Raw genomic sequence first — 513,718 nt, forward strand, 5'->3', positions numbered from 1 at the left:
ACACTTCCGGGCTGCAATCGGCCGAATGCAACAGCACCAGGAATGGCGTCAAATGTTTTACAGCCAGATAAGAAGTTTAATTTATGCGAAAACATGTTTGAAGCTTCTGCCGTCTGCCGGCGCGACCAGACGCCAAATGGTATAAATACAGTAGATAACCAGACTACACTGGTTTCAGGATGTGGCGGGGCTTCGACCACGCCCACGGTTCACATGCCGCCCCCCACTGCTATTGACCTTGCACGGCGGCGAACTTCAAACCCAAACAAAGTTGCGGCCCAGCAAAAATTGGCCATAAATTTCGGCCGAAGTCTCTTTCCGTTTTTGTGGTTGTCAATGAGTGGGATTTTTTTTCCCGCCCGGCGCTACTATTTATTTATTTAGCGCCATGTTTTGTCTAGACCCTCGCTGACTGACACTGTGGTCGGGCGGCACTCTCTCCGATATTTGTCAAGCGATAACTCCTTTTTATGGCCACCATTGTCTGCAGTCTGCAGTCCGTAGCCACTGCTCCAGCGGCAGCCCCATCGGATTTTATGCCATTTCCGTCTGGCGGAAACCGAAACCAAAGCCGAGTGGCCGGAGGAGCGTGCCTCTGCATAAGCAGGCTGGCAATTAAAAGCAAAGACGCCAGACATTCCTGCCGTGCGACGGGAGTGAGTGGATCGCATCATTAATTAGCCAGGAAGTGTTGATAGTTCCACCCGCTCAGTGGCGCATCTGTGAGTGGGTTCTGGGGGCTTTCTGCACACATTTTTGCGCAGCACACATTTTTAGTGCGTTCAGGTTTCACCGGGATGCTGGATATTAACGCCGTGAAGGAGCATTTCCGACCCCGTAAAGCAAATATATTTCTGATCAGCATCTCCAGACCTTTTGATCTTGTCTAGGCAAAATAGTCGGTCTGCCTTAAGCCTGAGATGAAACCTTCTCAAAAGCCTTATTTTAATAAAGTGGGACATTATCTTGATATTTCTTTAACTAATTTAAAATTCTTTAAAAATTGAAAAGCTTATCACCAACAATGTTTCGAGGGAACGTTCTGTAAGGGTATAGAAACTTCGGCCTTACAGAAGTAAGTTTCCATTCTTGTTTACTATTATTTCGTTTTAATTTTCACCCAATTGTGGATATTGATCCCCCAAATTTCTGACATGGGTCCACGCACGGCACTACATTTTGAATTAAGTTATATTTTGAAAACTTTTAAGGAAGTCTATAAAGCTGCTTTCAGTTTTACTTTCTTTTTCTAGAAACATGCAGGCTGCAGCAACATGTTGCTAAGGTTTCGTCGGCAGCCCAAAAGCATGCAATGAATTATGGTTATCAATTAAACGTGGGCAGGAAATCTAATTAATTAAATTAATTTTTTAGGGCTTGAACATAAATTTGTTTAATTTCAAATTTTCTTTAGTTAGAATACAAAATAATTACCACAGGTTTTGGGGTTTTGGGGATATTTATTATACTACTAGAAAACATAAAAAAAAGGTAGATGATCAAAAATAAATTGGTAATAACACACAGCTCAGCATGGATATCGGCCGGAGGGTGGACGTGGGTGCGGCGATTCCAGAACTCCGGCCCTCAGATACTATTTGAGGCTGCATCCAATGTTTCTCCCAATCCCTCAATCCGCAAGCTCACTCGTAGAATACCGGTTGTCCTGGCAGCCTGTGCACATTGCGGCGATGCATGCGGCCCTGCTCGTGCTGCTTCAACGACTTCACGTGGTTCAGCGTGATGTTGCATGCCTGGCAGTAGTAGGCGGCCACGGGATCGCCGATGGGACGTGGCTGGGGGGCCGGGAGGATCTGCAGGCCCATGGGCCTCAGAGGGGCCAGAGATGCATTGGCGTTCATCCCGTACATTTGACCGCCATTGAAAGGAGCCAGACCCACACCCCCGCCCACGTTTATGTCCATGCCCAGAGCCATGCCATCGGCACATCTAGCCGCGTAGACGGAGTGCACCCGCCTCCGGTGACGAGCGCCCGCCATGTGCATGGCCATCTGGGACTCCGAGGTGATGCTCACGTCGCACAGCTCGCACATCAGGAACTTGGCGTCCGTGCGCACCCACCTGCCCTCCGGATCGTAGAAGCCCTCTCCGTTGGGCTTTGTCATCTGGCGGGCCACCATGCGGTGGCGGCGTCCGAAGAAGTGCTGCTGGGCGTGCATCATCGAGGTCAGCTTGAGGTCGCACAGCTCGCAGTAGAAGTCCGCCGGGCGGAGGGCGCGCAGGTACTGCAGCGTCTCATCCGATACGCCCACGGCGCCCACAGCCTGTCCGGCGTGGCCAGTGGGGCAGTGGCGCACCAGCCAGGAGCTGATCCGGCGGTCGTGCGCCCGCGATGCATAGTGGTCTAGCGCATTTCGTTGCGACCGCATGACCGTGTGGCACAGGGCGCAGTAGTTCCAGCGGAAGAGGGCCTGCAGCTCTCGTGGATAAGCCTGGGGTGGAGCCGAGGGCACCGTCACTGCTGCGAAAGGCGGTAGTTATTAATGAAATGATAAGACAGTATTATTAGCCTAAAATCAAATTTATACAATCACTTTTCTTTCTCTTACTTAAATCCTAAGAAAATATTTTTGGAAAATAAAAGTTTCCTGGATTTATCCATTAAATATTTAATTAAAATTAAAAAAAATTGTGGTTTTCATTCTGGATTATTCTACAATTAATCCTGGCTCATCTTACCTGGTAGACTGGGCAAGGACAGGTTGTCCTGCAAACCAACGGGCGCCTCCTGGCGAATACGCGGCTCTATCATCGCCACTCGACCCATCACTGGACTCGGCTCCTGCGCCTGCACCTGGGCCAGGACTTTTCCTCGCTCCGAGAAGCCATCCTTGTAGCCGTTCTTGGGCTTTCCGGGCTCCTTGCCGATGTAGCTATAGCCACAAAACTCGCCCTTGTAGCCGTTGGGTCCTTTGGGTGGCGATTCTGCATGCTGGCTCTGGTGCTGCCCATAGAAGTTCGGCTCCGTCCTCATTTCTTTGGGGATCGCATGCGAGCGGTGGCCGTTGGAGAGGCGCTGCAGCTGCTCATTGGGCACATACTCCCCGTTGCTGTCCAGGCACAGCTCGGCCATCATGCGGGGTTCGTTTCCATTTCCGTTTCCACTTCCAGGAGTTCTTTTGGGAGCCTCCTTGAGCCCATTGATCCGTCGTGCTTCCGAGGTGGCCACATACTCGTTGCTCTCCCCCAAGCAGAGCTGCGGGCTGCGAGGTTGGGATGATATCTCCCGTGGGCACGAGGGGCCCTGGCCCGGAGTTCCTCCGTGCACCCAGATGTCCGAGTAGCTCAGCGGACTGGGGTGCTGCTGGTAGAGACTGGCCATAAAGTGAGCCCTCAGGGCTTCCGGAGGTTCGCCAGCCACGGCAGGCTCGCTAAAGGTGGCAACTTCCTTGGGGTTCTGGTCATTAACCAAGTGCATGGAGCACTGGGTCATAACCAGAGGCGGTGGCCCAGAGTGCGAGTCCGGCGACCAGACTTCGGTGGCGTTGCCTGCGTCCATAATGGCACGACCGTGCATTGGACACGGAGGTCGTTCTGGTCCAGGGACCTTCAGGCCCATTGTTTCCAGTGTGCCGGGGAGCACCAGCTGCTGCACGCTTTCCTGCTCCTCCGGGCCCTGCGACTCACCGGTCGGCCAGCCCGTGGTCGGCACGTTCACCTGGTAGCGGTGCACGGTCGGCTCGTCCACGCGGCGGAGCTCCACGAGCACGGCCATATAGCCGGATGGACAGCGCGGCTGCGGTTGCGGCATGGCGGAGGCCACACGCACTATGTTCCGGGCGCACTGCAGCGCGATCTGCTCGTGGACTAAGGGCAGGTGCATCTGCGGACGCACCTTGTACTGGTGGGACCACATGTCGTTCGATCTGGCAACTCCTTTCTGGGATCTCTTACACAATGACTGGCTGATGGCTTCTTCTTTGCTTTCTGCGGACTCGTCTGGGACTGGCTGCGGACCTGGTTTGTTGGCTAGCACATCTGGTCCTCCTTCGGTTGTGGGATTTGCTTTGCTTTTTTACCTCCTTGGCTCGTCGCTTTACATAGAAAATAGAGAACTTGGTGGTCCTTGAAATCTGAAGGGTTTTTGTACACTTGGGGTCGCGCAAAATTCCTCGACCGCTTCTCAGGTTTTGTGCTACTATTCTAATACGAAATGTTGGCAAAACATTTGAATTTGTTGGGAATCGGTGTTTAAAACGTGTGAACGGTTTCTCCACCAGTCGAAAGCTACATAACAAAACACAATTACTTTCCGGTCTTGTCTGTGAAAGGGATTAAATTGTCAGGGCCAGCCCAGATGTCCAGTCGAAGGGTCCCAGAGGTGCATTTTTCGATAGGGTATGGGATATATTTCAAAACTAAAAAAAAGTGTTGTAAGCTTTGGAAGAGCTCTTATTACTCAACATGGTTCTTATCGACTCTCCACCAATGGCTATGCCTGGCTATGTTCTTATTTTCTTTCCGTTCAATTGTACATGTTTTTGCTCTCCAGCTTTACGCGGAAATTTAGCAAAATTTATACTTGAAGCCCAAATCCTTCAAGGACGCGGCCCTGTTCGATCCGGTGAGAATGGTTGCCCCCCAAGGGACCTCTTCACGCACACGCCAATGCCGGGAATTGAGTTGGCAGGACTTTAAACATTCCCGGAAAATTCGCAGCATGCGAAAACAAAGGGGGAAAAGCTGCCGACTCAAATGTACATATGTGACTGCCTGGGGACATTAAAATAATGTTTAGCGCGTGATTTGGCTGGAGTATCCTTGGCATCAATTGTCAGCGCTTAGCCGGAGGGCAAGTTTATCGGGAGGGGCACCTGGGGAAGATTCGGGAGCAGGTTGACAACGAGCCCCCGCTGCCAACATCAATAACACTAATGGGAAAAGGATAAAGATAAGCATTAAATAACACACGTACGCCGGGTCTTTTGGGCTTACGGTGGGAAATGCCCCACCCGGCTGGGCCTACCATATGAGGAGTAGTGCTGCCCGCTAGGAGGTACGGAAAATAGCTAGAAACGTTGACATAAGGTCGGTAATAGCACGTATACTATTGGCCACATTTGTAAAACTAAAACTGGAATCGCATTATTGGTAATTTTGGTTAATTTAAAACTGTTATGATGGTCAAAGAAAAATTATATTATAAAATACGACTGCTGTTCATAAATAAGTTTAAAGGGAATATTTTATAACCCTATGAAAAATTAGTAAGGTGAAATCGTATTTCATCTGCAATGCCACAGGCTTTCGTTATCGAAATTGTCCAACACATTTTTATCTAATAAGTTGTTGGACCAATAATGAAACGTGATATCCAGTTTATCGAGCTTAAAGTTTCAAGTTTGTTGATTGGGCAGCCAAAGATAGTTGGCATAAAAATGCTATATCTTTTGTTCTAACAGCCCAAACGGTATGTATTTTTTTCTCAGTTTTCTTAGAGCTATATACTACTACTAGAAAATTTCTAGTAGAATAGAAAATAGCATAACCAGGCACATCGAAAATAGCTAGGCTGGCAGTGGTGGTGCTGAATTGTGGGTGGCTTGAGCCCCGAGGGCTGCGTACGTGGGGCTGTTAAGCGACACGTTCCACCGCCCCCGATGTCGCAGCCCCCTCGGCCCTCCTTTGTTTGCTCTGCGCATTTTTCACATTTCGCGTTTCTGCTTCCGCTTTTCGCCATTGTCGTGACTCCGCCAAAAGAAATGTGTCACACACGTGAGCAATTTAAAGCCTTGGTCTGGCTTCCTTTCGCCTCATTTCGATTGCAAACTTAATTTGAAAACTTGGCCTCGCGGCGTCTAAATATGCGTTCAGGATGTGAAATTTATGGCGGCGCTTGGGGCCGGGAAAATGCAAATTTCCCTCGCTGCTCGTAAGCATTGATTTCGTTTCCATCGCTGAGTGATGCCGATGGAAAGGGCTCAGAGCCAGTGAATTGATGGCCAGCCCCCAGAGGAACTTTCGTTAGCAGTGGAAAAAATGTGAACGATTTTTGGTAGATTTTATAACTATTTTTGTTTCAATTATAGTTGAAATCATTATACCCTCTGCAAGGGTATAAGAATATCTTCCCATTTTTTAACCTTTTTATAATCCCTGTACTGTGATATTTAAAGTACATTTATGTAAGGTTCTATGATTTCAATGTCTCTTTACTGAAACTCTACATTTTTAACTGATTGCTTGATGTAATCCCTCATCTGGCCTACCCTGGCAGCTGAACTGACAAGTGGCGAAGGACGTGACTATAAACCAGCGGTCGGACATCCTTCGAGAGCGTAAAGTCAAAGTGGGAGAAGCCGTTGTAGTTGACCTTCCGGCTCTCGACGAGATTGGGCAGGCTCTGCTGCAGCCGGTTTACATCCGAGTCGGATCCCAGCCAGTCTCCTCCGCCGTGGTGGATCACCACTTTGCTGGTCGTCAGCGAGAGGTTGTAGACTGGGGGAGCGCTGGACTCGTATCGAACCCGATTCAGGACAGGTCCATGATCGAAATGCTGGAAGTTCTGGTCACCCTGCAGCTGGGCGTAGTGGTACACCTGCTTGGCAGAGGCGCCTTGGGAGGCGTGGGCCGCCACAATCGGGGTTAGCGTCTGAAAGATAATGGGGTTCTGAAGATAACGCAATAAAGAACCTCTAGTCCCACCTTATTAAAGCTCTTCCAGTCGAATCCGCAGAGTACAAAGTCAAAGATGGCGCAAATTTTACTGGCCAGCTCCGAGGTCGAGCATATGTGCTGGCGGAACTGCTCTATGAGCTTTGTTTTCGACGAGATCTCATAACCCCCTAAAAGGTTCAACAGCATCTACAAAAAAAGATTTTATGCAGCGGTTACTGTAAATTTAGAGATTAAAATCTCCACCAAAAGTGTTTAAAAGTATGCAACGCAATTTATATTTCCTACAGCATACTTTTCGGCAACTTAAAAGGGGTTATTAAAGCTCGACAAATTTTAGCGCCACCCCTTTTATAAAGTACTTTGCGATCGATTCTACTTACCGAATACTTTCCTTTGAACATGCTGAGGAACTTAAGCACTGGACTGCGGTTCTCCTGCAGATAAACCGTTGGGGAAAGGGCCTGCATGAGCTGCACCTTATGGGCATAGTTTGGCTTTTCACTGCACATCACAAAGAATACGGTGGAGCCCTGTGAGTGTCCAATGTACTGGAGCTTCCGCTTGTTGGTGCGCTTGAGGATAAAATCAATGGCAGCGGGTACATCATATTTTCCGATTTCGTGGAAGGAGAAGTCCCAGTACTTCCGGGGTTTCCTTCGAGGCCCAGTTTGTTCCCTAGAGTATTTGTTGCCCCTGGTATTCAGCATCCAGACGTCGTAGCCCTTTCGGTATAGGATGTACGCCAGTCCGTTCTTGGGTCCCAGTTCCACCCACGAGGCGGAGCTAGACATCAGACCGTGGACCAGTAGGACAGGCTTAGCTCCAGGACGGGGAATACGGTGCAGACAGAGCTTGTAGCCATCGTCAGAGTTCACGAAGTTGGTCTCCGACGGATAGCCGTATTTTTCAATAAGGTTCGCCTATGTTTTGATGGGAATTTAAATCAGTTAAGAACAGGGTTAAAGATATTTACTGACCGTTGTCAGCTTGGAGTCATCTAAGATGTCCGTCTGGGAGAGGTACTTCGGTGGGTTGTATATTTTGTACTCAGAAGTAAACAGGTTGACTTTCGCATTTTTTAAAAGATCTCTTTGCGAACCTGCCGGTAGTAAGGAGTCATATGGGTTGAAAGAGATCGCTGGGTTCTGTGCACTTAACTGGGATTGTGATTTGGACTGTGACTGTCTTTGAGACTGTGAATTCAACTGGGACTGTGTTTGGGACAGTGGCACAGAGCTCCGCGAACTCAATTGGGGCTGTGATTGGGAAAGTAATCCTGATGACAGCTCTTGGGACTGTGACTGTCTCTGAGACAGTGACCCTGATGACTGAGAGTTTAACTGTGACTGTGTTTGGGACCGTTTTTCAGAAGTCAGCGAATTCAACTGGGACTGTGATTGGGAAAGTGATCCTGATGAGTGCGAAAGGGACTGTAACTGTGATTGCCTCTGAGACTGTGATCCTGATGACTGTGACTGTGTTTGGGACAGTGACCCAGAAATCTGTGGATTCAACTGTGACTGGGACTGCGTTTGGGAGAGTAATCCTGATGACAGAAATTGGGACTGTGACTGTCTCTGAGACAGCGATCCTAATGACCCTGAGAATAACTGCGATTGTGTTTGGGACTGTGAACCAGAGTTCTGGGAGTTCATTTGGGACTGTGATTGAGAAAGTGATCCAGAAGACTGTAACTGTGACTGTATCTGGGACCGTAAGTGAGACTTTAGCTGGGAATTCAATTTGGACAGTAATGCTGAAGGCTTCTCCTTTCCTTGAGACAGCTCTGGCTGGTCAACCGGCGCCAAACTTATAGGTCTTAAAAGTTGTTTGCTTTTTAGTTCCTGTAACTTTTTTTCCAGCTCGGCAATTTTCTGGGACGTCTGTTTAATATGATACTGTTTCACGTTCATAGCCGTTAAATCCTTTCGATCAATTATTTCAAAGCTAGAATTCAATTTGATCGGTTCGAATGGCGTTAAAATATAAAACTTGGATTGTGGTATTTGTGGAGCATCAACTAGTAACAGTTCAGAATTTGATTGCTGACTATTTAATTTCAACTGAGGTGAAGGTTTTACATTGGTATCTTCTGAGTCGCCAGTTCGGGGATAAACGTCATTCGTTATTAGTTGTTTTCTTCTTAGCCTTCGAGGAATTATCACATATTCAGGAATTGAATTCAGCTGTCTAATCTCGTGTTGGTAGGGAACAATCACGTACTGAGATCGTTGTGATGATGAAGCAACCCTATATATTATAGGGCTTGAATCCTTTGGGGTTATTTGTTTGATAACGGGTTGCTCTAGAAGGGACTTCTTTAGTATATCGATCTGTGACTGTAACTGTGACTGAATCGAATTGATTAATTTGTTGGTTGTATTGATGGGAGGGTTTTTGTTTGGCTTAGAATCAATGATGTTGAATTGAGAATTCGTTTCCAGTGGAATTGGTTGATCTATCTCTTGTGGACGTGTTATATTCTGATGAGGCCTTGGTTGTATGATCAGAGGTGCAATATTTGGTTCCCGGGGATTCGTTAGATCTCCAACATGTGACTGAGATTCCGGTGGACCGCTAGTTCCTATGTCCTAATATTAAATTATCAGATGGAGGCTCAATCCATTTTCAATTAAACTTTTTTGCATTATAATTCGAACCTGTACCAAGGACTGCGACTGTTTATCTGCACCGGAACGTAGTTGAAATAGAGGGTCTATCTGTGGTTCCCATATCTCACACTTGTTGGGTACGACAGTACCAAGTAAAACGATAATACAGATCGCGAGATTAGGAACTAAAGCCATTCCGGTGCTTAGATCACTTCAGGGGGAATCAAACAGACCGCTTTTATAGGCTCGATGCTAACGAGCCTTGAAATTAAAATAACAATGCTTGGAGTACAGTGTCAATCCGCAGATAAACTGCTTAAAATACCAAAGTTGCATCACTAAATAAGAAACAAAGGCTAGAAGCACAAAAAAAAGCCTTGCATAACTCTTAAAAAATCGGTATCCTTCCTTTATTTTTTTGTAACCGACCGTAATCTACATTATGCTGGACGGCAAAAAAATACATTTATTATTTCGAATCCGTGTTTGCTTTATACTTTTACCCTTTTATAAAATTTTCTTTTATATTAAAAGGAGAATATTGTATACGTTGAAACGTATGTAACACAGGTAGCGGTTTGCACCTATTTTTAATCAGAATCCCTAGCTGAGTTGACCTGGCCCAGGGTGAGCATAACTAGTTTAATCAGGACACGACTATTAATTTGATACTCTTGCTCATCACTAGACTAGTCTATCCTAGGTAGGGTTCCTTTATTTTAAGGCCTTAGTTATGAAACTCTTCTCAAAGCCTATTTTTATTGTAGATAGTATATAAGCTGGAACGAAAGTTAACGAAAAAATTTGGTAAATATTACTTTTGTTTTAAAATTGATAACCAATTGATGTAGTGGAAGTAGTCGTTTTGCTGCAAGCTAAGATATGTATATTAATTATCCCTCACACTCCCTAAAGCTAAGCAAGGGGTATTTGAAATAAATTAATAACTGACCAATTTTTTTCAATAAATTCTTTATTATAATATAATAAATATTTATTACAAAAAGTAAAACTTTTAAAGTCTAAGCTACCAACAGCTTTTCTATTATTTCCTTTCCTATTTTTTCAACGTCTAACGGTAGGTGCCGCAAAGGTCAATGACCCGCTCGTAGACCAATGGTCGGACGTCCTGCGAGAGCGTAAAGTCGAAGTGGGAAAAGCCCTCTGCTCGCACCTTCCTGTTTTCGATGCAGTTAGGCAGGATCTGCTGGAGCAGGGCCACATCGTTATCTGATCCCAGCCAGTCGCCTCCGCCGTGGTGGAGCGCCACCTTGCTGGTCACAAGCGAAAGGTTGTAGCGGGGCGGATATATAGACTTATAGCGCAGTCGATTCCCGAGAAGGCCGAAGTCGTAGTATTGGAACACACTTTTTCCCTGCATCTGGGCCAAGTGGTGTATCTGCTTGGCGGAGGCACCTTGCGAGGCGTGTCCTTCCACAACAGGGCTGAGGGTCTAGAAAAAGATGAACTGCATTATCTTCAAGGATCTATGTAAAACATATCTCAAGTCCCCACTCGATTGAAGCTCCGCCAGTTGAAGCCGCAGACCACAAATTCAAAAATGGCGCAGATGCGACTGGTGAGTCTGGAGGCTGAGCAGATGTGCGAACGGAACCGTTCGATGAGCTTGTTCTTCAGAGAGATCTTGTAGCCACCCACAAGATTCAACAGCATCTGTTATAAAGCGAAATTAACATGCTCTATAAGAAATATCGTTTTGTTATTTTTCTCTGTGTACTCACCGTAAAGCCACCCTTGAACATGCGCATGAACTTGAGAACTGGGCTGAGGGCTCCCTTCAAGAAGACTGTTGGGGACAGGGACTGCATGAGCTTTATCTTGGCGGCGTACATGGGTCTTAGACAGCTCATCGCAAAGAAAGCGGTGGAGCCCTGCGAGTGGCCAATGTACTGAATGCCCGGCTGGTTGGTCTGCGCCAGGATGAGATCGATGGCAGCCGGTATATCGTACTGGCCGATCTCGTGGAAGGAATAGTCGTAGTAACTCCGATCGCTCTCGTGACCGCTCCCCCGCTCCTGCGAGTATATGTTGCCCCTGGTATTGAGCATCCAGACGTCGAAGCCCTTCCGGTAGAGGATGTAGGCCAGGCCTGAAGCCGGACCAAACTGCACCCAAGAGGCTGAGCTGGCCATCAGGCCGTGGACCAACATGATGGGCGTGGCTCCGGGCCGGGGAATGCGGTGCAAGCAGACTTTGTATCTGTCCTCTGTGTTCGCGTAGTGGGTCTCTGACGGATAGCCATACCTCTGGATCAAGGCATCCTGTTGAACGATGTAGAATGGGGCTATAATGACTGTAGACTCCCTACGGGACTACTTACCGTCTGCAGCTTGGAGTCGATTTGAATGTCCGCTTCCGAAAAGTAAGGCTTCTCCTGACATCGGCCACATGTGCGTGGGCCAATTGGCTCCGCTCCTGATGGTAGGCCCTCTGTTTGGTATTTAATTTGGCCCTCAATAAGACTTTGTGCCTGACCAAGCTCCATCAGTTGCTCTTCAATCTGGTCTCGAGCTTTCTCTATTTGTTGGAATTGTGCGTTTAATTCAGCCTGCTCTTGCCGTTGAGACTGTGACTGGGTCTGAGATTGAGATTGTGACTGAGATTGTGATTGAGATTGTGACTGGGACTGTGACTGGGACTGTGACTGGGACTGTGATTGAGATTGTGATTGTGTCTGTGTCTGTGACTGAGATTGTGATTGAGCTTGTGATTGAGCTTGTGACCGAGGCTGTGACCCAGCTTCTGGGTAAGCCAGTAATAAAGCTTGAGCCAGTAATTGTGATTCAAGCTTAGAGAGCGCTATTCCTTGCTTTAGAGATTGTGCCATAGCCAGCTTTAGTTTGGCCAGCGTTTCGTACTGCGTTAGTACTTGAGTTTGTGGTTCACCCTGGTCTAGAGCTTCTGCTTCAGACTGTGATGCAAGAATCGCTTGCAAACTCGCTTGCAGTTTTTCCACCTCTGTGGCCTGCGAATCAATCTTTGTGTAGACTTCTTCTAGTAATTGTGCCTGTTCTAATCCTCCTGAAGCCAGTAATTGTGCCCCTAGGGCTTCCTCTTCTACAATTTGTTGTAATTCCTCTGGGGACATCCTTTGAACCGCCTCGGTCAAAGAATCCTTTAGCGAAATATTTTTCAATTTCTCAGCGCTCTGAGCTGCCAGTAAACTGTTAGCCGCAGGGACAATTGGATGGTGGAAGAGCGTTTCAACCATCCTACCGATCGCCAGAAGCGCAAACCACGCGTAATAGACACCAATCCGCATTTTGGCGATAAACCGACTTTTAAGAGAAGATCGAACTGTACGCTTTTATAGGCTCGCAGATAAAACACCATGAAATTAAAAACTCATGGATTAAACAACCAAAGCTAAGACTATTAGTTTGCGTTCTTATATAACCACCAGACACTTAGCTAACTAAAAAATACAACATTAGAAAATGCATTTTTTCCAAAGCTTTTTTTACAGTGACTGAGCCTTGAACCCATCTCCTGAACATCTGTAAAAGCTACGACTTTCATGTTAACACAATTTTTTACTTAAAAATTTACCAGACTTTAAAGCCCAAAGAGATCTGAAAGCATAAGTTGGTTGATTACTAATCCGAAGTCTTTCTGATTTTCTAAACATTTTTACTACATATTAGTTTACTTTGTTACTTTAATTACTTGTAGTCTACACTTAATTGTAAATGCAAGATGTAAATTGTTAAAAAATATTTAAAGAAGGTAATGGAATTTAGGGTAAAGAAAAGTTTGCCAAGTTTGGCCAATCTAATTGGAAGAGTGCACGAAGCCCAAGCGTTATTATCCCTGCTCCTTGTTTAGTCCTTGTTCCGGTGGCGTTGGCAAATTCACGCCACTCGCTTGTTTGCGCAAATTTGATTATCAAAATACCCAAGGAGAGTGCAGCCGCGGCCGGCAAAGTCGGGAAAGAAGTCGCGAAAGGAGAAAGGATAATGCCATGTCGCCGCATTAGCGCCTCTGATGGCCTGGGGGCGGGGGCGTGGTCGCTGTACCGTGAAACAAGCTGCAAAATGAGTTTGACTGCCTAGTGTCCTTGTGCCCCTTCAGCCCTTTGCCTGATTAAAGCTCCTCGCCAACTGGCGGAGATTTGTTTTATTTTGCAGGCATATCATTTGGATGCACTGCGCCCCTGCGCAAATGGGGCATTAAGCCCCCCGACAGGACCTGACACATATTAAATTTCATCTCGCTGTCAGTCGGACTGCGGATCGGGCGCCTAATGAAGGTTAAGCAACTTTTAATGTCCCTGCCCCGGCCATTTTGCAGACCATTAAATGTTTCGCCTGGCAATGTGCCATATGTTTCCAGCATGGACATAAGCCCCGTCCGGGAAACGTTCTGCAAAAACTTTCCTTATCATTTCAGCGCCAAAAGCCATAAAGACGCTCGCTAAGTCTGCGTGTGTTTGTGATGACATGACGATGACAGTAATCGTAATCCTAGTCATGGTAATGATGACACTGGAGCCCCCAGCCGGGCCATATAAGCATATGCTGTGCCCGGGAATCAGGTTGTGCCCAGACACTTAACGGTCATGTGGAGGGCTAACGAGCGATTTCACCCTTTATGGCCTGAATTTGGATGCCGTTGGCCATCGGATTCCGTCACGAGCGCTTCAATTAGTGATTCAACTGTGGAAATCGGCGTCAGTTGCGCGTCGCAACGATATGATTGCTCTCTATTTTATTAGTTTTTATGGCATTCCGTTCGGGTCACCAGTTCTCCTCACCTCGCGAGTCACGCCTGGTGGACACCTTCCGCTTTCCCAGTCAATCGCAATCGGTGTGACTCCCGCCTGTCACAGTTGCTCCTGAGCTAAGGTCAATTCAGAGCCGGACCCTTTTCCACTCAAGCGGAACTCGAGGCAGTCTTAAGTGGTATGAAGATTTTAGCATTTGAACTTGGTGCACTTGCCAAAGTAAAAACTGACTTAAAGTATTAAACAATCAAAAAATAAAGGTTATTGAAATCTTTTTTACATAAGTCTTAAGAGCCTAAAAGTATGCAATTTTTTTGCTTTCGATTGCAAAATATATTGTTGCATACTTTTAGACACCAAAAACATTTACAAGTGATTTAAAAAATCCATATTTATGAAATTTCTCAAAACTATTTATATAGATCAACAACAATATTTAGAGAATAGAAAGCACTGCAGTTAAGGCATTCTATTAAAATGTAATTTAATTTATTATATATTTTGAGGATATGAAGAACCAACTTTATTTTCAGTGTCGTGTGATGCATGGTTATGTGAGCATTTCCATGTTCACACAAGTACAGCCCCTTCCACTGCCACTTTCCTCTGTAATTTCATGCTCCATTGGCCAAGGAAATCGCCACACAATCAAAGGAAGAGCTTCGCCCCTTGGTCAGCGCTCCAAGTTATACAATCGAGTTGAATGCTAGGAATTTAGGCCACATTGCTCGAATTTTAGCGCTGTTAAACATATTCAAATTCCTTGGCACAATTTACGAACTTCTAAATTTCTTGGCGGCGCTTTCGAACCGAGCCTCGTATATTTTTCATACACCCAGAACGCAACTTTCGATTGGCGTGTGTCCAGGCTCTTTGTTGCGTTATTTATGCAGTTTTCTGCTGGAACACTATCTCCAGCTGTCGCTGTTGTTGTAGCTGCAGTCATGGCCACTTGTTTCCGCACGCCATTTCTTTCGGGCTTTCCCCACGCCGGTCCACCCAATTTTTATTTATTTTTCTCCGCTTTTTTTCTCTGCATTTTTTAAACATTTCTTTTTCTGCTGCTGTCGGGGGCCCCAACACGAGAAGTCCATTTCGAAATTTATGTACACACAAATTGAAAGCGCGGGGAGGGACTGGGAGCCGAAATGAACGAAAGAAAAGTGTTTTGGTACTGGCAGAAAAAAGTTGGCTGCATTTCTCGAATTGCAGTTTCGGTAAAAAGAATTCGGGGAAGAAAAAACAAACGATACGCCTTTAAGTGACACTTGCCAGGAGGTTTTGTATTCCCGAACGGTGGAGTCCTCTGGCTGGAAAGCGGGGATTGTCCTAACAACCGCTTTGTCCAAAGCAGTCGGCAAAACGTTTTGAGTGTTGACTTTGCAGAGGAAAAGGCGGGAGAAATCCGAAAAAATAACGCAATTGAAAAGGGATCAGATAATGCTTGCCAACACCCGAAACATGTTCAATAAAAAAATTAAATTGCTTTATATTCATGTCGAATCCCTTTAAATTGTACGACTATTCCCTTTGAAACTGCTCCTTAAATAGTTCAAGTAAAGCCAACCACCGCCTTGAACTCTCTCAGGCTTGAACTTCCGATGGACTCATTTGTTGGACCCACTGAACAATAAACAAGCGGCGCAGTTTATTGCCCTCTGAACTTCTGGCCAGAGCGAAAAGTTCACCTCGTTTATAAGGCGGCATTGGCAGTTGCGATTGCTCTTGGCATAAATTAGATGCGGCAGCGGCTTTGGAAAATAGGTTGCCATTTGTGCGGCTCCTTTTCCTGGCTTCTGGGCTTCGGGTTCCAGGTTCCAGGTTCCTGGTTCTTGCTGCCCGAGGCGGGCCTTTGTTTCGGTGGCGGTGTCATCATGGGTTAACCTGGGCTGAAATTAACCCAGCTGAGCCCACGAAGCTGCGACCCGTTTCCTGTCAGTCTCTTTGTCCCTCAGTCTGACTGACTGACTGCATTTGCATTTCAATGACCCGCCCTTTTAAATGCCTCTGCTGCACAGAGAACTGAATTCTATTATGTGATTTAAGTTTAGAAAAAAGTATCTTTTTTATCTGAAAGAAAACGCTGTTATGATCCATTTTTCGTTTAAAATCAAAGTATTACAAAGACTAGCTGACGAGTTGTTAATAAAGTAGATTCTATAATAGGCATTACAATTCAAGTGTTCGGTTTTTGTATCATAATCTTTAATTTATTAATTTATTAAAGGATTGTCCCTAAATTTCCCTTAAAGACATACAATTTTGCACTGTTCGCCAAGTGTTTCCCTAACTCTTTACTCAATTATCGCTGAACGCGCGACTGGCAACTGTGTCTTGTGTATGCTAATTTCATTACAATGCAGTGGGGGGTCGCTCCCAGCCACAGGACCCAGCTCAATACCCAATGAATTATGATGGACGTTGTCATGAGTGAGTCGCACTCGCACATCCAATGGCCTCTGTGGTCGGCGGCTTTGGACCGTGCGCGTGTGTTGGCCATGTTTATCTCTCCGGCCAACGTATACTTAGCACATTTGTCGGGAATCGGGGAACCGGGGAACCGGGGAGAGGGTTCCTAGGGATGGCGGTTGTGGGTTGGGGGCTGGTCAATGAGCGTTTGGCGGGCACACACGCCATCAGTAGATTGCTGCCTAGGCGTTTTTGTCCGACACGCCCCTCGCACGAGAGCGGGGACAGGGGTTTCAAGAGGGACTCCAGGCGAAATGAAGTGCTTACCGCGGGGCTACTCACTTTAACGCGGAAATTACACTGCAGAAAAGGAAACCTACAAAAGAACTGAGTATGTCTAAGGAATAAACTAAGTTTGATAGATGTATCTCTGAAAGTTTCCCAACAAACTAGTCTTTAAATGTTATTTCGTATGGTTTTCAGTTATTTTATAATCTTTTGTAGGATTCATTAAACTAAACGCTTAAATAAATAATTTTAAAGATCCGGGAAATACCTTTCCCTTGCAATTATCTGAGTGTAGAGTTAGCGCCGTGGTGGTGGCGAACCCTTTGGTTGCGCCACTTCATTATAGCCGTTTCTCAATTGATTATCGTTAGTTTTCCATGGGTGGGCCCGCCTCGTGGGTGGTTGCATGTGGATGTGTGATAATGCCATAATTATGCCCCTTCCTTGGCGTGCTCGGCGCTACAGCTCGTGTTATAGTTGCGGCTTTTGCCTCGCCGATTATATTTGCACGCATGTCCTTTTTCGCTGCCTATCCTGCCCCTGCCCGTGTCCCACCCACTCCACCATTTACTCAGTGGGTTTTTCGCCGTGTTTTCACGGTTGTCGGGACTACGGTATCCAGTTTTTGCATGCGCCTCGCACATTTAAGTAAGTAATCCCCATAAACTGCTCTTGAAATATTTCATTATCGTAATGAAAAGGACTACAGCACATTACGTTTATGTTCCGTGCTGCCTTCGCAGCGTGGAGTCCTTGTCAGACGCTGATAATGAAATGGGCAAAGTGTCGGCCACGTAATATATTTATAGGAACTTCCATAATGGTCATGCGAGGAAATAAATTGCAATGCCTTTATTTCAGCTCAAAGGATTTGTTGCGAAGGCATCTTAATGCTGTTTGGCAAGTGACATGTTAATATTGGTTAGGGTTAGGGGTTAATCATTAGTTTACTTCCGTCATGCCTAAAACTTATGAAGGTTCATATTCAAATAAAAGTAAATTATTGCTTAACAAAGCAACCTTTCTCGCAGGATTACATTTTCATTTACACTCGACCTTAATCATTGGTTATGCCTAAAAATCAATTCATTTTCATAGGAAAATAAATTATTGCATATCCTGAGCATCCTATCACGAAACTACACTTTCATTTAAGCTTGACATATTTCTCTGTCCTTTTTTGTCAAAGAAACTCAATCATTTAGTGTCCCATTCCCTTCTGGTGTCCACACAAATCAAACCAAATCAATCGTCAACAGCAGCCCTTTGGGTGCAATTAGTCGCCCAAACAAGTTTTCATTAAATGGGCTTAATTCAATTAATTTATGGCTGCAAATTACGAATCACATTAAATTAAATAACGATGCATCTTTTACAAGGCTCAAAAGTAACACCAGCCTGCAGGAAAGCGTTGCAGCAGGGCGAAAATAGTTCACATATGTGCTCGTTTTCGCCCCCAAACTTGTGGGCCAGTGTGGAAAATCATCCTTTCCTCGACGCTGAAAGTCTTCTCGTTTTCCATAAATTAATCAATTCCGCGGCCATTGCCGCTGTCAGCTGTAATCCTTTATCACTCGTTCAGTTGGTTGATGGCCGGCGACAGGACCCAGCGGCTCCACATATTTCTGGGCCCATGACAATACGCAAATAACGAGGTAATTAATAAAAAAAAGAGCGTCGTATATTTTATTGTCAGAAATTAACAAGCAGTCGACACATCATAGAGAAGGCGGCCACGCTTTCAGCTGACTTTCTTAGGTGGGGAAACCATAAATTTAAATTTAATATAATAAAATTAAATTCCATTTTCACTCGTTTGATCCACAAATGCAGGGCTACTTTGAATGAATGAATTTAAATATTAAACTCGAGCGACTGGCTGAAACTGGCAGAGATTCACCGACTCCGACCCTGAACTTGTCGCACTGCAGAAGTACATTTTAAAGGCAGGTCCAGATCCATGTACTGTGGCACGTGCACAAAAGTAATTACAAAACGCAGACAAAACGGGGGCGGGATCCCCTTTTACAGCGACTGGGCGTGGCCAGGGGCAGTTGAGTGGGGCTGACAGCTAAAAAACGAATTGTAATTGGCCCAGAGTCAAGTCGGGGGCACAGAAAACATTTCTTTCTCTAGCTAAAGTTAGTGATTATATATTTGGTTTGCTTACAAAAGTTACCTAATATTGGAAAACTATTAAAATGGCAAGCGAAAACTAAACATCAACAATAAAATTGCATTATAATAAAGTGTTTGTAAATGACCATTCGGATGTAGCAATTGTTAATGATAATTAAAAAGCATTTAAAGCTATCTAATGCTAGGAAATTAGTATAAAAATAGCTCATTTTCAGTAAGGGCATTTTCAGAATCAAACATTTTAGTATGTAAATAAAATTAAATTAATTCACACGTCGGGAAATCTTTAGCATTCCAATAAAGACCTGAATTTTAGGTTTATTTGGAGTAAAAACTTCAATACTCAAATCACTCCTAATTTCTCTCTGTGCTCCATTCAGAAGCCTTTGGGAAGTGAGTGCGATATGGCGACCCCGACCCAGCTTGTCTGGCCCACACTTGACTTTAACCTCTGCAAAAGCGGAAGTTGTTCCTTTGACTGGCCAACGGAATTGAGTCCTGCCTTGGCTCAGGTCCAAAAACTTAGCCGAAGTCGTAAAGTTTCAGAGGCTGACCTTTTTTCGCCCGGCCACTTTTTCACTTAGGCTTCACGCACTTTTATTTCCCTGGCGCCATAATGAGCCAAAAGCTCGGAAGCATTTGCTGCTCTCGGCCAAGACAAAGAGTTCGCATGAAATTTTATGCGCGCGTGATTAAAAGTCACGTGCGTGGCCAACATGAAGGGGTTCCTCGACGGGCGACTGAGGTGGCTCTGGGCAACTGCTGCGGCTAATGTGAGCCCACGACAGGCGAACAATGCTGATCATAATCTCGGCCGCGCCAGATGCTGCCACTAACGAGCTCCGAGCATCGAACACTCAAACAGATTTGCTCTACATTTAGGAAAGGAACGGGGAAAGAGCAATGAAAACACTCGTATTTGTAGAGTTAGTAAACATAACTTTTTGATGCACTTTTTAAATTAAGTAATTAGATTTCACCTATAATTAGGTATTTTATAGATACATAGATAGATATCCTTAAAATACTTAAAGATTAACTTAAGCCAATATCATAGATAAGGGATTTCAGTTTGTTCTATTCACAGCATATATTTGGAAAACTCTCTTCTGCTTCTGCTTTTTTCTCATTTACTAAATTTTCCCAGTGCAGCCGGCTAGTTGCTCTAGGCATTTAAGGCTAAGAGCTGTGCTCCCATTGTCTCAGTCCAGCTCCCACTAAGGGCTTCCCGGCCAATTGATTGGTCTCGTTTTCATTGTTGGCCAGACGGGTTTCCTGGCCTGCACCTCGGCGCACTGCAAGTTGCAACACGCTTTTGGCCTGTTGATTGTCGTGTGATTGGCAGCTGGCGCAGTAATAACACAAATCCATTGGCAAGCAGGCCAATGGCTAATTGCCGTGGCACGCGTCGGGACCTAAAGGAACCGCCTCCTCGGCTGGTCCACCTTTAAGGTGCGACCAGGAAATTGGGTAACACGGCTGACAGCTAAATTTCGGAGCTGGAAAAGTGGGCCAAAAGGGCAGCGATTTTAGGCAGCGCTTAAAGACTCTGGGGGAATTAAGCAAACTGAAAATGAACAAAAAAGCTATTTGTGTCTTAGATATAAAAATATTGAAAACCCGACATTAGCTAAAATTAGGGAGTTATTACATAACACAACTGCCCTGCCAATATAATTTAGGGAAAATTAACCGAAACTGGAAGTAAAGCCATTTATTTTAGGCCAATATTAAAGTTAAGGTTATAGTAGTTTCCTCGGTGCATTATATTTCTTTATAAAATCTTTTACAGTAATGTTATGAAATTTGTATTTTTTCCCCATATTTGTTGTTATTATTGATACTATGGTTTGATTTCTTTTCGGTTTCTGTACACATACACATTTAATCACTTTTAATCAGAGTTCTTACAGAATAAAAAGAAATTATCAACCTTTCTTCGACACTTAACTAAAGAAAAGACATCCCAATTGATCCACTTAGCCAATTAATTTTAAAGGCAGCCCTTAGGCTTAGTCCATTGAAGTTCTCGCCATCCAAGCATGAAACCGAGGCTTCAACTCGAACATCCTTCCAACTGACTTGTGCAGAGCCACAGCCCCTCTCCTGAACCGTCCCCGCCCACATTGGTCCGCATGCCATGCGATGTCAAGTTGCCAAGGCTGCCACCACCACCCACCTCCGTCCCGGTCCGTCTGGTCCACCCTCCGCCGATGTCGACATGGCCAACATGTGGTGACAACGCCGAATTAAGTTATTTGTCAAATGTCGAAACGTTGGCCGCCACCGTCACACTCGCATCAGGCCTATCCCGCCATCGGAGCCGGATCCGAATCAGAGTACGAATCCGAATCGAAAATCCGGACACGGCCGGGCCGGGAAAGGATCCCGCTCCGTCCACGCCGCTTTGTCAGCCTGTCAGTCGTCGCCGTGACAGCAGTTGCTGCAAATAAAGGAGCGGCAAATATTTTATGCAGAAGCTGAAATCAATTTTTGCCAATCAATTGCGAAAAAAGAAAGCGATGACGTAGGCACTGAAAGGGACGATTCAAATGTTTGGCAAGTGGGCACGGTCCACTCCACAATTGAATTAAAAATTAAATTTCCAATTAAGCCGGCAAACATTTCTAGGATCATCCGCTTTTCGAAGGGGCGAGGCAAATCTGATTAAGAGGAGAGCGCTTTGATTTGGTCTGTCGGTGGTGGGCAGTGTAGATGCACTCAGATGGATGAAGGGCCTTGAAAATAGAAGGTACAACTCCGATTGGCGCAATAGTAATAGTATTTTTTATTAGTCAACAATGTTGACATGATAAACATAAATATCTAAATAATTTTTTATAATATTTTTTAATAATTATTTGCTCGGCATAAAGACAGATTTTCTTGCTCTATTTAAATTTTCCTTTAATGACAGGTGTAATTTTTTTGAATGTTAACCTTTCTTAAAAGTGTGCGTTTTACTGATTACTGCGGAGCCTGTAACTAATTGCAGTTTTTAAAACTATATTTCAATGCTATATGCTTTAATTAAAATCAGTTTAAAATAACGTTAGGTATCTGGTCTAGCCGTTCCAGCTGATTAATTGTCCGTAAACTCTTCTAGCTAAAGCTTATTAAATGACTGCAGATCGCCGCCATTAACGCCACTGATCACTGTGAACTTTGGCCACATTTACAAAAACATTTTTATTTTCTCCAATTTGAGGGAGCATTGAACACTTTCTGTCACATACAGCTGAAAATGAGCTGGCCACGATTCGATTATACGATAAGCCAAAAACAAACCCACACAAAAGTCCGCACTAATTACAGCGCTTTAGTGGGCAGTGAGCTTGGACTGAGCCCGATTTAGTCACGGATCGAACGCCATGCGACACGCGATCTGCTTTCTCTCAGTGCTGTGGGCGCATTCGCTCGATGACTCCGCGGTTGTGGGTGGATACGTGGAAGACACCTTTCCGGCGAGTGTGATTGAGGACGCCCACCTGAACACGGTTAGTTCTGGATGTGTTTCACAGGAATATTGCTGATCCAACCCTCTCTAGATTCAACTGCTGGAGAAGTACAAGCATCCGGCGGAAACGCACCAGGTGACCACTGAAGACAAATATGTGCTGACCCTGCATCGCATTCCACGACCTGGGGCCAGGCCGGTGCTGTTGGTTCACGGCCTGGAGGACACCTCCTCCACCTGGATTGTGATGGGTCCTCAGAGTGGCCTGGGCTACTACCTGTACGCCAACGGATACGATGTCTGGATGGGCAATGTCCGGGGCAATCGGTACTCCAAGGGCCATGTGAAGCTCAATCCGAATACGGACAAGGCCTATTGGAGCTTCTCGTGGCACGAGATCGGGATGTACGATCTGCCGGCCATGATCGATGGGGTTCTGGAAAAAACCGGATTCCAAAAGCTAAGCTACTTTGGCCACTCCCAGGGAACAACCTCGTTCTTCGTGATGGCTTCGAGTAGGCCACAGTATAACTCCAAAGTCCACTTGATGACCGCCCTGGCCCCAGTGGCCTTTATGAAGCACATGAAGGCTCCACTCCTGGGAGTGGCGCGCATGGGTCTCAACATGTTTGGTGAAAACTTTGAGCTTTTTCCATACTCGTCCCTGTATTATAGCCAGTGTGTTTCCTCCTCCGCCATGCTGAAGACCTGTTTGCGCTTCTACTGGCAGATTGTGGGAAAGAACCGCGAGGAGCAAAATGTGGTTGGTGGTAGACCATACATCTTCTGTACTTCTTTTACAATACCCATTTTCACAGACCATGTTCCCAGTTGTGATGGGTCACATCCCCGGCGGCTGCAATGTCAAACAACCCCTCCACTACATCCAACTGCAGAACTCCGATCGCTTCTGCCAGTACGACTACGATCCCAAGGAGAACCAAAGGATCTATGGACGTTCCACTCCGCCGGACTACCGCCTGGACAGGATCACCGCCCCGGTGGCCCTGTACTACGGCAGTAATGATTATCTAGCGGCGGTGGAGGATGTCCAACGATTGGCCAAGCTGCTGCCCAATGTGGTGGAGAACCATTTGTACCGCAAGTGGAACCACATGGACATGATATGGGGGATCAGTGCCAGGCGTTCGATTCAGCCCAGGATTCTGCAGGTGATGCAGTACTGGGAAGCAGGCGGGGCAACAAAGGATGTCACCACAGGCCTGCCGGTGGAGGAGGAGGTGGCTCAATTGCCTACGGAATCCCCGGTTGATGGGAACCCAGAGGAGGGTGAGGCTGGCAGTATCGCAGGAAACGAGGAGCAGCGGGAAAAGGATGAGGAAGACCAGGTGATGGTAGCTACTGATCCTACTTCAGAACTGTAGATTAAGTGTTATTTTTTGGGGAATGCACCTAGGTTTTAAAATAATATTTATACGGCTCAGTGATTGAATAATATATATGTATATAAACACACAAAACACAATTACACGAAAGGCAATTCTTAATAAAACCATGGGGAGTTTTTCGAACATATTGTTATTACTGAGTAAAACCGTCCTAAAATATTTGTTAGATAGACACAGACTGACTATGTGAAATCTTTTCCAATTTATAATTTAAATTTATGATCCAAAAAACATTTTTTTGTTTAAATTCTGAATATACTCTAACACTAGGCACGCGATCTAGCTGCTTTAACCCCTATTATGAAATTGCGTTCCATAAATTATCCCAAAGTAATCTTCCGGATACTTACTGGTATCTCATGAAAACTTCAAGCTTGGCTCCCATCTTTCTATTTATGAGTTTTGGATAGTTGGGAGGGGGAAACTGCAGCAATCACGTGCCACATCCGCCACACCGCCGCACTAATACCAACAACTGGAAACGTTTTGGGAATTTGAGAGCGCAACGAGGCGCGAAAACATTTACTCAACACTTAGCAGCTGTTGGTTAGTTTGTGGGGGCAAGTTTTCCCAGGGGGGTTGGGAAAGCGGGGGGCTCGGCGGCTTCTCGGGAGTTGTTCTTGTTCGGCGACGTGCGGCGAAAGTTTTTTATGATTTATGAAGCAGGCGACGATGGAGCAGCTGCTGCAAGTCCTGTATACTGTGTCCTGTGCGCTGTGTGCTGTATGCTGTGTCCCATGTCCTGTCTTCCATCTCTTGTCTGCTGTCTAGGACGACGGATGCGGATGTGGATGCGGATGGGGATGGTGAGGCAGCAGCTAAGCGCTTTCCCTTGTCAGTTGCCCAACTGCAACCCGGATATAAAAATTGCACTTTGATGCGTTTCCCTGGCGCAGAGCTATGCGGAGTGCAAACAATGCGCGAACGAAATAACAAAAGTTGCTTTGGCGGTTTTTTCAGCGCTGTGCTCATTAAAATTTTCGCCTTTGTCAAACCCACCAAACAATGGCAGGCCCCCCGTAAAACACTCGGGCCAAACATTCTGGAAGTGCCGACTCTGGCAGTTGACACATGCTGCCTTCCAAGCAATCGTGGCGCTGAAGCTAAGTGTGTAATTTGCGAGAGTGTGTGGTGGGCGGGCGGATGAATGCCAGAACAGCACAGCACAGCAGAATTCATATTGTCGGCGACACATTTGCCGCCTCAAATGCTGTCCCCAGCAAAACAAAAAACAACGAACAACTAAACAACAAACAACTAAACTGCAGAACAAACACAGGAATCCGCACAGAAATTGGCACAATGAACTCCGGCTTTCGCGAGGCTTTTCCACTAATGCGTCGCCAGATAAAAAGCGTGGAAAGCTGTGAAAGTGAAGTTTCTGGGCGAAGAAGCTCCACTAAACGGTGATTAAAAAATGTGAAAATTACCCGGCTTGCAGCACTCTGCAGATTGATAAACGTTAATCCTTAAAAAATATATAACTTTTAACTGATGCCCAAAAGAATGTGCAATAGAAAAACAACGCGCTTTAATTTTATTATGCCTTTTTTCATATTTATTCTGTTTCCGTTTTTCTTGTTTAATAAACTCATTTAAATGTGTGCCTGTAGCTGCCCATGCAATTACACTTTTTGCTCTTCGGTTTGTTTGGATTTTAATATTATTACTATTATAAATATTTAAACATGCATAGTACTGGTAATTAACTTTAATTGTTTTTTTCGCTGTAGATAGGCTTAAGTTGAAAAGTATAAATAGTCCGTACATGCATTGGAATTTAATTGCATGTATTACACCTTAAATAGAAAAAAAGTAGAATAGCCGAATGTTTAGTAAAAAATACATTAATATTTACAGGGAACTTAATGGTACATTAAATATTAATATTCTGATGCATATGGGATTTTATAAGCGAACCTCCTGACTTTAGCTCGGTTTCCGTGTTAGGGGACATTTAATTTATGCGGATTTTGCAGTGCTTTTGAATATTGAAAGATTCTACGCTTGGGTAAGTTTGGAAAATATTCTGATGAGGGTGCTGCGATTGTGTTCGCCCATTTAAAGCAGGCCCTTCCTGTGTTTTTCCTATCGTACTTATGAAAACATTTTGTTTCAGTCTTTAAAATAAAAAACTACCCCAACACGTTGATTTTGATTTCGTTTTAGCCTCAATCAAATGCGTTTTTTAGCCACAAACATTAACCTTAACACACGTACGTGTGACGACATACAGATGCAGATTTTTAGCTACACTAATTGCTAATTGGATTTTACCTTAGTTTTTCATTCGCTTGCGTTTAAATTAGATTTGTTTTTTTGGTGTTCGCGATTTAACTTTTTCTTTGCACGGTGCTTGATTTTTGGCTTATATGTGTTTTGAAAAACATTCAGAGCTTTGTTATTGTATTTTACATCGAGTTACCTTTAAATGCTTTCAATTATTTGTAATAATTCCTCTCCGAACCGGCGCAGCGTTTTACAAACAGTGCCTAGAACTACGAATAGAGATACGATTAAATGGAGATATGTCGCTGAACCTTGCCCGAAACTACACGTACACACACGATATATATATGTAAGCTGTCTGAGTAAACTGTTCGTATTAAGGTAATGCTATATAGACACCGATAACTGTCAAATGCCAAGCTCTATGTACACAATTTGCTACTGCCGTCGCGCCCCGATCTTCCCTAGAAGTAATCCATTTTGGGCGCGTCCATGGCCGTGTGCATGGTGAGGGTGACGCCCCTGTTGATGCTCACTGCCGGATAGAAGACTCCGTAGAGGTCCCGGAAAGCCACCGATCCCTGCGGCATCTCGTTGACCAGGAAGCTCAGAGTGTGCCTCTCCAGGTCGAGGAGGACGCCAATGGTGCTGCCGGTGGTGATGCCGCCCTCCACCCGCCGCTCGTGTACTGAGTTGTGCTGGAACCAGGATCGCTGGCGGTCGATGTACATGGCGAATGACTTCTCGTCCTTGCCTGGGGAGGATAGTAAAAAATTATATATTAGTTTAAATCACATCTGCTATATAATTGCTATTAAAAAAATGTGCCAACCTAATAGTCGCAATGGTCAATAGAAAAAGTCATTAAATTACCAAGGTTTAAATATAATACATTCTAATAAATATATTTTAGTTAACTTTTAAGTTTTTCTATTATTTGTATTGTTGTTTATGATTTATAGTGATGGTTGTGGGTTAATATATGACCTACATCCTGTATATCAAACAAAGAGAAGATCTTAATGACTGAAAAAACATTTTATTCTGTATAATTGGAGGAAAAATAAGGACTACTCTTTTTTGCCCCCCTCAAGCCCCTAAAATCGCTTTAGCCGAATTCGCAGGTAATTCCAGTGCCCCAACTAGTCTTTGCTCTTCGTTTGGCTGACGTCCCCAACTCAACTTTGGCTTAAAGTTGTGAACTTTAAACTCCGCCCGGCAAGATAACTCCCCCGACCCGCACTATCCATGGCCTGTCAGTTTCCTGTCTGTCGCCCTGGTCCTGCGGAATTATAACTGACAAACGCAGGAGCATCGGGATCAGGAGCGCCAGGAGCAGGGCGAGGGCGGTATATAGAACGCATGAGAGTCGTAAAACAACTTGGCAAACTGCAACTGTTAGTGTCAATGTCAGTCGCTGGGGGCACCACCTGCTCCGGAGTTACGCCAGCGCCTTTGCATATGAAAATTTAATTCGAAAACTTGAGTTTTCCAAAAGCGGCGACCCCGATGCCGGCGGGCACGTGTTAAATGGCGCGTGAGCAGCTTGGGGAATGAATTGTGTAAGTGAAAAGGATACACGGCGGTGCCTTGAAAATAAAAAGGGCGAGATGCGCTGCCGCAAACAAACTTTTGCATTTGACAAAAGTTTAAGTGCCGCACTTTTAATTACTTTTGTCTGCAGTCCAAGGCGCCCGACTCCGCCCACTCTCCGACCACGCACATTTTCAATCAATTTGCCAAGGCATACTTCAAGGCGCCTCCGCCGGATCCTCTGTTTGTGTTTGTGTTTGTCTCAGACCCAGACGCAGTCCCCATCCTTCGTCCTCGGCACTCCCAGGGTTCCGCTCCACGCACATGCAACAAGAAATGGCAAAAGTTTTCGATACGCCCCCCTACTTGGCACTCGATTTTATTGGCTTCGCATTGCGAGGCGGCAAAATGGCAAAGTTTTAAGTCCCCAACCAGAGCCGAGCTCCCCCCGGAATCCTTGTCTATTAGCTGTGAACTTTCCGCATACGTATTGGATCTTTTGTCAACGCCAGAATCCATTTGTTGTGCACATTTTCCACTTCTGGTTGTTCCCCCAACTTTTCGATCAAACTTTCTATCCCTGCGCCTGCTCTGCATTTTTAATTGAATTGCCAATGCGACCAGTAACCCACTGAAAGGTGAACGAGTTGAGCACTCACCGAGCATTTTATTCCGGGCCACGTCGATGCGGGCCACTCCGAAGGCCGGGTCCGTGTCCGCCGTATAGTTGTCGATGGTGAACTCCCAGTAGTGGACGCCGCGGGAGAAGCCCACGGAGCCGAGGGCCACCCGGTGCTCCCAGCCCTCGACGCTCACGGTGGCGTTGTTTTTGCTGAAGATTAAGCCGGAGCCGGCGCCGCCGCTCAGAACGGGATCAAACGTGAACCAGGCCACTGCAATGGAACAGGCGAGAATATATCGGGTGAGTACACTTTGAAATAATATGGGGATTAGTCTACAAACATCATTAAATATTTATACTATAGGTAGAAATATATAGGCATGACAGACACTTTTTTAAAACAACCAGGATAAGTTTATTTGTTCTTAAACTATATGTAAAGCATTGAAAATTTGGTTAAAAGCCCTATGTATATAAGGTAAAACTTTATTTATAATTAAGGTTTCATATACCAAATTGTTAACTAGTCAAGGATCAGGCTTTCGAGGTCTATAAAGTGATTCTACATATAATCCGAGGTCTATTTACAAGTCTCTGTATATAATATTACTAACTGAACTATGTCATATATATTAAACAATTTATTCTCCTTGAAAGCAAATGTTTTCTCAATCTATTTTCATTTTGATCTTTTAGACTGCAACTCTGCAATGGCAACTGATTATAAGCGCCTTAACCAATGGCATCCTATCACCCTTTTATTATTTTGGTAATTGAGAAGGTTGCTTTTTCTTAGTGCAGGAGAAGTGCAAAGTGGAAAGAAAAACAAAGTCAGACTGGTTGCAATTTTCCCCATTGTCAAAGCTCAAGTGGCCAGTGCGATCCGGAGTCGGAGGCGAGTCCGAGTCGTTGCCTTGCAGTTCATGCTGTTATGCGCCGCAAAGTAGGCAACGAGTGGCGTCGAGTCGAGTGCTTTATTAAATTTCCTTTTTTATTGTTGTGGCCGCATTAAGTGGCCAAGGCTAGTCTGGAATCAGCTGGGACCCGCCTTACACACAACTCCACTTCTCGGTCTGCTGACGATGATGACGTTGCCTGTTTTATTGGCCACCAAAGGCAATTGTGTGGCCAAACGGGCCACAAAGCAAGCATCTGGGCCAGGAGGACTCCGGCCGGCCATTGTTTTGTTTATGTCGGGGATATGACTTTGCGATTAAAACTATGAGGCATCTGAGGCACGCACTATAAACCGAGAGCCCCGGATGCCGGCATTTAATTAGTTGTTATAAACCGTTCCCAGTTTCTTAATTGGATGGCCGAGAGGGAGACGGGGCTAAAATGTTTGCCAAATGATTGCGTCTGAAGTTGGGATTAAGAGTCTATTAAAATGGATTTGCAATGGTGTCTAGTCCTGGTCCTCCTCTGCTCGAAAGAAGTATATTAAAGTCTGTATTTTGCAGTAGTCCTGGCAAGATAATGGTCTATATTTTGTAATATTCTGTTTGTAGCTATCTAGCTTTTTCCACTAAGCGACCCTTAATTAGTTGCCCTAAGTAATTGAAGCCACTTATACCCTTTTCTTCCCCTAGATCAGCGTCTTCTAAGACATTTTCTTGTGTCTTTGAGGTGTCAGGGAAGACCATTAGCGAAGACCGCCCGCAAACGTCACGAGCCATAAACTGTTAACTGGGTTTTCCGTTAATTACTTAGGGACACGCGCTCGGTGTAAACACTTTATAAAAGGGCAGTTTGCACAGGGATCGGCTTGGCATCGGTTTCTGTTTCTGTTTTGGGGGTCAGGAGGTCCGCTTTAATCGCCTGTGAACCCCGCGAAGACAACTCGCCGGCGCCGAGAAATAATCAATTAAAAGTTGCAAATTAATGGCGACCAACTAATAAAGCGACGGCCAGTAAACTGCTTCCTAGAGCGTTCTGCGAATTTAATAAATTAAATAGCTTTACGCGGCGTTTGGTTCTGCGGTGGTCTGGAGCTGGGGTTCGCTTCCTGGCGAAGCAGGAGCTGCTGTCAGGTGGCACATGCATCAATCAAGTGAGAATTGGATTGCAGAAGACATCCTCCCACCGGGCTTGGATGTATCCCCTTGCCTCAGCCCCTCCCAATACCACTTCCATTCAGGTTTTTCCTGCCCGGCAGGCGTAAAAGGGGTCAATGGCTGTTTGACATGCAAAGCACGAACGGGAAACCAGGAGACGGAGGCGGAATCGGGAGTGGAAAGTGGGTGGTGCCGCATGACCGAAAAGGATTAAATTATAAAACAGTTGGAAAAGTAGCTCACAAGCAAGCATTGCACCCAGCAGGCCAGCCAGCCAGGAGGAGCTTAATTGAAAAAGCTAGTAGTAGAGCAGCAGAGGTGGAAATGTGAAAATGTGAAAAGCGGGACTCACCTTCGGCAGTCTGGAGTCCAATCAGCTCCGAGTATTCACCCTCTCCGGCGGAATTGAAGGCCTTCACCCGGGCATTGTACATCGAGTTGAAGTGCAGGCCGTCCACGGTGCAAATTGTTTCCTTGCCGCAGTAGACTTCCTGCGAGGGGGGCAATCAAATTAAAGTTCTGGGTTAATAAATTGGAAGATGACAGCTATTCAGTCAGCCAATCAGCAGTTGGAGCCGGCCATTCATTAGCTGTTTTGGCATTCGTTTCGCTTAACTCGTTCACACAATGCTTTATTGAGCATTGGAAGGTGGGTTATTCAACTTCACAAAGTGGGAAAATAATTCATTGTCACAGATTGTTTACTGAACACGTTTATTTAACTTATTAATAGGGAGTTTTGAAATCACCTTTAAAAATTATTGTGAACATCTAGAAGTATGCAACAATATCTTTAAAATACAAACGTTTTTTAATATATATCATTTATTCACTGCATACTTTTGTGCACCTGAAGTGACACTTAAACGAAAACCCTTGTGACTTGCGTGACTCTCCCTATCGTTTATGTTCCTTAATAAGATACTCACCCTAAACTCCCCACCGCTGCCATCATCCAGTTCCAGGACATAACCCTCGACAAATGAATGATTTGGTGGTTGCCACGCAACGGTTACCGAATTATTTTCGGCCGAACAATCCGATGGCAGTATAGTTGGTGTCATGGGTGCTGTGGGAAAAGTAAAATAGTTCTTGTAGTCTATTCTGCAGTAAAAGCAAGAGCAACGGAATATACCCAAAATAAAAGTTAGTACTTGGAAAACCAGGTTGTTAAGTAAAAGTAAGCCAAATTATCAGTATAACTTAGACAAACACCACAACCAATAAAATAGTTTCGCAAGATAAAAGCCCGAGGACAACCAATTGATCCCCTAAAGGGCCGAAGCGAATCTGTCAACCGTGAGATTCTGCCATTCGCCGGAGTTTCATTTTTTATTAATTGCCCGGAGGGGCGCCACGCCTACGAGTCGTTAAATCCGGGCATAAAACCAACGCCTCGTAATAAAAATTCATGACACAACACAAATGGCGGGGCAAAGTGAAGCGCCTAAAATTATGCCACAAAATAAACATAAAAATGACGACACTTCTGCCTCTGTTTCGGCATTTCCGCTCCCTTGGGCCGGCATCGAATTAAAAAGGCGCCAAAAGCTGTCAAATGTCACCGAAACAAAGAGCGGGTACAAAGTAAAAAGTTGAAATCAAGGTGGCCCGGCAATCAGGCTAAAAGTGTAGGGGATAAGCCTAAGCAGCCGGCTTGAAGAGGGTCAATTGCGAGCAAAAACACCAGAAAAAGGCTAAGGTACGTAATAAATAAAAATAATAACCATATAAAACGAAAAATGCGAAATAAAAGCTTAAGCATGAAATAATGAAGATGGAGGGACAGGGGAAGCAAATGAAAAGCGACAGTCAACGGGGCGAGTGGGGAAAAAGTGGCGTAAAAAATTATGTCACTTGAAATAACATCGCTGACCACGCCCACCGCCACGAAACCGCCCCCGCGGCTTGACAGGCTGCGGCAAGGCATTTTTTGACATTCGCCAGGAAGCGGAAGTGGAAGCGAAAATATTTGGACGCGTTTCCGGGAACTCCGCTTATTTTTTACTCCCAGCTAGTGGCTTAAATGAAAATGGAAAATTATTATGCGTAGGCGTGAGCCCGTCAAACGGAAAAGAACGGAAAACAAAGCCAGAAAGCAATGGCCAAAATCCATGAAAACAAAATGGCCGACGAGCCAGGTCGGTGTGTGGGTGAGCAGGCGGGGATGTGTGTGAGAATGAGTCAGTGTGTGTGTGTGTGTGTGTGTGTGATAGACCAAAAGCACCAAAAATCAGTTTTTCCCAAAAACAGAACGAAAATTGAGGAATTAAACATTATGCGTTGCCGTCTTGTGTGCGAAAACTTAAATTGTGTATTGATTTTTCATTTCGTATTTTGCATTCGAGTGATTTAGTTGTTGCTCACCTGCCGGACATCTTTCATCTCCATCTTTGACGGCTTTAGATGGTTTTTGTTCGGTTTTTCGGTGTGTTCATTTAAATGAGAGCAAGCGGCACATTCAAGACGAAGGGAAGAGGCAAGAAAAGCACAAAATGTTAGACAAATCAGATGCATACAGTTTATAATCTATTTTAATGGCTATCCCGGTGGCTGTGTGTGGCGGACAAATGTGCACTATCCGATTTCAACACTTTCACTTTAATTGTCGGCAATCTATTTCTGGGGCTCCTAGCTCGAAATTTGTCAACTCCACACACGAGAGGTGCCTCTCTGCACTCGGTTTTTCCCAGCACTTCGACGGTTCTAATTTTGAGAGCCCTTCTCCTGGGAGTTCCCCAACTATTTTCGAAGCCCTTCGGTCCCAACTCCTCAACGGCCCTCGATGGAAGGGCTCTCGCCGCTGTTGTTTCGAGGGCAAGTCGAGTGTGGGCCCTGTTTTTGTTTATGTTTATGCTTATGTTTGCAGGGTGGCCCTAAGTCACACCTCTGGGCCAGTGGGAGGGTGTGTGTGCTCGTGCGTAATTAGTGACAATGTTTATGAGGTGGGTTTGCTTAGCACATACAGTTGGGCCCAATAATTCACCGGTGGTTAGAATACGACAATATAGACATTAAATTTGGAGCTCAATTGTTCCACACTTAAATACTCGATGAGATCTAATGGTGCTTATATCTAAGCACTTGGGCAGCAATTAGCAGCAAATAATCTTACATTTTTAATTTCACTTACCTTTCATCTGGATAAAGTTCAAGTTATCTATGGCACGTGACAAAGCAGCATCGTCGAGGGTCAAGTCTACGATGGGCGACACCCGAGGGGCCGCGTTGGTGACCTCCTGGTGCCAGGTCATGTCCGTGTTGGTCACCCGATTGATAAGCATGGAACCCACCTAATACACAGTTTGGATTTTTATTAACAAGAAATTAAAATGAAACAAGTAAACCCACCTGCAGAAAGGCGGCGCTGTCAGTCTCCTTCAGAGCTTCGATGCAGAACTGAATCAATCCAGTGGTCTGCTGCAATTTACCAGTGCAGTTCGACTGTTGATCCTGCGAATAACAAAATTACACGATTTTAATAATAACAATAAAAAGATTTATTTTGTTTGACTCATTTAATAATACTAAAATTTTTTATACAGAAATCTAAAGACATTTGCTAGTAAAAATATGAAATTCATTGAATTATGACACACTTAGAATGTGTTTTTATGCAACAAATTATTAATTTCTATTGTTACTATTTATTTTAATTAACAAAAGAACTGTTAACTATATTTTTGGAGGCAGAAACCCACCTTCAGTATCCTGATCTTGGTGTCCTTGTCCATGCGAATCGCCTCCAGCAGGTACTCGCGCCTGTCGTGGATGGCCTGGATCAGGGCCTCGCACTGGGCGTGGACGAGGCGCTCGAACTCCATGCAGGATTCCTGTGGGCGGAGGACGAGTAGGATTTTAGATGGATCGCCGGTTTTGGTCGCCGGGCGCTCACTTACCGTAACTTTGTCGCTCATGCCCTTGAGGCGCTGGATGAACTCGGTCGTGGAACGTGCCTTCTCCGACAATTGTTGCAGATTGTGCGAGAGCTCCGTCTGCAAATAGTCCGAAGGCAACACAAAAAATTATTCCCGAGGACAATGACATCAGCGCGAAAATTAAAATGAAAAACAGCGCCGGAATGCAGTGAGCCGTAATAAAAGTTTACGGCTTCGGCTACGGTTTCTTTTATGGCAACTTTTAGTCACGCCCGCGGTGACAGCTTGCGACGGTCGTATCATTTCTTTCCCATAGTTACACGTCACACTGAAGAGCTTTCCGTGGGGGAAAATTCATTAAAAAAGCCACCAGGACAGACCGCAAATAAATCGCTTGAAAAATCATTTGCACAATGCGAAGCCCAATTGTAGGCGAATAATAATAAATAGCACGCAAGCTTTTCCATTTCCATTCGCCGGCATTTGCAAACCTCATTTGTTGAATGTTTTTCGGGAGACAATGTTGATGTTGCGGCATCGGAAACATTTGCACTTGACAGTGACATGACACGCCACGCCACCCAATGAACAATTCAATTTTCATCAGCGCGCAATTTGCTCGGCAATTAAATTGCTCATACGCCCCCGCGCGCCGCCAGCCATTTCAATTCATTAGCATTCGACCCTCCCCGGGATCTGGATCTTTGTTTGAAATGCCATTCCCGCTTGGAATTTCCCCCCTTTTTCCGGACCGCCCCTGCTTTCTATGCCTTTCCCGCCCGCAGGACACTTTGGCATGAAACCCTCGCACAGTTATTGTCCAGCTGGATGTCGAGGAGCTGGCTGGCTCAAGTGTCCGCCAGACGGGCTCCAGAATATGGCAACTGGAGAGGGTTCGGGGATGGGTCCCTCATAATAACCGCCCTGGGCATTTACATGCTTTTCACTTTCCCAGACAAAACAGAAAAACCGGCAACGACGTCCCCGTTCTGTTTCCCCTTTTGCGCCTTTGTCAGACACGGCGTATACTCATTACCACTTTCTGCGCTTGTTTTCTGATTATTTTATTCTATTTGCCCAGCTTTTTGTGCATCGCTGCCACTGTTTGTCGCCCTTGTTTGCTTATCAAATCAAAATAGCTGCAGGTAGGGAAAACCAGGCGGGAAAACAGAGTTTGGCTTCGCTTTCCCGGTTTTATCACGGCTAGATAAAGTTAGTCGTGTCGGAGGAAAGAAACTCCTATATATTCAAGGCTTATTTAATTCTAGCTTGTTGTAAGGGTGTATTTCCAGTTTGAGAGCTTTCTTGCTCAAAGAAAAGAGCTTAGACAAGGTATGTTCCAACTTGCAGCAGTATTTTTGGTCTGCGAAATCTCTTCAAATTCTTTTCAAATAAGCCCTCCAGAATATTAATAATCCCGAGCACACCCGTTTCGCGCATAAACAACCAATTTGATAGACAGCTCCCGGGAACTGATTTAATGCGTTCGCCTTCAGTACAACCCCGAAATCAGCCCAATTACAAGGAAATGTTTTGTAGACAGGCCCTTGTAATGAGTTGGCTCTTCCGCAGCGAAAAGGGCAGCTTATGACGATTACATTCATTAGCCGAATGCCCCCAGCCCGTTTAAGCGCTGCCCATTTTCCATTGCCGAAAACAGACTGAACAGACAGATGGCTAAGCGTCGAGAAGTCGGCGAGAGAAAAGCTGGCGGAGGTTGATAGTGCGGGAAAAGGGATTTTCCGGGGGCGGGGGCAAAGTGCTGGCCAAGAATGCGCAACGCGGCGGCGAACTGTTGAAATTTAATCCCTCAAGGGTTGCTTCAACGCTTCGTGCACAATGCAGATGGAAATGGAAGTGGGCTGGGGCTCGAAAGGGGGCGTAATTTTGAATATGAAGTGGACGAACCGGAGCCGAGCGTCTGTTTTGCATTGATAAGCTGCCCGCTCCTGCTGCTCCACGTCCTTTTCAAAACATTTTTCCTCTTCACTTTTTCACGACGCAGCACTACGGCGGGCGAAACTTTTATCAGACGGTAAAAATAATAATAATATGACATGTTTATGCTCCACAGACGCAACCTCTTTAAAGTGGCCACGCATGCAAATCGTGTAAATAATTTAAGAGCCCTCTTCTCGGGAGCTACTGACGTGGCCGTGACACATGTTCCGCGGGGAGACAAATAAATTATTAAGTTGTTAAGAGCCCGGCCAACAACGGCAGTCTCCCGCATTAATATGATAAACGCTGCAACAATGTGCTCTAAGTGAGCCCCGAATGGGCGACTTAAAATGGAAAGTCACTGCCAGATGGGACGAGAAATGGGGAGTGGAGGGAAATTACCCATTAAATTGCCAGCATTAAGTTGCCCGCGAGCTGCAGGAAACAGGGAAAGTTACCTTTAACTTATCAATAAATAATGTTTTAATGCTCTCGTGCAGAATGATGAAATATTACTGCTGTTTAATAAACAAAGCTGACTGTACCAGATTGCTTGTATCTTACTTTGCCAGTAGCCTTTCTCAAGAGACAGCTGGAATTAAATTGACAGTTGATACCTTTGGGCTAGATAAGTTTAAGAATCCAATTACAAATTAAGAAATTCTGAGGAGTATTTTCTCAAACATTAATGCTGCCATTCCCTTATCGCCTCCAATAAAGGCCAAATGAGTCTGCAGCCCGTACTATAAAGATGCCAGATTCCATCTCTTGCAAATGGCAGCAGGCCAAAGGCGGTACACAAGCGTTGACAACACTCTGCCTCCAACTCCAACCTAACACACGACATCGCACTATTTGTATAGTAAGCGGGGATAGGCTGGCCAGAGCAAAAGATTAAAATCGCAGACTTCGTGGCGACATCGCAGTCGTGAATTCAACAGAATGTTGCTTGGCGCCGCCATTGGCAACAAGTTGCCAGCTACCGTGCAGTGGGATTACACTAGTCAGCAAACATTCAAGGTATTTTTAACCTCAAAAATAAACTAAAGAATTGTTGAAAAAAATAGTCACATTTGTGGTGATAACACCTGTGCATTGCCTTGTTTTATACATATTCTAATCATTCGATTCCAAGCTAATTTTGATTAAAAATATACCGTTATATTTAAGCTTAAAATTAAAATGAGGATCACAAATTAATATTATTTGCATCAATTAAAACTTTTATTTAAGTCATATTAAAAGAAATCTTGGTTGTAAATTGCTAAAAAATTAGCGGACTGCATATAGTCCCCCAATAAATTGTTTTTAATAACCTTAATTGCTGTACTTTTTTTAACTCTACTCTGAACTCTACTCTAGTAGTCCAGTGTTGCAATATAAGGTTGCCCATAATTCAGCTGCACCGACGACGCAGTTCTGAGCTATAAATAAACTATATTGCTCGGATCGTGCCACAGCCTGGGGTTCATTAGCTGCGTGCTTGTAAGGAATTAGCAAGAGAGATCGTAGTCTTCGGGCCATCAACTTGGGATAGTGCAATACTGGCCAGCCAGAAAAGGCAATAAGTCGCCAGAGCTGAAAATGCGATGAATTTCCCGAAACGAGAGCTCATCATCGGAGCAGCGAAACGATGATACATGTCGCAGCATAGTGGCCAATATTTATGGCGGAGTGGAGTGACGGGGACGTGACAACGACTCAAATGTCCGACGAACAGGTGGCCGGGCATTGGGGTTTGAATTATAACGCACTTAAGCCATAAAGCCGCGGATATACGAGACCCGCTTAAGTAGCTCGTGTTGCCGGCACTCTGGACACATGTTAGCCTCTCTTTAAGCCCGATCCGAATATGGTGCTTGGCATTAACGCACATAAATAATATTTACGGCCATTTCGTGTTGCACATGCAACACGTGGCCGTGGCGATTGAGTTGTGAAGCGGCCTAAATGGCCAAAAGATTTGGCCACAAAAATTATGGTGTCTTACTAGGGGACTTGGCAGGGTGAGCCAATGCTAATGAAAATAAATAATTGCGGAAATAAAATTGCTGGCTTGGATGATAATAAATAATATGAGATGAAAAGTAAGACCTATTGGGGACACTTATATAATATTTTATTGGGTTTCTGTTATAACATTATCTTTTAAAATAATTTCATATAATATCATACTTCACTATTCAAAAGCCTATAGCTCGGTTGTGAGTCACCCTAACCGAAACCTTTAAAGTGAGAACAGCCGTCTCGGTTGCGCCCCTCAGTTGGCCCAATATTTTGACTTGTGCCTTACCTTTTGCCGTCTCAGTTTCCCCTTTCACCCACGCACCACCGCCCCACCGCACCACTGCACCGCCGGAGCGGCGTTTATCCATTCATAACCGACGCCTTTGCTTCCTCGGCTGCGAACTGCTGGGGCATGAGTAATGCGAGGCGCATTGCAGCCGCCTTTTGGGGCCCGATAAAAAGCTTAAAATACAACTTACATTCTGACAAGATATGAATTTTAAGCGCGCGTCCCATTGATTTATGTGGCAGTCAAAGGAAGCGTCTGACGGAGATGGTTTTTTAAATTGGATTACGACTCGCTGGCTCCGTCTGCGGAGTTTTCTGCCTGGCCTGCATGCCAAGTTTGCGATTAAAAAGAAGTCAAGACGTCGGCTTATTGAGCTACAGGTTCTTCTAATTAATTAGTGACTCCGGCAAATATCATTTGGCGTGGCAAGAGTAAACAAGATTGGAAATCAGCACGGAAATAGACGGGCAACGCAAGAAAAGCAAAACAGCGAGCAAATAAACAAACGAAGGGGACTCCCCCGGTGGCAATTGATTGCGATCCGGCGTGGCGCCCCCTGGTGGGCAGCAGCACAGTCGGGCGGACAGAAAGAAAGCCATTCGGAAACCGCAGAATCTAATTTGGAAAACGTATGTGGAACTCGTGGGCATGTGGAGTCATCTGGCGAGGCAGCGGATCTACAGCCAACAAATGCTGCGGGGGTGTGTGAACTACTCGTCGGGGAATCCAAACGAAGAGGTGAGGGCTGCGAGGGGGCTGCATGAATGCGCAACAATCAAAATATTTTCATGACAAATTTAAAACAACAGAACCGTGAAGTGGAACACGTTGCCAGCATTTGGTCAGCGGCACATTCGCCATAAATGGGAAAACAAGTTGTGCACAGGAAGAAATCTACAGATACAACTAGGAAGATACATAGATACTTACTGCCTACCTAGGTGTTTTTACAAAAAATGTGAATCACACATTGAAGAAAGTAAAAACTATAGTACTACTATAACTAACTACCAACTATAAAGTATAGTTAAATTGTTTTCTGTGTGGACTAGCCAAGCAAGACGGGAAGTGGCCCAGTCATGACCGCAGAGGGGTGGATCCTTGAGGAACTTTCGATCCATCAAAGCAGAGCCCTTCCTTTGCGAGATTGCTAATCCCCTCAGCCGAAGTAGCGTCACACGTGTCTGCGTTTACAATTCATTACGAACGCCTCGAACCTAAGCCCCTTGCCGACTTTGAGCTGACCCAAAGTCAATGCCAGGCTGACTTCCAGACATTCGCCGGTTGACAACCCCATTGTCCGGATAACTCAGAATGCACAGCGGCAGCTGGCCGACTGCAGCTTGGCGAAACTGAAAGCCACTTAATCTCGTCGGCGGAAGAAAGAGTCGCACACTCTCTCCGCCGAAAGACAGCCAGTCCTCATCATTACTTGCGCATAAATTAGGATTAGGGCAAGACGCAGGCAGGAGGCCAGGGGAAAGGGCCTCAGCCTCGCTTCTGCAGAAATCATATTCGCAATTTTGACCTTATTTGGACTCGCTTCTCGGTATGCCGACTCCACTCCTTATACGGACGGTCACTGAGGGACCAACTAAGAAGCAATTGCCAGTCTTGTTTTTCCTCCTAATTTCGCCTCGTTACGTTCAGCATACACACATTTGCAAGCCCCAACGATGTTCCCCTATCATTTTTTACCACTAATGGGACAGAAAGCTACCGAAAAGCTCGCTGGTTATGCGTTTTTCTGACACATTCCACATTCGCATTAGCTGCGCTGACACTTCGTGTCAAATTAGTGACGTTTAGTGTCATAAAAGTGCGCAAATTGCTCAGGCAAATGGGGGAACTTGTATGGCAAAGGACTTATTATCGGGGGGTTGATTTCATGTCAAAAAACAATCATATCTGTTTGTACACATGATGAAAGCCACGAAAAAATGGGATCATTACTGTCAGCCAATACTTCTTTCAAGGCTGATTAAAGATTATTTATAGGGCCAACAGATAAGAAATCCGCATCTCCATAGCTCTTTCCATATCTAAAAGCCATATCGCAACTGAATTCCTAAACCATTTTTATAATCTTTAAATGCATGCATAAACCGCAGACCGGCATGGCATAGGAATAAACCATTATTTTATCAACCCAATCGCTGGATATTCTTTTTTCAAGTCCGTAGAAAAATAAACCCGGAACGAAAACAGAACTCGGAAACTTTTTGCGTTGTTCCAGTGACAGTTGCAAACATTTTCAGTGCCTTCTTTTTTCGGGGATAGCCATGTTTGTGCTGGGTATTATTATTTTTATTCTGATTGTCACAACAGCAGCAGGGCAGCCAAACTGGTTTCATTTTGTTTGTTATTGTTATCGCTGTCGGATGCATTGTTGTTGTTGCGGTAGTCCTCTGTTAAACATGTTTGACACGGACTCTCGTGGGATGAGTCCCCCTATTCTGGAACACAATCCCAAATCCAGAGCCCGAGCCCGAACCCTCCTGCAGCATCATGCGAGTAAAAATAAGTTTTGGTGGCTGCGGCCCGCAGAATTCGCTCCCCCAAAAGGGGCAAAAAAGCGGAATAAAAACAGCAGTAGCAGCAACAATGCTGCAGAGTTCCGAGCTTGGGGGAAACCCAACAGAACCAAGCCGAACTGAACTGAATCCAGCCGCACCAAGCGATCTGGCAGTGACAAGCCGCATACCAAGGGCAGCCAGCAAATGCTGACAGCCTGACAACCGGCGGCCAACTGGGACAGCAGGGGAGCCGCTGGCTCCTCCTTAATAATTTAATTTGTATAAATTTACCCAATATGTCAAGAGCCCATCAATTTGCTGCTGAAACGGGAGTGGACTCCCTAATTAACAGGGCATTCCGTTTGCCGAATTTGAAAACCTTTTTACCAAATTTAAACTAAAAAGTGTCATTTACGTGCAAAACCTAAAAGAAAAACCTAAATGATAAAGAATTTTTAAGTATAAAAATACATTTCTTTTAAGACCTAAATCTCATATTTTTATATGAAAATAAATATAACTTCTTCATTGTAACCTTTAAATTTTTTAAAATATAAAATTAAAGTGGCTTTCGTGTTTTCCTAAAACAACTGAGTAGCTCCCTTTCCCTTATTATAGGCAGAGAGAGGGCAACAACCCAGTAGTTTTCTTAATGGCCTTAGGTGTTCGGTTTTGCTACGAGTATTTTGCCGCCACCCAACGACTGGCCGCCCCGTTTAAAAATTAATATTTACACTGATTTCCCCGGCACTCCAACTCGCCACCGCAATATTGATGGCTCCCATAACTTGCCTGCTCGCATTCTGCACTAAATGTCCCACAAAGTGGTCTGGGCAGGGCTTCCAGCCGGAGTCCGGAGTCGGGATTGCGACTTCGAGATGTGACTTTAAGTGTTATGGGGAGCGGCGGCCATTTGGACGAGGTCTCGGCGACGGGTTAAGTGCTGGCTAAACGCTGCCAGTTTCGCATTTCTTTCCGCCGGCCATAAAGCGAGAAAACATGTTAATTGAACCGGGATCGAAGTGGACACTGCGGATTGGGAGTGTAAACAAGCCACGAAAGCACCGATGGAGCGTGTCAAAACATGGATTATGCAGGTGGTTACCAAACCGTATCGATTCGGGCAGCACTTAAAAAAAATATTTTACAAAACTTCAGAATTGCAACTGGAATTATTCGAACATTATAAGTATTACAAAATATGTTTTATAAAACTCTAAATATTTTCCCAGCTTTCCTATTTTGAAAATACTAAATTCGATAATATTTATTCTTGATTTTCATATTTTTTCTGAGTGATTGAGGGTAGCATTTTCCGACCAAGTGCCCAGCAAATTGACATATTCCCAGCCAACTCCCCCGCACTTTCCCAGTGGCATGGACATGGGCATGGGACCGAGTCAAAAATCCAATTGAGTAACCGAAGCCGGGCATCGAAAATCAAGGCGCAACTAATTTGCCCAAATGTCAAGTGGTCGGATACTCGGGCCTCCGGTGGCAAAGAGCTGACGGCTGACAATGCCACCTACGTAGCCCAGTGTAGCGACGCCGACACACACTCGACAACAAAGCTGCGCACAACAAGCGGCAAATTTGTGAAGTGGCTGGAAAAAATTTCACGTATTTCGACAACGAAATTTGTTTGCTGAGCGACGAAAATCGCTCGAGTGCCGTCGCTTCACACATGCTGCCAACAGCAACAATGGCATCCACTACATAAAGCAACAAGTTGTTGTCGCCCTGGTGCGGTGCTTTTGGCCACCGAAATCCTTTGAGCTTTAATGGCATTTCATTTCGATAAGGAAATTTGCTAAATAAATATTTGTTGCACCGATTTCGCTGGAAAGGTTGGCCAACAAGAAGCAAAGGAGTTTGTCATCAAGAGTTGAAATCCGATCGGGGAACCTGACTCACGCAGATGCTTTTTGTGATTCAGTTGGGGCAGTGAGTCAGAGAAGAAAGCTGTTGCTAATAAACCATTAAAATTAGGTACAAAGAGGTCGAAAAAAATCTTTAAAGGGTTATTCCTTGCCAATTTTTCACTAGTATTTATAGAATTTTAGACAATTAACTCATTGCAACCCTGTTCAACATGTCCGCTTTACAACTCCTGAAAACCGCGAATTGCTGGTCCTGGTGAGTTGATTTTCCATTATGCGGCTTCATAAATTAAGAAGCAGCCCATTTTAATGGCTGCACGTGGTCTCCTTTCAGGGGGAAAGTCCCAGGAGCCCTGGCAACTTTATGTGAAGGCATGTCGATGGCGGGAAAGAACCTTTCCACACGTACTGCCTTTTGCGGATCGCCGGGCGGAATGCAGCGGAGTAAACATTTTTAATTGCATTTAAATACGACATTTATTTGCATGTAAAATTAACGCGAAATGCAAATTACTTTATGCAATGGCAGGGCGCATAAATATCGCAGTTTGGCGCTGGGGAAAGGCGAAAGGCCCAAAGCAAACAGAAAACAGAAAACTCGCTTGGGCCCAGACAGAATCGAAGGCCTTATGTTTCCATTGCGGTTGCGTGGGCAACAGAAACATCAACAAAAACCGACGAGCTACGAGCCAGGCCAACAATGTTGCGGCTTTTGGCCTATGTTTTTAGCACCCGCAGGAAATGTTGCAGAAGTTGCCTCGGTCGATGGCTGAATTTTTAAAGGCCCTCGGTTAACGTGACATTGAATTGGCCACATTGGCTCCGTGGGAATCCCGAGATTCGAGCTGACAAATGGGCAGCCGAAAGCCGCAGGGCCAAATGCAATTTAATAGGCCATAAATCAGCGATGAATGAAGACGTTCCGAGATGAACAAGCGTCTCGTTGGCCAGGAAACTGGGCCAAAGCCATTTGAGTGACGCATGACAAATAGCATCGCATCGCATTGCATTGCAGCGGACGGCCTGCAGGCCCCAATTAATTGAAAATGCTGCCAAAGTGTCAGAATGCAACATTATTCATTAGGCCGGGACCGGGCAATTATCCGGCTGATATATATGCGTCGGTCGGAGGTGCAGATACTGACAAACAGTTCTGACAGTCGCATCTGACAGTTTGCAGTTTGCAGCGCGCCCGCTCCTGCTCATTTATGATTTTTGCACAGTTTCAATTAAAACTTTCGGCCCTTGGGAATGGGGCAGCTGAGGCAGAAACCTTTCCGGCTGATGACTGGGCACCCCAGATCCCGACCCAGCGGCCTGCCTGCTGTTTTGGATATTCCCCGAATGGTGCAATTTTTCATGCCTCATCGTTGCATTTCATTTCGTGCGCCACGTGACCCGGGACATTCCGAATTTGGGCCTCGGAAAGATCGGATGAATGCGATTTGGTTGCAGGCGCGTGTTGCTGGATTTATGGCCAGGCAAATGGGATCGAAGTGTGCAAGCCGATATCGATGGGGAGGCCCTGGGATTGGTAATTGAAACTCTCACAGAGATGTAATCCCGATATGATAGGGCAAACATATTGAAAAGAACCCCTGCGCCTTCTGTAAGAAAAATCTACAAATACATCTAAATTGTATGTCTCAATTACCAGCTCTACAAATTCGCAAGCATATACTTTTTTCAGCAGCTTCGATTTGATGTATACTTCATTCAGTTTAAGTTTAGTAAACATAAAAAAAATGTTGCTTAAAACTTTGCTAATTAAAATTTCTCACAGGGATAATTGATTTATTATTCTGAGCCTTGAAGAAATATAATAAACTTTACTTTACTCTATCCCCATTTAGAAAAGCCAGATTATTTTCAACTCTTCTAAATTAATGCTGATTTCTTAACTATTATAATCCACATTCTATACAATTACCAACAACCTTTCCAATATTTTCCTGGTATTTATAATAATTTAAAATACTCCCGCGACAGTTGTGCCCAGTGATATAAATAACTTCAGATATCAGTAATTAAATTCACCGACCTAGACATTTTTACAAATTGCTGGCCGCCGTCACCAAAACTCGCGCCACCATAAGCAATTCTTTCTAATTAACGAGCCAGGGCAGAGAAAAGGTAAAAATATTTGGAAATTATCCAAGTCATATACGCCAGCCCAAGGAATAATTTTACGGAACTGTCCCATAAATTCAACTAATTGAAAATTTTCACTGGCAGCGAGTTATTGCCGGGACTGCTTCCCCCGCGCTCACACATGTCGGGCCTCATTAAGCATTTCATAACAGGAAGGGTCGTTAAACATGTTTACCTAGAACCGAAATGCTCTGCTAACCGAAAGGTATACTATTAGTTCGGGTTTCGAAAACCACCCCTGATTTCCAGAGGAACAGGAGGGAACTACGTAGTTAGGCGAAGTGTTAATGGGACACGCTGAGGACTGCCAGAGGAGGCTGGGAATCTTCAAAGAGATGGGGAAGACGGGGAACTATCGAAAAATGTGCGGCGTACGTTTTGTCATCAACCCCTGAAAAGAAGGAAAATCGAAAACGGAAGCCTGGGTGCCCGGAATCCGGCCACATCTGGGAATCGGCGACGTGTGCATTTCAGAGCGGGATAATGTGCATCGCTCGGCGGCGGAGACGCGTGCTGAGGCTTCGTCATCGACAGATGTTTACCAAATTGATTACGATACATTCAGTACTATGTGTACTACAAATATCGAGGGGGATTGGGCGATCCATAAAGTGCCCAATCGCCGGCGAGGGGCGGGCGAAAGTGCAGCACTTTCAGGGCGACCCATTGTGAAGTTAACGATATTGAAAGATTACGGGGCTTATACGCATCTGCGGGGTGGCCAGGCCGCAGCTCGGACTTCCTGGCGACTTCAGGAAGTCGTTCACTCGATTATGCTGGGGATTAATCCCTTCGCCAGGCGGAACTGCATTCTGGGTGTTCCTCGTAAACAAAGTTTATGCTGCTGCGGCCAGTCCGGGTCCCATAAACAATTCCCCGGTGCCATAAACACGCACTGACGCCGGAGAAATCGGCAAAACATATGCAAAGTACGGCGAAACGGAAAAAATGCAATCAGAAATACACAACAACCGACGCCGTCTGAATAAGATGACAAATGCGTCTAGCCGGGGAAAGCCGGAGAGTCAACCGGCGGAATGGGGAAACTTTGTCACCCGAAAAAGAAAGCACTCCCAAGATAAGGGATTCAAGGCGACTCTACCAGTACCTGGATTCTCCCTGCCACCTCGAGTTTTCCAAGTGTTTTCCGGGGCTCTGCACGTGTGCGTCGAAGTGATTCCCCTCGCTTCTGTGTTATTAAAAACGAATTATGAATTATGTGTGTTTTTCATAATTCCTCATTCAGGGCCCGTGCTCTTCTTGGCTGTTGTCTATTGTAGCCGGGCGTTCTGATGAGCCGCATGGCTTATATTTTGGTGCCCCTCTGCACGTCGTAGTTGCGGCACAGCCCGAACACAAAGATAAGGCACATTTGTAGGGGATTACGGGTGTGGTGGTGCCCGGAAAACTCGGAAAAGCGGGGGCAAAAACAGAGGAAAACTTTGGGATAAGAGCAAAAAGATGCCAAGAGGCGGCTGGAGGCGGGAGCATATGGTATTTATACGCCAGAGATTGGATGGGATTAAGCTTTGCAAGGGGTTTTGCCTGGGAGTTGCTGGCTTAAGAAATATTTTTAATTTTCGGATTTACCTAAAGTAATTAGGGCTTTCTATAAGAGAGTCTAGTTTAAACGTGGCCAGAGATTAACCAAGTTAAATTACATTCTTGGCATCCAGTTCGATAAGAGTGGGACTCCACCATGCCCCGAAAGCCATTAAAGCGATTTGATAGCCGATAAACCTCTCACATATCCTCACACTGCGAGAAAAGGGTGGGCCTCCAGGGGCACTGGCAAGAAACAAAGCGCGGGCAGCACAATGGCAACTAACGCACACTAACCGCATACAATTACGAGTGCATTGTTCGCCTTTTGTCCACTGAAAAAAGAGAACTATTCGGATACTCAAGTGCTTTTCAACACTTTTTGCCGGGGGACTTGGAGTGGCGCGGGAACGGGGTCGCCGATGGAGGTGTGCTGACGGTTGGCGCAATTAGAGTGCGGTGACAATGACACAAAAGCGCGGCGGAGCATTAAAATCAACAGGGGCGGAGGCCCAGGAAGTGGCGGGGGGCTAACAAGCGGCCTTTGTTGGGCCCGATCTCAACGGACATGCCCAGTCTCTGTTGGTTTTTTCGCACAGTTGGCAAACTATGAAAACAAATCGCTGGCAAATCCCTGTCTATCGCATCCCCTGCTAAAGATCCAGTTCCCCAAAAAAGCGGCGGAATAAAAAATATTCCACAATATTTGCATATTTCGAGCGGGTCAAAAGGGCAGCGCCTGGGCGTGGGTCATAAAAACAACAGGCTACAGCTTTGATTGATGAACATGTGCGACGAGCTTTGGCTGGGTTGCTCCTTTTTCCCGCAACCCTTTTGCACTCGTTCTTTTTCCGGGAAGCATGAAAAATTCAGTTGACATTCTGCTGTTCGTTGGTGTTTCTATTTTCGGCTTAAACGAGCTTGGCCGGTCTAAATTTTGATTACACTCAACTTTGGCCAGACTGTTTGTGTGCGGACGTGTGCGTCTGTGCTGACCGTTTTCAAATAGTTGCAACGTTTAGTTGATTAATAGCCACAGAGCGAGGTGAAAAAAGCGGGGAAGTCCCCCAAAAAAAACGGGGAGCTTTTAGTTTAAGCCCCGAAAAGGCTTTTAGCAATTTAACGCACAGCTTAACAGCTGGCCAAAAGCAGAAGGGCAGGTCGGAGGTCGACCCATCCGGGGTGGACCATGTCGCATCACTGCTCGTCTCGTTCTGTTTGTCTATTTCGGTGGTGTGTCGTGTTGTTGTGCCCTGAGTGTGTGTAAATATTGGCACTGCAGGTGGGCGTTGTGGGCCAAAGCCCCGGGCAACCCCAAGAGGCCAGACAGATAGGCCAGGTCCTGGGGCCAGGGGTCAGAGTCTATCCGAGTGTTGTACAACATACCTGAAAAACGAAAAAAGTTTGCAGTTTAGTTTGTGTTTCACTCGTGCGGTCAGAAATATATAATTGGAAATTGTGGTCAGATGCAATTGATAGGCTTGTTGGGAAAAGTTGTCACCCTTACTTCAATAATTTGGTTGAATCTTCCAAAGATACTCTGAGACACACTCCGAAGTCATCCAAACTCCGAAGTCATTCAGACTTTTCATTAAATCATTAGGTCGCCCAGCTCCGAAATCACAGCATTTTCCCGCAATGAGGGCTTGGAATTTTCAATTAAGTCCCTGCCTGCTCAACTTTGTCATGTGCTCATCATCTGCATAACTATTATTAAAAGCCCTTGCCCACCCACATTATGGACTCTTTAAAGTTCATTAGACCTCGAGGGAGGGGGCAACAAAACTGTATAGTGAGAGGAGACCAAAGTTCCCGCATCCCAGAGGCCAGGGCCAGAGTTAATCGCCCAACTATGCCAGAAATCACGTAACTCTCCATTAATCAAGGCGAAGTCATAAAAAGTTCCTACATCTCCCCCAGAACTCCCTCGTTTTTTACGCCTATTTAACTGGCATTTCCGCACTCCGCCGAAGCACCAGTCCCAGCTCCTCGAAAACTAAATGCAACATTAGTCAAGTCAAAGACTTTGATTAGATGAGATGCGAGCTATCGTTTGGCTGCACTTTGTCCCGGGGCCATTCCATTTAATTATTTTGACAGCCACTCGAAGATGAAAATCCACGCAGGGCAGGGCGGTGGAGATGGTTTTTCATATTTCCCAGCTGAGAGATGGGAACTCAGTAATACATTTAAAGTGCTGCCAGGGCTCGGCGACAGTCGCTAAGTGGGAGACGCGTGTCTGCCCTCGGCCACAAGTGACACTACATAGTAAGCAGCCGCCGAGGATTGATGCCTGAGGAAACCCCCTCTCCGGGTATCAACATTTCGAATGAAGTTATTTTTAAACATACTGAATTTATAATTCAAGTTTGAGAACTTTTTGAGGGCTTTTGAACTTCTAAGAAAAAATGTATAACAAATAATTACATTTTTTCCTATATTATTAGTAACACGTTTTTTTAAGACCCTGTTTTCCTATTTTAAACTTATTTCAATTTCAGAGAATTAATATATTTGTAATACATTTTATCCCATTTTTGCGTAATTCATAACTTAACAGTAACTTAAATTATTGATTTTGTTCTGATTTTGTTATGATGAAATTAAATGGTATGGCACAATGACTCTCCCATCTTCCCATTTTTTGGTTGATAAACATAATTCTTCAAAAATAAATTTTTCAATTTCCCAACGTTACAACAATTTCAATAAAGTTGTCCAACAGATAAGGCTTTTTTCCAGCTTTATTTTATATTATTTTATTTATTTGATTTATATTTTTTGCAAGAGTGTATTTTTCCAAAACTGAAGTGCAAGACGAACGGCTGAAGAGCCAGCCGTTGAATAGGTAGTGGCAAGCCAATTTGGATGCGCTGCCTTCTGCCTGCCAGACGTCGCGTAATCAAGAGAAATTAGTTTTCGACGTGCTCGATTGGTTGCCCCACCCACCGGCCACTTTCCACCTCCCACTTGGCACTTCCCAAGGCCTCAGCCCCCCGTCCCCAGCTCCCAGCTGCCGATCCCCCAGTTCCCAAGCCCGGTAACATCTTGTCTGCGATGGCTAAGAAACGACGGCGTCGGCGAGATGCTTTGGCTAATTTTGAAAAATTGTTCTGCAAAGTGCCGGCGATCCCATGTTCGGGATGGATGGCGGCAGCGCATCTTCTTTAAAGTTCTTGCGCTCGGCGTACAAAGGCTTTGGCCGGCCTTTCCCCGCTCTTCCGCTCTTCCGCTCCAACTGGTCAATTGTACGGTGTGATTAATGCCCAGATCTTGGCTGTTGATTTTCGAGTGCATTTTGACATTTGATGTATTGCATTGCCTCATACTCTCAGCTCTGCATTTCCACTCGTCTCGGTTTGTTTTCCCCCCCAGCCACCCACTTCCTTGCGGAGCAGACTCGTTTGCAGCATTTGCTATTGTGCCACTATAATGAGGTTTCGATAACTCCATTTGTCTCTGTCTCCGGCAGGTTTTTCGGATGTGCCAGAATTGTCTTTGGGAACAGATGTTGGTAAATGAGCAAGGCGACGGCAGCGCCGGGGGAAATTTGAATAGTTTGTGGCAACGAATCGAATGTCGAGTAGAGCCAAACATCTTGAGTTCTTGAAAGGTTCCAGGGTCCACATGTAGTATTTAAATATAATAAAAACTAAACTGAATGCCAATAAATGGTATACATGTATACCTCTGCGACCCTTATCCCCATAATCGATTAGAACGAATTAGTTTCTTCCTTTGCACTCTATTCGGGCCAAACAAATTGTTTGTGCTTGTTGCTCTCGCATTCAAAAACTCGGCCCTGCTGCCCGCCCCGTCGAAACACTTTGGCATTACAAATGGCCACACATTTTGTCTACTACGGAAACGGATATTAGTTGCAGTCTGGCAGACCCCCGACCCTTGACCCCCGCTCCGCCGGGGAGCACAACAAATATGGCGCGACCGATTCGATGTACGTATCTGTAGGTCCTTCGGCGTCCTGTTTCTGCTCTACTCTTGCTGTTGCTGGCCGGGCAAACACGTTTGTCAAGCGACAGGATATGCAGGCAGGCGACAACAACAGCACAGTGCAATTTGGCAACTTCGGCCGGCGGAGGGCGCCACATGGCAGGACGATTACACCGCCGCCGGGCCGAAGGATCCCTTTAATGCGCCCTTGATAAACGAGCCGCTCAGTCGCAGGACCAGGCCGATAATAAAAACTACAAGCCGGGCCAGACTGACAAATGTGGAGTTCTGCATGTGGGCGGCCAGTGCGGGGAGGAGAATATGGGAAGTATCTGGAGCAGATGGAGCCTGCCAAGCGTCCGGCGGCATAGGGCGCCACCGACGCACAAGAAATTATTTTATGGCGCGTAATGTCTTTATGGACCGACAAAATGGCATCCATTTGGCCGAATAATAATATTTAAGCACATTTAAATAAAATGGCACTCCAGAGGCCAGAGCAGCCGCAGCGAAAACAGGAATTACAATTTGCATAAAATTCATTTGGTCGCCCATTCCGCTTGGGCTGCCAAAAAAAACGGGCGAAAAATGTAAATGCAGCCTCCTAATTGACATTTTGACTCGCTGGCAGGTCCTTTCGCAGGCGGAGCCTCGGCGAATGATCCCTGGGCCGGCTGGAAAATCAATTGATTGCCGTGTCCTCCCTCGAAGTCTCTAATTTGTGTTTAGTAGCATGTGGCATGTTTGTCAATTACTCGGCTCAACTGCTAGCCTGCTCGCTTCCTGCTTTTTTCAGCTCTCTGTTTGCCTACAATTTCCCGGCGGCCCACAGTGCGTATGTGTATTGTTCCTTGGCTACGTGCTCCCACTTAGTCCTGGACCCATTTCCCCCCTCTCCGGGCTGGGCTACGTGTGCGACATTTTCGAATAGCCAGTGTAATTATATTGATTAGGATGGGTTCGGCACAGAAGACATTTGGGGTCTTCAAGAGGGGAAATTAATTTTTTCCCTCGTGGTGCTATCTTTTTGCGAGTGTGACTGGCATTTCAAGTGGCGTAACATTGGCGAGCCGAAAGTCAGTGCATTTAGTTCATTAGCCCTAATTTTTAAAAAAGGTTTCTAACTGATAGCGATAAAACTGCCATCAACATTAGTTCACAGCAAATAAATGCCTTTGCGTTTGCCTATATTTCCCCCGAGCGCCCTCATAAATTAGAGAAAACAATTATATCTTATCGAGCTGAGAAAAATCAGCCTTGGTGCCTAAAAAATTAGCGACAGCCACATTTACGTGACTTGTCAACTAATTACAATATTATGTCCATCCGTCTCTCGGCTGGGTATCCGTGGACCTCCTGTCCCAGCCCAACCTCCTCAGGTAATTAACGCGTGTCGTTTATGCGCGTGCAGGAGAAAAAATCCAGGCCGAGGAGATCATAAAAACGCCACCAAGAGGGAGACACGCGTTCATAATTTGTTTTGGGCTCTGGCTCCTCCGCCACATCCACCTCATTTCGGCTGTCGTTCTTATGAAAATTCCGCAATAAATTAAAAATTATTGCTCCCGCCGCCTTTGTTCCTGGTGCAGCTTAATTCTTTTCTGTAGCATTTTATGTTAATGTCTGCCATTCGCGCAGGTGATAAAGTTTGTCCATTACTCATTTTGTAGCGCCAACAAAGTGGAGGTCGAAGGTGGCGGGGTTTCCGTGGCCAAGAGGAGGGTCCAACAATTTATGCAGGGACATGTTTAGTGCTGCAGATGCTCAGGAAAAGCCTATTTGCAGAAGGATGACAAAGGCGCTGACTTTGGGAGATTAAACCAGGCCCTTGCGCCTCGGGCGAATCCCGGTGAGCTTTGCCCGCCACCTTGAATTAATTAAGTTAGTTAAGGGACTTCAGGCACCAAAGAACTGAGGTCTCTTCCAATAAAATTCATGGGAAAATACGGCGACATTTAAAACTATTTGTTTCGCCACACTTTCCTTAAACTCTTCATCATTTAAAAACATGAAAAGTAACTTACGTTTTCATAAGTCACCCCAGAGAACTCTTAATCTATTAGCTGGTTGACTATGACTTTTGACTTTCTCCTCGTGGCGCGTTATTCGCTCGTGTATATTCCGCACTTTGGCCTCCCCGATTCTTTTTACCCTAATCAAAACCGGAAAAAAAGAAATAAAATGGAAACTCATTATGTGACCCTCTGCCGAGGTCCTTCCGTCGCCGAACCAATTTCTTTCCCCATGCATTACGTCTCACTTTTATCGAAGGCAGCACGCAAGGCAATTCCGCCACACCTCCAAGGATACCCCGGGATACGAGACGGTTTAAAGGAATGGCTGGAAAAACACTGCGGCAGGGGGACGGAAAAGTGTAGCTCCAGTGAAAAGCCTTTTCGATTTTCTGGGGAACAAAAAACGAGCGTGACAATACCAAATGTGACTTTGAAAATTTGATAAATGACCCAAAAGTTTCAGACGCAACTTTTCCGGGGGCATAACTGTTTGGGTTCGATGTCTGGAAATGAAATAAAATTCGAGCCAAAAGCGGAACTGAAGCGGCTCACGCAAAGGCGAATGAATGAATGAGTGTATGAATGAGCGAGTGAGTGAGTCAATGGGTATGATGGAAACGTGCTGGGAAAAAGGAAAAGCGACCAGGAAAACCCGCGACATTTTTCCTTTGACAGCCGACGACGCTGGGAGGCGAGACAAGCGCCACATGTGTGCCTCCACTTCTGTTGATTCATTTAGGCGGCTGTGTCGTCAAAGTCAAAGCGCGGAGGGACTTTTCCTTTCTTATTTTCCCTCCTCGGCGGCCACGCCCCTAACGAGCCTCCTCACTTGCCAGCTGAATTGGCCTTCTTCGCCATTTATTCTGCGCTTGTTTGAGATGCTCTTGGCTCCTTTTGTTGCGTTTTCAACTCCAACTCCGGCGGCAAATATTGATATTAAAAAATCGCATCACGTCGCTTAAGTTTTTTGTAAATAATGTTGTGGAAAATTTATTGCGAAAACGAATGTCTGTGTCTATTGCCGGCGAAGGGCGGCAGGCCCTGACATTTTGCCTTCGTTCGAGGCAGCTGGATAAATGCGATTTAGTGAGAGATTTGCGCAGGCAGCTTTGAAGGGGATTTCGAGAATTCTCCCCGAAGCCGAAGGCTTGACAGGTGTCAATGAGGGGAAAAAACACATCGACTGAGTGGGAATGAAGGCAGCGTACACGTGGGTAATGTTAAGTTGATTAAGCCATGAATCACTGCACCTAATCTCGGAGAACTCAATGAAATCGGAACTAAGACCTTGCAGCCAAGGGCTTAGAAAAAGTCAGCAGCGGCCAAGACCACTCTAACCATAAGATTGGAAGTCCCACCACAATCAATTAGCATTATTCATGAGACGCAAGGATTGAAGGGCTAGCATTTGAATAATTTATGTTTGTCAATATAAGCAATAAATTGCAAATGAAAGCGACCCGCCACCCGGAGAATGCATAAGCCAAAGAGAAAGGAAAAACAATATTATTTTCAAATAATAAAAAGCGGCCAGCAAATGTTTGTCGTTGAAGAAGAAATGTTTATGAGGCGACAAACTGAGGAAAGGCAAAAAATATGAGGGCGAAACTATGGGAAAACGTGATTCTGCCGGCTCTGGAAAGCTGCAAAATTGAAAAAGACAAGCTAAGCGCTCGGGACCGCAACAAGGAGCACAAGTGCTCGGCAAAAGGACCTGGAACCGGGCTAATAGAAAATGGGAAAATGGAAAAGCGGGGCGAAAGCAGCATTATAAATCATGTCTGACTACTCGGACCAGGATCAGCGCAGGCCCCGGCATCGGGGAGGGACACTCGTTTTTTTCATAAAAACCAACTAAAATAAATACACCACCAGGGGCAGACGCAGAGAGCCTGATGAGAAATAATGGCGAAGGGAAACAGCGACAAAGTCAATTATGCAGGCAACAGGAAGAGGCCACACAAAGCCAAGGCGTCCTGCGTTATGCTTTAATAAACTCAAACTGCCATTTGCAGAGCAGACGCCGGACCTCGGACTCCAGACGGCAATATTGAAATATTAATGACCTTCGGCATTATTAAAAAGGCGGCTGCCGCATCCATAGCCCTGGCCCGGCGGCTAAGTTTTGGCTCTTTGAAATCGAATTGCAAATTGCAATCAAAACTTAATCAGTTTAGAGGCTTAGATGGGCCACTGTCCGCCCATCCACAGCTTATACGGAGCGGGGCTTTCAATTAAGCAAAAACGCTGGGGTCAGCTCTGCCCCTCGGGAAATCCTTCGCCATTCCCCCACACCAGCGCCAAAAATGGGAATATTTTTTCAAAAATTAAAAGGATTTCGTGCGTCAATATTGACACAAGACTTCATGGCTCTGCTGAAATGTTTGGCTGATGAATTGGCGGACTGATGAAATGAAGTGAGTGAGTGAGTGGCGAGCACATCTCGCCGCTTTTTGCCCTTCCGGCTGAGAATAATGCAAATATGAATAGAGCTTTTCAGCTTTTGTGGTTTTCGGCTGGGTGGTCATAATGTTGCAAGAGATAGAGCGGGTTATTTTATCATTCCCCCGAAACCTGGCTAATATTAAGTTCAGTTTTTGTTGCAACAACATGCTCTCATTAAATTCCGCTCAACACTTGCTTGTATGTTTAAATTACCCCACTACACACAGCCCTTTTAAATTCGCCTTAAATTAAGCAAAAGGTTAAAGTTTTGGTTGCAGCCAGAAAACCGCAGCCACCTCGACCGACCGCAGAAAGGATAAACCAACAGCAGATGATAACAATTGCGAGTGCAGCAACAATAAATAATTAAATGCAAATTTTCGCACCTCAAATGCAAATAAAAGGTAATTGCACTTAAATATGCCCCAAGCAGGGCCAGGACTGGGGCCATCAGCCGATAAATCATGGCCTGCCACAAGGCCAGCAGATGAATAAATGATAAGCAGGCGAAGGGCTGCAGAAGTGAGCAAACAAAACAAAACTTTGGCCAACTTTGGGAAAACCACTTGAAAAATCTGCAGAGCAGCGAGCAGGAACAAGATAAATTTGTTTACTGTTTGTTTTACCATTTCATTGTATTGCCTTTTTTGCATCCCTTGGCTAGCCTTCAACTGCAAAAACACATTTAACCCATTAATTAAATGGCCAGCGGGGCGTATGCGCGATCCAGAAAGTGGCGGGCAAGTGTGAAAAAGTCGAGCAATTGCGTGCGTTTTTTGTTCGCGCTTCAATTAAATTTAATTGCATTTTGAAGGGTCATAAATCCCGAACAGTGGCAGCCAAAAAACTACGCACCGCCGAGTGCGCGCATTGTTCCCTGCCCCACTCCGTGGCCCTATCTCTTCTCCAGAAGCGGAACAAATTGCAGTATGCAAAGCGAGTCGAAATGTGACCATTGATTAATGGGGTCTGAGGATGAGCGGAGTGCACAAAACGGGTAAAACGAAAATCAATCACACCACAAATTGCCGCCACACTTCGGCTTTCTATGGGTCGGAGACATATAGATCGAATATTGGGACTCTCGGGAACCGAAGCCTAGAGATCATAAAGCTTATTAAATGCGCCCCCTTCACACACACTCCATTCATCTTCCAGTCTATTCCATATATTTTTTCGAGGGGAGACGGGCATCATCAGCTGCGCTGGTGTTAATTTATTTATTGCTCTGACTCGCAGGCCATCAAAATATTAGAAAAAGAAAACTTTCCTCACATCTCCCCCCTATAGATAAGTTTAAAAAGCTATAATGTGGGACATGTTTTCGGGGAGGGTAGGCAGAAAACCCCAAAAGCAATTCATTTTAATTATTCACGCAGCAAAACTCTAAGATTTCACACTCTGCGGAAAACAATACCAAGAGTAAGGGATATTCCGGGCTGCCAGGGGAGGGCGGAACTTCTACTTGATTTATGGTTCTGGCTCTGCGGCTATATTGGGTGATAAGAACATCGAATTGTAATTTATTGTTCACAGGCCCCCCTTATCTGCGGTTTTAATTTTAAAGTTTGATTGCCTTAAATGGGTTTTCACCTTGGCTTCAAATGGAAGTCAAACAGAAAGTCAATGAGTGTACAAACTAAGAGCAATCTGCTTTAAAACCACTGAGAATCGATTATGTCTGGCACAGAGATCGAGCCATATATTTGCCTGTTGGATTTTCTCGTTAGTATGCTACACTCTGGCCTCTTGGAGAACACAAAAGCAGTTGGCCCTGGCTGCCATCTTCAGCAATTGGGCTTAGTCAAACTCTTCCGGCCCTTCAAACGGCCGCTTTGTGCCACATCGAAGCTTCTTGGCAGAGTCCTCTCGAGCTGCCTGCCGTTTAACCAGCTGCTACCTACTGGCAGGCCCTCAGAAAAATCATAACGCACTTTGGCCCTGTCGCACAATCGAACTGTACTTCAATGGCGAGCTGCAGATGCAGGCGAGGGCCAAAAAATCTGGAAATAGTCTCTGTCTGGGATCGTTCTCCTGCCCCCCAGTAGGTAGTACGTACACAGATCCCCTTGTCCCGGAAGCTCCGCAGTTCATGGACCGGAAAATGAGGTTATGCTCGGGCTGCTGCCTCGTCTTTCGACTCAACTCGACTCGACTCCGATGGCAACATGTTACTTCTGCCCGGTGTGTGCGCCTTCTGTGTGATTTATGAAGAGCAATTTTAATGACATTTGCTACGAGAGAATCGACACATATCGGTTATGTTCGTCGGGCTCGGGGAGTGGGTGCCGAGCTGCAGCGGATGCATTAACTGCAGCTGACGACGAGCCAGAGCTTTGGCCAGTCATGCGTGCCACCAGGCCAGCAATCCGAAAACCCAACAATCCAAGACCCAGCCCACCTCACGACCCAGTCGATGAGGCACTCACTCCCAAGACCTCTAAACCTGGACACACCTCTAAACTTGAATGGGGATGGGAGGCTGAGACTTCGGCTCTACAAGACAAATACCCTAATATGACTTCGGAAAAACAAACATACTACTGGTCAAGTTCAAATATTAACTAATGAAATGGCTTAATATCAATTTTAAATATTTGAGGGCCATACAGCTTTATTTAATTATATTAACATTGAATAGATAGTATTTTTTTTGTGAACATATATTTTTAAAAAAATCACAAAAATACCTCGCCTGGTTTTATTACCCATAAATCGAGATAAAACTAAGTTTGAAACAAACCAAATCAGAGCGTGATCCACCAGTGGATTCGTTCCACATCGCTGGCTGGACCCAACCCACTTGCAAACTGTGTGCCGTGGTTGTCCAAAGCACTTTGCATGAATAATCGCCGCTCATAAATTCGGCTCTGATATGCGGCAATTGACTCCTTTTGTTGGCGCAGTGATAAGCAATAGTTGGTGGTGTTGGCTTTTTTGCTGCGCTTTTCAGTGGGTCACATGAATCAGTTTCTGATGATTGCCCAATGCCGAGTCTGCAGCGGCACAAAGTGCAAAATCATGGGGATTTGGGCAAATCTGGCATTTGTCTCTCGCCCGGCAATGGGCGAAGTTCTGCCGTTGCCTTGCTTTATTTGACTCGGTGTGGTAAATAAATAACGAGCACTATTGAGCCACATACATTTTTTATGGAAATTTACTGAATTTTCCATTTCAATTGCCTTTTGAGTGGGAAAATATGTAAATTTCGATGAAGCGGATGGACAATAGTCCGGTATAGGCAGTGGATGGGTATCGCAGCGATATGTGCAGTAAATTGCAGTTTGCCAAAAACATTTTTGCCATTGGCCTGTTGTAGGGAGCCCCCATCCTCATTTTCCACTAGTTTCTGCTGCCCCCCTTGCCACTCTGCGGAATTTATGGCCAGCAGCTATTTTAATGTGTTGAAATGAGAACTTTCTTGATATATGACCAACATGAACGGGGACAGATATTATATTGACAGTGGCAAAAGCCCAATATGCCAGCCCAGTTATTGCTTTGAACTCTGGGTTTGGTGGCCACTCAAAGCAGCAGTTTCTGGTTCATATGTAGGAGCTCCGCGGGCTTGCTTAAAAAGTCACTTTTTGCAGCTCTTTAAACATAACAAATTTAAGGAATACATAATATTTTGACTTGTATAATTTCACTTATGTAGAAGAATTTCTCTAATGTCTTCTGTTTTCACTCAATCACCCAGAACATTAAATTTTTCCCATCTCCATTAACACATTTTAATAAGTGACTCTAAAACGCAAGGCAACAAATAAGCCAATGCCAAAGTGGCAGTCTGCATCTGCATTTGTGCCAGAAAAGATTTATATTGGCCATTTTCCAGACCCGAAGACGCGGGACTAAGTGAAGGTCTCCCTGATGCTGACTTATTTTTGGTCTTAGTCCTCCGTCCTTCCCGATTTATTGCTGATGTGTTCTTTCACTAAATTCACTTAAATTCGTGTTATTTCCGCATGTTTCACACCATTCACCTCCACTCCACTCCACTAATCCTCCTTTCGCGTTGATTTTTCCTGTGCTCACAATTTGCACTTCATGAATACCAGATAGGGACAGCAGAAAGGAGAAAAGGCGCCAGAGGGGCTCCAGATCCAGCTGCTCCATTAGACAATTTCCCCAACCGTCTCCGAAGACCTCGGCCCCGGAATGTGTGTTGTTCTTCTGTGTGTCTCAGTCTGAGTCTATTGAAGTGCAGGCCACATGAGCTCCGTCCCAGCAAATTATTCGATTGATGCACAGAGTAAACTTCCGTTTTGCCTTTGACCGTTTAATGTTCTCCGGAGAAGGCTGCACATGTGGCCAAAAGGCACAAGAAATAAATATTTGCTCTGGATTTAATTGAGGTTTCCAGAAAGAAGCTTTTTTCGTTGAGTTTTTAAACCACCTGATTTAAGTTTACTCCCCTTAATTTCCCTAATTTTGTTAGTGGTTTTCTCGGACCCTAGACAATGTGTATTAAGTATATGTGCAAAGTGCTAATGTTTTTGAACTAATAATCCCTTGGCTTATGCAAAACATTTGCTAAACACTCCTCGCTACCGCAGAGTTGGGAATACAAATAGTGGAGAGCACAATTCAGCCATTTCATTAGTAGCTCATTGAGTTTCGCCACAATGTTGATTCTTCATGCCACTTCTAGCTAGCTAAACATTTTTCCGGAGCATTCTGCACCACATCATTATAGCTGCCCCACTTGGGCGCCACTTCATTAACGGATTTCCATCCGCAGCCGCCGCGCCGGACCGCAGAAAAGCCAGGGCCATTAAAACGCATTCGCCGATCTGCAGTTGGCCAGGCAACGGAATCAGCAGCTGGCCGAAAATATTTAACCAATAATGCAATTTCGGCTGTGGCCAACGGCTGGCGATGTGGGCACACATCCAATGGCCAAAACCCAAAGGGATAAACACAGCGGAGTCCGCCGGGGGCAAACAGAGGCTGCCTGGAGGGCCTGTTAAATGGAATTTCGTCGATTGACTAACTGTCTGCCACTGTCTATTGTGAACTCCCTGCCTTTCAGGATTTCCCCATTCACCTCCCCCGCCCTCTGGCACCGATGCCATTTGTTCAATAAACGCATAATTATGCGCAATAATTGCATTTGCAAGTATGGACACGGAATTAAAGGCCAGAGAGTAATTGCGAGTAATCGTCGAATGGGTGGACGGCTGGGGGAAGGGATCCTGCGTCTTGAGGCATTTAATTAAGGGCGTTAAGTTGGCTAATGAATGCGGCAATCGCAGTGGGCCCCGAATTGCTCACTCGAAGCTTCTGCTGGCACGTTTCGACCTCAGTGAGTCGTGAACAGCGAGTGGAGATTCAGTCAGTTAGTCACTCGGGCTGCACATGCAGGATAAGTGAATAGCATTAAATAAACAAACTGGCGAGCAGCACAACAACTGGCAAACAAGAGCCTGCAGGGATAAAGGCTACAAAACTGATGCACTGCGCAGAACAACAGGGGAGAATAGCAAGGTGAAAGATGGGATACTCTTCTTTTGAATCATTTAAAAAAAAGAACATTTATAGAAAGATATAGGTACTTCTTTTCCCCTATATAAGATATTACCCTATAAATTAATTGGAAACTAAAACTTTCCATATAATTCATAAACCACCATCTAGAGCACTTGGAAAACCTTCGTTCGAAAGTCCCAAATCAATGAAGAGGAAACCCGAGCACACACACCGTGCAAGTAGTTCTCGAGTGTTTTTTTCATTTCCTGGGAATGTTCTTTGGTCCTGGGATCTGATGCATTTGATAAGCGTCACGTAGCACACGCCAGAAACCATGCCATACCATTTTTCAGCTGCGAGTGGGAAACCGAGAGCTGAGAGCTGGGAACTGAAAGCCTGGCAACCGATTGCCGAGTGCTTTATTATCCATATAGCAGTGGGCCGGGCGGGCCGGGAAGGATGCATTTGTTTGCCACTTACACACACAAAGGGATGGCGAAATGGCGGATCCACGTGGAGGTACGTACCTGCAAGGAAATGAAAGGATACGGAGGCATTAGAACGAGATCTTGCGGGGCGGCACACCTGGCAGTTCCCCCTGCAATTGCATTAGAATTTAAGATAAGTTCGGAGAAAGCCCGGGCCACTGGAGTGTGAGTAATGGCAGTGGGTCGGGGGCTGAGTGCAAGCCCCAGATTGGGATTCTCGGTTTACAGGCTGCCTGTTGTGTGCTCGACTGGGGGGTGGGGAGTGTGTGGGGCAACTTGTTTACCAAACTTTATTACAACTTGGCAAACAGTCGTCGCCTTTGTAGTTGGCTCGAGTCGAGTTCTGTTGCTTTGTCTGCTAACTGATTGCAGTTACAATCAGTTTATTGTACGGCCCTGCTGCAGGATGGATTCGCCTGGACACACACTCACTTACCTTCCAGCCCGGCAGCAAGTCGAAACATGGCAAACAGCAGGAGCTGAGTGGAAAAAGGACTTTGTAGCCGGAAACAAGCTGCAGAAGATGATGCCGAAGCCGGCACTTGAGAGCGGATAATTTGTAAATCTTATAACTTTATGTGGCAAACTTGAGGGCAATACACATATTATTTGATTATTCGACTTCATATCAAATTCTTTAACCGAACATTTAATCAACCTTTTAAATTCAGAAAATAAAAACTTTAATCTACAAAATTGAAATGTATAAGAAGTAGATTACCTTTTTACACATCATTTTGTCGCCCACAGAATTACTGAACCCTAAATCAAAAATCAATAGAGCCGCACCAGGAAAAGGGCAAAATGTCATAAGTGATTTCCTGTTCCGTTTCACGTTCCAATCAAGCGTAAAATAATTTTATAAAAATATTTACACAGCGTGAGACCCGAAAAAACCAAGAATATATGAAAGTGAAAGATGAAAAATGAATGGGAAAATGTGAAAATATGAAAAGCTAGATGCCTCTGTTGTCGCGGGTGACAACTGCCCAAGGTTTTCCGGAGCCGAAGCCGAAGCCGGAGCCACTCGACCAAGTGGGTTTCCCAAGTGGCCCGACTCATCGCATCTCGGAGCGTTGCGCCTGAACGCGTAGTCGCCGCCCAATGGACTGGCTTACATCAGTGTCAGATTAGGGCGTGGCCGGGGCCAAATCACAGACATAACCGCCACTCTCACACCCCTACTTATGTACAGATATACATGGAGCAGAGCTTCCCAGGAAGGCGCATAAATTCCAGACACTGCCGCCCTGGTGATTTGTGGTGCTGGGACCACATCAAACATGGCAGATTTTCACGGGTTGGCTGGCGGGAGTGGGTGGAGTTCCTCAGACAGAGACTAAGTGTGGGTTAAGCACACTTGAAGTATGTGCACGCTTGGGTTAAGAAAAAGGATTTGCCAGTCCCAAGGAAAGGAGCTCCCTCGATTTTTGCGTGGCTACACAGAAAAAATATTATTTATTTACACATTTATTTGGAGTATTTCTTAGCTTACAACCTCTACTATCAATCCGCTTTTTTCCTGTGTAAAAGCTCTGAAAGGGAAAACCCCAAGCTAACCATTCTATTCACGCCTTGACGGGCTGGGGAAAATATGAAAAGTCGTCTTGCTGGGAAAACCAAGTTGAGATCTCCTGCCAAGGTGAGGATTGTGGTCTCACTGCGGCCCTGCGGTCCTCGTGGCTTACGATATATATAAATAAAAGTGTGTGTGTGAATACCTTTTCTTGTATTTTTGTTTTTTCGTCTTTTCGCCTGCGACAGCCACGAGTAATGCAATTATATTGAGGCGGGTTTTCTGTCACAACTTTTTCACTTTTCCTACACATATTTTCCGCTTTACCTTATTGAAGTCTGATGGAAAAATGGATAAGAACAGGTAAACAGGAAAATCTGAGCCCCTATTGAAACTATAGGGAAATTTATGGAGATATCAAAGGTTTACCTCGTTGTGAGAGTGAAAACTTGGTCTCATCTTCAGATACATCCCCTTCCCCTGCTGTCTCGATTTGCCGGCTCAAATCCCAGTAATTTACGGCAACAGGCAGCCATGGGTAATTGCCAAAGTTTATTACCGGTTGCAAAAACAAGGACCAGGACAAAGGACCGACTGCAGAGATCGGAAGATGGAGTTTCGGTGAATTCGGCGCGTCCATGAATATGAAATGAAGTCAAAGGCCCAGACAGAGCGATCCCCTTTGGGGCCTTCGGATGTCCGCGAAGTGAGAGAGCCATAAACAACAATTTATAAGCTTTAATGAAAATTGGTTGAGAACTCGAGGGCGGCGGCCAGAAGTTTGCCGGCTCACTGCGGCTTTTTTAGAGCGACTTGCAAATAAATTAACTGCTAAACCGGCGAGTGCAAATTAAGAGCCTTGTTTACACCTCGGACTGGGCCACCCCACGTGGCCGGGCTTCTGCTCACTTTTTTGGCCATTAAATTTATGCCTCACCCGGGAGTTCCCGCCCGACTGCTCATAAATCCCGCACCTCTTCCACCCATCACGGCTCTGCCAAATTGTCCTTTCGCTTTCGGCGAATGCATATGGAAATTTTATGCAAATTTCCATTGTGTCAGCAATTTGTAACGAATTTGCGCTGTGAAATGGCTCGAAAAGCCGCCGCAGGCTGGAAATTTAATTTGCCCGGTGCGGTAGGTAAATCAAATTGCATAAACGTCAATTTGCTAATCCAATATTTGGGCTAAAGTTGGTGGAAAACTCGGCGGCTTTTCGAGTGCCGCTCTCCAGTTTCAACTTTCGACTGGAGCACTTTAAGTGGCGAGTGAAAAGTTTCGCCAGCCAGTGCAACTGAAGCTGACAAAATATTTTCTGATTACTTTTCCACATTGGCAACACTTCAAGATGTCCCAAAGAGCTGACGGCAGAAGAAGGCGATGAAAGCCGGGGCTCTGCGAATATTTTCAAAGTAAATGTTATTGTGGCAAAAGTTGCTGCCACTGATAAAGAAGAAAGCGGAGGAGGTGCCACATCCTTGAGGGAGCTGTTGATGGCACTTTGATGATGGCCGAACCGAGGAGAACTTGGTCAGCTTCAATTACTCGGATCCTCTCGGTCGGTTTCCGTTCCCGCCTGCCGTGACTGGGCCGCATTAGGAACTGGAGGCTGGAACACAGGGCATCATCATAATCAACAGTCAACAAAAAGAACGACCAACACGTGACTACACCACAAAACTCTCAGGAATATAAAACTTTTCCCCCCGAACCCATCCCCCTGGCAAATGAGCTGCTGGCGTTCTGTGTTTCCATTTTTTTGTATTTCGGTGGCTGTCTGCACTTAATGGAAAATGTCAGTTCGCCTCGGGCGTCAAACGTTTTATTGAAGTTTTCACTGAGGCGCCGAATTCGGCGAACCCAGTGCGTCATCTGCTCCTTTGGCCACCTTTCGGATTTTTCCCGCTCCTCCGGCTCAGTCCGGAGTCGTCCTCGTGGCCAGCCGTTAAACTTAACGAACCGGAAGTGGTAAAAGGAAAAGCTCGTGGAAAAGCGCATCGACTCCCCAGAGGAAAAGTGTTCGAGTGCTCGAGACGCGGCGATATGATGAGGAATCTGCGCTGTCAAATTGCCGTGAAAAATTGTTCTTAATTTTAATGGAAGACGAACTCGCAGGACTGGTAAGCTTAGGATAAGGTTTAAAAATCCATAAAATACCTTTGAAATTTATTTCAACCGGTAGATCTTAATCAAACCAGTCACTAAGAGCATTCAGTTTACCGTAGAAGTACAAGAAATATTTTTGAAAATGAGCAGTAAAATTACAAAGTCAAAATTGAGCTCCCCGAATTTGGTGAGATCATCGCCGAAAAGTACTCAGCCAACGGTGATGGAACAAATTTTTAGCTGCCAGTTCGAAGTGTTTGGTCATGTGCAGGGTAAGATATAAGCCCGGTTAATTTAACAGAGAAACTATTTAAGAATTGTTATTTTCAGGTGTCTTCTTTCGCAAGGTAAGCTCTTGAACTAGTATTTATCAAAAGAAGGCCAAGGAGCTGGGCATAACTGGCTGGTGCATGAACACATCGCAAGGAACCGTCAAGGGAATGCTTGAAGGACCCTTGGACCAAGTGACCGACATGTGGGGGAGATGTTTAAATAATTGTTTAACAAATTTGTAAGACTAATATTTTCTCAGGAAGTACTGGCTGCAGCACAAGGGCAGTCCTCGCTCGGTGATCGAGAAGGCGGTTTTCTCCGAGAACGAGCCCTTGCCCATCAACAACTTCAAGATGTTCTCAATACGCCGCTAAACTTTGTATCCCCACACGAGTTCAGTAATTAATTTTGTTAAGTTAAAATTGGAGTGTCCTTTGAGCATATCACACCCCTTTGTCAGGCCATAAAGCCAAAACGTGAGAATCGCGGAGAGCACGTAATAAAAACTCTTTTCGGTTCCCAAAACAATTGTCCCATTAAGTGTGGCCAAAACTTGTCCGTTCTCCGGGGATTGCTACCGGCTGGCCAATTAGCTAGGCCATGAGCCATCGCAAATTGGCTTTCTAACATTCTGGCATCGCAATTTTTACACTGATGCCGCGCCAATTGTCAAAACAATTTCAATTTGTTTTTTCAGCCATCAAACTGTTGGTGTTTTCGACTCCAGAATGGTCCAAACTTCGGCCCGCTTCTGCCAATTTTGCGACAAATATTGTGCATTCCGAAAAAGGCAAAACAAATTTACATAAATAAATAAAAGTTGACTGAGTTCACAAATGGTAACAGTTGGCGCCTGATGGCAATTAAAAGCCTCTGCGCCACTCTCGCCGGTTTGTTTTTTATTGTGTTTATCTTTTCCACCAAGGGGATGCTCCAGCCACTCTACTGGCTGCTGCTGCTATTTATTTGGATTGTTTTTGTGTGTCTGGCAAACACTTTATTATAAACTGGTGAAACCGCAAAAAGTGCACTGGCTAACAAAATTGTTTTCGGTCCCCGACTGCCGGTTTCGCAGGGATGTAAACCGAATTTAACTTGATCGAATTAGAGTTGCCCTTTATCTACGAAAAATTATAGTTACCTATATAATTCAAATAAATTTATTTAAGACCGAAATGAACAAGACTTTTTCCAGAATCCGTAAACGTAAACTCTTGTGCCAACCAAGGAGCATGGCTACTACTAGGACTTTGGAAACCTTCCTTGGTCCAGCTCTTGAAGGCCGCGATTCCTCGCCCGTGCGATGTCCTGCGTATTTTTGCCATCCCGAGCCAAGTCTCGGCTCAACAGGCGTCTATAGAGGAGCATCTTGCGCTTGGTTTCCGGCGTACCCATGGCGGTGCTAAACTGGATCCCAGGATGTGGCCCTCGGGACGACGATCTTCGTGAAGAAATAGGTCCATTAGAGAAGAGATGGGAAAGGGGGAAAGCGGTGGCCGAAAAGGGCCAGAGTTAGGTCCAATGGTAGGGAATACATGGCCAAAACATGAAGTGCCCAACTCCGGGCCTTCTCTGCCTGCTCTTAACTTACGCCTTCTTGTCAGTCATTTTTATATTTTTAGAGAACAGCCAAGAGCTTACGTTATAATTTTGAGGGAATTTTGAGGGAATTTTGAAAACTAAAATGTGACCTTTTGCCAAGAAATACCCAAAAGTTCTGACAGCAGACTCACAGCTCCCTAGATCTCACATTTTAAAAATATTTGAACATTCACTATTATATGTTTCTTAAATAGAAAAGTAGAACACTACAATCTTGTTACGCCAGAGCACATTGCCTGCATTTTCCGCCATAACAACGGTCCAAATTAAGTCATTAAATGCCACCGCATTCCGAATGCACCGATCTAAACGACAACATGACACGCAAACAGATAAAAACCCTGTGGCAAGGGTCCAAAAAGGAGTTCTGAGGGAGCGGAACCGCTAAAAGCCGGATTCGGTAGCGCCGATAATCAATTCCGTTTCCGGCTGACAGTTTGCCGCATCGTGCGTGACCCGAAATATGCATAAACGGCACAAGGAAAATAATAATAATAATTGTAATAATTCCGTGATCCGCGCAAGCAAAGGCGCCGACAGGCAAGGGGCGTGGCATGCGATGCACGGCTATCGAAACTTTCAGTTTGCGTGCTCGCATGTCGAAAACAGTTGGAAAACCCGCTCCATTAGTGGCCGCTGAGCGGCGATAACGAGTTCATTGACGAGTTCATTGGCACATTGATATCCATTGATTGGGCGCAGCCAGATGCCAGGGGGTACGGCCCCAAATGCGGTCAGTGTGGCGGCTTAAATGTGCAAGCTAATCGCAGAGCAAAGGAGTCGGAGTTCGAAAAAAAAGTGAATAAATAAGTGAAGAATATTTTTGCAACAATTGGAAATTACATAAGGTGGGTCTTGTTATTTCTTAAATAAATTTTTTACTTGACTAATATATTTTTTAAGGTTAATATGATCTATATTTCCCTTCTGATTATTCTGGACTCTACATTTGGTTCACTATTCATCCAACTATTATGTTAAGTTATGGCCTACCTTTTTCCTATTTTCTTGGCATATTGGAATAAATATTCGTCCGTAGTTCAATCCTGGCTGCAGCGGCTTATTAGCCATGCAGACCATGTTCCTTCGGGCCATCCTAGGCCACATAAGGCCCTCGAATCTGCCAGCTGACTGTAGTCCAAATCTCAGACCACACACAATTGCCCCAGACGGATACGTGGGGCGAAATTGCCGCATCACCAGGAACAGTTCTAGCCCCCAAATTCTCTGCCCTTCAGATGTCTAGACGCAAAACCCATTTCCATGCCACCAAAAAAAACAGTTCTCGTTGCGCAAATGTTGCATTATAGACTAGAGAGCGATGGAGGAAGTAAATGTGGCAGTAGAGAACGAGGGGTTCAAGATTAGATATAGGAACAGCCGTTACCCCAAAAGGAAACTTATTAAAATTGTACAGCCCCAATTTCAGCCGTCAGAAAGGAAAAATTCTTAAGAATTTAAAGCTATTTTGGAATTTAATTTATAAAGGAAGTATGCATTTTTTTTACAACTTCTCGCTATTTGTTAAAAAATTGTAAACGTTTTTGTGGCTTTGCATGCTCGTGTGCTCGTGTTGCGTGGCAATTTGATGAATGTGTTCCTTGGTTAACCCTGATCCCAGGACAAACCTCGAACAGGGCCTTAAATCGGGTTCGGGCCCCTTGCATGCAGCTGGAAAATTTCAGAGGCAAACTTTGCATAATAAATGAAGGCGATAAGAATGCTGTCCGGCTTTGTTTTGTTTATGTTTATGTTTCTTTTGCCTTTTATATTTATGGAATACCTAGAGGCGCTCGAAAGGAAACTTTTGTGGATGGCAAATGATTTTCGTGCCCTGATTCGGTTCCTAAATGCCCGGGGCCGAAAATAAAGTTGTCTCGGCTTTGAAGATTTCAACACAGAAGGCCCATTCTAGTTTGCCGTTCGAAAAAGTCAAGGGTCAAGTTAGCCTTTGAACTTCTAGCTAAACTGCCAACTCAGTCAGTCATCAAATTATGTGAAACCAGTCGGGTCCATTTTTTTGTCTAGCAAAACACAGAAGCACACAAATTTTCGACCTGCAAAATGGAAGAGACTGAAATTTTGGAAAATCAAAATATAACACAAGCAGTCAAGATGAAACCAGCAAGTGCACAGGGTGAACACAAGGAGGAGTATTTGTTGAATGTTTCAGATTCTGAGGACTCACTTAAACAGAAAAATTTAAGTGTGGTCAAGAATCCTAAGAAGCAATCACAAATGGAAAACTTGGAACCAATCCAAGGAAAGGAAGAATCTCTGGTTGAAACACACAACCGTACAGAAGTAAAGGAGAACACGAAGATCGAGTCTAAGGAAACGGATAAAAGCTTTCCAAAGGATTCAAGGGAACTCAATCTAGAAGAAACAAAGACGGAAGTACCTGGAACCAAGGATAAACCTAACATTATTAACAAAGCTTCTACCAAAAGTATTCCGAAGAAACCCAAGGTACATAGTCAAGAAAAGTTGAATGATGCCGCGACGAATAGAAAACTAAAGATTGAAGAAAAGCCCCAAATAGCCAGCGAGTTCCTTGTACAAGAATCACAGAATAATGGCAAAGAAAAAACTAAGGAAGACAAGCAAAATCACAACAAAGGAAATGAGGAAAGCGAGGAAATTCCAAGGAGTATTCCGGAAAAGCCTGAAAAAAGATCCCTTAACGAAACGAAGGATCTCGCCACCTCAAAGGAACAGGACACTATTTCGAAGTCTGAGCCCATTTCACAAAACTTAAGTAACGAAGAACCACATCATGCGATAGCAAGCACTTCTTTGGCGTCTCAGGAGAAAGTGGAAAAGGCGAAGGAAGTTAAGAATGCACCGAACTCGATAAGAACTGCTGAAAAGCCTGCCAGAAAGGAAACCAGGACCCAGGCAAGGGACAAAATCAAACAGGATATGGAAGAATATTTCAGTGGTATCCAGGCCCTAGAGGTAAAGAAGAAAGTAACCGACGAGATGAACGCAAAGGAAGCCGAAGCCATTCTAAAGGAGGAGCAGCGAAGGAAAACCTGGAAGGAAATGGTCTCGGAGGTCGGTAAAGCCACTTCCCTATCCACTTCCACGTAAGAAAAAATAATACATTTATTTTACTAGTTGATTTAAATTGTTCATCAGTCACAGCACTGCGTCGGGAAGACCGCCCCGATCCGTGGTCGTGGCCATCCTGCAGCGCACTGCCAAGGCCGAGTACAAGAGGAAAATGACCATCCTCAGGGAAAACTACAACTATCGCCTGGGGCTTATCAAACAGCTCAAACACGACATGAAAAACAACTTTAAAAGCGAGGCCCAGCAACTCTATTGCAACTACCACTCCATCAAGAACCAGACTCAGAATCAGCCCACTTTAAGCGATATGCATACGGTTTACTCCATGCCGAGCACTAGCCAAGATGTCTAGATAGGAATATTAAGGATAATAGCTCTTACACCTCTACTATTCGCCATCTTTAAGTATCCAGGTATATGGAAAGCACTAGAAAGGTGTAACCAGCAGCCGAAATTAGGATAGGGGCCATGTATCTTGTACTATACCATACTACACTAGACATACTATTCATGGCAAATCTTCAAGGACTCAGGACCTCAAAATCAAAGGTAGGAATATGGAATACCCCGTCGAAAGGAAGCTTATATTGTACTGTACCTCCCCAGCATGTTTTTAAATACCTTAATCCGTTCGGATCCATGCACGCTATACCTTCCATCACTAATCCTCAAAAGTGGCGCATACAAAGGACTTCAAGGTACTTTGAGAGCTGTACCTAGAACCAGGGCCCCGAAACCAACACAACCAAAGTGGAGCTTCCTGCCGAAAGCGGGATATTATGGGACTGTACCTCTTGCATTCACTCTGTGCACTTGCTTCTTTGCATCTTGAAGAAGTGCCTCTGTATTTCATTAAAAGTGTTTTAATGGTACAGTCACCGCTCGCTCTGCACGCCCCTCGGTATGCAACAGTTTTGTTGAATACCCAGCCACCTTAAATTTGCGCCACTTCTGTTTTGCATGTCGAAATAAAACAGCTCACAGCAAAGACAATGAAAATTGACCCAAATACCTGGCTCTATTGTAATTCTGCTCCTTTCGTATTGTAATTTATGGACTGCGAGAGTGGTGGTCTGGGGCCTTTTGGGGTCGCGGCTGGCGGGGAAAAGTGGAGCAACGAAGTGAACAAAAGGCGCCGTTGGTATCCAGCTCCGATTGTTTTGCTGGCTTTAAAATGTAATGCCGCAGGTACATTCTATGGGCCCTTTAAATTTCAAATTGTAGCTAAACTTGAACTTTAAAATTTACTTGAATGATTTCTCCGCTTAAGAGAAACCTTAGGCTTTCCGTGGAGCCTTGATCACCATGGTCGTGGGCGAGAATCGCTCTACGGGCGGCTAATCCGTTCAAAGCTGCCAAAAATCTCCACTGTTTTTGGCTCGATGTGACGCACAAAAAGTTGATGGCCCACTCGGAGGGGAGGAGAAAGTTGGGGGAAAGGTTGGAAAGTGACGGACGGACACTCGTGGCAGGCGCTTAGCAACAGACAGACAAAGCTGCAGGCCTAAGCCCACGCCCCTTCTGCTCAGCCGCCCCCTGCGGCGGCTTACAACAAAGCAAAATGGTAAATAAAGGCCAAAAGCACTGACAGCGGGCGTTGAAATGGAAATCAAAATCCCAGTCCCATCCCGAAATCAAAGCGAATCAATGGCGATGCCAACGCTTCCAACCCCGCTCCACAGAGAAATACAAAAATTGATCAAAATTGAAAATTTACTTTGGCAATTTGGACTGCAGCAGCGTGCCAACAATGAAATATGTCAATTTCAATTATGCCGGGGTAAAACACACGCCCCTCGCCGCGGGCCAAAAAGTACTCGAATCCGAATCTATTTCAGCGTTTCACCAAATGTGTAAATTTTCCTGTAAAGCTCTATCGATTGCAGAATTGGCAACGCCTTGAATCGCCTTCGATTGAGCCATCATCAGCCGGGGCTGATTGTCGGCCGGGTAATTATAGTTGTTAGGGCTCATGTTGGCCCGGAATTTGCTGACAGTTGTCTGCAGCCCGAGGCGTGGATTGCGCAACGATGGAACACGCAGTTTGCCAATAAATCGAATGTTCTTAGCGGCAGCTTATTAGGTTATGAAGGGTATATCTTTCTGAAAGCTGTCCTCTACGCGAATGGGACATTTAAAAATTCTTAAAAAATACTACTTATTTTAAACTTTTCTCTCTATCAAGTAGTAAAGGATTTAAGGGATTTATATATGCCTATAAGGTAATTCCAATTACTTTGACGTATCTGAGTTGTGTGGCACTTAAATATTTTTTGTTAGGCATTTCATGAATTTTAAATAATATTTAAATTTTAAATAAAAATCACAATCACCAAGAAAAGGGAATTAACTTGGAATTTTCTGCTTATGACGATTCAAAGTGGGTGATTTCTTTATTGAAAAACATATTAAAGAAATATTTCTCTATAATGTCAAAATTAGGCATAAAATGTTCTCAAAAATGTTATCTATAATTTCCGAGAATATAATTATTAAACAGTGTGATGTAAATTAAAAATATACAATATGTTATAACCGGAAACATAAGCAGCATGTGCGAAACTTTGCGCACATAACTTTGAACGTCATCGATTTCTCAGGTCTGCCGTGAGATTTCCTGTAATATAAACTCCTGCTGCACAGGCCTTATCAAATGGGCACTATCAAAAGGCCATAAAACTTTCGCCCAACACTTCGCAGACAGGAAATATGACAGGGCTCCGCACAATAAAACGAGCTGCCGGTCATTTGCCATGTCTAACTGAGAGGACTGACTGACTGGCTATCTGACTGGCTAACTGACTGGCTGACTAGCTGACTGACCATCTATGTGTCCTCTGTCCCCCGGATTGATTTGCAAGTGGTTGCCTCCAGCCGGAGCTGGGATTGAAATTGAACTTGAAAAGTGCACAGCAGACAGGCACAGCGCATTGACAATGACAAGGCTCTCACGATTACACAGAGGCAGGAGCTGAAAATAAAATGCCACGACTCCGGGCCTCCGACTCCCTGTTGTCGATATGATCTCGTCATTATGTCGCCAAAGGCGGGCTACTGCCGCGGGATGGAGTCGGGGTTGGGGTCGGGGATTGGATGGGGATGGCCGGGGAAGACGTCTGCAAGTTGCGTCGTGTGGGCGACACTTTTATGTGAAATTGATGATGATTGAAAGCTGCATCGGATGGGAACGCCAGGCATTCCTAGACATGGCAGCGTGACACTCACGACAATCGGGGATAAGGCATTCGAAATTCATAAAGAAAATTAAAATTTCAAAGGAGTGATGAAGAATGAGCAATAAAATGAGAAATAAATATGAAATGGGTAGCAAAATATTTAAAGTTTTGAAATGATTTCATGGAAATAATGCACCCTCCTATATATAAGTGGCGAACTTTTAAGAAGAGCCCAAACTTAAGAAGGAAAATAAGTAAATAAATAAATAAATAAGTAGAAGTAAAGGAAAAGAGTCTATAAAAGGATCCATACGATCCAAAACTTAAAAAAAAAATCAATTTTTAGTATATCAATAGTTTTAACCTATTTTATTTCACATTACATGGGAAACCATCACTCGAGTCACTCGAGATGTATCCCGAGCACCAGCTCCTCCCTAGTTGCAATACTGTGCCAGCAGCCTCTTGCCGATGTCGGCATACGAATCAAACAATTAAAAGGAAAACAGGCCATGTTCTGTCCCCACATCACAGGCCCCCTCCCACCCCACGACTCCCATTTGAGGCTGGCCACAGATTTTTACGGCGCCACGATGTTCTTTAAGATATATGTGTCAAAACTACTTCTGTGCCATCGTAAATTTAATTCATAGGCGTCTGCGTCGCCAGCTGATGATTGTCATCGTCCTCATCATAATGATCATCCCAATCATCCCAATCGCAATCAGAATCCCAATAGTGTGGGCCTCGGAGGCGGGGGCGAGTGCTCATTGCATTTTTATCACTTACGCGAAATTGGTTTTTATGTGGCGGGAGTCTCATGTGCGCCTATTAAATGGAAGCGCTGCCTGCTCCTCCTTGGCCACCGCACTCGACATCGGTTCCACATGCGCAAGTACCACAACTACCAGTGGAGGGAGCACTAGAAGTACGCAATACGTATACGCAGGGATGGTCGGGCGGGCAGTTAAACGAAATGCTCCGCTGGCCGTTTAGGCGATGACAATCAGCAGAATAGTCAAGTGATATATTGCGGAGCATTTTGAGCCAAGGAACCAAGGAGGCTCTGTCACTGTTTTATTGATTTATAGGAAAGTAACAGCCGCCGGCTGATTGCAGTGGCTTGTGCCACTTGAGACATTTTAACTTACGCACTCAATTTGGGCTTTGAACGGATGGAATTGTCGGAGAATTACCTGCAATAAAAGAAAATCATATTATTAGAATGGAAACGGCGTTGCGATATACAAAGTGGAGAAAAGTTTATATTTATTTTTGCATAAACCAGCAGACAAACCAACTCTGAGCAAGTGATATGTTGTGCCATTAACTCCATATGCCTATCTGTGACCTGGAACACACAGGGCAAACAAACTTCGACCACCGTTCCTGCCCCTGCCCCCATCCTGGGAATGAAAAATCTGTCAGGCTCAACAAACTGACAACTTAATGCCACAAGCCGACCAAGCAATCCCACCCAGCCGCAGCAGCAGGAGCGGGAGCGGGAGCAGGAGCTCAATGACTTGGCCAGACTGGTCTCTGTGGTAAAATTTAATTTAACATACAATTCAGAATGCCCGGCGACAAATTCTCTGGCCAGCAACTAGGGCCACACAATGGCCGCACTGCCAAAATTGTTGCCTGGACACAAAGTTTTCGGCCAGGAGGAGGCGGCGGCCCGAGGCCCAAGGCCCAAGCCCTTAATTATATTGAGTGTACGAAATCCTTTGGCCACACAATGGCCGGCAGGAAGTGAAAGTGGCCATGTCCTTGTGCCTGTTCGCCGTCGTGTTTAATCCGAGCAATTTGCAATTTTTGGTAATTTAACTTGACAAAACTTTTTAATGGGGGGGAAGTCACCCCACTGACTTCCACTGAGGGACTGACAAAGGCAGCGCATGGCACTTGTGGCCCCCGTTCGATTCGATTCGCAACTGTTGCCAGGCTTCCATTCAGCCGGGCTCCTTAATCCCGGCGAGCAGCCCGAACCCTTCACCCGGCCCCATAAAACCATAATTTTTGATTGTTATGTACTTAAAGGCGAATTTCGTCATGTGCGCTGAATGCAAATTTCGTTTTCAATTCCGTTTTTATGTCTGTGCCTGGTCTATTATACTTCGTGATTTATGTTTTGTGTGATCTGGCCAGAGGGGATGATGGGCAGGCTCCTGGGAGGGGAAACATTAAGCGGACTAAGGCGTTAATATCCTTGGTGCCGGATTTGGCTGCTGGAGGGACTGGGCAGAAAAGAGTTGTGGCAATTTACGAGATGATTTGATTTTAATCTTTTTCCTCCCCCTGGGAATATTCGAAATGCGTATTTTGTTTCTGCTGAATCGGTGATGCGGTGGGCAGATTAAATAGCAAATATTTATAAGTAAAGCGGTTTAAAAGAGATTTATGTGACTCAGAAGAGTCTGAGACAAAGAAGGGCTCTTAATAATTAATAATATTAAATATAAATACCCCAACGAATAAAAAGTGTCAATAAAATGTTCAAGCATCACAAGGCATTGAGCAACCCAAGAAGGAAGGAGTAAGTCCCACTTAGGTTATTTATTGCCAGCACATTTTTGGTTCTTCTTCCACAACTTTCTCAAATTTCACTTCCAAACTTCCGAGCATTTTCCATCGAGCTACTTCAATCTCTTCTGATAGCTCTAATTACCAGCAACAACAGCAGATCGCGTTGACAACAGAAGTTGCGGCGCTCGGGGAATACAAAGTTAAGGGATACAGGAGGAAAATAAATGTCCCGCCATAAGCTGTAATTTTTGCGCAAAAGTCGATCTCCCCCTGCCTCGAAGCAGTTTGAACTGTCAAAAATGACAAATAGCCCGTCGAAGATTTAATTTTGAATGCACCGCTTCGCGTTGCACTGCAGTGGAAATTAACTAAGCGACCTGGAAAAAAGGCGACTTGGGCAATGGGGAAAAGTCGGTGGGAAAAGCACCCACCATGGCAACGCAGCCACCACCGAGAGACTCGCAGACGGAAAGCGGAATTAAACCCCTCGATCCGCGTGCACACACCTTCGACATTCCCTCCCTGCTTTCTGTCATTTTCCGAGGGGTGTGTTTGTCCAGGGGATGCAGCCGGGGCCGTTTCATGTTTGTCCGGGAAATTAGTTTGGCTCAGCAGCAGCATCATTGGAAAATAAAAGATTTTCTGTTTAGCGGCAGCCCGGGCTGGGGTGGAGTATTTAAAAATTACTCGTCCGCAGCACAATTGCGCAGCCATACGTTTTATTGCAGTTTCTGAAAAAAGCAGCCAGCGAGTGCCAAGGTTGCCGGGACTGCTGTGCACGTGGATGACGGAAACCCTTCGGGCCTTCCACTTATTAAAAATATTTGTTTGTAGTACCGGAGTACATCTGCAACTGGGCATTGTCTGTGGCCTCTCAGGTTGCCTTCACTGGCTTTATTTACGATTCGCTGGGGCATGTAATTAAATTTTTGGATTGCACCTTTTCAGCAGGAAGCTCTGCGCAGACAGATCAAATGTGGGAGTCCTGGTCTTTTGGATGGTGTAGCAAGATTTTAAAGTAGTACCTCTCTTTCCTGTTCCTTGCTTGAACTATAGGAAATTGTACATCTTTTGAATGGACTAACATTTTTGAAGATTTTAAAGCAGTACCTCTCTTTCCTATTCTTTGCTTGAATTATAGGAAATTGTACATCTTTTGAATGGAATAACATTTTTAAAGATATTAAAGTAGTACCTCTCTTTCATATTCCTTGCTTGAATTGTCAAAAATAGAACAGCATTTTCTGATTATTTGATGTTTCCATATTTTTTGAGACAACGAAAGTATATTTAATGAATTACGTCCGTTTCATGTATCGCTTTTTCTTCCGAAAACACCATTAATCATCGCATAATTTCGCCAGCCCCCGCACTTCGTGGGTCACAGCCCATCAGAGCCGTAAACTAAACTCATTAATTACTACAATTAGGCAATACACATTTTTTCCGCTCTGTCTCAAATTGTTTAATCTGGCCACCGTTTCAGGGCCGTGCTCCCTGCTAAGTGATACGCACGCGACCGACCGACATCGACATTGGTAAAAACTTCTTCCCATTTGGAGTCGTTAAAAGAGCCCGCTTCGGATGGCAAATAAAAAATGAAGAGGAGAAATGTATGTAAAACTGCCGTGCTAGACTCGCCCAGGCGCTGCAGCTTTGATTAATGGTTTCTTCCAGCACGTCATAAGCGGGCAGGTCCTGGCGAGTCCCAACCTCCCGGTCGTTATCAAAGGCTGAGTGAGCAGCGCACCGCATACCTTTTTTTTCCGTTTTTCCAAAAAGGAAAAGAAAAAAATAAAGACGGGGCTGTGTTCGTCCAGTCAAGTATAATTAACAACTTTGTTGGGCCGGTTTTCCTTTCCCTGTTCGTTAAGAAATTGCAAAAAGTTGTTGCTCGCTTTATGTAAATGATGTGTAAACACCACGTGCTGGAGTGCCGAGCCCAAGTCCATAATAATCCGGAGCAGTGCAACAATGTGGCAGTTTGAAAAATACTCAATGCAAAATATGCCGTGGCGCATGTCCATTAGCAGGGAAGGGGACCGAAACAGGAGTACAACGACACGTGTCGCCGCGATTTATTAGCATAATTTCTCTTCCTCAGGTTTTCCAATGCTCGCCACGGAAGCATTAAAGCGAAATGGATGTTCATCTACCCGAAAGGAACCGAGGGAGTGAGGAAGCTCCCTCCAGCGCTCGCTTTTCAATTTCCATGGCAGCTCCGGGCATCATCTTCGTCAGCATAAATTCCCAAGAACTACTCGCTTAATTGTTGTGCATTTGTCAACCTGAGCACACGAAGCACTTCCAAAAACCTCCGGCGTCAAGCACTCGAACCTCTCCATCCCAGCCCGATGGGAGATCCACACTTGAATCCAACACGAGACACTTTAAATTCTGGAACACAAGCCCAGACAGTTGCTCGAGGAGTCTTGTGCTATTTATGTCTTACTTAGTAGCACATTTGCTGTGACTAGTTCGTAAATTAATTGGATTTGCAATTACACGCCCCACAAGAGCGAGACTAACAAACTGCAGACACATCGGGCAGTGGTGGCTTGAAGCGTATACCAGAATATGGTGAATTGAATGAAAAGAGCTGACTAAACGGATGGGAGACGAATAAGGGGTCTGGAGTTGAATGAAAACTCACTTGAAAAGAGCACAATAATTGACGGAATGTTGAATAAGACTACAACGCTAACTAAACTTATTGAGAAGCGCATAGAAAGGCGAATTTTTCGTAATCAATAGAAAACCATAAAATGCAATCAAAGAAAACCGAAAACATTCATTCCAGAAATCGTTAGACACCCTCTCTTCCACCAAGAATTCGTAACCCTCCCTCAGATCGACCATTAAACTAATTGCTGGCATACAACATTTTTATTGCATTTGCCGACTCCTTTTCTAGCATTCCATTCCGTACATGCCGACGCTTAATATGCATAACAATAAATGGTCATACACGAGCACAGGTTCCTCACTCCCAAGTTGGGCTTCCCAACCCAGATTTCGATAAAAGAGCAGTCAGGGAAACACTCAAAAAAAAACACACAAACGAACACTCAAAGTGATGGCAATATGGGCAAATCAAAAGCACGAAAAGCGAAAGCAAATTGCTTGAAGGCCTCACCTGTTCAAACCAGGCAAACATTTCAATACAAATGAAAACGGCAATGGAAACGGACAGAAAGCAAATTTCGTACGAAATTAAATTAGATTTTTCGGTAGTCGAGGAAATTGCCGCACGCACGCAAACACCAGAAAATATTGAAATTACACCCAGGAACGCAGAATTCAAAAATATATCTCCCGATCTCCAACCATTCGCACCACGCAGGACTTCAGTGCAATGCAAAATAACCGCAGGCCATTTGTTTGTAGACAAACATTTGGCATTCTATATGCCGCTATCTGAGCATCCGAGAGTGGTTTGCGTGCCCAGTCAAACGGAAATGGGCAAATGCCTACGCAAATGTGCGCATTTCAATTAAATTTCCGTTTTAATCACTTTTACAAGTTCCACTGCAGCCGTCGAGAGTGGTCGGCAAGGGTTAAGCAAGGGGTCACAGGCACATGTTGGTATGCGTTCTCATTAAAACTGTGTCTGGGGTCAGGTCATGCGTTCTAATTTGATGATGTTGATCCCTGATCTCTCGGTACTATCCACACTCAGCTAACCTTGTTGAGAATCGCATAGAGGAGCGCTTCGCTGGTGAAGAGGGCGTGTTGAAGCGGTTACACTTAGCGGAAAGCTTTTTAAAAGCTTCAATGGATTTGGAAAATTCGTTAAATAATAATCATTGTTAGCATTTACATTTTATTTACCATTTACTAAAATATATATGAAACCTAAGCTTATGAAAACAACCTAAATAAATCTTTGCACATGCCCAAAGGTTAAAGGCGTGCTCCAGTTTGTGTCTTTGGAATTTCGGGGACTACTTTCAATGACCAGGAGTTGTGGGACCCTAATTCAGGACTGAATACCGGCGACCGTCCGCCTTTAGTGTGGTTTCACTGTCCGTGCTCTGCGACTCTTGGTACTCCCTGTTGTTCCAGACCAAGTTGACGGGAATGCTGATGGAGATGCCCGACGATGAATAGGACTGGCCGGTTACCGTGGTTTCCGAGCTGCTTCGCTCGTTGCAGAGTTCCTCGTAGGGCACCAGCGCCATGTCTCCAACATCGGGACACTCGCTGCCGCTCGAGGAACTGTTGCGATCCCTCAGCCCACACTCTAGAATGATGGGTGATGTTCGTGCTCCACTTTCCGCCGACTTCCAGTCCTGGCTGCCACTGTTTCGATCGCTGACCCTCTCGTAATCGTTGCCCACAAGTGCAAGCACGGAGGACAGATCTCTTTCCTCGAACCGGTTTGTATGTTCTCCAGCCTTTGACCTCGGCATGGAGCGCAGACTCGCCTCCACGGGCAAGGAACTGCGCCTGAGGAGTTTCTGCAGCGTCTTGAAGGACTCACGCATCTCCAGCAACTGTACCTCATCGTATGGCTCGGTCAATGGAGTATTTGGCACCGACAGGGCGTTGATAAGGAACTCCAGATCCTCTTCCATTGTACAGTGAAAGTTTGTTGGGCGAACTCCAGGGGATTAAAGAATTAACTGATTGTGTTCAAGTCTATATTTGAATTTGGAAATTTGGTAAATTGATTTCTGGGCTAACGAGGAGAAAAGCAAAGGTACCCAACCAAAGGAGAACATCAATGAACTTTTTATTTTATATGCTGAAATGGCTTTTGGAATTTTAACAATTTCGTTTTTTAACATGTATTTTTACTATACTTTCTGAAATGAAAATCTCATAAAAGTGTTTCGATTTAACGGATTTTAAATTAAATTTTGTGTTGCTTTCAAAGGGCTGTGTATTAAAGGATGATTCCACATTTTTTCGAATTTTATATAGATTACAGTTTTAATATTTTATTGCCTCTTACAAAAGGACCCTGTAAAACTGCTGCATCATTTTCAAATTTGTCCCTCCACATCAAGTTGTCCCTTTCAAGTGCGAACTTTTTTCATTAAATTCCGTCTACGAGCTTTAAGACGGCCATCTTAAGTTGCGGTTCCACCCAAAATCTACATCCTCCTGCCATTCCATCCGGTTCCATCCCCACCGAATTTGCTACAAAGTCATTACGAACAACTTAAGTTTGTGTTAAACACGCCTACATTACCAGATTTTGCATTTGGAGCGGCAAAAACCAAAGTTTAGGCAAAGCAGCAGAAGCGGCAGAAGAAGTGAACTGCAAGAAGTGGAAAACTTGGGTTTGGGGCGGTGTAATAATTGTAACTTCGCAGTGCCAGCGGGGGAGGAGCCGAGGAAAACACGAAAAATAACAATCAGAAAGCATTTAGCAGCAACTTCTGAAAGCGAGAGTCGAGGGAGTTAACCAAAGTGTGTATGCTCGTCGACGGCAGGTGGCTTCCTCCATCGACCAGAGTTGCAAGTTCGTGTGTTTCCGATCCCGGGAAGTGCGGGGCTCCCCCTTTCCGTGTGTCAACGCATGGGAAAACTTAAACTGCCGGCGAAGGGAAAAACCAGAAACAAACCATGAATTGCTTTAACGATTAAACAAGGAGCAGGAAACCATATACGATACAGTATTTCAGCCCTCCTCCTCCTCCTCCTCCTGCACCGAGCGCCCCATAAATCTCCTTCGGGGTGTATCCAGAGGGTGCTTCTGTTTCGCCTGGTGTGGCAATTTTAATGGCCTGACCTACTTACGACTACGGCCAGCTCCTGTTCCTGCTTTTTATTGAACACTTAAAGTAACTAGCGTTTCTTTTAATTGCCCAAGCCGCAGTCTAGGCTGCGTCCTTCTGCCACTCACGTCGAAAGTTTTGCCGCCGCTTGTCCTGCCATTTGTCAGGCATCAGAAAATATGTTTAATAATCTGAACGCATTACCAAAACAGCAGCCGCTGTGCAACAAACGGAGCCAAAAAGGGAAGCGGTTGCGGTCGGGACTCCACAAGGGGTTGCCAGGAAAGCGACAAGGGGCAGACACATGTAGACGGCTCCAGGACTCCAGACAGACAAAGCAAACACCGGGGTGAGATAGAAATATATTAGGAGAGACGGTGAGGGGCGAGGAGAACTGTGATGCCAAAGAGGATATTTTTGTACAGTGGAATGTGACTTTGTAAAATCATATCACTGATGGAAGAAGAGAAATATATAAAAATAAATGCAATTACTTGAGTGTTTTGATCATAGCTATAACTATTTTCCTGACAGAACAAAATTTAACCCAGCTTTGATTTTTTTTATTTTGAATTGATATTTTCCCTTACTCATCAGATTGTGGTTTCATCGATTTAATTATTTTACGATTGTCATTAATACAAATTTCTACTTTCAATCTTAATAGTTTTAATAAATCTATAAATATTTGGTATTAACTAGAACTCTAAAACCCATTCCTCCCACGAACCTGTCCCACTGTGCCGGGCTGCCAGCCATTTGGTGCTCGTCTTCCAAGTCACAAAAGCCTATTAAATAACATGGTCCTACACATGCGACCTCCGAGGAAGGAAGGACAGCAGCCGAAAGTTTTGCTCACAATTGCCAGGATAAGGCAGGAGCCAGTGGCATAAGCAGTCGCAGGCAGGAGCTCAAAGTGGTCACATGAAAATATGAAAATATTCATGGCTCAGGAGGAAAAGGCCAAAAAAATAATGACGACTACAAAAATACAAGAAAGACTGGGGAAAACCCTGACAAAGTAGGGGGAGACTCGCATGCAGGCAAATGGCAAAAAGTAAACAAATAAACAAATGGGATCGGGCGTATCCCTGCTCCCCGACTGCTCGTTATATGGGGGAAACTTCAAGAACGATGACGACGATGACTGTGATAGTCAGCCACCCGTGTCCAAGACATTTGCATACGGAGCCGGAGCTGCGTCTCCTTTTCCTATTTGCTTTGGTGAGGCATCTTTGGGCAAATTTAGGGGAAAATTCTATTATTTTAGCTGCTCAAACATCTTCTCAAAGTCCCTGCAGTAGTTGTTCACTTTGCCAGCCTGATGACCGACCACTCGAGTCCTACGGGCATGTAAAGCATTTCACCCGCTCCCACGCCCCTTTCCTTGGGCACTTGCACTTTGAGCTGCAGCTGGGAAATAAATGTTCAATTTGTAGTTGTCAATTGGCTACTTAGTGCAGTTGAAATGTCTCCCATGGAAGAGGCAAAGGGAAAATGCCGAGGCAATTGAAAAGTAAACGAAACTAATGCAGGAATTTGGCAAAGTGCCATTGATAGATGCTGGTTCGCCGGGCGAAAGTGAAAAGAGCCCCTAAATTCTTTCCGGCAAAGGCTTGCATGTAATGGAGTGAAAAAAGCAGGAGCATGAGGATTTGTGAGATAGTATATTCCAAAGTATCAGGAGCTCACTAAATATCTGCACTCTCAAAACAGCTTTACAGTTTAAAATGCAGAGATATTTGCGCACTTTAAAGTGTTTTCTTAGGAGCATGTAAATAACATAATGATGTCTGCGGACCTTAAAGTGTGCCAATACTTTTTTTAAGATTCCTGAGCTCAGCATCAACCGTTCCTAAAACAAAATGAAGCCATATCATTAACTTTCGGGGAGCATCCGAGTTTTACCTTTTGACCTCTCGATAAGCAGCTCATTATTCAAATGCAGAAAAGAAGGCCCCGAAAAAGGTCGGGAGCAAGCCCAGACTTTTTGTGATTTACCGGCCCCGGGAACCGCTTGGATCAGCCCAAAATGGCCGAAACATAATAATAATTTGTTACATGCAAAGAGCCCAGTGCAAAGGAGATAAACAAAATAAATGACAAAAGCATGTCAGCACAAAGAGGCGGCCGAAAGGAAAAGCAAACTAGAATGGAAATGGCAAATGGATCCGCTCCTCGGAATTGGGAGGCTTTTTGTTGCAACCCTCAGCGATTTTTTGTACTCCTTCACGGGACTACAGACATTTGCATAAATTATCATTTGGTGAGCCAGAACAAAAAGCCAGCATGGGCCTGGAGATATACCTTCGACTGGCTGAAGGAGCCGCCTTTGCTGGGCAAATAGCCGGGGGAGCAGGGCAATAAAAGGCAAATGCATAAAATAACACAAAGTAAAACAAGAATTTATGTGCTAGCGCCGAGCAATGGCAAATATCAAACAAATTGCAATAAAATGCAAATTTAAATAGAAACGGCAAAGTATACATAAATTCTGGCTGTGCATTAAAGCCCGCCGAAAATGCTCACTTTATGTTTGGCTAAAACAATTTGAATTTAAATATTTTATGCTTAGTTTTAAAGAGTTTTATGACCGAGCAGCAAACCGCAGGGCCGCAAAAAGGGGGAAGGTGCCCGGGCTGTTGGGTGGAAATGGGGAAGTCCCCTTGTTTGTTTCCGAGCAGCTGAGCACAGCTGGGAAAGTGCTGTGGAAAACGAAGACAGTGTTTCCCTACATTTTAATACACTTTTCCCCGGACACGCCCACACGGAAGAGCAAAAGGCAACCGCCGATGGCAGGTGAGGACCGCCCATCCACCGTTGCTTTTTTAAGGGAAAACTTTTTCTGCACAATGAATTTTTGCGCATTTTCCACCTGTATGAGCCCGCCCGGGGGAAAGCGGTGTGGTGGCAGACCCGCCCGGGAAATCGATTCGTTGTGGTTGTTGCTCTGGTAATGAGACTTTCCATGACCAAAGCGGAAAATGCCGAAGGGGAAAGAGCACAATTTTCCAATGTTTTTTCCAGCTCGTTTCGGGGAATTCGCAACTATGCAAATGGAAGGTAAACAACTGAGCTTAGTCCTTTGGTTCAATTACTGGCAAAGAACCTGGGAAAGCCCCTCCCTCGCTTTTCCGCGGGGCGGGGGAAAGCCATTAGCATGTGGGCCTGGCGGGGGGCCGGGCGAGCGAGCAGCAACAAATCTCAGCTAATTAAAGTCAACAAGCAGAATCATTTGAAATGCAAATGTCAAACGGCATAATGGTAATATGTGAGTGTGTGAAGAGGCTAATATGTGTGTGGAGGAATTAAGCAAACCAAAAGAGCAAGGAATCAGGTTAAGGAAAGTAGGATTGTTAGGACCACACATGGATGCTCTATTTAATCCATTAAAGGTATTCTAATATTTTAAAAAATACGTATGACTTTTAAGACTTCTCAGTAATATTTCTTGAAAAGATAGGGTATCCAATGTACAAATTTCAACCCTTTACAGCACATTCACTTAACACGTTTCCCCAGAATCCCTCGCATGTTTTATAAGGGCCCTAACAAGATGCCAGCACCCGCACAAGCAAAATAATTTTTGCTTTTTAAAGTTGAAGTACACAAATTTTGATGAGGGTAATTATTGGCAGACTCCTCGGGGCTGTTTCGGAAAAGGGGTAAACCGAGACTTATGCCCGCCATGAAGGGGAAGCGGAGGCGCCCGAAAAAATGAAGATAGGCGGAAGCATAGAATTTCAATTAAAATTAGCAGCCAGGTCGTTAATATAAAATATTGCTAATTAGATTGGAGTAGGCCCCGGCCAGTGGCATCAACTGCTTCGTCTCAGTCTTTTGCATTGATTTTGACACGGTCATGAATATTAAATTACCAGCCACACATAGATGCCGCAGTGTCTGTGGGTGGAGGAAAGTTTGTCTGCCATAAATTAAAATCAACGCCCCTGGAACACGCCCCTTCCGCCCGACTTTCGCCTCCGCCCCGAACAGCCGCCACTCAGAATGTTGACGGTAATTAACTTTTAGGCATTTTCTATGCATATTTATGTGGGGTGTTTTCAGGGGGGGGACACTGGGAGGTCAGGCCTTTTTTGCTTGCATAACATTAACACGAACAAGGGGGCGGTGGGTGGCGATGCCCCTGCCCCTGCCCCTGTCAGATGATGCGTGCAATGCCGAGAAAATTACGCTTTTCTTCCTCTCTTGACGGAGGGCGTTGCTGGCGTCTTCATTCGCCTTGGAAGCCCTACACCTACAAGGACCTGAAATACATTCATCAGGCACTCGCTTTCTATTTTAGCACGGCATCTGTAAATGTCATAAATAAATAATGAATTAATCATACAGTTTAGCGGATTTTTCATCTGCCTGCCCAAGTACTTCTCCGAGACTTTTCAATTGTGAATTCAGCTGAACGAAGTGCTTGAGCTCCGAGATGTGCACTCATTTATAAATTATTAATGATATATTAAAAAAATCAAGGGGCGCTCTTTGCTTTGAAGGAATCTCCTTTTGAGCCCGAAGACTTGTCAAAAACATAAGGAGGCTTTTACAAATGAGAGTAGGCCCCTGATGGAAAGGTTGGAAAAGTGTGATTAATGGAATTAAATATTTAAAAATATAGCTACTGAATTTGTTACTGCTCAAAATTGTACCATAACTCTATTATTTTTGCATCCACTGGGTGAGTAAGGCAATCGATATTTTTCAATAAGGAACATCCTCCGCCCGGCAGCAGTGTCTTAATTTGATTTTATCCTTGCAAACATTTTATAGTGTTTGGTTTCTGCCTTTTAATTGAGGGCCCCGACAAACGTTGGCATAGAGCGGCACTTAAAACTCAATCAACTGCATCTAACCATATTAAAAGCAGCCCCGGCAAAGGTGATGGCAACGAGGGAGCGCATAACGCATACGCCATGTGGTGCAGCGATGTCGCCGTAGAAAATAAAAGAATGCAATCAATTTGTCAACGTCTGTGCCCCGGTGGTGGTGTATGTAAGCTATGTCTGCATTCCGTCCGTGGTGCGTCCGTCCGTCTGTCCGCCCGTTTGTACCGCTTTCCCGCCCGCCCTCCGCCCGTCCGAGCATTCATTCATCCATTCGTTCGCCTGTCATCACACACGTATGACGGCAATTTATGTGTCGTCTGGGTCTGGACTTTTTGCCTCTGCGTTCGAGGCAGGCCAAGTTGCTAGTAAATAAATTTAAAAGCGCTTAAAAGGGGCGGTTGGGGCGTGGCCCATCTGCAATTTTCCATGTCGCAAGGTGACTTGACAACATTTGCCGTCGGAGCTTCGGTTTCAGTTGCAAGCGACGACAATGATGATATTCAAATTTACTGTGACACGAGTGAATTCAATTAAAACGTCATGCCTCCCTCCCTGGGCAAATAACTGGTTTACTTTTTAGTTTTAAACTGTAAATCAATTTCCCTTCTTATTAAGAAATATTCAGAGCTGCAAGAAGGAGCAATTAAATTCCTTTTAAATGTTGCAAGTCTAAATTGACAAATACAACTCGATCCTAGACTTAATTGCAAAATCAGCAAAGGTTAATTCTGAAATAAATGTATGTTCTTGTAATATATTTCTCGGCTGTTATGTGTTATTTAAATCAAAAACAGGTCTAACTAATGCACATACCATGTTGTTTCGTTCCTAGTTTCCTCCTCCTTGGTCGCAAAAATTGCACTCCCTAATCACATAACGCAGATGCTCGGGCGGGAGGAGGATGGGGACTTGGGTTTGAGTGGGCAACAGGAGATTTCTGGAGGAACGTGTTGATGCTGTTGTGCTTATGATATTATTGCACTTGTCAGCCACACACACACACACTCCACAGAGACACACACACGCTCGCAATTATTTGTATCTCTCAGATGAACATTCCACAAGCTGCAGCAGACGCCACAAAGTATGCAAAGTTTTTATGCCGGAGCGCAAATGAAAACAGAAAACGATACACAAAGTTACACGAGAAGCAGAGTTATGGCGGGGAAGGGGGTTGTAATCCTGCACAGGTATGCTTGTGCGTGGGGGAGGTGCCTACAAGGGCATGCCAAGGAGCCAGCATCCACCTGGAAATATGTCAACACACCGGGCGCAGGGGGCGTATGAGTAATAAGTACGAGCAGCAGGCTGAGACAACAGCTGCGAATCACCTGCGACTCGCAATCAAATTTGCACATCTGCCATGGAATGAAGTGCATTGAAATGTTAGCCACAGAGCTATGGCATGCATAACCCACTCGGAGAATCCGAATCGCCAGGCAAAGGTTGATGAGCAGCCAGCCGACTCATCGCTGCACTGGGAGAAGTCATGGTATTAACTCTAAAATACAACAAAAAATAAAAAACACTACTTCTCCTACATCGTTGTATCGTTACTGGATCTCCAATTAATAAATTTAAATTTAAAAAAAATAAGTACCTTGTTATCCTACAAATTCGTTCATTTAGAAAGAATTTACATACACATCCAAGGGTTCTCGCGATGTATACGACTCGACTGCTTTGCGGGCTCTACTTCCTTCTCGGCTGCCATCGTTATTGCTTCTGGGACTATGCACGGCATGCCGAACACCCGCTCCCAGTCCTATTTCCATTTGCATGCCGCAGCTCGAATCAGTCTACTCCTGTTTTATACATTTTAATTTGAGTGAGCCGGTCCTGGCTGCCAGGAGCCCCGCATGGGCCTGCCATCCACCGCAGAGCCCGAGCTCGCTGCCCCCATATCATGGCATCCCATCTCATCCGAGGGCTCCCTTCAACTCGGCCATCTCTCTTGGCATTTCGCCCCGTTTCGTTTCGCTTCGCATCTATTTTTTATAAGCAGACGCAATTGTTTCGAAAATGAAAGGTTAAAATGTTAAATGCGACTTTGGATGAGAACAATGGGTTAAGGGTTTGGCTGCCTGTCATTGTTGCTGCCGCAGGGTTGGCTGTAGCCAGGAAATGCAGGCCCCTTGGAGAGATCAAAACATGAACTTTGTCAATGAACTTCATGTGTAAAGTTGCAGGCAGAGCGGGCTGAGTTTTGAGCTGGTTGTGGGCCTGACAAATGGGCTTGGGGCAACTGGGAAATGGAGCGAGGGGAATTGCTGGGTTCACCGAATACCAGACATTCCAAGCAAATATGTGTTTTCAAAATCAAGCCACAATACTCTGCCATCATTTAAGGGCAGATATTTTTTGTTACAAAGAGTTATTCGTTTCGGAAGAATGACAGCAGAGAGATACTTTTAACAAGCTCGCCGCACCATGTTTTCCCTTCGCTGGCCACACAAATGTTCTATTTCCAATTTACCTATGCGTCAGGTTCAAAAATGCATTAAATTAAAAATATTTACCCAGGGATCCGGGCACTTTCGAGACGCCCAAGAGCCTGCCATCCATGATGTTTTAGTTCTTGGCCATTGTTCATATTAAATTTTGATAGCCATACATCCGGCCAGAGGGAGAACCACAAAGGGATGCCAAAGCTTTTTGTTCATAAACATTTTTGTGTGTGCCCGGGGGGAGGGGGAAATGGCCAGATGGAAGCCCTCTGGAATGCCTTTCTCGCCGCTTCTGTGGGCAATTCGGGCTCCGAAGATAGGCCACACAGAAGTGGTCAATGCAAAGAAAAGGAAAATTAGGTCAGGCAAACAATAAAAATCATCAGACAACGCTGAGACTTGATGAGCTCCCGGCAGCCCGATAAGGCCGGGCAAACAGGACATCGAAGCTGCGCAGGGAAGTCAACCCCTAATGGCATAATCTTCTCTAATTTAGCGCTCATTAATTTCTAGCTCTTCCATTCTGTTTGATAGCAGGAAAAGCGTAATTGAATTAAAAGTGGATGCACAACAAAGTAGGAATGTATATTCCAGATTCTGCAGAAATAAACACCAACATGCTTTAGTTTTTCACTGTGCTTTAATTAAGATTGCATAATCAGGACTGAGTCCTGTGCCGATATCTTCGACGTACTCTCGTCCTAATCAGCCTGCCGTTTGGGTAGTATGTGTCCTGCGTGGCAAGAGGAGCTTCTGCCAGCTATCGCAGCCTAATCATCTCGAGGCCCATTTGTTGTTACGGCCTTTGCCATTTTTGCCCTGTCCTGAGCCCCGTCGCTTTTTATTATAATTAGATAGGAATTGTCGAGCACTCGAAGGCAGAGATCCTTCGCCGTGCTGGCCTGCGTCTAATGTCTAATGCCTGTCATCTCATCAGCACGCACTCCGGCCAGGACTCTCCTTTGTCTTATCCTTCTGCCACTCTGACTTCCTGTCGATCCTGTGGGGTCAGCACTTTTTAATTGAATTGCACGCGGCTCGTCTTTGGCCCCAGTTCGTTTACTATGCGCATTTATTTGCATTTCCCATCCACAAATCGCTAGATGCAATTTCTTCTGCGGCTAATTGTGTGTTTCTGTGGCCGAGAAAAGTTAAGCCCGTCAGCAGAAAGTGAATTGAAAATGCTAGTCAAATAAGAACTTGTTTAGTGAGCAGAGTTTACGCACATTTGGTTTGCAAAGTTTGTGAAAATTCAAGTGGAGCTTCAAAAATGCCTAATAGATGAAATATATTGTGGCTTTCTCTTGCCCTTATTCTTTATCATTGGATACGAGGCCGTAATAACCCAAGAACTGCAAATCTCCTTCATTATTCCGGTCACTTTAAGGGCCAGCGATAAGGCGACAACGAGCAAAGGCTAGATGGAAAAAATGAGAAATAATTTAATAAGGGAAAGTTCCCCCAGATCCGCATCGACCTTTTTCCCGGCTGGATGTGCCAAGCGGTTGACATAAATAAAAAATGTTACTACATTTTGGCACATTAAACAAATAAAAGAGGAGAGAAAAGGCGAATTCCCAAAAGAAACCCGGTTGGCCGGGCGAAATAGGCCTGAGAAGAGCCTGATAAAATTGTGAAAAACTGTCGAAATGTGTTGGGCCATTCTCGAGGAAACGTCAAGGCGAAGCGGGTCGAGTAATCAATTCTGGGGGACAGGCCTGAGCATTTCTCGGGACCCTGGCAATGGATTCGCTTAATTAGATCTCATGTTCGTGGAAAGTCGGCCGTCCTGCAAAGGGTGTCCGCATTTATCTAAATTATTTCGTTAGTCGGGCCAAACAAATTAAAATAAATGTTTGTCAAAGGTCCGCACGAAGAGTCAACAAATTAAAAATTGTTTGAGTTGCGGGCTTGGCTGGGGCGAGGGGGAAAGGTATTTGGGGTCATTTGGGCAGGTGTTCGCCAAAAAGGTTTTCCGTGTTTGCCTTTTCCGCCCGAAAAGTCAGCCCCAACCAATGGCTTCATTATATTGGACTCGGGTAAGGGGCTGTAAATTGGAACAAAATGAGTTTGGAAAAAATCATGTCCTTTATGGATGCTTTAATATGTGTATCGAAATTCGTACCGATATCAAAAAATGTTTACTTTTTCAGACGACTGTTTTCGCCGCTCGGGAGAGCCTTCCTCCCCCTGTTGAATATTCAGAAAAACTGATTCCATCACAAAGTGCCACGGGCGAATGGAATGATATAAATTCATATCTGCTGCAGGGGGCACGACATAATGTTTATCAACAATGGCCGCAGGTCGTGTATTGATTAAAAAACTTCGACAAGCGCCAGACAGTCGGAAAACGGGGGAGGAAAGTGGGAGGTGGGCGGGGTCACATGCACTTGTTGACAGCCTTACGCCCGCGGTCATAATTTCAGTTCAAAGGGCACTGCAAAAACTTTACAAAAATTGTGATTTTAAGCGGCTTTTCCAGCGGCCAGCAGCGGGGATGAGCAGGACTGAGGTAAGCCAGCGAAATTTAATTAATAAAAATTATTTCGCGGCTCTTTTTGTTGAGATTAACAAGCTTTTTTAAGTCCTTGGCCACGTGTTGGAAATCTGATTATAATGACACTCGAAAGCTTTGATTCTGGTTTCCATTAAGCAAAATGACCAAAAGGCAAATAGGGACTTACTTGCGCTTGGAAAATCAAAGTGGAGGATGTTGACAGGATGAGGGATTTACGTACCTGGAAAAAAGAAAGCAGTGTATTAGTAAAGTTGAAAATTCGTTTTATTAACTTGGTGTTCTTCAAATTTAACATTCCCACCATATGACAACCGATAAGATAGCCAATAAAACGAACATAATAAGCGACACTTAATTAATTTAAGTTTTGATTCCAGCTGATAGTAAACATAATAAATTACGACTTTACTACATTCCCTCTAGAAAACCCTGGGGTAATCAAGTCAAGTCAACGCGCAGGCCCTTGGACACCCCGACTAACCACTGTGCTATCTGTAAATAAATCAAATTGTTATTGCATTCGGAATCAGCAGCCCTGAATTATTAATGCCGCCTGCCTTTCAGCACAAATGGAACATGCTAATGGAATGGAGCTATCTTGACCAAAAGCGGGCTTAAATCAGCTCCGACCGACGTCCAGGGGCAGTGGGCAAAACGCTGACAGCTGACAAGCCGCAATCCGCAGAGACGGGGAGCGGATTCCCCACCAGAGTGGCACAACTATAAAATAACCAGGGGCAGGGCACTACACGCGCCCTGACCACAGGACGTGGACATGGCAAGGACCAGGATTCGAGGTCCCCACTCGGGGAGTCCACCTGAGCAGGAACAGTCGCAGGCATTTTGAATACTTCATGAAGTTGTCACTTTGTCCAGAGAGCAGCCCAGACACCACACAGTGGTCCTCGGCGCAGACAAACCGGGGGCTTACTTGGGAGATGGAGATTTACAGCACTAATGAAGAGTGAGTAGCAAAGTGTTATTGTCAGGTCATTTCACAAGAAGTCCTTTAAACTTTGAAGTTTAAGGTTCTTGTGGATATTTAAGATATTTTTAAATCACAATCCACTGTTTCTTTGGGTCTCCTTTTTGTTGCCATTGTTGCCAAGTAACATTGCTGCTTTTTGTGCCAGCTGAGACAGCTGCAGCTGGAGTCCTTCCAAAGCCTTAAAGCCATTTGTCCTTAAGCAGCCAAGCAAGTACCCCCAACAAACCTCAATCGATTGACACTGTGATGGCCACTGTCCAAGGTAACACTCTTATGAATAAGTTCCCAAGTTCTGGAAAGATACTTTGTCCCACGATACAGATGGAGAACACTTAAATTATCTGCGATACATGATAATTGGGAGCCAACCTTAATAATTTCAGTGGCCATAAAACCCAAAGCTGATCGTTAGTTTATACGTTATCGACCCCAGTTATGTGCCTTGATTTCACTGCCCGCCTGCTCGATTCCACTCCCTGGCCCGCTAGTAACTTTATCAGTTTTATAGTGTGATTCTTGTGAAATGCAATAAACTTCGCTGTTGATAAACATCTGTCAGTCTGTCAGCGAGCGGGTCGACTTGGGGACGGGTAAGGGCCTGGGCCCTCCACTTCGAGGTATTTTTATGGCTTTCGTGCTGCATGTAATTGCACCCTCATGCGGCGCTGAATGCTCAAGTAGCTGATCCATAACGAGCTCTACTTCTAGGTGAGAGAACCCAGCGGAGGTTAATCCACATGCGAGCCATTAAATTTTGACATTTTCGGATACGTTTGATTGTGTGGCTTAGTGTGGCAAGTCAACCGGTTTATAATGTATTTCTACGGCCAGACATTGTCATCGAAAGAGATAGGGGCCACGATTAAAACAATTTCATTTTATTGGAGCTATTATTTAAAATTACCATTTCGTTTTAATAATATTTAATGTATTATTGTGACATTTTTAAACAGGCAAGATTTTAATTTTAGTATGTATTATTGTTCTTGCTTGATTTATGGCGCTCTTATCAAAAAACAGTTCAAGTAGCTTTTGTTGTTCAGTAAAGAAAATACAAATACGATTCTTTTATAAATTGTACTTTAAATTGTAGTATAGTAGTTGTGTATAAATTGAATATATTGAACTACAATTTATATTTGAGTAGTGTTGAAACAGATATTTCATAACTCGTTATTTTTAAAAATATTAATATTGTTTTATATTTGTAAATTAATATTAAAACTTCCTCAAACATCTCAAAAAAATACGTTTACCTCAGCTTGTAATACCTTTTAGATCCAAGAATTTCCCCTGGTATGTGCAGCTTTAAAGGCTCCCCTAAAGATTGCCCTGCATTCCACAGGCTCCATCCGTGCGCCCTGCTCTCAAATTGCTCCTCTCACCAAATCCCCTGTAATTCCTCACCTAACTACGCCATTAACACTTGACCAGGCCGAGAGGAGGAGCTCGGAACCGGGATAGGGACACATAATAACCCTGGCGATGGCCATTCCCACTCCCCTTGGCCCACATTCACGGGCCGCACACGCAGCCAGCAAGAAATTTAAAACGTCAACAAGCCCGTTGACAGTTGGCGCTGTGCAGGACTCGTAAAAAACGCCGCCACTTGGATGGGGATGCCGGATCCGTATATATGTAGGGACAGGGACAGGGACAGGGACAGGGACAGGGATAGGGATCGGGATACGGATACGTATAGCCGCACTCGAGTGTGCACATTGTAGTTTTTAACGACACCTTACAACTGCTGCTCATGTCGCTCGTGCCACATGTGGCATGCTGGCTGATTCTGCGTGGTGACTTTTTATGCGGCGGCTAATTAAAAAATGAGAGACGGACAAATAAATAAAAAAAAGGAAGAAAAGAAAAGCGGCAGTATTTTTTACGGCCCCATTAAATGCGGCAATGAGAGCGGGCGTCAAACGTTTAACGGCCATAAAAGCGCCGCCCAACCACAAATTTAATGCATTCGCAAACAAAGAACTTTATATAATTTCCACATCGAATTTTCATTAAGTTTTTTCCACATTGAATTCTTTGTTTGCCGTGCAGTTAATTTAGTTGGAAAATTTGCATATGCATGTAAATTAAAACTTCCGTTTTGACACTCCAAGGAACAACAGAACGTTGCATTGATTTTCGTATTTATTTTTTTACGCATAATTTAAAACAATTTCCAATTTGGATTTTTGCGCCAGACGGCGGTTGTAAACTGTTTGAATTCGATTGCCGCTAATGTGCGAGAATGGTTGGATTTTATTATTGTTAAATCAATTGTGAGTTGCTTTTAAGGGCTTTAACTGGGTTTTACTTATTGGCCGCTTCGGATATAAGTCTCTCTTTGAACTGGTAATTGAGTCCCAGCAACTGCCAAGCAATGGGCTAAATTAAAAAAACAACTTTCCTAATTAAGTTAATAACATTATGCTACCTACACAGCCAGGGATTCTTGGGAAGTTCCCTAATTTGCTTTTAAGCCAGCGCTCCGACAAATTGATTCTCCTCGGTTTGTGTGTCTGGCAATCCGGCAAATCAATCAACAAATTGGGTCTCACCTCAGGAATCGGTAAATCAAACACAGATACTCAGCCCACAATCGCCTATATGTTCTGGAGGCATTGACATGAACCGGAGCTCGAAGGTAAATACCGAGCGGGGGTCTTCAGTTTAAGGCCTTATCGGCAAATATGTGTTCCTGATAGCGAGACAAACCCATTCAAAGCACTTGTACTGCGATGGCTAATTGCAAGCCTATAACGATTCAGCTGCAGTAAGGCCTTGCCAATTGATAAACGTATCAATTATTTAATTAATCAAGCGATTTTTACATTCATATTATAATTTATTCGTCGTAGCCCAATTATAAACCAATCTAACTTTGATAGATCATCCCAAAAAAGCTTTTCCTAACCCAAAACAAAATAACTGGCAGACTCTTTCAGTTCGTGAAACATAAGATTGGTGTTCAACAATTTATTGCCAAAATTTGTATTATATTTATTTAGTTAATGTTGGCAAATCGTGAATAATGTAGCCATCTCAATATGCACTCTCATCGCCAACCGCAATGGCATAGAATAATTTTCAACTAGGCGATAATTTATTTATTTAAATAAAGCAGCCGTGGACCGCACTGGGCGGCGACACTATTTATTTATTTACCATTTAAATTAGCGCTTAAGCAAATAAAAAACAAGCATTTTTCTGCCATTAAACACTGCAAAAATGTGCTCTTTATTGGAGTGCACAAATGGAATTTACATAAATTAAGTGCGAGCTGCACTTTCAGGTTTTTTCCGGCTTATTTATAGCTTGTCGAGTGAGCAATATGTTGCCACTTTGTTGTTTATTGTGGAAGATATTTATTTCTAAATATTTGCATAGTTCCCGCTGATAATGAAAATACTTGAATAATATATGGGAAACATGTAAAAGCCGGTGTAGAGTCTGCGAAGGCAGTATGTCTCAGCCAAGCCAATTACCACAAATAAACCAACAAAGCTTTCTTTAAAAAATCAAATAAAAACCAATTTAAGTAAATTTCAAGCATTTCAGTTCAAATAAAGTTAAGAACAAGAAAATGCATTCAAAGGGGGACAAAAACCGCAGACAACGAAGGAAAAACCCATAAAAACGACTCTTGAAAATGGGAAAATTCGATGTGATGGCCATAAAATTTTAATAACTTTTTCGGCCGGGTCACTGGGCGGGGTCACCAGACCCTCATCGCTCATCGCAAACACTGCAATCAAAACAGAGTTTTAAAAACTAAAAACGCAGACGGGCAAACAAAATTCGGAAATCAGTGAAATGGTCAGCGGCGAATGGAAACTAATTAAATTAAATCAATAATGGGCGCAGCAATCTAAGGGCGTGATGCGGGATGAGGGAGCTCGGTGGTCATGCCCTCAGAATTTCAGATAATTTCCAATAATTTTTAACGCAATTTTCATTGCCTGTCGGCTTCCTTGGTGGCCAAACCGAAAAAGTTCTGTGGTCAAAGTTGCTCTATGTTTGCCGAGTCGCGGGGTCGTCGGGTGGGTAAACAAAAGTAATTATATCGCAGAAAAAGGCATTTACAAAAAACCTTGACAATTGCGCTGGGACATGCAAAACGCGCATAAATTACAGCGAGAGCGCCACATCAGAGGGGCAGAAATATTTTTTCCAACTTTTGTAATTTCGCATTTAGCGCTGAAAAGGCTCGCGAAAAGCAATTTTCAGATAAGCGGCCCTGCCCGTCCAAAATCACCACAACAACAACGAGCGGGAGGGGTCACGCCCTCGACCTCTGACCCACAACCCCACCATGCCCACACCACCCCCACAGCCACCCATCGGTTTTGACATTTATGGTGGAAATAATTAGAAGCTTTCGCAGCGGGCACTTTCCCGGGGGTCGGGGGAAAGTCCGCATGGAGCGTGAAAGTGAAGTGAAGCTTCAGAACGTTAATGGAAAATATGTGTAGGGGTAAGTATGTGAGCAAACACATATTTATGCGATTGGCTTGTGGTCTCGGATTAGCCTGGAACAACAAAGGCCCCTTGGGTTATTTCCATATTTGCAGATCGTTTTACTTATTGGCTTTGTGGTTTTGAATAAGCTGCGAAGAATGGACTTTAAAGGCGCCAGTTTTTTTACTCCCTTAAAAAAATTTATATGTATAATATATTTTATTTGTTCTCTGGCTTTAAAACTCTTGAATATTTTTGTTAGATTTGTGTTTCGTTTAAGAATGTATGGATAGGAAACATACAAATACATACATTTCCTAAAAATTGCAAATAAATATTTGTTAAATTTATTTTTCTTTAATTTAATAACTCAACCTAGGATCGCCTTCTAAAACGATTTCCAACCAACCAAAAGGTATAGCGTCATAGCAACCCCATTGCAGAGGCTTATCAAGATCTGAAAATATCAATTACCCCCAGCTTTATCTGTTCATCGCAAAGTAAGCGACGAATGGGTGCCAATTAAAGCCAGGATGACGGTCCGAGGACAAGTAGTCCGAGTGCAAGTCCCCGGGGAATATCTGTGGCACATATCCCCGTCAAACTGGCAAGGACTTTGGGTCATTAAATCGTGTAGATGGAGCAGGACACGTGACTCCATAATGCATATGTCTGCAGGTCTGGCAAACATTTACTGCCACTTAGCTGCGCTACTGCGACCCACTCACCCCTTTTCAGTAAACCTCCCTACATCCCCCTTTGGGGAATGGGACACGCCCAGGAAAACGTTGAAAAATGCCCGAAAATTATGCGCTGGGGAAAACGAATTCCTTTCTGTTTTCCTCTTTTTGACCAACTTTGGAAACACAACAGCCTAGAGGGTGGGTGGGCAGACAGGTAAAAATTACAGCCCACCTGCAGGGTGGAGTCCCGCCTGCAAGGTTTGTTATTATTTAGTGAACAAGCAACTGTTGAAATTTACTCGTGACAAAATTATTTCGGAGTTGCGCAAAAAAGGGCAACGGGCAATTTTATATGGCTTACGGAGGCACATCTCCTGCTCATTTTTGGGGGAGACGAATTTTCACCGCCAGCCGGTTGTATTTTCATTTCATTTTATTGCCTCGAATGTTCTTCTATTTGTTTTTTACGTTGGGCGCCCTTTCCTCCCCCTTTCCTTTCAGCAATTAACTTGGCTTTTGCCCAGCACGCATTATCCTAGCGTTTTTTGGGGATGTGCCATTCTCATGTGACTGAGCCGCCTTTCAAGCCAGCTTTAACTTCCTTCGAATCCCCCAGCACACTCGCTGGTCTGTTAATTAGCCCGGCGTTGAATGTTGTTTATTAATTATGTAATTCATTTTTCCGCTTAATTATATTGGGAGAGAGACAGGCGGGCCTGCTGCCAACGTCAGAAATCCAAATGTATCTACACATAAAATTCCTGTAATTGGACTGTAATTAACTGAACTGCCTGACGTGAGAGTGGGGGCCTCAAGGAAGCATTCCCGCCAGGTTCTTGTTGCTAAAAGGAATTTGTGTGTATGCTAACAAAAATTACATCAAAATGAACAGAAATACATTGGGAGGGGTGGAAAAATGTTGTTGGATTTTAAGGGGAGAAAAGCAGCAAGATTTAGGTGGATTTCCTTGAACTTAAGAGTAGTTAGAACGATATTTAGTCTTTTTAATACAATATTTATTTTCAATATTTCCGTAAAATAAGAAACAACGATTTTTGTGGCACTTCTGATCAAATAGTTTTCAAAACTTTTCTTTTTCCCACAAGATCTATTGTGATTGCGTTACCTCCCTTGAAAACGGATAGAATAACCTATTTAGAGCCATCAGAGAGCTATAACCTGAACTCTGGGCTGTTTCCGATGGATTCGACACACATCCATCCCAAGAACGTTGCCCCAGGGTTGGTGGAGGGAAAAACAATGGAATGCTGCCACATTAAACGGAACAAATGCAGTGCAATCATCGGCCAGGACCTGAAAACGAGGGATGAGGGGTGGATCGGGTGGTGAGTGGTGGTGGGTACAACACGAAACATGTTGCAAAATAATTCAGAATGTTTTCCACAGCCAACGGACAACTGCACTTTGATGGTGTCATAAATCTCAAAGGAGCTGGAACAAGGAGCGGAAAGGAAAAAGGCATAAACCAGGATGAGGAATGTCGAGGTGCAGAAAGCAGGCCAAGGATAACCGACGGGCTGTGGCACAAAATAAGCAACTGCATAATAAACACGGAAATTAATGATTTACGGAGGCCCTACAACAAGTTGGGAAAGTACGCGACCCGAGAACACCCCATATTACCTGACCCCGGAGTGACAGGTAGGGAGAGGTCGCCCACAAATGGGTGTGAAAAATGGCACAAACACGGATAACCTCTCTGCAAATAAATCTTCTACAAGGAAACTGATGTATTTGGATGCTTCTTTCAAGGACTTAAATATATGTATTTGTAGATTTCGGAAAGTTAATCCTACTTACGTTACTAACCGTAAAGACATCCAATTTCACCAGCAAAAATAATGTCGAAAGCGATCTAATATTTTTCCGAGTGACCATATGACTCGATGCATGACTACCTCTGGGCTATCTTATCAACTCTTTTGGGGAAAGGTGGAGGCGTCACCCCGGACTGGCTGCGTGTGTCATTCATGCGGGGCCGAGCCGAGCTGAGCGGGAATCTGGAGGTCGGAACCTCACCTGGCTTGTGCCACTATGCGGTTAGCAGCTGCCCCGAATCAGCTGCCCGAGGACAGGGATTCATTTTGCCAGTTGGCATTGTTCGGCTGAAATTTTGACTCTGCGCCTGCAGGCGAAGATGCCGAACAATGGAAATTGAAAATCAGTTGCAGGCCCCAGGTCGACGGAAAGATGCGTCAGAGTGGAGATATGCGACCCGATAAGCCGACAGGAAATGGCAAATCTGAAATCTAGGTACATCCCCTCCAAGGGGTCGATCAAGGTGTGCTCCAGGTGAGGGAAGTGCGGGCATATGCTGAGGCTGCCAAATGAGGCTCATTTGCGGCATTGATTACACTGATAAGGCCCCGGAATGCGTAATTTGATGGGGAAACATGCAACCCAAATAGATATACAAATAGGGCGAAAAACGTTCTAGATACTGTTATCGAAGCGCTTGCTGTTCAGTTGTGAAAAATGGAGAGATAGACGAAATGTGTCTGCGAGAATATTGGAGTTGATATCGATATTTTCCTCTGTTGATATTATTTTATATTGAATGTACCAAACAGTAGTTTCAAATAACTTGACTTAAAAATTGACTTTCAATAATAACATTGTCGTTCTGACAGCTAGGCCCTGAAACTGTGAAATACTTTTGCTTATTTGTTTCTTTAAGACAAAAGTGCCTTCTTTTCCTGCTGCCTTATTTCCTCTCGGGCAATATCCTTCTTGACCTGACTCGACAGTTGCGTTCTTTCTCCGCTGTCGTCCTTTGTTTTGGCAGCCGTTGCAATTTGTCACTTTTCGCACTTTCGTCTGTCCTGGCCGCAGCTCGTCCTCGGATCCTGACGGCTTGTTGTCCCTGGATGACAGGATGTGCAGGCACCTGAAGCATTTGCCATATTAAAATTGTTGCCGCCGACAATTGCCAGTGATTCGGCGACAGGCAGGGAATTCATGAATTCAACTACCGAACGACAGGTGAGAGGGAGCTCTGTGAAATGAAATTCCAAAAGGTAAGGGATGGAAAACTTATCGCTGAATTAGCGTGCCAAAGTTGCCGTCAAAACAAAAAGCTGACGGAGGTGGGGCTCACCCCGAATGGTGAGGGAATTTTGTTGGATGAAATAGTTGGAATACCTACTGCTTGAGGAAGCCTTTCTAAAGCGTGAATTTCTCTGGATCACTATGAAATTATACGCCATTATCTTTATTTAATATTTTACCTTTATGGAGGAACCTTATGGGTCCCCAAACTCGCGGCTAGCTCCACCTAACCCGCTATTCCAATATCCCCAAGTACTTGCAGCAAAACATTGTTGCATGAAAAATGTTCGGGGCCAGCAGACAAGCCATAAATTTCCCACAAAAAGGCAGACGAAGGGCAAAAGGAGAACTCGAAATGTAAGCAAGTTGAAGGGAGGAAGCGAGTCAGGATGTGGTCAGGATATGCGGTGCCTTCGCAAGTAAATACATATTTACTTTCATTTTATTCCGAGGTCCTTACTTTCGCCCTTAATTAGTTTGTCTTAGTGCCGCATTTTTCTTCCTTTCGAGAGGAGTCTCTTGATGCCTGACACTGAATTTCCGGACACCACTCCCATGGTTTATTTTTGTGCTTGAAGCATAGGCTTCATATCTTTCAAGAATATAACCGAAAAAAATCTCTAAAAGTGTTTTATATAGGATTGTAAAGAGGTAACCAATAGTAGCCCCATATGTGAACTAGATATCACATCATAGAATACAATCCCAAAGAATATAGTGTATCCATAAAGCACTCACCTTTTGGGCCTTGCAGGTGACGTTGATGGACTGGACGTCGTGGGCCTGGTGGCGCAGCTCCCCGATGCACAGGCCGCAGGCGGGGGCCTTGCAGCTGAGGCAGTACTGGGAGAGGGTCTCCTCGTGCTCCCCGCAGACGGACTCCCGCTGCTGGGCAGCGCCGCGCGGCTTGACCAGCGTGTGCTTGGCCAGCGGCCCGCGGGCCGGGTGGGTCAGCTCCCGGCAGGCGTCGCAGTAGCGGATCTCGCACTGCTCGCACACCAGGGACGCGACCTTGGGGTCCGTCTCGCACATCTGGCAGCGCAGGGCCTCCCGGGCGCAGAAGCGGTCCACGATGGCCTCCATGGCCCGGTAGGTGGGCAAATTCCTCACGCCCCCGTCGTCGAAGAAGACGAGCTTACGGCAGAGCGGACAGGTGAGGCAGTAGGCGGCTCCGGGCGGAGCCACCACGTTGCCCACTCCCGGCAGGAGCCCTGTGCCGGCGTAGGACACCGGACGCGATGTGTTGGAGCAGCAGACCACGCCGGAGTCCGCCTCGCTGAAGATGCTCACCTTGTCCGACTGGTCCTGGTCGGAGGTGACGCTCTCGCTCCCGGTATTCGAGCTGGCCGTGCTGGCGGCGGAGCTGTGGGAGCTGTGCCGGGTGCCGGGCCCCCCGGGATTTGATCCGGAGGCAGTGCCTCCTCCACCTCCGCCGGCACCAACTCCGTTGCCGTGCATCCCATTGTGTCCCGCGGCGGAGGATGCCCCCGATCCGTTGACCGCCCCTGGGAGAGCGGATCCCGGGCTGTAGGGCGTCTGGATGTCCAGGGCACAGCCCAAGCAGAGGGCGTGGAAGCAGGGCAGCAGCACCGGATTGGCGTACAGCTGCTTGCACGTGGGGCAGCGCAGTTCGTCCTCCATTTCTGGCGATTTGGATCCGCAAAGCAAGTGCGATTCGAGTTGAGATTGCTGATTCGGAGGTCCTGTTTGAATCGGTTGTATCCCTGCTCTAGTTTGGCTGCACACTTCGGGACAACATGGCTTTATTAATCCCAAAACTTTTCACTTTGTGGCTACAATCTTCAAAAAACGATTTTTTAAACTGTTCTGAAAACTTTTCTTTTCTCACTTTTTGACACCTCTTGATATTTTCATAATATTTATTTCATCCGTGGTTTTTAGTATTCTGTATTCCCTTTTTAATAAGTTTTCAAAATATTTTTGTATTTTTCACGCACAATTTTAATAAATTCAACAGCACTTTTGGCCAGTCCTTGAATGTTTTCAAATCAAGTTCACTAAGAGCTTGTTTATAAATACTTTTTTCGTTCTATAAAGTTTACATTTTAATCACAATTTTTTTTTAAATGTCCCTTTTGTTTTGAAAATAATTTCCGGTTTGCTGTCGATTTGTTTCGCGATTTGGGATACGAACTCCAATTTTACATCTGAACAAAATGCACCCGCGCCGCGAACCGAACCCGTCAGATTTCCAAACGAAATTGTTCCCAGAAGGAAGCGTTTTTACCATAAGACCAGGTTCGACTCGACCTCGAACTCGAACTCATACTCGTTCGGCTAACAGAGAGCACTCTCTGCTCTGCTCTTCGTTCAACAGAAATGTTACGCTGCTGTTCCATTCAGCGCTTGATGAGCACTGAAAAAGGTCATCCCTCAGCGCTTAAATTTTCTGAAAATGCATGCAGAAATTCAACTGTGCTTAGAAACTAGCACACTTTGGCTGCTCTGCCGACGTCGCAGTCGACTTAGTGATGATGTGGTGCTGGTGCTGAGTTGTTAAACTGCAGGCCAGTCCTAACAGTTCGATACAGTTTTAGAGCCACTGCTGCTGTACTGCTTCGGAAGTTAAGCTGAAGAATTTAAAACTGCAATGAGTACGATCTTTCGTAGAGATGATGATAAATTTTAAATGCTTACTAAGCCTTATAGTCGTACCAAAAGTATTTTCTTAGGGAAGGCATAAAAATGGTATTTAAACAAAAATCGTCTGCACAAATTGCACTTTATCGGCCTTATCGGCAAACTGAACTCATTGAACAAGACGAACTGATAAAGGGATAACAAGCTGGCTTGCACACCTGAGCAATAGCCGTTGGAATTATAGTTAAGGGATATTTATTATTACATTTATAAAATTAAATTTAACTTGGTTTTTACTTAAAACATACTGAATATCAAAAAAAAACTAAAAACCTTATCTCCATAGAGGAACCCTCTCATAAATTTTGTGAAAAAGTTATTTTTAACATTAAAATATTTGTATGTTTTGCTCAAACCTTGGGTGTGCCTTGAGGGCTATTAATTTGGGTAGCACTGTAGGGGCACAGGTAAGTGAACAGGTAATGTCGGTGCCAGCACTGCACCACTACACGACTGATAAGCCCGGCCAGCGACCCATCGCGCACATGGCGACATTCCTGGTTCTAGTATGTGCCCACGTATTCCCCATTCCTCGGCGGAGGTGTCAGCGTCCACGATTCTACGATCTACAAATATTATTAGACCACGCTGTTTGTTTGACTGATTCCGAATCGGACTCTGTCTCGGGCTGTTTTCGAGTTTGTTTTGACACCGAGGCGGCCAACCGGGCAGGAAATCGAGAGCCGGCGATTGCGGATGACGAAGAATGCCCCATGGTAACTGACATTCGATATCTGAAAGACAAATACAAATAGGTGACCTGCTCTAGATGTTTATCTACACAGGGAAAAAGTTTAAATTCGTAGGGCCAGCTATACCGATTCTATGATCAGACTTTGTTCGAAAAAATCAGAAATCAAGCAGTCGGCACTTGTTAAGACCTAGGAGCTAGAATAATTCAACCAAATTATGTATCTATAAATGCATTTTTTTAATATAATCAATTTAACATAATTACATGTTCCTCCTCCATTTATTTTAAGAGTTATGTGAAAATATTGTAATTTAAATATTGTTTATAATTTATTAAAGTGTATCTTATATAGGACGGTTAAGGGGAATGGACAGCCGAACCCAACAACGGAATCGTGCATCGTGGAAAGTGTCTGACTCCCCTTTCCCCCATAAACCATCACCCATAGACCCACCCAGAGCTGTGCGTAATCCGTTCGACTTAATAAGCCACGTTCCTGTTGGAGTATTTGATCTGGATTTGGAATCGGGAGGTGCTAAGTGCCTCCCCCTCCAAGCGAACGTCTCAATTGCCACTGCAAATATTGACAGGCGCGCATTCGTATGCTTAATTTTCCTCAATTTATTGTTGTTTATTTTACTTTTCCACCAGCTCCTTAGCTCACCATCCTGTACTCTTTTTCTGGCTCACTAATAAATCACAAAATCGGACAGCAAGTGACGAACAGAGGGAAGAGCTGGGCGCCTAATTGCCAGAGTATTGATTTTTATATTTTCCCTAGGGGGGAAAGAGTGTGGCGCCAGGGAAACGTATATGCTGTCATAGTTATCGCAGAGGGAAACGGTGACCTTAGCCGGGATTGATGAAACACCTAATTATGGCTAGAATATAAAAATGGACACATGTTCTCGAAACGATTAATAGCTCATACTAAGTGAGATAGGAAGGTGATCTACAAATTTTGTTTATAAACTAGCCATATTTATAAATAAAATATAAGAGCATAACTAAAAAATCTACTAAAAAGTCCAACTTAAAAATTAACCTCACAGATACTTCTAGCTGGAAGCTTTGAGAACGCCAGGGATCGACTGTAACCCACGGACAACGCCTATAATTCACTGCAGCTTAAAATATTTAAAAACTTTTAGCACGCTCGCCGGCCACTAAGACTGCCGGAACACATCGCAGCGAAACCACTTTCGCACCCCAAATCCTGGCCTCATCCCCACGCCTTTGGTCCACTTTAATGCCGTATATCATGTGGTGTAACCATGGCCAAGGACATTCGCCATATGCGAGCATGCATAAAAACGCAATAATAACACACGCCTCCCGTCCCTGCCTGGGCGCCGTCCCGAATAGCAGGAATACTTTGGCCACCGCGGGTGCGAAACATTTTTTTGCACTTTTCCCAGCTTTTTCGGGGAAAGCTGCTGGACAGGAATAAAAAAGGGAAAAAGGAGCGAGAAGAAAAGCAGCAAATTTTTTGACTGGCGGCGTTTTAGCCTGGCTTTTGCTGTGCGACTGTGTACGTGTCTCTGCCAACCCACTCCAGCCCACTCCTCTCCGCTCCGTGGCTTCCTTTATAAGCCCAGTTCCGTACATCCCGGGCACACCATCGACCCGCCCTCCGACTCTTTCATGCGTTTTGTCGTGCTCCGAGCGGAGACAGCGGTTGCAGCGGCCACGGGAGCGGGCAGGATTCGCCATCCGTCGTCATTGTCGGGTTAACAAACACACCCACACAGCCCCACAGCCCCACAGCCCCACAGCCCTCAGCCCCTTAGCCCCACACACGTACGCGGGTAGGAACGCAAACAGCAAAAAATACTTTGGCTATAATAACCATAACCAAATGGAAGCCATTATTGACTCTCTGAATACCCTACAGAATGAGAATTTCTTGAGTCGTCAGAAGTCACAGAGAAAAGGATTCTTGAATTGAGAACATTTGTTCTTAAAAACCGTTTAAGTACCTGTTGGTATCAATGTTCTCAATATTAGAAGAAAATGGTAAAAAAAAGAAAGGTTCAACTGAGTTTACTTAATAACTTTTTGATTGTTTTACTACGATAAGCATTTTCAACTTCAAAAATGCCCCTCTATTTTTAAGAACATTTTCAACTTAGATGAGAATTGCGCAATGGTCTCTGTCTAGTAGTATCAATGAGTAATTAAATATTAAATGTAAATTAAGTTAAATGAGTAATTTAATAAATTTAATATTAAATTTATTTATTTTTTCTGTTTTCAATCTATTAGAGATTAGAGATTAGAGAGATTGAATTTTAACCCAACTAAAGGTGGCACAGACGAGTTTCCAAATTTCGGCAGGGTATCACGACAGGATTCTTTTATTCAACTTCGGCGAACAATATGTAAAAAGTTTAACCGAAAAATACAGAGCGGAGTTCGAAAGCCATGAAGAGCAGGAGGCGGGGCTGTAAAGAAGAGACAGGAGGAGCCTGGCGCACAGTGCTGCTCCGTGGAGTCTTGCTCCGCTCGCTCGTTCAGGATAACATCACCAAATGAGATTAGGAAGGACATTCGCGTATTTAACACAGACGGACGCTGAAACTGCTACCCAAAGTGCGGACCAGGGGGATGCGCAGAGGGCACTGGTAACCAGTAGGATATCCTGACTGCCTGTTCGCCGGACTGAACTCTCACTGGCAGGACTGCTGGTGGGGATCCAAGCTGCGGGGTCTTCCAGTTTTATTTTTTGGGCAAATGTTCAACAGGGGAATCGAGGAGGTCCGGCTGCTAATATTGTGTACCATGCTTAGCGCCTCTGTTGTCATTGCAGGAAGTTGCAACAGTTTGGGGCAGTGTAATTGCTTTTTTGTTTGTCCCTGCGAGGCAGGGGGCTTTTGGCTGGGACGGGGACTATCTCGAATTGCAGCAAATTTTTAATTAGATTTTTTGATTTTTTTTTTCAGTCATTTTCAGGGCGATTTTTTGTTTCCACCGCCTGAGGTTCTGTTTTCCGTGTGCCACCGACTGACACTCTCCTTAAATTGGGTTGCCCAGTGTCTGGGGTGGAGTCATTGGACACATTCGTTAACGAGTTAAAGCGAAGATAAAGCGGAAGTTATGAGCCATGACAAATCGTTCGATGTTCATTTTCTGGGGGCAGCGATGCCCTCTAAATTACGGCAAGTGAAACTTTAATTACTCTACGCGGTTTTCCGCTGTTGGAGAAGTATAAAAGTTGTGCGGAACAAGTTACAAGAGGGCGATTATATATATAGAAGAGGTTTTTTAAAGACGTGTTGATTTGTTGTTTATAAGAAAAACAGCAGCCCTACAGCATTTGCAATTAAATTAATTAAAATGCAATCTTATACAGCACCATGAAAGCTTATCCCTTGTAGCTCAAAAAAACTCAACCGCAGAGTAAAACCGAAAACAGCTGCTCAAAGTTCTACCCCAAGCCTCAGAGTAAACAAAAACGGAGCACATATAATTAAATACGTTGTGGGTATTCCATTGCGGGGGAGTAGGCCCAGGGAAACCGAAGGCGGATCTCCGTCTGGAGTCTTCCAGGGCCAAAACTTCGTTGCAATTATGAAATTTTAGACATTTCGATGTACTTGCAGCATGTACAGCTCCCCCTGCGTGCCAGCCTTTGTTGTCCGAAAATGATGGCCAGAAAAGTTGTTTGGCTGCGAAAACATGAGACGAGTGTCTATGATATGGGAATACCAGTAGTACTCCAAACACAATGTAAGTGCTCCTGGCCAGGGTGGTTTTTTGGTGGTTCGTGCAAGCCAAATTGGGGGGAAATCAAATTGCGCATTTGATTATGGAATCAGATACTTTTTTGTATGCAGTTTAACAGAAAACATTAATTAAAATTTGCTTAGTGCTTTGGGGTGTGTTATATGCTGGGTTTCCTTAACTTTCATAAGTTTTTTAATGATTGATATCGAAGTTCAACCATTCGTTCTCATTCTTTCAAGTTTAGCTGGAAATTCCAATAAGCCATTAAACTCAATTATAACTACTAAACCAAACTATAAATTCACTTTCCAATAGTAATAGAAAGTACATTTTCCCACTGAACCAAACACCCGACGGCAACGGCAACAATGGTTGAGCTCTGATGGTCCAGGCAAGAACCACACAACATCAATTATAAATGCACTCGATAAATTATTTCCAAGTATTAACTTGGCTTTCAGCCACTTCAACAGAACATCAGTTGCACAGGTTGATGGGCCGCATGCACACACATAAGTACCTTTCAGGGCTGGAAGTGTATTTACAAAAATTATTTAAGTTTATTTTAGTTTTGCAGCTAGTTGGCCAAGGAAAACTAACCCCAAGAATGCTCTTCTTCGTTCTTCTTGAGTTCTGTTTTTCATTTCGTTTTCCAAAGAGTGGGCATGTGCGCGTGTGTGTTGGGGTTTAAAATGGCCAAGTTCGTGCACGTGTTGGTGTTAAGCACTTCCACTTCCGGTTGGCTGCTCGACTGCTCACCTGACATGCGTTTCCCACCGACTGGCAGGGGATGCCGGGCCAGGGGAATCCCTCTGTGGCTTCGACCTGCACTTGCACCTCTTGGCTTCTGACAGATCCCCAGCTCCCACCCCACCCTGCCGCCAGCTGCCTCGCACGTCCTGGTTTGATTTTTCATTAAGTTTCCAAGGGGAGAGCTGCAGCTATCGTTAGTAAAAATTATTTTCAATTAGCCAGCTACAGCCACAGCCACAGCAAGAGCTACACAACTGCTGAGCAGGAAAATGGATGGGCCACGGTTTTCGTTTTCGTTATTTCGATACTCGAACTCCGCTCTGGTATTTCCACTTACCTTATTTCCTTCACATTGCCAGGGAGCCGGGAGCAGGCGGTGGATAAAATGGTAAACCAATCACTAATTGAATTACGGGTATGACAGCTGGAAATTCCGCAGAATATATTCATTCAGAGCTATAGTTCGTGAATATTTCAAGTAAAAAGTGTCATATTTTATTAAATATTTATATTTAGTTTGGCCCCAGAGAAGAGTTTTCCAAACGTAAGTTGCACAAATTATGCACACGTGCGTATGAAAACACAACTAATTGAATATTTGTTTCAGTGACAGCTTATAATGCTATGGTATATAATAGATTCCATTTATGCGATTGCCAAAAATGTTGGAAATGTTTGGCAGTGACTAATACGACCGTGTTGTGTTATAAATAATAAAATATATTTATATAAGTACAAAAGAATTTAAGATTAAATCCAAGTTTATGCTTGTTTAACTCCTACTGGGCCTACAGTTTTCCTCTAGTTTTCCAAATGACGGCCCCCGAAAGTAGACCACACTCTGCGAGCCCAGCCCATTGTTGCCGCTGACAAGCCAGAGAGCTTGGGGCTGCTTCTGGCTGCTTCTGCTGTAGTTCCAGTGGCTGATAGTCTCCCCCAAAACAATCGCAAAACAATGCCGTGGGCGTGGCCACGCCTCTTTCGACCACAGCAGCTGGTCCTTGACCTAAGCCTGGCCAAAAGAGAAAAGAAAGCCAAGCACTCAAACTTTACCCATTTGGCCCATTCAAATGCAAATCGGTGCGCAAATCTTCAAATGACTTCGATTGGTTTTCTGGCCTCGGCTTTTGTTCCTGCCGGCGATCTGTGCCACGGCGGCAGGTCCTGGACCAAGGACCTGCTGTCTTTGGGCACTCCTAATCGCACTTCGCATGCCGCACTCCGGACATGTAAATGCCCCAAACAATGGTGGCCACAGAATTTTAACGAATTTAATTTGCTGCCGCGCGTTGTTCTCAGTGTTTTCCCAACTTTATGAGGCCAAGTCCCATTTGCATTTCTGTGAGAACTCGATTTCCGCTCGGTCAAATGACATGATTGATACTCCCGGGCGCCGGGCGTCTGGATGATGCCAGGGGATTGCAGCTGGCACTGGGACGGGGATTGTCCTTGCCTCGCCTGTTGCCTGCGGGCGTAGAAACAACACCCGGGGCTTTGACATGTCCGGAGATGTCCAGCAGGCGGTGGCGACACACGGGCGGAGTCCTCAGACGGACGAGCTGCCGGGTCCGGAGAACAATGCACCGAAGGGGTGACGAGCGTTGCGCCACATCAAGTAGCCGACCCGTTGCAGCTTACAAAGTTGTGTAAAATGATTTTTGTGCCCAGTGATGGCAGCTGCTTCGTAGTCTTGTGAACGGTTAAGTCTTAGATGGAAAAATTCCAGGAATTCAACTGTGGGGCAAGGAGCAGAGCAGAGATGGGTCGTAAAACCCCCAATTCCATTGGGGTAAACATATTACTTTTGTGTTTTTAAACTCGTAAAATGTACGCAAATTTACTTAACAAATTTGTATACATTCTTTATAAGTTTAAATATTTCCTTGCATTATAATCAAAAGGCCCCTACTTTAATCTATTTTTAATTACCCAAGTTTAGACTTTTTTCATTACATCATCTCAAAGTTAGCTGGTTTTATTGGCCCTTTCAAATGATTTTCTTCATGGACCCCACTTCTGCGGAATCAAAACGCATTCTATATATTTCACTGACCAGCTTGGCCTTTCTGTTAGAAATTGAAACTTGTGGCAGCCCGTCCTCTGTGGCACGATATCAAATGCTTTTGTTTGCTCCACGGGCCTCGGACTCAGGCTGCAAACAATTAAGTTTGCATCTATGGAGTGACACTTTTATTTTCTTGTGGTTTCCAGGCACACCCGAAAAAAGAGACTCTGCCATTCGAATGCTTGTACGCGCCAGTGTCACTGGCAATTTCAGTTTTTTGGCAACTGCACTGCTCTGGAGGGGATTCCCTCACCCCGAAGTGTCAGATGCAATAGAGTTTTAAATAAAATGTACTTGCAATAAATTTGCGCCAGCTCTATGGAAATATATTATCAGCATATGCCGGCAGCTCCTCCTGTTTTTTGGCAAGCCACAAGCCTCTTGTCCGATTTAAATATTTAATCTGATTTCATGTTTCGATGCGTTCCATGGTAGTTTACAATAGGTCTGCCGTTGAGTGAGACACTAAGCAAGTAAATTCCAAATGTGTTACGGCAACTCTTTGCTTCCTAAAATCACATACAAGTGACGCACTGCATTTTAATTGGGCCTAAAATAATAACTTTAAGAATCAGTTGGTCTGGGGATGAGTTTATTGGTGCCCAAAGTAAATGTGAATTAAGTAAGGTATTTCAGCCACGTGAGCTCCTTGATTGGGCCTTGAAAAGTCTTATTAAATTGCTTGAGCTAACACAGAAGGAAGCTTAGAAATCATCTTCAATATTCAATGCGAAAATTGCTTACATTTTAATTATTGAAACTGTTGTTCTTTCTATTGAGGCTGTCATAATTACTTGTAATATTTAAGCTTTTATTAATACAATACAAGGAAAACAAAAAAATGTTCAGTTTGTTTGTCGGCAGATTTGTCTACGTACACATTGTAATCAGGATATTTGCTTGTTTAACAAAGGATAACGATGCACATTTTATCTACAAGTTAATAAGAAAAAAGCATATGCTACAAAAATACATTTTATTTCGGTTTTAATTTTAAATATTAAAGAAAATACGATTCTTTAATACAATAAATTACACAGCACATGCAATAAGATTTATCACATTTAATTTGGTTATTTCTAACACAAAGCAGTGGTTCTTTATTTGCATAAAATACATTTGGCTTCCTTTTTTGGCTCACTATTATAGTTTTCCTAAGTCAACCTACAACTCGCCATTGTCCACTCTCCGCAGAATTTCGATCATGCGATCATTTATGACGGTTTTCACGTCGTTTCCCCAAATGAAGTTAACGTGGTTGTAAAGGGGATCTGGGATCAGGTAATCGAGCACCACATTGGGCAGAGCGTCGCGGAGCCTTACAACATCCTTGTCGGAGGTCAGGCGGTCGTTTTTACTGTAGTACAGTGCCACTTTGCAATCCACCTTAGACACGTTGTACTGTGGCGGGGTGTCGGCGCCATGTCTTCTGCGATTCTCCCAGGCGCTGTAGTAATCGTACTTGAAGAACCCTCCGCTGTGGATCTGTTGGCCAAAGTGCGCCAGGGACTTTACCGACGATCCCGCGGATGAGTGTCCCGTGAAGAGCGGCACAAGGCTGATATTAAACTGTTTGAAGTCCACGCCCATAATCTCCTGTGTGATGTAAGCACATGTGTTTTGGAAGACAAAGCTGCAAAGCTTGTGAATGAGTCTTCGCCAAACATCGTTTTCCGGTAGAAACTCGTAGATGCCAAATGTTTTCGCAATGGACTGAAAGTTATCTTATTATAGGGAAAGACTATATCAATTTACCTCCATTATTTACTCACAATCAGAGGCCTCAGGTATTTTACAAAGGGCAGGAGAACAGGGGAAACTATGTAGTCCCAATATGCCACCGGAGCCAGAGCCTGCATTGACTTGATCTTTTTCATGTAAGCCGGGCGCTCACTGCCCATCACAAAGAAGGAGGTGGTGCCCTGCGAGTGGCCGACGTAGTGCAGCTGCCCGAAGCCCTTGCTCCTGGCGAGGACATAGTCGACGGCAGCAGGAAGATCGTAGACGCCGAGCTCGTGGAAGGAGAAGTCCCAGAACTGCGGCTGGTAGCGGTGGAATCGCTTGTGCTTGCGCGAGTACCGATTTCCCCGGGTGTTGAGCAGCCAAATGTCGTATCCCAAATCGCTGAGCAGGAAACCCAGGGACCTTTCCGGGCCCAAAATCACATATGCAACTGAACTGTCCAGCAGGCCGTGTACCAAGAGCACTGGTTGTCCGCCGGGCCTTGGAATTCGATGAGCCGTAAGGACAAAGCCGTCCTTCGCTTGGATTTTATGCGTTTCCGCGGGATATCCATACTTTTTGATTAGCTCAGGCTACAACAACCATATATTTTCAATCCAAAAATTGAGTTCTGAAAAACCTAGCTTACCGTGATCAGATTGGCATCCTCTAAAATGTTTTTGTCGACCCTAATCAAGTCGCTGGAAACGGTGTTACAAGTGAGGTAGAGACAAATCAAAATGCCCCACAAGTACTTTACACTACAGGTTTTAAACATTTTTCCTCCTATATCTCAACCTCGACCCAAGCAATTTGCAACATGCACTTAGAAATGGGCAGAATTAATTTTTAACAAGCGAAATTGGCCAATCAAGTGCTCAAGGCGAGATCTGTTTCAGTTAACAGTGCATGCGACAAATTGGTTTTAGTGGCAGTTTAGCGATATTAAGGAGATCTCTCTCTCTACATAGTAGCCTTAAAAAATTTATTCTTTAATTATGCATTTTTTTTTTATTTTTTAACCTTTGATTCCACTAATATTTAACAACGTGTCCTATATTTACTAAGATCTTTCTCTTTTAAAGTAATTAAATTAAATTAATGGAAGTGTGTAGCTTGTATCACTGACAGAATCACGCTTTAAAATATTTATTTTTAGGGGCCATGATAATTTTTTACGTATTTAATTTTTAATTTAAAAGTAGGATTTTACAGAAAAAGAATTTTTTTATTTGTAAGTTCTGGGTGATCCGTAATTTTGTAAATGAACGTATTTGATTATTAAGTTTTCATTGTAAACCATAATCCATTTCTGATTTACTTTTAATTTTAGATTTTAAAGGAACGATTTTAATTAATTTGAAGCACTGATTATATTTTATCCTTTCCGAAATCCTTTCGCAGAGCACGTTCAACACTTTATCGGAAGTCGTAAAGTTTTCAGAATTAGAACTACTCCCGTGGCGCGATCAATTGCCACTGAGCAATGGAACCGCATCGTGTGCCATTTTTGACCCGAGCAGCTAATTCAAGTCGGCCAAGCTTGTCAAGTCGCTCCGCTCCTTGACCCGATTGCATCGCACGTGAATCAAAGCAATCAATAAGCATCCAATAGTAATCCCTATTTTAATAATATAATAAACAAGTTTCCACAGCACGATAAGTGGAAATGGAAGTGGAAATAGCAACCAGTTGGCAGATGGATTAGAGCGTGTAAGTCTGTTGTGAAAGCTGAATAGTGCAATTATAAATCACCGTACATAATTTACAGTACTCATAGAATTTAAAGTTAAGCGAAACCGGTTCCGTGGCAAAATGCAATTAAGCTGACTGATGCTTCACATTTAAATAAATTAAATAAATTAAAACCGATTAATGTGACTTGCACGGAAGGTCTTAAGCCTTTGAGAGACTCAAGTGATCTTTCACACTATATATATTAAACGTATCTTATAATAAATAAATTGATTAAACAATTGATTTCTGGAACCCCTTGACTGTACTTAAACCATCAAGGCAGAAGTGGTAAAATCTGCGCCATCAATCTTAGGGGGCTGAGGCACATGAAGTTTCATGACTTCAATCATTCTGTCCCAGACAAGCTCCCGTGCATCGATGCCCCAGATGAAATCCAAGTGGTTGAAGTTCGCATCCGGAACAACATACTTGTCCACCACATTGGGCAGACTCCTGTAGAGGCGATCCACGTCTTCCGGCGGAGCCAACCAGTCATTACTGCCGTAATACAACGCCACCTTGGTCCGGACATTCTGGAGCTTGTACAAGGGGGGAAAGAGACTCCCATAGTAAAGCAGGTTCGACAACCCGTAGTCAAAGTGCTGGAACCTGCGGGAGTTCCTCACCTGACCGAAGTGGTGCAGCTGCTTGGTGGATGCTCCTGCCGGCGTGTGACCCACCACGACCGGCAGCATCGTTTCGTTCAGCTGCTGCCGGTTGAATCCGAAAAATATAAACAGCAAGTTCTGGCAGATCTGGATGGAAATAGTCGTATCGTGGCAGGCGATTCTCTTGAAAAAGTTGATCGCATAGTTACTGGGCAGCAGTTCATTGAATCCCGTCGATCTAAGGAGGAACTGAGCATTCACATAGGTGCATTGAACTTCTAATGGCGAAAGTAATAAAACCCACCGCAACCAAAGCATCTTGAGCAGCCAAAAAGTTCACAATGGGGCTCCGGCAGTGCGTCAAGAAGGCCACTGGGGCCAGGGCCTGCATTATGCTGACCTTGTCCATGTACTCGGGTTTCTCACTGGCGAGAACCCAAAAGATGACACTCCCCTGGGAATGACCCACGTACTGCAGCTGATCGAATCCAGTATGCATCAGTACGAAGTCAATGGTGCTGGGCAGATCGTAGACGCCCATCTCGTGGAAGGAGAAGTTCCAAAACTCAGGATCGTCAGTTGAGTACCAGACATGGTGCTTCGAATACATATTGCCCCGCACATTGGTCATCCAGACATCGTAGCCCTGATCATATAGGAAGTATCCTTGAAGAGAACATACATTTTTGAGTGGTTTTATTTCAAGAAAAGTTCCATCTTACCTAGGGACTTTGAAGGACCCATCATCACCCAAGTGGCTGAGCTGTCCAAAAGACCGTGCACCATCAAAACAGGCATGGCCCCAGGTCTAGCGATCCTGAACAGACTCAACCGATATCCATCGTCGGTCTGCACCGTGTAGTTCTCGGCAGGATATCCATATTTAATAATAAGTTGGAACTGCAAATGAATAAAAAAATCGTATATATATATAAGCTACCCAGTATTAAGAACACATGGGATACGTAAACTAAGACAAAGCTCAAGGAAAGTGTTAGCTTTGTTTTTACTAAGTCTATTAACACTATTTCTTTAGATACACTGGTTGGTTCCAAAATTTCCGTATTAAAAACTGTCTGGTATTATATTTGTTTTAAGCTTTTAAACACCTTTCCAAAGCTTTAGAGCAATACAGAAGTATCTAATTGTATATTACCGTATCTAGCAATGCATCTTCAAGAACGTTTGGAGGTATAACTACTTGAAACGGGTTCAGGAAAGTATTACTTCCCAGCTGAACAGTACTTAGAAGGCATAAAACTAAAGACAGTATGTGCAAAAAAGGGAACGACATATCTGTTTTGCCAATTTTTCGAGTCTTAATACTTTTTGGTCTGATCACTTCAAGTTTCAAGTGGTAACTGAAGTATCTAACAGTTTTTAAGCGCTGAATAATTGTTGTAGGCATATGGATGCATATATTCGCGTGTGAGAATATTTAAATGCTTTTACTAAGTTTGTAAGGTAGGAAATACAAGTGCGACATTTTAACCTTTGAGTACCATGCCCTTGCTAAGCTAAAACTACATTCATATTATATTGCTCTCCCACACAGATAGGCGTTTCTCAAATAATAAATAATTGCACAATGTTAGTCAACCTATAAATTGCATCTTTATCAGTTTTATTACTATTTAATAATAAATAAATCTATGAATAGCCGTAAAGTACAATATACTGTGAATAATTAAACTATGAGCACATTTAAATACTCTACCCCCCTATATAACTGAGTTTTCGTGATTTCTCATGTTTTCCAGCATTCGGTCCCACAGCAACTCCCTGGCGTCGATGCCCCAGATGAAATCCAGGTGGTTGAACTCCTTGTCTTTCACCAGATATTTTTCCACCACATTGGGCAGCTCCCTGTGCAGCATCTCCACATCCTCGGGCGGCGCCAACCAATCGTTCTGGCCGTAGTAAAGAGCCACCTTGGCCCGGACATTCTCCAGGTGGTAAGACGGTGGCTCGATGGTGCCGTACCGCCAGTGGTTCCTCAGCCATCCGAAGTCGTACTGCCGGAAAGCTCCCGACCGGTTGAGCTGCCCGTAGTGCTGCATCTGCTTGGTGGAGGCTCCGGCCGGGGAATGGCCCACGATCACCGGAAGCATCGTCTCGTTCAGCTGCAGCTTGTCGAACCCGGTGGTCAGGAAGATCACGTTCGAGCAGATCTCCTTTGTGATGGTGGTCTCGTCGCAAATGATCCGGTTGAACATGCTGATGAACTCGTTCTTGGGCAGGAACTCGTGGACACCAATCAACTTGAGCACCAACTGAAGTTGGAAGGGACAACATTCGTTAGTATGGGGAAGTTCAGGGGAAAAGGCAGAGGGGGAAGATTTTCTGCATTGGATATGTTCTTAAGGATCTTTGTTAAGAACTTTTATGGAACTTATATTATCCAATGCAAAAGCACTCTTCGAAAGGATGGGATTGATAGGATGGGGTAACTTACGCTCACCGATAAGTGCCACTCGGCCAGGAAGTTGACCACTGGACTGCGGCAGTGCTTGAGGAAGGCCACCGGGGCCAAGCCCTGCATCAGAACGATCTTGTCCATATACTCGGGTCTTTCACTGGCCATGATCCAGAACACAACCGTTCCCTGCGAGTGGCCAATGTAGTGCAGCTGGCTGACTCCCGTGGAGTTCAGGACGTAGTCGATCGTGCTGGGGATGTCGTGCTTTCCCATCTCGTGGAACGTGAAGTCCCAGAACTTGGCATGGTGCGTGCTGTACTTCACGTGCTTTCGCGAATACGTATTGCCCCGAACATTGGCCATCCAGACGTCGTACCCCTGATCGTAGAGCAGGTAACCTTTGGAACAACAACGCAATCAGCATGGGACATTTAAAGATAGCCTGTGATCTTACCAAGACCCTTATTTGGTCCCATCATCACCCAAGTGGCTGAGCTGTCTAGCAGTCCGTGCACCAGGAGCACTGGAGTGGCTCCTGGCCTAGCGATCCTGTGCAGGGTGAGTATATACCCATCATCAGTCTCCACGGTGTGGTTCTCGGCCGGGTAGCCATACTTGTTAATAAGGTTGTACTGCAGAGGGGGAATAATATTTTAATAACACGGCTGAATAATAATTTATTAACACTTATGCAAACAAAGCTAGGTAATCTACTAATTAAAGGCAAGCTTATTTATAATAAAAGCAATTTGTTATTAACACCTAAGTGCTTTTGTGTACAATAAAATCTATGGCATTATAACCAGTATTATTTCTTACGCCTGAATAACTTTAACCTGATAGATCGTTATGATTTAGTTATATAGACCGATCTGATCTGCTCCACTGCAATGTTATTGCTAGTCAACAGCTTATTAAAAAGCTGCACATTAATCATTAATTCCAAAGTTCGCCCAATACAGTTCAGAGGTAATACTAAACGTTGCCAGTGTAAGCACAAAAATATTAATGATAAAGGTTTTCCATAGGCTTTCCATGAGAAAGGAGAATAGAATAAAAGTAGTGAATCGACATTTTTAAGATTGATTATATGACTAAGGCTTATTTTTAGCTTCAAGTATGTGATGTAAGTAATTCCTCATTTGTTCAAGTATCTCTTAGTAAGCTCTTAGCTTACCGTGTTTAAATGAGAGTCTTCCTGTATATTGGGATCCACATCGTTCTCGATCCGCAGATTGCTGTCCAGGGCCACGGATCGACCCAAGATGGTGGGCGTCTTGAAGTTGACGTTGAACAGGGTGAGGTTGCCGAACGTGAGAGATAAACCCGCGACGACTGCCGATTGCAGTAGGCACAGACCTAGGGCCAATATTAGCAAATGTGCCGACATTTCACCAGTTTTACGGCTCCGCCTAATGTGTATAATACACAATGAATATATATAGGTATGGGGTCTAGCTCTGCGGATGCGATCGGTGCGAGGCACAATTGTTGACTGATGACAGTCCCGATTGGCGGCCACAAAGAAACCTTCTGTGAGCGCGAGAAATTCGACACTTCCCCACACGAGTTACATTCGAATAATCAGCACTCGAGCGTCCACGAATAATACTTTCGATTGAATTGAATCACTGGGGCACAGTGTCAGCTAAGCCCGCCGATAACCTGCCTGCCTTCGTCACTGGCCCACGGCTGATAAGCGGTGGGTCCGGCTTGGAATGGTCTTGACTTTGGGTCCACTTACGCACGAGATGTCAAAACCACCGGCCCCCAGCGGCAACTGAAGATGTTTTGTCGTTACTCCGACTCCCATTCCCATGGCGGGGCCCCACAACATGGCAACATTCGCTCGGCCAGCAAAACAAACAACCCAACATGTTGCCAGGCCAATTGACTCGCTCAAGCTCGGCTCTTTCCGCAACTCTCCCCACCAGAAATAACAACTGGTTGTTGCTCTGCTCAGCCGGAAAGAGAAAACATTACATTTTATTAATTACGGGCACGCTTTGCAAGCCCGTGAATCACTGCTGGGTCATTTTCCAGATGCATGCAAAGAGCTACAGCTAATGTATTTCGAGAACAGAACCCCCGTGACCTAATGTGACATCGCAATCTTGAAAAGTCAAATTCGAACAGACTAGTAGCACTACAAGCCTAACAGACATTTGGAGGCTTTGCTATTTACTTCGCAACCTATTTCCTAAAAATAAAAAAGTAATACTATAGATAACACACCTTGCAGATCTTTAAATCAATCTGTTTCATTTTCCAGATGCATGTTAATACTCGTATATTTTCGGGAATACAACCCCTTTGACCTAATAATTAAATTTGAACAGATTACAAACACTATAAACGGTATAACACTACTTCGAACAGTTTTTGAAGAAGCAAAGTCCACTTTTAAGGCTGTAGATAATAAGCATCAATTAAAATATCAACGTAATTCAGTGTTTTTTAAGCTCGCCTAATGGACCTCTGAGTGCTTTACATGAGTAACCTGTTCCCTTGATTTAATTTTATAATAAAGGGTTATTTATAAATCTATTGATAATAAAAAAATATATATTATTACTTTAAACTTAAATAAATAGTTTCCAGCTGAACCCTGCGTAGCTTATTGCTTGAGTTCGACTGAAATGGTTCTTTGAACCTTTAGCTAAAACAACGAACAATCACCGTTCTATTTACAACTCATTTCACTAAGTTAATTTATGTGACTTTTTTATTTTGAATTCATATTTGCATTGAGGGTTTTATTTACATAATATGGGGAAACACTAATTATTCATTTCAAGCAATCAATCACAAATTATGACATAAGCCGAAACACCTGTACGGTTAAATTGAAATCAATAATATGAAATGAAAAAACTACAACTATGGGCATTAATTAATTTAGTTTATAATTCGCCTCAGTCATTCCATTTATAAATATTAAAATAATCGTTCAAATCACATACCCCAGTGCTTATTGATTCATTCTAATTTATTTAATTCACTTTATGTAACGTCACAAACTGGTTGCGCTCTGTGTTTTGATTCTAGTTTATTAATCCATTACCAAAAAATAACCTTCCGCACTTTCGGTCAACAAATTACTCATGGCACCACAGCAACAAAAAAGCGATAAGTTATTAATTATTTACCGATCAAAGTGCAATCAACGACGGCAGACTGGGCTGATTGTTAATTTAGCTATTAATACACATTTATAATATGTATCGCACTTTGGCGGAGGGAGTGGCAAGGGCATGATAACCGAATCCGAAACCTAAAATCGGACACTCGAACTGAAATTAATTTTAGAAATTTAGTATTTACACGAGGTAAACACAAATGCTGTGCTAGAGATGAAGTGGGGAGGTGGAAATGTGTCTGCTTATCTCACTGGCCAGTTGTGGGAGTTGAGCTAAGTAGAACCGAGTGTTATTCAATTGTTAAGTGTAGCTTATTCTGCATTTAACGAGCAAACAAGCACGCACTCGCACACAAAGACAGCTTGTCACACAGATACTGGGGGGCACTGAGATAAATATTTGAGGCATTTTTTGATAGCATTTTAAATATATTTATTAAAAAGGATATTGTTTTCTACTCATTATTTTAGTTTATGTTCCAATTTGAACATCGTTTTGAATGTTACTTTAAGTTAAGATGGTTTAAATCATATTTTATGGATAGAGAGGAACCAGTTTAAACCTTTTGTTTTGGCTTCAAACCCGAAAGTTTTCTCAGTGTGCGTACGCAGATACAGCTACATTTGGGGCGACAGCTACGCAGATACTTGCTATGCAAATCAGCACGAACAATGCGCAGTTCATTAAATGAGCTGTTGAGCATAAATATATAAATTTATGCATGTTATTATCGCCCCCATCCCGCCCTTTGAGCTACCCTATCAGCATTTGCAATGTCAGCAACGAACTGCATTATCATATGAACAGCTCCTCGACTCAAACTCGTTTTATTTCGGTTCGGCAACATGCTGCCGGCACTAATCGAAATTTTTCCAATCCAATGTCATTTGAAGTGGATTCTCACATTATTTACTGTGCGGTTCGATTTTTGTGGATGCAAATATAGAAATTCCCCAGCTGACTGCCTCAGCTCATGGTGTTTTCGGCCATTTAATATCCCTCTCGGGCATTTGGTCATCCAAGCCACCAGCCGCAAACAGTTTTGACTGACACAAAGTGCGGGCGATTGGCTCAAAAAGTTATATTCAAACTTTTAATAGTTCCCAACGAGGAAGGCAAAAAGTTGGTGAGAGAAAAGCTGTAGATTCCCAGCCAGTCGATTCAAATCCAATGACAAATATTTGTTCGCAAGCGATAAAAGATTTGAACATGACCAAGCTATAAGAATACTTAGTACTTGAAGATAACGTCTATTGCCAACTGTATAATTGTTTATGGGAAAACCCTAGATAAGAAGGCAGATGCTATTTTAAGCGGGTCGCCCAGAAATCTCTTATCAGTTAATCTTTATTTTAATAGAATATTTTTACTATTTAATATTAAAGTTTTTTAAAATTAAATTTGCTTGCTCATAGACACACTCATACTTTTTCTTACAGAAATAAACAGTATGGACCTACATACATTTGAAATTAATTTTCCCTTGCCAGCGGCAACATGTTAAATTCCTTTTTCCCAATGCTGAATACTTTAACTTCAAAAGGGGCCCCGAAAATACCAGAAAATCTACCACTTGAGAGCACACTCGCAATCCGTTGGAAGCATTGAAAATGCGACCTACTAAACACTCCGAAGCGAAAGAGGGTGAAATCAATGTGCAAATCTCATAAGATGCGGGCTTTTTGAGAGCTCTGGGAGCGGGTAGGGCGGGAATTCCCTCGCCAGAAGACAAATTTCGCAAATACCCGAGTGCGGGGCTGAGCCCGTAAGTGCTCAGTGTGTCAATGTGGCAAATGTATCTGTATCTCGCATCACTGTATCTTTGTATCTGCACCTCACTGCTAACCCGCCCAAACACGTACATACGTACTGGGCTCGTTGCTCGGATCAATTTCCAGAAAAGATTTATGCGCTCGCCAAAAAGGGGCCATAAAATATTTATTGTTTTCAAGTTGCATGGCCATGATAAGCGGCAGAAAAGTAGCAGCAGCCCCAGGATAAGAGTGGGCTGGCCCAAGGATAAGAGAACAAAGAGCAACAGGAGCAATCCTTGGCCTTATCCTGTAATGCGATACCAGCAGGATAAGCGGAGGGGAGGGCTTGATATATTACCTTTAAATATAAATTTATTTTCCAGCTAAACTCGAAATTTAAATGAGAATAGGGGATAAATGAGAACCCGAAAATGTATTCCAATTGTAAAAATAAAACATTCCCTAGGGTTTAGTGCAATTATCTTAACTAGAATAGAACAAGTCAAAAATAGATTGCGTCACTAATATATCCACAAGCAAGTATTACTTTTTTATAAAATTAAATTACAAAGCTTTTTTCAGACAAAACTAATGACTTTTCGCGCACATTTGCACATGTGATATTCAAATTCATTTAACTCAATGCCTCCGAATTTAACCCTTCAATGCCCGCAACATCTGCAGCGATTTATACAAATAATTAACTGTCAACTGCAGGCAGCAGTCGTCGGGATTTCCCGCTTTCCTTTCCCCTTCCTGCTAAGCGACACCTTGAGGGATCAGCCCCCTACACTGGAAATTATAGGCAGTTCTGCTGGCTTTTCGGAAAATGCGAGAAATGAAAAATGTAAATAAATGTTGATGATTGTTCGGCGGCAAGGAGGCAGGGTGATTTATAAAAATGTGCGAGAAAAATGATTTTTGCACGCCTCGGAGCCGCTGACAGGCCCAAACATCGCCATCAGCCCTTGGCTCGTCATCCATTGCTGCTCCTCCCGGCTGCCAAAGTCATTAACTCGACAAACCGCCGAGTGGCTAGAGATGGGATACACAAACATTGTCAAGGAATTTTGAGAGGTCATGATCGGAATCGGAATTTTTCTTATCACTGGAATTCCGGAAAATACTTAGAAAGAATTTAATTACTCCACACTTTAAATTTACTGTCAATAATATAGTCATCTTAAAGAAATATTTTAATATAATATTTTATATTAGAGTGGGCTTACAAAATAATATAAATTTACCCATCTAAAAAGTCATTTAAAATGGTTTTACTACTAAAAAAAATTGTAAAATTTTCCAAAAAAGTTTATAAGGTTTATCTCTTCCTCTTTTCCAACTTTCTTTTATATTATTAAACATAACTTCTATATTTCTATTAGGTATTTCCCATCTCCAGGCGTGACGCCGGCAGAGACTCCCGCTGCGACGCCGACGGAGGCGAGTTATGTGTAAGTGGAGCGGAAGTGCACCCCCACACACTCGCACTCGGGGGGCGTGTGGGCGTACCGTCGGGGGGCGGGGCTGCGGTAGGGGCAACTCGAAAAATGTTAAGGCATTCGTTATGTCAACAAGCAACAATGAGCAAGTCGGGAGGAAGGAGACCGGGAGATCCTTGTTAGGCACATTACATCACTCATTTTGAAGCAGCCTGTGCGCCTGTCCTTGCGACTGTGCTTGTGCTTGGGATTGAAGTCGGGAGTTTCCTAACGACCAAGTTGCCTCTGCCTCTGCCTCAGCCACTGCCTCTGCCTCGGCATCCTTTTTTAATGAAGTGCAGCTCCTGTTTTCCCGACCTCACTTCCTTTTTTCCCGGCTTGCAATTGCAGCCAAGCGACAAATGCCGCGCATTCCCGTTTGCGGCGGAGCAGCGGAGAGCCCCACGCGGCGAACTGGAGGAGCTGGGGTCAGGGGATCCGGGAATCTGGATCTGGGCCTCCGACTCTGTGGCCTTTTCTGCTTTGTGGCACGTTCACGACTCCCTTTTGCGTTTTGTTTTCTGCCTTTTGCCGTTAAAGGTATACAAATCTCTCGCTTCGGTGAGTTCCAAGTGGAAAATGCGTTAATTGGGCATTAAATGGAAAAATGTTGGGGCGGGGAGTGTTTTTTGGGTGTTTTCATGTCTTTAAGTGATTTCTACATAAAGACAACAACACTTTACAACTGGAATTACTTGTAAATAATAGTTTCATGTAGTTATATACCATATATACATAATATATAACATAATTTGTTAGCAATTCAAATTATTTTAAATATATATAATTCAAAAATGTGTAATGTTCTACACATGAAAAGTGCAAAGGAATAGATTCACTCCTTCAAAAGTTATATTTTTTCAAGGATGTTTATTTATTTATAGGGTGAAAACCCTTTATTTGACGTACGCAATCACGTATAAAACTACGAAAACAGCTTAAATATTTAGATTTTGGTGGCGGTTATCCAGAGAATGGCTGCCACTAGAGCCGGATGCCCACGACACTGGCCGAGGTGTGGGGATCGGTCGCTGGAAGAACGACCTCCCCGCTTTCGTCCTTGTAGTCCGCGTAATCCTTCGTGAGGACGCAATCCATGTGCAGTCCGGTCATGAGACGCCTGGAGTGCATGTTAGTGCAGGTGGAGGTCAGTACAGGGAAGCCCCGCTGGCGACCCAGCTCGATGGTGGCGGCCACTAGCCGGGTGCCCACTCTCTGGCGACGAACGGAGGCGTCCACGCCGAGCATGTAGAGGTAGAGGGCTCGCTGCACTCCGAAGTGATCGAAGATGTTGGCCTGCCACTCGACGCCAGCCAGGAACTTGTGAATCTTGTCCAGCAGACACGTGGCTTCCTTCTGCTCGTTCTCCCGGAACTCCCTTTCTAGATCCTCGGGAGTCAGCTCGCCGGCCAGGACCACACCCACAATGCGCTTCTCCTCGACGTCGACGGCCACCAAGGAGAGGTTCTGCGAGATGAGCGAACGGTGCAGCTCCGCCTCCGCCTGAATCAGCTCGGCCTGCGAGGGGTCCTTCTGGGGGATCAGCATCAGGGGCTCGTGCTTGAAGAAGTGCTCTGCGAGGAAGACCTCTACCTCCTCGAAATCCTCCATTTCCATGGCGCGTATAACGATCGCTGACATCTTTCCCGGTTGCTCACTCGCGGACTGCGGCTGAGCGAAAATCAGTTCAATTAACTAGTTGTGTGTGACCTCAAACATACACTGAGCTTGCCGGGGCGTTCTAAGCTTTTAACGAGCATATGTTCCTCCGCCCACCTCGACTGACCCAAAACTGAATGTTCTTATCAAAGCTTTTTGATAAGGTTGAATGACACCAGATCTTTCCTGAGAGTAAGAGTACATGAATCCGGCGATTGACTCGTATCATTTTAAAAACTTACTCTGAGAATTCTGGAGAACAAATAAACCAAGAGCAAATCTGAGTTCGAGTGTTCTTGAAATCAAGCATGTCTTGGTTTTCTGAGACCACATCGTTCTCGAGCTTGTAAAATGAGAATCAGCAATCTGGAAACCAACCATAATATTATAACCAACCATATATTATAAAGAGAGAGATTATAAGTGAGAAAGATATTGTTTGCGATTTTTCGAAGTATACTACGGCTCTCCATATTTATTTGTTTATAATAATATTTTTTCTTTAAGCATACTATATCATACATATCTTGTAGTTTAGCTTAGACTTAAGAAAGTTTTATATTTCTTTAGATAAAATTATTGATTTCTTAATCAATTTTTTTTTCAAATTTATAAGAAAGACAGAGAATGTTATATATCAATATAGTTATATTTCTCATTAACGAAAAGTATTTCAATTAATATTATCAATCTTGTAAATTAGAAAAACTAATGTGGATATTTCCAATTTAAATTAAGTTTAAATACAGTCTCCCAAACTCCTCTGGCATGTATGGAGCACCTGCTGAAAGTAATTTCCCAGCCCAAACAGCTTCGTCTTTCCAGCTGGGCCACCTGCTGGTTCAATCAACTAATAAACTTCCCGAAGCCGACAGCGACTGCAAAGTGATTATTGATTTAATTACACATCAAAGCACCAAAGAAGATCACGAGGGTGGTGCAAAGTAAAGGTGGGCGATGGGGAGTGGGTTGGCAGCCAATGCCTCCATAGAAAGAGCTCCGTCATCTTACCCGTGAAGGCGGGAAAGCGGGATCCAGGAACCAGGAACATCCTGGCTGCTGTCGTCACTATGCCAATGTAATAAAATGCTAATGAATTAATTTTAGCAGGAACCTGCAATGAAGTGACTTCGCCCTGCCATTTGCCCGCCCTAACTGCTCCTGATATTTAACATTTACGTTGGCCCAAAGACATTCCGGCGAGTGCATTAACTTTAACGAACTCCTATTAACTCGGAGCTCCGAAATGAATTATGCTTTTAATATTATTATTAAACATTTAACTAACCCATCAAAGTGGGCTGCAAATATTTGATGTAGTCACATTTTAATCATCTCCCAGCCCTGTTTGCACAAGGGAGCATTTCGAATTGAAAACGTTTCCTAAATAGTTGCATTAAACAAATAATTCGGGTGGGAGCCCCTCTCCCCTTGGGGGAGGATGGAGTGGCGAAGGGTCGAGGGAGTCGGAAGTAGGCAAAAGCAATTTCCTAGTCACAGATTTGATGTTGTTTGCCGAAGCGGTGCGGCATAAAATCGTTTGCCAAATGCCGGAGCGCACAGAAATATCTGTGAGATACATTCGGCTAATGAAATGCACGCTCTGTCGAAGTGGGCTGCTGCGGGGCGGGCACCGGGAAAACTGGGCAAATAATCAACTCTGGAGCGGGCACCACAATAAGGACCACTGCCGCACCGCCTTGGAGCTCGTAAAAAAACTCACCACACGATAAAAATCAAAGGAAAATATCTGCCAACAGAAATTCAATACGATGTCGAGGGAACTGGACTCGCTTGGATGATACCTATTAATATTTTTTGTTTTTCGATCAGCATGAACCTGGGCGTTGAAGTGTTCAAATGTCTCATAATTTTGAACTTAGAAAAAAATAAATTATATTTTATGGGTTTTCGAACACTTTGTATTTTAGCGAAAAGCTAAGAAAGTATGCCATAAATATTCGAATAAATTCAAAAAGATTTAATGGGAACTAATAATCATCAAGTTATTTAGATAACTTTACATAATTTAAAATAATTTTAATTGGCAATACAAAATTTGATATTTACATAAAAATATTCATTAATTCATATTAGAATCAAGCATTGTAATTTATTGACAAATATACATTCTTAAAACTAATTTTTGACTGGTTGCCAAACTATATACCCGCTTGACTTCCGGAGTTCCCTGTAAGACAGCTCGCCTCTGCTGACCGCAAAGCCAAACTTTTTGCGCCAGATTTATGCGGCAATATTTTGCTTTGAAATCGCTTCTTGGCCAGCTCCCCACGCCCACCACCGCCCACCGCCCACCACCCACAGCCCATCGAAGCACAAAGACAAACACAAATACAACCTGTAGCATTCATTCGCCTGCCTGAGTTTCGTTAAACGGAGTTCTATTTACATTTTGCGCTCGAACGCACTTTATCTTTATCTTTTATGGCGAGCTGAATGGCATCGAGGGGATGAGCATCTAAATTTTAAATTGAAAATTGATTTTTTCCCAATGCCCGTCGAGTGTTCGCATTTCTTTGTTGTTTGACTAGCATTTGGTTTTCCCAGCTAGCTGCGCTGGTTGGTCAATTTTCCGCGATTGATTCGACTTGGCCCGCGGCCGGGGGGAGGCGAATTCCCTGGGAGCGTGTTTTCGATAAGGAAGGTCTAATTCGAGGGGTGGAGACTGGAGCATTTGCCAACATAAGTGCGCCTCAGTGACTTTCAATTCTATATTCAAGGATTCCCCTTCATTGTGCCATGCATTCCTGGCGGCTTTTTTTGGAAATCGTAGATATGGAAAGTGTAGGGCAATGATATCCCTAAATTGGGTGGCTTTTCTTTAGAGATAGGACTTCATTCTGGGCCAATTATTTGTTTGGAAGTGTTTGGAAAACCTTACAATTAAAATAAAAATTATAATTAATTTCATGTTTTCCATTTCCAAAAATCATAGTTATATAGCTATTATTTCTTAGATCTGTAATATTAAAAAAGCACCTTTTGACCCCACCTTAAACCCAAGATTCCCGCCCAAGCAAATTCCTTCAGTCCCTGCTCAAGGTAAACCGTTTTCCACCCCTCTTGGACCAGTCTTTAAGCGAGTTTATTGATTTTCTGTGTGTCTTATCTAAAGTTGCTGTAACAGTTAGCTGGTAAATTTGAAATATTATTAAGACAAATACACAGGGTGTGGAGGAATGAGACCTGGCTCTGTGGAAGGCGGTCATAAGCCTATCAAAACGTTTTTATTAGATCCCTGCACGCGTCTGGGCGACAAGCCCCCCAGAAGTGAGGGAAATCCGAGGGGTCGCCGACAGTTTCGCGTGTGTTTGCACTTTTCCGCCGGCTTTTCCTTCCCTTCCGAGGGATGTTGGTATTGTGTTAAAGAAATTGATAGCTGACGACAAATCATACCTTGTGAGGAGGTCGAAAAACTGGGGCTGCACTACGGTTTCTTGGGGGTGGCTTGCGGCTCCACGGCCTATTTGGGCCGTAATGTGGTGGCTGATGTTCTGCCCCGTTGTTGTTGCACAATTTGCCGGCCTGCTAATAAAATTTGATAAGCCAAAGTGGAGCAGTGCCAGACGAGTCAAATAAAATGTTTACCCGCTGCACGCAAATTGGGGATAAATTTTATGTAATGCAGGGGGAGTGACACCCAGACATCCACCCCCGCATTCACTGAGTTGACCCCGAACTCCCAACCCCCCACTCCGGGCAATTGCAAAGTTAATTTGCGCATAAAAATGTTGCCAGGGGAGTCATCTGTCCGGGCCTGACTTTGGCCTCCTTCGAGGATTAGCCATAAAAGTGGCCTCGGTCTGGCAGTTTTTCGCTGCCTTTGATTTATGCCAATGTGTTTTGATTTGCGCCATTTCATTCTATTCTATTTGATGATCCCCTGGCCATTACCATTTCGGTTTGATGCATGCGAAATGCATTTTTGATGACAGTTAATGGAGTTTTTACTGTCTCCGAACGCGGGCTTTATGGGGGGCATTTTTGGGGGACCTGCTAAATTTCCATTCCCTTCGCTGACTTGGCACATTTTGATGTTGGTTTGGATGTTTTGGTTTTTTTTGCTTTGGGCTGGGAGAGTGCAAATGATTCGGGGTTGGTTGGTTTCATCGGGAGTAGGGGTCCAGACAGACCGAATTTCGAAACGTTTTTATATGGTCTGGATGGTTTATAAGGATTTTTTCCATTTATGGGTGTATAAAATATACAAATTTGTGAGCTAGCAACATTTTTAGGGGCCTGAGACGGCAAGACCAAAAAGTTCAGCCCAGCTCACTCCTAAGAGTCTTTAATTTTAGGAAACAGTAGGAGTTTGAAATTATGAAAAAGTAAAAAGAAAATTAAACTTATAAAAATCGCAATTTTGAAATGAGAATATTACATACGAATCAATATTTTAATAATAAATAACTAGATCTTAACTCAAGTTTTCTAACCCTTTTTACTGTTTTGCCTGGCAGAATAAATATTTATATTTTCTTGTTTTAGAATATGTTTTTCTAATGAAATAAACCAGTAGCACCCCCAAAACCAACATTCCATATGCGCACGGGGCAGAGATTGCCTCCCATTAGGCGATTCTATTGCCTGCTTTTAGGCTTAGTGCAAATGTAAAGTCATGCCAAATATTTGCCCACACAAGGCGACAAAGTCAGGGCCGAAAAGCAAAAAGGACATCGCTTGGCAAACACACCCACACACGCAGTGACAGCCACCCACCCACTCACGCATCTGCATAGCAAACAAAAAGAAAAGTCTGCAGAAGGGATGGCGAACAGGAAGCGGAAGCGGAGCCAGGACACTTAAATGCTGCTCAAAATTGGATTTGGGGCAGCTTAGGGAAACTTCCGAGCGCCCACTGCCCCCCGCCCCTGCACCAGCCAAGTGCTGATAAACATTTTTATAGTTAGGCTCGAGTTTGCCACAAGTCATGGCTCATCCTTTTCGCTTTTCCCTCTGAAAGGCTCTCGGCCTTCGTCGCCTTATTCCCCAGCTGCACATTAAAGCCTAGAAATCGAGTGGGAGAGTCCTGCGAGGCTGGGCCGCTGTTTATGCTTATTTAAAAAAGTGGCATCGCTCCGAAGTTTTGATTTGATAAAGCAAAAGAAAAGCAGAGGACGACAAGCGATAAGGAAAAGGGCTGGGAAAGTCAGCCTGGTAGCGCTGGTATACCCTTCCAAAAATTAATTTCCACTTAACATACACTTAACTTAACACAGGATAAATATTATCAGCAATGATCCCCTTATATAACCAGGTAAAAATGTATTTAATTTGATTTTATATTAAATTGAAAGGCTAATTTTCACCTTTTATTATATTTTAATAGTGATAAAGATATTATCTCTTATATTATTTTATTTTCTATAAATTATTTTATTTTTTTATTCATAATAGTGCAGTATAAACATTTTAATATTATTTACCTTTCAGAAAGTATCTTAAGGATAGCACCACAAGAGAGGGTATCAAAGGGATGAGCGTGTGTGGTGGAGCAGTAAGAAGGCGCACAGTGGAGTGGGTAGGTGAGCCGGCTGATAAAAAATCGTTTATGCAAGTCACATACGCACGAAGCTTTTAATAATAAAAACAACGAGCTTCTGTAATACGAAAACAAAGTAAGCAACCAAGCGTGCGTGTGAATGTCTTTGTACCGTCGAAAGGGAAGGAGATTCACTGCGTCCAAGGAGTATCCAACCTACTGTCTATGTCCCAAAGAGGAAGAAATCGATGCAATCAAAATTCTTATCTTAAAACTGCTCCCCAAATATGTAAAATTTGTAGAGTTTTATTAAAATTTGTTCCTACTGAAAAGGTTGTTACACAATTTTAACTTGTTTGCTGAACAAATGATTCATAGGTGGCAAAGATTTATTTGGAATGTCCATTGGGTTAAATTCGAAAGCAAGTTTTCCAAACAACAAATTTTTATTGTCGTGTATAGTGTTACTCTTGTTGACCGGAAACCGGAAGTTGACAAAATTGGCAGGGGAAAAACGATGTTCTTGTCAAGTATTTTAAGTGGCTTACTCCGTTTGGAAACTCGGAAATATAAAGACTTAAGGGTAAGAAACATTTTTAGAATACCTTTATGTATGAATAAAAATGTGTGTATTTTTTTAAACATAAAAAATATGACACGAGAACAAAATGTATTTATTTCTTTTAACAAAGTTTTTTGTAATTTTTTTGTGAAAGCAATTTTTGGACGCCGCCAAATTATACACTACAAAACTGGTACTACTTCATATGCCAATTGTTGACGTTTTTCCATTTTGATACACTATACATCATTGTCTGCTTGGCAAATGAAATGAAAAAGATCTGTGAAACAGGATAAAACTACCATATAGTTCATCACCCCGTGCACGTAAACACAGTGCTCGTCGCTGCGACCGAACTTGCGATAATTTGGTTCATCAGAGCGCCAACTAAAGAAGGGAGGTCGCTTGCCGGTGGCCACAGTTGTGAATTCGCCCTTTTGTTGGGGGTCCGATATGCCCAGCCAGTAGTTATCTCGCTTGAGTTGCTGGGCAATGCCGTTGAACTCTTGATCGTTTTTGAATGCCGCCAAGTGGCCACCGATCTCAGCACAGATCTCATTTGCTGTGAACCAATTAACATATAAGTTATGTTCTATGTAAAATAATCTAGTTCCTATCCGTTGATAGTTTTGCAGCAAGGTTCTGCGGTCAACGTTGGATAGTGTATCCTGCATGGCGGTCAGTTGACTCTCCGTACTGTTTTTCATCGCTTGGAGTTCGCCTGCTAGAGCTGTCTGGTTGCCTTCTATTCTAAGCAGCCTCTCCCCGAGGTCCTGGGGAATAGCCTGGGTCAAATTGGTCCATTTGCTTTCCATTTTAATCTGCGCCGCCGTCAACTGGTTTTCTACTCGATCTAGTGTCGCCTGCGTTTTGTTTAATTTTAATTCGCAGGTATTTAGGTCCTGCTGCTCCCTTCTGATGTGATCAATCACTGGCTGCAGTGCTGAAACACAGTACGCACTGCATTGATTCGCAGGGTTTGATAGGAGACAGACGAAGCGCCTCGCATCCTGGCCTCCTGTCAGGCATCCACAATTATCCAACGCAATAAATGCGAGCAGTAAAAACGTCGTCCACTTTGCCATGAGTACAACCACTGAACTTAAAGGTTAACAGAGCACTGATGCAACAAACCTTGGCGGACCTTTAAGACACTCTATTCATGTTGATAAGCTTATTTGATCTTTCATTATAAGTTTTATCACTGAATTATCTGAAAAAAAGTGTCAATATTGCATTGCATTTATACGATCTTGTTTTGCACACAAAAATAAAGTTAGAATCAACATTAGAACTAAGTTACTTTACGATTTAATTCGTTTCTATTAATTTCGTTGCTTATTTCTTACCGAAATATTGAAAGTAATTGTAATTGACTATAAAAATAGTAACTGAGCAACTATATTACTTTTCCATGTATTTTGTTTACGTTTTGCCAAATATACACAAAAAATAATTTAAATATTTCTTAACTATTTTTAACTCGCTTTTACTGGCAGTCTTAGTTTAACAAGATAATTAGGGGGAATGAAAACATAATAGTAAATGGTAGAACATCATCATGTTAAATAAATATGAGCTTCTTCGCATTTCATATACAACATAAATAATTCGTAAGCTTAAATGAGAGCTTCTTTGCATTTCATTAACCTAATAATGAAGGAAAACGCAAACAAAATAGAAAAAAATCAAATGCTTAATATGACTTAAATATGCGCTAAGTATGGGCATCTAACTCAATCAAGGAAACTTCGTGCTGAAAATACCGATGCACCGGTGCGCCGAAACACTGCAACTTGGGCTGCAAAGGACGACATCCGCGTATATTTGGTGCTCGCGGCTGTATGTGAGGTTTTTGATGTTGGTGAATTTTGGCATGGTGACTCGTTGGAAAATGTCCTCCTTACTCTGGGCGTAGCAGAGCTTGCCGCAAAGGCACTTGGGTGCCTCACAAATGAGTTCGATAAGTACAGCGGGTACGGAGCCCGCCGGCAAAGGAAGTTTGTAGTTGTCCACGGCTCGAGCGGCCTGAAGCCACAGGGGATGTGGTGAATTACCCGTCGCCTTTTGTCGCGACAACTGCTGGTCGGCCTCCGCATTGAACGACTTAAAGCAATTACCCCAAACATCCAACAGGTCGACGTGAAGATCCTCAATGGCAGCCGGCAGGGACTCTAGTTTGTTGCTGCACACGTACAGCTTTCGCAGGGCCTGCAGCCGTCGGATGCCAAAGGGCAGACGACCAATCATATTGTGGTTGAGGTTCAACGAGACTAGACGCTCAAACTTAACCAGCGGAGGTGGAAAGTATGTTAGGCCGTTGCTCGAGAGATCCAGCTCGCCGAGCGTCTGACTAAGCTTAGTGCCCCGCAGCCAGCACCAGTCGTTGAGTTCGCCCAGGCTGTTGCTGCTCAGGTTTAGGGAGGTCAGGGCCAAGCGACCCAGCTCCGAGGGAATCTAAAAGGCAGGAAGAAGGATTATTATGTGATCGTGGAACGTTGGTCAATCCACCTTGGTCAGCTTGTTGCCGCCGACATCCAGCTTGGTGAGGTTGCGCAGGGAGCACACCTCGAAGCTGAGCTTCACCAGCTGGCTGTTGTTGATGGTCAGCGACTTGAGGGTGCGCGGGAATCCCTTGATGGGGTACTCGCTCCGCTTGTTCACCACCATGCGCAGCTGGGGCTGCGCTTTCTGTGGAATGGCCGTGGCGGAGGCGATGTTCAGTCTCAGATTGATGGCGTCCTTGCCATCCATGCCCAGCTTGAGCGTCTGTAGGAATCCCTTCAGCTGAATGGGATCGCACTTGATCAGCAGGTTCTCCGCTGGCTGTAGGAAACCAATGGTGGCCTTGCCGTCGAGCACAAACTTAGTGTGCACGGCGTGGATGTTGTCCTTGACCTTGTAGCGGTTGCCCGTCTTGTTTTGCCCGCTGAAGAGCACCATTTCCAGCTCCTTCTTGGTGTTCCCATTCGCGTCCCTGGCGCTCTGCTTGTAGCCAATGGCCAGGGTGGATTTCACGGGTCGCGGCGTCCGGTTTGCCTGGGTGGTGCGGTTCACCACCTGGACCTCGCAAAGGATTTTCATGGCGGGCGGTCTTTAGACAGTACCAAAAAACCCGCTAAATAAAACAAAACATTTGCAGTGACTTCGAGCGTTGCCACCTCGTGATTAAGTCAGCTGATGGACTAGCGCTGCCACCCGATAGTGGAACATTTACCGGTTATATCTTTCGAACCAGTTCCGAACTCAGCATAAAAAGCTTTCATTAAAAATCAAACAGCGCAGGACGAGTTACAAAACCAAAACAAGCAACTGCAATTGTTTGGAAAGTGCACAGGTATTCGAACAAAATCACCGGAAAATGCTATTTCGCAAGGCTCGCCGACACTTTCTGCCGTTCTACATGTTCAATGGCTTCTTGTGACAGCGCAACGAGCGTTATCAGCGCTTGCGTTACAATAGCTCCAGCATTGGTCATGCACGGCCCGAGTTTACAGTAAGTAATATGGTCAGCATATGGAGCAGTACAGTGTTCAAAGACAAAAGAAAACTTTAAAATTTGCCAAAGAAATAGGGATCTTAAAGTTGAATTTTTTGGTTGTTACGATAAAAGATTAACATTTTATTCTTATCCTGCAGCACAACAGCCTATTGGACAACCATGTGAACAGCAACGTGATAATAAACATCGACAACTGCGCGCTCTACAGCACCAATGTAAGGAGATATTCTTATGATTTGATCCCTTGTAATAACGGTCTTCCCTTTTCGGCGATCTGGCAACGCGCAGCGCCCCGCCGATCGGAAGTCGATAACTTACGAGTCGCACGATCGACAGCGAAGACGACGCCAGCGGTTTTTAGTCATATTTCGGTTTTTCTGCGCAACGGTCGCCTTCGGCTTGGCATTCGCCTGCGTCATCTACACGCTCCACACAATGGGCTGGATTTTTGCTGTGCTCGTCGCACTGGTCGCCCTGCTGCTGACGAAACCCGGATGGCGCTGGTTCTACATAGCGGGCGCCACCGCCAACCGCGACCTGACGTAAGTGGGGCTTCCTTACCGGGGGCGCACTGTACCCCAAGCTGTCGCTGATGGGCTTACAATACCGCCCCTTGCGGTGCGCCTTGCAACACAATATTTCTGGGCTTTTCTTTTGTGAGTCCATTTAGAATATCAGAGGACGGAACATCAGCCGAGTACGAGTGCGAGTGCAAGTACACTGTGCTCCGCACTCCGCCCCTTGCTTCCAAAACCACCAAGCCAACCAGAGAAACTCGTTTTCCCCTCTATTTGGGTCGCTATCTGCAGCAGCCGTTTCCAGTGGTTGGTGGAGAACTGTAAAGAGAAAATACCACGGGAAAATGCTCACAATTATGACGAATTGCAACGAAAATATAAGTTTCTGCCACTCGATTGCCAGGTTTATTGACTTCTTCAGGTTCAAGGTCGCCCAGCCCAAAGAAACCAAAACAAACTCGCTTTTATTTTTATTTACCATTGTCTCCGCACGATCGTCGCCCAGCGAAACCCTCGGCGCATACTAATCGGTGCGATCGAGTGCGTCAGGCGGAAGACTACTGGCACACTAACCGATCTGTTCTTGAAAACGTACGCCAAAAGCCAAGCTTGAGCAATTAAAATGGCGGAAGTGTCGCCTCGGTCTCCGAATTTCCAGTTGTCTAGGGTTGCCAGGGCTGTTTTTGCAGTTCTCTGTAAAGAAGATAAAATATCTTCAGTTTGAAGGTTCATTCTTACTTTTTTGCCCTTCTTTCTACTTCTTAGTGATTTATAAAAACCTAAAATAGCAGTATCGAAATAATCAATAGATTCCTAATTAAAACACCGGAAGCGACGCCAATTTGGCATTACTGCGCCTTTTTGTATATGTTCCAAAAATATACATAGATAAAAACAGCACTAATATTGTTTACGATTCTTCACTCTCGTTATATTATGTAATAAAACTCTTAAACCTTAAAGGGCTTTAAAATAATGCTTCACGCATCACAATCAATTATCGCAAATAACTCTCGACTTTTAAACCTGCCTTAAAACTATGAAAACCGCAAGTTTTTCTCAGCAGAAGAAGGCAAAATCTAATTATCTCAGCATTTTGTGCTTTAACGAGTCTCGCACAGCAGATCAAGTTCCGTGCCAAGGCCAGCACTGGTTTCGACTCTACTTATTTCGTCTATATGTATATATCCGCGCTCACAGCAGATTCTTAAAGTCAACTTCAAGTCTGGCCAGTCAACCTTGGCCACGTATCGAAGTTTTGCCTCGTCCGGCAGCAGAATTATCTCCAGGCAAACATGTGCAGCACTTCCAAAAAAAACCAAACAAACCACTCGAGGGGGGTCATAAGGCCTGATTAAACCCCTATAAATACACGGCTAACGAGCGTTATGCGCTAAGCCAGCCAACTGCTTAGCCGGCAATCTTATCGACACTCCACTGCCCGGCGGGCGGTGCAAAGTACGCACGGGTGCAAAGCGAATTCAAATTGAGATCGTCGATGTGGTCGAGTCCCAAGTCGAGTGCAAGTTTTTTCCCCTTTCTAATGGGCGGCCCATCGAACTATTGCGGCCTATGTTTGCCACGGGCAAACGAACGACTTGTATTTGCTATACCTCGCACACACCTATCGCATCAAATCTCTCTGTATCTTGAGTGCTATAAGAAGGCTTTCAGACCGGAACCCCCTTCTAAACGGTGTCAAATTACAATTATCGTCAAATAATTACAAAAAGATTGTCAGCGCTAGACAAATTACCTTTGAAGTCAACGCCCGACCGCTGCACCCTGGCAGCTACGGCTCCTAGTAGGTCAATCGCGGTCGTTGTGCTTGTCATGAGGCACCCTTGAAACTCCAAGTTACATTTTTCTTGTTAATTGAACGCCCTTCTTAAGACGTAACTTTACTTATATGCATACGTATGATTGATAAAATATTAGTATAAATGGATCAACAAAGAACTCCAGTTTCTTAATTCCCATTTGATAACCATAAACTCTGTTGATAAACGCTATCTGCATGTACACATGTCTGTTCATTTCGCTGATAGCTTCTTCAATATAATGCAGGTCAAACAGTAGTTACGGTTCAAGTAAAAGCGATTCAAGTCAATCAAATAATCCCCTCTACAGATAAGATATTAAAGTAGTTCGATTCTAAGAGCACAGCTGTACCTAAATTGTGGTCCCATTAATCATTTCATTTATTATGCATTTTCTTAGTTAAAGCTTTCTTTCACAAAATCTGAGAGGCCTTGCTGAAAATACATACACATTTTTTACACCACCGACCTTCTCGTGAACTTTGCATTACTCAGCTCGTATTTAGCAACGTCATAAATTTGTGGCTCGCTTGGTCGGACTAGGTTACCACGTTGGGATTCGATTGCAGCCACTTCAGGCGGGTTTATCTCTGGTTTTATCGCATCACGGCTGTTGCGCTTGTCGAGCTTCGATTTCTGTGGGCTATTTTTACTGGCCCCAACCACAAACCATAAAACACGCGATCGATGGGACAAGATACGGCCGGTACTGGTACTACCCTCGACTTAATCCTAATCAAACACTTTCCCTTCGGCACAGAATAACATATCGGTATCCGTTGGATTTATTATCTATATGAGGATTTCAAGATCCATATTGCACAGCACCAGGGACCAACAGTATTAGCTATCAATATTTCCTTAACAATTACATTTGATATGTATATATAGTTTTTTATGGTCAACACATCTTAAATTCTTTCTTTCCGCAGAGCTCTCTGGGCCTACATCAAGCTCTTGAGGTACACGAAGCGCCATGAGCGGCTCAACTACACTGTAGCGGAGGTCTTCGAGAGGAATGTTCGAGCCCATCCGGATAAGGTGGCTGTGGTCAGCGAGACGCAGCGCTGGACCTTCCGCCAGGTGAACGAGCACTCCAACAAGGTGGCAAATGTGCTGCAGGCGCAGGGCTACAAGAAGGGCGATGTGGTGGCCCTCCTGCTGGAAAATCGCGCCGAGTACGTGGCTACCTGGTTGGGTCTCTCCAAGATCGGCGTGATCACTCCCTTGATCAACACGAACCTGCGTGGTCCTTCCCTGCTGCACAGCATCACAGTAGCCCACTGCTCGGCCCTCATCTACGGCGAAGACTTCCTGGAAGCGGTGTCCGAGGTGGCCAAGGATCTGCCCGAAGGCCTCACCCTCTTCCAGTTCAACAACGAGAACAACAACACCCAGACTGAGAAGAACATTCCGCAGGCCAAGAACCTGAACGCTCTACTCACCACCGCCAGCAGTGAAAAGCCCAACAAGACGCAGGTTAACCACCACGACAAGCTCGTCTACATCTACACCTCTGGCACCACGGGCTTGCCCAAGGCGGCCGTCATATCTCACTCCCGGTGGGTTTCATCTTTAAATATTATTTTTTCATTATTTATCAATAACTTAATTATTCTCAGGTATCTGTTTATCGCTGCTGGAATCCACTACACCATGGGTTTCCAGGAGGACGACGTCTTCTACACGCCCCTGCCTTTGTACCACACCGCTGGAGGCATCATGTGCATGGGTCAGTCGGTGCTCTTCGGCTCTACCGTCTCCATTCGCAAGAAGTTCTCGGCATCCAACTATTTTGCCGACTGCGCCAAGTACAATGCAACAGTAAGTGGGATTTATTGCCCTGCTAAATCACTCTCTAATTCGGTCTTTGTGATCTCCAGATTGGTCAGTATATCGGAGAGATGGCCCGCTACATTTTAGCTACGAAACCATCGGAATATGACCAGAAGCACCGAGTGCGTCTAGTCTTTGGAAACGGACTGCGTCCGCAGATTTGGCCGCAGTTCGTAGAGCGCTTCAACATCGCCAAGGTGGGCGAGTTCTACGGCGCCACAGAGGGCAATGCCAACATCATGAACCACGACAACACGGTGGGTGCCATCGGCTTCGTGTCGCGCATCCTGCCAAAGATCTACCCGATCTCGATCATTCGCGCCGATCCGGACTCTGGTGAGCCGATTAGGGACAAGAATGGCCTGTGCCAGCTCTGCGCTCCCAACGAGCCAGGCGTATTCATTGGCAAGATAGTCAAGGGAAATCCATCTCGCGAGTTCCTCGGTTACGTTGACGAAAAGGCCTCTGCCAAGAAGATTGTAAAGGACGTATTCAAGCACGGAGACATGGCTTTCCTCTCCGGGGATTTGTTGGTCGCTGACGAGAAGGGTTATCTGTACTTCAAGGATCGCACTGGTGACACCTTCCGCTGGAAGGGCGAGAACGTGTCCACCAGTGAGGTGGAGGCCCAGGTGAGCAATGTGGCTGGCTACAAGGATACCGTGGTTTACGGCGTAACAATTCCGCACACCGAGGGAAGGGCCGGCATGGCCGCCATCTACGATCCTGAACGGGAGCTGGACCTCGATGTCTTCGCTGCTAACTTGGCCAAGGTGTTGCCCGCCTACGCGCGTCCACAGATCATTCGATTGCTCACCAAGGTGGACCTCACCGGCACCTTCAAGCTGCGCAAGGTGGACCTGCAGAAGGAGGGCTACGACCCCAACGCGATCAAGGATTCGCTCTACTACCAGACTTCCAAGGGGCGATACGAACTGCTCACGCCGCAGGTGTACGACCAGGTGCAGCGCAACGAGATCCGCTTCTAGGAGCTGCTACGAATGTGCGTTTGAGCCATGCCTTTTGCCCAATATGCTGTTAATTAGTTTGTAAGAGAATCACGAGTCGACTTAGTCTAGGTGAGGAATAACCGGGGAGAATCGGCACCAGAGATCATACAGCCTAGCAGATTCTTCCGAATCGCATTTCCATGTCAGCACTGCACTTTTGTATACCGTAAGCATATATATCGTACACGTAGTTGTATCTGCATTTGTGTAGATGATAGCCTCTTATACGCATTTTAATTGTTTTTAGCCTGCTAAAGAACCTTGTTAAGTGCAATTTCAGCTATTGTTTAGTCAGTTTTAGTGGCATACACACTTCGATTCTCGCTGCGTTTGCCTGTACATATGAGAAGCTCTGATGTTTTTGTATCAAATAAAGTTTGTTCTTCGCCACTGGATGTATTTAAATTCTCTGCTTATCGTGCTGGAGAATGACACCATCGCACCTGCATACAAATGATCTATCAATTGGCTGCGATTCGCACGCCTCTCCAATCCATAGAAATGCACACAGATACACTCATGCCGCGAACGTTCAATTAACCAAACTTGAACCTCGCCGCTGTTCAAGTGCAATCGAAGGCATGAAATTAACGAAAATGTTTAATAAGAATACATAACGCCTTCACGCGAGTGAATCATTCGACGACAATAACGCAATGTAGACTGTGCGCCCTCTAAATTAGTTATAACTATCTGGGAGTTTGTGTCACATAGAATCTGTTCTGTTTCATCTTCGATAACTTGAGTAAATTAATAATTACAGCTTTGTCACTTATTATTAAACTATTAGAACTAACGACTAAATTACCGACAATTAATGGAACTTCGATCTGTCATTTGGCTTACTATTATTTAGACTATTATTTGGATCACCATTTGACCGGAAAATTGGTTGTGGGAGCTTCAGCACCGGCTTATTATTTAAAAAAAATTAAATTTTCAGGTGCCCTATTAAAGTTTAAAATCTGTCTCCCGTTCTAAATTAAATAATTATTGATGATTTTTATACCCTTGCAGAGGGTATAATGATTTCAGTCAGAAGTTTGCAACGCAGTGAAGGAGACGTTTCCGACCCCATAAAGTATATATATTCTTGATCAGCGTCACAAGACGAGTTGATCTAGCCATGTCCGTATGTCTGTCCGTCCGTTTCTACGCAAACTAGTCTCTCAGTTTTAAAGCTATCGAGCTGAAACTTTCCCAAAAGTCTCCTTTCTACTGCAGGTAGTATATAAGTCGGAAACAGCTGGATCGGACAACTATATCTTATAGATCCCATGGATACTATCGGGGAAAAAATTAAAAAAAAAATTATATCTTCGGAGTTTTTTAACATATAACCTTCTTGGAAATAACATTTTTTAATTAGTTCTGAATTTATAATTAAATTTTATCGAAATCGGACGACTATATCATATAGCTCTCATAGGAACAATCGGGAAAGTAGTGATAAAATATTATTGAAAAATGATATCTTCGGTGTTTCTTAACATATAACCTCCTACGCTTGGAAATAACATTTTTTATTTGGTTTCGAATTTTTGACTATATCATATAGCTGCCATAGGAACGATCGGAAAATATGAAATAAAAATTATATCTTTGGTGTTTTTTAACATATAACTTTATAAATTAAAAAAAAAAATTTTAAATAGGTTTGAATTTCGAATTAAATTTTATTAAAATCGGACGACTATATCATATAGCTGTCATAGGAACGATCGGGGCTTTTTGAAAAATTATCTTATAATAATGAGAATATAAATTTTTATATTTTTAAGAATTTCGAATTAAATTAATAAAATTATTGATTATTTTTTATACCTGCAAGGGTATTGGGTATATATATAAAGGGTACAAACTTCGGCTTGCCGAAGTAACTTCCTTTCTTGTTTTAAATGAAATTAATCTATTGATCTTGAAAACGAATGATCCGATTACAATGAACTAGTAAATACAGAAACCGGGTATTTCTATTTCAAATTAAGCCTCAGGGCGGGAAGTCGCCAAAGCTCGGTTCCACCAAGATCCTAAATATGGCCGAGTGGGCTTCTCCGGGTGACTGGCAGATGGGCGCGAAGCAGCACCAGCCAAGAACCGTTATCAGTGGCGGCAATCACAAGCGCGACTTCAACCCACTTCCAGTACAAAGAAGATCAGTGCAGTTGCATTGCCGGGTCCGTCCACTTGTCCACGTGTGAGTGCGGCTGATTATGCACCAGATCGATTTCATGCAAAGTGGGAAGTAAACACAAGCCCGAGAAACTCATTTCCGACCGCAACGATGACGGGAGCGGCGGCCGTGCTCCTCACCATTACGATCCCCACGAGGGCGGAGGAGGAGCGCCTGAAGAAGGTCTACGTTCAGGTGGTCAACGGAGAGGTGGCCACACCCACCGGCAGCGCCAGCAGATCTTCGACGATCGAAAGCCTCTCCACCATTCGGATCGGGGAGTCCCCGGAAAGAAGAAGCCACAAGCCACAGAACCCGCTGCCAAGGATCCAAATTCAATCGTCCCATGATCAGCTCCTGGACCTGCCACTGGACACGGTTCAGGAGCAGGTGTTGCGCCAGATCCTGAAGAAGTTTCACATCCCAAACGCCGTCTGGCTGCCCAGTCTGGAGGGGAATGCCTATCACATAAGCTTCTCCATGGACTTCGACGAGCGCTACGAGAACCTCTACGAGGCTCTGCAGGAGTGGGGCATCGGCGATCGGGAGGGATCCGCCGTGTCCGTGGTCGGCTGCCTGGCCCACAGATCCTACATGCAGCGCGAGGCCTCGGAGGAGCAGAGCGACCAGCCCTCTAGCACCGAGTAAATAGCTAAGATCGCGGAGCTTTGAGCCATGAAAATCTAAAGAGTTTACACTCCCCCAGGCACATCAATGCCCAGAAGCAGGGCATCTGGAATCGGTTCATGAACTCAGTGCGATCCCGGTTGAATGTGGCCCAGATACTGAGGGATGTTCGCCAGGATGCGGCCATCACCTTCGACTTTTGTATACTACTCGTATCAGCAGCGTAAGAATTGGCTCTAACAAACATGGCCATAAAATTCGGCCGTTTTTCGACATCCAATACATTACAATCCACCTGTTATATCAACCATCCATTTCAGGGTTCTGGCCAGCTTTGGTCTGGTGGAAAATAGCACGATTTTTCTGGCCTCCAGCATGTTGATTTCCCCCCTGATGGGCCCGATAATCGCTGCCATTTTTGGAACTGTGATTCAGGACCGATCGCTTCGTCGGCTGGGCATGCTCAACGAACTGATCGGCATTTTGACCGCCACCCTGGTGGGCTTCCTCTTTGGACTGGTCGTGTGCACCACGGACCACAAGTACGGGATCGGTGAGGGGCTCACGGAGGAGATGCTTTCCCGCTGCGATCTGCACTCCCTGATCGTTGGCGTTTTCACGGCAATTCCATCGGGAGCGGCTGCTGCTATAGGAATCCTGGGCGGAAACATCGGCTCCCTGGTGGGCGTGGCCATATCGGCGTCTCTGCTGCCGCCGGCGGTCAACTCCGGACTGCTCTGGGCCGTGGCCTGCATCTACAAGTTCTTCGAGCACGACGACTCCCTTTACGTGGATGTGATCAAGTCGCGTCGCTACTCGGACAACCAGGCCAAGGAGCTGGCCGTACTTGGCGGCATCAGCATGTGCCTGACTCTATCCAACGTCCTGTGCGTCTATCTGATGGGCATCCTAGTGCTGAAGATCAAGGAGATAGCCCCGGTGATTGGCCGGAAGAACAGACAGTTCTGGAAGCACGATATCAAGCTGGCGCGGCATGGAAAAGTGGAGACAGAGTCGGAGATTTTGGACGAGCTAATGGCCAACTTGGCCACCGAGGATCAGCAGGCGCTGGACTCTCTCAATCGGCAGTTCCTGCGCCACCTGGACGAGGCGAACTACCAGCACACTTGGTCGCCGCTGAGCAACCGACACAGTTTCTCAATGCAGCCGCCTGGTGCCGGCTTCTCCACCATCCACCGCCTGGAGCAGCTGTACGCGTCCAGAATAGGAAGTGTTCAACCACCAGCAGAGCGACGCCACCGGCACAGCGTTGTAAGCAGACCATCGCAAAGGAGTCACGAAGTCTCCATCCAGCTGAGTCCGCCACAACTGGTAAGAAGCATGCGGATGTATAACCTTTCTCGTGGCTAATTTCTTGCATTGCAGCGTCCGCGATTTGCCAGTATGCCCTCGCAAGTGGGTAAGGACCAGCCAGAGAAGGAAGCCGTTATCCAAGTGCCCCGCTCCAAGAGATTTACGGTCACGCCGGCTCGCGTGGACGAGCAGCTGCCCTAGAACAATATAAGATCCATTGGGGTTTTCACTCTCACAGATTTCATATAAACCTAAATATTATTAGTGTCAATTAACTAGTTGTTATACTCTAGCAGAGGGTATAACAAGTCGAATCCTTTAGAAATCTGTAATGGTGGACACCCGAAGTGCACTTCGTTACTTAGTTAGGTGTTTATGTGTAATGTGTAACTCTGTGCAACAATGTTCAATAAAAACTAGAAGTCTATTCCGCTGGGTCCTTGGCGGTCCGCTTTGACCTGGGCGCGACCTCGTTTCAGCTGGAGGCGTTCGCGGGCCGCTCGCTCATGGCGCCGTCGAAGCTTCTCCAGGGTCTCCTCACTGGGCGGAGCCGCTTCCAAGGCCTCCTGGGAACGAATGATGGCGCGCAGCTTTTCCAGGGCGTCGGCCAGGTTCATTTGCTGGGAGCGCGTGAGGTCGCTCTTGATGTAGAAGTAGCCCTCCTTGGTGATCCGGTTGGCCAGAACCTGGAGCAGCTTCTGACGCGTCTGTTCGGGTATCCAGTCAGCCTGCGCCACCTTGAAGCGCACGTCCACCTTGGTGTTTACCGTGTTCACGTGCTGGCCTCCAGGTCCCGAGCTCCGGCTGTAGGTGATCTCCAGTCTGTCCATGGGAATGAAGCCGTTGAACTTGTTGCCGCTGCCAGGGGGCTGGGGGTTGGATATGTCAAATGAGGTGATCTCTAGAGCATCTGCATCCACTTACCGGCGGGGGCGGCGTGTAGATCTGCAACCGCGAGCTGGGGTACAGCTTGTCCAGGGATAAATCACTCTTGTAGGAGAGTTGCCGGCCCAGCAGGGTGTTTGTGCCGGCGGAGGAGCTGCTCTGGCGCAGGACGCTGATGAAGGCACGCGTGATTTTATTCATCTTATCCCGATTCCAGCAAAATCAAATGTTACGAGGGCGACGGTTGTTTTCACCATGAAACAGCTGTTTGTGGTGAGCTTGGAAAAGTGTGACCACTCGTCGGTTTTCGAATATCCCGAAATTTGAGCGTTTTTACCGCGACAAATTGCAATTTCCTGGAATCTCTTTCTTGGATTGGTTTGAAAATTTAAAAACTTTTATTATAATCATCGGACTGTTTTAGTATTCCACTTATTTATGTTGTTTTTATAGTATTGACGCTTTCTTTTCCAAGTTTTTATAATGCAATAAAATCCTCCGTTTGGTAAAACGTTTCAAAATAAAGGGGTATATTGTTTATATCGGAAGGTAGAAAGAAGAGTTTCCTACCTTTTAATGTGGGTATATATGAGATCTCAAAAACTAAAATAAACTGAAAAAATTGGGAACAAAAATTGAAATTCCAGAGTTTTATGCGCTGCCCAATGTGACCCGTAGCTGAGAAGAGGATATCTGACAGCACTGTTTGAAATTAGTTTCTTAGTAATAACTCTCACACACTTAATGAAATATATTAATATATTATTATAAATAACTTTAAAAAATATTAACGAACATAATTTCCTGTTGTGAGAGCAGCGGACTCCCTCTGTTTGAATTTTTAGCTGCAGTGTGAAACGTACGTAAGGCTAAGAAAATGGGCCGCTCGGTTGCAGTCCTCGCTATGCCGCTATCAAAGCTATGAACCATTGGTGAATGCACACTTTAGGAAATTTCTCAGGCGCGAGCTACGCCAAGTATCTTTCAAAAGTTCAGCCGCAGTCCCTCTGCAAACTTCTCTGAATCCGGTCGAACGCGGTTGTCCGACGGCCGTTTGTTATTACTGAAACGCCGAAACTGATTCCAGGTGGGCAAGCTTACTTATCGGCTGCATTCCGGACCGTCGCACCGATCGTAGAACTCCTCCGATCGCAGCAAATCACTAGCTGGAGATCCCAAAATAAATTTTTTGATCGTGAGACGTCGCGAAACTTGCGTGGAGAGTGGTTCCCGATCGAGTTCTCGTTATCTTTGCTGTTTCCAATCGATTCTTGCTGCGTTCCAATTGGGAGCGATCGATCGATCGGTCCAGAAATATTCTTTATTGATCTCGGGCTCCTCGTCGGACTCCGGTTCCGATCTCGTCGTCGTGTGTGTTGTCACAGCGAAAATTATTCCTCGCATCAGCAAAAGCGGCCAGAATTGGCTCATAAAACATAAAACCGCTTGGCAGCAACAACACGAACGTATATGTATACGAATTATATTTAAAATTCGAAGCGAGACGCGAAAGGCGAGGCAAACAAGAGTAAAACATAAAAAGCAAAACAAAACCGAGTGGACGCCGCTTCTTGCCCGGTGTGTGCTGTCTTCGCGCGGTGTTCCCTTGCCTCTTACCTGGCTCTCAACTCTCACCTTTGCCCTTGCAGCCGGCCATAAGCAACCCCTCTCGATCGCCGCACCCTCTCTCTCTCCGTAAGAAGGACCAAAGGACACCATGGCATTGCAGCGGGAAGCAGGCGTGCAGGACTTCGTCCTCCTGGACCAAGTGTCCATGGAGAAGTTCATGGATAACCTGCGAAAACGGTAAGAAAGTCCCTAAAGATGCAAAGCTTTATAGATCGGAAAACATTTATCTTATGGTTCATAATTGCTCATTGAGATCGAAATCTTGTAGATAAAGAAGGTGATTTTCATACATTTTTTAAACAAATAAATTTATTTACTATTATCATAGGCAATGCTACTACTACTTGATGTTATTTTGCTTGAATTTAAAACTGCTTTCCCTTTCAAATTTAAACTTACGTATATAAATTTATATAAATAATTTATCTTATGGTTCATAATTGCTCAATAAAATCGAAATTCTCTAGATATAGAAACAAATATTTACCCAACTACCTCTATTACTATTATAACAAACACTGAATTATAAATATAAAGAATTTCTAAATAATGTGATGTTCTTTTAACAAGACAGCTTTCCATTTCAAATATAAACAAAAGTATATAAATTTCTAAATAAAAAGTCTGACCTTGGGATTCTTCTAAAAAAAGCAGATACTGATTCATACTGTTCTGCTTCTCATCTAGAAATTCTGGCATGGTGATAAGGGACTTCCTCCTCTGTAATCCAATTTTTAGCAATACTTCCTATAGAAACTTTCTCATAAAAAACCGCCAAGCAAACCCATTCCAACTGGCGACTGTCCACCATTCCTATTGATTCCTCTGGTGGCCTTGTCCTCTGTTTACTTCCCCAAGTGCCCCCCCTTCTTGGCCCAAACTCCCCAACTTCCTAGAACCACTTTTCCACAAGCTGTTGGTCTAGTTCAAGGCTTCTGTTTTGATCGATTGCCGCGCAGAGAAACTGGTTGCTGCTGTTCTCGGCTTTTCCGACTTGATTAAACTGGATTTCTTTATCGGCGTTTCAATTAAAGACGAGCTCTCCGGCTCCGACTCTGCCTCCCCCGTTTAACCCATTCCGAGCGACTTCGGTTCCACTCCAGGGCGCACTCAATGGACCCATTTGCATGCCCATTTAGAGTGTTAAACTCTTCTTTTCGTGCCATAACTTTCGGTTTTAATGCATTCATTAGCGGCCTTTTAATTGAATTTGAGAAGGGAAACGCTAACCATTTATTTTACATTATATAATTGGTTTCATATATACCATATTCTGGTCATAAAAATGGGATGCTTCGTAGACCAACTACCTTATCTAAGTTAAATACTTGTGAAAGGGAAACGCTTGCCTCCATTCAGTTGTCAATATTTGCGTGGCCGACACTGTGGTTCCAGGTGGTTACGTACGGGGGCTACATGACCATTATGTAAAGTTCCTTAACCCCCCGACGACCACGCAGCACAACCCACATGGACCGCACATCATTTCACCTCACTGCGAGTGTCAACAACTTGTTGCAACCGCTTCCTTGCAGCACGAGTATCTGGATCTCCCCGGGTCGCTGGTTCGCATGGCTCGCTAACTTTCATGCAGCAGCGATCATTATCGGAAAAGTTCTCGCCGCCGCATTGTCGGGTCCACGTATTTATTCAACTGATTAGCAGAGGTTTACAAAACTGTGGAAATATGATGTTTCGCTTGGACTTTTATGATAATGAGTTCTCTGTTTGGCTCCAAAAACCAGCAGATATTTTACCGATTGTTTGGACCTGCAATGCCTAAAAATAGAAGGTGTTACGATTCCAGCACTGATTCATTTGGCCAGTAAATGTATATAATATATATATTATAGGATGAGTGTGCTTATACCAATATATATACCGATATATCACAATTACGATTGCTTGGCTTTGATAAGCCAAAAACACAGTGCTCGCCTTGAGTGAGCTGTCAGTCGAAATCGAAATCGAAAAAGGAAATTATATGATGAGCGAGTTGACGGAAAATCGGATGTCCACGCACAGATGGAAAACCCCTAGGAGATTGCATAAGCGATTTGAAGACAATAATAGCTACTGTCAAAGATGCGTTAACCCACTTATCAGAGCAGCGTTGGCGAATAAAGCCGTGTAAATTGGCTTAATTACATAATCACAGTAATACCCGTACCTGTAATATCAAACTCGCTTTTCATGCCTTGCAAGCTGGCGTAATCATAACATAACTCAAATCAATTTGCTGCGCATTAATAAATATTTAGCAGGAAAGCCGGAAAACGCAGAGCCAACCAAGTTGAGAAAACCCCCCGCGAATTGAGGGTCAAAAACGCGCCAAAAACCAGGGAAAAGCGCACACGTAGTTGGGAAATGCACTAAAACGTGAAAGAAATAAAAGAAATCAAGTGAAACAAACTCACTTTCATTTGGCATCGTGCGGGTAAATCAATCAAATGGGAAATGACTGCATTTGCACTCGACTTGGATACTTGTTTTGCCTTGGCAGATGACATCACACACCATTTGGCAGCCTAGAAGTACTATATTTTATTCAGAAATTAAATATAAGCAATCCCAGCGCTGTTGCTCTGACTCACTCTGTGTATCTTGCAGATACCCAAGTCAACAATAGGGAAAAACAAAAAAAATTCCGTGGCGTAGCCAAAATCCGAACCGGTTGATGGCGTCTGTTTGGCCGAGACTCACCCACGAAATAGAAGAAGAAAAAATGTGTTTGGAAGAAAACTTGTTTCCTCGACCCGATCCGATCCCCAAACAAACCAGATCTTGGTTTGCCGCAGTCCCAAGTTCGCGGCACCGGGCTAGGGAGACGTTTTACGACTGTCATTAAGTCGAGTGTCCTCCTGGGAGGGCCGGCAGCCCCATAAAATCCCTGATTGATTGCCCTTTGACCCTTTGGCTCTTAGGAATCACTTTCAAGTGCCCCCCATTCGTGCCTATTCGGCTGATAAGTTTTGTTTTCATTTTCCCCAATTGTTTACGCACTTATTTGGCCTATATATTTCGGGTGGCTACATTGTATACAGCTCTGGTGATTTCCATGAACTGCCGTTGAACTTTTCCCCGGGGAATCTTTTATTGGGGTTATAAATTGTAAATAATATTTTTGGGTTATTAAGTGTTTTTTTTTATCGAGGAAATTGTCACAAAAACGACAAGGTTAAGGATCGTTTGAGTGTATTTTTAGCAATGAGTGAAGGCGTTCATTTGAAAGATATTGCATATTCTTTTTTGACAAAGAAAGTCTAATAGCCTCTTCGTATATGAAGATTTTAATCACTCCTCCAAAGTTCTTGAGACTTCAAAGTGGAGTTCCTATTAACCAGCTTTTGGAGCTATAATTGTAAATAACATTTACGGTTTTATTAAGTGATTTATTAGACAACAAGGAAATCTCTTTTTTTGAGAGAAAGTTAATACTTAATAAAATAAATGTAGATATACGTTTGATAGATCATGAAAATTTTATTTTGACAATAAAAGTATAATAATCTTCAGTCTCTATATATTTTAAAAAACTGTGGCGACTGTAAATTGTATCTTTATCAGGGTTTAGAGCTGATCAAAGCCCACCCACTCCACCAAAGTTCTTGAGAGTTCAAAGTGGGTCGTCCTATTAGCCACTTCACAGATTGTGCGAAAAATATCAGCAGTTCCAGCCAACAGGCTGATGATTCATACCCCTGACGATATCCACTTTCAATGCTAACGACAAACTGCATTTCATTTTCATTTAAATGCTTCTCCACTTGCTTTTATTTTATTGGCTTTTTGGCTGGGCCAAGGCTTAGATTTTAGTATTCCACAGGCGACCATAAATACAGCACTTGGCAAAACACTTTTAGCTCGAGTTTGGAGAGTGTTTTTATGATCAGAAAAAGCGATTTCAGGGAAATAAAACTAAGAAGGGTTACTTCGGGGTACCTTCACTTAAGGAATTAGCCAAAAACAGCGCTCAAACTTACTTATCGTCTAGCCAAAATTGATACTGACTATTTATCAACAGCGAAAAAACCCCACCTTTTTATAGTTTTCCAGTTACTGAAATCGACTTTGGCGCTATATGGCGTTACCTTCTTGTATATTTACCTATGCACTGGGGTCTTGGCAGCGCCAAAGGCCCGATAAGATTGCACACTTCCACCGAAGTGCCAGAAGTGTTTCTATATAGCTGCCTATAGAATAGTTCGATAGCCATGGCTAATACCTACTGGCAAGGTGATAGGCAAACTTTTGGTTACGCAATTGGCGCGGCGAGACCTTCCATTGGATTAGGTTCCCCATATTATATATCGAGCATTTATTTGTAAATTTCCAGGTGATAGCCGTGCGATATTTGTGGGTAAAAATATTAAGGAGGCCGGGAAAGGTAAACAACTCGCCGCTTTTCCAGGGGGAAGAAAGCCATTACCGAGCGTCGGAGCAGGCTCCTTGGCTTTCCGCTTGCAATCAGAAATTGTCTGTTTATTTGTAGAGGAGCCGTTGCATTGTCTTGGATCTCCCAGTTCAAAGGGACTCTTTCATCTGCCCCGGGTAAACACTCAGCCAGTCTCTGCCTCGCACTCACCCTCCTCTTCACCTTGCGAGGGCATTCGGTCGATAAGGGTCTATCGGAGCAGCCCGTTCCCAAGATAAGCACTTGTGATACCGGAACGGAAATCAAATCGTTTACCCAGCATAACCGCGGCGATTTGACGGCCAGTTTTCCGCCGGTGTTTTCCTCTCCACCAGGCCATAAACGTGGTTAATGTGCAAATTCTCGGAAGCAGAGCATAAACCATTGAACCTCCAGAAGCGTCTTAGAGCGAGCGGAGCACTATCCGTCTAGACGACGCCGTGGAATTCCTGCTCTGTTTGTTTACCCAGCGCCGGGCAGTGTTTGTCATTCACATTGCAATAACTTCTGCCCGGAGGAGCAGTCCAGGGAAGTGCAGTGGCATCTGCATTTCGTTTACACAAATCTTTAGCGGCTCGCCGGCCAGATCTCTCGGAGTTCTGCTCCTGTTAATTGATTGGCCTGGTGTAAATTGAAGTTAATTCCAAGGCATGGCCCAGATGCAATTGCGCAAATTGAAGGGGAAAACAGCGGAAGAGGCCCAGGAAAGGGAGGAGCAGCGTTGAAAAGTCTGCCGGGAAAATTCTGCAGATGGTCAGAGGACAGGAGCGAAGCGGTGCAGGGAAGATGAGTTCAATAATGAGATGGAACAGCTCTCTGGCCCGGTCCCCGATGTGGTTCCCATGAATGCGATTATTGGCAGCCTTTCAAAATGGGCGAGGGGCTCTGACCCATCAACACACACGATTCTTAATCTGCGGATAGGCTTTTCCATTATTGTCTGTATTTTTATACCAGTGGGATAGGAAAAGAATCAGAAAGATACAAAAAATATTCTTTCTTTCTTCCCTTTACAACGACTTTTAATTACAGAAAGATATAAATATATATATTTATTTCTCACTACCCCATTCTGATTCTATTCTCTCCAAATGCTCTTCGTACAACAGTCAATAAATCGCCTGAATTCAATTAGATAACAAAACAAACAAACCCCTATTAAGGCAAATAAAAACATTGACCCACTAAAAGCCAAGTTTGTTGACCAATTAATGACGTCAGCTCAGACCAAACATTTTCCGAGCGCCGTCTGCTTTGCCCGTGAAAAATGCACTGTTAACCTATTGATTTTCCGTCTGGGGCGGAGTAGGATTTCCAGAAGCAAATGATTCATCGGGGGCGCAAATTATTAATGGCTATATGCAAATCTTTATTAGAATAGACGACGCTGAGTCAACTTGCTGGCGCTCTAAGCCAACAATTTGTTTACTGGCACATGCTTAAATTGAGTAGCTTGGGATGCCAATGCCAAGTGCCCAGTCTCAGGAAGATGAGTCAGTAAAAATAGTTGAAGTATCGGTGTGAAACAAAAGCTCAAACCCAATATAATGCATCAAAACAAACTGTTGCTTTGTATCGGAATTTCGTATATATTTGTTTTCTTTTTTGCCTCTATCTCGATTACGTCATGGGGCTCTGAATAAGGAAAGACACTCACAGTCAGCGACACTCGTTATAATGGATATAACCAAGTCAGTTTATGAAGTGCGCGAAAGAATGAACATGGAAATGTGCGAAGCCAGCGAGAATGTTTTAATTTATGCATGTTTTTCGGATGGGGAATCCAAAAGAGGGGAAGAAGTCATGTGTTGGCACTTGAACAAACAAATAGCACCAAAAATATTCGGTATGTTTTGGAAGAAGATAACTACATACTTATGATGAATGGGGTGCAGTGAGGAGTTGTGGAGTGATAAGCGGGTTTGGGGTTTTGGCTGCCACGAGTGTGAGTCAGAACTTTGAAAGATAACACATTTACTGTGTAATTGTTCTCATAAAAAGTTCTCATGAAATACTTAAAATAGTACTTCTTTACAATGTCATAGTTATAAAAATATTTGAATAATTTTATTGCACACGTAATAAATTAAAAAAAAACAAATGTTTGAGTCATTATAAATTAAATGTGTTATAAAATTGTATAGTTTTTGTATTTTTTTCTGTTGCCTACATAGAGAAAATTCTGAAGGACTCACCTGAGATGAAAATGTTCTTAAAAATAGAAGGTCACTTTCTAAATATAGAATCTTCTGAACGTGCTTAAATTTAGTTGAATTGGTTTTTAAAATCTAGTTTCTAAACATGAACTCTTCTTAATGTGCTTAAATCAGGTTGAATTGGTTCTTAAAATGGAGTTTAGTCAAATATGTTCTCAATATAAGAGCAATGCAGTTAACAGAAGTGATATTTTTATGGGTTCCTTACGTACAAAATGTTATTTATTATTATAAATAAATTGAGTTGAATTGATACTTAAAATGTAGTTTCTAAATATTAAATCTTGGTTCTTAAAATTTAGTTTAGTTAAAAATGATCTCAATATAAGAATATTACAATGATGTGTTATTTTAATGGCTTTTTTACGTACAATATGTTATTTATTATCACAAATCAGCAATCCAGTCAATAACCCCGAATACTCAATCTAAAGACTGATTCCATTTCGAACAGTTTTACAATCCTACACGAGTTTCTGGCAACTACTTACCTGACAATGCCTGACAATTTCTATAGCCCCATTCGAAGCCCTCCTCCGCAAAAGGCGAGTAGATGGTCATGCGGGCCGAAAACAAATTTTGACGGTATGTCAATCATGCGCCCCGTGGGCGACTGCCACCCCCACTCACCCACTGCCGCCCTTCCGCATGGTGTCAATGTGGTTCTGGGGGAAATAGAAATCGTAGAAATCACAGAAATCACGCCGATGGAATCTTTTCGGATTGGGTTTCTTTTCGCTAAGAGGCTTGCCATTTGCTGCTTGCCCTTTGCCGCTGAGTGCAACTCATAATGATGGCCCAAAAGAGTGGAAAAAAGTTAAAAAGCGTGCTAAACGCCTCTTGGACAGTGGCTGGAGTTCAGTGGTTCGGCGTTTAGTCGCTTGTCGCCTGTCACACTTTTGACCCACATGTCTGGGCGGCCCAAGTAGCAGAGCTGGCGGCACACAGGCCACCAAACGAAGCGGAGGGCAGGAAGGCAGAGAAGCCAGCCCCCGTCTATAAATAAGCACTGAAAAGTTAAGTAAAAACATGTGTTCGGCGGAACTGGGCCCCAAAAGCCCGGCCAGCAGCCAAAACATAAATACAAACAAATGCGCGTATTAAGTGTATTGTTTTAATCGTTTCCATTCCCCCATTTCGGGCTAACGAAAACTGTGGGCTGTTTTGTTTCGGCTCAGTTTGAGTTGGTCTTTGGTTTTAACAATTTCTCCGTTTCTCTGCCTGGTGATTTGGTGCCTCGTCTTGGGCCTCTGTATTACTGCTTTTCGCATTGGGAAAACACTCTGTCCGTCGGTTTGGTAACACTTGTTGCACAGTCTGGACTGGACGGTGGTTATGTGGCTCATCTGGGGTAATTTGCAGTCCGACAGTGGTGTAACTCTTACTTTCGGGGCAGTCTGGTAATTTTCTCGGAAAGTAACGAGTAATTTGCATCCAATTCGTTTCACTTTCAGCACGGGAATTAGGTGTAAGCACCTAACCTAGTAAACTTTTAAATTGTACTATTATTTATTTTACTATTAAGGTACTAGTGGTATTATAAAAGTAGTAATGAGGTATTACTGAAACTAAACATCTAGGTCAATGGTTTTCTCAAGTTCTCACTGTCTTTATTATTTTTTACCGGTTTTATATAAAGATTCTTGAACAAATACATTCCGAAACACATTTTATAAAATGTAATACGTTTACAAGCAACACCTAACAGTTTCTGTTTGTAAGAGCTTTCCTTTACAATTAAAAATATTCTCCAAATAGCTTGTTTCAGTTCTCGACACTCGATTGTATCTCATTGTTTATCTATTCAAAGTGACCCACTTACCGAACCGAATGCATTTTATGAACACAGCAATGTTCCACACCGAATCTTTTGGCGCCTTACGAATTGAGCACAAAATAAATGCATCCACATATTCACCCCATTGCAGTCAATCAAAAACGTAGAAAAAGAGATCAAAAATTTGATCCAAATCGGTCAATTATATGGATCGCCGACGTCATGCGGAGCAGGTATCTCATATAGCTCCGCGCGTGTTGGAAAAGCAATTTTCGAATTGAAAGCTGCAGGCGCCAACGACGGGGGGTGGCTTCCCACCTGTCACTCCCACATCATTTATTTTAGTCAGTTCCAAGCCGTCGAAATCTATTTCGTAATCTGCGGGAAATGCGTTCCCAAACACACACTGCACCAACTAATGAGCCGCCATCCACTACTCTTTTCCCAGATTCCAAGTTGGGTCCATCTACACATACATCGGCGAGGTGTGCGTCTCGATGAATCCCTACAGACAGATGAACATCTACGGCCCGGAGACTATTCGGAAGTACAAGGGTCGGGAGTTGTTCGAAAACGCCCCCCATCTGTACGCGATCGCCGATGCTGCCTACAGGGTCCTCAAGCAGCGCCAGCAGGACACGTGCATCCTCATATCCGGCGAGTCCGGAGCCGGTAAAACGGAGGCCTCCAAGATCATCATGAAGTACATTGCGGCGGTGACGAATGCCCAGGGTCAGAACGAAATCGAAAGGTAAGTGGTAGATATATCTTTATAGGGCGGAAAACTATTTTACAATATGATGATGGGAAACAAGCGACTATACTGAACCTGAACAATAGGAAACCTTAGTTAACGGACATTTTAAGTTAGTCTTCGTATAAATACCGCAAGTGCAAAGCTCTATTAGGAACAGCCAGTTCCGTTCTTTTTTATTGCCAAATGTCAGAAGAAATCAAATTAATAGCCCTAAATAGTAGGTAAAGCGAGCGATTCCCAAGCAGTTTGCACTGATTACATAGTAAATTAGTTTATCAGCTTAGGCAGCAAGTGGGGCTATGCATAGGTTGATGGAACGCTTTCGGGCTTATCACAATACTGTGAACCAGACAACGGGAACCGAACCTCAATCTATAAAATGTCGGTGGCCGAGAAAACTACTCACATCTGCCATTGTTTCGCATGCAAATGCGCAATGGAGCTCACATTCAGGGAGCCTGGGCACAGGGCCGCTGGTAATTAAGCATTCCCCGGATGGGTAATAATCGCTGACATGGCCATCGCGTGACCCGTGACCCCGGATGACATCAGTGCCGGACTGCAGCTTAAGTTGCCAAATTAATTGCCCCACTAATTGCCCGCCCGGCCAACCACTTTGGACAAGGAGCTTTTATCACTTGGGCGTAGTTTAAGGTTTAAGGTGCTCCATAAAAACGCCGAGACCTCCACCGACCAAGCCCAAAACACAATGGCCAGCTAAATTGCCAATTTTTAGTGCCTCGAATGAAATTTAAAACGACGTTTTCTATAGTTTGGGGGATTAGGGCGAGTGCCATTTTCCAAATTACTTTGCTTAGCGAACGAAGAGGAATTTATGGAGCATTAAGATGGTATTCATTATGTTCGATTGCTTTTTTAATTATGCCGATTTAATGCTGTGCTATTATTATAATCTCGGATCAGACTATGGTTTTGCGTGATATATTTAATGATCAATTTCAAAAGAAAGCCTTAAAATGACATTCAAAATGCAATAAGTTTATTAAAATACCTCGATAATAGCTAACTTTATGCCAAGGTTATACTTTATACCATCCCCTTACCATTGCAGGGTTAAGAACGTCCTGATCCAGAGCAATGCCATCCTGGAAACCTTCGGCAACGCCAAAACCAATCGCAACGACAACTCCAGTCGCTTTGGCAAGTACATGGACATCGAGTTCGACTACAAGGCGGATCCCGTGGGTGGCATCATCACCAACTACCTGCTGGAGAAGTCGCGGGTGGTGCAGCAGCAGCCGGGCGAGCGGAACTTCCACAGTTTCTACCAGGTGAGTGGGTGGACGACCAGGCGAGCTATTCGTGTGTGGCACTGGGTACACGGGTATTTACCAAGTGAGTCAGCGTGACGCGTGCCAGGTGGCGAAAGGTGGTCGGGAGGTGGTTTCCAGCAGGGGATGGGGCCTGCCGTGGGGCGTCAATTGCTTGGGGGTGTCAGGTTGTGCCCTGGTGATGCTTTTTTCGGCTGGTTAGACAGTTATTGTCGCTGGCTTTTTGTGGGTGCGGCCCTCCCATGTTAGTGTAAACAATTGTGGGTATTCTAAATAAGTGTTGTGGCCATTTGATACAGCTTCATGAGGGGTACATACGTAATGTATCCCCTGCTATTAATATTACTTGCAAGTTGGATGACTAAATCATATAATAATGCGAAATAAGTTCGTTTTTTTTAAGTTCTGTTTCAATCAAAGTATTGAAATTTACTTATCGCAGTTGAACATTTATTTGGAAACTTATGTTTTTATGACGCATGTCAGAGCTATTCGGTTTTAATATTTTCTCAGTGCCTAGGCTCTTGGAAACTTTTAAACACATTCTTGTGTCAATTATCTTAAAGACGCAAACTTTCCTTTAATTTAATTAAGTTCGCTGGCAGCTGGAGAGCTAGTTTGTAAGGCCCACTGACTTGGCGCTTCGGAATTGATGATATCACTTAGGAATGATAACATACGCCTTGCCAAGACTCATCCAATAAAGCTGAAAAACCATCACGTCACAATTCAATCGCTTGGTCATTGCTCAGGGCCGCACCCACCTACTACAAACCCACCCATTGATCTGGGCAATTTAAACTGTTGAGGTGATAATTGATCGCGATTTCCCAAAGTATTCGATCAATGGGAAACACATTTAGCACATTTATCATCTGGAAACACTTAATCAAGTCGAGTATTCGATCTGGTTTCTGTTAAGGTGTTACATTTTGCTATTTGGGTGTATCGGAAACGGAAAAGTTGTTTATTTTTGAATTGAGTCAAAATAAATATTGGGCCATATAATGGAATGCTTGCTTAAGGAACGACGAACCAGAATGCTTTACATCCCGACTGCACCGGTCATAAATTCCCCACTTGGCCGAGATATAATTTATGACTACCTAGGGTACTCTTTCGTTGAAATAAACAATACTCAAGCTTACTCACACCTGGGAGAACGCTGATAAGCATGTAGATTTTATTGATTATTTAGCTTACGCCTTTCGCAAAGATCTTTAAAAGTTGTGAGGACCCAAATTGCCCAACTCATAACTTGTCCTATCAATGCAGTTATCTAAGATGATATAATCGACAATAATATATGCTGACTACAATACATTAAGTAGAGCTAAAATGCGTTCTGTAGGAACTGCACTTCCAACTAGAATTATAATTCCAAGTACGCAATAGGAAACGGAAGTTCAATTATGGTTAACACGTCTGCTAATTGTCTGCTGTGCTAAATTCCTGGGTCATGGATACGGACATGGGAACGGACCAGGCGGAATTAATTTAATATAGTTGAAATGGCTTAATTGAAACCCCCGACCCAACGTACTCGTCCATTTTAGCTACTTCGCGGTGCCAGCGACAACGACCTGCGACAATATGAACTGCAGAAGGAGACGGGCAAGTACCACTACCTGAACCAGGGCAGCATGGACATCCTGACGGAGAAGTCCGACTACAAGGGCACCTGCAACGCCTTCAAGACCCTGGGCTTCTCCACGGACGAGGTGCAGACCATCTGGCGGACGATTGCGGCTGTCCTGCATCTGGGAAATGTGGAGTTCCAGAGTGAGTTCTGAATTTGTCTCTCCCCTAGAATATTGATTAATTTTGTGGCTATGCATGGCAGCCATTGAGGATGAGCTGGTGATCAGCAACAAGCAGCACTTGAAGTCCACGGCCAAGCTGCTCCATGTCACCGAGTCCGAGCTGTCCACGGCACTGACCAAGAGGGTGATCGCCGCCGGCGGCAATGTGATGCAAAAGGATCACAACGCCACGCAGGCGGAGTACGGAAAGGATGCCCTGGCCAAGGCCATCTACGACCGGCTCTTCACCTGGATCATCTCCCGCATCAACCGGGCGATCCTCTTCCGGGGCAGCAAAACGCAGGCGAGGTTCAACTCGGTCATCGGAGTGCTGGACATTTACGGCTTCGAGATCTTCGACTCCAACAGCTTCGAGCAGTTCTGCATCAACTACTGCAACGAGAAGCTGCAGCAGTTGTTCATAGGTGAGTGATGTGGATGCTCAATCGGTGGAAAGTCCTGACCACATGGCTAATCCCTTGCAGAACTGGTGCTGAAGCAGGAGCAGGAGGAGTACCAGCGGGAGGGCATTGAATGGACCAACATTGACTACTTCAACAACAAGGTGAGATCAAGTTTAATATAGATTTGGGATGTATATATAAACCAGGGTATTATCCCCTTCATTCCAGATCATTTGCGATCTCGTGGAGCAACCGCACAAGGGCATCATTGCCATCATGGACGAGGCCTGCCTCAGCGTGGGTAACGTGACCGACGACACTCTCCTGGGGGCCATGGACAAGAACCTCAGCAAGCATCCCCACTACACGAGTCGCCAGCTGAAGCCCACGGACAAGGAGCTGAAGCATCGCCAGGACTTCCGCATCACCCACTACGCCGGCGATGTGATCTACAACATCAACGGGTTCATCGAGAAGAACAAGGACACGCTGTACCAGGACTTCAAGCGCCTGCTGCACAACTCCAAGGATGCCAACCTCAGTGAGATGTGGCCCGAGGGAGCCCAGGACATCAAGAAGACCACCAAGAGGCCACTGACAGCCGGCACCCTATTCCAACGATCCATGGCCGATCTTGTGGTGACCCTGCTGAAGAAGGAGCCCTTCTACGTGCGCTGCATCAAGCCCAATGACATCAAGAGCTCCACTGTTTTCGATGAGGAGCGGGTGGAGCACCAGGTGCGCTACCTCGGTCTCCTGGAGAACTTGCGGGTGCGTCGAGCCGGATTCGTGCATCGCCAGCGGTACGATAAGTTCCTGCTGCGCTACAAGATGATCTCGCAGTACACCTGGCCCAACTTCCGGGCCGGAAGCGACCGCGACGGAGTCCGGGTGCTGATTGAGGAGAAGGGCTTCGCGCAGGATGTGAAGTACGGCCACACCAAGATCTTCATCCGCTCGCCGCGCACCCTGTTCGCCCTGGAGCAGCAGCGAAACGAGATGATCCCGCACATCGTGACCCTGCTGCAGAAGCAGGTCCGCGGATGGATTGTGAGGAGGAACTTCAAAAAGATGAAGGCGGCCATTGCTATCATGAGGGCTTACAAGACCTACAAGCTGCGTAGCTATGTGCAGGAGCTGGCCAACCGCTTCCGGAACGCCAAGCAGATGCGGGACTACGGCAAGAGCATCCAGTGGCCACAGCCGCCGCTCGCAGGGCGAAAGGCGGAAGCCAAGTTGCACCGCGTCTTCGACTTCTGGCGGGCCTGCATGATCCTGCGCAAGTATCCTCGCAGCGAGTGGCCCCAGTTGCGCCTCCAGATCATCGCCGCCACCGCTCTGGCCGGAAGGCGACCCTACTGGGGTCAAACGCGCCGCTGGGTGGGCGACTACCTGGCCAACTCGCTGGACAACAGCGGCTACGACGCCTACAATGCGAGTGTGCGCAATATAAAGAACCAACTGGCAGGAGCCGCCGGCGGGGAGTCCTTCCGCCAAGTGCTCTTCTCCGCCTTCGCCAAGAAGTTCAACCATCACAACAAGCAGTCGGATCGCGCCTTCATCGTCACCGATTCGACCATCTACAAACTGGAGGGCATCAAAAAGAAGTTTAAGAATATGAAGCGCAGCATTGGAATTAGGGAGGTGAGTACAAACATTATCATTCCTTACACATTTGTTTTTTCTAACTCAATCAACAATGTTCTCTTACAGTTGACTTCCATAAGCGTGACACCTGGCCGAGATCAACTGATCGTCTTCCACTCCCCCAAGAACAAGGACTTGGTGTTCTCCCTGCAGGGAGAGTACACGCCCCTGAAGGAGGATCGCATTGGCGAGCTGGTGGGCATTGTGTGCAAGAAGTACCATGAGTGAGTAAAGCGACGTTGGCTCCAAAACGCAGATTTCAAAACGAATCCCTTTCAGCCTCACCGGAACCGAGTTGCGCGTGAATGTGAGCAACAACATCGCCTGCCGTCTGGAGGACAAGGCCCGCACCATTACGGTCCAGGCGGCGTCGAATGTGGAGGTTCCCAACTTCCATCACAAGGAAGGCAATATCATCTTCGAGGTGCCAGCGGCGTATTGCGTTTAGGGCGAAGTGTGAGCACTCCCCAACTGTATTGTAAATTATGGAACCTAGTTATAAGACGGGGCGCACCAGCCCTTTTTTCTGCTTGTGACCCATTTGTCCAGCCGGACATGTCAACTCTGTGTATACCGTGCCTTCCGCTAACACCCGCTTTGTAGTTTTTAAAACGTCTTCTAGTTAGTCTATCTGTTCTGTGTGTTTGATCGATTGATTATAATTTTGTACATTTTTCTATTACGTATGCGATAAGGCGATATTTATTACCATCCATGTGAGAGGACAACCTCCGCCGGTTGAGCTGGCAGGCAACATAACGAAAAGTATTAAATGTACTTTGTGCATTTCTTCAAATATGATTCACAGCACACACAAACCTTTTGTAATGATCAGCGATAAAGTTTGTACTTAAAACAACATTCACGAACATATGTGTGCCATTTGCAAATAATACATATTATTTAAATAATATACGAAATAAAAATTTTAAAATTTGTACTTGAAGAGCGGCGATAGATCTTAAGGGATCTTTTCTTGCAAATTTGAGGAATTCTTTACAATGAATCATTGTTATTACGAAAACAAAGAAGAAAGTTCTTTAAACATTAAAAAATATTTTTAAATTTATTTGGAATGGGACTGAGAAGTCCATTCAAGTCCCTGAGTTGATCCCAACCTTGAGCCCAATTAAACCGATCGAACAAGTCGGTCATTTCGGCATGAGTTCCCCAAAATGTGCGTTCGATATTTTCGTATCTCTATCTGCGAGTCTTGCAAATGGTGCTTCAAATCCAAACATATCCATACGCATGTGTGTGCGAATCAAAGTGTATTGGCAGAGACCGAAATAAAGTGCACATGGCCCGCCACCGATTGATAAAAGATAAAAATAAAGAGATCGGTCTCTCTTCAAGCGGAATGTTCGCTCGCATTCGCTTGTAAATTCTCGAAGGGAACGCGTGCATTTCGAAGCACCGAAGCACCCAAGGTGATTACATAAAGCCAGAAAACCGAACCATGCAGAGGGCCATCAAGAAGGAGCTCAGCTTCTCGCTGGACACGCTGGAGCGCTATCGCGCCAAGTACGGACGCAGTGCATCGCTGGACACGAACGGTTCTTCTGTCCCTCACACAGATGGCGAGCCGGCCGCTCCTCCGCCGGCTCCGTCCTCGATCTTCACAAAGTCCAATTCTCCACCGAAGCTGACCAAGTTACAGGAGCTGCAGCAGAAGAAGGAGGCCTATCTGAGGGCCCGGGAGCACGAGCGGGAAATGGAGCAGCTGCAGCGCACGGAGAGAAGGTCCACAAATGGCTTGGATACGCCCAAGCCCAAGACGGGAAGTCCACCGAGCACTTCTCCGACCCCAAATGCCAGTTCCTCATCCACCACCACTGCTGCGGCCAGCAAGTCTTCCAGCCCGGCCGGCTACTCCAACTGGTCCAATCACCATGCCACACTCTGCTCCCAGGCCTGGGTGGCCATCTCCGAGCTGATGTACTTCTGCGACAAGTACGAGTTCACCACCCTCAGCACCCGGGATCTGAAGACGCATCAGGAGATCGTGGCGGAGGTGAGAGCCCTGCTGTCCGGAAAGGCGCCCTTCGACCAGCGCACCCGTTTCCCAGGCAACATACACGATCCGGAGAACCTCTGGGTCTGCATCGGCCGCTGTGCCAGCGTGGAGTACCACCTGCAACGCATAATAAGCATCTTCCGGAAACCGCTCAACCAGTTGACGCCGGACAAACAGCGCACAGTGCGCCAGAACTTCCACCTGGCGGTCAGCGAGTTGCGGCTGGACATCTCGGCGCGGATCAGCGAGGTGAGACTGTACGACCGCCTGGTCTTCGAGCGCGAGTTCCGGCTGGAGTGGCAGGAGGCGGAGGCCTAACGGATGAGAGGGATTTCAGGATCAGTGGGTGGTCAGTAACGTTTATTGGCAACTCTTCGCTCTTTTTGCGGTGCGCGGTGGAAAAAACGGTTTCAAAAATACACTTGGACGCGGGAGGCCGGAGCAGGGAGCAAACGAATACGGAACTCGATGTGCTGTGTACTCCATTCAACATACATATAAGTGGTATTTCGTCAACTAATAATCGTTATGAATTGCATTAGTCGGCCAAATTTGAATTGATTTTCCATAGATACCAGACTGACAAGCCATCTGTGTGCAATGTTCTTTTGAGAAAATTGTCGATAAATTAAAGCAATCATCTTGGATAATTGGAAGCAAATTTTTCATCAGTCTGCCCTAATCTTACATAGAATTTCGAGCTTAGATCAACTAGATTTCTATGAAATCTTGAATGCCTTAAGCACTTCGTAATCAGAATTAGTTGACGGAATACGGGTAAAGTAAACTTCATATTTCACAAATCTAGACCACGGATTGCTCCCATCAATTGCTCGCGTAACTAAATCTAAAAGCCGCCGGCGGCCAGGTGCAGTCTAGGGATACGGCCCGAACCTGCTCGCCGATCGGGCCAACTTATTGCTCCGAAATACGTAATACAAACATTTATATATATGTACACAATGCCAACGGTATAAATAAAGCACTTTGTGTGGGCCAACGTTGATTGCTTGCGAGCTAGTGTGCTAGTGCGAGTGCTTAAACATCTAGCGGAAGATTCAGGTGGCGGATAATCCTAGTCCTTGGACCCCTTGGGTCCCTTCAGTGGGTTTGTTCAACGTGCGCTTACTCAACAGCTGTGTAATATGTATTCAATGGCAAACAACATCTATGCAGGTGCGGAATGGGCCTAGCAGAACTTGAGCTTCATCTTGCTGGTCTTGGGAACGTTGCGGATGGTGAGGGAGATGCGGGGCGACCGACGGACCAGGTGGTCGCCGATCTTGTAGGTGTTCTCGCACAGATCGTAGTTGCAGACGCGGTCGCAGAGCACATCCTCGCTGGTCTCGGCAATGGCGTGTAGATAGTCGCTGTACAGCGTGTCCTTCAGGATGAGCAGGCTGCGCGGCTCCAGGAGCAGCTTGAAGCGCACCTCCCGCGGAGCCGGCGACTGATCCTCCCCAGCTTCAGGTTCCGCGGAGGTGTCCTCCCGCTTGGCAAACTCCAGCACGGTGTGAGCCCCACAAGAGATGGTCGAGATGATGGGAAAGAAAAGCGGTCCGTCCGTGTGCGGCAGAATACCCTGACCCGGCAGATACTCGTTGACCAGGACGTGATTGGCGTTCTGCGACTCGAACACGCCCAGGTTGTTCACCTTATCCACATAGCTCTGCAGCCATTCGGGAATCTCCTCGGCAATCATCCCGTTGGGATGGGGCACCCCGCCGTAGTTGACCAGCCGGCGGTTGAGCAGCTGCGTCCAGCGGGGCTTCGGAGTCCGCTCGATGTGGCTCAGGATGCGCTGCTCCTCCTCGGAAGTGATGAAGTTCGGAATGTACATGGCAGTCGGCGGGCACTGGGAAGGATAAGGCAGTTAATGTACCCATGTATCCTGGCTTCCACTCGTTCTTCACCAGGCTATCTACCCACCTTGCGCACTTCAAAGCCCGTGAAATCCATTACTACGCCTACGTTTATCTATCGGAATGCTACGCTAAGCTAATTCTACTCTTATTGCAAATCAATACTTTTGTTGGGCTTTGAATTTCGCATCAGCTGTGAGCTCAAGAGTGCCCATGCTCTATTGAAGTTCAATTCAAAACCTTGGCGCGGATGTTGATTATAGGTAGGAAGTAAAATCTGGTTAATTTTCGTTTATTGCTAAGTTATTAAATAAAATAAGGGAGAACAGATAAGCTAAAATTGTAAGCTTTATACTATTATTTTATGTGCCTTGAACAGCTGATTCTGGAACTCCCCTAATAACTTGTCCAACTAAACAGCGTTGCCATCTACTTAAATTTACCGATAAGCCACATTCCGATACATTCCTAGAACCGCAGAAGTCCCATCGCTATTGAGGGCAAAACAATTTATCTTTCCACGTATCAGATTATTCAGCTAGTTGTATAAAATAGGATAATAGATATAATAGATCCGGAAACCCGGACCGACGACCACAGGATGAGTGTTCTCGAGCAGTTGGGCGCCCTGGACATCGGCACAAATGGACAGGTGGACGAAGCCCTGCAGCGAATTGCCGAAGAGGAGGTGCGTGCCAAGTCAATAACGTTCCGGTTGGGTTTCATGTTTTCACCCGCTTCCAGGCGAGGGTGAACGAGAAGCTGGAGTCCCTGCTGGCCAAGCAGTGCCAGATAGAGGCCAAGATGAGTGGCATTGGGAGATCGCTGGCCCTGCTGCACACGGTGGACAGCGATTCCAACAAGCTGAACGACCAGATTGTGAACACGGCCCAGTTGGCCGAGTCCGTTAGTGCCAAGGTGCGCCGGCTGGATTTGGCCAGGTGCCGGGCCTCCGAGTGCCAGCAGCGGGTGCACGACCTGATCGACCTGCACCTGTGCAGTCAGGGCGTGGTCAAGGCCATCGGCGAGGAGGACTACGAGAAGAGCGCCACCCACATTGCCCGCTTCCTTGCGATGGATCAGCAACTTCTGCGGCGCACGGCCGATGATGTTCAGGGCTCCATAACGTCGGTGAGCGATGCGGTGAAGACGCTGGAGGATGCTACCGAGAAAACACGCGTCCTCATTGCCAAGCGCTTCGATGAGGCGGTCAAAGCCGATGATTTGGCCTCTGTGGAGAGGTTCTTCAAAATCTTTCCTCTTGTCGGCTGCCATCGCATCGGCATCGAAAAGTTTTCGCTCTACATTTGCCAGAAGCTGGCCAACAAGGCCCAAAAGGAACTGCGGAATGCCCAGGACATAGCCAAGGCTGAATCTCGCCTGCAGCTGGCTTACGCAGATCGATTGACTGCCATTCTAGAGAACTTTGCGCGAGTGGTGGAGGTTAATCAGCCGATAATCGAAGCATTTTACGGACAAGCGTAGGTTGCACAGTTACACCTGATGGAACTCTTTAATTTTATATGACCATCCCACAGTTCTTCGTCTCTGATTGACATGGTGGCCATCCTGCAGCACGAATGCGACACTGAGGTAAAGAACCTCCTGATGGAGTTCAACAAGAACCGGCAGATCCAGTACCGCAGCAAGCAAGTTAACGAATCCATTCAGCGTTCGGCTGGAGGAAATGTCGGGAGCAACAGTATTCAGGCCCTAGGTCACTACCGAAAGCCATCTGGCGGGTCGGTGGACAAGCTGAACCCCAAGGAAATCGACGCCATTATAGCTGAAATAACTGTGATGCACGCCAGAGTGGAGTTGTACTTCCGCTTTATGCGACGACGCTTGCAGGCATGATGAAAGTCATCTTTATGTATTCATCACCTAATTACACATATTGCAGGTTCACGTAGAGAAGTGTGTGCCAGAGAAAGAGCAGGTGGAGATAATGGAACGCTATGAGAAAATCATGAAAAACTCTGACTTGCGCCGTCAAATGCAGGAGATCCTTAGCACCTATTTGCTTCTGGAGAGGTTGGTTTTAGAAGTGATTTCGAAGTTTGCCACATGATATCATGTTCAATCTTTCAGATACTTCATGGAGGAGAGCGTTCTCAAAGCCATCGGTCTGGATACTTTCGAGCCTGGACAGCAATGTTCGTCCATGGTGGACGATATATTCTTTATTCTTCGCAAATCCATTCGAAGGGCTTTGACAACTCAGTCGATAAACGGAACCTGTGCTGTGATCAACAACGTAGCTGCCTGCCTGGACGGCGATTTTGTGTCTGCACTTAAAGCGCCCTTGAAAAGCGGATATCCATCGGGCTACATCGACTTGGCCCAGGCATACAATGCTATTCAAACGACCCTGCAGCAGGGAAAACTACATTCCAGCGATGCCGATCGAGGTCGAGCAAATTTCCTGGTGCAGTTGAACAACGCCGACGTGTCGACAGAGTACATTGAGACCCTGTGGCAGACTATGGAACAGGAAATTGCTGGCACATTTCCCCAAACGACGCCAGTGGAGCGTCAATTACTGGACAGCTGTCTCACGGAGCTCAAGGCTGTGCGGGATGCGTTGAAAGCCACTGTTGATTTCGGAATGCAACAGCTAAGATCCAGTGTTATTAAGCCACGCCTCAATCCCTGGATTAACCAGTTCTTAAATTACAGCCACAATTTAAATGAGGTAAGAGCTAACACTAACGAGGCTTTGTGAATATTCATGTAGATTTTTTGTTATAGGAGGAACTTGCTGCTTACGAGGCTGGGGAAACTTTTGTCCAGTTCTTCATAGTCCAGTTGGATGGGCTTCTGAACTCCTTTAAGAACTCATTGAGTCCGCGTAACTACGATGCGCTGGTCAGCATTCTCGCAACCGAAGTAACGATGCAATTGGAACGGGCTATTAAAAAAATCAGCTTCAACAGAGTATGTTTTTCAAACGCCTTTTTGGGCACAGCTAAACCAATATATTGTCTTTAACAGCTCGGTGGTCTTGTGCTTGATCAGGAAGTCCGTGCCTTAGGAAGCTACCTAACAGGAGCCACATCCTGGTCGGTGAGGGATAAGATGACACGGATCTCCCAAATCGCAACTCTTCTTAATCTAGATAAGATTTCGGAGCTCTCCGAATACTGGAATCCCGAGAATAACAAAGAGATGTCCTCTTGGCACTTAACACCCAACGAAGTTCGCACATTTTTAACCCTAAGGTAAAAGTGAAGTTTAATTAATATTTAAGATCTTCTCAAACGCCATTCATAATTTTCAGAAACGACTTTCGTATAGAAGATATCAAGCGATTACAGCTTTAGGTACAGGCACGTTATTCATTTATTTGTTAGATGCTGACACATTTTGTTTGGCGCTAAACCAATGATTGAAGTCCAATCGCAAAAGGAGTTGAGAAAGCGGACCTAGGCTAGATGCTGATTTCACATCAACTAATAGTTGGATAAGGCTCGCAATTTGAACGCCAAACCTGTAAAAACAAAGTTTTATTACCATTACATGCAATAATTGGAGAAATAAATTAATAATTGACCCAAAGCTACGAATTTAAGAACCTACCTCTCATTTAAACTCTCGATTTCACCCATAAAGTCATCAGGCGGATCTTTCGTTTGGGTTATGTGAGCAAACTTGTCACAAATACTGAATAGTTTGAGAAGTGTTCCATAAATGGGGTTTTGGGATTGGCATCCGGTGATATTGGCTTGGCCCTCCTTTGAATCGGAAAGCAAGAAACATTGTGAGAGAACGTTTGCCAAAAAAATGGTATGAGCTCTTTGTATTTCCTCAAAATCAGCCTTGCTTTTAATTACATTCATCAGAACACTGAATTGACCTGTAACAAAGTGTAAGTAGTTAATGGGCACCATGGTACTTTGTTCGGAAAACTCACTTTCAAGGACATCGACTTGAATGTAGTACTGCATGTTGTTCAGGAAGAACATGAGATGATTGCGAAGATTTATGATTTTGTTATCCAAGGGCGCAGGCAGACTTTTAGCCTTCCACGTCTGTTTGGCCCAGACTCTTTGGATTTCATACTGAAACGTTCTTATGATCAGCAGGAATCGAAATATCTTGTTATATCGCTCAATGGCTTTTGGCGAAAACAGCAGATTCAAAGGCCACTCATAAGTGTATTTCAGGTTGAGTCCCTGAAGAATATGAAAATCGGAAGTTTCATCTGGTTCACCAGTGCTTCTTTGGCAACTGAGTGAAAAGTGGTCCAAGTCGTCTGAGATTCCCATGACGGTAGCTGCAAGCTGGAATTATTTAAAAATTACAAACGTTGTCTATACCAAGCATTGCATTTATACAACCTCAAAAGATCTGGTGACGTTTTTAAATCTCTCCTCCCGATACGTTTCCATGGTTCCGATCATTTGGCAGCAGAACTCCAAGTAGAACTCACCTCGGCCCAACAAAAAGAAGTCTTTGATGAGCCCCATTTGGCTTTCTAGATCCACTTCGTTAACAGCAATTTCTGAGAGTCGCATGCTAACGTATTTCTTGATGTCGTTTATAACGTTTTCGATGCGGAAGACATTGATTGTCTCATCGTTGCTCAGGTCTAGGACCATTTTAAAGAACTCGGACTCTCTGCCGTTCCACAGCTCGTAGATATCGTCCCGAGACAATTCAGCCAGCCTCACTGCCAACTGGTCGATCTTGCTTTTAGCTGTGCCGTTTTGCCTCATTTTGAAGACCAGCACAGTTTGTCCGACAAAGAGGACTTTTTCAGCCACGATGATGGAGAGAAATCCGGGCAGCTGATCCATATTGATCTCGTACTGCCAAATGTAATCCTCGGGTGTTTTGTCGGCACTCTGGCAATGGAGAGTATTGTAAAAGCAGTCCAGAAATATAACAATTTCCTTACCATTACAGAGCTACTGGCTGACTTGCTGCAGGAGCTACTATCAGCAGAATCGTTTGGTGTGAACTTAATGAAGAATTCCGAGTGCACATCGTCGATCACCCCGAACAGAAGCCAGTGAGCTAGGCTCGAGAAAAAGGCGTACTTAACAGGCTTCATAATTCTGAAAAGGGCATAGAATTAGGACTTTAAGAGAGGGAAAGAATGGAATTAGACTTGCTTCCTGATAACCCTTTCCAGTTGGATGTCTCCGTGCTCCGACTGCTGATGGAGGTTGTGCAGCATGGCGCACCCTTGCAGCTTTCGCACCTGGATCTCCATGATGAGGTTCCTCAGGAAAACCAGGACGGGCAACTTGGCTTGCAGGGCATTGTAGACGTATGAGAGCGAAGTGCGCTCGTTTTCCGAGCAATACTTCTCCAGGCTATTGATCTCGGCGTAGTAATCCTCGAGAGCAATCTCGATGCCCTTGGCCAAGTTTATCAAGTAGTACCCATGCGAAAGATCTACCATAAAAGTTTAAGGAACTTGTATGTAAAGGATAGTAGATAGTAGACATACCTGGAAGTTCGCCTAGAGTGTTCCTCTGCGGTCCCAAGGACTGAGTAAACTGAGCGACTTCGTGGTAGACTTTTATAATTTTCAGAATATCCAAGAAGATCTCCCTCTCGCAAGGATGTATAAAGTGCTCAATGACTGTGGTGTCCTGGGAAATTGGGGTTTTAAGCTGTAGAACTGTCACTGGTGACCCACCTTACTTACCGTGAAGGCCTTTATACCCAGGCCCTTGGAACTGTGGCTCAAACAAGCCATCACCAAGTCGTGTATCATTATTTCCAGCCAATTTCTCCCGCTTTGTAATTATTTGCGCCAGATGTCCGACAGAGATGACACAGCTCCTACTTTAGGGTTTCCGATAACAATGGATTTATCGATGGCTAATAGAGGGATTCCCGCGAACGTTTTGAATTTAAAATATGACTTTTTGAATTTAAAATATTCAAAGGAGTTACAAATTCTGAGAAGTATATTTATACTTATCTTTAATTAATATAAATTATAGATTATTTTGAAAGACGATTTATTTTTCTAGTAGCATACAGACCCAAATACATGCACACTTAACTTAAGTAATATTGTTAACTTGGCCATATTCGAAAATGTTTTTTGACGAGCAGAAGAATAAGAGTCCTTAGCAGTCATCATATCAGACACAAAATGTTTTAACCCTTTCTTGTCTCTATTTCCTTTATATTTCTCCACTCGTTTTCCGTTTTTGAACCATATTAAAGAAGGAACCCGCCCGATTTGCAAGTCCTTGCAAATTTGCATTCCAGCTGTGCAATCATACTCCGCAATGCAAACTCTGGCTTCATTTACCAATTCGGAAGCCAGCTCTTTCCAAATTGCGAACAGCACTATGCACGAGGGACAACTTGGGGAATACAATTTAACGAAAAATGTTCCATTGCTTATTAGTGAGTAAAAGTTATAGGCCTTTAGTTTTAGAACCTGTCCTGGTGTGCACACATCCCCTTCCACATTTTGCAACAAAGTGTCATTGAACATTTCCCTGGCTAAAGTTAAATTGTTTTCAGACACATTATATTTTCTTAAAGCTTGAGTTAGACTCTCTGGGCTCATAATAGTAGTCAAGTTTCCATTTTTTTCAATGCGAACCCATTTTGGATATTGCTTAATTTGATATCTGAGGCAATGGTTTATATATTTTCTGCAATCAATTGAAACAACAGTGAGCAGCGAGCTCGAGCTCAGATCAACTTCTCGCATCAAATAATCCAGAAAAGTAGGCGTTCTTGGACAAGTATTGCACAAAGACAAGTAATATTCGACGAGGACGTCTTCGTGTTCCAAGTAAAGGTCCAGTAATACAGGATTAATATCAAAGATAACTTCAAAGTGTGGATTCGGAAAGGAAAACAAGGGGAAAGATAAAAAAACGAACAAAAATACTAGCATTTTAAACAATTTTAATTTTGTCAAATAAGTCAACGATAGGATTCCCAATAAAAAATAAGAAATGCCAATTTGAATATAATAAAAAAACTTTGGGTAATCATCTTGTTAAAAAGTCAAGCGAATTTATTGGTTCACAACTGATCATAATTTATAGTCGTTTTACAAGCCCAGTCTGGCAGTTCTGTTGTGTACTCCCAATCGACGCCCTGTGAAAACGTTAAAGTTTATATAAAATGAGTAAAAATAAGAAAATGTGGCAACTGACCCTATATTTCCAAGCGTGTAGAAACATTATAAGATCCTTTGGGCCAGGGTCTCTGTAGTTGACTTTGCATTCAGAACAATGCGGATCCGATGTTGTCTTTTCTGGGTCGAAAGACCTGTCTGGTTCCTCATAGCAAGTTTGGGTGGCAGCCTGGCAATTGAAAATACATTTTATTTTCTCCGATCATAAACTAAAATGGGTACAAACTTACTTCATTAATTGATTCGTTTGTTGCTGCATTTACGGGCTGTGAATCTTTTGTATCGATTGATACCTCCAGTGCTGAAGTAGTTTTAAGTTCACTGTTGATATTCGTTGTCGCAGCTTGTTCTCCTTCAAGACCCAACCAATTTTCGGCATTATGAATGGTAATTAGGTTGTTGATCAACTGCTCTTCAGTTATGCCCCCGATGTCTCCGCCTCGTCCTTTTAAAGGTCCAAAGACTTCGTGGTTGTACAAAGGATCATTTGAAATAGGAAAACCTACAGAAGGGGGGTAAGATAATTAAGACGCCATACGATTGTGACTTGCTGACCTACCCAAATATTGTAGGTGCACTCTTATTTGATGCATGCGTCCTGTAAGTGGTTTACATAAAACAATGCTGTCATCTCCCACTTCACCGATTCTTTGAAACGTAGTTTTACAGTCCTTGCCCTTCGGTGAAACCTTGCAAACACCGATTTTGTAGCTCACCACGTCTATTTTCTCGTTGCATTCAACTATTCCACTGTAAAAGTATGCAACACAGAAAAAATAATTTATAAATTTTGTTATACAAGATAAAAGTACATTTTTTGATATATTTACTCACTCTGGAAAACGTCCCTCCACGCGACACACGTATTCTTTCTGCACTTGTCTAGTTCGTATTTGCAGCTCCAATTCGCGGGCTTTTTCGGCGGTGCGCCCAAACAAAAGAAGCCCAGACGTCAGTCGATCCAGTCTGTGAATTGTTCGCAGGTTTTTCAGGTTGTGCTCCTTGGCCAGAATGAAAACCACTGTGTTATGTCTGTACCGCCCACACGGATGCACCTTTAATTTGATTTTGGTAACATTCAACTTTTGAAAATTGTCAAATACCTACCGGTATGGATGCCGGCTTATTCACAACCACAATATCCTTGTCCATGTACACTATCTTGATGGGCTGTGAAGTAACAGGGACTTCGTGTCTACAATACAAATGTGTGCATACTCAAATGAAAGCTTCCTACAAGTACTTACCTATGCACGACGTTGGCCAGCAGATCGTTGTGCTTGATTTTATAGTCCTTGGGCACCTTTTCGTAATTAACTGTCAGTTTTCCAGCCTCCAGGCTGCGCTCATATTCTTCGGGAGGAGCAGCCCGGAATTCACGGACGAACACATCCAGGATTTTTTCGTCGACCCAACGTCCTTTGGCGAACGTAGTGAATGTGAAAAAATAGGGATACACCTTTCTCAGACCTGTGCAATACCAAAGAAATGTTACATACATTATTTAATTTTCTAAAAATAAAGCAGATTACCATTTTCAAAATAGTACGATGTTTCCTCGTATCTTTCTTCATTAAATCCGGGACGCTTAGTCTTGAGCCCATTGGCATCCAGTTTTACTTTTTTCGCATTGCCTTCGTCTTCTGAGGTGTTCGCCTTTCGTTTTTCCGGCAACTGTGGTACTTCAGGCTTTTCTTCTAATAACAAATTCTGTAAAAAATTTATTTATTTATTAAAAACTAGTTCTTGGTGTTACATTTTAGAAAATAATATAAAAAAGATTTTTTTAAAACATTAAATTAATAAATACTTTTGTTTTTAATTAAAATATATCTTAAATATGTTGGATAGCTTTATGCCAAACCATAATAACTAGTTTTAGTGGGGTAAGAAGATTGTTTTAGGACCCTCCCATCAAGAAGCAAAACATACGAAAGCATTAAGTGCTAAAGCCATCATAAAGACCAAACTCTTATCAGCTCTTAACACATATGCGCCTTGCATCCGGTGTTTGTGTGCAAACAATTTCTTCTTTTCTTTCTGCTGCCTTAGCATAATTTTCACACTGTCTGTGTACTTTTCCTTGTTTCAAGGAAAAGAAGAACCAAAACAGCAAAATTGGCTTCGAAGCAGCACCATTCTGTTAGTTACTGGCCTACCAGCAAATAGGCTCCAGCCAGGGCGCAAACATAGACTGGAGTCCAAAATAAAACAAGTAGGATGTGGGGTTGTTGTGAACCAACATAACTTATATTGATTGTCTATAGTTTGCAAAGGTAGTAAAGCAATATGTATACAAATAAATTTGTTTCATTTTCTGTTATACAACAGTTTCTTGAGTAAGGCATTGTGCTGTTGTCGCTCCTCCAATCCCCTTTCCATCAAATCGCACATTCTGGCTGCCATAGACATAATTGACTTTGTTGCAGACCTTGTCGTTTCATTCAGTGCGCGTAGCTGCCCGGCAATTTCCTTTAGAGATGCAGCATCTTCTGAACTATCATATGAAGTCTCTTCCGTTGGAGTCCTTAAGCTGGTTTTATCTGTCTTACGCTTGATAGGTCTTTCACTGATCTTGTCCCTCGTAAGAAGTCTTTCATGTAAAGGATCGTCGGCGTACTCCTCGTCTGTCAATTCATCTTCTATGTCTTTGCTGCTTTCTGAGGCCCTGTAGCTTAGCTCCCTGTAGCCTGAGGCCTCACTTGAGCTAGTACTGCGTCTGGAGTCAATTTTAATCTTCTTCCTAGGTCTAACCGAGGTGTTAGGATCCTCGCAATCCCCCTCCCACACCTTCTGCACGGCGAACTGGGGTGAGGAACCGTTCCTCAATTCTAGATCAGGTGAATTGTTATCTGGTTGATCTGCTGTTAACTTATTAAACTGCAGGATGGCAGCGAGGGCTTCTTCCGTAGAGGACATTGGTTCATGTTTGTGTGGCCAGCCCTTATCGATGGACTTCTTCTTGATGGTGCACTTCCAGTCCTTCCAGACCTGAAAGGAGAGCACGATCTTGAGCTCTGGGTATGAGTCATGGTAGTGACATTACTCACGCGGCGCCAACCCTCTTCAGACTTACATGGCGGGCCACAGGCATTGAGAGCCTGGGAAAGACTGGCCCAGGCCTCATTCGTTTCCAGCCGGTTGCCACGAGAGGAACCCCTTGCGAAGTCCTTGTGACTCTGCATGAACTTAAGGAAAATCGCATCCTGCTGCAGTGTCCTGTGCTTTCCCCTGTAGAACCATTGCCGATATAAATAGGCAGTCAAGAGAAAAAACATGTTACTCACATTTTGCTTGCCGCTTTTTGTAAACAAACCAATTCTTCTTCTTATTCATATGACCGGTGCTGATAGCACATGCGGCGTTGCCACACTACGTAGGTTTGCAGTGTGGCAGCCCTCTTTTTCGGTTGGTTTGGCGCAATTTCACTGGAGATTTCATGTTTTTCAAAAATCAATATTTTTATTTAATCAGTAATTTGAGTGCCACTTTTGCTATTGGCACTTACTAATTACTAATAATATTACTAATATTTGAATTGTATTCCAATCAAATTGACTTGCACTGATTTTATACTTAAGTTTAAACAAGCATTTAATCCAAATCTCCGGAGATTAAGCAAGCTACTCCTTGAATTCAGGGATCTCATGCATATGCAAGTGAAATGTGGTAAATTGTAATACGTGTGATCCACTAAGCCACTTACCCAAAAACAAGCCGTCTTTCTTTTAACTCTCCATTCAGTGGAATGGAAAAGGACTGCACCAGACCGCGTCTTAGAGGGATTTCCTTTTTAATGCATCCAGTATCCTTGTTCCACGGCGGTCTGTGTAATGTGTGCTTGCATGGTATTGTGAGAATTATAAAAACGACCGGCCCAAAAGGCGCATCGCGGAAACAATGCGGACCACACTTAGATACCCGCCCGAAAGCAGAAGGCACTGACACTAATAATTGCGGAAACATCACGACCATCTAGCTGCAGACCAACTTGACAAAAGTAGCTCGTTAGGCAACCGCCGCGATGGCGGGACACTAGAAGCCCGCAGAGGCCCCCCGAAAAGGCCGTGTCGTCGGGGGAGAACTAATTATGACAAATCCGCTGTAAAATATACGGAAGGTAAGTGAAACGAGTCCTGTCGTCCGTCCAGTTGGGCCCACACATAACTTAACTGCTTGCGTGAGCAAACGACTGTATCTCAACCCACCCCCGTCCGCGGTCCTTAATGCCCCGAGTACCCTATGTAAATCTGTACCACGCGGATCCGTAGACCCCCGGCGTTTGGTTTATTGATTGTTTAATTAGTGAGTGAAATAAAAATGGTCTTGCTGCAAGCGCACACTAAAGCTAAATAATCGCCGGCATGTTTAAGGCCATTTGCCACTGTCACGTTCGGTCAGGTAAGAGCCAACAAACAAAGGGCCCGAAACCTGTATGCTCGGTTTTTGTGGGCCATTAAGGGTTTTGTCTAAAATCTGGTTTTTGTTGCACATCTTAGCAGAGCCCTAAATTTTTAAGAATGTACTGACGCCTAAGGGTGGCTTTAAATTTCTATGCGGCCAGAGCGTTGACTCCGCAGCCACTGCAGTCTCGTTTATTGGGGCATTTGTGACTCAAAGTCTCGTAAAAGAAGTTTAAATCTCCAGGTGCCCGGCTGCTTTTCGTCCACCACATGTTTATATCCATTTTTACGACTTTGAAACTTTAAGGTAATAGAATAAAACCGAAATAAACCTATTTTTGCACACGAATGTGTGGCAGGTCCGCAGTAATGCCTAAAATACTGTTACAAAGTCGATTTAAGAGCTTATTTTTCTATTAAAAATAGGTAATCATTAATTACAAGGAATTTCACTTAAGAATTATTACATTTTTTAAATTATCCCATTAGTTTGTTTCGTTTATTTGTATGATATTTCAAAGCTGTCAACTTAGAATGCCAAAAATGCATATTAAACTTAAAGGTATCTTACTCGTGCCTGAAGCTGACCCCTAGTTAATCTTTAATTAATTGTTTAAATGAATGCACCAAATTGCATTTGCGGGTCCCTGATTAGCTTTTTAATTAAGTTTTAAGTGTGCGATTGAAGCTGCTGCACTGAAATTTCCCCAGAGACCAATAACACTGCATAAGTTAGGACAGGAATCCACACATTTGCGAGCAGACCCGTCTAAATTGTTTTGGGCATTCGATTCCCCCAAGATAAATATGCCCTTTTACTAGCTGCGAATCGGTCAAAGCCGGAGAGCTGGTCGCCGCGCGGTTTCCTTGCTGACTGAGCGCGGCACGGCTACATAAATGGGATTAAATAATAGAGTGGGAGCCACGGTAAACAAATACGATTTGAATCAAGATTCGAGCGAAACGGATGTATGATTTTAAATATCGTACTTGTAACCAGAGAAATAAACATATTAAGTCTAAAACTTTAGGAGTATTTTCTAATTTTTGCATTACTTTTATACCTGCACACTATGATACGGAAGAATAGGTAGGAGCGTTAAGCAACTAAAGTCTAAGAACAATTTCGTGTCATATTTAGCCTTTCTTCGGGTCCGACTTGAACCATTTTTGGCTTGTGAATGAGTATTGATAATCATAACGAAATCTCATTTATTTTATTCCAAAATCTTTCTAAATGTAAGCGAAAGGTTAAGTAAAACTATTAAGTTTTTCATATTCTTATCTTATAGATGTGTAATCATCAGATAATGGTGATTATAAGACATCGGATTATATATAAACCGGTATTGTTTACAGTTAAAGCTAAACCAACTTTTGTTAGTAAGTTAATATTTAAAAAAATTATAGATATTTTATGTAAGACTTAATATAAATATAAATTTATGTTTTATTCAAGTTCGCTTGGTTTTAAATGTTTAGAACAGGGGTTTGCTTATCAGTAATATATATAGAGTTTTATTATACGGCTCTGGGTGAGAATTAAAAAGCATCAACTGATCATGATGGATAAAATGATCATTGTAATATAGATAATAATGTCTTATATAGCCTATATGGTTGTACCATAAACTATTATAACTTTCTTTGCTTAAAGATCAATTTTTGAATTATAAACTATTACCCCACTACATATTATTTAAAAATATATGTACTTAAAACTCTACTTACCGGGGGATCTGAGTTGATGGTCGGATCTGCCGCCGTTTCATCCGGAAACCAAACACATTCGGCCGACTGATCTTGGTCGCTTGGACCAGATCCTAAGGCCGCGTTTGTGGACAGCATAAACCGGTGCAGAAATATGTTATCCACGTCCACCGACAAGGCATCTCCGTGCTGGGTCTGGGCATTTCGCAGGCACTTGGGGCTTTGCATTTTCGACAGCCACGAGAATTGTTTACAGCCGCCGACTTGCCGCCGACTTGGGTTGTCTACGCACCGCTAAAAGTGTAACAACAACAAGTAAATCAACACGTGCGCCCTCTTAAGCACTCCACACAAATGCACTCTTTTTCCGACTGTTATTTCAATGGCAACAGTTTAGTAGCCCTTTAACTTGTAACATTCACAACTTGCCAAACGAAGAATGCTTTTAAATTGTCGTAAAATCCGCATGAAAAGTATGTTTTAATGCCGCAGGCAGCCAAAACCAAAACATTGCCTATCGATAAGCGCGCGAACCAGTGACTCGCGAGCATTGAACTGAATTTGGAGTCACAGTAGGGGTATTCTTCATGAACTAACGGGGGATGCCACTCAAGTCGCTGGAGGTTCAAAACCTCTTAAGCAGGTTTTTAAAAGTATGCTTCCAGCATGCACCACCAATTTATCTTGATTAGAGGCATATTCATGTAAACGGTTTAAACTGAAGTATTTTTCATATTTTTTTAGGATATAGTTAAGCAAACATTGTGGCACTGCGTAGGTATTTAATGGTGGTTAGGATCTTTATTAATAATGATTAATAAATCCTCGTATGGGTATTCCTTTAAATAATACTACTACTACTAAATAATACCACTTCTACAAAAGGTAGTTGTACAATCAAGATCCCCTTAAGGGTATTCCTTTAAATAATACTACTACTACTAAGTAATACTACTGCAATAGATAGTTAAAAAATCAATAACTTTAATAAATTAAAAAAATTTAAACTTTATTTAGTTGTTTTATTTTTTTTTATAAATTTAATAAATAAGTAATAATATGATTATAAGGTAACCTTAAAATGCTTAAAGATTATTTAAAAAATTTGTATCCAAGAAATACGTTTTGACATTGTGTACAAATAAGATTTCGCGTTTATATATTAAGTAACCACAGAAATAAAGTTTAACTTATAGAATCTAAATCCACGTCCGATACAAAGAAACCACTTCAAGCTAAATTCGGGGAAAAGAACGAGAACAGCAATCAAATTTCCATTCGAACTCCCTTTTTGTTAAAAATGATTTTAGTAAAAGTGAAATAATTTTTTTGTTGTTTTCTTCAGGGTAGACTATGGACAATCTTTTTTAATTGTTCTTGCTTTTATCGCTAAACATCTACTATAGTGTCTAGTTCCTAGAGCCAAAGTTTTACTCTCCGTTTTTAAAAATAAAAAATAAATAAATTTTCATTTTTAACTTTTATTTCTTATTCACTATGTTTCGTCTTGTCTTATATTAAAAAAAAATTCTGGCAGCTAATAACCGGTATGTCCGCCAATCTTTTGCAAGACTTCCTCCATTCGTCTTGGCATAAAGGATATTAGTTGCGATATGTTCCGATTCGGATGGTGCACCATATCCAAAGTGGATTTTTATTTTGATAAAGAGTCTTTCCGACGTCTCTTTTGAGTTCACATCAGAGATTCTGGGTGGGATTGAGGTTCGTGGTCACTCAAGACCATCCACATTTTGGAGCTAATCATTTACAACTCGAGAGGCGTGCTTTGGGTGATTATCCTGCTGGACTTCCGTAAAAGCGGCATGAGTGCACGCCCAAGACTTTGAGCCGCTGTAGTTTGTTTCATTTAGTTACGGAGGAGTATTTATTCACAATAAATTAAATTCCAAATCTCGATAAGTTACAGTCATAAAGAAGTTGATTTACAGCTGGCCAGTAGTATCGCTAATAATATATGGCCCGGCTTACTTTTTATCCAGCCTTAAGGCTTAATTACATTAACGTGTTCATATATTCGGTAACTGCACACATGTGCGCAAGCATGCATGTGGGCGTGTAATAGGAGGCCCAGCACACCTTTCTATATATTGCGCATATACACCATACCTTTATGTAGCTAGGTAAGAGATCTGTGTTGTTTATAAACACGCGGTTGATGGGCATGTTTAGAGGCAAAGCTTTGCTACGAAAAAAACGCGATGTCGTCATTTTTAGTTTTGTCCAGGCGAAAAGTCAATCTAGAACAGTAGCTCGATGTGCAGGTGTGCGGGCGTGGGTGCGGGTGTGCACACCTACATGTCCGAGCACACACACCAGTGCAGGGGGGGGAGAAATTTAATGGGTGAACCCGCGCACACCTACAAAATATCGTGCTGATTTAATCACTTTCTTCGTTTTCACAAACGAACGTCAACTTCAGCTCCCATACACACGCACCCACCATCCCCTGGTTACTCAGGATGAGCCCCACAGCCTTATAGCCCCACAGCCGCAGGGCCTTATAGCCAGTGGCCATTAAATGTTGCCTCAAATGACGGGCAAGCCTTTTCTTTGTTGTTCGCTTTCGTGACCAACCGCGTTTCAAGGAGACCTCTATACCCTGTGCTTCGTGGCGTCTGGATGGAAAGCGTCCGTGCGAAAGTGGGTGAGTTTCGAAAAAAGTCACGCAGTCGAACACGCAATTCCAGGAGCCTCAGCCCAAATTTTATCAACATAATGCTTTCGGTTTTGGCACTAAAAACGAAAAGCTGCGGCCTCGGCTAATTGGGGAAAATAGAAAGAAGTGTGCCACTATCATGGACTTGGTTGGAGGTCTTTCTGTTTCCCCCATACCTTTTAGTTACTATATACCATCTTAATCTTTGAAAATGACACCTAACCTTCAGGATTTATAGGTAAAGAAAATAATTGCATACTTTCTGGAGCTTAGAAACAGGTTTTTGTATCGTCTGGGGCTCGTTTTTAAAACCAACCTTACTCATCTCAGGGAAACTGTTTTCAGTACAAAAAATATATTAATATAAAAATGATTTATATTTTAAAGAAAACAGTATGCACCTTATTATTAACACTAATTTCACTTCCTGGTGAATTGTATCTTTCAACTTGCCTTTTCCCATTGAAACCCTGTATCCGTGTCACCGGCATCAACGTGATTTTATTCATTTTATCTGTGTCAATCAGAAAAGGCGTCTTATTGTTTTCCATACCTACATGTTGGCATGTTTGTGTTTCTTTATGAATGCATCTGTACGTTTATTTAGTGCAACGAATGTTAAAAGGTTGTGGTAAGGCCCCCGAAGCTTGATTTAAAATATGAACATTCCAGTAATAAAGTCGAGTTTCTATGAGTAAATGGGGCGTGCGAGTGGACACTCACCATTTGTCCGCAGAAAGTGTGTCAAATGGTCCCTGTAGTTTTGCATGCACATCAGTAAATTGATAAAATAATCCAAGCGCAACTTAAGCAAGCCCGCAAAATTCGAAGGACCATTAGAGAATTAGTCCTTTTCGCAGAAATTCTATCCGCACTCAGTTCCGACGCCTATATTAAAGTTATTAAATTTAAGTACGTCAGAGAAACATTAGCTTCTCTATTTAAAATATAAATATTATTTTAATCTTAAAGTTTACATTTCCCTAAATGGCTAATAAAGTCATAATAAAATAAGTTGGAAAGAAGAAAATATTTGTTGCATGTTGAAGTTCCAAGGCAGCACAAACATGCCTCAAACATGTTGTATCCAAATGGTGAATTTTAAGTGTCTATAAAGGCTTTTAAAAAATAATTTAAAACAAAAGAAGTCAGTAAATTTGGACCTATTTGCGGTGAAAATACTTAATATTTACACTACTTTTTGGTGAAAGCATTATCTTAAATACTTAAAAGGGCATGCTCCGTTTTGAAATATTATAATAAAATTGTACATTGTAGGACATTATGTAAAAGTTTAAGATTTCAAAAATGTAACCTTGAGCATTTTTTTTAAGTAAAGGAATACAATTTATTTTAACTTACAACTTAACCGTCGCTCAAACGAATTTCGAAAATTCGAAAGCGCCAAAAAAACCTACCACACCACGGTGGTCGAATCTATTTGCTTTGCAGACAGAAGCATCCTTAATGGAAAAATGTAACCTAACTTAACTTGGTCGACTTTAAAAAGGATATTAAACATTAAAAAAGTATCATTCATTCATTTTCAAGAAGTATTCATTTCAAGAAGTGATGCCCCGAGAATGCATACAAAGTAAAAATTTGACTAATTGCAATTAAAAGTATTAATAATAATTATAATATTATAGGTGATAATGTAAACGTAAACTTCATAGACTGGGCCTAACTTTGTGCAGCATATATTATCGTTTTTCCCTTGCATTATAAAACACTAAAGTGCCACACATTTTGAGCACGAAAATGCGCAGCCTGCCCCACTGTGCCCTCGAGAAACTCACCATGGCTGCGAACGGCAACTTAAGTTTGTTTTCGTTTGCGCCAAGTTTTCATTCGGCGTTTTGGATTTGGCTAGTGTAGATGCCTCCGCGTGAGTGCCCTCGTCGGACAGGTATTGAAACGTGCACCGCAGGCATTTGAAAATACACTCGCGTGTGATTCCCCCAACTTAAGAGGCCTTTAATTTGTGCTTTTACAACAAAGAACATTCAAATTACCTCCATTAAGCTGGCGAACTTTATCGAAAGCAATAAGAAAAGCAAATCAATGTGGAAGTGACGGCTTTAATACTTTTCGGAACTGAACAAATGTGCAATAGAAAAATTAAAACATAGCTGTTTGTATGCAATAAGCCACGAACAACATATTACCTCTATGTTGCCAATGATCAAAGGTGCCGAAAGTTTATGGCTAAGATGGGCAGATGGCTAAACATTCACACAATTGAATAGATAATTGGCCATAACCGCGCCGTTCCAATATTATGACATTCTATAACACTATTTTTCATCAAAAGGCCATTTTATGGGCACTTTGGCATTGTACAAATTAAAATGAAATGTTTTGGGCGCTTTTAGATAATAGAGCATGTGCCCCTACAGAATCACTGATCGCTCCATAGACTTCTTATTATACGCCTATTCACGGAAATACCATAACTCAAAATACTCTCTATCGAGGCGCAAAACGGTCCATTGAAAATATGATGTTGTGGTCCATGAAACTCTTTGATCAGTTTTTAATATTTTACTAACAGTTCGGAATTGAATTTACTTCGGGCCGACACCTTCTGCTGGCGAGCACTTTGGCACATATATTTTCTTATAAATATAGAAGGTAGCTCCCACTAAAGTGTTGTTCTTGCTTTTAAGCCCATGATCTATTGTCATCCTGCTGATTTCGAGATCTGGGGACTTACACACGAGAACGTTCCGACGCGTGTATATAAATTCGTTTTATTTTCAAAAATTCTTCCCACCCATTGTCTACATAATATAGTTATGCAAGAATTTGGTTTGAAAAATGTACTAAAACCACTCGCAAGATACACAATTGTGGTTGATAAAATGGAACTAAGACAAAAGACGAGTGATGACAAAAACGAGTGTGGCTATATCGGTGTGTTTGTGTACATTCTTGCGTATTAAGGAACTGAATATTTTCGAATAATTCCCCTGGCATCTAGTCGAAACCGAGCAGACCCAGTAATACACAAAACTTAATTTAGCACAAGCTCCTAGCGTAAATAAAGATGTTTACACGTGCGCATTTGTGCCATTTGTCTCAGTAGGTGGCAAGGCGCATTTGGCCCGTCTCCATACGCCTCGAATACCTGATGCTGGTGCTTTCCGAGCACCATATCGCGAGCCGATATCCTAATGCCTTGTCTCGTATACGCATTATTCCATTACACACTCATCCACCCCGACACAACATATAGGCACCCATACGCATTTCTTCTTGGCAAAACTCTGACGGACGCATGTACACGTCCGAATATAGGTTTATACGTATTTTAGGGGATATATTAGACGTTGTCTCGTGCAATTAGAGTCGAAGAGAGCAGATGGCCCCAGCATGTATTCCAAATGTGTTTCCAAAGTTTTCAAAGTTCCAGCAATCGTTTGGTTTCCATTCGGAATGCAGGTCTTGGGTGTTCTGTATAAAAACTCTAAGTGGTCCAGCTGAACCTTTGACCCCCTCGGAGCAATAAAAATATTACCTTTTAGGATGTATTGCCGGGCACATGATCGCCCTATAGACAAAGTTAATGCAGTGCCAACCTAATCAACATATTGTTCCTACTTTCTTGTGTGCGATTGGGAATTTGTTAACGGCAATCTGCTAATGGGAACCACAAATTAACGCATAGGCCAAAGCTAATATCGAACTTTATACACACGATCGCACGTACAGGTGTAGAGGTGTTCATAAACACTAAAAAAAATAAATAATCGTTTTGTTTAGACTTTTAATTCGCATTATACAACCCTAAAATCGGTTTGAATTTTCAAATAAAACAGTCGAAACAGCGGCCAAGACAACTTGTAAACACGAACACATCGATTTGTAATTGACTTTAAAAGCCTTAATGCCATAGTATGGACTCGAAACGTACTGCGCAATGGAAGTAAACAACTGATCGTATAACTCGGGAATGGATCTGTGTTTCCGCGTAGTTTTCGACCGTTACCCAAGCGTTATTAATGTAATTTTCGAAACACCAATCCGATCTGCAGTTTTGCCTTGGAAGTGAAGTACTAAAGGAGCGCCAAAACCATGCAGAACTCCCCGGCTCCGTGCGCCTGGTACTTGCCCTGGTCCCTGGCCGCCCAGCAGCACCAGCAGAAGATGCTGCAGATGCAGTCGCCGTTCCTGGACAAGATGGGGGCCCCCTCGGTGGGCGGCATCTTCGCTGCCCAGCCGCAGATGCAGCAGCAGCTCTCGCCCAACACGGCGGCAGCTCCTCCGGCCAACTACCAGCAGCCCGCCCTGCATCCCAGCGCCGCCCCTGGAGCCCACTTCCACATGGCTTCGCCTTACAATCACCTGGCTCCCCAGCTCCTGAATGCCGGTCAGCTGAACCAGAACGCGCTGGCCAATCAGTCCCACTTGATGCACTCCGCCATGTTCTCCTCCATGCCACTCGGAGCCTACTATGGCCCGGCAGCCGGCGGGGGTCACGCGGCCTATGGCGGAGTTCCCCTGACACCGGCTGCCCAGCAGTCCCTGCTGGCGGCCACCGGAGGAGCACCGCCTGGAGCCCACCTGGCCGCTCAGCAGACACCTGCCCAGGTGCCGGTCCAGGTGCCCGTGCAGATGGCCCCGCGCGCCACTCCTGCCGCCTGCTCCATGGTCCAGCCACTCAACTGCCTGCCCCACCAGGAACTGAATCACCTGTCGTCCATCAATCTCAACCTGCTGCGGAGCCCAGCGTCCTCGCTCCCAGCCATCCAGGTCTTGCCAAGTGCCGAGGTGCCGATTAATAAAAAGGTGAGCTTCAGTTTGCTTAGTACTTGTAATGATAGGCACCTTTCGTACTCGAACGAGGGCCAGCACTTAAGTTACGTCTTTGGGTGCACTGAGAAAATAGGACTTAATTATCCAAAAACAATCGCAAAATGCAATTAGCTTTTTGGGAGAGAAACAACTTTGTAAGGTGATTCCAACACTCTTTTTATCCACTTTTTTTACTCTTGTTTGTCGATTTGTTCTTTAAAGTTGGAGATATGTACAAGTTTGATTATAAATATATAATATAATATATATTTTTAATATATTAAACCTTATTTAATAGAGAGCAGATCCATACTAATACGAGTGCATGAAATGATGATGATGAATATATTCATTTATATTCACGATAGATGAAATTTAATAAAATACTTCACAATTCAAATACAAACACACATCAATGATACATGATCATAAATCGGCTTAAAACATCTTAATAAAAGGTTTAGTATATCAAATAGCTTTTCGAAATCTCGGACACATAGATGATAGAAATCGGTTCGAAAAGTATTAATAAAATGTTAAAAAATTATAAGAATCAAATAGCTTTCGGATAGTACTTTAAAATTTAATCACAATTTTATAGAGAGAGGTTACGTTCCTTGATAAAAGATCTAGTATATCAGATATCTTTTTCAAATTTTGGATAATACTTTTTTAAAGTATTGAAGTACTGATGCACACTTTCGTAAAAATATATGGTCAGAAATAGGTACGAAACATCTCTATAAATGATCAAAAGATCAAATAGCCATTCCATATCGCGGATAATACGTTAAATACCCAATATATTTATACCTTTATCATGGATAATGCTGTCATAGATCTAAACTAACCAACTAGCTATTTACCATTTAGCAATTAAGCTCAAAGTACATTCGATTTCCTTTCTACAAGGCGCTATTAAAATGAAATCCGCAAGTGATCAAATAAAAAGCAAACCACTAATTGGTCTTCGGCTGTTGATGTTACTCCACAACAAGGCGTTGCTCAATTTATACCGACGGCGATGTCAAAATTAAAAACTGATTATTTCACATTTGAAAGTTGTTGTCGAGTGTTTGCTCAACACGGCTCTAACGGCCTGCATTTGTTACAATAAAATCTTCTCAATCGGTGTTTGCTTTACGTCTAGTTACCTTTTCGACGTGGCTTTCGGATTTTCCGCATCGCCAAAGACGCCTTTTAATACGCTACTTAGCCGCTGCTCGCAGTGCCTCAGTGGCTATCTTTTGAAACCCGATGATTTCATAAGCCAAACGGCGAGCGGGCAGCCGGCTGACTGAGTTGGTCAAGGTCCCAGCAATAGCCTTACTCCAAACTTACTAGTAGCTCCGAGATGTTTTCCATTGTTTAATGCACACAGGTAATTTACACAGCGCAGTGTCTATAACTCTACACTTGCAAGCGTATGACCATGAAAATCCAGCAGGTTGCATCCGAAGGCACATAACAACTCACGTTTGTAAGTAGGCAGAGGGTCGGCGATGTTTCCAGGGGTTCAAGGGGTTAGATTCATCCATTTAACGATTGAATTCGAAATTGTTTACTCCTATGATGTGCACAAGCCGTCCACCTATGAGCCACCTTTAGAAGAAAGTTATTACGATCTTAATTCCTAACAGTTCTTGTTTTGAGAGCTCGTAACTGAAACCCCCTTGAAAAATATGTTCGCCTGTCCCTGCAGCGGATGCAGGTTGTCTAGAATTTCTGTGTGTGATCTTGGTTTTGTGAAAAACTTTTCACAGTCGCAAAGAACGGGAAAATCGTATCACTTATGGCTAAGTAGGCAAGAAGCTCCGTTAGTGGACAACTTGAGGAGAATGTCACTGGACCATTCCTGCAACCAGCTCGTCCAAATCCCACACTCGCCCAGCCAGATGCATTCGTCAACCACCTGCCGTATTTGGATTGAACCTACTTCAATCTAGTTTTTCGAATCAAGAACTGGCTGAGGTCTGAACAGTTTCAGCAGATATAAATCGCTTAGATATTTTAATTGCTAGCACAAGTACGCTGTTACAGCACTTCGTGTGTGTAAGAAATGATGTCAAGTCTATCCGGAAAATACAGAAGTCAGTTTTGTTAATCAGAACTTCTATCCGAGATATTAAAAAATAATTTTTTTTTTTTTTCTTACTACCTTAAAAATTCGACCTACCACCTTAACTTGTAGAGAACTCAAGAATTTTAAAAGAATTATTCTTTCAAACTGAATTGTGTTTTATTTTTCCTCCGCCAATCTTACGAGCATAGCACATATATATGACGTAGTTTTGAGTTATACAACCCCTTTGTTGTTTACAAAAATGTTAGCATATAGTGTAAAGAAAATCTATATCTAGACGTCGGTATATAGAACACTTCATCTCCCTAATGAGCGCTGCTCGAAATTGATTATAAATAAGGACCCCCGATAACAATGGGCCAGAGAAACATTCTATAATGAGTGCTCTTGAAAACTGATAATTAATAAAGCCGTGGGTAGTGGTCACGTGTAGTTTTCGATTTTAGTTTTCGTTTTCCAGACGGGGGCTGACATCCGCCGGTCTCCTCGCACCTTGCGCAACACATTGGTGTGCAGGCGATAAAAGCGTGCCGACCGCGATTTGTACTTCGCCCGGCCACCTCCTCCTCTTCTGCTCCATGGACAGCCTTGGGGTGGGCGGACTCATAAATATATTCCGGGTGCGGGAATGAGACACAATTTTCTAGCACCACGCAGCCGGCATCAGCCGGCATTCGCATCGAAATTTTATCAAGAACAAGAGAAAACGCTAACGCTGGAATCGACTATTGGATACCCTTTACTCAGCTGAGGGAGAGCGCGAGGGATGACGATTTTTAGCATTAGGCCCTGTTGAAATAAACTTGCATTGCGTAGGAAGGCCAAGCCAAATCCACGTGAAATCTCAAAGTACTCGCATCTATAGTTTTTGAGATCTCAGCTTTCATACGGACAGACGGACGGACAGACAAGTGACTGACTGACGTACAGAGGGACTGACTGACGGACAGACGGACATGGCTAGAACGACTAGGCTGGTGACCTTGTTCAAGAATAAATATACTTTATGGGGACGGTTCCATCTACCTGTTACAATACTTTCCGACGTATCTAGTATACCCTTTTACTCTATTAGTAATGGGTATAAAAAGAAAAAGAGATTTCGCATGAATTTCTCGACAGGAAAATACCTCGGAGTCACCTTGGAAATGCAACCAATATGAACCGGATTCTGGGGTCTGATCAAAAATGTTCGAAACAGGTTTCCACAGAGACATAGATGTTTTGAAAAGACGATTTCCATGATTGTTTTTGGGAAAACCCATATACTCCGAGCTCCACGCGATCAAGAATAATTGGATTTGCATTATGCACATATAGATATATGCTCATGAATATGTGCAGATGTCTACCTATATATTTATAGAACTTTAAATACATTAGCGATGGTGGCGTCTCTGGGAGAGTGCCGTGTGGGACGGGGGCCGCCGTCCGCAGTCCGCCAAGATCGCTGGCAACAGGTCTCCGCTGTTGAATGATTCAATTAATTGATCATCTTCGTTTATACTCAGCTCCCATGGATGAGTGGACGTAAAAAGCGTGTAGGAGGTCTTCATTCATTTGTGTTCAATGGAAATCATCACCGGTAATTGGGCAATACAAACGCATTTTTTGCCCGATTAAATCCGACGGAACTAATTTTGGCTCCAGAACCTCGGGATGCTACACACGGATTTCTCATTTCTTATGAAAACCAAAAGGGGGCAATAGTTGAGGTGTGAGAAAAAATCAAAAATTAGTTTTTATCAGTTAATGTGTTTTAAAATTTCTGTCAATCAAAGCTGATTTATTTTTAGTGGAGGACATACACTAATGTAGTCCTAACAAATATTTACTGCTGGCGTGTTTGTGTATCACTTTAGTTGCCTTGTATAAACTCAAACACGTTGCCAGCAGGTGTTCACAGCAAAGTTAAACAAACACAAACAATTATCCGCTAGTCTAATCTTAAGATGATCTCCTCCATCCGTTGAATCAAAATTAGTAATTACATAGAGTGGCGCGGGATGAACATAAAGACTATAATTGGAGGATCTACTTAACTTAAACAGGAATACCAGATGAGCTGCGATGATATGACGTACAAGACATAAGTTTAAACTCTTCTAACACGAATAGTTTTCAAAAGTGTAAAATGTACGTTTCATTTCCGAGGATATTCTCATAACTTCCGTTCATAAACTAGAAATATGAGCTGTTGAAATCTACGCCGAAACAAATCATCTTTTGACATGTTATGATTTTGGAAAATACATTTCTGCAGAAATCATAGTGTATTAGGTATCGTAAACATAGCCAAAAATACTTGCAGTTAGCTTTCACGTTTGTTTGAGGTGTATTTTGGGTTAGTACAGCAGCGCTAGTATATGATCGGCTGTTCATAATGATCTAATTTTAAAACGTATTCATATATTTCGAGTGTATCTTCTGTGCATTGTTCTGAGTTGAGTTTCTTTTTCAAATATGTACATGGTCATGCATATGTGTATCCACGCGTCTTAGACCCATTGTAACTGGGGGATTTCGCTGAGAATCGAAGCTGTGCCGGACGGCATCTCATCTTCATCTCGAGGTATCTCCCGTAGCCCTCCCGCGCGCCTCTTGGGCATGCAACATGTTTCCATCGCCCGTTGGGCGCACTGCCAAGGAAAGCAGCGAGCAGGGGACCGCCATAATGGAGTAACACGACTAGCAGATACCGGGTACTTGAAAGCGGTTCCCCATCTTGGAAAGGCTTTTATTTTGAATTGGTTTCCAAAAAAAGAAAGCCAAATAGGCATCTTTTTGGAATTTTGATTGATTCGCTTTGAATAGATCAAGTAGTTTATCCTAAAAAATATGAAATATAAGTAATACCCCGCCATACCAGACAGGGTCTCAAGTGATGTAACTTGGGTCCATCCACCCCATATATAATTGTAGCCCCCACAAGGTACTACACATACACAAGGTCGGCTATGCTCCCTAATAACCTGTTCAATATACCCTCCTCCCTCCGAGTACCGCGCATAAAAGACAAACGTCAGCCAATAGTAGCTGAAGGCACCAGACATATAAGCGTCGAAGCCAAGTACATATCCCAAATTGTTTATAAATATATGTGTTCTTAGAACAATATTTAGGTATCTGCATGAACTTACGTAATATAAAACAGAGTGTAACCCAAGTCACCCCGAATATCTCACTTGGCCGAATGGAATGGGTCTACCAAAGATTAATGGGAAAGAATAAACAACAATACCTAATAGAGGAAAAGGTGAAAATAGATTTTGACTTAAGTTGCCTTGATCGGATTAAGAAGCTAAGGCCAAAATATGAGATGAGATTATCCGGAATGTCTGTACTACATTCTCCTTTTTTTAAATTCATTCCTTAATCTTTACTAATCCTCAAATCTTCCGCTTTTTGTTTATTTCACAGACAACCTCCCCAAGGGACTGCGAAAGTCTTAAAATTAAGATACCAGAAAAGCGGAAAACAGATGACAACGATCAAATAAAAGAGTTGAAAAAAGTAAGTGAAAGAAATGTCAATCATAATTAAATGGAAAATGGGACCTATATTTTGATTTCTCATAATATTGTAATCTTATTTTTGTTAAAGGCCAAGCTGGAGACAAAAGCCTTGAAGGCTAAGAGACCGGGATTTACGGATGAAAGATATCAGGAAACATCCTACTATATGGAAAACGGTGAGCCATTCTGGTTAGCCCAGTAGAAGTGTTGTAAGAATGCCCTTATGAACAGGTCTTCGCAAGGTGTACCCGTACTACTTCACATTCACAACCTTCACGAAGGGCCGCTGGGTGGGCGAAAAGATTTTGGACATATTCTCTCGGGAGTTCCGAGCACATCCTGCCGAGGAGTACGAGCGCTGCATCCAGACGGGCACTCTGACAGTCAACTTCGAGAAGGTGCCCATTGACTACCGGCTGAAACACAACGATCTGCTCGCCAATATTGTTCACAGGTAATCCAAACTTTACAACGCACACAAATTGCCAGTAAACAGATCCGAGTCATTGCAATTGTGTTCCGTGTCCACATTTTCTCCTTCACATTTTCCTATTTTAAATGTGTTTCCATCCAATAAAACAAACTAACGCTCGCAGCATGCAAGTGCATCTCAAAAATAAAATATGGCCTTGTTGCCCAGAGATTCTTAATTGTACTGTCCCAATATCGTTATCTAAAAACGACAATATATATCGCTTTAATAGATTTTTCAAATACAGAAAATAATGTTAGAGACATAACAAACATAAGAAATAAGTTGTTTTATGCATCCTCACACATCATCATGAAACGTATATAACGACTTTCTTTTGTCACTTTATATATATTACAAAATAATTAACTACAAACGTTGGTTAACTATCCAAAATATTACAAATGCTTCATTGCCGAAAGATGTATCCTTATTAAAACATATCCCATTAAATCCTGTTTTAAAAGGCCATGAAAAGGGAAAGTAGGCAGCCTAGCAAGTTATACTTACCTTCCCGATCTCTAATGAACGAACCGACGGAGATGATATATCAACTAACCCGAGTTTCATGGCTATCTTTACAGACACGAAGTTCCAGTGACTTGTCAACCAATTAAAATTGTGCATATGGACGAGGACATTGTAGTTGTAAATAAGCCAGCATCGATACCTGTAAGTGGCTTAAACGACCGCCATTTTACACGTACAATACAGAAATAGCCAAATACTTCTACTTGAGTCTGTATTTTAATGTTGTCACTGTCAGAAACCTACTTCCTCAACATCTGTATTCGTCGATCTTAGGGATACGTTTTTATTATAGATGGCTAACAGTTTTTGGTGCTGCTGTTTTACAGGTGCACCCATGTGGACGCTATAGGCACAACACCGTAGTCTTCATACTGGCTAAGGAGTTTAACCTCAAGAACCTCCGCACAATTCACCGACTTGATCGACTGACTTCCGGGCTTTTGCTATTCGGACGTAGTCCAAAGAAGGCGCGCCAAATGGAGCAGCAGATCCGCAACAGACAGGTTGAGAAGGAGTACATCTGCAGGGTTGAGGGCGTATTTCCAGAGTAGGTTGAATATGTCGAAAAAATAGAGAAAATCTAATAATCAGAGTGGTTTTCCAAGGGGTATCGTGGAGTGCAAGGAGCCCATTGAAGTGGTCAGCTACAAGATTGGCGTGTGCAAGGTATCTCCAAAGGGCAAAGATTGTACGACGACGTTCCAGAAGCTCTCCCAAAATGGCACAACTAGCGTGGTACTTTGCAAGCCACTCACCGGACGAATGCATCAGATAAGGGTACACTTGCAATACCTAGGTAAGAGGGTCTCGAAATGTCTGTTCCTGGAACCTGACACTCAAGCAAATGCTCTACCCCAAAGGTTTTCCTATCCTCAATGATCCACTCTACAACCACGAAGTCTTCGGTCCGCTAAAAGGACGCTCCGGGGATATCGGTGGAAAGTCAGACGATGAGCTTATACGAGATCTCATAAATATACACAATGCCGAGAACTGGCTGGGCATAGATTGTGATTCGGATATATCCATGTTCAAGACCACCAAGGACGAGGCGGACCGGGAAAGTCTCAGCAGTGAGCACACTTCCGGTGGGTATACCCATATCTTCCGAATTCGATTTGTTAGTTTAATATCGTGTGTCATTTTCCAGTCGTCCATCACAGCGATGATGACGGGGGCGTGAATTCCCGGGAAACAACACCTCCATGTGCCGAGGCCCAGCAACCCGAGAGTAGTGGTAAAAATGTAGAACTCCCTAGTATAGCCAAGGAGTATCCAGTTTCTGCACCGAAGTCTTCCTCGGAAATTTCCCCAGCCCCACTGGACTCAATGGAGGTTCCACTGAGTGGCGGTGGCTGCAGCGTGAACAAGGTCTCAGTAGATGAGCACTGCTATGAGTGCAAAGTGCACTACCGTGATCCCAAGTCAAAGGACCTCATCATGTATCTGCACGCTTGGAAGTACAAGGTTTGTGACCAAACTTAGTATTTGGTAAATATATCAATATCTGGATATTGTATTATTTTCAGGGCCCTGGATGGGAGTATGAGACGGAGCTACCCAGTTGGGCCCGCAACGATTGGGACCAACTAGACTCAGCATGAGGACACAATACTACGTACATTAGAAACCAAACAGACCAAAATCAACAAAATTATATATATCACAAATAAAAGATGTGCCTTTAAGATTGGATAGCATGCGTACGCTTCTGTTACAATAATATTTATGTACACAACGGCGTAGACAATGCGTTTAGGTCGATTGTAAAATTACAAACGCATTCTAGAATCCTATAAAGTTCACAATCAATCACAAATAGGCTAATGCTGGAGCTGAAAAGACGTGCAAATAAATTCGAAGCTTTTATTACAAAATATTAGATATATTTATGTGTATACAAGACATGCACTTATCTGAGTTAATGATATGTGAAAGGCAATATATTATATTATAATCGGAATAGACAACTTTATAGAAATTAGTTTGTATGAGTGTAAAGCAAAATCGTATACTGAAAAGTGAAAATAAATAAAATTTTACAAATGTTTCTTAGAAAATAATCCAATAACCTGTTTTTAAACATCTATAAATCATGCTTCGTGGTGACTATAAGGGTAGGCAAAGCCCCCAAAGCCACCGCGAATGAGAATTCTAGTCGCATTTACATAAGGCTGGAATAAAAACAAATGAAACAAAACTACTTGCCCCTTGGCTCTGCAGGCTCCCAACTTTTTTCATTAAAATACACTTTCGCATTCTACCACTTCTTTCTCCTTCAAAACTAATAGTTGAATTTTTTATTAAAGAGGGTAAGCATACGGGCATTTACACCCTTCTATGTATATGTACCAAATGGACTTCTGTTACCCCTTGCTTGTATAAGGGAACGGGGAACCTAAGACTCTGCCCTGACTGCATCTCCTTCAGTTTGGGTCCCTTCTACGAAAATAGCCAGACCAGTAATTTTATTAATTAAATATGAATGCCTGAGAAGTATTAAAACATCTGCATTGTGGTTCCAGTGGGCAGTTTAAGCTGACCATGTGTGACCCCCTCAAAGTAAGTGGGCCTCATTTAACCACTGCAGTATTATGCAAGTATAATACATCTGCATGTTCTTGGGGTTGTTCTTTTGAAGTATGGGAGATCTCACAATATATTTTCTGACCGCAATTTCATCCTGCACACTTAAGACAACTCAAACAGATAAATCAAGTGCGTGCAGGACGTCTCATCCCCGAAGGACAAAGCATGTTCCTTGCATTGTTCGGCATTCTAATACAAAAGCAGAATGGCCCTGTGATACTTGCTTAAAGTTCCCCTGAATGGATTTCTAAAAGTTGAAAGAACTTATATCCAGACTTATTCTCGGTCATAATGGATATAAGGCAAAATGTTGTGGTTTTTCTTATAGGTAAGTATCTTAAAAAAGATAGACATACCGTTTACATTACAAATATAATTTTATTAAAAAGTTTTTTTGTTCTTAGAGCTTAGGCCGCGGCCAAATAGACAATAAATGTGCGGATCTCCATGGGGCTCAGTTCGATGATGTATTCTTGATTGGCGCTGTCTGCCTTGAAGGAGTTAAAGGCCCCCTCAGTCGCCTTAGAGGATCGTCCCTCGGCCTGATTAGCCTGCTCTGAGTCGATTTCGCGCCTAATGCGGTTACTCTGGGCCCCCAGTTGTCCGGCTGGCAGGCCCTCCTCTGCGTACTTGACCCCCAGCATAGGTTTCTCGGCACTCAGGAGGTGAACCGACTCCGCCGGCTGCGAGAACGTTGCATATGTGTTGGATGCGGCTTCCTGGGGATCCGGAACGAATTGCAGTCGCCGAGACTCGTCCAGCCAGGCGTTGCCATCCAAGGTGGTCTCGCGGATGCCCTCGATGTCGAAGGCACTTAGGACGTTCTTAACATTGAACTGAACGGGCTGGGCGTACGAGGCGTCCTCTCCGTTCTCCATTATGTGCTCGAACCGCACCAGAAGTTGGTTCTCGTGCCAGGGTTCCAGGGTCAGAAGATGCACGGGCTTGGGCAAAACCAAGGAAATGCCTGTGAACTGTGATTAGGGGTTGATTAGATTAAAATGAAATTATTTTATAAATGTTTTCTTCCTACCGAATTGGTAAAGGAAGTCTGCCACTCGTCGGCACTGTAGGCCTCCATGTTGCTGAAGAACTTCCATGTGGGCAGCAGCTTCTCTAGTTGGGTCAGCCTCTCAAGTCCCTTGAGGGAAACACTCTCGCGATCAGTGGACTTTCCGAAGAAAAGGTGATGCTTTCCCCGAGCGATCAGTCCATATCCGAACTCAGTCTCGTTCAGAGCCTCGCCCACTCCGAAGGCGTCGTCCTTCAAGAGGCGACGGTGAACCATCAACTCCAAGGAGCCATCCTTCAGGGAGCTGCCTCCCTGGGCTCTGTCCGTCAGGATTGCCATGCGAGCCGTGTCGTCCTCCAGATCTATCTTGGTCGTGATGGGGTAGTAATTGCCCGCCACTTCTTCGTTGATCTTCACGCTCCACGTGTCACGGTGGTTGAGCTTCCTCTTGATCATTTCGCGACCTGTAAAAGCACAGTGGGTTCATTCTCAATGTGGGATAGTCCGGAAGGCGGAACTCTTACCATTTGAATCGGTGCGGAAAATGCCCTCGGACTCAATGTCGGAGTTGAAGCGAGTAATGACCTCCTTGCCGATGCCGTCGTCGATGGGAATCGGTCCCACCAACCACTCAAACTCCGCAAAGGAATCCCTGCTATAGACCCGCACTACCTGGCTAATCCAATCGTTGAACTTCTGATGGACCTCCTGCACCAAATCGCCCTTGTAGACCTCAATCTCCACCTGGTCGGTGGCAAAGTGAATCTTGTTTTCGTTGGGCCGGAAGATGTAGGCCCCGGATGATCGATTGAGGAACTCGGCATTGTTTCCCACAGCACCTTCGTAGAACAAAAATTCCTGACTGACCAGCCTGGTGAGACCGTCAGCGGTTACGTCATAGAGGAATCCATTGGTGTCGAACCCGAGTTTAATGTGCTAGGGGTAGCGAATGAATAAAAAAGCACATGTATTATCTTCTATAAGAGTAACTTACACTGTTCCCAATTTGGAAAACACTAGAGGTGCTCTTCGGCAAAGCCTTTGGCTTGAAGCTGCTTTCAGTGCTTTCCACTTTCTCAACGTAGTATGTTCGGTATCCCAGAGGAGGAATGTTGGTGGCCAGGAAAACGAGCTCATATTTGGCAGTGGAATTCCTGTGCTTGATGTCGATTACTGCTTGGGGGATTGGAACAGCTTGGGTTTCCAAGGTCACACCTGAAAACAAACAATGCGTCCTTGAATTCCGGACCTGCCTTGGTTTCCTCTGCGAAACCTACCCTTGTTGTCGATGATCTTGTAACTGGGATCTGCTACGGGGACCCTCACGTACTCATTGACAGTGTGGGCCAGGGGATTGTAAAGGGTCAGGGCGAACCTGTCGTTCACCTCGGAGACGGGACAGGAAGTGATGTTGAGCAAGGGACAGGTTTTGAACTCAAACACATATTTGGCCGTGTTGTCCTTGACGTGCTCCTTCGACTTCACCGTCAACTGATTCAGCACATTTCGAGTGGTGGCCCCGCAGGCTCTGAAGGCAACACTCATTCGCTTGGCGTAGTCCAGGGCAACCTTCTCCTTCTCCGTTCCGGTTATGGCATCATGGTGCTGCATTATTCCCAGGGTCTCGCGCATGAAGGTCAGGTGAGGCTCGAATTCTCCGGGCTTGCTGGGGGCCAGAGCACTCAGCTGCTTGCAGACTTGCAGGAAATGATTGCCGTCCCGTTCGAATCGCTTCAGAGTGGGACGCGAAGTGAAGTACCCGGTCCAGTAGGCATGGGGATCGGATGCGTAGGGGAAGAAGTCGTCGCTCTTGGTGGGCCAGGTGATGCCAGCATCGTGCAGCGATTTCAGATAGCACGATGGGGTCGAGTAGAGGAGGTTTATGTTCGAGCCATTCGCCTGGCGCTCATTGGCATACCTGTGAGTCGGCAAAGACAGGGTCTATATAGTGGCTGCTCCTCCCCTCTCCGGCAAGCGCTGCTAAGGAAAGCCCCTACTTACTTAATCAATTTATCCAGGTTCTTGTACCACATATCCGCGTTTTGGTAGTGGAAGTCCTCACCCATGGTAAGGATCACGTTGGGAGTGCGGAACTGGGTGGCCATTTTCGTGACATACTCCAAGAAGGTGTCCACCTGTTTTTCACACATATGTAGTGGCATTCAATTAACCTTTCTTTTTATGGGAACGACGGCACATTGGACAGTACAATTTTGAATTTAGGGGCTTTCTTTAACAGTCAGCTTGGCGAGGACAAGACATTATTACCGTATCAGTTTGTCAAGGTTCTTGTAGTAAACCTGAGCAGCCTGGTATGTGAAGTCACCGCCCATTGTGATAATGATGTTGTTGGTGCGGTAGTATTGGGATTGGGTCTTGGCGAAATCCAAAAACGTATCGATCTGATGGGGTGGGGGACACAGACGTAAGACAAAACAAGTGGTGGACCAATGCCAGAAGCATGACACTAAAAACACTACGTATGGTATCAGTTCTTACGCGCTCTTTCACATTGTTGTCGGGACTGTGTTTGCCATCAATTATGGGGGCATCGCTGCACAGAACGTCGAAACAGAAACCATCTGGTGCCTGGTAGTTATTGTACAGAGCGCCACTGAACAGATCCGCTTCCTCGCCTAAAAGTTCAGATTAGTTTTGGAAAAGGCCCGAGAGGAGAGGGTCCACTTGCCCAGATTGGCAGATCCATGCCATATCATTTCGGCGTTTTTGGTCATGAGACGCTCGTCCTTATCTTGGTAGTCCAACCGCCCGAAGAACATGCCATCGAAGCCCATTTGCGCGAACATGGAGGCCATCTCCCTGGAGTGGCCGAAGGGATCGATTTGCCATCCCACTCGCGGACGTCCACACTCGCCAAAGGTGTCGTTCAAGAGTCTGCAAATATATTAACCAGTTGATTGGTTTTGCAACTCTCAATTCCACTCGAACACACCTCAGTCCCCAAGAAAACTGATCGATCACACTCTGATAATGCGTCGTGGCCTCGTCGTTCATGCTCCAGGCGCCGCCAATGAACTCCAGTCTGCCCTGCTCCACCAACATCTTCACAGCATCCTGGACTGTGGTGGTCTGCTCCTTCCACCACTTGAAGAAGAACGCGGACTCGACGTATATGAATCTCTTCTCGGGGTCCCTCAGCAAGGCCTCCACCACCGAGTCGATGATGTACTGCACTCCAGCCTTCTGGATCCTGGTTTCGCTGCCATAGTAGTATTGGTCGACGGTTTTCAGCCATCCGACATCGTCGTGCGTGTGGGCCACGAGGTGAACGTTCAGCATATTCGGTTTTGTGGCATGGCAGCTCTGGAATTAGTTGAGATTAAACATAAAGCAGGTATTGGATTTATACAAAATACACTTCCAGCTAGGGAAAAATTATTTTAGAAGGGTTCTGGCAAGGACATAAAGCTTTCAATATACAAATCTTAGAGTATATATAGCTGACCCGGGCTCTCAGACATCCCAAAATTAATAACACAATGCATAAGTAACTACAATTCTCTTTGATTTGATATAGTGACATCTTAGGAATAAACATACATGAGTAAATATATTTCTCTTTTACTGTGACTTCTCTGATTAAGATGATTACGCATTGCGCCTTTTCAGCAATTATCAGGTTGTTTTTAGAAAAAGTCAGGGCACTGCTTATAAATACTAAAAACTGAACAATATAAGTAGTAAACACTGTTGAGAGTGAAAATGTAAAACAAAGATTGCCGGCAAAGTGTATATATGTACCCAAATGCAAATTCTTGGAACACATATAAGCCTAAGCAGTCTCATTCTCTCATTTCAAACCCGGCTTAAAATAGTTTTGTGTGTATGCTGAGCCGAGTGTTGCAAGCTGAACCCTCGTAGGTCGCATTCCTAGAAGGAGACTTTACCTGATAGCCGCACTGAGAGGCCTTCTGTTGAATACTCCTCAAGTCGGCGTCGTGAACCAGGCAGCCGAGGGCGCAGAGGAATGCAAGCCACACAGAAGTCTTTGCGGACATTGCAGTATTTTTGCTATTTACGTTCGAGGAGTTTGCATCCAATTACTTGGTTTCACAGCGAGCACTTTGCCAGTCTTTTATCATATACACACACAGGTCTGGGGATCACTTCGACTCTGGAGAAGGGTGCCGTCCCAACCGATCGCATCGGCCTCTCGAAGCGGACTGCTCAACCGGAGAAAGCAAACCCAGCTCGAGACCTACTTGAGAACGATTCTTTATTGCCTTCTACATACGAACGCCGAGAAAGTGAGCCAGTATTCCCACATATACTTGCACTTGGGAGCACTATGTACATGTGGACGAATTCGCCGGGCACAGTGCTTGGAGTATACTGATAGGGCCTATAAAATTCGTACATGCGCGCTCTGAAGTGTTCCTTAGAAGATTACTTAAGTGGCCTTAGCTTGATCCGCTTAATCATCTCCACACTACGAATTGGTGAAGTGCTTAATTGGTTTCTAAAAGCCGATCACACACAAATGCACTTGTGATAGCAGCGGAGTAATCGTCGTCACTATCGAAGACTCGAAAAGGGTCTGAGTGGTACACTCCAAAAACAGGAGGTAATAATATAGGGTTTAAGACTAAAGTTCCCAGCACTCGCTCGTAAAAATTGACTCAGGATTAACTAAATTTAACACTTTCTTGATAGGTTAATGTTAGTCGTGAATAGTCAAACCTCCAAAACCTCGAGAGATGATGGACAGAGCAGTGATAACTCTGATTACAAGCCTGGGAAAATTCCGAGACCAAGGTAATCTTAAGTTTTCTGATAATTCACGAACCCTGCTAGCTATATTTAGATACTTCAAGACCCTAAAATCCTGCCCCTACATTCATGTGAGTGAACGATCAATAATTAAGAATATAATAATTAAAATGTTAACAAACTCTTGTAGAAAAGACTAAGTTTCCTGATTGATTTAACCGCTTGAGAACGTCTTTACTTATCTAATACTATGACCTATCAACTCCAGCCATTTGATAATTTTTAAGCATATAATGATTATATACTCCCCGCAGAATGTTAAATTGAAATTGGATCTATTTAAAGCATAAATAAAAAGACAAATACGGAAGATACCTATAGCGAGGTAATAAAAATATTTGCAAAACTTCCAGATTTGTGTATACTTTACAAATATCTACAAGAAAAAATCACAAATGGTTTTGCCTCTAGCAAGGGATTTATGGACCTTGATAATTCAAATTTCAAGTATAACATTTTTTAGAAAACTTGTATTTAAGTACATGCCTTTAAACACTCTGTGCAACTCTCCTAAGTAAATTCTTTTATTTATTTAAAATCAGTAAATTTGTCTTGAGTAATACAAATGTTCTCAGAGGCAACCAAGCCACATTTGCATCACTTCTATAAGTATAACAATGAGAGTAATGATTGTCGATTAGTTCGCATGTGGTCTTCAAGAGCTGGCAATAAAAATTATGAAAAGTTTTTTGTTTACAAGACCACGGGCTTATATACCACTTGTTTGAGTACAAATCCATAAAGCCGTTCGATCACCTCCTTAATCTGAATAATTAATAACTTGAAAAGATTGCAACAGAGATAAGAGTTTTAATGCAAAACATAGAAGTCGTTGACTAGAACTCAAACATAAACAAATAAGAATATGTATGCTTGTTTTGACAGCTGATAAGCCCCAATAGAGGTTCATTCCAATGCAAATGTATATATTTATTTTGCTGTAAGACTAATCGAAGGTTTCTTGTAGTAAGTAAATACAACAGATGAATACCATGTGGGTAAATGTGTATTTCCCCCCACGTAGGGTGTAAAAGTTATCGGCGGAGCTCCTAAATGGATTTTAATTTCATAATCCCACTCGAGTTTATGCGATCGCAGTGCAAGGTTTATCGCCTCAAGTGGCACATTGCTGGGGTCTCAGGAGCCGCTTTGCTTCTCGTTTCATTTCGTTCGACTCAACCGCCGCGATAAGACCCCTCCGTGGAGACCAGCGTTCAGCGAAATGGAACATTTCAGTGGGGTTCTGGGTTTTATCACCCTCTTTTTACTGAGCCCAGTGCTAGCAGAGGCAACCTGCGGCTTTAAGGTAACGGCCTCAGAACTAGTTAGTTCGAAACACATCTCCTGTAATCTTTAGACATAGTGTGTTCCAACTTAAGATATAAAGTTCATCCAGTGATTCGTGTCTATACACAACACTCATTGTAGGCATGCCCCAACACAAAGCTGAACATGATCAATGTGCATTTGGTCCCCCATTCGCACGACGATGTGGGGTGGCTAAAGACCGCGGATCAGTACTACTACGGAAGTCAGAACAGCATTCAGCACGCAGGAGTGCAGTATATCCTGGACACCGTGGTCGAGGAGCTCCTGAAGGACTCGAGACGGCGTTTCATCCAGGTGGAAACGTTCTTCTTTGCGAAGTGGTACTCCGAGCAAAGCGAAGCTGTTCAGCGAGCTGTGCAAAAACTGGTGGCAGAGGGACGACTGGAGTTCGCAGGAGGAGCTTGGAGCATGAACGACGAGGCCACAGTGCACTACCAAAGTGTGATAGATCAATTCAAATTGGGCCTGAAGTGAGCACGGCTGGAAACGTTATTAAAATAGGAGCTTATTCTCCTTTGAATGCTCTTTCAGATACCTGAAAGACATCTTCGGCGAGTGTGGTCGTCCGACCATCGGCTGGCAGATCGATCCCTTCGGCCACTCCCGGGAAATGGCCTCTATGTTTGCGCAAATGGGATTCAATGGCCAATTCTTCGCCCGCATGGACTACATGGACAAGCGGAAACGTCTGCAGGACCAGGAGATGGAGATGATTTGGCAGTCGAGCGAATACCTGAGGAGCTCTAACCTATTTACCGGCATGCTGTACAATCACTACTCCGCGCCTCCCGGATTTTGCTTCGATATCAATTGCCAGGATGCTCCAATCATCGATGGCGAGAGCTACGACAACAACGTTGACCAGAGAGTCAGCGACTTTATCGACTACGTTAAGACAATGGCCAAGTCCTATCGATCCACCCACATAATGGTGCCCATGGGGGACGATTTCCAGTACGAAGTCGCGGCAGTTAATTTCAAAAACATGGACAAACTGATTAAGTAGTTGATAATCTCCACATCCAAGAAGATTTCTTATCTGGGTTAATTCTATTTTAATCAGGTACGTCAACGATCGCCAATTGGCGGGGTCCCAGGTCAACGTTTTCTACTCAACGCCCTCCTGCTACCTCTACGAGCTGCACCAGTTGCACCAAACGTGGCCAAACAAAACCGACGACTTCTTTCCGTACTCCAGTGACTCGCACTCCTACTGGACGGGGTACTTCACCTCGCGTCCCACCCAGAAGCGCTTCCATCGGGACGGAAACCACTTCTTCCAGACGGTGAAGCAACTGAGTGTTCTGGCCAACCTCACCGACGCCCAGCACTCGGAGAATCTGGAAAGCCTGAGCCAGGCGATGGGCATCATGCAGCACCATGACGCTGTGACAGGCACCGAAAAGCAGGCCGTGGCCCGCGATTACGACCGTATGTTGTTCAAGGCGATCGTTGGTGCCGAAAGTAATGCTCGCGACGCCCTGCGATCCCTGACGAACTTGACTTCCGGGGAGTTCGAAAGCTGCCTGGATCTGAACATAAGTGCTTGTGCTTTCACCCAGAGCACTGCCAACAATGTGGTGGTGACCCTGGTAAATCCAATGGCTCATGCTTCAACGCAGTACGTGCGAGTTCCGGTGAAGAACGAGAACTACATAGTCACCGATGAAAAAGGTGGAGTATATCAAATAACACCACCTATTTTTCTAATTCTAAAATTTCCTGATAGGTCGAGAAATACCCTCGGAAGTTGTGCCCGTTCCCTGGCAAGTTTTGGCCCTGGAACACCGCTCGAATGGCACACAACACGAGTTGGTCTTCAGAGCCAGTGTTGAGAAGGTGGCCAACTTTTTAATTCGCGTACTGCCGTCCCCGAAAAGTGTTGTTAAGAACACTGCACAGTTCCCCCAGGAAAAAGCCATAGATGAGACCGATGAACTAATAGTGGAGAATTCGGTGAGTATACCATTATCAAAAAGTCTCTCAATATTAAAATGTTTTCCTCTCTTTTCCATGTCAGCTCGTCAAACTGACTTTCGATACAACTACGGGTGGCTTGAAAACCATTGAAATGAACGGCATACGGGAAGATATTCATCAAAGCTTTGGAATATACAAAGGATTTCGAGGAAATAATGGTGAGGCCAACAACCGCTCTTCCGGAGCCTACGTTTTCCGACCGGACGGCGATATTGAAGTACTGAGTAGCAACCAAGTGGACCTCACGTTCTACAACGGCACCAGAGTTAAGGAAGTCTATCAGCAAGTGAACGAGTGGGTCTCCCAGGTAATCCGCATCTACGATGAGGTGAATCGCGTGGAGTTCGAATGGTTGGTCGGACCGATTCCGGCGGATGACGAGGTTGGCAAAGAGGTAATCACCCGCTTCTCGAGTGGTATAGCCTCCAAGGGAAAGTTCTACACCGACTCCAATGGCCGGGAAATGCTAGAGCGTGTGAGGAACCAGCGGGAGACCTTCGATCCCAACATGTCGGAGGCCATTAGCGGCAACTATTACCCAGTAACCGGGCAGATTTCCCTGCAAGACGACGAGAAGCGAATCACCCTGCTGAACGATCGGGCTCAGGGAGGAGCGAGCCTGAACGACGGCGAGCTGGAGCTGATGCTGCACCGTCGCCTCCTGAATGATGACGCCTTCGGAGTTGGTGAAGCCCTCAATGAGACTCAGTTTGGAACCGGCTTGATCGCCAGGGGAAAGATCTATTTGATTCTCGATGAAGCCTCGGAGAAACCCAAGCACGCAGAGCGACTTCTCCAGCACGAGTTGGACCAGCACTTTTGGAAGTTCTTCAGCAAGTCCAATGGCGTTCCCTCTGTAAACAAGAACATGATTCCCGACTTCACCGATCTGCCTAAGACAGTCGAGCTGCTCTCTTTTGAACAATACTCCAGGGACCAAGTGCTGATAAGAGTGGAGAACTTGGCCACGGAAGGAAACGTGGTTAGCTTCAACATTCACCCCCTCTTCGAGTCCCTCAACGGAGATCGGATTTGGGAGACAACTTTGGATGGGAACATGGAGTTGGTCGACATGAAGAGGTTCAAGTTCAGTCAAGACGGCGCCGGTGGTATTCCTTCCTCCGTGGAGTATTACTACGCTCCTCATAGTCCGCTGTCATCCAACTCTACGATGAGCGCTAGCGAATTCGTGGTCACTCTGGTCCCAATGCAGATTAGAACATTCATAATCCAACAAAAATAAAAGGTTGCCATTTGTAAATAAAAATGGTTAAAAAGCTCATAAAGATCTGACGCACTTTTCTTTTAGTGGGGCTTGGGGCTTGGGTAATCTAAAATAGGAACCTCTTAGAAAGTTTGGTTGGACCCTTATTATATTGTTTACCAAGAGACCTTCGTTGTTTTGCTTCCTACTGAATTTTTCGTTTAACTTCCAATAAAAATAAATTAATTAAATTATTTAAATAAAACCGCAAGTGTTTCTTCCTGTTCAAACTACTATACCAAATTAGACTCACTTTTATTGTGGTAACTCTTTTATTATGTAAGCATGCCAAGTGCAAAGTCTAATAATCCTAAATAAGTAATGACGTTATCTGCCACTTCATCGCCAAAAGCCATTCGGAGCTCAGTCACGCCAACGAATTGTATGGTATAAATGCTTTTGATACTGAAAGCCACCACATAGTCGTCTATGCAGCGTCCTACAAATAATTTGTCTAATTTAATTAAAAAAGAAACCAATATATTTAAAAGGAAATCCAAAGAAATTTACAATAAAATGGAGTCTTTAAGGTCCTTCAAAAATCGGAAGGGCCCGCGAACGGTTATAAATTTTATGGTTTTATATTTCAACAATTGTTGCATCCATGGATTTCGCTACCTCACCAGAGCTCTGCTTATTTTCTTTGAAAAGTAAGTTAAATGAGATAGATAAACCTAAATTTGTATACAAAATATGAAAGTACATGTATGCGTTCAAAGACTAGGAATATTCTTTTTGTTTTTGCCTTATAAAGTAAAAGTGTACCCTTTACTTTGAAAAAACCTAACTATTTGGTTTGCCTCCTAGATTTCTTTGGTTCACCCTGCTGGTCGTCTCAATATACTTCTGTATCGTAGTCTGCTTGTCATCCATCGATCGCTACTATACGAAAAGCACACACATCGGATTGGAGGTACTTTGAAACACCTAAAACTTTAAAGGAGCCCTGCTTGCTGACAAATTATTTATTGCATCCGTAGCGAAACTATATCTTCTGGAATACCACTTTGCCGAGTTTGACAGTATGCCCGATGGATCGCCTCAACATGAGCATTTTCGCGGATTATTGTCGGTAATCACTATAATCAATAATTCTCTTCTGTTATTGCTCAAAAGTGACGAATCGATTTAAGGAAAAATGGCATTAAGGGATCGCAAAAAGATGTTCTTTGGGACTTCCTGGAGAACCTGGCCAATTCCACCTACATTAATTTCCAAAACATTCCCGAGAGCCAAGAAATCGATGAAGTGATCAAGGACATAGGCCTGACGCCCGAAAACTACATGCAGCTGATTTACAATCTCACCTACGACAAAACCTACGAGCCGAACATCAACGAGCGCATCCGCTGTGTGGACGGCTCGACCTACATTCATGTGCGACAGGTTCTCACCGAGTGGGGCCTATGCTATCTGTCGAACACCATGATAGCCGAGCAGTACAGCTCCAGGTACTACATCTTCGGAGAGCTTCCCGAGCCCAACAAGTACGAGCAGGAGCTGTCCCTCATCCAATGCCAGGTTGGTTCGTTCTTTCAAAGGGACACGCAGTTCACATTAAGGGGCTTTTCGGGCCCGGCAATAATTGTGAGTTCGATAGCTAACCAAAGTTGAGGGGTTTATTCATATAAATATGTAACCCCTAAAGTCATTCACACATTCTGCGTTTGAGGTAAGTAAGGTGGACTCCAACTCCTACTACGCTGAAGACGGTATAATGTACGATTTGGGCAGCGAAGAGATCGTAGCCGAGGATAACCTGGAACAGCAAGTATCTCGAATAAATCTTTAAGGCATATATGGAATTTTAAATACCCCGCAGTGAAACCACAATCGCCATGAGAAAATGCCGCTTTTACCACGAATCTAATCTCACCCATTTTCCGTTCTACACAAGAAACATTTGTCAGCAAGAGTGCCGAATCAATTTGGCATACAGAATATGCAAATGCATTCCCCACTTTTACCCGAATCGCAGTAAGTTAAGAATGTCATATTATCCTTTAAAAACCTAACACTTTCCTTTAGTCGCGAGTCCCAAAAAGGTGTGCGACTATAAAACCTTGAGATCGTGCTTTCCTCGCCACGCAAGTAAGTAAAAAACAAGGTAGACTATCAGATACCCATTACTCAGTTTAAGGGAGCAAAAGTGAAATGGAGATATGTACTCTACGAGAAAAGGGGTATAAAAATAACCCTTAAAAATATTCCCTCTATAGAGTTTTTCCTCAAACTGTACGATGAGGACGGCAAGACAAATGAACACCCTGGCTGCTTTTGCGAACAGAACTGTCTAGATGCAGTAGTTACAATCAAAGCCATGGACGTAAGTCTCAAATAATAACAATAATAATTAATAAATTAAGGGTTAAAAGCTAATGATTCTTAAATTTTTCAGCCAATGGCAAATGCCAAACACTTGCTGCAAGGTATCGGAAGTCAGATTACAGTCAAAACTTGGCCCCAAACTCGTCTGAAGCGCCAAGTAATATTCTCAATGACCGATCTCTTGGGTAGGGGAATTACTTACTATTTTTTATTTATTTTGTTTTAATTAAAAGTTTTTTTCTAGTTTCAATCGGCGGAACAGCGGGACTCTTTCTCGGCTTCAGTGTGTTGGGATTCGTGGAACTTTTATACTTCTTCACAATAAGATTAGTCTGGCACATATTGGGTTACACCCTTTAAGGGAACCAAAGCCCCAACTAATGTAATGATCTCAACACTATTTTCTTATTAACTTACTAACAGGCTTGATTAGTTATGGGTATGGGTATCCCATTATTAGCAAAACATACCTATATGTGTATTAAATATTTTTTTTTATTCTTACACCTTTCCTTTAATCTCAGGTTTATTAGTTATCATGCGATTGCACATAAATAAACATTGCTCTTCGTTTCTTAATGCTTAATTTAATATTAAGTATAATTTTACTAGTTATGATGTTTTAGTCTGTATCTAGCTTATTTTAGTATGTGTTATTTAATTGCGTTAAACGTTTTACTTGACCGATAACTTGATTTGCGCTTCCCTGCAAGCTTTCTTTTGAGCTTAGTGTCAGAAATACTACATGTTTAAGCTTAAGGTGGCATATTGGGATATAGCTGGTCGGCTTATAAGTTAGGTAAGATTCCTACGAGCTACAATCTTTAAATGCCACCGGTGCAGGAAACACAGCAGTTCTCGCGGTAATAGTCGTAGCTACAAAGCTTGGCCTGCGAAGCCCACTGACAATTGGCGAACTTATCAGTGCAAGTCGGGACCGCTTCGGCTTTCCGCTCTTCTGTGAAATACAAAGTTTAATCAGTTTTTGCAATGCCAAGAATATTGGAAACCCACCTTCACACTTTTCCGCGTTGCAGTTGCGATATATGGGCTCTCTGGCGGTGTACCGGCATTGCGTTGACTCCCGCAGGGCATTCATCTTTACATCGTATTCCAAACATTTTACACTGCGACGTTGGGTGCCACCCCCACATGGCTTGGTACACTGTGAGAAATGAAGTTTATGAACATATGATAACAAGGAATTGGTACTTTGGGACGTAGTTCAGGAGTAGGGTTCCAAATTCGTAACTATACTAATCATTAGCATATTCAAATAAAAGTATTTTAAAATCTTAAAAGCGAAGAGAAAATAATCCTTAAAGATTAAGATTAAGGATCAAGAAATTATACCAATCAGGAAAGACGAAGAACCTCTAAGATTTTTTGTTGAAACAACCTATTTCGAATAGATGGCAGGACCTCCCCATATACCAACCTCCGACCATTCCGAATAGTGCCAACGGGGCGCGCAGTACTCCACTTCCTCGTGGGAGCACTTCTCGACCGCTTGCGGCCTCAGCTCGGGCGTGCACTCCTTGGGCTCTGTGATCAGCTGGTTCTGGATGCACAGCACCTCCCGGCTGCGGGTCAGGTCGAAGCAGTCGCCGTTGCACGAGGACCACGGCCCGGTGAACCAGTCGCCCACCTCGCAGCTGGGCTTCGTGCAGGGTCGACGACTTTCGGGGGTGGTGCTGGGATCACATCGCTGCTCGCCGGCCTTGGAGCGGTCACAAAACACCGTGCGATACTCAACGCCCGAGCCACAGGTGGCCGAGCAATACTGATTCCACTCGGACATCAACCAGATGGCACTCAACTCGGACGCGTCGGACTTGCTCCTCTTGACCTGAGTGCTGTTCGAGGACTCCGAAGTGCCTGGCAGGCGGTATCGGGACAGGTTGCGACGCCGGGTCTTGGGACACTCGCACTGCTTCTGCGTGGGCGGCTGGTCCTCCATGCAGGCGGCCTTGTCGACGTGGATGACCAGGCCGGAGGCCAGTTCCTGGACGCAGCTGACCTCCCGCCGGCGAAAGCCCCCGCTGGCCAGGCAACGGCACTCGCCCCACTCGTCGACCCTCCAGTACGCCGGGCAGGGTTGCGTGTTGCAGTGCAGCAGGTTCTCGTTCAGGACCGGTTTCGCGGAGTGCATGCAACGGCGTTGCGAGTAGTAGCGCAGCGGATTCTTGCGAATGCAACGTATAATGGGCGCCTGAGTGCCGCCTCCGCAGGATTTCGTGCAGGCACTGAACCCAATTACCTTCCAGTTAAAGATACGCTTTCGCCCAGGTCTCGAGCTACTGGAGGAACTAGTGTCCTCCATTCCGGATCGCAGCAGACCATCGGTACTCTCTAGGGACATCTCGTTTTCCTCGGATTCGGATATTATCGGCAGCATGTACTCGTACTTTATGCCAGTATTATTCGGCTTCTTGGTAAAAACCTAAAAAACCATAACATGTTAGGTTTTAATAAATATAATACTAAGAGTCCTATACCATAAGTTGCAATGAGTCCCTGATGGGCCCCACACTGGTGATCCACTCTGTCACCCCATTGCCATCCTGAGTTCCATCGATTCGGTGGTAGTCGAAGACGGTTCCAACCGCCTCGTAGGATCCACTTTCGGACACGGCATTTTCGCCATTGAAAATAGATACCTCTTTGGACGTGCGCAGGACTGAGATGCAGAACGAAATACCTTAGAATATCAAGGATATTATGCAATATCAAGGGAAGAGCCTACCTAGCAGGTTTACGCTGTTCTTAAGTTCCGTGATCGAAATATTGGAGGCCCCCGCTGGCAATGTTGTGACGTGTATGTAGGCCTGTTCCGGAAGAGGATCTCGGGTAAAGATCCCGGTGACAGGGCGACACAGCAGTCCTCCGCAACTGACGGACCCGCTGTGGGCATACAGTCCGTCAATCTCGCCGCTGGCGTGTACCGCCTAAAAATGCAAGATAATATATCAAACATTAGGACTATCCTTATAACTTATGAGTCCAGCTAACAGTCCTAATCCCAACAACCGCTTCTACTTACCAACAATAGCAGGGCTATCAACGTTTTCATATCTTGTAATTTTATAATAATTCACTAATTATCAGATCTGTTGCGGATAATACTGTTTGAAAATAAATCTATAATTCTAATTATTCAAATAAATATTTTAAAAAGTTATATGTCTCCTCGTACGAACCACTCGCCGAGAACTATGTTCCGCTTCTACACAAGAACATTTAAAATACTTCTTATATATCGTAAGTTCAGGGTAATACGAGTGGAATTCGTGGGATTTGCAAAAACATAATTTATTGGCCACTTCTTGAGAGTACAAGATAAACAAAAAATAAACGAGTACAAAATACATTCGGTCAGTCTTATTAAGGGGCATATGTTCTATAAGCAATTGCTCTTTCGATGGACTTTCTGTACGCACAACTGCGGCAATGTGTTTACTAAAATAATTCATTGAAATTAAGCTCATTGGACCCATTCCAGTTTTTGCTTTCACGAAATTATTTCTACTTTGATTGCCTGACCTATTCCGGTTCTCGAGAATCAATTCAAAATTTAAAATTACAAAGGGTTTCGAACGGCACAAGAGCTTAAAAAATGTGAAGCACGGTTAAAACTGTACCAAAGTTAATAGTTAAGAACTTTATCAAAGGATATAGCTTTAAATGTAGTTGAAACAAAGTAAACTATCCCAAATGATGGATAATCAAATAAATTAATATGTTGCTTATAAGAAACTTTTTCACTGAGCTATTTTTGAACAAAACTTCTGTCTTGGAATTAAAAACTTTAAAAACTTATATTTGAAGTATTAACTTGAACTTCAAATAAAAATAGTTCATCATGATAAATTCTTTACGGATCACTAAAATTTGATGTGCTTTATCGTTCAATGTACAACCAGTACTAAGCATTCAATGCGATTCTTGTAATTGAAAAAGCTTTAGTATCAAGGAAAGAGCAAAAGTTGGTGCTTTTAATGTTCGATCGTTGCTGTGCTGCTGGCGATGGGACTGTATACTTTATTTTTAAATTATAGGTTCAAGTAAAAACAAATAATGTATGTGTATAGTGTTTCAAGGATATCAACGCACTGTAATTATAAAATTTATTCAAATTTTACTTGCCTTACAAGCACCATCCACACAAACGGCCCGGTTCCAAAGTTGCGATCGATAGTATTCGGCGGGGTGTTGACAAGGCGTGCCATCAATTACGGATTCGTTGAGTGTGGCAAAGGAATTAATTCCGAGAGGCATGCAGTTGAGCTCGCATTCAGCATCATCTAATAGAATACAAACAAGATTATTGCATTATGTTCAGATACAAATTAGCGCCAAGGTTTAAAAAATGAAATGTTTTGAACTTAAAATTTAACTTTTAATGCTCCTTTTCATTGACCTCTATTAAAGATCGCGGTTATGCATACCCTTCACATAGGGCTCCCACCTATATCGGTGACCATGGAACTCCTTATCGTTGTAAGCACTGCATTGGGAAGCCCGAAAATCCGGGGATTGGGCGTCGCATGGCACATCGTTGCAGAGCTCGTAGCGTTTGAAGTAGCCAACACAGGCATTACTCGTAAGCTGATTATTCGTTAATTGATTTCTGAAATTAATACATAGATAACTTGCTTACATGGGCTAAATAAAAGTATAGATCGGCCAATAGTAAACAAATTAGTGGAAACAGTCGAGGATAAAAGACCCTTATTCTCTGTTAAATCATAATTGGAAATATATAGATTTAATACTAGACTTTAACTCACCGGTTAATGCACTTTCGAGTTTGATATCGTACGCCTCCGCCGCAACTCCGCGAGCATGAGCTCCAGTTACTCCACTTATCCCATCGTGGATATGGATACACCTTCTTCTTCATCTTTTTTGTGGTAATTTCTTTCGGTGGATGGGGAGAGGAGAAAACCTCGTCGATCTTAAAGGTTTGGGTTGTCGTTGCAACTTCCCCATTTTCGATGGGATCTCTGGTAACCAAACTTGCCAAAGTAGTTGTTTCCAGAGCAAGTTTAGCAGTCGTTGTACTTTGATTCGTGACATTTATTAGTATGCTCGTTGGCTTTAATACTTTCTCATCGGATTTGTTAGATATTTTACTGGCGGTCTCGTTTTCTAAATATTCCTCTTTGTTACTCGGCTTTTGCTTGGGCGATAAATCTTTTCTCGTATGCCACAAATTGGCGAGCTCAAAATATGAGTTGTTCGAATGAATTTTCTTCGTTTTAGGTTTTCGGTGCTCCCGCAACCATTCTTGATGTTTCTACACGTAAGGAAAGATGTAATATTAAAGCTAAACAAAATTGTAGAATAATAACCTATAAATTTAAAACTACAAAAAACTCGACTATCAGATACTCATTACTTAGGGAGAAATAGCGCAAAAGATGTAGAGATACTCTATTAGCGGTGGTTAACTTGTTTAGGCATGGAATTATTACATTTCAGTTTAAATAATTATTTTAGCAGCATTTTAAATGCAAAGATACCCTACCCTGTACCGAGAATCAAAAATAGGTCGAAGCTATCATGTAAGATCTATACTTTTGGAAGCACAAACTCCAGCATAAGTGAAAAATAAAAAGTTTCACAAAACAAACGAACAGACGACAAATTAAACGATTACATTGAGAATTATGGAGGCATTAAAAAGAATTAACGACTTAAAAGATAGATTAGCGTGCTATTATAAAAAGTGCGTCATTTAGTGTAGTTTTTGAGCTCCTAGCTTATCAACACCAATAGGGCGCCACAAACTTTATGAATTCATGCTAGTGCGCTTCCGACCCAAGCCCTTTACAGCGAATTTTTCCAGCAGCTATTACTTATTTAATACCCTTTTACAAGAAGGCTGTTATAAATCATTAATTACTGCTTTTATTTATAGACTTAATAAAAAGAAACATTAAGTACTACATGAACAAAGTCTTATTCTAGGAACATAATCTTAAAAAGTCTTTTGAAACCCACCTTTATTCGCTCTTTTGTTGTTAGATCCGCTTTCACGAAACTCGTATCGGATATAGATGCAAGAATCGTTAAAATACTGAAAGCCCAAAAATGTAGGTTAAATAATAATGTAATAATAAAGAAATTCAAAGTTAAACCGCTCCTTTTCTTAGGTATCAATTAAAGCAGGAGAGGAAATGGATTTGCCTATCAAATAAGTCAATCATTTTACTTCCGATTGGACACTGATGAATCAAGACAATTTCAAAGGCAAAATGCATTGGCAGCATGTGAAAATGTATATTTTGTTGCCTTCGAAAAAAGTTCTTTGAAGCATCAAGATGGGCTTGATAGCCAGACTTTTCATAAAGTATTCTGTGAAAACGAGCCACTGTTCGGCGGCGAGGGTAAACAAATCTTGATTAAATGCAGCTGAGGAAGATGTTCACCCCGCCTTCTTTTCGGCTATCGAAAGGAAATCCATTTGGTTTGACTCTAGGGAAAAATGGATCAAATAGATTAACCAGATATTATGTTCTTACCTGAATATTAAAAATAGCCTTGCCATTTTTAAGCCTGAAAGATAAAATTAAATTAAAAATATTAAAAGTTGCTGACGACGAAACACCAAATCCCAAACCGTTGAACCCAGATACTACATAGATTTAGATACTTTTTATGTAAATGCGGTATCGTTTTAGGCGATCTTCAATGTTCGCCTGTGCGTATATCGATGCTTTGTACTAGCAGCTCGCACAGAGGAACTCAAGTTCCATTATTTTCATTGATTACGATTAAACCGACCGTGACTATTCGACTGGAATGGATGTACTTTCGGCAGCATACACTACAGAAATCCGTGAACAAAAATGGGAAGGGCGTATTTCATTAGAGGCCTCCACACCCACTCAACAGTTCAGAGCTATGTACGAGCACACATCTATTGCGTATACTACAAATACGCACATGAAATATGTTATATAACTATGTAAATCTGAGCTTGAGCTGGGGAATACCCTACAGTCTAGGTTTTCCGTTCATGAAAACCCCTTAAAGGATAATAGAACACTGGGAATCAAGAAAAAATACGACAAATTTAACAGGATGCGTAGTAAAAAAGGGATCAGTGACAAAAAAAACTAGAAGTTGTATCATTAAATCCCAAAGCTATTCACTAGTTTTAAGAACTTCTTTCGGGAGTTTCGAAGTGCACACTTCATCCCCAGAAGTTCCTTCGTCCGATGAGGTTGAAAGTGCTTTTGCCGCCAGTGACACACATTCGGGGAGTGACGCTATACCCTAGAAGAGTACGAGTACCGGGCCTACGAATTCCTAATGTCACAATGTACTTTTCATACTTATCTGTGTCAATAGGCCCATATTGGGCCTATCATGCAGTGGAACTGCATTTGCCCATGTTCGCTCGGGCCCGAGGCGGTGTTGCAATGGCATTAGCACTTCACCATGCCACTGAACCCAGAAGCACTCAGTTCGAGGAGTGCGCGGATATGATGAGGAACTTGCATTATACTGAAGTGTTTAGAGAGTCTTCAGTCGGCCGCCCATGGAAACCGAATTACGCCTGCCCAAAATATTTTGATACATATGTCATATTCCCGCATTCTTGTACTCCGTCATTCACACTCGCCGACATTATGTGAAACTTCCGCAATTAGCAAAAGCGAAACGGGAAATAGTTTTGAAACATCTGCGTGCGAGCAGATGGGTTTGTTTAAATGGCTCCCCGAGGCAGATAGCCGAGCCACAGTATGTGAAAAATATGAAATGGATACATTTGATTTCGCCTTCGCACTTGGACACCGACTTTTCTGGCCGCCTGTGTTATTATGCGCCCGATCCTAAAACTTAATGACTGCAATCACCTTCCTACATTTAAGGCCTGCAGAATAGCATTGGGGGCTGAGACCTCCGTTGACAGAGGGCTTTCTTTCATTGTGCACTCGGTACTTGAGCGGATAATGGTTCGATGTGAGCGAGGTAAATTGGTTTGTCCCAAAACGCACTTCAAGAAAGCCCGAATCGATTGCACACTTTTCCGAAAAGCAATTAAGCCCGTATTGAGTATGTCTTCGGGCCTTTCAAGAGGCCAAAAGTTCACAGACCCAACAATGGAAGATATAGGGGCTCACTGAAAAGGCCTACTTTCTGTAGGAATAGGACTGTAACAAAAGGATTTGGATTACCTTTGAAACTATCATGTATCAGATTACCTTTTTGCAGAAGGATCCCTAAAGATCACAAAAATATATTGCTAAAACATTCAGTGACTTCAACATGGATTGCACAATTTAAAATGTAAGCAATAAATCCTTAAAGGATCTCAGCTCAGATTAGTTTACACAATCACAGAGATAAGAAAGTCTTCAAAGAGCAAGGGTTATTCAAGAAAGCTTTCCTTCATTTCTTCGATTAGCTATTTGCAAAAAATAAAACACCCCGTATCACGGCACTCTTAATTCTGGATTAATTGAAGCCGTCGTCTTCATCGCGTGGTACTCAAATCCGAACTGAAATCCGAACTGAATTTTCGGGAAAGCGGCTTTGGGAACAAAAGTGCTGGAGGCAGAGCGCCGCGAGCATCAGCGCAGCTCTGGCGATCGAGCAGTGCTAACAACAGCACCCGGAGCTCCCCGGTTTCCCTGGAGGAGTGGGGCCCCAGCCCCGCCACTCGCAGGGGCATAGCGTCGATTGCCAGCGCCACCCAAAAGTCTGGAGCCAAACGTGCGTACTCACATATATGTGCCTATCCACAGTTCGGGACGAAGAAGAAGCTCTGAAAAATAAATATTAATAAAAGTATTTAAATTAATCTTAACAACTAATTAAAAACAAAGTCATTATTTCTTAAAATTAAGAAAAAAAAATGAACACAAAATAAAAATAAATAATAAATATAAAAACGCCTTTCTAAGATTTTATAGAAACACAGAAATATAAATATTATTACAAGAAATTTTAAATTAAACTTAATTTACGACTTAAACAGGTTAGTTACCATTATACATTTACCTTGACCTAAAACATTAACTAAAAATAATATAAAAATTACTTGTATTAATATAAGCCCTTTCATAGAAGCACAGAATTATAAATATTAATAAAACAATTTAAATTAATCTCAATTTACCATTAAAACAGGGTAATACATTTTCAAAATTCAACAAAAATACTTGTATTCAAATATAAGATTTCATAATAGTCCAGAACTATACATATTAGTAAAAGAATTTAAATTAAACTCAATTTACCACTTAAATAAAGTAAGTTAATTGTATTAATATAAAACATTTCATTCCATTTTTTTTTTTAACATTTATTATGAAAAGTTCAGGGAGAAGAAAGGAGAAATAAGTAGTTAACTTGAGGAGCCCATTTCACCTTGGATCCGCGATGCTAGTGCGCTGACCGCGGTTGTACGTGTGACCACGGGTGAGTTACAATAATGTGGGTGATGTCTCTGCATATGTATGCATTTAACTTTATGTAGCTTTCAGCGGAATATCAATGCGAGAACAAATGTACATTCGAACCTTACGCAAACGCTTAATGCGAAAGTAATCCAAAGAAATTTATGGAGCCGAAATTGGTTGTAATTTAGCACAGCTCGAGTCAGAATTAAGCTTCCCACATTGGATAAAAAATATGTGGGGTCCTAGAAGTGAGAAAAAGTGAAGAATAGTTTGCAAGTATTGAGTGGTAAATCAAAGGTTTCTACTGCCTTAACTAGGATAGGGTATCTATTACCAAAAAAAATGTAGTCAAAGTCTAGAAAATGATTTTTCTAAAATCTACTATACTTTTAAGTAATTTTGTAAAGACCCAAAGTCAAAAAGGGAAAGGGTAGAGTACAATTTTATCAAGTTCAATTGCGAAAGAATTCGCAAATAAAGAATATTTACATACTTGTCTGCTCTTTTAATTTAAATTATTAATCTCTAAATTAAAATGTGAGTAATTTGGAGTGAGCTCTTCTAAGGCAATCGCCATCTTGGCAAACTTATTTAAACTGCGCTTGTGCATCATTAATTTTGTATTTTCAAGATTGGGCCTCTATTAATTAGGTCGTTCGTTGCTAGGCTGATATGGAGTAATAAATCTTCATTTTGGTTTTGTATATAATTAAACATTGACTCAGTTTTATGCACTTGGGTCAACTCTTTTCGACGATATGAGGTAGAGAGATCAAAATCTCGGACAATGGTGTCTCTGGTAATTTCATGTGCTCTATCAAGTTTGTACGGAGGCGCTGCACTATTATCAAGCCTTTACTTTACGCCAAGCCTTTAAACTCCACCGACCACACAGATGCAATTAACCCTAAGCTTCGTGGTGCAATAAATCTTAATTAATCTTAATTTCTTCTCTGTGGAATTAAGTTAACGGAATTCAATTAATAGCTCTGTGCAAGCGAAAGTACTCGTATTTCAAGTCATGGAGTGATTTTTTAATAAATGAATGAATGTACTGGCTAAAATATTTTCATAAAGTAATAACAAAAATCATTTGTTTAGTGTGTGGATTCTAGCATAGACCCCTGCTTTTCAAAATGTTACTTTTGAATTTTCTTTTAAAGTGCCACCTAACGTACCTTCCAGCTTCGCTACTATTTTGTCTCCACAAGTGCCCCAGCTATTCCGTAATTTGTAGGCGGACATATAAATTGCCATAATGTCAGGGGCGTTTTTATGGTAAAATATTGGGGGAACTTGTTGAACCGTGGAGTAACTGTTTGAGTAATAAAAGTCATTTAATGATTTTGAGCTGCTATTACGTTAATTTATCTGTGGCTGAAAAACATTTTCTATTAACCCTATGAAACCCGATCCCGAACAAGCTTCAATCTAAAAATCTCTTCTCTATATCTTGGGTCGTTCCTAAAGAAGAGAATAATTGTGATAAGGCACTAGTAATAAATCGGGTCAAAGATAATTTTCCACATTCCATCCTTTGTTTTTATTTGTAACATTTAAAACTAATAGTATAAGTTAAGTCATAAATCTAACTTTCATTAACTGGAAGTTTTTTCAACATGGGCTCACGAAGATTGTAGTGCTTCGCCATTTTCTGAAAGGAAAACCTTACGATGAAAGTTCTTCGGTACTTCGGTACTTACCTCACAGAAGGCAACGTCGATAGAGCAAATAGCCTGAGCAGACTCATTTCCATCAGCGTTTTTTGAGTTCACAACGCGAACCAATGGCAAACCATCGTCGCCGTTTTCAATGGAAATGATGTTCTCTTTGACAAGAAACGAAAGTTGCAAGGCATTCTGAACCGTGTCCATGAAGTTGTTAGGGTTACAAATTAACTTGAAGTATGGAATCGGCTGATTCCCTCCCTCTCTATACATCTGCCTGATTTGTTTTAGCATATAGGTAACGGAGGCGGCTCCTTCGTCCTTGCGATCCAGTTTATCACTTTTCGTCGGGCGCTTTTCCTCCACCTGATAAAATAAATAAAATAAGCGAGCAATTAAATAAAAATATTAGCTAATTTCACAATAATTTGCATAGGAAAAATCCAGAATTGGAACCACGCGAACTTTTTCAGGGGGTTTCAGGTTGAATTTTTTCGACGAAACGTTCGCTGCTCGTGTACATAGAAAATTCAGTAAGACAAATACAAAACTTATATTTATAAAATTGTTCTCCCCGAGCATTTAAAATCTAATCAAAAATTTGGTTAATGTTGTTAGTGAAACAAAATACAATACAAAAGTATATTGAAAAATTGGTAATAGGTTTAGTTGTAGCTTTAAGCACAGTAATTTAAAACAAATTAAAGTTTATAAAAATCAAACAACTAAATCAAATACTAAATTGCAACTCAGGGATGCAACAATGCTATTAAATGCTGTTGTCATTTTCCATTTATCTAAACTTCTATCACTTTTTGTTGCATGGAAAAAAAGTATGTTTTCTAACAGTTTTTAATGTGTTTTATAAAATAACTTTTGTTTACTGTATTTTTTTTTAAAATAGTGGTGGTATACATGTAAATAAAACAAGTTTTAAACGTATAATTTTGTAGCCGGCGGAAGCCTGCCAAAGTAGCGAGCGTGGCCGTTGTTTTCGTATAAAATGTATGGGAATTTGTTTTGACTACAAACATTTTGGTTTGGCGTCGAATTAATTTGATACAAAATAACAATAGTTAATCTAACAATGAGTATTAAAGGTATTAAAACTGGTTCATTATCATCATAAAAAAAAAAATAACCAAAAAAGAATAAGCTAATTTTTAGTTGCGAAAAGTTCTTTAAAAGTAGACAATTAATAATTTTAATGTTCATTAGGAAAACTAGAAAAATAGAGCATATTTTGAAGAACAAAAAAATGTATGCTACATTATTTTGATGTTTTTTTGAGCAATTTTGAAGAAGTTTTCCCTAACCAAATCCATAGGAATTTGCAGCCCATGTACAGATCCGACTGGGACGCCCTTTCGGACGAAAATACTTACTTGAGATTTCTGCTTGCGTTGAGCCCGCTGCTTGGGAATGACCTCCTTTGGAGCCACATCTATGAAGGGCAGCATACTATCACTCGTGAAGAGCGGTCTCCCAAATTGAATTGCCAGTGCGCAGACAGCGTCCCAATCCTCTTCTTGTTCTTTGAAAACCAAATCATTCTGTAAGATGTTCGAAACATTAAAGTGAAGCTCCAATAACCCACAGTAGGTACTTACGATCGCCGTGATCAGCATTCTGTCCGTAAAGTTGGTGTTGTACTGAATGGCTTTGCCAACAACTTCGTGATTGCGTCTCAGGAGTTCCGTGTCCAGAACAAGTTCCGTCGAGTTCGTCCGGCGGTCTTCATGGCCCTTGTTTATATCGTTGGCTGTTCGAATGATTTCTTCGATTGCCGCGATGGATTGGTCAAAAGTCTTGCTTTCAATCTGTTGCTCTGCATTAAAGGAATTATAACATTTGTGGTTTATTACTGCCATTACAAGGCCAAGCTCTGGCACTTACCTATCTCAATGTTCTTCTCAATCAAATTTTGCAAGCACAAGATCCGAACATCTTGAGCAGAGCCCTCCGCCTCGGATTGCGACTGGCTATCAGAAGCATTCATGGTTTACCAAATAAATATTGCTCAAAACAGAGTCAAAAGAACAGCAAATAGGAATGGACATCACAGTTCCTTTGAATATGATTTCTGTAAACAAATGCCTATCGATAGTTGGCTACTGTTAAGATACAACCACCTCCTGCCTTTGAAACGATGCAATTGGAACGTGTGTATCGAAACAAAAACAGTTTACAACCTTCGATTACGCGGAAAATGTTACATGGACTGCACACAAGCGCATCTTTCGCGTCTTATTAGCTGATTTTTGTTATATTTAATTTTGTTTTTATATTGAAAAACATTACTCTTTGAGATACCCTCTCATGTCTGTAACACAACCTAAATCAGTTGCAGATCCACATTTATTATCACTATTCTGGTTTTAGACAATGTGAACTGGGTTCTAACATCTAATCAATTACAATGTTAATGCCATAATATATAACTCAATAATCTAAGGACCACTCGTTCTCTGCAATAAAAGAGTCAACCACTTCCTTCATCGAAAAATTTGGTATTAGTTGATCCTGAGTGAGCTTCACACGTGTGACAGGATCAAAGTGTCCAACCCGCTGTAAATGCTCTTCTATGTCTTTGCGTTCATAGGTAATTCCAGATGGAGTTATCACAGGGTCCGTTAATATTTCAAAACTAATTTTGCCACATAGAAAATCGGGAACGTCGCGTTTCTGTAAAATATAATTTGGGAAGTTTAACATTGGCAAAATAAAAATCTTGTATATTTTCTTATGCAACTTACCCTTCTGCGTTCATCAACTTTAGAGAATATGTTATTTAGTTCTTTTATATGGTCGTCCTAAATAAAAAACATCAAATCATTATTAGTTCGTATGTTTTAATTCTTTGGTAGGTGACCTTCGCTTGGAAAATGGCGAAGGATTAACTTACACACTCTTGTTCGATTTCCTGTTGCTTGTCTTTTAGCTGTTCGTCGTGTGTAGTTTCATTAAGCTTTAAATTTGCCAAACGACTTTCCATGTCTCCTTTAATCAACCTGAAAAATAGTTGAAACGAATAATTTCGAAGAAGACAGCATTACCTCAACTCTCTTAATGATTAAATAAATTTTTATATCTGCCCTGAGAAGTATGCATAGATTAACTAGCAACATTGAACAATAAATTAGTCGAATATTTTAGTTTCTGTAAAAATAGATTTGTGAAGATTTGCTTTTGCGGTTTTAAGGTCAGGTTCATTTATATAAATAGTTATAGTTTGTTAAGTTTATCCCCAAGAGCGAGAGTTACTATTGGGGTGCCACAGAAATCTGAGACCGAGCATTCGGCGTCAGTTTCTTAAGTACGTCAATGTACATATATTTTACCTGACTGAGCGCTAAAGTAGTTTCTGGGACTCCCCTGTATTATAAAACTTCTTTCCTTCGCTCGCTTACCGATTCAAATAGCTTTGCAACTCAATTTCCTGCTGTATTCGCTTCTCCTCCAAGACGTTCCAACGTTTCTTGCGAGCTAGACGCAGCTGCAGAGTAATATCGTCGCCAAAGTTTTGCTTTTGTTCCTTGGAGAGATCGTAGGCTAGAATTTGAATACAGTTAGAGCATGGCCCAATCGTACGCTCAGGGATCTAACCCCGTTGAAGGTGCTTAATGGCCTCGTCGAAGCTGTCGATTTCCATGAGTCCTTGGCCCAGGAAGAAGTGTCCCTTCAGCAGGTTCCCGTCGATGTCCAGGGCGCGCCGGCAGTCCTGGCAGCACAGCTCCCATCGCTTCAGTTTCAGGTTGCAGAGGGCTCGGTTGGTGAAGTAGGTGGCGTTTGTGGGGTTCTTTATCTGTATGCGGCAGCATAAACATGGAGTGTAAACATTGCAATAGTACCATACGTGTGTACGATACTTACGATGGCCTTTGAGTAGCAGTTTATTGCGTCGTCATATTTTCGGGCTGCAAACAGGCAGTTGCCCTGCTCCTTCAGCTGCAGATCCGATAGATTGGTCGTGGAATATATGTGCTTGGTCGTCATCCTGGCGAATGTTGCGGCTGGTCCAGAGCTTTATTTTCTTCGAAGCACCTACCTATGAAAAGTGAGTGTGCAACAACACAGAAGCCCTGACAAATTCCTTTCCTTTTCACGGAGTAGGCAACTGGTACAAGGAATCAACAGTAACCAAAGCTTTAAGTGGGAAACGGGGGCGACTATTTAACGCCCATAACACCAATTAGTGCTCGGATTATCTGCCAGTATTTAATAAAACATAAAACAATTTTCAGCTTCGTTAATCGATGTGTTTCCCAGGGTTGTCGAAGCTCCCGAACCCAACTTAAAGCTGCATAATTATCGATTGCGTTATCGGTACTCGAATGATTTTCTTGCTATCGTGGGCACATTTTAAACTTGTCATCATTACTGTTAAAAAAATTACAAAAAATAAATCAAAAGATTTTAAAAAGTTTGCAACTTAAACTGGCTTACAAAAGCCGAATTTTTTCTTGGCCAAAGACAAAACTCTAAAATTCCCACTCCAAACTTGGAAAATTATCATCGCTTCATAGTTTTAAGAAAATTTTGGCGCTTTTTGTGGTATATTAACACATAAAGCATTACCCATTACGTTTTAGAGGTATTTTCGGTGTTGATTTAGTCGAGGTTTATGTTTAAACTTGTTTTCTCTTTATTATGTTTAAATATTTGAAACAAGGACGAATTCTAACTTATACAATCCAGAAAAAATTCAAAAATAAATCAAATAGATGTGCTTTAAGAATTACTTACACAGTTGAATAAACTAGTATTTTAACCCGACATATTAGGTAATTAATGTGTTAACTTGTAATGCATTTTAGCTTTGAATTATTTTTACCATAGAACAGAGTCGAATGAGAAAAAACAAACTACCTTGAAAAAGATAACTACAATATTCTTCACCTATGGCTTACAAGTACAAATCGAAATCTATGCGGTTGCTTGTATAGAAATTGGTGTTTTCGCCGCACTTTCGCACATAGACTCCGTTTTTGAAATAGTTTTCTTGGGACCATTTCAACATTTTCTCTGTGGTAAATGGGCCCTGGATTTCAGTCTCATCTTGCGACCACTTGAACTCCCAGGTCACCTCCGAGGTAGTCATCGTTGGTTTCGCAGCTGTATTCGAGGTCTTGGACCTCTCCAACTCTTTTGTTTCGAAATCATCCGCATACATGTCAATGTCATCGGCTGCTTTGGGCTTGCTGGTGCCCGGCAAATCAGCGATCTTGGACTTGATGCTTTCATAGGTCTCTTGATATATGTCCATATTGCCCGTCTTCGAAAGGATCTCATTGGCCAGCTCGGTGAGTTGGGAGATCTCCTGGGTCTTTGTGTCAACAATGCCTGCTTTCTTCTGCTTAATTCTTTGCAGAGTTGTCAGCACGGGACGCTGGCTCCCCAGTCGCTGCAGGGTCATCTTAACAGTCTCGCCCTCCTTCATGAACTCGAGCATTTTCATCAGATTCATGGACAAGTTAAAGGCCTTTCCCGCGGGTTCGATCTTATCATCATCCGAGGAGTTGGAGTTCTGATCATCCTTTGCAGGGTCGAAAGCATTCTTCTGATTGCCAATCTGTAACACGACTTATGGTTATATTAAGAATTGCAAGTATAATAATGGGATCCTACCTTAACCCAGTCTATGTTGTCTAGCCAGTTGTCTTTCGCTTCCGACTCCTTGTTCCAGTGATAGTGGCCATCTTTGTCGAAGTGCCCCTCCTCCAATTCTTCCTTCATATTAAACGGAGTCACCTTTACATCGTCCTCCACTTTTGCCACACCTTCCTCGCCTCCTTCGATGTCGCTATCATTAAGGTACTCCCTGCAAACACACGGCACCCAAATCAAAACAAACAATTGTTATTGTGGGTTCTTAGCCTTACCTCTCGTAGTCGTCCGAATCCTCTTCGTCTGAGTCGAGTGTGTGTTTCTTAAAGTTTTCTTCCTGTGCCTTCGCAGATGCCGCGTGTTTCCTTTTGCTCGCCATTGTATTAAAAAGCCAAAATAAACTCAACCAAAATGTAAATATTTTCACGCGTTTATTGATTTAATTAGGGATGGTACAATAAGTATATCGATAGATGGCCAACGAAGCCATTTTCTGTTCCAATTTCAAAATTCCTGGGGGTTTTATATTTGAAATATGTATTTTTTAGAAGCTATAACGTTTCATGTTCTACTTGAAATTGTTAATAATTATATAAAAAAATATAAAAATATAATATAACCTATTTCGTGTTTTCTTAGAATATTTTAACCAAACAATTAAAAAGGTTTATAATTTAAATGAGTTAATAGTCTAAAATAAATTGAATAAGCTTTGGTACACAAGTTAAAAAAAAAAACAATTCAAACTAGAATCCGCAAAAATAATAGAGCTTAAATATCGAAACTATTTTAAACCAAGCTCTGAAATGCGCCTGCGCTAATTTCGCACTCAAATTCTTTTCCTCCAATGTCATCCTGCTTGTGAGAGGTCCCTCATAGAATCAAAGTTGATAGTTTTCTTTTATTTAATCCATTGTGTTAAAACCAACCGCCACGTCAATGCGTTGCACTTAAAATCGCATGAATTATGGTAACCACCGACCATTGCCAATCCAAAATCGACCAAACCAAAAGCTAACCAGAGGAAAGTTTCCCCGCCCACCCAGTTAGAAAACACTCTGAATAATCCGTAAAGCAAACCTAAATCGTGTTATAACCCGCTCGGAAATACTACGATCAAACATGCCCATAGGAAGCATTATCAAAAAGGCATCTAGCTTCATACTGGGTGACGAAAGATTGGACAAGAAAATCGATATTTCTTACGAAGACAACGAAATCCTCTTCTGCAAGAATAACGTTTGCATTCATCCGCCCACCATCGCGAGGGATGAATCCGATATCCTACACAACCCCGGTTATCTGACGTGCACGACCAAGACCTTTGTGGACCAGTACAACAGCGCCAAGAGGCCGACGCTCTTGCTCACCTGGATACCGAACTCTTCGCTATGCAAATACACCAATCTGAACGCCGAGGATTGCCGGGGTCAGTGCAATCCGAGGACCAGGTCCCCGGACTCCCGGAACGGCTACTGTCACGTGACCATACCGCAGACGATCCAGGAGCGGGACATCCGGGAGGAAGAGGACAACGCGGCGGAGATGCAGGAGCTGAAGAACGAACTCCAGCCACTGCTGGGTGGTCAAACCGCCTCCATAGACGACCTCACGGCCTTGCTGAAGAACAACCCCATCACATCGGTGAACATAACGATTTCGAATCCGCAAATCGAGAACAGCAATATTTCGCAATCGTTCAACTGCATCACCATCCGGCCAGATGGAAATAACTGCGCCGACTGCGCCAGTGGACCGGGCGTGTCGGACGGCCCAGCTTGCGACAACCCGAAGTGGACGACCCCGGAGCTCTTGGCCTTCAAGCACAACCTAGAGTTTCCGGACAGCGGTAATTCGACGCCGGCCGATCGCCAGAAACCGGTGATGAAGTGTCGCCACTTTTCCGTTGACCTGAGCCAAATGCGATCGCTGCGCCTCTTCTTCAACGACGACAACTGCACTTCCGGGCAGCTGGTCATTGCGTCGCGGGAGTCGCAGTACAAGATACTGCACTTCCACTACGGCGGTCTGGACCACTTGGCCCAGGTCTTGCATCAGTGGCACTGCTTTCTGCACAACATCACATCGGAAACGGGTCAGGATAAGTTCGACCTGCCGTACAGGCACTTCATGGTCTGCCGGCCGGAGGTCAAGAAGTCGGAGATGCATCCGGATGAGGGGGATGTGAAGAAGATAACCACGAACTTCTTCTACGGCACACTGCTCAACGAGAAGGGCCAGATCGAGGACGACTTGCTTCTCAGGAAATGCGTGTTCTTCGGCGGCCTCGAGAAGAGCCTAAGGAAGACGGTGTGGCCTTTTCTCCTGAAGTGCTATTCCTTCTCATCAACGTTCGAGGACCGCGCAGTCCTCATGGACATTAAGCGGCAGGAGTACGAGGAAATAACGCGAAAGCGTCTGTACTCCATGTCCCCGGAGCAGCAGATACACTTCTGGAAGACTGTGCAAAATGTGGTCGAAAAGGACGTGGTTCGAACGGACCGCACTAATCCCTTCTTCTGTGGCGAGGACAACCCCAACACCGAGGTCATGAAAAACATTCTGCTCAACTTCGCAGTGTACAACACTGGGATGTCCTATTCTCAGGTGAGTTTCCATCAGATGAATAAATATTTAAAATGCTCATCCAATTGCACATATATCAGGGTATGAGCGATCTCTTGGCACCTGTCCTGTGCGAAGTGCAAAACGAGTCGGAGACCTTCTGGTGCTTCGTGGGCCTGATGCAGCGGGCGTTCTTCGTATGCACTCCCACCGACAGGGACGTGGACCACAACCTGAGCTACCTGCGGGAGCTGATCCGGGTGATGCTGCCGCGGTTCTACGAGCACCTGGAGCAGCACAACGACTCCATGGAGCTGCTCTTCTGCCACCGTTGGCTGCTCCTCTGCTTTAAGCGCGAGTTCACCGAGGCGGTGGTCATCCGGATGTGGGAGGCCTGCTGGTCCAACTACTTGACAGACTACTTTCATCTGTTCCTCTGTCTGGCCATCATCGCCGTCTATGCGGACGATGTGGTGGCCCAGAATCTGCGCCCGGACGAGATGCTGCTGCACTTCAGTTCGCTGGCCATGTACATGGACGGGCAGTTGATCCTGCGCAAGGCGCGCGGCCTGCTCCACCAGTACCGCCAGCTGCCGAAGATCCCGTGCACCCTGAGTGGCCTGTGCAAGCGTTGCGGGCCCGGGATGTGGGACTCGGAGCATCGTCCTGCGCTGGAATGCGTGGGCCACAGCGATGACGAAAAGTGCTCGCTCTCTATTGACTAGTTATCTAAATTTACACTGTTTAAACTCAGCAATAACTATTGTTGGCGACTGATAATTCGTCATTTACTATTAGCACACATTTTGCTTTGTATTGACTATTTTGCTGGCGTGCTTGGCTCTCCAAATCTCTTTGGTCACCTACGTTTAAGCGCCCGCTTTATTTGCAATTGAAAATGTTGACAGTTACAGGTGTTCCTTTCTTCTTATTTGCGTATATGTTAACCATTCATATTATTACTAAAACTAAAAGCTTATGGATACACAGAGTATATTGTTTGTAAAATAACTATTTTCTCAATTATCGTTTGTGATTTTAAGCTTCTTTTCAGTTGCCTATTCCCAAGGTACATATAAGCCAGCTACTAAATGTAAAAACAAATCAAACAAGCGAGTTATAATGAAACATTGGAATAAAGTTCAAAAACTGTATGGGTTCAACTCAGCTACTTTAAACAATGCATTATGTTCTGATTGGTCCAACAATTCTATTTGAATAGTAGTTATGCTAACTTTATTTAATAAAATCGTAAATTTTGTGATTAAATTAAGAATTCCTCTCTTAACGTTAGCGTTAGTATTGAGCATCGGATCTACGAAAAGGTTTACATTTGCGGTAACTGATCAATAGGAGTGGTAAACTTAAAGTCTTCGGGGAAGAGCTTAGCTGCGTGCGGATACATTAGTTTGTAGGACTGCCGGATGGTGACGTCGGCCACGCCGGCTATGTCACCGATTTCCTTCTGACTTCTCTTATGCTCAGAAGCTTGTGAGGCCATATAGATCGCGGCTGCAGCCACCGAAATTGGCGAACGGCCCGGAACGATATCCATTTCGACGGCTTTCTTAGCAATGTGCGTGGCAGCGCGTTGAACCATATTCGGCAGGTCTGATAATTCGGAAAATGTTTCAATTTCTCAGCTACCGAATCCCTCCAGAAACACTTACCCAAGTTGGCGCAAAAGCGGCACATGAAGTCCGCAGTGGTTATAAGATCTACACTTGTTTCAAGTGCCTTTAGCGTCAACTTGAAGCATCGACCGATTTCTTTTTTGCTGATCTTGCTGACGGCACATATTTCCTTGAATGTGCGAGGAACTCCTTCCTGACGGCAAGCAATGTACAGACAAGCAGATGCCTTTGCATCATTGGACCGACCCTTGAGGTTCTTTCCGTCATGGACCTAGAACAAAACTTCATCAGATCCCGGCCGCTTCTACCAAAATAGACTTTAACCTGTTTGAACAAGTTGTTGGCCCGATCGACAATGGTTTTTGGCAAGTTAATGCGATCGGCCATCGATGAAATTTCCTTAAAAGCTGAGATAAGGGAGCGATCCGAGCTGCTCATGGTACGTCTGTTTTGGTACTTGGGGGCCCCGAAGGCGTCGAAGGATGCGGACCCCGTGCCCGGTCCAATTATGGTGGACAGGTCTCCGCCGCTGAGCAGTGGATTCTCAGGGCCACCCACACGGCTAGGATCCACACCGCTTTTCTCGTTGCTGAAGGTTCGCCACTCGGAGCCTACATCAATTACGCGGTCGCCAACCACCAGACCACACTCCGAGCAAATCATGTCGCCAGCCCTGTAGTCCTCGATCAGCGGAGATTCGGGGTGTGCGTAACAGCACACCTTGTTATTGTCCAGTCTGCAAGCGGGAGGCATTAGTGAAAGCCCACAAATTGCTGGGGAACTTGGTTTTTACCTCGACGTCGATGCCATTTGTACTCTGTAAGCTGTATATTTTTTTAATACTCACATCAACTAGTGATGTGACTGGGCTCGATACAACGATAACTGGACAATCGATGACATATTTCCCTGTTGTTTTTGGAATTCGAGAAATCGAAACAACGGAATGAGTCGCTGGTCGAAAAGGGATCACGTAAAAATTTATGTGGCAAAACCAGAAAACTTACCTTATTTTTAAAACCAATTTTTTCTTATCTTACTTCATCCATTTTCCCACTTGCAAACAATAAGGGGGGTAAATATGACTTCAGTCCATTTCCTTAAAATATATGGTTTAGCTAATCAAAAAAAATTTATATATATATTTCACAAAATAAAATTACAATTTTACAAATATTTTAAACTTTGAAATAAATGCACACAGAATATGGAATGTATTCAACGCCGTTCCAGTCCCACCGTTCCATAAGAGACAATTTTTCACAGCTGAAACCTCGAACGCCGGTATGCTCACCCGAAGTGTCTCCTTTCGTAATTTCAATCGTCGCATAAACATAGAGGCGCCTTCAAACCATTAGATAGTTGCCAGCCCTAACTATTCCCTATTGTTATGGCAACAACAGGATGCCATGCTAAACAACTTTATTGACATGAAAAAATAGTATAGTTCTGTATTGATGTCCGTAGTTTGTACGAGTTCCGGTGCAAAAATTATCGGCCAACTTTAACTGGCCCTATACAAATTTCCAAGAGACTACTCTATCTGTGGGCACAGGCGAACCGGCAACAGCACTGCAGTCGCGACATGTTCAAGAACACTTTCCAATCAGGATTCCTATCGATTCTGTACAGTATTGGCTCGAAGCCTCTGCAGCTGTGGGACAAGAAAGTGCGCAATGGGCACATAAAGCGGATCACCGACAACGACATTCAGAGCCTCGTTCTTGAGATAGTCGGCACCAACGTCAGCACCACGTTCATAACATGTCCGGCGGATCCGAAGAAGACGCTGGGCATCAAACTGCCCTTCCTGGTTATGATCATCAAGAACATGAAGAAGTACTTTACTTTTGAAGTTCAGGTAAGCACCGACACGCCGAGATCAGCCCTTCGGAAGGCAGTAACTCCTTGATTTCCTCCCCTGAACAGGTTCTGGATGACAAGAACGTGCGGCGAAGGTTCAGGGCCAGTAACTACCAGTCGACAACTCGTGTCAAGCCATTCATTTGCACCATGCCCATGCGATTGGACGAGGGATGGAACCAGATCCAGTTCAACTTGTCCGACTTCACCCGTCGCGCATACGGCACGAACTATGTGGAGACACTCCGTGTACAGATCCATGCAAACTGCCGCATCAGACGCGTCTACTTCTCCGATCGCCTCTACTCGGAGGACGAGCTGCCGCCGGAGTTCAAGCTCTTCCTCCCCATTCAGAAGCCGGTGCAGAAGTCCAACGCCATTTGTAGCTAAACGCTAAATGCTTCTTCAACAAATTAGAGCACCTAACCCCTCGGAGTCGACGATTACAACGGCACAAATTGCACAAGACTGCCATCCAACACTCATTCAACACTTTATGGGAATCACGAATAAAAATTAATCATGTACATAAAGCGATTCTATTGCTCTCTTGTAAGTATCTCCGTCCCTGTCTCGGTGATCAGTATGGTGTGCTCAAACTGGGCGCTGCGCGCGCCATCCAAGCTAATCGCCGTCCAGCCGTCCTCCAGCACTCCTATATCCGGCCCTCCCAGCGACAGAATGGGTTCGATGGTGAAGGTCATGCCGGGCTGCATCTTTCCGGGCAACTCGTTGTCTGCGAATTATATATTAGCCAAGGAAAGCCAAAGTTTAAGTTGTGGCCAGCTTACAGTAGTGAAGTACTTCCGGAGGACCATGGAAATAGCTGCCGATGCCGTGCCCTATGAAGGCAGCAATCGACTCGAGCCCGTTTTCGTCGCAGTAGCTCTGTATAAACTTTCCAATCTCGTTGAACTCTACGCCCGGGGCACACAGCGAAATGCACTGATCCAAACAGGACTTCGTGGCCTCCACGAGGAAGCTCCCCCGCTCGTCCACCTCGCCCACCAGAAAGGTTTTCGAACAGTCGCCATGGTAGCCGTTCAAGAAGACTGTGACATCGATATTAATAATATCCCCGTTGGCCAACTGGCGGTCATCGGGGATTCCGTGGCAGGCTATGTTGTTGATGGAAGTGCAGATGGACTTTGGGAATCCGGCGTATCGCAGGGGTGAGGGATAGGCCTTGGATTCAATAATTCTACCGTGTGCGAAGGCGTCGATCTCGTCGGTGGTTCTTCCAACTGTGGCTAGTTTACCGCATTCCCGTAGTATCCGGGCCGCTAGTTTGCCGCTCACCCGCATCGCATCTATCTGAGCTTGGGTTTTGATTTCTGGGGAGCCCAAGGTGTTGCCCGGGGGCATGTTTTTAAAGTAGTACGGTGGCTTCTCGATGTCTTCGGGAACACCGCGCTCCGGGGAGACCAGGCCGGGGGAAACAATCTGCTCATATTTGCCGGTATCTCTGCAAGTGCACTCGTCTTGAGTCAAGTTTTAATTTTGTAATGTTACAACCAACCCTCCCCATACCCCTTGGCTTTTCCGAATTGAAAAAAGTTCCTGGCAATAGCTCTTTGGGCAATAAATCGCTGAAAAAGCGCTATTCTCCCCATTTTGTTTTGTTTTGATTACATGAACTGCAGTGTGACCAGCTTGAGATGTTATTATGCTGAACAGCTGATTATTAGTGGTATTCGTGTTTAGCATTTGTATACCCTTACGAAGAGTTTAATGATTAAAATGAAAAAATTAAATAATCTTTTACTCTTATAAATATAATTTTTTTATTATTTGAGTATTTCAAGGTGAATTTTAAAATCGGTACACCATATCATATAGCTTCCAAAGGAACGATCTGGTAATTATTATATCCAAAATATCATATAGTTGATAAGAAATAACTGAGATTACTTATATTTATTTTAAAAAAATTGAAAGCTCTATATACAGATTGCTCTCTTAGGTTAGCCTGCTTTCTAGTTCGTATTTCGTGTATCTGAGATTTTGAAAAACAAGTAATTTTTTTTCCAATTTCAAAAGCCAAACTAGCGAGTTTTAAAAAATGTTTAAAAATGTCCAAGTCTTTGTTACGGTTTCACCTTATAAATAAAAGAAAAAGCATTTATTAAATTTTCTTCGTTTATAATATATCTGCAAAAATCTTTAAAATATTGTTATGCCACATTATGTTTGTATTGGGTTTGTAGGGATCATCTTCTAAAGTAAGTTTCAGTTTTGTTGGTTCGACTACGAAGCGTGCGGGCGAAATGGGCGTGGCAGAAATGTAGTAAACCTAACTGGAATTCAATAAAATTGTGCAAAGTATCTAGCGGACAGAGTTTCTACGATCCCGAGGCCAGGTATGCAGAATATGTATACTTTATGTTGGCATCGCTCATCGCCAACTTTGCGATCAGCGAAACAATCAGACTTAAACTAACTCGAATTTGTAGGATACAGTCGGCTTAGAAGCTATTTAATGGATATCTTTAAGTTCTAAATTAGACACAGAAATCTATGACCTCTTTTGTGATATTGTTGTGTATCAACCCTCCGCTTAAAAGAGAAAACATGTTTACTGGTTGTTAATTATAAAGTTATCTCGTACTGGAGTACTGTTTTAATATTTTTGGATTTGAAAATTTGAGAGGGCCGAGTGTGTGCAGCACGGAAAACGGAGATTAATACATTTGTTACATTTCCAATGTACGCTGTCGGTATTGCAAGATAGTTTGACTTCCGATTTTCGGTTTATTACTCATAAAATAATTACAACTTAAGCGCTCCTCTCGATATCTGTACCTTCTGTATAATATGAACTAAATACGCGTTGTCAAACGGCCCGTGGATTCTTCGGTTGTTTACTTCGACCTCGATTGATGATGTGTACCAATAATCAAATGCCCACATTCACGCACTTATGCCGGCAGCTGCAGCTTCTTGCCCTTAAGAACTTTGGTAATGTATAAGTAGAAGAAGTCGCAGTACAATACGGTCTGGACGACTCCGGCGAAGATCGCGATGAGGTCGTAGTGCGACTCGACCATGTACCGGTAGACCCAGTTGAGCAAGTAAAGGGCGCGGTACGATCCCAGGGCGAAGAGGTAGTGGCTGGTGATGGACTCGGCCTCGCCGGTCCTGCTGACCAGGAAGAGCTGCGGCAGGATGGCCACCGATTCCAGGTAGATGGAGAAGGTCCAGAGCACCTCCATGACGGTAAACTCATGGTTGATCACCAGCGAGAGCAGGGCGCACGGCACCAGCAGGAATTCGATGCGGAACGAGTCGTGGTTGTGGTCGTAGGTGGCCTTAAACTTGACGTACATCAGGTACACCGTGGCACCGGACGTGGCCAAGAAGAGCACCTTCATCACCGAGTTGTACAGGCTCACGTAGGTGGTGAATAGGTCCAGGTAGCGCGTCAGGTAGACCACTGCGAACAGGATCTGCGACTTGCCCGAAATGCCGGCGCACGAGCGCGTCTTCCATATCTTCAGCAGCAGTATGATAATGGCAAACACATGCGAGAGGTCCCCAGCAAATCGGAAAATATTCATCTTGATCTTATCCGTCGACTTGGCTGTTGTTTGGTGTTTTTCCTTTTCCGTTCGCCTCTTTGCTGCGTGTCAGAACGCACCCCTAAGTGGAAATCGGATTGCATTCAGTGACAATGGGTGCGTTCCAGCGGTGAGGCAGCTGCATACGTTACCAAAATTACTTTTCGCCTAATTGCCAACGAGTAAAAAACGGAGGGCTTTGCCGCTTCCTCAAAAAACTTCTCAGAATGTCAGCATAAGTGAGAGAACCGAGAGAGTTCAAATGACGTGGCCGCATGTGAACAGTGGTTCGTGGCTCCGACTTTACACATTTATTCAGGGCTGGCACTCGTTCTGGGCTGGCAAAGTATTCGATAACCAGTAAGAACATTTGCAGTGTATATAAAATTGTAAATGCTGGCTCTCTTATTAATGACAAGTGTGCTGAATTTGAAATGTCAACTGTAGTAGTAAAAAAGAAATAACCTGGTTATAGAAAAAACATATCATGAAGCTTTGTGAGCTTTAAGGATTGCTATACCCCATTTATAAAAAGTGCAAGAACCCTGGGAGACAACTGCGGAAACTGTACTATTTATTTATAACATCAGTAAAAAATTAAAACAACTTTGTTTATGAATGTGTTTTTATATAAGAATTAATTTTTTTAATTTAGAATCTTCTAGGAGAACAGATAAATTAGATAGATATATTAACATATATGAATCTGTTAATATGAAATTTCTGCATATTATATTATATTATTTTTTGTAACTAATGAAGCTTTTTAAAAATCTCTTTATGCTATAATGTTTTTAATAGTAATTCCAGTAATTATCCTTAATTAAGAAATTAATTTTTTATTCGATACAAATGTATTCGATAGGTTTGCTTCTAATATACTAGAAAACATAAAATACCGCACGTACTCTCGATTTATTCTTTCAGCCTATCGAAAAACGCCGTGCTGAGGTTCCGGCATCTATTTTATTTACCAGCAGTTAAATTATTATAGAAATCAAACAAAATGGTAAGTAAATGTATAAATATAAGCAGTGCAAACTGTTTATTCGTCACCCTTTAGTTCAAAAACATTCTGTAGTTTTTTGTGTGTTATTTTCGCGGTTAGGGTGCCGTATTTACATTGATATGTACATGCATACACACATGCATGCGAAAAATAAAACAAATGGTTTCGCAAATTGCTGATTAGTCTTGTTTTCAATTAGTTCGCTTGAATTCATTATTTTAAGATCTTCGCTATCCTATTAACTGAAATTAAGCACCGTCCTTTTATACCGGTCCAAATGCATTTCCGAAAATGGCGCAGCGTACCCTTAAGCGCGGACATGCTATTAGATTTCACAACTAAACCCCATTTTTTATTTTAGACCATCGGCAAGAATAACAAAATGATTCAGCACCTGAATTATCGGGTGCGAATCGTCCTCCAGGATTCCCGCACCTTCATCGGGACCTTCAAGGCATTCGACAAACACATGAACTTGATTCTCGGAGATTGCGAGGAGTTCAGGAAGATTCGCTCGAAGAATTCCAAAGTGCCGGAGCGTGAGGAGAAGCGAGTGCTGGGCTTCGTCTTGCTGCGCGGCGAGAACATAGTTTCCCTCACGGTGGAAGGTCCTCCGCCGCCAGAGGAGGGTCTGCCCCGAGTGCCCATTCCGGGAGCAGCTCCTGGCCCGGGCATCGGTCGGGTGGCCGGACGAGGAGTGCCCATCAACATGTCCGCTGTGCCAGCGGGTCTCCAAGGACCTGTGAGAGGCGTGGGCGGACCCGCCCAGCAGCACATGGCTCCGATGGGACGGGGAGTGCCCCGGGCTCCGATGATGGGCGCCCCGCCACCGGGCATGATTCCCGGGGGGATGCCCTCGATGCCGGGCAGCATGGGACGCGGCGCTCCTCCACCGATGCGCGGTCCGCCGCCAAGCATGATCCGCGGAGCACCACCACCGGGCAGGGGTGGTTACTAGGTATACAGTACAAGCTTAAAAAACTCTTAGAAAACAATAAAACTACAATATTTTGTATCGATGGATTCTTGTATTTATGTGTTTAATGTAAGCATACGTACATACAATGATTATTGCTTTACATCGAATATATGAGAACCTAGAAGGGGCTGGATTTTTTCGTTGCCAGCCACATCGTTCCTTTATTAGGGGTTTGCAGTTACGACCGAAACGCCTCGTGAATGATTATACCTTTGGTACGTCGACTTGGATTTAATGCGTGTGCGTACAGGATGTTTTAGGCCCAGATGTTGGAGAGATCCCAGATCTTGATGAGTCTGTCCTGGCCCACTGTCAACAGGCGCTTGCGGTCCTCGTCGAGGTCCATGTAGACAATAGAGTGCTTGGCGTCATTAAATGAGGCCAACGAGGGGCGCTCGACGGTCTGGAGTTGTTTGCAGCACGGATCACAGGTACGAACATCAAACTCGAAGCCCATTATGGGTATGTTAATACGATTGGTAGAGCAATTGTCGCACACGGCTTTGCCGCAATGGCGACAATGATGCTGTCGGATTCCTGTGGGGGAGGAGTTCATGTTGGGAGATACAGTAACCAAATCGTCTGCCATTTGCCCAGCTTACCAAGCTGCTTTTGATCCATCATGGAGCGGAAGTTCCAGAAGAAGGGCCTGGAGCAAAGCTGACAGTTGTTGGACTCCACCCAGCCAGGAACTTCTTTTCGCATTGCGTTCATTTCCCAGAAAACAACTACAGAGTCTTCGCCGCAGCTTATCAGTTGTTGGGTTTGATTTGCGTAGGACAGGGCGGTAACTTTGTTGCTGCATGAACGGAAGTACAGATAAGTATACACTTTTTGGAATATTGTTGAGGCATTTGGCTACCTATGTCCCTGAAGCTCGTAAATAGTGCCACGTTTGCCACCGACATCCCAAACTATTACGGACTGATCGCAAGCGCCGCTGAACAAGAGCTGGGGTCCCTCAACCCATCTCAGACACCGGATTTCCGCTGAAACGTGGCAAAATTACATACATGTAGGTAGGATTTGCATTTATGTTGGGGTTAGCTCACCTGTGTGTCCTTTGAAGGTGGTGATCAGCTGAACGCCTTGAACATCACACCGCAGCATTGTTATTTGCCCAGCGTGATCGCCAACGAACGCGTACTTGGCTAATGCGTCAAACCTTAAGGAGATTAAATGTGGATTGAATGATTTTACAATACAATTTTAGGAACATTTAATCATTAATTAGGATGCTACAATAAGTTTACAGATTGAATTGAAAAGATAGGCCTAGAACCACGTTATAGGGGAACGGTTTAATCAAATTAAACCACCCGCTTATCTTATATTCAATGTCGCATCCCCCGATTTATCATACTTACTGGAGCGCTGTACATGGTGTCTCGAAGTTGTATCCGCCCACCCGTTTGCCGCTTTCCGTGCAGTGATAGGCAAACTGCTTATCTTTGCCCGCGGAAAGGACCCACTTGTGGGTCCTCGAGAAGACCACTGCTACCACTCGGGCCTGATGGGACAGGTAATCCCGCAGAAAGGACAGGCGATTGCAGTCTTCGGATAGAGCGTACTGGGTGACTGTGCCGTTCTCCTGGCCGACGTACAAGTGCCGGGACTCCGGAACGTACTCGATGGCCGTGCAGCCGGAAGGCATATACTGGCAAATACTTGGCCAATATTGGCCGGAGTCGCGCTTCAACCAAACTCGAACGGTTCTAACAGAAGAACATAAATACAAACGGGTTCGGTATAAATAGCTATATGTACATATTTGAGGGGCTTAGCCACGCACTTGTCATCTGAAACGCTAATTACGCCGTTTTCGCCCGGAATTAGGATGGCCGCGTTCACATCGTCGCTGCTGCCCTCCAGCTTACTCAGCAATTCCGGCTTCTTGGATGTGTTGAAGCGATCATTGTTGGTCCGCTGCGCTGGTTTTATTTCGGCAGCCATATTCTTCGGGGTGGAACCAGCCTGCTACGCCCAATTTTACGCCAGCTGAGCTAGTTTCGGTGAAAACAACAGATTTGCTGGGCTTGGCGATATGAATCGGTATACGTGATTCACAATCAATTAACGAAACAGTGATATTTTGTTTAATATACCTTAATATACTATACTAAGCTGTTATTGTAAAGCTCGTCAAGGTAGCATCGCCAAGTTCTGATTTGCTGCGGAACGGAGGAATCAGAACAAAAAACCCTTACGTGCTAAGTAAATATTGGTAAAAGTAAGGTTTTAATTGTTTAAATAAATATTAATTTTGTTTATTTTGGCTTTTTTGCATACACCTACACGAAAATGATATACAAAACGTATTTGAAGTTGAATAAAAGATAAGCATCCTCCTTAAAAGATATTATATATTCAAACATGAGTAACAAATCAGATATAATACTTTATTATGTATGTTTGGGATATGTAATACTATTCTAAAGGAATGATAATCCTCTGGGACTTTAATTTTTATATTAAATCTAATTTATCGTTTTTCTTTTTTGGGACTATAAATTATGTAGTATTATTAATAAATAAAAGATCAAAGATTAAAGAAACTTTCACATAAATGCTCTCTAACGACGGTGTTTCATGATTAAAAAAAAAGTGATCTCTAAATTAAGTTACCACAGTAAGCTTTCTTGATCAATCGGGAAGACTTTCTCCAATCATATTTCCGATTGAGGAAAATGTTCGCAACAGCATGCCGGTCACTCTAATCTGGATCGGATAAGCGGCCAGTTTTAAAATGGAGGGAAAACAACAGAGAAAATGCGAAATATGTCAATTTGACGACAACGATGAGGTGCTCTACGGCGAGTGGATGGTCTCGAGGCAGCTGCACGTGCACTACTACTGCCTGGTGAGTGGATCCATTTGCCAGTCGACAGATCACCTAGTAATGTGGGTTCCCCGATCCGATTCCGCCAGCTGCTGTCAACCCATTTGCCGCAGCGCGGCAGCGACTCCAGCGGAATCCTGGGCTTCCTGATGCGCGACATCCGCGAGGAGGCGGCCGCCGCCAGGAAGAGGAAGTGCCACTACTGCCAGCAGATGTCGGCCAGTATCCAGTGCCACGGATGCCGGGTGGTCTTCCATTTGAAGTGTGGACTGAACAATCAGTGTGCCTTCGAGTTCACTGGCCAGTACAACAGCTATTGCGACTCCTGCGTGCCGACGGATGACTACCAGCGAGAAGTGATGGCCAATCCGCCGAAGAAACGACTCTGCGACATTTGCTTAGTTCCCATCCTCGTATTCAAAATGTTCCAAATTACCTACGGGGACTGCTGTCGCCGGGGATTTGCCCATAAGTCGTGCATGCGGCGCTATGCCCTGGCCTCCGGCTATTACTTGCGCTGCATTTGGTGTCGGTCGAAGAGCTTCCGGGACTCGATACGCCTGCAGTCGGTGTTCGTGCCGGATCGCGATGCCATGTGGGAGAAGCAGAGGAACGCCTACAGGGAGCTCCACGAGCGCAACTTGCGATGCAGCGAGACCAATTGTCTGTGCCCCAATGGCAGGTTTTATAACAAGTCCTCCTGGCGGATGCTGTCCTGCAAACTGTGCGGCTGCATGGGCGCACATAGCAAGTGCCTTGCTGGCACCGTACGAATCTCTAGGGGAACCGAGCCCAGCGAATTCAAGTGCTCCACGTGCCAGGAACTGGAAGCAAATATAGCTGAGCGGCCGGCACGCAGTTCAAATGCTTCTATCGCTGGCGCCGAGGGGAAAGTGAACTCCTCGTTTTATGTGAAGAAAATTGGACCGGATGAGCCGGCTCTTCCCGATACCCAGGCGCCTGTCTTTTCCGACGACGATGACAACGATACGAGTTCAACTAGTAATTCGAGTAACATCACGGTGATCGCCACCCAGTTGCAAACCATGGCCACCAGTGAGACTCCACCACCAAACATCGAGCCTTCAATAATCGAGATTCTGGACTCCTCGCAGTCCCAGTCTCCAATCGAGAGTCCCGACTCGCTAGAGCTAGCCATCAATGTTCCTGATTCGCTGCAGCCGCAGATAGCAATCAATAGTCCTGATTCGCCAAAGTCAGCAGTCACCGCAGACTCGCCAGAGCCTGAGCTCGAAGAGGATCCCAATACCCTACTTGTGCTAAAGAGGTCCTTCCGCCACGCAGACGAACCCTTCTTTTACCTGGTTATCTACGAGTTTGAGCAGGGCACATGCAAGGGAAAGTGCACCGGATCCTGCGTACTACGATTTAGCGAAGACGACGCCCGCATCCAGGACAAGTCGCAGAAGGCATTGCAGCGCGTGAAGGTAACACCAGACGATGTATGGTGTCGTGACAAGGACACCGGCATCTTTGGTCAGATCGATAAGTTCCATGAAATGCTTAAATCAAAAACTGAACAGAATTGAAATTTACCCTATGGCCGAATTGAGGTTTTTACGTTACGTTGTTATATTTAAAAGTTGGCATAGTTATCTATGTTTTTTGCTTAAAAACATAAACTTGGATTTATTTCTGAGTTATATACGATTTTAATTCAGAACTGCGACATATAAAAACCAAAACTATATCATTAATTTAGTCATTACAAATTAATATACTGGTCCTGAGGCATTCGAGCATTTGTATATATTTTCATTTATTATTTAGTTTACACGCTACTGTTAGAAACTACATCTTCATTACTTCTCCATTGATACCATATCCCTGCAAATAAAGAAGGCGGCCACCAGGGCGGCCGTTTGAGCAACTTCCGTACATCCTTTGGCCAAACGTTCTTCGATTTGTGCCAGCTTGACAATAAGCTGGTTCATGACGGACATTGGCAGTTCAACTGTTGAAGGTGCACAGATAAATAAGTTATTCGGATGATATAAAAAGACACTTACGCCGCATAACAAACAAGTGCAGTTCGGTTATGATGTCTTCCAACGCGAGGCCTCTGGCATACTTTGCATTTTCGACAGCTGTGCAAAGATAAATAGAAACTTAGGAAGTGTACTTTCAATTTTCGAGTGAAGCCATACTTTTGAACGAGTCCTCCAAGCTGCTGCCAGACAGCAAGGCCTTGAGAATCTGTTCGATGTCCTGCCTCAACGGATAGCCCACGCACATGTAGACATTGTCCTCGTTGACCTTATCAAAGGCCATCACAGTGCTTTGCAGAACGTTAAGAACCTTTCGCATATCGCCTTTTGCCAGAGTGAGCAGCGCCCGTTTGCCATCCTCGGTTATTTGGACGCTAGTGAAATGGAACAATATAAAAACGAACTATTACAGCGTGTGAGACTTACGCTTCAGCTTCAATGATTTTTTCCAGGCGGGGCATCATCTGGTCCTGAGATAGTGGGGCGAATCGGAAGCGGGTGCAACGCGACTGGAGGGCCGGAATGATTTTGCTCAGATAGTTGCAAATCACACAGAACCGCACGTTGTCCGTGTACTTTTCAATGATTCGACGCAGGGCATTCTGGGCGTCGTTGGTCATGGCATCGGCCTCGTCCAGAATGATCAGTTTGAATGTGTCGCAGAAAATGGTTCGCGTGGAGGCAAAGTTGAGGATCTGACCTCGCACAATTCCGATTCCTCGGTCATCCGAGGCATTGAGCTCCAAGACCATGGACTTGAACTGCTGCGGCGAGTAGAGTTGACGGGCACAAGCCAAGATTGTGCTCGTTTTGCCCGTGCCAGGAGGCCCGTAGAAAAGAAGATGGGGCAACTGCTTGCGACTTATAAAGCGGGTGACTGTAAGAAAAAAAGGACCATCAAACTGCAGTCGTAGGGCAAAGCACTCGAGCTCACTTGTTGATATTATTTCCTCGTGAGATATCAAATCATCTAAGCCACTTGGACGGTACTTCTCCACCCTAAAAATGGTCACAGAGATTAATTGTGATCCTGGAAGATCTAACGACATGTTACCAAGGCATGCGCACTGCGGGTCCACTAGTGTCCGTCATTGCTGAAATTTATTTGTTTGTTTAATAGTTAAATTAAATACGGGGGACGCAAGCCAGTTTCGGTGCAGAAATGCCGGCAAAAAGCGATAGTTCGATTAATGTCAAGATAGCGGAAAAATAAGGTCTAATCGAAAATGGGTAACGGCATTCTATTAACATCGGCGTAACTAAATATGCTTGTCCAAATAAAAACAAATGAATAATTTTTTGGTCAAATTTATTAATAAATAAAAAAGATTTTCTATTGTTCCAATAATACTTTAATGTAAGAACCCTTTTTTTTAAGTAAATTTTTTAAGACACTACTGATGCTGGAAAGTATCCTTCGAAATTTAATATTCTTTTTATGTGCAAGGGTCTTTCAGTTTCGCCATGTGCTAATATTATATAATATATTAACTAATATTATATAATATATTAACTTTTATATAATATATTATCTTTTTTTACCGCAGAAAATTGTATCCAGTCAAATTCAGACCGGTTTTTTTAATACTTGTTTTCTTTACAGGAAGTAATATTTATTTGTTTATAAAATAATAATTAAACTTTATAAGTAAATGTGTTTTATTGCTGGTCCTTTCAAAACTATATTTTCTATACAACTTATCCAGCTATTCCCTTAAAGGAACACATAAAGTCAACTTTTTTATATATATTTTTAAAGTAAAATATGGATCTAAATCTTATAAAATAATTTATTAATACATTATTATTATATTGTCTATTATTTTGATATTTATATTTTCTGGGAAGACACCAGTTGCACAATCTTTTTACTTGACCTTCGTTCTAAAACAGCCACTTTTTGTTAAAAGATTGGATAACTTGAAAACCTGCAGAAAGAGCAAAACGGTTAATAAGTTAATTTTGATATAGGCATAGAATAACTTTGTTAGGGCTAGCTCCAAAATCACTGCCCTGTCTTTTGATTATTTGTTCGCTATTTGATATAAATTAATATTGTTGTTCCAATCGCAGCTTTCGTTTTATGACCTCATCTTCCAATGCATGATCACGTCATTTTGTTAATAGTCTGCTGGATGAAATCATATTTAGCTTAAATGGCAATAGGAATTACAAAATAATAAGCGTTCACCTGTTCTGGAAGTTCTGTGTCCCCAAAAAGAAGATCTTGTCGCTTGGCAGTTCGTCTGCGCACTTTGGGGCTTTTATCAAACCTGAGAAAAATAGAAATTCGAATGAGAAATTAAATACTGTAGGTTTGGCAACATGATTTCATTATTCTTACGAGTCTGCATTTCCAAACGGCGAAGGACTTCTACTCGTCGTCCTGCGCATTTCCACGTGGGCGGAGTCTGAAGCTTTGTCGTCTTGCGGGATGTCATATGTGGCATTGCTAACTAACGACTTTTGAGAGCCCGGGCTTGCACTACTTATGAGGTTGCTGCCTTTGAGATTTAGGGAATCAAATATGTCAGCTATATGCACGTTACTGTTTTGTGTTAGAAAATGTTGTAGTATTTGCTGCTGAATGTCGTTTTCTTGCTTAGCCTCCTTAAGCAGCGATTCCTGCTCCTGTAAACGTGATTCGGCGATAGACAAGTTGCACGACATTACTATGGAGCTGTCGGAAAACTTCTGAAGAATGAACTTAGCCTCCGCCACGGTTGAGACCTCGTCCAGCAGGCTCTGAATCTTATTTACATCGCTCTGCACAGTGTCTTTTGAGTCTTCAAACTCCATTATAGCCTGCTGTACATGCTCTATGTTTTCCTGAATGTAACTAATGTTGGTTCTCAGGTTGTCCACTTCGTTGAACTCATCTGTTCGCCTCTCGGCGCCTGAACTATTTTCCATTATGTTCAGCTCACGTGAGAGATCCTCCCGCTCCGATATTAGTCGTTCTAGCTCCTTTTCCAGCTGCGTGATGAGCTGTCTGTTTCTGGCAGCGTTCAATATTGTGCGGTAAAGCTTGTCCCATCGATGTCGTGCGGATCGAGAAGTGAAGCCGTCTAAAGTGGCGATTTTCGAAGCTAGATGTGGAGGTGCTCTTTGGCCGGACTTTCCCCGTTGACTCTTGCGCAGGGCAATAACTTCCTCTGTTTTTCGCTTCAGAATCTGCTCCTTTGCACTCACTTTGGCTTCCAACGATAAGACAGCATTTTTTTGGCGGCGCTGTTCCTTTAGCAACTGAGCAATTTCCTTGGATTTACGACTATCCTCTTCTTTGTGGCGGCTGGATTGTTGCGACATCTTTTTCATTAACTTAACCTAGAAAGGAAAAAGCAAATGGGATGGTAAATCTGTACAACACTAAATGTGTTGGCTTACTTTTGTGAATTTCAGCTCACTGAGCTCGCTGCGCAGCGTATTTATCTTGACTTCGTGGGCTTTGAGTTTTTGCTGCTGTCGAAGGTGTTCTCTCTGGGCGTTCTGCAATTTCTTTAGCTCAAACTGCATGTTGCTAATCTTGCCTTCATAGTCCGACTTCACTTTTTTCAAGCTATCCTTCGAAGGCACTGACACAGATGAAACTGAAGAATACAAATTGTTAGGCATTACAAACTCTTCTTTTTACTTGAATTGTTTACCCATATTTGCCAAGACGTCGTCTCGTTCCTTTTGCGTGTTTTCGATTTTGCAATACAACACGGATAGTTTTTCTTCGTATTGCATTCGCATTAGTTCGCATCTCTCGTTGGTCAACTCTAGTTGTTCAATTAGTTTGGTCCTCATTTCGATATCGTTTTCAATGGCTTCCAAGTCCTTCACCACCCCCTCAGCTGAGAATATGATTCAGGTTATTACCAATGTTTAACACATGAAAGTATTATTACCTTCCGAATCGCTACTGCCGGCGTCTGCTTCCTCGGAGCTAACGTTTTGGTTTTGAATTCCTGGCAATGAACGCGACATCAAGAGTTCCCGTTCCCTTTCCAAATCTCGTTTAGCTTTGGTTATGATATCGCCTTGTTTTGGGACACAAAAATTCATTAGAAGTCCCGAAGAAATTAGCGACCCACTTGATACTTACCATCATAGACGGGTTTGGTGTTTTTGGGCGAGTGTGCCGCTGAAATTTCCATTTGCTTGCGATGTTCTTCAGACTCAATTAGTTTACTCTGGAGCTGTTCGATCTCCAGCATGTATTGTCCGACCACCTTTGTTATTTCGACGTCAGAACTATCGTTACCAATCCACTTATTGGAATCCAGTTTTATTTTAAGCTCCGCATTTCTTTCGGTCAAAGTGACAACTGTGTTTTGTAGCGATTTGAGCCGCTGCTGCAGTCGTTTGATTTCCGATAGAAGCAGTGTATTCTCATTAAATGTATCCGAAATTGTTGTGTTTCCTTCGCAATCCACCACAAGCTTGCCCTGTAGAACATATAAGTATTTTCAATTACAAAATTAATCCCATCCTTAACCAAATAAATATATCACCTGTTTGTACTCTAACAACTCCATCTGCAATGCTGCAATTTCTCTTCGTAGCTGGGAGATCGTTCGAGAACTCTGATCTTGGTTTATCTTGACTTTGTTCTTGATATTCCTTGCGCGGTTCGCGTACTTCAAGGTATTCAAGGTTTCCATAAAGTCTCGATCGCTTGGCGAGACGCAGGCGATCATTAAAGTTTGACTATTGCCGCCCAACGAGTCCTGGAGAAGGCGGGTCAATTTCGAGTCCCGATACGGTACGTGCAAAGCTCTCTTGGACTTGTCTCCGAGTGCCGAGATACAATTGCCTAGGGCAAGTAACCCGCAGTTGATGGATATGCCCTCGCGGGCTCGTTCGCCCGTGGCCTGGGTTCTTTTGAGCCTTTCGGAGCCAGCCAGATCGACAAAGTGGAACTTCGAAGTTAGGGTTTCCAAATCGTTATCCGACCCATTGTCATTCGGGGCAAGTAATCGTTGTCTGCGCACGAAAATCGTGAACAAAGCGTGAGATCGCGACGACTGATCGTTCATTTTCGTTGAGGCAGTGGTGCGAGCTAAGGCTCCTTGCTGGAGGTACCTAAAAAATAATACAAAATTTACATTTATAAATTGCAAGTAATAATGACGAACTTAACATACTTTAAGGCATCTTGAGGTTGAAAGATCGGCTTTATTGAGGCCCCAGATATGGTTATTTGTCCGCTGGCATCTTCGTGTATCTTAAAATTGCTATTCTTGTTGAATGGGTCCAACAGGTCAAATATGTCCTCGTTGTATAGTTCGATGTACTGAACAGCCAGACTGAACTGCGGACTTCCACCAGCCGCTGGGCGTTCTGGGCCAGAGCTGGAGGCTTCCAGCTGTTCGATACCACTGAATATGTGGCGAACCGCCCGTGGAATAATGCCAAGCAGAGCGGACTCGGATGACTCGGATTCATGGTCAAATCCAGTGCCCATCGTGTAGGTCTTGCCAGATCCTGTTTGTCCGTAAGCCAGAACGGTGGCGTTATAGCCATGCAGCGTGCTATCCACCAGCCGCTCCACGCATTCCGAGTATATATCACACTACGATTGCAAATCATGGTGAAATAAGTTAGAATGCGGAAAATACTTCAAATTTGCATCTTTACCTGATTGGAATTGGTGTCAAAGACATAGTCGAAGGTAAAGGCTTTGTCCGACCCAAGAAAAATCTGAGGTTCGCCAAAGGTTACTGTCGTGCAAATGCGACACATATCTATTAGCTCCCTTGAGTTTTGAGGTCGGATTCTGAAATACCAAAGGAGATTGGAGGAGAATTGTATTGTAAATAATAATTAAGAGTTTTATTAACTTTTTAGTATTTATTTAAGCATGTATGGTTAAAAAGAAATTATTCATCTTACCTGACAGCAACTCGTACTGAACTGTCCTTGTTTATGAGGTCTACTTCGGAAATCATAATGTAGTTGGATCTAAAAATGATAATACATTAAAATATAAAGGCCAGGTCTAATAAATAATAGTTTTCAAAAAATATTTAAAAACAAGGACACTTCTACCAAACCTGTTAATTCAGCAAGTATAATATAAAAGACAAGTAAGAATCCATTATAATAGGCTATTCAGTTCGTTTCACCTTATTCCTTGCTGTGCCCACATGCATTTAATGGCTTAATCATTACACTTAATTTTAGAGTATTTAGCAACAAGTCAGTTAAGTTAATACATTCAAAAGCAAAAAATGTTTGTTTATGTGCATACATACATATGCGCCTACAAGTTGCTGACCAAGAAAAACATACATATGGAAGTTAAATATGGGAAAAGTGCGATTCTCCTACGCAATTGAAGCGCAAAAAGTAAAAACAATGCTACATACCGGTCGAAGAAAGCACTTCCTCCTTTCTAACAAATCAAATGAAATAAAAACAGCGTTATTTCCGATTCAATTCATAAGACTCGGACGGGTTTGCTCGGCTGTGTTTATGTTTCGACTCGAATCGTCCCACAAAACATATGGTCTAACAGAGGTAATCTGTTCACGGACCGATTAACTTCGGGCCACAGTTGGCGTTCACACCTGCCATTAATCGGTATTTTGAAGGGGGTATTCCTGCACGATCGGGGACTCTGAATTGTTGAACATTCCACAGAAAAGTAAAGCATCAAAGAGATCGATTCTAATTGGTTTATGGTGAGTATTCAAAGATAAATTTTCAATACTTTTCGAACTAGGATCATGTCCGATTGTAACGTCAGTTCTGAGTTATACTTTAAAATAAAAATATTTAAATTTCATTATTTGGGAAAATTTAAGAATGACATAATAGTTGTAGGCTAAAACATAACATCTAAATTGAGATGCCAAACAAATAATCCCCTAAAAATTCGAAATATTTTGACATCTTTCAAATCTAACAGGAACTACCATCATCTTTTTTTGGGCGATTTCAAACTATTATTTTATTAAATAATTTTATTAATGGGCTAAAAAAGCTAAAATAAAGAACTTTTTTTTATGATTTTAAGGTGAGTGACACGTTCTTAGATAACAAAATATTTTAGTTATGAAAAAACTCTTGATTTGAATTATCCAACAAACTTGAATTGCTGCAAATAGTTGTCAACATTTTTAGAACTAAAAATGTCCCACTTTTTTGTTCGTTGTTAGTAAAATATAAACGAGGTTAAAATAATAAAATAAATAACTTCGAACATACTTTTAATGTAGATAACAAGATAACAGGCTGCCAATGGAGTGTGTATGGAAATGCTTGTAAACAGCTGGTCAAAATTGAACTCTTTAACAGTTTAAGGAATATGTGTTTACTATGATTGATCATAAAACCATTTTCATTTTAAGTCCATTAAACCACAGTAGGATGGAATTTTTATCGAAGTACCTTCTGAAATTGTTTGCAGGAGAATAAAAACTTACATCGAACATATAAGTCAGATGGTGTCCTTTAAAATGCATTTTTTAAGTAAATTAAAATGTATATAATAGTAAGACAACTGCCGATAGGTATGGCACTACGGGCGAACCGAAAGGAGTGCCCCTATTTTTTATCGAGACTGTCGAAAATTAGATTTCCATTTTTGCATTGATAATTTCGCAAATGCATACCATCTTTCGGGGTCCATTGCTTTTTCGCCGACTCTGCCAAACAGTTGTACCCAGAGCACTGCCCAAGAGCCACATTCATCGAGAATTGCCTTTGACTTGTGAGTACATATATCTTTAAAAAGCCTTCCCAGCCGGCTTGCATGTGCTTCGAGGAGAAATAGTTATGTACGTGTATATCTATACATAATGCCAGATACCAGAACCATCATGACCAGCACTTTGTCCAAGAATCTCGCGTATCCCGTTGCGCGGAAGGATGAAACTGTGGAGGAGGACTTCCATGGCACCCTGGTAAAGGATGTGTACCGTTGGCTAGAAGATCCGGATTCCACGGAGACCGAGGAGTTCGTCAACGCCCAGAACAGCATAAGCCGGCCGTTTCTAGAAAATGGTGACGAGTGGAAAAAACTCAACTCCAAGCTCACCAAGCTGTGGAACTACCCCAAGTACGGATGCCCCATGCGGTATGGCAACTACTACTACTACTTTATGAACACCGGCCTGCAGAACCAAAGTGTCATGTATCAGCAAAAATCGCTGGGCGATGAAAGTGAAAGTAAAGTCTTCCTGGACCCGAACACTTTGTCTGAGGACGGCACCATTGCCCTGACCCAAAAGGCCTTCTCCGAGGACGGCAAGTACATGGCCTATGGCCTGAGTGAAAGCGGATCTGACTGGATCAAGATTCTCATTCGAGACGCCGAGACTGGAAAAGACTTGAGCGAAGTCCTCGAGAAGGTCAAGTTCTCCGAGATTTCGTGGACAAAAGACAATAAGGGATTCTTCTACGGTGTAAGTTTGTGAGACTTTCTTTGGCAGACTTAATGCAGGTTTTTTTATTTAGAGATATCCCGATCAAGATGGAAAAACTGACGGCTCTGAGACGAAGCAAAATGAGAATCAGAAGTTGTACTACCATCGCGTGGGGGAGAGCCAAGACAAGGATACCCTGGTGGTGGAGTTCCCCGAGGAACCTTCATGGCGGATGTAAGAGTCTCTGCCAAGAAGACAATTGAGAGAAATTAACTTCTAGTAATATCTTTGCTTTTTAGCCAATCCACAGTCTCTGACTGCGGGAAATACTTGATTCTGGCCATTGTTAAGGATTGCCGGGACAACATCGTGTTCTATGCTGACCTGAAGCCAGGCGCAGAAATAAACTCCAAGCTGAGTGTTAAGAAGATTGTGGAGAAATTCGAGGCGGACTATGATGTAAGTAGCTCTCGAAATCCTTTCGGTTTCATACCCATCAGCTTTTATTTTTTATTCTTTCAGTACATCACCAACGAAGGTTCAAAAGTGTTCTTCCGTACGAATAAGAATGCACCAAACTATCAAGTAATTGCCATAGACTTCAACAAACCAGAGGAGGACAAATGGGAAACTCTTATTGCCGTAGGTTTATTTGTTATCATCCGCAGATAAGAATATTTACTATTATTTACCTTTTCTAGGAGCACAAGTCCGATGTCTTAGATTGGGTTAAGTGTGTTGATGCTGATAAACTGCTCGTTTGCTACATTAGGGACGTAAAGGTAATGATCACCTCCAAGTTATTCATTATTGGAGTTCTCATTCTTATTTTTTTAGAGCGTCTTGCAAGTCAATTCGCTAAATGATGGAAAACTACTGCGTGAATTTGATTTGGACATCGGCACCATTGTGGGAACCTCCGGAGAGAAGAAATATTCCGAAATATTCTACAACTTTTCATCGTTCTTGAACCCGGGCTCCATTTACCAGTACGATTTCAAGACACCTGACCAGGCGCCCTCAGTATTTCGTGAAATTAAGCTCAATTTGGAAGGTTTCCGCCGCGAAGACTATGCCGTTGAACAGATATTCTACAAGAGCAAAGACGGCACCAAGGTACCCATGTTTATAATCAGGAAGAAGCGTGATAGCATTGAGCCGCGCCCATGTCTCCTTTACGGATACGGAGGCTTCAACATCAGCATGCTGCCCTCCTTCGGACTCTCAGGGTATGCACTTACCTGCTGAAGTTACATTTGATTTTATAATATCCTGGAACCTCTGCAGGCTTATGTTTATAGACACTTTTGACGGTGTGCTCGCCTATCCAAATCTGCGAGGTGGTGGCGAGTACGGCGAGAAATGGCACAACGGCGGTCGCCTGCTGAACAAGCAGAACGTGTTCGACGACTTCCAAGCGGCTGCCGAGTACTTGATCGACCACAAGTACACGACCAAGGACCGATTGGCGATTCAAGGAGGTTCCAATGGAGGACTTCTTGTCGGCTCTTGCATCAACCAGCGCCCGGATTTGTTTGGGGCTGCTGTTGCGCAAGTCGGGTGAGTTTTGACCTTTTTTGGGACAATACTTAGATTGTTAATAAAAATAAATGATCTCTACAGAGTTATGGATATGTTGCGGTTCCACAAATTTACCATTGGACATGCGTGGTGCTCGGACTATGGTAACCCATCGGAGAAGGAGCACTTTGAGAATCTGTACAAGTTTTCGCCGCTGCATAATGTGCACACCCCGAAGGGGGCCGAGACGGAGTACCCATCCACCTTGATCCTGACGGCCGACCACGATGACCGTGTCAGCCCCTTGCATTCGCTGAAGTTCATCGCCGCCCTGCAGGAAGCTGTTCGCGACTCCGAGTTCCAAAACAATCCGGTCCTGTTGAGGGTTTACCAAAAGGCGGGCCATGGCGCCGGCAAGCCCACCTCGAAGAGAATCGAGGAGGCCACCGACATTCTGACATTCTTGGCGAAGAGCCTGAATGTGGACACAGTCAACGTTTAAGTGGTTAACCATCAGAAAATTGCATTTCTCAAGGTCTAGTAATTATTGCCTTTACAATGTATTCAATATTTCAATAAACTACACACCTGAATGAGATTTATAGTTTTCTTTACTTTCCTAAGTACAACAATAAATGGTTATTATGACGAGTTTTCCTTGTAAAAAAATGCAGTGGAGGTCGGATCACATCATACTTGCAAGTGTCAGAGAAAAACATGATGATCGGGTCTCTGAATCACTCGACTAAAATAAAAGTATAGCTCTTATCGTTAAATACTATTGGGGATAAATTTGGATTTACGACATCAAACTTGCAGCTGTCAAGGCACGATCGGGAAAAACACGATTTGTTCTCTGAATCACTTGACTAAACTAATACATATACGTTATATACAACTCGGGTTGGAGTAGGCTGGACGACATTATATTTGTAACAAATGTTTTTCCTGTTAATCTCACACGTTCAGAAGGACAAGGGTTCTATTCTTCAGTTGACCTAACAAATGAAGTGTACAAATGAAGTGTTTTATGAACAGCAATAGATCTCAATGGGCATAAAATCAAGAACATATGCAAAATTTTTTTTTGATATTTTAAGCTTCCTTGATTCATTAAACACCATTTTTTTTACTTAAACAGGTCTCAACTAATTACTAAAACAATATATATAATATTAAAAAACAACATCCCAAATACATAAATAACTCTCGTATTAAGACTATTTTTAGAAGACTAAAAAAAATCCCTTTCGCTGAACTGGTCACGAACACATCAAAAAATATATTGTAAATTTTGTGTTTAATAAAGGCCCAAAATATACTGCTTGGAAAATTCTCTACGTCCTTCAAGCATGAGCTTTTAAGATGCTTAATGTGTGGCATTAAATTGATTCATAACTTTGTTTTAATCCGCCGTCTTCCAATTCGTGGTTTTCAGGAAATGTTTTATTCAAGATTTAAAAATTTCGATTTTATTGGCTGATCAATTCGATTAATCAGTTCGATTTCCAATAAAAAGCGGTTTGAATTTCTGTGATTGAATGTATTATTCAATTACTACCTTTATTTGATTTCTGGAAACGTACATGTTGGTATATGTAGCAGAATTACTTTTCCTCTGGTTTGCTGAAGACGAAGGTCAGGTTGCACTTGCCGCAGTAGTGACGGTCCTCGTGAGCAGCCATGAAGACGCCGGCGCCGCAGTTCTCACCGGGGCACTCGCGACGGAGACGGTGGATCTTGCCGTTCTCGTCAACCTGGGGAGAAATACACGAGATTATTAAATGTTGAGCTCATTCAAGACTCGTCTGTATAGGGCACTGGTGAAGTCACTCTGAGCATCCAAATCTTAAGCCAAAGAGCGCAAGACCAAGACTCAAGAATTCCAAGAACAGATCAGAATGCTTTCGATTGTCGGTAGATTGTTGTGTGTACCTTGTAGTATTTCAGGACAGCTAGCTTGACCTTCTTCCTCTTGTGCTTGATCTTCTTGGGGGTGGAGTAGTTCTTCTTCTTGCGCTTCTTGGCACCACCACGCAGACGCAGCACCAAGTGCAAAGTGGACTCCTTCTGAATGTTATAGTCAGAGAGGGTGCGGCCATCTTCCAGCTGCTTGCCAGCGAAGATCAGACGCTGCTGATCTGGAGGAATTCCTTCTTTGTCCTGAATCTTGGCTTTGACATTTTCGATAGTATCCGAAGGTTCGACCTCAAGCGTGATGGTCTTGCCCGTGAGGGTCTTAACGAAGATCTGCATCTTGTGTTCCAGTCACCAAACTGCAAGAAATAAGAAAATGTCGTTATAGAATCATGTAAAACATAGGTGGGCTTATACTATAGGAATGATTGAAGAAAATTAAACATTGTTCAGCGTTATTTGTATATGTTTGTTTATTAATGCAAACTCTTAAAGTAGGTAGCAACATTTGTTGGTTAGACAAGCAGCACTGCGTTGATGACGCCGTCGTTCTCTGGATTATTCGTAACCTGTGCGTATTTGCCCCAGACTACTTTTCCCGTTTGCGTTACCAATCCAAGTTCGGAAATGTTGACTTCGATCACAGTACCCTTGGTGATGACACCCAAAGATGTGAACATGGGCGAGCTGGGGTTCTTCTTGACGCCGATGATGGGCAGATTGAAGGTGGCTTTCAGTTCTGGATGCGTCACGTGGGCCTTCTTCATACGCAGACCCATGGGTCGTATGAAGCGTTCGAACTTTGGTGGCTTTCGGGTGAAATTCTCGCCGACGAAGGTGACTTTTGTTACCATGCGCTTCCACGCCTTCCGCTTTGTCTTGCCCGTCTTCAGCACCTTGAAGACCTCTGCGTCCGACTGGGCGCGCACCTTGGGAATGGGCACGTCCCACTTGCCAGCCTTCTCCTTTCGCTTCTGCTTGATCATATTGGATAGGACCTTGGCGCTGGACTGGATGCCTCTGTCGATCAGGTAGTGTGGCAGGGCTCCATCCTCAACCTTCTCCTCCTGCTTCTTGACCTTCTTCTCCTCGTGGGCCTGGATCTTCTTCTTGATCTGAATCTTCTCATTGCGTCGCTCCTTGTTGAAGAGTTTGGCCTTGATGCCGCGCAACTTGCGAGCCTTGCGTGCGCGGTCCTTGGGAAGACGCGCTTCCTTCTTGCGCTTACGCTCCTCGTAATCCAATCGCCTGCCATACAGCTTGCGATGGCGTTCCATATACTCATTCTGCGGCATGGTTATTTGTTAATTCTGAAGACCAGTTCTGAAAATATTCATATGGTTATTATCATGTGGAATGGGGGGTGGTGCGATATATGTTTCCTGGGGAAGCCTTTCCAGGCCATCCACAGATAACTAATAACGCGGAATTTCACTTACCTTAATTTATAAATTTAAATTTCACAAGATGTTTTTTTTCACAATTTTATTTTAGCAATGTGAATTGCCAGATTAAGTTACATGTGCACTGAAATTATTTTCATTTTTCGATAAAAAGAGTCATGAATTGCACTCGTAACAATTTACAAGTGTAATTGACTACTTTAACTTTGTATTTATGCGTTTTATTTCACTTAAACGATACTTTAATCTTAGCAACCCCAAAAACTTACCTTGCTTCGGCAACAGAATCAAAGGAAAGAAAGAACCATATATACAGCGTGACAGGAAGTCGAAAATTTTGAGCACGGTTGCATTCGGAGTTAGCATTTTATTTATTTACGAATTTCGGAATGTATTGGAATGTTTGGCATGAAACACAATTACCGTATGATAATGGAACACTCTTTAAACATTTTTCTTCAGATAAGTAATATATAAATAAATATTGGTTAATAAAATATTAGAAACCCCATAATTTCGCCAAGTTCAGATACACATACAATTTTTCTATACACAAAAGCAGCAGGGAAATTAGGTATCCACCTGAAAGAATAATTAAAGAGTTAAAACGCAATTATTATAATATTAAACTAAAACTTTAAACATGCTTACTGATCAAGATGACAAATGCTGGTAGCACACCTGATAAGCTTACAGGATAAACAGTGTATAGTGATTGACAGGCGGGTTTTTTGATTTGGCGGCGTCGAAGTATACGTTCCACAAATCCTTTTTCCTGGGCATTACACATTCTAAAACAAAAGTATTAATGATAATTTTACTCTTAGAAAAATAAGTTTCCTCCTATTTATAAATAATATTACTTCCTGTGCAATAATTGAAAAAATAGCTGGTTGGTAAAACTCCAATACATAAACAGCTCCGAGATAGCAGCTGATATGAGGAGATCATCAAAACATAATAAGTTTACAATTTATGTTTCAATGTTCACTGTCTCGAAAAAGTTTGGTATTTGTCGAGTGTTTGGAATTTGTATATTTCGGTATTTTCGCTTATATGTTGACTCCTGAAAAAATAAACAAAAACAGCTGGTCTGGCACAAAACGGAGAAGATTTTTTTGCGGAAGAGTGAACTGAATTTTTAAGTATAGAAAAACAAAGTCTGATATTTAGGTGTCACCTTATCGTATTTTTTTGTGCTTTTAAATCCCGTTCTAATTTCTAAATGGCTTCTTACGCTGTTCGAAAAATTTCCGTATACTGGCTGTTCTTATGTAAAATCCAGTTCAATATTTCCACTTCCATTAGACCAGAGACTTCCCGCAAATCACAAATCTCATTAGCATCGAAAAGTTCTGCAATAACTGGGTAAGCGTCAACAACTTCACAGTGAAACGCGAATCCGCCTGTTTTAAGGTATGGAACAGCTTCCTCAATATGACTAAAAATTGGTAATTCATTTGGACTCCTTGAAGAAGACAGTTTTTTCTCAATTAGTCTTGTAATCGATCGATTTTGACTTTCCTTTTAAATAGAAAAAGTTACCTTTTTTTCTATCTTTTTAATTATACTTACTCGAAATAAAACTTTATAGTAGCCTATGTCCTCAAACGATATTTTCAGGGGACTAGAAGTTATTTCATCAACAGTAGCTGGACCTTGATCTGAAGAGCTGAGCAATCCTCCCACCACAGAAGACGTATAATAGTTGTACATTACAAGAGAGAACAGAAATAAGGTCATTACGAGAAAACGCACAGATCGATCCCTTGGATTCGGATCCAATCCCTGTTGACAACAGGCTCCAAAAGTCTGCAGAACTCGCTCGATGCAAGTCGTTTTAAGGCAAAGTTTACCTTTCTTAGCATTCAGTTCATTTTCAAGTTTCCGATTTAATCCTTCTTGTTTTTGAGAGCTATCTCCTCTATGAAAAAAAATGTTTATGTCTATAATTTCAAATATGATCCAAGTTATGCAGAAAGCAGCCAGGGTTAATAGAGAGAAGAACCATACTCTGTCGCTGAATGGCGACAGAAAGTTTCCACTTTTTCCATGAGTGTCCAAATCAGGAGTATAGCGGTATAGAAATGCAGTCTCAAATTTCCAACTTTGATGAATTATATCAAACTCTGCGAAACGATTGATTCGATTGAAAGCCCCAGATGCGGCTATATCTGCCTCGTTTCGCATTACTATTCCCAAAAGACCAAGCCGAAAGGTACTATTCCCCAACCGACCGGCCCATCCCCTGGAATTCCGAAAGTTAACAGTGAAATTGAAACGGTCCCTTAAAAGTCCCAGAAGTTCGTAGTGATACTTTATAAACGCAGCCACACCAGCATCCTTTGTGGGTCGCGACAGAATGGATTCAATTTGTTCGTTCGATATTATGTCCTCTTTATCGATCTGAAATGAAAAGTATATAGCAAAGAGTTTCAGATTGATATCCTTTACTTACAACACTCGCTCCTCTCAGGGTAATTCCATTAAATTGTCCGCGAAAATCAATACTTTGCAAAAGAAAAATGTCTCGAGCTATATTCAATGTATCATTCGTTAGTGTTGCTATGAAATTAATTTCCAACGGCGATTTTAAATGTCGCCCCTTGGAATGAATATCCCAATATGCGTAACCTTTGTCGGATTTATTGACATATGTTATCTGAGCGTTTGGACCAACATATTTTAGCTTATAGGGAAATAAAGTTTCAACCTCTATGTCAACTCCCCAGAGGAACCATTGATAGGTTTTGTTAAAGTACCTATTTTCAGAGGCTTCAAAAAGGAGTTCAGATGTGCCACTACATCTGGCATTCACCAAAACAGAAGTTCGAGCATGGTTTTCTCTTGTCAATATAGACGAAAGAGAATAAGATTGGTTGAAATGTACGACACTCACAAATTGATTTCTCTCCATCAATGCTGGAGCCGATGCTTCGAAATCTAGCATTAATTAGCTTGTAATAAGTCCAATAGACATTTTTATTGTATTCCTTACCTTTGAGTGAACATAAAAACAAGATTGCGTGCTGGGTTTTAACCAAGTCTACAACAAAATGGGTTAAAACGGATATTTCCATATCCAGAATTACTTCTTCTGCGGCGATTATTAAAATAAACAAACAGATTGAGAGCTTCATTTTACGATTTCATGTCCTGCTTAGCATTTTATACCCTCTTATGGTAAGTGATTTTGTTTGATTGACAGCGTGAATTGCAGGTGGTAATTACCGAGTGCAATTTCAATTGAACCATAATTTGTAATAATTGGTTGAGGCTTTAAGGTTTTTGATTACTTGATAAGCAAAATGTCCCTCTGTGCTTAAGTTGAAGATTATTGATTAAAAAAAATATATCACTAATAAAATATAAAAACAATCATATCAAGATTAACTTGGACACAATAAAATATAACAATATTCTATAAACCCATAATAAAACGTTAAATTACAACAAGTTTGATATATATTAACATAATTACTTACAAAATTCATAAAATGTAAACATAATGTTATATTTTTTTATTTGAATTTTATTCCATTTCATTCCATATTTTGCACTTGTACCCAGGGCCCTACTATTCGATATCATGTATCGAAATTGACCCATCTTTAGTTTGTTTACCTTTTTACCAAACAAAGTATAATAATAATCATGTCGTCTTCGTTCAGATATACTCTTTTAAGGAGTGTTAAGCCGTACACGCCCTTCGCTCCGCAACTGACCAAGTCTATGTTGCGAGTCCTCATCCAAGTATCTGTGCACTTTATTGAAACAAAGAAGTCGTCTTCGGAAGTGCTCTCCCTGGCACTAAACAAGCTAACGAATTCAGGTCAAAAGATTCCACCAAACTTTTGTGAACTATTCACAATGATATTTTTGACGATGCAAATCTTTTTGCGATATCCCAAGGGCGCTGTAAAGCATCACGAGTTGCGAAAGTGTCTAATGGACGATTTAAAGTAAGTGTTCATATGAGCTTTTTACAATGACTTATAATCCTGCCCGCAGTTTCACAGAAGAATACGTTGATGACATTTGCAAAGTTTTGTTAAATCATCGAGATATACTCAGCAAGAACTTTGCGGAAACTAAAATGGATCGAGTTAAAATGTCAAAGCTGCAGTGGAGAATTAATATATCCCTTTCTCTAAAGTAAGCAATCATGCGTGTACTCATATTTTATGATACTCAATAGAATTCTTTTACTTGCAGCACTGTACAAATAGATAAACCTACAATAGTCCTCCACTTTAAGCTCCAGAATAAAGAGTATCGCACTTTAGAATTGCCACTATCTATGTTTCAACAAGTTCGCTATAATATCGCAGTTTTGCTGAATGAGTTGCAGACTTTGCAAAGCCGCTTAGCTTTAAAATAATTTATTCAAGAATCATACTATAAAATTTAGGTATATTAGTTTGTGTGTAAATATAAAATAATGTATAAAAAAACACATGTATTATCATTTCCTTTTATTATTATTTCCATCGTTTTCTCATAGAAAAAGTTTTTGCTGTAAAAAATGTATCTCAAATTGATAAAAAATTTAAGAAATTAAAGTAAAACATGAATTTAATCTAGAAATTGCATTTCAGAACAGTCCATTTCGATATGTTGTTCCATATCCACTTCATTCCAACTGTGGCTCATTTCTATCGATTATTTGCCATCGCTGTATTAATCGAATAATTTAACAAAATGGTAAGCAATTTATTTTAGGGTAAATAATATATAAAATAATTTATTTTAACCCCTTCCCAGCTTCCCCTGTCTCTATTAAAAACGGCGCAGAGCCATCCTATGGTGAGTCATCTAGTGCATTACCGATTTTTACACATTTTAAGCACTTAACAAATTTATTTGCATTTAGTTGGTGGAGCTGAAAAATGGTGAAACGTACAATGGTCACCTGGTTAGCTGCGACTCCTGGATGAACATCAATCTGCGCGACGTCATTTGCACCTCCAAGGTAAAATATGAATCCAAATAAAAGCCGGCATGCCAAACACTAAAATGTGTACATCACACATGCATACATACGTACATATGGGTGCATAAACAACGATGGAATTATTGAAGCAGATTTTACAATAATATATCCTTTTCAGGATGGCGACCGCTTCTGGCGGATGCCCGAGTGCTACATCCGAGGGAGTACCATCAAATACCTGCGCATTCCCGACGAGGTGATCGACATGGTCAAGGAAGACGCGCAGGCGAAGTCGAGGAATCGCACAGAGATGAACAAAAACCGCGGCGGCAACTCGTCGCAGAACCAGCGCGGCGGACGTCCTGGTGGCAACCGAAACAACGTCGGCAATCGTCCCGGCCAGGGATACGGAGGTCCTGGAAACAACGCGATGCGCCTGGGAGGAGCCGCTGGTCAAGGGAACCGCATGCCCCACGCCGCCAAAAATAGGAAGTAGTTGCTTGGACCGTAGTAATAAATTATTTTCAACCATTCAAAGTCACGCATTTATTATTCAAAGTTGACATTTTTACACAGTCTCGATAATTTCACATCACGAGGTTTTCTTTGCTTATTGCCACGCCAGCAATTGGAATGAGTTGGTTTGAAGTTAGTAAAATCACTGGGACTCGCATTGGCGCCGAAAGGTTCTTGGTTTCGCACTTTAATCATCATTCATGTGGAGATCGGGCAGGTGAAGTCGAAGTTCAAGTATTATTCTGGCTCCGCATGTGCCTTAATATGCAAAATTTCACCGTCGTTTGTATCATGTTGTTTCATTATATTCGAATTTTATTTTGCCTATATTTACTTTAAGAAATATTTAATAAAGAGTACAGGTAAACAAATGTAATATTTATATGTATTGTAGCTAAACGAATTGACGGCTTTTTAAAAACTCAAGCATGCCCTGAACATTGGCATTGACCTGTGGCGGCTGCGACTGCTGTCCGTTCAGCAAGTTATTGGGCATCCCCATGGGAAGCAGTTGTTGCGGCTGGTTGTTGAAACCTGAAAACACATTGGACGCATATTTAATCGGCTGTTGAACCATCAACGCTTGAGCAGACATACCACTCTGGGAATTTTGCTGTTGAGCCAAATGCTGCAAAAACATATCCTGCTGTTGTTGAGGATGTGGGGCAATTTGGTTTTGTGGGAAGGATGAGAACTGTCTAAACGAAAGTATAGCCGGATCCATTGTAGTCCAATCACTGTTGTTGTAAACTGTTGGGAATAGTAAGTAATCGTTAGTAAACATTCCATTTTGAAACAAGCAATAGAGGATAAAACTAATAGCCTAGAACTTTTCGCCAAACGCTGGCAGCCTAATATAAGTTTACAGGTACAATTCCTCGTTTTGGCAGTTACTTACCCTTGTTGTGAGCCATGGGATGCTGCAGTGAGTCGCCCACGGGTTGTCCTGGGTTCTGGTGCATGGCCAAATGAGCATTCCAGTTGGCAGCCATTGGCAACTGGTGCTGCCCCTGGGCGCCGTTGTTTCCCACCCCGTTGCCGGGCATGTTCATGAAGGGCATCATTTTGCTCGTGTGCTGCAGTCTGGATGCCCCGCCCAAGCCCATTGGGTTCATGTGGTTGAAGCCTGGCGGCGGCATGCGAGCTCGCTGCAAATTGTCCACCAGTTGCGGATGGGGAGGAATTTGGGGCTGTGGTGGCAGCTTCGGCCCGGAGTTTTCATTGCTAATACTCTGTTGTTGAACAACTTCATTTTCCATCAGTTCAGCCAGTCCTTTTTGGGTCTCAATAAAGGGGTCGAAACCTTTCGAACGAAAAGTATTTGATTAAAAACTTGTAAAGCGCCATATTCAGCACACCTTACCTAAGTCATCGTCGACTATCGAGTTTTGGGTGAACCTACTCTGCTGAGATTGCGTGTTAGGAGGCTGGAAAAGAGGAAAAATTATATTATAAGGATTGGAACAAAATGAGTTGCCGTCTTTCGCCCTAAGTGAAGGAATAACTTACCAGATTTTCAAACATTCCCATCATCCTCTGCTTCTGAGGCTGCTGTTGTGAATTGATAAGTCCTGGGATAATTGCGTGAATCATTTCATTATTGGCGGTTGGCGGATATGCAAATTGGATTTTAGAACGTACCATTTTCAACAAAAGGCGAATTCAGTCGGTTGTTCTCCAAGAAGGCCGCCACTCGTTGTGGCTCAGGCACAGCGCTGTTTCCATTGAGTTGAGGCGGGTGTCCATTAAGATACTGATGGTGTGACTGCTGCTGAATTTTGTGAAAATCAAAGAACTTCGACATGTTTCCTCCAAACAGATTATCCCCACTCTGCTGTTGTAATAGCTGTTGATGCAGAAGGGCTTGGGCTTGAACTCTATTCAAGTCGATTGAGTTCGCCTGGAAATGGCTAAGGAAATCTGAAAAGAAAGGTTCACATATTTAGTGGTTGGTTAATGTTAGTGAATGTACACTTACCATTTGCAGGACCATTGATTTGTGAAACATTATTCGCAAAATTGTTGCGTTTTTGTAGTTCGTGCATGCGAAGGAACTCCTCTTGTTGCTGCAAAACTTGCTGGTGGTGATGCTGCTGCTGCTGTTGCAGATGCTGCTGCTGAAGAAGTTGCTCCTCCACCTGCCTGTTGTTGCGAATCATCACATTTTTGAAAGCTTCTTCCCACTCTGTTTTCAAAAACATGGATAAAAAGTGGCATGTAAGTATAGGACATTCGAGCAACTATTTAATAAAGGTTATTATATTAACAGAACCATTATTAAATGCCGCTTAAATACAGATAGTTTTTTTGTTTTAATATATAATAAACAAATTATTACCGTTCGTATTTGATGCCTTTTGGATCCCATCAATATCTGCGTATGTCATGGATATGTAAGTACCGAAAAATAAGAAAAATCTATATTAATCAAAGGCAAGCAATTATTACTATACGGATATTTCGGTAAAATGTATGGATCAAAAAGAAATCGTTGTCATGACAGAGATAAAAATCGTCACTTACCGTTGACCAAGTCTGGTAAATGGGACTGTCGCATTTCCAAATCTAGCTTATTCTTTATTAGGGGAACTTGCTGGAATGATGACGATGTGAATAAGCTGGCCGGGTCGTCGAACATGGTGAGCTTAGACAGCGCATCTGTAACCATCAGATTGAGTAAAGCATCAAGCATAGTAAGAAGATTAGCTAACGTACCAGTCACACTGCTTCCATTCTCCGCCAGGCTTGGGGGTTCGGCTGAATCGTCGGGGAAGCATCTTTCATCTTGATCATTACTAGGCTCCACTGCAGCGGGGCTAGAGTCCTCCGAGGATGTGGATGCTGTCAGAGCCGGTTCGGCTTCGACAATAGCCTCATTACTCTGTTCGGCTTCTTCCTGAGGTTTAACGCCTTCTTGTTGGCTTTCAGAACTCACACTATTGCACTTCTCTTCTGTATAATCACCAGGTAAACTCTTTTCACTTAAGCTACTCTCCGAGACGTGGCCTTCGCTATTTTCGCTACAGGAGCTCACAGATCGTTGAACGTTTGTTCCAGCTAATCTCTTTTGTGGTAAACTATCTTCACAGCTTTCGATTACTTCCGTCTTCTTTTGTGTTATTGTACTCTCGCTCGGCTCAACTCTCTCCGCCTGCTTAGTTACTGCGGGTGCAGGAGCAGGTTCCTTGCCCTTCTTCTGCTCCTTGGCGCTAGCCGCGTGATTGGAGGCCCGGTCTTTTCCGCGATCTGCCCTCGATCGATTGCTAGAGCTTTGCTGCGGCTCCGGCTTCGTGGAAGCTGGCGCATCCGCGGGGGCCTCTGCGAATGTCTCAGTACTTGTGCTGCCCCGCGATTCGGGAACATAGTTCTCCTTGTTCGAGGCATTGGAGTTTGTGTTGCCGCCGTTCTTATTCTTCGACTTGTTCTTTTCGTGTCTCTTCTCGTTGCGCAGCTTCTCCCGTTTGCTCTTCCCACTGGAATTGTTCGCGCTCGCAGTCGCCTCCCTGCCGTTGATGGGCGAGACCGATAAGCTGGGCCAGGCCTCCTTTTGCTGGGCATTGGCTGCGCTCGAGGCATTCGTGCCCGAACCAGACGACGAGGATGACGCTGACGATGACGATGGAATCGCGGCTGATTGGGGATAGACATTATTAAGTCATTAAGTAGCGCTCGGGCGGGAATTACCATTTGCTTTAGAAGCTCCGTTACCATTTATAATACCTGCTGTATTCGGTCCGAATGAGGCAATAAGAGTGTCGTGCAGACGCTTCTCGTACTCTTGATGCTTTCCCTGATGCATTTCCTGCAAGAGAAGACACAGAAGATTAGCTTATGGGACGATTAAAGGCGAATCCGGCTGTTACCTCCTTCGTAAAACTGGCCTCGGGATCTCCCAGTTCATGTAAGTACATGCAGTCGCCCTTGGGGCACTGCTGGTTTTTCATGAAATGGCTGCAGTACTTGGTAGTCCCCAGGCTAGTCTTTATGAGCCGCCCGTCTATCATAATGTTGTTGACGCTTTGAATGGCCCGCAAAGCATCCGAGTTATTAACATATGTCACATAGGCAGAGGCAGATGGACCCTTTAAATGGTAAAATTCGAATAAGCAACAAGTCACAATAAGCAGCAGGATTCGGAGGACCGAAAACGCAGATACCCTCGCAGTTTTATAGGAAGCACGAAGAGCAAATGTTGGATTTCAAAAACACCTGTTAGGGTTATTCTCAATTCCACTCTTGCACGGGCACAAGCGCAGGAACAGAATTGCAATTCTGTTCCGTATTAATAAATATTTAACAAAAATTCGTTTGCTTTCGCTCACAATTTAGCCTAAAAAATTAAAAAAATAGATTAATATAAGGGCTTTAACATAAATTTAACAATTTTGTATAAAACGATATTTCTACGGTGTTCGCTTACCAGAGCAGCAAATAACAAAATGTTCAAATTCTTTTGAATTGAAAATAAATTTCGGTATTCGTTAACCTGTTCAGTTTCATTGAAAACATGCCATTCTTGATGTTTTCATAGAAACCACCTAAAAATAACTGAGCAACTCGGGTATTGGCGCTCGGCCACATGAATGTATAGAGGTAATAAATAATTGAATCTTACAACTCTTACCTGGACCCCGGCATACGTGGTACTTGGATTTATAACGACTTTATGAATTTTCCCATATTTACCAAAATACTCGTGTTTCTTTAGAATCTGAAAGGACAATCGTGAGTGGGTCTTCGGTAAATGCTGGGGGGAAGGTCGCAACATACGTCTGCGTCAGCAAGTCGAGGTGGCAGGCCCACAACGAACACCAAGTTCTTTTGGACCACACGAACGTTGGCCAAGTGTTTTCGGTTCTCGGTGATCTTTTGTTTTCGTTGCTGGTCCCTTTGGCGTTTCTGGGACTTGAAGGCAATCATCTGGGGCACAGAAAATGGTTAATCAGTTCAGTGAGTTCATGCCAAACCCGAACATACTTCTTCCTGTGACAACGGCTTGAAGTCAGCTGGATTCTCCGGATACTCCTTTCGACATGCCGGACACAACTTGTTCTCGTCCGTGCGAATCCTGTGCCAACAGAACCGGCAAATCTGCAAGCAAGAGCACATGAGTTCCCCGCTGACCAGAGGCAAGCGATGGCAGCAGTTACCTGGTATCCACAGGTACAGGGAAAGAAGGTCAGATCGTCCACCTCAAGCGGCTCCATACACAAAGGGCACTCGACGGCGTCATCATTGCTGCTCAGGCCGTTCATTTTCAGGAGATTTAAGGTGGTGAAGAACTCGCAGTACTGATTTTCTAATTAACTGTTGATAATGATGAGAACCAAGCTGTACAAAGTAAATAAAAAAGTATTTCCCATAAGCTGACGTTTTGTATATTGGTTTCGAAACTCAAGGATCACTATCACAGAGTTCTAATGAAGTTATAAATTGCACATTTAGGATGTACTCCATCTGGTAATCCAAGGTCTGCGCCGTACCAATATCTTTATAGGATGAATCACCCCAGCAAAGCCATTATTTTGCACACTACGAAAACAAGTTTTCGGATTTTAGCACCTGTGGCTAGGCTGTAACCGACAGTTTTGGGGGTTTCACAGGTTGTTTACATGTTGGCTGGGGCTCCTTTACTCGTGGCATCGCTGACTTTATGCAACCCCCGCGGATTGTCGATTTATGCTACCTGAAGAAGGTGCTACTGCCAGGTAATTCTTCGGTGCGTGTGTGTACAATGGCACACACACAGGCCCGAGGGTCTGCTCGCAGACAAACAAACCGAAGTGTATTTTTAAATATGGATAAGTTTTCATAACAGATATGAACGAGATTCGCGAATTTACATACGTACACTTACGCATTCTCGTTTTGTGCATGCAAGCTTTCTTCGAAAACAAAAAAGAAAGCAGTTTATGGAGTTTAATAAGCGGACATCTGTGTGAATATGGCGACAGTCAAATGTGTGGGCCTCACGAAGAATTCACAGAATTGGCATCGAGATTCGCAAACGCATTGGAAAACCATTTATTAGTTGTACATCAGCAATTTGTTAACCCACTGTATGTGCACACATATGCAAGCGTTTATGTACTCAAGCGTACATCGTTAACGCTACACTTATTTACGTACACATACAGCTGGGCTTTACTGTTTATAAGTTATGTTTAATCACCAACACGTTTCGAAATCGGTGGGAAATCGATTTTTGGGGGATAACAAGAGGCAAATTGGAAATAAAAACGTTGGATGTACAATGGTACATAGGCTAGGGTATATATACATACACATATGTATGTACACGTAACACGTATGATTGTAGGTGTATGTAGGTTTTTCTTTATTCACTCTGAATAGTTGATGGGTCGAAATCGCAATTTCAAATTGAGTTTCTGAACGCTCTTTAATTTGTTTAAATACTTGGTAGCAAACGTATCAAACGAAAGTACTAAGGCTAAAAATAAACGCAAAGTAAACGAATGAATTCGCCAAATTAAAGACTTCAATTTTTTTCCACACGAAACATTCGATTTTAATCCAGGAATCGAATTGAACTATCGATAGGACAGTGGATGAAAATACCGTTTCTCACGAACGCTTTAACAGCGGTGGTGACTCAGAAATCTCTTGCAGCGAAATTCGGGTGAAATTAACATAAACATCAAGAGATTTTGGGATTATCCCCAAATATGTTAGTGTTGATTTCCGGTTTCTGTTAAGTGATTAATTGTTTATTCCCCTTAAAACTGTAATTTAAATTTGCATTTTAATAAATTGATTAGATTAAATAAATTCAATTCAACAAAAATTCTGTTAACATATGAGGAAAGCAAGTTCTTTGAGATTGGAAACAAATGGCATTTGTTAAGAATCTACTGAGGACTAAGAAATCAATAATCTAACTTAGTGTAATTCAAAATTTGTTCTTATAAGCGTTTTAGAATTAAAACTGAATTCGGGTTTAAAATTGTAATGAAATAATCGATAAACGACTAAAAAGACGTGATGCATTATTCGTACCGCGATGGTGTCACGGCTATTTTTAAAAGGAAAGCAGTGACTGGAAAATAATTGTGAAAAGTAACAGGTTACCAATTGGCGATCCCTATTTACGTTTTTACTTGAAGTTCGTCCGCGGAGCGTTGCACCTGTGAAATCTTAAGATGGTAAGCTTGCCGGCATTAATTTGGGCGACGTACATATAGTATACAATTATTATTAATAATTTACAACAAGTGCCAAGTGCGAACAATGTGCATACGTACATATACAGGCAGGTAGCCAAGTACAATACAGAGTAGTTATGAAGGTATGCGTAAATGTTGGCAATATTCTTTCTGGAAATTTAACATTCATTCGACCTCTCCATGCTAATCTCTGCGGCCCCCTGTGACGTAAATGCACTCGTATGCACAAATGGATGGTGTCCAGAAGTCGCAAAGAGCATCAAGCGATGCCGAGCGCAGGCTAATTGGCAATTGAGGGAGATAAAATGTTTTCATATGCGTGCCAGCCTTTCCCGGAGCAGATACGGCTTATATAAACTATGAGGCGATGGAAACTGCAAGCCAAAGTCCGTGCAGTTCAGCCGGTTCATATCTTATCAGCATGGTAAACAGCAGAGGTTACGCTCCCCATAATTACCAAATTGCCGAATTTTCCAGTGACTCGTTTTGGGATGTAAATATAGAATTATATATAGATGTAGATGGTAATAGTAAGACCTACCATGCTGGGTTTAAACGTAGTTTAGGTAAGGGCTCTTCCTGCTTGCCTCTGAATAAAGGGGAAAATATGACTGGAGGTCATGTGTCGCAAGTGCCCTACTTTAGTGCCCTCTCAGAAAAGGATTAACTGAGATTGCGTAAGAAGGCTGGGTGGGAAAGGCACCAAACAAGATTTAGAAGCACCGGCCTCATACAACATTTAGGACCAGACCATTTAGCCCAAGGTTAAGGGTTTCCAATACTAAACAATGTATAAAATGTACCCTTGATTCCCTGCTAATATATATACATGAACCCAATATTTACTTAGTTTTCGCTATCATATTTGAACTAGTTGCGAGATTGCACTCGTGTGGGATTCATTATAGTGTATTTGCGAACTGGATGTTTGTGAAGGTTTAAGTTATCGCATATTCAAGATGTGCAAAACGTCTAAAAATAAAACAGAAACCAAAAGGCAAAGGCTGGATGAAAGATTTGCCCCCTATTAAAGTATAATTAGCATAGCTGCATCTAAACATAGCATTTTCGGTGGGAAAATTGTTGATCTAGAGAGGTGTTATGGTGGTGATAACATTATTTATGAATTATATGATACTTAGTGCGATAAACATGATAATTATTATAATATTTAAATTATGTAATTATTTATAAGGATCTAAAAAAAGATTTAGTATTTTCTCTGACCAGTCCGGAAAATAAGTTAAAATAGACTGCAAAAACAACCAGTAATGATGATTCTCACTTAATTCTACTTCCAGGCTGAACCAATCCGAGTTGTGGTGACCGGCGCTGCTGGCCAAATCGCCTACTCCCTGCTGTACATGATCGCGCGCGGCGAGGTGTTCGGCAAGGACCAGCCCATTGTTTTGCACCTGCTCGACATTCCGCCCATGGTCGGCGTCCTCGAGGGCGTCGTTATGGAGCTGGCCGACTGTGCCTTGCCTCTGCTGGTCGAGGTGGTGCCCACCACCGACCCGGCTGTTGGATTCAAGGACGTCTCTGCCGCCTTCCTCGTGGGCGCCATGCCCCGCAAGGAGGGAATGGAGCGCAAGGACTTGCTGTCCGCCAACGTGAAGATCTTCAGGACCCAGGGTCAGGCTCTGGACAAGTTCGCCAAGAAGGACGTGAAGGTGCTGGTCGTGGGCAACCCCGCCAACACAAACGCCCTGGTCTGCTCCTCCTACGCGCCTTCCATTCCGCGCGAGAACTTCTCCGCCATGACCCGGTTGGATCAGAACCGCGCCACCTCCCAGATCGCCGCCAAGGTGGGCGTGCCCATTTCCGCTGTTAGCAACATCATCATCTGGGGCAACCACTCCTCCACCCAGTATCCCGATGCTGGCCAGGGCAAGGTGACCGTCAATGGAGTCTCCAAGTCCGTGGTGGAGGCGGTTAACGACACCGCATATCTGCAGGGATCCTTTGTGGAAACCGTTCAGAAGCGCGGCGCAGCTGTCATCGCGGCCCGCAAAATGTCCTCTGCCATGTCGGCAGCAAAGGCCGCCTGCGATCACATGCACGACTGGTGGAACGGCACCGCTCCTGGCCAGTTCGTCTCCATGGGAGTTTTCTCCGACGGCAGCTACGACTCGCCCAAGGACGTGATCTTCTCGTTCCCCGTCGAGATCAAGAACAAGCAGTGGAAGATCGTCTCTGGCCTGACCCTCAGCGATTTCGCCAAGAACAAGTTAAACGTTACCGGCAAGGAACTCCAGGAGGAGAAGGACGAGGCTCTCTCCGTTCTGGACTCGAATGTGTCCAACTTGTAATGCGACATTAAACGTTTATTACTAACTTCATAGTTGTGCATTTAGGAACCAAGTTTCATGGCAATAAAAAATTTTGTAAATAACTAGTGGGTACTGTTTGAAGCAACTAGTTGGTCGGAAAGGTGAAATGTATGACATTCATGGGATTCTCGTCAATTAACAACCTGTACGTTAATTAAAAACAATGAAGATTTTTAGAACCGAAGGCACTCGAAGGCCACCTTTAAACTTTATAAGGAATGATCTTGGAACGGCATTTTCCGAATATTGTTTTTCGGTGGTTCTTTAGTTAAGGGAAAATAAAGCTAAAAAGTAAGAGTTTTTGAGATATGGTCACCCAATACGGAATAAACCTAAAAACAGTAAGACGATGATTCTGAAGTGTTATTTCTACGCCATATTCCATTTTAAAAGAGAGGCTACTCATAAAAAGGAACAAAATGCTCCGATTTATGTGCTATATTAATCACAATGTTCTCTTTATCCGATTTTTTAAAATAAAAAAAGGGGTTTTGTGATCACTACATGTATTTTACATGCAGGTCGTATGTAGAATTGCTTGAAAGGAAGTACATAATAGAAAAGGTAATTTAATACAATCTATGTATGTTATCGAAAAACAAAGAAAAATTATCGCTCGATATCTCATTTAAGAACCTGTGGGATTGGACTACCTTTAGTTCATCTTATGGATGTTCTTTTGCAGGGATCTTCAACAGCAGAATAATTTATTGACCTAATTTATAAAACAAGGACTAGTTTTCAAAAATGTAATGTAAATAATGATAAATTTAAGAAAAAGCGGTCAAATTTCAAAAATTAACCCATAAAAACAAGTGTCAAGTTATTGACTGATAGGTTAAAATTTAAGAAGTTGAAAATCTTCTCTAACAAAAATTAAAGATCCTTAATTTCTCGATGAACAAGTATATTATCTGCATCTTCCAGGAACCATGGGGGACTAGTTTTCAGGAACCATTTAAAAGTCGACATAATGTTATTATCCGCAGGATTTGAACTCAATCAATTTAAAAAATCAAAAGATCAATTAAAAAATATAATAAAAAAGGGTTAAAATCTCAAACATAACTCTTAAAAACAAGTCTCACGTTTTGACTGATAGGTTACAATTTATAAAGTTGAAAATCTCCTCTAACAGACATTAAAGATCCTTAATTACTCGATAAGGGATACATTTATCTTTAGCTCCCAGGAACCCTGCTAGGCATTACAATATTTGATATCAAATTAAAACCTTAGTCAACAAACCAATAAATCGACAGCTCAACCACATATTATTAGGTATAAACATTATATTATACCATTTATTCATAACGAAATCAATGAAGTCAAGAAGTCTAAGAATTGTACAGGTAAATAGTTTCATGAAGTATGTAAGCGGTGTAAAATATACGAAAGCTAAAAATTATCGGGCAAAGACAGACTGAAAACCACCGAGTTTTCGATTCGAAATGTTTTTTTTCTTCGAATTCAGTGCCGTGAAGAGTCTGCTGTTGAGTTTTAGCGTTGTCGCTGTAAAACAAAATACACTTCTCCATGTCATACATTCGGGGGAATTACATTGGCTTCGCTCCTCAATTTCAGTTAAGATTATAATGGCATCATGATTTAACTCCGGTTGCCCTACCCTAGCGAAAAATATAGTTAATTAAAGTATACAACACGTGAACGCGTCTCTTTGAAGCCTTAAGATACTACAACAATTACCAGCTAATCTTAGATAACGATTTATTCCGTGGTTACCGTTCTGTGCAAATCTGCTCTGTAATCACATAAGAAGAACATTGTAACGCAATATAAAATATTAATATGGACATATTTATTCCTTAGCTCTCGGAAATATATAGAAGTAAGTCTATGTGTTGTGTTTCTTTTATTATAAAACTATTTTCACTTAATTATGTCGTTATGTATGCATGTATTTGTATATAAAAAATATGGCTACGGTGATATCGCACAAAATAAAAAAAATAATTATTAAATCAAACATTCTAAAAAACGAAAAAGATCTTCCCGGGTTAAACATAATGGAACAGCTATATACAATCGTTTTAAAAAGAGCAATTCTGTGTGTGTACGTGTGTGGATTGGCAATCATTTGGGCGTTTGTTTTCGTTTTATCTCATTTACTTTCTCTTGTGTGTTAAAAGTGTTGTACATTTTGTAGGGGTTGTGGCTGCAATTTGGGAGGACGACAACGCCAGAACATATTGCTTAAAACCTGATTCTCCAGTTCCAAGTTATCTGAGTACTTGGCCGCGGAGCCTTCAATACATTCGGTTTTTATGGAAGAGAGGGACGACGACGATTTCCAGAAGGGGTTCCTGGGTGGTGCATGCTATTGCGGGAGCTGGGCGTGTCCGAGCTGTGATTGTTGCTGCTGCTGCTGCTGCAAGTGGGGTGGCAGGCCGCTGTTGGCCTGGTTAACGGGTAGGGATATGGTCATGGTGCTAATGGTCTGCGACGACGGCGGCACTAGTTGCGCTGGCTGGCTGTGATAGCTGCTCCCGGGCGTACCGCCCACCTGCTGCGGCTGCGGTATCATGTGATGCTGGGCACTTAGCTTGGGACCGTCCTCGGCCTTTTCCTCCTCGCGCCGCTTCAGGCACGCCGCCTTCGGGTTCAGATTGCGCTCGCGCACCTGCTGTTCCAGCGTCATGATCACCTCGACGGCCATGTTCAGGATGCCCAGCTTCGTCTGCGGCTTGTCGGACTTCAGGTGCGTCATGCACATGCGACCCAGCTCCTTCAGCGCCTCGTTGATATCCCGAATGCGGATACGCTCACGCGCGTTGTTCGCCTGCCGCCTCTCCTTCTCGCGGATGGCCTTCACCGCCGGCTCGGCGTCGTCGTCCTCGTCCGCCGAGGAGCAGTAGCGTCGCGGTCTTTTCGCTCCTTTCGAGCCCTGCGAATGCTGCTGCAGTCCCGAATTGGACGACTCAATGGAGCTGGTGGGCTTCGTGTCCGAAATGTCAAGGCTGGTCAGACTCGAGGTGGTGGAGACGCCCGCCGGAACCGAATTGCTGATGGCCGTGTGCTCTTTCCGCTTTTTCGTTTGCTTGGTCAAGGACGTGGACGCACTGCGATCCAGTTTCAGACTGGCCAGACTTCCGGCCCCGCCGCCCACAGACTGGCCGGATGTGCCGGCGGCAGCTGCGCCCAGGGCCAGAACCTCGTGCACTAGTGCTGCATTGGACGTGTTGCTAACGGAGCCAGCGTTTCCACCGCTTCCCAGGTGAGACGGCGAGTTGGGCACAAACGAGGACAATGCGTCAATGTTGTCGATCGAGGCCAGCGTCTGATTGACGCCGGCCAGCATCTCGGGCTCGCAGTGATTCCGCAGCACGTTCAGGGCGTCGTCCAGTCGCTCCTCCATGCGAACGCCCTGGAACACTGAGGCCATGGTGTGCAAGCTGGACACAGGACCCATTTCGCTGGTATAACTCGAACCGGTTCCGCCATTTAGCACCGAATGACCCCAGCCAGCGCCCCCGGATACGGACGGCTCTCCGCCGCCAACCACCGACTGGGTCAGCGGCGGCGGCGAGTTGACGGGCGTGGAGGGGTTCGAGCCGAAACTACTAATACTTTGATCCGCCGGCATGTACATCTGTTGCCGCAGGGCCGCTGCCGAGGGATTACCAGCTCCGGCCACCTTCACACTGGCCCCGGCACCACTGAACGCATCCGAACTCTGCACGGCAGGACTGTTCTGCTGACTGTGGTGGGGGTGTGGATGGGGATGGCCATGGGGGAGGGCGTGCGGGAGCGGGAGTGTGTGGGAATGTGCGTGCGGCGTGTGGTTGAGCGAGTGATGGCCAAGCGGTCCAGCCGTGGACAGTGCACTGTGCTGTGCTTGTACTGTATGGTTATGGTTGTGGGCCTGCGGCGAGTTGAACACGGCTGGGGGATTCACATTAACGTTCACTGGTGCCTGCTGCCCGGCGACAGGTCCTCCGATGCCGCCGGTGCTGGCGCGAAAAGAGCTCATCGGCGGCAAGGCCGTTGACACCGGGCAGTGCATCCCGTCGGCGCCGACGCCGCCACCGCCTCCTCCTCCCATTCCCAGTCCGTCCGGCTGGTGCACCTGCTGCTGGTCCATGGAGTGCCCCGAGAGCGGCCCGCTGTTCTGGTACGCCGCCTGACCCATGTAGCTATTGGCGCTGCCCATCTGCGACTGACACCACGCCCCTGCGCTGCCGGCGGCGGCTGAATCAAAATACTGATCGACGGTCGAGGCGTTGGCATATCGGTTGTTCCCGCCGTTGGCGGCATCATGCATCGAGTTGAAGTCACCGGGGTACATCCCATTCTCCACGCCCAGGCTACCGTATGGCGAGTGGTAGCCACCGCCACCGCCGCGATCCGCTCCGACCGTCCCCGTGGGCTGCTTGTTGGCTATCTTGTTGAAGCAGTTCTGGAACACCTCATACAAGTGCATCGGCTCGTCGTCACTGGTCGCCATTTCAGCAATAGATCTGCAAAGCAACAGGGAATCATAAGTTTACGCTGCCTTGTATTCTTAAATCTTTAATAAGGTAGAGATTTGTCAAAGCTAACTAATAATGGCCAAGGGATCTGCCAGAATAGTTGAAATCACCTCATTTAGTAAAATTTAAGTTAAGTATAGTCAAGAAACCAAATAAAATTTGTAATACTTCTACTGCTATTTTAGTTCTTTACGTCCGATCATTCGGGAATATATAGTTGCATACATATTATCATATTGTCACAAGTGCCTTTCTAGTCTATATAAATGTACAACTTAAAGAAGAGAACACTATAATTGAGTGCCTCAACTATCAGATATCCTATACTCAGTTGAAAGGAGTTTGAGGGAGATGGAGAACTGGATGAACCTAGTGGTGAAAACTAAAACGGTAAGATTTGATAAATTTCAAGATGGATGTTCAAAACAGACTTGAATTTACTAATAATTGTATTTTAATGAGCGCGGCTCCCAGTTAAAAAATTGGACTACTATGTCATCAATATTATAAATGGTTATATTTCGTTTTAGTGGTTATCTTTAATTCCCAAAAGTCGGAAATATCTCTTCACAGGAAGGTGCTGTGAGCTACATAAACATATATTATTTATACTTCGCAAACTTGGAAATATTAATAGATTGCTTTATGCGTTGTTTCATTTTAACTAAAATATTAGTCCTGAGAAGATCCTAAATTAAATTACTATTATTGGCACAAGACTAACGGTCAATGCAGGTATTATAAATATACCCCTATATCTTTTCAAAAAAAAACTATTAAAAATTCAATCAATGCAACAGGTACTGTGCAATCAGTAAGAAAAAAGTCTACTAATTTGTTGACTAATAAAAGAATGCCTCTTTAGCCAATGTAAATTTGCCTACAATGATCACATCCTAAAATAATACGATATATTACATAAAAGTTATAGTTTTGAATATGGTTTTGAAAATTGTTGCTTAAAAAAAATAGGCTACTTAAACTGATCCAATTTATTGTTGACCTAATTTTTAACCTCGTTGTTTTTTACCAAAGCAAACCAGTTAAGAATTAATGTTTCTAAAAAAAAATGTTTTGCAAAGAAGTTTTGCACTAGGTAAATTCGAGTGAAGAGCAAAAAGTGGGCGTGGCAAATAATAAACAACCGGCACATAGATGCGTATGTAGCAGCAATTAGTTGCTGAAAATGGTGTTTAGAGAAATCGTGGGCTGTGGTTTAACTTAATTAAGGTAAAAATTACAACATTTTACTCTTGTAAATAATTATATTTAGCAGCTGACTCGTGTTTTGAAAAAGCACTTTTTATTTTTAGAGTGCAACAAAGCAATTTATCGAACTTTGTGGTAGTAGATCAACTAGTAACGATAATAACTAAGTGAATTAGTGTCATTGCAAGTTCGACGATATATGATAACAATAAATAGTTCGCATTCTGCATGGGTTATCACAATAAAGTGTAGCTAACACCGAAAATCCGCACGTAGAGATCACAAAAAACGCTTAAAAACCTTCCTTAAGCGAATCTTAAAATTTTTCTACACCTGATTCACAACATTTTTCCGTGAACACATGTACATGATACTTACATGCAGTATACACGTACATGCTGCATTAAAACCGTGAATCGGTTGCTTTAAAGTTAAATATAAAATCACCTCGCAAGCAAATCGAAGAGCAATCGACGGAGGAGAAGTCAATTCATACGTCTCACACTTATTTACTGGCCTGTACATAAGAAGTTACTTTGTTTACGAGCATTCGGGCATATACATACATGCATGTGTATGTATGCAGAATCATGAAAATGGTATCCACATACATTTAAGTGGAATTAGTTCGTACATAACGATGTACGGCCACTGGTATATACACACATTCAACAAATAAACGTAGGCAGGTCCACCGCACCACAAGCGAGTGCCAGCAAAAGGCTGTAAAACATACCCTGTACCCTAAACCTGATTAAAATACATTTCGTGAAAAGTACTCACCCTAATATCCACTGTTAATTCTATGTATGCAATTCCTTTTGTTGCAGCGAGTGTTGACGTTGAGCCACCAGCCTATGTATTACATATACATATCTTTTTTGTAGTAATACCGAGAATCCTTATGTATTCTAGGGCGCTTGGTAAATGTACCCAATTTTTTTTGTTTTATGTCGTCCAGTCAACTTCAACCAGCAAGATTATGTGTTTTGGGATTGTATTAAAATGCACAGCTAAAATAAACCGTTTCGTGATCAACTCTTCTCTTACACATTGTAACTATGCATTACACTTTTAATAATTCATTTATTTCACTGCGTGCGTGCGAATTTCAACTTTAAGTACAAAATTCTTTATTTATCATTCAGCTCGTTTTAATTTTCGTGTGCTCGGGATCGCCATCTTTGTTCTCTTCGTGCGTCATCTGTAGCGTTGCGATTCGATAAGAATCGATAGGCGGTTCGATGGATGGGCTTTCACAGAAATCCACAAAACTGCAACAGGGCGTTCACACTATAAAATGTTTCCCGCTAAAAATAATTGTTTTTTAGGGAAAAGATTTAAGATTGCAGGTCCTAGGCACCTGCCTAGGAACTAGGTGATAGCGTAAGCACCACGGTACTGCAAAAATACAATTATAATACATTTTCTTGATCTGTGCGGCAAACCTACATTCCTCAAAAACGAGTATCAGTGCACTGTAAAAATATTTTGGAATGGGAATTTTTCCGAAAATAGTTTTGAAAATGACAATATTTTTTCCTAATTGAGAATAATATGGAATAATGATGAACAAGCTTTCGGTATATTTTTGTTTTGGGGTTAAATATGAGGCTTCCGACACTCTGTTATTTTACAAATGATTTTTATTTTATAAGTGAAAATTTTTTTTGAAAATAGGTACTTTAAAACATAAAAAAAATATAGCTCTTTTTATCGGAATAAGTGTAAACTACTATAAGTGAGCATTTTTTGTAACGCTGTTACAGAAGCTGGAGAGAAAACTTGAATAAGTGACAAGAAATTAGATTGAATAACAATGAAGTGGTTTATGCAGTTGTCAAAATATACAGTCAGTTTTATATTTTCCTTAGTGTTAGTTTGAGATTAAAAAAATTAATTTTAGTAGGCTTTGTAAGATCAGCTGTAATTTCGTCTAAACACTAAGCAGGTAGTCTGAGAAATCGGCACTTGGCAATCTTTGTCAATAAAGTGCAATATTTTTAGTCATGTTAGTCTTTTATGCATCACAAATACTTTTGCATCTGGATTATGTGTTTTAAAAATACCAACAGATTTGATCGGAAACACATTAATAAACAAAAACAAACTAATGTACCAGCGATTGGATCAGATGTTCGTTAAAAACGTAGAACATCCTGCCCAAACATAGCATTTTGCTAATGTTAATGGAATCTGACAGGTATTTTTAACTAGAAAGGTTTTTTAGATGGGTTAAGTTGGGGTGCGAATATTGCAACTTGTTAAGTGGGCTTAAGGTAAACTGCTAAATGGGGTTCGTTACAACAAATTTTTGACTATAGAAAATGAATAAAATAAATTATATAAAAGTATAAATTTTTTGCAGGATTTGATTGAACAAAAAAATTGTTCATATTAACAAATGTTCTTACTAAAAACCGTTTATACAAAAAAAATAATTTTTTATCGATCTAATCAGGCGCACACTAACAGAAAGTTGAAAACTTTATTGGTTTATAAAAAACAGTGAATTCTAAGTTTAGCTCCATCTGTAATGTGCGTAGGCGCGGTTGCTTTCGCACTGCCTGTGCAGATCGTCCTTTCGCTTGACCACTCTTCCCTGACCGTGGGCTGCGTCCAGAATCTCCCAGGCTAGTTTCTCCGGCAGAGACACTTTGCGCTCCTTCTCCCGGGCAGCCTCCAAGAGCCACTTCATGGCCAGAAAATACGATCGTTTCGTTGTGATGGGAACGGGGACTTGGTAAGTAACTCCACCGCGTTTAATGGCGGTTACTTGAAGAATCGGCCTACAGTTCTCAACCGCTTGCTTCAAGAGCGTTTCGGGATTGGTGTTGATGGCGGTCTTGTCCCCTTTGGACAGATTCATGTGCTCCGTTTGCGTGCGCTTTATTAACTCCAGCGTCTTTGACAAAAGATTTCTAGCCAGGGCGCTATTCCCCTTTTTCGTTATATAATTTATCATCTTTTCTTTCGTATCGTCATGGAAGACTGTGTCAGAAGCCTTGTTGACAGCCGCCTTGATTGGGACATGATAGAGCTTTGATAAATCACTCTTTTGCTCAAGTTGTTTATCTTTTTGTATAATAGGTTCGACGTAATGTGTAGGGTACACCGACATCAACCGAAGACCACTAAAAAAAAACGATGGATTGGTAACTTCCCTTTGTGCAGACATAAGCACTTACCTGAGCCTCGAAGTTTTCTCTGCAATTCTACCTAAGAGCGACATGTTGACATTTTCTGTTATGTCGAAGAAAAATATTATTTTTGTTTAATGAATGCTATGCACATTTGGGGCAAGCATGCAAGTAAGTCAAGATGTCGTCATACTTCAATTATTTTGGAAACAAGTAAAATAGAACATTGAGTTTAGTTAGCAATGGCAAGTTTTTACATAAAAATAGCCGAAACTGTTTCTATAATTAACATTTAATAGTGTAAAACTTAATTTAAAATATAATAAAAATAATTTAATCAAATTCCTATGATTTTAAAGTCTTAATTTTAGGTTGCGATTCCACGTTCCAAAAGAAACGTAAACGATGTTAGCTTGGCTTGTTCTGTTTCACTTTGAATAGTCTGGTAATACTTGGGCATAGACGTCAAAAACGCGCTAATTTAAAACTCGGTGGCTTGCAAATAGTTTTACGCATCATGGAGGACTTCGAGAAAATTGAAAAGATTGGCGAGGGGACATATGGAGTGGTGTATAAGGGCCGCAACCGCCTAACAGGCCAAATAGTGGCGATGAAGAAAATTCGCTTGGAGTCGGACGACGAAGGCGTTCCATCGACCGCGATCAGGTAAAATGCCCCGGCTTGCAGGCCCAAGTCTCGCACGGTTTCCTGCTTGTAAAATTCTTATAATGCATAACTTTAAACTCTTTAGATCATATCCGCACTGTTTATACATCAAGCTTATAATGGAGTTACTTTCGTTGGTTTTCAATTTACTATATGAAATTCAGCATAATTTTACATACACATATCATACATATGTGTGAATGTGTGGTGTTGTATGTACAATGTACACACATCTGTACATATGTAGGGCGAACTTTCTATATGAGGGATTTATATTTCCAGGCAAATGTAAAAACCCCAACTTTTTAAGATACATATAAGAATAACAATCTGGCCTAACCAATTATTCTTTGTAGAGAAATTTCGTTGCTCAAGGAGCTGAAGCACGAAAACATTGTGTGTTTGGAAGATGTCTTAATGGAGGAGAATCGCATATACTTGATCTTCGAATTCCTTTCGATGGACCTGAAGAAATACATGGACTCGTTGCCAGCTGATAAGCATATGGAGAGTGAATTGGTTCGGAGCTATTTGTACCAAATAACCAGCGCCATTCTCTTTTGCCACCGTCGTCGTGTTCTTCACCGGGATCTGAAGCCCCAAAACTTGCTGATCGACAAGAATGGCCTTATCAAAGTGGCAGACTTTGGTCTTGGCCGGTCCTTCGGCATTCCAGTGCGCATTTATACACACGAGATCGTGACTCTGTGGTACAGGGCCCCGGAGGTGTTACTGGGCTCACCCCGGTACTCCTGTCCCGTCGATATCTGGTCCATTGGCTGTATATTTGCCGAAATGGCAACGAGAAAGCCGCTGTTTCAGGGCGACTCTGAAATCGACCAGTTATTCAGAATGTTCAGGTAACTTCAATTGATATCTTATATGTTCATGCTCATATATTTGCTCCGTTTGACGGCAGAATCCTTAAAACGCCGACCGAAGACATTTGGCCAGGGGTCACTTCGCTGCCTGACTACAAGAACACGTTTCCCTGCTGGTCCACCAACCAATTGACCAATCAGTTGAAGAATCTCGACGCCAACGGCGTAAATCTCATTCAAAGTATGTTAATCTATGACCCGGTTCATCGCATTTCCGCCAAGGACATTTTGGAGCACCCCTATTTCCATGGCTTTCAATCGGGCTTAGTTCGAAATTAACGTTCAGTACTCTGGTTTGATTTTAACTACAATTTATGAACAAGAAAACTTGGAATCTAAACTAAAGCATAATAGCCGTAAAATAAACGTAAGGGAGTAAAACAACCTGAGTTCGGTTACTTTCATAGCGTGTGAGTAAGTCTTGATTCGATTTTAGTAATGTTAAGTCTTTTATTCTGAATATTATTGGTAGTGGAACAAAATGCATCTATCTCCGCAATTTAAAATGATAAATTTTTTATTTTAAATTTAGTTTTATTTTCGATCACTTTTACGATTTTCATATAGACCGAGGTGACACATCTTTTTATGCAAATATTGAAAAATTGTATTAGCTCAATTTCTGGATTACGATCAATTTAATAGCCCCTGTATTTTACAAGTTAGTAAAACCTGAATTATTAAAAACAACATAGATTGGTCCAATTTCCTTAAATTCAATTTATTTAAGTGTTACTATCGATTTTGAAGGATTGTTTTAGAAAATGTATTTACAGTTTTGAAGCAGGATTGGTTTCAAAAAACTTTCGTTTATTCGGTGCGGCGAGTATCCTCATTTTTCAAGAGGATAGTGAGCATGCAATAGTAACTATTTTTTATAACTTTAATGTCAGTGCAAAGCAAAATTTAAATATGGAAGTCTTCATTAAAACTAGTCCTATTATAGAGAGCCCTGTTACCTCCGCTTTCATTGCGTCTAAAGACGCCAAAGCAGCCGCGTCTTTTCATCACATAGGCAGCTGCCACAGTTGGCACAGCGATTAGCAAGATAACCAGGAGTCCAACCCATATGATACTGCCAGTAGAACTAGCCATCATATGTTCATTGGCAACTCTAACTATTTCCACGTCCTTCAACGCAGCTGGCGTGGCACACTGCACATTTTTAGCCAAAATCGCAGTGGTTTTGTTAATTTGTTCGATTAAGACGTTGATCAAGTAGTCATTGGAATCGTCGCAGTTCCAGGGATTATATCTAAGGTCCAGAGCTTTGAGTTTATCCCATCGCATGAGTAGATTTTTTGGCAGAGTCGTAAGGTTGCAATTATTCAAGTAAAACTGAAAGAACAATAAATGTATCTTTAAGTTTTTAGTATGTTTGATTTGTAGTTACTTTTTCCAGTGGCGGATAGTCCAGGTACGGGCCTTCAGTGACGTTCTTGGACAGAGCCTCCTCATCGATTTCGTTTAGCAACTTGTTGTCGGACAAGATCAGCTCGGTTAGACCTGAAAAATGATTAATTTTATTTTTGTAAGACCTTTAAAGAGGGATGTTATACAAAATAATTTTTTTTTTGCTTTATATCAGTAGTTTCTACTATGTTTTACTAGCCTTCTTATTTATAATTACTTACTTTGCAATTCGCTGAATGCTCCTGGTCCTATTTTGTACAACTTAGTCATGAAGGTCATGCTCAGGTGGGTCAATTTGGTCAGCGGTGGAAATACACTGAATAAGTTGAATATGTTATGCTCAACATGTAAAGCTCAAATCGCACTTACTTGTCTTCAACCAGACTGTCTATGGGGTTTTGATTCAGAACAAGGCTGGTTAAATTCGTAGCTCGACACAAGGCCTTTGGTAGTTGGTGGAAGAGATTACCAGCTGCTATAAGGGTTTCAAGATCGCGGGGTCCATGAAGGATAGTTTCTGGCAGGTCATCGATTTCCATGTACGAAACGTCCAGAGTCTTTAATATCAGAACAATGTTTGGTATTAGGTTCTATGGAAATATAATAAAACCAACTCGCTTACCTTCAACGATGACAATCCGGAAATGGCCATTTCCGAAAGCCGATCAATTACGTGGAACGCATTGGAGCAGAGGACCAACTCCTCTAGGTTGGGAGTGTGCTCAAACAAGTCTGCATCCAGGGTATGCAGGTCATTGTATCCCAAGTTGAGGGTCTTCAGTTTCTCCAGCGCTGCAAAATCGTTTAATGTGAAGGGACCTTTGAAAACGTCGGGCACCAGAACTTTCGACGTTATTCGGTTATGCGACAAATCGAGTGTGGTTAGCTCGGTGAGGTTCTGGAAGGCTCCCTCAGTGATCGACTCTATTTGGTTGTTGGCCAAATACAGGTTTTCCACATCATACTTCGGCAGGATCGGAACGCTGGTTAGGTTGTTGTGCTCCAAGTTGATCGTTTTGAACACAATGTCTCCGTTGGTCAACACCTCCCACTCCTCTGCAGACAGCCAGTCCTGAAGCTTCCCACTGCAGTCCAGGAAAAGGGTATCCAGATCGCAAATGCATTTCTTGCAAAGCTTGCTGTCTTTTACTTTGGTTTTTTCCTGCAAGCAAGGGTGCTATTATTATTACTATTACTACTAAATATAAAATGCCTATAAAATAACACTACCTATCTATCTACCGATTTTGGACACAGTTTATACGACTTTACGAGTAAGTCCTTTGGCCTTTTCGCATTTGTTCTTTCCTTGAACTGGATTACCAAGCTTTATGGTGAATTTGTGTGCTTTTGTTTAACTCATCCTTATCATTTCACCTTTGCAATACTTTTTTCTTATCACGTTTTGATAGTGGCCTTTCTCGCCCCCGTTAGAGGCGTATAACTTTGTCCTATTTGTGTATGTTATCTGTCTTTACCAATATTTTAAGGTATATCTATCCATGCAGATAAAATTTTATAGGTTTTTGCTTTAAAAATCATTCACTTTAAGTTTGCTAGCAATTGTAAATCACCAATAAGAATTTTGTTTTAAAGATTCCTGCGTACTTAATCATTATCACTTCTCCGGTAATCTTATCACCTCGATTATAGAGTTATTATTGGTAAAATTTACACTTGCTTTACGTGTGACACATCACTTCCATATCCGTATTGTGTCCACAAATGAATCATGTCACATTTCTTGCTTCTAAACCGAGGTCCATACGGAATACTTTTTATATACCTTTGGCGTTTCTGGCTTTGTGGTAGTTTCTTCTTTCGCCTGGCAATTTACTTGGCCAACGACGAGGCAAAAAATCGTCACAGCCAAAATGACTGATTTTGTTATATTCATTATTGTTAAAACTCTTCCGACAAACGACCAAATTTTAGGCTTGTTCGCCGATCGATTAAGTGAACATGACTAACAAGTGCACAAACCCCCACATACGGTTCACCTAATATTTTCCGATTTTTTATCTTATCTCCTCCAGGGCGTTGATAACACTATCCAACAAAAGCGTATCTTTTGTGGTTAGTTCTGTATTTCATTTCAGAATCATACTTTCAAAATCAAAATCGTTTTATTGTCAAAAATGGGGATTTCTTCTATTTAAATATTTCTTTCATCAGAGCATTTTAAGGCTTAATTTCCATTATTCTTTTAGTGTAGTCTAGGCACTTATTGATTAAAACCCCGATAAGATATAAAACAAAATCGATGTGACTAAGTTAGGGCTGCATTTACTCAAGATTTCCCTTTAATTAAAACACTTAAATGAAAAGCAAGCTAAGTAAAACACAGTCGATTGAAATAACTCACATTTTTTGTTGTTTTCATTGCATTTATTCTTACTGTATGTTTGCCTTAAATGCTATCTTATTTTGCTGTTAAATTGTTGGAAATTTCCCCATAGGAAAAATAACAGAAAGTGGCCGCAACTTACAAGAGAAACAATTAAGGGCCAGAGGTCAGGAAAACGGGACGGGGCTGGGATTGTCAGAGAAGCTACCACAATCAAAGCCAATAGAGCGCTTGATACATGTGCAAAGTACCTCACTGGGTATTCGTTTCTTGTTTTTGAATTTATGTAAAAACATTTAAACAACAAATGGAAAGTGACAGTTGACACCAATGCAGGCACCAACAACTCGTCTCTTGACAGAAGAGGCAGCATGCTGAACACGGAAACCTCCAGAAAGATAACCATTTCGTAGGGCCACCATTTAAGTAAGAAAAGCGATGGCAAAGCGACCAGTAAGATGGTCTTTTCGTGGACCTAAAAAAATAAGCATTAATTAGGTATTAAGTGTAAAATGCCAAGCTCTTACTTGAAATGAAAACAGAAAGAAAGCTAGAGACGTATTAAAAAGAGCCAGTAAAAACCCAACTTTGCTTCGACGTCGAAAGAGGAGTATATTTGTGGGCAGGGCAGCAAGTAGAGTGCATCCAATGCACACGAGGGCCATCTGATCGTTTAGTAAATGTTTCCTGTAATATAAAATTTTAGTTAATATCGAAAAGTATATTTTTTGTGATTTGGCTTACTTCAATTTCCAAACCACGTTTACGGCGCACCAAACGTTAGCCACCTTGTCCTCGAAAACTCCCCGGGCAACCGGAAAAAGGCGTTTTAATACTTGAAGCGTTGCTTGGTGAGATGTCAACCAGGGAAGCCACAAGATAGCAAAAGTTGACAGGACAATGGCTGCGATCCGTGAAATTTTAGCAGCAAAAGAAGCAAAGCTGTAGAAGAAATATTTAGTGATGTAGAAAGGTTAATATACTATTTGTTTTAAAATCCTGAATGACTAGAGTTGATTGGACTTTTAAAAACTAGAATAACTCATATAGAGTGTACAGATTTTAGAAAATTTTGATACAATTATTCTATTACTATAACTCGTCGGATGTAGAGAGCATATATGCTTGCATATTAGTAATCTCGCCCACCTTTTTTGAGACACACATTCCCCCAGAAGGTACGCGAAGAACGGCAGACTGTGGTACAACTCCATTTGCTTATAGTTCAGGGCCAATGTGAAGAGAAACGATGCCAGGTAGTACCTTCTCCGCAAGATAGCTGCAACTGCCACGGCGGCAAAGCCAAGTGATATGTTGTTGTACTGAAAGTGTCCGTTGTCAATGAGTATTTGGCCTGGATACGCAGCAGCCAGCATGAATAGGAACAGCTTGTCATCGCTCTGGAAGGTTTTGTCTATGCAATAGACCAGGAACAATACAGCCGGCAAATAGATGAGGACGTCAGCAGTCACAACTGTTGCGCGCATAAAGCGTTTGTGCTTCTTCGACTCGAATCCCCTGCTTCTGTGCAGCTCGACGAACCGGGGATCTATTGACTTGGCCAGGCGACCGACCAAGTAGCTGTGGTAAGCAGTCAGAGGCGGATAGTCCAGGCCCCAGTACATCAAGTCGTTGCTGGAGCTGTTTGTGTACCACTCGCCGACCTCCAGGTTCACGGTGACTTCCTGCCAGTGGCGCTGGGCCTCGTAGTCGCCATGCATCGGCGGGGCATCGAGTCCGGAGTAGGGATACAGCGAGATTATCGACCTAACCGCCAAACCCAAAAAGGCGGTCGCCAATATTTCGGATTTCATCTTGTTTTTTTTTTTTTTTAAATATTAAGTTACTTCCTTCCGTGAAGAGGGAAGAATTATTTGGCCGCCCCGTTGGAACGGGTTAACGCCACTGCCAATGTATGAAATTAAATTTCAAGAAAAACAAAATTTAATGGATGTAAATGTAAATATCGTGCAGTAGTTTCTGGTGATGTTATGATGACAATGAACGATGAGCGATGACGATGAACGATAAGCGATGAAAATGTTATCAATGTGTGTGAGAAATTTTAATTTTAAGATTTTGTGAGTTGGTATAAGCGTGGATGGTGTTATAGTGTGTTAAATGAGCAGTGTGGAGTGTGTTGTATTAGATATTAATATTAGCAGCTCGAATGAAACTGGTAATCGATGTCCAATTTTCAATTGGTTCATTTCCAAGTAAACGATAGATATCGTTATATTTAAGTAGTGTTGGATAATTTTGTCTTGTTGGTGTATATTTTGAGCAATTTAACAAAATATGCGAAATGTCTTCATTAACGTTGCACGAATCGCATAGGGCGTTATCGTAGACTTTCATTTTGGAAAGTGTGTATTTGTCAAAAGCATGTCCGCTTAAGATTCTGTTTAGAGTCTTCGTTTCTATACGGTTGAATAGGTGTTCTTTGTTTTTAAACCAAGGCTTGGAAGTGGTATATGGTGAGAGGAGAGAGTAACCCTTGTTACGCTCTAATGAGAACAGACTGTATTCACGCTCCCAGTATTGTTTTATTTGCGCGAACATATGATTGATTGCGTCCTTAAGGGTCCATCTGACGGGTGCGAAAGAGCCGTTAATTTTAGCATTTTTAGCCGCTGTATCTGCGAGATCGTTTTCCCAAATATTGGAATGGCTTGGAATGTGGTGAAATTCTATGGATAGCAGGGTTGGGTTGTTTATGACTTTTTTCAGAATGCATTGAGAGATGCAGTTTTTGGAGTTCGTGTTCTTTATTGTCTGGATGGCACCAAGACTGTCAGTTAAAATTGCTATTTTGGAGAACTTTTTTGAAATACCGAAGTCAATGGCTTTTTCTAGGGCTGTGAGTTCAGCAGTCAGCGACGATAGTTTTTTGTCGGTGTAGAAACTTTTTATCGAATTGGAATTTAAGTGAACAAAGGCACTGCCTGTAAAATTTTCCGACACAGAACCATCCGTGAAGATGATTTCCATATTTTTTGAGGTTAAACCTCTTATTTTTTCTTTAAATAAAGAGAGAATTATAGTCTCGTTTGCCATTTTTTTATTCGTACAAGTACCTTTAAAGAAATTTGTGTCAACTGAAATCTTGCGTGTGGACAGAGAGTAAGGACAAATAGGAGCAATACTATCCAGGATATTTTTAAATTCAGCATAAATTCTACTGTAACTAGTATTTTTGGCTACAAAGGAGTTTGACAAAAGCGACGCAGATGGTAGTCCATAAGCGAACGTTTTGGCCAACTCCTTCGCTGTAGCGAATTTAATCCTATAAGCTGGAGGAAGTTCAGCTGCAAGATTATAAATAATATTAATTGGAGTCGATTTAATAAGTCCCAAGGCCTTTCTAAGGTGGAAATTAGCATGCTTATTTATATTGTTTTGTACTGATTTTGATATGTTTGAAAAAGAGGAGCAGGCGTATTCATATCTAGTTCTAATAAATGCTTTATAAAAGAGTAGTGACTTGCTTGGATGTACTCCGAAGCGGCAACCACTGAGCATTTGAATAAACATATTCGTTTGATTCGATTTAGAGATCGTTTTATTTACATGCTGAACAGACGAGTTGTTTGAACTTATGACTCTACCTAGATAATTTATACTATTTACATTTTTTAAAATAATATTATTGCACAAGATACTTAAAGGTTTTTTCCTTAGATTAAAATGAATGGTGGCTGATTTGTCTGGATTAAAAGTAAGATTATTAATATTGCACAGTTCCATAAATCTATTTACTTTTTGTTCTAATTTCTCTTCAGCCATCGAAAAGACTTTGTCATAACAGACTAGAAAGAAGTCGTCAGCGTACTGGAACAGAATACTGTCATGGTCATTACTTAAGCTGTGAAGCTCAGCTGTATATAAATTAAAGAGGATTGGACTCAGACAACTACCTTGACTAACTCCTTTGTTTACAGTTATCTCTGCAGTACCCATAGTGAGAACTCTTTTACTAAGGAAGTTTATAATGAAATAAATATGATTGTGGTCGAAACCCAAACTAACTAATTTGCTACCCAGAATAGGGATATTGACGGCATCAAAGGCTTTACTTAAGTCTAAAACCGCTGCGGTAACGTGGAAACCACGAGCTTTTAGGTTGGCTATGTTATTTATTACATCGTTGATGCATTGGGCAGTAGAATGGTTTTTTCTGAACGCATAGGATCTTGGTGGCAGAATTTTATTTTTATTAATGTGCTCTTCCATCCGCAATTTAATCAAACCTTCTAAGCACTTAAAAGTCACACTTAGAAGGCAGATAGGTCTGTTGTTGGTAATAATTGAAGAGTCTAGATTTTTTTTGGGAACAGGTATAACCCTTATTTTCCGCCACTGATCTGGAATAAACCCATTGTCTAAAGTAATGTTTAGCAGGGATACCAGTTTTTCTATTTGACTTAAGGGTAGAGATAGAAGCATTCTGTATGAAATGTTGTCAAGACCCTTAGCCGAGTCTGGGTTACGAGAGTTAAGGAAGTCAAGAAGTTCACGCGCTGAGAAATTAGAGTTGGTATATCTATAAAGCAGATCAGGAGAAAAAGATACGTCAGGACACATCGCAGTGTTGGGAGCTGTGGCTATTTGATTGAGAAAATCTCTATGTTCTGAGTCAGATATTGCACTGTTTGACGGTTTAATTTGTTTAAAAAGTTTAAGATTTTTGATTTTGTTCCACATATCTTTCAGAGAAGAGGGGTTAGAAATGTCTTCTGCTAGCTTATTGAGGTTTTCTTTTCTCATTTTATAATAATAGTTGTTAAGTTTTTTATTACTGTTAATATAGGCAATAGCATCAGATTGTAGTTTGGATTTAAAATATTTTTGTCTGCACGCGTTTCTTAATCTAAACAATTTTTCAAATACCTCGTCCCAATACTTTTTTGGAACATATCTATTGTTTGTATTTATTTTAATTGAATTATTACAGTGTATTGTTTGGGATAAGTTGGAAATGCTATCTAACGTTGTAATTTGAATTTTGGAAAAGTCTTTGATTATTTTATTATGGTTAAATTTAATAATATTAGTCGAAGCAGAAATTTGGTCTATTTCAATTAAGATTGGGAAATGATTGCTATTTGATATTTTAGAATTTATTGAGGACCAGTTAGAACAAAGATTGCTACTATTAATGAAAGTGAGATCGAGTGTTGAACTATAGGATGGGTTATGGGAGTAAGTTGGAGAGCCGTTGTTAAGGCAAAAGAAACCGGAGTGTAAGAGGGAATTTTCTAAAATACCGCCTCTGACATCTTGAGTATTATTACCCCAAATGCTGGATTTGGCATTGAAGTCACCACCTATGACAGTTAGACCACTCGATTGAGCAGCAATAGTAAATAGATCATCGCAACCTTGTTGAAAAGAATTAATGTCTGTGCTGGGAGCAGCATAGACACTGAAAATATTAATATTATTTCTTAGGTTAATTGTACGGATACCAATGACTTCTAAGCTAATATCACAGTTGATTTGTTTAAAGCGTATGTGTTTTTTTAAGTAAATTCCAACGCCTCCATAACCATCGTTACGCGGCTTACATACAAAATTATAATTTGCCAAGCTACACATGGAATTATTGGAAACCCATATCTCTGATAAAATTGCTATGTCTATGTTGTTGTTTACTAAGAATAATTCTAGTAATTGTTTGTTATTATTAGCAGTTAAGCTCTGAATATTATACTGTAGGATTTTTATTGTCATTTAAATAATATAACTTTATGTTTTATTTTCAAATGAAAACAGATAGACAAATGAAAGAGAAAAGAAAAACGAATAAATAAAAAACAATTAATTTAACAGAAAAAAGAAAAAAAAAAAAACAAAAAAAAAAAAATCAGAAAAAATAAGTAAATAGATAAATAAATAAATAAAAAAGTTATTATTCAAAATTAAACAAGTTGATTAATTTTGAACAAATCAATTTTTGAGTTTGTAAGTGCTATTCTGTTTCTTAAATTCTCTAAAAAGTTTCTTGATTCAGGTACTAAATTGGTTGTTTCGTTGACTAGAAATGAGGATATTTCAGAAGCTAATTGATTTAAGCTATTCTCCGCAGCTTCAAGAGCTGGATTGTCTAAAAAAGGTTGACTAGAGGGTGAGGAACTAGGTGGATTAGAATGAATGAGAGAAAACTTTTCGTTTGGAGTGTACTCATGTTCATGAAGAGCAGCTTTCCAGCTGATCATAGTGTCGCGTGAATTTTTATCTTCGTTTTTCTTGTTAAGAGAGTTCTTAACAACCTTATTAAAAGGGTTTTGTGCAAATATTTGTTGGGTAGCTATTTTGGTATTATTTTGTAACACTGGATTGGCAGATTTTCTTTGCCATGTTGGCTGGGGGAAGTGGGTTAAGTCGTTGGTGTCGACTTCATCTAAAATTTGGAAGAGAGAGGGGTACCTAATCTTCGTTTCATTTCGTGATAAATTCTCAATAGTCATACATTTCTGGATAGCGTACGCTCTCTTACGAGCAGGGCACTCAAGAGAGGTGGCTGGGTGATTTTGTTTGCAGTTGGCACAAACGAGTTGATTACATTGTTGTTCTCTTGAATGCGAAATAGAACATTTACTGCATTTTTGTTCAGTTTGTTTACAATGCTGAGCAAAGTGATTAAATCTAAAACAACGAAAACATTGACTAAAAGGAACATATGGACTAACATTAATTTTGGTGTACAGGAAGACAATCTCGTTGGGAATTTGAGTACCTTTAAAAAGAATCTTAACCCTAGGAGTGTTAATAAAAATATCTTTATTGTCTCGGTCCTTAGTCTTCACACGAATTATTTCTTGAATAGGTACTGGAGAAGAAATGTACTCCTTAAGTTCAGAGTCGGAAAATTTTGTCGGAATATTAAAAATAATACCCATTTTAAAAATGAAATGCTTAAGAATTTTAGGTTCGTAACCATTACTTTTAAGATTTGAGGACAGGATGCTATTAGCTGCCGTTGCTGACTTGCACTCAGCCTTGCAGCGCCCATAACCAATCTTATTTACTGAAATTATATCTTTAATATTTAATTTTAGCAGGACAGCATTTAGTTCAAGAGGATTTATAGGAACTCTTCTAGGTCGGTTTTCGCCATTGGTTTCACCAATTTTGTCTATGTAGACCACAAAGGGTCCCTTGTGAGCGCTGCTGTACGAGTATCCGTTGTTTTCCAAATTTCCACTTTCTCTCTTCTCTTCTTTGCTAGCAGGATCCGTTATAGCTTTACCACTTACTTGGCTGGTTGGACTCGGATGACTTACAGGGTCAATGACTTCTTTCATCTCAACTTCTTCGGTTTCCGATTCTACTAAATTGTTATCCGTAGGTTTTTTCTTTTTATTTAAGGGCGATAATTTCGGCCTTTTAACGTTGCTCAGCTCCGAATAAGGGTTTTTACCCTTGGCCTCGGAGGAGGCCATTTTTCTTGGAGTAACTTTACCCGTAATTGATTGTTTATTTAACCAATAACAACAGACAAATATTTATAAAAGGTATTAAACGTATATATTACGTTATATTTTTGTTTTGAAAAAAACAGAATAAGTAAAAATCGGTATCACACACTGCTCAAACACCTCCGTTGCATGCAACAGTCAGCACGCGAATGATTTCATCTTGTTTGTTTTGCTAACATTTTATAGTGATGGTACAGCGGTGATGTAGAATCACCTAAGTTATCGATAAATTTTGTCAAATAAATGGGAGAGTTAAGATAGCACCACATGGAAACCGTTTTCATTTCAAAACAGTTGTTCTTTAAATTCGTTACTAAATATTGGAAATGAGGAAAATGGAAATTTATATAAAAGTAACCGAACGAAATAAGTCTGAAAAAACCCAACAACTTTATTAAAATGTACGACTTAAAAACGTCCAATCCCATTTCGTAAAACATAAATTATTTGAAGTTCTAATTTTTCAAAACTATTCGTTTTAATTTTTTATAGTTTTTAAAGTGGTTTAAGAATAAAAATAATGCTTTTGTACCTAGTACAAACAAAATGCCTTTAGAAATTACTACAAAAAGACTAAGTTTTGTACGACATTATCGAAATGTTTTTTAATTGCTAATATCCTAATTTTTAGAATTTTTCTTTTCGTTTATATAGGCTTTGGTAAATACAATGAGTTGTCGACATTTTTTACTTTTAGGCATCTTAAAAAATAGTTACAAAATAAAAGATTGACTCTAAACAAATCAAGATATAGGGTGTAAGAAATGCGATAATACTATATAATATATGATCTGCGACTTCTGTGGGATAATTTGTTTTCATTTAAGCTCTTAACCGACCTTGAATTATTAATGTACACCACGCACCTTCTTCCCATTAAAAAAAGGTGTTTTTCGAAACAAATCCTTAATTCGAATAAAACAACCAGGCTATATAGTTTCTTAAAATTGATCTGTTTATTTAAAACCTTTTCACGTCTGCAACAAAATTCAAAAGTTGTTTTGCAATCCATACTTCAAGGTAAACAAAACGAGGCTGGCACTCCTGCCCATTTGGATTCAAGACGGCGCCTTTGCGGACGCCCACGAAAGTAATATTTATTTACAGTTGTACATACAGTATATGAATTAGCATACTTCTAAAGGTGCTTACGTAAATCAATCTATATGCTAAATATCGAACACTGAGCAGAATAACAGTTTAAAGGTGACGATCAAATTTTTCGAGTTATTAGGTAACAAATCTTTATGGCTTTATCTTTATTTTATGCTAATTCCATTGTTTGCAACATTAAAATGTCAGTACCAGTCAATTAATATGAACATCTAAGCATACACTTTATCGTACCACTTCGAACCATTAAAATATGCAGATTTTAGTATGCATTTTATAAGTAAGTGGTAACAAGTTCATGAATTTCTCAATTCAATACACTGCATGTCATGGAAGTCTATTTACAGCTTAATCTTACAGTACGCGAATGTCTTACAATGCTCGCGCATTCTCAATATGGTATGTCGGTGATCTATTTACATTTTCTATTTTAAAACAAATATTGTTGTTACTCTTTCGAATGATTGAAGTTGCTCCATTCCAAAAACCGTCAGCTATAAGTTTCAGCTATGCGAAAGGACTAGTACAAATGCTAAGAATACCTTGTGGGATCCTGCCAACGAGAATCGATCTAATACTACCGCGGATATTAGCAGGAACAGGCCAGAGAAGTACAAAAGTCCCCCGGTGAGCACCACGCCAGAGGTTCCATTGAGTCCGCCCAAAGTGATCAATCCGAAAGATCCATTTCCGTTGCTCTCGCCGTCCAAAATACTGCGATTGGCGTGCTGCATGGCCGCCGTTTTCTCACCTTTTGAAGAAGATACAATTATTTTTTAGATCTTGAGTTGCCATGGGTAGCTCCTACCTCTCAGAACGTGCACCGTAATGCTAGCAGGACGGGCATTGGATGGAGCACAGGTGTAGTTGCCAGCATGCCGAAAATTGACTTGTTTCACGGTGAGCACACTGACCGAGGGATTCAGAAGATATGCGGACTGGTGCTGCATGTAGGGCGTGGAGGATGGTGTGTTGGCTGCCTTGAAGTTGTCCGGGCCGCCAAGCATGTTGTTGGGGCCGCCGTTGCTGGACTCCATGGGCATGGTTGCGCGCGATTTGTTCGCTGGAGAACTTCTAAAAATCGGACCACTCTGCAGGTTATTTTGCACAGTCGATGTCACTACGAAGCCACCTTGGGCGTCGTAATTTATCATTTTACTATCGTGATACCTGGAATAAGGGAATCGCATTCAATTTAATTGTACTGGATACTTCTTCTTTTTAAAAATCACTATATATTTTGGATACGTCTTTCGGAGAGCAATTCAATCGCTGAAAGCAATTTGAAGACTTTGGATCGATCACCGTTTCTTCTTCACTTATCATAAAAACTTTTAGATAGAACTCCTCCCCTGAAGTCGGTTCCCAAAATAAAATTAAAATTCTGCCAAGTAACTTTTGCAATTGCGTTTTGGAAAGCAAAAATATCCAAAATAAGAGCGAAAATGAAATAAATAAAAAATAATAATTACGGAAACGTCAAATTTATTAAGAAATAAGCAAACCTAAATAGGTTTTTATATTAGAAACTATGTTTTTTAACGTTTTTCTTACCAAAAAACAAAGGCAGGGTTTTCGGTAGCTCGCTTCAGTTTGCATTCAAGACGTAGAGTAGAAGTCTCATCAATGTGAAGTTCCGGGGCACTTGAAATTTCCGCTACCGCTTCTAATTGGTCAAAAAAGTACGCACATTACATTTCGATATTCAATAGAAAGTGCTTTTCTACCTACCGACAATTTTTAATTCTATAACTATTGACTGAGTTGGATAAATTGACAATTGACATTCGTAAAATCCTCGGTCCTCCTCCCTCACAGATTTTATTCTAAGAGACCAGTGGCCCATATGTCGTGTGTGTTCGACTAGAAATCGCTTATCACTACTGTGGGTACTCAGTCCCACTGTCAGGAGCTGGAAGTCCTTTCTACGTATCCAAGAAACCTGAAAGTTTTAGATCAGTTACTCGTTTTTTTTTTGTCAATCATAACATCAATCTCGCTACCGAGATGGACTATTTCTTACCGTAGCTGGAGAGTTAACTTTGACCACACAGGGTAATATGGCAAGACCTCCTTTTTGTGCAATAACACGAGTATTGTTTTTTGTATTAAATTGACTTTGTATAGTGTTTCCAAAATGATTTTGAGAAGACGTGATTTTTCCGACATCTAAAAGGATTTTGGAGGTGATAAAACAGATAATGATTAGTGTTTGCTTTTGAAAATGTTGCGATAATATTAGATTGATTAAATAGAAATATTATTCACATAATGCTACAACTTATAGAAAAAGAAATTAAAGTAATCCTTCTATTTTTGATCACTTTCCAGTAAACATTTGAAATCAAAACAGTGGCTTGCATTAGTTTATTTATTTTAGAGTGCACTCTATAAGAAGTCAGGAAAACATGCAGAAATCGATAATTATGGTAAAAAATAAACACGAATTCGAAACTTTATATATTTTGTAGCATACAACATTGCGCAAAAGCCATAATCAACAACTCATTTCGAACGTTTGTGACCTATACTTACCAGAAAACGTTGAACTAAGGAGTAGCAAAAAACATGATAAATGCAAGTGCCATCTTTTCGGCTCCATTATTCCAAATTCGAGACTCCGCAATTCGTATACTTTGCAGTTAAACTTTATACCCGCAACATTTTCCCTCTGCAAAGATAGGTACATCGGTGTTCGTATGTAAATATGTTTCTAAAAATATTTTTACGAAAGCTGATGGATGCACCTACATCTATGTGGTGTGTATTTGTATCTCTCAGATATAAGATATTTGTATGTAGGGGTCACGGAAATAACTCGAATTATCTATCCTCCTGACGAAAAAACTCGGATAGCATTGAACTCTTGTTATGTATGTAAATTCGCACTCACTAATATTTTATGTTCGCGAGTTGGGCAAAAAACACATGTCACCGAGTCAGCTACATATGCATTTACGTGAGTTCATGGGGGAAATGCATACACAGAAATTGAAGGAGGGAAACTCACTTTTCTCCTCTTTTTGCAATGACAGTTCGGCAAATCCTTACGCGTACATACACATTTCGCTTCTAATTGTTTATGCAATCATAAAGCATGCATGTGAACATTTTCACAGCTACATATTTCCGAAAATTCAGATACACAGGTAAAGATACAAAACTGTATGTATCGACCATCAAAAGTGCAGATTTCTCACTGCAATTTCATCATGTGGGTGTGTGCGTGTGTGTTTAGAGAAATTGGCACAATTCTGATTCGAATTTACTTGCTTTCCCGAGAATGTGCAGTTCACACCCCGGCGAATACAACTTCTTTTTCGAAGTGCCAATCGTAGACTAAATTGAAGTCGGCAAAAAGCCTCGTCCGTCCGTATAACTCACGCAATCGCATTATGTGGGTCTCTCAGACGTATTGCATATGCGTGCTTAAGGCAACTCAACTCGCAGGCCAAAGGGATGATGACAGAAATTATTTAATATTATTCATATTTACAGCAGAGCGGTGTTATGGTAAGCGAATCAAATCAGTTGCAAAAAACTGAAACAACCGAAAGTATCGGTTTTTATTAAGGAATAGCTTTCAATAATTTCATCATTTCGAATACTGACAGCTAAAGAAACAGCTGACTAAAATAACTCTGTAGTTAGGTTAGGTCGGATAATTTATGCTTGACAGGGAAAATAAATTAAAGCTATTAATAAATCTAGCTTTTGAGCAGCACTAGTAATTAAACTATATAGAGAATTCTTATTTTTATTCTTAGCCTGGTTTTAAAACAGCTCTAATGGAATTTGGTCTTAAAATTCCAGTTGTTTTTAAAATTTTGTCTGCTTTGTAACCTTGTTCAAGTTATTTTATACCACCTTTTAGTGGTAAATATATAATAATTATTTGGAATACCCCCATTATTTTCTTTGTAAATTATGGAAAATTTCTATACGCATTCGATGGTCACACTGGGCCGCTATGCCGGTTAAAAGGCACTAAAAATCCCCTACCGCATTGAGATTTTCCAATGTACGTGTCCAAATTCGAGGCGAGCATGGGTACAAATTTTGTTATTTATCTGGCCTTAAGCGCTGTGCTTTGCGTATTTACTGCAAATGCGGAGATAGTCAACACAAATGTGGAGAGAACGCTGGACCTGACTTCGCAGCTGGTGAAGACCACAACGAAGATTTCGGCGGAGGACTCAGCCGGCAAGCCCATTGCCGAGTACGTGTTTTTCACGTCGGAGCCCAGCCTTGCGTACATTTCGGTGAAAGATAACGCCGACAAGAATGTCCAGGTCAAGACTAACGAGCCGGTGAAGGGAGAGCAGAGCTTCACGCTCACCTTCCCGAAGGCCTCCTCCAAGCAGACCTTCGTGGTCGAGACCGTGGCCTCCAAGAGCATCCTCCCACATCCGGAGGAAATCAAGCAGAACGACAAGCAGTTCGTGAAATATGTGGGCAACCTGCACCTCTACTCGAAGTACAAGACCAACAGCCAGAAAACCAATGTGAAGCTCAGCTCCTCGAACATTTTGTCACACACCCAGGTCAAGCCTTTTTCGGTGTCCTCCAACAAGATCACATTTGGTCCCTATGAAAACGCAGAAGGTATGTGGATCAATATACCACTTTTAACACTCCTTACACCAACGATTATTCTCTTTGTATTAATCAGCCTTCAGCCAGGAGGCTCTGGTTATCCACTATGAGAACTCGTCGCCTTTTGTCACCGTCAATTATTTGGAGCGCACCCTGGAGATCTCCCATTGGGGCAACATTGCCGTCCAGGAGTCCATTCAGATGACCCACACCGGCGCCAAGTTGAAGGGATCCTTCTCGCGCTACGACTTCCAGAAGGAAGGTCGCTCCGGACTGGCGGCCCTCAAGTCGTACAAGACCTACTTGCCGGCATCTGCCTCTGGCGTCTACTACCGCGACACAAATGGCAACATTTCTACCTCCAACATGAATCCTGTGCGGGACTTTATTGAGCTCGAGCTGCGTCCCCGCTTCCCGCTCTTTGGCGGCTGGAAAACCCAGTACACTCTCGGCTACAATGTTCCCTCGTACGAGTACATGTTCAGCGATGGCAGCAAGTACCAGCTGAAGATGCACCTGATCGATCACATCTACGATAACATGGCCATCGATGAAGCCACCATTAAGATTATTCTGCCCGAGGGATCCAGCGACATCAAGCTCTCGACGCCCTACTCCATAAGCAGGCTGCCCAACGAGCTGGTGCACACCTATCTGGACACCACCGGGCGCCCGGTGGTATCTTTCTCCAAATCCAATTTGGTCGAAAGCCATATCTCTGACTTCACACTGTACTATAGCTTCTCGAAGATTTCCATGCTGCATGAACCTCTGCTGGTTAGCGGCTTTATTTATATTATTTTTGTGGCCACCATTATCTTCTTGCGTTTGGACTTTTCAATTACCTCCCACGCGCATAAAGTATAAGCAAAACATAACATTTTCAACTGAATGTAGTTACTCTCATCATTAAAGAAACGAGAAAAAAGATTCTAATAATATTTTGCAAAACTAAAAGAGAAATAAACGAGAGCTTGCACTTGGTGGCAAGCAAACAATCCTTAAACCGATTTATTAATTTTAATTGTTGATGCGAAAATAAGGTTTAAAGGCATAGCATGACGTCACTGCGGTATATGGTTTGTCTCATGACACTTTAAAACCCGCTTAGTTAGTCGAAACTTAAGAATGTTTCAAATCCAACTAGAAATTTGGTAATAGACTTTCTAAAATATATTATTAGGTTCTAAAATATTCTTTCTTTTCATATTTATTTGATGAAGTCTAGTATTTCTCTTTTTATTTAAAAAAAACTATGAAAATCACCCATTCTAGCAACTTAAAAGCCAGCAACATAAATCTCGATCGGGACAAAACATCGACTATGATATTGGCTATCATGGGTAAAATTGTTGGTTGTTTTGTTGTGAGATGTAGGTATTTGGAATATATCTTTTTTTTAACTTCAGGCTATTGAAGTTAGATTCCGATTCCTTTCTGACTTAAATTTTAAAGCATTTTTACGAATACTGTTGAAAGCAATTACTGTGACATCTTATATTTTTAAAAAATAATATATGTACCCTTCTCAGCACTAGTACCCGAAATCAGCCGTGGCACTCTCGCTGTCATCTCGAGGAACGCAGTTTGCACATGCGCAAGAAAACAGGAAAAATTATTCCGAGTGGTTTGCACTTTTTCGACGAGTGTGCTGTGTACATAGGCATTAGTGGTTATAAAATTGTTAGAAAAAATGGATTAATCAATCGGAGAACTCACTAAACTTAAGTAATAAGCAAATACAATAAAAAACTTACGGGGCAGTAGCTAAAATCGAAGACTTCGACACAATGTTCTTTTGTACCTTTTGTTATGGAGAGGTGTGTGGAAAATCGATACAGCAATTTTCGGTCTGTAAACAGGCTTAAACAAAAATAAAGATGAAGTGAAAAAACAGTGTATTGCATTTATAAATTTAAACCATCGAACCTGCCAAAGTGAGTTCAGTATTTGTGATTGCCTCTATAATAATACTATGTGCTTTTAAAGATATTTTATCATCTATTACTTATTATTAGGTATACTAGTTATCAGTACATTATTTTACTGCTCATACAGTAAACAATGTTTGAATATGTTTAAAAATAATGTGTTGGCCCCGTACTCGTCAAAACTTGCAATATAAAAGTCTTTTAATGATGTCAGTACCAAATATTTCCGACTACTCATGGTCGCCCTTGGCCCTCTTTTCTCATTGTTTGTATCTGAAATGGAGATGTGGCGGAATGCTTTGGCTTTCGCTTTTTTTCTTAAGCTTTGGGAACTTCTTAGCTCATCATTAGAAGACTATTAATAGAGAAAAAGAAAAATAAGCCTTAGGATAACAAATCGGTCTTATCCATTGTCTTTCTCAGATCGGAAATTACTTCGATTATGAGTTCGAATGGCAGTGATTTGGGGCACAACAGCAGGCGGAACGAGAAGGGTAATCCGGACAACGTTCACGCCTCGATGCGTGCGGGCGGCAGTGGCAGCATCGGCATGAGCTCCACCCGCAGGAAGTCCATCAACTTCCAGAATCAGCTGCAACTGGCGCTGGAGTCGAATGAGTGCGATGTGATGTACTGCAGCCTGTCCTCGGGTCGCTTCCGCGCTCCCAACGGCGAGAATTTCCCGCCCCACGGGGGCAAGCTCAAGCTATCGCCGCTGGAGAAGTACGACGAGGCCAACAGGGGCGTGCCGCCGCCCTCGCCGGCTCCGAACAGCGATTGCTTCGCCACCTGTGTGGCCAATCAGTTGCCGTCCCAGTCGTGCTCGGTTGGGTCCCTCAAGCCGGATACTTCCGTGCTGCCGAAGCACGGAATGGGTGGAAACGGCCTGGTCGGAAACGCAATGGGAGGGAACGGAATGGGTGGGAACGGAACCTATCATCAGCGCGGAGTCTCGCCGAATTCCAGATACCGCTTGGAGCGCTATCGCGAGTCGCAGCCAAGCACCCAGACAAAGATGATGGAGAACATGGGCGGCCTCCCCTCAGCAGGGCCCTCGGCCTCCTCCACCCGTCTCCTACTGCCTTCCAACGTACCCTTGCCACTCTCGCAGTGCGAGAACTACAATGCCTACCTGGGTTCCACGGTGCACACGCCGGTCAAGCGGTATGTGCCCACCCCGCCTCCCGCTATGGATCTCTACTCGGACCTGAGCATCTCCTCCACGTCGGCGGGCAATCTGCCCAATTCCGCCACTGCCGCCCCCTCCACGTCCTCCTCCAGCGGGCAGTCCCAGTACGCCAACATGCCGTACAACTACCGCTCCAAGTGCTGCCACAGCGAAGCCTCGCACGGCAGCCTCAGCCGCACCTCGCAGACGTACGCGACCTGCTCGCCGGCCTGCACTTCGCCCTCGCCGGCTCCTTCCACCAGCATGTCGATGGTCTTCTCGGCGGCCAGCTCCTGCTCGCCGGTCATGACGGCCACCAGCTCCGCGCGATCGGGCAACCACAGGGGAGATGACAGCGACTCCGTGATTGTGGTGGCTCCCGGCGGAGGCTCCATGGCCCAGATAGAAGTGGACAATCCCTCGGGAACCTGCTTGCATTGCAACACAGTGCGTCGCACAACGGGAGTCCATCAGACCACCCAGACCACGGGTCCCATTAGCCCGGTTCCCATATCCCTGCCCGTGCCCATGCCCATGCCAGTGATCTCGAGCATGAATGAGCAGATTCCCAGCCAGACCCTGGAGTCCAGCATGGTGTCCGTGCAGGCTAAGCGCCTGGAGGGCGGTGGCAACATGACCGCGCCTCCCGGATCAAACCAACACCAGATGTACCGCAGCCAGATGGCCAGCAATCCGCGCCTGCAGCACATGCACCACCAGACGCAGCAGCACCAGTCGCTCCAGACGCTCCCCCAGCCGCAGATGCACCATTTGTCCTGCAAGAAGCGGATCGGCATCTACATGAAGCGCACAACCTCGCAGTTCTTCGGCGTAGAGCCGAGCACCGAGGTGGCGGACTGTGCCCTGTGGCAAGGACGTCATCGTCGCCTGGCGATCCGCTGTTTCGGGATGTTCGACACGGAGCTGGAGTACCACATGCAGCAGACGGGTAACGAGGATGCGGTCCAGGGCAGCGGATCCAACGGCAACTATGCCCAGGATCGACCGGACATCCTGCCCGTTCAGGATGCCATTGGCATGGACATGACGCTATCTGGCGATGGTAGACGGCAAAAGTGCTACACCAATCGGGACTTCCTGGCCGGAGAGTTCGTGGAGCGCAAGGCATCGGTGGGCTATATGTTCGTGGCCATGGTGAGCTACCTGGTGCACATGTTCAACAAGCGGCGGCCCATACAAATGCACCGGGTGCGATGTCCCTGGCAATGGTCCCGCAGCTTTGCGCCGCTCCACGTCACATCCCACAACAACCAGCAGGCGGATGCGGACTGTTTGACGGATGGCCTGGAGGCCATCATAGACGACGAGGTGTTCTTCGACAGTCCCTGCGAGATAACGACCTCGTCGGTGAACGACGAGAGCTCCGAGATCGGCAGACAGGCCGCCAAGCCGCGCCCCTGCGCCGATCCTTCGGGCGTGGGCGTCAGTGTCTACATGGCGGAGAGGCAGCAGAACGGGTGGCGAACCTCCGCCCTGAACAATGGCGGTAATGCCAGTAGTGATATCAATCTAACCGGCGATCAGTCCTCGCATCCGGCTGGTGCAGCCCACATACCGCTCTGCAGCTCGGTTTCCAGCCAAATGCAGCCTGCCATGCGCAGCTCCCACTCGACCACCTCCACCTGCAACCGGGGCAACCGGATAACCGCCCAGTTGCTCGACGGCGTCCTGGAGAACTCCAGACGCCCGCCGCTCCGCTGCATCAAGTACTTCTCGGTGAACGACCTGGACGACCGCACCGACCATCGGCCCTTCTTCACCTACTGGATCAACACGGTCCAAGTGGTGGTGCTCATTCTGTCGATCGTCTGCTACGGCATCGCTCCCATTGGCATCGGGTCGGAGCAGAAGACGGGACAGGTGCTGGTGACCAGCCTCAGCCTGCAGACGGTTCAGCATGTCGAGCAGCGGAACCTCTGGATAGGTCCCAGGAACATTGACCTGGTCCACATGGGGGCTAAGTTCGCCGCCTGCATGCGACGGGACATCAAGATCACCGAGGTGGTCACCAAGACGAGGCGGCACGAGAGGGAGACGGCCTGCTGCATCCGCAACGACGACTCCGGCTGCGTCCAGAGCTCCCAGGCGGAGTGCTCCATCCGCGGACTCTACCCTACGGTGAGTGGTTAAGGCATACATAGAAACCTAATAGGAAGCTTTAGATGATTAGAAGTGAAGAAGATTTAAACTCAAAAGAATCTTCTCACATTTTATATCAGTTAGTTCATCATTAATAGAAATGTAACCTTTTGACATCCTCATCGAACAGAAATCAATATCTACGTGGAAGAAGTGGTCTCCCAGCGAGTCCGGGCCGGGAGGAAGGATCTCCGGGTCCGTCTGCGGACTGGATCCCAAGTTTTGCGACGCCCCGGCATCGATTGCTCCGTACGAGTGGCCCGATGACATCACCAAGTGGCCAATCTGCCGGAAAACCAACTCCTTCACCCAGCGATATCGCTACAAGGACCACACCTCCGAACACATGGTGTGCGAGGTGATAGGACATCCCTGCTGCACGGGCTTGTACGGCGAGTGCCGGATAACGACTCGCGAGTACTGCGACTTTATAAAGGGATACTTCCATGAGGAGGCGTCGCTGTGCTCCCAGGTGAGCGCTCGCTACTATAAACCCAGCTACCTTTTCTTATGCCCCATTGCATTTAATCAGATTTCGTGCCTGAACAACGTGTGCGGAATGTTCCCCTTTATATCCGTGGAGACTCCGGACCAGCTGTACAGATTGCTCACGTCGCTCTGCATGCACGCCGGCATCCTGCACCTGGCCATCACCCTTATATTCCAGCACTTGTTCTTGGCCGACTTGGAGAGGTTGATTGGAACCGTGCGCACTGCCATTGTGTACATCATGTCGGGCTTCGCTGGCAATCTGACCAGCGCCATACTAGTGCCCCATCGTCCGGAGGTATAACCATGAAAATGTAGAAGATCTGGAGAATGTCCACCTTAAATGCTTTCATTTTCTTAACCATGTCCATGGAGCATTTAATAATTTGACTCCATTGGCAGGTTGGACCCTCGGCCTCGCTCAGCGGCGTGGTGGCCTCGCTGATTGCCCTCCTGGTCTGGATGCACTGGAAGTATCTGCACAAGCCCCACATCGCGCTGTTCAAGCTGCTGCTCCTGTGCAGCGTGCTGGTCGGAATAGGAACACTGCCTTACCAGCTCAACTTCCTGGGGTTGCTGGCTGGAGTGATTTGTGGCTGCCTTTTGACCATGTCCCTAGTGCCATTCACCACGTTCTCGAAATACGGCCGCAAGAAAAAGGTAAATCCTCGCCTGGCTGTCCCACTGTTTGGTGCTAAGCTAGCCTCTGTTTTCAGATAAATCTCATTTGGACTTGCGTGCTGTTCCACGTCGTTGTGTACACCGCAATGATAGTGACGTTTTACATCCACCCCAGCGAATTCCACTCCATTAGCTTTGTAGATATGTTTAGTAATAACAATGGATACGACAATTTCACCAACACCGATCATCACGGCGTGGACGTTGTCAGCAGCAATACTCGATACTCACAGACGCAGAACTCCCAATATTATTACCATCATCACTCGGACGACATTATTAGGAAGAGCGTTACATTTACAGAGAAAGCTCTTGTTTCGGTGGGTGGCAAATGCTATTAGCGACATTTATAAAAAATAATAATATATTCTGTTTATTTACAGCACATTTTATATCCCTCTGCGCCGCGGAAAACGAGCGCCCAGCAATGGCAGGAAGTAGAGTATAGTCGTTCGTTTAATCACCTTTCAAACTATAGTGATCGAATTAAAAAAAGTATTGGAAATATATCAAAGCTTAAGCAAGTGTTCACTTCACCCATTAGATTCTCAAACAAGAACAACCACTCTAATCTTATGACTGAATTAACATCGGTGCACTCCGAAAGTAAACAGAAGTACTTAGGCTACATCAATAATACTGAATTTAACGTCCTTTAATATTTTACATATTAATCGAATCAATTCATGACAGAAAATTTGACAAGTTTGAGTGCACAAATAGATAACAATTATATGAATAACGCATTAAATGTCTATTTATGTATGTATAATCCGAACTTCGAATGAATAAAGAATAATTAGTATTAAAACGTTTTGGTCGCTGCGTTTGCTTATACTTTATTTCAAAATGGTTAAAGGGAGACTATTGGATATTTAATTCAATAATTAGAACCAATATAAAACAGTAAATTTTCTACTTTAGAAATAATTAGTACTTAACATATTTTAAAAGCCTTTTTAGTTATCCCAAGAATCCGTCTATAGATTTCTGTTATTTTATCATATCTTAGGTACAATTTTAATCAAACCCTTGTGCAAAATTTATGAAACAAAGAAGAGCTATAAGTGCGCTGCTAATAATGCTGACATGACATGATAAAAGGTCGCAACTTCATTTGCGGATTTAATAAAAATCTGGTTTAGGTGTGTTTAGAAATGCTGTAATTCGCAGAATATACCATTGACTATGTACATAATATACAGTATAAATATTTAGATTAACCAACTGAAGTTTGAAAGAGCTGAAATTGTGTAATTGAATTCACAAATAACATACACATCGTACACTTGAAACTTAAAAATATAATCAGAGAAGGTTATGAATTAATAATGTTTACGATTCGATAGTTATATATACATCATCTCAGCCATTGTAGACATTTTTTTGGGAATATGAACAATGGTGTCGAAGTAGCTGGCCAGTTCCCCGATGGTCACATCATCGCAGTTCCCGGGATTCGTGGAGTTGTAGCTGGCCTGTTGCGAGCACGTTGCGCCCATCAGCGAAACCGCTGACAGAGATCTCGTGGCGGCGGAGACGGCGAAGGAGTCGCTCTTATGGCTTAGAAGGCCTGAGGGTCCTGGCTCTTCCAAAGCGCTCCCTGAGCGCCGCGCTTTCGATGTCGACAGGTGCCAACTATTTCCCGGCGTGCTTCTCTTCGATTCGCCGAGCATGGCATTGCATTCGCCAATAACATCGCGAAATGCGCAGGAGCAACTCGACTTCATGTCTTCGTTGACCTGGCCATCAATATCACTGGATTCCTCCTTGGGCTTGCACTGCACAATCCGACCACTGCGCACAATCCACTTGCCATGCTCGCAGCCGTTCAAGGACCTTAGAATGGGCTGCCGCAATATGTTCTTCCGCGCTGGGGCATGGTAGTTTCGCTTCTGAGAGTGCTTCTGGACTCCGTGCGAGCAGCTCAAAGGACTCACAATCTCAAACGATTCTTCTGGAACAAAACAGTCTTCCTGCTTGCAGTCCTGCAGGCAACTCTCGGACCTCCGACGGGGCCTGCACTTCCAGCGATGTTGTGATCGGGGCTTGGAGCTCGTCGATGGCTCGGAGTTATCACACGGATCGAATCCATTATCTGCATCGTAGAAGGGGTTCCGTTCCACAGACTTGATTGGAGGATGAGTCTGTGTTATTTTCAGCTTGTCCAGATCAGCTGGTAGCTCCTCGGAGGCCATTGTGCAGCCGAATCCGTGTGTTTCTCGATTGGTAGCGGATATATCAACTCAGTTGATCTGGGCGCAATGTTATTGAGTGCAGTTGTGCAGCTTAAAAACACCTTTTCTCCTTTTTTCTTCTTATTTTAATTGTATGTATGTGTTACATTACAGAAAAACAGACAAGGTAGCGGCACAAATGCCTTCGATTTCGAGGGATGGACTATAGTCCAGTTTTGTTTCTCTGTTCTGGAACAAGTTTTTTTGAAACAATGGAATGGATAACTTATATAATAGGTTTACTTAGTTTTATGAAAAATAAAAATGCTATTTTTTAATCGTATTACAAAAAAGCAGGAAAAATAAGAAAAAGTCTGCAAAATAAATTTCTGCAGTTCAAGTTCTTGCCGCGTTTTTGCGAAATCACTTTTTTGAGCTGGCTAAACACACCCCTGTACAAATATTCCAAATGTTCTTACCTTTCCACAACGCGATGAAAATCGTAACTTTATAGGATAATAAATTTCGTGAGCTACTTTTTCGGCCAAGACTGAAGCATAGTAGCAATTCAGAGTAGTGTGCTTCCAAATTTTCTGTTATCGTTATTCATATACAAAATCTAGTATTTTTTCCGGTATTTCTGAAAAACAGACTCGACAAAAAGCGTTAGTTGGCTATACAATAGCTCACTCCTATGGTTAGCTTGTGGTTTTCGTCGATATAAGTGCTATGCTTAAGGATAAATATTTTAAAATAAATAAATGAGAAAGGAGAAAAAAGAAACCTAAAATAATAATGTTAAAATAATATGTTTATTTTATTGGTTTTAGTCTTATTTTTTTTTAGCAGCTGTTTTAAAAATCACATTTTTAAAGATTTTTAAAATTAATTTTTTAATTTTGAAGTATTTGTGGGAAGTTGAATCATTTTTCCGCTTGTTTTTTATCATGGAGATCATATGGTATGCCAATTAAATAAATATTGATCGTTACTCAAAGTGAAATTAAATGATTTATCTATAAAAGGGTCATTTCGATCGTGTAAGGTGCTTATTAGTTTTCTTGATTAATCATCAATGGAAGCCGAGTTAAGGGCACTGCCGCCGAGTTGATTGTGGGCTATCATCAGTATGTCCTTCTTTTCCTTCGGAAAACGCAATTCACGTCCAGCCATGCGAAAGGTCTCTAGCTCTCTCTCTGCGAGCACCAGTTCCCTGCGGATAACCCCGGGATTGTCGTGCTCCCTGGCAATCCAGTCCAAGGCCATCTGTGACCGCATTTCGTCGTCCAGGCTCCGGTTAGAATAGTGGGCCACGACTTCCTGCCTGGAGCAGTGGCGCTCGCGCATAGCTTTAAGGGACCCATTCCAATGGAGCAGTTGAAAGACCGTCATCAGCTCTTGGAACTCCAGCATAGTTCTTCCCTTATTTGCTTCCAGCATGAATCTAGACTCAAAAGACGGTTGTAAGGCGATGTTACTTGATTTATAAAATCATTTCTCAATCTAATTAATACTTCAAAGAAGTTAAGATATCTTTCGAGGTTCTTACCTAAAGGCTCCTATTCCGGACTCTGAGCCCTCATTGATCTGCGATGTGCCCTTGAACGAAGTTCGCGCATCCTGAACAGCTTTTTGGATGAACTCGTCGCTGATGCGGCGCGAAGGGTGTTCATTGAACACCGAGTTCATCAGGGCAATCTTGGCCGAACTGCGGCGGGCCTCTGCCTTAGTTGGACAGTTCTGGAAAGGTCGATCTGTATTCCATTTGATGCCTCACTCCCTCGAAAATGTATAATTACCTGAAAACTGCCAAAGCAGCTTCCGCCAGGAAGAGTTACGAAACAGATGTATGGCTGGCTGTTAGCTGGAATCGATTCGTAAATTACTAGAGCCCCGTTTTTCATTTCGGCTCCGCGGGATTGCTTCATTTGCCAAAACTCTTGAAGGGCTTCAACCACATTAACTGGAATACATATTTATGCTTGGCTTATACGGGTTTATTTGAGATTTCACCAAATTGTCTCACCTCTGTAATCTCTATCCTCGTAAAATCCGGTTACCGTAGGTAAGACCCAAAAAGGTTCTTCAGGGTAAACCATTTTGAAGATTATTCAAAATATGTTGAACAAAGAGTGGTTGATGGGCTCTTTAGCTCAAGTAGCACAGCATATCATTCAAAGGGGCTGCAAAAATTGGCATATAATTAATTTATTGCCTAGTAGGTCCTTCTACTCGTGTATTTGTGCTAGTTATTCAACTTCAGGTAGGCCATTAATGTGTTGGTAATTAATTTCGATCTGGATTTCGTCAGACAGGAAATATTATACATTAGCAGCATATGTTTACATACATATGTACGCAAGAGCTGTATTGCTGCACTGGTGACACTGCCACGTCTCTAAACATATGTACGCTCCACCAACCACTGGCGATTGCGAGTTTGTCGCCTAAGTCTTTTGATTTAGTGTGCTCACAAGTATGCTTAATTATATATTTTTATACCGTTTGCCGTAATAGAACACGATTTGAACACAAACACAGATATAAATGTACAATTGCATAGATTAAGTACGCCTTCTTGGCTTCATATATGTATTTTCGTACGTCTGCTTTACACCGCTATTGAATTTACATTTTAACATATACATTTATGCGAAAATTTTCACTTTTATTTTATCCAAAAGAACGGGCCACTAAGGTCATCGACGAGCTGGGAAACCTTTCTGCAGTAATGTAAAAAAAACTGGATACATTACTGTGTTTCAGTGTTGCCAAGTGTTGGCTACCAGAAAAAAGCTAGACTGCAACCGAATTTGGCTTGAAACTGATAGAGAAACAATAAATCTTTTAATAACCAATAAATTAAACAGCTGGCTTAAAATACTTCAAAATGCTTGTAAATAAAAACGCAAAACAATTTAAAATTATATATAGAATATATTGTGTACAAGCGGCTTAAGCACACAAAGTATTACTGACAAATATTTCGGTTTTGCTATTTCCTTGCAGAGGAAATAATATTTTTAGTCAGAGATTGGAAACGTAGTGAGGAAAACGTTTCTTACCCTAAAATAATTCATTTTCTTATCAGCATCATTCGAAAGACGACTCTATCCGTCCGTTTGTCCTTTTCTACGCAAGCTAGTTTCTCAATTTTATGCTAACGGGATGAAATGTTCTCAAAAGACTTATATTTATTGCAAGTAGTGTATAAGTCGGAACCATCATAGGGAAAAGAAGGAATAATTATTTCAAAATTATAACTTTTGTGTTTTTTTTGACATATTTACTTCTACTCTTGGAAATGTCTTTCCTTTAATATGTCAGACTTTCGAATAAAGTTATGAAAAAAAGCGGACTGTATTATCAAATAGCTGCCATGGAAACGATCGGATTATCAATGTCAGAATAATACAAAAACTGTTTTTATTTTCGGCAAACATATACAGTAGTAAGAAATGGAACGTTATTTTAATAAATCTGTAAAAAGTTCTTAGTTTTCTAAACATAGGAGCGACCTGGAGGGGTATAGTAACTTCGGCTTGCTGTAGTTAGCTTTCTTTCTTGTTTTAGGTATTTTATAATAATTTTAAAGACTAAGTTAAAATATCTACGTATTAATATGTGGTGACACTTCTAAATTTCACGTTAGCTAAGAAAACAACGATCGATGAAGTTATAAGCCTTAAAATAAACAGTTTATTCATATTTTATTTAATTTTATTTACAATATAGTTTTGGCATACATTTTGGACTTTTTGATCAAGTTTTAAAATCATTGCATAACTGTCCGGTTATCGGTTGCAGCGCAATTTTATGAAACTATCATTTTTCCGTTGAGAAATTAGTCAGTTGATCTTAAAGCTATAACCTTTCTTACAGTATTATAAACATTTAGGACGAACGACAGAACTAATATGATAAACTAACAAATAACACGAATTCAAAAGCAATACTAAAACAGAATATCAATATTTTCCAAGATGGGCAAGGGCGGAAACAAATTTAGAACGTATTCACCCTCTGCAATCTCTACATCTTCTATGTGGTATGTGTATGGGAGATCATCGAATTCAGAATCCAACGGAGGGAGACAGACGTTTTCTAAATGATCCTCCAGTGTGCGGAGGTCACAATAAATCTGGTCGATCAGTGCTTCGTAGCCAGGTTGATTCTCTGACCAGGTTTCCGTGATTGCTAAAATAAGTGCAAGAATGTAGTTCGATATTTACGGGGGCTCGCTAATAGGACTCACGCTTGCTGCACTTCTTTAGACATTGCTCGTTTGGAAAGTCCGTATAGTCGAACAAATTAATGGACTTGGCCTCGCACTTCAACATGTAGGCGCCCAGAAAGCAGCTCGTGGACTTAAAACTGATCTCTTCCCGTTCCTTGCTTACCACATTTTGTTTGGGGTTAGGGGCCTTGCGAAGCGACAACTTGGCGATACTGCCGTCGAGTTTCAAGGAGCTGCTTTTGAATGGGGTTATGCCAGGAGTTTGGTGCATCACATTGTCAAGTTTCCCCAGTGGTTTCTTTATTACTGAGTTACTGGGGACTCCATTTTTAACAGGATTTGCAGGCACTGTAATATAAAGTGGCTATGGGGTAACTGACATCAATGAGAAACCAACTAAATGCAACCTACGTTGAATGCCTGTGTTTTCCTTGTTCAAGATCTGTTCCATTCTTAAAAATGTATTTTAAATAACGCAAATGATTCGACTAAATTCTAGCAGAGTGCTGCGGTTTAAAATAATCCCAATGAAAACGAGCGGCACATTCCTAGAGATGGGAGACTCCTAGTTCGATATAAATAATTTGTCATATATATGAAACGATGGAAGAGGAACAGCCAATTTTACAAAGATACTATATTATAAAGGTTTTATAGAGCCTTGTCTGCTCGTAAATAATTAAACACTATCAATTCATGATTTGGGAAACTCTATGCAGAATTCATATTTAATGCATACCTTGGCAGGAAAAACAGCTAGTCCAAGAAACCCTTTAACTTTTTTATTTATAAAATGATTTTAATTTATAAATAAAATATTTACAATCCTAAATAAATCAAAAAATGTATAAAATTTAAATTCAATTAAGTCGTTTCTAAAATGATTGATTAAACTCTAGCTAACTTGCGAGCTCCTTATCGGCATCCAAACGCGTTAGAGATTTGTTGAGAGCCGTGTTGGGTATTTCAAACTGGCCCCACTAAAGCAGCCTTTATAACAAAATTGCTTTTGAGTGAATATAAAACTTGGAGAACTCTGCCGGAAAAAAAATTCAGTAGACTTTCCAGGTTTCCAACGCCAGAAATAGCGCCGTCTTAGATAAATACACAGTATTTTACTTATCACTAAACTGTAATCACACCACGTTTCAAAGGCTTCGCTATGGCGTCACATCAGTACCACCAAATCGCAAATTTGCTGGAAAAAGTATGTATAGAATTTTATTTTTGCACTGTAACGAGACTATAATGGAGCCTTGGCCTACTGCAGATGACGTCGACGGACAAGGACTTCCGTTTTATGGCGACAAACGATCTAATGACGGAGCTGCAGAAGGATAGCATTATTCTGGACGACGAGTCGGAGAAAAAGGTGGTGCGGATGGTGCTGAAACTGCTGGAGGACAAGAACGGCGAGGTCCAGAACCTGGCAGTCAAGTGCCTGGGCCCGCTGGTCAACAAGGTAAAGGAGATCCAGGTGGAGACCATTGTGGACTCGCTGTGCGCCAACATGATGTCCAACACGGAGCAGCTGCGCGACATATCGAGCATCGGCCTGAAGACAGTGATAGCCGAGCTGCCACAGTCCTCCAACTCCCTGGCCCCAAATGTCTGTCAGAGGATTACCGGCAAGCTGAGCACAGCTATTGAAAAGGTGGGTGGGCCTGCAGTTTTATGTGTAGGTCTGCAGCGGCTAAATTTCCCGGACATTTGCAGGAGGACGTCTCCGTGAAACTGGAGTCGCTGGACATACTGGCCGATTTGCTCTCCCGCTTCGGGGAGTTCCTGGTCCCCTTCCACAGCACCATCTTGAAGGCCCTAATGCCCCAGTTGGCCTCCTCGCGCCAAGCTGTCCGCAAACGCACCATCGTAGCCCTGTCCTTCCTGCTGATTCAGGCCAACAGCAACGCCTACAATGGTGTCATCGATCACCTGCTCGATGGGCTCGAGAACCCACCAAATCCTGCTGCCATTCGAACGTACATTCAGTGCTTGGCTTCAATATGGTAAGATCTGATCTGATCACAGTAGATCAATGTTTTATAACTTTCCTCTTTAGTCGGCAGGCTGGCCATCGTCTGTGCAATCACATTGATCGTTCTATGCTTTTGCTGAGCCAGTACAGCCAGCGGGACGACGACGAGTTGCGCGAGTTTTGCCTGCAGGCCTGCGAAGCCTTCGTTATGCGTTGCCCTGATGCCATTAATCCGCACATTCCCATGGTAAGCAGTACAAGTGCAAAGAATACATCGTCTAAGCTATACTTTTTTTAAGATCCTGGAACTGTGCCTGAACTATATTACGTATGATCCAAACTACAACTACGAGACCGATGACGGCGACACTGGCAACGCCATGGACACGGAGGATGATGAGTACGTGGACAGCGAGGAGTACAGTGACGACGACGACATGAGCTGGAAGGTTCGCCGCGCTGCTGCCAAGTGCTTAGAGGTTTTGATCTCCACGCGTCAGGAGCTCATTGAGGACTTCTACCGCAGCTTGAGTCCGGCTTTGATTGCGCGATTCAAGGAGCGCGAGGAGAACGTTAAGTCCGACATATTCCACGCGTATGTGGCGCTGCTGAAGAACACTCGCCTCAGCGACGACGTGGCCAACGACCCCGACTCCATGGATCAGGTGTCGGGACCGACGTCACTGCTAATTGAACAGCTACCACTTATCGTGAAAGCCATACAGCCGTTAATGCGGGAAAAATCGATGAAAACGCGTCAAGATTGCTTCCTCTTGCTGCGTGAGCTGTTGAATTCGCTGCCAGGTGCCCTGGGCCCGTACTTGGAGAGCATTGTACCAGGCATAAGCTATTCACTGAACGACAAGAGTTCGACCAGCAACATGAAGATCGAATCACTGGGATTCCTCTACTCCCTGCTCCAGGGGCATCCGCCGCATGCCTTTCATCCACATATACCATCGCTGGTGCCCCTTGTGGTGACTTCTGTGTTTGATCCATTCTATAAGATTGCCACAGAGGCCCTTCTTGTGCTGCAGCAGTTGGTGAAGGTGATTCGACCATTGGAAGCGAATGCTGCTAAGTCCGATTTCGATGCACCTTCCTTCGTGGGTCAGGTTTACTCGTGCACCCTGCAGAAACTGAAGGTCACGGACGTCGACCAGGAGGTGAAGGAGCGAGCCATTGCCTGCATGGGGCAGATCATCGCTAACATGGGCGACATGCTGCAAAACGAGCTGGCGGTGTGCCTGCCCATCTTTATGGAGCGTCTGAAGAACGAAGTGACCAGGCTGAGCAGCGTGAAAGCCTTGACCCTTATAGCAGCATCATCTCTACGCATAGATCTAACTCCCATCCTGCATGACGTGTTGCCCGCTTTGGGCACATTCCTGCGTAAGAACCACCGCGCCCTGAAGTTACACTCTCTCGATCTGATCAACAAAATCGTCATAAACTATTCGAGCAACTTCGAGGCGAACCTTTTGCAGACGGCCATAGTTGAGATCCCGCCGCTTATATCCGATTCCGATTTGCATGTTGCTCAGTACTCACTGACGCTATTGAGTACTGTGGCTCGCAGGCAGCCTCAGGCATTGGTCGGCATACATGAGCAGTTCCTGCGATCAGTGCTCATTTTAGTTAGGTCGCCGTTGTTGCAGGTGGGTCAGATGATTACGACCATTTAAGTCCAAGTATTGACTGGCTTCTATTTTACAGGGATCTGCATTGAATTGCACTTTGGAGCTGTTTCAGGCTTTGGTGCAAACACAGCTGACTGGCCTGGACTATCATTCGCTGGTCTCCAAGCTGATGGCACCAGTTCTGGCGGGCAATGGTGACTCCAACTCTAGGGCCTCAGCTGGGGCACCTAGTGAGGTAGTGCAGCTGCACAAGCAGGCTTATCATTCGTCGGCCAAGTGCATCGCTGCCCTCACACAACAGTGTCCACAAGTGGCGACCCCGTTGGCCACAAAGCTTATCACGGATCTGCAGAAGCGCAACGATACGGAAATAATATTCTGTTTACTCACCATCGGGGAGATTGGCCGGCACTTCGACCTGAGCGCGATACAGGTGCTGCCACAGACCATTATCGAATGCTTTGGGGCCACCTCAGAGGATGTGAAGGCGGCCGCCTCACACGCCCTCGGCGCGGTGTCCGTGGGCAGTCTGCAAACTTACCTACCTCTCATTCTAAATGAGATCGAAGTGCAGCCAAAGAGACAGTACTTGTTGTTGCATTCGCTGAAGGAGGTGATTTCATCACTGTCAGTGTCGCCCAGCGGACTCGCTCAGCTCTTACCCTCGGTGCCATCCATTTGGAGCCAGCTCTTCAAGCACTGCGAGTGCTCAGAGGAGGGATCACGCAACGTGGTGGCCGAGTGCCTGGGCAAACTGGTGCTGGTTAATCCCGACGAGCTGTTGCCGCAACTACAGCAGGCTTTGCGGTCCGAGAGTGCCACCATGCGCACCGTGGTGGTCTCCTCTGTAAAGTTCACCATCTCCGATCAGCCACAGCCCATCGATGCATTGCTCAAGCAGAACATTGGCGAGTTCCTCTTCGCCCTGCGAGATCCAGAGCCCCAGGTGCGACGCGTCGCCCTGGTGGCCTTCAACTCGGCGGTACACAACAAACCCAGCTTGGTGCGCGACCTGCTGCCTACCCTCTTGCCTTGGCTCTACTCGGAGACGAAGGTGAAGAGCGAACTCATTCGCGAGGTGGAGATGGGTCCATTCAAGCACACCGTTGACGACGGCCTCGACATTCGCAAGGCGGCATTTGAGTGCATGTACACACTTCTCGAGCAGGGCTTGGATCGTGTGGATGTCATGCAGTTCTTAGACCATGTGCAGGCTGGTCTCTGCGACCACTACGACATCAAGATGCTGACGTACCTGATGACGGCACGTCTGGCCATCTTGTGTCCCGATAAGGTCCTCTTAAGTGAGTAGTTCTCCAATCTACTTTGGTGAAATGCATTTAATTTTTGCATATCTCTTTCAGGACTTGATCAATTTATACAGCAACTACGTGATACGTGCACCCACAAAGTGAAGGCAAATTCTGTAAAACAGGAGTACGAAAAGCAAGACGAACTGAAGCGCTCTGCTCTTCGGGCAGTGTCGGCACTTTCGCAAATACCCAAAGCAAGTGAGTTTGTGCCGTCCAAGCATTACGTTTGGGTATAAACTAACCAGAAATTCTATTCCACAGACAAAAATCAGCAGTTAGTGGATTTTCTCAAGTCGATCAAGGAAACACCAGAGTTAAACAAGACCTACGAGTACATACAGAAGGATTCCATCACCGGTAGCTCAGATATTATCGTAATGGATCAAAGCTAAAAGGGAAACTTGGTTTCTAATTCCTTTACTTAATTAAGAATATGCGAGTGCGCACAAACAAGTATCTCTTTTCTGATATAGCTTTTAGATTTTCTAATAAGAAATAAATGCAGATCGACTTGAATCAGTTAAATATAAAACCATGCCTAGGCTGACACGCATCCCAAAGAAATAATGCACTGTTCTGTAGTTTACCAAGAATTTATTCAACTGTTTGGTTCCCCAACAGGCGAACAAATATTTATACCAAAACCTGTGAAGGCAAACCTGGTACTTCTATCATTATTGATTCTTTAAAAAAGAGACTAGCTCTTTAATACAGAAATTATTATCGATGATTCCAGATCATCCGCTCTACTTAAGGGGCAAAGGTTACATAACGACTTTGGAACAATTATAATGCATTGAAATTGCTGCTTCAGGAATATCTCGCCTTGGTATAATTAGAAAGTGTACATTCTGTAGAAAACTGAATTATTCAAAATGTGTTGGACTTAAATTGAATTTTGGCTTATACACGTGATAGAATTTTAGGCCGCCTGCTTGCTTCGCTTCTTCTCACATTCCTCGGGCACGGGTTTGCCGGATGTGATCCCGCCATCCGATGCCGGGCCAGTTTCGGAAACCGTCTCTGGCGGATGTTCCAGGACGTGGTCGATGATGCCCAGTACCTTGGCTTCTTCGGGGGTCATAAAGTGGTCGCGCTCCATGCGACCGCACATCTCCTCGTACGAGTTCTTCGCGTGCTTCACATAGATCTTGGTGAGCTGGCGCTTGATTTTGATAATTTCCTCGGCGTGTATCAGGATGTCTGTGGCTTGACCCTGGGAGCGATTGCCATGCGAATATAATTACTATTACAGGAATGGAAGTTAACGTACTTGTGCGCCACCGGAGGGCTGGTGTATCATGATCCGGGCGTTGGGCAGGGAGTATCGCATTCCCGGAGCCCCGGCCGCGAGCAGCAGGGATCCCATCGAGCAGGCCTGACCCACACACCATGTGGCTATCGGTGGCTTGACGTACTGCATCGTATCGTAGATGGCGAGGCCGGCTGTCACAACGCCGCCAGGGGAATTGATGTACAGATGGATCGGCTTGTTGACGTTCTCCGACTGCAGGAACAGCAGTTGCGCCACCACGGTGGAACTGATGTCGTCGGTTATGTTGCCCATTAGGCAGATAATCCGTTCCTTCAGCAGGCGCGAGAATATGTCGTAGGCCCTTTCACCGCGGCCAGTCTGCTCGACCACCATGGGAATCAGGTTGATATTGCGAACCGAACTCGCCCGGCCGCCACATTTCACCTGCAAATCGGTTGATTATCACCCGTACTACCCTGTGGCGAACTTGAACTTACTGAATTAATTTGTAATAAGCGGCTAACAGCGGTTTTTAGCATGATCCTGGCTTTGTTTTGACGCAAATCAACCGGATTCGCAATGTTATGCAAAACAGCTGTTTTAAAGGCTAAGACAACACAGTTTCTAGCATTTCTGATACAAATGAAAAGGAACACTGATGTCCGCCTGGCATAAATGACAAAGGTTGTGCGAGTGAACTAGGTTTGATTGTTTTAGTATTTAATGGTGCAGGGCAAGTCCAAGACCATTCCACATTCCCATTCAATCCATTTTTCGTCGTTCCTAAAAAATTCAAGTGCTAGAGGGAGACAGAAAGATAAATAGCGAGCACTCCCTTTAGCAAAAGGTTATATTTTATACCATACAACCTCTCGGCGTTTAGTATTTTTTCAGTATAACCTCGAAAAGACTTTCCACTTTCTTATGTACAAATTGTATTCTCTACCTATATCTGTAATATTTCATATACTTTTAGCGGGAAAACTCGTTCTCTTATTTTTATTTTTTATATTTAAGTACCTCTTGTAAGCCGATCAGCTGCTTCTGCAACTTCATATGTAAATCGGTCGCTACAACCTGTTCGATAAGATTATCTTTTAGGCGCATAGTATTTAGTAACTTGATTTCCACAAAAAACTTCTGATATTTATTAAATAACATTTGGGCTCTAAATTTATTTGACAACTCTCTGGCTAAGCTCGTGTTTGGATATTATAGCGATATTACAGATTTGGCAATTTGGCTCGAAATATAAGCGCAATATCTCTAACGCCATTCCAATTTACTGTGCAGGTCCTCAATCTTATTAAAGCCACTTATTTAAAGAAAAAAAAGATAAAAAAAAAAGTTTTTTAAAAAAAATGAATATGAACAATAATATGAATCTTTAAAATGCAATGGAAATATAGGAGTTGGCGTATCACGTTAGGTGCTTATGTGCTCCAAATTAGGTCTGATTCGTTTCGATGAATTTTTCGAAATTTAAATCAAAGTACACTCCACAACCATAAAAATGTTCCACTGTTGCACAAATTTAAAAAGCGTTTTAATTAAGAATCAAATTTTTGATTTTTAAAATGCTTTCCGTATGGCAATTTATTTTTACTTTTATTTTACCACTTAATCGTAGAACAAGGGAGGTTCTTGAGGTTCTGGAACTTCTCAAGTAAATTTCAGCAGGGTGCCACGCCCAAATGCCCAATCTAAAACCTGTTGGGCGCCAACTAGTTTTAAGTTTTTGAAAATTTTTAAGTTAAAATTTAACAATAATAACAATGTCTATCTCCATGCCAAGGGATAGTACTTACTTATAAAAAGAAAACAGTGGTCCATGCTTGAGTAGGAGAGAGATCGAAGAAGAAGAAATATTTATACACTGTAAATTTCAGCAATAATTAAATTTTTCAAATACATTGTTTTGGCACTATATTAAGGAGTGAGAACACAATTTCATGTGTTACTTCATAATTGACTAGGACACAGTGCAACTAACTCTAGCGATAGGCAACATTTCATTTTTAACCATTGACATATTTAGGGATAAAGAAGTACTTCCGCTCTAAATTCGAAACGGATTATTAAGTAGATCAATACAATTTCCATTACAATTTTTAGGACAAAAAAAACAATTCCATTGGTAGTAAAGTGGTAAGTAATTTGTAAATCTTTTAAGAATCGGTATTTATTAGGGTGTTTAAAGCTTTGCCCCCCAAACCGATCTATTCTGTTTTTGATTACTAAGCATTTCTGACGGAAAGTGCAGGGCTTGTAATTTTGGTGTGTATATTATCAGTAGTAAACGTAACAAACTCGACAGCTATGTGGAAATTAATTATTTTTAACTTCATACTCGGCTTTAATTATCAATTTGTAGCAACCAATTTGATCGGAGGGAATTCATCCGCTTTAGATTACAAAAGCGAATTCGAAAAGTTTAAGGTAAGAAACAGTTTTTCTTGGGCATGACAAAAACTTATACCACATTTATTATAGAGTACTAACAATCGTAAGTATCTTCGCGACTACGATGAAGTGCGGAGCTTCAAGGCGTTTGAGGAGAACTACAAAGTTATCGAGGAGCACAACCAACATTACAAGGAGGGTCAAAAGAGCTTCAGATTAAAGCCCAATATTTTCGCGGATATGGTATATTTTTAAACATTTATTATAATAGAGATATTAACCTTCAATCCAGAGTACAGATGGCTACCTAAGGGGATACTTGAGACTCCTAAAAAGCGATGTCGCAGACAGCGCAAACAATATTGCTGAAATAGTGGGTTCTCCTCTGATGGCGAACGTGCCGGAAAGTTTGGACTGGCGGCATAAGGGCTTTATTACGCCGTCGTATAATCAACAGTCCTGCGGCTCCTGCTACGCCTTTTCCATTGCGGGCAGCATCGCAGGACAGGTCTTCAAGCGCACCGGAAAGGTGTTGAGTTTGAGCCCGCAGCAAATCGTGGACTGCAGTGTTTCGCATGGAAACCAAGGATGCGTGGGAGGGTCCTTGCGAAACACGTTAATTTATTTGCAGAGCACTGGAGGCATAATGAGAGCGGAGGACTATAAATATGTTGCAAAGGTAAATGGTCCCAAGGAAATTCCTAAAAAATATTAATATTTGTTCAATTATACTTTACGCAGAAGGGACACTGTCAGTTTGTTCACGACCTATCAGTAGTGAATGTAACCTCCTGGGCCATACTTCCGGTGCGCGATGAGCAGGCGATTCAAGCGGCAGTTACCCACATTGGACCTGTAGCCATCTCCATTAATGCCACCCCAAAGACCTTTCAGCTCTATAGGCATGTTATTATCTAATTTTTATATTTTAATTACTTTTAATATATTTTTTCAGTGACGGCATCTACGATGATGCCTCGTGTTCAGCCGCCTCTGTGAACCATGCCATGTTGGTTATTGGTTTCGGGAAGGACTATTGGATACTGAAAAATTGGTGGGGCGAACTTTGGGGCGAATCGGGTTACATGAGGATCCGAAAAGGAGTCAATATGTGCGGAATCGCCAATTATGCTGCTTATGCGGTAGTGTGAGACATTCCCCTTTCTAAATTCTGTGCAAATAAACGGTGTAACAACCTGAAATATGTTTTATTTTATGAACATATCTTTTAAACACTTATCATAAACGATCTGTACAAAGCAAGTTAGACCAGAAAATAAATATACGCTATCACAGAAGTCATATATCAGTACTTATAAGCCCAAAATGTAAATCTTAAAGGAAAATTATGTATTACCCAACGATTTTATAAAACCATTTATCGATCCAAGCAACTGACAAGATTGTCACAAATATATTTGAATATTAAAATCTCACTGAATTTCATGCCGGAAATCCATAATAGTGGTATTACTTTTTTATCTTTTAATGAAGATATTTAATGGAAAATTATTTTTAAATGGCAGTTAGCATTGGGAATATGGTTCTTTTTAAAACTCCATTAACTCTATCTAATTTGGTGCATTTATTAGCCCAGAGTGAATGATACCTTATGCGAGTTTACACTGCGCAACATAATTTTTTGTAATAAAATGGAACGTCAAGCAACTATGTCACTTTTGTTGCCCAGTGTCATTAACACAATGTTGAAGTAATGAATATTCAGGGCGTGGCAAAGCGCCAAGGCAGATGGTTACTTTATGGTCCCGCCCCCAATCAATAAAAGAGGTCCCCACACGCCAACTTTGGGAAATAAAAAGAGGGCCCAGGCCCTGGATCCACATGTTAAGCACACCGAGTTTAAAAGTATTTATGAAGTGCTAACAGCTTAAATCCTTTGATTAAGTCCTTCGGCGAGGCAGAAACTCCTCCCACACGGCATCATTTAGTGCAATTATAATGCGTTTCATTGCCGCCTAATGGATATATTGTATTCTATAATGGCTATAACCAATAATAGGAAAGTAAGGAGGACTCGCTGAGCGTGCCACCACTTCGGAATCACGGCGCTGCCTCTGTAGACCAATGAGAGCAATTTAAGGACCGTAGGCAGGACCCCACTTAACTTCACCAGCCTGGCCGGTTCGGGGGTGGATTTTTTAAGGACTCGCGCGAGAGCGACATCGAAGAGGGAGAGCCAGTGTATCAACCAGGATAAAAGTGATAATTGAATGTAGTCAAGATGCTGGACTAGTTATATTTGTCCATCACAGCCGGCAGTCGATTCCGAGCCGTGTGTTTGCTATTAAAGAAAAAGCGTCTAGGTCCTGCTCTCTCGCCCAATTTAACCAGGGGAATTCAATAAGGATAAGTCGAATGACATGCGCAGCAATAAAGAGCAAGTGAGGTGATTAGGCACGCCGAATGCCATTGGTGTGACTATAAAATAGTCGGCAACTTAGTTTCGTTACAGCAACTTATGCTCGAACGCATAAAAACGCGGCTTCCACTTATTTACCAAAAGCATGGAGCAGTTGGCGCAGTTTGTAACCAAATCCTTTGAGTTCAACCTGACTAACAACAGTGTCCACGCCTTGTTCAACTCGATGACGGGCGCGCGAATAAAGAAGCACTCGGAAGTGAAGAACTCCATATTCATAAACTCGATTAGTTCCGGCGGCAGTTACGCCGACACCTGCGCGAGTGGCGAAGAATCCGTGGACATAGACATAACCGACCTGTCCGTTTCGGAGAGCAATACGATTCTTGCGGCGGATCCGGAGCCCACGCAAGAGTCCCCAGCCCAACCCGAGGAGCCTGTGGAGCGGTACAGCTTGAGCCCCAGCTTTCGAAAGACAGTGGAGGCTAAGCCCAAAAACTGGCTAATTTCGGATGATCTGGAGTTGGAGTCCCAACCGGAAGGTAAAGTCAATGATGGGCGCCGTCGGAAGATGGTAGTTAAGGAGGCGTTCACTGTGGGTATTTGTTGTTTATAAAGTCCCGAATATTTGTTGGGAACCCACTCTTTTATCATAAAAAGAGGCGAATGCCTCAACTAACAAGTACCCATTACCCAGCTAAAGATGGATTTATACAAGCACTGATTTTGGGACCCTATGCAATTATTTAAGATGGAAGTTAAATATGCGTTAACCGAGGGTATTTGTCATTTATCAAGTCCCGAATATTTGTTGGGACTTACTATTTTATTATAAACAGAGGCGAAAGTCAAGTGCTTCAACTGACAAATACCTATTACCCAAAGATGGAGAAATACAAGCACTGATTTGGGGAATCTATGCATTTATTTAAGATGGTAGTTAAGGACGCGTTCACCGTGGGTATTTATAATTTTAAGTCCCGAATATTTGTTGGGACCCACTCCTTTACCCTTAAAAGAGGCGAAAGCTGTAGTCGAGTGTTCCAACTGACAAGTACCCATTACGCAGCACTGATTTGGGGGCCCTATCTTGGTTGTTCGGCTTTTGAAGGTTAAAGAACCTAATATGAAACCTCAACTCTCTAGCTCTAGATCACAGCGATCATACGGACAAACTGACTTATATAGTTAAATGGGTCGGACGCTACTAAAAACGGGTATACAAATATTATTTGACTAAGCATGTCTAAGAATAATGTTATAAAGATATATGGCCAGTCACCACTTCGCTAGCACTTACAGTAACGATTAGAAGAACTCAAAATAAAATATGCCAAAATGAACGAAATTATTCGGGCGGTTTGTATTACAATTTTTAAGGTATTTAATGTATACTAAAATACATTTTCGAAAAGAAAAACGCGCTTTAGAGTCTGACAATCGGTTTCAAAGTCTATAACTCATACGCACTGTTGTTTAATGTAGTATTTTGATATGGGTGATAAAGTATAATATATACTTTCTTCTTGATCAGGATCACTAGCCACATTGATCTAGCCATGTCCGTTTGTCCGTCTGACCGTCTGTCCGTCCGTCCGTATTAACGCTGAGATCTCGGAAACTATAAAAGGTAGAATATTCATACTTGCCATGCAGATTCCTGGGCTTCCTACGCAGCGCAAGTTTTTTAAGCGGGGTGCCACACCCACTCTAACGCCCACAAGCCGCGAAAATCTGTAGCGCCTACAGCCGGTAGATGGCGCCCTAAAATATGGCTTTTCTGCTTTTATATCTTCATTATCCTTTTGCTCCCCTAAACTGAGTACTGGGTATTTGATATTCGAGGCACTCGACTCAAGCGTTCTTCCTTGGTTGAATTCTTTTCTCACCTTTCCGAATTGCTTTCAAAGCGTTAACTCATTGAAAAACTCCGCTTGTCGCTAGTCGCATTGTTAACATGGTGGTACAGTCTTTAATCTACCAAGTAATATGTTGAGAAAATTATTCCACGTACTCTAGCGTACCTCTCATTAGGCAAACAGATTGTAGTCATAGAAATATTTCGTATTCAAGAAAATAAGAGACATCGCATTTAAATACTCGTTACTCAGCTAAAATATTTTACAGCGCCGTAAATCTTTATATTTTCGCCGTGTGTCGAGTGCAAGTTTTTTAAAACTAGTAATGCTTTCGGCCCATAGGAAAAATTACTTAATACTATGCAAATCACCGCTCACCACTAATCGCGAGAAATTGGTCAATTCCATTTTGTTACCCAGTCTAAACGTTACTAATTAAGATAATTGCTCTGTGTTGATACAAAACATAAATACCGAAAGTAATGGAGACATCAGTTTTGCGTATCGCTGTTGAGGCAGACCTGAAAGCTTTCGAATTGTCCAGGCTGATCCTGAACCGAATAGATTGATGAACAAGTTAAACCATTCGTCTTATTTGTCTTCCTCTGTTCCCCACCCAGTAAGCTAAATACCAATTTAATTTATTTAGTTTTGATATAAAATTAAAATTGCTGAAGACCAAGCTCTTGATGTGGGCAGCGGGGGGCACAGTCGCCAAAAATGGTATAAGCTCTTTTAATTTTTCTGGTCCATGGACCGAGGGCTAGTTTTTTAAACTAATGATTACGGTCTATGGTAAAATTAACTTAATGCTCTGCAAATCATCGCTCGTCACAACAACAGCGGAGTAAATGGTCAATTTAATTTGGTAACTCACTGTATTGGTCATTAAGTGTAATTCCTATAAAACAAATACCTAACTTAAAAGAGACATTATCAGTGCGATTCGCTGCCTACGCAGACATGGAAACATTCGAACTGTCGAGGCTGATCCTCCTGGTCGTGCTATCAGTGGGATTTTGTGTAAGCATAATACGAGGAAGCGAACAGATAACACCCTTCAACACATTAAACGCTTTCCTTAGGCCACCAGCGAATTCGAATTCACTAACTTAAAATGTTCACCCTTGGACAAGGAATTTATGGACGTGGAAGCTTGCTATCTGAAATCAAGAAATCGGACCTACAAATTTCTGACTTTTAGGACCAAATTTCACCAGTTGCCGCTTAATGATCTTTCGGTATATGCTTTTTGTACTTAATTGTTTACCCTTGAGTTAGTAATAATATTTTGTAGGTCAGGGTAGAGATATTTAAAAGGTTGAATGGCTACAAACCGTTTCTCTATAACTTTACAGTCGATGCTTGTCAGTTCCTTAATGGAAGGCGTAATCCCTTAGTAAGATTCTTTTACGAACTATTCGCCTCCTACTCCAACTTGAACCACTCCTGTCCCTACAATGTGAGTAATACTCAGTCGTGAAAAATGTTTGATAATAGTCTACGTAATTGCAGCATGACATATTCGTGGAAAAGGTGCCTATCAGCTTTTTGAAGTATCAGACAACGGTTGTTCTTCCAGTTCCGGAAGGAGATTACCTACTACATAGTGTCTACACGATTCGCGGCAAAGCACGTCTGGATCTTAAAGTTTATGTAAAAATATACTAGAAAATTGCAATTGTGGGAGTTGAACTGCGTGAAATCCCTAGAATCAGCATGACTTACCAGCTGTTACTCTAGGAGTGTGGGGTATAAACACGCAAACACGTTTCGCAATGGCAAACCTCTTGCAGAAAAATAATTTATTTAAGGGAAAAGCGGAAAACGCGGATTTTGGGCGATAGAGTGGGCGTGGCAACCCGCTTAAAAAAACTTGTGCTGCGCAGGAAGCCCAGGAATCTGCATGCCAAGTCTGCCTGTCCTAGCTCTTATAGTTTCCGAGATCTCAGCCATCATACGGACAGACGGACATGGCTAGATCGACTCGGCTGGTGATCCTGATCAAGATTCCTGATCGGAAACGCTTCCTTCTACCTGTTACATACTTTCCGATGAATCTAGTATACCCTTTTACTCTACGAGTATACAAGTTAAAAATCACTTTAGAAAAATGTCAAATTATTTTTGCGTTTTTAATAACTAAAGGCGTAAGCCATATTTTTGTTCATCTCGCTTAGAAATAAGATAGAAACCCAGGAAACCCTTTTGCTAGAATAAAAATGTGAATAGAAGTTTGTGGTTTTCGTCAATACTTATGAATACCTAATTTATTATATACAAATGGTTCAAATGGCACCATTCAGTAAAAAGTTATGGCATAATAATGTCAATTATAATGCAATCTAAAAAAAAAAAATTACTGCCTACATATCTATATCTCTAGGTACTCGACTATGCGTTCTGCCTTGTTTTTAAATCATTTTATTTTTACAAGCCAATGGTTGAGCTATAATTCGTTTCACATTATTTCCTACCAATTATCCGATCGTTGCTATGACAGCTATATGATATAGTCGTCCGATTTTAATAAAATTTAATTCGAAATTCAAAACCAAATAAAAAATGTTATTTCCAAGCGTAGGAGGTTAAAAGTTAAAAAACACAAAAGATATAATTATTTTACCATTAATTTTCCGATTGTTCCTATGGACTCTAAACTAATTAAAAAATGTTATTTCTGAGCTTAGGAGGTTATATGTTAAAAAACAACAAAGATATATTTATAGTCCGATTGGGAGCTATAAGACATAGTTTTCCGACGGACGGACAGACGGACGGACAGACTTCTGTCTGAAATCTTATAACCTTCAGCAAGGGTATTTAAAATGACTCAATGTCGCTATGTCGGGTTCTCCTGACTATTGTTTCGCCTTGATTTGATGTGACGACAAAGTGATCTGTGATATGTGATAGATTTATGAATTAAATTTGTGAATTTAATAAATTTCTCTTTTTACAGTGTACGCACAACTTACTCTTCCTCAACATTTCCTTAAGATTTGAAAAACATAGAGTAATATATTTATCTAAGTCATAGGGTGCATTTCAATGGTTAGTTTTCCGAAGGGGTTGTGTTTGTGTTTTTAGAAACCTTTTCCGTCCTGTTTTTTAAGGTGTTTTCTATTATGTTAGAACACAAAAAGCGTTCAAAAAAGCAACAATTTTTACCTTAAAAACACTTAATTGTAATTAAATTAAACATATTTTAGATCTCAAAGGTTGAGATCAGTGTGCCTTTTACCATACTTGTGACTGGTTAGAAGGTGTTTTGTTGGATGGATTGACAAATACCCACCATTATCTCAAACTTTTCAGACCCGAAAATTTCTGTAGTGGTTTCCACCAACGCAGGCGAGTCCACGGATGACAGTAGCACGCCGAAACTAGCGCCGGATAAGTCGGCGCTGCCGGACAAGTGCGTCTCCCCGGAACCCAGCCGAGGCCGGGAGCACTGCGACCACCTGGACCCCTCGGTGGTGAGCACCAAGCAGCGGAGGTCGCGGACCAACTTCACGCTGGACCAGCTGAACGAGCTGGAGCGGCTGTTCGAGGAAACGCACTATCCGGACGCCTTCATGCGCGAGGAGCTGAGTCAGAGACTGGGCCTCAGCGAGGCCAGAGTGCAGGTAACTATGCCCCAAAAGTAGTCCCCGAATCGCGACATGGCAGCGATGTCCTGTCCTGGGACGCCCCTCCGGTCGCTGGCGGGCACAAATTGATTTTCAATGGATATTCATTACACTTGTACTAATGACAAGCAGAGACACTGGCCCCGTCTCCCCACTTGGCCGGGCAAATGGAACGCACTGACTGTGATTTTTCCACCACCGTCGCTGTGAAGATATGGGGTGTTAAGTGGGTTAGGCCACCCCTTGCCGTCTGGGACACAAGTAGAAAATTGTCCAAGCATCAGGGGGCCGGTTAGAGATTAAATGCTCAATCAGGGCGCCGCCTATAGACACTGTGTGGTCATGAAATATGTAGATACGGATGCGAGTGCCAGCGGGAATGTCACTTTTTTTATGGCCCTCAATAAATTGCTTCACTTTCCGGAACTGCGAGCTGGCCAAACTCTCCAAGAAGTGTGCATCTGCCGTAATTAATGGCACATAACAGTGATAATTTAGAGTTCTAGTACTACAAGAATTAACGACCATCTCTGTGCTTATGACAGATATGGCAAAGCCATCGGGCTGAAGTAACCTTGTATCCGTGTACTTTCAGGTTTGGTTCCAGAATAGAAGGGCCAAGTGCCGAAAGCACGAGAACCAAATGCACAAAGGTGAGCAAACCAGCGTTATTTTGTAAAAATCATTATTTAAGTTGGAAATCCCGGAGCACAGAAGAGTTGCACTTTTTGTTCCGGTGAAAGTTTCGTTTTAAGCGCTGCCCCTCGCCCACGCCCCGGCCGAGTTGCCCTCAATTAGGCTTAATTAAAGTGTAAATCGCAATTAGTTAAGTACACAGAAATCAGGCATTCCGGAATGCTGTTCACTTTCCGGCTTATCAACTCGTCGAGCCAATATGTTACGGTTTCGCAGTCATTTAAATGTCTCTTCATTAATTCAGCCGGCCCGGCTTCAACCCTCGTTTCCAAGGACTTATCCTGCTCCCCGGCCCACCCAGTGGAATTTGTGTTCTCCGTTTTATTGCCCGAATATTTAATTTGATGAAGTTAGCAATGATTTGTGTTGCTGTCGCTAAAAAACGCTTTTATTTCATGTATATTGCCGAAGGGATTTGCCTCTCGCCACGTTGGCAAAATCCGAGCAGATGGGATTGTGAGAATTGATTATAATTCGCAGGGCAAACACTCGGGCGAGGTGAAAGTACATGCCGGATTTGGCGAAGTGCAAATCAATCCATTTATGGGATGTAAGTGCGTTTGGCTCCCGCAAAGACAAGCATGAATTAGGCCAGGCTCACGCTCCACACTCGCTATTAAAACGCCCGGCGTAATTGGATTAAAAGATATAGTCTCATTTATCAAACTGCCGGCTAATGCCGCCGTATTTCAATACTGGACCTCGGGCGTAAAAAAGTTCCGGAAATGTAATCAAATTGAAATTTGGCATAAAAAGCACGGCAGCGGGCAGCGGGCAGCACTTTATGGGTTCATATCAATTCTCAGGCTCTTTGCGCCGGTGAACCACCATAAACAAGACGTTAACCTGGCCTTCGGTCCCCGGAGAGCCATTTGTATGCTCCACCTCCGTCCACAGCTCCGGCTCCAGGAGAACACGTCCCTGTGGTTGAGCGACGCAGCCTCCGGGTTTCGGGGCGTTTTCCGAGCAATAAATTACAAAATGAATTCAATTACTTGTCACTGAATCTTAAAACGATTTGCCAATCTGCAAAGTACGGTTGTATCCAAGGGTATTCACACTCAAAATTCAAATTCAATTGGTGGCTATGAAGCTAAAGGATTTCCCAGAAATGCACTTATTTTGCGTGGAGCAGTGGGATATACATATTCTTTGTGTTCTCTTTGTGTTCTATCTTTATTTAATATATTTCATATTTAAAGTCCTAAGTTCTTGCACAAGAAACACTCCCTTCAACACTCCCTCTATTTGATGAACGCCTGTTTTCAAGGATTCTTGGTGGGCAGTCGCAGTCCCCCGATTGCAACTCCGCTGGAACCCTGCCGCGTGGCTCCCTACGTCAGCCTGGCCGCCCTCCGAAGCTCTTCCGTGCCATCCCATCCCGCTGCTGCGACCGGCTCGAATCCCCAGGCACCTAGTGGCACGGGCGCCGGCAAGGGGGTCAGCGTCGACTCGCCACACCCGCCGGCGATATCGCGCTCGGCCATCAAGCAGTTCTCCAGCTCCGTTGCAGCCGCCGCCGCCTTTTCTGCATTCGACCCAGCGATTATCTCGGTCGCAGCTCACCAGGTAAGGTCCTAGATCAATAACTACTCTGAAATAAAGGAGGTCGGGGATTCGATTGATTCGGACGGAGTAGATTCTTGACGGGAAGGGGTAGGATTAACTCATGTTGAAATGCCTTCAATCAGAATAAGAGCCAGGCAAACACCTTTCTGTATTCTTAAAATAAATAAGAATTCAAGATAACTTCGGATTGCCGAAGTTTAAATAACCTTGCAGACTTTGCCACAACTAACGAGGTAAATGTACCAAATATCTTCAAAAACAGCTTAATTTTGATGTATTTTTCTGATAACTTTCGTACTCCGGGAGGTCGTTCCCGTGGTTTCAGATTCAGAAATATTAAGATTAGATTCCATTTTAATTTACTACCGTCTTTATATTCTTTTTACATTTATATTATTTACATCTATCATCCGACCGCTATCGCAGATATATGATAAAGTAGTCTGATTTTAAAAATTATATTCGAAAATCGTAAATAATAAAACAATGGTATTTCAAGAGTTGAAGTAAATATGTCAAAAAACACCGAAGTTATATATTTTATACCCTTGTAGAAGGTATAACAATATAAGTCAGAAGATTGTAACGCAGTGGAGGAGTAGATTTCGAACCCATATAGTATATATGTTCTTGAACAGTATCACTAGACGAGTGACAAAAATTATTAAACACTCGGCAAAGTATTTCCACAAAATAGTTCGAATTAGAAAAATTTATTTGTGGTGTGATTTTTGGATAGCGTATTTTTTCGTTATCTCATATAACGTTATCATATATAACAAAAAAGGTGTAAGAAAATATAAGATGTCCATGAATCTATTGTGTATTTATATTATATTATATTTTTAATCAAACAAAAACACCTCATAACGAGGTAAAAATTAAGTGACGATCACACCTTCAACAAACAAATGTTCTGATATCAACTTTTGTGACGAAAATGTATTATATATCTACTTAATAAATACACTTTCGTTGCGCTTCATCACTACGTGGACTGCCGTCCACAGTGATGCTAAGACCTAGTATAATCAATACTTTTTTATCCTTTGTGAATTACAGTACGCTGCCGCTATAACCAACGGAACCGTACCGGCTGGTCTCTTTTCTGTGCCCCAATACTCAATAAATCTGGCCGCCTTCGCCGCCGCCCACAGCAAGAGCTCCTCAATAGCCGACCTCAGAATGAAGGCCAAAAAACACTCGGAATCATTGGGACTCCAAGCAGATATGGTTCTTTAGTAAACAGCTCCACTTAGAATATAAAAATGTACATTCTCTTGATGGTATGGTATACTCCGTCTGTCATCGTAATAAAAATGGATAGCCACATTTATTTATTTAATAAAAGTTTTACTTCTTAAACCTAACGATTAAGATTGATTTAAAAATATCGACAAATAAAAGAACTGTTTTTTGAACGTGTTTTGGGGCCTATGTTATGATTGTTTAGTTGATTTTCTTTCAGAATAATTGCGGAATCACTGGAATAAGCACAGGCAAAGGTTATTTAGTTGATGGTGAAAACTTGTAGAAAGCTATAGTTTCTTGAAAAGCTATTTGTTCGACTTCTGTAGCATTATCTTTGTAGGACCGAATCTAGTTCCATAGTTGATTTTAGAACTTGGAAATAAGGAATGATATCCAATTTACCCTAAAAACTCAGGCCAATCGCTACCCAATTAGAACGAATTATTTGAATGTTAAAATTAAATTTCAGGCTTTCGTTTTTAATATGGAATTGTTATAGCATAATAATAAAGAATGCACTTAAACACGTTCTAAAATACCCGATACAGCTGTTGCTAGTGGAATTAAACACTCGTCTACAAGGCTAGAGACTCTTATTTTCTCCGGCCCAACTTCTCCAAGACGAACTCTTTCAGGGGCTGGTAGTACTGGTAGCGCAAGCAGAGCATCTCGGGGGAGTTGCGCAGTTGCTCGAAGGCTTCCGACTCGGATTCCATGATGAACACCGCAGTTCCGGCCATCGCAAAAGCCACAAAAATGACGGACGGCACGAAGGCGTGTAGAAGGTGGAACTTGCGGAACTTCTTCACCTTCCGAACGGAGGGATCCGCGTGCAGGAAGTTGTCGGCAGGCGAGCTGGAGTTCACGGCATCGGACTGTCCGTAGTACAGGTTGGGGGAGTAGGACCCGTGCTGCTTCGACTCGTTGTGCCGTCTCGGATGGTCGTATCCATTCACGGTCAGCCCGCTCTCAGTGGAAGAATGTTCGACGGAGTCCCGGTAGGTGTAGCCCCCAATTTGGTTCGCCAAGTAGTTCACACCCTCGATGTTCGACGACCGCAGACGAGCCTCCTCGCACACGGGCTCCAGGCTGGAAATCTGGATGCCCCCGTTGGCCTCACTCATGCCGTGGTCCTGCCCGTAGAAATGGCCATTTGGCATGCCGTATCCCAAGGGCTCCGACATCGTGGATCTCGGCAAGCTGCTGTACCCTGAATAATTAAATTAAGGTGCATTAGTAACTATTCTGATAAAAAAGGAGTAGTGCTAGTTGTTTTTTAAAGAAATTATAAATAATACGCGAAAAACGCGAATTCTTTAGGAAAAGTTCGGACTCGCAGGCCAAGGATTCACTTACGTATTTGTGCTAGGTCGCCTTGTGGGCTGGAGGGCGTGGCTGGCACACTGCTCGCCTTCCGCTTGCTCGAATTCGAGTTGTTTATTTTTTGTTCCCGCAATGCATTTATGTTTTCAGTCAAAATTTCACGCTCAGTTCTTCCAGTGTATCGGAACTTCGTACCCCAGGAGAAAAATCCTCCGCCTGAAATCACAGCGGCACTTTGGCTATTGGGCAACCTGAATATGGCATCCATTGGGTTAAAAGAATCATTGATACTTGAACAAATTCTTACGTAAAAAACAGCATTTGTTCAATGGCACATCTCCACAGATATCGACAAGCAGCTCCGGTTGGACACTTGAACCCCACTGTGTGTTTTTTCTACAAAATATTATCACAAGTAAATATCAATAAATTAAATTCGTTTTAAGTATTAAGACTCACAGGCTCTCGGCTGGCGTCGGTATAACTTAGATGCGCTATAAACATTTTGCCCTCAAAATTGATTTTGTGTATCTCGTTCCAGCGAAAGTGCTGGGATCGTTTGCCGGTCACGAAGGTGCTTATACCCGAGTTATTTATCCCGATATACTGCTGCGAGCCCCGGTGATCTTTCACCGGATGCGGGTCAATGCCGTAGGTCTCCAGGCCGCGGGCTATACCCAGGAACTCGTCCATGGCCAGGGAGAGATCCTGTCCAGGCTCCCTCTTTTTGTGGAGCTCGATTATCTTTTTCTCCAGATACTCCGTCTGCCGTAGGGCCAACTCTATGGAAGATACATAACTGCCTATATGCACGTCCTCGTTATAGTCGCCAAGCTCTTCTGCAAATCCAATTTATTAAAGGTGTTAGAAAAATATCACATACTTATAGGTATGTTAGTACCTTGCACAATTAAAGCGCCCAGTGCTGCCGCCTCGCCCAAGGAGCAGTACAAGCGACCATGCCGAAGGTCCCTCTTTAATTGCTGATATAGCATAATCCGGGCGTTTCCAGTCAGTCGAAATGGATCCGCTGGGTAAAACTTGACTCGCAGCGAAAAGAGCAGGGGGTCCATTTCTAAAGAATAAACGAATTTTCATTAAAAAGAAAGGACATCCTCTAGCAGACTTCTTACCCTTGCATTGCTTTATAATGGACTTGGACAGGTCTAGCCAATGCTGTAACACATAAATAGAAATATTAATAGTTTAAACCATATTATAAATATCCTATACTTACCCTTTGTTTCGAGGAGTCAACATATCGCAAGCCGAAGTAATCCTTTTCTTTTATCTCCAATTCACCACACAAGTACTCCAGTAGGTAAATTCCTTTATGAAGGGGCTGTAAAAGTAGGTTTAGGAGATACGAGAGAAAGAATATTATTAGAGAAGAATATTAATATTTTAATAATTCAACACCTAAAAACCCTGGAAAGTATTAATGCCTTAACCTTCAACATGAAAGCCAACTTTTGCCGGCAAGCAGAAAGGGCGTTAGCCACCCGCTGTTTTTATAAGGCAGAAAATGCAAATGAAGCATTTCTGTTTTATGGATTTATTCCAAACTGTGGGCGAGTAAGCCCTCTCCAAGGAGCAGATCTTGCTCTTTATTTAGCAGTTTCTATTTTCGTTCCTATCAGTATATATTTATTTGTAGCACAATTACAGGATCTCAATTGCTGATGACCACTGCCTCGGAGGTCGGCGTTGATTCACCCACCAATCTAGTCCAATTAGGTGGAAAAGGGCCAAGTTCAAGAGCATCACCAACCTGAAATTCACATTCTAGGACGTCGGAATCGTCGAGGAGTCGAACCGTGCATTTGTACACAATGTTCCCTTCATTTTTGCTCCTGAACATTTTGTTGATTGGATTGAATGGACTGTTACACTTTAGTGGCCACTTTTACAATTGCAAAAGTCACTGAGTTGGGCGGATTAAGTTGTGGAGTTTATTTGAAAGCCAGCTTCTGGTCGCTTGACATTTTATTCGTTATTTTTCCAGCCAAGTGTTTCGGCTCTGCCCGTGTCCTTTGCCGTCCTTTAGTTGTTCCCGTTAAGGGTGTTTTTCCTGTGGGGAGGCTACTAACAATGAAAAGCACCAAATAAGGACAACTGCCTGCGCCGCGGAAGGACCCTTAACATCTGTTTGTACAGATGTGACTATTAGTATATTGTAGCCCAAGGGTGCTATATGACAGAATACATTAAACAGAATAAATAAAATATAAATATAGTAAATAATTTAGAAGGCAAGGATTGGAAAGCAAGCCAAACAAACAAAAACATCGATATTTTATTTCTTTATCGATAGTAATCGCCGTCGCGATAACAAATTTAATTCAAACACCTGAAATAGGTTAATTAATCATCAAATTTATTATACACATGCATGCACAATAAGGTTTAGAATATTTCCAAGCCGTAAAGCCTTTATGAAATAATCGTCATATGTTGAATAATCAATTTGTACCATTTTCCTATAAGCTGACTTCGATGAGCTCTACTTCATCGCACAGAACTGCATCGGACTCGTGGGCGGCTTCAACGCGTCCAATTTTAAATGATTTTTGTTCTCCGTTGGTAACTTCTTTAAACTCCCGGCAGAATTGATCAGCGGCATCGGGGCTGAGGCAAATTAAGAGTCCTCCAGAGGTTTCTACTGACCTTCCAGAACGAAACTTAGTGCTTTGGCCAATTAAAGCGCTAAACTTAAGTACATTTTTGATAATTGGCAACTTGTTGATTTTGAATGAAACCCTTTCCTTTTGGAATTGTGCGAGGTTGTTGGCGTGTCCCAATAAACCAAATCCCGTGATATCCGTGGCGCAATGCGCCTGATACTTGTGCATTAATAGTGCGGCTGGAAAAGAGGCTTGTGAATTTAATAAGCACTTAGTACTGAGTATGGAAATTACCATTTTTGTTCAAATAAGTCATAGACTTAATTGCTATTTCAAAGGTTTCTCTTATATCATCGTCGCTGAACTCGGACAGTAGTGTTTTGTATTTCTCAGTCTGGTTTAGTTGCCACAGGTGAGCATCCATCGCCATCTGTCCTCCCAAGGGCTTGGTAAGGACCAAAACGTCGCCGGGCTGCGCATTAGATGGTCTAAAACAAGATATTAATTAAAGATTGAAAGTTCTATTCAAAACACTACACCTTAATACTTACAGAATTATTTCCTCGCTTCGGCAGACAGATGTTGCTATGCCACCAATAATGCACCAAGGATTGATCTTAAGCTGTCTAATTACAAGTGGGGTCTTATGATAGCCATTTGCCTTTAAAGAGTTCTTGAAACCCTTCATGATCAAGGCAATAACAATGTCTCGTTCTTTGTCAGTAAAGCTAGTTGATGTGCTGACTATCATTTCCACGGTATCAAAGGCCGTCACCCCAACCGCATAAACATCACTTAGGACATTAGCAAGTGCTATACGACCCAGTAGTTCCGGATCATTCACCATGGGATAGAAGAAGTCAACGGTTTGAACAAGTAAGTATTCTTTGTGCCGGTTTAGAGGTATAACTGCGCAGTCCATTCCAGAGCCTTGATAAGGGTTATTGTTGTAGAGATAATCCCAAAATCAACTTATGAATAGCATGTCTTACCGATAAGGTATCCATCGTTGTTCTTACTGGCTATTTCTGTTCCCCTCAGGTACTTCTCAAGTACCTTTTGGGGGATTTTGCAGCTTCACCCAGTGTGGGTGGTAAATTTTGTTAGCTGAAACTCGGGCGAGAGCCCATGCTGTTCGGGTCGAAACATTGTTTTTCGGCTATAAACTATAGAACAGCTGAATAATCGCAACTCGGCTAGAGATGGTAGTAAATAGTTTTTAATTTATCGATATTTTCAGGCTGGCAGAAGGGAGACTCCGTTACAATGTTTATAAAAGTCAGCTGACTTCAGCTAAATAAATTACCTTAAAGTAAAACAATGCATTTAAAAAAGTAAAATAAAAACACTTTAGATTCAAATTTGGGACTCTTTTTTGTCGGAAATAAATATTTCAGGTTTTTAAAAGCTATACATGACTGTATTTAAAAGTGCATTTGATACTGAAACATAAGGTTTGTATCCTAAAATTACGTATAAAATTTATGCCAGTAGTTTCTTAATTTCGTCTTTTTCCGCTGCCTCAAGGTAGCTTTGGCCGTCTGGAGTGGAACCATTTTTATTTGCTCCCTGAAAAATGATTAAAATGATTTATTCAAGGTTTGAATAGCCAAAATGGGCGAACCTTTTTCAGAAGAAATTCCACACAGCTCGTGTGTCCTTCCCAAATGGCGGCCAGAATGGGGGTAATACCGTGCTTGTCTTTCCTCTGCAATGCAAATTAATAAAATTTGTTTTTTAACGATAAAAGTACTAGTGTATTTCGCAAAACCGGCGTTTGCCCAGGGCACACCTGGCTCACAATGCCGTGGACTATGACTAAACGAATGTAGGAGGTGCAGACGTGTATATGTATACACATATCGGTATATAACTGGCGTTTAACCGCCCTAATACTAGTGATTCACAATGATGAAAGCGGAAAATTGGAAATACTTACATCAACGTCGGCTCCCAGGTTAATCAGAAGCTCGAGAACATTAAGCTGGCCAAAATCCGCCGCATAGTGCACTGGGAATCGGCCCTTAATTTCCTCGTTTACCTTTTGTGCCTGTTTGGGGGTACATTTAATTAAATAAAAATCACTTTGTAGTTTGGCAACCCACATCATTCTGAAAAGCGGCTTGTACTGCGTCGAACTCGCCGTTCTTTATGGTCCAAATAATGTTTTCATTCGAAGTTTCACTCATTTTTACTTTTCCTTCGGCTCGACTTGTCCAATACTGCTAGAGGTGGACTTTGGGCATGACACTTGTCCAGTTCCGATGATTTGGCCATACTTGGAGTGCGCAAGTTACCAGTTTCTTGGGATTTTTTAGTGCCTCATTTGAAAAGTTGTTTCCAAAAGTAATCGTACGCCCTTCTTTAAAAATGTATAATCCGCTTACTGATCATGAAAATCGAATTTAAAAAGGAAATACCAAGTATTTAATCTAGTGTTTATTCGACTTCTGTTTTGATTAATTATCAACAAACGAACAATAACTTTTGTTAGACATACGTAAAACAATCACAATTACCGTTGGAGTGGAAACATCATAAGTTATCAACATTTTGTTCATTATAAGAATATTGCGCGAACAGAAGGTTGTAGGACGGGAAATTGCAGCATTGCATGTCCGTTCGCTTCCAGTGGGATCCTTTGGAATACTCCACTTCCAGCTCTTTCATGGTCTCATAAGCCAAGGAGCACTGTTGATCAATTGAATCAGTTTTGTTTATTTTAATTTAAAAATTGGCATAGCGACTTACCTTATTGGCAAAAATAGTTACAATAAACTTGCCCGGCTTGAAGGTGTTGATAACCTGATTAATAAGTTTCCTGTAGTTGCTTAGCGCCACATTTGTTTCAAAGCTAACATACGAAAACTTGTTTTCTGGAGTAATGTGAATTGTCATGTACTCCCCCTTTGCATAAAAATATCAAATAAAAATATGTAAATTATGGGGGGAATTAAATGTGTTACCTTGTCATTAATTCCGTTCATTGAATATCCGCAGGGATCAAACAAAAAATCATCAATGTGCATGCTTGGCAATATTGTATCGATTCCAGATTTCTAAAAAAAATATCTATACTTTTTGCTTTTCCTTAACTTATAATTTCGCCTTACCGAAGTAGCCCCATGAGCATTATCATATTTGTTTTTGTAAAAGATCGACATGGTATCGGGATCAAGGTCTTGCATGAGGATTTCAATAGTTTGATCTGGCTCAGAGTCAACCTCATTCTTATCCGATATTTGTTGAGAACAAATTTTAATATCAGCGCGACTAAAGGTGTAGAGGTACCAACACTCCAGATTCATAGAGCCCAGACAATATGATCTTCCATTCGGAAAAATGGAGTCCAGATAAGTAACTTCCTCTGTAAAGCCCTGATGGGGAGTTATCTGGAAAATGAAACTTATTAAAGCTCAAATAAAAATATATATGTCTAAAATATACTAACCTGGGCTTCTGGTCTAATAAAATTCTTTCTTGAGTAGAACAAATCTGCGACTACATTAAACCCATTAGCCTCCGCTAACTTTAACAACAGGCCTAAGCATTTAAGAGGAGTTGTAGTTCCACAAGTTTTAAGAATCCATCGTCGCTTCGAAACGAACATACTGCTTTCGCTAAATCGAAATAAAAATTCAGCTTAGTTAAAATATTTACAGAGAAAATAGGTAAAAGTTACGATACTATCAGGTATAAAAATGTTACCTTAAAACAAAAGCATCTATAGTATCGTTTTTGGAAGTGCTTATTATTTCACAGTTGACATTGCTAAGAACGTTTTCCCAATCAGATCTGAAATAAAGAAAATAAGAAGTTCAAGGGTCACTTCTTAAAAAGTTCGTATTGTAAAGCTTTGTTCAAAACTATTTTTGAGATCATTAACCGTGCCTGATTAGCGCTCCACAATCAACAAGGTCGGGGCCAACCCTATATACTCTGGACTTGTATTGAATTTGTACAAAAGTATGAAAAATAACGTTTCCGGTTTCACAGATTATATAACATGTAAATATTAAAGACGACGGCGAGAAAACAGTGTTTTAAGCTTTTGGAAAGATCAATTTTTCCATAAATGAAAAGTTTTTTGAAAAATATTTGTTAAAGATAGCCATGTATACCACGACATCAGCTTAGATGCTAATTTTGTCATGTTCCAACGGTCACACGTGCTTCATTTTTAATAAGCTGATAACTATTGCTTTTCCGACAAGTCAGGAAAACACATTTTTGGATGGATAAGTTTACTTTTGTGCGTGACTGTGCATGCAGCTTCGTAGGATTGAAAATTTCTCAGGTATTATGGATTGGCATGTGTCGTGTGACTTACCTGCTAATGTTACGCAGATCATTCTCGCTGTTGGAGCTCTCCTCAAACCAGATCTCGAGTAGTTTCTCAACGCCCTCAAAAAAGTGTTCTCCGCTTTCCAACATGCTGCTTGCCCGACAATAACAGATCTGATAACAAAACAACGCTTGGTGATGTAAAACAAACGACGGTACTATCGATGGAAGGTGGTCGTTGCACTCTATCGATATGCCTCGTATCGAACTTTGGGTAGGATTGTAGACCAGGTCTATCGATACAGCCGCTAAAATGCATACAACTTCCATGTTTCAAAAACACACAGTCGGAAATAGGTAACCTTTTTTAATTTGAAAAGATTACTAGCTTGGGAAAGACGTCATTCATTAACCATCTAAAATATGATAACATGACATCGGCGCTCAACAGAAATATTACTGAGCTAGGCAAGCTTAAATAAAACACACAGTTTTTGATTTACATTTTACATTAACCAGTTTATTGTGATTGTTAAAAATTGTATAGAGTATTTTATTTGAAAAAATAAATGAGTAATATTTTTGTATCTTAGCCTATTATGAAGTCCTTATTTTAATTAGACGATTTATGTAGATTCGAAAACAGCATTAAGTTTTTAGTTTCTTATAATTGTATATAATTTAAATATTTCCTTGAAAAGTTTGCATTGCGTGATTATTGCTTTTTGCATAGTTTTACTATTAAAATGTTTTGTGGAGATTATTATATTATCACATGATTTTCGTATAGGCAAGAGATTTAAAACATTATTTATTTATAGCTTTAGAAGTTGTTCAATTGCAAAGACAGCTGAAAAAATCATTGTTAAAACTGAACTTTTCATTTTAATAGAAGCAATTTGTGTTATTAAAAAATTAAAAATACTGTAAAATGGTTTTAATAAATATAAATATAATAAATTTTATTTTTAATTTAATTGCATTAAGTATTGATGTCCTTTCTTAAGGTCTATATTTAGTGTGATATTATTTAAAAGGTTTGACATACTGGTTCAATTTATACCTCTTTTACACTAATAAGTATTTTGGTATTAGTTTTTAAAGATACAAATGAATAAAATTTAGTTTTAAAGAATGAAAAATTTTATTAATAATCTATACGTATTTTTAATCCTAAACCTTTTGTTTTCTTATGCGACCTCATAAATAAACAAAATGTGTGTTAAAGGTTTGATTTCGAAAAGTGAGTAGGGGAATATATTTGGCGTTTTATGTTAACTTTGCATTATTTTCACTGGAAACAAGGTTAAGCGGTGCGGAATGATCCGCACTTTCACAGGTATCATTAAACGCCGGCAAAGAATTTGACTTCTTCCGCCTTAATAAAATATCTTTAAGTGCTGCTGCGGTGTCGGATTCATCTATTTCCTTTTTGTATTTCTAAAATTAAAACAAAAAGTAGTTAGTAGTAGCGTTTACGTATTGGTGTGGTCGGTCGTAAATTTTTGCGTAAGATTGTCATGCTTATCCATAAATATAAATATAAATAAATATGAATTAACTTACATTTAAAACCAGACCAGGAATATCAAGGGGTTCCCTAGACGTCAAGAATTCTGGTTTCGCTGGTTCCATTGAGGGACATGATGACATTTGCTTGTGTTCTGAAAAAGGAAAAAATACAATTTATGTAATTTTCAAAACAAACATTAATATTTTATACATATTTTTAAACAAAAAAAGAGATAAAGACCAACAGAGATTAAACAAGGTATTATACAATAATATCTTAAGAAATGCATCTTATTGTTTTCATGCTAACTATAGGGATTATCTTCTGGTTATCTGCATATCTTAACCATCAGTTACTATGAGACAGATATTAGTCCCTATGGGTTGGAAACATCTCAAGCTCTCCATTAAAAATTATAATACTCTCTACAAAGCTGTCAAAAATTGTAGATTTTCAAAGTTTCAGTGCGTGTTTTTCTTTTCGTTAAATGTAATACAAGACGAGGATATAATTAGGGCCAATTCAATTTTCGGAATTTTAGATGAAAGAAACACTTACTCTTTTTAGATCGCTCCAATTCTTTAGGACGCCTGCGTCTGGTGTGTATGGTATCGCGTCTCATTGAATGCGGCCTGTTGACCCCGTGCAGCTTGAAGTACAGCCCGCAAGCGTTGCAAACCATTTCTCCTCGAACACTTCGTCTCCAAATTGTAGTAGTGAGGGTGCCGCAGTTGGAACATGACATATCTTTTTGAGCACCAGGTATGGCATTAAAAAGGTTTATGTTCTACGGAACCGAAATAAAATAAAAGTCAATACGAGTGTCAACGTTGTCAGCTTTGAGTACGCACCCTTTTATCTTTCTTTTCCTCTGGAGCTGCTTCTGAAGTGGTATAAGTATCAGTCACATTCTCATTAACTACATCGATGCAATCAGTTTTGGTAGGAAAACTTTGTTTTCTTCTACAGTGTTTTGATTTGCTGGATTGAGCCTCTGATAGATCCTGTTAATTAAAAATTATATTAGGATTTTCTTCACTTGAATGTGAAATTCGTCGTTCACCTTTAATAGTGCTATGGGTTCTTCAGGTACTTTTGTAAATGATACTGACGGGGGAACCGGAAACACGAAAGACTGGCTCATCATGCTCCTAATTATTTGTGTTGCCTGATTTTCCTCTTTGCTTTTAGCTGCAAATTTGGGGAAATATTAAGATCAGTGTTCTATGTAACTGTTGAAAAGTGAATAAGTACTAACCGGCTGATCGGGCCAGAGCCTGCCAGAGTTGAGTAGTTGCCGCATCCGTTGCGTGATCCGAGCTTAGACTATCCGGGGTCTTTCTATCATTAATTGACGACGCAATGTCCATCTCCAGTTTGTGGGAGTCGGAGCTGTCGCCAGAGTCTAGTAAGGAGCCGGTACTGGCTTTCGGTGCCTTCGATTTGTAGTCGGACCCACCAACTTGGTTAATGGTAATACTGTAGTTTTGAAAATCCTCTTCACTTCTTAAGTGTGACTGAATATCAAGCATTGGAGTTTGGCAAAAATGGTGTATTGGGGCCGGGTTCCGTTGATTAGAGAAGTCGTTCTTTTGTTTTTTGACGGATAAGTCAATTTCAACTCCGTCCTGAATTTCATTTTGGTTTAATGGACGTTTTGATTTTATCACAGAACTTTTAATACTTGTATCTACAGCTGCAGAAAAACACGGAGATTGGGGATTCGAGCATGGAGGGGAAATTACAATTTTTTTGCTTATATCCATTAGAACGGCAGCCGTTTCCAGCTGCTGCTGCAGATTTTCATATTTCTCGGTTTCCGAGTCCTTTTGCAGCTTTGAATCGAACTGGCTGTGTGAGGATCCCGACATTATCTTCTTTTGATCGCTTTTCATATTAATTGATTTGAATAAACTTGGATAAAGGCTATGTGCTGGCATATCTTGATTGCTAATCTCCATTTTCATGTCCAAGCCATGCTGGATGGCAGAATCTATTTTACTGTGGTCGTACTTAACTTTAGAAAACGTGCTCAGCTCCGTCAGAGCCTTTGCCGCTATAGCCTCTGATGAAGCTTTTAAAATTGCATCAAGCTTAGTTTCCAAATCATTTGATTCCTGCAAAAAAGAAAGTTATTTTAGTCATAACTAAGTTTGTTATTGTTGTTTCACAGAAATCTCTAGAAACCCTTGTCAGTGGATTTTTCAGTTCTTTTCGTCGCCTTGCGTTATTACCAAGTTAAGAGAGATTTCGTGACATCATCAGAGGACGATGCCTCTCAGATAGTTATCGTCCATACTTACTAGATTCAAATTTTTTGATATATTTAAAAATTCTTGCAAAGCTATTTGTGAGTTGTGCGCCATGGTACGAAACTTTTCGAAAGAATCCAATTTTTGTCTGCAATCTCCACAAATCACGTTGGGTAATCCATCGTTAGGCAGTGCCTGAAAGAAATATAATAGTGTCTTGAAATGCAGTAAGCACATTTTATATTAAACGTTATCAAAGTGGGAATGATGCAATGAGTCAACGGTGTGGCGGTAATAAAATCAATCGATAAGCTGGATGGACTGTTTGGATAGCTAAACGAGACACGACTAACTAGGTAATGTATGTAGATACATGTATCTGCACACGCATATAAGAAATTTTGAATCCCGATACAGGGAAATAAACAATAATTTTAGGAGTTTACAATGTAAGGTATGTTACTAACTTGGTTTTTAAAAATATTCCAAATGGGTTCCATAAAAAGTGAGAGTAAAAATACGAATGCAGTTCCAAAATGGAATTACAATTTGGGAAATATTTGATGCAACAAAACTATAATAATTATTTTTAGAGCTGCTAAAAATAGAATCCTCCAAAGAGATAAGAAAAAGTAAAAAAAATAGATTAGTGAAACTAACAAAAACCACATATATAAACAAATTAAACTATTCAAAGTGAATAAATGTAATAGTTGCCCACATAAGGTCTGCCGACGTTCGTATATCGGCAGGAAAACAATCAAAGTGCAGTGGACGAATGTTATCTCTGGCGTGGATTAATGTAGGTCTCTAACGTGTTCGTACATACGTACATAGCACAGGCATATGTACATGCCAATGTTTACGTTCGTGTGTGATGTACGGGCGGAGCGGTGTGCGTGGGCACTGCTCGAAGTGGTTCATCGAAAAAATACCAAACAATTGATACCGATTGTTAATAGGCCATGGGATAAAAGCGGCCCAATCATTTCCTATTATTTTGACGTGTGGTGTCGTAATCACATAGATAACGCACACAGCCACACGGCGGCCACTCGCAAATGTGCGACGGTGTGCGGGCAGAGCCGTGTATGTACACGCGATATATCCACCACACACACCGTGTGTGCACGCCTGTGTGTGTGCGTAATTAATGTAAATTCGTTTCTTTGCAAATGTGTTGGATGGAAATCTGCTTACCTTAATAGAGAGACAGTTGAATATCTGAAATGTAAGATGTGGTGATGAATCATCTCTGCCGTGCTCTTTGCCGTAGTTATCGGTTCCGCTTATTTCTGTTATATCTACATCCACACTTGTCTCCCCGCGCTGATTATGATTGCGCTCCTCCCGCGGGAGTTCCGACTTTACTTGGGCTTGGGAATGGGCATGGGCCTGGGACTGGACCTCCCCGCGTGCTGCATGTGGTTCGTGGGTCGACGATGACTGACTTTTGAATACTGATCTTTCGGCGATGTCCGACTCCAATTGGCGTTCGCGTTCACTCGATTTCGTGTCCGCAGCAGAAGGCACACTTGGCGTGTAATGGGTTTTAGTTTGCGGTCGCGTTTGCGTTTGGTTTGGGTGAAGGTGAAGGGTTTGCATTTGGGACTGCGCCTTGGGCTGGAGTTGGCTTGGACCCGTTGCCGTTTCATTATTGGTCACCGCGGATACTGATAGCGAGTTATCACCGACGCAGCTGCACAGATTGGGGCTCAGAGCCCCGCAAAAGCAGGTAGCACGCTTCTGCTTCTCGTCCCTTCGAAAGTCGGCCGTACTTCTGTCTTGAGCACTATTATGCGACGGAACAGCGTAAATTTGTAGTTCTGCAACATCGCACTCGTTAACCAATGTGAGGCACAATCGACAAACTTGACGAAACTTATGTGGTACATTATACATAATTAGAAATTTATATGTGTTGCACGGTGTAAAGAAACTGTCGCACGCCTCTCCTTTATCGAGATAAAAAAGATAACTTTAAAATAAATTATAAAATGAATGTAAACACTATTCCTCAATTTTTCATTGTCACAATCCACGTTCAGCTCACTAAAAATAATTCACTCCAGTGGTTCGCCACAGATTTTGCGTTCATTTGATCTAGTTTCGCGTTCAAATTACCAAACGAGGGCTCCAGCGACACTCGCATCAGCAGCATGATTCATCTTGGTGTCAAGATGAATGGATAGCTATGTTAATGTATTCCGGTGATAAAGTATCAAGGCCAGTGCTCTGCAATAAAAAAAATAAACTTATTTTGACTTCAAGACCCAAACATTGTTCAGGTGAACTAGTAAAAATACCGAAAACCCGGTATTTTATTATCTCAGTTATCGATAAAAGAGGCAAATTCTACTAGAAATAGTATTTTTTACGTTGTAGTTACAGCCAATATTTAAAAAAAAATATATGTTTTTAATGTATTTAACATTAGTTTTTGCAAATCAATTACATTTGAGAACATGTTTGTAAAAAAGAAGCTGTGGAATCAAAACATTAAAATCGTGAGTTTCCCAACTCATTATGTTAAAAATACATTAAAATTCAGAATAAATTTCAGTATTTTTTAATATTGTTTTTAAAGATTACATTTTATAATATGTGTTTTTTTTTTTTAATTTTTAAATGCATCCAAATAAAGATCTCCTTTTTTATATCTCCTTATATCCTTTTTTACATTAAAATAATCTATAATTTAGCTAAGTGAGAGTGCTAAGTTATGAGTGCTGTTTGATGGCTTTACTATCCAAATTTTGGTTAAATTTTTTTTTTGTTAAACTTAGTTGCAGTCAGCTGTTGTGGGATAATTGGAATTAAGGTTACATGTTCCCAGATTTACCATTGTTCCCGGACAGTGTAGGTTTTTTATACCAATGAAACGCGGTGAAAGTACTGACCCAAGAAGTAAATAATGAGGTTACTGTGACTCCCAACCAACTGGCCACACTTAAGTTTTGACAATTTAAATTGAATATTATCAAAACAATCCTGTCCTCTCGTTGGATTTTAGTTTGCCATGCTTGTGTCGCGCCTCCTTCGGTTTCAGGACCTGCATTTAGTACCTAAGTATTTATCAAGGACGTGGTGTCATTTATTCCTTGAAGCAAAACATATTTGCCCCACAGAGGTACGATTTTCCTTAATATTAAATGACTATTTTTTTTTTACAAGTTTCAAAACACTAAGTATATTTGTGTAACGATACTAACATTTTTCGTATGAATGTTAATGTCACTATCTGGGTCCTTCGGCTACGGCGACGGGCAGGACGTTTCCAAGACTGCTAGCAGACTGCTTTATTGCGATGTAGGTGGAATCCTTCTTCTTTTCCTCTCCGGCCGGTTTGCTGAAGTACCATTCCTTTTTGTTGGCCAGGAACAACAACATAAGGGCGGGCAGGTGTATTAGTGAAAACCGGAATAGCTTCCGTGAGCTCCCACTGTCCGACTTTTCATAAAACTTATACGCTGCAATCAAACGGAAAGTATTAGTCTTAGTGCCGAGCTCCTGGCTAAAAGAAAATATTTACCAAGGTAAGCGAAGTACGCGTTCAGAGGTAGTGTTTCCAAAGCAAACCAGTAGTTGGTGACGTCCAGGACCGGTGCCATCACCGAAAGTCCGGCAATGGCCACCGAATATCGCAAGGCGGTGCGTCGACAAAGTCCCGGATTGGTAACGGCCATCATCCGGTAGCCGGCTCGGGAGTAGTCCGGCCGAAGATTCCACGACAGGGCGTTGAAGTGAGGAAACTGCCAGGCGTACAGGATTCCGGCCAGGATCATGGCTCCGGCGTCTAGGGTGCCGGCACATCCTGCCCAGCCCATCAGTGGGGGTATGGCTCCCACTATCGAGCCCACCCAGGTGTTGACTATGCTCACTCGCTTCATGGGCGTGTATATCGTCGTGTAGAGGAAGAGGTTACCCGCCCCCAGCGCCGCCGTCAATCCATTTGCCCCGAAATAGAGCATGCTCAGGCCAGCAGTTGCTGACACGGCGGCGAAGGTGACGGCATGCAGAGGAGTCATTTGTCCCGTGACGAGCACCCGGTTCTTGGTCCTCGACATCTGCGAATCGAAAGGAACTTCGTGATACTGATTGATGGCATTCGCCGCAGCCGAAACGAGCCCTGTGCCCAGGGAGCACATCGCAAACGTCGTGGGATCGAAGGCAGCCGGAGCCATGGCATAGCCTCCCATAGTTGTAATGACCACCAGCGCTGGAACAGAAGCGGATGAACGTTAGGTCGTTGCCCTATAATTCGCGGAGCATCTCACTTACATGTCAGCCGAAATTTGGCTAGTTTCTTGTATTGACTGAACGTCTTCCCGGGGATGGTGTACGGACTGGGCATCCAAGAAACTTGGTTTTCGGGTAAGTGCTGAACCTTTCCCGCCTGGGTAACTGGCGGCAATGGACTGACTCCTCTGTCATCTTGGGAAGGTATAGTTGCTGCAGTGGAGTACTAGAGTAATAGTTTATAGTTGAAAGTTATAGTTTGTTCGACATTGCGTAATGGCCAAGAACCTCACCCGAATCAGCACCAAGTCGACCGGTGTTTTTAGCTGGGGTTGCACCCTTCGGATTCCTTTGAATAATATCATTATTATTCACTTATGAGTAAGGCCTGCGGTTATTCCATTTTTCTAGTCGTGGTTTAATTCCTACTATTTTTATACATCAATATTATGGTGTTTTTAAAATCACATTGTGCCTAGTGTTACCATATTTCAAAGAAAGGAAAATGCCTAGTGCGAAAAGAGAGAAGGGTCATTCATACGTATACGTCATTTGTTGGGGTGGTGAAAACGTTAAATATTTAAATATGTTTTTAAGGACCGTTTTGAATTTTCTTGCACTATTCAGTATAACAATGTAGTTTTATTTTTGTATTTAAATTATAACTAAAAATAGTTTCTACAAATGTACCCTGGGGTAGCCAAAAATTTGTATAAAAATGTACATTCTTAAACATTTTATGATTGCATTTTTGATTTCAATGTTTTTTTAAAATCACCTTTAATGTATAAAATCTCAAAAATAATCGGTATTATTATAAACACTATGGACAAGGGTCTTGCTCTCCACGCATGCGCTGAACATGTAATTTAGCCTCTGTGTGTGGGAGTAATTTTTACATCTGAATGCAGGAAGGCCTAAGTCCTTGTAAGTCTTCATCGATTCAGTAATTGAAATTTCCTGTTGTTCTCCACAAAATAAATATTTTACAGAAAGTTCTTAAAAAGTAAGACTACATTTTTAGTAATTCGATTCAGCACATATATTATAATTACGGCAGCTATAAACGTTTTTAAACAATTTGAATTAAAAAGTCTACCTATCCCAACAGTTTTAGCTCTGCTAATATTTCTTTTTGTATTTGAAGTGCAAGAAAATAATTTAATTAGTAATGTGTCTGTAAAATGGACAAAGGGCGAAATTTGTTTGAAAGAACCTGTGGTTTCGTTTTAAAGTTTTTACAAATACATACATGCGAATGAATACAAAAGAGTTGTCATCAGAGAGTCATGCGGTAGTAGGGTTCTTCCAAATTCTTAAATAAAATAAAAAACACAAATTAGTAAGGAAGTGTATAAATTTTTATTGGATATGTACTATCTGCATGTTTTAAACGTGTACATTTAAGTTTTTATAACATTAATTCTTATTTATAATTTTATATTAATAATAATTAAATATTTAAGTTATTAGTCTATTTCTCTTTTTCTAGGCAACTTACTCAAATGCCAAGCTCAAGAATGGATATTTATATAACAAAGGGAATTACCAACCCCAACTATCCCGGGTTTCAGAAGTTTGCCCATACCCTTTCTGATGACTACATAGAGTACTCTGACATGGAGTGTAACGAAAGTGATTTGACGGATAGTGACAGAGAGGATGACCAAAACACGTTCCAAAGTAAGGCCGCCGACAAACCAGCTTCGAAAGCATTTGAAAATACCCAAGATTTGGCATTGAGCAATTGTGGCAAGATTGCTCCGGACAACGGAAACACAAGTTCATTTGAAGAAACCAGAAACAGATCGTCATCCCCCAATGTACCGGATATTGTAAATAAGAATTATAGTGGGACTTCAGCTTCGAATAAGCCCGACCTCATTTACAACCTGAGTCAGAACTATTCGACTAATTCAGAATTTTCTCCCTGGTCATGTACAAATAATTCTAAATATGAGGGCCAGCTGCAGGGACAAAGTCCGATTGATATAGTTGGCGATTTTGGTGGGGAGGTGGAGCGGGAATTCGAACTACTTATCACTGGGTACAAGAACAAGAAAACCCCAAATGGGCTACAGGGACCAAATTTGACAAAGGTAAGTTTATCCTGGATTCAAAATCATTATGTCCCACAAATGGATTTTCATTTGCAGGTATGCGATGCGGAGCTATCCAATGGCACGGAAGCCATAAAGCATACAGCCTCAACTCGATTGTCTGGAAATAGCACTCGCAAAAATAAAAAGAAAAACACTCCATACGGGCATGAGTTGGTGAAAACTAAGCATCAAAAGTCGTCACATGATGAACGACAGCTTCCACCGGACACCTTCGACTATAAAACATGTACCCAACGAAAATATGCACTTTGTGATTCTGAAAGTTGTTCGTCCGTTTCGGAGAAAAACAAAAATGATATTCGAAATATCAATCAGGGTGAAATGCCGAACTTGAGCAGTTTGGAGATCGGCCAAAGCCAGCAGCTTATCGAGGAAGACAATAAGAAGGTGGCAAACCGAAGGTACTTAAACCAAGCATGCTGGTCCCAGTACTTGGAAGACCCGATAAAGTACTCCAAAGATCCATCTGCAACCATGGTCTTAGGTAATTTATTGATATTTATTTATAATTCGAAATTTTTTGTAACCTTTTTGTTATGAATACAGAACAATTTGATGCATACAAAGTAGCTAATGATATGGACGTGGAAACATTGCAAAATCACTTTAAAAAGGTTAAGCAAATAGAAAAAAAGGTAATTAGTAAATTAAGGCAATATAGTATATAATATAATATTAGAAATTGAATTTTTTTAAATATTTTGTGTTACAGCGCCGCTTTAACCGAGATGAAATTCGTAAGAGATTGGCGATCGGAGATAAAGATTCTTTAAATAATGGTAGGATTGTCTTTGCATTATTTTTTTCGCGTCAATAATTATAATTTAACTTTCGTCTCCAGATATTAAAAAAGAGGAATTTCTTACCGGCTCCGACAATGAAAGCTATAGTTCCGATTCCGAAACATGTCCCAAGTTATCAAGTGGATCACTTCGCAAGCAATCTGATTTCTGTGAAACAAAACGCAATAAGGAATTCGAAAACGATAAAATCTTTCAGAAAAACCAAATGAACCAAGAAAAGACCATTAATCAATTGGTTAATGGTAACCCCGTAGAACAACACGATTTTCCATCAATGGAAAACTTGTTTTTCTTTGCAAATCAATCAAAGCTCCAAATAGAGGTTAGAATAGCCCTAGCTCAATCGAAGGAAATAGCCCAAATGAAAGTAAAGGTATGTTTTTAGCAATGTTTATTTACTCAGTTTTCTAATGTATTAGTTATATTTTTCATTCAGGCCAAGAAGCATGGTGTAACACCAATTGTGGAAGTAATTCGTTCAATGCTGTGTGATGTGGGAATAAATATGGATTCGAATCATCGGTGGATATCAAGACAGTTGCTCACTGGAATTCACGTGCCGACTCTACAGTTACTGGTCAATAATCTTCAGAAATATATTGAAAACTTAAATGTCACTCTACTAGAAAGCCTTAAGGAACGAGACGATCTTAATTCGGACCAAGATGATATACTACACGATCTGGAGAAAATAAATAATTTTTTGTAAGTAGCATAATTCATTTTTTTATAAGACATCCCAAACACTACTTCTAAGTATGGATCCGAACTTTAAAATATAAATAACATTCCTTACTTGAAAATATTAAATTGTTCAACATTTATTTTCTTTCTAGTGTTTTTCAACAGCAATCTGGACATCAAGTCAATAAAATAGTTAGACATGGCCTTCTTAATTAATCACTCTAAAGCTGCAAGGTATATAACAAATTTGTTTAAATATATTATAATCACTTGTATAATTGATAACAATTTACCGAGACCGTTTATAAAACACATACTCAAAAAATGTTCTTTAAACACTGTTATATTTATGTAATCATTTAATACAATACAAATAAAAGCAAAAACAAATTATTTATATTAATACTAAACAGAATTATCGTGTTTGATCAGTTGGGCTGCAAAAATGTTAAACATACATACTTGATTTATTTCGAATTTACATAATTATAATATATATTCTCAAATAAAATGTGAAATTTTTTAATAAATATTTTGGATATATTGTAAGTAAATTAAAAAAATATTTTACCTTGGAAACAAAGTGGAATAATACTTATTCTCGATCGTTTCAAAAATAAGCTCTCAAGATGGAAAGCATTTGGTAATCTTGTTGAACGGTAACACTAAATTCCGCATAAAATTGGCGCCTTTTTATGTTTGCAACAAGCAATTTTCCGCCTCTTGTGAAATTCAGCAGTCAACATGTTGAAGAATAAATCTATGAAAACATCCAAGTTATATGTCATCAAAAGAGGTAAGTTAGCTTGTAGTATAGCTGTGGCTGTTCTAAATACTTTTATTTCAGATGGCAGGCAGGAGGAGGTGCACTTTGATAAAATAACCTCAAGAATCCAGAAGCTTTGCTATAACTTGAACATGGATTTTGTTGATCCTGTAAGTTTAAATCCTTTGTGCGCCCTTTTAGGTCTTGTGGGTTTTATCAAGTTGAGGCGGTTGTAAAAAAACTGCAATAGAATCCAGGGAAGGGGGTTCGGTGACGAGCCCATGTTAGACACCTCCACACACCTATAGGAATTCAATTAGAAATCTATAGTTTAAAAGTCATTACTAATCGAAAGATTATTAACAACCCGGCTACAAAAAAGACCTCCAAACTTTCTCTAAAGCTAAAGTTTGCAATACCTTTATAGGTCGCCATTACACTGCAAGTTATCAATGGTCTGTATTGCGGCGTCACTACTCAGGAGCTGGACAACTTAGCTGCGGAAATCGCAGCTGGATTAACCTGTAATCACGCCGACTATGCGATTTTGGCTGCTCGCATCGCAGTCTCTAACTTGCACAAGGAAACCAAGAAGGTTTTTTCCGGTAAGATAACCGCTTCCCTCTGAATATTGAAGACATAATAATTAAACGACTGTCCCAATCAGATGTCTTCGAAGATCTGTACAACCATGTGAACAAGGAAACGGATCAGAAGGTGCCCTTAGTATCGGAATTCCACTACAATGTGGTCAAAAAGCACGCAACTCGCTTGAACTCTTCTATAATCTACGACCGCGACTTTGGGTATAACTATTTTGGGTTCAAGACCCTCGAACGTTCCTATCTGCTGAAGAGAAACGGAAAAATCGCTGAGCGTCCGCAACATATGTTGATGCGCGTGGCGATCGGAATCCATGGAGAGGATATAGATGCAGCCGTGGAAACTTATAACCTCTTGTCGGAGCGATACTTCACTCATGCGTCGCCAACGCTTTTTGCCGCTGCCACAAATCGCCCGCAGCTGTCGTCTTGTTTCCTCTTGACCATGACAGCCGACTCCATCGAGGGCATTTTTAAGTCCGTGGAGCAGTGCGCCATGATCTCGAAGTCGGCCGGCGGCATTGGACTTAACGTCCATTGCATCCGAGCAAAGGGCACCTCGATTTGCGGCACGAACGGCACTTCCAATGGCCTGGTTCCCATGTTGAGGGTCTTCAACAATGTGGCGCGCTATGTCGATCAGGGAGGCGGCAAGCGTCCCGGTGCCTTTGCCATTTACCTGGAGCCCTGGCACTCGGACGTCTTTGAGTTCCTGGAACTTAAGAAGAACACCGGCAAGGAGGAGAATCGCGCCCGCGATCTGTTCTACGCCCTGTGGATACCCGATCTCTTTATGAAGCGCGTCGAGGCCAATGGAGATTGGTCACTAATGTGTCCGCATAAATGCCCTGGCCTTCACGATGTGTGGGGCGATGAATTCGAAAAGTTGTATGAGAAGTATGAGCAAGAGGGTCGTGCCAACCGAACGGTTAAGGCTCAATCCTTGTGGTTCGCCATTATTGAGGCACAGGTCGAAACTGGAAACCCCTACATGCTGTTTAAGGATGCCTGCAACAGGAAGAGCAACCAGCAGAATGTCGGCACCATCAAGTGCAGCAACTTGTGCACAGAAATCGTGGAGTACTCCTCTCCGGACGAGATTGCAGTCTGCAACTTGGCATCCATCGCCCTCAACATGTTCGTCACTCCCGAGAAGACATACGATTTCAAGAAACTTAAGGAAGTTACCAAGACGGTTACCAAGAATCTTAACAAGATCATCGATATAAACTTCTACCCCCTGCCAGAGGCAAAGAAATCCAACTTGAGGCATCGTCCCGTGGGCATCGGTGTCCAGGGATTCGCTGACGCCCTAATTCTTATGCGTTTCCCCTATGAAAGTGAAGAAGCCGGTCTCTTGAATCAGCAGATATTCGAAACCATCTACTACGGCGCCCTGGAAGCCAGTTGTGAACTGGCCCAGATCGACGGCCCATATGAAACCTATGAGGGAAGTCCCGTGAGCAAAGGCATTCTGCAGTACGACATGTGGGACAAAGTGCCGACAAACCTTTGGGACTGGCAGAAACTGAAGGAGTCCATCAAGCAGCACGGTGTCCGGAACTCCCTGTTGGTTGCGCCTATGCCCACTGCGTCCACTGCCCAAATTATGGGCAACAACGAATCTTTCGAGCCGTACACAACGAATATTTATACCAGGCGAGTTCTGTCTGGCGAATTCCAAGTGGTTAACCATCATTTGTTAAGGGACCTAACGGAGCTGGACTTGTGGGACGACGACATGAAGAACCAAATCATTTCCAGCAGGGGCTCAATCCAGAATATTGAGGCCATCCCCCAGAAGGTCCGCGATCTGTACAAAACAGTGTGGGAAATCTCAGTGAAGTCGACCATTAAGATGGCCGCAGATCGAGGAGCGTTCATAGATCAGAGTCAGTCGTTCAACATTCATGTGGCAGAGCCAAACTATGGAAAACTCACGTCCATACACTTCTATTCCTGGAAAGCTGGTCTCAAAACTGGAATGTACTACCTGCGCACAAAGCCAGCTGCAAACGCCATTCAGTTCACCGTGGATAAGAACCAGGGCGCGTTAAAGGTAAATGGCCAAAATGGCACTTCTGAGGGAAGCCCCCAGAAGTACGAATCGGAAAGGGAACGAAAAATGGCCGACATGGTTTGTTCCCTTGAAAACAAGGACGCTTGCATGTCCTGCGGCTCCTAGAAGCAGGCACCTAAGTTAACATTTATTTAATTGTATTATGTAATCACAACCTTGAAATAAACATAAATTATGGAACCGTAACAAGGACCTTTAGCATTGGCTTTCGTCAACAGATTTAGTAAAATTCACAACAGGCACTTAAACAGGTACTAACAAATTTAATTTATTTTAAATTACAGTCGGATGCTAAGCGGGATTTGGGTTCTTTGGAAAGGTTGATGGTGCTACTTGTGTATTGGTTGTGAACGACGTCCTGCGGCTTGGACACATACTGATGAGACATGGCATTTTCTGTTATGATTTTCCGCACAACTTCCTCCACTGTGGGCGTCGTCGTCTCCAGATCCGCTTGGCTCCTATTATCCAGGTTCACAAGGGTCAGTGGCTGGTCGGAGTGCATTACGGAATCCATGCCCGGCTTGGCATTGAAGAAGTCCAGTATCCAGGACACCACAAAGAAGCAGGCGGCGTTCATGGGAAAAGCTCGGATCAAAGTCGAGTTTAGCCCGCGGAAAAAGAAATGCGGGCCCTCGTTTTTAAAGCCTTTTATTGCACAGTCGACGAATCCATTGTATTTGGCATTCGTCCCCAGGGCGTCTGCTTGCATGTGCGTTTTGACCACGTCGATGGGGTAGCAGGCCAGCCAAGAACACATCCCCGCACATCCTCCGGCCATTAGAGTGTACGGAATGCTCGCAGTCTCCACTTGGCGCATGAGATACTCGTAGGACACAAAGTAGCTGGCGAAGCCTTGTAAGAAGGAAGTTGGAGGAAATTATTATAAATTTAAGTTAATAAGTATATCTGATATACCCTCATAAACTCATATTTTTCGTCTAATTATTACACTTTTAATCATAAATGTAAGTTCAAAAACATTCTTAAGGCTTGTATTAAATGACTAAAAGCATATAGCTAAATATTTGTTGTTAAACATAGTTTAAAAAAAGCGCTTAAAACGTCTTTAGATTTATTTGACAGGTCAACTTACCTGGAACATCTCTCAGTATGGTGGCAGTTAGGCCCTTGAAAGTGCCTCTAATGCCCTCGGTTTTCAGAATGTGTTTGAGGCAGTGGATGGGTCCGGTAAATTTCACTCCGCTGTCAATCTGGGACGACAACTGGAGCCTCGTTTTGGCCAGCTCCATGGGCGCACAGACGAACCCTTGGGCCACACCGGCGATGGAGCCGGCGTAACAGTGAGACGTCAGCGAATTGGGGTCATCGGACCACCGTTGGACATTACCGTACACCCCAAAAACGATGGCGTTCACCAGTCCAATTCCACCCATGGGGCTGCTGATGCCTCGGTACAATCCTCTGAAGCTGTCTCTCTGCAGTATCGTGCGGAAGCAGTGGAATGTGCCTTTGTACTTGGGGTTGCGGGGATCATCGGTTTGCAAGTGGACTTTCACGGTGTCGAAGGGGTGGCCAACGAGCACCCCAGCAGCACCTGGAATTCAAAAACCCAAGGTCTGATATAAGGGGCTAGACATTTGGTACATGTCCTCAAGCAGGCTTACCTCCGATCAGCCCGGCGACAAAATCCACAACCATTTTCGGCGATAAGCTTTCGGAGGTAGCCTTCAATATTATACCACCGGTCTCTGAACCGCTATAGGAAGATGGATCCTAGAAAATGAAATTAAAAAATGTAATTAGCCCGTAAAATGGCAAATACTTTGCTATTACTCGGCGAAATAAATTGTCGCGTGTGTCTTTGACAAATTTTTTACTAGTCGAGATGATTTTTCATTGCCGGACGTAAGAGGAACTGATAACGCGCTGCTGATGCTTTAATTCAAAACATTCAATTTAAGGCAAAGGTGCGCGCCGATCCCGCGACTAAGAAACACCTCTTACTTCATATTTTATTTATTTATTTTTAATTTTATTTATGCTTAACAAGAGATAAATTTGTATAACATCCTGAAATCTGTCCTTATGATTAATACTTAAGAGTTAACTACTGGGTATTAAATAGTCGATGCTTTTATGTTTCTGCACATAATCAATTTGTATTCTATATTATGCAATCAAGCTGAGCTTGGACATTTTCACAGTTGTCGCGTTCTTTGTGTTATAGATTAAAAATAAAATGTCATTAATGTGACCTCTCAGAAATCTAAACGCTTTCGGTAACAACGACTTTGCAAAATAAATAACCGTGTATTGGCTACATGTCTTTTGAATACACCTAATTTAAATATTCCTTAAAATTGTAAGCAACAAATCAATTTTTTTTTTTAACTTTTATAAATAAAGAACTCGGTAGAATTTTAAAAAATTATCATATTTTGCACTGACCAAAAACAAGAGTATACTTTATTCGAGGAAGTCTATCTTAACCGAGAGAAGGAATGGTTTTCAAATATATATATATCAAGCAACCGATAAATAATGATTTTTTAAAAAACATTTATACACAGACAACAGGGAATAACGCTGCCTCGACTATCAGATACCCTTTATTTATCTTAACCGTTTTGTCAATATATGAAATCTGAACCCTCTAGATCTTATAGTTTCGGTGATCAACTTCCCAAGTAAGGGGAATAAATATATATTTTCTTAGTCTCCACTTAATTTTTTACCTCTCCATTGTTAACACGAAATATAAGTGATATTGGATGCATCTTTTAGTTTTATCCTTTCACATATTACACAGGATGCACATAAATTTGGAACCGCCAAAGTTGGTTAAGCTAAAAAAGGAAAATAATATTTCATTATTAGTTTCATTTTATTATAATTATAATTTTAATTATGTTTTAGTAAAATAAGAGTTCACTTCTCACCAAAACAAAGATGTTTTAATGTTGCTGCTCATGAAGTTAATGGGCTCAGTCAAAGACTATAGAAAAGTTAATATAGCCTTAAAAACATCACGCAAGTTAAAATTAATTGTGTGGTTGTATTTTATATATGAATTTACACCCTAATTCACAAATTTAAACTTCATTCAACTCAGCGAAAATTGGTTCAATGACCCTGCTACTTACCAAAAGAATAATAAACATACATTTCTTCCCATATTATGTTAGAAAAATAAATAATTTTGCCAATGAATATGTATGCTATACAGAAAAGAGCCGACTTAGTTCTACAAAGATATTCATAAATGTACCCCCAACTGCAGAATATGGTAAACGACATAGTAGGTGCTTTTTTTTATTAAATAATAATATAAAGCTATTGCATTATTATATTTATTCTAATTTTGTTTTAAGGTTTACTATATTAAATCAAATATTTGTTAAGTTAAATATTTATCCAATTCTGTGCTTGTAACGTGTACCTGAAAAATACATAAACATACTGCATATCATAAAGTATCTTGAGTACACCAACCCATATATTGCCTTCTAACTATCATATTTACTCATTCTTTGCTGAAAATATGCTTATTTTTTATTTTTAAGACTATTTCGATTGGAGCCATCGATCCCTTCTTGGGTTTATATTTCTAGCAGAAGTTCTATTTGCCTTCCGCGACTTCTGAGATCATATAGATCGTCGTATTCAGTCGCTTCTGTATCTGTTCATAGCACCCGTGTTACTACTACTATAACTTTTGAAAAGCCCTCGAGAGATTTCAAAGCTTTCTGTCTATGTACAAAAGTTCATCACGTTCATTTAGTCTTGAAGTACAACTCGGTGGGTGAGTGTCGCGAAAAGCTTGCCGCTAAATATTTGGGGTCACCTGGAACGAATCACCTTCCTTGGCAGTACGTGTGTATTTTTATCTGCACTTGTACCCATGTGTACCCAGGGCTTATGTGCGATAGTTAATCTGTAAATGGATACAAAAGTGATAGCCGAACGTGAAAATTCTTTATATAACGCTAATGTTTATGCCCCTGATCTATGTGCATGTACACAAAATACAATATGTGTAGATTGAAAAGTGTGTATTTGTTTGTGTTTAAAATAATCGAAATGATCTCACATTAGTGACGTGCTCGTGTGTCATAATAAGACTTCGTGCGTGACCATTTTGTACCTGTAAAATTGGCGAAAGCAGAAAGCTTTAATGTATCTAAAACAATATAATCCCTCGCTCAACAGTTGATACAACTAAATAAACATGGGACCCGTTGGGAGCGACCCAGACTGCGCCTTCGATCATATGATTCCGGACTAACTATAAATACGGTTCAGAGTGTCAATAGTTCGTATCATAATATTTATGCTACAGATTTCGGTGTGTTGAGTGCATATGGGTTCACTCCGACCTGTCGTGCGCAGCACGCGCCGATCCCTGGCTCATTCGCATAGCCGCGTATCTGAAAATTTCCAGGGAGGCCCAACTAATCCAAACTGAACCGATCAGAACCGAAATCATTGGGATTTCTTAATATTTAATTTGAAAGGAATTTGTATTTCACTAAAAAGGAAAATATAACTACAGTACAGGAATGCAACACTAGTTTTGAGAATACGATTAAAACTATCTACTAAGAAAGAACCCTTATTAATAAATAATTCAAATTCAAAATGTACACTGAATGTTATCCATAATGAGACTATATCTTGTATTAATTAAATAGAGTAGATGAATTTGCAATACGTGTCAAGTTAATAATATATAACCTCGTATTAATCATAGTCTACATTAAGAAATGAATCGATTGTCTCAATCATTTTGTATTATTCCATATTGGTTTAGATACATTTTCAGTCGATTGTAAGTTCTAAAACTTTTTAAAGCATGTACTCTACTCGATGTGCTGCCTCTCGAAATCAAGAAAGTCCGAAGTAATTGTATAATTATATCAGACAATTATCTGATAAGAGCATGGTTACGAAAATACGTAATCAAACACAATTTTGCGGGAAGTTGAGCCCCATATGTGGGGTCTTCTAGACGTCCAGAAGTTTGGGTTTAAAGCTCCTACGTTGGATATTTCAGAAGCAGTGCTAATTTAATAAAAAGTTAATACATAATGTGTGACCAAAGATTGATTGACAAAATACACTATACTTAATGGTTCATATAACCAATTTCGAAGGCCGCCAAACCCGGTTTGTAGGTAGAAACGTACTGCACCCATCAATATATGTACAAATAAAGCAATGTCGTCATACTGCTGATTATATTTATACTCGATAATCACTGCCATCAAGGGTATATTGTATTCGGGAAAATTAAAAAAAACTACAGAAAATATTTCACAATTTTTTAAACAAAACGATGTTTGTGGGTCAGCCACTTGATTAAAATCCTATTTCTTATTTTCTGCTAATCTTTTCGTCCAGATCTTTTTAAGGCGGGCTTAAATACCGATCAACATGAGTTTGAATAAGCGAAATACTAGTCACATATCAATTTACAACTACCCGGAACACCTGAATCCCTTCTACGAAGATGATAACCACAAGCGCCTCCGGTTTTGGGGGTTTAGCAAAAAGAAGAACGAAAATGGCAGGCACAGTTTGTCGATTGGCAACTTGCAAGAATTGTGGTGAGTTTATCTTGTTTTATTTACATCGAACCCAAAAAAAAGTAAAAATAACCCACCCGTCCCAATTGTGAGTTGGATTTTATAGACAACTTTCTCATTTCTTAAATAAAAAATGTTATTTTAAGAAAAGGAAGTCAATTCATTTGCATTGCTCTCCTCTGTTTTAGGAAATCGTATTCTTTTCGTAAAAAGAAGTCGTCAACATTGGGAATAAACAAAACATCGGAGAGCCCGCCCACCCTAAGAAGAGACTTAAACGATAAGTGTGTAGTATTGATGCCCCTTATAAGAGCGCAGTTTATAAACACTCATGTAGTTCCTATCTGAATTCTAGGATCTTCCGCGGTGACCGTCACACTTCCCTTCAAAACATCGATACTCGAAGAGAGGTAAATATCACACTCTAAGTAACAGGAATTAAAAGTAAAACTCTGTGTAAATTTAGTCCGATACCATATCCAATGGGACCTTCTTCAACCGTAATGATCGCTACAGAAGCACAACGCAGTTTTCTGGATACTCCTCGCCACTTCAGCAGAATCGAAGGTTTGTCTAATATCCAAGCATGCCTATAAGAAAAAGTAACGAATACCCTTCGTAGGCTGTCCCAATCCAGTCTCGCAAGCTCAAATCCTTTTGAATCCCAACCGGAATCGTGCCCCAGCTCCCCGATGAGTAGCAGAAGATACCGGAAGAAGAAAAGAGCGCCGCCGCCGCCGCCTCCAAAAATTGTGGTAATAAAAAGATACTGTCGCCAATCTCAGTTGAATTGATCTTGAAGTTTTCCCTAGGTCCAGGACTACCTTGCTACCAAAGACATCGAGTCTCTTGCCTCTGAAATTGACGAGTTTGTTAACAACAGAAAAGAATCTTTAATAAAACAAGAAGTTCGAGAGGAACTGCCGAAAGCGAATCAACCTGCAACGATCTCCGCCATCGAACCTAACCCCAGCACGTCCAAAGCACCACAAAGCATAGATACAAAGCCGTCGAACGGAGTGAGCACGGTGATGGAGAAGCAAAAGGTCACTATCGTGGAGTCAGTAACCAAAGTTAATACCCGCACTTCCCCAAAACGAGAATGCAATGGCACAGTGCACATAAGCCAGTCCAATGAGCCTAGGATATGCACATCCACTGGGGTCCAAAAGGTCACTTCCTCCTCTAACACTGCTAGCCCAATTGAACCCAGCACTTCCCACACACCTGCGTGCCTTGCCAGCATTCACATCAACCAATCCTCTGAGCACATAACACTAAGCTCCGAACAAAAACCCAACAACACCCAAATCGATGAAAAGAAATTCCTCACACAAAACGGCAGCACACCTATTTATATCAGAGAAGAACCCTTAGTTATCAAGGAAGTTTCAAGTGAGGAAGAAGTTCCGAGTGAGACAGAAATTTTGAAGCAAACAGTCGTTTTGGAAGATTCCAAAGACCCCATAAGCCCCAGCACTTCCAAAGCACAACAGCAAAATACTGTCGAACTACCCAATGAATCTGAAAATACAAGCGCAGATCCGGATCCAAGTGAAAGCCCCTATGTGGAAGACAGAAAAACCAATTCCTTTGGCACGGTCAAGCAGATTTCTCAGATTTTTGAAGAGAACATTAGCTCCAGTGGTCCTAGTAGTCCCCCAAGAAGAAGTTCATCAGAAGCCCCCAATGTAAGCGGTGCGAGGTCAAAGAATGTAGATAACCAACTCGATTCAGGGGTAGTTCAGGTGAACCCAGCTGAAACTAACGAAGTTTTGCAGATAAGAGAGGAGTTTGAGTTGGAAAGTGACGTGAGAATGGGTGAAAGGTTTAGAAACGACCGCTTCCGGTCTTCAGTCTCGGTTGAGAGGGAATCGAATTCCACTCCAACGCCGCGGATGAGAAAGAAGAAGTCAATTAAGGAAGTGCTAGAATCTATTAGCCGAAACCAGAAGATTTTGAGTGAGAGTGCAGCCAAGGGCACAAAAGTGTACTTAACACCCTCCTACACGGACAACAGATACAACTGTCCCAATGAGTTGAATAACGTTAACAATAGATCTTCCAAGGAAGTGACCTCCACCAATATTCCTGTCAGTGCATCGGATACCAATGATTTAGCGTCCCAAAACAATTTGTTTATTAGCAAGATAAGCAAGTTCAACGGCCAATTCAGGGAGTCATCTCCCACTTCGTCAAACTTGGATTGGAACCCTCATCCCAAGCCAAAACGAGCTCACAACTCAGCTAGTTCTAACTTCAACAACGGTTCGTGTTGAGTTAAATTAATTATGCTTTAAACAAACATATATTTATATTACACCAAAACCAAATTTATACGCAATAAAATAAAATATGTACTTATTTAAAAAGAAGATACTTTAATTGCAAACATGCACCGATTGAGGTATAAGGAAGGTCAATTACTATCGCCACATCAACAGTGGACAGGTTTCTACACTTTTATAGAATTCAATATCTTTGAAGTAACAAGTGTTCAATTATCGTTATTAAAGTTTTGAAAAATAATTTGGACATAGATTTTCCTACTTGCAAATATTATGTTACTCAATACCACTTTCTTACTAATGGGATTTCATTTTAAGTCGTTCGGAAGAGTGTCCATTGAGTTGTCCCACGGGATCCTCCTTTGTTAGCTTCGATACTTCATCGTAAAGCCGGGGAAAGTACTGTATGGCGAGGAATACAGCCAACAGATAAACGCCAATAACAATAGTAAGGAAGAGATCAAAGATCGCCGGCTTAACTCTATAAACATTCAGTTTCACATCGTTCTCATTGTAGAACATAAACTCGGGGTCTCTACCATCGGGCTTATCGTATATGATTTTAACGTTGTTAAGGTATTTTTCGAAAGCATCCTTTATGTCGTTATTATGCAAAATGGATTTAACTCCAAAGTATGGCAAGATGTTCTCCTCTTTGATGGCCTATCAAATCAAAAGAGAATACATTGATCATAGTGTTAACCAATATAGTATTTGACTTACCAATTGCCCATCGAAAATGCTGGAAACTGGATCCACTTTGTACATAAAGCTCGCCAGGGCTTCCGCAATAATTCGCGTCGTGTTGAGAGTGTGTTCTACAATGCGGCTCTCATCGTTTTTGAACATGGTTGTCCGGATGGGGCTTCTCGGACTCTTTACGGACGACAAGGTAAACGAAGGGTAGCGCTTGATGCTGAAGCGCTCATGCTCCCATGCAAGTTTGGTGTCAGCTAGGTTGATCTTCTTATGCACACCCTCCACCGTTAATCCATTCGAATACTTCTCAGCGGATGATTTCAAGAGCTTGAAGAAATTACTGATAGAAGTCTTGTCCTTGGGTGGCTTAGAAACATGCATGTACAGAGCATTGTCTGTGGTGTAAGACAAACTTTCGGTTATGGTATCCAAGCAGAGAACAAACTCAACGTTCTGCAAGACGAATATTAAATTAAAATTGGAATATTTACATGTCCCGCTTAATGCAGTTATTCAAACCTGTAGCGCATTATCATCAATTTCCAGCCACTTCTTTGAGCCCTGGAAGTTTAGTAGGACGCCAGCGTCCGAAAGCAGAAATCGGAGACGATACTTCGGTGCCATACTCGATGTGTAGTGCAGTTTGCTGAACAGTTCCATCAGCACCAGCAGAACGGCAGCATCAGCATTTAGTGGATAATCCTTAATGATTGAGAGAGAAATATAATGTTATATCACATGAAATATTTGATTGTAGATAATCTGTTTGTAGCTTTTAATTAAATGTATAGAAACATGAAACTACTTTAAAAGAAAAACTTAGATAAAGATCATAAACTTTCAGATAGGGAAGTCTTATCACACAGACATATTTTGAGTTAATACCACGTGTAGTGCCTTTTTTAAAAATGTGTAAGAGTACGTTACAAAGTGGAAGAATCTTCAAGTAAGAACTTTTTGATGATCCTAGCCGATTTTTTTATAAAAAAGTTGCGTTTATTGAAAAGTCTACTTACATTATATATTCCAAAGGTTTTCAGATTTGCGGTTATCAAGATGACGGGAAGTTTTTGTCCATCGCCAACGGTTTCTGTGGGTTTCAGGGCCAACTGATTCGGAATCAGCTCGCCGTGGATAACAGGAACCTTGCTGTTCTTATTGGCCACAATACTGCCGCCCCCGACATTCACATGGTATCTGTTGGCAGAAACGGTCACAATCAATTGGCCCAGCGCCGTTTGGTTCTGTCCCGCGTTATCCGTGGTCGTATACGCAATGTCATCGATGATCTTCTCCAAGTCCTTATTGTACGGAGCAAAGTATATGGGCACCGCAGCCGTATGGGTCAGCATCGATTGCTCCAAAATAGTAATAAGTTCCTTGGCTTCCAGATCTAGATCCAAGATGTTCGACGGCAACATTAGGACTAGTCCCCCAGCACTTTGCCTTAGTTTGTCAAAATCGTGGATGGACAAGTCGGTTAACCTTTAAGTGAAAGATATTGTTTGGTTATATTACATTTGCAATAGTTTTTGGTATTTACTTACCGTGTGAGAACACAGTGCCTAGACGTGTTCCAAGAATACAAGGATCTCGCCTCCAGAGATATGGAAGCTACCCGGCTTCCTTAAAGTACCAAGAAAGAAATGAATGAATTGGTTAAAATAATTAACTTATGTATCTGCTAGTTTAAGCTTCAGCTGCAAAAAAGGCCGGATATGAATAATAATTAGTTGCAAAGGCTGGTCCAAAGGGTGTTTACAAATAGATTAAGAGAAGGGAAAACTAAATAATATAGTCTTTAGATATAAGCAGGTATATAATAAATAAATAAAAGTACAATGGATTACACGTTTGCTTATTTTAATGAGATTCAATGTTGCTAATTAAATAAAGGAGAAGAGACCCCGCCAATGCTAATAATAATTTAGGTCAGGAGACCCTCTGTAAATGTAATCCACATTTGGGTTCAAACGTTCAAAGTGTTGTTCACTCTTAACTTACATAAATAATATTTATCTTTTTCTTTATTTACTTACCGTAATGTTGCCCATTCAGGTCGTATTTGGACATGGAAATAACCTCGAATTCGCTGGGCATTACCGGTGAGCATATTAACAACATAGAAAAAACAATGAGAAGGCAGTGAGGGAGGCCGCCTCTAAATATTTCCGCAAAACTATCCGCCTCATTCATCTTTTATCGCTTTAATAGGACTATTTTCTAATAAATGTGCCGATGCGGGCAATTAACTAATTATAAAAAAGAATTTGGAAAACTGTCAGCTGTTATATCGATATCAAAGGTGGTTGAAAAACATGGGTAATCGGACCACGTCGTTTTCGTCTTTATCGGAAGGCTTGAACTGAAACGCATTGTAAATAGCACGAAAACAGTGAGAATTTTTGAAACATTTAAAATTATAATTCTTAGTCATAATAAACAATACATCTGTTCATGAATTAAAGAACAAAATTCCATTCAGCTGCACACAGACTCATAGATCGAATTAAACTTAATAAACTCTTCTCAGTAAAAAAATAAATAAATAATATAAATCTGTGGTGTTAACTAGTAATTAATACAACTAAAAAAGAAACATGTTTCTGCTGCGTTTTTGTAACATTATTCTAAAAACTGCTCAAAAATGATTTAGTTTTTTTTGCCAGAACTATGCTAAATTGTACCAATTCCGGCGTTCCAAACACGACACAACTGTCGTGCAATTAATCTAAAAGTATCGTTTCTTTGCGCATCTCTGCTTCGGCTAGTATGACTTTGAATTTTACAGAAAGAACAACTTTTATAAACGAAAAATTTAGCCATGCCCGCATTTAAAGGTACCTTGTGTTTCACGGCTGCTCTTTGCACAAAACTTGACCGAATTGCTTTCAGTTAAGGTGAAGTGGGGCCGGGAGCTCTACACAGATATTGATGTAAACACCGATGAGGAGCCGATATTGTTTAAGGCCCAGTTGTTTGCCCTGACTGGCGTTCAGCCGGATCGCCAGAAAGTGATGTGCAAGGGAGGCATTCTCAAGGATGACCAGTGGAACTTGCAGATCAAGGACGTAAGTCGGCCTCCGAAGGGTTTCCGGCGTTAGATCCTAACCAGCATCTTCCTATCCTCAGGGCGCAGTGGTCTTGTTGCTGGGCAGCAAGGAGAGTGTTCCAGAGGTGCCTGCCACACCGGTCAAGTTTATCGAGGACATGAATGAAGCGGAGGCCGCCACAGCGGTATGTATCTTGGCTGATTTCGGATATATTAATCTGAATACGATGTAGTGCCAGCCGTTTCTTTAACTATTTATATTCGGATAGTTCCTGGTTGTAAGCATGTCTATCTAAAAGAGCCTTAAATATGTATGTTTTAATATCAACTTCCTTGGAAAGATCAATTTTTGGAACCTTTTAGCTGCTTAAATCAAAAATTGTTGTTAATAACAAATGTGCTGAGTCACCATGTTGATACTTATAAAACATAGTTCAATCTTAATAGAGAGTTTCGTTATTTAGTTCAAAAAATCCGAGTATGTTTGAAAGTATCTCTTTTTACATATTCTAATATGAGATTATTTTGTTTGCAGATGCGTTTACCGGCCGGGCTCACAAATCTGGGCAATACGTGCTACATGAATGCTACTGTTCAGTGCTTGAATGCAGTGCCTGAGCTTCGCACTGCCTTGTCCACTTTCAGCAACGATGGAACGGACACCATGTCGACTGCATTTTCCATATCGTCTGCCATGAAGTCTATATTTGCTCAAATGGAGAAGGGCACAACCGTAACGCCAATTGTTCTGCTTCAGGCATTGCACCGGGCATCGCCGCAGTTCGCTCAGACCGGCGAAAATGGCACCTACAGGCAGCAGGACGCCAACGAGTGCTGGGCAGAAATCCTGAAAATGTTGCAGCAAAAGCTTCGGCCAACAAACCAGGATCCATCGAATACTGTTCAAAAAAGACACAGGTGAGTCAACATTTCTGTTCGCCCCTCTGCCAATTCCATTTTATCATATTTATACTTTTCTTTAAGCTCGTTTATTGACCAATTTTTTGGTGGCACTTTTGAAGTTAAGATGAGTTCAGAAGAGCTTCCCGACGAACCCTCAACCGTAACAACTGAGAATTTCTTGCAGTTGAGTTGCTTTATATCAATGGATGTTAAGTACATGCAGAGCGGACTTAAATCCGTAAGTAAAATCAACTAAAATGTTGGGCTGCATTAACTTTGATATGTGATTTCAGAAAATGAAAGAGCAATTGGTGAAAAAATCGGAAACTCTGGGACGCGATGCAAAGTACATTCGAACCGTAAGTGCTCCGGCCTCACTTTTGTTTTGAGAAACTAACTTCTTTATGTTTCAGTACTTGGTGAGCCGACTTCCAGCCTATCTCACCGTTCAATTTGTTCGCTTTCAATACAAGGCAAAGGATGGCATTAATGCTAAGGTGTTGAAGGACATTAAATTTCCCATTGAGTTCGATGCCTTCGAGTTGTGTACTCCCGAATTGCAAAACAAGCTGTGCCCAATGCGCTCGAAGTTCAAGGACCTGGAGGACAAGAAGATGGAAGTTGACGTTGTCAAACCCAACGAGGCAAAAGATGAGAACAAGGACATCAAGTACGAGCAATTCTGGTTCGATGACGACTTGGGCAGCAACAATTCCGGATACTATACATTGCAAGCCGTACTGACGCACAAGGGTCGCTCAAGTTCCTCGGGACATTACGTGGCTTGGGTGCGCTCCAGCGGCGATGTGTGGTTCAAATTCGACGACGATGAGGTCTCCGCTGTGGCTACAGAAGAGATCTTGCGACTTTCCGGAGGTGGAGACTGGCATTGCGCTTACGTCCTTTTATATGCACCCAGGCGTTTGGAGAAACTATAAATAATTGTGTTAACGTCATTACATTTGTATTGTTAATATAATAATTCTGAATAAATAACCAAAACCTTAAGGACGAAAAATCGTTTAGGAAGCCGATGAATGTATGGAAACCATTTATTATGAATTTTGCAACCGATACTCTGTTGTGAAGAAGTCAAAACCAAATGTATTTGCAGAGTGCATCTATTATCTATCTATTGAGCACCTCATTTTGATAAGTGAATGGTGAAAAAAGGTTTTGTTGTCCCACAAATTTACTATATAACATACTTCGGATATGAAACCATTTAAATATTTTTTAATCCAGTGATGTAAACAATTTTATTAGATATTCATCTTTTGACCTACTGCTCTCTCAAGCCAGCCTGTGGAAGATGTTACTAGGCTGTGTAATATTTGGGGTCAATGTTCCAGATTTTCAACTTCGCGTCAATCCAGGGACGAAGGTTGGCCACGCTGGCGTACACTCCGGGGATGTTTTCCTCTCCACAGCCGATTCCCCAGGCGACAATGCCGGCCGACTTGAATCGGCCCTTCTGACCCTTAATGGGACACACCAAGGGGGAGCCTCCGTCGCCCTTGCAGGTGTCCTTGTCCTTCTCACCGCCAGCGCAGATGAAGCTGTCGTGCAGGATAAAGTGCCTTCCGAGGCGGGTCTCGCGCAGGTTCGTCTGGCACTGCTGCTCCGGCACCACGGGCATGTCCACCTTTTTCAGGATCACTTGGTACTCCCCATCCTTGCCAAACTTGTTCTTGCCCCAACCGGTGGCATAGCAGCGATCATAGTCGAATTTCTCGCCTACGTCGGGCAGGCACACAGTTTGAATGTTCGGCTGGAAGGTGAAGGGGCTCTCCAGCAACATGACAGCCACGTCGTTGTAGAGGGCTCCCTTGTTGAACTGTTCATGGTACACTATTTCCTTCACATACCGGTCCTCGTGGGCAATGATTTCAGTCTTTGTCTGCGTGTCCCACTCGCCAGCCCGCACTGAAATGAGCTCGGCTCAGATAAAGACGATCTCGATGACGCATGTTACTCACCAACAATGGTGCTCGGTTGTTTGTTGTGGACACAATGTGCCGCGGTCAGAACCACGTTGGGAGCTATCAGAGCTCCTCCGCATTCGTACAGGTTGAGAGATCCCTCCTCCCGGAGGATGGCCAACATCCAGGGGAACTCGCCGAACTCGGCCTCCTGGTTCACGGCTCCAGTGATTTTGAAGCCAACGCCGTTGGGGTTCTGGTATCCGCAGCCCTCGGGGTTCTCAGGGGCAATCGGGAAGATGGGGTCTTTTCTCTTCACATAAATGGGTTTATTTAATGGGTGGGTAAAATGAATTAATATAGGCTACCTTGTTCGGCAGATCACAGCACAGATCCAAGTAGTTCTTGCACTGTGCGCCCGTGTCGATTCGAATGTCAATGATGCCATCGCCGCTGGTGTTGATCGTGTCGTTGGCACACAGCCAACGGGGCACGCACTCCTTTTGATCGCCACAGGACTGATATTGGGCAGATCCTGTTGTGGTTCCTGATCCCGGGTTGCTAGACGAATCCTTGGGATTCACAACGGGAGTGCTTGTGGTGGAGGAGCTGGGCGTTTCATCGGTTTTGAAGATGTCTGCAATCAAGTTGTCCAGAGAGGTGTCTTGGGCTCCACTGCCGAATATGCAGGCGCATATGACGAGGCAATTAAGTAGTATCATTTTGCTGGAAAGGAAAAAAACATTCTGTTACTGGGGAAATGAGTTTGGAACGCTACTAAAAAAACACGACTATCAGAAACCCATTACTCGGCTTAAGGGAGCAAAAGGATAATTAAGATATATAAGCAGAAAAGCGATATTTTAGGGCGCCACCTACCGGCTTTTTCAGTAGATGTTATGTGGGCGGCAAGGAGATTTAACCGTTTTAGCCATTTGTGGGCGTTAGAGTAGGCGTGGCACCAATATTTGGTGAGTCGATAGGTATTGATGAGACAAATACATTTTAGTTAAAATTTTGTTTCTTTCATAAAAATTTGTGGGCGTTATAGTGGGCGTGGCACCTGAAACTAACTTGCGCTGCGTAGGAAGGCCAGGAATCTGAATGCCAAGTATGAATATTCCAGCACTTAACGTTTCCGAGATCTCAGCGGTCATACGGACGGACGGACAGATGCCTAGAAGCCTAGATCGACTCGGCTAGTGATCCTGATCAAGAAAATATATGCTTTATGGGGTCGAAAACGCTTTGTACCTGTTACATACTTTCCGACGAATCTAGTACTCCCTTTTACTTTACGACTAAAGGGTATAAAGATTATTTTTGAGAAACCACATTTAGGTCAGCCAAGTTGATTCAATAAAATAAGAGTTAGCAAGGTGAACCGGGTATCGGTGACATAACTACTTATGTTATTGCTGGGAATTCGCACTTAGCGCGGTATATGTAAATCCCCCCAAAAAGAATGACACATTTCACGAATACGAATACTTTTTGCTTAAGCTGGGATTCATTTAAGCTTTCTCCCCATTAATTTAAAAGTTTATTTAGTTGGGCCCTGCTTTCTTTTTGTGCTTCTATAAAACAGATCGAACACACGCATGTGCTTTATATTTTGTTCTAAATAAAATGGGCATAAAGTACAGCTCGCTATCAAGTCTATTTGCTCTCAAGTTTAAATATAAGTTCGAGCGATAAGAAATTCGTGTATTTACGGCTTGCGAGTGCACATGTGTTGGGGTGGGTCAATTTAATTGTTTCACTAAACAATAAAATATATAAAATAATACAAAAAAGCCAAATAAGAATGCGTTACGCAATAAATTGTCTTGGTTAACTTAATGTTGTTATTAACCTGGAAATCTAAAGTTGAGAACCTAGTTTTATAATTTTCCTAAGTTGTCTTTCGCCTAAATGTTTTTAATCGTTTTTTCCACACTTATAAAAATATATAAATTCTTATTTACACACAAAAGATACACGACTGAACTAACGATGTCTTGAAAAGAAAACAATACTTTTTTGCGAATACAATAGGCAAATAACTGGTTTTGGTGTCGAGTTAACATGTGCATGTGCATATTAATGTATTGTTTTACATACATTATATTTTAACCATTGTCTCTGATTCTTACTCCTAAATATACGTTTACACTTATTCATTGAACTTTAACATCCCACAGATTGAATTCAATTAAATACACATGCAGTCTATATATTCGTAGCCGATGGTCTCGTAGACCTTAAAACGCACAGATATTATGTTGAATCCAGATATTACTATCAGAATTGTGTGCATCTATTCAAATTTTATAATTTTAATTCTAATCTTAATTTTATTGAACACAATACCTACTCTATTACTTCGACTTATTCAATTTGATAAGGTAGCTAAACGTTCGGCAAGTTATGAACGATCCACTCAACTGGTTTGATTTCTGATTCAATCTCAAACGTAAGCTGATCTTTGCTTCCGACGAGACGGCGAGAAGCTTTAAGCTGGTGCTAAATGAAGTTCCCAGCTTACGTCTTACACTGAGAAAAATGTCTTCCCAATTATAGTTATAATTTTACGAATAGTCGAATTTGAATCTGATCTTTAAGAATAGGATGAATTATCAAATATCTTATGCTTATACATTTAAACATTTTTTAAATTGATCACAAGTGTTCATCGAGGCAAGATAGTTGAAATCAGTGGAAAATACTGGATTTACTTGAGGGGGAAAATACAAAAATATTGATGGGGAGAAATACAAAAAATAATTAATAAAATACATTTATGGTTTTTGCGATTTAGCCTAAAAATTGGCGAACGATGAACAAACTAATAGATGTCGTTCTGCCTTAACTCATGATGATCATGCTGGGATAAACTTTGGTTTGCAAATTGTTAAAGAGCTTCATGCTAAATAACCTTAAATATGAACAAATCGATGCCGATACCGATATTGGTGCTATTTCCGATACCGGTTACTCAGCTAAAGGAAACGCGAGCGTGATAGAGATATATATTTGAACGCGTTTACCGGTAAGTATATGCAAATGTGGAATACTGGAAACGGGATCTTTGTTGTTGGCATTCCACTGTTTCAAGTTACCCCTAGCTATCGTCGATATCTTGACTTATTTTACTACAAAACGGTCACACAAAAAATATATCAACTTCTGAGTTATTCTTGTGTTTATAAATATGGATAATAATGATACAGTAACAACTGAAAATTCCGCTCAGCAGTCTATTGCTTTGAGGCGGGAATTGCGCAGAAAGAAAATATTGGAAGCCTCTAAGTCACGACTCGACAAATTAAATGGCAGAGCTTCAGCGATACAGAAGGAAAACTTCGGTAACACATGATTACTTATGCACATTGCATGTACATTGAACCCACGTACATCATTCATATGTAAATAAATAAAGTCTTGTGATACAAGTCAGACTTCCCAATTGTTAGCATAAGTGCATAAATGTTCTTTGAAAGACGTACCTTTCATATGTATTATAATTTTAATAAACTAATATTATCTTTTTAATGTATACCCAATTCAGTCGATGAACCTACGAACATCCAGTATTCTGACCCAGAGGTGGAGCCGGATATTCCCATCAAACGCTCATTTTTTGCGGACCAGCCTGCTCCCCAGCCAGTCAGTGCTCCCAGTGTCTTGCTGAAGAGCCGCGTTCACATTATTTTGGCGGCTTGCGTTGGCTTCGTGCTGGCGCTGTACACCAACAGCAGCGTTTTCTTTCCGGTGCTGCTCTTTGTAATATTAGAACTTGGATTTCTGCAGTATTACAAACGCGAAAACTTACCGCCCAGCATGGGACCCATGTTACTTATGTTCATTAATCCCAATATTACCAACAAAATTAAGCAATTTAGCAGTGTATTTCTGATCCTGCAATCTCTCTTGGGAGATCTTGCTATCACTGTCTGCGTGGTTTGCTCAGGAAGCTTGTTATTGTTGAATTTTAACTCCGATTTTGTTACCGTGTTGAAATAAAGAATATTTTTATAAAGTCTGCCTTTTATTAGATGAATAAGGATTAATATTTTATTTATTTAATATTTTCCAGCTATTCGTAATTATTTCATGGGAGAACTAATAAAGCTAGCCATTTTCATTTATTCAACAAACCAATTAAATTCTTTTATAATAATAATAAGAAACTTTTGCTAGAGTGGGATGTTTTTCTCACAAAAGAAACAACTTCAATCTAAAAACTTAGCTTATTCCTAGCGCTTTCAGCACTGTCAGGACCATTTAGCGTTAGACAACACTATTTGTACATATGTATGTACACTTGTATGAATACTTCAAAACCGTTATCTGAGGGATATGTAGTATATATCTTGGGGATCTAAATATCTTAAAAAAAAGTACTTCAACTAATTACTTATTAAAATATCTTAAGAATGATTTTAAAATATCAATTTTTAAGCTAAATACAATTTCTAAAAAAAAGGAAATGTATTTAGCATTTATTATTCACACAAAAATATTCACGATTCTAGTTAGGGATTGGGCATTGTAAGCTTGGGTCCTAGCAGTATTCAAATGGTGGCACAAAACACCTTTACTGGGCATGCTCAGAAATGTAAAAAAGGAAAAGTGCCCACCCTCGCCTTTGGGCCTGCGCATACTTTGTATCGATTTTAAGACTGTGTACTTATTTCATAAGCTTGTAGCGAAAAGATGTTTTCATAAACAAGTGCTAGGCTGAAATCAGTGCTAAAAATTGTATGATTGGTGGAAAGAGAGTCTATAGATAAGTACAATTATGCAGCCGTTGAAAATGGCATAACACCGTGCTTCTACACAAGGATATTCGCGTTCTAAAACCGTCTTGGCAGAATTTTCCCCCGAGTCCAATAAAACTAATAAGGTAAAAACTCGCCGTTAGTATCCATAAAATTGCTTTGAGACATTGTTTTCGAGCAAAGAGTTTTTGTGGATGGGTTTTTTTCATGCACATTCCTGCTTCTGTGCAGCGTATGCATATGAGCTTGAGTACTTTGATTAAAAATCAATATTTTAAAATAACCCTGCCAACAACTGCGAGGAAGGGCGTTCGAGGGCCTTATTGATTTAAACCTTAATTGCAGCCACCATGGGAACGGTGCTGAGTTTCAATCCGCGGGATCGGCATCCCATATACTCATCTCAGCCAAACTTTCAATATAATCACTCGACCGATATTCGAAACGAGAACGACAGCACAGGCTCGATTGATTCGCACCTGAATAACTTCTCGTACGAGCAACTGAACAACGCGAAGAACAGGGAGAACAAGAAGTCGGCCTGCCATCAGATGGCCAAGAACGTCATAGGTCAGCCTGGTACTTGCGGGGGAGTGCACATAAACCTACAGACACAAACTCAGCTGAGCTCGCACAACTTGAACAACTTGACAAATGCCTCGAAGGACACGATTACCAATGTCCTGGACACGCATAACGAAAACTCGGTCCTCAAGGCGGAGAAGAGCTCCTTCGAGAAGAACCTGAAGAAGCACTCGATCTTCATCAACGCCCTCTCGTGGAAGAAGCTCTCCACATCGCATAACAAGAAGAAGATCGAGAACAAGAACAAGTGCGCTAATCTGCCCACGGCCTGCTTCAAGGCCCAGCTCCTGGAGTCCTCCTCGTTTGCCTCCTCGTCGGACAAGAATCGAAACATCCAGCTGCACTGCAACCGCATCGAGGAGCACAACCAGCAGCACTGCAACCAGCTGCAGCACCAGAACCAGAACCAGAACCAGGCCCAGGACATCCGGGAGGAGGTCCTCACCGGACCATCCGGCAAGGCGCAGAACCCTTCCAAGGCGAAAGACCCCGTCAAGGTCAACAACAAGAACTCGATATCCAACCACAACAAGCTGATCCAGAAGCAGCCCCTGACGCTCAGCCTGCCCCAGCAGGTCCAGGCATCGTCCATTCAAATCAAAAATACCAACCAGATCCCTCGCAAAACCGTCATTCAGGTGAGTAAATTGCAGGATTTAACTTCAGATCCAATACTTCACTTTTTTTGGAGATCCTAAAATGGCTTATGCTCAAGATTTCTTTAACCCTCAATCTAATTCATCGTTATGAAGGGTTTTACACTTTTTGTCAGTTGATTTTATAAAACTATACAACAATTTTGACAGTCTAAACTGGATTGAAGTACTTATCACATTGGCATGGACTTGTATGTTCAATAACTAGCTCAACAGGAAGATCTTGAATAAATATAATTTTATTACTTTTAAACTTAATGGTATATATATTCCACATTTTGTAATCGTAATATATTATGGAACATTTTTATTTCAAATCTATTCGTCCCCAAACTACTTTCCATTTTAATTTTAAGGCAAGACTAACTTCTGAAATTCCGAAAGTTTTTAAGATAAGTCGACGAAACTATAGTTTCGATATGTCTATTTGGATATATCATTTACTAATTTATTTAGTAACCCAACCAACCTATTTGCAGGCATCTACTTCGGAATTGCTTAAGTGCTTGGGAATGTTTTTGCACTGTCGTTGTCAAAGGCTAAACAACTTCGACGCCGGAGATGCTGTCATGTGGCTCAGAGCAGTGGATCGCAGCCTTTTGCTCCAGGGATGGCAGGTAATGTGATCCCAATACTGCGAAATTTAAATAAAATGTTCCCCAATTTCATAAAAACGTGTTCCTATTTTTCAGGATGTGGCCTTTATAAACCCGGCCAACGTCGTCTTCGTCTACATGCTTGTCCGCGAGCTGGTTAGCGGAGAGGAAAGCAAGGAATCAGATCTTCAGGCCTCAGTACTCACCTGCTTGTATCTGTCCTACTCGTACATGGGCAATGAAATCAGCTATCCTCTGAAACCGTTTTTGGTTGAGGACTCGAAGGAGAAGTTTTGGGACAGGTAGGATTGCTTCCTTACACCCTTTCATTTACAACTCAAATTGGGCTCACAAAATCTCTAATCTCACATAATCTCATACCTATTGCAGGTGCCTCGTCATTGTAAACAAGCTAAGTGATAAAATGCTTAAAATCAATGCTGAGCCTGGATTTTTTACGGAAGTCTTTACTGAGCTGAAATCTTGTGGTCAATATCATCCTACAATTAAGTCGTACTGCGGAGGCGCCTGACGGATGGACGACCGGGAGATTATTGTCAACCTCTCATTGTCTGCGCATCGCCAGAAATTTCCCGAAGAAATGATGGCGAAATACCGTTAATAAAACTTAATATTTTATAAAACATTAGACAATTTCATTATGTCACTATCACAATCGTTCAAATCAAATAATAAAGATTAGTGTTTAAATAAATTAACATCTACGATATGTGTAAAACGTGCGTTTAAATGAAGGGTGCTGTGAGAACAAGCCCGTTTTATTCTATATGCAAATAAATGGTAATTTATTGTACATCTTATATACATAAAACGTTCCATAATCTATTAAGAACAATTCAATTTGGATACAGTATATCGTAGTGGCCTGGTCTATATATCAGGTAAATTCTGGGCTCAGTTCCCTCGGGGAAGTCGTGGGCCTTGACAGTGCCGCCTTCTCCTCGATCCAAATACTCAACACGCACCCCAGCCCCCAGGGCGGTGCAAAGGGCGATAATGTGGATGTGATCCGACTCCTTGTACATCGGCTCTACTTCAAGATGTCGGAAGGTTTCTATGGTCTGGTCCCCCTCTATGAAATTCTGGTAAAAGTCGGCCTCTTCCTGCAGTTTTCCCGAGGTAATCAATCGGAGGTAGACCACCACATAGTCTGAGTATCCCTGGTCATTGATGATCTTGTGCAGTTCGCTCTGCACTTGGCTCTGTCCACCGGGGTTGTCGGGACTAACGCGCTTGATGACCTCCATGAACTAGGGAGGAAAAATCACATAAACACACATTAACTACCTCTGTTTGGGTGGACTTACGGTTTCATGGAAGTCCTCTAATGTGAAACTAGGGAAGCCCAGCTGAACGAGCTTTTCCTTGGACTCCTCGGCCAGCTTTCGGAACTCCTGGTAGGCACTGTTGTTTGAGATCAAGTACTCCAAGTACGAGTAAGCGAAGGCTCTGAAGAAGCAGTTGCCATCGGGGCGGGTGCGGCGAATGAACTTGTACTTTTTGGAGAGGTCCTGTATCTTAGCAGTGAAAATTTCGTCGCCGTTGTACTCCGCCCACAAGCAAGTCAGCGGCAACTGCTCGCTAACCAGCGGAGTTGTGTCACTGATCTATAGTTTTGGTAATCCAGCATTATTCCCTGTTCCTTCTTTATATATGTGGATGGCTTTCTGCAGACTCACCTCCTTCTCGATCTCCCGTTGCTGTTGAATTATCAGCTCGTCGCGATTGCCGTCAGTCTGCTTAAACGACTCCATGTTTCTGTGAGCACTGAACAATTGAAATCGGCGTTTTGTTTGGTTTTACTAATTTGTGTTTATTTGATGAATAAAATGAGAATTCCTGTTCATCATATGTATGTGTAAACGCTTCGAATGTTACGCACACACGTTCAGAAACGAAACTCGTAGACACATTGATGCTTTCGATTGCATCTTAGCGTTATCGAAAAGTAGTTTCAATTCCATTTGTTCCTTCCGTATGTATATACGAAAATATAAAAAATAATTTTTAACTTAGTTATTAAATTCCACGGAAAATTTAGTTTTTCAAGTTAACGACCGTGAAAATTTTTTTTACCTTTTTTAAAAATATTTAAATAGCTTGTCAAATTTTTTTCGGAGCTAAAAGGGTGAACAGTATACCTAAAAATGGCTACTTTTGTTTGATTAAGTAATACAGACAGACAGCAAGGTTTTCAAAGTGAGAACTTTGTGGTCATTAGCAGCTGACCGACATTCCACAATTGAAGTTTTAACACCCTATTTTTTCAATTTTATGTATCGATACTCCTATAAACTACCGGCTGCCTCATAGCTTTTGGTACATCACTAAGTTAAGTGTAAAAACAATCAACCCGCTAAAAATTCAAAATTTCAGGAGTGTCACAGAAATCGCAAGACTTAGTTCTGAAGTTATTTGGTATGTAATTTACTTGGTTTGCCATAGAAATGCTTACAAACCTTTCCACCAAATTTTATCCGTTACGATTTCTTTGACACCATGTTTAGAGATGTAGGAAAATGTACAGTTTATTGCCAATGATCCCATTTTTCGAGAAACAGAAAATCGAATTTGAAAAGATGTATCACATGTTTCTTCCTTTCTATTGTTTCCGTATGGCCTTTAAAATAATTCTATTGCTGAAAAGCTATTTGGGCTACGAAGGGATTATTTGTTATATGAGACTTGATGGAATGCTTTTCTGTTAAAATTAGCAATCCTTTCGAAATTAGTAGAGTTTTCCTGGTTATCCAAAAAATTTAATATTCTGTCAAACTAAAACTTATTTTCCCAGTGTAAAATGTAACCTGGGAAGTTTATTCTAAAGCAGCTTTAAAGCTTATTATCGTCTTAAAACATAAGATTGAATTTGAAATCAAATCAGTTTACTTCTCGGTTAATCGCAGACCGGGCGCTTCGCTTAGTTATCAACTTAAGGGAATCTGAGTAAAGTATTTAAAGTTTTCCTATATGCATCCTTTAAATATTTTGGTTTTCATTTTATTGATGAGGATTATTAGCCCATGCGAATTAGCTATGTCAGTGTCCTTGGCTTCAAACTGCTAGAATAAATTTAACTAAAAGGATTGTTTTTGTCAATACCAAACAAGTGACTTACAACTATATCGTTCTTCATTATTTTATTTCTCTTTATCAAGTTAATCCTAAATTCTTTATTAAAATTCTTATTTTCTATGTGTTAACGGAAATCATGGAAAGAAAAATAACGTAAGGAAGTATATATATGGAAATACCCAACTAACAAATTGGTTAGGATAACTTAAGAATATCTCAATACAGGGGCGCAGATTGATTTGTCAGATGTTAAACTTCATGGATAAGGTTGACAAAATACCAAATATAACGTATGTATATGAATAGGGTAATCCACAAGTTACATTGAAGCGAAAACCAGTTATTTGTCTACGCGAAAAAAGAGACTGCACATTAAAAGCCATGATAATGATAGTAAACAATGTTCGGTGTGTTTATAATTTATTACAAAGAGAAGTCTTGAAAATACAACTTTATATCGTCTATTAATCATCATCAGAAACTTAGACTATCTAACATCTATCTAAAAAATCCAATACTCTTAAATTTGTATTGTTAGATCCTTATACCTATTTATTGGTAACATTTTAAGTTGTTTTATCCCCCAGGAACATGATACTACTAAGTGGCCTTATAACATGCGCCTGCATATTCATTTGCGCAGCTCAAGGCAATGCTCACCTCCAGAGAACCACTCCAGGTTTCTATCCAAAGGTTCCATCAAGTAACCTAGGGTCGGAAACAGGACCCCAGTACAAGTCCTGTGGCTCTCAAAGGGAGTGCGTGCCCCGTTGGCTGTGTGCAAATGGCACTGCGAACACCGATGGACACAACTTAATTGATATTCGCATTGATACGGGCTCAGAGTGCCAAAGCTATCTGGAGCAGTGCTGTGATGTTCTAAGCAAGGTACGCTTAAAAGCAGGATTAGCATTATGATTAATAGTCTTGTGATATAGAGAGCGGAGTCCATATTTCCTACTGACCCTGAAACTCCCGAAGGCTGCGGATACCAGAATAAAAACGGCGTTGGCTTCAAAATTACTGGAGCCGTGAGCCAGGAGGCCGAGTTCGGGGAGTTCCCTTGGATGTTAGCCATCCTTATAGAAGATAGAACGCGTAACGAAAACCTGTACGAATGTGGGGGAGCTTTGCTAGCACCGAACGTGGTGCTGACTGCAGCTCACTGTGTTCGCAACAAGCAACCAGGAACCCTTATTGGTAAGCGTTGAAAGGTGATCCTGAGGAAATAACCTAGCAGTACTCTTGGTTTCAGTCAGAGCAGGGGAATGGGATACGAGTAGTTTTCAAGAAGTCCTCCCCCATGAGGACCGGTATGTGAGGCAAGTAGTGAGTCATGAGCAGTTCAACAAGGGAGCCCTTCACAACGATGTGGCCGTCATGTTGCTGGAGAGCCCCTTTACGTCCCAAGCAAACATCCAGCCTGTTTGCCTGCCGCACGTCGGTGAAATCTTTGATTACGATCGTTGCTATGTGACCGGTTGGGGTACGACCAAATTCGGCCAGGCGGGGCAGTACCAAGTGATCCTGAAGAAGGTGGACTTGCCAGTGGTGCCAGCACAACAGTGCCAGTCGAGCCTGCGCGAGACCCGCCTCGGAAGGCTCTTCGACTTGCATGACAGCTTCATCTGCGCTGGCGGAGAAGGGGGTAAGGACACTTGCAAGGGCGACGGAGGCTCCCCCTTGGTGTGTCCCATTAAGGGCCAGAAGGATCGATTTGTGTCTGCCGGCATTGTCGCCTGGGGAATCGGCTGTGGGCAACAGAACATCCCCGGGATGTATGCCAACGTGGCCAAACTTCGTCCATGGATTGAGGAAAAGTTGAGATTTTGGAATATCGACCCCAAACATTATACACCCTAAAACCAGTTTTAATAACTGCAGTTAAATCACCTAATATCTAGTTTCTATGTGTGGAGAAAAACATAAATAAAACTATGGGTGGGATTTTCATTTAAGATTTTGGTAAATTTCTCAGATTTCATTTAAATTGACATTGTGGTATTGGGAGCAAGAGGTACTCAAAAAAGTATCTACAAGCAACAACGATTTTGAATACAATTTGGGGTGCCAACATATTGAGTAGTGGTACTTAAAATGTAACTAAAAGATAACTTCATTGATCAATACCCATCTAAATGTTGATAATCGTACTAATCACATTTTCTATTGAAAAGTTATGACCAAGTTAAACAGATTTTGACATGGTCATCAGTTCCGCTACCGTCCACCAGGTTGTGTCTTGACAGGTCTGTAATACTGCGACCGTCTGCTAGGTGGCGTGGTTTGAGCCGCGCTTAAGAAAAAATGACTTAATAAAAATGGCATAGCATTAAACAAAATTTGTTCCACGAAATTAGAACGGGGTAATTCATAGAATTATGATGAAGTGTATTAAAGGATCTACTAAATACATTATACTCGTCAGAGCCGGTGGTATTTAGACAAATTGTATTTGGAAAGCGAAAAAAGTATTTTAAAATACCTTTCTAACGACTTATAGCTCATACCTGTAGCTTAAGTAGTTAACAAGTAAAAAATTAAGCTGTTTCACATTGTCTAAAGTTTTTAAGACCCAAAAAAATGGTTGGTGCAAACTGACAAAGAAAACTAAATAGGAATTTTGAAAATTTCACTTTTACACTTATAACGCTATTTCTCTCAAAGCAATTTATAATTTTAAAATCACAGTATTTTCGTTTCTTTGTGTATATATGTATATAATATACAGTATCGCCTTTAATAACCTCCCCTCGTACAGTTCATTCGATTGAATCGTTTTTCAAGCGAATGTTTAAATTTTCACTGTTAATGAATAGAAGCCGAATAGCACAGAAATAACACTGCCTTAGTATCGGTCCCTAAAATTTAGATGATAAGCTAAAGGGGAACTTTTTGAACGACAAAAACGTACGACCATTCGTTCATTAGATGGTAGATGGTTAAATGATACTCTTCGGAAAGGGGGTAATAAAGGAACGTTTGAGATGGAATAGTGGAAAAGAAATATAAAATATTTCAGCGGTCGCACTACTGTGAATGTGATTATCGCATTGCCAGCAAACGGTCACACTTATTGTGCATGGAGTAAAAAAAACTCTGATTTGTCAAATCAACACTTTTTGTCTTTAAATAGAATATCTGCGCAGACATGGATAATTTCGGCCTTGGAGGAGTCGAGCTCACCAAGGGACAAATGTTCCAAGTCCTGATACGCCTTTCCGTGGCTTCACTGATAACGTTTTATTCGGTGAAATGGATGATGAACCAAATGGACCCGACCAGTAAAAACAAGAAAAAGGCCAAAATCCTGGCCGAAGAGCAGTTGAAGAGGTTTCTATAAGTTTCAAATAGCGAATGGCGTTACCTTTGACCCTAATCTGACTTCTTGACTTGCAGGCTGGCCGAGAAAGATGGGTTCAAGCTGAATGCGCAGGAATTTAACGACTATGAGTTGATGATTGCGTCACATCTGGTTGTGCCGGCCGACATAACAGTCAGTTGGTCAGATATCGCCGGACTGGATAACGTCATCAAGGAGCTCCGGGAATCGGTGGTTCTGCCGGTCCAGCACAAAGATCTGTTCAAGCGCTCAAAGCTGTGGCAGGCGCCCAAGGGCGTGCTTCTCCATGGGCCTCCGGGTTGCGGCAAAACGCTGATAGCGAAGGCGACGGCAAAGGAGGCGGGTATGCGCTTTATCAACTTGGACGTCGCCATTCTTACCGACAAGTGGTACGGGGAATCCCAGAAACTGACATCGGCTGTGTTTTCACTGGCTGCGAAAATCGAACCATGCATTATATTCATTGACGAAATTGACTCCTTCCTGCGCTCGCGCAACTTAAACGACCACGAGGCCACCGCCATGATGAAGACCCAGTTTATGATGCTGTGGGATGGCCTCAGCACGAACACCAACTCGACGGTGATTGTAATGGGCGCCACAAACAGACCTCAGGACCTGGACAAGGCCATTGTCCGCCGGATGCCAGCTCAGTTCCACATTGGTCTTCCTATCGAGACTCAGCGAAATGACATCCTTAAATTGATACTGCAGTCGGAGGAAGTAAGCCAAGATGTCGACCTGAATCGGTTGGCCAAGCTTACAAATGGCTTCTCGGGCTCTGACCTTCGGGAAATGTGCCGGAATGCATCGGTTTTCAGGATGAGGCAGCTCATCACGTCTAGTGACCCATCACGTGCAGCTCTCGATCGAAATAACGTCAGCATCACCATGGATGACTTGCTAAGCTCACACCTTAAAATTAAGGAGTCTAAGATGCACACGGGAAGTCTATTTGTAGAGAGTAGAATCGAGCTAGATTAAGTTCCATTTTTGTTGAATTTACGCACTTAATATATTTAAAAAATTAATCAAATCTTGTTTGTCTCTCAAATCAAGTTTGTCTCTCGAAAGGATCTCTAATGAGATGTGCCTACCTCATTGTGGTACTGGATGATTAATGAAAGGAGCTGCCTTATCTGCCGATAACATAACCCTGTTCTATGAACAAAAAATGGGTATCCGGAAAATGCAATCTGTGTACTCTTGAAAACTGCAACGGATACTGCAGGAAATTACACAATCCATAGCATTTCCGTAACTGGGAGCTCAATGCACCTTAATTACTACGTATACGAGCTTCTTTGAAATATTCACCTAGAGAAATTTCAAACATTTACGAAAATATTGCACTTGTACACTCGTACAGATACATACATAGTAAAGTTGCGTCACGCGACCGCGGGCTTTCAATCGTGAAAAATAAAGGTAATCTCTAGCTGAATTATGCACTCTTAGAAGGCAAGGTAAATCTCTAAAGATGCTTGCCATCGTCAAAGTAAGCACTAATTCCTATATAGTATAGTTGTGGTAATCCTAAAATATTTAAATGGAATTTTGTTTAATAATAAAACAGGTTGAAAGAAAAACCTATAAGTACATTATTTCTTAAACACAACCTAAATGTAGTGCATTCAATAGTCAGTTCAAGAAATGTAATTTCGTAAATTTTTAATTATGATTCATGTTCATATAAATACTTTCTTGGAACGGCCAAAAAATCATTGCTGTTACCGACGTTGAACAAGCCACATCGCAGATTTAAGAGGGACTATACCAAATACATTTATAAGAATGAATCCTATGGTAAGCTACCCTCCAGCTCCGCTTTCTTAAGCCTCTAGTATTCATACTGCTACTTATATATGAACCTTTTATTTTCTTAATATTTTCTATTTTAGATCACTTTCCTTCCTGGATATTTATTTATACCCCTAATCCTTTTTGGAAGTACGGCACACAGTGATTCGTATGCTGTGAATAAGAGCAGAACTGTCGAGAGCAATGAATGGAGCTATCCCGACTTTGGAAAGGAATCTATTCCAAACACGGGACGAAGACCTGAAAAATTGACGATACAACATTATAGTCGAGAGGCTGATCGAAACGTGACATTAAAACGTGGCTTGAGAAGCTATCAAAAACCGGCCGAAAAAATAACGAGACATAAAAGCAAGTACAAGCCGTCAAATGCTCTTAGGAAGATTGTCAGTCCCCATTACACGGACGACAGTTCGGAAAGTAAGCATTACCACACGTTCGAAGAGATCCATGAGCACATAGATGAGGATGATGGACAGTACCAAGCGTCTGAGCAGATCGGAACACAATCCATACTACATGAACACGTGGAGCAGCACGCAAGTAAGAAGGACAGCAAGCGGATGAAGGTTAAGATCAAGCACCATCATCATCACCATCACCACAACCACATTAAGGAAATGATAAAAACCGTTCCCCAGCCCTATCCCGTGGAAAAGGTTGTGCACGTCCCCGTTGAGAAAATTGTGGAGAAGATCGTGCACGTGCCCAAGCTGGTAAACGTTACGGTTGAGAAAATCATACACGTGCCAATCGAGAAGATTGTGGAGAAAGTGATACACATCCCCAAGCCCGTCCAAGTCCCAAAACCATATGTGGTTGAAAAAATCGTGGAGAAAATAGTGCATGTCCCGAAACCGTATCCAGTTGTTAGGACTGTGCCCTATCCAGTGGAAATCAAAGTGCCGCAGAAGGTGCCCGTTCCCTACAAGGTGGAGGTTGAAAGGAAGGTTCCCGTCTACATCCGGTCGAGCGAGCCCTACAAATTCGAACCATCGCCTTTCGAAAGCTATCCCCATGCTGAGGAGTTCAAATTCAGTGGGGAAGTGAGTCATCCGCCGCCCAGAGAACACAGGGAACACGAGCCTTCTTCTCTGCCATCTTCAACCTACTATAACAGGGTGTACAAGTCAAGGGAACTAGACCATCCTCCGAGGCTAGAAGACTATCAAAATGCACCACCGCCGCAGTATAACCACGAATATGTAACGAAGAGTAGCCCTGAACCGCATTATAGTCACGAATACGTAACAAAAGGTAGTTCTGAGCCGCAGTTTAAGCACGAATACATAGCCAAGGGTAGTATAGAAGCAACTTCTCCTGGACGAGAAGCGGTTTCCCTCAAGCTTGTGGGTCCCACTGCCCATTTCAATATAACGGGGAAGGATTTGGAGACCGCCAACTCAGCTCCAGAGTTTGTTAATAGCTCAAACGTAGACCTAAGTCCGCAGGAATCGGCTAATGCCTTCCGAGGGCTCCCTTTCTCCATGCCGTTTCATTTCGTTCAGCTGCAGCCGATGGCCTTTCAAAACGCTATAAACATGGAGCTGCCAGTTCCATCCACGGCAGCTGAGGGAGCTCAAAAGTAAAGTCAGCACACCAGACCTGCCAAAAATTAATATTAATTTTTCCCAACATAAATCTAAGTAACTTCAGCGAACCAAGTTGAACTCTTAACTAGCCTTCTATTCATAGAATAAATTCTAGAATGTATTAAACATTTTACTAAAATGTTTTAGATCTGCTGTTAACTATTTCTAATACAGAGTAACACATTTCAATTTTAAAGAATAAACATATTGGTAAATGAAACATTACACAAGTTGATCACTAGGAAATATTTTAGTTGTGCTATGGACATTATTCAGTTTCTTTATTTTTCTTCAGAAGACACTAGACAAGTCTTTTAAATGTTTAGAAATCAACTATGATTTTGTGTTGCCGGCAACATAAATGCTTAAGTTTATTGTTTGTAGCAGTCGACAAAAATGCTTTGCTCCTCACTTACATTCTTCGCCACCGTGACCAAGGGATCCTTATCCGTTTCGGACACCAGGATCTCACAAGCTCCTTTCAGGGATTCGCCAAGTTTGGGGGAGAAAACCTCAAGGAAACCCCTCTCCGAGTTGCTGTGATTGCAGAGCAGCACGGTGGTATTGTTGTGGGTGAAATCCAGCAGTTCGTGGTGTGACATTTCGCCGGTGATGATGAGATCTGCTTGGACGCCCTTGAGCAGGGATCCCCCGGAGCCGGCACAAATGCCCACAGACTGGATGATGGTCTTGGGCTGGTGGCTCACGGCCAGGGCAATGTGGACGCTGCTTCCGATGTGCTTCTGCAGGGATTCCACCAGCTGGGAGAGCTCCATTTTGGTCTCTATATATCTGCCGGACCCGGTGCCCGGTGGAGCTCCCAGCTCCGGTTCCAGGGGTCGGATACTGATTATCCCGCTCACCGCCTGTGACAGCCAATCGTTGACCCCGCCACACGCTTTATCCCACGCCGTGTGGGGCGAATATAAAGCTATATCATTGGCCAGGCAGGCTGCGACTACGCGCTCCTTCCAGTTCGACTGCGTTATCCTGGTCAGCGGCTTGAAAATCGGCGGATGATAGCTGATGATGAGCTGCACATCCTTCGCCAGCGCCTCGCTCATCACGGGCTCGGTTAGGTCATTGGTTAATAGTATTCTCTGGACCTGCTTCTCCCGGTGCGGCTCAATCAGGAGTCCTACGTTGTCCCACTTCTCCGCCCATGCAATCGGCGCAAAGCTCTCCAGCTCCTTGACCACAGTCGCCAGTTTTTGACCACTAAAGGTGCTCATTCTTCTTAGCATGCCTTCTTGCCCTCTTATTTATCAAAAATTAAAGCACTACGAAACATTCAAAGAGTTGTGCAAAAAATCGTGTTGTGCTGCCAACTTGTTTTCGGTTGCTGTTACGTATTGATTACGTGTCAGCTGTTATGCTTACGAAATGGCGCGTTCACGAACTTCATTACGTAGTTTGCTAGATAATTTAATTTAAATGTTTTATTATTTGCTGAAGTACTAAATCCTCAAAAAGAACCAAAGTGGCAGCTTCAGCTCGCCAACTTTAAAAAACATAAGATAAAAATAATTTGTGGCGATTAAATTCAATTTAATTCATTGCATTTATACAATTAAATTAAAATTGTAAATGCCAAAACTATTATTTAATGTCCCACTTCAATATTTGACATTTGCTTTAAACAAATAAAAGTAAAACGACATCTTTAAATCTCATTAATAATTATTATAAAGACAAAAGCCAAGCTATAGGTATCATTAAAAACAAAACGTTCAATTCATCATTAAAATATTTTCAAGAAATCGTTCAATTCTCATAATAGAATAACTTCTAGTCCCAAAATACTTTTAGAATGTGTGTATTTAATAGTAAAAAATGAAATTTTATAGAATTTCAATAAAAAAAAGAAAGTCAGGGCTAGAACTCATAGACGAGATATTATGGGGTAGACAGTCTACCCACTCTAATTCTAGTAAAAAATTGTCTTCAATTCATCTACAATGGCTCTAAACAATAAGTCATCGATGATAGCAATTTATTGATGCCTGTTATCAACAAGTCATCCATGACAGCAGTTTGGCTTTCATTATTATGTCATTTGTATATCATAATTATGTCATTTGGATGTCAGGAATACGTCATTAATGATAGCAGCCTGGCTGTCATGAAAAAATCATCGACAGCAGCAGCTAGGATAGGGTAGTGGGACTTGACCCACAGGAAGCAATAGGAATTAAATAACAAATTTTTTGCCAATTGAATTTGGTTACGTTGTGCTAATGTAAGGGTCGTTCTAGTAGAACCACCAAAAAACTATCTCTGAAGAGCTTTTCCTTGGGAAATCGCTGGATCTTACCACCGCCAGTTTAGCGGGGCGCTGACTTCTATATGGAGGAGGAAGGAGATTCGCCCAGTCACTGCCAGGATGGAGTAAATGCAAAAAAATCAATGCGACACCTAGATAAATTCTTAAATTTTTAAGCTGTATAACCACAATAAGAATATCTAAAGAAGCTTGTTAATAAGGTGAGAATATTATTTAAAAAAAAGTACGCTCGTCTCTGTAATCACCAAACCAAAAAAATTAAATTACCAGCGCCACCCTAAAAGGGAACACACAAATACCCCCAAAATTGATAGAAATGTGATTCTAAAGTCATCGGTACTATCAGCTTAACCTTGTTCCAATAATACTTTCAAAAAATGATATTTCACAAACTGCGATTAAAAATAAAAAAACCCGAATAGGAGGCTGTGTCCCATGACAAATCAATCGCACAAATATCCCCAGAAATTCACTCGAGATGCTGTGAAGAACCGGCAGTGAAAACCAGGTAGAAATCTCCCAGAGATCCTGCGCGACGGAGGCCAAAGCGGAACGATTTCCGATCGCCGCTCAGCGGGTGTTTTCCCCGATGTTTGTCGGCTCCGCAGCCGTCATACGCATTTCGCCCACGGAGCACTGAACATCGCAACGCTTTGTAGAACTCGGCGATCCGATCGGCAAGTAAAAAGTATAAATAAACACATATATCGCGGCTGAGGTTGCTTTTGTTGCTGCAGCTGCCTTTGTTGTTGGCGCCGCTGGTGAATTTGAAATTGGCGCTCTGCCGCTGGTCCGGCAACTCCGTTGGCTCCACTCAGCACACTCACACTGGCGCAGAAGCCCCCGCACACAGGGGCACCTCAGAAAAACCCAAACGAACGGTACTCTCTTTGCCTCTCACATTTTGTTTTGCTACTATAGTACATACCTATGTATGTGTATATATAAAGAGCATATAGACTAACACTCGCTCCCCGATTCCAAAGGCAATTTCAATCGAAACGTGAAAGAAACCAGACGTGCGCACGGGTACTATGCGAAGTGCAGACCACAAGTTGATTTGAGTTAAACACAGAATAACTGCGCGTGTAAAAGCATTTTTGCGAGACAATTAACCAGCAAGGTAGTGAGAAGTACATAAAAAATAGTGACCAAGCTTAAAAGCAAAGAACCTTGAATTAAAAAGGAATTGAGAAAAGGAAGCTGTGTGAAAAAGGAGATGAAAAATCTCCGCCTGTGTGTTTGTGTGTGTGGTGTGCGGGTGAAACAAATTGTGGAGCTATTGGCCTCGTAGTGGGGCGTTTAATAATCTGCAAAATCAAAAACACCCAAGCAGAGTGAAACCGTAATTTTTTGTGGCTACTCTTGTATATAAAATTATAAATTACTTTAATCTACAAAATTATTGCGTTTTCACTTGTTCGCTGAAGCCCATATGTTTGTTTCGCTCGCACTCGTAGCAGAGCAGTTACGTGTGTATGTGAAGTAGGGAAAGAGCGAGAGAGCGCTCAAGACTGGGCTCAAAAGCAAAGTTCAAAACGAAACGAGAGAATATATATATATAACATACATATATATATATACATTTACAGCCCAACTGAGAGAGTCCGGAAAAGCACGAAAATGCCGAGCCCAACAAAAGCAGCGGAGGCAGCAACAAAGGCAAAAGCAACAAGTGACTGCAGCTGCAGCGCTGCCAGTGTTGAGCAGCGCGGCCCCGCAAACGCAGCTAACCCCTCACCCTCACTACCCACTAGCGGTAAATTTGGCGGCAAAACACAAGATCAAACAGCGGCCGCCATTAACAAGCAAAAGGAATTCTGCGTGCCAAACGAGACCAGCGACTCGGGCTTCATTTCCGGCCCCCAATCCTCGCAGATCTTCAGCGAGGAGATAACCCCCGACTCGGAGGAGCAGAAGGACCAGCAGGGCCAGAACCAGGACCAGGACCAGGCGGACCCCCGCAAGGTGCAGCCCGTCGTCCTCGATTCCGGCATCATCGACGAGGAGGAGGACCAGGAGGAGGCACAGGACAAGCAGGAGGCGGCGGAGCACCAGGACACCAGCGCCGCTCCAATGCGACTCAAACACGCCGCGGACACAGGCATCCCACAATGGACCGTCGAAAGCCACCTGGTCAACCGCGGCCAACAGCTCAACAACCTCGGCCAGAGCAGCAGCAGCACCCAAATCTCCGGGCGCAGCAAGCTGCAGTCCTCCACAGCCAACACCACCGCGAATCAGAATCCCTCGGGATCAGGAGCCACCTCGGCCACCGCTCCGCCCAGCAGCATCAACAACTTGAACGCCTGGGAGCAGTTCTATCAGCAAAACGACGACGGCGACACGTAAGTAAACACCATGGGAAACCCGCTTCGGAAGGGTCAGAAGGAGTTATCTTTCGGTTTAGTACGGAGCATAATTAATAGGATTTAAGTAGCCAGATTTTAAAGCCATCCGCGTTTTAGTAGGCTTACTCAAAAGAAGAACACACCAAAAAGTCTTTAACAAATCGCATATCTCAAATGCACAATCTCTGGACTTTGAAATGATATTTTTCTGTTAGTATAAATATCGCTTATTTTTAAAAATACAAACTAACTTATAAATAGCTTCAATTTAGGATTTGCTGATTCCTTATATTTGGGCAATTCCCCAATTGTGAGCTAATACAAAGGTCACTATTTAATCAGTAAAATATATTTCCGATTTTTCAACAACCATTTGAGCTATAGATAGCTTCAAATACGGATTTACCCAGTCTTTATTTTTGGTTCTATAACAGCCTATCATATTTTAAGAGCGGTTATCAACCTTTTTCTTTATAGCCTAGGAACGTTCATGCTAAGTTCTTAACATGAATATATAAAAAACTCATAGAAACATGTTTACCTACAAAATAATTTTAAATTTCGTATCACCCTAGTGGAGTGGCTTTTAGTTCAGTTCTGGGGATAACAAATCGTCTATACTTAGAAAGCCATTAAAAGCAAATAATCTTTGAATAACACCACTTTGCTTCTACATTTTTATCAATTTATAACATTAGTCGATGGAAGATATCTTGAATTTAAGTTCGCACAAAAATCCACGTGATTTTCAGACCTTTCAAACCATGATAGGGTCTAGATTTTTAGCACAATCTTTGAATCATTGCTGAATCAAGTTTCTTTGAACTTATACGTGCCGTATTTCCGATGAGAAACTCAAATTTCCCAAAATAACAGAGACACCGCGGCATTGCACTGACCACCAAGCGAGCTAAGGGGAGAGTTTCGTGAATCACTCAAAGACCATTGTCTGAGGCGAGAAACGCGACTGACACATGTGTTTTGGTCAGGCTTCGGGGTTTTCCTGGTATGTGGGCAGGTACGCGAACAGGTTTTCGGGGCACCTCTTCTTTCTTCGCATTACTCTGCCTCAGCTTAGCTTACTTGGGTTTTTACGCCGCCACATGACGGACGACAAGTGCACAGGAAGGGAAGAAAGTGCGGGTGCCGGGTGGCAGGTAAATAAACCCACAAATTCATGTTGCACCTTTGCTCTGGCTCTTCTTTCAGACCTCTGCACCTGGCATGCATTTCGGGATCCGTGGACGTGGTGGCCGCCCTGATTCGCATGGCCCCGCATCCGTGCCTGCTGAACATCCAGAACGATGTGGCCCAGACTCCCCTTCACCTGGCCGCCCTCACGGCCCAGCCGAATATCATGAGGATACTGCTGCTGGCTGGAGCCGAGGTAAGATTAAGCAGAGAGCAGTAGTACCTTAAGCTCATAAAGATTTGCGTTAACACTTAGAAACCCCAAGATTCTATTTACTGATAAAATTACTACATTTTTCTATGACTTGTAACCAAGAGAATTATTTTAACGATAAAGGCGGACATTTATTCATAATTCTCGTAAACTCTACATTTAACCTTTATCAACTATTTTGATCTAATAATTAAATTCCCCCGTCATCATTACTCATTTGAACAGCCCACTGTGCGCGATCGTCATGGCAATACAGCCCTGCACCTTTCCTGCATCGCCGGGGAGAAGCAGTGCGTCCGCGCCTTGACGGAGAAGTTCGGAGCCACGGAGATCCATGAAGCCCACCGCCAGTACGGACACCGCTCCAACGACAAGGCGGTGAGCTCCCTGAGCTACGCCCGACTCCCCGCCGACCTGGAGATTCGCAACTACGATGGTGAGTGCAGTCCAATGTGTATCTAATTTGTTGATTTGCCAGGGAAAATGGCAACTAAATGCGTTCCAAAAACGTAGGAATTCGTGCGTTCTAGTAAATTGTTTATTTTCGGCTCAGTATTTTCCGCCATTTATCATGAAAATGATGAGTCTGTGCCAAAAGTGTACACACTATATAGCTCTATATATATCTGGTGTCCCGCCAACGGCTAGCCACAGTGCGAGACATTGTCGTCTGCCATATAGAATGTGTATACGCTGCGGACGTGCATACACATGGCTCTGGGCTATGGACGCCTTTGAGCAGATGCCAAAAATACCCTGGCCTCCCCAACACATTTCGCTTGAATTTTTCGCTCATCAAATGGTTAAGGCAACAACCCTCCGCCCCATTCCCATGCCCATTTGCGTTATTGATTGACCGAAATAAACGAGAACGCAAAGAACATTTGCCAAGTCTCAGACGTCAGCAGGGTATAATAAAAACGATTTGTACAAGGATAGGTAAATATTTATTTGTTTGGCGGATGTAGAGCTCGAAATACATTTACATAAGGCTCTTTTCGAAATGGAAATTCATTGATTTGCTTCGTTTCCCTCTGGCGACTTGATTTCGAATGCAGTGCATCGGGGAAACATTTTAAACGAAATTTATTTTCCATGCGTAAAGGCAGGCGTGTCCCATCATTAACATTTGTTTCCTTATTTGATATTACTCCGCATTCGCATTCGCGGAGCAGAAATCGAATTATCGATTGAAAGCTGCCGCTACATACCTATTTGGGGGTGCCACCCACACATATCCTATGTCATGTGAGGTGGTAATCAGAAAGGGTTCTAAATTAGAATTTCTATTAGTAGTCTATGGTTATTTGCTTCTGGCATTACATTTAGAAAATATTTGTCTTTCGTTCTTCAATCGATGGAAAGTAAAAGTTTCGCAGTTGCCGCTCGAGCCCATCCAATAGGTTAATAAACTCGCAATAAGGTGTTGCAAAATCAGAGTTATTTGCCTTTAACCTTTCGTTTGTTTAATCGATTTCTATTGGCCTCTTTGCCTCTCTGGCTTTTTGCTATGTATAACCTTGCCAAAAATAAAATCCGAATTCGTGAGTGGCAAACATTTGGTGAACAAACATTTTTTTGTTGTAATCTTCGGCCAGTTTTAGGCAGCGCCAACCGGTTGGAGCTTCGCAAAACAGCTGCTCCGCATACTGTGGATATATAGCTGCTATATATAACCTGCTCATACAAGACATAATGTATCTCGGCTAGCCAAAGGCAGCAGCGCAGACGTTTCCGACAAAAACTATTAAAGAGCAACAAAGCCAAAAGAAACGAGACGCTCAGACGCTTTTGAGCATTTCGCCTTTTTGAAATCTCTGGGTTTTCCCACTGCCACAGCACTGAATTCGAAAGCAATTTGAATTATTCGGGGCGGGACCACGGGGGCAGTTCCCTGAGTACCCACGGCAGATTACCATGTAAACACAATCTGCCCCAGCTGCTCCAGCATTGACGTCAGCATCCTCGTCCCAGGGGTATATACACACCCCCAGATATCGATAGATGGTTCTAGTTCTCACCGTCAAAGAGCTTTGATCGATCCACCTCGGGGGGTTCAAATACCAGAAGGCTTGCTACCTATAACACCAGTTCTGAAGAAAGCATTCCAGTAGTAGTTCCGTGAGGAACTCATTCTTTTAGAATCCCTAAGGAACATGCCTCTGCACGTACCTCTAGCCCCTGTGGGATCTTTTTGCCACTCAGGAATGCCTTGCTAAATATATGGACATTCCCTTCTAAAATAAGTCACATGGTACCGAAAGTGCTAGCGTGTGTGACAAAAATAGGCCACATTTTCCCAAGCGAGAGCAGACTCTGAAAGAATGCAGCAGAAGAAAGACAAAAAGAAGCAATGAAGTAATGATAGCATTAAGCCGTTTAAAGGCCGAGACAAAAGCGGAAATTGGGAAGGGTTCGTTATCGAAGGCACAGAGGGCACCTCCGAGGTGATATTTCTGTACTCTCTGGAAATCCCCACCATGGTAATTATGGCCACACAAACGCTTGGGGGCCGACCAACCGGCCGTAACTTGGCCGTAATCCATTTTTGGGCCTCATTAGCGCGTCCGGCACGCAACTGGGAAACGGACTGCTATTATATAAATAAACGCACGCAAGGCTCCCGAGGACGGGCTCCGAAAATAGTGCAGGACTCTTTCCCCAGTTCGGTTCGCTGGACAAATTCGTTTGCTTGGCTCCTTGAAAAACCAAGAATGCTAGAAATTCCCACAGTCGATAATGAACACGATTGTGATTGGCTTATCTGTAAAAAGAAGCTGTTTTTTCAGTACGAATTTGATGACGTTTTGGGGCCCATGAAGCCGGGTTTTATGAATATTCAAGGAAATCCGAGAGTACGAATTTCCCCCGGGGCATGCGGAAGACAGAAAGACTCCGGTCTTATCGCTCTGTCGGTGAGCAATAAATAAATGCCGGTTAAACCGAGCCAGGGAATTTCAGAACCACACATTTGTCCTGCATGTGTGGCGTTCGGCATTAGCGCATATCTTTGGTTAGGCGAAGAGCCCGTGAAATCTGTGGCCCGGCAACCGAAATCACAATTAAGAGCAGTGCCGCAGTGCCGCAGTCCCGTCCGTACTTCCCCGGCTGATAAGCCGGCAGAAAGCAAATGAGATATGTCCAGCGGTGTTCGATCGTCAGCAGACATTGCTAACTGGAAACCGTGCGTTATCAGCTCAGCGCCTAACCGAGGAAAACCCCATAGGTGGTCGTTCCCTGTGCGATTATGTGACACTCTCCACATTCAGCGCTCTGCAGCGTCCTCGCCCTCGCCCCCACTCGCATTAAAAAGATAACTGGCTATATTATCGGGGTGCAGGTTTTACCACTCGAGTGTTACGCTATTTGCCAGGGATTGTAACCATATGTGCGGCGGAGGTCTGGAGGTCTCGTGCTCTAAAAAACCGAGAGCCGTAGAAACCCGCTGTTAAACCGTGAGTGGACAGAAATTCTGGAAAACCTAAGCAACATTTTGAGCACCTCTTAAACTACTACTATATGATGAATGGCAAGGAAATAAGTGCACAGCGGGCGTCACTGGGACTCTAAAGGCGTACTACCCACCTACTAGTACTAGAATATCGTATGGAGACCAGAAACCAGTTTCTGGTATTAATTGAGTGTCCGCCATGAATTGACATCTCAGATCTACGACATTCTGGAATCCGTCGACTATTAGTGAGCCTTACATCGGCGCATGCAGTACCCATAAGCAAAAACAAATTAGTCATGGGCAGTCGACAGATAGACAAGGTTACATCTGGACTCTCCCGTATTTGCCAAGGGTTGGGCTGTACCCGATGCAGAGATCCCATATCTCACTCTCATTTTTTATTCAAAAACAAAAGCCAATCCTCCCGCTTTTAAAGCGGATGTCGGAAATAATGTATTCTCTTTGGTTTTGATAAAACTTTGCCCGAGAACTTCATAAAAGCTTGAAGATCTTAAAGTTTATTCACTTTAACGGACATCCAACAAGGTTGAATAGGTTTTCAAAACGGAAATGAGCACTTCCCTTTTTTTGGCTGTGATCACTTTGCCGATAATCAACTGTCAGCTTTGAATTATCAAAGTGATCTCGAGCTGTTGTCTGTGTATCCAAGTTTATTGACTTTAGGGTACTTGAAAGTATTGTATTCTAACCCCAACTGCTTTTGGATATAATAGGTTCAACATAATACTTCCTCCTTTTTAATAAGCCTTCGACAACTATGAGTAGTATTACTACTAGAAGCACACAATGAGCTCATGCTAATGGCAAGAAATAAAAACAAAGTGGCGGAAGTTAATCAACGCAATGAATAATACCTGACGCTGGAGGAAAATCCTAAGTGCAGCTGAGTTGGCAAAACAGAAAAACCTGCACCTGATCTCCTTCCCCCGGGGCTGACCTCTTGGGATTCTCCGCAAGCTTTTCCTCAGCTGTTTTATTCAGCCCCACACGTGGCTGACGATCCCCGGACGGCTTTGCTTGGGTCGGGTGTTATTTGCATTTCGCATTCATGGCCCGAAAGAAAGTCAACAAGGCGAGTCCGCTGACATAACGATCGAGCGATTTGTGTGGGGGACTGGGCAGGCGGGCGACAGGGTGATCGTGGGGAGCGGACCGGGCTGCGCTGAACCGAGCTCGAGCTGCTTTCAAAACACTTTCATTGCCAAGTCAGTCGCCGTCGTCGTCGTCGTCATGGCTTGGAAAATCCACGGCTTTAATTGTGCTAAATTGTGCTGTTTGTGCTCGCTTCATTTGGCGGCCGGCTGCAGCCGCCGTCTGGGTTTTTCACTTTGCCTCAGCCAATTTCCACATTGGGAAAGTTGGAGCGCGAATAAATGTGTGTACCTATATGCAGACAAATAGCCCGACGGCGCCCAGAAGTCTTGGGGGTAAACAACTTTTAATTTGATATTGTTTTGGGCTGTTTGTGTACTTTTTTCGGGGTATTTGCCAGCCAGTTGTATTTGGACAGTTGGCTTTAATTTCTTGTGGGTCTCGGCGGGTTTTAGGCCCGGTAATTCCCCCAATGGCCTGGTGACTTCTTTTGGCACGCTTTCGCGGGGACAACACTGGAAACGGCTTTCAGATATTCCGCACTCCAATAAACAGTGCGCCCCCCGTAATTACGAATCGATGACCCAAGCTGAAGGACAAAAAGCTGGCAAACTGGGGAATCCAAGAGATAAATATGTGAGGCGAACAAAAAGGCAAAAGTTATGAGCGAAAAACCCGTTGTAGAAATACCGAAACTCTGCCCCAGCAATAAGCACAATTAATTAAAATTAAGCGAAGACAGCGCTGCGTTTGATACTGGCGCTGTCAATAAATTTGTGAACTTTGCGACTTCGGGTGACTTGTGGAGTGCTCTCAACTGCGCCGTTGGGTTTTTCTCGTAAGGTCGTTGTCGTCGATACCGTAGCCTGTGTAAATAGTAACCACATCAGGTTAATGGCTGTGGGCTGTGGGCTGTGGGCTGTCGGCTGCTTGGGGGCGGTGGTGCTGCTTGTGAAAGTGTTTAGCTGGTTAAGTGGCGGGCAAATAGAATTCCCCATAGTGCGCAGTTCCCGGCGATTTCATAGCGACCATCAATTGCTAAAACCCGAGTGGTGGTACCTTCAAAACTGACTTGTTTTCCAGAGTAGGCAAGTGACAATTTTGTTTACCCTCTGCTGAAAAGTTCTAATCTCTTTGGGTTTCTACTATCACCGTGTTTTTGTCCGAGCCTGTCTTTGTCAAAGCGTGACATCAAGCTTGAAAATATTCCCAAGGCGATAATCTTCGTCAGATAAGTAAGGCGCCAATAAAAGTCAAAGCTAAAAATATTTGTGACAATTGAACGCATTCAAATTTCAATTGCCTGTGTAAACCTAAACGATTTTATACGGTTTGCGACCGGTGCAAAACACGCCAAATCAGATATTTCTAATTTCGTTTCTGGTCTAACTGCTTGCTGTGGACGTGTCTTCGCCTCAGACTGGCTGGGATCTTGTGACGCAGCCCCTGACCGGCGCTGGGGGAATTCCCAGAGGCAAGGCAAAGTTTGAAACAAACTTTTGTGTTTCATATTTCGTGGCTTCTACTGGCGCTGGCCGCTCGTCTATTAATATCTAGTATCGCCGTGTATACGGGGTCTTTAATCGTATGCTAACGATTGGCACGTTGCTGTGCTGAAAAGGCAACAGCAGTGGGGATTGTCTTTTACTAGCTCATCGGCTTCTCTTTTAGTTAGTCGAGCTCGAAAATCTCCATGTGGTCATCGTTATTTTTATCTTGTGACACAATTGTTGCTTTTGTAAGCTGTCAGGTCCGAGATTAACGAAAAAAAGCCCAAAAACTGGACTGCGGACTTTCTTGGGCCGCTTTCTTTTGCCAAAACACACTTGGGTTTTCAAAATCCCGCGAGTACTTAGGTTTCTTAATCTCTGTACGATAACCTCGGTCGTTTTATTGTTTTTCCAGAGTTCCCCCGAGGTTATCTATCCACGCAAATGACTCAGAGGTGGAATTTTCGGTGTTATACCAGAGATAGTTCTCGGCCGAAAGACGGCAGCAGCAGTATCTTAGCGGAAATCTCCGCCTGGCCATGTAAGTGTGTGCGATGTATGCAAATGCGCCACTGGCCGTGTGTGAAAGTCAATCAACAGCACGTGTAGCCCGGCCGCAAAAAAAAAACTACAAAAAACCGGGCGAAAATATGGCAAAGGCAGTAACAGCAACAACCTCTGCGTCAACTAATCATAAAGCCATAAAAGCGGAGGCACGGAATACAAAAACAAACAGAAACTAAACAATTCACCTTTGTCTTCCGAGCCGTTTAGTTTCCTGGCCGTTTCATCTGTATGCGCACCACGATTGGATCTCAAAAATACGAGAATCAATCGAGGAAGAATCTGTAGAAACGGCCAAGATAAAATATTATGAGGGAGATACAATCCAACTTGGTTTCAAAAAGAGATGTTTGTTTATTGCAATGTCTTGACGAGACGGATTAGCAAGCTTAATGTGCCAACTTTTCCATTACAGTAAACATTTAATTATTCATAGATCTTTTTTCATGTTAAGACTGTTCATTTTTAATAACAATATCCTCTGATAAGGGGGAAAAAGCTGCAAAACTAAACCAGCTTATTTTTAATATTTATTTAAATGAAAAAGCTGTTTCTTTTTCATTTTAAAACTATTATATTTGTTAAAATTACCCACTGATAGGGGCAAAAGCAACTGCAAGAGGAAACAAGATAGAAACTGAATGGAACATGACCAGAATTCGCCTCGTTTCTCTGCCCAAAATGTCAATTGAATTATTGCACATTTTTTATTATTATTTCCGAGCACCCGTGTTGGTGTAGCCAAATATCCATATATCAGATTTCTATATGCTCAAACCGATTTGAACTTGAGCAAACTCGTTGCCGAGGCAGAGACCCAAAAGCCAACTTTGTATTTGGTTTGTTAACTTAACTTAACGCCAACTGTTTGATTTTTGTATTTTATTTTATTGTTTTTTCCCCGCTCCACCTCGTCACTCGCCTTTGTTGTTGCTGCCGGTGTGATATTGCTGCTGTTTTATTGTGGGAATTTCTTGGGTTTTTCAACGCACACCAGCGCGCGGCGATCGGGCACACAGATACTCGCCTGCGAAGCCAACGGGTTGTCATATTGTCTTATAAGGCAAAAGCCTCCACTCGGCACCCAGCCCCCTGGAAAACCCCCTCTGCCACCCAACTGGCCATTGTCGTAATCAAAGCTTTTTCGCTCGTATTATAAAACGCTACTTGTTTTACAACGCAAAGCTGTTTTTACCTCGGCAAGAGCTTTGGAATCGAGTTTCATTCATAAACACAGCTTTTTCGATCCGCAATTGTGGGTATAGTATACGAACTGAAAGTATTGATTGATGCTCTCATGTTTTAAAACACGTTTAAGCCTTTTAATAATGAATAATGAGTAGTATGATGGGGATCAACAAGCATTTGCTGTGCCTTCATTAGGTGCAAAGGAGTTTCTATAGTTAATAAACCACAATACTAATTAGTAATATTAAATGGGAAACCTCTTCCAATAACCTTAACCAGTTTGCTAACCGAAATCCACCTCCTTTTCATTCCAGGAGAGCGCTGCGTTCATCTGGCTGCCGAGGCGGGACACATCGATATCTTACGCATTTTGGTATCCCACGGAGCCGACATTAACGCCAGGGTAAGTTGAAAACTGGATAAAATGGCCAATTGCCTTGCTAATTATGAAATACGCCTTCGACAGGAGGGCAAATCGGGCCGCACACCGCTGCACATTGCGATCGAGGGCTGCAACGAGGACCTGGCCAACTTCCTGCTCGACGAGTGCGAGAAGCTCAACCTGGAGACGGCCACCTTCTCGGGGCTGACGGCCTACCAGTTCGCGTGCATCATGAACAAGTCGCGCATGCAAAACATCCTAGAAAAGCGCGGAGCGGAGACAGTAACGCCCCCAGACAGTGACTACGACAGTAGCGATATCGAAGATCTAGACGATACGAAGGTGAGCGTCACTGCCTAGGCAAATGTACCAAGAAAAGATCGTTGAGATCAGCGTAGAGCGTAAGACACAGTTTGAAATGGGCCACCACCAGCTTCCAGAATGTTCAAAAACTAAATAAGAATGAAGTCCCAAGCTGAACTGGTTTTCAGTTGGAAAACAAATTGTTGCACTCGAGCAGCGAACACCCATGTAACACCCATGTATTGTTAACCAAAAAACAACAGAAAAGAAAGAAAAACAAAAGAAAAGCAAACAGCAGAAGAGCAGCAAGTAAAGAAAGTGTCCGCACCCAATTGATCAGGGCTCTATGTTTTAGTAGAACCCACTAAGAACAAATCGAACCAATAATGCTGGTTGTAAGCGATGAGGCTGCCCTCACAACTGCTCCGTTTAGAACTAGCTCTAGCTAGCATAGTTAAATGCCTGTTGTCAGGACCACTTGTATGCGTTTTAAAATTGAAACTCTTCTACACTTGCGAGGGAAATGCACTGTACCACCTTATATTATACTAAGCTGCCCAATGTAAACTCGATGTCTGTTGCTCTTTCTCCTCACCTACTTCTATGTATTCGTGTGCCTGTGTCCGTATGTTTGTAATTTTGTATGTGCGTGCGAGTGTGCGTGAATCAACCAACTAATCTTCTATTATTAAACAATGGAATCGTAAATCGTAGTACTAAGCTAGCTAAATCTAATTGATGTTTTCATGTTCTGACTGAATGAAATGATGTTGCAAAATAAACACTACTCTACAAAAACATTTGCAAAGTATCGAAACTTGAAATTGAATTTGATGTTGTATGGATCTAAAGGTTTGTAATTCTGTTTAGATTTGACACGTTTCCCACCTCATTGTTTACTTGTTCTTGTTGTGTTGTTTGCTTACTTTGCGGCTTGTTGTGGCTCCTATTTTAGAGATTGATGTTTTACCTAACACATTTTGTTACTTAATTTTAACCTGCTTTATTTGCGGTCCTCTTGTACTTGCAGATGTACGATCGCTTTGGCGATCCGCGCTACTTTGTCAGCTACAACGGTGGCAATCCCATGACAGTTGCCTGAACGCCCCTTCCAATCTGTACATACGACTTAGACTAAACATACACATTATGATTAACACAACCCGAATTACCGACCTGGTTTAATGGCTGTTCCCAGAAGCACGCCTTTCCTGCCCCGAAATGTTTGCACATTGACACACGTTCACAAACCCATCCAGGAATTGGAACAAAATGTACTTACTATCCCAGCAAGTGGAGGCCCGAAACGAATTGAATTGCTTGTGTTAACGATAGTATTTAGAGCGAAATAAAGCATACTCTACAAGGATGCAGAATGTCAAGCATTTTATTTATACGCACACAAACTTAACTCTAAGAAATAAACGTAATTGACAAAATTGTATTATCCATATATCGTCGGTGGGGGCACACATTGAAAGATTTATCCATAAATACAAGAATACGAAACATGGAACGAGAACTAATAAAAAGGCAATGCATTCAAAATATAATTGTCTAGTCTGGAAAAGGGGGGGAACACAACTCCACCCGTTTAACACAACTCCTTAGTTCATTAAGAGCTAAACAGTCCTAGTCGGGTAAATCCCATTTAGCGGATGCTCTGCCGGAACACGCTCTGTTTGACCTTGGTGTGCGAAACGGATTTTTTGGCCGCCAAAGGATCGGGCGCAAAACAGTTCCACAGGCGCAGGGTTTCGTCAGCTCCAGCACTGATCACGGTGCTGCCATCCGGGGACATGGCCATCTGGAGGACACGCGATGTGTGTCCAATCAAGTCGGCTTGCTTCACCATTGTCGGATACTTCCAAATTGTCAGTTGGTTGTTGGCAAACCCATGGGCGGAGATCAGTTCCCTGTAGTGCCGCGAGAACAGCAGCGAACAGACCTGCGACTTGGAGTCCACCGACTTCATCAGGGTGCCATTGTTCACATTCCAGAACTTGATGCATCGATCGGCGGTACCACCACCAGAGGCCAAAGTGTTCGGTTGCCAGGGACACCAGGCCAGGGCTCGCACCGCCGCCTGGTGATCGTTGAATTTGTGCAGAGGTTCGCTGGCAGTTCCCACACCACTGCTGGCCGCGGCCCACACATTCACCAGATTGTCGTTGCCTCCGCTTGCCAGGTATTTGTAGTCCGTGGACCACTTCAGGCCGCACACTTCTTGCGTGTGACCGGCCAGGGTGGACAGCTTGTGCTCCCGCGAGCGCACGTCATGGTGGACAATAGTGCCGTCCCGACTGCCAGACGAAACCAGGAACGAGTTCCAGGCCAGGGACCCTACTCGGGCGCTGTGGCCGTCCATCACTCGCAGTCTCTTCACCTTGGAGCAGTCCCACAGCTCCACGGCACCGGTGCTGTTGCCAATGGCCAGGATTTGACCCTCTTGTATCCACGACAGAGACCCTGCATAGTCGCCCTCCTCAAATTCCGTAAGCTGTTCGATGTTTCCAGTCTGAGCGTTCCACAAATAGACGCAACTGCCCAGGGCGACGGCCACGATGTTGTCGCCACTCCAGTCCATGAGATTGAGATCTGAAAAAGAAGGATAGAATGTTAGATTATGCATATTCCATTTTTACAAGCTGCCTGTTCTTTAAGTTATTAATTAAATTAACAGATTTGTCTCTATTAACCATAACTATATACTCAGAATTCAATCACGGAGAAAAAAGAATACGCCTTTGTAACAAATAAATAAACCTTATAAGAACCTACAGTAATCATTGATGAAATCAGGAGCATCCAGAATTCTCTCTGATGTGGTGGGAATATAACGTGAACCACTCTTCGTCGAAATGGGCGTCTTAATGGAGTAAACCACCTTTAGGGGATTGTTGTGCGTTTCGGGAGCAGCTGGAGCCTTGTTCTGGTAGCACAAAATGCGTCCACCGTTGGAGTCGCCAACCTGGGCCACCTCCGAGATGAGTTTCTGCCGCTCGCCCTTGTGAGCAGAAGCCTGGATGTTGCTCTCGTTGCTGTTGCTTGTGGTGGCCTTTTCGTTCTCCTCGTCCGACTTATCGCCAGATTCCTTGTTAACCTAAAAAGGGAAAGAATATTATAGCATTTATGGGCAATAGTTAAAGTATGTTTGACCCGCTTGATGGTTAGAAAACATTTGACGGAGTCCAAAGTCGTCGTAAACTCTAAGTACATATATCCTTACCAAAAAGTGGGCCAACTCAAAGTTTGTGGCCGCCCGATTTGGGATGAAGCGATCTCCGCCGCCAGGAGTCTTGCTCGGCGTGGTTGTGGACTTCTTGGCCTTGCCCTCGCTGCTCTTTCCAGGGGTCTTTGTAGGCGGCTGGACCCCCGAGAAGCTGGTGTTGTACGAGACGGACAGAACCGATCGGGTGGTACTGGCACTGCCGTTGAGAGACGCCTCCAGCTTCTTCTTCCACCGGGGCGCAGGACCGCGCGTCTCCCCATCCATGATCAAGGCATTTTGCAAATCGCTCACAAAATTGAACTGCGACATGGTTTGCCGATGCTGTAGGGTGTCAGGTAGCTTTAATATTTATCACACAATTGTCTGTTAATTGCACGAGAGTCGTTAGAACTTCATAGGTCACTCAGATCAGATCTTTTTTCGGTTTCCTCGGATGCAGCATAAATGGCGGTTCGCTTTTGGAAATGCAATATGACCGCAGGCTGCTAGCGGTTAGTGGTGTTTTTATAGCTATAAAATATACCAGAAAGTACCATACCCTTGTACACATTTTTGACATATTTAAATTAAAGGTTTAAAAACATTTAATATAGCATAAAACATTTGGTATACAAATGTTACGTATATTTGTAGTGATTTGTATTAAAAATAAAAGTATTACAATTTTTAAGCACACCTTTAAAATTATTTAATAAATTAATAATTATCAATCCCCAACTTACTTTTAGTGTGCCCAAAGATGCTAAGACGTCCCTCTAACTTGATGCATCCCTGAAGCACAGCTGTCATCATCGCCGCCCTTGTAAAAAACAAGTGAGTCTCCTTGTACAATTGGAAGCCGAATTTTACGTAAATAATTAGCAAGTCACATCGTTTAGCACCTGAAAGACGTGTTCCAGCGGTATTACAAGATGGCCTTCAACTTCACCGCCTTCACGTATATCGTCGCCCTGATCGGCGACGCATTCTTGATATTTTTCGCAATATTTCATGTCATTGCGTTCGACGAGCTGAAAACTGACTACAAAAATCCCATTGATCAGTGCAACAGCCTGAACCCGGTCAGTAAACTTGGGACTTCCACTTAACGTCAGTCACTTAATTGAGACTATTGTATTTCAGCTGGTTTTGCCGGAGTACTTGCTGCACATTTTCCTGAACTTGCTGTTCTTGTTCTGCGGCGAATGGTTTTCACTGTGCATCAACATACCCCTCATAGCCTATCATATTTGGCGGTAAGTGACTCACATTACGAGTCAGGCATGTTTTAGGACTAAGGGTCTTATATGCGGCCTGCATCACTGATTTTTCTGCAATTTGTAGCTACAAAAATCGCCCTGTGATGTCTGGACCCGGACTGTACGATCCCACCACGGTCCTAAAAACCGACACTTTGTCCCGGAACATGCGAGAGGGTTGGATCAAACTGGCCGTCTACTTGATCAGCTTCTTCTACTACATATACGGGTACTTATAATTGATTTTCTGGGTGGCCGGGTCCTCGTTTGTCTAACGTTTCTCGCTAATTTTAGCATGGTTTATTCGCTCATCTCGACATAGAGGGCATTGAGGCAGCTGCCTGGGGATCTCATTGTTGGCGCCAGTGCATCCGCATCGTGTATTAGTTGTCATAACTCGGGAAGGGACTCCCTTTTTGAGGGAGACTCTCCATCAACCGCGAACAATACTTCACTTGTAAATTCTAGTGTAAATCCATACAAACATCTTACAGCTTTGTTTTTTTATAATATTTAATCTATTGTGCGCAGTAAGAGATTGTAACGTGTTTTTATTTTGATTTTTGCATTTCGCATACTTGGTGTAGTTGGATTTTAAGAATTAAATAAAAAACGAAGCGAAGTAACCAGTTTTCATTTTTCCTGTCTAGCTTGAGGGATAGCGGAGTCTTTGAGTGAGCACGAGGAACGTGGAGCAACACTTTAGATAATAAAGATTGTAAAGGGTACTTAACGTTATCGCCAGGGCCAACATAGATATAGGTCCGAGTTGTTAGGTGTTAATGATTAGCAAGCACTTTTCATATTCATAATATTTAAATTGCCTTGTTCACATCAACAAAAAGTCATAATTTATAACCATTTTCCCCCATAAAATAATTATATTATTATTACTACATTTAAAGCAAATATTTCAAATAATAAAAACGTTTATATGATTTTCAGTCTATTTTCTAAATAGACCTTCTTTGACAATATCAACTTTCTTTTATAAAGCATTCGGAAACACACAATATTATTGTTATTATTTTTATATACATTACTGCTCATTCAGATTCACCCCCTAGTTTCCAGATAAATTCCTTTTGCTTTCGTACGTATTTTTAACTTTATTTTACAATCGTTCCGGGAGGCCACAGCTTGGAATAAACAATGTTGTGATTAAATCTTGATTAAACTAAAATGCTGTATACATGGGTAGGTACATAGGGCGTTTAATGGGCAACTGGCGTTTGATTACGACATAAAAACAACGAAGAAGAGGAAGAAGAATATAAGAACGCCGAATATCTTGATCATCAACCAGCGGTTCTTGGAGACGGACTGAAAGTATTTCAGGATTTCGCCATGGGCTGCCTCAATATTTAACTCCGCATCTGCCACATTCGTGTCAATACGCTCGACGATCTCTTCCTGCTCCTTGACCATATGCGCCAGCTGCTGGAAAATGCCACCCAACTCAACAATGGTAGATTCTATATTTTGCATAGTTTCCGCTCGCTGCTGGACGTAGCTATCCGAATCATCGTAGATGGCCATCTGTGTCTGGGTTGACAGGAGCGGTGTTGTGTCGCTGCTTCCCATGTCTATGCTCACTGCCTGGTTTTCCTCGCTGAGCAGCAGCGATCCTTGCTTGGCCGTCGACGGCGAGACGGTGTGGGCGGCCAACGGACCTGGTCCCTGGCTGAACTGATCACGACGCGTCTTCTGCTGCTTGAGGTTCTCTGTGCGCACCTCCAGAATCTGCTTGAAGTCCGTGCTCATGCTGGCCAGCTTCGATTGCAGGGCCAGCACCATGTTGGAGGAATGTGACACCAAGTGTTTGCCGTTCGTGTGACGCCGCTGGTCCTTAGAGATGTCCTGCAGTCGGGCGATCTGTTGGTTCAACGCATTAAGGTCACCTTTGATGATGTATGTCAGCTCCTGGATCTCTTGCGGTCTGTCGTCGAAAAGACTCTTCTTTTTGGCCACTGGAATTAAAAGAAAAAGGGTATTAAATAACTTAATTATTAATTTATAAAGACTAGTAGTCTTTTTAAATAAATTCCTAAGTTTAAAATATTGTGTTGCATACTTTTAGACTATGAGAAAATAATTGTTCCTAAGGGAATTTTTTAATATTATTATCCCAACAAACTTACTGACAGGTTTTCTACGAAACCGTGCACTTACACATGGTGAGCTTCTCCAGCTTGGCGTAGGTGCTGGCTATGTTCTTGCCGATGAACCTGGCCACCATCATGAACTCCGAGTAGCTCTGCACCTGCTTGGCTTTGCGGGGATCGCGGATATTGACTGCTCTGGTGATGTTGCGTGCCTGCAGCGATCGAATCGCGTTGGCGAACTCGACCGTCCGATCGCGGGCAGCCATGACGAAGATTTCGGGCTCGGGTTCCGGTTCCTGGTGCTCCTCCTTTGGTTGGTAAAACTGCGAACTGGTCGGAATGGAAGCGGGGTAGCTGTAGTTGCTTTGGCTATTGTTGTTTGAGCCCGGTTGATTGCCGGTGACTACGGCGGCAGCGGCAGTTAAGGTGCGCAGTGCCTGGCCAGAGAAGGCTCGAAGGTTCCACTGGCGAGCCGCCTTGCCGTACTTGTCGTCGGAGTAGTCGTCTGCTGCAAGGGATTGCCCCGACTGGTTGGCGTCTCCAATCTGGATGGCCGCCTCGTGGGCAGAGGGTGGTTGAACCAGGGACTGTGCTAAGAGTCCTACTGATCCGCCAGCTGCGCCCGTGCCCCCAGATCCTGCGCCTGCTCCTCCCTGCTGATCCTCCTGAATGGTATAGGTACTGCTGCTGTAATCCTGCTGGTCCGTTTGATGGAGGCGTCTTCGGGTTTGCATCTCATTTCAGATTGCAGCTTGTCCCGGGGAGTTGACGTTGCCGTTTTCTCATATGCACACAAAAACAATCTGATCTGTTGGACTTTCCTACGATTGGCGAAAATTTCCCCTTTGTTTTTCTTTCCTTAGCACTGGAGTTTCGTTCGTTTTTTCGCTCGGCACTTAGTTGGCAGTCCTGGGTGTCCTATACAAAATACAATTTGGAGTTTGTGTAAGCATTTTGCCTGGCTTTTGTCGAATATTCATAATAATTGTTGAAGATTGCAGAAAACTCACTCACTCGCACCAACACACACACTCATTTCACACACACGAACACACCTCACAGATGACAGATGACGATGACGTGTTGATATCTAAGCAAGTATCGATAGGCTCTAGAATTCGCGGCTGTTTTGATTTCCCGCCAGATCTAGCTATTTTGAGAAATATAAGAAACATTAAAACTTCAATTTAGCTCAGAGATCTTTAGCTTAGTAGCTTTTCATTTTTTAATATTGGTTGTAATAAATCATTTAGTTATAAAAAGAACGCCTTCCGATTTGAGGTATATTGAGCTATTAGTAATAAACAAAAGTATATGCAAACCAATACCTAAAATGTCACCAAATAAAATATTGAAGCTTCCGTATTCTAAAATTTAGCTTGAAAATAGCTGTCGTTTAGCCATTTTTAATGCTCCCTTAAAAACAGCCAAAGGTAACGGCATCACTGACACACACATATCGATAACCAACGGCGAGCAACGCTAGTTTTTTTCTTTTCAACTTTTAATTCTTCTCTTAATTAAGCCAACTAAAATAGCCATAGTTTATCAAAGAAAATGACACTGTATCACTTTGGAAATTGCGTGGCCCTGCTGACGCCGTACTACTTCACCTACAAATACTCCGGCCTGTGAGTTTCCCGCTGTTTTCCCTCCGCAAACTGCCAAGTCCGCCAGGTCAATGAAAACATTATGAATTGCCCCGGTTTTTATGTTTTTCACAGGTCAGAATACGGAGCCTTCTGGAAGTGCGTGCAGGCGGGCGGCATTTACATATTCACACAGCTCGTCAAGATGCTCGTGCTGGCCACATTCTTCTACTCGGACGCACCTTCCTCCAGCGGCGAGTTCAACTTCTTCGCGGTGCGTGTGCTTATCTTTATTTACCTTACCCCAATTGCTGAGGTTAAGCTGTGTGTGCTCTCTGGTTTCAGGAGATCTTCAGGTGCAGCGTGGACATCGCCGATCTGCTGGGATTCGCACTTATCCTGAGTCGCATTCCCGGCAAGGGTCACTCCAAACTTATTACAGCTGGACTTGGATGTAGGTTGAACAACATAACTTAATTAAACCCATGATGAGGGTAGTTTTCAATCACCGCCAGTTCCAATTTTGGATACCATTAAGTGATACGTACTGGCATAGATTGCGGCCATTTTTCCAATTTTTAAGGCTAAATCTAATCGTTAATTATTGAACAACTACTGAATAGTGTCATTGAAACATGGGGTTTAGAACCTGAGCCAGAATCCCTTCAAACTAAAGATATACTCTTTTCTTCGCAGGGGCCACTGCCGAGGTGATTCTCTCACGAGGCATTATGCTGTGGGTGGGAGCCCGAGGAACCGAGTTCAGCTGGATCTACATACTCAAGTGTCTGGAGTCGAATGTGCTCCTGGTGCAGCACATAACCACGGCCACCCTGATCTGGCTGTTCACCCGACACGATCTGAACAAGGCGCTGAAACCGCTGGTTAGCCTGTTGCTGGCTGTGACTGTCTTCAAGGGCGTCTGGCTGGAGGGCATGCTCCACATCCTGACCCTGGGTCCCTGGCTGACGGTGGCTGTGAAAGCACTGGTGGCTGCCGTAATTGGATTCTGCACGCTGCACATCTACTCGGGTCTGGCCCAGCAGATCGGCATTTAATTGTCTGTGCCAAACCCTTTGTCCTTTTTGTTTTGTAATTTGTTTATTTTTGCTGTTGTCACAGAGAGAATGAGATTTTGTAACGAAGACAACAATTACGGTTTAGAGAATTACCCCAAATGTTAATGAATTATAGCTACGATAACGTAATAGTAACAGAAATATGTAAACGAGTTTAATTGGGTTCAATGAAAATGGACAGTACTTTATCGACAAGGAAAAACTAAACGATTTGACTTGGGCATCATTGCCCATTTAAACAATAACAACGTAAAGATGACACTAAGGCAATATTCAGTTTTTGCTTAGAAAATTACGCAACTTCTAGCTTATTCTTACACAGTAATACATGTTTTAGGATCACATGACGAAATTAACAATTACTAATTGTGAAAACAACGGTTTAAAGACTAGTTTAAATAACTCTAGAAAATATCGCCAAGCGAAATATTTTCTATAAGCTTAGCGGATTCTTTTCCCAGAGTAATTTGGTCCATTTCAATGGTGTTAGCCCGCTTCGAGATCTCTATAAAACTGTCGCGAATTAGATCTGAAATTAAATTTATGTATTGTTTCTTATTATCTATTTCATTGTAAGCTTACACAGCAAATGAAGAAAAGCTAGTGCAGCCTTGATGCGATCAACAAAGGATTTGATAAATCCAACGGCATCGATTCCAGTAATTTCTGGGTTATTACGCCAAATGCTTAGGAGATCCATCATTACGCTGTGGGTATCTGCAGGAAAGAACAATTTTAGTTATACTATATGTACAAGTACCATTATTGAAATTATCTCACCAAAATGATTATCTTGACACAATGTTCTATGTTCATTAAAATTGTTATTATAGATTGGTACAATTGCATCGATAGGTGGCTCAGGAGATCTTGGAATCTCTTCCATTTCAAGGGGAACGGAGTGATTTAAATATGTCCTTTTATTTCTTGAAATTTTCTTGCGAGCTGGCGGAGCAAAGATTTCCTTGGAAAGAGTCTCTGTAAATTCGCTGCCAAAGATGGTTCTCAATGTATTTTCAGACTCGTCTTGCATTTCACCTCCTTTTGAGCTAATGCCGATGTAATTAATAGCTGAACAAAATGATCTAAAACAAAATAGAATTTGTTTCCGATCAGTATCGTTCCAACTTATAAACTACTTGCAATAGAATGAACAGTTTTGGAACAGTTTCAACCAGGGTTTGAAATGCTAGATCCGTTGAGCAGTAGCATAGAAAAAAGGCTAGAATAAGAATAAGCATTTTAAAGCATGGTTTCTAATTTTGGCGAGATCACCTCCTTCTAACTTCTGACTGAAATCATAATAGTGTTATGATATTAACCTATGCAAGGGCATAAATATGATTAGAAAGGAACAACTTCCTTACTTGTTATTGAGTTTGCATAAAAGTTCATTCGGTGTTTCTCGTCGTTTGCTTGGGTTTTTTACCATTACTGCTCTGCAGTTCAATTCATCCAAGTATTTGTGCCGTTGTTTCACCAGTTGCTCCCGAGTGAATTCTATACGCTTGTCCACAATCAGTTTTCTTTTGAGAGGATTCTTCGGCTGGCTGCATGTAATTTCTTTAGAATGCTCCAATATGTAAGGGATTTCAGGTTCGCAGCATATTTGAGTTACGTCAGCTGATTCAATATTATGCGGATAGATTTGGGTCATGATAGCATTGTCAGCTTGAAAAATGTCCACTCCATCCAATCTCGGCATTTTATCTGGTAAAATGTCAATTGGGTCCTCGGTTACTGAGAGCCGCTTTACTACAAATGAAGTAAAATTAGATGAATGGGTTTCTTAAACAAAGTGTCACTTACAGGCTGTCCTTTGGTGGTTTTTGGGGAAAAGTTCTTGAAACATGGTTAAATCCAACTCCTCGTCATCGCCAAAACCATCAGATGGCATGATTTGGCTCTGATCTTCGTGAACGTTAATTTCTTCGGTCATGGTAATGGCGTGGTATGACTTCGCTTGTGTACAACTTCTGGGTGCTTCAATGGTCTGTTGTTATGAAAATTAATTAGATGCAGAAAAAGTCTTTAATACTCTTATCGACAGCCCACCTCGTCCAAGTCCTCTTCCACCTTTTGTGTGTACTCTGTTTGCCACAACTGACATTCGGATAGCAATTTTCCGTAATACTCCTGCGAGGATTGGTTCAGAAGTTCCGACTCCTCAAGTCTGGGACGTTTGGAGAGGGTGATCTTTGATTTCTTGGTAGTCACCCGCTTGCGCTGGTTTTCGAATTTCGCTTCCTTGACCACTACAGATTTCGTGGTTGTAAGAACAAAGCCTAGGTTGGTCCGTTTCATTTGATCCAACAAAAGCTTAGTATCCCCTGTGGGCATAAAATATGTAAAAGCAGTTCCAATGTTCAAACTAACGCCTACCCAAAAGTATGTCCACCTGACATCTATAAATGTCGGCAACGCCGAAGGTCAAGCGAGCAATATCCCTAAAAATAAAGCTTCGCTTGTTCCTTCTCTCCAATTGATTTAATTGAAGATCTCTAAATGTGTTTTCTTCTATTAAACTGGTGATTTGCTTGCTGGGAAGTTGAAAATTAGCTTGTTTGATGGACAAAGATGGGTAAATACTGATTTACTTACCAACAAGCGACTATATCCACAGCGACGATCTCTTTCCGATCGAGGTGAAAAGATGCCCAAGAGTGGGACTTGCGCACTCGTCCTCCCACTTTCCAGCACGAATCGAGGATGCTGTCCTCAAACAAATCCAAGTCCAGCTTGGGCACCGCCATGTTATCTACTCCATTAAACACTTATTTATTACCCCGAGTGGGTACTTAAAATTAAGATGTTGCCAAAAGATGAACTTTTAAAATGGCGGCAGAACTAACGGTTCTTTCTTTTTGACAGCCCTCAGGGGCTAGAGGTGACAGAAATGATCAAAATATCGTATAGGTATTGAAATTCCTTATATTAAATTCAGAAAAAATAAAAATGAAGGCTCTTCATTAATAATAAACATACAAGGAGAGGACATTAGCTTCAGACATATTCTCTTTCTTATATTTTACACTTTTTTATTTTTATCTACTGGCTGTGCCTACATTTAGGATGTTCTTGTAAAAGCCACTAAATAATGTTCCGTTTAGTACTATTTTCTGCCTGCCGCTAGGTATTAATAGGCGGAATAAACTAAAATGTATTTTAGTTTTTATTCTTGTAAATGTGGCGATTGAATAGGGCATGACTCCTTGCTGAAATACACTTGTGATTGTCAGGAAACTGTAGAATCTACATGATATTATAGTTTCCGAGATGTGCGCATTCAAAACGGACAATTCCACCATCCATACACCCTGTGATTATTCAAAAATTTGTTATTAAATTTGGTCTAATATGTAAAAATATAGTCTTCTTAGCTTCTATTTTCTGCTTATTCGAAATACATTTTGAATATATGATTTTTCTTAATTATTCTATGCGATATTTATGTGGTAAGCGATATGTTTGCCCAACTCGTGATAATTTTTGGCGTTCGGTGAACGGTCGCACTGCAGGAAAGACAACAAAAACCCAAGAAGGACGGGAAAAACATTGAACATTTACTAAAAGAAAAGGGAAACATAATTCCCACGACAACTGCCAAAGAACACGCAGGCATTTCCCAGATTCCCCTAAACACTTAGGAACTAAAGCTATGGTAAGAGATTCGAGAGATGTCGAAGGCAATCAATTACCAAAATGAAAACATGACTAATACAGGAGTGTGGGCGTGTTTTGTTTGTGTTTTTCGATCGCCGATTGTTGTTCGTAGATAACTTCGGTGACTCCAGTTTATTAATCAATTAAATCGGTTCTTGCAGGGTGATAACAATATATGCGACATTAGCAACGAGGTTCTGGAGGAATTGAAGAAGTTTCGCTTCAGCAAGAGCAAGAATAATGCCGCTTTGATATGTAAGAACTTATTGCCATGGTAACATGGGCTCTATAAACAAGGGATCCCCTTAACCATTCCAGTGAAAGTCGACCGGGAGAAGCAGTCGGTGGTGCTGGATGAGTTTATCGACGATATTTCGGTCGACGAACTGCAGGAGACATTGCCAGGACACCAGCCCCGATATGTTATCTATACCTATAAGATGGTGCACGACGATCAGCGCGTTTCCTACCCTATGTGCTTTATCTTTTACACACCAAGGGATAGTCAGGTGAGCGAATTTCTTGGATTTTTAAAAATAATGTTTGTTACCTAAGTTTATATAGACTGTTCAAAGATTTGGTAAACAAATATTTTAGATGACAAACTGAAATTTGTTTTTCTCAATTCCAGATCGAACTGCAGATGATGTACGCCTGCACGAAGAGCGCCCTTCAGCGGCAAGTGGATCTCACGCGTGTCTACGAAATTCGCGAGCTGGACGAACTAACCGAGGAGTGGCTGAAAGCCAAGCTCAAGTAGAGAGGTTTCGATCTTCTCTGGGGAAATCATTCCGGGCCGTTGTCAAAAGCAATATTTTATGACAGTACTTTGATTGATTTTGGAGCTCTTTATAGACATTCAAACTGGATCAAGCCGATACCAACGATGCATACCAATACCAAACAAACCAATATTGAGATACGACAATTTTTACCTACAGAAAACACAAATCAAGCTAAGTTTATACAACGTAATGACAATTTTATAAAGACGATAGCATGCGTCCAGTATGCGGAGAAGTTCTTAGTGATTTTAGTTTTTGCATTTAAGTAATGATCTTAAAAGAAGCTGTGCTTGCCAAATTTCTACATGTATTTATTGTAAAGATGTTGAAGCAAACATGACAAGAATATTCCATTTTATATAGACAAACAAAATAAAAGTGTTCAATATATAACAACCAAAGCAGGTGAATTAGTAGATATATCGTTGCCCATTAGAACTATTTATTTTTCAGTCGACTTATATTCGATTAGAAGGGCTAATACCTCGTTTTATGGTAAAACCACTATTTCCAAACTAAACTAGTTAAGGTTTTAAAATACTAGTGTTATCATCTCAATTCTGTAATACTTTAGTAATGCAATCTCTGTGCCGCCGTGTGGTGTAGCATCGTGTAGCGTCCTTCGCTGGGTGTGGGCGGTGGAGGAGGCGGCGGAGCCAGCATATGGGCCATGGCAGCCATTCCCATTTGGGTGGCCGGATTCGGGGGTCCCAGATGATGCAGGGCATCGTGATGGTAGTGATGCGACATGGGTGGTGCGGGTGGTAGTGGCAAATTAAGCAGGTTATTGTTTACCGCATGTGTGCGGAAATGCAAACTAAGACTGTCCGCCGTATCGAAAGCCTTGTCGCAGTCCGGGCACTTGAAGTGCGCGTGATCCAGGGTGTCCAGACCCACGGGATCCGTGTCTATGGGCTCGTCGTCATCATCGTCCACTATGTCATGATTCGTACTAGACTCCAGAGGATGGAGTTTCAGTTTATGAGATCGCATGTCTCTTCGCCTGCTGAACGCCTTGCCGCAAACATCACAGTGGTGGTTTTTAATCCCGGTATGGGTTATCATGTGCTTGGAGAGATCACCGGCTGTGTAGAACGCTTTTGGACAGAGCGTGCATATCTGATCCCGCACTCCCAGATGAATCTTTTGGTGCGCTTGAAAGTTTCCCAATGCCGAGAACTGCTTGGAGCATATTTCACACTGAAATGGCTTGTCGCCCGTGTGCGTCCGTTCATGGACTTTAAGGTTGTACTTTTGGGCGAATCTCTGGATGCAGAAGCTGCACTGATAGGGTTTCTCCCCAGTGTGTGTCCTTATGTGCTGTGTCAGTTGGGCGATGCACTTGAAACTCTTGTGGCATTCGTAGCAGGTGTGGGGCATCTTTGGCACTGGTTTGGGCCCCCGCTTCTTGTGCTCCTCCGGCGGCTTCCTTTGGTAGCGGGATCGCCTCTTGCTTCCTTTGGCTTCCACCGGCTCCTCCTCGTCGCTGTCGCGCTGCGGAAGCGACGGCTTCTCCACAAACTCCGTGTTGGTTGCCGCATCCTGACGCCAGGATTCCAGGATGCCCAAGTATTGACGGAGCCGCAGGTCGTTGTTCTCGCACTCCTGTTTGAAATGGAAAGCGACTCCCAGTCGGTAAATGCAGTTGTTGCAGATCACCGAAGGTAGGCCATCGGTTTTGACCACCTAAAATATTTAAATATGTACATATGTTTTTAAGTTTTAAGTTGCATTTTTGGTTGTTTAGAACCCACTCTTATTTTGGCACATTGCATCAGCATCACCGAGGGCATCATGGCGAAGTCTGTGCTGTAAATCGAAGTCACCGGATGAAGCTCCTCCAGGCAAACACGACATATTTTGTGTATATTATAATCCATTTTTCAATAAACAATTTTAGCAGAAATCAACAATAGAAGAGATGCCAGTTTTTCCCGACAGCTGACTGCGACCAGGGCTGCAAGAGTACAGTCAAGGCTCGACTGAGTGAATCTTTTATGGATGTAATTTATTATTGTTTTAAGTAACTATTAGATGCCTAACAATTAAAAACGATGAATTATTGTTAAAGTATTTCATGCATACTTATATGTCATTTGTATGTCCATTGTAGGTAATGTGCCCTGTCCAACCTGTCCCTGTGATATCGATAAATATTTATAAATTCTGAAACCAGCATTAATTAATTTAAACAAATTACACATCTGTTAAGAACTTTATAAAAACAATATGTACATTTGCATAACACATTTTCATGACAACTTTAATTTATAAAAATTCAAGAGAAATCATATCAACAACCAGGGCTGCACAAACACAGTGGTGCTGCCAGACCTGGCGAAATGGTGTGACCTTCTAACGTATCTGCGCTGACGTGACAGTTGATTTGTTTGACTAAAATAAATAAGAGAAAAAGCACCGATAAACTGATTTGCGGCGCAGCCAAATAAGACCGGAACCGGTAGCCGGAAAAGAGAACGGAGTGTGAAAAGGAGCAGCGTGCAGTCCAGCAAGATCGATCGGCGGAGCGGACCAGGGAACGAGAGAGAGCGAGTGAAATTTCGTGGTTGCGGGACCCCCTGAGCCGCAGCCCCCCACAATATATCCATTGCCCACTACCCAGCAAGATGCTGTGTATACAATACTAGCGATTATCGAAAGCAGGCAGCGCATGTGCCGGCATCCGAAAAACACTATTTAATATTTAAGCTTTTGTAAACAAATTGCGGAGAGGCGACCAAGGCCAAGCAAGCCGACGATTACGGATCACCAGGTGGTGAATAGGTTTCGTTTCGCTTCGCCCCAAAGTGCCAGTAGTCCCGTGCCACTTGACATGGCCACAACAAGCCAGCTGTTGCCCAACGGCAGTTTGTCCGGGAATGGCAAGACCAAAACGGAGGATGGGGAGGAGGTGGAGGTCGGATCCGGGACTAGTGCAGGTGCTGGAAGGGACACACTAACCGGACTAACGGGACTAACAGGACACCCGTCCACATCCACATCCGGCACCTTTATGAAACTGAAAACCTATCTCCTAGCTCTGCGTCCCTGGTCGCTGTCCGCCAGTCTGGTGCCCACGCTCCTCGGCTCGGCGCTGGCCTACCGCTCCCAGTGGGCGGCGGAGTTCTCGCTGGCCACCTTCTTCCTCACCGCCTTCACCGTGGTCACCGTCCACTGCGCCGGGAACGTGGTAAACACCTACTTCGACTTCATCAAGGGCATCGACAAGCAAAAGGCCGACGACCGCACGCTGGTGGACCACATACTCACCAAGGACGAGGTGAGCAATCGATGGGTTGATGGTGACCAGTTCTTCTAAAAGATAGTACCTTCAAAGAAAAAGGTACCAGAAATCCTGGAGAGCAATACAATATAAAGTATTCTAAGTACTTCGCACGGTATTTCAAAATAACGTGTTATGATGTTATTTTTATTTTCTGCTCTGAAATTCCACAAATATAAAATAGTTATTGATTTCCTATTATTTTTAAATTAGCCTTAAATATTTCGTAGTCTCACTTACAATACAGAAACCAAATTGTATTCAAATTTACCTAATCACACGTTCAAGAATTCTCCATTTACATGTAGTTTATTAAAAAAACTTTTCACTTAATCACCTCTTATGCGGAGAGGCTAAAAGGTATGAACTATTGATGAGATTTTGGTAATAATTCTGCATCATTAATGCACAACGTGATTTTTAAAATCTCTGCTTAAGAATTGTGAAGGTGCATAAGTAAGCAAATTTCTTTGGGAATTCTTTATTCGTGAAATGTAAGACTAAAAATTAGCAATCAAAGTTCATGATTTAAACCGAAATCAATTTAATAAGAAATTAAATTCCTTGAATGCGTTGAGAGAAAATCGTGTTGAGATAATAAACCATTTTATAAATAAAATTCTTTCGGCAATTAGCAAAGTACTAATTTAAGTCAGGGGCATAAATATAAGTAGAGAGAGATAAAACTGATGTATGTATATAGGTGTTGCTTAAAAACAATTAATAAGGAAAGTAAACTAAATATACAATGTTATTTTCATTTTATTTTTCTTCTAATTAGTCTCACTGAATTATTCATTTAGAAGTCTGATGACTGGCAATTTAATTATTTCGATCGTTTAACACAATTATAAATAACACCATTTTTTATTTTGCAGGTGGTCTCGCTGGGTGCCATACTGTACATGGCTGGCTGCGGGGGTTTTGTTTTGCTGGCGGTGCTGAGTCCCGCGAAAATGGAACACCTTGCGCTCATCTACTTCGGTGGATTGTCGTCCAGTTTCCTGTATACAGGAGGCATTGGTTTCAAGTACATCGCCCTGGGAGATCTGGTGATTCTGATACTCTTCGGACCCATCTCAGTGCTTTTCGCCTTCATGTCGCAAACAGGTCACGTGGACTGGACGACAATGGGCTATGCGATTCCACTGGCCCTCAACACGGAGGCCATCCTGCACAGCAATAACACCAGAGATGCGGACAACGATCGCCGGGCTGGAATCGTAACACTGGCAATTTTGATAGGACGCACTGCCTCGCACGTTTTGTACGCAATGCTGCTATTCGCACCCTACTCGCTGTTCTTTATCTTCGGCTTGAAGTACTCCTTGTGGTTTTTGCTGCCGTTGGTGACCCTGCCACAAGCCTTCCAGATAGAGAAGCGTTTCCGCAACGAGCAGACGATGCACCTGGTGCCACGACAAACAGCAAAGCTGAACTTCTTCTTTGGCATCTTGTACATTGTGGCCTGCTGTTGTGCCCAGCAGTTGCCCACTTTTGGATTCCGGAAACATTGATAGACGGGGAGACCTAGCAGATCTAGCAGAAGAACGGAATCAGAGAGAAACTGGTGCAATGTTTTAGGGAATTTCATTAGGTTTTAGTCAATGTGTTTAGCGAGGAGGGAGAACGAAGCTGTGTCAGTTTCCCACAGTTTGATATTGCGCAAATTTCGAATGGCTGCTAGTCGCCCGTTAGTCTTAACTTTTGAACTGAACATATCCTAGCCCAAATGGGTCGATTTATTTGACGGAAGATCTAGGGATAAATATATGTCATTGTGCAACAGAGATTACGGGCCTAATATCAACTTAAAAGTTTACCATTTAACATCCAACTATAGTCCAAAAACCAGTATCAAAACATAAATAGTCTGGCCTTATTACAGAAGAGCCAATTTAAATTAAAAATCTTAAAAAAAAGTATTAGGCATTGATAATGTTTTGATTTGACCTATGTATTAATTAATAGAAAGTAATAATTACTTTTGAGCTCATAAAACAAGAAGTATGATATTAGACCCTTAGTTTCTTTGTCAAAGGTTTATAGATTGTCCCAGGATTTGCTCACTACCTACAAATCGACCCAAACCTATCCCACTCGTTTTTATTTATTTCACATCGTCACAATCTTAAATCTTAACCAATCAAGTACGACTCAATGTAATAAATAATCATACTCTTCCTCTCGCGCGTTGGGAATTACGGACCAAGAAAGTTATGTGCAACAATAACCAGTAATGCTAATGCAGCCCCAATTTTATATTGTTCTAAAATATATTCCACCACATTCATACGGGTGCAGATACTTAAGTTTCGCGAATCAAAATGCAGATTTACTTTACAAATAGAAGTGCTTGGAAATGCAGCTAAGTTGAACGTTTTTTTGGCAGTTGGCTGGCTTGCTTTTTGTGTAACGAATGTTAGAGTTTTTCATATATTATATACACGAACACGAGCATATATATTTATATACACATCTAGATCATGTAAGCCCAGTGTCTAGCGGCAGGCTCAGAGTGAGAAAATGTCAAAGGGAAAATCAAGAAAAACCTATGCAAAACGAAAGGAACACAAAGTTAAATTTTTAAATAACTATATACGTAGATGTCGAGGCGAAGAGCAAACATTGTTTTCCATTAACAATAGCGTATGCATATAAACAAATAGCTTTAAATAACAAACACAAGAGGAGAAAGCCAAAACCCATTCGCATTATAATTCATTGTGTAACTGAACATTTGTGTGGCAATATTTATTTGTACGCTAGTTTTTTGTATATTCATTCATTCTTTTGTATACTGCATAGAAAAATGCTTCTGTTGGAATCGCTCAGCAGCCGAGTTGAATTGACCTAAGTGAAAACTTTGTAGACTACAACTCAAGAACAAAATGAACAATAATAATTGTAATGATATTGATAATTAAATGTTTAATTAGAGAATGTAAACGTGATTTGTATAATACATACTGATATATTTTATTGGAAAGGGGGTTTCATTGACATATCCCAGTCTATCCCGCAAGGCATTGCATTATTTTAAATCTGCTTTAAACATTTAGAAGCGACGAATTCTATATGCTTTTTTTATCCAATCGGAAGGTACATATATTTTCTTGACTTGGCACACCTTAATCCATGAAGAGGTAAGAATAAATCAAACTCAGCGCAAAAAAAGCATTCTATAACCCTTTTATGGCTCCCTAGTTACCAACATGATGTCGTAAGGCTTTACGGCCGCGGTGGCTCCTTCAAGGGGAACCTCCTCCGGCACCTGACCAGGAATCGCCACCATTTTGAAGCTCTGCAGCACAGTGGTTGTGAACATAAACAGATTCTGCCGTCCCAACAAATCGCCCATGCAGCGATGACGTCCGAATCCGAAGGGATTGAAGGCTTCCGGCAGCTTCAAATGACCCTCGAAGAGAAACCTCTCGGGATCAAATGCCTCCGGATCGGGAAAGTCCACCGGGTTCGTCAGCATTCCCCTGAAACAAGCCACCACCATGGTGTCCTTGGGAATTTCATATCCCGACAATCGAGTGTCGCAGACCGCTCGATGCGGTATGCCGAAAGTGTGGACCATAAACATCCTGACCGCCTCCAGTGTGATGGCCTCGCAATATGGCATCTTGGCGCGATCCCTGGACCACTCAGGTATGCGCTCCAGGCCCACTACCTCCTTAATTTCCTGGAAGGCCCGCTCCTGGATCTCAGGCTGCAGCACCAGATGCATGAAGCAGAAGCCCAAACTCTTGTTGGTCGTCTCCGATCCAGCCAAGAACATATCCAGGCAAATGGCCAGCAGACTCTCATCACTGAACATTCCCTTCTCATCATTCCCCTCCTCCTGGGCGCGGAGGTACGAGTCCATCAGATCTCTGGGCTCATCGTAGTTCTTGTAGGTCAAACGATGCAGTTCGATCTCCTTGCTCATAAAGGAATACAGGGAACGATGGCTTTCCACAAACCCATTGTAGCCAGAGTAGTCCGGAGCTATGAAGCGCAGAAGAGGGAAGTGACTGAACAGAGCACCCACCATATCGATGTTCTTGAAGAGCTCGAAAAAGGTCTCCAGCAGTTCCGTGATCTCCGGAGAACCGGGTTCATATCTCCTACCACTCAGCATGCACCAGAGGGTGTTTAGGACATAGACACTCGTCAGGTCGTGCATTTCAATCCGCGCCTGCTGTCCTCCGCACTTCGCCACTTGAGCCTTCAGGTCCTGCAGCAAGCAGGTGGCCTCGTTGTGGACAATATCCATCATGCCACTCCTGGCAAAGCCAAAGTTCTTCAAGTGCCTCAGGATAAACCTGCGCTGCTCCACCCACATTTCGCCATCGGTCAGAAGAACTCCCAGCCGGGAATTGAAGGTCCTCAGGCGATAAAATATACCATCAGGTCGGCCGTCAATGTCCTCATTGGTCATCATTTCACTGATCGCGTCGTTCGTATAGGCTATAACCACCTTGTCCTTGCCGATCTTGAGGCCAAAGAAGCCGTAGGGGTTCACATACTGCTTGGCGAATACATCGATCACTTTGCAGAACATCCCGAGACGACACCGCAGCTGGGAAACCTGGAGGGCACTACCAACAATCGGATACCAGCGAGGTCCTGGCGGAAACCTCCTCGGTTTTCGCACTCCCCCAAACAGGATGGCCAGGAGAGTGGCGCAAAAAATCCAGATGACCGCATAAAACATGTTTTTGCCTTTGCTTTCACTTTTCCCAGTTACGCAATCTTGGCTTGCCTTTGAGCTGGAGTTTGGAGTTGCAAAGTTATCCTCGGTTTCCTGCTGATCCAGTCCAGCGTTTGATCCCGCACCTGACGTTCACCCCAATCGACTGAATCCGCTCGGCTAGTTGGGCCTTTCTTTTATAGACATCGGGCGGAAAGCTTTTCCTCTTTTCGAGTTTCGTTTGGCCAATAAAGTTTAAACAAGAGTTGGGAGTTGGCCGAAATGGAAGTCGGAAGGTATAGAGTTCAGTTTTTGAATGTTCTATCCTGCAACCTAAGCAAACTATAAAATAATTGTAGCTTTTATCCTGAATTTTGTGTAATATTCTCAAGACTTTCAAGATCGGTTAAGAACACAAAATTTAACTTTTTAAGGTTCACAGAGTTTATGTTTACAAATACTCTGTTTCTAACACTTTTATAAAGACATTATTAACATTTTACCAAATGAAATACATTATAATAGTACACTTGGTCTATTAAAGCTTAAATTTTGATTAGTACTGAGCCATGAACTTTAAGTAAATCTTATCTTGCTTGGAAATCCCTAACACATTACCATACGTAATCCCTAGCTTCGACCGCTTCCTTCCAGCCTGAAAGACCCAAATCTTCACCCGTCTGACCCACTGCCTTGTGGACAGTTCAACCACATTTTCCTCGGCGATTAATCGCCGCTAACCACCGACTTTAATGGTCATGGACAACGCCAAGCCACCGCATGGCAGCCAAAGTCAAGGAAAACTTGTTGCGTTAAGAAAACCGCGAAAACGCAAATAGGAAAACCCGTTTGCTCCAAATGAAAGGGAAAACAAATGGAGATGTTGGGAAAGAGGCAAGGCAGGAGGAGCAGCTGACTGGACAACCCGTCTGGATGAGGCTATTATGTCATCGCCAACGCCATCGCCATCGCCATTGCGGAAAGCGGTGGGATGGACTTTGTTTTGATGATAACTCCGCTGGTTCCGGTTTCTGGGGACCGGAGCTCGGTTTGGTTTGGGACTTTGCCGTTTCGTGCGATCAAAGTGGAGCTGCCTTCGATTTTCGGCATCCAATTGGGTCTTTAACATGGGGCCTCACTCGCGGATCGCGCATTTGAAGGCTGGCAACCGAGCTGCAAAGACGTGACAGGACAACACTTAAGACCACAGCATGGGTTTCAGGTGAGCATGGGCATGGCGGTGAAGTGACAAGGAGATCAGCCCCAGACAGGTTTTCTCTTGAATTTTGTACTCCCCACTGAAAACTCCTGAAACTTTACTTAAAACTAGACAATCTTAACTAATTCCGTCTGTACCCTATAGAATCGTGCTTTTAGCTGCCACCGGTCTGGGAGCCATGTACATGATGCATCTTCTGGCCCAGGATTGGGTTAAGATCCGACCCATCCGGGGGATAACCCAACTGGCCGGCATGGCCGCCCAACCAATTCAGCAGGTTATTGCTCCCATTCAACAAGCCAGCGGCGCCCTGAATCTGTTTCGGAGCAGAAGAGAGGCGAACTTGAATCATGAGCTTGGCTGGGTGCGCAGGACTCAGGACTCGGGAGGAGGAAGTGGAAAGGGTAGTGCTGCGGCAGGAGCGGTTCAACGACCGCCGCCCGCCATCGATTGGAAGAGGATCCTGTCCAGGGATCCCTTCGAGTGCCTTCAGTCCCTAATTTGCCAGCTCATGTCCGGAGCGGAAGCGAAAGTTCCGGAGGCTGAGCTGCTCATGGACTATCTGGAGTCGTCGGTGGAGATGGCTCCGGTCAAGATAGGCCGGGCCTTCAGTCGTGGATTGGCATTGCGGGGTTCCCCGGAGCGCTGCTTCACCGAGTATCCCTTTTGCCTTTACTCGGCCAAAACGATGCTGCGCATCCTGCGGTGGTTCAGCGAAACGGGGGAAGTCCCCGTGGAGGAAGTGCCTTAGTTGTATGGGCTTGGCTTCAATAAATATAAGGAGAGTGGAATGAGGAAGCGAAAAAGTTTGTTTCGTTTTCGGTAAAAGGTGTAAATGCGTTGGAAGATCACATTTCCGGAATGTTAAAACCATTTTTCACAAACTTAATAAGAATAAGCATACAAAATTATAATTAAGTTTTAAAATTAATTATAAAGTTTGTTCATAAAATAAATTCTATAATATTTATACGTAGAACTGCAGAATAAACATTTATATAGACCTATCCCCAACAACACCATACCCTGTAGACATCAACTCGGGCACCAAACTACAATAACCATTCGGTTGTTTAATGTGTTTTATGTTTACTTTAAATTTCTATTAACAAAAAGTGTTATACAAATCTAGAAAAACTCAAAGTAAAGGGGTAACAAACAGGGCACTATGCATTGCTTAATCATAGTGTCATAGAACTTCTTCCGTAGATTCTGCGTACATCGGCATGTTGAGCACGGCGCCTGCAGATGGGGCAGCGGTGGAACCTTCTAATGGCCGCGTGGATGCAGTTTTTGCCGAACAAGTGCCCACACCGTAGGGCAACTAGTTGATGACCGTCGTCCGCTGACCAGGGCAACAGGCAAATCGAACAGGTGGAGTCTTCGGACAGCCTGTCTAGTCGATGGCTTATTGTGTGCAGTTCTGTGAGGAGACGGTGTTCGCCGAAGAATGAGGACTGCTGGAAGCGGGACCACTGGCCAATCTCGTGCTTCAACTGGTGGAAAATGCAACGACGTTCAGTGCTCAGAAGCATAATCTGCGAGAGTTGCTCCTTCAGCTGGCGTACTTGCTCTTCCGGACCGTCAATAGACTCCTGCGTCGGCTCCGGCACCAAGCGCTTGAACTCCTCCTCATTTTTCTCCAGTTGTTCCAGCAAATGAAAGACCTGCTCCGCAGACGACATTTTGTGTTGTTATGATAGTGAGCAGCGACAGTTTGAATAGACAAACAGTTCAAATGTGATCGAAAACGTTTGTATAACTTAAAAATCGCTTCTTTGAGAGTAATCCCAGCAAAAAACGTACTAATTGGTTATAGAAAAAGTTTATTAATAACAATAAATTTTCCTTTGTAGTTACCATCAGTATGCAAAAATATTCATATAAATTATATATTACAAAGTATTAATCATATTGAAACGGAATGAAGTAAACACTCGAACGCGATTTAGCGTCTGTTTTGTATTTGAAATTTGGGGCTTGTTGCGTTAAATAACAAATGAGCGAGCAATAGTTTAGTTAATAATAAGCTTTCAAAGCCTACAGCATTAACGAAAATAAGTTAGGATAAAATGTTTCGTTTGTTCAACATATTTGTACATAAGATAGAGTAGGGGTAGTAGAGAGCTTCTGTTGCGACTTCGTGTTGTGCACGTTTCATGGAGATTCTCGCTTTCATTTGAGCGTAAAAATAATAATTTGTAAATATATTCAGATCAGAAATAAATTCCATAATTGTGAAGCACATTAGACCAGCGGAGGAACTTTGCCACTGAGTGTGACACTCGTAACATCCTTGACAATCATCTCGGCCACCTGCCAGGCGATCTCCTCTTGCACATTATCCTCTGGCATATTCACCAGCTTTCGCATTGCACTTTTGATTTTACTTCCGCTGACACTCAGTGACCATGGTTGCGATTTGATAGCCACTGCATCTACGGCCTCAAAGTCTCGCTCATACCGTCCCAGAGAGTTAACAAAGCCGAATTTTAGTGCTCCCACTGGACGCTGCCAAAGAAGCTGGGGATTCGTCAACTGCCTGGCATCGATGTTGAGATTTCCAGACTGATGATTATTCGATGTTTTCGATGGCGTCTGATCCATGGAAGCCAGCAGAGTGTTGTGCTGCGAAATGTGTGTGCAGTCGGACATGGATAGTGCTTTTCTATGGCGCTGCTGGGCATTCGTAGTTTTTCCAGGTCTTCGCAGGCTAAGTTTTTGTTGAAGATTCGCGTGAGGAGTGGAGTTATCTGTAAAGGTATGCCCTCTGTTAACACGAACTATTACACAAGATAAAATACCAAAACAAACCTCGTTTAACCTTCAGTTCATTAACATAGTTGTCAAAAATATGGGACTTTAAAAAGTCAGCAAAGTACTTTTGCTCCAGATACTTGGCAGTAACCAAGAGGGCCAAATCGAAAGCTTGCCACTGTTCACCTGGAGCACAGATGGCTTGCTCCACCCGCAGGCGCAGTTTCTGGGACATCCAAAGACGACACTCGGATTGCAGGGAGAAGTATTTGTCGTATATGATCATGGCATCGCTTTGGGCCGCCTTGCTATCCTCCTCCTTTTCTTCGCCAGAAGCAAAGCTCTTGCGAAAGTTTATACCCGTGATCCAAAACTCCAGGCATTCCCGCTCTTGCCGCTGTTCCAGGTACTCGGTGAAGTAAAATAAAGCCAGTTCGCTGTTCAAAACGTCGTAAATATTAATCGAACCGCCTTCGATCAGCTCCAAACAGTAGGTTGAATAGTAACCACTCTGCAGAAATCCCTGCACGTGATCGCGCTCTAATTGCTCCAGCACAAACTCCCTGGCTTCATCAAAGCAGCTGGCTGGGATTGGTTTACTGCACTCGGATTTATCCCTCCCGCAAAGGAGAAGAGATATGTGCGCTAGTATGACGATGGGCAGATCCACTTGCAAACTGGCATTTACTATCAGATACTTTTGGTAAATGGCAATGGCATCACTGATGCTAGCCCGGGAAAGTTCCGAATTCGTCCCAGACTTTTGCCTATTGATCTGCTTGTTGGTCTCAGCATAAATGCGGCTTTTCTCGTCGTCCGTGAGGGGTTTCCGCATGGACAGATCGCAGAGCGTCTTCAGTTCAGGTACATCTTTGTCATCTTTGTGCTGAGAAGTCGTTTCCGCCTTCCTAGGAGGCTCCTCCGGTTCTTCTTTTTCCTGTGAGAGCGCCGCCCGCTTAAAGTTCTTGATGTCTAAGTAGAATTTTATGAGGGGCAGTGCCTGACGGGTGTCCAGATACTGCACAAAAAAGCTTAGGCAGTTGGGATCGTTGACAATGGAAGTAAGGTTCATGGAGAGGCGCGAGTTGTAGGTAAAAATGTCTGGGGAAAAACGGGAAGTAAAATTAGTAAGGCGTAGAATATTTTGTTATTTTTAAATTAACATTTTTCTCTCATAAAGTATGTCAAATTGTGAATCATTAATTCGTTCTGCCTTTACGAAACGTTTATTATAGATATAGTAAGAGCAATTCTTTGGAATTCTAAAACGGTTTTCAGGAATGTCGAGAAAAGTGGGTACTACACAAAAAAAACCCACAAGTTAACTTGATTATAAATAGGTGTGACAGGTAACTATATTGTTTCGTGTTTAGATCTTCCGTATCATGTATCAGGAACACAATTTGTGGGCATATTATAGAAGATCTGACTTTAAGAAGTTACACCAGCGAATTGCCAATCTTTGTGGGATTCCCACCCTGAACCGAGCGTGATGAGCAATTGAATAATGCACGGTGAGGTAATTACCATCGTTGCTGGCGAGACTGATACCATCGGAGAGGGTACCTCCTCCTCCTCCTCCTCCGGATCCCACGCCCCCCTCTCCGCCCTCCTCCTCTGCCTCTAGGAACACCTCGTCGCAGAAACTGGTTGTCGAGCGCAGGGAGTGGCGCTTGTGGGCCATAGCTCCATCGGTGCTGTCCACATCATCTGCTGTTTGCCCGCAAGTGGCATCCGTGGCATCTTGGCTGCTGCGACGGCGGCCTAAATAAAAGAAAACAAAGTTAATGGTGTCAACAGAAGGGCGAAGAGGAGTGGGCGGGGACGGGGGAGCTGGGTGAAAACAGCAGCGGAAATCTTTGCAATTTGTGCACTCACTGGCTTGCCTCTTGATGTAACTTAACATCTTTACATTCTCCGGCTTTGGGTGATTTCGGGAACTGCTCCTTGTGCTTTAATTTGCCGATTTACTCAAGTAATTGATGAACTAAATTAATGCGATGCGACGGTAAATATTATGAAAATTGCTGTGGCGTTAGGGTATTTTTGGCAGGCAGTGGTTTGCTGACAGGTCACACTGATGATGTACAGTAACTGTTAAGTCAACAGTTTCTGCTAACTAAAAACTGTAACGGATTTTTAAATTTTAAGTGTTGGTAGTTCAACTGAAAACTTTCGTAATTAAGGGAATTTTATTAATTTTTAGCGCTTATACATTGAAATTATTATTTTATTGCTGTTAGCAAATTGATCATTCAATTGATGATTTACAAAAAAATTGAAAGGTCACTATAACTCGCTACACTTTAGTGGTTTTTACTTTTTACTAGCGTCTGTAACTTTTGTACACGGCGTTTCATGATTTTTAAATTAATTTTATTTAAATGCAATAGCTTCGGGTAATAAATATTAATTGAATTTAATATTTTTATACGGCTGTTAAAACATATAACTTATAACGATGCTTCCGGCAATGGATTCAAAATTATTTAAAAAAGGAACATCCTTTTCAAGTCGCCCGTCCTTGTTTAAATTGGCAATCGCGAAACATTTTTTTTTAATTTTTATTTTTTTTTTATTTATAAGCAGCATTTACATTTTTTAACAACAATTTGTAAATGTAAATGTAAACGCTATTCAATTGGCTTGGCTCCACCTATTGGAGTCACAAAGCCCAATCTCCGGGCAGGTGGAGCCACCAACTGTGCAAAATTACGCTGGGTGGAGCCAACAATTTAAATATATCAATAGGGGGTGCCAAAACAAATAGATTGTTAAAATGCCATCTAAGTAGCTTATTACGTCCACTAAAATGCTCAAATTTTAAAATTCATTAAGAAATTATGTTAGGATATTATGAGAATACTTATTTTGTTTCGTATACTTTGAACATATACATGAAAAATTATTTTATTATTTGAAAAAAAAACCGTTCTTTATCGGTTTGAAAAAGAGTTTCTTTTTCGAGAAATGAACCGCTTTTAAGGCCTAACGATATTTTTTTATATTTTTGGTCATGGGAGGACGCTATAGACCATGAAATCTTCTGTAAGTTGTACAAAACCGTTTGTTAAATAAGTGTTGCAAGCATCTTTTGTGTTGCAAGCATCTTTTGTGTTGCAAGCAACTTATGTGTTGCAATCAAGTTTTGGAGGGGAACTTTCAAACTGTTTTAAGCCACCACGCTCATACGCAACGTTGGCCGGTCGGAAAACTCAATTTTCACCACGCAACATGTTCTTTGTACTTTTCACTCAAACCGAAGGGGAACATCGCATCAATGTTGATGAGGCATGTTGCCGGTGTTTATAAGCGGAGCTTGAAACTGCGCATGTGAAAATAAACCGAGTCCTGTGGGTTTTCGTATTCAACTGCAATTGGATGGAACAGTCGTCCTGTGTTGGGCCTGTCGTCAGGTTTTATGTTGGATCCATGTTGAGAATTTCCTATGAATAGGCTCTTAGGGACTGACTGATGACGTTTCGAGAAACAGAAAAAATGTTAATTGGCCGCATTTGTTTGTTTTCAGCTTCTAAAGACCACTCCTTCCGTTGCAGGACCAAAATTAGTTATTTATTTTGATTTTGGCTTCTTGGCTTAATATTATAAATGTTTTAAATTGACCTCCTATTTTGAAGGGATGCAAAGTATTCATGTGTTTTTGAAAAAGATCTATCGCAGAATGTAAGAAAGATACATACTATTACATTATTGTTAGAAGTAAAAGTAAAAATTAGGAATTCTTTTTATATTTTAAATTTATAGAACTCTAGGTGGAACATTTGTTTTGTTCCTTTAATATTGTTTCCTTATATGAAATATTGGATAAGTGGTTTCTCACTTACTTTCCACTTAGAACTCTATCTATGCCTTTTACCATTTTTGGAGCCAACCAAATCTATCAAAGCATTCTTATCTTGAATGGAAACTAAAGTTTACATTTCAAACTTGATTGCCACCCTGGAGCCTTTCGTTTTCGTTTCTTGGGCACGTTCTACCAGGATCCTGTCGCATCCTTGCGTGGCCTTCAATGTGGAAATTATCATTTCGGCCTTCTCCCGCACCTCAAGTTACACACTTCCTTCTCAGCTTCTGGCGCCATTTATCTGGCGGGTCTGGATGGAAATGGGGAAAAAACGGAGTCAACCAGAGACAAAAATTGGGTTATGTTCGTTCAAGAAAAGTGAAATTAGCATAAAGTTCTCTGTTTTTCCTTCAGTTTTGTGTCCTTTTTTATTTGTTGTTGCCGCTGCTGCTGGGTTAACTTTTTGCAACGCTGTTTGCTGTCTTTTTGCATTCCGTTTGTAATATCTTGGGTGTCGTGCTGGCCAATCAACTGAATGGCGCTCGCTTAGGGCATTAGTTTCTTCTTTATTTTTTGCATTGTCTAATTTTGCATGACTCATTGTCGGACTCAAAGACGAAGGTCGTCAGAAAATCATGGCATCATCGAATTATGATCTATGCTTATAATGCCGAAACAAAACAGCAATCGACCGTGTGGTCTTCAGTTTCTTCAGTAAAACTGGTCATGGAAAATTTATCGAATCTTTTTTTGTATATAATGTATAAATATTTTGTAGAATTTTTTTAATATTGCTTAAAACATACACAAGCAACTTTAACATATTTACTAGTGAGAATTTATTTTTGCCGAAAAGCTTCCGTCCGTCAATACCAACAATAGCACACATATGTACATGCATTATTAAGTTTGCCATGCAAAATGTAAATTCAATGGGAATTCTTAATGACACACAGACAGACACACAATCAAAATTATTCCATGTAATTTATTAATGCCGTGTTCGGCACAATTTGTTCACGAAGCATGTAAAATGGATTTAACGCCCCGATAAGGCTGGCCAGGAGAGGTGAGGGAAGGATAAGGCAGTTCTGCATATATGTACAAGGCGGCACTTGGCTGGACAGGAGCAAGGATTGGCTTTAACCATTCACGTACGACCAGCATATGGAGCGACTAATTAAAATTGGGCATACATGACCTGGTGCTGTCACTTTTCCCACATTAATCCTTAATGAACCCGAAAAGGCACAATTTTAAGTTGGGCACAATGCAGAATAAAATGTTTGTTTTTGAAAATAATAATAATGTTTCTGATTAATTTAACTAGGCTTCCGCATGTAATCACGCGTGTCATTAAGTGATGGGCTTACTACGCGTTTGTTTGCACTCAGGGAGAGTACTTTGAAATGCACGGACCAGCCATCAATCAGACCTAATTGAAACAAGGCACTTTGATATGCCACTCACGTTCAATATCAATTAATGACACAATGAACCTTTCAATTTTTAATTGCCCCCACAGATTGGCAAACAAACATTTCGATGAAATGTGGATTGGATTAATTATTTATGGCCACTTTTTTGGCCCCCACTTTGCCTGGTAAAAAACTCTTGAGCTCCACTTTGGCCTGCAACCCGATGGCCAAGCGTATTCCTTGCAAACTTCCTTGAAGGACTCAGAGCTCAAGCCAATTGCCAAGTTAAATTCTAAACAAATTTAATTGAAAAACTTTTCCGTTCCCTCCTCCCATGGCAATGGTCAGATTTTTAGCAGGACCGGAGGGTCCTGGGGATCTTGGAGCACCACGAATGGATACAAGTGCATATGCAATTGTTGGTCCTTGCAGTTGCAATTGCAGTTTCTCTTATTATTATTATTGCTCTCCTTTCATTTTGGCTTGCTTGTCGCGATTCACTTGAGACCCGTTTAGCATTTAACTCGGGCTTCTCGTCCTGTTGGATCCCTGGGCGACTTTTTTCTTATTTAATTATTTGCTAGATGTTTTGGCCAAGAGTCACCAACGAGCTACGAAAAGTTTTCAGTTGTTGCCAAAATTGAAATTATAACTTTTGACTACTTTGTGTTGCTTCTGTTGCTCACACCGAGCGTTGGAGGAATTTCGGTCTAGTTTATCTGGGATTGCGAGTGCACCCTCAAATGGGGACTCATGTCCTTTTAAGGATATGAGTATCTCAAATTTAAAGAAAGGTAGTCACATTGTTAAATATTTAGTTTATTTTTATTTTATTACATTTAATATGAGTTAAAGTAAAGGTGCCATTATAGGATCTCGTTTAGAGCTGACCCACGAGCTGATCCCTAATCTTGATTACAAATATTCTAGCGGAAACAATGACCGTAAATGGCTGCGTTTAATGGCAGTTCAAATGCGATTTTAAACAGCCATTTAAAAAAATTAAACACCATTTAACGGGTATCATTGAATCTAGTCAGATTGTTTGGGTTACAGGTGATTTTAAGTACTTTTTGCTGATTTATTGCCAAAAACAAAGTGTTATTTCTCATTGAAGTCAAAGCTGTTCATCGTTGCGGTCGAAAATGGGTTCTCTCACTCGTCTGGTTCAACTTATTGTGTTCCTATACTCACTTAAAGAAGTACAACTTTTTTCTGCATAGTGAAGACATTTTTGAAGCCAACCTAAACAATGTTCCAGATAATAAGTACAGTGGAGTTTACCAACATTAAGTGCAATTCATACGACCCCGATTTTGCCAGCTTCGACTATTGCTTTCTTAAGTCAAAGAATCGTACATATAAATACCTTTCCATCAAAGTGCAGCTGCTACAGGCGCCCGTTACCAAAGTTAAAGTTCGTACATTGTGAAAATAAAGTTCTCTATTCCCATTAATTTGTTTTCCCCTCAGGTTAACGTGGCGATAATGAGGAGATATAATGGCTACAAACCGTATCTCTACAACGTTACAGTGGACGCCTGTACTTTTCTTAAAAACCCAAAATCCAATCCAGTTGCAGCCTATATTCACAGTTTTTTTAAAGGCTACTCCAACATGAACCATTCTTGCCCCTTTGAAGTGAGTCCAAAAATTACACCTATATCTACACACCTATATCTACTTATTTTGCAGCACGATCTTGTTGTGGAAAAAGTCCCAATCAACTTTATAAACACGCAGGTTCAAGACGTTCTCCCGGTTCCCCATGGCGACTATAGGTTTCATTCGAACTGGTTTGCCTACGATATCAAGCGCGCTACTGTAGATGTATTTATCACAATATCTTGAATAAAATACCTAAATTAACTTTATTTTTGATATTTGCTTTGCAATATATTTATAAAAGAAAACCTATAAAATGGTTAAGTTGTAGTTCTTTCTATCTCAAGGGATTTTCTTGTCAGGCCCTCGTTTGTGTTTCTCGTTTCTTTTATAACCTTTCCACACACTTATTCTCAATCAAAGGACACTTGCAGTCAGACAGATAGTCCCGATATGGAAATGGAGATGAATCGTGGCCATTCAGCTAAAAAATTCCCCTTAGTTGCCTCGGCTGTCTAAGTGTGCACTAGTGCTTAAGATACATGCGTATATATGGATTGCCCTTACTCGAATTTCTCGGTCTTAAGCTGCTATGGATTTATACGAGTACGAGACTCAAGGATCGACCGCTTCCTCTTGCAAGTTGCTCCAGTGTGCGTGTGTATCTGTGAGAGCACGACATTCGCCGGCTGCAAGTGGCTCCTTCTGTGGGGAAACGAGCAAACTTGCATACGCATTGCTCACAAGCTGCTGACGACCAAGTTATGTCCTTGCTGTAATACACAACCATCGCAAATTACAGTGAGACGTCGTGATTAACAAATTATACAAATATATTTAATTAAATATTTAAATAAATAACACAGGCTTAGAAGACAAAAAAGGGGAAAAATATATATATTTTATGGTCAATATTTAAAGATATATTTGTTAAAATATGTAGATATTCATATTTTGAAGATCCTGTATTATTAAAATGATAATTTAGCCTTTTCAGGACCCTTTATATGTTATTTATAAAGTGAAAGATCGAATATATTTTTTATATATTAAAAAAACGATCATAGATATGCAAAGCCAAAAGAGAAATATTTTTAGGAGCATCCTCTACGAAGTATCCTGGTAATTCATTCGCACTTTTACTGTGCTTCTGTAGTCGCATGGCAAATTATTTTTTTGGATTTATTTTAATTTCCACTTGTGAGTGTTGACTTGAATTTCTGCCATCCTGCTGTCAGCAGGCACACAGACAGAAGGACCAGAAGGACACCACACATGTATGGTGTGTCTCATGCATCTCAGTTTGCAAAGAGTGTGGAAAAAGCACATCGGTTTCGGTTGCTGTCTGTATCTGGCTCGATTTCCCTCTTCCTTTCGTTCGACGCACCCCGATGCTGATGTTTTCGCATCCTTTGGCTTTTTATTGGACCTGTGCCCCACTTTGTCTCTGACTTGCAACTTTTTGTTTCGCCATAAGATCCGTCTTTTGCCGCCTGCAGCGGCTCCCGGTGTCCTTTTTACACTTTGTCGCATTGTGCGGAAGTGTGCGCCACTTGAGAACTACTTTTACTTTTGTGTATACGCAATATTCTGGGCTGCACCTCAGTTCTCCTTGGACTCTCCTTAAAGCCAAGTGTCGCCTGTCATCAGGCATCCTGGCATGTCCTTGACTCTCGGATGATTCAAATTAACAAACAAGGCACGATAATTGCAATCCTGAGGATGATACATAATGCATGGCACAAATATTCTTCAGCCTAAGGTCATTCTTTGACTATTCTTACAAATGAAAATCGCGTGGGCCGTACAAGAAATAATATATTTTGACTTGATGACAACACTATAATCATTAATTAAAGAAAAGTACATTTTCGCAATACATTAAATTGGAAAATTCTATTAATTTGTCAGCAGTTTAAATTGTTCATTAGTATTCCCATGTAGAAGATAAACCAGAAGGAGAGATTGTAGTATATGTATGTCTTCTATATTTAAAGTGAACTAATTTAAAAAGGGTCGCAGTGGAAGGCAGGGCCTAATTGTCCCCAATAAAGAAAGGTAAATACCAGTTCAGGTGCGTCCCCGTCGCGACATTATTAACACGTGACTGCCAATTTTTAATTGTCCTTTTCTAATTGGCCCAAGCTGTTCTCAAAAGTCGAATGGCTGGGCTCGCCCATAATAATGATACAATTGATAATAGCCCCACAACGATAAAATTGTCGAGACAGAAATGTTTATATTCTACAAAGTGGGAAAAAGCCAAGCCAGTGCGGCTCAGGGGGAGCGAGGCCCAAAGGGAAGTCATAAAAAGTTTAACACCGCGCGAACGCCATGGTGCCTTGTTTTATATTTTTATTTTCCGAAATTTTCTTTTACGCTTAAATTGGCTTTTGTTTTCTGTGCTTCCTGGCTCTTTGTGTGGTCCATAATAAAGTTGTAAAAGCCAACTATTTATGGCTCGAAAATGTTTATCAAAGTGACGTGAATATTTGTTTGTAACTCCTCGTTGTTTTATGGCTTCTTTGAGCAGTTTTAAGAGCAGTAATTAATTTAAATTTTATTGGATTCAGTGTTCTCGTATTTAGTACAAGAAGTTTTGATTTTATTACTTGCAGCAAGGGATTGCATATCTGCTTTTGAATGCAAGTTAGAGTGAAAGTTTTCCCTTTTTGATTTTCACTGGGTAACTGGATACTTGAACTTATGTAGAACAAAGTGGAGCCATTACTTAATCGTAATGGGTCAAAAATTAACAGCAACTGGCAAGTGAATGAAGTGAAAATTGCTGGAATCGCGTGACGAATGCCTTGGTTTTCCTGTCATAGATTTTTATGGACATTTAAGCCGGAAAAGTCGATTGACCCAAACGCGATGGCCACATGCTATGGAGCGACAAAACACTTTGCTTAACCCGTTCCAAAGCTGCTGCTAGACACGGATTTGAATTACCCCTTCCTTGGGGTTTTGCTGTGACCCATTATCAAGGTTTTAAGTGCTCAATAAATAAGGTTGCGTTTTAACAGGGGAAACGAAAGTTTAGAGTGCATGTGGGACTGCCATCTACTTGTAGACTAACCACACACTTTTAAGGTGTTTTATACCGATTATCTGAGTATATTTAAATTTTTTTTATTATATTTTTATTATTATTATTAATCAAACAAAAAAGTGATGAAAATTTACTATACGATCAACTTAATAAATACACTTTCGACAAAAAAACCATCCATATTTTTTAAGAGATGTTATTTAGGCGAACAAAATATTTTGAAAAAACTATATATAGTAGTTGCCTTTGCATACCTTCCTGGTGCGCTTCTCACTATGTGGATTACCATCTTCAATTTTGATTTGAATTTTGAGTCACTAGAAATTAAAATGTGTTATTACTTTAAGTAATTAGCACTAAAATATTTCATGGCAAGTTTTTCTTGTTTCTTTGATTTAATAACACAAACTGCTTATTTGCCCTTTTGACCTTTATGGATTGTTAACTAGTTAAGGGTCAGAGTGTGGAGCCCCAAAACACCAAACAAAGCCGAAAACTTGTTTGCCCTGTCCTTGCCCCTCGGTTTTTAATTAAATTGCTTTGCCCATTTTTTGCTGTACCCTTTTTGGCCTGGCCTAGCTCGGACTTTGTGGTAAAATTTACTATGTAATTTCCGCACAGGGGACACGAGCCTCCTTACTCACTGGTGCTGTGGTGCAGCGCACTTGAATTTTAATAGAAACTGCAGCAGCCAGCAGAGCTCGAGATTGAAAGGGGCCGAGGGTGGTAAGGCGCCAAAATGTGTGTTGCCATTATGTCATAACTCACGAATGCGCCTGCAGGTATGCCAAGCCGTGCACTTTTTCGGCGTTACAAAGTAATATACCACAGGAAGCAGCGAATAAGAAGCTCGGAAAAATATAAAACTTAAAATATATATAGATTGTTAACCCCTGCTTATAGGATGATTCTGCCATCTTTATTGTATCTCAAAGTAAAGGTATAATGGAATATACCTGGTTCAAATATTTTAAAATTTTTAGTTGGAAAAAATGTTGAACTATTATAAAACAATTCGAAATACTTTACCATGTTTATAAAAAAATATTTTTGACAAACATTTTTGCTACCAAGTTAACTTATAATTATAAGTCATGGCTCATGGAACCAATCCTTTATGTTTATTTACTGACATTTACCATCTTCAACATCGGGGCCACCACATTTTGAGCTTCGTGGGGTTAAAGGAAGGAAATTATTTCAACAAGTTACAAATTTGCGGAATACGTGCCAGCTTCGGTTGGGTCCAACCCACATTGTTATGTTTGTCGCGTAGATCTGATCAATGACCTGCGAGCAATCCACATCCACGTCCGCCCACCGCCATCATCGTCCTGCCCTGAAACCGAGCTGTGTGCCCCATTAGATTTCAATAGGTTCTGGCTCAGGGCGCTTACTCGGCGTTGTCCCATTTTTATCAACCACTGCCGGAAATTGTGACAAATTGATTGAACTAAATGGTAAAAATATCAGCCATCAAATTGGCTGGACAACGAGAGAGTTTGGCCACCGGAATGGACGGAAAATGCCGATGGATAGGCGGATTCGTGGACGAGGATGGGAGAACATGCTAGCCCGGGTGATTCCCGTGCCAGCGATTTGCACTCACGCACTTCGAGCTAGACATGTTTTATATGTCAGTCTCAAGTGTCTTTGCCAGACGATGACAAAAACATTGAGACAGGCTTGAATGCGCCACTCCCACTGCCTTCTTGCTTTGCACTCTTTTCTATATTAAAGCAGGAATTCAAATGAGATTGAACAAAAATAGTAAAGAAAATATTTCTTTCAGATTCAAAGATGCATTTAGTTCACAAAAAAAAAAAAAATCCATTGGTAAACTTAATCAATTTAAAGTAACAAGAGCCCAACAATCGTTTTGCCAGTTTTACTCTCACGTAAACCAAAAGTGTAATTTAATAAATTAAAAAAAAGTATAGAATTGAACCAACTTATGTTATCCAACCCTTAAAAATAGTTTGTGCATTTTCTTTACAGTAAATATCTACATATAACAGGTATAAAATTGTTAATTAAATGTTATGTGTAATAAATATTTATAAGCAAAATAAAACATTATTTTCAAATTTTCTATTTAAAAAAATGCTAATTTAATTCATACATACGTTATAATAACGAATGAAGGTATTTTCTAATTTCCCTTTTAAAATGTATCTTTCAGCTAGTATAGAAGCATGTAAAAACCCTTGAAGTATGTACGTTTGGTTAATATATATTAGTATGCCTACTTAAGTATGTACTTGTGAATCATCCTACAAGACAAATCACTGCCTGAGGTCAACCCCTTTCAACTTGTTCTACCCAATCTTAGGCCCAACTAGAACCTGCCACTGACAATTATGGCCAACCTTTTGCTTTGGCCAGAAAATACGAGCAAGTGTCAAACGCAAAAGCACCAAACTTTCTGAAACGAAGATTGATTTTACTTTTGGACTGCTTCGTCCACTCTTGAAATGCATTTTTATTCGCCATCCCCAGCTTCAGCAATTAATCAAAGTACCAAGAAAGTTGGTTTCTGTTGTACGCATGCAGATTGATTAATTGGATTTCATTGCCAATGCAATTAGAGGTTAATTAATTAGTTTTGAATAACTTCTTACCAGTTAAGTGTCGGGTGATTTGTGACTGAAATGGGAAAGAAAATTCGTTACTTGGGTGACATTTGAGTAGCTTTTAGCTTTAGGATTTATATGTCATCTTGCTTTATAATAATAATCTAAATTGTCCGAAATGTAATTTTAGTATATTCTAAAGGAGTTAATCATTTAATAATGAAAATAAAGGTTTTTTTAAACCAAATAGTAACTTGCTCAATTGTAACACAATAAACCCAAATCAATTGGTCCACTTTGCCGAACTTTGGCCATAATTCTTAGCCTCACTTTTTGCGATCTTTGCCATTGGGTCATTGTGGTTGATTCGGTTTTGGGTTTGCCCCGAGTGGATTTATTGTTTCGAGTGCAAATACAAATATCCGTAGGCCTCCCCACATCAATTTTATCCGCCCGTTGTCGACTCCTGTCAGGCACAATATCCTTCTGGTTAACAATAGTCGGGACGTGCGATTTGGGGTGCCAAGCACACTGGATTTAACTGAATGAAGGACGAGTCTGGTTGGCAGGACGCAGTCGTCGCACACTTTGTCACTTCAATTTCGATAGGTCGAGATACTTTCCATTGTTGTTAATCTTTCTGCTGACACGGCCATATGCATGTGAATTGGGAACTCGAACTGTCCCAGTTGCTCCATCTTCGTCTCCATTTCATCTTCATCCAGGAGACAATATGTGGCAAAGCCTTTGTCTTTAACTTGGCCGCTTCTTGGCGCCTTCTTGTTTGGTTTTGCCTTCTTCTTTTTGAGCTTTATTGTTATGCCATGATTTGAGTCAGGACCAAGTTCTATGGACGACAGGCGGCTTTGTTTGCGGATTTCCGAGATATTGCGATGATTTTAAAGTTTGCACCAAATTTAAAAAACTTTTGATTGCACTTGTCGGCAAGAGAAGTTTGGTTATCCAGCTGACCTTTTAAACATGTATCGTATCTAACGCTTAAGCTAACCTAACTATTATAGTTTGGAAAAGCTAGATAAAGTTCTTGGCCACAACAAAAATACCAATTTTATGTGACATAAATGAAAAGTAGTATAACTAAAGCTTTCTTATTGTTTCAGCATTAAATTCATTGAAATACAGAACCTCTTGACCCATAAAATAAATAATATAAATGTTGAATGCCAATTACTCTCTTTATCTTGTTCTTGTTCATGTCCCCATAAACTCGTTTAATATCTGAAAGCTTGCCAAGCAAGTTAAACATCTTAAAAATTTCATAATTTGTCTTGTCATTAAAGCAGCTTCTCCTATTTCCATTACCATTTCCACTTCCAGCCGACTGCAATGCAGCAGGAAGGCCATTTGTGTCACTCGTAAATTTCCAATGGCGGCAACAAGCCGCCAGCACTGGCATTCGCATTCACATTTTATGCTTTATTTCCCTTTCTTCAATTTTTTTGTTCCGATTCCCCTGCTCTCGATTGCCAATGTTGCCAAGTGGCAGTCATTGGCTTTTGCAGTGGCTTCCCGATTTTCGGATAGCGCTTAAAAATTTGCAGATTTACTGCCACCAAAACTAGAGTCCCGAAAACCGCACGCGCCATAGAATTTATGTGATTGCCGAAACTTGACATTTTTCTGGCGCCACAGCCAAGGACAAAGGGACTGTCGTCATTTCTATACTGACTTTGCATAATGAGGAGTAAATCCTAGAGCGTGGAAATAATTTCTAATATTCTATATAGTTTTTTATACTAAGAAGGCTGCCAAAAAAAATGCTACTGGTCGGAAATATCTTATAAAGGTGCCTATAAGTAGGCTACAAGATATTTCAAATTTTTCAGTTCAAAGTATTTTTTGCTGCATGCTTTTAGGAACCTTCGTAATATATATAATACCCTTTTTAGCTGCATACTTTTAAACACATTTGTAAAAAATATAAAAATATTTATTTTGTTAAATGTAATTAGTCCTTTTTTTACTCCCCCTTTTTCCTAACCGAAAAAATTAAAATAAAATTTTGTATAAAGGACAATTGTAAAATTATCCCTACCAAAATGTGTTAAATTCTCTTATACACAAACTCCTTTAACCAATTTCAATTACCCGCCCAATCTAATTAAAGCGCATTTATGGGAATTTCTTATTAATTGAGCCGAAGAACGGAACAGAGCATTGTGTTGATTTATGCGCCCAGTGCGCTCATAATTTAAGAGCCAAGGCCAAAAGGCCGTAATAGTCCTGGCCAAGCTTTAAATGCGCCGATGAACTGAGCACCACATTTTCCGACTGACGCTTAAATTATGCAAGTTAATTTGCAGCTGCCTGAGAATGATGACAAGAAATACCGCACCCCCACACACACAGTGCAAGAAGGGCAGGACTTCTGGCTCCTGGCAGCCTAACAAGAGTTATTTCCCACAGACCGGAAGTGAAGTCGACATAAATTGTGGTTAGAGCTAGTCGTCTGGCCACCTACTCCCTCCCCCAAAAGCCGTGTTGGCCATTTTAATACGTTGCGACAGCTATTCAGGAGGTGGTTTCCTTAGAGCTAAGAACGCCACCTAATTCTTGGTGGGGAAACGTGGCACCGAAGTTGGAGTTAAGAGTCAGATTGGTTGCTTCACAGTTTTGACATTTTAGTCGCACGAGTTAACCTGGCAATAAAAAGGAGGTACATAATAAAGTTTAGCTATAAGTTCAAAGTTATTTTTTCGCTGCATACTTTTAGGAACCTTCGTAAAATATATATTATCCTTTTTAACTACATACTTTTAGTCACATTTATAACAAATATAAGTAAGTTTTTGTTTCCTGTATTCTAATACCTACCGTCTACCATCTTAACCTTTCTCATTTAAAATCGGAAGGGGAATTAAAATTGAAAACATTTCTGTTCAAATGCGTAATGGAGTAGGACTTTTATTTACTGAAATTGATTGATTTTAGTTTTCATTTTGCAACCAATCGAAATGAAAAATAAGAGAGTGAAAATTCGAAGAACTAGGAATTTTCCTCCTCCTAGAGTTTTCTCTCTTCATGAGTTGCAGGACTTTAGTGGACTGTCAGAAGCAACTCTTTTCCTGGGAAATGCGCCTAAGCACAGGAAAAAGGGGGAAAACCAACTTGTTGTCATGTTTTGTTATTTGTCTGTGGTCGTTTTCATTTCATTTACAGTTGCAGTTGAAGTGGCGGAATGAGGCCGGCACGAGAGTCCTGGCTGCTTGATTTCCCCAGGTGCCATATACGGTGGCCAAAGGATCCCACTTGCCAGAAAACCATGTTCATATGAGAGCCTGTATTTCGCATATTTTCATATTTTTGTCTGACCCTTCTTTCCTCTTGCCCTTCTCCAAAATCCTCATTTCCCACAGATAGCACACATGAAGACCAGAGAAGCTGAAAAAATGCAGTTGGCATCGGCCTCTCTTTATAAATCGTATAAGAATCCGATTCCATTTTGGTTTTTGAGCTTCTTTTCTCGTTGTCCACGCTAGAGAGATTTCAAATTAACAGCTTATTGCTTTCTGATCTACTGATGTAAGCAGAACAACTAATACCTACAAATCGTATGAAGTTTTTAATTACATTTTTGGAAATTTTACGTTGGTAATCTACTGATGTAAACAGAACATTAAATTGTCTTTTTAATACCTACAAATCGGATGAAGTTTGTATAACATTTTTGGAGATTTTCTGTTAGCCGTATTATACTCACACTCGAGAAGTAAGAAGGGTTGCTAGATAAGTCTGAAAATATGGTCGACCTGGAAGTGTCTGTCCGTCTGTCCGTTCGCCTGTCCGTCCGTTACTTTTATCAGTGTTATTTTATTACATTTGTACATATATTTTCATAAACAGAGCAAGCGATTTCAATAAATATTTAATTTATATCCCAATCAACACAACCGTTTATCAAATAAAAAATAATTAAATGGAAGTTATTTGATTCTTTTATATACTTTATAAGGGTTGTGCGGTGCCGATTGAATTAACTTAGTTAGCCTGTGCTTATAGCCAAGATGCTTTCCATGTTTGGCAAAGAGGGAATGACTTCTGTTTGTTCTGAATGATATTTCGGGGTTGTCCGGTAATTCGTCAGACTTATCCAGATCTTCGAACGGGTTGGGGTTATCCGGTATTGACGGCAGGTGCTCGCTTACGTTATAAGAGGGAAGTGGAATAATAGTTGTTGCAATGGAAGACTCATTTTCATCCTCCACGAGGAGGTCTCCGCCCTCGCAGGTTTTAACTTGCTCATCCTCGTGGCAGAGGTTTTTGTATTTCGAATTCGATCCCAGCATACATTCTTCAGCCGCATCGTATTCGGTTGCCTCGTAGACTGGGTTATGATTGTCCTCGCAGAGAGTTACTCCGCAATTGTAAACGCATTTTAGTAATTGATGGACAAGTGCCGGCCGAATGTATTCAACTATGGCGCAGCCCACGCGATTTGCTCGGTCCCTTACCACCTGGAAGTAGTTCATCGAAAGTTCCCTGTAAAGATCATTAATTAAAAGTTTAAACTTTCTACATTAAAGTAGTCCAAACTTGCTGTTCATTTTCCTGGTCAGAGAAGAAAAGCTTGTGGGATTCTTCTTTTCTCGTCGGATCGAACCAGTAATCCAGCTGTTTTCTCAGGGCGTCCTTTTTCGTGGTCATACAGAAGTACTTTTCGAGGGAGTAGCTCACCTCTGCGAAAAGGTTATTCGGGGTTTTGGCGCACTGATCTCTGATGGGCTCACATCGACGTACCAGAGCATCAGCCACTTTGGCCAGCTCCGAGTCCCACTGAATGGTGGCCATTCTGGCTGCCTTCGCGTGATTACCTATTCCGCCGGCAAACTTGTTGCGATAATCATTGTGCTTGTCCAGGATGAGGGCAATCATATCCCCTTTCATTTTCACCATCGCTGTGGCGTATTCCGGACAAGGTGAGCGAAATTTCTGGACAAGAAGTTAAACAGATCCTTAGTTTCGAGGGTATCTAATCGACCACTCACCCCATTATTTTGGCAAAGCACGTGTTGCCCATTGCACAGGTCACTGGCGCACCAATCCACCGAAGCCTTGATAGTGGGAGTAACCAGAACAAGGCACAGCAGCCAAATCCACTCTATCATGGCATTAAGTATAGTATTGCCTCCGCTTCAGGTATTGTTTTTAGAATAAGAATTATACACCGCTTATAAATGCATATTAAATGGATATTAATCCATACTCTGTGTCTAATTTTAGGCTTTCTTTTCCTATTTAAGTTGGAGGTTCCAAGTTTAAATAACAGATTAGGCAAAGGTGGAAGAAATGTTGCAAAAAATATAAATAAGTTGGTATGCAGCGTAACATAAATAATAATTAAGTATTAATAGTGATATACCCAACACCGTTTGACGCATTCAAAATGTTTTAATTAAGATTATTCCCTTTGAAATCAATTTGCATAAATAAAGAAAAAACTGAGCGAACAAAAAAGCCAACTGATTCAGGAAGTAACTTAAGTGGTCGTCTGATTGCAGCATTTAGTACTTTAAAATGGAAAATGGCAGAGCTCTTCTATTATGTGGCACTCAATTGTCTCGTGAACTTTCAGCACAACGTTCTTCATTTGACTGCCTGGGGGTTGAGTTCTCTGTTTAGTTGCCGTGAAATAATAAATCCAATAATACACACATTAGCCGCACCACATTTGCCGCTTACCAGGGACTTAGCGAAAGCAAAGACAGATTCTTCAGACTTTTCAGTTTTCCCCTTTTAGTTGTCTATTTTCCGCCGTTCTACAAGCCACTAATCCACTTATTGGCAGTTAGATTGAAGTAAGTGGAAAGCAGAAGCTGTATTTGAAGTCAAAATGACGAAGAATAAATAAGGTAAAGTGTATGGAAACTGGCACCAGGCTTAGAGCCCCAGCAAATGATCAATTTAAATAGCAGTGCCTAAAATGTCAGTGTAAAAATCAGAGAGAGAGCCACAGTCGCTCAGAATTTCCGAATTGTATGCAGTTTTATTTTTTCAGGTGACAAAGATATGACACTATGATGTCAAATTAATTAAACTAATTGACTTTGAAAGGTAACGAATCCAGCTCACGCTGTGACCCAGAGCTGGGTAAAAAATGTGAAAAAGTGCACAGGTCTCTATATACATATGGAAGCACTTTTTCACTTTCAAAGGAAAAAATGCGTTCTGCGTTTGCATTCCAATGAAAATAGTTATCACAGATGAAACTTCTTGCCATGCAAACGGGGAAAAATTCTTTGCCTAGATGTGTTTCATGTTAATTGAATGAAAATACGTTGAAGGAAAAATGTTATAAAATATCTGGCTTAAGATAAACATTTAAATGTGAAACATCAAATTGTATCTACAAGTATGCCATTTTCTATTCAAATTTGGGAATAAATCAATTAAAATGTTGGCCAAATTAATAGCATTTTTCTCTAATATGCAGTTTTACATTTTTGCATGTGAGCTGACAATGGCGGCAATCAAAGCATAATATTTGCCATACGAACATGTTTGCAGCTCCCCAGAGATTTGCCTTCCAATTAGTTGCTGAAAATGGATGCACCAAATTGTCATATCGATTGCCATATTCGCATATTTGGGGGCCCATGTCCTGCGCCACATACTCCCCTGCCTCCTTCGCTGGAATCCGCATTAATTACAAGCCCCATCGATTGCCTGTGGGGAAATCAGCTGCGCGAATTGTCGCAGGCAAAAAGTAATGAAGGCCAGGGAAGAAAGGAAGCCGAAATTGAATTTCGGGGCGGTTGCCGCAAAAATGCTTTTAATGCCAACCGAATCGTTGAAGTATACGGGTTGAGTGGCCACTGGCCAAAGGAAAATGAGCCGGTGAGCGATGTCATAATTAATGTTAATTGCCTGATTGAATGGTGGACCACGTATGCCAGCGACAATCCCCATTTCGAGCGCCATTGAAACTCCACTTTGCCGCCATTATTTCGATTCCGTTTCAATATTAAGTCACCGGAGTGACGGCTTCCTTTCGGTCCATTTCAGGTGTCCTTGTACAGAGATGCATTGCCGGCAATTTTATTAAGCCATATTGCGCCGGGTTGAGCCTCGAAGAGTTGATTATTTCCCTCAGTTGAGACTTTAATTGGACTTTTATAATACGTTTTTAAAGTTAGTCAATTCGAAATGCAGATCTATACTACTTTTCATAGCAAATGCGTTAAAGTTCTAGAAATATACCTTTATAGTATTTACTTTTAATACCTTTGAATAGAGAAAGTTGTGACGTTCTCATTTGAGTGAAAATTGTTCTTAAAAATAAAACGTAATTTTTGGTGCTGAAAATCTTGTTTTTGTTAAACTGGCCGTAGTAACATTGTTTATCTCAACAGCTATGTCAGTTTAATTTTTCCCTTCTACCTTTTTTTCATAATGAGAACATGGTTATCAAAAAATACTCACTAGGTTTTTAAGAACGAATGTTCTTGATTCAAGAACACTATACTTGAGATTTATCACTTTGTAAAAAGAGGGATATTTTCTTATCTGATTGAATCTTAAATATTCCTTGGCAGAGCTTCTGTTAGTTCAACCTTCATTGAAAAACCTTTTGGATCCGCACTTAAAAAAGGTCCTTTAAAGTCCTAAAAGCCATTTAACCGCTTGCATTGTAAATGATCCAGGCGAGTTTACATTTGTTGAGCCTCTCGCATGTTTTTGTCCAACTCGTCTTTTATTTTTTGTTTAGGCCTCGAAGGTCGCTGCTCCTCAACTGTGGGAAAACCGAAAACACTAAGAAAAACCACAGTGTTTGGCACGTGTGAAAGATAGGGCTACGACATCATTATGCGAGAACAAAGGTCCTGGAAACTAAATTGCGCTTCACGGAGGCCATTAGATGCGGGGCGATGAGGGGGATATAGGGACATGTATCGCAGGAATGTGTGTGCTGTGCGAAGCAGAATGTTGACGAGTCAGTGCACCTGCACACTGTGTGCTAATTACTTATTTATAACGCTCAGATTACACGACTCGGCGGCGGCAAGCTCGGTGGAAACTCGCTGCATACTTTGCGGCGGCCCAGCGGCGAAATGTTCTTCGCTCAAGAGCAGGCAGGATTTCGAGACGGTTTTGAGATGATGGGGTTGAGCCTCTGGCGGGGATGAGGTCTGAAGGCAGGCGGGTTTTTCGCCAGCTCTGCAGACAGCAATCAATCTGGTCGAGCTGCTCTCGTATCCGCCCCAGTGGCTCAGAATCAGACCCAATCAGTTCCCAATTGGCCGTGTAATGTGGCTCTTTTTATTTCGGATAGTTTACCTCAAGTTTTTACCTCCTTTTGCGCTGGCTACGTGAGCATTTTACCCAAGTGCCTGTGAGTGTTTAAACAAATTTCCTGAAAGGGCTTGTGTGGAAGGTGTACCCGGTGTATTTACACAATTTTGTGCCGTCTAAGCATGTTCTGGTGCCCAGATAAGATGCATTTCAATGAAAAGCTCTTGTGATGAGAACTAATTCCTGGCCAGTTGGAGAGCGATGAAAAACAGTTTATCCGCAATGAGGCCGAGCATTCTTTGACGCCTTCTGGATAAACCAACTGTCTGTCTAGTTAAGCTCAACTTGCCACTTGCAAAACATTCAGGTGTGAAAATGCCACCGCCCCCCTCAACTTTTCGTTGTTTTTCCCTGCTGCCTGTCACTTTCAGTGTCTGGCATATCAGGTAGTGCAGGCAAGTTTCGAGTTCATTTTTGCAGTGCCAATGAAATTAAAAAACAATACACTTTGCCCTCAACTTGTGCCAGTGACAGCCGCCGTTTATGCATTGTTGGTACAATGGTTTTATTGTGCTTCCCATTTGACTAATGGCTCTTCAGTGGGGCTGCAATGAGCATTAATATGTATTTTTATTCAGTTAATTATATATTTAATGGTGTTTAAAAGTAAACCCCTTCCTTCATAGGAACATTTCAATTTTTCTTTAGGACTCTTAAGGCCTTTCTGGGCAGAATTAAGCACATTTTTCAAGCCACCGCAGTGCCAATCAAACTAACGACAGGCCGTTGGCTCGCCACCTTTGCATACCTTCTCACCTTGGCTTGTCATGTGAAATATTTGGCCAGGTGTTGAATCACCTTTTCCATGCATTCGGCTGTTCCTACAGGCCCCAGGAATTTCACTTTCACGGCAGACACCAAAGTCGACTACGGTGATTCCAGCACCGAACGCAATGCATTTTCCGGATTTTTCCTTCTTTTCTTGGCGGAGTGCTGGGCCGTAAGTCGGGGTGAAATTGCATTGCACAACAGGCCCACAAAAACACTGAAGCACTGGTGTAAGAACCAAAGGCCAGGAAATTTATTGCCACCGCTGCCAAAGTGAAACATAAAACGACGTCATTAGGTTATGTCGGCGCTTAGGTATCGGGCAAAAATGGAGTTCGAAGTTGAGGAAAAAGGGTTTGGAGAGTGCTAAGATCCTTTGTTGTTTTTACTGAACTTTCACCTGAGTCTAGCCATTTTTGCTTACTTTTTGTGATGCCCAAGGACTCCAAGAAGTGAGACTGCGAAAGTGGGTTACATTTAGAACATAAATTATGCCGATAAACGGGTTTGAGATAGAGGCGAACAGGATTGATTGCAATGAGATATTAAAAAAAAAAGTCCTATAAATCTTTGATAAATTTAAGTTTAGATCAAGATAAAAAAACAGAACATATAGTCCACTGAAAGAGTTTTTTTTTTATATTTTTAAAATGTAAATTCTCAAGCTATTAGCATAAAAATATTCATTTCTGTATCTTATCTTATTTACTTTGTAAGAGCTCTTTGCGCAGATATATTTTTTGTGTCGAATTTCCTGAATATATGCATAGTCAAGGTAGTTTTCATACCATATTTAATTAAAACGCAAACTTTCGGCTCAAAATTGGGCCTCGGAACGAAGTCAAATTGTCAAACAATTAAAGCAGAAAGTCAAAAATGCAATCGATAGCGGCCCCAGGGAGGCCTTCTCCCTGAATGGTGGATGGGTTTCGGTGAATGGAAATGCTACTTTGCTCCAGTTTGCGGCCATTAAAAATGCAATGGCTAAAATAGAGTTAGCAGCCGGTTCGCTGTTCCGTTGTTCTTATCCGAATTGCAGCTTCAGTTTTGGCCTCATTGTGTCATAGTGGCCAAATCGGGGAGTGCGCACTCTTGCAGGCTCTCCGCATTTCCCATTCCGCCGTGGGCTTGCTGCGGTCATTTCAAAAGTCAAATGTCGAGTGCAGCTCCATTGGGGTAAAGTTGTATGCCAATCAGCAAGCGGCGGCAAAAAACACAAAAAAATAAACGAAAAATATTGCTATTCTAAAAGCTCAAAAATTGTTGGGTTTTCGGTTTTAAATTTCCACGGGGACCGAATTGTTTCGCGTATCGTTGTGGAAATAATGAATGAATCCGCATGGTTTTTATCTCAATAGCCATGCGAGCGTCTCGTTCAATTGGCCAAAAATCAGCAACGTGATTTTGTGACAGTTTTCCACGGACAACCACCCCTTCCTCACTCATTGTTATTCCCTGTGGGTTGGGTTTTTGTTGCGAGTGTGTTAATTGTCCGCACTGCACAACATATGCTGTGGATACGAATGGAAAAACCACCGCAAATTGTAACAGATATTTACTGTTGAAGCCAAGTTCAAATGTACAAATTGGAAATAAAATACATTCACCAAAATAAACACCTCGTTTGGCCTCTAACAAATTTATTGACCTATGAAAATATTAAATATTTCAATTACTTTGCTGCCCGCGTTTGAGTTTCTATTTGTCCAAAAATCAAGTTTTCCATCCCCATTTAATTGAAAGGTTACCCTTGTTGGGCTTTTTTCAACTTTATTAAAAAGTTACGACAAAAAATTGTGAACTGCTGCCTGTTTTTTGTGGATATGCAGCCGAATATATTTCAGTACTTTTGTGAAGTGATAAACGCCAGTGCATTTAACGAGTATATTAAAGATATAAAAAAGTACTGCATTTATGTTCGTGACAATTTAAGTAATTGAGGACACACTTAACTGGTTGCAAGAGCCTTAAAGCCAACATCCACAGGGGCATCCATTTCTGACTTTAATATTTAACTAGGTAATCTGTAAGCTGGCCAATATCCTCCAATTTGCCCAACCACTTTGCGATTTTCCCCTCCAAGCCAGCGATTGTCTTGCTCCTCCTGGCCATATTTTGTGGCCGGCGAGCTTAGGTTATGGAATTTATGATTAAACAAGCTGTCAATATGCCGCGACCAACTATTAGCCGAGCAATTTTCGGGAAGCCAGAGGTAGAGATAGAGATAGAGATACAGATAAACTGGGCAAATCGATTTCGGGGGTTAAGGCCCATTTACGCGACAACTTTGTAAGCCAGAAATTATGTGGCTAAAATGGGAGGAAGAACTTTGGCGACGGCTTCCCCTCCGAGGCGAGTGTGTGTGTCTGGCCGAAAATTGCATTTCTATGCAAATACCATACAGTCAGTGACTTAGTCACGACTTTGTAAGTAGTTTGGAAGGCGGGAAAAATCCAAAAAAAAGGGAGCAAGATTTGTTGGGGCCCGTCACAACTTGGCTGGTGATCAACAGTTAGGCCAAAGTTGTCGCCGTCAAGTTGACTCTGCTCTCCGGCTGTCCGCCGTAAAGCATAAAGCCAATCACCATTAGTGTAATCGCCTTTGGTAGTGGGTATTATCGGGCCCCAGACCGACCCTAAGCCACTTGGTGCTCCGTCGCCGGTTGGGCCCACATAAATTAAATAGGGTCAGAAGAGGCTCCCGCGGTCGGGCCTCCGATTAAGCCCTTGATGTTAATGTGCTGTTGGTCGGGAGAGGCGTCAAACTGTGGTTCTGATTCGGTTTCGGTTTATTGACCATGCTAATCACCAAAGACCTGCGACTTGGTCAGTGCCTGTCGGTGGGTCTTTGTGGATGCGGCTGCATTGAGGTGGTTTGTGGAAAATGCCTGGAAAATAATAAACAAACGGTCGAGCGCCTTCATAAAAGTACTCGACCATGAGTGCAAGGCAGTGAGAGTTTAAACCGCAATAGATCAAAAATAAAGACATTAAACCTATGGAAAGGTGTGTAAATAAAGCTGCATATGTGATACAAATTAATTGGGAATCACATGCAAATAATTGGGAGGTAAAAAAGTAGTTACTTGGCTAATGAATGGTTTATTGTTTAAATTAAATTTAGGGAAATATCTAATCAATATTAGTTATGCTTTACTAAATTATATTGTGATATCAGTTGATTAAGAATCATATGCAAATAATTGTAAGGTAAAAAGGTAGTTACTTAGCTACTTTATGGGTTTATTATCAATTTTTCTGATTTTGGAAAATATTTAATAATTATTATTAATGCTTAATAAATCTATAAAAGTCCAGGCAACCTCTAGAACAATAACCTAAGCCATAATTTTCAAAAATTCATAAAGACATGAAGTAAAACCACTTTTTAAAATATATCCAGTCTGTTTCTAAGCTGACAACAACAAAATGATAATCTCACATATGACGACTAATCTTTAACCATATCTACACAAAGCACAATGAAACAGATTAAAAATGCCAACATTGGGGAAACTTCAACAAAACAAAATAAATTGTGAGTGGCTCTGCCACAGTTCGATTTCCACTTGCAACCATGTCGCCGCAGATCTCTGCTCAAAATCCTGCGCAAGCCCTTTCCGACATTCCGCAAAGTTTGTTTGCATTGCCAATTTCACTGCCATGGATGCAATTTGCGTTTTGCATTTTAATGATGTCGTGTGGGGTGCCGAGCCACCCACAGGCCCACCTCTAGACCTTCCCAGCCACCCCGCTCGCCGGGAAAGTTCCGAATGGCATTCACCTCAACCAAACCACGCTCCAGTTACGATGTCTGCATTGAGTGACGTTTGTCAATTCGAATGCAAGTGGCTGACAGGGAAAAAATCGACAATCTCGCCACTGTCACTCGGTTCTGCATTTGCGGAAAAGTAGTTGGGATTGAATTTTCAAACTAATTTCCACGCTAAGCAGGGTCAATTTGGCCCTGTGAAGCGCGATTGACGTCGGTTTATTTATAACATAAATCTAATTGAAAAACTTTTCAATCGCGTTGATTGACCCCACCACGCCCACAATCAAATGGGCAAACACGAGTAGCCAAAGACACAAGCCTTTGATGTGTTTTCCCCTGCCTTGTGTGTGTTTGGGCGTCCGTTTGCAAAAGTCAACAGGAAACGTTTTTAGTTCAGAGTTGTTCTGGTTTTATTTCGGTTGGATTTTCAATTTTCGAGCTCGAGTTCTTCACAGTTTTCCCCATCGCCCTCGGTCCTTTTCCCAGCGCTGTGTTGTTTTTCCCAAACTAAAAGGGGTGAGTGGGGGAAGTTGAATTTATTTAGCTTGCAGATTTGTTTGCCTATTTGTTTGATTGGCCGGCGTTGTCTGATAAAAGCATTTCGCATCGGGGATTCAATTTCTATGAACCGGCCGCCGGGCACTTTGCTAAAAATTCCATTTTGCACATATAAAGACAATATTTCTCAGGCACTGGTATTATGCGAATGCATTTTTGTGTTTTTCTGTGTGAGAATTGCATTAAAAACGAGAGCTTCCATGGTGACCATCATAGATTGTCACTTGGGCTAATTGATTTCTTAATGACATTATTTGAATAAAGTGATTTGAGGGAAGTTAACACTTAAACAAATGTATTTATTATTTATAGGGCCGTTGAGTTGCTAAGCCATGTAAGGGCATTTAAGGCCATTTAAGCCTTCAAAGATCGATTTTCAGAGGATTTTTTTATTGATTGAAACGAAACTTTCACGTTTTACTATTATATTTTAACAGTACTGTACATTTTTTTCAATTAAATTAAATTAAATATGTGTCGTATTATGCCTGGTATTAGCATTTCGCCGAGGCGCCTCGAGTGTGCATAGTTAAAGCAGCGGGAAAGATGCAATTTTTTCAAAAAATTTCACTTCAGTTTGTTAAAAAATGGGTTAATCATAACTCTCTAAAGATTTTTTTTTAGTTTTAGGCTCCCTCCTTTAAATAAAGAGTATTTAATGTCAATAAATATTTTAATATAACCTTTTTATTAACGAGTTTATTAATAATATAGTAAATCCAATTAGTTATGTTTTTGCTCGCAGTACCCAAAAATATTCAAACAATTTAAATTGTATGTAAACTGTAATTTTTATTAAACTACAATTTAAACGTTTTTCCCAAGTTGCTCTTAAATTATGCTATTTAAATTAGGTTCTGTTTGGGCAAGCAAGAGGGAAAAATCTAGGAATTTCAATGGCAGAAGCTCTTTTTTTTGCCCACCAAATTTGATTAACCTGACTGGCTGACAAAAAGTTGGTTGAACTGTGAACCGTCTGTCATGTTCAAGGCAAAAAAGAGGAAAGGATGGGAAAGATTTACTTGAAGAGCGAACTGTGCTCACCGTCAAGGTTTTTCAGCGCTTCTTTGGCTGACGTGGAGCTCTGAGGATCCAACAAAGCTGGGCACATTCCACGCAGTCTGCGATGCCATCACGCATTCAATTAGGCAAAGTGCAGTCCAAAATGCTTGCCGAACGAATTTCCCTGCTAGCTGGTTTTTAAAGCCAGGCCTTAAATTTTCGGGAGACAGACGGAGCTCTACAAAAAGTTGTCAGCTTGAAATTAGGCACGAGTTGCGGGCAATTTGTCGTGGTCTGCGAACGCGGTAAGGAACACCGCCCCATCATGTGTGAGCAAATATTTCAACTTTCCCGGGCTCGTTGGGGTCATGTGGGGGCACGGACTGCGGCTAATTGTTGCAGGGCTCGGGGCATTTTTTCTCCCCAGCACTCCTGTTTGCACCTTTTTGGCTCAACCTCCTGGCTTATCCGCCATTTTCCAACTGTCAGAGTGACTTTATTTTCATTTTTTGTGTGCTCGCCTTGGCGCCGACTCGCCGTCTCTCCACTTCGCTTTTCTTAGTCCCTTTTTTAATTGCCTGGATTTTTGCATTTCGCAGTTTTCCGCTTGAAGTTGAAGCTAACTCGCAGCTGCAGTTCTGGTTGCCATTCGAATGCGCCCGACTTGTTGGCAAGTTGCTTGGCAAATCCTCAGCCACCCACTCCTTCTGCCAGCATAAAGGCCTCCCACGGCCTGGGTAATCGACTTCTAATTACTTAAGCCAGTTGTATGTTTAACTATGCAGCATAATGGCCGCAACGTGGCGCCCAATGTGGCAGCAATTATTGAGATCCGAAGGCGTTAGGAATTCAGATTGGGTAGGACTTAGAAGTGGAGAGGTTGGGCTGTACTTAGTAGTTAGTTCAAGTCCGAAAATGCTAGGTTTCTACAGTCAAGTATGAATAATTAAATGTATTCAGATGTGTACTAAGAACCAGATCGGGACGAATAATACTTAAATAAATTTAAATTGACTTTTAGAGAAATAGGCATTGAAAACTGAAAAAAAGGAGATATATTTAAGTAACACACTATTTACGACTTGCCCATCAAGGACATTAACACTGTAATTTGTGCGCCTTATACACCGAGTACTTTCAGAATAAATAGTTGAAAAATGTAAGATTTGACAGATATTTTAATCCGAAATGTGCTTAATGTCAGAACTTTTTCAGCACTAATCTTCTTAACAGGTAAACATACAATCGTTTTTAAATCAAGGCTGTTAGTACTTTTGTTTGCATGGTGTTTTACCCTGGGTGGAGCTATAATATGCTAGACGTATTAAAACTGTTATAAATATTGGAAAATAAGCAGAGAATATGAAATTAATAGAATTACAAATATATTTATTGCGCAACTGGTTCAAAATACAGTGCCATTGGTACCTTTAAAAAGTGCTGTACTAGCTGGGAGCACCCCTATCAATCTGTGTATCTTCAAGTCTCTCTTCCTTTGTATCTATTGGCTGCAAGCCAAAAGGTAGATGGCAAACTCCACTTTACATGCAACAAGCTCGCTCAACTGGCAACATAATTGCGGAAAGGGCTGAGCGAAATTCCTGCCATTCTCACTAATAAACTGTAATAAACTGATGTCCTTCGAGCTGCACCTGTACCACCCGTCTCCCCACATCAAATCCCTTCATCTGGGCTAATACCCGCCTTTCCTTTACCGAAAGAATACGACAAACATTTAATCTGCACACAGACACGCGCTTAAACTTAACAGCACAGGCAGCAGCGGCATTTTCTTACTTTTCCGGCTGCAGCCAAGAAAAGGAAAAAATAAAAAGGGGGAAAATACGGTGGAATTAAGGGACAGAGGGTTTCGGGGTGTGGGATGTGGGATGTGGGATGTCTTGTGTTAAAATTATGCGCCTTGTTTGGCGTTTTGGCATCGCTGCCAGGGAAAATACACACGGCAGATGATTATGAGATCACTTTGTGTGTGACGTGCTGGGAAAGCAGATCCTTTTACCCCACTTGCCGGTCCCTCGGCCTGCCATGTCCTGGCTTTAATAAAAATAAATGTTTCTTGTAATAATTTCTTGCACGTCTCGGGCAATTTTCTCATCGCTCTTCTCATGCCGTTTCCCCATTCTTCCATTTTTCCATTGTTTTATTTTACACGGTAACTGTGTTGTAAGAGCATATTGCAGTGTAGAAATTTGAAAAAATATATTAATTGGTGATTAAATGCTTACTATTACTCGAAGTGATTTTTATATTATTCAGTATTTGCATTTTCTGAAATAAAACACATTTTCTTTTTAAACTTTTATAAGTTTATCTTTCCTGCCATTAAATATTTTAAGAATGCCACTATCTTAAGACGATGTTTTTTTTTCATGAATTTTTAGAAACCAATTAAATAACATTTCATTAAAAGAACCTTATATACCTTATACTTGTCGCTACCATTAAATATTTTGAGTATGCAACTATTCACACCTGAAAACGGTGTGTTTTCGCAGTAAAGGGTACTTCACATTCATAGCACCCGACTAAAGCGCCCTTTCTTGTTTTTCCCATTTAACATGTGTTTATCTTCGCTTTACTGACGCTTTGAAGGCCCCGCTTGAAGGGAGTGAACAGGTGTCCAGGGGTGAAAGGAAGGGAAAGTGCCACCCCCTTTCCCGCGCCACTCGCCACTTGTCTGTCGCTTACTTCCTGTCTGCCCCATTGTGCCGAGGAGACGTCTGCCCCCCTCGAGGACCCTGAAGGCGGGTCCTTTGCGGAAAAGGAAGAGTGCATAAAATATTAATAATTACACGCGCGGTGGTAATGAAAATACGTACAAAAACAAAATGCCTTCGTTTTTCGGTAATAATGTTCGGGGCTGATGGGGCACCCCAATCTGCGATGATAATAACATTGAGTGGCATGGATGTTTTGCCGGGGACAACAGTCATCTCCTGGTTTATGATGATTGAAAGGCAGTCAAAGGAAGTCAAGTGATGGCACTGACCTTTCACTTCGAGTTACATTTCCTCTGTTGATAATAATAAGGAGACAGATACAGCTTTTATTTGGCTTTCAGAGTTGTATAAACATGCAAATTAAACGAATTTTACGCCCTAATAATTTTGAGTAGTGGGCCAAGAATATTCATTTGGTATATGGGAGCCCTTGTCAATGTTTATTAAGGGGGAGTGTGCTTTAATATATTCCCTTTAAAGCCAACCAATAATGGGAGTTCTTCGAAACTTCTAGCTTAAAATGGGTATAATCAAAAATCTCGTTAGCAAATCCCCTGTGAAAAATCCAAGTACACAAATTGGTATGATAAAAATAAAAAGGCAAGGCTAGACATCAGACAACCGAGGGAGGGTATTTTAAAGCCTCGGAGTGGAAGGCGTATTGGCCCTGTCAGTCGTCGTTACCAGGAAAATCGAGACATCAGCCGGGATATTAAAGGAGACACTGTCACGTAGGCGGCCAAGTAAACCGCAGGATAGCTGATTTTACCAAAATCCTTGCCGAAAGTTTTCTGTAATTGACACTTATTGGATAGACCGCCAACATTAATCAAAGCCAGCAGAAAAGCGTCAAAGGATGTGCCGTAATTAATGTGGGTCGTTGACCTACGATTGCCGGCCAATTGCAGGGCTTTAAGGATGCCCCGAAAGGGTACGGTCGCGAATCTTTGACTCTCAACCCCCTTTGACCTGACCTTGAACTTTCCGTCGCCAGTGCGTCGCCCATAAGCGTCAGCGGCAAAAACAACAAGCCGGAACTTTTCCATCGTTGTCAGTTTCACTTTTCGTGTTTCCAGTTCGTACCCCCAACTTTTGCTACTTCCTCCGCCGCATTCCCCCACTTGTTTTCGCGTTTATATGTGGCTTTTTGTTATTTCAATTCAAATTAAAGTGTGCCGGTTCTGCTGGGTCGTCCGAACTCAAAACTTTTCCCTCTGTAGATTTCTCCCCTCGCTTTGTTTTTGTGTATTTTTCTGTTTTACTATTGTTGATTTTCATCGCGCTCCTCGGCGAAGGCAATTTTTGCCAGTTTTATTGGCCCTCTGTGGTGTTTGTCATTTAACTGTGGTGCCTATCATAGGTTTAAATACTCCAAAGAGGTTATAAAAAATAAAAGAAAAAATGTGCATTACTTTTATTTATAAACCAACATTAAATATCTACCTGACTAAAATGTTAATATGCTCTTTTAAAGAGTGTTAAAAGCTCAAAAAAGCTGTGAAAAAGGTTGATGCATTTTCCGGGCGTTTTTCCCAGAAAGTAGAGCTTTTAGAGCATGAGGTTGTTGAAAAGTATCAGAAGCTTATTGGCAAAAATGGTTCTAAGTTCTGATCATAAGCTTGGGTCAGTTCGTTGAACTAAAATTTTATTAAGAATACAAGAATAGTTTATTATTTAGAGAAAAATATATAAACTTAAAGTTGTCACAAAAGGCCATAAGATTAAACAATTTCACATGCTTTACAAAATTGGTTTGTTTTAACCCTATATCGGCACACAAAACGTACAGTTTTAAGGCAACTTATTTTCAGACTACCACTAAAAATAAATAATTCAGCAACAAAGAAACAATTTTTCCATTTATAAAAAGAAAATATTAAAAGATGGTCGAAAAACAGCTCAGAATTAATGAAATACCCCTACAAATAATAAAAAATTTACGTTTAAATTCCGTTTGGCTATCCCCATAAGTTTAACGCAATAGTCTTGTTCCGCAACATTTTCCCACAAGAACAATTATGTAAAACTTTAATCTGATATTATGCCTACAAATTGTTTAACTATTGGTCCAATTACATTGCGAGAGCCCTCAATGGAGGCTTAAACCGGTAAGCTTCTGCTCAGTTGAGGTCAGCTCGAGCGACCCAGTAACTTAATACCTTTAGCATGCCATCAATTAATCCCTCAAGTGTGCAGAAGCACACATGTGAAGCGGCTGTGTAACAGTTTGATATATTTATAAATGCATATTCATGCAGGATTTGCTCACTGGGGCAGAAATATTAAATTAATGCATGCACAAGTTTATGTTCCATATAAAAACACGCCTTGTTCAGTGGGTTGTTCTGGAAGTAAGTTCTTTTGGCTGTTCTAGCTGCAAGTTTTAGAAAATATGTTTTCTAATAAAATGTGGAGAAACAAAAGTATTTCATTAAATAAAAATTAGTTTGTGTACTCCAAGTTATCATCATTTTCAAGACCCTGTGTTTGCCTTTCCAGAAATCCAGAACATCTGTTGCCCCAAGTCCTCCAAAGGCATTTATGCACACTTGCGTGCACTTTGTTGTTCCAGTTGCAAGCGTAAACTGAAATCGCGGCACATTAACTCTAACTGAATCACAACTAGGCAGAGGAAAGCGGTTAACTTTCGCCTGGCATAACCCCAATGGAGACAAAGACACGCACCACCCACTACCCACAACCAAGTAAGCAACATTGCATTTAATAACTTGAACTAAGATTTAAGAAAAAGTGTGCAAATAAACGAGGCGCAAACTGCGCTGCACGGCCAAGGGGCAAAGGGAGCAAGGTACGACGACGGATATTGCCACGGAAGTGAAATCAGGGCAAATGTCGCCGACAAGGACACTGAGTGCATGCACACGGCATCACAAACAACCCTCCCTGCGAAGAGCCAGTGCAGCGACTCGCCCGTTGTTGGCACTTCCGCCGGCTGCTGGGGGTTAATCTGCTTCAATTAAGTTCATTTATTAGAATTTAATTGCTTTCCGAGCCCCTTTGATGGTTGGTTAAAGGTCCCCCTAACGCCCAGCCTTATCCGCCTGAGCCTCGGGCTCAGGGATCTCTTCCTTTCGGGCCGTGTTATCGTTGCACATGCCTGTAGCGGCCAAGGACCTTCTCCTATACTGAATACTTCAGCTCTGGCCGCCCTCCTGAAATATTACTTGGTTTTGTCTTGTATAACTATGTAAACATTAATATAATTTGAAAGACAATGCTGTTCAAAATTTATATAATTTCCTTTTATTTAAAAACTTATTTTCATTTTACTTAAAGGCTTTTGTTAATGTGTGTAAAATTTCGTTTTGAGATAAGGATTTTTATAAAAAATGAAGACCCAAGCAGATGTACATTTATTATCAGGGTTGTTAAATTCTCGATAGTAAACACTATCGATGCTTTTCGCTATCGATGGTGGTCACTATTGAAAACTTGTCGATTCTTAAGAGAAGAGTCCACACCTCGTTTTTGTGGTTTGGGATTTTCCTTTGTCATCCAAATCTAATATAAAATAGACTTATTTAGTTAATTTTTGATGTATTTTGCCTACTTAATAAGTTACACTTATTTACTTATAATCCTTCAAACAATAAAATTGATTAATTAGTTATTAAATTAATTATATAAGAACTTGACCATTTGATTTACAAAAATATACCACAGTTTTTCACATATACCACCATTTTCCACCAAGTATATATATTTTTTATGGAACGATAGTATCGATGGTGGGCCCGAGCCATTTGTTCGACCAACGATATTATCGATAGAAAAATCGATTGGACATTAGTAAAACTTTTTTATACGTTCCGCAAGGTACTTCTTCAGGTTTTTTCAAATGAGTTACAACTTTTAATGGCGCAGCTATTTTTTTTTGGAATGTCTACCTCCTTTTTAAATCATTTTGAATCCAGAGGGCTTTGGCGACATTCAAGATACAACGGCACAAGAAATACGAGTATACCCGGAAAATATCTCTGCCCATCTCATTCCTCTCCAAGGACTATCCCTATCCAAATGCCAGTCCCCCAGTAAATCCTTTTCCCCGAGTCCTGTGTGATTTTCCGAGCGCTTAAATCTCGGCGTGTGCCTGCAAATGTGAGACACGTGCAGGGGCGTTGGCGAGGATGTGGGGTACTTCTCGTGTCCTAGAGTATATGTTAGCTCGTTCATTTGTTGGCAGGACTCTTTTTGCCCCGGCTCCCTGCCTGTTCCGGTCCGCATAATTACAGGGACGTGAGAGCTTTAAACTTCATGTGCGTTCTGAAAAAGAACTCTTTCACTATCACTTTCAGGCACGACATCGTGCAGGGTGGGATGGGGCCGGGTGCGAACAAAGTGTTTATGTCGGTGGTGCTGGTTCATTAGGAGCTGGGCACCACCCCGCACACATTTCAGAAATGCGTTCCATGCAAATGTACTCGGGGCTCTGCATTAGCTTGTCCAGACAGCAGTCGGCTGGTGTAGCCACGCTCCCGTTTTCGGTTTCATTGTGTCGGACTACGCTGCGTATACGTGATGTGTGCGCTCACAGTGAACACGAATAGTTTCTGCCCATTTTGGGTCAGCGGGGCCTGCTCGGCAAGTGCTTTCAACGCACTTTCAACCCAGTGTCCTGGCCACTGTTTACATTAAATTACAAAATGCCTCCCTTCGCCACCGGATGGCCATTTAAGTCGTCGTTTGTGGCTTTGCGCCGGCAGCTAAATAAACTATTACGCGTAATTAGCCTGACTTTTGGCGGCGCATGGCGGTCGACGTGACGAGGGGATTAGCGCAAATTGAATGGAACACTTTACCCCGGGCCTTTTCACCAAGGTGAAGCTGTGGGCAAGGCCTCAGCTCTGATTTAAGTGGAGTAAAGTTATGCTTTCCCCCTGCTCCTACTATCCTTTTTGCCTTAACCCAGACAGCCCGAACTGCAACTACAAGCAACTGAAACTGAAGCTTGAGCTGAAATGTAATTATATTCGCATCTCCTTGCTAGCATTTGGCTAAAGGTGGTTATAATCCCACAGACACTCCAAAAAGCATTTTAAGCAGGGACCTATACAAAATGCATGAAGCCAACTTACGCACACAGAACCGGGGGAAACTGGGGAAAATGCAGCTCTGGCAGGATGCAGGGATAATCACAGTGACACACATGTGTACTCGCAGGGAAGGGACTACAAATTAGGATTTTGTGAATTATTAAAGTTCCATTGCTCTTTACCATTTCAAAGCTAATGCTGTTTCGCCATCTAGCAAATTTGGATGTTGCCCGAAGAGCAGAACAACTCGGCCGCCTTAAAGACCCTTGGAAATATTTAATCATCGGCAAAGGGAGCCAGCAGCAAACCGCATAGGCACATCCGTGTCACCAGTAGTAGCATACTTTGTAGCTGCATCCGTGGGATACACATACGCCATACAGACGCGCGGCTCTGCGATGTGCGCGAAAGTGAGTGAACATTACACGCAAGTCAAATAAAATTTTGCGCTGCACAAGCACACAGTCGCACAGTCACACACACTCAGCGCCGCGAACGTGTGTGCGCTGCTGGCACTCAGGCTCGCAAAAAGGCGCGCATAAAAAGCGTCTTTAAAATGCGCTCGGAAATTGTTGCATGTGACATTTCGCTGTGCCACCTAATCGAGTCCTAATACTTTGTGAGCCGGCTGGCCGTATATTAGAAAATGATTTTTCCAAGCGTTCAGGTTTGTTCGGTACTTGAAAGTATGGCCTGGCCCGATGGATTTCCTAGGGTTTCATTTCTCAATATATTTTGTAATAGCCATTTGGAAATACCAGTAAGGTAGCTACTGTTCTATTTTAACTCCCAGGCTTTTTTCTTAAATTATATTTATTTTTATTTTTAGTTTTGTAGCCTTCACAAAAATAAATATTCAAGTACATTGTTCTTGAATTGAGAAACTTTGGTTCTTAAGAATCGTATAAGTAGATTTTGGTATCAATGTTTTAAATTTGGGAATGAAATGGTTAAATAGAAAACCAAACTGAGTTTTATAACTTTTATTATTCACTACTCGATTTTGAGATACAACATATTAGTGCATTTCGATTCAAGTACAATGAAAACATTTTTATCCACATAAATGTCGTTTTACTTTCAAGAACCATTTTAACTCAGATGAGAACGTCAAAATTTTCTCTGTGAACTTTTGAAGAACGCATGATATTAATTTCAATCTGGTCTATCTGACTTTATTTTTTAAATGTAAAGAATAATGGGTTTAACAAATTTATATACTTATATCCTGTATATATTATCCAAAATTGTATTCGTTTCCCTTAAAAACAAGACAGGTTCTTAAATACAATTCTGATTGCTTTTTAGCAACGTAAAGTCTAGCTAAGCATCTACAACTCTGAAGTGACTAGAAGTATTTATATTTCCTGAAAAGCATTTGAAGATCAATCTGATAGAGCGTTATATCCTTCTTGCTCTATTTGCAGATGCAGTTCAGGCTTAGGCATTGGCATTTGCCTTTGTGGATGTGAGCCGGCGTGAGTGTGTGTGCACGTGCGGTTTTTGCAGTTGACACACTAACACAAACAAGGGGGCAGCACGCACACACGCTCACAGCTCACGACTTCAGCAGCGGCACGCAAAACACATTTCATTTACGTTGAGTTTTCCGCAGGCACCACGCCCCCTTTTCCCTTCTGGCCGCCCTCGCGTGCTGAAAAGAACCTGAGGATGACTGTTTATAAACTGTTTTCCTGCGGCTTTCCAAATACCTTGCATCAATGTAGTAAAGTGTGCAAAAAACTGATTTCTTTACATTGTTTTTGGCCTGCTCGTTTGAGCGTAAAATTTCGTTTAGTTCTCAGCCAGCCGCCAATGCACATAAAAATGAAATAAAAAATGCATAAACATCACTACGAATCTGGCAGCAGCAGCGAAACAAGGCCAAAAACATGGCAAAAGTGTCAACTAAATGCGCGAGTCGCAAACATTTAGTTCAAACTATTTTTGTTGTAGATTGGGTCTATAAAGTGGCAGAATATAAAACTAAATTGGTTTTTGGATGCATGTAAATAGATAGTTGCAGTTCAGTATTGCTGACTGATGCAGTTTATATTCCCTTGAGTAATTTTAAATGACCCTGCCTTAAATACTAAGTAAATACCTACGTTGAATTTAATATTCATCCGCCAGCCACAGAAACCCCTTTTTGTAAGGCCCAGCAAAAGCCTCAGTTGGCTTGCACAAATTTAAACACAAAAATGAAGCCTTTTTTGTGGCCCATTTTTTGTATCTTCTCTGGCTGGATTTCCCTCTGTCTATATACTTTTGTTGTATTTTTTTGACGTTTTTTGGGCCTATTCGAAACGCTTTTTCCGCCAGCTTTGGCATTTTTATAGCCGCAATTTCTGTTTATTTGTATAGTAGTATATCTACACTTGTTTGTTTTATTTTCCCCTTGTTTCCGCTGCACCGGGGCTTATTTGTCTGTGCTCAATTGATTGAGCTCTATTTGTGTTTGTGTGCGCAAGGCAAAGAAGTTTTTTTAATTAAATTTGAGCGGATTTTAAAAGTCAGATGATTGTGCGATGCTCTTCGGGGGAAAGGACTGTGTGCTCTTCCTATTTCCGCAATTGTAACACTTTTATTTAATTAAATTATGCCAGGGCAAAGTGAGGTCACTTTCTATAGCTGCAGTTGCACTTATTCAACAGTTTACACTAATATTTACTGTGCCCCATTCTGCTTTAGAAATTTTTACCATTTTTGTTGTTTTGTAAGTTGAAATAATTTAATTATCTTGCCTGGATAATTGTGGTAATCGAAATTGCATCGTTTTATTAGGAATAAAAGTGCATATTTACCAACATGTAAATGGGCACTCACACTCTGAGTAAATTTAATTTCCCGCCCAATAATGTACAAATGAGAATTTAATTTTCTTTTAATTAGCAACGGCAACAGTTAGGTTTCATGATTTTAACTAACCACAAGTTGGCATACAAACAATGTGTTTCAGTCCATTTCTGCATGTCTAGGAAAGATTTTGACGTGTTGTTGGGGCTGAAAGTAATCTAAAAAAGGTCAAAATTATATATTTATTTAATTGTTTCGTTTTTTTTTTGCCTAACTCATGGTACTATGCATTCTTATAGTTTTATTTGGCATTGTTAACGCAAAGCTTAACATTAAATATTGTTTTTTATTTGCAGACTCGGCTTGCGTTAAAAAACATAGAATCATCTCTGTTAAATCCCATAAATGTTATTTGATAATACGATTTTAGAACAGCGTTCCTTGAGTTTAGCGTAAGCTTTTTAAGTGTAGAGTTTTAAAGCTCGGTATAACACTTTATGCTTTAAATGACACATGAAGACTTTCTTTGTTATACTTAAGTGTTATACTGTTATAAATGTAGTGTATACTTCGAACATCATTTCCGGGTTTTATGTCGCTATACCGTTATAAATAAGTTATATGCACTATAGGTATGACAGATCCACACTTTCCTTGAAAGTGGGAGAGAAGAGGTTTAATTATAATTTGTTATACATATGGTATATCCTCCATCGTTTTTCTGGCTTGTACCGTTCCAAAAAGTTACATGAAAAACCTTTTATACATCTGGCAGATTTACAGTTTTCTGTTATACATATGGCACTTCATCGTTTTGCTGGGGTTATACTGTTACAAGAAGATACATGTAAGGTAACGTAAAATAATAATTGCTATACTTAATGCAGATCCACACTTGTCTCGAAAGTTCCGTGGGAAAATAGTGTACATTATATAAATAGTTACTTACCATGTTTTATTGGAGTTCTATTATTACAAATAAGTTAAATGTAATGCATAGTATAGTTATAACAATCGTTTATACATATGACAGATCCAAACGTCTCTTAGATGTAAGGGTAGAAAATAACGTGGCGTATCATTATAATCTGTAATAGACATCGAACATTACATTCTTTTTTCTGGAGTGATACCGTTGCAAGTACGTAACTTGTAATACAATGTAAAATTATACCCTGTAACACTTGTAACATATCCACACGCCCTTAAAATGGGGGTGGAAAACAAAATAGTGTAAGAAAAGTTTATAGTGTTATACTTATGGCGTTTTGCCATTTTATATAACTAAAATGAACTGTTATACATGGAATACCTATAACAAACCCCTTAAAAGTGAGGGTGGAATATACAAATATAAGATTCATTTTCTTTTGAGGGGAAATATGAGTGTCTGGTGTAACTGATTTGCCCTATTCATTCTTGGTTTGCCGTTTTTTTCGTTGTTTGTCATTGAAGTACGACCATTTTGCGGAATTTAATTTAGTCGACTTTCATTTGCAGCAGAATGCAGAAAAAGAACGACAAGATAATAAATAGTTTGATTTGAATTGCTTCGGCTTCCTTTTAACTTTTTTACTTTTAATATTAGTGTTTGCTAAATAATGACTGTGAGAGGCAGATTGGTAAATTGATGGAAAAAGAAAAAAATAACGGAGCAGAGACAATGTAATATCATTTCGGAATAACTGTCGAAATAGCTTTAGAAAAGTTTAAGTTTAAGAAGAAATTTGGGCGCCTTTATGAAGCAAATAGTTTAATGTGAAACATTTGTTGTATAGTTAAGAATTTATTCAATACAAATATAAAAAAAACAAATTTTTGGAAAGTAAGAAAAAATAATTTTTAAAGGGACAGACTATTATTATTACTGTCGAGCATTGCTTAGGTGACCATGAAATCTCTTTTGCTTAAAATCCCCACTTAGGTATGTCAATACAAATTTATAATGTAAACAAATAAACAGCAAGAAGAAAAGCGACTGTCGAATGATTCGACTATCAGATACTGATTACATTGTTTTGATTTTCAATTGAAATAAAATACCGTAACATTTTAGCATATGAATAACTGGAAGGTTACTTTATCATAGCTTAAAAAACGCATAGATTGGATTTAAGTTTGGAGTATCATTAAAAAAACGACAAAGAGCTGTATATTATTAGAAAAACGCACTGGGTAATCATTTAAGTCGAACTAAGCCGTTCGTAAATTTAATTGCTTTCAAAAATACGTTCTGACACCGTGGAAGCCATGAATAGCGAGCCATATCATGCATATATGATGTTAAAAAAGAAATTGCTCCGACTGTCTGTTCTGCGGCTAGCCAAAACGACCGCAACCAGCATCAGATGAAAGAGCGAAAAAAGCGTATATCAATGGGACGGACTGTTGATTGGAAAAACTTAACAAGCACATTAACGCGAAATGAAAAATACAGATTTTGCCGGTGGAGCGGCAAATTAATGAAATAAAACTTAACCTCAAATTTCATAATAAATGCCAAACCATTTTCGCCTTTCGGCGGTCGGGGGGTGGGCAGGGTGATTGCCAAAGTTTGGCATAAAACTTCCTGCCGGGCGAGCACACAAACGATTTACACTTGCGGTTTTCGCCGGCGCCGTTCGCTCTTTTTATTTTCGCCTACCACCTAGACCAGAGTCAACTTTATTAAAAATCACTTAAAAATAACCGAAAATAGCTGGCAGAGTATCAGCAACGGCCGCAAATGATGACAATGATGGTGTGAAGGTAGCTGTGGCTTTCGATGGGTTTTCCGGGCGGCTAATGATGAAGTTTTCGGTGGGAAAAGTCGGGGGAAAATCGGGGCATGTCCATGATGATGTTGTTTGTTCGAGCCCCCCCTTTGGCTGTGGGCGTAAATTTAGCATAATTCAGGCAACAGCTGTTGCCACAAACGATAAAGGCCATGAATGGGAATACAGCCATCTCGCTGCCAGGACGGTGATGGCCAGAAGCTCAGCCAGCCACCCTTTTTGGCATTCCTTCCGCAGTTCGCCATTCGCCGTTCGCCACCCCCTTTCATCATCAACTGCTGCGGGAGAGTATATGGCAAATAAAGCCATTGGAATGTTTATAAACACACAAAAATTTTAGCACGACTTCATTTTTCAAATTCCAAGTTTACCACCCCTAGCAAGGTGGCCGAAATGGAAGGGAAAGAAAATACGAAGTGGTAGGAAAAATTTGCCGCTCAGAAGTCAGAGCCAGGGAGTCAGGAGCAGAGCCAAGTCGTCGCTGGCAGGTGTTGCATTGAATTAATGGTGCAAATGGCATTTCTATTGCCTGCGAAATTGAGTTGCAATAAATATTTATGCAGTAAAGTGAAAAATTGGCAAGGCAGGAGACAGCCAAGGGGAGGATTTTCCCCCTCCGCCCGACCATGTATGCGTGTGTCTAAGTACGAAATCAAAGTTGGCCCGTCCAGGCGTTGGCCAGAATGAATATTCCCCATTATTTAACTTCATTTTTCAATCGCCTGCTGGCCCAGTCTTCTCCGGACGGGGTTTTGGCCGGCGTCTGCGTCCTACGACGCATCATTTCGAATGCGATGCATACGGCCCGAAGAGTCTATTAATATTCATATATCGGATCCCTGCCAAAAGTCGACCAATCAACTGCAGCAGGCGCCAAATGCAAACACAGTCTGTGTGGCTGGCAGGCAAACAAATGTGGAATTGCTAATAAATGGCAGCCTTAACCCCCAAGAATGTTCTGAGGCTCAACTGGTCTTACTCGTACAGCGGAAAATGTGGGAACTCTCTCAAGTATTTGGGTATTCCATCAAATTGTATTTACACAATATCATATTAGAGTGAAAGTAAATATCTGTAAAGTCTAAGATATATTTTTGAGTATTTTTATGTGTTGTATCTCCAAATGATGTTCTAACGTTTGTAATTTTCCAACTTCGGGATCGTTTTGTAGAGATACCAGAATATTTTGCTAATTAATCTCGTTCGTAGGTCAGCCGTAGGATTGCATATGATTGGCAGGGAGGAAAATGGGAAAATGGTCGTCTCGTTTCCCTTTCTTCGAGGCCTGGCCAACTTGGACTCGCTCTCACTGACGACAGCGGAGGCAACGATGTCGTTACCATTTTGTCTGCCATTACGTTGGAAAAAATCTGTCAATTACAAGCTGGGGAAGCGAAAAAGCGTGTCTATCACACAGTTCAGTTCGGATCGGCTCAGAAGCGGTCTAGTGCAGAAGACCGGGCCAAGCAGTGGGAAAATCAGGCAAGCAAACAAACAAGTGCCCGGGAGATGTGGGGATGGGCAGGCGCCGAGCCCAGGCAGGGGTTTTCCATTCCGAGGAAAGCAATGGAAAAAGGACGAAAACAAGACAGAGAACTGACCGCGACAGGTTGCATGTCCAATGTTTCTGGCCCTGCTGCCCAACCTATCCCAATCACTTATTCAATTTAACCGATTCTAAGCATTTGTCTGGGGCTAAATCGATGGAAATTCAGGGCATGGGTTTTCAAGGTAGATGCTTTCGAATTTAATTACTCATAATTTGTTACAATAATAGTATGTAGCTTTTGAGATTTATTAAATATTTAAAATTAAGTCTTAGTTAGAAGTACTATTTTGTTAATATTTTATAAGGATTTTCTGTGCCCCTTCCCCTGGATTGCTTTCCCTGAATGGCAACAGCTCGTGGTAATGGCCACGAAAAGGACAATGAAAGCAAAAGGGATAAGTGAGTCGAAGGGAAAGGCATGGGGAAAATAAAGCAATGAGCATGTCGGCATTATTCGCTTCTAAGGGGAGTCCTCAGACCATCGTTGTACGGAATTGTGCACTATTTTACACTTCCTTTCATTGGCGGAGAAACGAGGACTTGGCAGGCTCGGTTTGTTTTCCAGCAAAAGTCTGACAAACCTGTCACGTGATTGCTCAACTGAAACTTGCCCCAACTGGACTTCAAAGTTGGCGGTCAAGGGCGCAGTTCCGAGTTCGAACAGGGGATTTGCTGATGTAAGTGACGACTTAAAAAAAATGAAGCCAATAAGTATTTTTATTTTCCTTGTTATAACTACAACTAATTCCTGGGACCTAAAACTATAAAAAATGAGACCTTAACTTCTGATGGCATTTAACCCAATATTCCTAAACGCATTTTCCTTTAGTTGGGACTCCGGGTGGGTAAGTAATATTATTAATCCCTGTGCCTTATGTGGGGCCTGGCTCCATTACCTGCAAGCCGTCCCTCCTCAGCCTGATTGCGCCCAGTCCCCGGCTCTGTCGTCGCCGTGGGAGGAGTGTCAACGGGGAAAAACAAAAATGAAAAGCCAGATAGAATCCTTTTTCCCTCCTCCCACTGCCACGCAGCCCACAGGATGGGCCTCTGCTGTTCCTATGTCATAGTCATAGCCATGGCGACGATATTTTTCTAGTGGCTGAAGCTTTTAATTGAATTTTCCGCTATTTACGGGCTGAAAGAGACGCTTAAAAGAGGAAAAAGGAGCTCTGCGAATTGGCCAAGAGAGAATCGGAAGGTGGAGGCACAGTGACAAGCCGTTGGCTCAAAAATATGGCGCTGAAAAGTTAAAGAAAAGCCGAGCGGCTGGGCAAAGAATTCTGTGAAATTATTTATCGTATAAGGGGCCTGTCCAGGGATTTCCCTCTATTAACATTTAAGTGAAACAATAACGAAAAAATGGCTTGAAAGCCGTTTGAAATAGAGCGTAGTAGGCAAGACAATTATTTTGCTCTTGCTGCTGAGTAATTATGGTGAAAAGTTTAATTTCCCCAAGAACTTGGAGGCATTCATCTGGGGGAAACCGACTGTCGCGGGATTATAATGGGCAGGTACTTGCTAATTGTTGCTCAAAATGAAAACTGGCCGGGTATCATGTTTCAGTAACCCACCGATCCCAAGAGAGTCGTAGGCTTTTACCTAAAAACACAAATCACAATTCAGGCTAAAGATAATTGGCATTGCTTGCTCGTAAAGGGGCCAGAACTCTTGAATATTCGGGAGCTGACAGTTGTTCATCAAACCATTAGGCCAAGAGCAAATAAAACCGACTATAGACCACAATCAGTCTGTCTCCCCAACTCGGAGTCTGTAAGCCAATATTTTTCAATATCCCAGTAACGACCTGCCTTCATTTTGGACCAAGGCACAAGCACGTACGTATATATCACTTAATAATAATCAAATGCACTCGATGAGCATATATCTTAATTTTTGGCAATTGGAATTAGACCACAAGAGCATGCAGAGCCGGAGAGACCAGCTTTGGCCTTTGTTTAAGTGTTTTCCTGAATACTCTTTCTCATGAAATGATATTTATAAGATGGAGATTCAAAGAAAACCAAATTTGTCGAGGAAAACATAACTGAAACTAGAAAGGAAGAAACGCGGTTTGCAGGTAAACAACTTATGCTGAATTCAATCGTCTCTGCTCTCTTTAAATCACTTAAAATAAGGTATTTATCGGAATAATATTTTCACAGTCTGCCAACAATTTTCTTCTACTTCAAACTCCATATACACTTGAGAAACTTTCCAGAGCAATCATTTCCGAAAAACAAAGCATTCGCCCAGCTCTACAGTTCCCAATTCTGAGCTTCGTTTACTTGTTTTACATTTATTATTATTTTTTGTGGCCAGAGGACGGGGCCGAGGGGTGTGTTATTTCTGGGCGAGTCCTGAGCATTCGGTTGTCAACTCGACTGTCGTCTCGTTTGTTTGGTATTGTGCAAGTGCTTGCACTTTGTTTATCAGCCTTGGTAGCAGAGACCTGCTCCTGGAGTGCGGCAGGATCTGCAGGAGCAGCGGCCCGTGCTGTCCTGCTTGTTGCTACAAAAGTACACGTAATTGGGCTAATGGATATTTCGGTACTAACACAATTTTGCTAATAAAGTTCGCAAACACACACATAGGCCGCAGGACGAGGGACGCAGGGACGCAGGGACAGGCGTCTGCGGCAGCTACTCCGAAAGTGTGGCGGCATAAGCAAGGCAAAGGAAAGGACACTGGACAACAAGGACACCGAGCAGTCCTGGCTGGACAACAGCTGCAGCAGGTTGTCTGCGATTTTCCGACCGGTCTCCTACAGCTGCAACAGCCCATCAGCCGCCTTTTTGGCCTGTATTGGGCCGTAAGTGCGTCTCTATGTTTTTGTTGACAACTCCTTACTGGCCGCACAAACACAGGAATTTGCCGCACAGGGCCGAGAGCCGCACTCTGATTTACATAGCCAGGGATGTAGGATGTGGGATGTGGGATCCAGGATGCAGGAAGCCATAGATTTGGTTTTGCAGTCAGAGCACACAGGCCGGATGAAAAGTAATGGAGCAGCGTGGTCAAGGTGCGTCGGAGGACCATAAATGAATCGCCATCGATATCCTGATGCGTTGCCAAAAGTAGCGTCTTTAATTAAAAGCCAAATTTATTGGGAAACTCCAAGCTACTACGTGAATTTTGTTTAAAGCCTCAGTTGGCTTTCAGTACAATTGAATATCAATTGCAAATAAATCTTCAAATATATTTCGAAACCTTTGATTGGAAAATGAATTTCTAGTCCAATTTGATATCAATTTAAAAATGAAATTTTTATAAAGTGGTTAAAGTTCAACTAAGCGAAAGGTTTTTATTTTGGCATTTATGTGCACGTAATAAATGCACATTTAAAGAAATCTTTAATGAAGAAATTCTGCATCTGAGTTGATAAGACCTACGACCATGTTCGAACTGCTAATTGCACTTGCCAATTGTGGATTTGAGTCACAGGAAATCAGGTGGCAGCTGTGAGCTGGGAACTGGGATCGAATCGAATTTCAGGGAGCCATACATAAAATGAATCCGATAAATTCACGTCAACTAGACTCGCAGCCTTCTTGATGGCGTCTGCCGTTTACTTTTCGCCACAGACTGTGGCTGGTTGCCGCAAAAGGAGGCTACATCCCGGCTCCTCCTGCCCCTGATCCCCAGATCCTGCGATATGGGTAGATGGTGCGTGAGCAGTTTGCACTGTATGCCCAAGTTTGTTTTGCAGATGAGCGTTGGGTGTGTGAGCGTGTTTGGTCCGGGGCCCCCCTCCCCGTGGCTCCGGTGGAAATTTCCAAAAATTTCGATGCCACACACTCTGTGGGGGATTGCCGGATGGAGTGGCTAGGTGGATAGGTGGCTAGGTGGATAGGTGGCTAGGTGGATAGGTGGATAGGTGGCTGGCTGGATGCATGTCCTTCAGCCGGCTTTGACTCTCCTCTCGGCTGGCTGGGCTCCTTCAACCACAAACAAAACCCATCCAAGCAGCTAAACTCACACCCCCAAGACCCTCCTGCTCCCGATTCCATTTCCCATTTTGCAGTAGTTAAACTCAATTATTATGCAAAGTCAACAATGTCTATTTGTGCCACCGAAAAGGTGAAGTCGACTGCCGGGAGGGGAGCCCCGGCTCACTAGCAGGGAAATGGGAATGGGGATGGGGATGGCACAACCGGAGCTGTACACCCATCACGACCAAATGCATTTAAATACATTTTGATTTGCAGTTAAAGTGAAAACTTGGAACGTGTTCAGAGCTACGTGGTGCGGTTATCTTCCGCCTGCTCTTCTCTCCCCCTGAGAAGTGGATTTTCGAAAGGACCCCCTTCCATCTCATCCTGGCTGAGTCCCACAGAGACGCTCAGATGACAAATAATTTGTGCAGTTTTATTGAAAATGTTTGACTTTCGTTGCCGGTTTTTGCAATTTGCCCAAAAAACTTGTCGCGATCCGCTTGACTTCCTGGGAATATTGCTTGAGAAGGAGGCTGTTGGAGCAACTCCTTCAAAATGCTTATAGTCGGGAGTACTGGGGCAATCCCCTGGTGATTTGAAATCACTTAAAAAGCTGGCTCCTGAAATTAATTGTTTCTACTTTTCTATATTAATGTAAGGACCTTTTTATATTTAACACTTATGTACTTACATTAATGTGCCAACTTATTGTGAAGAACTAGACTGTTTGTTTTACCCCTGTTTGTTGATTTTTATTTTAGTATGCTTCATATACTTCTTCTAGTATTACTAAGGGCACTCGCCATTCGAGGTTGAAATCTGAGTCCTGCGTACTTCTGTCTAGTCCTGCCGCTTGCTGTACTTTTGCTAACAATAAGTTTTTAAGTAGTTTGACATTTGAACTTGCATATACTTTTCGAGCGCAATAAAAATGCGCAGCTATCCGGAAATAAGAGACGCAACAAAACAAATAAGCAGAGGCACAAAATGGTGGCCCCACTTCCGCCCGGGCCGCTCTCCCCCGAACTTTCTCCTCCTCCCCCCCCCCCCCCACTTTCGCCGACTTGCTGCGCTGTGTCCATGCGAAATGATGGCGGTGGAAAGGGCCAAACTTTGTCAGCGAAAAATTGCGGCGCAGTTTATTGCAAAAGTTCATTACAGTGCAAATGTTGCCAGTCTTGGTTAACAGCAGTGGGAGGGGGGATTTAAGGACGAAGGCAGGGGGCCGGCCACGCCTTTAAGTCCTCTTTGTCTTTTGAGTTGTTTAATTATAAAGTGCGAAAAATGTTTGCATACTTTTCGGCTGTCTGTGACACTGATGAAGAGCAGAAGACGGCGGCGGAGTCGAGCAGGTGATGCAAAGTTGGCCTTTTTTTGCACTTTTTGCACTTTTTTGCTGTTTACTCCATGAGTAGCGGGCTGTGGCAAAGTTGGTAACTAATTTGCATTTTCTCATCAACGCAGCCCGCCTGCATAACTAATACGAGCCGGGAGATTGATGGGGGAAAGGGCATGTGCAGGGCTTAAAATATTATAAATAGTTTGGCTGCGATTTTGCATAGTTATATGTTAGGCACGGGGCGGAGACACTGGGGCTGGAGATTGGACAGGCAACAGGGAACAGGGACTTCTAGGCCGGCGCTGGGCATTAGTGCACACGTCAATCATACGACATGTGGTCCGCCGTGTCCGGGCAATTTATCATTAGATGCGTTCGAGAGGCTCTGTAGATTCTGCACACTTGATAAATGAAGTGCTCACTGCGGCTGCCTGCTTTTTTCGGGGCTTTCCCTTTTGCCAATTTTGGTTCTTCGGTTTTGTTTTATGGTCGCTTTATGCAAATGAGCGGCAAGCATTTTCCATTTGTAGTTCCCCACTTTGGTTTGGTTTTTTGCCCTGACTAATAGAATGTCAACTTCGCCCGGGGGCAGGGGGGATAAAGGTGTTGCCAAAGCCGCAAAAAAGGTGTTGATTAATGACAAAAGAAGCTGGTCAATCTGCTTAGTGATTGAAATATCCATGCACTAAAAGCGCTTGCTGGATTAGGGTGTAAAAGTGATTTGAAAAAAGTAAATTCCATTTAAACAATCAATAAAAAACCGGCCATTTCATTTGCGTTCGAGATGATTAACATGAATTCAGTGAACTTTTTCGACTTCCTTATTGTTTGAGTACATTACTTGTGTATAAATTCCCATGCAAAATATATTCCATTTGGTATATTTTCAGCTTTCAATAATGGTTTATCACATGGTCACATCTATCAATGTAAATAAAAGCATGCCTTTCATCCCTTCAATTCAATCCATTCGCTGTCAACTTAAATCTTTATTAAATGCGTTTTTTTAGCCGCATATTTTTATACAAATTGTTAAATCCACTTCGCGAGATTTTCGCAAAAACAAACTTTTTGTGTTAAAAACAGTTTGCCGCTAACAACCGGTCAAAACCTTTTGCCTTTTTTAATTGATATCCCATTTTTTCGACCCTCTCGTTTCGGTGGGCTTTGATTCGACGGAATAAAATATTCATTTCGCCGAGACCGATTTCAATTTAACGGTTCACGTTTATAAACTCATAACTTTTATGGACTAATTTGCGATGGCTGCGCTTTCCCGCCGCCTAAGTGGTCCGGCCTGCCGAAGTAAATAAATGCGACCCTAAAAAGTTTACGAGTTATACGCGACTTCTGTCGTCCCGCGACTGCCAATAACTCTCGCCCGCAGTATTTTAACGCTAATTAAATTTCAAAAACCAAATCATCGGCGGCGACCATAAGTCATGCATACCAAATGAATTGAGTTTGCCGGATTGGAGCGGATCTCACGAATCCCCAGCGCCACGGCCGCTGATTAGGTTTTGTTTTTATTAATAATTTCCCGGCTCCTACCAATTGTTTTTATTTAATTTATTGCGCTACGCGCTCGATTGGCCCTGCCTTCTAATTCGCGGGCCGGCAGCGAAATCAGAGAGAGGAGCGAGAAAAAAGAAGGGTCCTGGCACAACAGGTGTCCTGGGGAGAAGCTTTCGAAGCAGGCAATCAAAATGCCATGGCACACACTAATCAGCTCGAGGACATGCGGCAAATGTTCTAAGAAAGCAGCTGTGCTTTTTACCTACGGGTTGCACTGAGGATTTCGCAGTATTACTTTAAATAAAAATTATTATTTCTATTCTAAAGATTTTGAGTTGTAATTAATGAATGTATCTTACTAAGTATCTGTATTTTCTCATAAGTATCTTACTTTAACTGATTCGTTATTTTTTATTTGTGTTTTTTTATTTTTGGTTGCTTTTCTATTCCTATTTTTAATCTTAGGTATCCATTTTCATTTTTTATTTAATATTATTATTTTTTTTAATAAGTTGATATTTTTTATCTTGTTCTTGGTAAACATTCTAACTCTTACCTATTCCGATCACACCAGGTCAGGCTGTTATTTCCACGCAGATGCCACGGTGGAACTCTCTGAAGGACCTTTCACCCATCCAAGTATCCCATCATATCCATCACACCCCGCGCCAAAACACACACAGAGTGTGGGAGGGCAAGTGTAACAATGAAGTGGAGTAGGCACTTGAGGCGAGCACTTGCAGAGAGCGAGAACATTGGCATAAGTACCGCTCAAGGCGGTTACAAGCGAGGTGGCGCACCCATCGCCCATCTACTAGCACCCACCACCCACAGGACCCAGCCCCCAGCCCCGCCCACCTTGTCCCCTCTGGCCATATCTTTCACACGCTGTTTATATTTGCATACATTTAACCTGCGGCCTCGCTCGGTGTATAAATGTTTTTCCCCGGCCTTGTTGTTAGTGCGGATAGGCAGAGATTTGTTTTTGCAACTTTGTTGTTTCTATCCACGAGCATATCGTAGTTACAGATACACAATGTCTACATTTGCATTATTTATGCGTTTTTTGGCCGAGGGACAGGGCGAATCTTTTGATTTTCCATTGACATTTCACAGGCACCAGGTAATATTTTCAGCTTAATTAAAAATGCCCAATAAGAATGGGTTCAGCAACTAGAAGTTATTACATTGCTGAATGGTTATATTTGAAGGTATGCCAAAATTAATTAAATAATTAAAGTTTTTGGCATTTTTGATTTATGTGAAAGTAAAAAGTGTGAACCTGAAAACCAATATATTTTGTGGAAAGCGCTTAGGCTGTGATTCGTGGAGATTCCATTTTATCTGCACCAGTCGCGTGAAAAACCCACAGGTGCACGCAGGACACAGAGCTCGATTGGGATCAGGACATTTATCACAACCCGTCAGAGCATCAAAAAGCGGAGCCACTTTCCCGTTTTTCTCGTACCGGAAAAACGAATTGGGTCGCGAAACAGTTGCCCTGCCACTTTCCATTCTCTTTTGGCCTCTGCGGTAAAGGAAAATATTTACACAATCAATTGAATTTTATTGTAAAATTTATTTTTATGAATTATTAATGACTCTTACTTGGCGGCGGTGCCGTGCCGGCGGAGAGTATGCTTCTTATCTGAATCCATTTATCCGAGTATCTGCCATCACAGAGCCAACCGCATTTATTTCAAGAATTTCTGGCATTTTCCGCATTCCGGCCGGCAAATAATCGATGCCCGAAGGGTGACTTAAGCATGTCGGATGTGTGTGTAAATATTTTAGCAATTTGCGGTCTCCCAATTTAGGCAATTTGTATAAGTTACCGAGACCGTGTTCAGGTATAAATGGCCAGTGTTGTTTTTAGCCATCGAGCTCTAAAAATTAAGACCAATTCATTTGCAAGACAATTTTCTGGGTGGCAGCTGCTCGTTAAGGTCTGAGCAGTCCTTGGGGCCAACGTTTTTAATAAATATATCACTTTGCTTGCAAGACAACTCAGTCTTGGTGTAAGTCGCTTGCGAGTCTAATGCCCCGGGCAAGGATTGTGTAAAATAGATTCACATTTTCGGTAATTGTAAGTTGCTTTGATTACATTAAATAAAAGAACTGTAAATAAAAGCCTTGATTTAACTCACTTTCTGAACCGCAAAACATGCATAAAAGAAATATATACACTTTCAAAGAAGTTTATATGCCATTCTTATGTACACATTTTATAATGACCAAGAATATAATATTTTATCTGTCTAGTAAATTTATTAATTATATTATACTTATATTTCAGTTGGATAATACTCGCCATGATGGGGTCAAATCAATTTATCTAGTCGGTTAAGCGGTTTTCTACAGTTCATTAGCCACGGTGTTCATCTGATGAGTGTTTTGCTTAGATGGTTTCTGTACGAATACCAAATGCTGATAGCCTGAAGGATGGCATTTGAACATCTATGATATAATGGGGCTTATACACACCTGAGATGTACTTATATTGCTCAAATAGGCAAATCCTTCTTACCTAATTGTGTTACTCCTGCTGAATTTAACTGGTGAAACTTTAATAAGTAATATTTCGTAATATTTTTAATAAATGTAGGATTTAATGGGATTTACATACACCTGAGATGTATTTATATTGCTCAAATAGGCAAATCCTTCTTACCTAATTGTGTTACTCCTACTGAATTTAACTGGTGAAACTTTAATAAGTAATATTTGGTAATATTTTTAATAAATTTAGGACATTTTGTGGAAGTTTTCTTCCTTTTTTGAAAATTTGTCCTTTGCACTTTGAGTTACTTCACAGTTAACAGAGAACCCTATAATAACTCACTCAAATGCAAAACGGATGTCTTTGAGTTGCAATGTCAACTCATGTGAAACTACATCCCACTCAAAAGCTAGTAGGTGACCATTTGAGATTGAGATACATTTTAAAATTTACTCTTTGAACAGCTCACTCAGAATCTGGCAAGTGCTCTTTTGAGCAATCTCAAACGGACAAAAATCTCTTTCGAGTGAAGTGCTCCCAAATTCTCCGGACTTCCCTTCGTTTAATTACTCAATTTCCCGAGTCCTTGCTCTCTCTTTCCCAGCCCGGCCGAGGCTAGAAACTCACCACTGAAGAGAGCGCTTCGCCAGCGACCCTCTCTCCGTTCTCTTCAAAGCTCACTCAAAGGGTCATCGGGGAGCTTTGAGTCGCTCGTTTTCGGCAGCTGAACTTCAAAATTTGGCACATCTTTTAGAACACAACGTGTGGGGCACGTGAATTTCATTTATTTATTGCGCTTATTTTCCCACCTATTTCCTGAGTTTTGTTGTTTTTGCTTTCAGCTGCTTTTATTTTCGAGCAGGGTGCATGCAAAGTTGGTTTTAGTTTTCAACGTTGTGGATTTTCCCCATTTACTTCCACTCGCAATTGATAAATGCTGCTGCAACTGAAAGGTGGACAGGCGAAAGTATCTGCTATTCGTGGAGGTCCTTCCGGCCCGGCTTAGACATGTTAATTTCGACTTAATGCTGTTTAAGCAAAGCCTCAATATTTGCGCCTAGTACGCACACATGTGTGACGAATGTAGGCGCTTAGTCACACACACGCACGCAAATATGAGTGACTTACATGTGTAAGTCGGCAACACGACGAAAACAGATGCTATCTTGCATACATTTGGGCGCCCAGGACACTGGGTTTTGGCCAAAATAAGGCCGGGCTTGGGAGCTGGGAGCTGGGAACTGGGAACTGGAACCAAGGCGTCGGTCACGTGCGCCCCCAGGGGGGAGGGGATGGTCAAAAGGGGTAAGGGGCGGGGGCGGCCCATTCGGGTCAGTGACGTAGCCTGTGGAGCGATAAGCAAACATTGTCCATCAAAAACACACCAATGCCACCTACACACGCCCCCAAACACCGCATTGTATTGAGCATGACATATTTGTCGATTTGCAAATTTATGTCGGCCTGCCGGCTGACCATTCCCCACTGTTCCAGGACCACCAGGACTGCCAGGACTGCCAGGGCTCCCAGGACATTGGCTTAGACCAGCACAATCCGGCCATAAACCAAGGGCTCCGAAATTAAATTAAACAATTTATGAATAAAGTATCTCCCTGGCTGGGAGCATTATTTAAATGGAGCCCCAACTCAAGCATTTTAAACTCGAATTAAGTATTTAAATTGCTCTCAAATGTGTTTTATTGGTTTTAATTTCACCAAACTAAATGGTGCTTTGGCTTGCATTGCGTTGAAAATACGAGAAATAAGTGAGATTGGTCAATAAAAAGTGTACAAAATACCATAAAGATCATAGAATTCATTCTGAATAAATGCAATTGCGGCTTGGAAAATACAATACAAAATGAAAAAACACTTAAATTATGAACAATTCTGAATAGTTACATAAATTTTGCTACTTCTAGAGACTATGTTCGGTTTCTTTTGGTAAGTATTTTCTAAACAAAAAACAACCCACTGTATTTGCAAAATAAAATTAATTAAAATCCCAATGAATAATGCAAATTACACACGGAGATCACTGAAATTGCCAATTAGAGAATAGATTAAAAAGCGAGAAACAAGCTTTAAAATTAAATTTCTATCACAACGTCCCTTTTGCCGCGGGGGAAATAGTTTTCGCCGCACTTTAATGCTGGATAGTGTTCGATGGCATCAGTTTAATAGCCGCGAACAATGCGAGCCCACACCTCGCATCCTGCGAGCTCGTGACTTCTACAAGCGCTTTGCATAAAATTATTCAATTACATTTTAATGTTGCATACTTTAGGCTGCTCTGCCACACACACACAGCCGCAGAAGCGAGCGCCTACTTGGGCACGTTCGCAGGGGGGAGGGGCGTGGCACACACACACTCACAGCCCACTTCATTAAAAATCCTGTCAATACTTATTAAACTCAAAAATCAAATCAATTTTGCGCTATAATTACAAAAACGTCTGCCGCCGGTCGCAAAGTGCTCACCAATACGAAGGACACTGCACGTGCTGGCGGCTGTGTGTGCGGCAGCATAATACCCACACATAAACAAAACAAATGTCAATTAAAAAGTAAAAATTGCTAGAAAATGGCGCTCGACCTGGCCGAAACAAAAGAACTAAGCCCGGCCGGGACAGACACGCGGGGCGGGGGATCCTGCGAGGCTGCCTGGCTGCCAGGCTGCCAGGCTGCCAGGACGACTGGCTTTGAGTCCTGCATTCGACAAGCAGAAGCTTTTGGCATTTGTCGTGCATTTTGTGTGAGCGCACAGAACTTTTTCGGCCAATGCCAGGCGAACATTTTTCAACGGCACCGCTCCTGCTGCCAGTTTTCCGAGTTTCCGACTTTTCCGAGGCCCACTTGGCCCCCTCCCCTGCGCATTCGACCGCTGTTGCTCTTTTCGCTTTTCGCCATCCCAGCTGCACAGTTGGTACATGCAGCACTGCTCTGCATTTGGCCGGGCTCTCGGCTAAGTTGGCGGAGGTGGAGCGCCAGATTGGGACTTAGTTAGTTACAGCGAAAAGCGGCTAAGTGGCAGCGGAAGAGTTAAATTAGTGACAAAATTGGTGAGTGGATGACGCGGTGCATGGGGCCGGGGCGAGTGGCCTACCCACCTGGTCCTCTGATCAAAGGACCCGCCGACCGCCCCCGTCGGTTGGCCCTCCGCTGATTAAAACACGGACAGAAGCGATGCCCCATGCCCGATGGCCCAAAGGCAGGCAAATCTCGAATGGTTCGCAAATCAATAAACAATGGAAAACTCTTAGATGCTCGATTAACTCCGCATGTCGGAAAAATCAAAAAAAGGTCATTAGATTGTCAGGAACTTAAGAGGTAGATACTGTCCCTTACAGACTTATCTTAAATTTACACTGGTTTTTAAAAGGACCAACATTACCCAAATTTAAATTACTCGAATTAAACTTTTTGATGTGATAGAAAAAATAATTTAAAGGAAAACACTCTTGTTTGTAGTATTTTAACTGAATTTTGGAAGAAGAAAGTTGCACCAAATCCAAGTTACAACTACCTCAAAAGTTGTATTACTTAAATCAAACAAACAATTTTTTGTTAAAGAACATTACATAGTTTTAGTAGTTTTACAACTGTGAAACAACTTTTAAAGTATATTTTGAAAAGTCTTTTGTTACCTTTTTATTTACATTGGGTCACTTTTTTTCTTTTTTATTGCTTAGGAATATTTAACTTTAGGAAGGTACAATATATATTATTTATATCAACAACTATAAACAATTTTTCAACACAGTTCAATCAAATATATCGGAAATGGGAAAGCAGGCTTAAGGTTATAGATTTTAGTAGGAATTAAGTCTTAACTTTTCAACAGAATAATGTTAGTATATGAGATGTTTATTATTAGGATACAAGCGATTCCCAGTTATTTTGAAAAATCCGAAGCAAAGGCTTTTCAGATACCTCCCACAGTTAATGGGATGGTTTATTTCCTTGGGTATTCCGCACTCAAGTTCGCCCCGCTTTTAGCTGCCCAAAGAACAGGCGCTCTGCCCTCGGACTGCACAAGTGCAAGAGCCGGAGTGGAGGACAGCACGGAGTGCTTGACACGCTGGCCAAGTTGCTGTTTGCCTCTTGAATCCTTGGATCCTTGGAGGAGGGCACGGCGCGAGGGGGACCAGGACTCGGCCTAGACAGCCAGAAAATGTCTGACTTCGCGTGCCGCGCGCTGAAAAAATACATAAACGAGTATATATCTCTAGATAAATAAGTATGAAATCGGGAGAATGGAGGGACAGCAGGAAAAGCACTCGCGACTGAAATCAACAAGCAACAATTACAGAGACAGATGAGGCAGAGGCGGCGTGGCGGAGCAAGAACAACAACAATGGAGGCATCGTGATTGAGCTTCACTTGCCACCCACCCACTCCCCCAGCCAGCGCCCACCACCCACTTCTTATCCTTCGACTGACAAAGATCGAAGACGTTGACAATGGGCGAGCGCCTCGGCAGCGATAAGTGCATTGCTCGATAATCGAAAATGAAGCAATAAAAACAAAAGCCCAAACAGGAAGCCAAAGTCAAGAGCCGCGGATGACAGGGGGCGTGGCAGGGTGACTCTGCAACAACAATTATTATCCCTGCCGTGATTGGTAGGCGGGGGAAAATGCGAGGAAAATCCCATCCAGTCAGCCCCCACTCGTTTAAATTTACAGTGCTGTGTGTGGAAAATGCCTTTTCTGCGGCCCTCCTTCTCGCTCACAGCTTCTCATGCATAAATAATATCGATGTGAGCAATGCGTCTGGTTATCTGAAATATTTGTGGGCCCTTCCCCTGGAAAACAGGTGGGGAAATTTTCACTTGAGAGGGCGTTAATGTCTTAGCAGGCGGCAATAACAGGAGACTCGAGGTGTAGATGAAGACTGCCGCTTCCGGTGGAGGAAGTCAGTTTTCCCTTCCCAGATCAAAGTAAATTGGGAAATATCTAGCAGCCACCGTAACCGGTAACCTAGGCTAATTGCCTGTTAAAGCCTCTGTTGGAGTTGGGATAGGAGTTTATATGGTATACTTATATATTCAAAAATGGAATCATATGGCTAGGAATAATATTCAAACAAAGTTTATTGTATGGCACAAATATTTATTAAAACTACAAGGCGTTCCGCACATAAAATCATACTTATATTATAAACATTTTTTTTTAGGCAGATATACATTGTTAAATACAACTATTTTTGAACCTCTTAAAAAAGGATATTTTACAAAAGGTTTCTATAGTTTTACTATTTTACTAAAATCATGCATCTTTAGAATATAATCATATGATTAGAAATAATATTTGTTTATGGATTTATTATATAATTTTACTTTTTGAACTTATATTAAGTAACTCAAAAATAGATTTATATTACTAGAAATCATTTTTAAATAGAAAGTTTATAATATTGTACAAATATTAATAAACATACGAAGCAGTTGTAAAAATAAAATCATAAGTATTCATACCATAAACACCATACAACCCGCATAAATTAAACAGATATACATTTTTTAATAATTATATTTTTAAAATTATTTAAAAAAAACAAAAGGTTTACTTAATTTAAAGCTAAATTTCGTCGTTGTTCCTATGATAGCTTTAACATTTAGTTGATCTATTTTAGAGAACGTCTGTCTAATTATGTACGTTACAAACGTCTAACAAAAATTGTAATACCCTCCGAATAGGTCAGTATAAAAAATGATTAAGCCAATTATACATTGTTACTGCGTATTCACCCACATTTCTTATTTATTAAACCAGCTCAAAGCTTTTGTCCTGTGACAAAATAGTTGCGAGCAACAGAAAACAAGTACTAATTGATTAATAAAACATTGAAATGTTGCACTGTTCATGGTTTTTAGCCTGATTAAAGGCGGAATACCTTCCAATTTAATTTTATTCATGACGCAAAGCATTTTCAGTTATTCGTTGAATTGTTTTCCCTGACTCCCTGCATTTCGTGGCACTTTATAAATTATGATTTAGCCCGATAGCTGGCGAGGGCTCAAGTGTTGCCAACAAGTTGCCAGGCACAACATTCAGATTATGCGCCCATCGTTGTTGTAGACGCCTCATTTGGCTTATAAATGGGTGTGGAAGGCGAGCAAAATAAAAGAAATCCATGCGAGTGGGAAGAGGAAGGCCGGGTTGGCGTATCTTGCGAAAATATCAATTACAATTAAATAGATTAAACCTAATCATGCAACAACTGTCGCACAAGTGTCCCGAACAAGGACGAGAATGTCGCCAAGGACGAGCAGGCGGAGGGGGTTGCAGGAAGGAAACAAGCGGCACAACAGGCAAACAAACTTTGGGGTGGGGCGAGCAAAGCGGGCGGAAAGTGGGCGGAAAGTGGGCGGAAAGTGGGCGGAAAGTGGGCGGAAAGTGGGCGGGAAGTGGGGAGAGCTGGTACAAGCACCAACCAATATAAACATACATACACAGCGCAACAGTGAGAACGCTTCACAAGATTAATGAACGTACAAAAGTTTAGAGACAATGACGACGCCGGCGACAAGAGACAAAAACAACGACAACGACAACGACAACGGCAACAACAAGGCCGAGGAAAACCGGCAACACCATGACATGCCCAGAACAACAACAACAACAGCCGGAAAAGTGTCGGAAAAAATGAGAGGGGAAAATATATGGCATACACTTAGGCGCGCCAAGTCGGTAAGTCGTGCAAATTTATTTTGGCGTAAATTTCATTTCACTAATCGAATCGATTCTTATGCGTTCCATTTCATCTTCAGCTTACTGACTTTTCGCCTGTCTTCTCCGGTTGATTTCCCGCCATTTTCCTTCTTTTTGGCTGCTCATCATTGCCTCTGATTGAGTGTATATTGGGCTAGGTCAGCGGCTGGATGAAGGCTCGATACCCTATTGCTCGTCGGGCAGACTGGATGAAGGGTGCTCGAATTTGTCCTGGTGCTTTCGAATGCTAATGAAATCAGTAGGTTTCTATAATTTAATTATGTTTGGACGGCATCCCTGACCTCGAAGGTTAGTAAGTGTGTCCATTGGCCTTGAAAATAAGATAAAATTGGTTGGTTTTTTCCAACTGTTTCTAGATCATACTACCTTTTCTACTATCATTCAGGTTTCTAAAAAACAATTTGCCAAAGTGCGAAAAGGTTTTTTAAAATTTTTATTCTATTGTTACCATGGTAAATATATTTTAAACCATGGAAGGCATTTCGTTTTCCCCCAAACTTAAAGCTCGTCCATAAGTTGGATATTTTTAAAGTAATTAAGACTATAAGGTGGGAAAATATGGCATAAGTCCCCAACTCCACTTGCTTCTTATGGCAACTTGTTCAGCGCCGAGCACTTCGCAAAGTTGATGTCTTTTTTCAAGCGACCCACTTAGCGGCTTGAGTGAAACTCATCAGCATTGTTTCAGCTCGTAGTTTTCCCCGCCGTGCTCCCGCTCATCACATAATTTAAATGTCGGCAAAGTGTCTCCTGGAATTTGTTTGGAATAGCATAAATATTCCCACTTTCCCAGCCCCTGGCCAGGAGTCAGGCTTCCGCCTGAGTTTCCGCTACAAAACGCACTTACCCTCGGCCGCATTTTCCACTTTCCAGACAGCTCCATCAGCATCGCCTTGGCTTGCTTTTCCGACTGCCTGCGACTATGTTTTCTTGCCTTCTCTTGCTTAGTCGTCTTGGCTTATTAAACATTTATTGTGTTTGCTGAGCTTCCGCTACAATTTGCTGTTGGGCCTCCCCTTAAGATCTTAGCCCGGTTTTTTTGGGCCGATTGTTCCTCGGATTTGTCCGCACAGCGCCTTCTTACTTTAAATCCGTCACCGCTCCGGCGTCGCCCACTTGGCACTCTCTTCTCTGACCCAATCCAGGACAACCCCATGTGTCCCAGGTGAGCAGCCTCCGCCGAACGCGAGTTTCCCTTCATATCCACTCACAAAAAGCCTTCGACCTGCGGGGATTCCCAATGAAACCTTTGGGTCTTCGGTTTCAAAAGAGGTTCAAGGCTTTAAGCATTTAAACAAATAAAATTGAAAGTTCCATAAATTTACTAAAAACAAATAAAATACAAATTCTGCAGATTTAATACCTAGAAGTAAGAAATATATCTATAGATTGTGAGACAAACAATTTGAAAATACCTTAGCTTTTAATGCCCTGAAGCGGTTCCTGACCAATTATCAAATAGGAAAACTAGCAATTTAAAGGATTTCTACAGATCACTTTAACTTCAAGAGCTCTGTGGCAAATAACCAGCAATGCCAGACTTCATTGCAGATTTAGAAAAATGTTTGGCCTAAATACCCATTTGCACACATGTGAAATAAGCCAAATGAACGCACAGCACAGCTCCCAATAGTCAACTCAATACAGACATACAGAAATAATAGCGCAATTTGTGTGAGCAACAAGAAAATATATGGCCATGCATTTTTTATGAATTTTTCCGGGAAAACGACGGAAAAAGAGAAAAGCGACAGCGTCAAAACAGCAACAGCAGAGCGGCAGGGGGGGATGCGGTAGCAAAGCGAAAACAATTTAAGTGTCCTTCGGTTGCCACGCTAAACGCCTTCAATTTAACGCCAGACACACGCCACAGGGGCAGACAGCCGGGGAGGGGTCCTGCCACTCCTGGCAGGGGGTGTGTGTGCGGGTGTGCGAACTGATGCCGCAGTGCGTGTTGACCGCCAACGCCGCTTTTGCCGCCACTTTAAAAATCTGAACGCATGTGAATGGCATGCGAGAGTACGCTACAGCGAAAATCACTTAAGCGTTGAAAATTTGTACTGCTAAAAAAGGGACGGAGCGAAAAATTCCGAAACTGAAGTGAAACTTTGCCGAAATGTTGATGAGGTGTGGGAAGCAGCAACAACTGTAATGTCTAGCGAAAAGGTAACAAAACTTTCAGTCAAGGAAAACATAAAACTTTCGCCCCACTGCCGGGCTTTCACTCTTTACCACCCAGCCACCCCCCAGGAACAGGCGACTCTTACTCATTTATGGCAGGGAGATGCTGAGTAGCTTCTTCGAGTATGCGTGCATGTGGTGGCAGCCCCTTATGCATATGTATGTGCACTGGGAAAAAAGATTGCTTTAAGACTGGTTTTAAGAGGGTGAGGGTTATTAAGGTTTTAGATTAATGTACTAAACTGTCCTGATTGCTTCCTCAGTTTAGGAAATGGATTATAATTTATTATTACATTTTACATTTATTTGTATTTTTTATGTTACATTATATTTATTATTTTATTTTATATTATTATTATTATATTATTATAATTATTTATAAATTTATATTATATTCTATTAAAAAATATTATTAAATAAAAAGGAAATAACATATTTTTTCTTTTAAACCCTTTAAACTGAGGGATATTTTTCACATAGCATGCGTCGCAATGGCTGCAAGTGCACTCTGCAATTATGATAACATGTGCGCCCTCGCCGCCTGCTGTCCTCCTGTCCCCGGAACTCGGTCCTTTGGGCCCTGCCTGCTGCCAACAAAACAAGTTAATAGTTTTTACGCAAAATTTTCTCAACAGGCAGCTGCCTTGTTTCGGTTTTTTGCGGCATGTTGGGCTCTGTTCGCTGCAGCTACCACTGAAAGTGCATTTGCTGCTCTGGTTTGTTGAGCTCTTTTAAAATGCGGCTTAGTAACTTGTTATTTGACAAATCATCCTTCTTGGAACTTGGGGCTCTACAAATCCTACTTCGATTTGCACAAACAAAACCCTTTTTTTACGATTTTTTTTTAAAGGACATAAGTTAAAATATTTATGATCGCAGTGGCTATAAGCTTAAAGAGGGAAAATTAGCCAAAGCTTTGGCTGACTCACGAACCATTGACCCCAATCATGCCCTACACTTGTTCACTCCACCGCCTTCCGACCTCGTGAAAAATGTCGTTCCCTCTTTGGAAAATACCAAAAAGTTGCCACAAAAAAGTCAAACAAAAATGAGAGAAAACTTCTGTGGAAACATTTCCCATTCAACTTCATTCGTTTGAAACCGAACAATTCCAAGGCCTTTTGCAGCCACTTGTTGTGGCTCCTGCTGGCTTTTCAGGGGGCTGGGGATCCCAGAGCTGGGGCTCTGGCCAAAAACACATGTAGACCACGCCCGCTTTTTTCAAGTAACAAGTATGTCAAGCCGAATAGCCGAGTAGATAAGGAAAATCAACCAAAAAATTATACGTAAATAAATTACATTTTAACCAAAAATCGAGAAAAAGATAAAATTACGAGGGGGATTACCATGAAAGGCCTAGCTACCCGCTGCAAAATGATTGTGCAAAAACTCAAGCAGCAATAACAACAAGCGAAAACTGTTGAAAAGTTTTTAAGTGCAGAATTTATAGCTACCGATTTGTTGTCTGGCCCTGGTTTTTTGGTCCACCCCAATCCACTGGCACTTAGTGCTCGAGCAAAATCAATACGGCCTGGAAAAGCGCATAATGAGTGGGCCACCGTGTATGCGACTGCATTTGGAAAATATGAAAAGTCGAGGAAAGTTTATGGCAAATGAGTAATGAGTGGCTGAGCCGGGTTGACTCTGCGGCAAAATGCCTGCCCACTCTTATTGGACCCACATTTAAAAACCAGAGCTAAAGCTTGTGAGCTGCTGAGCCTGCCATTGCTGGATAAAAGCATTTTGAATCGGAATTGGAATCAATTAAGTACCTATAGTATGCTGAGAGCATTGCAAATAATATCATACCCAGCTTAAAGGAATTAAAATCATCTATATAATACCTCAGCACTAGGTTAAATCGATTTAAAATATACCTCAACTAAATTAAAGCAATCATAAATCGGGAAATGTGATACTCCCCTTTCAATTTGAAATACAAGCCACTCAAGTATTTGCGATACAAAATAATTTGTGTGGCTGGAACGCTACTTGCAGGCACTTTAGCATGTTGCAAGCTGCAATTGCGGACTCGCTTTTTTTAATTAGTTGTTGTTTGTACTCTAAAGTTTGCCGAGCACTCGAATGACTTTTTTCGCTTGACATTTAAATGCATATGCATGCAGGGCACTTGATGCGGCCGTGTGAGTGTGTGCCTTGGCCGTGTGAATTAATTAATTAAATATGAGGAGGGCGTGGCTTAATTGGCAGGCCTGGCTTCGAGTTCGCTATTTACTCCGATCAGCTTAATTCAATTTGCGCTCAGTCAAGAGTTGAACGGGCAAAAATCCACGACTTCATATCGGCGCTAACTTAACTTAATTAATTTAAATATGATTGACGATGTCAGGTACCCCTCCCACTCACATGCTGCGCCAAGTCCACTGCAAACAAGCCGTATAAAATATTTTTGTTTAATGGCGGCGGATTGAATGATACTGATATGTATGCATGGTTGCATGTATGGTTTTTAGACTTTAATCTTTATTTGAAATAAATATTTAAAAAAATAGGGATTAAGGTTGCATAATGAATCTGAAATATAAGGTAAAAAAATCCCGCTCACTAAAACGAAAACTTTTTAAGCCACCCCGATACCGACACAATCGGAGGCAAAGTTGACACAGTTTCTCCCTTAATCCGCCACTCAGCCAGACGGGCATAAATTATTATTATATTATGCAGAAGGAAAAGGAGAAAAATGTAAGAAATCAAAAAGTGACATTGAGGCTTCGCCCGAGGCTGAGTTTTTATGCGACTAAGTCCGCTGTCTGGCACCACGAGCGCCCCCGTCGCGTGAATCGAGGGGTCTTGGGCCCGGCGGAATCGCTTATAAACCTGTTCGAAGGATGCCCTGGCACTGGGAGGTCGAGAGTTAAAAATTGCTGATTACATTTGAATCCCCTCATAACTGTCAGAAAGTTACTTGGCTGCAGACCGGTCTGCTCGTGGCCTGCCAGCGGCAACGTGGCGTATGTGTAATGCGGAGCACAGGCGGGGGCAGCGTCCGGGGACGAGCTGGCTGTCATTATGTCATAAACACACGGGAATGCCAGATGTTTATACTTAAAAAGTGCCCATAATAGGGCTGTCTGTCAGTTCGGTTGGCAAGAGGCCACCGCTCGTAGACGCGGCGATCCGATGCGAAGCGATGGGATCTGCCACCTGTCCAGGAGTTGGATGCTTCTGCCTCCCGCTACTTCACCTCGCTTGATTTTTATACCTGATTAATTTTAAATGCAGCCTGGCTGAATTTTCGTTTTTGATTTTGGTCAAGGGAACTTAAAAAATGCAATGAGGCATATGGAAAGTGCAAAAAAGGATGAAGAGTCGTGGGTATAAACCCCCTTAAACTCTTAGGTATTTTCTTTTCAGTAGAGAGAGTATTTTTTAGTTAACCTTATAATTCCTTAACCAATTTAACTAATAATTTTTCATATATCTAGCACTATTTCCTTCTCATTCTAGTCGCCAGATTGTCCCTCTGTATACCCACATTTTATGGTCGCATTTCAAAGTGTGGGGCGACCACCTGCCTGAGTGCCCAGACTGCTGCGGCTGCCAATATTTCCCGAAACGCTGTAATTAAAATTGTTATCTTTTGAAATTGAAGCGCTCACATATGGAGCCGGTGTCGGTGTGAGGGAAATCCATGCAGGACGCCAGCGATTTGTGCTATGCCACGCGGCTGGCATATAATTTTACACCTGTCTCGATGACTGGGATGCTTGATGCCCGGCTGCCGGGCTCATAACTGCCAAATAACCTGGTAAGCCCGGCGCCAGCCCCTCTGGAGCACCCTCCTCCTGCGCCGACTCGGTCTAAACGATGCTGCTGCAGTCTATACATCACGATGCATGGGTCAATTGCCGGGCACAATGTGAGCTATTTCTGGCATTTTTCAAAACTGCGTGTTTTTGGGGATATGATATAGGAAGTCCGGAAAGTGAAGTTGTTTGGGAGGTTCACTAAATAAAGGGTGTCAGGAGGGGGTCTGGGAGGACGATGGGCGGCTGAAAAATGAATTGGGCGCTCTTTAGTCTGGAATTCAAACGAAAAATTGCAGCTTAACGCGGTAATTTTACGGGGGAAACAAATATAGCAGTTATAGAAAACAAACCATAAGATTCCTCTCAATATCCGGAACACTCTGCAAGATTATTGTAAAAATAAAATATTTTACATTGGGCAAATCGATGTTTGAAAAAGAAAGCTATATTTATTTTCAAATAAAACCATTTTAAGGAAAATCAAATATTGCAAAGTTATTAAACAACCAGTTGAATTCCTTGTAAAATCCGGAATACTGCGCTAGATAAATATTTATAGATAAGTGAAATATTTGAAAGGGTTACCAACGTTTATAAGCTTAAGCTTTCTCTATTTTTGCAAAGTAGGAATAATATATTTTACATTTAAAACAATCGAATTGGTGGTCAAAAGCTAAAGCTAACTAAAGCTCTCTCATTTTCATTTAAATGCCATCAGCACATATTGAATAAATTTATTTTATTTCACTTCTGTTTTCATAAATTAACATGACTTTTTGACTATTTGTACTCCCACACAATATTAATAATCTCCCACACTGACTTTATTATTTAGTGTCCTTTGATTCCGGGATGCCAAGGGATGTCAATCCGTGCCGGTAATCCTTGCCTGCCACCACATGACAGCAGCGGCCAACAAGGAGACGGGTTGTCTATAGCTAGCCCATTTATTAAGTGATAATAGACTGGCTCCTGTTCACGCAAAACAAGCAAGGACAGCCCGCCCAAGCTCAACCGCCCGCTCAAGGGCGACTGGCAGCCCCGAAATATGCAAAGAATTGTGCTCTAAGTGGGTGTTGACAAACTTGGCAAGTCGGCCACTCGGGCATATGGTGGCCACAACAATTTCATAAGAAATTCGTGTAAGTCTGCTGGCGTCCCAGCATATTACTCACCAGATACTCGGGCATACGACGCCCTGCCTTCCCCCAGTGGGCTTATCCTCGGTCGTTTAAGTTTGGGTTTGGCACATGTAAAACTTTTAGCAAACATGACAACACACAGCCGAATAATATCGCATGCCATAAATTACACTTAAGTATTTAACAGCTTTATAGGAAACAACCAGTGGCTGGATACGCCCCCCAAAACGAAGATCGGGCCAGGCAATAAAATACCGACGGGGCGGTTAGACAGACGGGGCGGGCAGCACGAATTGCTTCTCAGGCCAAGAGTTCGTATGTACCTATTTGCATGGCTCTTTGTCGCAGTCCTGTGCTACAGTTTAGCTAGTATCTAAATACATTTTTCATCAAAATTCCAGTCTAGCCCGGCTTGGGGAGGAGTCCTCAACTCCGCCTGGGTGTGGCCTGTCTAGCCAGAATCGTGATGACAGCAAACACAGCTGGTAAGCAACAGGGCGGGCTTCTGGAATTACTTTCAAGATTTTATAAAAGCGATTTTGTTCTACTATGGCAAGATTGCGCACAATGTCTTCTTGTTCAATTTCTATGACAGTTGGAAATCTGAATTTAATTTCCTGAAATTTGAAACAATCTACAGTTTCACACTCAGTCCATTCGACAAAATAACTGCAGGGGACTTCAAATTTGTAATGTTTACTTAGACATATGGTTAAGCAATTTAAAATAGTCCGAAGATCTCCTTTATATTTAGTTATAAGGCTAAAAATGGAATGGACAATGCCTACTACGTATTTATATAGCTTTATTTTTGGCATCATTTAGTTTTAAAGAGAAAACGCTATAGTCCATGGCCCTGAAAATTCATAAGCACCCGATTTTCTGTATGAAAATATCTCCATCCCTTTTTGTTTGGCTATAACTTTCAAATGAATGGTCCGATTTCAACAACTTTTGGCATGTACATCGGTATTGATAATGAGAACAAAATCCAATTTGTATTACCACTGAAATATTGACGCTAGACGGGCTTTAGCGTTATCCATTCAAGTTCCAATCGCCTTTGGTTGGATCAAATTCCTGCCCATAGAAGTACAAGTACTCATTTTAAAAACTCATCAGCGTAGTCATATCTTTTGAAATCCTCTTGCATTTATTCATACAGCTTACAGCGAAGCACTGGTATCCTCGATCCACTGCTTGAGGGAGGGGACGTCGGCGTAGACGCCGGGGTAGCTCGACCAGGCACATCCGCTGCCCCAGGAGACGACGCCCACCTGCTTGCCGTTGGCCACCAGAGGCCCGCCGGAGTCACCCTGGCAGGCGTCCTTCTTCTCGCCGGTGGCGCAGACCATGGTCTCCTGGATGGAGCTGCCGTAGCTGTAGCTGTCGCTGGCACAGTCCTTGTAGTGCAGCAGGTCCACGCCCACCTGCAGCAGGGTGTCGGGGGAGGAGCAGAAGAGGAAGCAGGTGGTGCCCCAGCCGGTGACGACGGCACTGGTTCCCGAGACGGGCTGAGAGCTCTCCAGCTCGATGGCGCGGATCTTGGTGGTCTGGCGCACGGGGGTGCTGAGCTTCATGATGGCCACGTCGTTGATCATCAGCTGGCTGTTGTAGCCCTCGTGGTACTTGAAGGCGCGCACGCTGACCACCTCGCCGCCGGAGCTCCTGGAGGTGGAGCCCAGGCGAACCTGCAGCTCACTGGCGGCGTAGGACTGCATGCAGTGGGCGGCGGTCAGGATGGTCTCCGAGTCGATCAGACTGCCGCCACAGAAGTGGGAGCCCTTGGTCGTCTGGATGGACACCTGGTAGGGGAAGCTCTCGATCTCGGCGGCCTCGCCGTTGACGATCCGCCCGAAGGGGAAGTCGATGTCCGGGTGTCCCTGGCAGCAGGCACTCAGGGCGACCAGCGCCACCACACTCAAAAGCAAACGATTCATTCTCACTGCGATCACTAAACCCAAAGGGGCTCGAGACCCCATCTTTTATAGTTCCCTTATCGTTTGACCATCCGTCTGGCTTTGCCTTCCAGGCCGTAAATCAGAGCCCCTCTATCAGGAGTCTAGCTCCCTGACGCCTCTCCAATGTCTTATGATTAGGGGTTTTTCTTGTCGACCAAGCCAGGGCTTTATCTGCTGATAGTAAATCTATCTGCCAAGGTGCTGGCCAAGTTCAGATAGATGGGGAAGTCTAAAATTTGTTCGCTGATACTGATCTGGCTATTTTCGGGGTTCTTAACTGACGTGTGGCAGTAGGACAAACATATGTCGTTGATATTATGCGTTAAGATTAATGTATGCTTGGAAATACTCAGGGTAAAATAATTCAAATTAACCTTTATTAAAAAGCATTATGATCTTAATACATAGTTTAAAATAACACTTTATTAAGTTAGATAATTTCGAAAGCATTGTAATTACAATAAACTTTCTTAAAGGTAAATTTGAATCATTTTACTTGCGAAAATATACTTGGAAATATCAATTAAATAGGATGAATCTCTTATTCATGTAAACGAATAAAATCTTTTAATCTGACAGGCAAAAGGAAACAAATTACCGCAGTTCGTTCCCCTCGCAGGGCCATAAACCAATTATGACAAATAATCCGGGTTCCTTAACCACTAACCTACAATCCCGGGGATGCAGTTATCTTAACTCGATGTAAAAACCTCAGAATGCATTCACATGCCGGAGACAGCTGCAATCTGCTCAGCCAACGGAGCAGTCACAAAGAACCGCGAACAGAATAAAGCTTTATCTTATCATACAGACGCTAAAGCCAGTCCGTAACTAACTTTCGAAGGACATCGTGTGCTGGGCGGCCAGTGGGTGGTGGTGGTGGGTGTGGGTGCCAGTACATTGTGGGTATCCGGTGGTAGGGAGCGCTCCCCTCGGGGCCACGAACAAGACAAACGATGGCCAACTGAGTTGAGCTGACCGGCCACGAGCAAGTGCAGCAAGAAGTTAACATGACCATGAATTTGAGCTGCCAAAGTTCATTTTTAATTTAGCGCACACACAGATCCCCGATCCCGATGCCCGTTTCCGCTTCCCGCCTCCCTTGTCCCGTACTTCGTGCCCCGTTCCCCCAGAAACAGGGAACGCACTCCACGGAGAACAATCTATTAAATCCGCAAAGGACGAGCACTGCACGGGATTCGAAGGCGCTCTCATGTTCTTCTTGTTCCGAAAAGTTGTTGATATCTATTACCGAAGATTTGAAGCAGTTCGCCGGCATCTCAACTTAACTTAACTCCGGCAGGAGTCGCCGGGGAGGAGGATGCGGGTGCGGGTGTGGGTGTGGAAGTGCATGTCTGTTGTGGCAGGGACCTAAAGACAGTTGCCAGTTGAATGGAACTCACTGCCAACTGGGCAACTGATGCCGGGAAACGGCGATATTGGATGGGAGCGGGCTCGGCTCGGGTTCGGGTTGGGGCTGGGGCTGGGGTTGGGGTGCCCCTGGCACATCCACATGTCTGACATGACAGTTGGTTATGCCGGGGCCACAAGGCACGTAGCGCATTGCAGTTAAGATTTGGATTTCCTTCGCCGGGCGTATCAAAGGAAACAACGCAAAAAATCTAGAGAATACTACAAAACACTTATCTGGGTGACAAATAGAAAAAGAGCTGAATGGAAGGCGTTGGCGGGGGGGCTGCGACGGCTCCGGCATTGAAAGAAAAATGTCTCTGAGTAGATTAAAAAAAATATGAGCAAGGGGATACAAACGAAGCGAAGAGTGACTGCAAAATGGAGCCATACAAAGCTGGGAATGGCTCACGTTGTCGTTATAATAAAGGCACCAGCAACGGTGGGGTTGAGTGGGGAAAAGGAGTCTAAATATATAAAATATATAAGATTTAAAAGAATTAAAGATTTTGTTATTTTGTCAGTTACTAAACATAATTATGATTGTTTATTTAGTTCAGTAAAATATATTGATTCCTATGCTATGTTTACATACTATTTCCAAACCTTTGTGACGAGAGCATAACGTTTAAGCTTTCTTTCTGAACCATGTAGCTCTAGGATACTCCCAATAAATGACTATTTATGTTATTAGTCAGTGCAATAAAGAAGTACAGATCTATGGATAAACCATCTTCAATATATTTATCGGTTCGAATACGATATAAGAGTTTGTATTTTTTTATAAAGATGTAAAGATACATGGATGGAATACGATATGTTGCTTTCCAAAAAGTCCTTAAGGAGGGCTCTGGTGTTCTGCGAACCCAAATTAAATCCATAACATCTTTTGATATTATCTGCTATCTTAATCTGCCACTTTTAACCACTCAATCCCCTTCCAGGACCACTGTGCCCGCGACATGGTCATGGCTGCTCATGTGTGTCTCGCTGTTGTCTTAGAACCGACCGCCTAGACAACCTGCAGGCGATTGCTCCGCCGTTTTTGCGTTAGTCTGCTGTTGCCATTTTGTTCTCAGTATTTATTTTTTCTATCAGCGTACGTATTTGCTGTTGTTGTTAATATTTGCAAGGCGACTTTATCTTAACAAGATCGAGCAAAGGACCGAGCACCCAGGACCCGGGACCCAGGACCCCGCACCAGTGGGATGTGAGTGCGGTGAGTGTTTCTGTTGCGTCTGCCATTCCCTGTGTCATTTAAAATCATTTTGCAAGTTTTGAGCTGACTTTGAGTTTGTCTTTCTGTCTTGCTGTTCCACTTGCCCCAGACTTCCTCTACGACTTGCCAGCGTCCATTCTTCCTGTTGTGCGTTCAAGTCGTGTGCACGGATTTGTTTCGTTATCGTTTGTTGGAGTGTCAGAGGAGACCAAATTGCTGGGAAAAGCAGCCAGGGGCCAGGGGGCCAGGAAGCCGGGTGGGTGTGTGCGGCCGGAGGGCCTGCAAACAAAGCCGGGGGCTCAGCTAGTGCTAAGTCCATCAAGTGAGCAGACAAATACCCACGTTCGATCCGATTCGATCCCAGTTAATTCGTTTACGGCCCCGTCCCACAAAGGAGGCCCTCTGACAGAGCCTTCTGAAGATAAGAGCAGAGCGAAATGCATTTAACTCGGCATAGTTCCCATTACTCAGTTCACTTTATGGCTTCCCAACTTGGAGAGCATTTTTCATTTGCCCAATTTCGGCTAAATTAACTTTACCTTCTCCGGTCCAAGTGCCCAAAACAATATTCTGACCCACTCATAAACCACTTTTAACTTTCGGACCGACACTCTGTGCTACTAAATCATAAAAAGAGACGAAAATATGATGTGTCCCGAGACCATAAACCATTGGAGGAGGATCAACAGAAGGCGAAACAAAGCTCCCATTCCGAGGACATTTTTACACCGGTTCGGGGCTTGGGCTTAGGTTCGGGGGTCCATAAAACTCCTGGCGGGAGTGCGGCTACCATTCCTGGTTAAGCCGCCCTCATATGAGCCATAAAAAGAGTAACAACAAATACCGAATTTGTTATTAAATAACAACATAACGATATCTAATTTCAAGGGCCGGGCGCTGGTGGGGGCGGAATAATATTTAATAAATTTCGTTAGATAGGTCTGATACGGGGGGCGTGCTGTGACCTGGGCGCTGGGAGGTCATAACCATTGCATATTCCTCCCGTGGGGTGCCCATTGTTGCCATGGCTGCCGGTCGGAGGCTCCGCCAGTCGGCCTATTAACCACATTTTAAGCATAATTGAATTTCGTGCATAAATTTCGGTTTATGGGTCGTCGCAGGGAGACCACGACCCGGCCAGATTATTACATTATTTACTGGGTGTGTTGTGTGTGCGTCGGTGTACATTTGTTGCCGAGAGCGAGCGAGACGGCCAGCTGGCGAGCGAAAGAGAGGGGCGACCAGGTGGCGCCACCAGACGACAGGGGCATCAATTTTATATGACTCTCTGTTGTTTCGTGCTTTTTTCCGCCTTTTCAAATGGTTCACTGCCTCCCGCTGCTGCTGAGGGGCCCCCAAAATATTTATTAAATTTCCTCTTTATGATATGAACACAAACAGGCGGCCGAGCACAGGCAATTGGTTGCAGTCTCGCCTCTAATATGTATTGTGGCTGGCAATAGGCCGGGGACTAGGCTCGGGCTTCACCGATTGGTAGGCTAGAACCAGGCAAAACAACACTTTGCTTACTTAATACCTCGGAATTGCGTAGTTATTCAAGCACTAATAAAATGGTGCAATAATACCAGAGGCTACATCAGAGGCGAAATCATGCCTATCAAAAAATGCCTATCACAACCTCCTAAATAATTCCATAAACCAACAAAGTTATCTATATAATGATAACGCGTAACAGGCCTTATTAGGTGGCACCTCTGAAATGCTATTCTATAACCCATTTCCATCAATAATTGCAATCTGTGAGAATTATCCAGTGCAGTCCTCGCCGATTTCCCACCGAGATCAACCACATCCGAGCTGGCGAAAACTTCTGCGGCGGAACAAACCAATCTTCGGCTCCCCAAGCCGGCAAAACCAAAGTTGCCAAACAAACAATTGCCGCTCCATTTAACCGACTTTTCCCGCCCACCCACACACATGCCGCAGTCATATGTTAAGCCCCGAAGCATGGCCAAAAAAATAGGAGAAATGGGGTAAAAAATGCCAAGTATGTGCAGTGAAAGTTCATTGCCGCTTTTTAGGCGCCAGCCGAAGCTGGCTATGAAAATTCCGCACAACAAAAAATGGCAGCCAAGAACAGAGGCAACACATCAACTTTTTATTAGCTGCAAAGCAAGCACAGGGGCGCGCAGGGCGGCTGCCAGGGGGGGCTTTTAGAGCAAGACGCAAACAAGAAAACAAACAGCCGACAACACCAAAGGCAAACAGTGGCGGCAAGAGTTGAGAAACAAATATTTACAGCGCGGTGCAGACTGGGCCAAATCCCTCCCACCCATTCAAGCCCGGCTATTTGCCTTTTTTCGCCGGTTAAGACACTGCCAAGGACCCACAGTCAATGTCGAGGCCTCGCCGCGGTCCTTCGCGACTTAATAAATCTTATTAAAGTGCGCACAGCCTCTAAAATATGCTACGTTTTTATTTTTTAGCCGCCACCCGGCGGAGTTTCGCCCGCCATTTAAAAGGCCCCCAAAAGCAGCTGGGGGGTCTGTCTACCTTGTTTTTGCTTTACATAAATTTATTTCCCACTCCGCGGCGGCGGACTATTTGGCATCGAATCGCCGGTGCAGGAGGGCGGGGCGGACCGGCTTTAATGTACATCAATTTGGGTTGATTGCCGGACCCATGGCCGAGGGTGGGGGCGGATTGCAATTGGGCTTCGGCTGGGGTGGAAAAGTTTATCGAGAAAATGTTACTACACATTATGACTGCCGGCGAGGGAGCCTGCTCCTTGATTTATGGCCAGTCGCAGCGACATTTGCACTATTTTGGTAACACAAGTTAACCAAGTAAATGAGCTATTTTTAAGAGCTAGATGAAAAGAAATATACTATATAATATAATGTTTACTGGTGCTCTATTGTTAAGAGCTTCCACAAACCATATAAGTACTTGGCTTAAACACAGCCTATAGGAATTGGAATTATCAAACCAAAGAAAAGCTCTGCTTTGCCATTATCAGCTAGCAAATGTTATCAAATTTTAGAAAAGCCACGGCAACCTCTGGAAATTGTACCTTAGAAAATTCATATAAAAGTACTAGGCCCCTTATAAATTCTTTTTATTCATTTCTTTCAGAATATGCCCTTCTGTGAGGCAATAGAGTGGACCTTTCCCCGAAAAAAATCTTCTGGTATCCCTCCGAAAGGACATTATTCTTGTCAACAGGGGGTTCTCTTCGGGCCGCACCTTGGGGATTGGCATTTGGGGGATATCGCCAGCAGCCGGCGCCCATAAATTTGCGGTCTTAATTCAGTTTAGTGGCCTGCCCCCGATTTTGTTTCGCTGTTTTTTCCCGGCTCTCTTAATCGCGCTAAATTAGATACAAGCCGATGGCCAGGGCCAAAAGCGATACGGCTTCAACCGGGCTTAGCGTCCCGGTGCCAATGGCTTTCTTGCTCTCTCACTTCGGCATCGGAAACAAATTATCGAATTAGGTTGTTTTTGTGTGTGGCCAATTTTTATTAGCTGTTTAGCGCCTTATTTGGTTAGGAAAATTGATTTTTCCTTCGACCAAAAACCAGATAATTACCGGACAGTTAATTAAGTTGGTCCGTGCAGACAGCTGTGAGAGGTCTACGTAATTGCGAAAGGCATTTCCCCCTGTTAAAAGCGGAATTCCCAGGTTTCTACTTATCTTATCGCTGATTCAATCGTTCAAGTGGCTTTGGTTGGTCAAATAGGAATTCCCCAGGGAAGTGGTCATATTTTTGTGAAGTGGTATCTGATTAAAGTCCCAAAGTTGAATGGTAATTTTATTTAAATTTCAAGGTGACCGCTACTTGCAGCCAAGAAAATGCTGATACTTTTGCTTTTACTATTTTTATTGCTTTGAATAAATAAAATCGCCTTCGTCGAGGCAATCGTCGTCATCAGCGTGACTTGTATAACCTTTTGGCATATCATAATAAGTGTGATAAGCATTCGCCGAGTGCAATCAATCATCGGGTATAGAGGGCGTCCAATCCGGTCAGATTGATTGCCCATTGGATTGGGATACGGACTCGGATTCGGATTCGGATACGACATGGTATTGGGAATGGAAATGGAATCGCTGTTGACGGACATCATCTGGGAATCGAGCTGTTGACTCAGCGCACTGCACACACAAACACCCACGAATGGGTGCGTTTTCGGGGGAATAAGTTTTCACACGTCCCCATATCCTTTGGCCCGTCCTCGTCCTCGTCCTCTTTCCTGCCGGCTCCTTTTTGCCTTTATTGAGGGGCCTTCCGCCGCCCGAGCAAACACTACGGCTGACCAGTGAGCAGATTTCTTTTGTCGCGACTCAGGCATCCGCGGGCAGCCGAATACTTCTCGCGGACCAGCTCGAAGAGCTCCTGCTGGAAGTAGCCGTGCTCCAGGAAGTGCGCATCCTTGTGGCCTCGCCGCCGTATTTGCTTATCCCTCAGCCGGAACTCGCGCCACAGCGACTGGATCTGCAGCCACTTCTTGGCTATGAACTCGAGGGTCTTCCGCTCGCTCGGCGTCTTCTTATAGTTGGAAATCGCATGGAAAATGAAGTTCGCACTGATTTGTTGCTGCAGCGCCAATCGGTCCAGCACCAGGATGTCTCCCGCCTCCTTGCGGCCCCCGTGAGCCGCCAGGATGGGGTGGCTGGTGCTCAGCTTCAGTGCGACAATGTTCGGCATTATAATTATTTTTTCCCTGTTTAATTTATCGCTCGCACTGTCAGCTATTATAATTTATTCGCCGGTTACAGCTTGTCCGGTGTTTTTAATTAATACTATTAGTTTCGCTGCCCAAGGCCCGTCGGCTCGGCGGAGTTTCTGCAACTAAATGCTCGGAATGGACTGCCGTGCTTTTATAGCGAATCAAATCGACATTGATAAGCCCATGGACATAAAAATGAAATGTCATATTGTGCGGCTTTATTAATAGGTCATTTCGCACCCGATAAAAGGTACAAAGAGGTGAAGCACGTGAGTTATATAAACTCATTAATAGGCTAAGGGGAAAATTAATTTAGTTACTTCAATTTGAGTTTAAACAATGGGTATTTAGAGAACTTAACAAATATTTTACTATGCATCATTAAATATTCTCGGAATATTTATGGTTTCTTAGTATTTATGGCTGACATAAAAACCGAAAGGCCTGTTGAGGTACCCTGCACCAATCGAACATTTTTGGTGAGTCGTCACGTTGAGTGGGCGGGGACGGGGAGATAAAGCCAAATTGCCAGTTACCAAATCACGCTCACGGATCCAACGGCTGATTCATGGGGGCCAGTCGAATGTGCGCAATGCGCTATCAGGGAATTATCGGGCGATAAGCTTGATAAGCGCCCCTCCCCGCACACACTACCCCCCACTGCCACTGCCGAAAACCCCACCCCAAGCCCCGCCATAAAGTGGCTACAATAGGAATGGGGCCCGTCCTGACACATTAGCCTACTCAACAAAATCGTTGGACCAAAGTCAATGAACACAATCGTTAGGCGTTACTCGGGGCAACAAAATTTTATCGCCCCCCAGTGGGTGGCATTTCGGAGGGGCAGCCATGTGTCGAAGGGGGCTTTATGGGGATCAAAGCGTGACAATGTTTGTCGTCAAGTGTCGCAGACTCATCGCTGATAATTGTTACGATTATCCACGCCCATGCAATCATTACCACGGAACGCCCAGCTCCACTTGGAATTCAGTGCGGGCTGGTTCCTGCTCCTTACTCTCATGATTTAATTATGTTCCCACTGCATTGTCAAGTGCAGCTCGAGTTACGACGGAGCTACTATTTTATGGGCACCAAGCAAAAATGATGAGTTGGTAAAGGCTGCTCTTAAAGCTATCAGTCAACGTTTTGAGTAAAAAGAAATTTGCATTGATTCCCTAAAAACCACTTTTAAATAATTGTTATTCCTTATTAAAATGATTTCAATTACGAACACTTCACCAGCTCTCATTGGCAGTTGATAATTCCCATTTAATACTATTTACAAAACCTATCATGACTACTTAATAACATGATACACATTAACACTGCATTGAATTTTATTTTAGTACTCTTGTTGTAATCATTCGAAGCCAAAGAGCTGTCAATTGTGACCTTTTGCCATGGGGCATTTCCAGTTTAGATGGTAGCACACATTTGAATGATTTCATATTTTACAATGGCGGCATTAAATGTGCTGTTAACACTTTAAGTACATTTTTAAAAAGTGAAATAAAATAAAATATACCAATTTAGTTTGCATAAATGCCATAGAATATGCCATATTTGAAGCTTTACAAGTTTTTTTTTGCTTCAATTGAAAGTTTTATTTTTGCATTCAACTTAAAGAGCCAACCGAAATGTAGTTAATTAGACCTCGGTTAAAAGTCGAAAAAATATAACAAAGAGTTATTATTATGACTTTAGTTGAAATTGAATGGTTAGTAGTTTAAAATTAATCCATAAATGCAATTAAAGAATACAACGAACCCGGTGAAAACTTTCAATTAAAAGAAAATTAAATCCAGATTTTATTTACAAATACATGTTTGTTGATTATTGAGAGAAAGGATTGCATCAAAAACCATACCTGAATTTGGCTAACGGCTACAATTAAGTTTATAATACTTTGAAAAACTCTTGCTGACAGCCATTAATTATAAAGTTATTATTTTTAATATTTTTAATTAAAATAATTTAAATAATTATAGAATAACGAACTACCCAGGCTATTTTCCAAATTCATTAAACACAAATTATTTCTGGTAATTTTTATTTAATTGGCAGCCTTGACAGTGTCAGCTATGACAGTGTCAGTTATGACAGTGTCAGCCATGACCTTTATTAAATTGTCACCCATGACATGTTGTAGTATTTTGTACTGTTCCATAAACATGCGAATTCTTTTTTTAAATAGCTGTCTAGTAAATAATTGTGTGTCCTTTTAGTTGTAATTGTTTTCATAAATGTGAGAAAAGATGTGATTGTAGTGATGGCAGTGAGTCTGAGCGAATGACAAATATCTTCTTTTGAGATACAAGCTGAATATTCACAAAACAGCTTAACAAGAAATTGTGACATTTAGCTGGATTTATAGAAGAGTAGAGTTCTGCATTTCAGAATTTGATCAAAAATGTAACTTTTATTGGTTTTTCAGCTAAATTGTAACTGGTTTGAACAGTGTGCTGAAATTCGCGTAACTTTGGAGACAATTAATTTTTTAAGCAATTTACCCATTTTTTGCAAGTCGTGTGGTTCGTCATTTTTTAGATGATGAGCACGAAAATTCTACTTTTTTAGTGGGTTTTCGCTTGCAGTACAAACTACCGTCTACCAGCCACTTGGCTTAGTTAGTTGCATTTATGGCACTTTAAGTTAGGTGCTCATACAGATGGGATGAGTAAGGTTGAAGGCATAGGCAAACAAGCTCATCCCGCCATATAGTCGCATATGCCATTACCAACAGCCATTCCACATTAGACACGCTCCATTCCTTTGCACATTTCATTGGTCAATTGACTGTGAAAACCTGCGAAAACAAAAACAGAACCGTGGAGGGGATAGCAGCAGGGCAGAGCTCCTGGCCAGCAGGCCATGGAAAATTACTAATGCATTTCTGAAGAGTTTTTCATCAACTGAAGTCCCCAGCAGCAGCTGCTAACTGGTTGTTACCTGTAACCCGACTCTCGCTGCCATTCTTTAGGGCAAATATCATTAGCATTATGATGCCACGTCACACCCACTGCCATCCAGCTGGGTCCCCGACTCCATTTCCATGCGAAGTCCTCGCCGCTGGGGCCATCACCAACCACCTTTCGTATTCCACATGCACACTTACACAAACCGCTCCGAGGGGCCGCTCCTTCACACAACCTGCGGACATGTCAAACAGGTGGGCACACACCGACTTTTATATGTCCTCTTCAGAACCCTCCTTAAGTGGTTGAAAGATGGGTAAAACTTGAATTTAGTATTCGTTAACTATACATTTAGCTATGTTATACCCTACGGACTTTAAATTATTTAAAATATAGGCTCACAATAAAAACTGAATAGATTAAAAAAATGTATATATATTTTCATTACCTTTGTGATATTACCAACAAATCGATATGAAAGCAAGAGGAACCACAAGGAATTCACCCAAAATAAAAAGTGTAATTAAAGTCTTGCATAATAACCGAAGGAATGCAAATGTTATTCAAAAGTTTTTCGAGTGCCACGGATAATATGGGCTTTAAATTTCCGGACTTGTTTACTCTTCGCTTCCTCAGTGAAAAAGATAAGTAGCACGAGCAACAACAAATGAACAACAACGCGGACACCAAAGGAACGCACGTTGAGTGAGAAAAATCATGTGCGCAAATACAGAGCAGATTGCGAAATCTATTGCCCGCTTGTAGGCGCAAATGTGCACTACTCGCAGCCTGCACAGTGGGTCAAAACTGCATATAATCACAACAAAATTGATGTTTTTTAAATATTTGTTTCATTTGATTAGACTAACGTAAGACAAATACGTATTTACATAAAGAGGAAGGATATAAACAATAAAAAATGTCAACAAAATTGTATTAGAGATTTTAATTAATTATTTAATATATATATATTTTTTAATATATGTAATATTTTCTATTGAAGATTATGTTAAAAGAGTAAAGTATTTGTTTTTGAATTATTTTTTTTATTTATAAGACAATTTAGCTTTTATTTAAGGTCAAACTAGCTGTTTTTTTAGTCATAGAAAACTACAGAAAAAATGGTTCTACAGTATAACAAAATAATGACGTTTATATGATTAAGCCATTACTTCAGGAAAGCAATTTTCCAAAAGCCTTGAATAAATTTACCTCTTAAATAGAAAAAGTTTTATAATTCTAAAGAAAATTTAAAATTTGGGACACATATTTTGGGATGAAATAAAATAAAGAGGATAAAAAATTACCTCTACTCATGGCTTAAAACTAAGTTTTTTTTGGCCAAGTCCACTAGGCCCACTGTGCAGCGAGATCTTCTGTATGAGTGGGTGGTGGGTGCTTGTGTCAGTTGGTTGCCTGTGCAAGTGTTGCAATCGAGTTTGCCTAGCGCAACTTTTTGCTATTCCACATTACTTGAAAAGCAGGCGATGCGAGCGATAAATATATACAACATATTTCCATTTGCAGGATTGCATAAGCTGAAGCCACCTGGCCATATTTCAGAATGGTTGGCGGCTGCTGCGGTGTTGTTAGTGGCTCTGCTCGTTCTGGCTTAACCTCTGGCCCACGACTACGCATGGAAAAGCCAGCCCGAACTGGGTATTATTTTATTCAATTTTTGTCAATTTGTTGCTTGGATACCTGCTAAGATCCTGGTAGACAGCTTGAGTGTGGGCGGAAAGCATTCAATCAGCAAGAAATTCCACCTCTCCCGAACCAGCCATCGACTGGGTGGAAATGAACTGCATGCGTCTGGGCCCAGAGCAGTGTTTACTTTGGGCCGGGCCAAAAGCCAGGCGACCCGGGAAAATTGTTATGAAATTCTCGGCTCACTGCAATTTTTCTGCCTATCTCAATCTGTGTAAAGTGGCCTGGTTGTTTGACAAGTTGTTGGAGTTGCTACTCGTGTTTTTGGTGCTGTTGTATTGTTGTTAACCGATTGTGCCTCTGGTTTAAGCCATTGATTGCATTGAGCTTGGCCTCGTTGATTTTTGACTTTTTCCGTCCGACCAGCAGCAGCAGCAGGAGGCTGAAGTTTTTAAGTCTTTTTGAAAATGTTTTAGCTCCACTCCAACTCAGTGTCCTTTTTGTGTGTGCGCCTGTGGATGAGGACATAATCTGGCTGATGTTGACTGAATGGATAGGCATTTTGGTAGGCCTTCCGCATTATCCGGACGCACAAGACAGCTCTAAAACGAATGACGAGGAGTCCTTCAAATATCCTGCATAGTCAACTTGGCCTCGATATTCCTGAGCTGCACATAACCGTTTTTAAGCACTTGTAATTGCTATTTGGGCAGACGGATTGCGAGCATGATGGAATCCAAATGCCAAAGTTAATGCACTCTCAGCATGCATGGATACTTAACAAAAGCCTAGGATCATAGGAGTTTAGTTCGGGTGATGGCCTATTTATAAGAGATCTACAAAAATACCAAAGAAAATGGATAGACTTTCACTAAAACCATAAAGCATTAGATATTTATAAAGTTCAGCCTTTAAAGCAGCCAAATATTTACAACAATTCGTACCATTCCTAATGAAACATTTTGTTTTGCTAGAATATCGAATTTATTTAGCGCTACGTAAGCTGCTGCATTTTCCCATAGACACCTGTACAACACCTGCAAAACATTATAGCCCCCCGTCGGCGTGGCTGAACTATTTTATTTATTTATCCCTCAGATGCTTTGTTTCGAAAAGGGCGTTATTTTAATCACCGCTTTGCCGAAACTCGCAGAGCAGACACACCTGCTCCTGCTGCGACCTTTGCCCTCGCCGTTGCAATTCCTGCTGCCCGGGAGCGTAAGAGCCGGGCGGGTGGGCTGAGTGGGGCAGGAAAATATGGGGCTGGGGAGTGCGTTACATAGTTTGCAAATAAATTAGAATTTGCTACAGCCAGCGGCAAGCAAATTAGAAACCGCTTGAACTACACGAGGCGAAATGTGCGTGTTATAACTGCCAAGCACACAGATACTGGGGCACACAGATACACAGACACACAGATGCACAGACACCAACACGCACGGGAGTACACAGCCCAAAATGAATCTAACTGCCGCCAGCCAAATGTGCGTGCAAAAGTAAACAAGAAGCGGGCGTTGATGAACGGAGGGGCGGCGGGGAAAGTGGGCGTGGAAATGGGATGGATTTCCCGGGTGTGGGGTCACCAAAACAACAGAACCGCCCCGAGATGAAAGTCGAACAAAGCCAGGAAACGAAAAAGTAACCGCAAGTATACACAGTTCTTGATTGTAAGGCTGCCTTGAAGACCGCTAAGGGTCCAGGGAGTTACCTGGTTATATATTTAACCTTTTTAAATCGAACAATATATTTGTGTATAAGGGTAATCCCTCCGTAATTTCCGAAATTTAATCAAATAAACTTTTGGGTCTTGTAAGTATATACATAGATATAGGTAGGACCTGTATCTTTTTAAGATTCTACTTCCCTTAGAATCTAGTTTAACTTCATATTTATTACAGTTATCCCTAAGTTTTTTATTTCTTATTGAGTGAATCCCAAACCCCAAAAACAGCATAGCTAGCAATGGGTAACTTACAACCTAGTAAACCCTCTTTTTGCCCGTAAACTAACCGGCAACACCTTTAGCCTCTTTTTAGAGCCAGTCAACGCCTCCACCCCCCTGGGGCCCTGGCCGTCTTCCCGCTGCGGAGCCCACCACATGCATTTCAATTAACGGCCACCGAAAGCACTCCACTCGCAAAAACACGTGCTCCCACCGCCCTGCCACGCCCTCACAACAGTCGCGGAGGAGCGGCCGCCCAGCCAAGGTGGCTCCTGGCCACACATCCTCATTGTTTATGCTGCGGGGACTGCACTTTATCAAAGCGCCGGGCCGGGCCGAAGCTAAAAACAAACTGCGGTCACCAGCGCCACTCTGACTTACGACCCGCCATCTTTTCTGATACCCTGTACAGGGGATTTGCCAGAAGCTTATCGGAAAATAAATAAGAAATTCCTTTTTTTCACTCGCTGAACTTAAGGATCCTTCTGTCGCAGAATTCGAACATGCTTTTTTCATTAGCAAGATTCGTTGTTTAAGGTAGCTGCAACTTCTCTTTTGGCAACCCCAAGGTTATTATGTTTATGGATACTATAAAGTTACCTACCATATCTAAGATTATATTGCAAAAACTACACATATTTGAATCCTTTACATAACCAACTTTTTTATTAGCCTTTTGTTTGGCCCCGACGTTTAGAGCACTCTTCCTAGGGTAGTTTAGTGCCTGATTTGGCTGAACTTCCTGTTTTAAATCTGGGAAAAAGCTGGGAAAGCCTTTCCATTGGCACGCGCACGCACTTCCGGTTCTTGTTGTCTGCTGCCTGCAAGTCACCTGCCAGGAGTCGCTCACCGGACCGAGTTCCTCTCGCCCAAGGCGGCTTGGGGAGCTGTCAGTGGGGGCGGCCCGAGCACATGCTCTGCATAGCCCGCCAGCCCTCGCCCCCTGGCTGTATATTTTTGTTACCCATCGGAGGACAATTTTGCCAGCTGCATATGCAAACAATTACCGCAGAATAAAAGGTAAACAAAATTACTTCCGAGCAATTTCGCGCGCAAAAGCATGACGCACACCCAGGAACCCCAGTTCACCGAGTCCTGAACCTTCCATTTAAGCTCTCCCCTCCTCTGCCAGGCATCCCTAATGCATGTGTCTATATGGCAAATTATAACTTTTGCTTGTTTGCCAAAGAATCCGCGGTGGGACACCCAAAAGGGACGCTGGGTGAAAATTGATTTTAGCTAAAATTAAAGGGTGAACAGCAAAAAAGGGTGTAAATCCTTTTTAAAAAGTTTGCAGCTACGATTTTTTTATCAGTGCCAAGGCAAGAACTGCAGGTACTTTTTTAAATTTAAGCTTACATTAGGATTTTTACATAGGAATTTTTCAAATATGTAGGAGCACAATCTGTGCTTTAAAGTCCTTATTACCTTATTTAAAAGGAGTGAACACCTTTGAATGCTACCTATTTGGAATCACTATTTTAGACATGCTGTGAGCTTAGTCTTATAAAAGAACTACTTAGTCTCAGTTGTCACATGGGTCGGTTTTCGAAAATATAAATATAATATATATAAACATGTCTTAGTAAGAATAGGAGTTACTTAATATTCCTTCAATAGCTTATGTGTAAATTAACATATTTCTAAGAACTTTCTACACAAATCTTTATAAGCCAAGACCCTATTTTTTAACCATTCTTGGTTTTAGCAACGCATTCCATCTATTCTATTCAAAATACTACCCACAATTGACTTAATAGTTTAAAAGTGCCCACTCCAGCAATACCATTCCCCCATTCTTGATCCAAATGAGACCCATTTTGGCCGGCAATAAGTTTGATACCATTGAAACAGTTCCAAGCAATTAATTTATCCACTTAACACGCAAACTTAAAGTGTAAATATTGGTTTCTTTTGCACTGGTTTCTGGCACCCCCCTCTGACTTTCTCTATCCCCGACATTACTTTCCTTTCATCCCGCTCGCCACAACCGCAAAGTATGCAATTATTATATGAAAAGAAATCGAGTGGAGAAAGGTTGGAGATGGAGCTACCCGAGTATAATTTCAATGGACGCCGCAATCGACTTTAAAAAGCAGTTGAAACTTTTATTTCTTTTTTATTTTCTCCACTTTTAATGATTTTTGTTGTAGCTGTTGGTTTTTGGGGTCTTTAATTGGCCCACACTCGGCGGGATATCTTCAGATGCAGCTCACAGTTGGGCGCCATTATTACTTCCCTTGCATTTACCTCAGTCAGCCCTTTTTTCCCGTTACGGGCCAGGCCAATAAAATGTCTGAGTTTTGTCTCCTCCCCCGCCGCCTCTGTCCGCCCTGGCAGCCCACTGTGCACTTGGTTTTATCGGCTCCGGGCCTTTGCCCCGAGGCGTGAATGGGTTGAAAGGCAGCTGTAGAACTGTACGGCGGATTTGGGGGTACGGGTGTCGAGGAAACCGCTTATCAGGCAAATTTCTCGCCTTGTGTTGGCGCGTATTATTGAGAAATTAAGAGCACAGCGTGTGCATTCACACACAACACATAGCCGGAGGGGACGGGGTCCTTTTCGTATTCTGCAGCCACAGAGCGGAAGTGCCAAGCTCCGAACCATGGCCAGAAAGCGTCATCAGGTGGGGCTTGACAAAAGTTGGGGCAAACTTTAAAGATAAAACCGGAGAATGCGAGCGAGTTAGGAAGTATTATCCATGTATATGCAGGCATTTTGTTAAAGTGTTGGGCAAAATTATGAGGGGTTTTCGCCGGTTGGAGAAAGTTGGGAATGGGTGCCATATTGGGAAATTGTATACCATAAAGGATTTTGATTATTTGTAATGTGAGCCAAAACAAAACCAAAAGTAAGAGCGGCTTATAAACACAATTCAAGTATAAATCCGTTATACAGTTTAATAAAATGTATTCATAGATTGTGGCACATTTAAGGGATAAGCTATTAAAATCGGATATGCAAATTGAGAACAATTTTCTAATACGGATTAGCCATCAAATTCCGACTTAGGAATTATCCTGCAATCGATTCCTCCGATTCAATCAGCCTAAAAGGACATCCGAGTAAATTTTAAAGCCTACTTGCGGGCGACCACCATTAAGCCGGTGCACACACACACACGTAAGTCCGCTCCCACACGGTGACAAGGCAAATAAGTCACTGGCACTTAACGAGCGCCGCTGGCGAAGGACTTGTATCGGTGGGCGAGGTCCTAACAGGCTCTACAAACATAATCACAGGCTAAGCAGTGGGCGAGGGGGAGGGGGCGAGTGGTAGGCAGGACCAACCAGGACGAGTGCAACTCGAAGCGCATCCAGCCCAAAAGTATGCAACAATTTATGCATGTTTACAAAGGCAATTTCTGCAGCACGATGAGTGGCTGTGGAGAGCGGGTTCGAGGCAATACGGCTGGGTCCCTGGGAGCGGCAGGAGCAAACAAATGACCAGTGGCCACTGGCCAGGACGCGCTGCATCCCTTTTTTTAAAGGGGGAGCCGGGGGGAGGCCAGGGTTTTTGGCACACCGCAGAGCATAGACAAACATTGATCACTAACAGGAAGCCAGGGGACTGCCCACTGCCGACTGCCGACGAGCAACTGCCGGCAACTGGCCATAGCCATGGCCATAAGCCAACTGGCCATTTTGTCAGCTGCGCTGAGTTGCAGCAGCCGTCGCATGTTAATATCTGCCCCGGCATGGCCATCCCAGTATCCCTATAGTCCTGTGTCCGGAATCCTGTTGCCAGGCATCCTGGCAGGTTGAGGGAATATCTCTTGGCCGTGGTGCGTCCAGTGGTCAATGGATTAAAGCCAAACGCCCGCGTGGGAGACGTTCAAAGCCGTCGCACTGGGAGCGCTCTTGTTTTCTGGCCACGGTCGATAAAAACGGCCGATTGACTTTTTTTAAGTTTTTTCGGAAATCTTTTTTTTCTCAGTAACTAAGTTTTTTAAGTTTTAAAGAAGTTCTGCGGTAATTATAATAAATTTCAGTAATCAGTGATGCCATGGAAATTACTCACTTAAGATTCAGTTTGAACTTCTGTTCAAAGGATGCAAGAAATTGTTGCCTACTTTTAGAGACCTTTATATATAAACTTATTTTATAACATTTTTATCTAAATTTCCTAATAAACTAAAAATTAAATGATTCTTTTCTAAGTGTGAACAAAAATATGCAAGAAGTTGTTGCCTACATTTAGACACCTTTATATGTAAACTTATTTTATAACATTTTTATCTAAATTTCCTAATAAACTTAAAATCAATGATTCATTTCTAAGTGTGAACAAAAATATGCAAGACGTTGTTGCCTAATTCTAGACACCTTTATACATAAACTTATTTTATGACATTTTCATCAGCATATTCTAATAAACTTAAAATTAAATGATTCGTGTGTACTCTTCAACAGCATTTGAGTGAAAGTGCATGTTTACATTTTATTATTTTGTTGATTTATGCAGGAAATGTTTTGCTTGCCTTTGAAACAATTTAAGCCCTTGTTCCCAACCTGACTTCCGCAGTTTCCATTCATGACAAAGCAAATCATCAGACTGATTTGTTTACCAAGTCCATACCTTGCAACGCAAATAGATCTTCCAGCCGGGTGAGTCATCATCATTTGGCAATCAGCTTTAATTAGTTTGGCACCGAAAGCCAAACCAACTCTCAGCGCAGGGTCCAGGGCCCAGCCACGTGCCTCTCAATTCAGCCGATCTTGAACCAACAATTTCCGCTGCCAATAATATTGGCAAACATTTTGGCGCAGTGTCAATTAATTTGCCACACACTCGCTGCGCGCCGCTCGCATTTCCTGCCGCCACTCGACAACAAAACTGGCAAAATGAAGTTGACGTTGGGTGGCTTGGGTGGTTTTAGGGACGGAGGTTGGGTGGCTGGCAGGGCCCGCGGTGGATGCCAGGTGTTTGGCATTCGGGTGTCGATGTCACTTGACGCCTTCTGTCGCGGCTTTCAGTCGCCTTCCTCTGGCTGGGGCGTCCCCCCTTAGCCAGCTTGCCAAACAGCCCAGCAATTGCTATTTAGCTGATTGTGCGGTTTCGCCTTTAAACGTCTGCGATTTGGCCACCTCCCCCCAAATGCGGATGCCCCTAGCCGAGTCCTGGCATAAAGTGCATGCACTTAATTAATTACAGCATTTTGTCTTGTCGCTTAAAGTGAATTAAATTGAGATGCCGCGGGGTTACGCTTTGCGGGCGGGGGAGCCAAGGATTAGGAGACTAGATTCATTGAAATATTAGATTAATAAATCAAGGTGAAAAAAGTGAGTTACTTAAACCCAACTTGGACCTACTGAGGATCCCTTTGGTTGCAGAAGAGTGAGTATATCTTCGATAAATAGCGGGAGATCCATACAATTTATACGATAAATTCGATTTCGTTTTTGTTGATATTTAAACCTTTTCTTAAATCTTCTTAAAGCATTTTGAATCTTAAAAATTAAAGTTCATAATGCTCGAGTCCTGAAGTGCTGCATTTGATTATATTTAGTTCTGGCTTAAATTAAGTTATTTTTATTTAACAGCAGAACACTGCACTTTATTAAACCTCCACATTGTTTACCAAATATGCAATTCATCTCTGCCCGTCAATATGCAATCGCTTCGGCAAATTTGCCCAGAGGAATATTATTGTGCACGTGGATGTTCATGTGAACATGCACATAAGTATTTATATTTATCTGTGTGTTTACCTTCCTGCCAACTGTTAACTGTTAACTTCATATTGCATTTTATTTATTTAATTCGATTCGTTTTCATTAACTCGCCTCTCGCTTTGCCATCTGTCTAACCAAGAATGGTGTTTTATTTTGGTATTTTGACTTTCATGCTTTACATTTGCAGGGGCCAAGGGGCAGGGCGGTCTGAAAAAAGGACCCCGCACAGTTATGCAAATGTAATTAGTTGCATGACCGAAACCATAGAGCAATATTTATGGCACAGACTGTGCCGAGAAGTGAAAGCGGCCTCTGCTCCGGCGTAATTCCCTCCTCCTCCTCTCCGGTCATGTGCAACTGTTGTTGCCGGACGAGAGTATCTGCGAGATACTTTTAATTTTTTACGATTTTTGTGGGCAAGAGAGCTTTATGTTACCCTTTTTTCCAGATCCCCTCCGCTCTGCCGCTCGATTTTTTTTGCGCCGTTTAGAATATTTCTCTTGTCTGCCCTCCTTGTTTTTGTTAATTTTTTATGGTCCCAGCGAGCGGGTTTTCGACGGAGTGGGGGATGCAAAGGGATTCGGTTTTATGGCGGAAATGGCAACGCTTGCCACAAAATAAAACAAAAGATATTTGCAGTGCGGTGTGCGACGATAAAGTAGACTAGGTCGAAATAAAGATAAAATAGGCGAACGTTTTGGCTGCCCCAACATTCCTCTTGTAATTGCTGTGCAGCTGAAAATCTGGAAAAAAATAGAGGAGTGTTTAAATATTCGCCCTGCACTTTTGCCTCACCTTAAAAGAAAAATCTTTAAAAAAAAGGGTGGACAGAGCGGGCGGGGAAAGGCGAGGTAAAAGGAAAACAGTTGGAAAGGAAAGCAGCTGAAAACTTTTGCCAGCCATTTGCCGGTGAAAATTGAGATTTATGAGTGCACCAGGTAGGATGGAGATAGATAGGGCACCGGGAACGGCAGGGAGACGCACACAAAAGCCGGGCTGCATCTATTTTGCCGAGTTTGTTTTTGCCAAGTTGGAACTTGGCATATTTCTCCATTACGAGCGGCGCTTGCAAATTGATTTGATTTGATTCGATTTTGAAGTCGATAAGCCCGCTCTTCCTGCCTGCATCACGAACCAGCCTCGGCTTCCTCTCTCCCAGCATTTATCCCTTTTGCTTTTCCTTGGAAGGAACGCCCAGGTGGGGAGTTCGTAACTTCTGCTGCCTTCGAGCAGTTGTACTGCACATAGTTCCCTATCAGGACCCCACTTCGGCCTCCCAGTTGATTGGCAGACACAAAGCGAAAGAGTGGGTCCAAGTGAAAGATGGGGATAAGCCAACAGACAAACGATTATGTAAATATCTGGCATCTGGCCGACGAGAGTGGCTGGTGGAGATCTTGCGCTTGCTGGCATGTGCAGATTGCTTTTATTAATTAAAATCGCTGTCCACTTCTTTTATAACAGCAAGGCGTGCAGCGCCGCACTTCTCAAAGGTAAATTACAAATTAAATCGATAAAATATATTAATATGTGAGGGGGGTGGTTTTTATTGACGAACTTTTACACTTCTTTTATATTTCTCAAACAAAAAAATATATGGATTTTTATGTTGTCCTGAACCAACAATTTAATAAAACTAGTCATCTTTTATTTAAAGACTTTAAAATAATTATTTATAAAAAGCTTTCTAATGCTTTACGAAGAGCTATGCCAGCTTTTAATGAATGAAAATGTATACGTTTGGCTTACTGATGATATAATTAACCTGTGTAATAAAATACATTTTTCGCAACTAACTAGATATATGTATTCTAATTAAAATTACAAGATTATCAGATTCATGGAATATCAAATTCTAATGTGAAGAAATCGAGTGCAGTACCTGCCTTTTTCATCCGTAATGCGCAGTCCAATTAATTTTGCATTCGAATGAGCTTTGCTGTTAATGTTCACTTTATATGAATTATCGCACACCTATCACTTAACTCAAATATCCTAGTTACTTTATACATTTTAATTTGCCAAATTTGTTTTGGCACCTCTCTCGCTCGCTCCCCCGCAAAACCAACAAAGCCATGGCTAAATACTAAAATTTGTTGCATACTTTGTGCGGCGGACGAAAAATAGGCGCCAGACCACAAAATTGCTGGGCACACTCGCACACACACACCCCCCAAGCAGTAACATCAACACCAACAAACATCTGCAAAACCAAGCCCGAGCGGCGAAATAAATGGGGCGGATAGGGGTTAAGGGGCTACGTGGCTCGCGATAATTATGTATGAAGCAATTATTTCGCGTGTCCAGAAACAACAACACCAACGGTCAGACATGGTGGCAATAACTGTTTTGTTTTCATGTTTAAGGCTATTTGAGTATGCGTTCAGGTACAGTCGAACGTCGATCAAAGGGACAACATTACACAGCTTCATTTCAATACTTCTTCTCAACTACTACGACTTCCATTTACTCAAGAATTTGGAAGGTGTCGAAAAGTATGCAATGAATAAAATTTTTTAAAATAACTATATACATTTTTCAACTTTAAAGCATATTGTTGCCTTCTTTAGAGCAGTTTTAGAAGATATTAAAAGAGTAAATCTTTAAGGGCCTACAATCACTTCTAAAGCTGTCTAAAAGTATGCAAATAAAAGTATTGAAATAAATCTCATCGATCTCCCGTACTTAACATTTTTCTAGGTTGCTTTCACAAACTTTTATAAGAGATTCAAAAATGTACTGATTTCGTTTCCATCAATTTCCCGTATTTAAAATATATGGTTGCCTTCTTTTTGACAGTTCTATAAGAGATTTCAAAACCGCGTTGAGAAAAGAAATAAATCTTTAGGGGCTTTCAATCCCTTCTAAAGCTGTCAAAAAGTATGCAAGAAATGAATCTATTAAAATAAATCGATCGATCTTCCGGACCTTACTTTTTTCTTGCATACTTTTACATGCTTTTATAGGAGATTCATAAATGGTAGTGCTTTTCTCTGCACCCCCGTGTTATTCGGGTTTTTGAAGTTCGACTGTGCATTTGCGGTGCAAATGGTGTAACTGCATTTGTGTGCGGCTTTTGTTGCAGCTACGTGAGACCCACACAAATTGAAACCGACGAGACCGGCAACAATTTCGCTCCCGCTGCTGAGTTCACTAACAACAATAGCAACAAGCACGGCGAGTGCTGGTTAAATGCCTGACTGACGTCTATAATTATAAAGTGGACAACGGCGCTGCAGAAACAATAATAGCGTCGGTGGCGGGGCTTAAAAACAACAACAAATTGTGCAACATTTAAGCACGTGTGCCGCGGCCTTCGCTTATCCAATCCATGTTCCACCCACACTCCGCGCTCTCAGCTGGCCCAAAAAATAAGAGTGAAAAATAAATATAATTAAGTCGCCAGCTCGCAAGTATGCAGCACAAAAATACCCGAATGCATGCGTGTGCACTTGTTTGCTTGCATTTCCCATTTTTTAATAAATTGATATTTGTGCTCGGCCGCCTTTGCAACTTTTAATTTCTCTAAAGGATTTTCGACAATGCCAAAAAAAGAGAAACCAGGGAGAGTAAATCGCAATGGAATTTATGGATAAAATGCCGCCTGTTAAAGCTTTGATTCAAAAGAGATTTATTTAAAAATCAAATTCAATTTATATTAATTGGTGTTACATTGAAAGAGAAATGGCGATGAAAATGCTCGTTGTGCATGTTGTTGGGCTATAAGCGGATTCCACATTGTATTTCTCAAACTTTTTATTAACTTTCACCAATTGTAATTAGTGTCAGCTGATCGACAGTAAAAAGTATTTAATACGCTTTCAGATATAATGGCCACGAGCAATTCAAATACATTCATGAGCATTTACAGACTTTTACCTCCCGACCATAACTCGACCAGCATTTTTCCAATGCCAGACATCGCAGAGGACAGGATCTGCAGGACCTCTCCCGGCTGGCAACCGTTTAAATGTGTAATGGGGCTGTGGGTCAGCTGGCAGGGATCCCATTGCTGCCCGGGGTCGAAGGTGGAAACACAGGACCCACTCGCACACAGACTAATTAAGCTATTTATTAGGTTTGAGGTGAAGTTCAACAGCAGTTAGTTGCAGTCATTCGGTGGTCAGAACCGAGTTTCCTGCTCCATCGAGGGTTGGCCATGTCAGAATCTCAAAATAGGTGGCCGGCGAGGCGGGCAGGGAAGGGAAAAAACTGCAACGCGCTTTTGGCTTATAACTTTAACTTTGTTGGCTGTCCTTTGTGCGTCGGAGTCCTGCCCTCTGCGGTTGGCATAAACCACTGCCACAGCCCCCATTCCCGGTCCCACTCCCGATCCCACTCCCGATCCCAATCCAAATTCCGCCCGCAAGCCCTTCAACGCTTCATGCACTTCATTAAAGCCACATAAATCAAGTCAAGCGGACCGAGAGGAAAAACATAACAACGGCAAGCCATCCATTGACAGCAAAGGTTGATTTTTCCTCTGACGTGCCCTTTTCTGGTTAGTTGCCGGGATTTTGCGGAGGTGTTGATAACCGCAAGGTAGAGCAAATTCAACTGGAAAATTTCACATGCAGTCGATGCAATTATATGATATTGTCAGTCCACTTGTGTTGACTGGTGGATTTTCGACTCAGTCGGATTTAAATACCTTCTCCTCTCTGTAACTTTTATTTAATAAATTGTATTGCAAAAGATTCTTAGTTGTATAACAGTAATGTAAATATAAAATGGGGACAATAATTATACAGGTTCCTAAAATATTAAGGCAGGCGATTTAAATACTGCCAGCAAGATGGCAACAGCCATATGTTTGAACTTATGTTCATTACCAAATCCAAAAGGCAAGAACGTTTCCAAAAAAAATGTAAGAATATTATAGCAGAAGCAAACGGCACAGATTGACGCCACAATGGTAGCATGTTGTAACATTGTTGTCCATATCTATATTTTTTTCTTCGCTTTTTCCCTTGATGAACAGTGTCTAGCACTGAGTCGCTCAAGAAAAAATGTGCACCGAAAAAATGTATTACTTTATAGAGCTATATAAACAAAAAAAAATCTCTGTTAAAGTAAAAAAAATGAAATTCCTTTGTTAAGTTTAAAATTTATAGAAATAAAAATAAATAAATTAATTTAAAGAGTATCTTTTTTTTCAGTCCTCTGATTTCGCATGTAAATCTTTTCGCATTAATCCTCGGCCTTAACAGTTGTTCATCTTCTTGTTGTTGCTGCTTGGGCTCGCATAATGAAAAAGAGCAGAATCCTCCTGTTAA

The 513,718-nt window shown here is 42.5% G+C and overlaps 104 protein-coding genes and 1 long non-coding RNA gene across 149 annotated transcripts; 43 read left to right on the top strand and 62 right to left on the bottom strand.

Annotated features, from left to right (window-relative positions):
• Positions 1-1,440: 1,440 nt before the first annotated feature.
• Positions 1,441-4,302, bottom strand: LOC108033340 (uncharacterized). Of its 2 annotated transcripts, none has more exons than XM_017107627.3 (2): positions 2,701-4,302; positions 1,441-2,479 (listed from the first exon to the last, which is right to left on the bottom strand). In XM_017107627.3, the coding sequence occupies exons 1-2, from the start codon at positions 3,875-3,877 to the stop codon at positions 1,644-1,646; spliced, it is 2,013 nt and encodes a 670-aa protein (XP_016963116.1). In that variant the 5' UTR covers positions 3,878-4,302; the 3' UTR covers positions 1,441-1,643. The 2 variants fall into 2 exon arrangements, with proteins under 2 accessions (XP_016963116.1, XP_016963115.1); XM_017107626.3 differs by having other exon boundaries at positions 1,441-2,482.
• A 1,924-nt stretch (positions 4,303-6,226) lies between these two features.
• Positions 6,227-7,759, bottom strand: LOC108033292 (lipase 1-like). Its single transcript, XM_017107558.1, has 4 exons — positions 7,739-7,759; positions 7,020-7,559; positions 6,667-6,825; positions 6,227-6,613 (listed from the first exon to the last, which is right to left on the bottom strand). Exons 1-4 carry the CDS (start codon positions 7,757-7,759, stop codon positions 6,227-6,229), a joined length of 1,107 nt encoding a protein of 368 aa, XP_016963047.1.
• Positions 7,760-10,207: 2,448 nt separating this feature from the next.
• LOC108034197 (lipase 1-like) lies at positions 10,208-12,549 on the bottom strand. The gene is made up of 4 exons (XM_017109025.3): positions 11,593-12,549; positions 10,994-11,533; positions 10,767-10,925; positions 10,208-10,704 (listed from the first exon to the last, which is right to left on the bottom strand). The coding sequence occupies exons 1-4, from the start codon at positions 12,532-12,534 to the stop codon at positions 10,324-10,326; spliced, it is 2,022 nt and encodes a 673-aa protein (XP_016964514.1). The 5' UTR covers positions 12,535-12,549; the 3' UTR covers positions 10,208-10,323.
• Positions 12,550-14,010: 1,461 nt separating this feature from the next.
• On the top strand, positions 14,011-23,774 carry LOC108033365 (lipase 1). Of its 2 annotated transcripts, XM_017107675.3 has the most exons (4): positions 14,011-14,173; positions 22,147-22,328; positions 22,380-23,051; positions 23,107-23,774. In XM_017107675.3, exons 2-4 carry the CDS (start codon positions 22,203-22,205, stop codon positions 23,671-23,673), a joined length of 1,365 nt encoding a protein of 454 aa, XP_016963164.1. In that variant the 5' UTR covers positions 14,011-14,173; positions 22,147-22,202; the 3' UTR covers positions 23,674-23,774. The 2 variants fall into 2 exon arrangements, with proteins under 2 accessions (XP_016963164.1, XP_050740979.1); XM_050885022.1 differs by lacking the exon at positions 14,011-14,173 and having other exon boundaries at positions 22,006-22,328.
• A 1,453-nt stretch (positions 23,775-25,227) lies between these two features.
• Positions 25,228-101,919, bottom strand: LOC108033843 (E3 ubiquitin-protein ligase TRIM9). 2 transcript variants are annotated; one of them, XM_017108470.3, is made up of 10 exons: positions 100,453-101,919; positions 34,035-34,130; positions 33,837-33,968; positions 33,487-33,588; positions 33,269-33,428; positions 32,503-32,535; positions 31,065-31,204; positions 30,488-30,626; positions 28,119-28,352; positions 25,228-26,680 (listed from the first exon to the last, which is right to left on the bottom strand). In XM_017108470.3, exons 1-10 carry the CDS (start codon positions 101,353-101,355, stop codon positions 26,391-26,393), a joined length of 2,229 nt encoding a protein of 742 aa, XP_016963959.1. In that variant the 5' UTR covers positions 101,356-101,919; the 3' UTR covers positions 25,228-26,390. The 2 variants fall into 2 exon arrangements, with proteins under 2 accessions (XP_016963959.1, XP_016963960.1); XM_017108471.3 differs by lacking the exon at positions 32,503-32,535.
• Positions 64,394-65,133, top strand: LOC108033841 (acylphosphatase-2). The gene is given in 3 exon segments (XM_017108467.3): positions 64,394-64,604; positions 64,663-64,807; positions 64,865-65,133. Coding segments are annotated over 3 exon segments (390 nt in total). The 5' UTR covers positions 64,394-64,474; the 3' UTR covers positions 64,980-65,133.
• On the bottom strand, positions 65,750-66,363 carry LOC108033842 (uncharacterized). The gene is made up of 2 exons (XM_017108469.3): positions 66,197-66,363; positions 65,750-66,046 (listed from the first exon to the last, which is right to left on the bottom strand). Exons 1-2 carry the CDS (start codon positions 66,211-66,213, stop codon positions 65,848-65,850), a joined length of 216 nt encoding a protein of 71 aa, XP_016963958.1. The 5' UTR covers positions 66,214-66,363; the 3' UTR covers positions 65,750-65,847.
• LOC108033839 (uncharacterized) lies at positions 68,181-70,291 on the top strand. Its single transcript, XM_017108465.3, has 3 exons — positions 68,181-69,296; positions 69,349-69,831; positions 69,889-70,291. The coding sequence occupies exons 1-2, from the start codon at positions 68,272-68,274 to the stop codon at positions 69,632-69,634; spliced, it is 1,311 nt and encodes a 436-aa protein (XP_016963954.1). The 5' UTR covers positions 68,181-68,271; the 3' UTR covers positions 69,635-69,831; positions 69,889-70,291.
• LOC108033840 (uncharacterized) lies at positions 78,788-79,736 on the bottom strand. The gene has a single exon (XM_017108466.3). The coding sequence runs from the start codon at positions 79,559-79,561 to the stop codon at positions 78,959-78,961; it is 603 nt and encodes a 200-aa protein (XP_016963955.1). The 5' UTR covers positions 79,562-79,736; the 3' UTR covers positions 78,788-78,958.
• Positions 101,920-110,568: 8,649 nt separating the features above from the next.
• LOC108033369 (lipase 1) lies at positions 110,569-113,187 on the bottom strand. 2 transcript variants are annotated; one of them, XM_017107685.3, is made up of 4 exons: positions 112,704-113,187; positions 111,985-112,160; positions 111,386-111,928; positions 110,569-111,326 (listed from the first exon to the last, which is right to left on the bottom strand). In XM_017107685.3, the coding sequence occupies exons 2-4, from the start codon at positions 112,111-112,113 to the stop codon at positions 110,778-110,780; spliced, it is 1,221 nt and encodes a 406-aa protein (XP_016963174.1). In that variant the 5' UTR covers positions 112,114-112,160; positions 112,704-113,187; the 3' UTR covers positions 110,569-110,777. The 2 variants fall into 2 exon arrangements, with proteins under 2 accessions (XP_016963174.1, XP_050741262.1); XM_050885305.1 differs by having other exon boundaries at positions 111,985-112,036; positions 112,704-112,801.
• A 24-nt stretch (positions 113,188-113,211) lies between these two features.
• On the bottom strand, positions 113,212-115,050 carry LOC108033291 (lipase 3). Its single transcript, XM_017107557.3, has 4 exons — positions 114,837-115,050; positions 114,403-114,580; positions 113,985-114,346; positions 113,212-113,929 (listed from the first exon to the last, which is right to left on the bottom strand). Exons 1-4 carry the CDS (start codon positions 114,972-114,974, stop codon positions 113,339-113,341), a joined length of 1,269 nt encoding a protein of 422 aa, XP_016963046.1. The 5' UTR covers positions 114,975-115,050; the 3' UTR covers positions 113,212-113,338.
• A 225-nt stretch (positions 115,051-115,275) lies between these two features.
• Positions 115,276-117,869, bottom strand: LOC108034262 (lipase 3). 2 transcript variants are annotated; one of them, XM_017109120.3, is made up of 4 exons: positions 117,277-117,869; positions 116,554-116,731; positions 116,142-116,497; positions 115,276-115,953 (listed from the first exon to the last, which is right to left on the bottom strand). In XM_017109120.3, exons 1-4 carry the CDS (start codon positions 117,487-117,489, stop codon positions 115,402-115,404), a joined length of 1,299 nt encoding a protein of 432 aa, XP_016964609.1. In that variant the 5' UTR covers positions 117,490-117,869; the 3' UTR covers positions 115,276-115,401. The 2 variants fall into 2 exon arrangements, with proteins under 2 accessions (XP_016964609.1, XP_016964608.1); XM_017109119.3 differs by having other exon boundaries at positions 116,136-116,497.
• A 5,455-nt stretch (positions 117,870-123,324) lies between these two features.
• On the bottom strand, positions 123,325-124,510 carry LOC108033435 (arylalkylamine N-acetyltransferase-like 2). The gene has a single exon (XM_017107759.3). It carries the CDS (start codon positions 124,113-124,115, stop codon positions 123,459-123,461), a length of 657 nt encoding a protein of 218 aa, XP_016963248.1. The 5' UTR covers positions 124,116-124,510; the 3' UTR covers positions 123,325-123,458.
• A 5,703-nt stretch (positions 124,511-130,213) lies between these two features.
• LOC122818820 (accessory gland protein Acp29AB-like) lies at positions 130,214-131,404 on the bottom strand. Its single transcript, XM_044094083.2, has one exon. It carries the CDS (start codon positions 131,281-131,283, stop codon positions 130,438-130,440), a length of 846 nt encoding a protein of 281 aa, XP_043950018.1. The 5' UTR covers positions 131,284-131,404; the 3' UTR covers positions 130,214-130,437.
• Positions 131,405-131,495: 91 nt separating this feature from the next.
• On the bottom strand, positions 131,496-133,359 carry LOC108033911 (leucine-rich repeat protein 1). Its single transcript, XM_017108581.3, has 2 exons — positions 132,710-133,359; positions 131,496-132,655 (listed from the first exon to the last, which is right to left on the bottom strand). The coding sequence occupies exons 1-2, from the start codon at positions 133,280-133,282 to the stop codon at positions 131,939-131,941; spliced, it is 1,290 nt and encodes a 429-aa protein (XP_016964070.1). The 5' UTR covers positions 133,283-133,359; the 3' UTR covers positions 131,496-131,938.
• Positions 133,360-134,039: 680 nt separating this feature from the next.
• LOC108033910 (long-chain fatty acid transport protein 4) lies at positions 134,040-139,279 on the top strand. Its single transcript, XM_017108580.3, has 4 exons — positions 134,040-134,242; positions 136,971-137,600; positions 137,661-137,862; positions 137,922-139,279. The coding sequence occupies exons 1-4, from the start codon at positions 134,136-134,138 to the stop codon at positions 138,861-138,863; spliced, it is 1,881 nt and encodes a 626-aa protein (XP_016964069.1). The 5' UTR covers positions 134,040-134,135; the 3' UTR covers positions 138,864-139,279.
• Positions 139,280-140,862: 1,583 nt separating this feature from the next.
• On the top strand, positions 140,863-143,425 carry LOC108034194 (uncharacterized). The gene is made up of 4 exons (XM_017109022.3): positions 140,863-141,701; positions 141,764-141,907; positions 142,005-143,016; positions 143,071-143,425. Exons 1-4 carry the CDS (start codon positions 141,169-141,171, stop codon positions 143,197-143,199), a joined length of 1,818 nt encoding a protein of 605 aa, XP_016964511.1. The 5' UTR covers positions 140,863-141,168; the 3' UTR covers positions 143,200-143,425.
• LOC108034195 (peptidyl-tRNA hydrolase ICT1, mitochondrial) lies at positions 143,352-144,171 on the bottom strand. Its single transcript, XM_017109023.3, has 2 exons — positions 143,923-144,171; positions 143,352-143,867 (listed from the first exon to the last, which is right to left on the bottom strand). The coding sequence occupies exons 1-2, from the start codon at positions 144,082-144,084 to the stop codon at positions 143,415-143,417; spliced, it is 615 nt and encodes a 204-aa protein (XP_016964512.1). The 5' UTR covers positions 144,085-144,171; the 3' UTR covers positions 143,352-143,414.
• A 712-nt stretch (positions 144,172-144,883) lies between these two features.
• Positions 144,884-160,890, top strand: LOC108033905 (unconventional myosin ID). The gene is made up of 10 exons (XM_017108571.3): positions 144,884-144,970; positions 145,533-145,689; positions 154,368-154,670; positions 155,749-155,968; positions 157,525-157,750; positions 157,812-158,195; positions 158,256-158,335; positions 158,403-159,818; positions 159,888-160,045; positions 160,101-160,890. Exons 2-10 carry the CDS (start codon positions 145,601-145,603, stop codon positions 160,267-160,269), a joined length of 3,045 nt encoding a protein of 1,014 aa, XP_016964060.1. The 5' UTR covers positions 144,884-144,970; positions 145,533-145,600; the 3' UTR covers positions 160,270-160,890.
• A 329-nt stretch (positions 160,891-161,219) lies between these two features.
• Positions 161,220-162,845, top strand: LOC108034186 (uncharacterized). The gene has a single exon (XM_017109008.3). It carries the CDS (start codon positions 161,281-161,283, stop codon positions 162,154-162,156), a length of 876 nt encoding a protein of 291 aa, XP_016964497.1. The 5' UTR covers positions 161,220-161,280; the 3' UTR covers positions 162,157-162,845.
• On the bottom strand, positions 162,611-164,009 carry LOC108034187 (alpha-ketoglutarate-dependent dioxygenase alkB homolog 6). The gene is made up of 2 exons (XM_017109009.3): positions 163,768-164,009; positions 162,611-163,693 (listed from the first exon to the last, which is right to left on the bottom strand). The coding sequence occupies exons 1-2, from the start codon at positions 163,795-163,797 to the stop codon at positions 163,028-163,030; spliced, it is 696 nt and encodes a 231-aa protein (XP_016964498.1). The 5' UTR covers positions 163,798-164,009; the 3' UTR covers positions 162,611-163,027.
• Positions 164,010-164,170: 161 nt separating this feature from the next.
• LOC108034012 (conserved oligomeric Golgi complex subunit 4) lies at positions 164,171-167,266 on the top strand. The gene is made up of 8 exons (XM_017108741.3): positions 164,171-164,388; positions 164,445-165,181; positions 165,239-165,551; positions 165,604-165,734; positions 165,792-166,395; positions 166,452-166,637; positions 166,695-166,921; positions 166,981-167,266. The coding sequence occupies exons 1-8, from the start codon at positions 164,302-164,304 to the stop codon at positions 167,021-167,023; spliced, it is 2,328 nt and encodes a 775-aa protein (XP_016964230.1). The 5' UTR covers positions 164,171-164,301; the 3' UTR covers positions 167,024-167,266.
• On the bottom strand, positions 167,012-169,513 carry LOC108034013 (gamma-tubulin complex component 4 homolog). The gene is made up of 8 exons (XM_017108742.3): positions 169,360-169,513; positions 169,159-169,303; positions 168,818-169,103; positions 168,601-168,760; positions 168,041-168,547; positions 167,614-167,983; positions 167,280-167,556; positions 167,012-167,190 (listed from the first exon to the last, which is right to left on the bottom strand). Exons 1-8 carry the CDS (start codon positions 169,426-169,428, stop codon positions 167,043-167,045), a joined length of 1,962 nt encoding a protein of 653 aa, XP_016964231.1. The 5' UTR covers positions 169,429-169,513; the 3' UTR covers positions 167,012-167,042.
• Positions 169,514-170,679: 1,166 nt separating this feature from the next.
• Positions 170,680-177,468, bottom strand: LOC108034210 (pseudouridylate synthase RPUSD2). 4 transcript variants are annotated; one of them, XM_017109044.3, is made up of 10 exons: positions 177,366-177,468; positions 176,958-177,230; positions 172,356-172,533; positions 172,071-172,293; positions 171,931-172,018; positions 171,658-171,878; positions 171,383-171,573; positions 171,054-171,325; positions 170,843-170,992; positions 170,680-170,783 (listed from the first exon to the last, which is right to left on the bottom strand). In XM_017109044.3, the coding sequence occupies exons 1-10, from the start codon at positions 177,402-177,404 to the stop codon at positions 170,709-170,711; spliced, it is 1,710 nt and encodes a 569-aa protein (XP_016964533.1). In that variant the 5' UTR covers positions 177,405-177,468; the 3' UTR covers positions 170,680-170,708. The 4 variants fall into 4 exon arrangements, 3 of the variants coding, with proteins under 3 accessions (XP_016964533.1, XP_016964535.1, XP_016964536.1); XM_017109046.3 differs by having other exon boundaries at positions 176,958-177,453; XM_017109047.3 differs by lacking the exons at positions 172,356-172,533; positions 176,958-177,230; positions 177,366-177,468 and having other exon boundaries at positions 171,931-171,993; positions 172,071-172,202.
• LOC108034211 (uncharacterized) lies at positions 173,052-174,214 on the bottom strand. 3 transcript variants are annotated; one of them, XM_017109048.3, is made up of 3 exons: positions 174,111-174,210; positions 173,874-174,054; positions 173,052-173,814 (listed from the first exon to the last, which is right to left on the bottom strand). In XM_017109048.3, coding segments are annotated over exons 1-3 (864 nt in total). In that variant the 5' UTR covers positions 174,113-174,210; the 3' UTR covers positions 173,052-173,133. The 3 variants fall into 3 exon arrangements, with proteins under 3 accessions (XP_016964537.1, XP_016964538.2, XP_016964539.1); XM_017109050.3 differs by having other exon boundaries at positions 173,676-173,814; positions 173,900-174,054; positions 174,111-174,214; XM_017109049.3 differs by lacking the exon at positions 174,111-174,210 and having other exon boundaries at positions 173,900-174,020.
• A 4,002-nt stretch (positions 177,469-181,470) lies between the features above and the next one.
• LOC108034138 (pseudouridylate synthase RPUSD2) lies at positions 181,471-193,074 on the top strand. Of its 3 annotated transcripts, XM_044094284.2 has the most exons (11): positions 181,471-181,522; positions 183,651-184,404; positions 189,914-190,006; positions 190,097-190,184; positions 190,240-190,462; positions 191,065-191,152; positions 191,338-191,558; positions 191,617-191,807; positions 191,872-192,099; positions 192,162-192,478; positions 192,541-193,074. In XM_044094284.2, the coding sequence occupies exons 2-11, from the start codon at positions 183,691-183,693 to the stop codon at positions 192,613-192,615; spliced, it is 2,238 nt and encodes a 745-aa protein (XP_043950219.1). In that variant the 5' UTR covers positions 181,471-181,522; positions 183,651-183,690; the 3' UTR covers positions 192,616-193,074. The 3 variants fall into 3 exon arrangements, with proteins under 3 accessions (XP_043950219.1, XP_050740931.1, XP_016964418.1); XM_017108929.3 differs by lacking the exon at positions 181,471-181,522 and having other exon boundaries at positions 183,435-184,404; XM_050884974.1 differs by lacking the exons at positions 181,471-181,522; positions 191,065-191,152; positions 191,617-191,807; ... (1 more) ...; positions 192,162-192,478; positions 192,541-193,074 and having other exon boundaries at positions 181,998-184,404; positions 191,338-191,510.
• Positions 193,075-193,958: 884 nt separating this feature from the next.
• Positions 193,959-198,806, bottom strand: LOC108034049 (lysosomal alpha-mannosidase). 2 transcript variants are annotated; one of them, XM_017108801.3, is made up of 10 exons: positions 198,521-198,806; positions 197,566-197,936; positions 197,302-197,507; positions 197,112-197,248; positions 196,614-196,747; positions 195,890-196,530; positions 195,607-195,827; positions 195,137-195,548; positions 194,634-195,076; positions 193,959-194,574 (listed from the first exon to the last, which is right to left on the bottom strand). In XM_017108801.3, exons 1-10 carry the CDS (start codon positions 198,629-198,631, stop codon positions 194,008-194,010), a joined length of 3,243 nt encoding a protein of 1,080 aa, XP_016964290.1. In that variant the 5' UTR covers positions 198,632-198,806; the 3' UTR covers positions 193,959-194,007. The 2 variants fall into 2 exon arrangements, with proteins under 2 accessions (XP_016964290.1, XP_016964289.1); XM_017108800.3 differs by lacking the exon at positions 196,614-196,747 and adding an exon at positions 196,881-197,014.
• A 1,260-nt stretch (positions 198,807-200,066) lies between these two features.
• Positions 200,067-203,992, top strand: LOC108034224 (lysosomal alpha-mannosidase). Its single transcript, XM_017109066.3, has 7 exons — positions 200,067-200,369; positions 200,428-200,709; positions 200,832-201,202; positions 201,264-201,734; positions 201,796-202,406; positions 202,462-202,688; positions 202,753-203,992. Exons 2-7 carry the CDS (start codon positions 200,626-200,628, stop codon positions 203,953-203,955), a joined length of 2,967 nt encoding a protein of 988 aa, XP_016964555.1. The 5' UTR covers positions 200,067-200,369; positions 200,428-200,625; the 3' UTR covers positions 203,956-203,992.
• A 500-nt stretch (positions 203,993-204,492) lies between these two features.
• LOC108033290 (uncharacterized) lies at positions 204,493-206,808 on the top strand. The gene is made up of 10 exons (XM_017107556.2): positions 204,493-204,626; positions 204,784-204,889; positions 204,957-205,048; positions 205,110-205,563; positions 205,625-205,743; positions 205,799-205,953; positions 206,005-206,067; positions 206,196-206,302; positions 206,375-206,489; positions 206,549-206,808. Exons 1-10 carry the CDS (start codon positions 204,493-204,495, stop codon positions 206,662-206,664), a joined length of 1,461 nt encoding a protein of 486 aa, XP_016963045.1. The 3' UTR covers positions 206,665-206,808.
• Positions 206,809-206,819: 11 nt separating this feature from the next.
• Positions 206,820-216,017, bottom strand: LOC108034192 (thrombospondin type-1 domain-containing protein 4). Of its 5 annotated transcripts, XM_017109016.3 has the most exons (12): positions 215,689-216,017; positions 214,521-215,083; positions 212,832-212,865; positions 212,311-212,386; positions 211,095-211,603; positions 210,753-210,934; positions 210,451-210,608; positions 209,051-209,252; positions 208,803-208,984; positions 207,743-208,747; positions 207,319-207,469; positions 206,820-207,262 (listed from the first exon to the last, which is right to left on the bottom strand). In XM_017109016.3, exons 3-12 carry the CDS (start codon positions 212,855-212,857, stop codon positions 207,129-207,131), a joined length of 2,625 nt encoding a protein of 874 aa, XP_016964505.1. In that variant the 5' UTR covers positions 212,858-212,865; positions 214,521-215,083; positions 215,689-216,017; the 3' UTR covers positions 206,820-207,128. The 5 variants fall into 5 exon arrangements, 4 of the variants coding, with proteins under 4 accessions (XP_016964505.1, XP_016964507.1, XP_016964508.1 ...); XM_017109018.3 differs by lacking the exons at positions 210,451-210,608; positions 210,753-210,934; positions 211,095-211,603; ... (2 more) ...; positions 214,521-215,083; positions 215,689-216,017 and adding exons at positions 209,348-209,429; positions 210,183-210,225 and having other exon boundaries at positions 206,821-207,262; XM_017109019.3 differs by lacking the exons at positions 210,451-210,608; positions 210,753-210,934; positions 211,095-211,603; ... (2 more) ...; positions 214,521-215,083; positions 215,689-216,017 and adding exons at positions 209,348-209,445; positions 210,183-210,206 and having other exon boundaries at positions 206,821-207,262.
• Positions 210,799-212,691, top strand: LOC127010643 (uncharacterized). Its single transcript, XR_007763366.1, has 3 exons — positions 210,799-210,907; positions 212,335-212,402; positions 212,463-212,691. It is a non-coding gene; the product is annotated as an uncharacterized LOC127010643 (long non-coding RNA).
• Positions 216,018-217,236: 1,219 nt separating the features above from the next.
• On the bottom strand, positions 217,237-219,481 carry LOC108033385 (uncharacterized). The gene is made up of 5 exons (XM_017107704.3): positions 219,284-219,481; positions 218,998-219,215; positions 218,773-218,940; positions 217,424-217,753; positions 217,237-217,374 (listed from the first exon to the last, which is right to left on the bottom strand). The coding sequence occupies exons 1-5, from the start codon at positions 219,384-219,386 to the stop codon at positions 217,309-217,311; spliced, it is 885 nt and encodes a 294-aa protein (XP_016963193.1). The 5' UTR covers positions 219,387-219,481; the 3' UTR covers positions 217,237-217,308.
• Positions 219,482-219,727: 246 nt separating this feature from the next.
• LOC108033320 (E3 ubiquitin-protein ligase CHIP) lies at positions 219,728-221,671 on the bottom strand. The gene is made up of 6 exons (XM_017107598.3): positions 221,261-221,671; positions 220,994-221,192; positions 220,798-220,939; positions 220,293-220,398; positions 220,144-220,200; positions 219,728-220,072 (listed from the first exon to the last, which is right to left on the bottom strand). Exons 1-6 carry the CDS (start codon positions 221,381-221,383, stop codon positions 219,830-219,832), a joined length of 870 nt encoding a protein of 289 aa, XP_016963087.1. The 5' UTR covers positions 221,384-221,671; the 3' UTR covers positions 219,728-219,829.
• Positions 221,672-222,008: 337 nt separating this feature from the next.
• LOC108033323 (CD2 antigen cytoplasmic tail-binding protein 2 homolog) lies at positions 222,009-223,440 on the bottom strand. The gene is made up of 3 exons (XM_017107609.3): positions 223,270-223,440; positions 223,016-223,208; positions 222,009-222,959 (listed from the first exon to the last, which is right to left on the bottom strand). Exons 1-3 carry the CDS (start codon positions 223,371-223,373, stop codon positions 222,294-222,296), a joined length of 963 nt encoding a protein of 320 aa, XP_016963098.1. The 5' UTR covers positions 223,374-223,440; the 3' UTR covers positions 222,009-222,293.
• A 383-nt stretch (positions 223,441-223,823) lies between these two features.
• Positions 223,824-226,380, top strand: LOC108034045 (TBC1 domain family member 16). Its single transcript, XM_017108792.3, has 2 exons — positions 223,824-225,601; positions 225,661-226,380. The coding sequence occupies exons 1-2, from the start codon at positions 224,117-224,119 to the stop codon at positions 226,282-226,284; spliced, it is 2,109 nt and encodes a 702-aa protein (XP_016964281.1). The 5' UTR covers positions 223,824-224,116; the 3' UTR covers positions 226,285-226,380.
• A 387-nt stretch (positions 226,381-226,767) lies between these two features.
• LOC108034046 (transcription initiation factor IIB) lies at positions 226,768-228,113 on the bottom strand. Its single transcript, XM_017108793.3, has 4 exons — positions 227,987-228,113; positions 227,518-227,929; positions 227,230-227,464; positions 226,768-227,170 (listed from the first exon to the last, which is right to left on the bottom strand). Exons 1-4 carry the CDS (start codon positions 228,001-228,003, stop codon positions 226,887-226,889), a joined length of 948 nt encoding a protein of 315 aa, XP_016964282.1. The 5' UTR covers positions 228,004-228,113; the 3' UTR covers positions 226,768-226,886.
• Positions 228,114-228,492: 379 nt separating this feature from the next.
• LOC108034267 (cilia- and flagella-associated protein 20) lies at positions 228,493-229,589 on the top strand. Its single transcript, XM_017109126.3, has 2 exons — positions 228,493-229,054; positions 229,123-229,589. Exons 1-2 carry the CDS (start codon positions 228,779-228,781, stop codon positions 229,444-229,446), a joined length of 600 nt encoding a protein of 199 aa, XP_016964615.1. The 5' UTR covers positions 228,493-228,778; the 3' UTR covers positions 229,447-229,589.
• Positions 229,531-230,706, bottom strand: LOC108034266 (methionine aminopeptidase 1D, mitochondrial). The gene is made up of 3 exons (XM_017109125.3): positions 230,587-230,706; positions 229,848-230,521; positions 229,531-229,792 (listed from the first exon to the last, which is right to left on the bottom strand). Exons 1-3 carry the CDS (start codon positions 230,667-230,669, stop codon positions 229,596-229,598), a joined length of 954 nt encoding a protein of 317 aa, XP_016964614.1. The 5' UTR covers positions 230,670-230,706; the 3' UTR covers positions 229,531-229,595.
• Positions 230,707-231,638: 932 nt separating this feature from the next.
• LOC108034234 (ER lumen protein-retaining receptor) lies at positions 231,639-232,927 on the bottom strand. Of its 2 annotated transcripts, none has more exons than XM_017109081.3 (2): positions 232,766-232,927; positions 231,639-232,695 (listed from the first exon to the last, which is right to left on the bottom strand). In XM_017109081.3, the coding sequence occupies exon 2, from the start codon at positions 232,611-232,613 to the stop codon at positions 231,975-231,977; it is 639 nt and encodes a 212-aa protein (XP_016964570.1). In that variant the 5' UTR covers positions 232,614-232,695; positions 232,766-232,927; the 3' UTR covers positions 231,639-231,974. The 2 variants fall into 2 exon arrangements, with proteins under 2 accessions (XP_016964570.1, XP_016964572.1); XM_017109083.3 differs by having other exon boundaries at positions 232,761-232,926.
• Positions 232,928-233,538: 611 nt separating this feature from the next.
• On the top strand, positions 233,539-234,641 carry LOC108034184 (small nuclear ribonucleoprotein-associated protein B). The gene is made up of 2 exons (XM_017109002.3): positions 233,539-233,622; positions 233,984-234,641. The coding sequence occupies exons 1-2, from the start codon at positions 233,620-233,622 to the stop codon at positions 234,578-234,580; spliced, it is 600 nt and encodes a 199-aa protein (XP_016964491.1). The 5' UTR covers positions 233,539-233,619; the 3' UTR covers positions 234,581-234,641.
• Positions 234,631-236,708, bottom strand: LOC108034183 (WD repeat and FYVE domain-containing protein 2). The gene is made up of 6 exons (XM_017109001.3): positions 236,394-236,708; positions 235,969-236,316; positions 235,654-235,766; positions 235,464-235,590; positions 235,204-235,400; positions 234,631-235,138 (listed from the first exon to the last, which is right to left on the bottom strand). The coding sequence occupies exons 1-6, from the start codon at positions 236,552-236,554 to the stop codon at positions 234,858-234,860; spliced, it is 1,227 nt and encodes a 408-aa protein (XP_016964490.1). The 5' UTR covers positions 236,555-236,708; the 3' UTR covers positions 234,631-234,857.
• Positions 236,709-237,304: 596 nt separating this feature from the next.
• On the top strand, positions 237,305-239,339 carry LOC108034232 (pineapple eye protein). The gene is made up of 2 exons (XM_017109079.3): positions 237,305-237,461; positions 237,530-239,339. The coding sequence occupies exons 1-2, from the start codon at positions 237,348-237,350 to the stop codon at positions 238,988-238,990; spliced, it is 1,575 nt and encodes a 524-aa protein (XP_016964568.1). The 5' UTR covers positions 237,305-237,347; the 3' UTR covers positions 238,991-239,339.
• Positions 239,180-240,652, bottom strand: LOC108034233 (replication factor C subunit 5). Its single transcript, XM_017109080.3, has 6 exons — positions 240,504-240,652; positions 240,384-240,448; positions 239,876-240,326; positions 239,609-239,823; positions 239,471-239,548; positions 239,180-239,415 (listed from the first exon to the last, which is right to left on the bottom strand). Exons 1-6 carry the CDS (start codon positions 240,539-240,541, stop codon positions 239,264-239,266), a joined length of 999 nt encoding a protein of 332 aa, XP_016964569.1. The 5' UTR covers positions 240,542-240,652; the 3' UTR covers positions 239,180-239,263.
• Positions 240,653-241,084: 432 nt separating this feature from the next.
• On the bottom strand, positions 241,085-245,964 carry LOC108034182 (kinesin-like protein KIF21A). 2 transcript variants are annotated; one of them, XM_017109000.3, is made up of 12 exons: positions 245,806-245,964; positions 245,330-245,398; positions 245,075-245,213; positions 244,582-245,009; positions 243,949-244,519; positions 243,540-243,882; positions 243,343-243,474; positions 243,097-243,288; positions 242,837-243,039; positions 241,794-242,776; positions 241,641-241,722; positions 241,085-241,577 (listed from the first exon to the last, which is right to left on the bottom strand). In XM_017109000.3, exons 2-12 carry the CDS (start codon positions 245,383-245,385, stop codon positions 241,557-241,559), a joined length of 3,150 nt encoding a protein of 1,049 aa, XP_016964489.1. In that variant the 5' UTR covers positions 245,386-245,398; positions 245,806-245,964; the 3' UTR covers positions 241,085-241,556. The 2 variants fall into 2 exon arrangements, with proteins under 2 accessions (XP_016964489.1, XP_016964488.1); XM_017108999.3 differs by having other exon boundaries at positions 241,085-241,580.
• A 1,022-nt stretch (positions 245,965-246,986) lies between these two features.
• On the top strand, positions 246,987-249,925 carry LOC108034206 (prolyl endopeptidase). Its single transcript, XM_017109038.3, has 9 exons — positions 246,987-247,151; positions 247,247-247,845; positions 247,898-248,040; positions 248,106-248,265; positions 248,329-248,448; positions 248,508-248,588; positions 248,644-249,035; positions 249,094-249,366; positions 249,430-249,925. The coding sequence occupies exons 1-9, from the start codon at positions 247,046-247,048 to the stop codon at positions 249,827-249,829; spliced, it is 2,274 nt and encodes a 757-aa protein (XP_016964527.1). The 5' UTR covers positions 246,987-247,045; the 3' UTR covers positions 249,830-249,925.
• A 930-nt stretch (positions 249,926-250,855) lies between these two features.
• LOC108034115 (ubiquitin-40S ribosomal protein S27a) lies at positions 250,856-253,023 on the bottom strand. Its single transcript, XM_017108895.2, has 3 exons — positions 252,917-253,023; positions 251,263-251,603; positions 250,856-251,084 (listed from the first exon to the last, which is right to left on the bottom strand). Exons 2-3 carry the CDS (start codon positions 251,581-251,583, stop codon positions 250,935-250,937), a joined length of 471 nt encoding a protein of 156 aa, XP_016964384.1. The 5' UTR covers positions 251,584-251,603; positions 252,917-253,023; the 3' UTR covers positions 250,856-250,934.
• Positions 251,700-253,051, bottom strand: LOC108034114 (ribosome biogenesis protein NSA2 homolog). Of its 2 annotated transcripts, none has more exons than XM_017108892.3 (2): positions 252,917-253,051; positions 251,700-252,567 (listed from the first exon to the last, which is right to left on the bottom strand). In XM_017108892.3, exon 2 carries the CDS (start codon positions 252,537-252,539, stop codon positions 251,760-251,762), a length of 780 nt encoding a protein of 259 aa, XP_016964381.1. In that variant the 5' UTR covers positions 252,540-252,567; positions 252,917-253,051; the 3' UTR covers positions 251,700-251,759. The 2 variants fall into 2 exon arrangements, with proteins under 2 accessions (XP_016964381.1, XP_016964382.1); XM_017108893.3 differs by lacking the exon at positions 252,917-253,051 and adding an exon at positions 252,684-252,837.
• Positions 253,052-253,146: 95 nt separating this feature from the next.
• LOC108033289 (ionotropic receptor 75a) lies at positions 253,147-255,787 on the bottom strand. The gene is made up of 6 exons (XM_017107555.1): positions 255,646-255,787; positions 255,106-255,590; positions 254,223-255,053; positions 253,885-254,171; positions 253,299-253,438; positions 253,147-253,229 (listed from the first exon to the last, which is right to left on the bottom strand). Exons 1-6 carry the CDS (start codon positions 255,785-255,787, stop codon positions 253,147-253,149), a joined length of 1,968 nt encoding a protein of 655 aa, XP_016963044.1.
• A 463-nt stretch (positions 255,788-256,250) lies between these two features.
• On the top strand, positions 256,251-257,090 carry LOC108033458 (COMM domain-containing protein 5). The gene is made up of 3 exons (XM_017107794.3): positions 256,251-256,609; positions 256,659-256,802; positions 256,863-257,090. The coding sequence occupies exons 1-3, from the start codon at positions 256,302-256,304 to the stop codon at positions 257,026-257,028; spliced, it is 618 nt and encodes a 205-aa protein (XP_016963283.1). The 5' UTR covers positions 256,251-256,301; the 3' UTR covers positions 257,029-257,090.
• A 195-nt stretch (positions 257,091-257,285) lies between these two features.
• Positions 257,286-258,117, top strand: LOC108033957 (U6 snRNA-associated Sm-like protein LSm4). The gene is made up of 4 exons (XM_044094127.2): positions 257,286-257,351; positions 257,412-257,453; positions 257,521-257,619; positions 257,759-258,117. Exons 1-4 carry the CDS (start codon positions 257,349-257,351, stop codon positions 258,074-258,076), a joined length of 462 nt encoding a protein of 153 aa, XP_043950062.1. The 5' UTR covers positions 257,286-257,348; the 3' UTR covers positions 258,077-258,117.
• Positions 258,118-258,390: 273 nt separating this feature from the next.
• On the bottom strand, positions 258,391-264,625 carry LOC108033956 (uncharacterized). Of its 8 annotated transcripts, XM_017108654.3 has the most exons (17): positions 264,381-264,616; positions 263,247-263,427; positions 263,074-263,187; positions 262,867-263,016; positions 262,712-262,807; positions 261,960-262,178; positions 261,781-261,898; positions 260,812-261,726; positions 260,620-260,754; positions 260,435-260,470; positions 260,075-260,281; positions 259,738-260,016; positions 259,606-259,667; positions 259,460-259,523; positions 258,995-259,399; positions 258,694-258,846; positions 258,391-258,630 (listed from the first exon to the last, which is right to left on the bottom strand). In XM_017108654.3, exons 2-17 carry the CDS (start codon positions 263,349-263,351, stop codon positions 258,491-258,493), a joined length of 3,198 nt encoding a protein of 1,065 aa, XP_016964143.1. In that variant the 5' UTR covers positions 263,352-263,427; positions 264,381-264,616; the 3' UTR covers positions 258,391-258,490. The 8 variants fall into 8 exon arrangements, with proteins under 8 accessions (XP_016964143.1, XP_043950056.1, XP_050740848.1 ...); XM_044094121.2 differs by having other exon boundaries at positions 258,391-258,846; positions 264,381-264,625; XM_050884891.1 differs by having other exon boundaries at positions 258,391-258,846; positions 264,514-264,621.
• A 480-nt stretch (positions 264,626-265,105) lies between these two features.
• Positions 265,106-267,675, top strand: LOC108034230 (malate dehydrogenase, cytoplasmic). The gene is made up of 2 exons (XM_017109078.3): positions 265,106-265,259; positions 266,582-267,675. The coding sequence occupies exons 1-2, from the start codon at positions 265,257-265,259 to the stop codon at positions 267,590-267,592; spliced, it is 1,014 nt and encodes a 337-aa protein (XP_016964567.1). The 5' UTR covers positions 265,106-265,256; the 3' UTR covers positions 267,593-267,675.
• A 1,210-nt stretch (positions 267,676-268,885) lies between these two features.
• Positions 268,886-274,516, bottom strand: LOC108033980 (protein daughterless). Its single transcript, XM_017108703.3, has 2 exons — positions 274,096-274,516; positions 268,886-272,091 (listed from the first exon to the last, which is right to left on the bottom strand). Exon 2 carries the CDS (start codon positions 272,076-272,078, stop codon positions 269,952-269,954), a length of 2,127 nt encoding a protein of 708 aa, XP_016964192.1. The 5' UTR covers positions 272,079-272,091; positions 274,096-274,516; the 3' UTR covers positions 268,886-269,951.
• A 1,250-nt stretch (positions 274,517-275,766) lies between these two features.
• On the bottom strand, positions 275,767-276,658 carry LOC108034009 (28S ribosomal protein S7, mitochondrial). Its single transcript, XM_017108739.3, has 2 exons — positions 276,501-276,658; positions 275,767-276,446 (listed from the first exon to the last, which is right to left on the bottom strand). The coding sequence occupies exons 1-2, from the start codon at positions 276,542-276,544 to the stop codon at positions 275,834-275,836; spliced, it is 657 nt and encodes a 218-aa protein (XP_016964228.2). The 5' UTR covers positions 276,545-276,658; the 3' UTR covers positions 275,767-275,833.
• A 228-nt stretch (positions 276,659-276,886) lies between these two features.
• Positions 276,887-278,383, top strand: LOC108034008 (cyclin-dependent kinase 1). The gene is made up of 3 exons (XM_017108738.3): positions 276,887-277,118; positions 277,475-277,978; positions 278,038-278,383. The coding sequence occupies exons 1-3, from the start codon at positions 276,970-276,972 to the stop codon at positions 278,276-278,278; spliced, it is 894 nt and encodes a 297-aa protein (XP_016964227.1). The 5' UTR covers positions 276,887-276,969; the 3' UTR covers positions 278,279-278,383.
• Positions 278,384-278,695: 312 nt separating this feature from the next.
• On the bottom strand, positions 278,696-281,364 carry LOC108034010 (lumican). The gene is made up of 6 exons (XM_017108740.2): positions 281,199-281,364; positions 280,035-280,574; positions 279,782-279,969; positions 279,634-279,728; positions 279,393-279,505; positions 278,696-279,337 (listed from the first exon to the last, which is right to left on the bottom strand). Exons 1-6 carry the CDS (start codon positions 281,307-281,309, stop codon positions 278,906-278,908), a joined length of 1,479 nt encoding a protein of 492 aa, XP_016964229.1. The 5' UTR covers positions 281,310-281,364; the 3' UTR covers positions 278,696-278,905.
• A 415-nt stretch (positions 281,365-281,779) lies between these two features.
• LOC108034219 (probable dolichyl pyrophosphate Man9GlcNAc2 alpha-1,3-glucosyltransferase) lies at positions 281,780-289,382 on the bottom strand. The gene is made up of 5 exons (XM_044094256.2): positions 289,225-289,382; positions 282,909-283,664; positions 282,504-282,701; positions 282,287-282,446; positions 281,780-282,234 (listed from the first exon to the last, which is right to left on the bottom strand). The coding sequence occupies exons 2-5, from the start codon at positions 283,571-283,573 to the stop codon at positions 281,830-281,832; spliced, it is 1,428 nt and encodes a 475-aa protein (XP_043950191.1). The 5' UTR covers positions 283,574-283,664; positions 289,225-289,382; the 3' UTR covers positions 281,780-281,829.
• Positions 289,383-290,174: 792 nt separating this feature from the next.
• Positions 290,175-293,682, bottom strand: LOC108034302 (uncharacterized). Of its 3 annotated transcripts, XM_017109167.3 has the most exons (8): positions 293,247-293,677; positions 293,105-293,188; positions 292,889-293,024; positions 292,377-292,522; positions 292,085-292,295; positions 291,908-292,019; positions 291,162-291,523; positions 290,175-291,104 (listed from the first exon to the last, which is right to left on the bottom strand). In XM_017109167.3, exons 3-8 carry the CDS (start codon positions 292,953-292,955, stop codon positions 290,857-290,859), a joined length of 1,146 nt encoding a protein of 381 aa, XP_016964656.1. In that variant the 5' UTR covers positions 292,956-293,024; positions 293,105-293,188; positions 293,247-293,677; the 3' UTR covers positions 290,175-290,856. The 3 variants fall into 3 exon arrangements, with proteins under 3 accessions (XP_016964656.1, XP_016964657.1, XP_016964655.1); XM_017109168.3 differs by lacking the exon at positions 293,105-293,188 and having other exon boundaries at positions 293,623-293,682; XM_017109166.3 differs by lacking the exon at positions 293,105-293,188 and having other exon boundaries at positions 293,364-293,677.
• Positions 293,683-294,328: 646 nt separating this feature from the next.
• Positions 294,329-295,955, top strand: LOC108034277 (dolichyl-diphosphooligosaccharide--protein glycosyltransferase subunit 1). The gene is made up of 2 exons (XM_017109136.3): positions 294,329-294,958; positions 295,026-295,955. Exons 1-2 carry the CDS (start codon positions 294,373-294,375, stop codon positions 295,814-295,816), a joined length of 1,377 nt encoding a protein of 458 aa, XP_016964625.1. The 5' UTR covers positions 294,329-294,372; the 3' UTR covers positions 295,817-295,955.
• Positions 295,956-296,566: 611 nt separating this feature from the next.
• Positions 296,567-302,189, top strand: LOC108034091 (inactive rhomboid protein 1). Its single transcript, XM_017108858.3, has 7 exons — positions 296,567-296,886; positions 297,304-300,187; positions 300,339-300,680; positions 300,741-300,995; positions 301,100-301,357; positions 301,414-301,698; positions 301,762-302,189. Exons 2-7 carry the CDS (start codon positions 297,323-297,325, stop codon positions 302,035-302,037), a joined length of 4,281 nt encoding a protein of 1,426 aa, XP_016964347.1. The 5' UTR covers positions 296,567-296,886; positions 297,304-297,322; the 3' UTR covers positions 302,038-302,189.
• Positions 302,190-302,518: 329 nt separating this feature from the next.
• Positions 302,519-303,812, bottom strand: LOC108034316 (uncharacterized). Its single transcript, XM_017109186.3, has one exon. The coding sequence runs from the start codon at positions 303,574-303,576 to the stop codon at positions 302,728-302,730; it is 849 nt and encodes a 282-aa protein (XP_016964675.1). The 5' UTR covers positions 303,577-303,812; the 3' UTR covers positions 302,519-302,727.
• Positions 303,813-304,348: 536 nt separating this feature from the next.
• Positions 304,349-306,300, bottom strand: LOC108033309 (protein limb expression 1 homolog). Of its 4 annotated transcripts, none has more exons than XM_017107585.3 (5): positions 306,188-306,300; positions 305,582-305,738; positions 305,355-305,518; positions 305,105-305,295; positions 304,349-304,999 (listed from the first exon to the last, which is right to left on the bottom strand). In XM_017107585.3, the coding sequence occupies exons 2-5, from the start codon at positions 305,652-305,654 to the stop codon at positions 304,621-304,623; spliced, it is 807 nt and encodes a 268-aa protein (XP_016963074.1). In that variant the 5' UTR covers positions 305,655-305,738; positions 306,188-306,300; the 3' UTR covers positions 304,349-304,620. The 4 variants fall into 4 exon arrangements, with proteins under 4 accessions (XP_016963074.1, XP_050741272.1, XP_016963071.1 ...); XM_050885315.1 differs by having other exon boundaries at positions 306,160-306,297; XM_017107582.3 differs by having other exon boundaries at positions 306,058-306,297.
• A 926-nt stretch (positions 306,301-307,226) lies between these two features.
• Positions 307,227-308,348, bottom strand: LOC108033395 (uncharacterized). The gene is made up of 3 exons (XM_017107713.3): positions 308,204-308,348; positions 307,811-308,140; positions 307,227-307,752 (listed from the first exon to the last, which is right to left on the bottom strand). The coding sequence occupies exons 1-3, from the start codon at positions 308,241-308,243 to the stop codon at positions 307,511-307,513; spliced, it is 612 nt and encodes a 203-aa protein (XP_016963202.1). The 5' UTR covers positions 308,244-308,348; the 3' UTR covers positions 307,227-307,510.
• Positions 308,349-308,755: 407 nt separating this feature from the next.
• LOC108033913 (cullin-associated NEDD8-dissociated protein 1) lies at positions 308,756-313,236 on the top strand. The gene is made up of 8 exons (XM_017108583.3): positions 308,756-308,999; positions 309,063-309,446; positions 309,509-309,798; positions 309,852-310,014; positions 310,067-311,425; positions 311,484-312,711; positions 312,772-312,918; positions 312,982-313,236. The coding sequence occupies exons 1-8, from the start codon at positions 308,955-308,957 to the stop codon at positions 313,110-313,112; spliced, it is 3,747 nt and encodes a 1,248-aa protein (XP_016964072.1). The 5' UTR covers positions 308,756-308,954; the 3' UTR covers positions 313,113-313,236.
• A 286-nt stretch (positions 313,237-313,522) lies between these two features.
• LOC108033912 (ATP-dependent Clp protease proteolytic subunit) lies at positions 313,523-314,643 on the bottom strand. The gene is made up of 3 exons (XM_017108582.3): positions 314,473-314,643; positions 313,994-314,419; positions 313,523-313,936 (listed from the first exon to the last, which is right to left on the bottom strand). Exons 1-3 carry the CDS (start codon positions 314,512-314,514, stop codon positions 313,643-313,645), a joined length of 762 nt encoding a protein of 253 aa, XP_016964071.1. The 5' UTR covers positions 314,515-314,643; the 3' UTR covers positions 313,523-313,642.
• Positions 314,644-316,259: 1,616 nt separating this feature from the next.
• On the top strand, positions 316,260-317,812 carry LOC108034349 (procathepsin L). The gene is made up of 5 exons (XM_017109235.3): positions 316,260-316,414; positions 316,469-316,621; positions 316,671-317,057; positions 317,120-317,280; positions 317,334-317,812. Exons 1-5 carry the CDS (start codon positions 316,295-316,297, stop codon positions 317,527-317,529), a joined length of 1,017 nt encoding a protein of 338 aa, XP_016964724.1. The 5' UTR covers positions 316,260-316,294; the 3' UTR covers positions 317,530-317,812.
• Positions 317,813-318,821: 1,009 nt separating this feature from the next.
• Positions 318,822-327,939, top strand: LOC108034348 (short stature homeobox protein 2). Its single transcript, XM_017109234.3, has 5 exons — positions 318,822-319,300; positions 323,936-324,246; positions 324,845-324,902; positions 326,216-326,514; positions 327,577-327,939. Exons 1-5 carry the CDS (start codon positions 318,904-318,906, stop codon positions 327,754-327,756), a joined length of 1,245 nt encoding a protein of 414 aa, XP_016964723.1. The 5' UTR covers positions 318,822-318,903; the 3' UTR covers positions 327,757-327,939.
• On the top strand, positions 321,581-322,288 carry LOC108033239 (uncharacterized). The gene is made up of 4 exons (XM_017107505.1): positions 321,581-321,640; positions 321,703-321,836; positions 321,920-322,079; positions 322,133-322,288. The coding sequence occupies exons 1-4, from the start codon at positions 321,581-321,583 to the stop codon at positions 322,286-322,288; spliced, it is 510 nt and encodes a 169-aa protein (XP_016962994.1).
• Positions 327,940-328,223: 284 nt separating the features above from the next.
• On the bottom strand, positions 328,224-331,354 carry LOC108033326 (FERM domain-containing protein 5). The gene is made up of 8 exons (XM_017107611.3): positions 330,860-331,354; positions 330,326-330,430; positions 330,222-330,264; positions 329,990-330,163; positions 329,548-329,927; positions 329,396-329,484; positions 329,122-329,339; positions 328,224-328,975 (listed from the first exon to the last, which is right to left on the bottom strand). Exons 1-8 carry the CDS (start codon positions 330,947-330,949, stop codon positions 328,359-328,361), a joined length of 1,716 nt encoding a protein of 571 aa, XP_016963100.1. The 5' UTR covers positions 330,950-331,354; the 3' UTR covers positions 328,224-328,358.
• Positions 331,355-331,444: 90 nt separating this feature from the next.
• LOC108033308 (selenide, water dikinase 2) lies at positions 331,445-332,913 on the bottom strand. The gene is made up of 4 exons (XM_017107581.3): positions 332,705-332,913; positions 332,264-332,642; positions 332,007-332,200; positions 331,445-331,951 (listed from the first exon to the last, which is right to left on the bottom strand). Exons 1-4 carry the CDS (start codon positions 332,859-332,861, stop codon positions 331,569-331,571), a joined length of 1,113 nt encoding a protein of 370 aa, XP_016963070.1. The 5' UTR covers positions 332,862-332,913; the 3' UTR covers positions 331,445-331,568.
• Positions 332,914-333,067: 154 nt separating this feature from the next.
• Positions 333,068-333,978, bottom strand: LOC108033460 (myotrophin). The gene is made up of 4 exons (XM_017107795.3): positions 333,818-333,978; positions 333,652-333,762; positions 333,337-333,420; positions 333,068-333,281 (listed from the first exon to the last, which is right to left on the bottom strand). Exons 1-4 carry the CDS (start codon positions 333,899-333,901, stop codon positions 333,195-333,197), a joined length of 366 nt encoding a protein of 121 aa, XP_016963284.1. The 5' UTR covers positions 333,902-333,978; the 3' UTR covers positions 333,068-333,194.
• A 151-nt stretch (positions 333,979-334,129) lies between these two features.
• On the bottom strand, positions 334,130-336,208 carry LOC108033339 (S-adenosylmethionine decarboxylase proenzyme). The gene is made up of 7 exons (XM_017107625.3): positions 336,043-336,208; positions 335,421-335,507; positions 335,164-335,332; positions 334,826-335,104; positions 334,679-334,771; positions 334,464-334,619; positions 334,130-334,403 (listed from the first exon to the last, which is right to left on the bottom strand). Exons 1-7 carry the CDS (start codon positions 336,144-336,146, stop codon positions 334,248-334,250), a joined length of 1,044 nt encoding a protein of 347 aa, XP_016963114.1. The 5' UTR covers positions 336,147-336,208; the 3' UTR covers positions 334,130-334,247.
• A 720-nt stretch (positions 336,209-336,928) lies between these two features.
• On the bottom strand, positions 336,929-341,842 carry LOC108034129 (uncharacterized). Its single transcript, XM_017108917.3, has 8 exons — positions 340,962-341,842; positions 339,813-339,956; positions 338,768-339,626; positions 338,573-338,700; positions 338,361-338,513; positions 338,068-338,296; positions 337,563-337,660; positions 336,929-337,436 (listed from the first exon to the last, which is right to left on the bottom strand). Exons 1-8 carry the CDS (start codon positions 341,661-341,663, stop codon positions 337,266-337,268), a joined length of 2,484 nt encoding a protein of 827 aa, XP_016964406.1. The 5' UTR covers positions 341,664-341,842; the 3' UTR covers positions 336,929-337,265.
• A 991-nt stretch (positions 341,843-342,833) lies between these two features.
• On the bottom strand, positions 342,834-344,499 carry LOC108034315 (protoheme IX farnesyltransferase, mitochondrial). The gene is made up of 4 exons (XM_017109184.2): positions 344,294-344,499; positions 344,043-344,226; positions 343,294-343,980; positions 342,834-343,231 (listed from the first exon to the last, which is right to left on the bottom strand). The coding sequence occupies exons 1-4, from the start codon at positions 344,363-344,365 to the stop codon at positions 342,999-343,001; spliced, it is 1,176 nt and encodes a 391-aa protein (XP_016964673.1). The 5' UTR covers positions 344,366-344,499; the 3' UTR covers positions 342,834-342,998.
• Positions 344,500-344,855: 356 nt separating this feature from the next.
• LOC108034334 (schwannomin-interacting protein 1 homolog) lies at positions 344,856-348,029 on the top strand. Of its 2 annotated transcripts, none has more exons than XM_017109214.3 (8): positions 344,856-344,927; positions 345,493-346,099; positions 346,157-346,607; positions 346,670-346,758; positions 346,836-346,902; positions 346,965-347,299; positions 347,363-347,631; positions 347,763-348,029. In XM_017109214.3, the coding sequence occupies exons 2-8, from the start codon at positions 345,506-345,508 to the stop codon at positions 347,824-347,826; spliced, it is 1,869 nt and encodes a 622-aa protein (XP_016964703.1). In that variant the 5' UTR covers positions 344,856-344,927; positions 345,493-345,505; the 3' UTR covers positions 347,827-348,029. The 2 variants fall into 2 exon arrangements, with proteins under 2 accessions (XP_016964703.1, XP_016964702.1); XM_017109213.3 differs by having other exon boundaries at positions 344,911-345,006.
• Positions 348,030-348,268: 239 nt separating this feature from the next.
• Positions 348,269-351,247, top strand: LOC108034077 (ribonucleoside-diphosphate reductase large subunit). The gene is made up of 4 exons (XM_017108839.2): positions 348,269-348,406; positions 348,458-348,546; positions 348,804-348,981; positions 349,044-351,247. Exons 1-4 carry the CDS (start codon positions 348,355-348,357, stop codon positions 351,161-351,163), a joined length of 2,439 nt encoding a protein of 812 aa, XP_016964328.1. The 5' UTR covers positions 348,269-348,354; the 3' UTR covers positions 351,164-351,247.
• Positions 351,248-351,301: 54 nt separating this feature from the next.
• On the bottom strand, positions 351,302-354,287 carry LOC108034078 (mitochondrial basic amino acids transporter). Of its 2 annotated transcripts, XM_017108840.2 has the most exons (5): positions 354,166-354,287; positions 353,758-353,868; positions 352,687-352,795; positions 352,155-352,616; positions 351,302-351,913 (listed from the first exon to the last, which is right to left on the bottom strand). In XM_017108840.2, exons 2-5 carry the CDS (start codon positions 353,797-353,799, stop codon positions 351,327-351,329), a joined length of 1,200 nt encoding a protein of 399 aa, XP_016964329.1. In that variant the 5' UTR covers positions 353,800-353,868; positions 354,166-354,287; the 3' UTR covers positions 351,302-351,326. The 2 variants fall into 2 exon arrangements, with proteins under 2 accessions (XP_016964329.1, XP_050741038.1); XM_050885081.1 differs by lacking the exons at positions 353,758-353,868; positions 354,166-354,287 and having other exon boundaries at positions 352,155-352,638.
• Positions 354,288-354,791: 504 nt separating this feature from the next.
• LOC108033970 (uncharacterized) lies at positions 354,792-358,982 on the top strand. Of its 2 annotated transcripts, none has more exons than XM_017108682.3 (7): positions 354,792-354,891; positions 356,423-356,628; positions 356,796-356,891; positions 356,945-357,017; positions 357,074-357,174; positions 357,230-357,362; positions 357,420-358,982. In XM_017108682.3, the coding sequence occupies exons 2-7, from the start codon at positions 356,456-356,458 to the stop codon at positions 358,884-358,886; spliced, it is 2,043 nt and encodes a 680-aa protein (XP_016964171.1). In that variant the 5' UTR covers positions 354,792-354,891; positions 356,423-356,455; the 3' UTR covers positions 358,887-358,982. The 2 variants fall into 2 exon arrangements, with proteins under 2 accessions (XP_016964171.1, XP_043950133.1); XM_044094198.2 differs by having other exon boundaries at positions 356,963-357,017.
• LOC108033971 (nicalin) lies at positions 358,966-361,895 on the bottom strand. The gene is made up of 6 exons (XM_017108685.3): positions 361,634-361,895; positions 361,142-361,220; positions 360,611-361,079; positions 360,114-360,296; positions 359,619-360,047; positions 358,966-359,558 (listed from the first exon to the last, which is right to left on the bottom strand). The coding sequence occupies exons 1-6, from the start codon at positions 361,788-361,790 to the stop codon at positions 359,193-359,195; spliced, it is 1,683 nt and encodes a 560-aa protein (XP_016964174.1). The 5' UTR covers positions 361,791-361,895; the 3' UTR covers positions 358,966-359,192.
• Positions 361,896-362,334: 439 nt separating this feature from the next.
• Positions 362,335-364,567, top strand: LOC108034340 (ubiquitin carboxyl-terminal hydrolase 14). Its single transcript, XM_017109223.3, has 7 exons — positions 362,335-362,434; positions 362,490-362,665; positions 362,727-362,831; positions 363,182-363,564; positions 363,631-363,787; positions 363,843-363,908; positions 363,963-364,567. Exons 1-7 carry the CDS (start codon positions 362,419-362,421, stop codon positions 364,485-364,487), a joined length of 1,428 nt encoding a protein of 475 aa, XP_016964712.1. The 5' UTR covers positions 362,335-362,418; the 3' UTR covers positions 364,488-364,567.
• Positions 364,568-364,779: 212 nt separating this feature from the next.
• On the bottom strand, positions 364,780-367,959 carry LOC108034241 (phenoloxidase-activating factor 2). 3 transcript variants are annotated; one of them, XM_017109090.3, is made up of 4 exons: positions 367,828-367,959; positions 365,840-366,197; positions 365,529-365,784; positions 364,780-365,475 (listed from the first exon to the last, which is right to left on the bottom strand). In XM_017109090.3, the coding sequence occupies exons 2-4, from the start codon at positions 366,191-366,193 to the stop codon at positions 364,868-364,870; spliced, it is 1,218 nt and encodes a 405-aa protein (XP_016964579.1). In that variant the 5' UTR covers positions 366,194-366,197; positions 367,828-367,959; the 3' UTR covers positions 364,780-364,867. The 3 variants fall into 3 exon arrangements, with proteins under 3 accessions (XP_016964579.1, XP_016964581.1, XP_016964580.1); XM_017109092.3 differs by having other exon boundaries at positions 367,836-367,913; XM_017109091.3 differs by having other exon boundaries at positions 367,824-367,910.
• Positions 367,960-368,613: 654 nt separating this feature from the next.
• LOC108033428 (uncharacterized) lies at positions 368,614-369,492 on the top strand. The gene is made up of 2 exons (XM_017107751.3): positions 368,614-368,818; positions 369,022-369,492. The coding sequence occupies exons 1-2, from the start codon at positions 368,665-368,667 to the stop codon at positions 369,474-369,476; spliced, it is 609 nt and encodes a 202-aa protein (XP_016963240.1). The 5' UTR covers positions 368,614-368,664; the 3' UTR covers positions 369,477-369,492.
• A 633-nt stretch (positions 369,493-370,125) lies between these two features.
• LOC108034157 (cyclin-dependent kinase 5 activator 1) lies at positions 370,126-372,810 on the top strand. Its single transcript, XM_017108960.3, has 5 exons — positions 370,126-370,359; positions 370,580-371,457; positions 371,955-372,092; positions 372,168-372,373; positions 372,462-372,810. The coding sequence occupies exons 2-5, from the start codon at positions 370,585-370,587 to the stop codon at positions 372,601-372,603; spliced, it is 1,359 nt and encodes a 452-aa protein (XP_016964449.1). The 5' UTR covers positions 370,126-370,359; positions 370,580-370,584; the 3' UTR covers positions 372,604-372,810.
• A 2-nt stretch (positions 372,811-372,812) lies between these two features.
• Positions 372,813-373,989, bottom strand: LOC108034158 (ubiquitin thioesterase otubain-like). The gene is made up of 3 exons (XM_017108962.3): positions 373,772-373,989; positions 373,400-373,699; positions 372,813-373,342 (listed from the first exon to the last, which is right to left on the bottom strand). The coding sequence occupies exons 1-3, from the start codon at positions 373,844-373,846 to the stop codon at positions 372,929-372,931; spliced, it is 789 nt and encodes a 262-aa protein (XP_016964451.1). The 5' UTR covers positions 373,847-373,989; the 3' UTR covers positions 372,813-372,928.
• A 1,000-nt stretch (positions 373,990-374,989) lies between these two features.
• LOC108033357 (phenoloxidase-activating factor 2) lies at positions 374,990-377,137 on the top strand. Of its 3 annotated transcripts, none has more exons than XM_017107668.2 (4): positions 374,990-375,038; positions 375,755-376,055; positions 376,106-376,367; positions 376,423-377,137. In XM_017107668.2, the coding sequence occupies exons 2-4, from the start codon at positions 375,759-375,761 to the stop codon at positions 377,028-377,030; spliced, it is 1,167 nt and encodes a 388-aa protein (XP_016963157.1). In that variant the 5' UTR covers positions 374,990-375,038; positions 375,755-375,758; the 3' UTR covers positions 377,031-377,137. The 3 variants fall into 3 exon arrangements, with proteins under 3 accessions (XP_016963157.1, XP_043950139.1, XP_043950140.1); XM_044094204.2 differs by having other exon boundaries at positions 375,001-375,043; XM_044094205.2 differs by having other exon boundaries at positions 375,015-375,038; positions 375,739-376,055.
• Positions 377,138-378,226: 1,089 nt separating this feature from the next.
• Positions 378,227-379,547, top strand: LOC108033664 (outer mitochondrial transmembrane helix translocase). Its single transcript, XM_017108103.3, has 2 exons — positions 378,227-378,500; positions 378,567-379,547. The coding sequence occupies exons 1-2, from the start codon at positions 378,319-378,321 to the stop codon at positions 379,492-379,494; spliced, it is 1,110 nt and encodes a 369-aa protein (XP_016963592.1). The 5' UTR covers positions 378,227-378,318; the 3' UTR covers positions 379,495-379,547.
• Positions 379,548-379,649: 102 nt separating this feature from the next.
• LOC108033667 (uncharacterized) lies at positions 379,650-382,003 on the top strand. The gene is made up of 3 exons (XM_017108108.3): positions 379,650-379,938; positions 380,270-380,316; positions 380,412-382,003. Exons 2-3 carry the CDS (start codon positions 380,305-380,307, stop codon positions 381,918-381,920), a joined length of 1,521 nt encoding a protein of 506 aa, XP_016963597.1. The 5' UTR covers positions 379,650-379,938; positions 380,270-380,304; the 3' UTR covers positions 381,921-382,003.
• Positions 382,004-382,158: 155 nt separating this feature from the next.
• On the bottom strand, positions 382,159-383,254 carry LOC108033665 (NIF3-like protein 1). The gene has a single exon (XM_017108104.3). It carries the CDS (start codon positions 383,165-383,167, stop codon positions 382,295-382,297), a length of 873 nt encoding a protein of 290 aa, XP_016963593.1. The 5' UTR covers positions 383,168-383,254; the 3' UTR covers positions 382,159-382,294.
• A 1,910-nt stretch (positions 383,255-385,164) lies between these two features.
• On the top strand, positions 385,165-397,833 carry LOC108033661 (NF-kappa-B inhibitor cactus). The gene is made up of 7 exons (XM_017108098.3): positions 385,165-385,330; positions 385,800-386,555; positions 387,768-387,945; positions 388,189-388,399; positions 396,087-396,175; positions 396,239-396,496; positions 397,488-397,833. Exons 2-7 carry the CDS (start codon positions 385,831-385,833, stop codon positions 397,557-397,559), a joined length of 1,533 nt encoding a protein of 510 aa, XP_016963587.1. The 5' UTR covers positions 385,165-385,330; positions 385,800-385,830; the 3' UTR covers positions 397,560-397,833.
• LOC108033660 (cell division cycle protein 20 homolog) lies at positions 397,827-400,159 on the bottom strand. Its single transcript, XM_017108097.3, has 3 exons — positions 399,687-400,159; positions 399,239-399,560; positions 397,827-399,055 (listed from the first exon to the last, which is right to left on the bottom strand). Exons 1-3 carry the CDS (start codon positions 399,996-399,998, stop codon positions 398,109-398,111), a joined length of 1,581 nt encoding a protein of 526 aa, XP_016963586.1. The 5' UTR covers positions 399,999-400,159; the 3' UTR covers positions 397,827-398,108.
• Positions 400,160-400,368: 209 nt separating this feature from the next.
• On the top strand, positions 400,369-401,553 carry LOC108033666 (protein cornichon). The gene is made up of 5 exons (XM_017108107.2): positions 400,369-400,502; positions 400,568-400,750; positions 400,812-400,924; positions 401,013-401,156; positions 401,222-401,553. Exons 2-5 carry the CDS (start codon positions 400,601-400,603, stop codon positions 401,247-401,249), a joined length of 435 nt encoding a protein of 144 aa, XP_016963596.1. The 5' UTR covers positions 400,369-400,502; positions 400,568-400,600; the 3' UTR covers positions 401,250-401,553.
• Positions 401,554-402,117: 564 nt separating this feature from the next.
• LOC108033662 (syntaxin-5) lies at positions 402,118-404,106 on the bottom strand. 3 transcript variants are annotated; one of them, XM_017108099.2, is made up of 3 exons: positions 404,043-404,106; positions 403,100-403,950; positions 402,118-402,897 (listed from the first exon to the last, which is right to left on the bottom strand). In XM_017108099.2, exons 2-3 carry the CDS (start codon positions 403,764-403,766, stop codon positions 402,164-402,166), a joined length of 1,401 nt encoding a protein of 466 aa, XP_016963588.1. In that variant the 5' UTR covers positions 403,767-403,950; positions 404,043-404,106; the 3' UTR covers positions 402,118-402,163. The 3 variants fall into 3 exon arrangements, with proteins under 3 accessions (XP_016963588.1, XP_016963591.1, XP_016963590.1); XM_017108102.3 differs by having other exon boundaries at positions 404,047-404,082; XM_017108101.2 differs by lacking the exon at positions 404,043-404,106 and having other exon boundaries at positions 403,100-404,030.
• A 374-nt stretch (positions 404,107-404,480) lies between these two features.
• LOC108034201 (transmembrane protein 147) lies at positions 404,481-405,841 on the top strand. Its single transcript, XM_017109032.3, has 4 exons — positions 404,481-404,663; positions 404,757-404,895; positions 404,967-405,075; positions 405,318-405,841. The coding sequence occupies exons 1-4, from the start codon at positions 404,590-404,592 to the stop codon at positions 405,677-405,679; spliced, it is 684 nt and encodes a 227-aa protein (XP_016964521.1). The 5' UTR covers positions 404,481-404,589; the 3' UTR covers positions 405,680-405,841.
• On the bottom strand, positions 405,827-408,548 carry LOC108034200 (uncharacterized). Of its 3 annotated transcripts, XM_017109031.3 has the most exons (8): positions 408,302-408,546; positions 408,083-408,240; positions 407,756-408,030; positions 407,510-407,693; positions 407,068-407,455; positions 406,481-406,785; positions 406,283-406,417; positions 405,827-406,229 (listed from the first exon to the last, which is right to left on the bottom strand). In XM_017109031.3, the coding sequence occupies exons 1-8, from the start codon at positions 408,451-408,453 to the stop codon at positions 406,105-406,107; spliced, it is 1,722 nt and encodes a 573-aa protein (XP_016964520.1). In that variant the 5' UTR covers positions 408,454-408,546; the 3' UTR covers positions 405,827-406,104. The 3 variants fall into 3 exon arrangements, with proteins under 3 accessions (XP_016964520.1, XP_043950330.1, XP_043950329.1); XM_044094395.2 differs by lacking the exons at positions 405,827-406,229; positions 406,283-406,417 and having other exon boundaries at positions 406,628-406,785; positions 407,130-407,455; positions 408,302-408,548; XM_044094394.2 differs by lacking the exons at positions 405,827-406,229; positions 406,283-406,417; positions 406,481-406,785 and adding an exon at positions 406,833-406,922 and having other exon boundaries at positions 408,302-408,548.
• A 645-nt stretch (positions 408,549-409,193) lies between these two features.
• On the top strand, positions 409,194-410,549 carry LOC108034223 (glia maturation factor beta). Its single transcript, XM_017109065.3, has 4 exons — positions 409,194-409,361; positions 409,525-409,618; positions 409,682-409,872; positions 409,995-410,549. Exons 1-4 carry the CDS (start codon positions 409,359-409,361, stop codon positions 410,121-410,123), a joined length of 417 nt encoding a protein of 138 aa, XP_016964554.1. The 5' UTR covers positions 409,194-409,358; the 3' UTR covers positions 410,124-410,549.
• Positions 410,434-412,112, bottom strand: LOC108034222 (zinc finger protein OZF). The gene is made up of 2 exons (XM_017109064.3): positions 411,903-412,112; positions 410,434-411,834 (listed from the first exon to the last, which is right to left on the bottom strand). The coding sequence occupies exons 1-2, from the start codon at positions 412,026-412,028 to the stop codon at positions 410,719-410,721; spliced, it is 1,242 nt and encodes a 413-aa protein (XP_016964553.1). The 5' UTR covers positions 412,029-412,112; the 3' UTR covers positions 410,434-410,718.
• A 388-nt stretch (positions 412,113-412,500) lies between these two features.
• On the top strand, positions 412,501-416,420 carry LOC108034069 (ubiA prenyltransferase domain-containing protein 1 homolog). Its single transcript, XM_017108826.3, has 2 exons — positions 412,501-413,428; positions 414,310-416,420. The coding sequence occupies exons 1-2, from the start codon at positions 412,982-412,984 to the stop codon at positions 414,946-414,948; spliced, it is 1,086 nt and encodes a 361-aa protein (XP_016964315.1). The 5' UTR covers positions 412,501-412,981; the 3' UTR covers positions 414,949-416,420.
• A 204-nt stretch (positions 416,421-416,624) lies between these two features.
• Positions 416,625-418,443, bottom strand: LOC108033288 (probable cytochrome P450 303a1). Its single transcript, XM_017107554.3, has one exon. The coding sequence runs from the start codon at positions 418,134-418,136 to the stop codon at positions 416,625-416,627; it is 1,512 nt and encodes a 503-aa protein (XP_016963043.1). The 5' UTR covers positions 418,137-418,443.
• A 1,021-nt stretch (positions 418,444-419,464) lies between these two features.
• LOC108033287 (uncharacterized) lies at positions 419,465-420,082 on the top strand (the record flags this gene model as incomplete). The annotated part of the gene is made up of 1 exon (XM_017107553.2): positions 419,465-420,082. A coding segment is annotated over one exon (618 nt), but the record flags the coding sequence as incomplete, so codon positions are not given.
• Positions 420,083-420,401: 319 nt separating this feature from the next.
• LOC108033530 (E3 ubiquitin-protein ligase rnf8-A) lies at positions 420,402-421,071 on the bottom strand. Its single transcript, XM_017107875.3, has one exon. It carries the CDS (start codon positions 421,014-421,016, stop codon positions 420,513-420,515), a length of 504 nt encoding a protein of 167 aa, XP_016963364.1. The 5' UTR covers positions 421,017-421,071; the 3' UTR covers positions 420,402-420,512.
• Positions 421,072-421,140: 69 nt separating this feature from the next.
• On the bottom strand, positions 421,141-424,125 carry LOC108034198 (A-kinase anchor protein 10, mitochondrial). Its single transcript, XM_017109027.3, has 4 exons — positions 423,967-424,125; positions 423,616-423,852; positions 422,146-423,189; positions 421,141-422,084 (listed from the first exon to the last, which is right to left on the bottom strand). The coding sequence occupies exons 1-4, from the start codon at positions 423,992-423,994 to the stop codon at positions 421,579-421,581; spliced, it is 1,815 nt and encodes a 604-aa protein (XP_016964516.1). The 5' UTR covers positions 423,995-424,125; the 3' UTR covers positions 421,141-421,578.
• Positions 424,126-428,456: 4,331 nt separating this feature from the next.
• On the top strand, positions 428,457-429,162 carry LOC108033578 (uncharacterized). Of its 2 annotated transcripts, none has more exons than XM_017107923.1 (4): positions 428,457-428,513; positions 428,573-428,728; positions 428,785-428,952; positions 429,007-429,162. In XM_017107923.1, the coding sequence occupies exons 1-4, from the start codon at positions 428,457-428,459 to the stop codon at positions 429,160-429,162; spliced, it is 537 nt and encodes a 178-aa protein (XP_016963412.1). The 2 variants fall into 2 exon arrangements, with proteins under 2 accessions (XP_016963412.1, XP_016963413.1); XM_017107924.1 differs by having other exon boundaries at positions 428,591-428,728.
• A 9,317-nt stretch (positions 429,163-438,479) lies between these two features.
• LOC108033286 (venom allergen 5.01) lies at positions 438,480-439,705 on the bottom strand. The gene is made up of 3 exons (XM_017107552.3): positions 439,548-439,705; positions 439,100-439,491; positions 438,480-439,041 (listed from the first exon to the last, which is right to left on the bottom strand). The coding sequence occupies exons 1-3, from the start codon at positions 439,665-439,667 to the stop codon at positions 438,486-438,488; spliced, it is 1,068 nt and encodes a 355-aa protein (XP_016963041.3). The 5' UTR covers positions 439,668-439,705; the 3' UTR covers positions 438,480-438,485.
• A 48,406-nt stretch (positions 439,706-488,111) lies between these two features.
• On the bottom strand, positions 488,112-488,928 carry LOC108034270 (trypsin). The gene has a single exon (XM_017109129.3). It carries the CDS (start codon positions 488,919-488,921, stop codon positions 488,148-488,150), a length of 774 nt encoding a protein of 257 aa, XP_016964618.1. The 5' UTR covers positions 488,922-488,928; the 3' UTR covers positions 488,112-488,147.
• Positions 488,929-495,395: 6,467 nt separating this feature from the next.
• Positions 495,396-496,359, bottom strand: LOC108033434 (uncharacterized). The gene has a single exon (XM_017107758.2). The coding sequence runs from the start codon at positions 496,239-496,241 to the stop codon at positions 495,840-495,842; it is 402 nt and encodes a 133-aa protein (XP_016963247.1). The 5' UTR covers positions 496,242-496,359; the 3' UTR covers positions 495,396-495,839.
• Between the last annotated feature and the right edge of the window lie 17,359 nt (positions 496,360-513,718).

The sequence above is a fragment of the Drosophila biarmipes genome, chromosome 2L (assembly GCF_025231255.1).
Source record: "Drosophila biarmipes strain raj3 chromosome 2L, RU_DBia_V1.1, whole genome shotgun sequence".
Lineage (NCBI taxonomy): Eukaryota > Metazoa > Arthropoda > Insecta > Diptera > Drosophilidae > Drosophila > Drosophila biarmipes.

Excerpts from the sequence above, each read along its gene's own strand:
- LOC108034270 (XM_017109129.3), bottom strand. The coding sequence starts at position 488,921 with ATGAATCGTTTGCTTTTGAGTGTGGTGGCGCTGGTCGCCCTGAGTGCC.
- LOC108033365 (XM_017107675.3), top strand. The coding sequence starts at position 22,203 with ATGCGACACGCGATCTGCTTTCTCTCAGTGCTGTGGGCGCATTCGCTC. Across the intron at positions 22,329-22,379 it reads AGGACGCCCACCTGAACACG|ATTCAACTGCTGGAGAAGTA; the intron begins GTTAGTTCTGGA and ends AACCCTCTCTAG. Across the intron at positions 23,052-23,106 it reads ACCGCGAGGAGCAAAATGTG|ACCATGTTCCCAGTTGTGAT; the intron begins GTTGGTGGTAGA and ends CCATTTTCACAG.
- LOC108033664 (XM_017108103.3), top strand. The coding sequence starts at position 378,319 with ATGGATAATTTCGGCCTTGGAGGAGTCGAGCTCACCAAGGGACAAATG. Across the intron at positions 378,501-378,566 it reads GCCGAAGAGCAGTTGAAGAG|GCTGGCCGAGAAAGATGGGT; the intron begins GTTTCTATAAGT and ends CTTGACTTGCAG.
- LOC108034114 (XM_017108892.3), bottom strand. The coding sequence starts at position 252,539 with ATGCCGCAGAATGAGTATATGGAACGCCATCGCAAGCTGTATGGCAGG.
- LOC108034316 (XM_017109186.3), bottom strand. The coding sequence starts at position 303,576 with ATGGCCTCCGAGGAGCTACCAGCTGATCTGGACAAGCTGAAAATAACA.
- LOC108034222 (XM_017109064.3), bottom strand. The coding sequence starts at position 412,028 with ATGGATTATAATATACACAAAATATGTCGTGTTTGCCTGGAGGAGCTT. Across the intron at positions 411,835-411,902 it reads TGCAATGTGCCAAAATAAGA|GTGGTCAAAACCGATGGCCT; the intron begins GTGGGTTCTAAA and ends TAAATATTTTAG.
- LOC108034158 (XM_017108962.3), bottom strand. The coding sequence starts at position 373,846 with ATGGAGTCGTTTAAGCAGACTGACGGCAATCGCGACGAGCTGATAATT. Across the intron at positions 373,700-373,771 it reads AACGGGAGATCGAGAAGGAG|ATCAGTGACACAACTCCGCT; the intron begins GTGAGTCTGCAG and ends CCAAAACTATAG. Across the intron at positions 373,343-373,399 it reads TAGAGGACTTCCATGAAACC|TTCATGGAGGTCATCAAGCG; the intron begins GTAAGTCCACCC and ends TTTCCTCCCTAG.
- LOC108034157 (XM_017108960.3), top strand. The coding sequence starts at position 370,585 with ATGGGAACGGTGCTGAGTTTCAATCCGCGGGATCGGCATCCCATATAC. Across the intron at positions 372,093-372,167 it reads TTTTGCTCCAGGGATGGCAG|GATGTGGCCTTTATAAACCC; the intron begins GTAATGTGATCC and ends CCTATTTTTCAG. Across the intron at positions 372,374-372,461 it reads AAGGAGAAGTTTTGGGACAG|GTGCCTCGTCATTGTAAACA; the intron begins GTAGGATTGCTT and ends TACCTATTGCAG.
- LOC108033434 (XM_017107758.2), bottom strand. The coding sequence starts at position 496,241 with ATGCCGAACATTGTCGCACTGAAGCTGAGCACCAGCCACCCCATCCTG.
- LOC108034078 (XM_017108840.2), bottom strand. The coding sequence starts at position 353,799 with ATGCATCCAATATCACTTATATTTCGTGTTAACAATGGAGAG. Across the intron at positions 352,796-353,757 it reads TTCGTGTTAACAATGGAGAG|GATCCATCTTCCTATAGCGG; the intron begins GTAAAAAATTAA and ends TTCATTTTCTAG. Across the intron at positions 352,617-352,686 it reads TGTCGCCGGGCTGATCGGAG|GTGCTGCTGGGGTGCTCGTT; the intron begins GTAAGCCTGCTT and ends TTTGAATTCCAG.
- LOC108034013 (XM_017108742.3), bottom strand. The coding sequence starts at position 169,428 with ATGATACACGACTTGGTGATGGCTTGTTTGAGCCACAGTTCCAAGGGC. Across the intron at positions 169,304-169,359 it reads TGGGTATAAAGGCCTTCACG|GACACCACAGTCATTGAGCA; the intron begins GTAAGTAAGGTG and ends CCAATTTCCCAG. Across the intron at positions 169,104-169,158 it reads CACTCTAGGCGAACTTCCAG|ATCTTTCGCATGGGTACTAC; the intron begins GTATGTCTACTA and ends CTTTTATGGTAG.
- LOC108034186 (XM_017109008.3), top strand. The coding sequence starts at position 161,281 with ATGCAGAGGGCCATCAAGAAGGAGCTCAGCTTCTCGCTGGACACGCTG.
- LOC108033460 (XM_017107795.3), bottom strand. The coding sequence starts at position 333,901 with ATGAGTGAAACTTCGAATGAAAACATTATTTGGACCATAAAGAACGGC. Across the intron at positions 333,763-333,817 it reads AAGCCGCTTTTCAGAATGAT|GCACAAAAGGTAAACGAGGA; the intron begins GTGGGTTGCCAA and ends ACCCCCAAACAG. Across the intron at positions 333,421-333,651 it reads ACCTGGGAGCCGACGTTGAT|AGGAAAGACAAGCACGGTAT; the intron begins GTAAGTATTTCC and ends TTTGCATTGCAG.
- LOC108034234 (XM_017109081.3), bottom strand. The coding sequence starts at position 232,613 with ATGAATATTTTCCGATTTGCTGGGGACCTCTCGCATGTGTTTGCCATT.
- LOC108034069 (XM_017108826.3), top strand. The coding sequence starts at position 412,982 with ATGGCCACAACAAGCCAGCTGTTGCCCAACGGCAGTTTGTCCGGGAAT. Across the intron at positions 413,429-414,309 it reads ACATACTCACCAAGGACGAG|GTGGTCTCGCTGGGTGCCAT; the intron begins GTGAGCAATCGA and ends TTTATTTTGCAG.
- LOC108033839 (XM_017108465.3), top strand. The coding sequence starts at position 68,272 with ATGGAAGAGACTGAAATTTTGGAAAATCAAAATATAACACAAGCAGTC. Across the intron at positions 69,297-69,348 it reads ACTTCCCTATCCACTTCCAC|TCACAGCACTGCGTCGGGAA; the intron begins GTAAGAAAAAAT and ends ATTGTTCATCAG.
- LOC108034012 (XM_017108741.3), top strand. The coding sequence starts at position 164,302 with ATGAGTGTTCTCGAGCAGTTGGGCGCCCTGGACATCGGCACAAATGGA. Across the intron at positions 165,552-165,603 it reads TTATGCGACGACGCTTGCAG|GTTCACGTAGAGAAGTGTGT; the intron begins GCATGATGAAAG and ends CACATATTGCAG. Across the intron at positions 166,922-166,980 it reads CGCACATTTTTAACCCTAAG|AAACGACTTTCGTATAGAAG; the intron begins GTAAAAGTGAAG and ends CATAATTTTCAG.
- LOC108033326 (XM_017107611.3), bottom strand. The coding sequence starts at position 330,949 with ATGTTCAGGAGCAAAAATGAAGGGAACATTGTGTACAAATGCACGGTT. Across the intron at positions 329,485-329,547 it reads CCGACGCCAGCCGAGAGCCT|AAAAAACACACAGTGGGGTT; the intron begins GTGAGTCTTAAT and ends AATATTTTGTAG. Across the intron at positions 328,976-329,121 it reads AGGCGACCTAGCACAAATAC|GGTACAGCAGCTTGCCGAGA; the intron begins GTAAGTGAATCC and ends TTAATTATTCAG.
- LOC108034232 (XM_017109079.3), top strand. The coding sequence starts at position 237,348 with ATGGAGGGAAAACAACAGAGAAAATGCGAAATATGTCAATTTGACGAC. Across the intron at positions 237,462-237,529 it reads ACGTGCACTACTACTGCCTG|CTGCTGTCAACCCATTTGCC; the intron begins GTGAGTGGATCC and ends CGATTCCGCCAG.
- LOC108033428 (XM_017107751.3), top strand. The coding sequence starts at position 368,665 with ATGGATAATAATGATACAGTAACAACTGAAAATTCCGCTCAGCAGTCT. Across the intron at positions 368,819-369,021 it reads GATACAGAAGGAAAACTTCG|TCGATGAACCTACGAACATC; the intron begins GTAACACATGAT and ends TACCCAATTCAG.
- LOC108034115 (XM_017108895.2), bottom strand. The coding sequence starts at position 251,583 with ATGCAGATCTTCGTTAAGACCCTCACGGGCAAGACCATCACGCTTGAG. Across the intron at positions 251,085-251,262 it reads CTGTCCTGAAATACTACAAG|GTTGACGAGAACGGCAAGAT; the intron begins GTACACACAACA and ends ATTTCTCCCCAG.
- LOC108034201 (XM_017109032.3), top strand. The coding sequence starts at position 404,590 with ATGACACTGTATCACTTTGGAAATTGCGTGGCCCTGCTGACGCCGTAC. Across the intron at positions 404,896-404,966 it reads GCGAGTTCAACTTCTTCGCG|GAGATCTTCAGGTGCAGCGT; the intron begins GTGCGTGTGCTT and ends CTCTGGTTTCAG. Across the intron at positions 405,076-405,317 it reads TATTACAGCTGGACTTGGAT|GGGCCACTGCCGAGGTGATT; the intron begins GTAGGTTGAACA and ends TTTTCTTCGCAG.
- LOC108033239 (XM_017107505.1), top strand. The coding sequence starts at position 321,581 with ATGGAAACATTCGAACTGTCGAGGCTGATCCTCCTGGTCGTGCTATCA. Across the intron at positions 321,837-321,919 it reads TTTAGGACCAAATTTCACCA|GGTAGAGATATTTAAAAGGT; the intron begins GTTGCCGCTTAA and ends TTTGTAGGTCAG. Across the intron at positions 322,080-322,132 it reads ACCACTCCTGTCCCTACAAT|CATGACATATTCGTGGAAAA; the intron begins GTGAGTAATACT and ends ACGTAATTGCAG.
- LOC108033970 (XM_017108682.3), top strand. The coding sequence starts at position 356,456 with ATGAGTTTGAATAAGCGAAATACTAGTCACATATCAATTTACAACTAC. Across the intron at positions 356,892-356,944 it reads AGAAGAGACTTAAACGATAA|TTCCTATCTGAATTCTAGGA; the intron begins GTGTGTAGTATT and ends ACACTCATGTAG. Across the intron at positions 357,175-357,229 it reads CCACTTCAGCAGAATCGAAG|GCTGTCCCAATCCAGTCTCG; the intron begins GTTTGTCTAATA and ends TACCCTTCGTAG.
- LOC108034349 (XM_017109235.3), top strand. The coding sequence starts at position 316,295 with ATGTGGAAATTAATTATTTTTAACTTCATACTCGGCTTTAATTATCAA. Across the intron at positions 316,622-316,670 it reads CCAATATTTTCGCGGATATG|AGTACAGATGGCTACCTAAG; the intron begins GTATATTTTTAA and ends CCTTCAATCCAG. Across the intron at positions 317,281-317,333 it reads AAGACCTTTCAGCTCTATAG|TGACGGCATCTACGATGATG; the intron begins GCATGTTATTAT and ends ATATTTTTTCAG.
- LOC108034223 (XM_017109065.3), top strand. Across the intron at positions 409,619-409,681 it reads GAATAATGCCGCTTTGATAT|TGAAAGTCGACCGGGAGAAG; the intron begins GTAAGAACTTAT and ends TAACCATTCCAG. Across the intron at positions 409,873-409,994 it reads ACACACCAAGGGATAGTCAG|ATCGAACTGCAGATGATGTA; the intron begins GTGAGCGAATTT and ends TCTCAATTCCAG.
- LOC108033905 (XM_017108571.3), top strand. The coding sequence starts at position 145,601 with ATGGCATTGCAGCGGGAAGCAGGCGTGCAGGACTTCGTCCTCCTGGAC. Across the intron at positions 159,819-159,887 it reads GCAGCATTGGAATTAGGGAG|TTGACTTCCATAAGCGTGAC; the intron begins GTGAGTACAAAC and ends GTTCTCTTACAG. Across the intron at positions 160,046-160,100 it reads GTGTGCAAGAAGTACCATGA|CCTCACCGGAACCGAGTTGC; the intron begins GTGAGTAAAGCG and ends AATCCCTTTCAG.
- LOC108034046 (XM_017108793.3), bottom strand. Across the intron at positions 227,465-227,517 it reads CCAACAACTTGTTCAAACAG|GTCCATGACGGAAAGAACCT; the intron begins GTTAAAGTCTAT and ends GTTTTGTTCTAG. Across the intron at positions 227,171-227,229 it reads CCGCTTTTGCGCCAACTTGG|ACCTGCCGAATATGGTTCAA; the intron begins GTAAGTGTTTCT and ends CCGAATTATCAG.
- LOC108034210 (XM_017109044.3), bottom strand. The coding sequence starts at position 177,404 with ATGCGGATTTTACGACAATTTAAAAGCATTCTTCGTTTG. Across the intron at positions 172,534-176,957 it reads CCATCAACTCAGATCCCCCG|AATTTGTTATTAGAAGAAAA; the intron begins GTAAGTAGAGTT and ends AATTTTTTACAG. Across the intron at positions 172,294-172,355 it reads ATCGTACTATTTTGAAAATG|GTCTGAGAAAGGTGTATCCC; the intron begins GTAATCTGCTTT and ends GGTATTGCACAG.
- LOC108034277 (XM_017109136.3), top strand. The coding sequence starts at position 294,373 with ATGTACGTGTCCAAATTCGAGGCGAGCATGGGTACAAATTTTGTTATT. Across the intron at positions 294,959-295,025 it reads TCCCTATGAAAACGCAGAAG|CCTTCAGCCAGGAGGCTCTG; the intron begins GTATGTGGATCA and ends TGTATTAATCAG.
- LOC108034187 (XM_017109009.3), bottom strand. The coding sequence starts at position 163,797 with ATGGATTTCACGGGCTTTGAAGTGCGCAAG. Across the intron at positions 163,694-163,767 it reads CGGGCTTTGAAGTGCGCAAG|TGCCCGCCGACTGCCATGTA; the intron begins GTGGGTAGATAG and ends TATCCTTCCCAG.
- LOC108033957 (XM_044094127.2), top strand. Across the intron at positions 257,454-257,520 it reads CGGCGCAGAGCCATCCTATG|TTGGTGGAGCTGAAAAATGG; the intron begins GTGAGTCATCTA and ends ATTTGCATTTAG. Across the intron at positions 257,620-257,758 it reads ACGTCATTTGCACCTCCAAG|GATGGCGACCGCTTCTGGCG; the intron begins GTAAAATATGAA and ends TATCCTTTTCAG.
- LOC108034183 (XM_017109001.3), bottom strand. The coding sequence starts at position 236,554 with ATGGCTGCCGAAATAAAACCAGCGCAGCGGACCAACAATGATCGCTTC. Across the intron at positions 236,317-236,393 it reads ATTAGCGTTTCAGATGACAA|AACCGTTCGAGTTTGGTTGA; the intron begins GTGCGTGGCTAA and ends TTCTTCTGTTAG. Across the intron at positions 235,139-235,203 it reads GATGGATCAAAAGCAGCTTG|GAATCCGACAGCATCATTGT; the intron begins GTAAGCTGGGCA and ends CCTCCCCCACAG.
- LOC108033971 (XM_017108685.3), bottom strand. The coding sequence starts at position 361,790 with ATGAATGAGGCGGATAGTTTTGCGGAAATATTTAGAGGCGGCCTCCCT. Across the intron at positions 361,221-361,633 it reads CCTGAATGGGCAACATTACG|GAAGCCGGGTAGCTTCCATA; the intron begins GTAAGTAAATAA and ends TGGTACTTTAAG. Across the intron at positions 360,297-360,610 it reads AAACCTTTGGAATATATAAT|GATTATCCACTAAATGCTGA; the intron begins GTAAGTAGACTT and ends TCAATCATTAAG.
- LOC108034010 (XM_017108740.2), bottom strand. The coding sequence starts at position 281,309 with ATGAATATAACAAAATCAGTCATTTTGGCTGTGACGATTTTTTGCCTC. Across the intron at positions 279,729-279,781 it reads GACAGTCTGGTTGAAGACAA|TGTATTTCCACCGCTGACCA; the intron begins GTAAGTGCGATT and ends CAACTTATTCAG. Across the intron at positions 279,338-279,392 it reads ACTATCCGCCACTGGAAAAA|TTTTACTTGAATAATTGCAA; the intron begins GTAACTACAAAT and ends TTGTTCTTTCAG.
- LOC108033357 (XM_017107668.2), top strand. The coding sequence starts at position 375,759 with ATGATACTACTAAGTGGCCTTATAACATGCGCCTGCATATTCATTTGC. Across the intron at positions 376,056-376,105 it reads GCTGTGATGTTCTAAGCAAG|AGAGCGGAGTCCATATTTCC; the intron begins GTACGCTTAAAA and ends CTTGTGATATAG. Across the intron at positions 376,368-376,422 it reads GCAACCAGGAACCCTTATTG|TCAGAGCAGGGGAATGGGAT; the intron begins GTAAGCGTTGAA and ends TCTTGGTTTCAG.
- LOC108033291 (XM_017107557.3), bottom strand. The coding sequence starts at position 114,974 with ATGTCGTTCCCTTTTTTGCACATACTGTCTTTAGTTTTATGCCTTCTA. Across the intron at positions 114,581-114,836 it reads AAGATGCATTGCTAGATACG|TTCCAACTTATTATTAAATA; the intron begins GTAATATACAAT and ends ATTCATTTGCAG. Across the intron at positions 113,930-113,984 it reads CTCAAGATGCTTTGGTTGCG|TTCCTCCTTAGATCGACGGG; the intron begins GTGGGTTTTATT and ends GTGAATGCTCAG.
- LOC108033395 (XM_017107713.3), bottom strand. The coding sequence starts at position 308,243 with ATGGAACAGATCTTGAACAAGGAAAACACAGGCATTCAAC. Across the intron at positions 308,141-308,203 it reads GGAAAACACAGGCATTCAAC|TGCCTGCAAATCCTGTTAAA; the intron begins GTAGGTTGCATT and ends TTTATATTACAG. Across the intron at positions 307,753-307,810 it reads TCTAAAGAAGTGCAGCAAGC|CAATCACGGAAACCTGGTCA; the intron begins GTGAGTCCTATT and ends CACTTATTTTAG.
- LOC108033288 (XM_017107554.3), bottom strand. The coding sequence starts at position 418,136 with ATGTTTTATGCGGTCATCTGGATTTTTTGCGCCACTCTCCTGGCCATC.
- LOC108033661 (XM_017108098.3), top strand. The coding sequence starts at position 385,831 with ATGCCGAGCCCAACAAAAGCAGCGGAGGCAGCAACAAAGGCAAAAGCA. Across the intron at positions 386,556-387,767 it reads CAAAACGACGACGGCGACAC|ACCTCTGCACCTGGCATGCA; the intron begins GTAAGTAAACAC and ends CTCTTCTTTCAG. Across the intron at positions 396,497-397,487 it reads AAGATCTAGACGATACGAAG|ATGTACGATCGCTTTGGCGA; the intron begins GTGAGCGTCACT and ends TTGTACTTGCAG.
- LOC108033530 (XM_017107875.3), bottom strand. The coding sequence starts at position 421,016 with ATGTCGTCTGCGGAGCAGGTCTTTCATTTGCTGGAACAACTGGAGAAA.
- LOC108034182 (XM_017108999.3), bottom strand. The coding sequence starts at position 245,385 with ATGATTTCCGAAGTAGACCTCATAAACAAGGACAGTTCAGTACGAGTT. Across the intron at positions 245,010-245,074 it reads TTGACACCAATTCCAATCAG|TGTGATATATACTCGGAATG; the intron begins GTAAAGATGCAA and ends TTGCAATCGTAG. Across the intron at positions 242,777-242,836 it reads GTGAGCTGAAATTCACAAAA|GTTAAGTTAATGAAAAAGAT; the intron begins GTAAGCCAACAC and ends TTTCCTTTCTAG.
- LOC108033660 (XM_017108097.3), bottom strand. The coding sequence starts at position 399,998 with ATGTCGCAGTTCAATTTTGTGAGCGATTTGCAAAATGCCTTGATCATG. Across the intron at positions 399,561-399,686 it reads TTGAGTTGGCCCACTTTTTG|GTTAACAAGGAATCTGGCGA; the intron begins GTAAGGATATAT and ends TTCCCTTTTTAG. Across the intron at positions 399,056-399,238 it reads TGATTTCATCAATGATTACT|ATCTCAATCTCATGGACTGG; the intron begins GTAGGTTCTTAT and ends CTTCTTTTTCAG.
- LOC108033435 (XM_017107759.3), bottom strand. The coding sequence starts at position 124,115 with ATGTCAGCGATCGTTATACGCGCCATGGAAATGGAGGATTTCGAGGAG.
- LOC108034197 (XM_017109025.3), bottom strand. The coding sequence starts at position 12,534 with ATGCGGATTGGTGTCTATTACGCGTGGTTTGCGCTTCTGGCGATCGGT. Across the intron at positions 11,534-11,592 it reads TCGACTCCAAGCTGCAGACG|GATGCCTTGATCCAGAGGTA; the intron begins GTAAGTAGTCCC and ends ATCGTTCAACAG. Across the intron at positions 10,705-10,766 it reads ACTGGCGGAGCTTCAATCGA|ACCCTCAGCCCTGTTGTGGA; the intron begins GTGGGGACTTGA and ends ATCTTTTTCTAG.
- LOC108034009 (XM_017108739.3), bottom strand. The coding sequence starts at position 276,544 with ATGTCGCTCTTAGGTAGAATTGCAGAGAAAACTTCGAGGCTCAG. Across the intron at positions 276,447-276,500 it reads GAGAAAACTTCGAGGCTCAG|TGGTCTTCGGTTGATGTCGG; the intron begins GTAAGTGCTTAT and ends GTTTTTTTTTAG.
- LOC108034302 (XM_017109168.3), bottom strand. The coding sequence starts at position 292,955 with ATGGAGCCGAAAAGATGGCACTTGCATTTATCATGTTTTTTGCTACTC. Across the intron at positions 291,524-291,907 it reads AACCCTGCCTTTGTTTTTTG|GTATCACGATAGTAAAATGA; the intron begins GTAAGAAAAACG and ends CCCTTATTCCAG. Across the intron at positions 291,105-291,161 it reads TACGGTGCACGTTCTGAGAG|GTGAGAAAACGGCGGCCATG; the intron begins GTAGGAGCTACC and ends CTTCTTCAAAAG.
- LOC108034091 (XM_017108858.3), top strand. The coding sequence starts at position 297,323 with ATGAGTTCGAATGGCAGTGATTTGGGGCACAACAGCAGGCGGAACGAG. Across the intron at positions 300,188-300,338 it reads TCCGCGGACTCTACCCTACG|AAATCAATATCTACGTGGAA; the intron begins GTGAGTGGTTAA and ends CTCATCGAACAG. Across the intron at positions 301,358-301,413 it reads AATACGGCCGCAAGAAAAAG|ATAAATCTCATTTGGACTTG; the intron begins GTAAATCCTCGC and ends CTCTGTTTTCAG.
- LOC108034334 (XM_017109214.3), top strand. The coding sequence starts at position 345,506 with ATGCCAAGCTCAAGAATGGATATTTATATAACAAAGGGAATTACCAAC. Across the intron at positions 346,100-346,156 it reads AGGGACCAAATTTGACAAAG|GTATGCGATGCGGAGCTATC; the intron begins GTAAGTTTATCC and ends TTTCATTTGCAG. Across the intron at positions 346,608-346,669 it reads ATCTGCAACCATGGTCTTAG|AACAATTTGATGCATACAAA; the intron begins GTAATTTATTGA and ends TTATGAATACAG.
- LOC108034008 (XM_017108738.3), top strand. The coding sequence starts at position 276,970 with ATGGAGGACTTCGAGAAAATTGAAAAGATTGGCGAGGGGACATATGGA. Across the intron at positions 277,119-277,474 it reads GTTCCATCGACCGCGATCAG|AGAAATTTCGTTGCTCAAGG; the intron begins GTAAAATGCCCC and ends TATTCTTTGTAG. Across the intron at positions 277,979-278,037 it reads CAGTTATTCAGAATGTTCAG|AATCCTTAAAACGCCGACCG; the intron begins GTAACTTCAATT and ends GTTTGACGGCAG.
- LOC108033980 (XM_017108703.3), bottom strand. The coding sequence starts at position 272,078 with ATGGCGACCAGTGACGACGAGCCGATGCACTTGTATGAGGTGTTCCAG.
- LOC108034194 (XM_017109022.3), top strand. The coding sequence starts at position 141,169 with ATGACGGGAGCGGCGGCCGTGCTCCTCACCATTACGATCCCCACGAGG. Across the intron at positions 141,908-142,004 it reads ATACTACTCGTATCAGCAGC|GGTTCTGGCCAGCTTTGGTC; the intron begins GTAAGAATTGGC and ends CATCCATTTCAG. Across the intron at positions 143,017-143,070 it reads AGCTGAGTCCGCCACAACTG|CGTCCGCGATTTGCCAGTAT; the intron begins GTAAGAAGCATG and ends CTTGCATTGCAG.
- LOC108034262 (XM_017109119.3), bottom strand. The coding sequence starts at position 117,489 with ATGTCGGCACATTTGCTAATATTGGCCCTAGGTCTGTGCCTACTGCAA. Across the intron at positions 116,732-117,276 it reads AAGACTCTCATTTAAACACG|TACAACCTTATTAACAAGTA; the intron begins GTAAGCTAAGAG and ends CCCCCTCTGCAG. Across the intron at positions 115,954-116,135 it reads AGTGGCACTTATCGGTGAGC|TTGGTGCTCAAGTTGATTGG; the intron begins GTAAGTTACCCC and ends TTCCAACTTCAG.
- LOC108033458 (XM_017107794.3), top strand. The coding sequence starts at position 256,302 with ATGTCGTCTTCGTTCAGATATACTCTTTTAAGGAGTGTTAAGCCGTAC. Across the intron at positions 256,610-256,658 it reads TGTCTAATGGACGATTTAAA|TTTCACAGAAGAATACGTTG; the intron begins GTAAGTGTTCAT and ends TCCTGCCCGCAG. Across the intron at positions 256,803-256,862 it reads AATATATCCCTTTCTCTAAA|CACTGTACAAATAGATAAAC; the intron begins GTAAGCAATCAT and ends TTTTACTTGCAG.
- LOC108033666 (XM_017108107.2), top strand. The coding sequence starts at position 400,601 with ATGGCCTTCAACTTCACCGCCTTCACGTATATCGTCGCCCTGATCGGC. Across the intron at positions 400,751-400,811 it reads AGTGCAACAGCCTGAACCCG|CTGGTTTTGCCGGAGTACTT; the intron begins GTCAGTAAACTT and ends ATTGTATTTCAG. Across the intron at positions 401,157-401,221 it reads TTCTTCTACTACATATACGG|CATGGTTTATTCGCTCATCT; the intron begins GTACTTATAATT and ends CGCTAATTTTAG.
- LOC108034198 (XM_017109027.3), bottom strand. The coding sequence starts at position 423,994 with ATGTTAAGTTACATCAAGAGGCAAGCCA. Across the intron at positions 423,190-423,615 it reads CAGTCTCGCCAGCAACGATG|ACATTTTTACCTACAACTCG; the intron begins GTAATTACCTCA and ends GTTTTTCCCCAG. Across the intron at positions 422,085-422,145 it reads TGAACTGAAGGTTAAACGAG|ATAACTCCACTCCTCACGCG; the intron begins GTTTGTTTTGGT and ends ATACCTTTACAG.
- LOC108033911 (XM_017108581.3), bottom strand. The coding sequence starts at position 133,282 with ATGAAAATCCTTTGCGAGGTCCAGGTGGTGAACCGCACCACCCAGGCA. Across the intron at positions 132,656-132,709 it reads GCGGCAACAAGCTGACCAAG|ATTCCCTCGGAGCTGGGTCG; the intron begins GTGGATTGACCA and ends CCTGCCTTTTAG.
- LOC108034129 (XM_017108917.3), bottom strand. The coding sequence starts at position 341,663 with ATGTATAATGTACCACATAAGTTTCGTCAAGTTTGTCGATTGTGCCTC. Across the intron at positions 338,297-338,360 it reads AGGAAAAGAAAGATAAAAGG|AACATAAACCTTTTTAATGC; the intron begins GTGCGTACTCAA and ends TCGGTTCCGTAG. Across the intron at positions 337,437-337,562 it reads TTCCTGGTCTGGTTTTAAAT|AAATACAAAAAGGAAATAGA; the intron begins GTAAGTTAATTC and ends TTTTAATTTTAG.
- LOC108034045 (XM_017108792.3), top strand. The coding sequence starts at position 224,117 with ATGCCCATAGGAAGCATTATCAAAAAGGCATCTAGCTTCATACTGGGT. Across the intron at positions 225,602-225,660 it reads CTGGGATGTCCTATTCTCAG|GGTATGAGCGATCTCTTGGC; the intron begins GTGAGTTTCCAT and ends CACATATATCAG.
- LOC108033578 (XM_017107923.1), top strand. The coding sequence starts at position 428,457 with ATGGGTTCTCTCACTCGTCTGGTTCAACTTATTGTGTTCCTATACTCA. Across the intron at positions 428,729-428,784 it reads CGCCCGTTACCAAAGTTAAA|GTTAACGTGGCGATAATGAG; the intron begins GTTCGTACATTG and ends TTTTCCCCTCAG. Across the intron at positions 428,953-429,006 it reads ACCATTCTTGCCCCTTTGAA|CACGATCTTGTTGTGGAAAA; the intron begins GTGAGTCCAAAA and ends CTTATTTTGCAG.
- LOC108034266 (XM_017109125.3), bottom strand. The coding sequence starts at position 230,669 with ATGGGGAGAATAGCGCTTTTTCAGCGATTTATTGCCCAAAGAGCTATT. Across the intron at positions 230,522-230,586 it reads CAATTCGGAAAAGCCAAGGG|AGATACCGGCAAATATGAGC; the intron begins GTATGGGGAGGG and ends GTGCACTTGCAG. Across the intron at positions 229,793-229,847 it reads TCCGGAAGTACTTCACTACT|ACAACGAGTTGCCCGGAAAG; the intron begins GTAAGCTGGCCA and ends TATAATTCGCAG.
- LOC108033385 (XM_017107704.3), bottom strand. The coding sequence starts at position 219,386 with ATGAATGCTTCTGATAGCCAGTCGCAATCCGAGGCGGAGGGCTCTGCT. Across the intron at positions 219,216-219,283 it reads TGAGAAGAACATTGAGATAG|AGCAACAGATTGAAAGCAAG; the intron begins GTAAGTGCCAGA and ends CCTTTAATGCAG. Across the intron at positions 218,941-218,997 it reads GAATGCTGATCACGGCGATC|AATGATTTGGTTTTCAAAGA; the intron begins GTAAGTACCTAC and ends AACATCTTACAG.
- LOC108033840 (XM_017108466.3), bottom strand. The coding sequence starts at position 79,561 with ATGGAAGAGGATCTGGAGTTCCTTATCAACGCCCTGTCGGTGCCAAAT.
- LOC108033320 (XM_017107598.3), bottom strand. The coding sequence starts at position 221,383 with ATGACGACCAAGCACATATATTCCACGACCAATCTATCGGATCTGCAG. Across the intron at positions 221,193-221,260 it reads ACTGCTACTCAAAGGCCATC|ATAAAGAACCCCACAAACGC; the intron begins GTAAGTATCGTA and ends TGCCGCATACAG. Across the intron at positions 220,940-220,993 it reads CATTAAGCACCTTCAACGGG|CCTACGATCTCTCCAAGGAA; the intron begins GTTAGATCCCTG and ends TTCAAATTCTAG.
- LOC108033290 (XM_017107556.2), top strand. The coding sequence starts at position 204,493 with ATGGAGTCTTTAAGGTCCTTCAAAAATCGGAAGGGCCCGCGAACGGTT. Across the intron at positions 204,890-204,956 it reads GCACACACATCGGATTGGAG|CGAAACTATATCTTCTGGAA; the intron begins GTACTTTGAAAC and ends TTGCATCCGTAG. Across the intron at positions 205,744-205,798 it reads GCCGAGGATAACCTGGAACA|TGAAACCACAATCGCCATGA; the intron begins GCAAGTATCTCG and ends AATACCCCGCAG.
- LOC108034241 (XM_017109090.3), bottom strand. The coding sequence starts at position 366,193 with ATGATACTACTTAATTGCCTCGTCATATGCGCCTGCATATTCGGCAGT. Across the intron at positions 365,785-365,839 it reads GCTGTGATCTGCCGAACAAG|AGAAAAGACCCCATCTTCCC; the intron begins GTAGCCTATATT and ends ATTTATGTGAAG. Across the intron at positions 365,476-365,528 it reads ACAACCGAGCACCATTGTTG|TGCGGGCTGGCGAGTGGGAC; the intron begins GTGAGTAACATG and ends AGCTCATTTCAG.
- LOC108034195 (XM_017109023.3), bottom strand. The coding sequence starts at position 144,084 with ATGAATAAAATCACGCGTGCCTTCATCAGCGTCCTGCGCCAGAGCAGC. Across the intron at positions 143,868-143,922 it reads TCTACACGCCGCCCCCGCCG|CCCCCTGGCAGCGGCAACAA; the intron begins GTAAGTGGATGC and ends TCCAACCCCCAG.
- LOC108034200 (XM_017109031.3), bottom strand. The coding sequence starts at position 408,453 with ATGGCGGTGCCCAAGCTGGACTTGGATTTGTTTGAGGACAGCATCCTC. Across the intron at positions 408,241-408,301 it reads GTGGATATAGTCGCTTGTTG|CAAGCAAATCACCAGTTTAA; the intron begins GTAAGTAAATCA and ends TCAACTTCCCAG. Across the intron at positions 408,031-408,082 it reads TCAGGTGGACATACTTTTGG|GGGATACTAAGCTTTTGTTG; the intron begins GTAGGCGTTAGT and ends TTATGCCCACAG.
- LOC108034348 (XM_017109234.3), top strand. The coding sequence starts at position 318,904 with ATGGAGCAGTTGGCGCAGTTTGTAACCAAATCCTTTGAGTTCAACCTG. Across the intron at positions 319,301-323,935 it reads GTTGGAGTCCCAACCGGAAG|ACCCGAAAATTTCTGTAGTG; the intron begins GTAAAGTCAATG and ends CAAACTTTTCAG. Across the intron at positions 326,515-327,576 it reads TCTCGGTCGCAGCTCACCAG|TACGCTGCCGCTATAACCAA; the intron begins GTAAGGTCCTAG and ends TGTGAATTACAG.
- LOC108033843 (XM_017108470.3), bottom strand. The coding sequence starts at position 101,355 with ATGGAGGACGAACTGCGCTGCCCCACGTGCAAGCAGCTGTACGCCAAT. Across the intron at positions 34,131-100,452 it reads TCACCTGCAAGGCCCAAAAG|ACGGAGCTCTCGCACAATCT; the intron begins GTGAGTGCTTTA and ends GACTATTTGCAG. Across the intron at positions 26,681-28,118 it reads GGCCCGGAATAAAATGCTCG|GCAAGGACGAGAAGTCATTC; the intron begins GTGAGTGCTCAA and ends TATCCTCCCCAG.
- LOC108034219 (XM_044094256.2), bottom strand. The coding sequence starts at position 283,573 with ATGAAATCCGAAATATTGGCGACCGCCTTTTTGGGTTTGGCGGTTAGG. Across the intron at positions 282,702-282,908 it reads GAATGTGTGTCTCAAAAAAG|CTTTGCTTCTTTTGCTGCTA; the intron begins GTGGGCGAGATT and ends TTTCTTCTACAG. Across the intron at positions 282,235-282,286 it reads TCTTTCTGTTTTCATTTCAA|GTCCACGAAAAGACCATCTT; the intron begins GTAAGAGCTTGG and ends TTATTTTTTTAG.
- LOC108033340 (XM_017107626.3), bottom strand. The coding sequence starts at position 3,877 with ATGTGGTCCCACCAGTACAAGGTGCGTCCGCAGATGCACCTGCCCTTA. Across the intron at positions 2,483-2,700 it reads GTCCTTGCCCAGTCTACCAG|CAGTGACGGTGCCCTCGGCT; the intron begins GTAAGATGAGCC and ends CGCCTTTCGCAG.
- LOC108034077 (XM_017108839.2), top strand. The coding sequence starts at position 348,355 with ATGTTGAAGAATAAATCTATGAAAACATCCAAGTTATATGTCATCAAA. Across the intron at positions 348,407-348,457 it reads GTTATATGTCATCAAAAGAG|ATGGCAGGCAGGAGGAGGTG; the intron begins GTAAGTTAGCTT and ends CTTTTATTTCAG. Across the intron at positions 348,982-349,043 it reads AACCAAGAAGGTTTTTTCCG|ATGTCTTCGAAGATCTGTAC; the intron begins GTAAGATAACCG and ends TGTCCCAATCAG.
- LOC108033309 (XM_017107585.3), bottom strand. The coding sequence starts at position 305,654 with ATGGTTTACCCTGAAGAACCTTTTTGGGTCTTACCTACGGTAACCGGA. Across the intron at positions 305,519-305,581 it reads CGAGGATAGAGATTACAGAG|TTAATGTGGTTGAAGCCCTT; the intron begins GTGAGACAATTT and ends TATGTATTCCAG. Across the intron at positions 305,000-305,104 it reads TCCGGAATAGGAGCCTTTAG|ATTCATGCTGGAAGCAAATA; the intron begins GTAAGAACCTCG and ends TTTTGAGTCTAG.
- LOC122818820 (XM_044094083.2), bottom strand. The coding sequence starts at position 131,283 with ATGGCAAAGTGGACGACGTTTTTACTGCTCGCATTTATTGCGTTGGAT.
- LOC108034049 (XM_017108801.3), bottom strand. The coding sequence starts at position 198,631 with ATGTCCGCAAAGACTTCTGTGTGGCTTGCATTCCTCTGCGCCCTCGGC. Across the intron at positions 195,828-195,889 it reads CAAGATCATCGACAACAAGG|GTGTGACCTTGGAAACCCAA; the intron begins GTAGGTTTCGCA and ends GTTTGTTTTCAG. Across the intron at positions 195,077-195,136 it reads TTTCCGCACCGATTCAAATG|GTCGCGAAATGATCAAGAGG; the intron begins GTAAGAGTTCCG and ends GTGCTTTTACAG.
- LOC108034267 (XM_017109126.3), top strand. The coding sequence starts at position 228,779 with ATGTTCAAGAACACTTTCCAATCAGGATTCCTATCGATTCTGTACAGT. Across the intron at positions 229,055-229,122 it reads ACTTTACTTTTGAAGTTCAG|GTTCTGGATGACAAGAACGT; the intron begins GTAAGCACCGAC and ends TCCCCTGAACAG.
- LOC108034224 (XM_017109066.3), top strand. The coding sequence starts at position 200,626 with ATGGAACATTTCAGTGGGGTTCTGGGTTTTATCACCCTCTTTTTACTG. Across the intron at positions 200,710-200,831 it reads AGGCAACCTGCGGCTTTAAG|GCATGCCCCAACACAAAGCT; the intron begins GTAACGGCCTCA and ends CACTCATTGTAG. Across the intron at positions 201,203-201,263 it reads CAATTCAAATTGGGCCTGAA|ATACCTGAAAGACATCTTCG; the intron begins GTGAGCACGGCT and ends ATGCTCTTTCAG.
- LOC108033662 (XM_017108099.2), bottom strand. The coding sequence starts at position 403,766 with ATGCAAACCCGAAGACGCCTCCATCAAACGGACCAGCAGGATTACAGC. Across the intron at positions 402,898-403,099 it reads GCTGGAGAAGCTCACCATGT|TGGCCAAAAAGAAGAGTCTT; the intron begins GTAAGTGCACGG and ends TTTTAATTCCAG.
- LOC108033956 (XM_044094121.2), bottom strand. The coding sequence starts at position 263,351 with ATGAACGGCCTGAGCAGCAATGATGACGCCGTCGAGTGCCCTTTGTGT. Across the intron at positions 262,179-262,711 it reads CCGGGGTCCAGGTAAGAGTT|GGTCCATCTGCCTCTGCCTA; the intron begins GTAAGATTCAAT and ends TACCATTTAAAG. Across the intron at positions 259,524-259,605 it reads TGGGAATGTTTGAAAATCTG|CCTCCTAACACGCAATCTCA; the intron begins GTAAGTTATTCC and ends CCTCTTTTCCAG.
- LOC108034211 (XM_017109048.3), bottom strand. Across the intron at positions 173,815-173,873 it reads CTGAAGAGGGTTGGCGCCGC|GTCTGGAAGGACTGGAAGTG; the intron begins GTGAGTAATGTC and ends CTCTCCTTTCAG.
- LOC108033912 (XM_017108582.3), bottom strand. The coding sequence starts at position 314,514 with ATGCTAAAAACCGCTGTTAGCCGCTTATTACAAATTAATTCA. Across the intron at positions 314,420-314,472 it reads GCTTATTACAAATTAATTCA|GTGAAATGTGGCGGCCGGGC; the intron begins GTAAGTTCAAGT and ends ACCGATTTGCAG. Across the intron at positions 313,937-313,993 it reads AGCCCTCCGGTGGCGCACAA|GGTCAAGCCACAGACATCCT; the intron begins GTACGTTAACTT and ends AATCGCTCCCAG.
- LOC108033292 (XM_017107558.1), bottom strand. The coding sequence starts at position 7,759 with ATGACTCCTTACTACCGGCAG. Across the intron at positions 7,560-7,738 it reads TGACTCCTTACTACCGGCAG|GCGAACCTTATTGAAAAATA; the intron begins GTTCGCAAAGAG and ends ATCAAAACATAG. Across the intron at positions 6,826-7,019 it reads TGTTCAAAGGAAAGTATTCG|ATGCTGTTGAACCTTTTAGG; the intron begins GTAAGTAGAATC and ends CTTTTTTTGTAG.
- LOC108034138 (XM_044094284.2), top strand. The coding sequence starts at position 183,691 with ATGCAGAACTCCCCGGCTCCGTGCGCCTGGTACTTGCCCTGGTCCCTG. Across the intron at positions 191,559-191,616 it reads GTTGAGGGCGTATTTCCAGA|GGGTATCGTGGAGTGCAAGG; the intron begins GTAGGTTGAATA and ends TGGTTTTCCAAG. Across the intron at positions 192,100-192,161 it reads CAGCAGTGAGCACACTTCCG|TCGTCCATCACAGCGATGAT; the intron begins GTGGGTATACCC and ends GTCATTTTCCAG.
- LOC108033665 (XM_017108104.3), bottom strand. The coding sequence starts at position 383,167 with ATGCTAAGAAGAATGAGCACCTTTAGTGGTCAAAAACTGGCGACTGTG.
- LOC108033323 (XM_017107609.3), bottom strand. The coding sequence starts at position 223,373 with ATGGCGAGCAAAAGGAAACACGCGGCATCTGCGAAGGCACAGGAAGAA. Across the intron at positions 223,209-223,269 it reads GATTCGGACGACTACGAGAG|GGAGTACCTTAATGATAGCG; the intron begins GTAAGGCTAAGA and ends GTGTGTTTGCAG. Across the intron at positions 222,960-223,015 it reads ACAACATAGACTGGGTTAAG|ATTGGCAATCAGAAGAATGC; the intron begins GTAGGATCCCAT and ends GTCGTGTTACAG.
- LOC108033289 (XM_017107555.1), bottom strand. The coding sequence starts at position 255,787 with ATGAAGCTCTCAATCTGTTTGTTTATTTTAATAATCGCCGCAGAAGAA. Across the intron at positions 255,591-255,645 it reads GTTTTTATGTTCACTCAAAG|ATTTCGAAGCATCGGCTCCA; the intron begins GTAAGGAATACA and ends AATTAATGCTAG. Across the intron at positions 253,230-253,298 it reads AGCATTTGTCATCTTGATCA|GTGGATACCTAATTTCCCTG; the intron begins GTAAGCATGTTT and ends TTATTCTTTCAG.
- LOC108033910 (XM_017108580.3), top strand. The coding sequence starts at position 134,136 with ATGGGCTGGATTTTTGCTGTGCTCGTCGCACTGGTCGCCCTGCTGCTG. Across the intron at positions 137,601-137,660 it reads GCCGTCATATCTCACTCCCG|GTATCTGTTTATCGCTGCTG; the intron begins GTGGGTTTCATC and ends AATTATTCTCAG. Across the intron at positions 137,863-137,921 it reads GCGCCAAGTACAATGCAACA|ATTGGTCAGTATATCGGAGA; the intron begins GTAAGTGGGATT and ends TGTGATCTCCAG.
- LOC108034315 (XM_017109184.2), bottom strand. The coding sequence starts at position 344,365 with ATGATATTATTCAAAGGAATCCGAAGGGTGCAACCCCAGCTAAAAACA. Across the intron at positions 344,227-344,293 it reads TCGACTTGGTGCTGATTCGG|TACTCCACTGCAGCAACTAT; the intron begins GTGAGGTTCTTG and ends CTATTACTCTAG. Across the intron at positions 343,981-344,042 it reads AGCCAAATTTCGGCTGACAT|CGCTGGTGGTCATTACAACT; the intron begins GTAAGTGAGATG and ends CTTCTGTTCCAG.
- LOC108033913 (XM_017108583.3), top strand. The coding sequence starts at position 308,955 with ATGGCGTCACATCAGTACCACCAAATCGCAAATTTGCTGGAAAAA. Across the intron at positions 309,799-309,851 it reads CAGTGCTTGGCTTCAATATG|TCGGCAGGCTGGCCATCGTC; the intron begins GTAAGATCTGAT and ends TTTCCTCTTTAG. Across the intron at positions 312,919-312,981 it reads TTCGCAAATACCCAAAGCAA|ACAAAAATCAGCAGTTAGTG; the intron begins GTGAGTTTGTGC and ends TCTATTCCACAG.
- LOC108034340 (XM_017109223.3), top strand. Across the intron at positions 362,666-362,726 it reads GGAACTTGCAGATCAAGGAC|GGCGCAGTGGTCTTGTTGCT; the intron begins GTAAGTCGGCCT and ends TCCTATCCTCAG. Across the intron at positions 363,909-363,962 it reads ATGCAAAGTACATTCGAACC|TACTTGGTGAGCCGACTTCC; the intron begins GTAAGTGCTCCG and ends TTTATGTTTCAG.
- LOC108033339 (XM_017107625.3), bottom strand. The coding sequence starts at position 336,146 with ATGTTGGAAAGCGGAGAACACTTTTTTGAGGGCGTTGAGAAACTACTC. Across the intron at positions 335,333-335,420 it reads ATAGATGCTTTTGTTTTAAG|CGAAAGCAGTATGTTCGTTT; the intron begins GTAACATTTTTA and ends ATTTCGATTTAG. Across the intron at positions 334,620-334,678 it reads TGAACGGAATTAATGACAAG|GGGGAGTACATGACAATTCA; the intron begins GTAACACATTTA and ends TTTTATGCAAAG.
- LOC108033286 (XM_017107552.3), bottom strand. The coding sequence starts at position 439,667 with ATGATAGAGTGGATTTGGCTGCTGTGCCTTGTTCTGGTTACTCCCACT. Across the intron at positions 439,492-439,547 it reads TGCTTTGCCAAAATAATGGG|AAATTTCGCTCACCTTGTCC; the intron begins GTGAGTGGTCGA and ends CTTCTTGTCCAG. Across the intron at positions 439,042-439,099 it reads TCTGACCAGGAAAATGAACA|GGAACTTTCGATGAACTACT; the intron begins GCAAGTTTGGAC and ends TGATCTTTACAG.
- LOC108034206 (XM_017109038.3), top strand. The coding sequence starts at position 247,046 with ATGCATACCATCTTTCGGGGTCCATTGCTTTTTCGCCGACTCTGCCAA. Across the intron at positions 248,041-248,105 it reads GAGGAACCTTCATGGCGGAT|CCAATCCACAGTCTCTGACT; the intron begins GTAAGAGTCTCT and ends TTTGCTTTTTAG. Across the intron at positions 248,449-248,507 it reads AATGGGAAACTCTTATTGCC|GAGCACAAGTCCGATGTCTT; the intron begins GTAGGTTTATTT and ends TACCTTTTCTAG.
- LOC108034192 (XM_017109016.3), bottom strand. The coding sequence starts at position 212,857 with ATGGCAAGGCTATTTTTAATATTCAG. Across the intron at positions 210,935-211,094 it reads ACTCGAAAGTGCATTAACCG|AAATCAATTAACGAATAATC; the intron begins GTGAGTTAAAGT and ends TATTAATTTCAG. Across the intron at positions 208,985-209,050 it reads GAACAGCGTAAACCTGCTAG|TCCTGCGCACGTCCAAAGAG; the intron begins GTAGGCTCTTCC and ends TCTGCATCTCAG.
- LOC108034233 (XM_017109080.3), bottom strand. The coding sequence starts at position 240,541 with ATGACGGACACTAGTGGACCCGCAGTGCGCATGCCTTG. Across the intron at positions 240,449-240,503 it reads CCCGCAGTGCGCATGCCTTG|GGTGGAGAAGTACCGTCCAA; the intron begins GTAACATGTCGT and ends GACCATTTTTAG. Across the intron at positions 239,824-239,875 it reads AAAATCATTGAAGCTGAAGC|CGTCCAAATAACCGAGGATG; the intron begins GTAAGTCTCACA and ends CCATTTCACTAG.
- LOC108033369 (XM_017107685.3), bottom strand. The coding sequence starts at position 112,113 with ATGTTTAAAACCTGTAGTGTAAAGTACTTGTGGGGCATTTTGATTTGT. Across the intron at positions 111,929-111,984 it reads AGGATGCCAATCTGATCACG|CCTGAGCTAATCAAAAAGTA; the intron begins GTAAGCTAGGTT and ends TGGTTGTTGTAG. Across the intron at positions 111,327-111,385 it reads AATACCTGAGGCCTCTGATT|TCCATTGCGAAAACATTTGG; the intron begins GTGAGTAAATAA and ends GATAACTTTCAG.